This window comes from Tiliqua scincoides, chromosome 1 (genome assembly GCF_035046505.1).
Source record: "Tiliqua scincoides isolate rTilSci1 chromosome 1, rTilSci1.hap2, whole genome shotgun sequence".
Lineage (NCBI taxonomy): Eukaryota > Metazoa > Chordata > Lepidosauria > Squamata > Scincidae > Tiliqua > Tiliqua scincoides.
The window spans coordinates 204,570,303-205,075,650 of NC_089821.1; the positions used below are offsets into that span (position 1 = coordinate 204,570,303).

At 43.0% G+C, this 505,348-nt stretch overlaps 1 protein-coding gene and 1 pseudogene across 8 annotated transcripts; both read left to right on the forward strand.

Moving 5' to 3' along the window:
* The first annotated feature begins 1,034 nt into the window (after positions 1–1,034).
* On the forward strand, positions 1,035–486,877 carry LAMA2 (laminin subunit alpha 2). Of its 8 annotated transcripts, none has more exons than XM_066614463.1 (66): positions 1,042–1,325; positions 128,490–128,660; positions 137,080–137,192; positions 166,063–166,305; positions 202,842–203,021; positions 210,547–210,636; positions 212,148–212,265; positions 213,196–213,374; positions 213,844–213,943; positions 218,214–218,374; positions 223,147–223,287; positions 226,908–227,081; positions 282,432–282,533; positions 284,813–285,024; positions 291,025–291,136; positions 301,138–301,188; positions 304,642–304,755; positions 310,430–310,557; positions 313,682–313,768; positions 322,468–322,679; positions 327,742–327,848; positions 329,247–329,510; positions 334,106–334,286; positions 340,893–341,029; positions 344,321–344,557; positions 346,935–347,078; positions 357,379–357,558; positions 360,178–360,366; positions 360,460–360,593; positions 365,766–365,883; positions 375,424–375,558; positions 376,605–376,729; positions 382,050–382,136; positions 385,530–385,723; positions 391,453–391,595; positions 392,445–392,543; positions 398,641–398,752; positions 401,797–401,953; positions 402,761–402,971; positions 405,929–406,045; positions 408,033–408,196; positions 408,704–408,842; positions 410,832–410,934; positions 421,377–421,493; positions 424,219–424,401; positions 430,301–430,455; positions 434,663–434,806; positions 436,406–436,539; positions 439,668–439,827; positions 441,745–441,869; positions 442,785–442,947; positions 446,663–446,807; positions 447,896–448,034; positions 456,149–456,269; positions 459,251–459,427; positions 461,294–461,442; positions 465,494–465,670; positions 466,827–467,019; positions 471,898–471,957; positions 473,256–473,368; positions 475,100–475,289; positions 476,663–476,818; positions 479,270–479,423; positions 479,667–479,797; positions 480,892–481,114; positions 483,950–486,877. In XM_066614463.1, exons 1-66 carry the CDS (start codon positions 1,211–1,213, stop codon positions 484,102–484,104), a joined length of 9,744 nt encoding a protein of 3,247 aa, XP_066470560.1. In that variant the 5' UTR covers positions 1,042–1,210; the 3' UTR covers positions 484,105–486,877. The 8 variants fall into 8 exon arrangements, with proteins under 8 accessions (XP_066470613.1, XP_066470560.1, XP_066470584.1 ...); XM_066614487.1 differs by having other exon boundaries at positions 385,530–385,585; XM_066614481.1 differs by lacking the exon at positions 471,898–471,957.
* LOC136638244 (5S ribosomal RNA) lies at positions 73,399–73,518 on the forward strand (annotated as a pseudogene).
* Positions 486,878–505,348: the final 18,471 nt, after the last annotated feature.

Consider the following 505,348-nt stretch of genomic DNA (forward strand, 5'->3'; position numbering starts at 1 on the left):
CTGGGGGTACAGAGTTTCTTTTGGGCCCCTGTGCAAAAGGGAGAGAGGTAGAAAAGAGTAGGGGAAGGTGGTGATGGGTGAGCAGAATGGGGGCAGGGAGGGGCAGAACAGGGTGGGGGTGGTGGAGACAGTTGGAAAAGTCTTTGGAGCCCAGGTCTACCCACCCATGTGGCATCAGCAGCTAGATACAGTAAAACAGAAAACCAAACATACTCTTTAAGTCTCTCTAAATCTTTTAAATAGAGAAAATCATCAGAAAATTAGCATCATGTTTAGGCTCACAATAGAGTGCAGAATGTCCTGTGGTACCAAAACTTGCTTCTGCAGCTGCTGTAGCCTTGCAGCTGTGTCCCTGAGCTCCTGTATGCTCCTTCAGGGTCAGCAGATCCACAAGCCAATGAGCTGCTGTAGCAGGCCAGTTTCCTCCCAGATTTGACACTGTGTTAAGGAGTGTCATGTATGCATTCCTTGGCCCCATGCATATGGCTTGCCAGTAGCTGCGGCCACACGCTCCTGGTAGTGTCCTCAGTATCTCATGTGGGCAACAAGTCTGAATAGATAGGAAAATGTCAGATCCCAGGGAATTTCTGGACCCCTCCTTTGGCTCTGGGGCCCCTTTTTGACCCTGGGCCAGGGTACCAATTTTAGCCCCCTCTCCTAGGTCCTGCGCGCCTTGTCAATTGTCGAAAAGCTGCTGGTGCGCCTTGAGCATTTTAGTGACTTGTCAGTCAGTGTGCAGTGAGATGAGAAAGGCTGAAAATTGCTGCCATAGCGTATGAATTTCAAAAGTGGGTCCCGGGGCGACCAAGTTTGGGAACCACTGTGCACCCCCTTCCAGTGGGGCAGGCCACTGATGGTGAACTGGGGTCCTCCTTTCCTGCCTTGCACCAAAACCTCTGACTTGCTGGCCAGGACCTGCTCCCTCTCTCGCCCCCCTTCTTCTGTGTCCGTCCGGCCCAGCGACCTCCTCTTTGGAAGCCTTCCCTGCTTGTTCATTGTCTTGTGACCCTCTCAGGCCCCTGGCCGGTGCCTGGCTCAGGAGTGGGGCAGGCTGAGCTGAGCCGGGAGGGAGCGCACAGGGACAGGCAGGGGTGTGTCCTTCGGCGGCAGCGGCGGCAGCAGCAGCAGCGGCGGGGACTTCTCCGTCTCCTCACCGCCTTCGCTGGCCAGGAGCGGCGAGAGGCAGCGCGTTCCGCCGCCCGCAGGAGCCATGACGCGGGCAAGCCTGCCTCCTCTCGTGGTCCTCCTCAGCGCCTTGCTGAGCCGGTGCAGCGCTCAGGTTCAGCAGCAGCAGCAGCAGCAGCCGCCAGCGCCGCAGCAAAGAGGTACAGTAAGCAAAGGTCCTCTGGAGCAAGCAGACACCTCGGTTGCTGCCCTTGTCCTCGGCCTCCTCCTCCCCCCGTGAGGAAGAGAAGCAGCAGCGGCAGCAGCGAACTTGGCCGCAGATGGGCGCCCAGCTTTGCCCTGCCAGGGCGCAGACGCACTGAAGAGCCACTTTGGGAAGAAGGAAGGGATGCAAACTGCTCTCTTCTGCTGGGCCGGTGGGGTGGGGGGGAGGAGTGACTGGCAGGCTCACCCTGGCTTGTGGGTGCCCTGCAGAGGAAATTAGGTTTCCCCCCTCTCCCTCCTCCCTTTGCAGAACACCTTTCCATTGTCAGCCATTCAGACAGACTCCTAAAAGCTCTTTGCACCAGGTGCGGTGGCTGGGTAGGCAGGTGAGGCAGGGCCTCTTCAGCGGAGTCCTTCGAAAAGTGCCACCGCCTTGTGAGGCATCCAGGCACCCACAACCCATGTGCTCCACTTCATGTGGCACAGAGTGTGTGGTTTGTGGGTGCTTGGACGCCTCACAAAGCGGTGGTGCTTTCCAAAGGACTGTGATGGGGAGGCACTGCCTCACCTGCCTCCCCACCCACTGCACATCCCTGTTTTGCACATACTAACAGACAAGACACACAAGCTGCTCCTTCCCTAATAAATAACAACTCTTTCAGGTTGTGTGAGTTTCTAAAAGTTTCAGGGGGAAGATGTTGTGTCCCCACTGAAATGGAGGATTTCAAACCTAAGTGGTGACAGCATCATTATTATTCTAAAGAGTGGTGGTTTATGCACTAGAGCAGTGTTTCCCACTAGTACCGGGTACAGGGGGGGGCGGGGGGGGTACTTGCCAGGACCTCTAGGGGTACTCAAAAAAGAATTGAATGATGGCAGAAAAAGACAGGTCTACATTAGAATGCCTTGCAGGGCTGGCAAGGCAGGAAGGAAGGCAGCTAGCTGGCTGAGAAAGACCCACTAATTGCTAGTTTTTGGTAATCAATTTGTATATTATCAGATATGGATCAGTACTTGAAAACATATAAATTTGAAATAACAGCAACCTTATAAATTACAAACAAATTATTTAACTAATATGAGGAGTACAGTTTATGGAAATGGGCTGTCAAGGGGTACATAAGTGAAAAAAGGTTGGGAACCACTGAACTAAAGCAACCATTTTCAACTGCTGTGCCGTGGCACATTGGTGTGCTGCAAATGGTCTGCAGGTGTGCCTCCTGCAAATGGTCTGCAGGAGTTGGGGGGGCGGGGGTGTCATTTACTAGTAGAGCCATTGAGGGATGTGAGTCCCCCCCCATTAGCAATACTGTGTACCTTGTCAGTTGTAAAAAAATCTAATGATATGCTGTGATCATTTTAACACTTTATCAGTGTGCCATGAGATGAAAAACGTTGAGAATTTCTGCATTAGAGAATATGAATTGAATATCCCACATATATTACTTAGACCATCTTCATGTTTCTACCAGTTTTGGAAAGGGCATCGTTCCAAAGGATTCCAGTTTCAGTCAAGTTCAGGCTACAGCAATATAGTTCCAAAATGTAGTGATGCCGCAGTGCATGGTTCCTATAAAAAAAAAAACTTTAGACAATTCAGAAGAATAATTACTAAACAACTTGTTTTGTGCCCTATAGCTGCAAGAAGGTTTGTAAGTTGCTAATTTTCAGCAAAATTAGTGTTGCTGATTCTGAAATGTGATCAGTAGGAAAAGACTAAGAGGAGGACAATGCAGAAAATGGTAATAATTTGGGGCAAAATACCCTTAAAATAATCTAAGACACATGCACTTTGATCCTGTGAATAACTACTAACAGCCCAAGCCTATGCAAGTCTACTCAGAAGTAAGTCCCTTTAGAGTCAATGGGGCTTACTCCCAGGAAAGTGTGGATAGAATTGAGCTGTAAATTCCTTAGTACTTACTCCTTGGTAATTGTGCACAGGATTGCAGCCTCAGTTCTTCAACAGAAGAACTGCTGATAAGGATAGTTTTCAACTGTTAGGGAGAAAAGTACAGTACAGTAATTCAAAATGGCTTGAATAACAAAGACATTTTAATATAGTAATTTGAAAGCAATGAAAAAAATCAGTAATTTACAGCACAGTCCTCAGACTTACTCAGAGGTAAGTCCTAATGTGTTCAATAGAAAGCTAACTTTTTCTCACATAAGAGTGTGTAGGATTGCAGCCTTTAGACTTTTCTGTCTGTCTCAAGTTTTGGGTGAGAGGATGAGCCACTTTTAAGTAAGTAGCAGTTGTGATATATTTTACCCTTTAGAAAGTCTCAAGTAGCTGACTTCTTAACTCAGCATTAAATCAATGCTAATCTTAACTCATTGGAAGATGACTGAAGTTTGGCTAGTGCTGCAATCCTTTGCATTCTTACTTGGATTTAAGTTCCATTGAAAGCAGTGGAATTAACTTCTAAGTAGAAGTGCATAAGATTGGACCACACATGTATTCATATAATTTCAGTAGGGTTACAGTAGATTAAGGGTAGAAGAACTCATCCAGACGTGTTGACTACATTTGGAAATTGACTCACTGGAAAATAGAGAACAGCCAGTCACATTTTAAAATAGTGCATTTAAAATACATCATGTCATACATTCACTGCTGTTGCCATTTACTGCTTAGCCAAGGATGTAATTTCAAGCTATAGACATATTTAGTTTGCATGATTTCTTTTTAACATTTTTATCACCTTCTGTTAGTATTGTTGTTGTTTTCTTTATTTTTAGAATACCATCAATATACATGGCACTTAAGCATAACCTAATAAAAAAAAATCTAATACATGCCCCAAGAAGCCTATGATCTAAATTTTGACTGTGTGAGATGAGATGGAAGAGAAGGGAGAAAAAGAGATAAATGGAAGTGAGTTCAATCACATATACATTGACAGTGCGAGTGTATACATGCATACTTAGAAGTAAGCACCATTTAATTTGGTGAGACATCTGTGTATACACCGTATAGGAGTACAGGTTGAGCCTCATTATTTTCGTGGGTTCCGTTCCAAGCACTCATGTAGATGGCAAAAAATGCACTATAGCAAATCAATTTAAAAAACAAAGTTTCTTTGCTCCGGTGATTTAAAAACAGCCTTGCTGACCTTTGTGATGTAAGATAAGAGTCATGGGCAACCCAATCCTGAGTTGCGCGAGGCACCCAGGTTCGGCAGCACTGAGGAGGGCTACTGCTGAATCCTGCGCCTTCTGCGCTACCACAGGGGGCTACTCACCGCAGGGAGCTACCAAAAGGTCGGCAATAAGGTAAAGGCACTCATGTAGGACGCACAGTCCTCCACGAGCGCCCTGGATCATGAGGATCATGAGGCGGATCCACCTCCCAACCCTCCCCCAGGCACGCCTCCCGCCCACCCCTCTCCTTGCGTCACACCTCCCCAGCACGCTTCCCGTCCACCCTTTCTCCGCCCCCACCGGCCTCCCCCCTCCCCAGAACACCTCCTTCCCACCCCCGTTCACACCCCCTGGGAGTGTGAGACCAAGCTGCGGAGAGACCACTCTGGGAGACCGCCGAGTTGCAGAACCTGGGTGACTGCCCCATGCTAGCCCAGCACCAGCCGGCGGTGGGCTAGCACGGGCGGGAGCCTGGCGGTGAGCCCCGTGGATGTGCCTTACAAGACGTTTGCGACGGTGGTCGGCGACATGGACCACAGGATTGGGCTCTAAGAAGACAATCTATCAATCAGTTGTCCTCCAAGCACTTGCAAAGGCGCTTTACTCAGTCCCTCCCTTCCCCAATGCAAAGTGATCACCTTTCTTTCCCGTGCTCAGGGCGAAGGGAAGGGTCCACTGGAGAGAGAAGGACTGATGGATTGTCAACCATCTGCCCCCCCTCTCTCATTAAGGAGGCTATTGTTAAAGGACTGTTAAGTTTTTTAAACTGATTTTAAAGGGATACATTTTTCCCCTTCTCCAGGGATCGGCACATTCCTTCTCATGTGCAGTGGCCATTCGTGTTGAGTCAAATCCCAGTATAAAAAATCCGTGTATAAATAGGCTGGACCTGTATAGAATTGCAGCCCTAGGATTACAGATGAGGATTGAGTTAAGCAATAGACTTCATGGAAAAGGTGGGTTTGTGAGGACAGACATGAAGCAAAAGAGAGAGGTGGCACTCCAAAAAGAACTGTGAATTGTGATGTCCATGATGAAGAATGTTAGTTACAGATAGCCAGATGTTAAGGAGAATCCAGCAGAGCATGCAGTGTGGGAGTGGCAGGTGAGGCAGAAGACCCCCACCACTGGAGTCCTCTGAAGAGCACCGCTGCCAAAGCTGTGAGTGAGCAAACAGTCACAACCTATGCCCTCTGAAGGGTGTCTGAAGCACTTGCATTGCGTTTGTGCACTTACAGCTTCGGCTGTGGCTCTTTTTGGAGAACTCCAATGGAGTGGTTCTGCCTCACTTGCTGCCTCCACACCACACGACGCTGGAATCCACGCATAAGATGATGCATTTCAGAATCAAAATGGTGCCCCTGCCAGTCCCATGGGTGTTTATTTGTCTGCCACAACTCCTACCAGATTTGAATTACATGACAGGTCTTCAGTCTGGGAAGCTGAGTAGGGATTACCAGTGTTCTTCTTAAGCTGTGTGTAGCATGGACTTCTGCAACCCAGAAGTTGGATGATGACATGCGACATCGTTGCTGAGCACCTAGAGACAGCATCATGACACAGTTGCAAAGCCCTGGAAGGGAAGGGCTCCGTGAACCTGTGTGGACCCCTTACAGGGAATATAGATTAGGAATACAGAAATAACGTCTTCAAATCTCTCTTGCTCATTAGTCACAATTTGTCACTTTACTACAGCCTCTCAGCATAATATGTCACATAATAATGCAGAAATAAATATGAGTGTAGCCGCATCACATTTCAATGGGCATCATCACCCTCCTTTGTTACAATGGTTTGGTACCTCTCCCTTATAGGTGAAATGTAAGTTGAAACATAGCTGAAACATAAAATTCAAATACATATAGTTGAAACATAGTTGAAACATAAAATTAGAATATCCTCTTTATACACTAGTCAGAGATTTGAAAGGTCAGCTAGTTCTGAAAGAGTCACTTGAACACTTAATAGGCTAGAACAGGGGTGTCCAAACTTTTGGGCAGGAGGGCCACATCATCTCTCTGACACTGTGTCAGGGGCCAGGAACAAAAAGAATTAATTTACATTTCAAATTTGAATACATTTACATAAATGAATATATTAGAGATGGAACTTATATGAATTAATGAAGGTCTTGCAAAAGCTCAAGGCCTATAAAAGCACAAGGCCGGCCTTTCCTTTTCTGCTGCTGCAGCATCACAGATGTGAAACAGCAAGCAGTGGAGGGAGCCCTCATTCCGCAGCTCACGCGAGAGGTTGAACAGTTGGCCGTCATGCTGAAAGCAGTTGCATCAGGCCAGTGCAGGCTCCAGCAATTCTCCGGAGGGCCAGAGGCTCATTAGAGACTGGGGGCTCCCTATGGGCCAGATTGGGAGTCCTTGAGGGCCGCAAGTGACCCCAGGGCCGGGGTTTGGGCACCCCTGGGCTAGAAGAACTAATATGCCAAATCTTCCAGGTGACGTTTTTGATCTGAGCACTAAAGGGAAACAGTTTGCCATGGTTCCTTATCATGTACTGGCCTACATTGTAGTTTGGCTTGCTCACTGGATCTTGCCATCAATCATAACTTGCTTGATGAAGGATTATGTGAAGTGCTGGATTGAAGAGGCTCGGTATTGAACCATACACAATCACATCTCTGTAATGTATCAACAAATTGCTCCTTTGTCCAAAGCCACATTATGGTGCTGTAAACCACATGAATCCCTGTTGCGTTAATCAAACATTCATAATCTTACATGATATGTGGAACATTTATTTTGCCTTTTCTCGCTGGGGAGGCGTTAATCTTTAAATAGCACTATGTGATAAATGTCATAATGCTGAACAACACTTGGAGATACTTTCTTGAAGTATTGCGAAACATGTATAAGGCATTTTGGGTCACAGCATAGTTAAGACTTCATACAGGATTTCCAGATGGCTGTTAAAATGTAGAATTTCAGCACATCTTGCGCCTGAGACAGTATGCTAGTCTTTAATTCTACTTTTTAAATTGTTTGGCAACTTTTATGGTCAGAAACCTGGAATTAATTTAATGTGTAGCTGTTCACCTCATATGTTACTTATTCTTCTGTTGACTGAAGTATATTTTATTCTCCATTAGCGTTCCTTTTGAACTAATCATGCCTGCCTAAGAAAAATGGTATTTTACAGTGCTGTTTCCAGCAGTTTTGAATATTTTATAATTCAGGAAAACGTGTCAAAAGATATGGAGTGCTGCTTAAAAGCTAAACTGCACACTTTCCTGCCTCCTCCAGAGTATTAGAATTAAATATTAGGGAATGGAGAAAATATTTTATGTAATTCTAGGAAGTGATTAAAATACATCCTCAAAGATTAAAAGTTGTAAATTTCATCACAAAGTTATGAAATACTTCCTGCTCTTGACATGAATTTAAATTTCAGATTCTGCTTTGGAACTGAACATGTAAGTTCATATATTTGGAGTCAGATTGGGAGTGAGATAATGATTTTGGGACCAGTATTTCAGCCAAAAAGATGTATATAGCACCCATATCTATAGCAGTATTTTACTGGCAAAACTGTTCATAAGAACATAAGAACAGCCCCACTGGATCAGGCCATAGACCCATCTAGTCCAGCTTCCTGTATCTCACAGCGGCCCACCAAATGCCCAGGGAGCACACCAGATAACAAGAGACTTCATCCTGGTGCCCTCCCCTACATCTGGCATTCTGACTTAACCCATTCCTAAAATCAGGAGGTTGCGCATACTCATCATGGCTTGTACCCCATAATGGATTTTTCCTCCAGAAACTCGTCCAATCCCCTTTTAAAGGCGTCTAGGCTAGACGCCAGCACCACATCCTGTGGCAAGGAGTTCTACAGACCGACCACACGCTGAGTAAAGAAATATTTTCTTTTGTCTGTCCTAACCCGCCCAACACTCAATTTTAGTGGATGTCCCCTGGTTCTGGTATTATGTGAGAGTGTAAAGAGCATCTCCCTATCCACTCTGTCCATCCCCTGCATAATTTTGTATGTCTCAATCATGTCCCCCCTCAAGCGTCTCTTTTCTAGGCTGAAGAGGCCCAAACGCCGTAGCCTTTCCTCATAAGGAAGGTGCCCCAGCCCCGTAATCATCTTAGTCGCTCTCTTTTGCACCTTTTCCATTTCCACTATGTCTTTTTTGAGATGCGGCGACCAGAACTGGACACAATACTCCAAGTGTGGCCTTACCATCGATTTGTACAACGGCATTATAATACTAGCCATTTTGTTCTCAATACCCTTCCTAATGATCCCAAGCATAGAATTGGCCTTCTTCACTGCCGCCGCACATTGGGTCGACACTTTCATCGACCTGTCCACCACCACCCCAAGATCTCTCTCCTGATCTGTCACAGACAGCTCAGAACCCATCAGCCTATATCTAAAGTTTTGATTTTTTGCCCCAATGTGCATGACTTTACACTTACTGACATTGAAGCGCATCTGCCATTTTGCTGCCCATTCTGCCAGTCTGGAGAGATCCTTCTGGAGCTCCTCACAATCACTTCTGGTCTTTACCACTCGGAAAAGTTTGGTGTCGTCTGCAAACTTAGCCACTTCACTGCTCAACCCTGTCTCCAGGTCATTTATGAAGAGGTTGAAAAGCACCGGTCCCAGGACAGATCCTTGGGGCACACCGCTTTTCACCTCTCTCCATTGTGAAAATTGCCCATTGACACCCACTCTCTGCTTCCTGGCCTCCAACCAGTTCTCAATCCATGAGAGGACCTGTCCTCTAATTCCCTGACTGTGGAGTTTTTTCAGTAGCCTTTGGTGAGGGACCGTGTCAAACGCCTTCTGAAAGTCCAGATATATAATGTCCACGGGTTCTCCCGCATCCACATGCCTGTTGACCTTTTCAAAGAATTCTATAAGGTTCGTGAGGCAAGACTTACCCTTACAGAAGCCATGCTGACTCTCCCTCAGCAAGGCCTGTTTGTCTATGTGTTTTGAGATCCTATCTTTGATGAGGCATTCCACCATCTTACCCGGTATGGATGTTAGGCTGACCAGCCTATAGTTTCCCGGGTCCCCCCTCTTTCCCTTTTTAAAAATAGGTGTGACATTTGCTATCCTCCAATCTTCTGGCACTGTGGCCGTTTTGAGGGACAAGTTGCATACCTTAGTCAAGAGATCTGCAACTTCATTCTTCATATAGCAGTTCATCATATAGCAGATTGTTTTTGCATAAATTGTATAGAACTAGATGTCAAATTCTGGGCCATCAGTTAATAATGAATCAACCCAGCTATGCAAGAGAATTAATATCAACATTTAAAATTATTTTAAATGATTTTTGGAATCTTTGGCCTTAAGCTTACAATCTTATGGCTGCAATCATATACCCACTGTCTTAGGAGTAAGCCCATTGGACATACTACTTACTTATGAGTAGATATGCCTAGTGTTGTAGTAGTGTTATAAAATAACCATTAGTTTCTTAGGGTTGTTTTTTTTTTGCAGTTGCAATGTTCATTTTGTACAACATATTATGTTTTTTTTGGCTTTGGACGGTGATCTGTAACTTATGCTTGAATAAACATATGAGTAGGATTTTCACATTTGAGTAGCATTTTCATTTGTAAGTGGCTCCACTGATTGATGTATCATGATATTGGTCGATGACAAGATAACTATGAGCTGCCCAAGTAAGGGCCCAATCCTATCCAGCGCCGATGCAGCCGCAATGCAGCCCCAAGGAAAGGGAACAAACATTCCCTTACTTGGAGGAGGCCTCTGTGGCTGCCCCACCCCCACAGGATGCAGCACACACCCTGCTGGTATGGCTGCACCAGCAATGAAAAATTGGATAGGATTTGGCCCTAATGTGGCTATAAGAAGAGCAAATTTACAGGTATTAGGTGAGTGTTTCTGTTTTGAATAGGGAGGTATGTACAAGAAACAGCAAAACATTTTAGAATTGCCTTCTGGAAAAGGTTCATCAGTCGTCATAATTGCTAACCTTTAGAAACAAGTACAGTATAGGGTTTGTTTGTGTCATTCATCCATTGGTGATTAAGAGGAAAGGAGCAAATAGAATCTATTCTGTTTCAGATGCTTGTTAATATTGTACAGGGGCTCCTCTCTACAAGTCAGGACTGGAAAGTTGTTATAGCAAAACAACTTATAAAGGGAAACTATGTAAGTAGTTGTTCATTGGGATCCTATGTATGTCTGTGCCCTTCATTGGTCTTAAAGAGGGTGATTATCTCCTGTAAGAAATGAATACGTTAGAGACAAGGACTACAAGGAGTGTAGTATATCCTAAACAAGTATAAACTAGTACGTTGCAGCCTGCAGGACAGGAGCAGTTCATCCATGATATAAGTTGAAAACTTTGTGTCATGCAGTTAATTGGGGAAGCTAGTTAATTGGTAGGTAGTACTCTATGGGTGCAATCCTAACCAACTTTCCAGCACTGGCATAACTGTGCCACTGGGGCATGTACTTCATCCTGCAGTTGGGGGGCAATCATGGAGGCCTCCGCAAGATAAGGCAATGTTTGTTTCTTTACCTTGGAGTTGCATTGCCCTTAAGTCAGTGCTGGAAAGTTGGTTAGGATTGCGGCCTTTGCCTATCTACTGCCTCTTCCAGCCTGCTGCCTTCATGGAGTCCAAAATGTCTCCATCCTCTTCTTGCACTATAGTAAGAGGGCTCCCTGCTTCCTGTTAATGTCTGTTTAGTCTTCAGGCTGCCTGCCTGCTTGTCTTCCTATAAGCTTGGTAGCTTATAGCATTTGGTAAAAGGAAGACACATTGAGTTCTTGCTTGGTGCCAGGGTATGGAAGCTAAATGAAGGTAATGGGTGTGGAATGTGTGCAGAGATTGCGCAGAGATAGGGGTCCCCCTTATCCGCAGTTCCTGGTATACGTGGGAAGGCGGAAATGTATCCCTGGATACCAGGGAATGTCTGTAATCGGGGAATGTTCGTAATCAGAGATTGCTATTTGTTTAAAATTGTGAAAGAAAGCTTTAAATATTCTTTTATGTTCAAGGGGAGACGGAAGAGGAAAGGAAATGCGCAAGCCCAACATTCATGCAGTTGCATGCTTGTCACAAGACTATGGGTTGGTGTGACACTTGAATGTAGCCATACACACACAATCTTTGTGAGACTTTCTGAATTCTTATTTTGAATGTTTCATGGTATTTAACCTGGTTCCCAGTTTCTCTTCCATTACACAGAAACTGATACACAGAATTTCTATGTAATAGAAGAGAAACTGGTGACAAAGTGACAATTTGGGTTTAGGGGAATATGATGTTTTAGTCACAATGGCACTATGAAATATGTTAACACCAGCATATTGAAATTTGAGATAATAAAAATTTCTTTGTAGCATGGAGCAAAGAAGGATGCTTAAATTCATGTGGGAAAATTTCCTCCTAAAACAATTATTCCTACAAATGGTATAATGCATACAGATGTCTGCATATGGTGTTTCAGTAGAGTACAACATAAATTGAATTTGACCATCTGTATTTGAGAAAAGTGCATTTCACTACAATACATAACAGTCATTTGCAAAAGAATGACATGCCACTTCCTGTTCACTGTGATTTAGCATCTGTCTTTTTCTTTTCTTTTCTCTTTTGAGTGGCAATATACCACTCAAGGCAGTGTTTTTCAAACTGTGGGTTGAGACCCACTAGGTGGGTTGCAAGCAAATTTCAGGTGGGCCCTCATTCATTTCAATATTTTATTTTTAATAGACTTGATGCTACTATGGTATGTAACTCCTTTTGGGGAAATGTCACAGATCCGTACTTTTAACAGGCTACTATGAACATACTTTTAACAATGATAGTTAATGGGACTATCATTAATAGTCCCATTAATTGTGGGTAATTGTGGGTAATTGTGGGTAGGATTGCAACCTAGGATTGTTAAAACTCTTCTTGCTTGATGATGTCGCTTCAGGTCATGACAACACATCCGGTGGGTCCTGACAGATTCTCATTCTAAAAAGTGGGTCCTGGTGCTAAAGCAGTGAGAACCACTACACTAAGGCAAATGTAGTAGTTTAAGAGCCCAATCCTGAGCTCATTGCGCCGGCTTAGTGCCATAAGGCATGTTTGCAAGGCCTAACACTATGTCAGCGCTGGCTGGCTGGCTCTGGGCTAGCACAGGGTGAGCACCAGAGCTTCACTGCTTATCGGTTGCACGGACTGCCAAGCAGTGGAGAGGTAGGTGGATGTGTGGGAAGAGGTGGGGAGATGGGTGGGGGAGGCAAGGGAGTTGGAGGGTGGGCGGGTAGAGGGCGGGGAGGAGGTGTGCCAGGGGAGGGAGCAGGGTGGGAGGGAGGTGAGACCAATGAAGCTATGCTCCACCAGATCCAGAGAAAGAGGCTTTTGATTCTATGGTGACCTTTGGTTCACCATACTTTGAGTTATTTCATTAGTTGAAATATAGAATTTGATTCCTTCTGGAACCTTAAATTATTGGTCAATAGAATGGAAATGCGTGATGCCATAATTGTGCAGCAGTCTTAACACGTACATATTCATACTGGAAATTAATACAGTTCCTCAAACAAAGAGGAGGTGAAGACAGTGATTAACTCCTGTTCTAACCCTTTTCACTTCACATTTCAGATCCAAGCTAGGTTGTTTGTGGCGTTCCCAAAAATAAGCCTGGAGATAATTTCAAATGGAGTGTGTTATGGGAAATAGTGTTTAATCCTTCCTCACCTAACAATTTTTGTGGTATTTTGCCTGCTGGATCCAAAATTAGAAGCAAGTCCATCGGGAGGGAAAATGCCTCTGAAAAAAATGAACAGGCAAGGAGTAGCACCTCTCTGTCCTGACCATTGATCCTCTCCTGTAAGTGTTTCTGCCCTGGATACTCTCTCACATCAACAAATGGAGGAATAGGGATATGCATGTGACAAGATAACATCTAGTTTGGCCCTAGGTGCTCATTGATCCATCTTATTTTTATATATTACATTTGTATTCTGCCCTTCCTCCAAGACCCTTAGGGCAGAATACAGTGTGTAAAGTGAAGTCCAAAGTATCACAATTGATTTCACAAGATTCCATGCATTAAGGTACGCTACTACTGTTTATACTGTGTCGTAATTTGTCCTGTATATCTACTGTTAATGTTTTCAGTAGATATATGCACTTACCAAATTCTTGGGGCACAAATAGTGTACTAAGAAGTACACTGTTGTTAGAGCACATACTTCTAAATGCATAGTTTAATCTTGTTTTTTATTGCTTTTTTCTCTTTGTACTGTATATAGCATTTGCTCTGTGTATTAAGGGTACAAACCGTTAGTGGGGAATTGGTGATTTCTTTGATGTTAGGACTGGACCTACCACTTAGCAGCATATTAAAAATTATTTAGAACATAAGAAAAGTTCTGGATTAGGCCAAAGGCCCATCTAACCCAGCTTCCTGTATCTTGCAGTGGCCTACCAGATGCCTCAGGGAGCACACAAGACAACAAGACACCTGCATCCTGGTGCCTTTCCTTGCATCTGGCATTCTGAAGTAGCCTCCTTCTAAAACTAGGAGGCTGCACATGCCCATCACAGGTTGTAGAAGACATGGACTTAATTTCTAGAAATCGTCTAATCCCCTTTTGAGGGCATGTTGGCCATCTTCCTTCATGGGCAACCATCAGCATCACATATTCAAGTTTTCCAAAGCCTGTGCTTACTGCCAGAGTTTTGGAGCAGCATTTCCCTTTGAGTCAGAGCCTAATGTCATTACAATGTCTACAGCAGCTGCAGCAATGATATGCCAGTGAACTATTGTGAAACCTTACCATGGATAGTAAACATACTCTCTCATTCCAGTCTAAATAATGTTGCGACATCCAATTGTGCTGTTTATGTATGCTGTTTTAAACTGTTGCCAGGTACAAGAAAGAACCAAATAAGAACATAAGAACATAAGAACATAAGAACAGCCCCACTGGATCAGGCCATAGGTCCATCTAGTCCAGCTTCCTGTATCTCACAGCGGCCCACCAAATGCCCCAGGGAGCACACCAGATAACAAGAGACCTGCATCCTGGTGCCCTCCCTTGCATCTGGCCTTCTGACACAGCCCATTTCTAAAATCAGGAGGTTGCGCATACACATCATGGCTTGTAACCTGTAATGGATTTTTCCTCCAGAAACTTGTCCAATCCCCTTTTAAAGGCGTCCAGGCCAGATGCCGTCACCACATCCTGTGGCAAGGAGTTCCACAGACCAACCACACGCTGAGTAAAGAAATATTTTCTCTTGTCTGTTCTAACTCTCCCAACACTCAATTTTAGCGGATGTCCCCTGGTTCTGGTGTTATGTGAGAGTGTAAAGATCATCTCCCTATCCACTCTGTCCATCCCCTGTATAATTTTGTATGTCTCAATCATGTCCCCCCTCAGGCGTCTCTTTTCTAGGCTGAAGAGGTCCAAATGCCGTAGCTTTTCCTCGTAAGGAAGGTGCCCCAGCCCTGTAATCATCTTAGTCGCTCTCTTTTGCACCTTTTCCATTTCCACTATGTCTTTTTTGAGATGCGGCGACCAGAACTGGACACAATACTCCAGGTGTGGCCTTACCATAGATTTGTACAATGGCATTATAATATAAGCCGTTTTGTTCTCAATACCCTTCCTAATGATCCCAAGCATAGAATTGGCCTTCTTTACTGCCACCGCACATTGGGTCGACACTTTCATCGACCTGTCCACCACCACCCCAAGATCTCTCTCCTGATCTGTCACAGACAGCTCAGAACCCATCAGCCTATATCTAAAGTTTTGATTTTTTGCCCCAATGTGCATGACCTTACACTTACCAACATTGAAGTTTGCCTTTACATTGCAGTATGCTATCATGTCTTGCTACCAGCATCATAAAAAAAATTCTTGATTAACTGCTGAAAAATACCATTTTTCTTATGTTACTGTGAAACAGTAGGATGTCTCCTATGTTTTCATGCACATGCCCGATCTCGTCTGATCTCAAAAGCTAAGCAGGCTCAGGCCTGGTTAGTATTTGGATGGGAGTCTGCCTGGGAATACTGAGTGCTGTAGGCTTAGTCCATAGTCTTTCGAGACTGTAGGTTGCCAACTAGAATGTTTGAAAATACTGAACTTTCAAAATGCATATTCTGTTACATGTCTAATAAATAAATAAATATTACAAATCTATTCAGATAGCTTGGTCATAATCATACATGTAAAATGTTACATGCCTGAGCTCGATTAAGAGAGCAATCCTAACTGGCCTAGTACTGGCAAAATGAGGGCATGAACGGACGCAAACATACTAGAAAGCATATTGCAACAGAACAGATACTCTTGGTGCTGGTGCTAAGGCCTGCACTGAACCTGCTGGTGCAAGATCCTAGTGGAGTGCGGTATAGAGCAGACAAGCCAGGGGGAAAGCAGAATGGAGGCAGGGAAGGGGTGTGTAACAGGGTGGGGGAGGACGGTGGATCAGAAGGGATAGTTGGCAAGGGCTAGTGTCTTATCCTATCCCCCTTCCTGGGCCTGATTTCCTGACATAGGGTTGCTTGCATTTGCACTCGAGATTTTGCTGGCATGACCTGGGTAGCCTCATAGGTGCTGCTGGGGCTTGCCCTGGGGCAAGGGGACAAATGCCCCTTTTCCTCAGGGATACTTTCAGCAGCCTCTCTTCCTGTGCTGGATACAGCAGAGGCCGTTTCGCACTGCTGCATCGCAGCATGGAAAGTTAGTTAGGATTGGACTGCCTGTTCCAGCTGAAGATAATAACTAGATGAGGTGCATTTTTCCTCTCAGGCCATGCGCATGACGCAGCACTGACATGGAAACAATTAGTTAGGAAACAATTTTGTTTGTTTTTCTGCCATTTCTTCTAATAGAATATTCAGCTGCTTTCACAGTGGCTAAAAATGCAACTTTAGAAATTATTGAGTATGATATCCAGCACAAACATGATGAGGTATCCACTAGACAGAACTGTCTCATTGCTCTCTAACTCTGACTGGTGGCTCTGCTGCTTGCATTAATATCTCAATTCCTGTGGTTTGGAAGTGAAGCCTTCGAAAATAGCACCATTGTTTCCAGAATACATGTTCCTTTGGTTAGACATTTTTCAAAGGATGCTTCCCCCTCCCAGTCACTTTTCTATTGGACATACAGTTCCTGTGGCAAATATTTGCTGGAGTCAGAATGGATGGGTGGGTGGATCTTTCACATGCAAAGTCTGTACATTGATTATGCATGCAGCTGCTATGCTCTTCTCCCTCCTTTGTAACACAAGTAGATGGTGTGTCATAAAGCATGTGATTTTTTTAAACTACCCACACATCTTGGTAGCTAAAGGAGAGCTTTGACTATCTGTTTCCTTACTGAATGCTAACAAAATCATTAGATGCATGAGATAAACACTGAGTCTAGCTGAGCATATACTAAAATAGTAGCTAGCAAGAGCTAGTGCATAGACCCTGCATGGACTTTACAGAAAGTCCTTACCTTAAAGGGAAAATTTACCTATCATATTAGAATCAGATGTGGTTACAATGTTTTAATTGTGGTTTAGATCAGCATTTCTCAACCAGTGGTACATGTACCCTTGGTGGTATTTAAGGTGGTGTCCGGTGGTATGTGTGGGACCTCCAGACACCTGCTACCTGGAAGCAAGATTAGCAGTGCAATGCAACAAGCAGCAGTAGGAGGCTTGGTTTGGCGGGCAGAACTCCAGCATGTGCTTTTTGCATGCCCGAAAAAGTCCTCCCATGCACCCTCTTACCTCTTATCCATGTTTGTCATACTACATTTGGCCTTCCAATCCAGAAGAAACTGATGATGATGACATCATTGCCAGTTACTTCTGGTGATACTTCCACTAGGTGGTATGGTGGGGGACAAACATTGAAAAACACTGGTTTAGATTCATTTAGAACCATCATGGGATAAAGTTAACTGATAAGATAAGACAGAACTAATGGGCAAAAAAGAAGCTGACCACTTAAGAAAGAGTGATGGCTCAGGGTCTGGTCCCCCGGAATTGGTTGTCTTCCCAATTGATGCTGAAAGTTTGTTTCAGAGAGTTTTGACTGGGCAAGTACAAAATCCTAAACAGAAATTAACAGCAGATATTAGGTATGTGAATTGTGAAAAGATCATCTGCACAAGCTGAGCACTCGTCTAGTTTTGGAATGGTGAATCACCAGGAGGTATTAAAATGAGACGTAGCCCATTAAACACAGCATTTTCAGCCATGTATCTTACTCCCACAGTGTGCTTATACTATTGGCAAAGCAGCTCTCAGTGTGTTTAATGGTCTGTACCAGCTTCCCCCACCCCTGGATTTTGCCCCTCCATGTTCTTGACTATGGTGAATATTCCATTTTTGGAAACAAATTATAGAACAGAAGACCATGCTTTCATGATCTACTTGTGTGTTGAAGGCAAAAATGTATTGTTAATATTGAAAATGTATGAAATTGTATGAAATCTGACAATGGAATTAAACATATTTTAAACAACATTAACTGTTAAGGACAGTTAATGATTTTTAATTAATTAACAGTTAATTAACTGTTAAGGACAATCCTGAGTGCCCTAACCACTGTACAAAACTGAGATTACAAAAGGGGATACAAAGTAAGCACATGGCATCCTTGGGCTGGGGTTCCAGAATCCTAGCCAGACCTTGTGTACTGATATCTGCCCTTGCCTCCCTCCTCCTGGGAGGATTGTACTTTGATGGCTGCAGTTTTATTGACAGATACCATTTTGTCAGTCAAAACCTTTACTGTCATATGACACAGACTGATGCACAGAAAAGAAAAGAAAAAGAAATCATAGATCCATGAAAGATGAAGAAACTCCCAGAGTACAACCCGTTTCTCAAGTTCTGTTCAGATGCCATTTTGTTTTCCCACAGTGGCCTGGACATAGTATCATTCTGGGGAAGAGTGGTAAAAAATTAGCGGCCACCAGCAGGGGCTGTTTTTACGGTAGCTACCTTTCCCCCCCCCCTCACATTTCTTTTCCCCGAATGACACTATGACCAGGGCATTATTGGGAAAAAAGTATGGCCATCCAGAGGAAGTCTGCCTTTTTTATTTAAAACAATTTAAAATAGAAAAGAAACCTGTCATTCTGCAAGGCAAATTCCTTTTTGTGAATTTCTGGGGGGGCCCAGCCACAAAGAAAAAGACCCAAGAGAGGGCAATTTACTGAGGGCCCCTGGAAGCAACCCTGGGGGAGAAAAAAAACAAAACTCTGTAGTATGGCTCAGTCAAATTGAGAGCATAATTTCCTGTTTTTAAACTGAGCATATCTTTTGCAGACACTACAGGAGCATAAAAGGAATGATGAGTGCAGACCAGAAGAGAACCCTGCACTCTCTGAAAACAACTGACTTCAGCGAGGGCTGTGAATATGTCTTGTCTTTTGTCCTCAACTGGCTGGCTGGGGAAATCGGGTGGCCGAAGGCTTGCTTCCCACTCTGTGAAGGCTTTGGGGCCAAAGTGGGAGTAGGAAGCTTCTGCTCTGGCAGGGAAGCAATTGGCTGAAGCAGAATGGCTGCAGCTTCATAGGGCCAGGAAATAGGGATGGATAGAGAGAGAAGGTAGATGGAAGAAAAATCCATCTTCTTGCCCTTGCACTTTTCATCCTTTAGTTTTTGTGGGTCTCCACTTGTTTTATTATGCATCAAAACTATCAGTTAGAAGAGCAAATCTCTGCAGCTAGAGTAATTTGAAGGAAACTGACATTGAAGTCACCGTAAATCTCCCAATGCCAGTTCTGGTGGATGTTGTAAACTACCTCTAATGTCTACTCATCCTTATTCTGGATCTTATCTACTGCTTGGGATGTAAGGTTTCATCAGACATTTCCCCCCCCCCCCTTCGTTGAGCTTTCTTATTGATCTTTGCAATACCTTGGGTTTTTTTGTGTGTGTTTTTTTGGAGGGTGGAGGAACCTAATGCAACAGAATAGCACTATATAAGCATCACAATCCAATTAATATTTCTAAAGCACAGCACAAATTGCACATAAATGCCAGTCTCCATTTTAGCCTTATATTATAACACTGTTGTGGTATGTAACCCAGTTGTGCACATGTTTACTTGAAAATAAATATTGTGTACAGTCGGTCTTGCTCTTACATGAGTGTGGAAGGTTTAATGCTATTGCTTTTTGGATAGAAATTACAATACATCCAACTATCAGAGTGCCTGATCTGTTTTAATAGGCTTTATTATTGTCTAGTCTAGGACAGACAGTTATAGGTAAAGGGAAGGAGTGGGAAAATTAAAGTGGGATTTTCAAATGATGTTGGTGGGTAATCTTTTCCTCCTTTTGCATTTATTCATATTGCCAATGCCTGTATTGTACTGTTTAGCATAATTTTGCAATTGGTCACTCACCAGGTCATGTCTGAATAATAAGAACTAGTTCCTGGTTGGGGAGCCTTTGGATAGGACAAGTGCATTTGTTCAATTTTATCTCTTAAGTTAGCAGTATGGCTCAAGTAGCAAGCATTTCTCTGTGGACAGGTGGATCAGTAAACATTTTTATGGGCTAGTAACTTTTGAGAATTGATTTGCAAGGCTACCTAGCACAGTCATTGAATGCTCTCTTAGTCGGAATATTTATGGCCCAATCCTACTGAAGATTGGGCTGGTGTGTAGAATCCTTTATGACAGTGGAAGGTACTTCCACTGTCACAAAATGGCTGTCATGCAAAGCAGCAGCAGTCCAGGACCGTTGCTGGAACTGCCTACACCTGCTGGAGCAGGTAAGGCAGCAGTGGGGGTGGGGAGAGGGCATGACAGGGAGTGGGAAGCTGCGAGGATCCAGCACCAAAGGCGCTATTCTAATCAGGGCCCTATCTAATTATTGAAGAGAACAAGCAGGATATCCTGGTCCCTTGCCATGTAGGGATTTAAAAGGTCATCACCAATACCTTGATTTGGGCTCAGAATGGAATGGGCAGCCAGTATAGCTTCCAGAGCAACAGCATGCTACAAACAAACAAGCCCTGGCAACCACCTGAGCTGCTGCATTTTGCACTAACTGCAGCTTCTGGTCCATCTTCAAATGCGGTCCTATGCAGAGTGAATTACAATAGTCTAAGTAAGACTAAACAATAATCTAAAACAAAACACTCTAGGGCAGTGTTTCTCAAACTGTGGGTCGGGACCCACTAGGTGGGTCGTGAGCCAATTTCAGGTGGGTCCCCATTTAATATTTGGTTTTTAATATAGTACACTTGATACTACCATGGCATGTGACTGCATTTGGGGAAATGTTACAGTCCTGTACTTTTAACAAGCTGCTATGCATATTCTTTTAACAATGATAGTCAATGGGACTTACTCCTGGGTAACTGTGGGTAGGATTGTAGCCTAGGATTGTTAAACATTTTTCTGCTTGATGATGTCACTTCTGGTCATGACATCACTAAGAAGTGGGTCCTGGTGCGAAACGTGTGAGAACCACTGCTCTAGGGCATGGATCACCATAGACAGATCCAACTGATTCAGGTGTGGTCATACTGGTGCACCAAATGAAGTTCGGCAAAGGCCCCCCTGGCCATTGCTACCTAGCAATCCAAGGACAGCTGCAGATACAGGAGGACTCCCAGATTGCATACGCAATGTATGTTTAATTTTAGTTTTTCCTAGCATATATTATGCTAATAGATGACACAATGTAAATTCACATGTTGACTGATTCACATGTTGAATTCACATGTTGAATTGAATATGTTCCCTATTATAGAAATGAATCACTTTAAAATTGTATAATTAATTTAAAAATATGCTTTTAATTGGGTGACATCCCTGTTGATTAACTGTGCAGTTTTAAATTGATTCATCAGTTAAATCTGAATTAATTTGGGTCTAAATAAAACAATACTTTTAAGAAAGAAAAACATTTGTTTTTACATATGTATACATATCACACAACTACCATCTTAGCAAAGTTAATGGATTGTTTCTGTGAGAATGGGGGAATGCTTCTTCTAAGATGATGGTGGTGGTGTCTGCAAATACTAATATATATATAGAAAGAATTTTTAAAAAATCTATTTCATAATTAATTGGGGGCACCTTTTTAATTGATAGAAAGGTAGCTATTCTGTCTAGCTGATTTATTGGCTGCAAGTTGTAGCCCATATATACATGGCTGAATATGCATTTGTAAATTTCTATAAATAAGCATTTAGTCAACCAAATCAGTGATGCAAATTAATATATATGTAGGTTTAGTCAAATTCAAAGTATATTTACATTTGTTTCTAAAAATATCAGTTTGTGATGGGTATTGGCTATTTTTGAGGGATAAGATAAATAATACACATTGCATCATATGTGTCCCCATAGTGATACCTGTATTTATTTAGAGCCCAATCCTGTGTTCGGTGCAGCGGCTCACCACTGGCATGCACTGTTTGCGGGTTATACTGCTGGTTGAGCGCTGTTGGTAGCCAAGCGCTGGCTGGCACCAGGCTATCGCCAGGCGGGCACCTGACCTCCGCCACTTGGTGGTCGCACGGACCGCCGAGCAGCAAAGAGGTAAGTGGGGGCATGGGGGAAGGAGATGTTCCGGGGAGGGGGGAGGCGAGCAGAGGGTGTGTGGATGGCGGGGAGAAGGCGTGTCCAGGAGGCGGGAGGCAGGGAGAGGGCTGGGGGAGACATGCTAGGGGAGGGAGTGGGGAGGGAGGGAGGCGGGACCAGTGGAGCAAAGCTCACTCGCCGTCCTACACAGAGGCTTTTGATTCACCGCCCACCTTTGGGTGGGCAGTGAATTGAGTAGCTCCATTGTGGGGCTACTGTGCTTATCCGGGGGAAAGGGATGAAAGCCCCCTTCTCCTGAGGTGCCACCAGTGCCACCGGTGAATGAATGAATTAATCAGTATAATCAATATAATTAATAATTATTAATAATTATTACTAATTAATTAATTATGTCATATGGGGTGACAAAAATTTATGGGCCCCAGGTGTCAAATGTCCTAGCTACGTCTCTGACAACAAGGATCAGAGAATGTATCTCCGTTGTTAAGTGGCACACACCTGTACTGTGGAAGGGGCAGCCAAAATAGAGTGAAACTGCAACATGGAGTATGGGGCCTTTACCACTTTATCCCTGTTTTGGTTTCAATCTGTGGTTTTGGGTCCCTTGAGCTATTTTAAATAGAAGAAAAGACTTGCATTGAAAACTTGTGGTAGCTTTATTTCCCATTTCAAATAGCATGGAAGGGGATGGGCAATCAGGTTTGAGATCACGGCAGCAGCAATTGCTAAAGCTCCCCTATCCCTTGCTGTGGTTGCATCGCATTTTGTTGCCCTCCTCAACAGCAGTGTCTAGTTTGGCCCTTAATGTTGTCATAAGTAATTTATAAAGGAAACTGCATGTAGAAATGATTCAGGTCATTGTGCTGGATAATAGAGAAGGCATTAATTTTTTTTTTAAAGTGCTCAGAACTTGTCACAGTTCAATCTGAGGGATTTGCCATCTTTATAACGAGAGTTTAAAAATATTTTTCTCTTCTCTACATTTTAAATGTTCTAACAGCTATGGTTGCCTCTAGGCAGTGTAATTTCCATGTATTAATAATGACCTTTTTGGTTAATGACCCAAGATATTGCCAAGAGCCACCAACCTTCCCTGGTTGGCTATTAATCTTCCAGAAATGCCCTGTGACTTGGTTGTGATGGCTTAATTGTTTTCGAACAATTTAAAAATAGAATAATTCTTTTGCATGTTGTCAATCATGTAGTCCTGTTAGTGGTGGTAGGATTTTTTTTCTGTCACATGTAAAATAAAAAACAAAAACCTTTAATTGAAGAGTAGATTTTTGAAATCATTGGAGCACAGCCAACTGATAAAATCAGAGTCATTTTATCCTTTGTGGTAAGGGAAATTATTGCCAGCGGTGACAACAAAGTTTCAGAACCTAATTCCTGCTGTAATGACACAGTATACATCATTTATCATTATGCATGTCTAAATAGTAGAAGGATTTGTAAGGGTGATTGAAGAAAAGTGCCTCAACTGGAACTTCACTTCAATGGTGTGACAAAAGAAGTTCTCATTATCATTAACATTTTAAATGTAAGGAAGTATTTTCCACACTATACATTGTACTTAGAATGTTGTTATGGAAACAGCCTCTAGTGACCAGACCGATACTGGAAAAAGGATAAAGAAATGTTGGAGGGCATTATGTTGAGCCAGTAGAAATTATTGAGGGATTGGGTAAATATCTTTGTGTTTTAAGAAACCTGATCTGTTCAGCATGCATTGGAAAAAGCTTGTTGGACTATTCATTCAGCATGAAGATCCTTTCGTGGTAAGAAAACTTTTCTTGTTACAAAGGGCTTTTTAAGGGTGAAAGATGAATGGAAACCAAATAGGCCACAACTTTATTGAAGGAAAATGACTTGTAGAGGTAGTTACTAAGAACAATGAGAAGAGGGAGTTAGTAACCTATGAGGTTAGTAAGAGAGTTAGTAATTGATGCTCAGGTGGATTGGCAATTGATAACTAGCTGAATGTTTACTCAAACAATTGTATTGCTCAAAATTTAACACACCTACAGTGTAATTCTAGGGATGGAGGTACGGATGGAGTCTGCTATTCAGATCACATTCTCTTGCACTGCACACATTCAGGTATGCAGATTTATGTTTCTCCCTAGTTTGAAGTGAATTCAGATTAGGTAGCATGCTTTATATTCTCATGCCTTCCTGCTTTTGCAGAAGAGCATTATTAAAATGCCAAATTTGAATTATCTAAGATAAAATTCTGCAGGCTCATTACATCAAAGTAAGTATCACATGAGCCTTCTTGGGGAAAGCTTCCCACAAATGGGGTGTCACAGTCAAGAAGGCATGCTTCCCACTTGTTACTCACAACTGAGATAGTGGTGACATCCAAAGCATGGTTAACTTGCCTTGGGAAGTTGTATGGCTTAGACTGTTGCAAATGTGCCACAAGGCACATTTGCGAGGCGTACTGTGGAGCGAGTGCTGGTGGCGCCCAAACTCTGCTGCTCAGCAGTTGCACGGACCACTGAGCTGCGGTAAGGTAAGCGGAAGCTTGGGGGGGCAGGGAGGAGTTGTTCCAGGGAGGGGGGAGGCAGGCGAAGGGCGGGGCGAGGGCAGGGAGGAGGTGTGATGGGGAGGTGGCAGGGGGAGACATGCTGGGGGGAGGGAGCGAGGAGGGAGGGAGGCGGGACTGGTGGAGCAGAGCCTTTGTGTGGGGCTCACCACCCGACACGAAGGCTCTTCCCTTCGGTGGTAAATCGAGTAACCCCATTGCAGTCCCCTTCTCCCGAGGTGCTGTCTGTGGCTGCCCAAGGTGCGTAGGATGCGGTGGCAGCTGTTTTCTGTGCCACTGGAGCCTCACACTCCGGGAGCTCAGGATTTGGGCTCTTAGTTAACAAAATCAAGTTAAGAGTTTGCACCCAGAATGGTTAAGAAATAGCATTTCATTTGAAAGATATTCCTAAATGTTAATGTATTGCCAGAGGGGAATGGTTCTTTCAGATTCAGAAGTGATAAGCAGATCAATGGATAAAGCAAATGCCTTTTAACATCAGATCAATGTTAACAGTCTCAGGAAAGCAGGCAGAACAGATAGCATGTTTATGACTCTGGTGTTGCCGAGAGCACCAGTTCAGCCAGGGGCAACTCCTGTGGCCATGGGGTGTAGCACCCCTACAGATGGCCTATGTAGATGCTCAGTGAAAATACGCTGAGGGCTTTCTTAGGTATGCCTATCAGTGCAATCCTAATTTGTGCCTAACAGGCACGCTGGCGGACCTGCGCTGTATCCAGCGCACGTTTGGAGCTGTCTGAAGCTCAACCTGAGGCAAGGGAAAACTTTTCCTCTTACCCCAGGGAGAGCTGCAGCAGCCCCAATAAGACTACTCAGATCTGTGCCACCTAAATTGGTGGTGCAAATCTGAGCAGCCCAGAGTCTCCCCACCTGCCCCTGGAAATGCCCGCCGCCCTTCCTCTCCCTGCCCCAAAACACTTCCCTCTGCCTCCTCCCCATCCTCCCCATGCCCCTCCAGACCCCTGCTGGAGGTTCATGGTCAAGGTTGGCTGGCGCAACCTTACTAGGCTCCAGGGTGTGCATCAGTGCAGGGAGGCTGGCACATGTCCATGCGCCGGCCTATCTTCCCAAAGAGTGGCACGAAAGTGCTTTAAGGCATTTTGCAACACTCTTTGGTTGGTGCAAGGGACTTGCGCCTGGACTGCGCCCTATTATACCTATCAATACATTTATTTACATTTAGTATAATTATACTCCTTTTAATTAGTCAGAGAGAAAATACATGTTAGAGAAACAACCATCAAACAAACCAGGCCTCTCAGTGGCAGGTGTTGAACCTTGAAACAATGCCTAGTGCTTTCCAAGATGCGATAAGCAGGTGTAAAAGAAGACTCAACTATGTGGTCACTTCTAAGAACTCAGTCCTTGCCTAAGAACACTAACAGGGCTTAGGAAAAAGCACCCAGTTAAGGGGTAAGTATAAGATAAATGGTGTTCCTCAGAAGCTTCTACCAGGCAATGGAAATGCTGTGTATCAGAGGCTACAGCATTCTTTAAAAAATCCCTAAAGGGGCATCACTGACTTCTCAGGATGCAAGAGTCTTCCACAATATGCCACCACACTTGGATTCTGTTGGCTGGTGAGTGACAAGGTGAGTTATAGGTGACCAAACAAGACAGTATGTTCTATAGCTATTCTACTGTAGCTTCATCTGAAGATCTGGTAATAACCACTGCTTGAAGCTAGATTGTGAATCAGATTGGTTCAGTCTGGCTACATTTATATGTGTTTCTATGTACAGTAGTAAAAAATGTAAACAAAGACAATACTCCTTGAAGCTGAAACATAGTGTTAAAAATGACATATTAGTTGGAATTCCTTAATGGAGATATGCATTGCTTTCATAAGTAATCAGTTTCCTGGAAGCATCTCACATTTTGCTGGCTAAAATGAAAAATGTCAGCTGGATTCAGTGAACATCTGGCTTTAAAACTCTAAGGAACAAAACTGTTCAGAATGTTCTCAGGTTGTACAACTTTAAAGCCTCTGATTTGTTTCAGCATGTTCTTTCTATCTATGTGTCTGGCTGGTTGCCCTCAGCAACAGTTCACTTCCTTTAATAAAACCATTTAGGCCTGGTCCATTTATTGAACAAAGGAGACATTTGTTTTGGATGCCATACCTAAGAGGATGCCCCTAAGTGGCTGTGCTTCTGGTTTTTTAGTGACAGCAGCGGCAGCACTTTAGCTCTCACCAGGCAGGCACTTTTACAAACAATGGTTAAGTATGTGTTTCAGTTGCTAGGCAACCACAGAACATGCTTCCCAACCATTTCAGAGAACTGCTTCACATGTAAAGGAATTGGTGGGTATATCCATATACACCTTTGTGTGACTGCTGAATGCCGTATAATGTGCGAGGGATACGACAATGTCCCAGTCCCATTCCATTTTCTCAGCACCCAGTTCCTTCTCTCTTCAGAGGATCTTCTGGTTATCGAACCTGACCTTATATAGTCAAAAATCCTTGATCATGGGCGACTGACATACATTATGTCTTGTGTATTCATGTGTCTGACTTTAGGCTTACTGTGTACTATCTCTTCTTGGCTTTGTATTTCATGCTGTTTGTGGTGTCCACTAAAAACACTGGGTTGCATCCTGTTTGTGAAGACTGCAGTTATGACTTCTGAAGCAGCTTCTGTGAGCAGAAGGAACACTGTGCACACACAAAGGATCTTTGCAAGGGTGTGACACACCTTCCATAAGCAGAAGGAGCTTCTGATGATGGAGCTGTGCTCCATGCTCCCTTTGGTTGTATTTTCTTGGTGCTTTGATTGGAAAGAAATAATAGTTACTGTAGAGTCTCTCATTGATTCATCTTAGCCTTTGCATATAGGAGGAATCAATTCAGTTTTTCCTCCGGCTTCCTCATCTGGTGTTGCCTGTGGCCAGTTAAGAGGTGAAAATCCTACTTCTTACTGGACCCACAGTTATAAATTCGAATTATTGAGTCCCATCTGTCAACTTCATAGTTGTATTAAGCCTTGAGAAAGGAAATGAATGAGGGGCTGGTATTAACCTTATGAGTCAGCTCCCAGGGGTAGGTTGTTCTCTTAAGCTAATAAACAAATTGTAAATTTCAGTTCATACAATGTGTCCAGGAAATTATAAATTAAATAATTGCACAAGTGTCTTAGATATGCATCTGGATTTGGTTACTACTCTCACATCCTACCAAGAGCAAGCACATCATGAGATATTGGAAATCTGATAACGTTGCAATCCTTTGAGCATCATGCATTCTCATCTGGAGCACAGTTTCCTGTAATATTGCTGATATGCCAGATAAAATAAATGGGTGTCCAAAATCAACCTCCATTATTCCTGCTCTCCTTTAGTTCCTGTCAGTGCTGTGATTTGTTGTTCAGTGCAACTGTACATAAAACTGCAGAAGAATTGCTGGGTTCCCCCTCCCCTAGAGTATTGCATTGATGTGGGGTTTACTTTTAGATGAAAAGCAAATATAGCTTACATGGCTGCTTGGTAAAGATAATGTAGTTAATATTGCTTTTCTGCTATGGTTAGGTGTACAAATACTTTGATTCAATAGGACGGACTTCCAAGTAGCTGTTCACTTTCAAGTTTCTCCCTTGGGGATGACATTGTCATTTCTCTTTTCATCCTCCTGACATTAATATTTCTGTGACTAGGCTTCTACACAATAATAAGCCCATGGATTTTTTTTTTCTCTCTCTCCCATTTGGTTACAGGAAAAAAAGAAAGTAGGACAAATAATGTAGGCTGTAGAATTAAGCTTTCAATAAATATGTTTCTTCTCCATGTTCTCTTACAAAAATAATTTTGCTTTTAGTGTTTTAAAAGCTGAATATGGCAAAATTGATGATTGTCTGGAAGCACGTTCTCAAAGTACAGAAGGTTTTACTATGTTTATTTTCTGACCCTTCAGCTCTCCCATATTTAGTGCTTCAGTTGAGCTATACAGACAGGCAGGCAGACACATACACATCCCTGATTATCTGAGGGAACCCCCTCCTTCCTGTGAATTGCCCACTCTCCACAATTATGATCTATGAATGAAGCCCTACCATCTGGAAGTCCTTGTGAAACAAGTCAGGTGAAAAAGTCCTTTTCTGCTGCAGCCCCAGCATAGGAAAAGGCCTTCTCCCAGACCTTTCTGTAGGCAGAACAAGACTTTTTCATTTCAAAAGGCCTTTGATTCCCAGTACAGTTGTACTGCTCTTGCCTTCTTTGAGTAATAAATGGTTTTATTTATGCTATTTTAATGACTTGCATGGCATACCACACTTAGTAATTTTTTAGAAGTGATATAGGCATATACCTAATTATAAACTTTTCAAGATTTTACAGCCGGTCCAAAAAAGATACCAAAGTATGTGCATATGTCAAATACTTATGATGTACAGTTGGATGCTTGTATTGCTGATAAAAGTAGCTCCATTCGTGTGCTGCAGTTTGTTGTGGGGCCAATGGTGTTACTTGTAGCAAATATATTCAGTGTGAAAGGCAAGCACATAGCCTTAAATACCCAGTATTTGTGTCAAAGATCCACTGGCACATGTATATAAGTGTTTAAAGTAGTACATCTGTTACTCAGACTTTCAGAACAGTAATTATTTTTTTCAGTTTTCTCATTTATTCATACAAATATTCCAATAGCAATATTCAAACATATTCATAATGCATGGAGGGAAGGAGGGTAAGAAAGGGGTCACTGGTCCAGGAGAGGTGCATTGGTCCAGGGCAGGGGGAGGGAAGGTGGCGGGAGCAGGAGCAGGAGGTGAGACCCGGGGAGCAGGAGGTGAGACCAGGATCTGGCAGTTATGCCAGATCCTAACCCCGTTCCCAGGTGGCCCAGAGCAGGATGTGCTACCTCCTGAGGTGGTGCAGATCTAGGTAACCCCAATGGGGCTGCAGTGGCTTTACCCAGGGTAAGGGGAAGCGATTCCCCTTGCCCTGGACTGAACTGCTTTCAGACCAATCCTGCCTTGGATCCAGGACAGGTTAGGATTGGGCTGTGTGTTGAGTTTCTGAGCTATAAGAATTTGCTTCCTATTGTATCAGTTTCCAGTGCAGCAAGTAGCATCTCTTGGTTTTGGGGGCGACACTAACATTGGAGTTTCCCTTTCCACTCTAACCTGAGATGTTGAATTTGACCTTATCAGTAAGCCATTTGTAAAGAAAAATCACTGACTTCGTCAGCCTATCCTTCAGACTTGATATATATTTACTGTGGGAGATGCTGGCTTAATACAGTTGTGCCTGTGGTAGGCATGATTGGGCATCAAGTGAGATGCCACTATGAGTTACTGCTGGTGGCCCTAGATGTACCTTTGTTAATACTGATTTACTGCTACTTTGTATATTCCATATTTTTTTTTAAATGGAGAAAATTAAATGTAGACACAGAATGACAGTATTTATTTGCAAGGATGGTGAGGATAAACGGAATCTCTTGGGTAAGCTTGCTTTATTCCTTGTGTACTTTGCATATTTCCCTGTGAAGAAAAATAAAACACAGGAATATTATTAAAGCAACTGAACCCCAGTCCAGATCCTTCCCCACTGCAACTCACACATTTTAAGGTAAACAGAGACAAAGAAATAGTAAATGACTTGCACTGGAACAGGCAGGCCAGGAGCCCGAAGTGGCTTAGCTGGAGGCAAGGGGAAACTCTTCCCCTTATCCCCAGGTAAGCCACTGCAGCCCCAATGAGTCTCCTCAGACTCGTTCCACCTCTGGAGCGAGCTAGGATTGTTCCCTTAATCACAGTACAACTCTGTTTTCCTGGAGCTGCCATATCTACAAGATTTGGACAACTTTAATAATAATAATAATAATAATAATAATAATAATAATAATAATAATACCGCCTTTCTTGGTCTTTATTCAAGACTTTATTCAAGGCGGTTTACATAGGCAGGCTTTATTTAAATCCCTTATTAAACAGGGATTTTTACAATTTGAAAGAAGGTTCTTTCTTTCAAGAACCACAACAGTCCAGATGTTTCACTCTGATCTGGTTTCACATTCTGGCCTCCATCCTCCCACGCTCAGAGCAGATGGAATTGCTCGGCTTCAGCTTGTCAGCTCTTCAAGGTCGCACGGTGCCGGTGGCCTCGAACTGGCGACCTTGTGGATGTTATCTTCAGGCAGATGGATGCTCTACCCTCTAGACCAGACCTCCTGCCAGACAACTTTACATTTGTGTAAATAGATTTAGGACCAAACTATATGTTACACTTAGACCCCAATCTTATCCTTCCCCCCCCCAGTGGGGTAGTCACACCAAAAAGGTGCGCACTGTATCCAGCGATGGGCGGCAGATCGGGAAGCTGGTACAAGTCAGAGGAAAGAGGCGGGGAGACTGTGAAAAAAGAGGATAGGATACAGTGTGCACCATCGCTGCTGGATCCACCTCCTCCCGAAGTCTTCCTGCCCACTTCTCCTCCTCCCTGTGCTGTTCTGCCTTCTCCCTGACCTCGTCACTCCCCTACCTGCTCTGGCGTACACGTGACAGACAGGAAACACTGTCGTTTCTTGCAGCAGCGCTCCCAAAATGTCCATCAATGGAGCACTGTGCTATTAGCAGCCATTTTACAACAGCAGAACTGAGTTCTGCTGTTGTAAAAAGCTGCACTCGACAGCCCAATCCCCAACGTGATTGGGCTATCAGTTGCCTATAACTTCCCCCAATGTCTCTTTTTAAACCAAAAGTTCTCTTAGAGGCAGCAAATTGGAACATGAAAGGGGTGAAATGCATAATTCTTTCTGCTCTGACTGTTTTCCCACTCAAAATCTTTCCCAGATGCTTTTCCACTAGTAAAGAAAAGGTACGTCCCCTTATTTTTTTTTCCTGTGCTGGTGGAAAGGCAGTGCGGAGGAAGGTGGAATACTGAGTAAAGAAACAAAAACAACAGCTGTAGAGGGAAAGTTTAAGCAGTCTCCCCCCACCCCCACACAAACAGTCTGCTCAAATTTGTGATCTCTGAGATTGCAGTGACTATAAAAGGTCAGAAAAGTTTTGCACAACTATACGGACCATCTAGTTACACATACCTTTTTCAGACATTCCACCCCCTGTATTTCTTTGTGACCAGTATTCGTCTGCAGCAAAAGACACTGATCATGGGGAGAGGTTATTCCGTGTTTGTCATCCTAGAACATATCAGGACCATGATGACAGAGACAAATGTCAAGCAAGGGGAGGGTGAGGTGGGATGGCATTACAACATCTGTGGGGATGGGGTAAAGTTGGACATTGTCCTGCCTCCCTGGTGCATACAGGTATGTGTGACGGAAAACCTCCGAAGAGAGCTATACCGATGTTAGTATGGAGAGAGGTACGTGTGATACTCTGCTGCAATCTCATCCCTGAAAAGATACTCCTGAGAGTTAGGGAACCTTCAGGAAAATTATTCAAAGTGGTTTAGGGGCTACAACAGCAGGACAGAAAAATCAGTGGAGATTAGACACACACACGCCCCCAATCATTCTACTTGTACTAGGGCTCCATTGGATCCAAGCTATTACACATTGAGCACTTGGCAAACATCATTATGTTAGTGAAAACTGCCCCGACAACCCCTTTAATGTATATGGAAAGTAAACAGGTGAGCCTACTTATCCGTGGATTTTGTATCCATGGTTCTGGCTCAACGCGGGTCCCCCGGACCCACATTGAACCAGATTTGGCCCAACCTGAAACCTCCAAAGGCGAACAAAGCTTTGCCCTGATTGCCTCTGGAGGCTCTTCTGAGGCCTGTGGAAGTCTCCATGGGCCTCCAAAAGCCTTCTAAGGTCTCTGGGAGGCTTACAAAGGTCACTTCTGGTTTTGCATCAAAACCAGAAGTGATGGTTTAAGGCCTTATAAGGCCTTTAAACATCACTTCTGGTTTTGCAAAATGAGAAGTGACCTTCTAAGGGTGTAAGGGAGCCTCCAGAGGCAATCAGAGCAAAGCTTTGTTTGCCTTTGGAGGTTTCAGGTTGGGCCAAATCTGAAGGCTTTCTGAGGACTATGGAGGCTTCCACAGGCCTCAGAAGAGTCTCTGGAGGCAACCGAAGCACAGCTTTAACTATTTTTTATCCACAGTTTTTTGGTATCTGAAGGGGGTCCAGGAATGGATTCTGCACAGATACCAAGGCACCACCTGTGTATGACTTGAGAAAAATATTTTTTGTAGCAACAAATACATAGCCCATGTAAACTCATTCAGGATAACAGGCTTTTTTTGGCAGGAAAAATAGTGGTGGCCTTGTATTTGTGTAGACTGACTTTATTTGAACCGTGTTTTGAAATAAAGCAGCAGCTGTAGTCTTGGGTATCTTTTGAGAGTAGGTGTGGTTCACACCCACCATCCCAGGAGGATGGGTTTGTTTTATTTGGAATGAACTTTGCTGCCTTGTAACTGAACTTGACTGCAGAAAAAGTACAAATTTTCCTTTGAGATGTCCATGTTTTTTTGTACTAGAAGACAGAGCCAAAAAGGAAGATCTTCAACTTTAATTGTGTCAGACATGAAAAACAACCCTCATGAGGAGATTGTGCTTGCCTTGCTTCCTGGAAAACATTAGCTGGAAGTAGAGCTGTTCTTAATGCCACTGTTCTGAGCCACACAGGGACAGGAAAATCTTTAAATGCAAGTGGTCTAACAAAATAACATGATTAAAAGCATTTCAAGAAGTGTTCTTAGCCACGACCAGACTGCAGTTAGACTGATCAAAGTTGAAGCTAATAGAACAATCCAGTGCATGTCTACCCAGAAGTAAGTCCCATTGTGTTCAGAAGAAAGTGTGTCTAGGATTGCAACACCAGTGACTGAGAGTTGGTACCAGCTGATTTTGACTGACCCAGAAGCAACATTCTGCTAATACCTTTGTTAGGGTCAAAAAAAAGAAAAGAAAACATAAAATCTTAAGCAAACATTTTCATTCTCTAGAAGTCTTCATCAGGTTGGATGTTAAGCAAAGCAAAAGGGCAGCTCCTGAGATATTCCTCTCTCTTCTTGGGCCTGATATTTTTCAGAATTACTGAGGGCAAGTTGTACTGGAAAACTGAATCCATTTCAGTTATTGGGGACATATCAACAAGATGAAGTTCAACTCAAAGAATGTGAAGTCTTGTAGTAAGTTCAACAAATCAAAGGCATGGTACAAGATGGGGGAGACCAGATTTGGCAGCAGCATGTGTGAAAAAGGTTTTGGTGTCTTAGTAGGCATATGCCAGCAGTGTGATGCAGTTAATGTAATGCTGATTTGTATTAACAGAGATATCGAGTCCAGATCATGAGAAGTTGTAGTCCATTGTACTTTGCACTACTCAGACTTCACATGGAATACTCTATCCTGTTTTGGGCATTACATTTTAAAAACAACATTGATAAGTTGGAACGGGTTCAAAGGAGGGCAGCTAAGATGGTGAACCATCTGGTATCAAGTGCTATGAGGAACAGTATTTTGAGGTTTATATGTTTAGCCTGGTGAAGTAAAGGCAATGCTATCCATCTTCAAGTATCTGAAGGGCTGTCACCAGAAGAAGGAATTACTGACTGTGGCTAGAAGGCTAGAACCAGTGGATTGTAATTATAAGGAAGTAGATTTAGGTTAGGCATGAGGAAGAATTTCCTAACTGTAAACTCTGTCTGGCATGGGAACACTCTGACCTGTGCCACAGTATGCTCTCATCGAAGTTTTCAAACAAAGACTGCATAGCCATGTATTAGGGATACTGTAACTATTGCAACATCTCTGCAGTGAGCAGGTTTTGGACTAGATGACCTCCAAGGTCCCTTCCAACTCTGGCATTCTGTAATTCTATGAGAAACTGGTCTGAGGAACTTTTCTGTACTTGATGTCTCTGGATGCTCACCAATCTTTCTGTGCTCTCTTTGCCCCCATTATTTTTCCTAGAGAAGTGGGGCTAGCCCATGTATGAGGCAAGCTGTCTCAGGCTACAGATCGGTTAAGACATCCAGCCACCTCTACAACCTCTCCCCCTCCTATTCTCAGGATTTAAAAAAGGAAGAGGAGAATGGGCTGGAAAGAAAAATGTGGAAGAAATGATTGTGGTGGGCTAGATGTGTCTGCTCCATTCCCCTCTTCCTTTGTGAATCCAGGGAATAGGAAGAGCAGAGACCATGGCTAGTACACACCCTGGTAAGGGAAAGTGGCTTTTGATGCACTATGCTGGTTCAGCCAGTCTGGGAGAGCTAGGCTCTTTTTAGTCTCCTTCTACCTGGTTGTGCTGATCCCTGTCAGTGTTTCTCAAACTGTGGGTCAGGACCCACTAGGTGGGTCCCCATTTATTTCAGTGTGTATTTTATTAATATATTAGACTTGATGCTCCCATGGTATGTGACTGTATTTGGGAAACAGTTATTATTAACAGTATTTATATACCGCTTTTCAACTAAAAGTTCACAAAGCGGTTTACAGAGAAAAATCAAATAACTAAATGGCTCCCTGTCCCAAAAGGGCTCACAATCTAAAAAGATGCAAATGTTACAGAGCTGTACTTTTAACAGGCTACTCTATATATGCTTTGAACAATGTTAGTCAATGGGGCTTACTCCTGTGTATGTGTGGATAGGATTGCAGCCTTTGGGATGTTGGGAATTTTTTTTAAACTGATAAGAAACTGCTAGGGAGAGTTAGGAGGCTTCTTCATTCTTTTAAATAGATATTTAAACTTATACTTATTGTAAACTTTTAATTTATTTACTTACTTACTTGATTGATTGTTTTGATTTGGTTGTATGGGGGTGTTAAAAGATTTTCTTGCTTGATGATGTCATTTCTGCCCATGACATCACTTCCAGGTTAATAACATCACTTTCAGTGGGTTCCGACAGATTGTCATTCTAAAACGTGAATTCTGGTCCTAAAAAGTTTGAGAACCACTGCCCTAAGTAAAAGATTGGAGCTTGCATTATTAAGATTTATGCCACAACTGCAGTTGCATGCCTGCCATAGACCTACCTGGGGCAAATGCCCCAGGCGCCGGCTGCTAAGACCCTGTGGAAGTCTTTCTGAGGTTCCCGACGGGGGCGGAAACTGTGCTTCTGGTGAGTAGGGGGGAGGGCAGCGATAGCCCATGGGGGGGCGCCATCGTGGAACTTTGTCCCGGGTGCAGGACTGCGGAGGTCCACGGCTGCACAACTGCGCTAAAGCTTTTGGCAAGGAGTGCTTGATGTTGAGATGGGCAATATTTTGCCACATTGAACACCACAGCCCAGGTCTCTATTTACTGTAAGCTCTATCTGTAGCCTTTGGGCTTCTATGTACAGTCGCCCCTCATTTTATGTGAAGGTTATATTCAAGACTCAGCCTGTGAAGCTAAAATTGCATGTACACAAAATTGCCTTCAAAATCTGTTACATCTGGGAAATACATACTCTCTTTAAAAATTAAGAGAGAGAGAGACAAATGGAAACTGATGAGGAGAACAGCAGCTTCATTCTCCAATCTCACTTTCAGGTATATATTTAGAACGTGGAATGGTGGGTAGAATCACTTACACTGCTGTTTGTTTGGTTTGTAGAACAAGGAGTAGAAACTGTACCGCAGAAACTCAAATGATAACTATAGTACAGGCCACCTTGTTGGTTTGAGAACTACTTTAGCCTTCATCTTGACCCCTCAGGGATTTGCCCATCTTCTGACCCATGTTGCTGCTGCTGCTGCTATTGTTACTGACAATGATATCATCCTCCCCCAAGTGAATTACAAGGATGAGTGGTAGGGGGAGACTTCTCATATACTGCAAGAGAACCAGGAAGAAGAGATTATAAAATAATAAAATGGCAGTATTCTGACTGGTGCTGCATGTCTTGTGTTTGGCTGCACCTTAATATTCATTGAAGGTACAGCCAAAGCAACAGCTTTTCAAAAAGTGAATCTTCCTGAATAAAAAAATGTGTGCGAGCAGCCAAGGCTACACATATATAGCCTTTTTTAAACCCATTTTTGCCTGGCCCACAGGTGTATATATGCAACATTGGGCAGAAATGGCTTGAAAGCTAAAATCCCACCAAATCACCTGTTTGACTGGAAAGCAGGAATAGCAGGAATGAAAGACTCACGTGATTGGCTGGGTCACACAAATACTATCCCAGCTTTGTGGAAGCTGCTCACCAGAAAACAGTTCCCATGTGGCTAGGCTAAAGTTTAAAAAGTCCCCAATTCCACACTTGGGGGGGTCCATCAAACAATATGCAACCAGTTTCAGACTCATTTTAGTTCCTGTTTTCTGCTGTTCCTCGTTCATGTTATTATTTCAGTGAATACTTTCCATGTACACATACAATTTAAGTAGAACTGGCATGTATTAAGGCTGAAGCCTAAGTATCTGTCATATTCCAGTAATTTTGAAGGTTACCTGCAGAGAAATACACTTTAACCGCCGTTTCACAGCAGGTCAGTACTTACCACTATTCAAATATCAAGGAAAATGAAAAAAGCCCACTGTATTTTAGTGACCTGTTGGCATTTAACTTCAGTGCTAGTTCAGATGTAACGCTCAATACATTATTGGCTGTAATTGCAGCTATTCCATGCTTTTGAAAAAGTAGTTTATAAAACACAACCTTGACAAAAGTCTTACCATTTGCTCTATAGAGTATGTCTTCTCTTGAAGAAAAATTACAATTGACATTTTTCATATAAAGCCAACTTGCCCTTTAAATCTTATCCAGGTGGAGATAAGAGTTTTATCTTCAGAGTTAAAGCCTTGCACATGAGTACAAAAAGAAGAATGCCTTTGATAGAATAGAAAACAACTGTGAGCGTGGGGCCAGCTTTGCAAACTTGCTTTTTGTTCCAATAATAAACAGAAAGCATTTGAAAGGCTCAACACATTACTTTAAAAAAAAAAATTTTTTCAACCAGCCATCTTGCTGCTGCATCCTACCCAATAGCTTCAAAATCTTTAAGTGACTTGAAAGGACCTCTTTGCTTTACTTCTCTAACCTTCTTGCATACATAAATGGCATGATTTGTTCTAGTTGGATTTATGCATGACTTTAAGAAATAAATCAAAGATCAGGCTAAAATTCTGACAAAGGAAGAATATTTGCAACAAACTCTGTTTTTGAACATATTAGTTTTATTTTATTAATAAGAGCTATATAGCACAGAAAGCTGTCTTGTAAGTGAATCACACCACTGCAGTGAGGACCAGGCTTGGGTACAGAGACAGATAGACTCACTCATTCACTCACCTTCACTCACCTTCAGACGGGAGGAGATGAAACGGGGAGAGGGTGATGATGAAGGGAATGAAACAGAGCAGAGGAGCGTGGTAACAGCTGGAAAAGTCTTTGGAGCCCGGGTCTACTGGGCTTCCCAGTGCAGAGCCCAGGCCTACCTGCCCGTGCCACGTTGGCAGCTGGATACCATAATATGGAAAACTAAACACATACCCAAGTGTCTCTAAAATATTTTAAATATAGAAAACCATTGCAGAAAGTTAGCATCGTATTTAGGCGCACACTAGAATGGAAAGTGTCCTGTGTGCACCAAACATACTTCTGCAGCAGCTGTAGCCCCACAGCTGTGTCCCTGAACTTCTGTACACTCCTTCAGGGGGAGTGAAACCACAAGCCAAACAGCAACTGTAGCAGGCCAGTTTCCTCCCAGATTTGACACTGTGTTAAGGAGGGTCATGTATGCATTCCTTGGCCCACCACATATGGCTTTCGATAGCAGCAACAGCCATGTACCCAGCTTTCTACATGTCCAGGTGAGATAGGAAAATATAAGATCCCAGGAAATTTCTGGGCCCTCTCCTTTGGGTCCTGGGCCCCCTGGGCCTGGGTACAAATTACCCCCATTAACCTCCTCTCTGACCCTGACTCACAGACTTATATTTCTGAACTACCTAGGATAATTGCTTGGGGAAGCAGTTTCCATGCCATTAGGGAGGTAGGAATCAGGCCAGCCTTGAGTAAGCAATTACAAATATCCATCATTCATATATAGTTTGTAAATTTTACTGTATTAATAGTGCCAGTTAACACTGAGAAGCCCTCTCTGGCAAAGAATACTATATAGAAAACATGAAAAAAAAAATTAATCTGAATGGACCAGGGATGGGAAAACCTAGCGAGGCTTGACTCGAGTTGCCGAGTCACCGCCCCCCACAACTTGACTCGAAAAAGAGTCCTAACGGGGGCACTTTCCAAGTTGCCAAGTCACCCTTTAGTGACTCTAATGGACTCAAGTCTCCCCCTCTTTAAAAAGCCCTCCTTTAAAAAGTGGGAAAAACAGGGCTGCTTCCAGGGAGTGTGTGCGTGTATCGGAGCTGTCTTTGAACACTCCCCTGCTGTACCTACCCATCTGTAAAGAGGGCAGGAGAGGTGGGAGGCACAATGAGAGCCAGGGCAGAAGCGGTAAGAGGGAGGAAGGTCATGAGGAGCAGATGGGAGGCTTACCAGGATGACCTGATCCTTGCAGTTCTACTCAGAAGTAGTCTCACTGTAGCCATTCATTCCATTCCATACTCCTCCTGCCCTCCATCAGCCAATGGAAATATGAGAATCCCCATCCTTTGTCCAATGATCATCCGTTCCTTCCTTCCAATCAGAGATGGGAAAAGAGAGCCCAGTCCTGCCTCTCTCCTCCTGCTTGCTTTAACCCTTTCCTGCCTCCCAACTGGAACTCCCTGCTGCTCACTATTGGAATGTTGGCCCCATGAGGTTTTCCACGTGGCAAAAACAGTGAGCAGGCACCCCCAGACCAGTGGCATAGCTAATGATTACATAGCCCAGTGCAAAGCTCAAATTGATGCCCCAGAAGTGATGTAACAACCAAAAGTGATGTCACGCCCAGGCTTTTTAAAAGTGAAAATCAGAGGAAAACCTGCCTCCTGCACCCGGAAGCTCCCCACCCACTTGTTCTGCTGCTTCCCCCCAGCCAGTGGCATCTGCTACCTGGGGTCAAAGAAGATTTTGTAGCCCCCTCCCCACAACAAAATCAAAGTTAATTAAGTAAATAAAAGTGTGCCCCTTATTGGTTAGAGACACTGTGCTGTGGTGAAGAGGGACAGTTATTCTTCCCCTGCTAAATATAAGAGGAGCATCATTTGAAAAAGTACCTCTTTACTCATTTAGCAGGGGTAACTGTATTATGATACATAGAAATGATAGCTGACTCATATTAACACCCTATTGGTTCCATGTTGTATCATAACAACATCTCATTGGCTCTCACAAAAATCAGTTTCATGGGTCAGTTTTAAGTTAAGCAAATCCACTATTTGTTCCATAAGGTAGTTGTCTTTTCATTCTCTGGTTAATTGAAATACAGATATTCCAGTGAGGTTTGTTTCATTGAATTGTGCATTAAATTACCTTTCCAACAATATACAACATGATGGTATTATTCATATGTACCACTTTTTTCACAATTTTTCACAACTGGAAATCAATTAATGACTTTCTGCATGAAAGAGAGAACAATGAGTTAATGAGTTGTGGATTTGAAGATCAGATTGTAAGAGATAGAAAAATTATTTCAGAATAATAATTTGAAAAGAGCTGTTGAATATATATAAGGGATGATATGGATATATAACATACATAAGGAGATATAACTTATATAAGGGTGGAAATTTAGATTATTAAGATATAAAATTGCAAGTAATTAGAATATTCAACTTTGCTCATGCTACACTATTAGAGGTTTTATTTATCTGTATTTTCTATCTATTTTCAATGTTGTTTTCCCTTATATTTTATTGTGTGTGTTTTTCTCTCTTTTTCTTTATTATAATAATAATAAAGAAATGAAAGAATGAGAAAAAAATTGATATGAGGATCATATAATGCAGCCATATATTAGGAAAACTAAGTTTTTCCTGTATCTTGATTGTACACTGATTACAGCAGAGATATTGTGGACTGCTTTGCCATATGGTCTGAAGATGTGTGTCCATGTCAGTGGTTCTCACACATTTAGCACCAGGACCCACTTTTTAGAATGAGAATCTGTCAGGACCCACCGGAAGTGATGTCATGACCAGAAGTGACAACATCAAGCAGGAAAATTTTTAACAATCCTAGGCTGCAATCCTACCCACACTTATCCAGGAGTAAGTCCCATTGAGTATCATTGTTAAAAAGAATATACATAGTAGCTTGTTAAAAGTACAGGTCTGTAACATTTCCCCAAATGCAGTCACATACCATGGGAACATCAAGTCTAACTTATTAAAAATAAAATATTGAAACAAATGGGGACCCACCTGAAATTGGTTTGTGACCCACCTAATGGGTGGGTTTGAGAAACAGTTTGAGAAACATTGGTCCATGTGACTCAAAAGTAGCATGAGAAGAGAAACACATAATAGTAATCACTGCATTTGTTTGGGTTTTGTTGTATGGGAAAAGCAAGAAGCATACAGTATATGCACAGAGCAGGGCAAAACATCCCTGTTTTCCAAAGAATTTGTACATTTGGCAAAACGCTGGAAAGAGACCTGGTAGGCCATCTGTCTTTTCTTGAAATAGATGCTCATGTTGCCCTTTCTCATGTCGGTTTCTGTGCATGAAACAGAAAATTTTCTGTGGCTCACAGTGTTGCTAAACATCTCTGAAGGGAAGATATTAAGAGGATAGCAGGTACTACTGCACTGGAACTCCCCAAGAAAGGTGTCTACACTTATCTCATTGCCCTTGATAGAATTCGACATTTGGATGTGACAGTACTGCAATGACACATTGCTCGGACACAGGCAGCAGTAGAAAGGAGAAGAAGCAGAGTGTAACATGACTGTTGTGGCTTGCATGGGCATACAAACAAGTGTGAATATTATGGTTTTACTGACAGCCAAAAATAGTCTTTCAGCCACTGTTGGCACTTATCATAGCAGGGGTTCATAAAAGGTGAGAAAAGAATAGAAATGCTGTTTGCAGTGCACAGAGTCTTTCAAGCATCTTCAGTAATAACATAATGCACAAGAAGAATGGAGAGTAATTACATTTCAGTTTGAGTCTGTTTTCTAGGGCTAGGTCATTCTCCTTTTATTCCTTTGCCACTTGCTATGCAACATATCATACACAACATCACTTAACAAAGATTCTGTATGCCTGAGTGTATTATGGGGTATGTAGAAACTCCACACATATTTGGGTCTCACTGGAAGATAACTTTATATGTACTGGGCACCTTTCTACAAGAGCAGCCACATAAACGCAAGATTTTCTGAACTGTTAATTTCACATGCTCCCATTTTTGGTTAATCCTAGCTAAACTGAAGTACGGTATTTTTCATTGCAGTTGGCCATATGGGCTGCAATCCTAACCACACTTTCCTGAGAGTAAGCCCCATTGAACAAAATAGAACTTACTTCTGAGTAGACCTGGTTAGTCGTGTGCCCTTAGATAACTGACTGAGGGTGCAATCCTAACCCCTTATGTCAGTGCTTTCCAGCACTGGCATAGCCATGCCAATGGGACGTGTGCTGCATCCTGCAGGTGGGTGTCACTCATGGAAGCCTCCTCAAAGTAAGGGAATGTTTGTTTTCTTACCTCAGAGCTGCATTGCCCTTATGTCAGTGCTGGAAAGCCTGTGAGGGTTGCGCCCTGACTTGCAATTTCACATGGTGCTGGGCATCCTTTCCTATTCTGAGCAACATATTTAACTCAGTGAATAACTGCTTATTACACTTTTCTCCATTCGTGGCACACCAAAGTGCTGCGGTGTACTGGCTGAAAACTGCTCCTTCAAAGAGTCGAAGAACATATGAACTGTATTGCTTCTGCCTCAGCCTAAACAGCCTTTAACTTTGACTTTGCAGTATTTGCCCAAGTGGTTCCCCGCCTGAGATTGTGTCAAAAACTGATAATGTGCCTTGACAATTTTAGCACCTTCTCAATATTCCATGAGATGAAAAAGGTTGAAAATCACAGTTTTGGAAGTTTTGGTGAAAATAAGCTTGGGTTGTCATCTGACACTCTACAGCAGTGAGTGACAAAACCTGGTCTGTGGGCTGGATCTGGCACCTGTTGCAATCCTTCCCCAGAATGAACAGAGCTTACTGTTCCTCTGGGGAGCCTCTCCTCAGAGCCTCCAATTGCTCTGGCCAGCCATTTCCAGGTTCCATTGCCCCAGCAGGCTTTGTGGCCAGATTTCACAGCAGACACGGCTGATCAGTGCAAAGGTTGGGGGTGATAGGAGATGTGGAGAAGATGCTCCCTGGTGGAATGGTAAGTCTGGTTCACAGCAGGGAAGGATTTTCTGGCGCACAGTAATCTCCAGTTTGAAGACCTCTGCTCTACAGCTTTGAGTCAGTGTGGGAATTCAGTAGGGGGAATGTGCACTAGCTGTCTGTCTGCTAAAAAGATAGGAGCCTGCACTAAAAGATTGTGGAGTGTATGGAGAGATAGGTGTGTGTGTGTGTGTGTGTGTGTGTGTGTGTGTGAGAGAGAGAGAGAGAGAGAGAGAGAGAGAGACTGCACACTTACTTGGGAGTACATCCTATTGAAATCCATAAATTGTGGCCTATTTCTAATCCAAATATCTTGTGTTCTGTATAGTTCTGTTTTTAAGTGCAGAAGCTCATTATGACACCACCCATAGCCATGACCCATTAAAACTATAGCAACTGTGAATTTGATCATTTTAATGTTTTTTTCTCATTTTAAAGATGTTTCATCCCAATCTCTTGGAGTGTATTGTAGTTGTATAAAAACAAATGTACAAAAACTGAATAATGGAATTTTTAAAAAATAAAATATAAAAGGTATATTGGAATGCCAGCCTGTGAATGTTTACTCAGAAGTAAGTCCCGCTGTGTTCAGTAAATTTGCAAAAAGTTGTAGCCTTAATGTAATTTGAGCTCAGTACTGTCTCTCAGAAAGGCCTTGGAAAAGAAGAAGGCCTAGAGATGTTAACCTATGCCACTAGACAAATTTACCTCCTGCTGAACTTGATGCTACTTCTCATGTAAGGTCTTTTGAAAAAAGTTTCAAAGGCAACACTTGAGTGCTCTGGATGATGATGTCACTACTGCTCTTGCTGTTGGAGTGGTCCTGGAACACTTCTCTCCCACCCTTTTCCATTGACTGCACCCCACTCATGCATGCAGGCAAAGTGAAGAGAAAAACTGCACAAAATGCTGGGAGGAGAGCATGGCTTTTAAAAAATATTATCCAATTTATAGTTTTGGAAGATCACCCAACTTAAGCCATAATGTATGCTTATGTTTCAGTTTTGAAAGGCAGCCTTTATTTAGTTTTCCTCCAAACATATACACTTGAAGAAGTCTTCTGTAATCTGAAGGCCTGCTTCTGGTAATTTTGAAGACTTGTTATATCTTACTTGTTCTGCTTTTTTCATCTTTGGAAAATTTGTATTTCAGGCCCATTATTGAACCACAATTCCTCTTGACTCACAAGTGTATTTATGCTACCAGAACTACAGAAGATTATGGACTGAATACTTGAACATTTATCCATATTAAAACTTGTAAATCTAGAACTCTTTCACGTCTTTTGGTAGGACAAATGGATGAGAAAAGGAAGAGGAAATGTGTGTTTTAACTATAGCTAAATTGGTTCTGAATAGAGCATTCTTCATCTTCCCGAAAGATGCAGGCATCCCATCGAAGCAAACTTTACCTTGAGCGTTTTGTTTGCGTTTCACATAAAATATGATCAATACGATTATACTCTCAGTCTAAATTTGACTTATGAGTAATTTATTTTACAAGAATTACAATGTCATTCTGCATAGGTTTAAAATAGAAGCTCAGTGAATTTTTAAATTCAATGCTGCATTCCTCTGAGGGAGTGAGGAGGCATTCAAGCAGCTGTCAGATATTCAACAATGATACCTTCCTGTTTTTTCCAGTGTGTAGTTTGTCAGAGCTTTTTTGCAACGCTAGCTGGGAAGCAGCCTCATGTCATAGCTATTAATGGATTCTTATCAATTTCACATTGATATCATTTTGATATTTCATATCAATTGAAGGTTTGCAGAGGTTAATCCTGTGCTTAATGGCCCAATCCTATGCTGGGCCAGCACTGGCAGCCGCTGTGCTACCCCAGCAACCAACCAGTGTTGCAAAAGTGCTATAATGCACTCCTGTACCATAGTGACAATGCAGCACAAGCGCTGGGCTAGCGCTAGTTGGTGCTGGGCCTCAGTGTCTGGAGGACTCACCATTGGAGCAGCCAGTGGAAAGTTCACTGACTGGCGGAGCAGCTTTTCAGGGCAGGAGAAGGCAGGGAGAAGGTGGGGAGGGCAGAACTGGGCAGAGGGAGGGCGGGGGCAGGGCAGGATCAAGAGAGGAGCAGAGATGGTGGCAGACTCTGCCACCGTATCCTATGCCCCCTCCCAAACCTGGAGGCCCTACACCAGCCTCCTTGGTTCTGCAAAATAGCTGGCACAGCTCAAAAAAGACCCATTGGGGCCACTGGAGCTTAACCCACAGTAAACTTTTAAAACAGATTATAATGGAGGAAAATAGAGAAGAAATAGTTTCTTATTTTACATAGGAAAGGATAATAAATCATATAATACGTGAGATAACTCTGGTTAGAAGCCAGTGGGGTACTGTTACAACAAACTGTTACACACACAATAAAGATATGTTATCTCTACATTGTGGGCAATAACTGCAGGATTCCTCTTGGTGCTCATTTTGAGTATTATAACCTAATTAGACTGAAGCCGACATTGCATTTTAAGAAACAAATTAACGAACTGGCAAACATTCAGACGAAAGCAGGAAAGATATTATTTCTGGACATTGAGGAGCATGACAGCTCCGAGGGACTGTGTTTGAAGTCCTGTTTATTGGAGAAAGATAATACTTTGCTGGATTCACACTTACTGCTACACTTGTAAAAATTCCTTTCAAAAATGCAAGGAGAATTGCACTCATGCAAGATCCCCTTCTGTTCACAGAAAGACACCTTCCATAAGTGATTTTTTAAAAATTCCATTTGGAAGAAAAGTTTGGATCCAACCCTATACTTACATAGCACTTTAAATATTCAAAGTTTCTCATATACATAATTTTCTTGTAAACTTTACAACTCTGTAAGCTAGATCAGTATTATCTTCTCATATCTCAGTTGGGGTTTGAGGCTGAAAGAGAATGGTAAGCATAAGGCTACCTAGCAACTTAATGGCAGGGATGAAATTCAAACAGTGGTACCCTCATTTGTAGCGCACTGTCTTAGGACCAAACTATACCATGTAACAAATGCATGAGTTTGGCCCTTGTTTATTCTTTTGTTTATGTGAAAAAGTACACGTAGGGATAAATAAAATGCCACAGATCTGTGTTGGGGCCAGGGTAGCTTTAGTTCTTAGCCCGTTCCAAGGCACGTATCTCAGTCATGTGCCCCCCTCACCTATTATGGCTGGCCTATCCATGATGCGAAGAGCCTGTTTGCCTGAGGCAGCAGACTGGGGCTCGAGCAGTGAACAAACGCATCCCTCTATTCCACTTCCACGAACAGAGCCAGCCTCCTTACCAGTTCCTTCCTCCTAGTGGCTCTTTAATCAAAGTAAGAAATACAGGGTGTGTTGCCTGCATTGCTTGCTTTGTGTAAAGAGTCTGCATGGAGGAAGGAGTGAGGATAGCTGTATTCCTAGGAGCAGCGATCTAACTCCCTCACTTTCCTCCATCAGGCACTATAAAAGAGTGCCTGATGGGGTGAGGAGCAACATCATGCTTACCTCCGTGCTGGCTCTTTAAACAAAGGTGGAAATGTAGAGCATTCTGACCCCAGCGTACTTCACATTTCCAGCATTTATTCGAGAGACCTCACAGAAGAAGAATCCAGATAAGAGGGGGCAGCACAGCTGGCAGGGATGTGGGGATGCTATGTGCTGTCTCCAGTAGTCAAATAGCTTCATATTATTAAATATGAAAATATTATTTACATTGCGGGGGGGGGGAGTACATAGTTCATGACACGGTGTTCATTTGGGATCAAAACTGTGGCAGGGACTAAGAGTTAAACCCCCCATCCTACCACTGCAGTTTTACTATGTTTTGCATTCCTGTATGAGCTATCTCACTCACTCACTCACTCACTCGGCATACCGTTTGACCAGTTTGTACCCTGTATCTCTAGGAGACTATGAGCTCTTACCATGAGTCCTCTGCAGGCGCTGAGTTTTGTAAATGTACTGTAAGTCACGTCTGCAGCCCTAAATGCTGTTCCAGAGCCTAGTGTTAGTGGAACACCAGTGCTCTGCTGCTCAGTAGTTGCGTGGACCACCAGGCGGTGGAGATGTAGGTGGGGGCATGGGGGGAGACAGGGAGGAGGCGTTCCAAGGCAGGAGAGGGTGGAGCAGAAGCATGCTGGGGGGACAGAACAGAGCAGGAGGGAGGCAGGACCAGTGAAGACGTGCTCCACCAGATCCTGAGCTCTGTATCGGGCTGCGCAGCCAACATGGAGGCTCTTGATTCTACGGCAGCCCAAGGGCTGTGGCAGAATCAAGTAACCCCATTGCAGGGCTACTTCTCTTACCTGGAGGAAGGGGACGAGGAGCTGCCAGCAGCTGCCCTGTTGTGCACAGGATGCTGTGGTGGCTGTTTTGGCGCCGCAGCAGTTCCGCCGCAACAGGCAGCTCAGGATTGGGCTGCCCGTTAGTTGTTATTAGCTGTTAGTTGTTGAGAATAAGGGCAGAACTAAGATGCTATGAGGAAAACCTGAGGTTCCCAACTTCTTGTTTCACTCATCATCATAAAACAGAGGCACACATGACTAATAAGAGAAAACAGGTGGGAATGGTGGGCCTTCCCATTTTGAGGTACTCCCAGGGCATTTTGATTAATAGTTCCTGAGCTGTACTTCAGGAAGTGGGCCCAGCTGAATAAACTGCAAGCTTTAAGGAGATATGGCAGGAAAGAATCAGTGAATATGGGAGGGGCAAAGCACCTTTCCATCCCACTACCTTTCCTCTACTTATATACACCTATGCATTTTAATTCATCTCAAACACTGCTTTGGGAACTCTTGATAATGTATAGTTCTGTTTGAAGGCCTATTTAGACATATGGAACAAGTTGGTCAACTAATTGCTTTCAGTGGATTTTTTAGCTAGATTTTATTTACTTCATTTGTACCCTGCCTTTCTCCCCAAAGGGACCCAAGGCAGCTTACAATAATCATTAAAAACACAATTAAAAACATGAAGTAGAAACAAGATAAAAAAACACATTAATAACAAAAACATTCTTAAAAACAGCAGTCGGATGAAAAGATGTAAAAGTAGCAGACACCAGCAGTTTGTAAAAAGGCCCCAAACTTGTAAAAAGATGTTAAAAGGTGTTAAAAAGGGTAGTAACTCCGAAGGCTTGTCTGAAAAGAAATGTCTTCAGACCTCGCCGAAGTGAGGGAGCAGTTCGTAAATCAAGGGGGAGAGGGTTCCATATTGTTGGTGCCACTACTGAGAAGGCCCTATTTCTTGCCGCCGGCCCATGTACCTCCCTGGGTAGTGGCACTTGTAAAAAGACCTTCTCCGATGACCTAAGGGTCTGGCCGGATTGTATTTTCACCAATCTTCTTATTGCCCTAGGTTGACCTCGCCATAGCTATCATCATAACACAGAGGCACACGTGACTAATAAGAGAAAACAGGTGGGAATGGTATCCATATCTATACAATCCTTGCATGTACATAGCTATACAGACTACTTATAAAGAGAACAGCATACAGTGAATGACATACAGTTCAGAAGTGGTGCTTTCTACCTGAAAAGCCTATTGTGAATGAGAAGCAATAATAATTGTGATAAGTTGTAACAATCATTTTCATTGAACATAGGCTTCTGTAGAATTATCCATACAGTTGAACATGAGATGAGACATTCCAGAGAATGAAAGAAAGTGTAAATGCTAAAAAGAATGAATTTTATGTTTCATTACAAAATACAAGGCACAGTATAGTCTTCAGCCAATAGACATCTTTCCAATATTTTAATATTTACAGTTTTCACAGATTTATGCGCTCTGTAAAGTATGTGAATTATGCAAGTGCTTTAGACTGTTGAAGCATTTTAATGTGATATAATCAGTGCATAAGAGCAAATTACTTAAAGCTCATGAACAACTGCCTATGTCATAAGATTTATGGCTTAAACAGACTAGTTTAATTGCCGATGATGCCAGCGTGGTGAGATGGAGTATTCAAAAATGAGAAGCAATGTGTGCAGTGTACCAAGCGCTGCTGCTGTCAAAAGTCGTTCCTTCCCATTGGAGCCTCATGATGCAAGGACATCATACAGTAGCAGTGTGTAGTGTTCCAGGGTCTTCAGAGTAGGTTGTCGATTCCCCGAAGCAAATTTCATTAGTGGGACTCTATTTATTTACCATATTTCTATCTTGCCTTTCTCTCCCGAAGGGGACCCAACTTTTTTTTTGAAAGTTGGAGAATAGTTCTTCTGAGGAAAAGGAGAGGGTTTTGAGACAACACGTAGATTTTATATTTAATTCTGATATGCAATACTTCCCTGACATTTAATAATAAATTCTTGACTTCAGTCCTTGTTATTGTAAATTGCTTTGAACTTTTGAGAAAATACTTTTAAATATTTTATTAAAAATAAAAAAATAAATGCAATTCTGATGGAAGAGCAGGGAGGCAAATATATTTTTGCTGTTCTGTGTACACAGCAAAAATGTTTCTCTGATATTTCACTTCCCCCTCTCTCCGGTTATTTATATTAGTAGTTGGGTTGCATTTTATTCATAAAGTAATCATACAGAATCTCCATATGAAGCTACCCACCTACTTTGCTCAGCTTTAGGAACCCTACTCCATGTTCCCCCTCCTTCAGCAGTTTGGTTGGGAGGAACTGCTGACAGGGCTTTCTTGGTTTTAAACCTGCCCCTGGAGCAGTGGCATAGCTAGGTCATTTGACACCCAGGGTCCATAAATTTTTGTCACCCCATACAATATAATTAATTAATTCTGAATAATTAAAAATTATTAATGATTAATTATATTAATTATTAATTCATTCACATTTTAATACCACCCTTCCTCTAAGCAGCTCAGGGTGGTGTACATGGTTCCTCGTCTTATTTTGTCCTCACAACAACCCTGTGAAGTAGGTGAGACTGAGAGATAGTAATAGTCATGCCATAAAATGAATAATAATAATGGCCAGGATCTGTTCTGGGACCTGTACTTTTCAACCTGTTCATAAATGACCTGGAGGCAGGGCTAAGCAGCGAGGTGGCCAAGTTTGCAGATGACACCGAACTTTTCCGAGCGGTGAAGACCAGAAGAGACTGTGAAGAGCTCCAGAAGGATCTCTCCAAACTGGGAGACTGGGCAGCAAAATGGCAGATATGTTTCAATGTAAGGAAGTGTAAAGTCATGCACATTGGGGCAAAGAACCAAAACATTACATATAGGCTAATGTGTTCTGAGCTGTCTGAGATAGATCAGGAGAGCGATCTTGGGGCAGCTCGATGAAAGTGTCGACCCAATGTGCAGCAGCAGTGAAGAGGGCTAATTCCATGCTTGGGATCATTAGGAAAGGCATTGAGAATAAGACAGCTAATATTGTAATGCCGTTGTACAAATCGATGGTAAGGCTACACCTGAAGTATTGTGTCCAGTTCTGGTCACCACATCTCAAAAAGGATATAGTAGAGATGGAAAAGGTACAAAAGAGAGCAACAAAAATGATTACAGGGCTGGGGCACCTTCCCTATGAGGAAAGGCTACAGTGTTTGGTCCTCTTCAGTCTAGAAAAGAGGCGCATGAGAGGGGACATGATTGAGACATACAAAATCATGCAGGGGATGGACAGAGTGGATAGAGAGAGACGCTCTTTTCCTTCTCACATAACACCAGAATCAGGGAACATCCACGAAAGTTGAGTGTTGGGAGAGTTAGGACAGACAGAAGAAAATATTTCTTTACCCAGCGTGTAATTAGTTTGTGGAATTCTTGCCACAGGAAGTAGTGATGGCATCTTGCCTGGTGCCTTTAAGAGGGAGTTGGACAAATTTCTGGAGGAAAAGGTTATTACGGGTTACAAGTCATAGTAAGTTTGCCTTATTGCCAGATGCAGGGGAGGGCACTGGAACGCAGATTGTGTCTGTTGTCTTGTGTGCTCCCTGGGGCATTTGGTGGGCCACTGTGAGATGCAGGAAGCTGAACTAGATTGGCCTTTGGCCTGATCCAGCAGGGTCTGTGTTCTTAGGGGTGCCCAAACCTTGACCCAGGGGCCATTTGCCAGCCTGTGGGGAGCCCCCAGTTTCCAGTGAGCCTCAGGTCCTCCAGAGACTTGCTGGAGTCTGTGTTGGCCGGAAGCAACTGCTCTCAGCATGAGGGTGACTGTTCGACCTTTCCCATGATCTGTGGAATGAGGGCTCTTTCTACTGCTTGCTGTCTCACAGCTGTGATGCAGCAGCGGCAGCGAAGGAAAGGCCGGCCTTGCTTTGTGCTGGCCTTACTCATGGAAGAGAGAAGGCACTTCTATGTTACTTTTCAGCATTTTGGTTCTATAAACACTGTGGCTCCCAAACCCAGGCTAGTGATCCGAACAAGGTTTGCAGGGATGTTCTGAAGGGTCATGGGTAGGGCTGAGAGTCAGTGGCTTCACTAGAGGGGTGTGGACTGCACCGGTGACACCCTGAGGGAAGTGCCACCACTAAAAATGGTGAAAATCTTGATATTTACGAATAATAAATTTGTGGGGGGGGGGGATGCTAACTTTTCCATTTAGATTGCTTCATTGGTCAGCCCTATGTGTGGAAAAGAAAGCAAATCAAAAATGTTCTTTCTCCCTGATCAGAATACTAGTAGGTGTTGGAGGAAATTAAAATAGTTTCCTCTTTGGGGGGAAGCAGAGTAGCTTAAGCAGCGGACCCCCCTTTGTGTATCACCCCAGGGAACCTCTCTCACCCGGCTGACTGCTAATCAATAAAAAAAGACAAAGAGGCAATGGCTTGTTAAAGTTGCAAAACAGGAGTTATTTACTTACAGTTCCATTGAGTGTATACTTACAGCATCTGATTAGGATCAGAACTTCAGTTAACACTTAGAGATAGCAAGGCTCTAGAGCTGCCTCGTCCTGCATGCCTTGTGTTCAAGATGGCCTGGGCATCAGAGCCCTGGTATGCACATCTTAACAGGTCGGTGGTCAGAGGACAAGAGGAAATGCTCAGAAGAGAAGGGAAGGATAAAGAGTTAGGGCCACACCCCACAAGGATCACAGAGAGAACAGGCAGAAAGGTCAGAGTCACTGGGCCATAGCTTGACCCCTTCTGGACAGCATCCTGCCCCCTCTGGACAGCAGATGGAGTTGCATCAACTCCAACAGTAGGAACCTAGGGAACAATCCTACCCTGTGCTGGAACAGGCAAGCCAAGAAGCTTGCACTGTATCCAGCGCAGGATAGAGACCAAGGCAGCTCATCCAGAGCAAGGGGAATCTTTCCCCTTACTTCTGGATAAGGCGCCTTTCCCCCTATGGGTCTCCTCAGACTTGTGCCATCTCCTGTGGTGGCACAAGTTCAAGGAGAGTGGAACAGCTTGAAACTGCTCCAAGCTCCCTGAAAACGGGGTTGTGATCCAGCATAAGTGCTGGATCCCAGCCCTGCCTCCTGCTCACTGCCTGCTAACCCCTGGGGCCGCCCACCGCTTGCCCTCCCCCGTCCAGGAATGCCTCCCTCCCGCCTCCTCCATGCCCAACTGGGCCAATGCAAGGCTCAGCGAGGAAGCCGGCACGGAGGCTTGTGTCAGCCTCCTCAGGCCAGCAACCTCTGAGTGCTGGGCTGGCAGAAGGGACTTGCGCTGGCCCATGGGCACCTCTGCATTGCACCCTTAGAGTGTAAATGACAGTACTATAAAGTGTAGAACAACTCTACCAATATACTAAGGCAGTGTCAAATAGTATATCAGTGAGAAGCTCAAGAGTGTTTTTATCCACATAAGATAAGGGAATGTTCTGTTTTTATTACTCTAGTTGATCTTTTCCTCTTTAGGAAATAAAAAAAACACACACACGCACCCAATTGAATTTGCAGGTTGATAGATGGAAAGAAAGTTTGTTCTTGGTTGGGAACCTGAACAACTTTAAATGAGGGTGACAGTGCTAAAGATAGGAAAGTTTTTGTTAAAAACATATTTTACAATGATATTTTCATTTGTTATATATAACATAATGAAAATGTCAAGGTATTTAGGACTTTGCTTAGTTCTCATTAAAGTTAGCCAAAACACTTCTTTAGATTGTGAATCAACACTTTAGAGTCTATTTTGTTCTTAGTTTTCTTTACTAGAAAGAGAAAAGCTCTCTTATCAACTGATGAGCTGCCAGACTAGCTTCTGTGTTACCACTTGGTGAAGGCAGTATATTTGGAAGTCATTTGTTTCTTTTTGCCAACCAATGCTTACTGTGGAGAACAGTAAAGCAAAATGCCAAAGACAAAGAAACTTTAAAAACAGTTTTAAAAACAAACTCCTCCACCTCCCCATTCTGTCTGTAATAGCATTCATGGAGTTCTATCAAACATCTCAAAAACAGCCACATATTCCCATGCATTATGTTTGTAAAGCATTTTACACAATGGGAAGCATTAACCTGTATGCACAATATATTATTGTTTGTTATAATTAATAATAATAATGGGAAGAAACTGGAAAAGTTCAGATTGAGGGATTTTTTTCAAGGTGATCCATTATCACCACTGCATTAGTTCAGTGGACAATAATATTAAACAACCTAGCCTTGAACTGACTCACATAAAACAGGTCCAAGAATATCACATTGACTATATATCTACAGGCCAAGCCGGTCCCTCTGGCTGCTGGGGCTCTCCACATCACCTCCCCCTGCCATGCTTGACCTGGAAGTAAATGCTGAGACATGATAATATCACCGATAATTACTCCAAGTTAGAGTGTGCTTGGAGCTGTTGTGCTCCTAGTGGCTGACAGTTTTTTTCAAATGAAAAAATAGTGTGTTGAGAAAGATGGACATGTGATGAGGAAACAATGCTTGGGCAGCCTCGCGACAAGGTTGCAAACATTATCCCCAATCTAATAAACCTTCTCTCACCCTTCTCCTCCTCCCTGCCTCTGCCTCTCCCCTCCAACATCAGTAGCAAATTGGCTACTGCTGCATCTTGCGGGGGGTGGGGTGGTGGGTGGTCCGGGAGGTAAAGGAACCTGCCCGGTGTTGGCCTCTGCAGCACAAAAGGATATACTTGGCCATGCACTAAATATCTGGCAAAGGATCATGTGGACCCATGCTGCAAGATTGGGTCTGAGAAGCGGATTAGGATTCAGCAGCTACTGCTGCTGCCAAATCAGCCCCCTTCCCAGGCCCAATCTGCCTTCCCCCACCCCTGTAGCTGCCCCGTTGCCACCCTCCCTCACTCCATGTCACCTCTTTCCACCCGACCCCATTCTCATTCTGCCCTCCTCCACCCCTTCCATCTCCCCCCCACCTCACTTCCATCAGCACCATCTTCATGCTGCTCTTTTTGTGTGTGTGCAAGAAGTCTCTAGCAGCGTACGACTTTGTGCACTGCTGGAGCATCTTTTATGAGCACTTACAGCAGTCAGCACCAGCGGAAGAGGCATTCCAACAATGGCTGGCGTAGGTAGCATTGGGCTGTCAGGCTCTATCATACTAACAAGTTATTCAGGTCCTTTGCTTAGATTATTTGGCTGGGTTTTCTCTGCAAGGATCTTGCCACAGTACTTTTGTTTTTTGTTTGTAGCAACCTGTGGTCTAGATCTGTGGTTCTCACACGTTTAGCACCGCGACCCACTTTTTAGAATGAGAATCTGTCAGGACCCACATTTGAATTGGGGAAATTAGTGTTTGCTTAAAGCAGTGTTTCTCAAACTATAGGTTGAGACCGACTAGGTGGGTCACGAACCAATTTCAGGTGGGTCCCCATTCATTTCAATATTTTATTTTTAATATATCAGACTTGATGCTCCCATGGTATGTGACATTATGCAAGGGATGGACAGAGTGGATAGGGAGATGCTCTTTACACTCTCACATAACACCAGAACCAGGGGACATCCGCTAAAATTGAGTGTTGGGAGAGTTAGAACAGACAAAAGAAAATATTTCTTTACTCAGCGTGTGGTTGGTCTGTGGAACTCTTTGCCACAGGATGTGGTGATGGCGACTGGACTGGATGCCTTTAAAAGGGGATTGGACAAGTTTCTGGAGGAAAAATCCATTACGGGGTACAAGCCATGATGTATATGCGAAATCTCCTGATTTTAGAAATAGGTTATGTCAGAATGCCAGATGCAAGGGAGGGCACCAGGATGAGGTCTCTTGTTATCTGGTGTGCTCCCTGGGGCATTTGGTGGGCCACTGTGAGATACTGGAAGCTGGACTAGATGGGTCTATGGCCTGATCCAGTGGGGCTGTTCTTATGTTCTTATGTCCTTATGTTCTTATGACTGTATTTGGGAAAATGTTACAGACGTGCTTTTAACAAGCTACTATGTATATATGCTTTTAACAATGATAGTCAATGGGACTTACTGCTGGGTGTGTGTGGGTAGGATTGCAGCCTAGGATTGTGAAAAATGTTCCTGCTTGATGATGTCACTTCTGGTTATGACATCACTTCTGGTGGGTCCTGACAAATTCTCATTCTAAAAAGTGGGTCCTTACGCTAAATGGCTTAAACCATATTTGCCCGCACCCCAGAATTGCAGACCATAGATTGAACTGGGTTTGTAATCCAGATTTGTAGGCAAGCCATAGTTTGTCTTGTTTGGCTGTTATGATGAACTGTGGTTTGCTGCTAAATTGGAAATGAGAGAGAAAGCATCAGCCCATGTGAGGTGATAATGGACTGTATGAAAACAGGTGATTCATATATGACCCAGCCATGGTCTAGAGCAACCATTTTCAACCACTATGCTGTGGCACACTGGTGTGCCATGAATGGTCCCCAGGTGTGCCGCAGGAATTTGGGAGAGGGTCATTTATCAATAGGACCATTGGGGGATGTGAGACTCCATTGACAGCACAGTGTGCCTTGTCAATTGTCAAAAAGTTGATGGTGTGCCTTGACCACTTTAGTGACTTGCTAGTGTGCCGCAAGATGAAAAAGGTTGAAACTGGTCTAGAGTTACATCTGGATCAACCTGCTGAGTGGGTGCTCAAGTTCTTCCTTTTGATTGAGCAATATAGGGGGCAATCCTAACCCCTTATGTCAGTGCTTTCCAGCACTGGCATTGCAGTGCCAGTGGGACGTGTGCTGCATCCTGCAGTTGGGTGTAACTCACGGAGGCCTCCTCAAAGTAAGGGAATGCTTGTTCCCTTACCTCAGAGCTGCACTGCCCTTATGCCAGTGCTTTCCAGCACTGACATAAGGGGTTAGGATTGCGCCCATAGTCTTTTATACCTTCCAAGTCTATGATTTTAAATTTACCAACACAGCAAAAGTTGTGACTAATTTCTGCTAATATTAATAGTATGGAATTGAGATACAGGTGGAAGGGATGTCCATAATCTCTCTTTCAACCTCATATTTCTTCAATAAACAACTTCAATAAAATTGTGGTCATCTATTTTCACTGTAGTTTTATAACCTTGAATACTATGCTAACCTTGCTAACCTTGAATACTATGGCATTTTCAAATGTTCAAAACCTCACATAGAACAATAGGTGCATACACAGAAAACTGTGAAAAAAGTTATTAGAAGGTAGTATTGATATAAATAGATACCCTATCTGAGAAACTTGGCATTTGCTGCCAAAGGGGAACCTTCATGTAACAAAAACTTTTATACATTATTCCTAGGGAAAAAAGTATAAATTTTCTTATTTTTCCCTTGAATAATGAACAACTTGAAACATATTTTTGTATTCTTAAAACTTCACAATGTAATCCTTAGCACTTTCAAGATTATGACTGAAGAGCTTTACCACAATCAATACAATTAAATTAGTTTTAAAAGCGCAGAATTGCTAAAGAATAATATATTGGATAAATAATCTTCTTATCGTTTTAGCTGAATGACAGCCAAATCCTAAGCCTGGGCTCTAACAGCACTGAAATGGCTACTACTGGACACTATGGGCACCAGGCTAGTGCCGGGAGTCTCCTCAGGGTAACGGAGCATTTGCTCCCTTACTGTGGTTAATGCAGCCACGGCGCCAATGGGTCTCCTTGGTTCTGTGCCTGCTTATGAGTGATCACAGACCCAAGGAGGCCAAAGTCGTCGGGCTGCCCGGGCCAGGAGGAAGGTTAGGATTCAGCAGCAGTGCTTGCCGCAGTCTCTGTCCCCTCCCAGGCCCAATCCTCCCCTTTGTTCATCTTCCCCTCATCCTGTGCTTCCCAGTCCCCACCCTCTCCTGCCTTTAGAAACAGAACTCCAATTATTAAGGATATTTTCTAGTGTTATTGATTATTGACATGTTTGCAGACCTTACCAAACTGATGTAAATAGATAATATTATTGAACAGTAGTAAAATAGAAGTATGGTTTCTGAGAATACTGTGATACACATACAAAAACAGTTCATTGATCCTACTTGCGTATTTGTGTAGGTGATCCTAGCACTGAGCTATACTTTTAATGATTTATAAGACTGAGGGCGCAATCCTAACCTCTTATGTCAGTGTTTTCCAGCCAATGGGACATGTGCTGCATCCTGCAGTTGGGTGTCACTCATGGAGGCCTCCTCAAAGTAAGGGAATGTTTGTTCCCTTACCTCAGAGCTGCACTGACCTTACGTCAGTGCTGGAAAGCACTGACATACGGGGTTAGGATTGCACCCTAACGAAAATATATTAAAGGTGACATTCTAGAAAATAGGGCCAAACTGCACATTATAAATGAATATATAATGTGATCTGTTCATTTTCACTTTTAAATGGCATGTTGGTGGCTACAAAATGGGGTAGAACTGCAGCGGGTGATGGAGGTTTTCAGCACTTTGCCCCACCATGGTTCTAATCTTGATTGTAGTCTTGCTAAGTGCTACCCTTATTAGAAGAAACAGTTCCCATAATCTCTCAGTGTATTTTTTTAAAATAAAAATAGCAAATTGGATATACACTACTAGTCTTGGAACCATAGTAGGGGCAAACGGCTTAAGCTCCTTACCTTTGCTCACATAACACCAGAACCAGGGGACATCTGCTAAAATTGAGTGTTGGGAGAGTCAGGACAGACAAAAGAAAATATTTCTTTACTCAGCATGTGGTTGGTCTGTGGGACTCCTTGCCACAGGATGTGGTGATGGCGTCTGGCGTGGACGCCTTTAAAAGGGGATTGGACAAGTTTCTGGAGGAAAAATCCATTACGGGTTAATAATAATAATAATAATAATAATAATAATAATAATAATAATAATAATAATAATAATAATAATACAGGTATTTCTATACTGGCTTTCTTGGTCTTCAGATTTCTCCTTAGACTTTATTCAAGGTGGTTTACATAGGCAGGCAATTTAAATCCCCATAGGGATTTTTACAATTTGAAAGGTTTCTATCTTTCAAGAAACCACAACATTCAGATGTTTCTTTCTTGATCTGGTCGCACATTCTGGCCTCCATCCTCCCACGCTCAGAGCAGATGGAATAGCTTGGCTCAGCTTGTTAGCTGCTTCAAGGTCACACGGTGCCAGGTTACAAGCCATGATGTGCATGTGCAACCTCCTGATTTTAGAAATGGGCTATGTCAGATGCAAGGGAGGGCACCAGGATGAAGTCTCTTGTTATCTGGTGTGCTCCCTGGGGCATTTGGTGGGCCGCTGTGAGATACAGGAAGCTGGACTAGGTGGGCCTATGGCCTGATCCAGTGGGGCTGTTCTTATGTTCTTATGCTATTTCCATTGGCTTTCAGTGGAAGCTTTTTTCCCCCCAGTAAAAATATTATGCCAGGAGGCATGATCAAAATTGGAACTATGGTCAAGGACAAAATATCAATGCACCCCTACCTCCACCATAGTTTTCTCTTGCTTCATTTTACCCTTACGTGCTATTTTTAGAAAACAGGAAAAGAAAGAAAAAGTTTGGGGTAATTTGATTTTTTTGTATTTTAATAAATGGAGGATAACATTCTGACAATTATTTTTCCTCAGAATGAATGGCTGTTTTTGTTTAGTGAACAGTAGGTAATCTCAAACACTTCCTTCTAATTTTCAAAAAGGCAGGTTCTTTTAATATGCTCATGTGTTGACAATTAATTGAGAAATTATCTAAGCAGTTGACAGGTTTTTTTTTAAATCACCTGTCCCCCCAGGAAGTGCCTGGGAAGTGGCTTTGCCCCATCCCTCTTATCAAGGCAAGGTGGTAAAATGGGATCCTTGGTTTGGATGAGGAGTGGGAGGTGTTTAGTCAATCATTAGAATAGCATCACTAACTTGCTCTTCAGTCTGTTGTTGTTGCAGGTGAAGCCTGCCTGCCTGTTCATAGAAGCAGCGTGGGACTAGCTGATTGTTTTAGGGCTAAATAGGAATTTTTTTGTTTCTCACGTGATTGTCACTTGGTTGGTGCTTCCCCCCCCCCACCTTTATCTGACAGTATATTGGGCATGGTGCTACAGTTGGTTAGACACAGCTGACAGATTTAGTGTGGGAAATAGTGTTAGAAATAACACATATCTTGTGCAACCTGACATAAGTGGAATTATTCAAAGGCTAATTCAAGACTAGTCTTCAGAATCTGTGTGGTTGGGAGATGCTGGTCGGAACCCCATTGAGCAATGAGTACAGGGTCAGCTTCTAAGGTTGATCAGCTTGGGATTGGACACTGCACTTCATGACTCCCTACACTCCATTTAGAGCAGGGGTCTCCAAATCCCGGCCCAGCGGCCAGATGCGGCCAATGGTGAGCTTCTATCCGGCCTACGGCCAGTCTCTTGTCTCCTGAGAGTCTCTGGCCCACTTGGCCGAACGTGACTGGAACTGTGCTCTGGTTGCATCTGGCGGGTGTTCTAAGGGCCAGAGCGGTTGAATGAATGAGCCCATTCATTCATTTATTCACTCATCTAAGTTTCATCTCTAATTTAGTTATATAAATTTTATATTTAAATTTTTTTTCCGGCCCCCAACACCGTGCCAGATATTTGATGCGGCCCTCTGGCCAAAAAGTTTGGAGACCTCTGATTTAGAGGGTCTGCAGTGATAAGCTGCAGTGATAAGATAATCTGCAGCTTGGAGCCAGGGTAGTGATGCCCACATAAGAAAGGACAATGTACAACAGCAGTGTTCAGCTGTCTCCTCCAATATTGGAGCCTGCACTAAATGGGGGGGGGGGTTAGGGGACTTGGGCACAATCCTAACCTTCACTTGGGACAACAACACAAGTGCCTTGTGCCGGCCCAAGAGTGTTGCAAAAGTGCCATAAAGCACTTTTGAGCCACTCTGATTGAACCAGAGCATGGATGTAGAGTGGCCTCCCTGTGCTACCACAGGCCATGGAAGACGAGTGAGTTGTGCCAGCCAAGCTCGGCTGATGCAGGGGCTGAGGCGCATGGGGAGGAGGTGGAGGGGAGGCGTTCTGGGGTGAGGGGAGGGTGGGCGGACTACATTCCTGGGGGAGGGCAGGAAGGGAGCAGGTGGCGGGGCCAGGACCTGGTGATTATACTGAATCCTGACCCCTGTTCCTGGGCGGCATGGAGCAGCCTTCTGAGGTGGTTCAGATCTGAGTAGACCCATTGGGGCCACTACAGTGCAGCAAAGAATAAGGGGAAGCGGTTCCCCTTGCCTTGAGCGGCGCTGCTTTTGGTCCCAAACTTGCAGTGGATAAAGCGCAGGCATGCCAGCCTGCCTGTTTCCAGCACAAGTTAGGACTGAGCTGTTATTCTTCATTGCAGTATATTATTGTTTCAATAAAGTTTTGGTCTATTTCCAAATGCCTTGTCTTATGTCCTATTGGGCGTATTTGGGCAACTTACTTTTCAAGTTGGGTTTCTCCAGTTTGGAAAGGCTTAAACATTTATATTCAGTCTGTCTTCAAAGTGTTGAGTGTGAGGTTTGTAAATTGAATTAATAGAGTTATGTCATTTACATCAAATAAAACCATTGCAAATGTATAATTTTTTTATGTTTCTTTCACAAAGCCTTGAAGTAGCTTGCTTATGACACTGTCAGAAACAGTTCAAAACACTGTGCTGTTCTGTGCAGTTTAATTTTGCTAGTCAGTTTTATGATGAATTCAAACATTATTTTCATAATGTGGCCATTGTTTCTTCATTATTTACACTGTTACATCTACATATGGGCTTGCAATAAGCTACGCTTGTCCCTGATGTATGATGAAAAATAAATGTTCCAGGAATTCTCTGACCATTAGTAAGCTACAATGTGTAGGAACATGATGTTCTCCACAGAGTTGGATGCTAATGAACCACTAATCTTGAATAACTGGCAAACCCTCTTTACATTGTAGAAACAGATTAAATGGTAACTATTTCTCATTATTTTCTAAAGAAAAGTTTCCAAGAATTCCAGAAAAATAAGTCAGAAAATTTCTTTCTTTCTTTCTTTCCACAATGGTATTATAATGTGATATAACCATTGCTAGAGACTATACACTGCAGTTAGCACAGATAGAGCCTTCCAGTCATGAGGAAAATTGCCTGAAGGAGGGATGTCAGCTTGACATACAGGTTGTCAGTATAAAGGGGGAAAACCACTGCCTAGAGCACAATGTGAAGCAGGAAGGGCCTAGCAGAGAAAGCCATAGGTGCTTCTTGAGGAGAGTATATGCTAATATTTACATTCATATTTGAATTTGACTTTAAACTGAGATTCCATAAATTAATCCAACTTTATCTGAAGATTTCCTCACCCCTAATCTTTATATGCTTTTGTGTTCAGCTCTTAGTTCAAAGTATAAACTGTGGTAATGTGACGGATCCTTCACTAAGAGAAACAGAAAAATAAAGTTAGATGTAGAAAATGTGCAGCACAATCCTATCTAGCACTGGAACAGGAAGGTCGGGAGGTCTGCACTGTATCCAGCACAAGATAGGGGCCCAAAGTGACTCAGCTGGAGGTAAGGGGAAACTCTTCCCTTTAACCCTGGGTAAGCCACCACAGCCTCAATGGATCTCCTCAGACACCTCCTGCAGTGGCATGAGTCCGAGGGGAGCTGAGTGGCTTGCAGCCACTCCACCCTGCTTGGGGAATGGGGTTGGGACCAGGTATAACTGGTTCCGCCCTGCCTCCCGCTCTCCTCACCCCGAAACCGCCCTCTACCTGTCCTCCCTCGTCCCAGGCGTCTCCCTCCTGCCTCCCCGCCTCCTCCCCGCCCTCCCCAGACCTTTGTGTCAGCCGAGCTCAGCCGACGCAACCCTCCCAGTCAGAGTTGGCGTACACATTATAATTCAGCCTCCGTGGGCTGGCGTGCATTCCCAACCAACTCTTGAGGAGGCGCAAATGTGCTTTATGGCATGTTTGTGAGCCCAAGGCGCACTTGTGCCAGCCCAAGCAGCACTCTGGATTGCGCCCTTAATTGTGTGTTGTGTCAACATCTGAGTTGTATTCTAAACCAGGAAAACTTGGCTTGGCAGACATTGCGAAGATACTTTTTTTCCATTCTCTTTACTTTTGTTTTGAATGTTTGTTCTTACGAGAGCTGACTGATCAGGTTCAAAATTATGGTGGCTCAATCAGGAGCTGAATGAGCAGTGCAGGGACAGCAATAGCCCCACTTGTGTCTGAAACACAACTTAGGGTGCAATCCTAACCCTGTTTCCAGCACTGGCATAGCTATGCCAGTGGGGCATATGCTGCATCCTGCAGTTGGGGGGCAGGCACAGAGGCCTCCTCAAGGTATGGCAATGTTTGTTCCCTTACCTCGAAGTTGCATTACCCTTATGTTGGTGCTGGAAATTGGATTAGAATTGCACCCTTAGATAATTAGATCAAAAACATTCCTTCAGCCTCACAGGCACACAGTAATGCTGTAAGGCAGTGTCAGGTTAAATTAACAGTGCTTGAAATGTCTGATCGACTGGGTTTGTTAGTGAATTGCAAATTCCACCATAGGACTGTTGTTCCTTATGACACTTTAACCTGGTAGAATAACTAGAACAAGTACCCTTTTGACTGTTTCAAATTTCACTTGCAGTTATCTCCAGACACTTAATTTGTTCGTGTTTAAGAAAGCCAAGAATGTTTAAAAACCCTACTGTGAAGTAAGTAAAATCAAAATAGATAGATTTACAACCCAGTCCTATGGATATGCACTCAAAAAATAAGTCCAGTGTGTTCAATTGACTTACTATCAAGTTTGGTTGTGCACAGGATGGCCGCCTGTATCTAATAGTCACTCCAATACTAAAAGAGTTGTGTTGTGGCTGATCTTAGGGAGGCAGTGGAAGGTGTGAACCATTGCTTCTGAGCTGTGAGAAGCTGTGGAACAATATGCTCAAACATGATCCAGACCTGACAGAGGTGTTGTTCATTGGGAAGTCTCCAAACTTGTGAATAGGGTCTGGATGGGGTTGCACTCCTTGTGAAAGATCATGATTGTAGCATACAGTGCTCCTTGAAGTCCAAGTAGCCACAGTAACTAGTTTGTCTCTTCTGCTGGTTTGACAGCTGGATTATGTCATTCCCAGATTGGATTACTGTAATACGCTTTATGTGGGGCTACTCTTGAAAAGTGTTTGTACTGGTACCATACGTTGCAGCTTGTCCAGAAATGCTAGGTAGATCATTATCCTAAGTCACATATGCTGCATTGGTTACTTGCATGCTTCCAGGTTCAATTCAAGTTGCTGGTTCTTACCTTTAGGGTGCAATCTTAACTAACTTTCCAGTACTGGCACAGCTATGCCAGTGGGGCATTTGCTGCATCCTGCAGTTGGGGGGCAGTCATGGAGGCCTCCTCAAGGTCAGGGAATGTTTGTTTCCTTACCTCAGAGTTGCATTGCCCTTATGTCATTGCTGACAAGTTGGTTAGGATTGCAGCCTTCATGTTCTAAATCAGTGTTTCTGAACCAGTGGTACTTGAGGTGGTGTCCAGTGGTACCCCTGGGACCCTGACCCGTGCTGCCTGGCAGTGAGACCAGCAATGCAACATGACAAGCAGTAGTAGGAGGCTCAGCTTGGCGGGCAGAGCTCCAGCAGGCACTCGCCTTACATTCATAAAAGCCCTCCCATCCGCCATGAGCCTCTTATTGGTGTTTGTCATATTGTGTCTGGCCTCCTAATCCAGAAGTAAGTGGCGATGACCTCGTTGCCAGTTACTTCTGGTGGTACTTCCAATAGGAGTACCTTGATAAGTGGTATGGCAGGGGAAAAATGTTGAGAAATGCTGTCCTAAATGGCTTGGCACAATCCTAGGGCGCAATCCTAACCCACTTTCCAGCACTATTAGGGCAACGCAGCTCCTAGGTAAGGAAATAAACATTCCCTTATTTTGAGGAGGCCTCCATGAGTGCCCCCCAATGGCAGGATGCAGCACACGTCCCATTGGCAAAGCTATGCCAGTGCTGGAAAGTGGGTTAGGATTTGGACCTTTAGGACTGCTGTCCCTTGTATGCACTTCCTCTCAGACTCCATTCTGCATCTGACACCCTTCCTTGGGTGCTGCTGTCTAGTGCAGTGAAGAGGACTTTTCTGTGGTAGTCTGGTGTGATAGGCCCCAACCCTGCTCTCCTTGCAAAGGCTTAGGAAGACCTGGCTCTTTTGCAAGACTTTTGGACTGGGGTGAGTGCTATTGCCGAACATTACTTGTCATGTTCTCTTCTTCTGATGCTATTACTGTATTCTGCTTGGTTTTGGTAATTATTGGTTTTTTCTGTTTGTTTTAATTTGTGTAATATACTGTGTTGTTTTCTTTTGCTGCTGTAAGCTGCTTTATGCCACATTCTGTGGGAAAACCAGGATTCAAATTTTTTTAAAAAAAATATTCTTTAGCATTTTTATTAGGGACTGTTTTTGTGTGGCATCATCTCTTAGGGAATGAAATTGCACAAAAGGGAGAAACTTCTTAGCCTGTCAGAGGGAAGAAGAGTTGTAGGCTTTATGGTATATGCCTGAATGCATTTTTCCCTTATGTAAGAATTTCTCTCAGATTAAAAGTGGAAAAAGCTGACATAAATTTTGAATTCTGATATTGCTTTGATTATGTTATATGGTATCAGTGGCTTGCATTTCTCTGAACACCATATTTTGTATTTAGTGACTGGTATGTCACAGGTATAAATTTGAACAGTGATGTTCTAATAGAATCAGATTAATGGTAGCTGATTTGCAATCTGACAACATTCAAACCTATTGGAATTTTGCTTTTCACTTCATTGGGGTGTGCTTTAGAGAACGACTGGAAAAATGTGTAGCCTTTTGATATACAGGGAGAGGGATTAGTATGTACCATTTTAGTACTACCTGCACATGAAAGATTATAGGTAGCAGTCAGACTAGTAGTTTTATCTGAGGTAGCTCCCCCTCCCCCCACCAAAACGAATGGGAAGCTCCATCCATGAATCTGCTCATACAAAGAGTTATTCTGCAAGTGGAGCACCCTTTCCATTCCTGGAAGCAGCTCCCGATGCTGAAGGTGCTACTGTGATTGCTACCCTATATTTGGTGTAAACTCATGAATATAATCTTTTGGCAGTTCACTATAAATGGGCAACTCTAATATGGTGGGAGGGACTTCTTTCTCAGTTTTTTTTAGGGCTGCGTTCATCGGATCGGGACCATTGTGGTGTCATTGGATTCCTCTTGGCCTGCCCTTCACAGTGGACCAAGGCATGTTAGTCTACTCATGAGTGTATGCACAGTATAGTTCAGTTTCACTTTCCATAGGACTCAATGCATTTTGTCCGCCTGCTATCAGTTTTGTCAATTACAGCTTTGGACCCACACAATCATGTCACAACCCACCAAGTGGGTCATGGCCCACAGTTTGAGAAATCCTGGGCTAGCATTTTCTGAAAGAAACCCAGCTATTCATTGTCCTTTCTTGCAGAACATACAGTATTTTCTGATCCGCCATAATTGTTCCTGTCCAAGTTACCAAGCATTCTTAGTTGTTGCTATATAAAATAGCCTTTTAATAATGAAATATTTGACCTATGGATACATATAGAAGCAGATGTGTGATTGTTCCTGTCCAAGTTATCAAGCATTCATAGTTGTTGCTACATAAAATAGCCTTTTAATAATGAAATATTTGACCTATGGATACATATAGAAGCAGATGTGTCAGAGCTCTCTCTTATGTGCATACACCTTCCCACAAAGTGGATTGCTCATAAACCTGAATGCACTGCACTTGAACATTCTTTTATGTTTTATATTAAGTATGCAAGATGCATTCACCCCCCCCCTCCCAAATCTTGGCTTTTCTTCTGTGTTATGACTGATATAATCACTCCTTTTATAAGATTACAATGGAACAGGCTTAGAGTGGGCACTCTCATGCAGCATCATTTTATGCACTTTATTATATCCAACAGGGTAGCAAAAATGTCTCCTAAATCTATTCAGACTATTAATTATGATTGACTAATTAAGAAATAAGCTGTTTGCATACATTGTCCACTCAGGCACATGCATGGGGGGAAAATCATGTCATTTTTTGTGACTGCAAATTGCCTGCTCATTGCTCTTGATATGGCATTTTGGAAGTGTGATTTAGTAACAGCAAGACCCCTCTCCAAACAATCACAGCTTTAATTCAATAAGTGCTAGCTAAATTTATCTGAACATGTACTTGGAAAACATTCCTCTACTAGACATTAGAGCAAACTTCAAAATTTCCACCTTCAGTGAACTTTTTTCAATCATCTACTGAAGAATCCAGGCACCCTGGATAGCATCCTGTAGCTTGTTCTAGTGCAGGGGTGGGCAGACATTAGGTTTCTGAGAACTGCTTTTTTTTTGCCAGAGTCTTGGAAGGCTCCATTATAAAATGACTGTTTGGGAAGATAGAGTGTGTGTCCATAGAAACAGTTGCAACATGGCAGGTTGTATAATAAAATAAAATTAACATCAGTAATGCAATCTAGTCAAAATTCCATCCATCATCCAAATAAGGTTGGTCTAGGGCAGGGGTGCTCAATAGGTGGATCGCGATCTACCAGTAGATCGCGAGGCAAAATGAGTAGATCGTGGAGTGCCGGACCCCCCCCCTTCAGGTGCCTCTGGGAGGAAATGCCGGGAGTAAGGCCCATTGTACTCAATGGGGCTTACTCCCAGGTAAGTGTGGCTAGGATTGCAGCCTCACAGCCTAATCCTAGGCATGTCTACTCAGGAGTAAGTCCTGTTATACTCAGTGGGGCTCAAGGTACACCAACATACATTGTACACATAAAAGTTATATGTTATGATGGCGCGAACATTGTAAAAAAAACTCTGGTAGATCTCCGGGCCTTGCTGGGTTTCAAAGTAGCTCTCGAGCCAAAAAAGTGTGAGCACCCCTGGTCTAGGGTTTGAACAAGGAATTCCAGAAACTGGGGAAGATAGAAAAGAAAATTCAAATTCTTGAGAGAAATGGCAGAAGGTTTAAGAGTAATTTGAGCTCACTGTTGGAGTTGCTGTGGTTGGTGGTCTACTCCTGCAGTGCCTGGTGATGACATCTTCACCAGGCGTCCTGATCAGAAAGATGCTGTCAGTTGCAGAGCTGATGGCGATCTCTCCGATCAGGGGCTGGACAGCTGATATTTGACTATTAAAAGAGTGGGGAGGAGATGGGGAGATGGAGGAAAGGTATATATAGAGAGAGGGACAGAAGAATGAAAAGAGAAATACAGTAAAGATGGGGAGGATGGAGAGGAGGAATGTAAGCCCCGAAGAAAGTAGGGCCAGGAGGCAAGAGGATAAGGCTTCAGAGGGAAGAAGCAGAAGAGGGGGCAGTTTGGATATTCAGAAGAAGAGCAGGAGAGCCAAAGGGGAAAAGAAGAAACAGCACTGTGAGTGCCAGGGGGTAGTACCACCCAGAGCTAGAGAGAAGAGAGGCAGGGGAAACCCTAGGGAAAACTGCCCTTATGGGATGGTGACACTTTACCTGGCCCCCATCAAGGTTGTGGTCAGGCTTCCTGTATAAGTCTTCTCTGGACTGGACCAAATCCTTCAGCAAGCATAAGGGGCTAAGACTATCCTAGCAGGTTAGCAGGGCCTTTAGGTACCCCCATGCCAAAAAAGGAATTGGGAACACAGATCTTCAACTTAAGGGACAGCCAAGTCAGGACTGGAGTGAGGCAACTACCATATGCTCAGTCGAGCCCTCTCAGGCAGAATTGCTTTGTTAATGTTGCCCCTGTATTAAACCTTTGTTGATCCTTCTAAAATAAACCCTGAGATCATCAACCCAAATGTATTGGGAGGCCCTGATGTTCTTTCCATGCCATTTGGAATGGAGCTTCCATGTTGGGACAAGATGGAAGAGGTAGATGCACCCATACATAGTCTGAAAACCAATGCACTGTGACTAGATAGACTATTCATGAGCTGTTGTTAGAAAGCAGCTGGCTACTGGAAATTTTTGATTTGTTATTATTATACGTAGTTTTATAGCTGGCTGGGTGTAAAAAGTGATCTAGTAGCAATGTTTCTTCGCATAAGCAGCCTCCTACTACCTGGAGTAGCCCAAGCCTAAGCATGTGTCCTCAGAAGTAAGTCCCACTTATTCCCAGGTAAGTGTGGATCGGATTGCAGTGTTAATGTGATGAAGTATTGTGTGTTGTGCGGGAACTCGATCATAGAAAAGTAGCTTTTGAACTACTTTTTGAATCTGACTGCCCAATCCTGCCCCCTGCTGCGCTGAAGGATGCAGTTCTGCCATGGAGACATGCACTGCATGCTATGGTGGATGGGAGTGATAAGGAAGCCTGCTCGAAGTAAGGAAAAACATTTTTCTCTTACTCCTGATGGCCTCTGTATGCCCCCTGATAGCTTATGAGTATCCTCAGACGTAAATTAGCTATATAGCTGGCATAAGTCAGAGGAAAAAGGCGGCAGAGGAGGCTGAAAAATGGGGGAATCAGATATGGCATGTGCATTTGCTGCTGAGATCCACCCCCTTCAGCCTGCTCCCTGCCCCCTATCTGTCCAAAACTTCCCCTTCCCCCCTTCCTGCCCATAAAATGCCTCTTCCACCAACTCACCTGCCCTGGTGCAGTCTGAGGTCCACAGCAGCACAACTCCAATGCTGCTGCCACTTTGCTGAGATAACTCAAACTGGCCCAGCAGTAGCATGCTCTGCTTACTATCGCAGGACCTTTTACAACAGCGGGACAATTATCGTGCTGTTGTAATTGGGTGATAGAATTGAGCTGCTAATTGTTTACATTCAGGATTCAGGATTGAATATCTGAAATGATGTGAAGGACATTTAACAGTTACAGGCAGTCACAGCCTCTCTTTCATCCACGAATAGATGAACAAGTAATCTCTGGTAGGTGGAGGTTTAAATTTCATAGACAAATACAGTGGCTTATGAATGATCCAAGATTGGGGTAGGCAGACGAAACCCTTTGGACTTTTTTGTTCATGTAGACAGAGGTTATCTCAGGACAGCCTCCTGAATCACTGTTGTGAAAAATGTGCTGTTCTAAAGAGACTTACAGTGCATTCCTATGCATGCCTACTCAGAACTGAGATCTGTTGCCTTCAGTGAGGCTTACTTCCAGGAAAGTGTATAGGTTTGCAGTCTGATTCAAACCTCTGCAGTTGTTCGACATAATTCCTTTAAATTTAAATTCCTTTAAATTCTTTGCACTAGTTTTGTTCTATTCCCTCATTATTAGCCTTCTTCCAGCAGTATCCTATAGTTTCTAGATAATGTATCCTCATCTTTGAGCTAGAGATGCGTGTGCCTGCCTAGCCCCTCTCCCCTCGTACTTGTGTGACAGACTTACTGTGCTTGGCAATGAATTATTTAATATCCTGACACCTTCCCAGGTTTCTTTGTCTCAGGCAGTCAAATTGCTGGTGAAATGCATTTGTATTTATGCAAAAAGGGAACTCGAGACAGTTTAACTCTGGGAGATAAATATTCTTTGGTGAAAAAAGTCATTGTCATCACCATTTCTGAATATAGTTTAATAAACTACATATGTTACAGGGCTCCTGGTGTGCTCAGCAAACAGAAGAGATACAAGAAGGGGAGATGCTTTCTTTTCTGTGATGTGATGTACTGTGGCCATCATGGAGAGATGTCTCAGAACTGCACATCATCTGCTTGAGTATTTATTCTGCCTTTCAAGAAAGTGTAATCTGTTTCAAGCAGACTCGTCTTTCAGGTTGTAGAAATGTCATCTAGTGATTTTCTTTCTTCTGGAGAGAAACATAAATAGAATAAAAGTACAAAATGTTAACCTGTTAAGGTACCTGTTTATTATCGCCATGTCTCAGTCCCTGGACTTGGGCATTTCTGCATCGGAAAGAACCAGCCTTGGGATGCCAAGGTTGAGAACGGAGACCTATCTGAGGAAATAGCTACTGAAGCAGTTCTCTTGCAAGGAGTTTCACAGATGATGTAAACCACCAGGGATTGTAGGCCCAATCCTATCCAGTTTTCCACGGCTGGTGCAGCCATGCCAATGGGGTGTGCGCTGCATCCTGTGGTGGGGAGGCAGTCACGGAGGCCTCCTCAAAGAACATTTGTTCCATTTCCTCAATGGCTGCAGTGCAGCTGCACTAGTGCTGAAAATTTGGATAGGATTGGGCCTGTGTCTTCACTATTCCCTGCTCCCCTGCATGTTTTCCTGTTCACATTCTCAGATGCTAATAACTGGTTTCCCCAAACTGCCTAGGCTCTAAACAATCCACCTTCACCATGACATTATCAGTCTCAGCTGTGGCAGAATAAGTTCCATTTCCAGAGAATTCTGAAATACAATGCTATCCTTTTATCTATATTCTAATCTTTTCCGGGGAGGAAATCATCTCTCTGCAGGAGGATCTCAGCCCTCAGTTATGATCAAACCAGGTAGTTTCCTTTCTGGTCTAGGCCCTGCTAGATAACCTCCCTCTCCTACCATGTGGTCATAGGTAGTGCCCATTAAGTGCCCATAACAGTTTCCTGCCCACTGTTCTGGCAGTCTCTGCAAACCATCTAAGGGTTGGGAATTAGGGTTGTCCAAACCCTTGAGCCTACATAGGACAGTGAAAAAGGAGAATTATGACATACCTGATGAGCATTCCACTGAGATACATCCAATAAAAGATGCCATTTGACATTTCTAAGTACAGTTCAGGTGTTACCCTCTTTACACTTGGAAATCTTCCAAAATGGTTCTGAATATAAAATAACACTAGAAAATAGCTCACCACATGGATATCTTTGGGCCTAATCCTGTCCAACTTTCTACTATTTATGAAGTCATTTCAAGGGGTCATGTGCTGCATTCTATGGTGGTAGTGGCAGTCATGGAGGCTTCCTCAAGGTTAAGGGAACATTTGTATTCTTACCTTGGGACTGGTTCTATTGGTTCTATTTGTCTGTTGATCTGCTATGCCTTAGTGACACAACTTTGGGCGCAATCCTAACCAACTTTCCAGCACTAACATAGCTGTGCCAATGGAACACATGTTGCATCCTGCAGTTGGGGGGGGGGGCAGTCATGGAGGCTTCCTCAAGGTAAAACAATGTTTGTTCCCTTACTTGGAGTTGCATTGCCCTTACCTCAGTGCTGGAAAGTTGGTTAGGATTGCGCCCTTTGGTGGCCACTGGCAAAGGTGTGGAATTGTCCATGAGACTGTTGGATTTAACCATTTTCAAGCTTTATGGCAGGTACAAGGAGTGGTGCCACACATTGTCCTGTTCTACACATGGCACAGAATGAGGTGAAAAAATCCTTAGGTAGTGTCTGAGTCTGATACGAATAATGCGGTCAAACAGGCTGGCAACCATATTTTCATAGCTGATAGATGATGAGGTAGATAACATGTGGAAGGTGGGCTAGTTCTACCTCACATGATCAGACTCTGGCAAAGGACTCCAAGGGCCAGAGGCAGATAATGTGGTCTAAGGCTAATGAACAGGTTCCAGGGAATGGCAGGGCAGTTAGTACTTTCTTCTGTAGGAGAGAAGCTCAGATTAGGGAGCCAAGCCCAGGGAAGTTCCTATACGGCGGGGCTAGAGCTATATATGAGCAGCAGGGAGACTCTCATAGCAGAGAGACTGTTGGCTTCCCAGATTGCCTGATTTTTGCAGTGTGGATTGGCTGCAGTTCCTCTTCTAGCTATTGTCTGTGAAGTGCTGTGTAGCAGTAAGGCTCAGGTAAACCAGCACTTCTCTCAATCTGTCTCAGTGGTACAGAGAGTAAGGTGCACGCAGCCCTGCTACGAGAGTTTTTAGTTCAAATACACTGTGCTTTGCAGTTGATAGAAAAACTGTGCCACTTGAGGCTGTAAGCAAAGATGGCCATTTTACAAAGCTCGATGTAAAATACTCCTAGCCTGTAAAAAGAATTCTAGCACAGCAAGGAGAAAGGCCAACCTAGTCTCTGTTGCGTTCATTTTCTTCTTGCAGGAGGTTTTTCATGCTGGGAGCATTTAAAATGTAATCTATGATCTGGAGTCTGCAGTAATCAATTCTTTTACTTCAACTCTCTGTCCAGTTATTCCTGCTTCATTATGTATAGATCAGGCTACAAGCATTTTTAGTGGCCTCTCCTTGGAGACCTAAATGTTTGTGTTGATCTTAAGGATATGTTCATGCATGTTAGTTCCTCAGTGATTGCAGCTTCAGTGCTGATTTGCATACATTAAGCTTCTGTTGGAATAAACCAAACACCACACAGGCTTTTACATATTTATCAATTTATTTATTTTTATGCCAGCCTTCTTGCAAGAAGCTCGGTATGGTGTCTATCGTTCCTTCCCTCCTTTTGTCCTCACAATAACCTTGTGAGGTAGGTGAGGCTGAGAGACTGTGATTTGCCCAAGGTGACCCAGGAAACTTTGTGGCTGAAGGGGGATTTGAACCTGGATCTTCCAGGTTTAACTTCCAGTCTGCATCCTGGCTTTTCATATGCACATGTAGCAATGTATGATTTAACCAATCATACAGTGTGATAGGAATAGGAACCAAACAACCCCATTTGAAATACTTGTTATAGAAAAATTCCTCTTTGATTAGCAGCAGCAGATTTAATGCTAGGAAGTATCTTCCACTGTTACCATGCCTGCTACTCCCTCTCAGGTTTTGAAGACATCGTAAACTGGATATCATCATATTCTACAGAGACCAAAGGCTGCAAGTGAGCCTTGGCTTGTGTAAGTATCAGTGGATGTCTTTCCTGAGTAAAGGCTTGGTAAAGACTTGAGGAATTTCACTTATGATGTCCTCTTGGTAAAAGATACTGATAGTTCCTGTATTGATTTCACAGAGCTATAAGCAAACCTATGATATAACATGACCAGCACGAATGTGTGGATTCTAAGGGGCACATGTTTAGATTGAAATCCCAGCTCCATGAAAATTGCTGCACCTGTTTGTGCTATTTTATATTCTGGTACATAGGTTTCTGCTTCAGAAAACAGCAACTCAAGCAAACATTATTTGTAGTAAAACATCACTTTGACATGGTTCCTAAATCCCCATAGTTACAATACTGTGGGTGCAATCCTAACCAGGTCTACTCAGAAGTAAATCCTATTTTGTTCAATGGGTCTTACTCTCAGAAAAGTGTGGTTAGGATTGCAGCCTGTATTGCTTATATTATAGAAGAATTGTTTCAGAAGACTCATACATTATAATGTCCAAGATAGGGTAATGTTTCTCAAGCACCTCTGATCACATTACCCATTTACTAGATATTACAACATAATATATAATTAAACATAACTCTGCTCTGCCAAAGGCAGAAAGGTCACGACAGCTGACTTTGGCTTTTAGATCAGGCAACTTGGAATAGTAGCATTTTCATTTAAAAAAAAAAAAATTCAAATACAAGTATTAAGCAGATTCAGCAGCAACTATTACCCTGCACATGCCCGATCTCGTCTGATCTCGGAAGCTAAGCAGGGTCAGGCCTGGTTAGTACTTGGATGGGAGACCACATGGGAATACCGGGTGCAATAGGCTTATATCATAGTCTTTCGAGACTGAAAGTTGCCAGCCAACCATACACATTCTGAGAACACTTGACTTTGACTTTCAGTTGCTCCTCTAGGATCATATTTATTCAGTTGTATAAAAAAAAGAGCTTAATTAATTATGTAGTCACATTAAAAAGGAAATGAAACAAATGAGATTTTAGCTAAGTCAAAAATGTGAAATGCATTCACTGATACCACACATTCATGCTGTATTAAAATATGCATCGCATCTAGAGCAGTATTTCTCAACAAGTGGTAATGGTTCCAGTAGTGATACTTGAGGTGATGTCTGGTGATACTTGTGGGACCCCTGAACCTCTGCCGTTCAGCAGCAAGACCAGGAACATGACACAACAAACAGTGGTAGGAGGCTTGGTTCAGTGGGCGGAGCTCCAAAGCATGCTTTTTCATGTTTGAAAAAACCTTCTTATCCCTCCTGAGCCTCTTATTGGTGTTTGTCGCTTTTTATCTGGTCTCCCAACCCAGAAGTAACCAACAATGATGTCATTTAACAGTCACTTTGAGTGGTACTTCAAATAGGTGGACCATGTGAAGTGGTACAGCAGAAGACAGATGTTGTGAAATGCTAATCTAGAGGCGTTTCCAGTAAGATAGATTTACAGCCGAAGTCTTACTGAACACAATGGGCTTACTTCTGAGTAAAATAAATAACACCATTTTCAAACACCTTTATAGCACAATCCACTGATGCAAAAGGCCAAGCGATGGCACTACTGGCAGAAACAGCCAGTGAGCTCCATACGTGCACTGGACTCAGCAGGACTCTCTGCTGGTATTGGCAAGACGGTGGCAGGGGTGGGAAGGGGAGGAATGGGGCATTTTAGGGGAGGAATTGGGGTGTGTGTCAGGGAGGAAGGGGGTGGATCCCACAGCATTTGCATTTGCTAGATTGCATAACTCTACCCTCAAATGCCACCTAGCTCTCCTCACACTTATGCAAGTTCCACAATTGGAGTAGGTTTGAAGAGATCCCCAATGGCCTGCAGGCCTACATGGGGGTAAAGGTTTCATACTTTGGTATCGCTCCCCCTCCCCATATATCATGCAGAATAGCCCCCTGTTGATGTGGCTGCACACAATAATGAAGTATAGCAGTAGTTCTCAAACTTTCTGAGAGAGTTTGAGCTGTAGTAAATCCTTGCGGGGGCTGGGGGGAAGCAGCAACACGATCCCCAGGATCGCGTTGCTAAGGGGGCTGCAGGGACTGGCATGTACTTGCCAGTCCCTGCTGCAGCCTCCTGAAGATGTGGGGAGCCCTGCATGACCATTTGCAGGATCCCCGAAGCTTAGAAAGCGAAAGCGGAGCGATCTCACTGTGCCTCACAAAGCCAGGAGTGGAGGGCGATTGCTGCCCTTTCACTTTCTGAAGGCTGGGCAGCCCTGCGGAGGGTCGTGCAGAGCTCCCCGCACCCCAGGAGGCTGCTGCAGGGACTGGTAAGTACATGCCGGTCCCTGTGCCCCCCTTAGTTGCCTCCCCCCTGCCCCCACCCCTTAAGGGGGCAGAGGCCAGGGCCCTCAGGCTGCGGCATTATGACACCCTAGTTTGAGAACACCTGCAGCAGAGGATAGGATTAGACTGTCAGTTCCTTTGTTTGCGCCTAGCATATTCTGTGATGTTGGTGTACCTGATGCCCTAAAACTAGCCTGTCCTGGCTAAGCATTCAGGGCTATGGAAGAGTGAGTTGTTTTAAACTAAACTAAACACCATGGGCACTGGGACACAGAAATCAATTCAAGGGGTTGCAAGGGGTGTAGCGGCATTTTCCCTTGCTAGTGAAGGGCTACATTATTTTTGGCTGGTTGGCGGGGGGGGGGATGCAGAGTAGCTCTAAGCACCTGATGGCACATGCCTTCTCAACCTTTTGAGGGCCAGTTCACACAAGCTTCACAATGTGTGGCAGCCATGGTCTAAAGCTTAAGCTGTCCTGACATCAATCTGCTTCAGGCTACACGAAGCTGATTGTGTGGAATCACTGCCATAGGCTGAATTCATCTCTGGATGCCACTTTGGCATGCCAGTGCAAAACCCACATTAATGTTAACTGGCATTAGAATGCCAAGAGCTGAATTTGGCCTGTGTATCATGTGCCTTTTCCTATTACTACTACATACAGAAATGATAATGTGAATTGACCCTACACATTTTCATTTGCTGAAAGCTACTGCAGCAGCTATTTATTTATTTATTTATTTATTTATTTATTTATTTAAAAATTGTATCACACCTTATTTTTGTTAAAAACAAACTCAAGACTGCTAATAAATGCAGAACAACTTAAAACACCTTCAGACACAATTACATGAAAAACTACATCCAGCGAAATAAAGCAACAATGGAATAGATTTTTTAAAAAGTAAAAGGAGCAGTTAAAAAAAACACCTCATAAATTCAGCAAAGATAAAGAAATCCAAGTGAGAGAGCATCAGAAAAGCCCCTACACCTTTCATAGGAGCCAGGTTTTGACTTGGTACCTGAAGATATGTAACTTCGGGGCTGGACAGATCTTTTTGTGGAATAAACTAAAACTGAAGCCACTGTTGAAAAGCTGAGCACCTAGTGGACTTCTTGATGAATGCCCAATCCTGAGCTCGGTGCACCAGGTCACCGCCTGTGCGCTCTGTTGCAAACGTGCCATAAGGCACGTTTGGGGGGCTTACAGCCAGGCGAGCACCAATGGTAGCCCAACACTGGCTGGTGCTTGGCTACTGCCAGGCGGGCACCCAAGCTCCACCACTCGGTGATCACACGGACCGCGGAGCAGCAGAAAGGTAAGTGGAGGTGTGGGGGGAGGTGGGGAGGTGGCATTCCTGGGAGGGGGAAGGTAAGCGGAGGGCGGGGAGGAGGTGTTACAGGGAGGCGGGAAGCGGGTAGAGGGTGGGGAGGAGGCGTACTGGGGAGGGAGTGGGGAGGGAGGCGGAACCAGTTGAGCAACACTCCACTGAATCTAAAGCCTCCGTGTCGGGTTCACCACCTGACAAGGAGGCACTTGATTCACTGTTGACTTTTTGGTTGGCAGTGAATTGAGTAGCCCCATTGCGGGGCTAGTCTGTTTACTTGGAGGAAGGGGATGAAAGTCCCCTTCTCCCAAGGAGCCGCTGATGTCTACCCAAAGTGCACAGGATGCAGTGGCAACCATTTTTGGTGCCACCATAGCCCTGCGCCCCGGGCAGCTCAGGATTGTACTGTTATTCAGCAGAGGGACTTGGAACAGGACCTCTGATGCTAAATGAGATGTTATATACCGAAAAAGGCAGTCCATCCCACAGGTGTACACATTTGATCCCTGATGTGTGTATCAGTGTTGGGCAGAAATGGCTTAAGGTTTCCGTGTTCCAAGGCATTAAAATAATTAAAAGTTAAAACAAGCACCTTGAACTGAGCCTGGGAATGAACTAATAACTACCGTAGTTGTAACAAAAACCAGAATATGCTTTGAATGGCCGGTCTGAGCAGATAGTATCACAACTGCTTTCTGTCTTCTTGATGTTTCTGGGTGCTCTGTAAATGCAGCCCCACGTACAGTACAATTCTGCAGTTGTCTGGCACTTACTTGAGGCTAGGGCATAAATTACCATGGCTAGGTGTGGCTTTTCCAGCTGGTACGTTAGCTGAAATTGTCAAAAGCAAGACAATCTTATTTCACTTGAACATCCACAAGCAGTGCCCGTCAAAGAGCACAACCAAGACATCAAAGCTGATCATTCAGGAGAAGTGCATCCAGAAGTTTCATACCCAATCCTAGATCAGTATTTAAGTGAAGGCAAACAACTTGGATCAGTTCATCAACTGGTTGATAGACTCATTGTATTTATACAGTGAATCCATGTATGGTTTTGTTATGATCAAGGTCCCTGTAGAGCAGCCATTTTCAACCACTGTGCCGTGGCACACTGGTGTGCCGCGAATGGTCCCCAGGTGTGCCGCAGGAATTTGGGAGAGGGTCATTTATCAATAGGACCATTGGGGGATGTTAGTCCCCATTGACAGCATGTCAATTGCTAATTGCATGTGCCTTGTTAATTGTCAAAGCATGTGCCTTGTTAATTGTCAAAAAGCAGATGGTGTGCCTTGACCATTTTAGTGCCTTGCCAGTGTACCGTGAGGTGAAAAAGGTTGAAAATCACTGCTGTAAACAAACATCAGCTCAGATACAGGTGTCAAAAATAACAATTGGGCTATCACATTTCAACTGATTCATTGAAATTCTACATGACCATGAAGCACTGGGAAATGCATCATTAAACAATTGTGGACTAGGTGATAGTACAGGAAGAACATAACCCACTTGAGAATTCTTTAACATTTTGTTGACTGGAATGCAATGAAAAATACAGATATTCGTAATCTCAAGGATGTAATAAAGGACAGTAAAGTGTGTCTGCTTTTGCATAGAACAGTGTAACTGTTACCACAAAATCAGATGGCATTACCTGTATAAGACATTATGCATTTTTATTGTGCTAACTGCAAACAGTTGGATGCCTAAACTACGACTCCACTGAAGCATATGAAGAATTATTATTGAAATTCTTCCTTTATTTTAAATGGGAATAGTAATTATTTCCATATCTGAACAAAAGTTTCTAAAATTGTTGCTGATGCCTCAACCCAACAAGTAAGATTATGTAAGCAGAGATATGTAAATCTCATACAGAGTCGCATCAGTCGGTCTTGATAACCCCATGGTGTAATGCAAATCATCAGTGTACATAAAAGTTTTTGAATGTTCATGAACAGAAAGGTATATGACCACGTTGCAATTCTTATGGACATATTTGTTTTAGGTGTTAGAAGCACAAGAAGCTTCAGACCATTGGTTTTCGAGCTAAGGATTGTCAACACTGACTCTCAGTGACACATGAAGATTTCAGACAGAGGTCTTTCCCAGTCCTACCTGGTGATGTCAAGGATTACATCTGGGAAATTTGGGATGCAAAAATATATTCTATGGCCTGATCCCAGCCACAGGCTTTACTTGCTCTCATTCAACTTTACACTGAAGTGGCGTAGCTACGAGGGGGCAAGGGGCTGGTCCATCCCAGGTGTCATCCTCAGGGGAGTGATACCACATGTGACCCATATCGCTAAAATTTCAGTTGTTAGGAATACCATCATGTTATATACCATTCGACACGTAATTTACAGCAGAATATAAGAAAACAAACCAGAGTGAAATTTCTCCATTCTATCAAACGTTATGGTAAAAAAACCAGAACACAAAAATGCAACTGTCTTATGTAACAAAAAGTACAGTTACTTTAACTCAGAACAAATGAATGAGACTGATTGTTCGAAGAGTCAATGAGATGTTATTATGACACAGCATAGAACCAATAAGGTGTTAGTAAGGTGACACTGTGGGGGGGGTGACATGAGGGGTGGATCCAGTGTTTGTGTTGGGGGGGGCATGAGCACTACCTCAACTCCAGAGCCCAGGTCAACCAGGTGGGTAGACCACCCACTGCCCTCTGGAGCCCTCTTCTGGGCAGGTAGACCTGGGCTCCCATTCTGACTGGCGTCTGAGTTTGGTCTCCTTCCTGGCAGGTGCTTTACCTGCTGACAAATTAATTTTGTTATATGGGAGTGACAGTGATTTATGGGCTCCTGGTGTCTAATGACTTAGCTACACCACTGCAATGAACAGATGAGTTTCAAATACTTGAGTCCTACATCATCATGTTTTTTTCCCAGCTAGAGAAATGAAAAACAATAGGTACTAACCAAGAAAAGTTAATTATAGAAATAGGTATGCTCTCCTTACCTTATCTTGGATTAACTGGGAAGTGATCCAACTTCTTCCCCAAACCCCAAAAAACTCAGATCATTTTTCTGAGCCTATCAAAAAGCAGAAAAATGACCCTCCTTGCCCCAACACACTTGGAGACTTTGAAAGCTTACCATTCATTAGAATGGGCTTTTACAAGCTCCAAAAGCATTTCTCTGAAACAGAAATGAATCAATCTCCTCTCATCCTGTTACCCATCCCTTCAAAATATAACTCACAGTTTCTCCCATACATCCTTCTCAACTCTTTACTATGGGGAATAAGGAATATAACTAAGGGGATTGGAAGGGATATAGCATATTGTATTTATATTGTAAATGCTCATAAAAATAGAATAGAATAGGTTAGCCAGAGAGACAGCTTGCAAACTCCCAAGTGATCCATTAGTAAGATGCGGCTGGCAGAGTAAATATACCCTTATTTTATGTCTCAGTCACACATTTTCTTGACTAACTTGAAAAAGAGATGGTCCTTATTCCGTCTTGTATCTTAATTGAACTCATATAGGGGAAATTAACATTACATAAATCCCTTACAAAGTTAATTTAAAAATTAATAAAACCAAGTGAGATACTTACAACTACAGCATTTTTAATAATTAGTCATACAAAAAAGAAATGGCTTTTTGAAAGAAATTCAACATAGATGTCGTCCTTCTAGATGCAATACTTCATAGAAGAAGAAAGTAATTTTTGGAGTGCCTCTTCATTTTCCCAGGCCACCTTAATTATCTAAATTTATTCATTTTGCTATGGGCATAGTATCTGAAAGGTATATACTCAAGTTTATGAGATGTGATTTTGAAGATTTCTACATGTTCTGTTAGCAAATAACCTTTATCTGAGAATCCTTCACAGTGGCTGCTTATTGCAGCAACAACAACAAAAACCACACGACATGAGCCTTAAGGGAGAAGGCAAAAATATTTACCTTTTGTATGAATCACGAAAGCATATTAGAAGAATATATGCTGAAATGGAAAATTAGAGGAACATTTTCCACTGTTTGGCCAGCAAACCATTCTTTTTTTAAAAAAAAACAAAAACATTGCATCACGGTCAAAAATGCGAAGTTAAAGTTTCCATCATTTATGGCCCAATTCTATGTGGGCATCTCTTTCAATGGCGCTGATTGCCATAAAGCAGTCTGTACCAGTAGCAAAAGTTAGTTCTCCTGCTACCTGTTAGAGCAGGTAAGGCAATGGGAGAGGTATGGGGGATGGCAGTACAGTGGCAGGAAGGGGACAAAACTGGGAAAGGGGAAAATGTAAAGGGGTGGGGAGTCGGTAGGTGGAGGTGGATCCAGCGAAAATGGCATATACCGGATCCTATCCCCCTGTCCTGCAGCCTCTCCACCCCTTTGCTCTCCTTGGACTTAAAACTAGCAAAATCACTAATGCAGGTCAGAGGAACCTCATTGTGAAATGAGCAGCTTACAGAGGCAGCTTTTGCCTCTGAAGTATTCGATCTCCCCTCCCCTGCCCTATCCCTGCTGGATATAGCATGGCCATTTTTGGTGCAGCTGTCCCAGCAGGGAGGAAGAATAGGATTTGGCTCTCAGCTACCAATACTGTTTCGTAAACTATGAGTGAAACATGATTACCGTAGCACTGTATTTCTGAACAATATTCAGTAGGTTCAAAATAATTGTAGCAGTTGATTGTGCGGTTGATTTACACACCATTCCGTGAATGGAATCTTGCTTTGCTTGATAGAATTCTCCACGAAGTTCAGTACTGTTGACCAATAGCTTAGAAATCCTTCAGGGTTATCTTAAATATAGCAGCATTACATTTGGAATGGGGCTAGTTTACTGTTACGAGGTTGAGATGTTTTCTAGCCTATATGTTTTTGAGCTAAAGAACTTGATGGTCTTGTGCAGTGGGATAGCTAAGGGGTGCAGGGAGTAGCAATTGCATTGGACAACAAGCTTTGGGGGGGGGGGACAAACTTGACACTAGTTGCCAAAATTGTGAAAAGCTTGGTATGTATGAATACCATAATGTTATATATCATTGGAAAGGTAATTTAATGCAGAATGCAGTGAAATAAACTGCATTGGAAGACCCATATTCTGTCAAAAGTTACGGTTGGCAATAGAAAATGGAAAATATTACTATTAATGTACTATTAATAGTACATTAGTATTAAAGTTCTAATGTACTATAACATACTATTACTAATTTACAGTTTACAAAATCGAATTGGAAATTATTGAAATATATTTTGCCACTTCGTAATTTTTTTGCTGTGACTTAGGCTACTGATTTTAAGAAAAATGTTTTCAACTGAATTAGAAACTGTCATTGCAGTCCTATGTGAGTTTGCTAGGAGGAAAGGCTGTGATCTTATGCACACTTACCTGAGAGTAAGTCCCATTGACTAAAATGGAACTTATGTCTGAGTAGACATGCATAGGATTGGACTGCATGTCTCATTATATTCAGTGAGGCTTACTCTCAGGCAAGTATGTATAGGATTGCATCAGGCTTAATCACTTTCTATGAAATAAGCCCCATTGAATTCAGTGGACCTTACTTCAGAGAAAACTCACAAAGGATTGCACTAAATTTGTTCACTTGATGCCCAATCCTAAGGGGCAGCCCAATCCTGAGCTGCCCGGGGAGCCCCCGCTCGGCGGCACCACGACGGCTGCCGCCGAATCCAGCGTCTCCCGTGCTACCGCAGGAGGCACCTCGGGAGTTGGGGATGTTCGTCCCATTCCCCCGGGTAAGGGAGGCAGCCCCACAATGGGGCTGCTCTCTTTAGCAGTGCCCGAAGGGCACCGCTAAAGTAAAGGCGCCTGTGTAAGGCACACAGCCTCCACAAGCGCCTAGGATCCTGTGAAGCAGAGTTCCACGGATCTTCCTCCTGCCCGCCCCCGGGCAGGCCTCTGGCATGCCCCTCCTCCCCACGTCACGCTAGCTTCCCTGCCCCCTTCCCACGTCACGCTGGCTCCCCCACCCCCTGGAATGCCCCCATCCCCACCCCATTCCCTGTTCCGCAGCCTGGCAGTCGCAGGCACCGCCGAGCTGCGGAACGTGGGCGCCCACCAGGCGGTGACTCAGCGCCGGCCAGAGCTGAGCCACCTCCAGTGGGAGCCCGGCAGCAAGCCCCACAAATGTGCCTTATGGCACGTTTGCGACTGTGGTCTGCACTGCGGAGGCGCAGCACGTACCACAGGATTGGGCTCTTGGTGAGTTGTTTAACAGTGTGAGGGCCCAATCCTATGCTTGTCTGGCGCCGCATAGTACAATCATGCCAAAACTATCGCTGCTGTATCCTGCAGGGCCAGAGAAACACCCAGGGATAAGGGAACTAATGTTCCCCATGTAGAACCCCATGTAGACCTACAGCAGCCCTGAAGTCTACTCAGAGCTGCGCCAGCTATTTCACTGGCACAGAACCAAGGAGAGCCATGTCAGGCTTTGCCGCTCGCAAGGAGGGATAGGAAGTGGTGGCAGCTGCTGCTGCTGTCCTCAGTCGCTTCCCAGGCCTTGAACCTCCCTCCAGCCTGCGCTTCCCCTGCCCATTTTTACCCTTCACCGCCTTACTCTGTCTTTCCCACCCCAAAACGCCTCCTTGCCACCTGGCAGGGACACTTATTGCTGCCTATACTCTTCTTCAGCATCCCACCAGCGTGGAGCCCCAGTGCCGACTGGGGCTGGCCTCTCTGCCGGTGCTGCTCATTGCTCGCCAGCAGCGAAGAGCCTTATGGCACTTTTGCGACAGCTGTGACCAGGGCAGCACACGGGCTGCTGGCATTGCCCCAGCATTCCATCAGCTGTATATTAGCTATGCATTTCAGGTGAATTCCCATATTAATAAATTGTATTTCTATTTTTATTCAAAGTAAAAACTAACAAAAGCAACTGTCTGCTCTACTCTAGCTAATTTTCTGTCATTTGATGTAGCTGGTTGGTGTGTAACTCCAATATGCGCAAAGCAATTTTCAATTTAAGCCCATTCATGGATATTTTGAGACAGTTCATGAAATGATAATCTAAGGGCTGCAGGGCATTTTATACTTGTGCTTATGTGAAATGCATATATGTAGATATGCAAGAATACAGTTTACAAAATAAGTAGAAAGATAGAGACACTGCTGGCTTCTGTTAAGTATGTGCAAATATTAGAATCAGGCTCTGAAACTGACAAGACAGATAAGCCATTGCCAATTAGCAGTTTGAATTTTGTTTGTGGTATGAGAAATTTCACTTTTTAATACTTTCTAATTTCTCGAACTAAAATGCATGTATGCAGATGTTAAATGTTCTGCATTAAACTACATTTGCATTTCTGCTGGATCTTGCTTGTACTGTCCTAAACAGTTTAATTTTCAAATCTGTTTTAGGCAATTGCAATTTGAATATGTAATTAAAATTGAACTAATCCTGTGGAATGTATTCGCACCAGGAATGATGTCTCCATAGTGGAAGCAGCACATAAGCTTTTGAGCATATTGTTTTTGACCTGAGTAGTCAGACCATGATACCATTTAGCCAAAAGAATCAAGACAAAATCTGTGTCCTGCTTCCAGTCAAAGTGATAGAGGCATCTGTAGTGGTGTGAATGACTGTAAGGAAACTCCTACTCTGTCTGAGGAATCCAGGGTTGCACACATAAGTTAGAACTGGATTTAAACTATAGAACACTAGTTGGCAGTAGCTTCTGCAATGCACTCAAATATAATTTATATTTTCCTGCTTCCTCAGAAAGTCTAGTTGGTTTATATTTAACAATTCTGATTTTAATAATGCTATCTACCAGTTTCCCTGGTTGGGACAGACCCCAGCCTAATGGCCTATGTTTTTTCAGCTTCTCTGCAGATTCCTTTTCAGCCATTTCTGCCCAACATTGCATATATCAAATGTGTGCACCTGTGGGCTGGGCAAAAATGGGTTAAAATATTGGAGTTATGTAGACTCCCTTTTAGTCTTCTAGTACATAACTATATTTTCTGTAAATCACATTTGATTTTCAGAAATCACAGTTCTGATATCTTTGGAAACCTTTTACAAGTGAACAAGATGGTAGTAACATATTCCATGCCAGGCACCTTCAACAAAACCCTATCAGTTGCATTTTGCAAAAGTAATAATTGCTCAGTGTTTTTCAAGGGCATCCCCATGCAGAGCCCATCAGTAGCCTATTCGAGTTGTGACCAAGGCATGGGTGATAGTGATCAGATCAGCCTTGCCCAGGAAGGATTGTGACTGGCAAACAAGTCAAAGATTATAAAGAGGTTCCTGGCTATGACTGCACCTGTACTTCTAGGAGCAATGCCAAGTTAGGAGCACCCACAATCTATGACCCTTTTGCTTCAGAAGGAGTGCTGCCCCTTCCAGAACAGACTGACAGCCCAATAAGAACATAAGAACAGCCCCACTGGATCAGGCCATAGGCCCATCTAATCCAGCTTCCTGTATCTCACAGCGGCCCACCAAATGCCCCAGGGAGCACACCAGATAACAAGAGACCTGCATCCTGGTGCCCTCCCTTGCATCTGGCATCCTGAGCTGCCCGTTGCACCAGGATTGCCGCGGCACTGAAACGACTGATGTGGTATCCTATGCACAAGAGGGCAGCTGCCGGAGGCTCCTTGGGGGAAGGGGATTTTTGACCCCTTCCCCTGGGTAAGGGAAGTAGCCCTGCAATGGGGCTACTCAATTCTGCAGCAGCCTTTGGGCCTCCATGTTGGGCACCACAGCCCAACATGGAACTCAGGTTTTGCTGGAGTTGAGCTCCACTAGTCCAACCTCCCTCCCACCTCTCTTCCTTCCCTGACATGCCCTCTTCCTGCCCTCTCCCTCTCCCCGGCTCTCCTGCCCCAGAATGCCTCCTCCCCACCTCCCCCCATGCCCCCACCTACCTCTCCGCCACTCAGCAGTTTGGGCGACCACAGAGTGGTGGAGCACTGGTGTTCCATTGGTACTAGCTCAGCACCGGCTGAGGCAGGGCTAGCTTCGGTGCTCAGCCGGTGCTAAGGGCTTAAATGTGCTTTATGGCACATTTGCAACAATGCGCACCGGCGGTGAGCCAGCGTGCACTGTTTAGGATTGGGCCCTGAGCTCCTTCCACAGGTCAGGGGCACCCGGATACTCACCTCACTTCTTTTGTTCTTCTGTAATGAAATCACCTAAAAATAGTGTGCTATTTCCTTGCAGCATAGGTTTCAAGTAGCGGCTGTAGCATATATAAGCATATGTAAGCATATGTAAGCAAGGTATGCTGCAACCAGAACTTCCTTGGAGGAGCCAGTGCACACACTGACTACTTAGGTACATTATAGAAGCCTGACACTTAGTCATAGAGTTGTGTTTTCAGCAGAAAACATGATGTCCGTATAGCCATGAAGGCTTCAGTCCTGTGCACATTAATATGTGAGTCAGTTCAATTGAGAATAAGTTGAGTTGAACTCAGTGGGACATACTTTTTGAATAAGTATGCTTTGGATTGTGCTGCTTGTTAACATTCTTCCCAGTAATTTCTATTCAAATCTGGCAGCAGGAAGATTCCAGATATGTGAGTGGCAGTGCTCCAGCAGTTCAGTTAGGAGACTTTGTTTCTCCTCAGCATGTGTGGATTTCTTTTTTTCCTTTGGCTCTGACTACTGAGAGATAAAACCCACACACAGGAAAGAACTTATGCAGACACTGACTGAGCAACAGCTCCAAAGACTTTTTTTTGGCATTTATTTCTTCTATCACTATTAAATTCATTGTGCTATATAAATAAATTAAGATAAGAAATTGATGGAGTGGTTGATGGTTCAGTCCTACATTTGGATTCAGTGCAACTGGTCTCAATAAAGGAAGTTCGTTTTGGTTAGGTTTTTCTAATAGTTCTGCATTCACTGTAGAATGCAACACTCATAAAACTAATCCAATTATTTTGTTCTCAGTTAACAGCCATGTTGCCCTGCTTCCAAATTTTAGATTTGCCCAGGATGAGTTTAGGAAAAGCTAGGTAAAGTGGAAGCAATAATGGGATTCTTAGGATGCTGAGTTATGAGATAGTCCAGGAGTCTCTAAACTTTTAGGCCGGAGGGTCACATCAAATATTTGGCATGGTGTCGAGGGCTGGAAAAATAAATAAATAAACTTTAAATATAAAACTTAAATAAGTACATTAGAAAGCCTCAGAAAGCCTAAAGTCTTCACATGGCCCGAAAGTGTCACTTCAATTGGTTTTTCAGGAAAACAAGGAAATTATGTTTTTAGTACTTTAGAAGACATTCTGAGGAGAGGCGCATGACCTCCCCTTCCCTCAGGAATACCTCTGGTCACATTCAGTTGGAGGGAACCAGAGGCTTACCACGGGCCAGATTGTTGAGGACCGCATCTGGTCCCTGGGCCAGCGTTTGGAGACCCCTTAGTCCAGTGTTTCCCAAAGTGTGGGTCACAAGCCACTGGTGGTGGGTCATGTGTTGGACCTTCCTGGTCCCCTTGCACATGGTTGGCTCCAAATCAGAGCCATTCCGGAAGGGGACAGATGACATGATGACTGGTTTTCGGACACAACTTCTGGTTGCACCGTATGCCTGACATGACCATAGAAAATGCTGAGTACTAAATGAGAGTATCTCTGTTTTACAAAATAATTGAATCTCTTTTTAAGGCTGCAGTTCTATACATACTTTCCGAGGAGTAAGTCCCACTGAACTCAGTGGGGCTTACTGAGTAGACATACCTAGGCTTGTGCTGTACGTTTCTAATTCTGATCCAAAGACTACAGGCTGTGCATTCCAGTTGCATATTTGCCCTGCTAAATTCACGATGTAGTTCTACCATAGATAACACTGAACTGTGATTAGAGAAGTTTAAACAGCAGAAGGGTTTGGACTGAAAAGTGTATAGAGTGAGGAAGTGCAGAAACATGGCTGGCCCATCCATGACAGGAATGAACCCATTTGCATTGGTTGGTGGATTGGGGCCCAAGTGGAGGGTCCACAAACAGATGCCTTCTGTCTCCTCCCCTCTCTACTGCTACAGATGAAACCAGCCTCTTTATTGAGGCTCTTCCACCACATGGCTCTTTAATCAAAGCAGGGAATGTAGGAAGAAAGGAGTGTGATTGTTTTGGTCCCATCCTCAAAGTTGCGTTCCGATCCCTCATCTCCACCAGGTGCTTGACAAGAGCCTGATGGGAAAGATGTATGATCACCCTTTTCTCCACACAGGCTCTTGAATCAAAGGCAGAAATGCCCTCTGTGACCGATCCCTTTATACTTCACATTTCTTGCTTTGATTCAAGATTCCGTATGGAAAGAAGAGTCAGGTAAGAGGATGCGGCAGAGCTTGCGGGGGTGACAGCGATGTGCTGTTTCAGGCAGCTGAATAGTTTCAACTGTCTCTGAGCGCAAACATAGTCATTTCTCAGTTCTGATCATTAATGCAATAACAGGAAGACCCAGGAGGGTTTACATAGGCAGGCTTATTTAAATCCCCGTAGGGATTTTTACAATTGAAAGAAGGCTCTATCTTTCAAGAGCCACAACAATTCAGATGTTTCAGTTCTGATCTGGCCTCCATCCTGGCCTCCATCCTCCCACGCTCAGAGCAGATGGAAATAGCTCGGCTCAGCTTGTCAGCAGCCTCAAGGTCTCGCCGTTCACAGTGCCGGTGGCCTCGAACTGGCGACCTTGTGGATGTTATCTTCCGGCAAATGGAGGCTCTACCATAGGATAGTGTTGTAAGCTTTTTTCCTCTATTGTATTTAATTTGCCATGTGCTACAGACACAATTATCCGAAACAAAACTACATCTAGACCGAGAAAGGCCTTGGAGCATTTCCATGCACCTTTCAACCTCAGTTCTAAACAGTGAACATATTAGGGAAGTTTTGCCCTTCTGATACATATGAGTGGGCTCAGGTGGAGCCTAGAGTGGCTGACTTTTCCTGTTGAACTGCTTGCTATAGGCAATATTTTCACCACTTTAGCAACAAGACATACTTGGCAAGCATCTTTAGTTTCTTACAATCGATATGTGTAATAAAAAATAAAGACTTTTCTTTCATTATTTCCAAAGCTGTGTCACATGAAGAAAAGCTGCGAGCTGTGTGATCCTCTGTGAGGATGGGTATTAAAAGCAAAATGAAATTTTGCTAAATAGAGGAAATAGAGGAATAGAGGAAATCTGCTAAAAACTGCAGATTACTAGAGGGAATGAAAGCTGAGCAAATGCTAAAAAGATTTCATGAAAAGCAAAATATCACATGGGGGAAAAACTTATTCAAAGAACTCTAAACTCTCTTCTTGCAAAAGTAAACTGTGTGGCTCTTGCAGGACCACGTTCCAGCTTTTCTGATAGACAGCACCTATAGCTACAATAGACAGCAGTTCTGAATAACTTGAGAAACATTAAACTTGAATTTTTTGTATGTACTTTAGTCTGCCATGTATTATAAATTCTATTCTGATGTGAACATAACAAGGAAAAGCTGCCGTAACATTGGAGAGTTTTGCTCATTCTTTTCCTGAATCGTGGTTGCAAATATGAATTTGCAATTTGAATTCTCTGTGACATTTGGGAAGCTGTTAATTGGCTTTACTGGAATTGATCAGGAACCATTTTGCTAAATCAGGTATGCACATGTTTCCAAAGGTACCAAGACAGCAGCATGCATTGGACAAGGGCTGTTTAATAAGTCCTGAAGGGCAAGGTCCTGCTTGAAATACTTCATTTCTCCCTTTGTTTTCTTCTAAGCCTCAAATCTTATTGGCTTCTTATTGCTTAGAACAGGGGTGTCCAAACTTTTTGGCAGGAGGGCCACTTCATCTCTCTGATACTGTGTCGGAGACCGGGGGAAAAAAAGAATTAATTTACATTTTAAATTTGAATAAATTTACATAAATTAATATATTAGAGATGGCACTTATATGAATGAATGAAGGTATTGCAATAGCTCAAGGCCTATAAAAGGCCTTGCACAAAGCAAGGCCAGCCTTTCCTTCGCTGCTGCTGCTGCATCTCAGATGTGAAACAGCAAGCAGTGGAGGGAGCCTTCGTTCCACAGCTTACGTGAGAGGTCAAACAGTTGGCCGTCATGCTAAGAGCAGTTGCATCAGGCCAGCGCGGGCTCCAGCAAGTCTCCAGCGGGCCAGAGGCTCACTGGAGACTGGGGGCTCCCTGAGGGCTGGATTGGGAGTTCTTGTGGGCTACAAGTGGCCCCAGGGCTGGGGTTTGGGCACCCCTGGCTTAGAAACATGCATATGGCTCATAAGTCACAACATATTGCTGGTATACAACTCCGTAATGCTTCAGTGGTGTAATTCCAGTGTGGCCCTTGGTCATTAGTATGATATTACAGATAATGAATGCAATTCTCCAATCCCTGATGTTAAGCACCTATTCATCTCAACAAGATTTTAGTGCAGTGGTTTCCCAAACTTTTTAGCACTAGGACCCACTTTTTAAAATTACACTCTGTTGGGACCCACCTAGGTTTACCAGACTTTTAAAAAAGATCTGGAAATAGATATTATTTATTTATTTATTCATTCATTCATTCATAAGGAGTAATAACCTGAAAAAAGACTCTCAAACATTTATCACCCTATACTTACACATCTGCAACTTACACATGCACTTACTTAATTATACTTACTTACTTACACCTGCACTTACACATCTCCTGCAAACTGCAGGAGATGAGCTCTTTGCAGAGTAATTAGCTGCTATAGCATCTGATTTTTGAATAGCCTCAGGACTTGAGGCAATTAGTTATCTGATCTTTCCATCATCCTTTGACAACCCACTAAAAATCAGATTGCAACCCACAGTTTGGGAACCACTGGTATAGTACATAGCTCTAGTTGCAGGCTTTTTTAAAAAAATAAACAGCTATTATGTAGCAGTAATACTCAGTGGACTTCTCTGAGGTGATGATTGCTATGGCCTTGCTATGTGTTCATGATTATAATTTATTTGTGGAATTTATACGTATGTAACGGAAGTGCCAGGACTGCAGTTCTTCCCTGTGTATTCAAGCAACTGTTTATTTTTCAAAGTATTCTTTTTTCAGGAAACAGTTCCTCATTTGACTTTATCTGACCTTTCATTTTATTCAATTACTTGCATAAAAATAATTTGTTTTTTTAGTAGACATTCATCTTGGTTATCCAAATAATCTACTCTCATGTTAAGAGTTCACAAGAGGATAGCCAAATACTACACTCACCCCGTCAGTAAATCAAAGAATCATTCAGTTGACCCAAAGGACTTGGTGAATATTGCAAACATAATCACCATTGCGAAGCAGGACCACTGCCCACCCCACTTTCTGCAGACTAACCCACATGTTCAAATTACAAAGTGCTTCAAAATCAGAGCAAAGGGATTCTACAATAAGAGGACTAGAATTATTTGCTCATTGAACGACTCAAAGAAGTGAGCAGGCTACATACAGAGGTGAAAGGGAAAGGAATTGGAAGTCTCCAGGGATGGGCAAATCCTGCATGGCTTGACTCAAGTTGAGTCATAATTTTCTGTCCCCTGCAACTCAAGTTGAAAACGAGTCCTAACAGGGGCACTTTGCAAGGCACCGGAGTGTTTTTGTGACTTGAAAAGACTCGAGTCATGAGTTGTTCCCTTTGAAAAGCCCACCATGGGGAAAAAAATGGATGCTGCCAGGCTGTATGTGTGTGTTGGATTTCTCTTTAAAAACTTCCCTGCTGCCCGATCCCATCTGTAAGCAAGGTAGGACAGAGTGGGACCGACTGCGAGAGAGCAGGGACTGAAGCAGCAAGAGGGAGGAGGGTCAGGTGCAGCAGCTGCAAGTTTTACTAGGATGACACAATCCTTTGCAGCTCTACTCAGAAGTAGTCTCACTGCAGCCATTCAGTGGAGCTTCCTCCTCCCAAGTAACAACAGCTCACAGCAGCCATGTGATTGGAAAGCGTGATAGCTACGAACCTCCCCCCCCCGCTTCCCCTCCTCCTTTCCCCCTGGGCTTCTGCAGCCAATCCTAAAACAAGAATTCACTTGGGCTCCTCCTCCTGCGCTCCCTCATCCAGAGAAACAAACCAGACTGCCCATCCTTCGCCCAATGACTATCGCCCAATGTTCCTTTAGAGATGGACAAGAAAGCCCGCTCCTGTCCTCCCACCCAATGCAAAAGCCAATCTTAACCCTTCCTTGCCTCCTGGCTGAAACTTCCCTACTGCTTGCCCGCTTTGAATGATGACACCACAAGGTTTTTCACTCAGCGAAAACAGTAAGCAATACCAACAGACTTGGATCTGCGTGCTTGGGGATTGAGTGCCAAGTCAGGGGCCCTTGACTCAAGAGTTTTTCCAAGTCTTCCACATACACAATTTGAGTGTACACAAGTCAGTGAAAAAATGCTGATTTTTGTGACTCAGACTCAAGTCACATGACTCGAGTTCCCGTTCCTGGAAATCTCTGGTTTAGAACACAGCGGATAGTTGAAGGCATACCACTTTTGAATTCAGCAATGGCTGCTCTTGGGCGTATGAGCCACATGTCATACTGAAACCTCTCTCGCTGACAAAGCTCCAGCACATCTGTGTTTTCCTTGCAATGCGTACATGTTGAACAAGTAAAAAGCTGCATATGGTGTGAACCGGGCTGTGACTTGGATGCTTCTCATTCATGTAAAGAGGAAATTCCTTATTCCTATATTATTTCTCAGGGATTTCTAAAGGAACAGGAGGTTAAACTAGGTGAAACATAGCAAGCATGTGTCTTATTAAGCTCCACACGATATTTACTAAAGGGATTACAAAAACCAGAAATAAGTATGCTTGTTTCTACACAGTGCCAGAATGAGGAGGATAATCAGATTTCATTGATGTAAATAGCATTAGCACCAGCTGCATTATCCCTCTGGTTATTATGATGCCATCTCTGAGTTTCTGGAAGATGCTGAATCTGTATTTATATACCTCCTCACATACACTATCAAAGTATTTCTGTGCCAAAGCTATATACTGTCAAAACATTATCTCAGTGTTCCTGCAGCCAGAGGAATCAGGGCTAAGACAGACTTGAAAACCACATCCATTGACTTATAATGTTTGCACAATTTACAAACAAATGCAAGGGAGGGCACCAGAATGCAGGTCTCTTGTTATCTGGTGTGCTCCTTGGGGCATTTGGTGGGCCGCTGTGAGATACAGGAAGCTGGACTAGATGGGCCTATGGCCTGATCCAGTGGGGCTGTTCTTATGTTCTTAAATGTGAACTTGGTGGCAAACTGGGGTAAACTCAGAATAATGTGGAAGAGTTTTTGGTAAACCAGGAGTTGAAGCCAGCATTGAGCCTTGACACTTATTTATTTATTTATTTATTTATTTATTTATTTATTTATTTATTTATTTCCCAAGTTGGCATTGGCCTATATGATGCACATGTTTGGAATGAGCTGTTTGTTGCAACCATACTTTACATCTTAGGTGTGTGTTTAAAATATCTTAGGCCTAACCAACTTTCCAGTTCTGACATTGCTCTGCCAATGGGGTATGTATTGCATTCTGCAGTTGAGGGGCAGTCATGGAGGTCTCCTCAAGGTAAGGGACTGTTTGTTCCCTTACCTCGGAGTTGCATTGCCCATAGGTCAGTGCTGGAAAGTTGGTTAGGATTGTGCCCTTAGAACGTATACTTAAAGATGCAAAGCATGAAGTGGCCTCAGTTATTCTGCATTCTAATTCTAGATAGTTTGGCTGTACTTGTCGTAAGAGGAGACTAAACAGCCACCGGGTAGATGGGACTCGTTAGCCTGGGAAGGCAACTCATCTGAGAGAAGGAAAACTCTGATCCCAAACCTCCACTGCCTTGTGGCTACATCCAGTTATGGAAAAGGCTTCAGGAGTCAACCTTGAGGCAAAATCCAGAGCCGGAGTCCCTGAGGCAGTTCATGACTGAATACAGTCACGTTCTGGCAACTCCTGCGAAGCCCCTTGAACCAATCGTATTGGCTTCTGTCTTTCCATTGGATCATTTCAGCGACGTAGAGAGGAGGGATTTGCTGCATGGGTAACAGTCTATGCTCCATATCTACTTTACCCAAGCTTCGTGCACTGGAGAGGTCACTGTTCCAGAACCACTATTCAGAGCATGATACCATAGTCTTCCGAGACTGAAGGATGCCAACACACAATTCAAGATAGAAGGTGGCTGTCAATGGAGGGACTAATTGCAAGGAACTTTTATCATATCTACCCTATATAAACAATGGCATATGCAGGAGCTGGAAGGAATGGCATTCAGCAGATAGATGCACTATTGGCATTGAAAATGATTGTAGGAGTGAAACTTTGTTTCAAACTTAACTGCCCAGTCATATCCCCTGCTGTGATGCATGCAGTTTTGCTATTGAGGCACACACAATATGCTATGGTTCTCCTTTTTCTCTTTGTTCTCCCTCCCTTGCATAGGAGCAAGATGATCCTCAGACCAAATTTATACTGAATTTATAGTGAAATAAAAGATGGAGTTGTTGCCAGCACTATACCATATGCAATACTGTTTTGAAGTAGGAGGATGGCACCAGAGTTGCAGGATCTTCCCTGAAAAGCCCCAGATGTCTCATGGCCATGAGTGGCTTACAGTTCTCTATTTGAGCAGGGGCAACAGGCAGCCAAAGAAAATGGTGGTTGTATCCTGGGCCTTCAATGTAGAGCCACACGTGACTAGGAGGAAGATGAGTAGGATGCCCAAGTATCTTCTGCCCTCTAACTATGAGAACTTCAGGAAGCCAGACAAAGTGGCCTGATGAACCAAGCACCAGTCACCTTCTTTCACTTCCGCTGCTGCCCCAAGTACTAAAAGTAATGAATGGATGATATGGGACATACCGCTTGTCACAACCTACAAACTACAGGCTGAATTCTAGGTGCTGTGTTCCAGTACTTATAGGTCTACAACATCTTTTGAGTACTGTTCAGATACAGAAATCTTTGCATAGGATTCAAGCCGTATCTGATTTTAAAAAGTTTCAGTATTTGCAAATTGTTTCTCATATTATTTTAAGAAGTAGTTGGAGGAGAAACCTGTGTGTCCCACAAGCATCCACACCAGAGGTGAAATTGTTCTTGTCTGAATAGAGATATAACGCTATATCCTGTACATTTTCTATTTTCTAAGGCTGTGATTTGAGCAGATACAGAGTATTCATAACCCTCGTATTCATACACATGGACAATTGAGATCTGTGGGTATTGCACAATACCAGTTTCTGCCCTGATTATGGGAATGGATTTAGACCAATGCATCTGAAAGCCCGACCTTGATATTACCTCTCTTTCAAAAATTAAAGTGTATTGATGGTGAAGTCTGGTGTAGTGCAGAAATTACAGGCATAAGCTTTGTTATTCCTGGTGCAAATCTAGCTCATTCATGAACTTGCCTGAGGCTGCCAGTATTGGCAGTAGTATTGAAATAATGCATTTGAGTGAAGTCTTTTCTTCTTACTTATGCATGTGTAGTTATTATCGCTTTACCTGGTAGGAAAGAAATTTGGGATACAAGAAGGCATTACAGCTAGTTCATATCATATCTCTCCTTTGAGAAGTCAGCAAAACTAGGATGTGATGGAATGCGAGACAATATATTTAGTGTTAGCATGTGCAAGCTAATGTGAAAAAAATGCTTTTTACTTCTGAAGTTGTTCTCTGGGGAAGTTCTGTCATTAGGACTTATTTTGTCATCTTTTAAATAACATTTTTGTCCTCAGAATGAAGGGGCACAATAGGTTTATCAGGTGAGGTGGTGCACTTTAAACACCTTGCATACCCCCTGCCCTCCTCTCACTTGAAGCACTCACAATCCTTCCTCATCTCATCAGTCATGCCCATTTCCTGTTCTGTTGCCTGTTTTTGTCTTGCAAGTAGGACTTCATTCTGTGATTTTGATGCCATAAATAAAGCACAGATACAAAACTTAGCTAACCAGTACAGGTGGGTCCCGAGTGTCGTTTAAAAAGTGGGTCCCAGTGCTAAAAGGTTTGGGAAGCACAGAAGTAGACCCATAGGGGCTGCCTGGGCCCAGCATGGAGTAAGGAAACTGACATTACCTCAAGGAGACCTCTTTCTGTCTCCTTGACCCCGTGGGATATAGTGGTGGCCATTTTGGCACCATTTTGGAGGCAGTAGCCGCCATAGGACTAGGCTGTAAGTCCTACTTTTTTCAATGGCACTTACTCTCCGTAAGTGGTGTAAGAGGATTGCAGTCTTCATAAATCTGTTTGTATTCCATAGGAACTATTTATACTGTTTTGTCTCTTAATGCTTCTTCTGCTTTACACCAGTTATCTTAGGCTAGCATATTCTGGCTTGATTCTTTCCTCAAATATTGGGAACTAAGCTGCATTGTATATATTTATAGTGAATAGTCACCAAGGAGAGCAGTGGGTTTTTGGGGGGTTTTTTTTGGGTTTTTTTTACTAGATGTCTATTAAAATGAAACAGATTGTGTGGTTAGCGGGAAAATGTTTTAACCTCAAGCTATTGGATTCCATTTCCAAATTGCACTATAGCTTAATCTCAAGCATCAGTCACTTGTGGCGGTCAACCGTGTTTTTGACAAGTTCTCCAGTGTATTTTAGCTTTCTGTTGGGTTGGCTGAGGGTGCTTCTATTATTGTTTCCTTTCTGAGCACAGATTGCATTCCTAAACCTGGGGATTTATATTTGCTGCTGTTTGAACCGCTGGTAGGATGTTAAACATAAAGAAACGAATATTGTACCAATGCCTCTTTCTGGCATTTCTATCTCACTCGCTCTACCTCTGTCGAATATTCAACAAATTAATTAGATGGCAGGCCTGAAACACCTATTCAGTGACAGAGTATCACATTTTTATTCTTTTGATGTAAATCAGAGTGCAGTACCTGTAACTGCCGTAGTCCTCTCTCCCCCAGCCCCCCCCAGCCCTTTCATTCGTAACCATTTCATCCCTTTCTGATTTATGTCTGTTACGTGTGTGTGTGGTCATGAATTCTAAGTATATTCCTATGAATAAAAATAGGTCACTTGCTTGTACAGATTAAAAAAAGAAACCACCGATTCCTTTTTAGGTTCTTGTCTGAAGGGCTCAAGTTTAAAATACAGATCAGTCAAGGCTGACAATGCTGCTATCTGATAAAGCTCTGAAATGGCTGTGCAGGTTTTTTTCCACCCCTTTCCTTTTAATGCTTAGAACTAAATCAATTTCTTTTGAGGATCATCTTTTTTTTTAAGAGTCTCTGAGATAGAAAGGGAGGCGGGGTCTTGCTCCCTGAGTAGTTAAATATAGATATGACATCCTGTAGATGGCCATTGTCGCTAGCCTGTCTTCTGTCATTCTATCGGTTTTCCTTTATCCTAACTGTTTGCTACCGTTGCTGAAATGCAGTAGTGACACACCAGCTGTCACTTTACCTGCAGGTTTCTTAAGTGGCAATAAGAGAGGCTCCCTGCCAGTAGATAGTAATTAATCCTAAACATATTTGCAAAGCTATTTAGGTGTTTTAAATACTGGACAGTGCTGTCACACTTTCTCAATCTGTTCCACATTTATGAGAGCTATAAAATTTTCCCCTAATAAAACCTTAGGTATCCTTGGATGTCATGCCAACTGACTACCTACGTGAGATTGTCTGATGAAACCTTATTTATTTCACAAACCTGCAAGTACTCGAACTATAAATGTCTTTTTCCTAGGCATAGGTGTTCTGAGCTAATTTCTTCCATACGCAGGCCTATCAGCAAGTTTGGGTATGTAAGGACAAATGTTCATTTTAATTTTTTTTACATTGATTAAAATATTATTGTTTTTAATTTACTTAAATGTTTCTACTGAACTTAAGAGCTATGAGAAACTGGTTTTGTTTACATCGCAAACACTTCCTTTTAATAATATTTTAGTACTGCTTTAAAATTCTTTCTTAAGAATCTAAGGACAGAAGGGATAAAAACATAGGATTAATGGTAGAAATATTTTAGAAGCTGTAGTAGAAACGCGCCAGATCCCTCGAGGGTGTGGGGTCAACAGTGGCTCCTTGCTCTGACAGGTCTGGAAAGTGTGGGGTTAACACCAGGCCCTTGGATTGTAGTGAGTGTGCTGCACAGCTGTAGCCACTTAGAGGCAACATGGCCCTCAGGGATAAAAGCAGCACCTGGAGGAGGGAGACTTTGCAGGTAGTAGAAGGAGAAAAGTTTGGAAGGAGAGAGGATGAACGAACAAACTGACTAATGGACTAACTGAACAGATGCTGTGGAGTGGTGGAGAGCTGAGGGGGCACTGCTGTACCTAGAAGAGTTGCTGCCTGGAGAACTTGGAGGAGGGACCCTGCAGCCCCACAGGCAATAATAATAATAATAATAATAATAATAATAATAATAATAATAATAATACAGGTATTTATATACCACCTTTCTTGGTCTTTATTCAAGACTTTATTCAAGGCGGTTTACATAGGCAGGCTTATTTAAATCCCCGTAGGGATTTTTACAATTGAAAGAAGGCTCTATCTTTCAAGAACCACAACATTCAGATGTTTCTCTCTGATCTGGTTTCACATTGTGACCTCCATCCTCCCACGCTCAGAGCAGATGGGATAGCTCAGCTTCAGCTTGTCAGCTGCTTCAAGGTCGCACGGTGCCGGTGGCCTCGAACTGGCGACTTTGTGGATGTTATCTTCAGGCAAATGGACGCTCTACCCTCTAGACCAGACCTCCTGCCTGGCAAGCTACCTACTGGTTACTTTCCCATTGGTGCTGGGGTTCAGTAGTAGTTTTGTATGCTGCTAGAGCTAGCCATGTTTGAGCTAGTAGCTTAAAATGGGCATAAGTTCTCTAGACCAAATGTGGAAAGGGAATTTGGCTAAACAGAAGCACTCATAGAAATACAAGAAATGGGCAGCCCAATCCAGCACACATTCTCCTACATCAATGCAGTGCTGCATCCTGCGGGGGAATTTAGCAGGTGGGAGGTCTCCTCGGCTACGGGGACATATAGAACTGTGGCTGAGGCTAAAACAATACATCAAGTCACCAAGGGTCCAATCCTATCAAAGTTTTTACCACTGATGCAGCTGCAATGCAGCCCCAGGTAAGGGTACAAAATTCTCCTTGCCTTGAGAAAGCTTCTGTGAATGCCCCCCCACCACAGGATGCAGCGCATGCCCCTTTGGCTCTGTTTCATCAGTGCTGAAAAGCTGGATAGGATTGGATCCCACCTGAATTTGCCAAGATAAGGACTTTGCAGCTCATGGTTCATAGTCTTAAAATTCACTTACTCCTGCTGCCTACTTGAATATTTCTACTTGTGAACGGAAACAAGTTCAAACGTCCTTTGCAGCCTGTGCTACATGCCCACTGTTCAACCCATCTTGAAAAGATTTCGAATTGGGATTAGGCGCCTGAACTGGTATGAGGGTTACTTGTTATGTGTGTATCTATTTATGGGTGTGCATAGAACAGTTTGGAACACCATGGAGCAATAAAGAACTTCTTAAGTGATCAAAGTCTGGTAGAAAATCGTTAGAATGAAAAGTTGACATTCCATGGCTAATGGTCACATTAAAATTCTCCAAAGCACTATAAAGCAGTGGTTCTCAAACTGGTGGGTTGCAACCCACCAGCTGAAGAACCACTGCCCCTTTCCCTGCAACCCCGGATCTGGCAGCAGGTAAGTTAAGAAAAAGTCCCCTCTCACCCCACTGTGATCCTGGGGATCAGGTCACCTCTTTCCAGCCTGCTCCTGCAAAGACTTACCCTGGTCCTCAAACTCAAACCCTGGTCCCTGGTTGAGAACCAGTGCTATAAAGTATACAGTAGCAGAGGAATGCATGTATCTGTATTGTGTGGGACACACACAAATGCTGGCTCGCCTATGAAATGTACACCTGGCAGCACAAATGGCTATATTTGTGTGTGATAGGAAGAAGACTGGGAGCAGGTACATTCCTTATGATATAAGCAAAAACTGTTTCCCTTTTTGTAATGTTTTGGAAAGAAGCATTCATTATATGGAATCAATATCAAGTGTATACCTCATAGGCCTGCCATGTCCTAATGATGTGATGCTTAAGACTGTAGACTAACAGTGACCCTGCATTTACAAAATTCCATGCACTGAACTCAGTCCAAACAAGATTTTTCCCAGGAGACAACTGGCAATACCAGAGCAAGCTTAGTTCATACTTCAGAGGCATGATATTCAGTGCTAAATATTTGTGAAAGTCTTGAAAGGAATCTGACATTTAGAGATAATCCTCAAGATAGATGCCCACATCATAACACACTCTTGATAGCTTCGACTACACTAAACTGGCAAGGCTGAGAGATGTGGTTGGTGTTCTGAGAAAACTGTCCAAATGCAAAAGTGAGTTATATGACTGAAATTTATGGCAATGACAGCTTGGCAACTGCAGAAAGATGAAGTATTTAGAAAATTGTTGTAGTATCCCAATCCCTGCATTGGGCTGATTGGTCATTTCTCCAGCAGCCTCAAAGCTGTAGAGAGGTGTACTTTAACATACAGATCCCATTTCTTCTATGTTCTTTGGTCAATCCCCTTTACAGTTTTGTCCCAGCACCTACTCCAAAAATCCCACTCTGTTTCTGAATGCCTCTTACTTTGGTTCTGTATATAGCTTGGGGCACAAGCCTAACTGGGTCTACTCAGAAGTAAGTTCTATTGTGTTCAATGGGTCTTACTTCAAGGAAAGTGAGTTTAGGATTGCAGCTTTACAATGCTATGTTCCTTCAATCATTACTAAGTTTTTTTCTCACTTAGAAATGAGTCACTTTTGGGTGCAGTGACACTATGGAAACCCCATCTTTGGATTCTCCATTAGCTTTGCCCTCTTCCAACTTTGGCCCCAGTCCTATCCAACTGTCCATTGCTGATGCAACCATGCCAATGGGGTGTGTGCTGCATCCTGTGGTGGTGAAGGGCAGTCCCAGAGGCTGCCTCATAGTAAGGGAATGTTTGTTCCCTTACTTTGAAGCTGCATTGTGGCTGCATTGGCACTGGAAATTTGGACTGAATTGGGCCCTTGGTCTCTTACTGCTGCCATCTCAGGGTGATGAAATGTGTATCTGTGCCACACAAGTTTAGCTTCATAAATAGAGGCCAGTCTGTTTTCAAAGGGACCACGTGAGAGCCAGGGTGGTGTAGTGGTGTGGGAGGTGGACTTAGACCTGGAAGATCCAGTTTTGAATTCCCTCCCCTCAGCCACAAAGCTTCCTGGGTGACCTTGGGCCAGTCACTTTCTCTTAGCCTCACCTACCTTATGGGGTTGTTGTGAGTTCAAAAGGAGTGGAGCAGCTGTGTACACCGCCCTGAGCTCTTTGGAGGAAGGGCGGTATAGAAATGTGAAAAATAAAATAAAAACAAATGTACAGTGCACTTTCTGATTTGTTTAAAGAGACTGCAAAAGGAAGGGGGGTAGTGGCTAGGGAAGTGGATTGCTGCTACCCAGTCAATTTTTCTGATATGGGCAGTGACTATCTACTTAGCTACCTACTCACCTTGCTCCTTCCTTGTGCATCCCCTTTAAGTAAAATAGACGTCCCATCATTTCCTACACTTACTCATTTGAAGAAAAGATCATGTGGGAAGGAGAGAGGTGAGGAAGTAAGTGATTGGATTCTTTTGCCCCATTTTTTGGGGAGGACATATGTGCAGTAGTGAATCGGAGCTGCAATAACAAATTGTCTTAAAATGTGTTGCTTTTTTCTAATTTGCTCTTGAATATTAACAAGAGTGGGCCTCAAAACCTTAATGAGAAACTTGTCCCACCACAGAAATCTATGTCTCCTGTCATCTGAAAGAGTACCCTTGTTTTGAATTTGTGTAGAGCTATCGTGAAAGCAGCTGGGCTCTTTCCCAAAGAGAATGAAAAATCTACGTTTTGAGAATTTTGCCTTATTGCATAACTCCTTTCTATTTAGCTGTTTCAGGATTATGCCTCTTTTACCTATGTGGGCAGCCCAATCCTAACCAGGGCTGGTGCAGTGGGGCTGCATGGCCTATGCTGTATCCAGCATTGGTTAAGAGGCTGGAAGTCATACTTGAAGTATGGGGAAATTCATCCGCTTACCCTATGTAAAGCTCCAGCCTGCCATTGGGGCTTTTTGAAACTGTGCCAGCGATATCACTGGCACAAGTCCAAGAAGGCCCATGTAAGTGCGCCAGGTCCAGGAAGGGGATTAGGATACGGTAAAGACCTCTGCCGCCAAGCCTGCCCTCCTCCTGTGCCTGTGCCACCCCGTTTTGACCTCCCCCACCCCAGTACACCCCCTTCCTGCTTCTGTTCCACCCTCCTCCCGCCCCTGTGCCACTAGGTGCTGCACTCACCTTGGCCGGCAGCCAGAGATCTGGATGTCACACCAGTGAGACAGTGCAGGACTTCTCACTGGCACTGCTGGCTTGTGGGTTGTCGCAAATGTGCTTTATGACATGTTTGCGACACCTAGCGCTGGCACAGCAGTTGCTGCAACAGTGCTATTGGCAGTTAGGATTGTGCTGTGAGTCATCCGTTGACTGGTAACTGGATAGTTTTCTTGTAGAAACTGAATGCAACTCTTTTGCATGCTAAACAAATTTGACATGTTGTTCTGGTACTGCTTGCGCTATCAAAACTTACTGTCGGTGGATGAAAGCTGCTAGATATAACAAAAGAAATTAATACCCTCTTCATAATTTTTCCTTGAGAAAAAAATAGTTCAGATAATGATAATGCTCTCAAGTATGGAATAGCACATTAAAAGGAAAAAAAAAAAACACTAAATTTACCGAGTCCTTTACAATAAAACATGCTTGTTATATCAAATTACATATATTAATTAAATATTAATTAATATAATATTTTTAGAGATTACCATATTAACTTTTAATATTATGTGTACAACTGCATTATTTCCATGAAATCTTTGAAGCTGACTGTATGGCAGAAGGTCGTAGAATTATCCCAGTCATTCTTGAGACTGGTTCTTGTGCTGGAGCAGGCAGGAGCTGCTCAGGGAAACTGGGTTGGCAGAACAGCTGGGACCCAGCCCCGCTCCCTGCTTGCCTGCCCTGGGACCACCCTCTGCCTGCTCCCCACCCGGGAACACCTCCTCCCTGCCCATGTCTGCTTTGGTTGACCTCAGCTGATGCAACCGTCCCTTCCTAAGTCAACATGGAGGCTGGATGCAGCCTCTGCAGGCCAGTGTGCATCCCTGCACCGGCCCAGCCGACTCTCGAGGAGGCACAACCTGCTTTACAGCATGTTTGCGACCCTCATGGGCTGGCGCAAGCGACTTGCACCAGCCCAAGGCACAGTTAGGATTACGCCCTTAATTGCGTTGGTGCGCACCTGCCTCGTGCAGCCAGGCATGGGCTTGCAGAACCTGATTGGCTCTTGGGGCCTCGAGGGCGGGCCTTGCTGGTCTGGTTGGGTGCACATGTCCCTGGCCTGCTCAGTTTGTCTTCAGGCAGTGTCCCCCGCCTGCCCGCCCGTTCATTAGTTCAAGACTAGCTGGCTGCCTAGTGGGTCCGGGTAGAAATTTTTTGGCTTTCATTGCAAATTGGCATGGCAGTGAGGGCTTTTTTGCCTACCCTGAACTGAAATGGGGGTGATGCAGAATCAGCTAGGTTGGTCACTTGGAAGGTGTCGTGTGGGATGGGTAGGTAACCAGCCATAGGTCTTGATGTACAATCTGAGGTAAGCAAAGGTCAGGGATGAGCCAGGATCGCTCCCATGATACTTGACCAGTTCAAAGAAGCTGGCTGGCTAGCCCCTGGATTAGGTGAAGCCCTGCCTGGGTTGCTGGTGGGCTAAGCAGCCAGCTTTGACCCGAATGGGTTGATAAGTATAGGCACTCTTAGTCAGCAACTGAGCAGTGCCAGGAGTTGGATCATATGCCCATTTACATCCGGGGGAGGTAGATGGTCAACTCATTTCTCCCAATCAGCTATCTGTATGGCAAAGTTTGTTAGTCAGTGCCCTGCTGTTTATGTTTTTATTAAGTAGTTAATACTTAATAGTTAAGTATTATTAAGTAGTTAATAAAGTGGCCCAGTTTACTTCCAAGCCTGTGTCTGAAGTGCTTATTGTCGGTGCAGGTAATTTCCATTTGTGCTTTATTTCAAACCATTAAAATATAGCAATAGGATTAGCAAATAGCTTGACCAGCTATAGCACATTTTTGCCTAACTGTATTTGGAGCATCAGTTATATAACAATCTGACTCATTTTCCTATCACTTCTCTTCTTTATATTAAGAAAATAGAACAGTTTGACCCGAGAATCCCACATTACTTGCCACTCTGATTTTGTTTCCATTTTGTTTTGTAGAATACAGGCTCTTTTGTATAAGTAACTTGCCCTTCACTTATTTATTTCCAAAGGGTCATCTGTAAAATGACCTCTTAGATCACTGTGCTTGTTAAAAATATGCATGGAGTTCTAATATGTAAAATAAGTTCATTTCATGTAAATAATTTGATGGGGGTGGAAAAATGAACAGAATGTTCAAACGCTATGGGGGATGTTACAAGTGGAAGAAAATATGTTTAAGTTAATAGCGTTTCTTGAAAACTCCATGTGGAATTATGTTATTTCTCAACAGAAAGTCAGTTGCTAGAGCAATTGCCTTGCATTAAAAAGACACTTTCATGAAATCATTGTGCTTTAATAGTAAAGGGTTAGTTCAAATCAGAAAATTAGTTTTGAGGCGGTTGCAATTAGAGATGGATAAAATGGGACATAGATAGTGGCAGCTGTGAAATGCTATAGATGACTGATGGAACAAATCAATAAGGACAGGCAAGAAATCTTTCTAGGGCATCTGTATGCTTGGGTTGGGATTTTAAAAAAGTCACATGGAAAGAGCAGCATGTCGTATAACCTTTTCCAGGGAATGGCAGTAAAGGATGTTGAAGAACAGACTGCAGAGCACTCCTTGGGCACAGCACAGATGGCACAAATAAGCTGGGCACAGCTCTAGAAGAAGAAAAGGGGATACTTGCATAGATGAAGTGTTGACTGATGGCTATGGATAGTACCCATCTGCTACATTAAAACAGGAATATCTGGATATCAAATGAATGGACCCTCTTATTTTCAGGGGTAAGGAGTGAGACTAACTAGCAATAGCATCCATCAGGTCTGCTCACAGGACTGCATAGCTGAAAAGAACCTAGTGGGTCATCTAATTTAGCCAACTGCCCTCAGCAAGTTGTACAGTGTGACACTAAAATGTGATTATTGCTGTAAGAAGGCGAGGATGATGGAGTTTAGATCCAGGCATAAATGTGAGCTTTGGACAATAAACATTGCTAGTTGGTAGACTGTGCAAAGCCTACCCATTGCACAGGCTTATAGGCATCTACTTGCCCAATCATAACTAACATTCCATCACTAAAGAGCTGGCACAGGTTCAAGGAGACTCATTGGCAATTGTGAGGCTTACAGAGGACGAAGGGAAAATACTTCTTCTTTATGCTCCCATGCATCCTGATCTCTCCCCCTCCACCCCATCATAGCATGCAGAGTTGCCTGTTTTGGTATGACTGAATGCCACAGCAGGAAAAATATAGGATTGCGCTCTTGATTCTGTTATTCATTTACAATGCATTGAAACTGGCTATTTTCTAAATTTAGAAAATGCCCAGAGAATAGTATTTCTGCCTTTATCCATTTTTCTTGGATTCTGTTCTCATTACTTAAATGTGGTTCAGCCTCTTTAAGAAACTGACCTCCACTACAACTTCCATATATAACTCATAAAATGCATAGCCCTAGAGAGTGATCATCATGGTAGCATAGTGTGCTTTTGATTATACAACAGGGTCCTATTCCCCCACCTCTGTTTTTGGAGGATATTAAAGTTAATATTAAAAATCTTCAAGTTGTTCTGCTTGCCTTATTGTAACAGCAAAGGAAATGAAATTGATTTGAGCGTATGGCAGTGCTATTCAGTTGCACCTGTTGGCCAGCAGCTGTTGAGGGTTATTGCAAGTTTCTTAGTTATGAACAGGGTTGCAACAATTATAAATCAGATTTAAACTGGCTACTAAAGGGGTTTGTTTAAGTGTTTTTATAGCCAGAGATGTCAGCTGTAAAGGAGAAACAGCATATCTCTGCCCAGGGACTAATCTATTAGGATAAAAACAAGCAATAATCATGCATACATTAAAACCTGTACACTTCCTCTAATAGGAAAATAACATTGGAAAAACAAGTCCTTTCCTCTCTATCCCCTTAGCGAAAAGTCTGGTGTATGGTCTGTTCATCAATATCTTTGAGTACTGCAGTCTTCTCTTTGCCATATTGTTGTTACCGCTTGCTCCTGTTGCTTCATCCCTAACTCTGATTTCCATAGCTGAAATGATGTGACACCTGTGCATTTGAGACAAATCAATTCTTTGATCCAGGCCCAATGTTTTAGAATGTCCCAGGTTAATCATAGGGAAGTCTATCCTGGAAGTCTATCATAGGGAAGTCTATCCTAGTCTGTACTGAAAATCGGAAGGGAAATTCTAGAAGGAATTACTATTTGATTCAGAGATGGAACCTGAACATAAATCCTTCATCTGTTAAGCAAGATTCTGCATTCCAATTCTCATTCTTAAGGGTTCTTAGCTCTCTGATTACTACAAATGCCCTTCCTTAAATCCTCATACTGGCTTCCTAACAAGTTCCATGTCCAGCAGAAACTTTTCGTCCTTACCGTCAAAGTCCTCCATGACCTTGCCCTCCCTTTTTTGTTCTGTTCTCATATCACAGTATATGCTGGTCTGTGCATTTTTTTACCTGGTTTGTCAACCTTAGCTGCCCAAAGTTACCCAATGCTGTCCAAGAATTTGCCCATTTTCTCTTGTTTTAATATATAAAACTTGATGCTACCATGTAACTGCATTGAGAAAACGTTACAAATCTATACCCCTTCTCCCAAGGTATTGCAGCAGGCTACCTGGTTGCACATTGGGTGCCGCAGTAGTCATTTTGACTACTCAGGGCAGCTCAGGAGTGGGCTATGAATGAGCGGGTTTTATTCCAGATTGCATGTGCCACACTGTCCATTTGCAGCAGCAGACCAGAAGTATGCAATAGCAGCTCAGCTTTTGCACTGCCACAAAGGACCTTGTGCTTTGTGTTTTGGAAGTGCAGTAATAAAAAAATACACTTGTTCTACCAAGCTAAAGTAAAACCTCTCATTTAAAATAATCATGTCTGGCAAGTTACATTTAACAATAGCCAGATTTTTTTTTAAAAAGCCATTTGACTGTGTTCCTTAGCTCTTGTTTTTGCACTGAAATCTACTCGCAAGCAAAAACTCGAAGATCCCAAGGCTTAGGTTGTGCTCGAATGAATAACTTAATATGAATAGCATATATCATTGCAATGGCAAACAACTCGGCCACCTCTGTTACAGATGAAAGATTTGTCATCCTTTCCAGTTGCCGTGGGCAGTGAATTTTTTTAAGGTTCTCAAATGTAGAAAATAATCCTGTGATTTCTTTCATGTTTCAGTTGCCTTTCCTCCCAGCTCCATGTCAGTGTGAACTAATTCATGTGTTTATGGTTTTTCATGTGAATTATCCTTAGCCTCATGGTTATACAGCATCTACCTGAGTGAAATTTCTTTTATGTTATGCATGGGTAGCATAGTTTTAGCTACAGTTTGATGTATCAACCCATTTTTATTTTGCTTTAAGGAAAAGCAAAGTCCTCACTATGGATTGACTTCACAACTGCCTGATTTGCTGTAGAAACTGTATCCTGCCATTGATTTAGATGTCTCCAGATTACTAGGGTACTTTCATCCTGGTTGAACTATAAGCTATGTCCATACAATTAATGATGGTGATATTGCTACATGATTGTGGGGAACGTGTTTTAAAGAATACTTCATAAATTTGTTTCTGACATTATCTCACATACAAAAATTCATTTATGTTAAAAATTCTTCTGAAAAATGAAATAAAATCATATTAAAATATTGACTGTAGATTCCTCCAATGTCAGAATAATGTACCTGCAATCTCATGTGGCACTCTGCTGACAATGTGGTTAATGTGTCCTATCTTAAATATTTATTTGTTGGAGCAGCAGATTTTAGAATTTCACTACAGTCTCCCTTGAAGCAAAGTTGCCAAACGAAGGAGTACCACAGTAAGATCTGTATTAAGATTTGCTGCACCAGTATGTAAATGTCTAGATCTGAGATGTACTAAGCACTAGATGTGAGATATACTACTCATCAGCATTGCAGAACATCACCACTGAAGGCAGATCTCAGAGGTTTTCTTTAAATAGCTGTTGATTTAACTTCATTCTGGCATGTACCCACAACCATGGGTACTATATGTTGAAACCAAAATTTAGAAAACAAATTAATGAACTCCACTGAGTACCAAGAGTTAATACTTAAAGAGGTCGTTTCAGTTATCTTTGCCGTATGTCACAGTTGTAGTTGAGCAGCACTGTTGCCTTAGGACAGTACAGCACTTTGATCTGCTGACCTGACATCTGTGCTTCAGATCTCTGACATTTAGGAACTACTGACTACAGCCCATTTTCCTGTAGTTAGAGGTCATGGTGGATAGTAAGTTTAGTAGATAGCTCTTTAAGAACTCCTTTAGACTCTTGTTTCTTTAAGCCTTAAATAGAGTTCAAACAGCTAGGCATACTCCTTTGGATGCTGGCGTAGGGGTACCCTATGAAGACTATTGCTCATCCACGTCTTCAATTTATCACTGTCAAAAATTATCTGTGATGCCTAATAATTGTATGAATAGTATAGAGTGGAGCACTTACAATACACATTGACAACAAGCTGCTTGTGTCAATAGATCCAAAGGCAGTTGATAGAACTGTCCAGCTTTTATATGCTGGTTTTTACGTTGGGCGATATGAGTTTGCTCCAATGGGCTTGTTATCAGAAAAGGAGTGCATTGTATATCTTTTGAATGGAAATGCTGTTAGTTGTGTGGTACAACAGTAGTTTTCAGGACACTGCCCCACTCATTCCATTCTCACTGATCGATTCTAGATGTAGCTGAAACCAGGTCGTCATCTTCATCCAGTTCTGAGGACACTGCCTGAAAGGGATTAAATGCAGACTATTTTTCTTCATGATAATATACTTTCTCTTTCTTTAAAATGGTTGGGTTTTTTTTCTCTGAAGAAGCAGTCTATTGTTTACTATGTTTGGAATAGGATTTGAAGCTTGTGCTGTTATGTTGCTAGAATGAGCAACATCTAGGTTTATTATCTGCAAATATAGTTTAATATTTAAAAAAACTTAGACTGTGAACTGATAAATATGATTTCTGGTTAATGTCAAAGCTGACTAGTGCATTGTCCATATGTCCACTTTTTCTTACACTCATAGCACCCATATCCATTTAGGGGAAAAAATCATTTTGCAGGAATGCATGATACATGCACAGAACACTGTACAAAGAACATTTGTAAAATCAATATTTTAAACTTCCTATAAACCTTTGCTATTTTTCTTACAGGGAGAACCAGGCTTACTCCACATAGTGGCAAATAGTTTTGGTCTCTAAACTAAAAATTCTGAGCTATTCCAGTCTGTTGGAAACTCTTTAGCATTTCATTTCACTGAATGATTTATTAGGCTGTCTAACAACTATAATCACACTTTCCTTATTTCCATAAATTGTTCCAAATTACAAGCCCAGGTTTTCTTTGCTTCCTTTCCTTACCCAAAAGGATGCTTGTCTTACATCACAAATGAATTCTTTTATTTTTAGGCTGTGCTATTTCTGAATTGTTTTTATTGTCTGCTTGCATTGACAGTGTGCTGTATATTCATTTACTCATGTAATTTGTCTATACAGAGGACAAAAGGAAGGTGAAGAGATTTGCATTCAGAAATTTTTTCCAGCCCATTGAAAAAAATTAGACTACCTATGATCTTTGATAAATTAATGAAACAGATCAAGGGGATTTATCAATTTAGAGAAAACTGAAGGTTGTCAGGCTTTGCAGCTGTGTCAGAAGTGGCAAGATAGAAAACTGCTGGATCTCTTGGGAGTCCCCTGTGCCCTTCTCTGCCTGTTGTGTCTATACTCTATGGCAAATAAGGTTTGCTCCCCCTTAAATCCGATGGTGGCAGTGAAACCCGGAAAGATGGCTGCATATTTCTCGCTCCTGACTAGTTCTGAGGAATGTTGTGTTGTGTTTTGTTTTTATTCAACTTAATGTTTTAGCTTTGGAAGTCCTGTTTGGTAGATTTAGAGGAGGTCTTATTCAGCTAGATGCTGCTCCTATAATCAGGAGGAATTGGTGGAGCTCTGCTTTCGGCGTGACACAGAATATTTCAACTTTATGTCAGTAAAATAGCCCCATGTAAATTTGAGAAGCCCCATGCAGGGCTTGGAGTTTTCCCCAGGGAAAGGAGATGGATTTTCTCTTCCCTTGAGGAGACCTCCAGCTGCTTCCCATAACCTGCTGGATACAGCAGTATCCATTTTGGTGCCACTGCTCCAGCAGATGCTGAGAAGCTTAGGATTGGGCTGGTGCAGTACAATCCTATCTTGCACTGGAACAGGCAGACCAGGAGGCCTGCACTGAATCCAGAGCAAGATTGGAGCCAGAATTGGCTCAGCCAGAGGCAAGGGGAAACACTTCCCTTTACCCCTGGTTAAACCACCATAGCCTCAGTGGGTCTCTTCAGACCTGCACCACCTCAGGAGGTGGCACAAGTCTGAGGAGAACAGAGCGGCCACTTCACGCTGTTCAGGGAACAGGGTTGGGATCCGGCATAAGTGTGGGGTCCGAGCCCTGCCCCCCACTCCCCACCCACCCTCCTCAAGCCCTAGAATGCCTCCCTCCCACCTCCTCCCTGCCCTCCCCAGACTCCTGTGTCAGCTGACACAACCTTTCTGGCACAAGCCACCGCAGAGGCTGGATGCAAACTCTGTGCTCCACACACCTCCGTACGCTGGCATGGCTTGCTCCCAAGGAGGCGCAAATGTGCTTTACGGCATGTTTGTGACCCTCCTAGGCTGGTGCAAGACAGCTGTATATATACAGCTTTCTGTATCAGCTGCCACCACTAGACCTATTGTAGATAATCTACAGTTGACAATTTCTTCTTCAGAAAGCTCAACCCCCTGATCAGAAGATGGTCTGCATACTCGTAGATCTGTAGGCCCCCAAGCCCCAGTGATATTAACTATGGGCAACTGAGATAATGAACAGGATTGCATTCCTTTGGGTTATGTTAACTTTAATCAAAATTAAAAAGTTTCTGGCAGCACAGTGTGATGGTACCCCTGTGGGAAGGTGGAGGGGGACTAGTGCCCTGACAAATGCCAATCACCCCCAGCTATCATAAAAGTAACACTTATCCCACAGCAGAACAAAGGAAACATCTGCCACATTACAGGCCCTTAATTAACGTGGGAGAGGTAGTAACGAAATACAGGCAAAGTCCACTCAAGAGCTGTTGGGTCCCTATGGGACTTTAGCTGACCATATATGTAATGTGGCAGATGTTTCCTCTGTTCTGCTGTGGGATAAGTGTTACTTTTATGATAGCTGGGGGGTGATTGGCATTTGTCAGGGCACTAGTCCCCCTCCACCTTCCCACAGGGGTACCATCAGCATCACACTGTGCTGCCAGAAGCTTTTTAATGGGAATTGGTGTAACTGGGCATGCATACTGGCTCCAGTCCGGACTGGAGCAAGTATGCAAGCCCAGTTACACCAATTCCCAAAGGAATTCTAACCATGCTTAGTGTCAGTGTGGATGCTCAGTACAGCATAATTAATATAGGCAGAGGAGGGCTTGTGGAGGGGAGGAGTAAATGGAGAGGGGGGAAAAAGACGTTGGGGAGGGATTGTGTGAGCCTGTAGCTTGCTCTGAATCTCTTAAATGTGCTTAGAAACCTGATAATGTTGCATCTGTACTAGGACCCATTGAAAACATGTGTGCTAATGACAGTGGGTCCCTAGGCACAATAGCCTTCTGCTGCTCCTGCAGTTCTCTGGATTGTGCAATTAGATTCAGATGACTGCTGTATTCATAGACAAAACTTAAAGCAGCTCATGCTGCAGTCTGGTTTGAAATGAGAAAATACAACCTGCATTGGCCACATGGTTCCTTCACATTACAAATGCCTCTCCTCCTCTCATTGACATCATCCACAACTAGAGGTTAACTAAATATGCAGGAGAGGTTCAAGGGTGATTTAAGCCTCATGTGTGAAAAACTCTTTTAGAAACAGACGGTGCCTGTATGTTCTTTTCCACTTTGTAAGCCAGTGCTTTTGAATATATTTTCCAGCTAGGACACTGATGAAAACCAGGCTGAGAGGCATGACGACTGGGTTTAAGAGCTGTAATGCTCAAGCAGATCTCTTACACAGCAGGGCTCTCTGATGCTTTGCAGGGTGTCGGGAGTGAAGGCACAACAAGAGACGCTTGCAGCGTTCAGCATCCTTGCTGTGAGAGCCCCCTGAATGGGTGACCCGAGTAAAACAATAATCAACCAGATTCTCACTGAGAATGCTTATGGAATTACTTAATGGGACTTTCATGATTTTAAGACAGGGATTATAAAGCACTTGTAACTCAACTGGAAAGCATTCTACTTATCACACCAAAAAGACAAATCGTTCAGATCTGTCAAAAATGCTGCATGAAGGCACAAATGGAAAGAGAAATAAGTGAATAAAATAAATTAAATAACACACTGGCTAACCCATAAAAACTGAAGTAATGGAATTTAGACAGATTCTGGTTCCAATCCTATCCACACTTTCCTGGGAGTAGGCCCCCTTGAGCATGATGAGACTCAGTGGGTCCTTGTTCAATGCTGTTGTGGATGATTGGAATGGTGGTGCCATTTTCACATTCTTAGATGTTGTACCCTGTGATTTACATCAGGGATGGAGACATCTGGGGATCTGAAATGGCTCTGTGAGGAAAACTGTGAAGAAAGAGCCATCACAGCTGCTCCTCCTTTTGCCCAGTAACTTGGGTGAGGGGGAAGGAAGGAAGCCAAGTAGCTAACTGCAAAGCTAGGGAGAGGAGCAGAGAGCCATTTGCTGGGACTGGGTCAGGAACTCCTCTTCCTCAGCCTGGATTAGATTTGCATTTTGTTCTGCTGCCCTGCAGGGTCTCTTTGATTAGGAGGAAAGGGAGCTCTCAAGTACCCATGAGATTCTTCTTGCTCCTGACTGGCTCCCCCAGTACTTTCCTGCCTGGAATTGCAGCTATCAGTGCACCGTCTTCTATTTTACAAGGCTGCAGGATTGACTGGTGAGCAAATCAGTGTTCCCATCTCTGGGTCTCCCAGACTCAGCTATTTCTGAACTCTATGTCAAGCTACAAGCTTTTTACTCCAGCTGGGCATGAGGAGGTATTCTATACAAATACAGGTTGAGTCTCATTATTCATGAGGGTTCCATTCCAAGAACTCACATGGATGGCAAAAACACACTATAGCAAATTAATTTAAAAAACAAGTCTCTTTGCTCTTATGATTTAAAAGCAGCCTTGACAACCTCTGTAATGCACACAGTCAATCGGTCTCTCTCCAGGAGCTTGGGCTTCACTAGGAGGAAGCAATCCGTCCCTTCACCAGGAGCCCCAGCAAGGGGGAAAGAATGGAGAAGGTGATAATCACTGCCATTTAGCCTTCTTCCTCAAGCTCAGGAGGAAGGGAGGAGTGAAGCCTGCAGAGAATGATTGATGGATTGTCAGTTGGCTGCCCTCTCTGGTATTATTAAACAACTGTTTTCCTTTAATTTAAAGGGTCCTAATCACTTGTATGACTGTCTCTCTGCAACAGTAAAAAGCAGTTTTTTAAACTGTGATTTTAAAGGGGTGCATTTTTCCCCTTCTCCAGGGATCATCACATTCCTTTTCATTTGCAGGGGCCATTCGTGTTGAGTCAAATCCAGGTATAAAAAATCCATGTATAACAAGGTTGGACCAATGTGAAAAGTAGAAGTACCTGCCTGCCAAGGAGGACTAGAGAGCTACCTAGGCTGGTAACTTGTTCGGGCACCGGGGGAAGGGCCAGGGGAAGACTTTCCCTCATGATTTATCATAACCTGGCACCAACCCTCTGCAGAGAATTAAACCTTGGGTATTCTGTCAGCCACTATGTATTAGGATTCTATCTCCCCTCACCCTATAATGGGTCCATCTGCCTACTGAAGACAAACCAAATGAGTCTAATATCATCTCTGGAGACTTTGTTGTACAAAAACCTGTTCAAACCACCTTTATATATTTACAAAATAAACAAACTTGTCTCAAGAAATCCAGTGAAGCGTATAGTTGATCACTTGGGAAATGGCATTTTGGTCATTTGTGTCACTGATGGAACAGATGAACTTTTTAATCACACAAAGTGACAGTAGATCTGTAGATGCTGAGGCACAAAATGCTAGCTGACTGGAAAATGCAACGACAGAGGGAAAACAAAATTGGATTAATGCTGAGACTTGAGCTGTCACTCCGCGTTAATGCAAGTGGGTGATGCCTGGAGGGACTGGGTTAGTGGTCTCATCAATTTGGTTTTTGCTGAAGAAGGCCATGCTTTTTGGATTGTGAGCCCTTTTGGAACAGAGAGCCATTTAGTTGTTTGATTTCTCTGTAAACCACTTTGTGAACTTTTTTTGTTGAAAAGTGGTATATAAATGTTAGCCTGAAGATAACATCTGACGGTCACCAGTTCGAGGCCACTAGCAGCTCCCTGAATGGCGAGACCTTGAAGCAGCTGACAAGTTGAGCTGAGTTATTCCACCTGCTCTTTGGTGTGAGGGAAGAAGCGTCTTGGCTGCCCTTCAAGTGAGAGATGAAGGAGCTGCTTGTCAGCCAGCGTGGGAGGCAGCTGGGGGCCAGAAGTGATACTAGGCTGTGAAAGATCTATCTGAAATGTTGGGTGGTTCTTGAAAGATAGAACCTTTCTAATATTGTAAAAATCCCCTTGGGGATTTAGAGATAGCCTGCCTATGTGAACTGCCTTGAATAAAGTCAGAGGAGTAATCCGATGACCAGAAAGGCAGTATATAAATACCAGTATTATTACACAGGCCAACACACATTTTGCTTCCTTAAAAGTTACACCAATTCCAGGGTATATTTAGGGTGCCGATTCCAAAAATGGCATCTGTTTTGCCCTATCATGTCTAGTTTTGGAGACATGGCATAGCGTCATTAGTGAATGGTTCAAGCAGCTTTCTCATGAAGCCTACACCATGACTTCCTCATGAGGAAGCTACTTAAACCATTAACTAATAAGGCTATGCCATGTCTCAAAAACTACACGTGATGGGGCAAAACGGATGCCATTTTTGAAATCGGCACCCCAAATTCATATCAAACCACCATAAAGTTTGGGAAAAACTTTTTTGACCCTCAGTTTTGTAGGCCTGTGTCGTTATTCTCAGAAACCTCAATTGAGTCACTGTTTCCTAAGACAGCTAAGTTGATTAGCATGCAATTTTCTGTTGGTGTGATGTTCAATGAATGATCAAATGCATTTGCCCAGTGGTAAAATGGGGCCAGAAAATATCAAAGGTGCAATAGTATTTGTGGATCTCAAAAATTTCAGGTAACGAGCATTAGTAAGAGTGCCCCATGAAACAGAGGGGACTAACTAACTAATCCTATGCAGGTCTACTCAGAAATAAGTCCGGTTAGTGTCAATGAGACTTACTCCCAGGAAAGTGTGGATAGGATTGGGCTGTTAAGCTTCCCAGCCATGAAAAAAAAGTGAAATGAAGGTTGGGGGAGGAGGGGGAGAGAAAAAGCAAAGCTATCTAACTCTTAAAGGGTCATACATGATTACCCTGCACATGTCAGGTGACAGTTACAGCAAAAGGGCATGTAGCAGCACCCTGCAAAGTGACTAGAGAATAGAACCACTGCTAGCTGACAGCAGGGTGCTTTCCTTTGAACTCGCACGTATTGATAGAACAATTGAACTGTAATTTTAGACAAAGTCTGGTATATTATTTTACAGTAGAGAGTATGAGTGGGAATAAGCCTCCCACCCCCCTACAATATGTTCCTGAAATATTTAACATACTGTATGCATGCAAGTCAGTGAACAGAAATCTGCAAGGAACAGTTGTATGGGCTTCTAATTTGAGTGGAATGGTAAGATAAGAGAGCCTCAGGGTGTTCTTTAAATGTGGGGGATTAATTGAAATGTGTACTTCTTCTATCTTTACAATAAATGAAAGTTCTCTTTTTCAAAAAAGAAAGGGTTTTCATTTGTCATGGGAAATTACAGTAATCTGTTCCATTTTTTTCAAATGTTTCATTTACAGATCTTTTAGTTTCATCTCTTTGGGAAAGCATTAGACGTGTATAAAATAGGAAAAATGGATTTTAAAGAAGAGAAATTGCATTAGCATTGTTCCAAGTGGAGGAATTAGGCTACATTCTGGGAGAGGCTGTTTAATGTCCTGAGGTTCTATCACCATATTAATATCATGAGAAACAAGACATAAGGTCAGGTTCTAGAACAGTAATGTTATTTAAGGCACAATCCTAACCAGGTCTACTCAGAAGTAAGTCCTATTTTGTTCAATGGGGCTTACTCTCAGGAAAGTGTGGTTAGAATTGCAGCCTTAAGGTATTTTTGATCTTTTCTTACAATCTACAGGAACTGAGGTTGCAATCTTATCAATTCTTGCCCAAGAGGTCCATTGAATTCAATGGTATTTACTTCTGAGTAGACATGCATTGGATTGTGCTGTGAGTTGCTCAGAAGACTTGCATAGAACACCAATCCAAAAAAAAGTACAATCCAATAAAATAAAAAAATGTAACAATTCATAGTCAGATTAACTGGGAGAAATCAGAACTGAACAAATTAAAAGATTCTAAATTGCAAATAAAACAAATGCTTGCTTAAAAAAGAACTTGTTTCAACACCAATAAATGGAGACCACCAAGGTTCCTGGGACTGGGAACTCTACATTTTGAGAACTACCACTGAAAAGATAACTAAACTAATCTACTACAAGTTATCTATTAGATAACTACTATTTATCTGGAACTTATGGCCAGAGATAATTGGTTGACCCGTCCACTCTTCTCATTCCATAGTGGCACTGTCCTTTTCCAGAGAGGATGGGGGCTGGGGCTTAAAGTGGCTCTCCATATCTTTTTATCTACTGTATAGTGTTTTTAATTTTATTAGATTATGTTTTTATCGTATTGTGAGTCACTTTGGGTGCCCTTGGGCACTGAGGTTGGTGGGACACGTGTTTGTGTAAATAAAGAAAATAGGTTATATCAGCGGTTTTCAAACTCTCAGGGAGTTCTTGGGGGGCGGGGGGAGGCAGTGGTGTAATCCCCTATACAGATGCAAGCGATATAGCATAGTTTCATTGTACAAGGAAAATTTTAGCTTCAGTAGACCATAAAAGGAAAAGAAGCACAACGAAATCCTAGTCTTTGTGTTGACCGAGTACCGGAATCTCTGACCAAGCTCCTAGGAGACGCTGAAATAGGTTTCTAGTGTAAGCCATACCCTTTTATCCAGAGCATCATATTGTGCCCTCACTAATAAGCTAGATTCAGATAGTTTCCATGCCCTTAAAATTATATATGAGATTAAGTGCAAGACACTTAAGCTTCATTCTCTGATCAGATGATAATGGTAACATTCTGTCATGTAGAATCACAGTAGTCCTCTTTCCTGCTTGGCAACTGAAAGGAACATGGACATTGTTTTCACTGTCTTTGGGCCCAATTCTATCCAATTTTCCAGGCATGTGCTGCATCATGCAGTGGGGCAGCAACCACAGAGGCCTCCTCCAGATAAAGGAACATTTGTCCCCTTACTTCAGGGCTGTGTTGCAGTTCTATCAGTGCTGAAAAGTTGAATAGGATTGGCCCCTTTGTTCTGTTTCTAGACCAGTGATTTTTAATCTTTTTTTATCTCATGACACAATGACAAGGCACACCATCTGTTTTTTGACAAGGTACATGACATTGCAGGTGGAAGGCTCACATCCCCCAAAGGCCCTACTAATAAATGACCCTCTCCAAACTCCCAAGGCACACCTGCAGACCATTTGTGGCACACCAATGTGCCATGGCACACTGGTTGAAAATCACTATTCTAGACTGTCTCTAAACTTCTTTTGCCAAGCTCTGTTAATATAGTCAGTGGTCTTATGCAATTCCTGTCACATTGTGCTAAAAGTGGTAGTCATATGTGCTTCTCTGAGCTAACCTGTTATCTGTCTAAACCAGGCATACATGAACAAAAATTGTTGCACATTTTTGAGAAAAGCATTTATTTTTCCTGAACTATGCACAAAATAGCATGGTCCTATAAAACACACATTCTTCAGTTATTAAAGCAGAGGCTTAGAAATTGTTAACAAATCCTGCTCCATATGTGGAATCCTTGATGCCATTCTTTATTTTCATTTCTAAATCTATGTTCATTCTAGTATCATTTTTAAATGTCAAAGGGCGAAATGTTGAATTTCAAGTTCTCAGAAAACAAGTAAAACTTCATCTTGAGATGTGTGAGCAGACCTGGTAATAATCGAATATGCATAAATATTAAAGTAAGCATGGAACAATATTCAAATTGGGTTTACGGTGTTTCAGCCCAGATGTCTGTTGGCATTTATAGGCAAGATCTCTGTGCTGTTCCCCAAGATGCTTTTTTTTTTTTTTTGCTTGCTAATTCTCACCCATGTTACGTAGTCACCACTTTTCTGACAGCCATCTGCTCTCGTTCTGAGCTTTCCATTCATCATCAACACGAACTGGAAATGAGGAAGCAAACAAATGATTTTGGAAGGGAAGACAGTATTGGATTGTTCTGTGGAATTCATATAAAGTTTTAGGGTCTCAAAGGAATTTTCAATCTCCAGTTTAGAACCCTGTAGCAAATCACAATTGCTTTACTGACAGCACAATCCCAAACTAGATGGTACACTGCACTGGTCCCCCCGCCAGGGACCTCCAGCCTACTCCTAAACTGCAGCCCTGCTGCTCCAGCTCAGTTTAGGATTGGGCTGTCTGTTTCTCATATCTAAAGGAATAATACTTATTCCTTTAGTAATTTATAGGTTTGTTTGTGAACCTGAATGAGAACAACTGAAACTTTTGAGAAGGTTGGAACCTTTGTAAAATTACAGTAGCAAAGTTGTTACATGTTTCATCTCTTGGCCATACTGACTTCGTTATACCCTCATGTAGTGGTGGGTGGAGGGCACACTTCTAACTCCTTCTGCCACATTTTAGGGAATGCCAGTTTGCAAGGGAACAACTGTAGAGGGAAGAAGTTACCTTCTTGTCTTGCTTTTGAGCTTCCCAATCTGGTTGATCGCTGGGGAAACAGGATGCTGGAATAGATGGACCTTTAGTCAGATCCAGCAGGGCTCTTTGTGTGTTCCTTATATTAAGATTGTTGAGCCAGAACAAAAATGTGCATGGGTCATTGAATAAGTATCTCCTGCCTTCATTGGGTTGCAGTTTGCAGTCTTTTTTTTACTTTCTATGTCGATGGAAGCCAATGCCAAGCCTAGTAAGTGATTCAAAGAAGCTATGAGCCCAAATCTTTAGCTGAAAAATACAAAAGCCTCTTTGTATATACTGTATATCATAACACATATGAATAAGTCATATTGCTTCACTGGGTGTAATATTTTAAACATACCCTTTGATACAAAATGGAGAATACAACTTGGGAAAAATATTCTTGCGTGAAAGAGAAAAATTACCTTGGGTCAGAGCTGGGAAAAAATAAATAAAAGGATCAGCAACCGAAAGAAGCAGGAGCTCAACAAAAATGCATTAGCTCTCTTTTACATGAGACAAAGATAACAGAGCTGTTTAAACGCTGTAGGAACAGTTGGCCCAAGCTGTAAACATGAACTGAAAGGCTGTGGTATTGGATTTTGTTTGCCTCTGGACAAATACTTTTTCACATGATATTTTTCCAGTCTGCAAGCACTGTTGTGTCCGGACAGTGATTTTTTAAAATGGAACTTATTTTCCAGTTCTTTTACATTGTGGATTGAGTGCATTAAGTTACTCCCTGTGGTGCACAGCTGGAAACCATCCTTTGCTGCAACATTTTGTTTTGCTTTGTCCTAGTGCTTTGTGTTCCCACACACCAGCATAGCTTAGTACTACAAGAGACAACCATCGTTATTTCCTGAGGATGCTTCTTGGAACATCTGAAACTGCCAGGTTTTTATTGCTTTTGGCCTGTTTGATACAAATTAGTGGCTTTTCTAAGTTCTCCCGCAGACCTGGAAGATGGAATTGAAAAAGTTTAAATGAAATTTAGACAGATTGTTTCCTTTCCTCCTTAGAAGTGGCAAGCAATGTTTGCAGTAGGGAAAGAAGGGGAAATAATTGTACCATGTAGCCGTGTGCTAGAGGGAACTGTGGAAATAGTTGTCAGGAAAGAATTTTAGAGCAAGTTCAATTCATTTTTATCATTGTTTATAACATGGATCTTTTCCTGACAATGTGAAACTTACATACGCTCTGTCTCAAAACATTTATGTGATGAATACAGCTGGGCTTTGTAGCCCTTAACCTCAACGTCCTCAAATTGTGACTTAGCACCTAACAACCAACTTAGACCATAAGATACAAATGGTATTTCTCCAAGGGTTTGACAAATCTCTTGTTTTATTGACTAACCTGGACCTGAAAAATGGAAGGGGGGGGGAGAGAGAGAGAGAGAAGTACTTGACAGGTCATAAAAGATAATTGGTAGTTCAACTTGGTTTGAAAATTATGCAAGCTGCCTCAACCAGATGTTGCATGCCTGTGAAATTCTTTAATTGCTCTAAGTACTGTACTTAAAAAAATATTTTAAAGAGTTTTTCACATTACTTTTAGCAGGAGGACTTGTGGGGCAGACATGGGGAAAGTGGAAATGAGAAAGCAATTCTAGCTTCTAGAAAAGCCAAACAAAAGATTTCTATGTTTTCAAGAACATATATTGTCACACTATTTGTTATATAAGCATACCATGTAAAGTATGATAGTTTGGGTTGATTTTGGTTGAGGATTATAGTATGTTGCAAGAAATGTAAATTTCATCCACTCTGAATATTTAAGTTGACATTTACAAGTCTGATACAAAGGCAACTGGATGTGACGGAGGAGATGGAGAGCAAGTGTTCTTACTGAGGATCTTCCCACTTAGAATTTACTTTGTTCATGTACTGCCATTTATGTATGAGGCAAGGTTGAATTAAATCATTTATCCAGAATGCAACATTTCTACACACCAGAAACAATCAGAAATCTATTTTCTGCACCCAACCCAAATTAGCAGCATAGAGCAACCAACTCTATTCACATAGCTACGCTTTAGAGCAGTAAATAATTATAAACATATTCCCCACCAACTCTACAGGCTGATAGTACAGCACATTAATTTGCCCCCACCTCCAGTAATTGCCAATATACTTACCACTTTCTCTAAGGCAGTGGTTCTCACACATTTAGCACTGTGACCCACTTTGTAGAATGAGAATCTGTCAGGACCCACTGGAAGTGATGTCATGACTGAAAGTGATGTCATCAAGCAGGAAAATTTTTAAGAATCCTAGGCTACATTCCTACCCACACTTATCCAGGAGTAAGTCCCGTTTACTATCATAGTTAAAAGAATATACATAGTAGCTTGTTAAACGTACAGGTCTGTAATGTTTCCCTAAATACAGTCACATACCATGGTAGCATCAAGTCTAATATATTAAAAATAAAACATTGAAATGAATGGGGACCCACCTGAAATTGGCTCATGACCCACCTAGTGGGTCCCGACCCACAGTCTGAGAAACACTGCTTTAAGGGATACCCATTTTATGGCTGGTCCTAGTATTGTGGTTTATTCATAGCCACAATCAGGTAGATTTTGCTTAGAACTGAAGCAGTCTTTTAAGCTGTACTGCACACAGCATTGTTGTAGTGAACTCATTGCCATGTTGGTTCCAAAGACAAATTGTTCCCTGAAATCTTCGTTAAACAAGCCATTGGTTCAATTCAGCTCGGTTCAGTTTATTTATTGACCCACAAAAAACAGTTTTAACCACTTGCAAGTTGTTTGCAGAATATTCTTTCTAGTAGCTACAAACTTTAATCAGGCAGGAAAACAACCCATCAGCAATTTAGGTATTTATTTATCATATAAAGCACATTCATATCTTGCTCATTCAGCCTATAAATACACTGAACTACACAAATTCCTTCTGGGTGGCATCTTGCATTATTTTTTCCATTCATAATTCAAACTACAGAGTATCAAAAGCCATGGATAGTTTGGGAAATACGTTATGGCATCCCTATCTTTCAGAGGTACTAACAGGAAATGACATTCTCCAGTTAACACAAAGACAAATAAAGAGATTCATATTAACACTGTGAACTTTCCTACCCTATGACTCTCTTCACTTCGTTCACATGCCCTTGTGGACCTAGATGAATATGACCTGCCCTAACAGACCTGCCCTTTACAGCATCAACTATAATGGAGAAAAGATTGTGCTTTCAACAAAGAGTTGTATCCTTATCAGTGGCGTAGCAAGCACACGAAACTGCTAGCTCCCTGAAATCTGGCATTCCACCAGTAACAAATCCAGTGCTTGAGTTCATGGTAGGAAAGCTTGTCCACCTTCTGCTGCTTTTGTGCTCTGTGTGCCATCCCTGCTCATGTATGCCAGCAGGGAGTTGAATATGACACAATTCCTTGTCTCTGAAGCCCTGGGACATTGACAGTGTCTCTTTAATAAAACATCTAACAATCATTGCCTGTGTTTATGCTGATAACTTGTTACTTAAGGGGTCAAATTTTGTTCTCAGTTAATGACATGCATTGGCACTGTTTGAAGCAGTGTTTTCTTCCAAATTGTTTTAGTAAGTTATTAGAATAATCGTTTATAAGACAAACACGTTCATATTTCTTCAGGTAAAATAGTCCATGTATATAATAGCTTACTTGAGTGCGTGTGATTAACCTAACAAATGTTTAGCGAGCATATTAATTTGATGTTTACTTTGTTAATTGCAACAAAATTAATTGTTCTTTAACAATTTTACTTTAAAAACTCCCTTGCTGACAACTTGACTGTAGTGCTTCTGTTTAAAGAGAGAGGATAAATAGTTCCTTCAGATTGGATATAGTGTAATTCTACAAAGAGTTTAACCATATAATTCCCCGCCCCATCTATTGTTTTGTGGGTGTGTGTGTGGTGGTGGGGAAAGTAGTTTTGTGGAGATACTGATGGGCCACCAATAGCTTTCCCAGACTAGGTTTGATGTAATGTGTCCACTTTCTAGCATACTAATATTCTTGACATGCTCTGAACTATAAATCAAACCGATTTACAGCCCAATCCTTGTATTGGCAACCTTCAGTCTCGAAAGACTCTGGTATCGCGCTCTGAAAGGTGGTTCTGGAACAGCGTCTAGTGTGATTCGGGAGTGACAATCCCTTCCACACTGGGAGCAAGTGCAGTCTGTCCCTGGTCTGTCTCCCTGGCTATGGGCCTTCCTTCTTTGCCTCTTTGCCTCAGACTGTTGGCAAAGTGTCTCTTCAAACTGGGAAAGGCCATGCTGCACAGCCTGCCTCCAAGCGGGCCGCTCAGAGGCCAGGGTTTCCCACTTGTTGAGGTCCACTCCTGAGGCCTTCAGATCCCTCTTGCAGATGTCCTTGTATCACAGCTGTGGTCTACCTGTAGGGCGCTTTCCTTGCACGAGTTCTCCATAGAGGAGATCCTTTGGGATCCGGCCATCATCCATTCTCACGACATAACCGAGCCAACGCAGGCGTCTCTGTTTCAGCAGTGCATACATGCTAGGGATTCCAGCTCATTCCAGGACTGTGTTGTTTGGAACTTTGTCCTGCCAGGTGATGCCGAGAATGCGCCGGAGGCAGCGCATGTGGAAAGCGTTCAGTTTCCTCTCCTGTTGTGAGCGGAGAGTCCATGACTCTGTGCTGGCAGAACATGTGTTCCACCAGTGCTGGCTCCTGAAAAGCAGCTGTAAAGCACACTTTGAGAGCTTATGCTATCAGGAAAGCCGGAATCTTCCCATGTCAGGTGGAGGAGTGTTGGCCACTTTACCAGTGCAGGTAAACCCATGCAGGGGGTTGGAGGGAGGAGAGGATGAATGTGGCAGGGGGGTTGGAGGAACAGGGCAGGAAGGAGGGCAGCTCAGACTTGGGAGGGGGCGGGTTCCGCTGAGCATGCTGAATCTTGACCCGCTTCTTGGACCTGAACCGTCTGCATGGATCAACTTGAATTTGCATCAGCAATTGAGCTGGCGCAGATCCGAGTTGACCCATCGTGGCTTCTGGGGCTTTCCCTACAGCAAGTGAACTGGTGTTCCCTTACCCGGAGGAGGCTTCCAGTGGCCAAAATTCCCATGTGGGATGTGGCAGTAGCTGTTCTGGAACTGTTGCATTGCTGTGCAGGGAGTTAGGTAGGACTGGGCTTTTCTAGGGTTTTGAAGCATATAAAAAAATCAAAGTCTAATTAGCAGTAACAAAATTACTTGCAAAACAATATTCCAAAACATAAGTAGTTGATTGTAAGGCAAATGAAAGTTCCCATGAGTCACTATTAAATCCAGCATGAAAAACAGAAGAAATATGAGGTTAAATGAGAACATAAAATAAACACAAATTACTAATAATCTAAACATAAATTAATGCCTATGATTAAATCATTCCTATCAACCTATAAATAGCAGTCAGCAAATACTAGTTAAGATGGTTATTTCAAAAATGCTTCCAGTTGCAAGGCTGCAACCCTAGTACACTTACTTGACAGAAAAACCCATTGAACTCAGTGGCGATTACTCCTGAGTAGACATTTATGCATTTTAAGGCACAATCCTAACCCGTTATGTCAGTGCTTTCCAGCACTGGCATAGTGGTGCCAATGGGACACGTGCTGCATCCTGCAGTTGGGTGGCACTCATGGAGGCCTCCTCAAAGCAAGGGAATGTTTGTTCCCTTACCTCAGAGCTGCATTGCCCTTTTGTCAGTGCTGGAAAGCACTGGCGTAAGGGGTTAGGATTGCACCCTTATTTATTTATTAGATTTATGCTCTGCCTTGCTCCACAAAGGGCACCCAAGGTGGCTAACAATCAATACATTAAAATACATAGTAAAATACAGATAAAAATATTAAAGATAAAAACAATAAAAACAAACAATATATAAAACACAACAGTCAGCAATAAAATGCACAGTAAAAAACAATAATTTTATTGTTAAAAGCAGCCATTATAAGGCCTCAAAGACTTTCCTAAATAAAGTTTTCAGGCCCCACCGAAAAGTTAATAACGAGGAAGCTGTCCTCAATTCAAAGGGGAGAGAATTCCATAATGCAGGTGCCACTACCAAGAAGGTCCTCTTTCTCGCCGCCATCCCTCTCACTTCTCTCAATGGCGGCATAACCAACAGGGCCCCCTCTGATGACCTCAGAGAATGAACAGCACTATACGGACATGCATAGAGTTGCACTGTAAGAGATTTTAAAAGACTGATGGGCAAAATTCCCTGCAGGAAGTAGCTCATTCTACCCAAGAATGGGTGGGTGGTGAGAGAGCGAGGGGTGCCACATTTGTGCCAGATCCTGACCCCGTTCCCAGGCAGTGTACCCTGGCTGCTCTTGAGATGGTGCAGATCCAAGTATACCCATTGGAACTCCTGCAGCTCTCTCTGGGGTTAGGGGAAGTGTTTCCCTTTGCCCTGGGCTGAGCTGCTTGCAGCCCAAAACTTGCTCTGGATACGGGGCAGGCCTGCTGGCCTCCTTATTCCAGCACAAGTTAGGATTGCACTGTAAACCATTCTGCCTTTATCAGTCCTAAATAACTGGAACAGACCCTGCTAAATGGGCAAAGGGGTGCTTTTTCAAATGGCACTCATATTTAGGGGGAAGAGTAACTAACCTCTTCACTCTAGCACAGTGCCTTTTCTCATGGTTGTTCCTGGTGTTTGCATGTTTTTTTTAAGATTGCAAACCTTTTTGGGACAGGGAGCCATTTGTTTAGTTTTTGTAAACTGCTTTGTGAACTATTTTTGTTGTTGTTGAAAACAGTATATAAATCTTCTTAATAATATTAATAAAGTGGATATGGTTCATTTCACAGGACTACCTTACATCTGCATCTGTACTGTTAACCATTTATAATCCAAAAGGTTAAAATATCTTAACATTAGCTAAGTGACATCAATGTTTCCTTCGTTTATGGCCATGTCTTTGGTTTACTCTTATTTGAAGTCATAACTGGTCCTTGTCTTGGACAGGGTGGGGCATCCCTGGCAGCCATAATTAACCAAAGAAGAATCAGATGTGTGAGCTAGGTTGGTTGACATTTACACCCCAGTCCTAGATCTTTCGTGCTGCCATCATAAATGCTACAGTGGTGCCATAAATGGTGCACCACTGCCAAGCATGTCAGAGCTACCACTGCAAATGACTGGCAGCTCCTCACGCCTGCTATCAATAGAACCAGGCTTTGCCAGAGCAAATAAGGTGGCAGTGGGAGTGAGGTCATGCATGGTTTGGAAGATATTTGGGGCAGGAAGGGCAGGGGGGCAGTTCAAGGGCTGGATCTTGGCAGTAACAGTATGCATTGGGATTCTATCCCCATTTTTCCAGCCCAACATGCCCCCTATCTCTCCTCAGACTTAGGCCAGCAAAGTAGCTGGTCTATGTCTGTGGAGACCTATTGGCAATCAGGTGTCCTACTGGGAGGTGACTAGAAACTTACCTCTTGTAGGCCATCTGATTCCCCCCTCCTTGTTGCTTGCATCACATGCTCTGTCAGTGCAGCTGCATGGTGGAAGATGGTGGGGGAAAGGATTGGGCTGCTACAGGAGGAATGCAGTGTTTAGACAATCAATAAAATCACCGATTAAAAAAACTTTTGCTCAATTTAAAAGGTGCCTCATATTAATCAGACACCCTATTTTTACAAATAAGTAGAAGAGGCATGCACAAGAAAAAGTGTCTCTTCTAGAACAGTGACTTCTATGGCGTGTGTGCCAAAGCAAGAAATTAATGCTTTTGTCTTTAGAAATGCTTTTTTTAAAATTATGTGAGTGGCTGAAGATTTAATCAATTAATTTACTGATTAATCAGTTCATATGATTGTCTAAGATTTCTTTAATTGGATGACTGGCCTAACTACATCAGATTTCACTTTTGAGTGTGAATAGCTCTTTTAATGAATAAGATGACTAAGAGCCCAATCCTGGGCTTGGCACGCTGGCTCACTGCTGGCGCGCTCTATTGCAAACATGCCATAAGGCACGTTTCCGGGCCCTACTGCTGGGCAAGCGCCAGTGGTAGCCCAGCGCTGGCTGGCGCAGGGCTACCACCAGGGAGGCACCTGACCTCCACTGCTCAGCAGTCACACAGACTGCCGAGCTGCAGAAAGGTAAGCGGGGTGTGGAGGGAGGCAGGGAGGAAGTGTTCCAGGGAGGGGAGAGGTGAGTGGAGTGCAACGGAGGGTGGGGAGGAGGTGTTTAAGGGAGGTGGGAGGCGGGGAGAGGGCAGGGGGAGGCGTGCTGGGGAAAAGGAGCAGGGAGGGAGGAGGGACTGGTGGAGCTTTGTTCCACGGGATCCAAAGCCTCCGCATTAGGCTCACTGCCTGACACAGAGGCTTTTGATTCACCGCTGACCTTTTTGTTGGTGGTGAATCGAGTAGTCCCTTCTCCCAAGGTGCCACTCACAGGCGCTCGAAGTGTGTAGGATGTGGCAGCAGCCATTTTCAGTGCCACCACAGCCGTGTGTCCCGGGCAGCTTAGGACTGGGCTGTAAGAGCCCAGTCCTATCCAGCTTTTCAGCACCAATGCAGTTGCAATGCAGCCCTGAGGTAAGGGAACAAACAGTACCTTACCTTTTAAACACACAGAAAAAGGCTGCAATCTGTAAAGATATGGCAAGCTGCAAGTTCAATAAAGTCCCAGCTATTGATTGACTGGTTATACAAATTGGACAAGTTAGCAGCTAATTGGGTGCCTCACTTAGGCAATATGTTTAACATGCCTTTTAAAGGGAGCACCAGAGTCGGTAACTTAGGATGTCAGAGGATCACTGTACCATGACCAAAAGGGTCAGTAATTAAATGGCACACAGGTTAATTGTAGGAACAGATAGGAGATGGCAGATCAAAAGGAATCTGCTGAACAAAGCTGCATTAATTCAACAAGGAGAAAGAGAAGCTTCAAAATGTGTTATACATTCAAGTCCATCCCTGGCCATTTTAGTTGAGGTTAGGATTAATTATCATTAAAGTCTGGAACAGGAAACATGGAATAGACATGGGGGTAGCAAGCAGTACATTCCAATGCAGCTCTCGGACACAAAACCCAAATTTCATCCTGGTTGGATGCCTCTAGTTTTTCAAGTTGCCACCCTACATTGATTTTTCACCATGATTCATCTAAATGTTTTGTAAGAAGAATACCAAACTTCATTGCTTAGTCTTTGGAAATGCTTTTTAAAAAAATAGAGTTCAAAGGATTTGATCTCCTTTTAATGAGAGGTGGGATGGATATGACCTAAATATGGGCCTGTCAATTGATTAAAGTTTTTTTCTGCATTCCATTAAACCAGTGAAGCAATTAATTAAAATAAATGTGGGTATTTTTAAAAGACAACTGATTATCTTACTCTCCTCCCCAAAAACATGTTACAGTTCAAAGACTGTAATATATACGTGCAAGATTTCTCTGCCTCTATCAGATTATTGGATGCATGAAAGCTTGAAAGGGGAGGGAGAGAACTTGCCTTCAGCAACTGATGCTGTTCACTAGCACAGCTGTTGAAGAGAAGGGGACATTGTCTATATACTGCTCTAGCCCAAGAGCATGGATTTTCACATGAGTTCTCAGGGCGAAATTCTCTAGAAATTTATATGTTTTTTGTTCCCCTTTTTAAGCTTAACTGTCCTCCCCCCCCCCCGCCGCCCAAACCTGCTATATTAGAGCAATAGCTCAATCCTATGCATGTCTTGTGGAAGTGAGTCCCACTGAGTTCAATAGGACTTACTTCCAGGGAAGTGTTGTATGATTGCAGCCCAAATTACTGAAGCAAAATCTGCATTCTAAACAAGTGCTTTTATTGTTGTGTCAATTCAAGTAATGGGCAAACATCCCCATATGTGCTTTTCACTGTACTATGACTTATATTTTTCTTTCAGGTTTGTTTCCAGCAGTGTTGAACTTGGCTTCTAATGCTCTCATCACAACAAATGCTACCTGCGGTGAAAAAGGTCCTGAAATGTTTTGCAAGTTGGTGGAACATGTACCCGGCCAGCCAATGAGAAACCCTCAATGTCGGATCTGTGACCTACACAGTCGGATTCCAAATCGTACGTGTGGAATTTTTGTTTTGTGTTGTTAGCATCCTTTGGAGTATTTTTACCTGGGGGGGGGGGGAGATGACTCCAAGCATTTCATTTGAAAATTAATATTGAGGATAGCAGGTAATTAAATGTAAACTTATTTGGAGGAAGTGATGGCAAAGGGAACCTGTGTTGCAAAGTTGCATCAGGCCAATAAAAGGTATACATTCAACTATACATACAAGGCATGATGTTTCACTGCTAATACTGCCATCCTCCATGGGCTGGAACAGCAAATGTTTACATCAAGACAAGTAAAGACACTTGAACTTTTAGTACATAAAATCTTATTTTAAAATGCTGTTTACTTCACTGTTGGTTCAGATTACAGCATTTTTCAAATTGCTCATCTACACAGGTTGTCTGTGTCAGCATTTGCCTATATGGCCATGTAGGTAAGACCACATGTCCATCAGGACACACACTGAGGAACACAGGTCAAAAATTAAGAAATTTTGGTAGCCTATTTCTTGGATCAGGAACATAGACATACAGATTTTCAAATTGCTGTACCTACACCAGTGCAATTAGGGCAGTTATGATGACAAAGGAACAGAAGGGATCTTTAGGCTCCACACTATTTTTTTTTCATGGCCTCAATTCTAATTTAAATCTTAGTTGTTATTTGGGTCAGATCAGTGTTCTTAATACGTTAAGAACCTGGAATCTAGTTCTTTAAGAGCACCAGAACAATTCATAGGTAATAGTCTAATTCAGCGTTTCTCAAACTTTGAAGGATCTTTACTCCTTCAATAAGTTCTTGTGGGGAAGGGGCTAAGGCAGCGACGCGATCCTCAGGATCCTCAGGATCGCGTCGCTAAGGGGGGGTGAGGGGGGGTGCTTTGCACTTATATTGAATGATGTAGGGCTGCAGCAGGCTGCAGGAGGTGCAGGGAGCCCTGCGCAGCCCTCCACAGCGCTCCCCAAGGCTTGGAATCTTCAGAAGCAGCAGGAGCAAAGCACCTCCTGCAAAACGGAAGTGCTTTGTGTTGGCTTTTAGTGAACATTCCAAGCCTCAGGGAGTGCTGCGGAGGGCTCCCCACATCTCCTGCTGTAGCCCTACATCATTCAATGCATCTAATGCAAAGCACCCCCCTCATTCCCCTTAGCGACGTGATCCTGGGGAAACACGTCGCTGTCTCCCTCCCCTTACTCCGCCCCTTAAAGGGATGGGGGAAGTATTCACAACCCACCAGTTTGAGAACCACTGGTCTAATTTATAGAGATGATCAGGATGTACTCCATTAAATTCTTGAACAAATTTTGGAATTAGGAGAATGTGCCTTTAAGAGGACTTATATAAGAGATAGGGTGCAGGAGGTAAAGCTTGGCTGCTACAGAAAAGGAGTCATTATTTAGCTGGCAAGACCTGGTGAAGGTTTATTCTCTAAAAGGCTAAATGTAAACGTAAGGCTAAACTTGAGGTTGTGACCAACTGCAGAATTATTCTATGCGCTTGTATTTAATGTATGTGATTTTGAAGCTTTTGACAAATGATTGAAGGGATTCAGACTAGATGGTTACTGGCTGGAAGTCTTAGAACATCTCCAGAGTCCAAAACGAATTCCTTGTGAGTTTGGGTTTAAAACACAGACTGAGGGCACAATCCTAAGCAACTTTCCAGCACTGACCTATCCACAATGCGGCCCCAAGGTAAGGTAACAAACATGCCCTTACCTTGAGGAGGATGCAGTGCACAGCTATGTCAGTGCTGGAAAATTGGTTAGGATTGTGCCCTGAGATTTTAATTTCCTTCTTGCTCATTTTGATAAACAGCTGTACAGGTTGAATGCCTTTAACTAAGCACTGCAGATGTTCAGCACTATCCTACACTTGTCCAATCAGAAGTAAATCTCATTGTGTTCAATGGGGCTTACTCCTGGAAAATGTGCATAGGATTGGAACCTTTATCTCAAAATGGAAAGATTACTGGCTGGCCATGGATGCCTTTTCTTGGTGATTGTTAATATCTGTTAACAGTCATTACTACATCCTTATAAATTATTAATTATATCCATAGTTATCACTTTGAATAAAGTACTTAGGTGTTTGTGTTGAGTGTTGTAGGATTCACTTGAAAATTACATTAAAAGAAAAATGCTGTTGTATGCCTAAATTATTTGCAGTTGTGTGTTTCAAGCATCTTGGTTTCTTGAATTTGCAGCGACTCTTCCTTGCATTCTTTAATTCAAAACAGACCCTCGGCCTGTAGCCATTTTTCTGGTGCTTCTTTGAGAAATGATCTTATGGGCTCAATGAACCTTGCTTTCTGATGCAGCCTAATGAATGTTAATATTTAAAAATTTAGTGCTTCTGTCTTTCATCAGTTAGTCAGAACAATGCTACAGGTTTGGTCAAAATCTAATCATGGAAAGCAGGTATGCAGCCTGATAGATATGGTGGTCTAGTGGTGGTGGAAGATACCATACCCATGTGACTGTGGGTTCTGATCAAGGAAGGGTACCCATGGAAGTAACCTTCTTCACATGGGTCACCCTTACTGGGTTGGAGTAAGAGGTTCGCTCTCTTTTTCTTTATATACCTTAAACATTCTGGACATTCCCCTGGCTGTTTTCAGGTGTGTGGAACAACTAGTAATATGATTTGCAATACCTCAGTCAGAAAGTCATACCTTATCATTTTATCACCGTAGAGCAGAGTGACTCTGGGATTATTTACCTTTTTGGTTCTGAGGTCATCAACCTCAGATAATTCCACATCCAATATTTATATCTGGGGACTCTTTATCCCGGTGTTCCTCTCTCTTGTTAGTACTGTCTCCCTTAGCTTTTGTAAAGACCCCATGTATTGCAATGCCGTCTGTCATTAATCTACAGTGCAGCCAACCATTAAAAATATGCAGTTTTTCATTACAAACCCATCACATTTTAAGGTTTGCAAAATGTTCATTTGGCACCATGAACTGTTTTATTTACCCAGAGATGGCCCTTTAATAACAGTGCCATGTAATGCAACTAGACTTTAAATGGTCCCCTTGGAATTCTGTAAATCTGGTACACCTCCCCTTAATTACTGTTGAAGGAAATGAACACACACTCCCTGGTTAATCATATGTGAACATAAATTAAAGACCACATTTTGATGGGTTGCCTGTGTAAGCTAACTCCCTTGTCATTCTTCCTCAAGGTTGGTCCTCATATTAAGCCTGCAGTTCTAGCATTTTCTGTAGGCGGTATATACTATATTTCATCTCTCCCTTTTTAAAAATAGGGAATACTTTCCAGCAATTCATCAGTGGTTTCAAATTAATTAAGATTAAACTGCTGTAATGGGATTACAGTTTATTGTATATTCATCTCTCATTCCTCCTTTTCATGACTAACCTGCATATCAATTTGACTTGAGGAGACTGATAGCAAAATTTCCAATTAGTCAACTTCTATCATGATCACCTTGGAGACCTGTGTTTGATGTACAGCTGATTTTTTTTTCTAGAATACTTTTAAGCTGATTGGTTGGGGGAGGGGGGAGATCAGAAAGTACCTAGAGCAAAAGGCCTCCTTCTCCCACCCTCAATATCTTTTTAATACAAAGATAATTCCAGTAATGATTCAATTCTCTCCGTAATATTATAACATGCCATTGCTATTGCTTCCTAGTGCTGCTGAATCATTTGATATTTACATACACTTTATGGTATTTGCATTTTTAAGACTGATACTGCTTTTGCTCCCACCAAGTGCTTTAATGGGGCTTTCAGATGTGTCCAGGCATTCTGGTCTTCAGTAATGAGACAGGATTCCTTTTTTGAGCTGATGACGTGGTATAAAGACATGCAACAATCTGGTTGCCAGATTTAAAGATTTCTCCATTGTCCCGGCCTAGTTAGAAAAATTGGTGCATGCATACAGCAGTGTTACCTTGCTGGATTGGGTCCTGTGTGTAACAGGTTGCAGATAGCACTGATGTCCTGGCTAGATACCTGCTTCCAGCATCTGAGTCCTGTGCATGCAAGTCATTATTTCTTTAATTGAAAATATTTTTACCCTACCTTTCCCCACTAAAAAGGCCTCCAGGGTGGTTAACACTTTAGCCATATAAACCAATGTAAAATGATAATAAAATATCCATGAACTCATAATATTCATCAACTCATGTAGTTGATTGAGACATATGCAGCACCATGTGATTAATGCTGTCAGTTTCTCCCATCAGGATTCAGCCCAACCTTAGACTGACATTTTTGTCTGCCTCATAGAGCTCTGCGTAAATGTAATTTGCAGATTTCAACTCATTGGTAGGAAAATGGTTAGAATAATAATAATAATAATAATACAGGTATTTATATACTGCCTTTCTTGGTCGTCAGATTTCTCCTCAGACTTTAATTCAAGGCGGTTTACATAGGCAGACTATACTAAATCCCAATAGGGATTTTTACAATTGAAGAATGTTCTGTCTTTCAAGAACCACAACATTTCAGATGGATCTTTTATGATCTGGTATCACATTCTGGCCTCCATTTTCCTCTCACACAGACTGGCAGTGGCCAAAGAGCAGATGGAATAACTCAGCATAACTCGGCTAGGCTTGTCAGCTACTTCAAGGTCTCGCCAATTCACGGTGCCGGTGACCTTTGGATGTTATCTTCAGGCAAATGGAGGCTCTACCCTCTAGACCAGACCTCCTGCCCAATGTACTCCAAACCATTCAAGAACTGACTTTACATATCTTATGCTATCGAAAAAGATAGGTGGCATGTTTAAAATCAATAATTGTACCGATGTGAAGTATAGTCCATTGCCCTAGAACCTTACTTGCCTAATTCTGTTCAGCAAATGTCAAAGCTAAATGTCTTGCGCCAAGCTAGTAAATAGCCATGTCCACCTAGCTGATGGAAGCAAGCAAGAATCTACCCCCAAGACCAACTAGGCAGGAAAACTTTGCAAAAGTGGTTTTTTCTTTTTCATTTTAGGCCACAAATGGCTAACATAAGCATATGTAGGCGGAAGGCTGTGACTTGCACTAACTGTGAAAGATGCTTGAAGCCTTTTCACACATAATAAAGTATGTAGGTGTACACATACAGCAGTAAATCTCATGTTAGAAAAAAGTTACCTGTGAAGTTATGCTCAGTGTTCAGTGTTCGACTCTTGCTAACCTGCAAAGAAAAATGGTCTCTTCCCATTTGGTGGAAAGCACAGTAGTATTTCCTCTGTTTTTAGGTATTGTAGTAGGTCCTAGGGGAAAAAAGGTAGCCTCTTTGGTCAAGGTTCTTTCAGTGGATTGTATAGCAGGTTTTGTAGGAATGTTGTAGGACTTTTGGAACCATCTTTTTCTCTCCCTTTAAAAGCAGCCTTGTGCAGTGAGGTCCAGGAAGGCACAGCCACATGAATACTCACTCACTTTCTGCCCTTTAAGCTCAAACTCAGTGGATCTTACCTTTCTTGAAATGCACACACTCATTCTTTCTCCTCTCCCCTACAGAAATTAATTTTTAAAAATCTCACGTATTCTTCCCCCACTCAGGACTAGGGAGAGCTTAGCAACATGCCCCCTGGGGCAACTGGATAGCTGCCTTCCCTGGTGCTTTAGAGAGCTGATTCCTTTGTGCAGGCTCCCTGCTTTTTTTCATGGCTTTCTTAGAACAGAACAGAGCTAACTTTGCCCACTGGCTCCCCAGTGATTGCTGATGTAGGGGCCCTGCCTTTTTTCCCTAGAAATCAGCTGTCCTACCTGTTTTGGATTGAAAGCCAGCCATGATTACAGCCTAACTGACTGAGGCAACTCTGCCTGCTACCTCTCTATGGACTGCTGACACAAGGCCCAATCCTATCCAGTTTTCCAATGCCAGTGCAGCTGTGCCAATGGGGCATGCACTGCACCTTGTGGTGGGGCTGCAATCACAGAGGCCTCCTTTACGTATGGGAACATTTGTCCCTTAACCTTGGGGCTGTTTGAGATTGTACTGGTGCTGGAAAATTGGATAGGATTGGGCCCACAGGCACCCTAACTGCTTTTCATTGGAAATCAGCCATTAATTACAGCTAAACAGCTGCTATCCCCCCCCCCCATATCCCTGGATCCAGTATCTATGGTTTGACTTATCCACAGATTGGGGGGGGGGACACCCTATGCACCTCCTCATGCCCATTACAGTACCATTGTTTTCCAATAGAAATGATTGAAGCGTGTGTATTTCTTTACAAAGGAACAGTCTTGCTTAACTGAAGAATGTGATGTGCAGGAAACCAGCCTGAATGCTAGAGGAAAAATTTCCTGAACATTGACAGGAAGCAGGAAGTTCCTGCTAACTGTTAACATTTAGTTAGTCTCCTCCCTGCAGTGTGCAGGCTGGTTGCCTGCACTTTGCCTTCTTCAGTTAAGCAAGAATGTTACTTTGTTATCATGAAACACCTGTGCTTCAATTGCTTCTAATGGAAAACAAAAGTAATGGAAGCCTAGGGCATGGGAACCACTATTTATCTGCTGTTTCTCTATGAGGGGGTGGACCCCCTGCAGACACAGAGGTACACCTGTATTGTAACATGTGTGCTGCTTATCTCACTGACAATGTTGGAGAAGAAACATAAGAACATAGAACAGCCCCACTGGATCAGGCCATAGGCCCATCTAGTCCAGCCTCCTGTATCTCACAGCGGCCCACCAAATGCCCCAGGGAGCACACCAGATAACCTCATCCTGGTGCCCTCCCTTGCATCTGGCCTTCTGACATAACCCATTTCTAAAATCAGGAGGTTGCACATACACGTCATGGCTTGTACCCCATAATGGATTTTTCCTCCAGAAACTTGTCCAATCCCCTTTAAAAGGCATCCAGGACAGTCGTCATCACCACATCCTGTGGCAAAGAGTTTCACAGACCAACCAAACGCTGAGTAAAGAAATATTTTCTTTTGTCTGTTCTAACTCTCCCAACACTCAATTTTAGTGGATGTCCCCTGGTTCTGGTGTTATGTGAGAGTGTAAAGAGCATCTCCCTATCCACTCTGTCCATCCCCTGCATAATTTTGTATGTCTCAATCATGTCCCCCCTCAGGCGTCTCTTTTCTAGGCTGAAGAGGCCCAAACGCCGTAGCCTTTCCTCATAAGGAAGATGCCCCAGCCCAGTAATAATCTTAGTCGCTCTCTTTTGCACCTTTTCCATTTCCACTATGTCAGGATATTTTTCTTTTTATTTATTGGGTTCTTGGGCTTTTTTTTTTTTTTTTTTTTAACTTGTTGGGTCTGGTGAGGCTCTGCCCATCCTGACTGCATGTCCCTCTGGCCTCTCATGCAGTTTGATGAGTGGCTTTCAAAACTTCCTGGAATTTCAAACAAAATTCAGGAATAGGAAAAAATAATTGGAATTCCTGGTGCATATGTCTAACGGGGTTGCCTAAGTTCACTGTTGCTCGCATTACTCTCGGACCCAAGCTTCTTAAGAATTCAGAATTTCATCACTGGAAATGTAACGTCCATACACACATTGCATTGTACTGTCAATATGCATACAGGAGGAGAGTGAGATTGTATAGGCTCTTTCACAGGTGAGGTTGAGACATTGTGAAGCCCATGGATGTGCTCTGCTTTGTAGATATTGACTATGTATACTGGTGCACTGTAAACAGTCCTTACATGCCCTGTATTATCAACTTGTTTTCTTGCAGCTTTAGTAGAGTTTTTTCCCATTACTTTTATCCCCAGGATCCTGTGTTCCCCCCACCTCAGGTTCTCTTCTTACATTTTATCCTCCTCCTCCCTTTTTTGTTAACAAAATTAGTTGGTTCAAGGATTATGTCAAGATAGTACATATCAAGCACTTCTCACACTCAGAAATCACTTTATAAATGTGATTATTCCTTCTTGAAACTGCTCATTTGACAATATGGTATGTCTTCAATTAAGAATTTCTTTTTCTTTTAAAACCTGCTATGAGAAGTGACAGCTTCATAGGCTGCAATTCATTAGGCTTAGCTGCTGAGCATCCTACTTTCATGGGGCTATGCATGGGGACCTCCATTTCAAGCTTCTTTCAAATGTATGGTGATTTCATTCTCGGAGTGCCTGATGGGAGAGAACTAATAACCCACAGTATAAAAGCCCAGTTGTCAGGATATGTTGTTTTTGAATGCCCAATGAATAGCAGTACTGGGGAATCAGAGTGGTTTCAATTATTTTGCTATTTTGGGTTTTTCTTGTGCCTTTAATCTACCTTTAATCTCCTGCTGATTGGAGATCTAGCAGCTTGGTGGCATAATCCTGCAGTATGCCATAAAAAGCACAGGAAAATAATGTTATCTAAGCTATTGTATTCCTTGCACACTGCATGAAATGAATTCTGCAGTAAGTGAAAGAGAAACAGAATCATGTTTGCCGCTAATTAACTTTATTATATTTTTTTGTTTTGCTGTTGGTCCAACAGAACAGCATCCAATAACAAATGCAATTGATGGCAAGAATACTTGGTGGCAAAGTCCTAGCATTCAGAATGGGATGGAATATCACCACGTGACCATCACTCTGGATCTGCGGCAGGTAATCTTTCTTTCTTTCTGTTTCATTTCAGAGCTACAGTTACTCATGTATTTCTTCACAGTCTACCACAGCAGTTCCTAAACTTTTTAATGCCACGACCCACCTTGGCATTGCGGTGGATTGGGATGTGATGCTCCTTGTAGCACCACAATGCCTTCTTGGGAGTCTCCGGAGGCTACTTTTGGGTCATGCCAGGCCTGCAGCCCACCCCATTGCTCTTCGCAGGCCCCAGAATGCCCCGGAGAAGTGACCAGAAGTGATGTCCAGTCAAACTGAAAATTGTGTCCTCAAACCGGAAGTCACTGTAGGGAGCATTGTGTCATGGTTCAGCACATTTGTGACCTGCCCCAAATTGGGTTGCAACCTACCAGTGGGTTGCAATCCACAGTTTGAGAAATGCTAGTCTACCAGCAGTCCTTATCTTTTAGATTATCATTCATAAGGCACTGAATATCTAAGAGTTCAGTCCTTTTCCTCGCCATACTATAGCACGTTGCTGCTCAAAAAAGGCACATACTACATGCTGTGCTGGTGGGAAGGTGACCAGAAGGCAAACAGGAAGAAAGCAAAAAGATTTTACTTATTATCTCATAAGCATAGAGGCTGACAATAGGTCTTCTTGGACATATGCCAGCCATTTTGGTAGCGTATGTCTGAGGAGAGGAAAAGGGTGGGGGGATTTTAAAAACAGGAGTTAAGATCCAGTTTGAGCTACCCCTTCCCTCCCCTAACTTGCCCTTGGTTCCCCTCCCGGCACACCCTGTTACTCCCTGCACCAGCTTACTGTCACCAGATCATGTTGCTAGCTATGCAGCTGGCTGCTGATGTTACTGCTGCTTTGCTGTGGCGGCTCAAAAATGGCACACTCTGTGCACCTGTGGCAGCTGATGTACAGCAGCGAAACAGTGTCCCACTGCCATAAATAGGTTGTTAGGATTGGACCGTAATATACTGGGGGGGGGCTGTATCCGTGGATCCCACTATCTGCGGATTCAGTTATCCATGGATCAGTTTCGCAGGAGCCACCACACGCACGGCTTTTGGGAGAGCTGTGCTCCCCTTGCCTCCAGAGTGTCCTCTGAGCCCAGCTGAGGCTGACGGTTTCCATCCATGGCCTCTGCAGAACTCGGACGGAGTCCTAGAGGTAAAAAAAATCACTTCTGGTTTCTCCGTGACATTTTTAATATAAGACATTGGGAGGCCTGAGAAAGTCCTGGAGGTTACTTACTTTTTTTTTTTTACCTCCAGGGCTCCGTCTGAGCCCAGCAAAGGCCATGGATGGATGTCTACAGCCTCTGCTGGACTCAGAAGAGCCTTGGAAAGTGAGGGATAGAGAGGCTCCAGAGGGTGGGGGGGGGAGGCATTCACCTGTATCCGCAGTTTCACTTAACCATGGAGGGTTCCAGAACGGAACCCCTGTGGATACAGGGACATGCCTGTAATGCAAAATGGGGCCCAAGCATAATATTTCTGTAGCATATGGTTCTGCAACTGGCTAAACACCAGAAATATATGCTCACAAGTCTGCACAAGAAATGTATCACAAGATGGGACTTATGGAAGATTTCTCCTCTTCCTCTATAATTAGGAAAAATAAATCTTGTAGTCTTCTCATCTGGGAGTATGCTGGTCATGTGTAATATGCTTACATGATTAATTATGGAGGTAATTGTTTTGCCAATTGCAGTAAACCATGCACTGGCTTTGAGACTAGAATGCGATACGATAGAGCCAGGGTGGTGTAGTGGTTTGGGAGGTGGGCTTAGACCTGGATGATCCAGGTTCTAATCCCCCCCTCGGCCACAAAGCTTCCTGGGTGACCTTGGGCCAGTCACTTTCTCTTAGCCTCACCTATTCGCAGGGTTGTTGTGAAGACAAAAAGGAGGGGAGGAGCAGCTATGTAAAACCACCCTGAGCTCTTCAGAGGAAGGGCGGTATAAAAATGTGAAAATAAAAATGTGAAATAAAAATTTTGTATTTTTAAAGAGATTGTACATTTCTAGTGTTGTACACCAGTCTTGAGTTAGTCTTTAAATGTCTTTTGAAATGCAAACATACACAGTGATCACAAGGTGATACTCTGGGTTTCAAAATTATGAATGACTAGAAATGTGTTTAAATGCAGCTTCAATTTTCTTTGTCTAACGTAGGTCTTTGAAGAAGTGTCAACTTACCACAGAAACGCCTGCAAATTATATCAGAGCTGTGTGTGCGTGTGTGTGTTTAAATTAAACCTAGTCTGCTTGGATTGCTAACAAGGCCTTATGCATCTGCATAGACGCAGTAGGAAGTAGCCTTGAGTTTCTTGTTGTGTCTCCTGCCAATCATTTCCTTCACCTTCCATAGTAAGTCTGATGAAATGACAGCCGTATAGAATTTTAGATGGCTGTTATCATCTGATATTCATAAGTGTGGCAGATTATGGCAGGTATGTGAGTAAGAGGACTTGGAATGTCAGAAGAGAAGTGGTTTTATTTCCCTTTAGCTAATGCAAATACAGAATAACTAGTAGGTGCTAGAAATAACACATCACAATTTTAGACTCTCTCCTGCTGTTATCCGGCATCCAAGAGATTAAAAATAGACTGTACCTTCTCCACCCTTCTCTTTGCCTGTTCTTTACAAAGGATTGTCAGATTGGCTCCTTTGCCTCCATTCTTGATTGTAGGGCTGATCCCATGCCACACATGACAATAGCAGCAATAATGGTAGATTCGAGAGTAGAGATTAATGTAAAATGAAATGGAACTTAATGCATTTCATTTGCAGGGGCAAGAAATAAATAGCCAGCGATAAGCAGTGGGATTAAATTGTTCACAACTTTATTTAAGGAACATGTTATTTAGCGCTAGCTAATTAAATCAGTGCCAAGTGGAACCAGGAACTTGAGATGCTCAAGTGAGCTGGTGTGGATAATCAGTTGAGATGCATCTCTGGCATCCTCCCTTCAATTAGCAACCATAAATCTTCTGCTCCCCCTCATGGGGAAATAGTGATGTGGAGTAAGTTCCCCCTGCCCGTATACAGACCATCACACTATTAAGGAGGGTATTATCCACCCTAGTTTCATAACTCTTCTTGCAAGTAGTGTAAATAGAGGTCATTTTAGCAACTTTTCAGCAGCAGCCACATATCAGCTGTAAAATGGTACTTCTGGCCACACTTATGTCCTGTTCAGAAGTTAGCCTGCACATGTCCCTGCAGTGATGTCACTAGGATTTGCATCACCCTGTGGGAGGCCAGCACAGCACCTCCTTGATGCACCTCCTCCCATGCAGTGGGCAGGGCAAGTCCCCAGGTGGTGGGTGTGATGATGCAGCACACCCCCCCCCACCTCCACTGGTTTCTTGGCTTTACCATTTGATAGAACACAGATATTTCGATGCAGTTTGTTTCATTGTATTCTGCAAGAAATTACAAATTGATTGATCAATTGATTACAAATTGATTGTCAAAACCCCCCCCCCCCCCGGTGTAACCTTGCTAACACTTCATTGGTTCCATGCTGTGTCATAATAACATCTCATTGACTGTGAACAATCAGTGTCATTGGTCTGTTTTGAATTACGGAAATGTACTTTTTTGCTTCATAAGACAATTGCATTTTTGTTTTCTGGTTTTTTTGGCCATAACTTTTAATAGAATGAAGATATTTCTCTTTGTTTTTTTTCCAGTTACAGTATATAACATGATGGTATTATTCCTAGAAACCGCAATTTTAGTGATTTTGGTCGCTAGTGGTATCACCCTGCCATTTGCATGTCAACCAGTGTGGCCCACACTCCCCTAGCGACACCACTGTGTCCCTATGTGCATAAGGTCTTTCTGGTAGTGTCCTGCCCGTGCTGGTGACTGTTGATGAAGCTCCTGCATGCTTATCAGCGTTTATCTGCATGATATGTAGGGCAACCCTCTAACCCTGTTCCAAAACAGCCTCCATGCATGCATAAGGGCTTCCTGGTAGTGTGCCTGGCCCTACCAGTGATGCCCTTTGTCCTCCACATGATCAGCATTTGCTGCAGCTTTGTCTGCGTGTCATTGGCAGGGCTGGGACTAAGCCAGCTGTGATTCCAGGAAGCCTTCTTGTAGACTGGTGCATAAGGGGGGTAACTTCTGGACAAAGATAATCCACTTTTATCTAATTATTTTCATTTGTATAATTCTTTTGAATTTTCAGAGCTTTTCACTTTCATGTCATTGCAGTTCTTACCTTACGGGGTTGTTGAAAGTAAGTATCTCCGTGTTGCAGTTGGGGAGTTAAGGCTGAGAGAGAACAGCTTGCCTACAGCCACTTATGCCCCAATCCTATCCTCCAGCAGCCTACACAGTTAAGCACTGCCAACAGAGTGTGCACCGCATCCTATGGTGGAGGGGGTGAGACCATATGGCCCAGGAAAGCTAACTGAAAATATTTTTTATGTACCCCTGTAAGTTGCTTGGCCCCCAATAGGTCTCATTGGACCTACTCCAGCTATTTAGCTGGAGTAAGTCCAAGGAGTCTCGGGGTGAGCAGGGTTGGGAAAAGGTGAAATATAATTCCAGCATGCACTCAATCTCTCCCACCCTCAAACTGCTTCCTTCCTGTCCTGCTCACTACCCCAATTCGCCCACGAACTGATCATACCTGCTGAGGCCTGGGTAAACCATTGTTGCATGCCACAGCTCATGGCGGTAGTGTGCCTTTTGCAATGCTGCGCAGGGACTCACAGTGGCGGATCACAAGAGCTGCCCCTGTAAGCCCCAGATTGGATTGGGCTGCCTGTGAGTTCATGCCAGAGTTGATTTGCAGCTCATTCTCTTAGCCTTTACAGCACACTAGATTGCATTGAATAAACAGTGAATAAAACATGAGATTTCTACTCCTATTGGCTTCTCGTGGAGTCAAAGGTATTAAGCTAAGGCATCAGAAGACTTTGCTTTTCTTTGTTTGCAAGCATGAGATTCAATCATTACCAGTGGATTTACTGATGCGCCCTTATTAAAATGCTGTGTCCTTTTCCATAACAGATTGAACATTTTGTATTCGTACCAGCCATTGGCTGTAAATCACAGAAATGCATTAGTGCTTGATATTGATAATTAGGAATGTGCATAGAAAGCTTTTAGCAAAATCTAATGTAATTTAAAAAATAGGAAAATAATTATCGTTTTTTGTAATAAATACATTCAAAATGTTTGTTGATGGTTTAGCATAATAAAATAATGGCAAAACGCACCAATAAATGATATATTCAGGGAAAGCAACATAGTTTTAATTGTGCAAACAGGAAAATATTTTTCAGTTTTAGCTGCTACGAGGCATGCTCTGAGGCACATGTAACATATGCGCACACGCAGTTTGAACACATGTGCAAGGAGGACCTAGGTGCAATGACTTGTGGGATGCCTCAGTGGATTAGCTTTTAATAAGGATGAGAAAGACCAAACTGGAGATGCAATACAGTACAGTTCATTGGGACGATAAATGTACAGTAAGAGGGAGGAGAATTGGAAAACATGCAGGGCAATAGAAATGTACATCCTCTATTATGGAGAATTGGTGGAGTAAGGCAAACCAACCTCCCATTTAGGCAAGAGCCACCAAGTGGTCTACTGCTCAGAGATACTGCTAAATTGGTTGAAAGCCTAGGGTTAATCTCTAGGCCTCCACCCTTACAAGTAAAAGATAGACCAGACACATGCATGCACATAGCCAATACCTACATTTATATCAGCAGAAAGCAAGTTCTACTATCATAAATCAACCATAGGATTGGGCTTTTAGGCTGTGCAATTCTATGCAATCGGGTGTCTAAACTTCCACTGAAGCCAGTGCAGTTGAAGCAGGGTGTCCACTGAAGCCAGTGCAGTTGAAGCAGGGTGTCTTTATTCACAACAGGTTTAACCTAATTATCCAGAAATTTTTCACCTGCAGTTTTATGTCAATGTGATGAGAAATTAAAGGATAAACATCAGTTTTTAAAACAGCCTCACATACCATTGTAATGGGGGAGAGCTGGCAGCAGTCAATCAATCTCTCTCTCTCTCTCTCTCTCTCTCTCTCCAGGCACTTAGAAAGGCTTCACTCCTAGGCAAGTTAGCCTAGGCTCCCTTAACCTTGGAGTTAACCTTAACCTTAAGTTAGGCTCCCTTAACTTTGGAGCACGTGCAAATGCAAAGCAGAAGTGATTATCATCTCTGCTTTGCATTCTCTTTGCATTCTTTCCTGAGCTCCTGGTGAAGTGAAGAAAGGGGTCACTTGCATCAGAGTGAAATCTTTCTAAGCTCCTGGAGAGAGACTGATTGTCTACCTGCTGCCACTCTTGTGCATTACAAAGGTAAGCAAGGCTGTTTTTCAATCGCTGAGCAAGGGGACATTGTTTTTTAAATGAATTTCCTTTAACATGATTTTTGGCATCCATGAGGGTTCTGGGAACGGAACTCAACCTGTACTGCTGTCTAAGTATTCTCTGTGACCAGCAAACATGCACATATCTAGAGCAACAAAGTTTGTTCAGTTAAATATTGGTTTGTTTTTAGAAATTATACTTTGCCTTATCCTCTTAAAAAAAAAAAGATACCCAAAGTGGCTTACATCAAGTAAAATACAATAAAAATCCAGTAAAAACAAATAAAATAAAATAAAAATAACAAAATTATAGTGCAAGAAGGGGCTATAAGGTTTCTGATTAAAAGTGACTAACTATGTTTTAAACCAGGGGTGGGCAAACCTTCAACTTTAGGGATCCTGGACCTTTAACAATTGTGTAGGAGAGAGAATTTCAGCAGGTACAGCTTGTCATCTGTGCGATTGTTAAAGGTTCAAGATCCCTAAAGTTGAAAGTTTGCCCACCCCTGGTTTAAAGCAATATTAGCATCGATGGACACAGTCCTAACTGGGTCTACTCAGAAGTAAGTCCTATTTTGTTCAATGGGGCTTACTCTCAGGAAAGTGTGGTTAGCATTGCAGCCTATGAATCATTCAGTCCTAAGCATATTTAAGTGTAAATTCTTCAGGAATCAGTAAGGTTTGTAGGATTCCCAAGTATGTTTACAGTAATATTGCCAGTAATGTGGAGAATCTCTTCCTGGAAAATGGATTGCTGCTTGAAAATCAGTGCTATAGGAGATGGCATTGACTATAATGCAGTAAACTAGTGCTGATTGGCCAGAATACACTGCTTGTATTGGTTGCAGTACCTGTCAATCAACTGAGGACAAAGACCACTGTAATGGACAGCACTAAAGGAAACAGTGTAATTTGAGATATTACTCTATTTAAGAATTAGGTTTAATCTTGAGTGAGGTATGCTTATTAGTATTTTCAAGAATTTATCCTGATGTGGCTATAGATAGAGGTGTTCCAACTTTACAGCGCCGGTGCAGCCATGCCAATGTGGTGTGTGCTTGATCCTGCAGTGGTGGGGCAGCCATGGAGGTCTCTTCAAGGTAAGGGAACGTTTGTCCCCTTACCTTGGGAATGTATTGCAGCTGCATCAGCACTGGAAAATTGGATACGATTGGGCCCTATGTCTTACTGAACACTTACTGAACACAGTGGGCTTACTTCTGAGTAAAATAAATAATGCTATTTTCAAACACCTCTAGTTTTAGACACTATAAACCCTATACTGCATTCAGCCACTAGATGGTGTTGTATGTTTACATAATGACTAGGTTGCTTTACAGTGGGGATCGTCATTAAGCAACTGCATAGACAGACACCTGTATATGAGAATATCTGTTGTCACAAGGTACAACCGAATTATGATTGCAGCAGTCATTTATGTTAGAACAGATATTAGAATGTAGGATTTTTGTAAGGATTACAACTACTCCAAGGGCAGCATCATGTTATTGCTAATAAACAATTAACATGAAGATATTGACCGCAATATACCTTTTTGAACATTATTTCTAATGGTTACATTCCTTTTTTATAGTTGCAAATATATGGTCATTTCTTCATATTTCTCTTATTTGTGGGTAAAGCAAATAATAAGTATTTTTCAGGGCTGAACTGCTAATACACTGACATTTGCTCCAAGGCATTTTGAGTCACAAGACTGGATAGATGAACCTAAACAGTTGATTAAAACTCTATCGTCATCTGTCTGAAGTCACTGTTTCTTTTTTCTTACATAGACATTATACAAGATGCGGACAGGCACAAGATTTGGTACAGCCATTGGTTAATTAATTTATGCGGCCATGCAAATGAAGACTTACCATTAAAGGAGTACAAATCGGAATTATGGAGGGCAGAATGTATACCCAATAATGAACTAACATGTTTAAAATTAACTAGTTTTCAAATATGCTAGGGAGAAAATTTCAGGTCATAATTCTTGCTGTCATGGTGAAGTAGAGCATTTTGATTTGCCTGGGTTAGTGCTGCTTTGAGGTAAGGCAGTGGTTCTCAAAATTTTTAGCATAGAGGACTCACTTTTTAGAATGACAGTCTGTCAGGACCCACTGGAAGTGATGCCATTAACCTGGAAGTGATATTATGACTAAAAGTGTTGTCATCAAGCAGGAAAATTTTAATTACTCTCAAATGACAAAATCAAATCAATCAATTTAATTTAGTAAATTAAAAGTTTGCAATAAGTATAAGTTTAAAAATTTATTTAAAATAAAGAAGAAACCTCCTAATCCTCCTAAACAGTTGCTGAGAATGTTTTGTTGTTTTTTTGCAGGTAGTGTATATATATAATATATACATAATATATAATAATAATTAATAATTAAAAGAACAAATCTGTTGACTGGCAATCTACCTAGTGGATTCCAGTCCACAGTTTGAGAAACACTGAACGAAGGAGTTATGAACTGTGGCAGTTTCATTCCTAAAAAAGCAGCATCAGCCCACCTATTCCCCTACAAGGTTTTCCAGATTTGAATAGTATTTATGGAGTTTGTTTTTATGGCACTCATGGCACAATCCTATTCATGAAGCGCGCCAGTACAGCAGCTACTGCACCGGCGCTAGGTGTTGCAAACATGCCATAAAGCACATTTGCAGCACTGCACGAGTAAGGACCTCTGGCAGAAAGGTCTTCTTCATCCAACTCTTGTTCTGGAGCTTCTTTTGCAGTGCTGGTAAGTACAGTGCCCAGTGTCGTAGGGCCGGAGAGGGCAGAACAGAGGAAAGGAGGGGGGTTTCAGGATGGGAAGAATGGGGGTGGGGGTTCAGGCCAGGGAGGGGGTGGAATTGGTAGAGGAGGCCTATGCCGATTCCTTCCAGGGCTGGAAGCCCAACATAGGGCTTCTTGGACTTGCACCAGCTAGTTTGGTGGCATAGGTCCAAGTAGTCCCATTGAGGCTTGACACAGAGTAAGGGAATAATTGTTCCTTTACCCAAGGAGACCTCCATCCTGCTCAAACCCAGTACTGGATCAGTATGAGCTGTGCAGCCCTGCTGCACCAGTGCTGGATAGGATTGGGCTGCCCATCTGATATTGTGATGTCAGATTTTCAGTCTTTTTATTTCTTGGCACACTGACAAAGTACTAAAATTGTCAAGGTACACCATCGGTTTTTTGACAATTGACAAGGCACACCATGCTGTTTGTGGGGGGCTCACAAATGTGAGGCCCAGAGGCCCAGGGCCCAGAGGCCCTACTAATAAATGACCCTCCCCAAACTCTCATGGCACACCTGCACACCATTTGCGGCACACCAGTGTGCCACGGCACAGTGGTTGAAAATGGCCAGGAGGTCTGGTCTAGAGGGTAGATCCTCCGTCTGCCTGAAGATAACATCCACAAGGTCGCTAGTTCGAGGCCACCGGCACCGTGCGACCTTGAAGCAGCTGACAAGCTGAAGCCGAGCAATTCCATCTGCTCTGAGCGTGGGAGGATGGAGGCCAGAATGTGAAACCAGATCAGAGTGAAACACCTGGACTGTTGTGGTTCTTGAAAGATAGAACCTTCTTTCAATTGTAAAAATCCCTACGGGGATTTAATCAGCCTGCCTATGTAAACCGCCTTGAATAAAGTCTTGAATAAAGACCAAGAAAGGCGGTATATAAATACCTGTTGTTGTTGTTGTTGGCCACCTTATTCAGTACAGAATTTCTTCTGTCTTGTAACACTGGTAACACCATACTCAACATTTTCCCTTATGTGGGACAGAGCAACAATGATATTGCTTTTCTAAGAAAATGTGAGGATGGATGATCACAGAAGGAGCATGAAGTCTTCATTCCCTGTCTTGGCTACCTAGTAGCATAAACTTTTTTATGATGATAACGTACTAAAAGTTGCTGTTATTTATGATAATTACATTCCCACTAAACTCTGTTATGGAGATAAGGCTCTTTTAGAGATGTGAAGTTCATGATATCCCTTGTAGCAGTTGTTACTAGACACCTGCATTCAGATTTAGAAAAGATAACTCTAACCCAGTTTGTGTTCTGAAGTGCTGAGAGGCATCTTTGCAACCATAAGTGAATTAAGGAAAAACAAAAACCCTAAATCATTGTCATCCATGGAGCGACAGGAGCAGCCTGAAGGATCTGCCGGCTGACTTGGGGCAGATCTGTCACCCCTGCTAGTAATCCCATATCCCTTAAAAAAAACAAAAAAACCCTTCATGTTCACACCCTAACAGCCATTTTCAACCACTGTGCCGTGGCACACTGGTGTGCCACGAGTGGTCCATAGTTGTGCCACAGGAATTTTGGGGAAGGTAATTTATTAATAGGGCCAATGGGAGATGTGAGCCCTCCCTGGCAGCGTGGTGTGCCTTGTCAATTGTCAAAAACCTGGTGGTGTGCCTTGCCCATTTGAGTGCCTAGTCAGTGTGCCGTGAGATGGAAAAGGTTGAAAATCACTGCCCTAACACCACTGTTGCTGCAGCACCCTCCTTCTTGCCCAACCAACTGCTTAAGTTTCAGCACTCTCACTTCCTGTTTGCTCCCCCCCCCCCCGGTTTTGCTTGTTTCAATCAGGATGAACAAGGTATACTGGGAGTGCTCCCAGCACATTCCACTCAGCCTGTTTGAAACAAAGAGAGCCAGGCAGAGCAAGGAGGAGGAGGTGACCAGGGTAGGCAAAAGAAAGGAGGTATGGGGAGGGGCACCACCTCTTTCTTGCCTGGCTGGCCATCTTGCAGGGTGAGCAAGAAGGAGGCAGAGCTGAGTGATCTTCTTCTGACTGTTTGAAAAGGATTGCTCTGCTGCTGCTTCTTGTGAGTCAACTATTGCAGTTGCTTGCAGTGGTGGTGCTGGAGAAAGACGCGGACTACTGTTGCTCAGTCCTCTTTCTGTTTGTTCTCATTCAGCATGGAGAGAATCAAGAGGCCAAGTGAAGTGGTTGCATAGGTGGCATGCAGGAGAGGGACAGCAGGCAGCCATGGAGGGCTGGGCATCCTCCCTAAGTTCACCGCTCTCTCTCAATTCGCTGCTTGAAGTGGTCACTTCAGTCAGCTTCGTGCTGTCTATATTCCAACATAGAATGTATTTTGAAATGTATTTTTAGTATAAAAAAAAATTCATGTAAAATGCAATGGTGATCCTGGCCTCTATGCCTCCCGGGGCCAGGACAGCAAAATGCTGCTCCCTACCAAGGAAATTCAAGCCCCCCCCCCCACCGGTCACATCCAGAGGCATTTTGAGGGTCAGAGAAGCTATGTGCAACCTCTCCTGACCTCAGAACACCTCCAGAGAGAGAGAGAGAGAGAGAGAGAGAGAGAGAGAGAGGCAGTGGGTATGGGCCACCCTTGGGGTGGCATGGCTATGGAGCAGCATAGCTGGGGAGCACTGCCACCCCAGCCATGCTGTCTGGGACCACTTGCGCCTGTGGACCCCCCTAGGTACACCACTGGTAGAATGTATTTGGGTTCTTGGAAGCCAAGACCAATGCATTGTTCTGCATTTGGAATCTTAGCTACGAGATAGCTAAGGTAAGCTTAACTAAGGTATAGCTAAGGATTCCCAGGTAATGGGATTGTTTTATCAAATTCTGCTCCTGGGTTACATTGCTATGCATTTGATACTGAAGCAGTGTCACTGATGACACTGATTGAGTGAGTGTTTCAGAATAAACTTCAGTTCAACTAAACCACCACAATCAACAAACGGGGTGGAAACCCAGTGTAATATTAACTGAGTGTTGCACTTGATGTTGCAACTCCATGAAAAACTGGTTTAAAAAAAATTAGTCTCAGGATGTCAGACGCTATCCATAATTCCTATGTACATATTCATATTGCAGATATGCATGTAGCAGCTGAATTGTATTTCTCTGTGTGATGGTGTTCTGCAAGCTAAATTACACAAACGGTTTCTAACTAATGGATTTATTTTGAGCTCAAAGAGCAGGTGGGAGCAATACACAATGAGATTTCCTGCTTCATTGGCTAGTGCTATGTAGATTAATGATTCATTTCAGAACAATATGAATAATATTAGTGTAGTGAATTACCCTTTGCAATAGGATACAGTTTCCTGTGTCTTATGAGCCATTTGTTAGTGGATATTGCAAGTTATGAAAGTATATTTCACAGTGCGTACTGTACAGATGGAGGCAATTACCAGTGAAAATGGAAAATTGTGTGTTTAGTACAGGAACATTCCAAGAAGCTTTTGAGGTGTGTTTTTATTAAACCAGATTTGTGTCCCATGCTATCTGTTATGACCCATGCTATCCTTTAATTTAACAATTAAAATGTGTGCAGGTGACTGTAAAGTAACCTTCTAGCCACCCTTAAACACTAAATGCCTGCCCAAATACAAATACCTTGATCAGGTTCCAAGGGCCATAGAGATGTTTCCACATGTCATTTAAAGGGAATGTATTCAATGGATTTTGGATGCTGATGTCTTCTGTTTGCTCGAATATACACACTGAACATAATTCAGCACAATTTCACAGATACTTGGACTACAATCTGATTGCAAGTTCAACATTCCTTTGGGCTTGTTCAGAGAAAGAAGCCTACTTCCTCCCCTAATAATTCTGAATCATTTTTTTGGTAAAGACATCAGAATGAACACTTCACATGGTTTCAATAGGTATTCTTTGCTTAACTGGGATCAATAGTCCTGACTAATATCCTTAAGCTAGATTCAATAAATAAATAATACTGGAACAGATATATTCCAACATGTCATCTTGATACTTCCAGGCTTAGTTTATCTATTATCTTAGAGCCCAATCCTGAGCTCTGCAATGCCGGCTTGCCAGTGTACTTACCATAAGGCATGTCTGTGAGGCTTAGTGCCAACCCAGTATCAGTGCTAGCCCAGTGCGAGCACTGGGAGCCCAGTGTGAGCTCGCACTGGGCTAGTGCTGGTGCTCCACCGCTTGGCAGTTGCCCAAATTGCCAGGCAGCAGAGAGGTAGGTGTGGTCATGGGGGGAGGTGGGGATGAGGAGAGAGATCAAGATCAGGAGAGAGATCTTGGGAGAGACCAAGATCAGGAGAGAGATCTTGGGGTGGTGGTGGACAGGTTGATGAAAGTGTCGACCCAATGTGCGGTGGCAGTGAAGAAGGCCAATTCTATGCTTGGGATCATTAGGAAGGGTATTGAGAACAAAACGGTTAGTATTATAATGCCGTTGTACAAATCGATGGTAAGGCCACACCTGGAGTATTGTGTCCAGTTCTGGTCGCCGCATCTCAAAAAAGACATAGTGGAAATGGAAAAGGTGCAAAAGAGAGCGACTAAGATGATTACGGGGCTGGGGCACCTTCCTTATGAGGAAAGGCTGCGGTGTTTGGGCCTCTTCAGCCTAGAAAAGAGACGCCTGAGGGGGGACATGATTGAGACATACAAAATTATGCAGGGGATGGACAGAGTGGATAGGGAGATGCTCTTTACACTCTCACATAATACCAGAACCAGGGGACATCCACTAAAATTGAGTGTTGGGCGGGTTAGGACAGACAAAAGAAAATATTTCTTTACTCAGCGCGTGGTCGGTCTGTGGAACTCCTTGCCACAGGATGTGGTGCTGGCGTCTAGCCTAGACGCCTTTAAAAGGGGATTGGACGAGTTTCTGGAGGAAAAATCCATTATGGGGTACAAGCCATGATGTGTATGCGCAACCTCCTGATTTTAGGAATGGGTTAAGTCAGAATGCCAGATGTAGGGGAGAGCACCAGGATGAGGTCTCTTGTTATCTGGTGTGCTCCCTGGGGCATTTGGTGGGCCGCTGTGAGATACAGGAAGCTGGACTAGATGGGCCTATGGCCTGATCCAGTGGGGCTGTTCTTATGTTCTTATGTTCTTATGAGGTGTTCCGGGGCAGGGAGAATGTGGGGAGAAGGCATGCTGGGGGGTTGGTGGGACAAGGGCGGGACCAGTGGAGCTCAGCTCAACATTCCCTTCTCCCAAGGAGCCGCTGGTAGTTGCCCAGATGCGCTTAGATGCCGCGGCAGCCCTTTTCAGTGCCGCGGCATCCCCACACTCCGAGCAGCTCAGGATTGGCCTATCATTCTGTTCTTCTTTGGTAGCCCAATCTGACTGCATGCTACATATGCATGCAGTATAGAGCTAATCAACTGTATTTTGTGAATGACATCCTCTTGAAACTTACATCTTTCCCCTTTTCTTAAGACTTTCCCCCTATTTTTTTGACTACTTTTCTGAATTTTTGGACACTTCTAACTCCCCAGAAGCTCGTGTGCAAGTTCAGCTGCCTCAAAAGCTCCTGGGGCATACTTTGTAGGTAGCCTTTGTCCTCTATTTGAATCTAGCCTCACATACATTTGTAGATTCGAGAATTTCCTTCATGTTCAGAATACTGAAATTGGCTGCTCTTAGTGACTGGGCACCCACATCTGCCCATCTAAGTCAACAGGAGGAGCTATGTGGGTTCCATGCCTCCAAAGGTAATGAGATGACATCATTCAAGCAAAGTAATATATTCACCTGCCCACAAGAAATCTGGGCTGTTCTCTGCCGGCTGCTTGACTGACCTATTCTTTAGGTCAGAGCTCAGATAGGAACAACCACTTGCTCACCTGCTGCTCCTTAGTGCAAGGGCTGGGAACTTCTTGACCAATGTAAGTTGCTAGGGCTAGGAACCATTTCTAGCTGGACTGCAATCAGGGAATTTATTTTTGCTTTGTCTGCTCTCTTCCAGTTAGACTGCTTGGAAACTTAACTGGTTAGCAACCTGTGTGGCAATTTGGCGGGTGCTGTTGTTTGTTTTAGAGTCGCATCCCTGCTGCATACGTTGGTCATTACTGGTTACTACATCCAATTGATCAGCTTTTTTGTGCTTTTCAGCCAAGATCAGGCATTTTCCATCAGCCTGCTTTTGCTTTTACTACCCGCCTTTCTTCGCCCGTATTGTTCAGTTTCCTTTTTGTTCAGACTTTTAATAAACTAGTTGCGATTTTACCCTTTGCCTGCCCAAATTTATGGATAGCATAGTGGATTGTTGCAACTCCTTACCCTTCAGAAATTACTGTGGGTTTGATTTCTGATAAGAACCTCTGGGGTCCAGTGCTCTTCTGGGAGGGCTGTTTTTCCAGACAATGCTGGGATGATGCATTCAGTTTGATGTCTGTAGCCTGGGATTTTGGCAGCAGATACAAACTACCAAGGTTTTTTCCAGCTTCTGGTTCATTAAAGGGAAAGCAGGGAACAGGAAGGGGTGTGGACATGCCTACCACTAGAAGCTACCCCTTTTGGTTAGCCTGCCTTCTCCCAGGACTCACACTCCTCTTTCCTTTCCCTGACAGTGGGCCATTTCCAAATTACAGTATTTTCAGCTTCCATAGTCATCCTCCCCCAATCTCCTCCAGTGAAAGTCTGCTCTCTTCTGGAAATTTTGGAAGGCAGAATATCCATTAATCCTATACAAGATTGCTGACTGCATGGCCAACCCTCAAGAAAGAATCTTTTTACAAAGCCACCCTCATTCAGTTAAGTTGATGAATTGAGACATGAGCTAGAAAAAGAAACATGATCCACAACTCTATGGAATGTAAATAACTTGGCATCATTTCAACAAAGAACTTCTGGAACTTTTCCCAATCAAAAACTGAAGTGGAGGCAAAAGAAACTCTGTTGACTACAGTGTGTATCAAAATAAACTCTGTATGCTATATCATTAAGCATTGGCAGTGCTCTCTTTAGAAAATGATATTAAGAAAAATAAACGCTAAGAAATTCAATTCAGAATTTTAATTATTTTCTGGGCTCTTTTTTTATAAAGCTCTCTTGCAATTTTTTTTCAATGGTTCATTTTTGAAACATCTGGAATTTAAAAAAAGATAGGCAGTATAATCAAATCCATATCATACCATATTGGGATAAACATACCACGCACATGTCACTGCATACATGTGACCCCCCCCTCTCCATAACATAACAAACATTATGCAAGTATCTTGTGCTTCATCAAGAACAAAAAGGTTGCACTGGGTTTTGAGCTGGATCTCTGTACTCAGAACTTGAATGCAGAGTTTCAGGTATTCAATCAGAAACCAGATGATCGGTGCTGTCACCCCTGTACATTGGATGGTGGGATGCCTGGCTCTCCACTGCTAAAAAAGGTAGTCAATTCATAGCCCAGTCCTATTCTTCTCTACAGTGCCAAAATGGCTGCCACTGAATCATCGGGGGGGGGGGGGGAGTTGCTGAGGTCTCTGGGACAAGCCTCTGCAGCACGGAGAGTCTGTTTGGACCTGCACTAGCAAAATCACTTGTGCAGGTCCACTTGGTCTCAGGCCATGAGATAGAGACTGGGAAGGGGGTGAGGTCTCATAAACCGCTGATGCCACCAAACCCACCCCTTCCTTGACCTGATCTGCCCTGCCCCCTGTTGCTGGCCCATTCCACCCTGTCCCACTTTTCCTGCTATCCTACCTGCCTCGATGGGTCCAGGGCAATCCTCTGGCAGACTTTGACTTTTCTGCTGGCACTCCTGCAGCACAAGACTCTGTGCCGTAAGAGTGTGTTTTACAACTGCTGTAAGGGAGTCACCACAAGCAGACCACACGGTCCACTGCTGGCTGACTTGAAAAGGAGGCAGGCAACTAATAAAAGCCTCATTTAAGACTTGTATTAGGACAGATCATGATTCCATCTAGCTCATTACAATCTGCTGTAGGAGCTCAAAGAATTATCTTTCTGGTCCTGCTGTTTGAAATTATTTTAACTGGAGATGGAGCCTGAATCATTCATAAGAACAGCCCCACTGGATCAGGCCATATACCCATCTAGTCCAGCTTCCTGTATCTCACAGCAGCCCACCAAATGCCCCAGGGAGCACACCAGATAACAAGAGACCTCATCCTGGTGCCCTCCCTTGCATTGGCATTCTGACATAGCCCATTTCTAAAATCAGAAGGTTGCACACGCGCATCATGGCTTGTAACCTGTAAAGGATTTTTCCTCCTGAAACTTGTCCAATCCCCTTTTAAAGGCATCCAGGCCAGACACCATCACCACATCCTGTGGCAAGGAGTTCCACAGACCAACCACACGCTGAGTAAAGAAATATTTCTTTTGTCTGTTCTAAATCACCCAACACTCAATTTTAGTGGATGTCCCCTGGTTCTGGTGTTATGTGAGAGTGTAAAGAGCATCTCCCTATCCACTCTGTCCATCCCATGCATAATTTTGTATGTCTCAATCATATCCCCCCCTCAGGCGCCTCTTGTCTAGGCTGCAGAGGCCCAAACGCCGTAGCCTTTCCTCATAAGGAAGGTGCCCCAGCCCAGCAATCATCTTAGTCTCTCTCATTTCCACTATGTCTTTTTTGAGATGCGGCGACCGGAACTGGACACAATACTCCAGGTGTGGCCTTACCATCGATTTGTACAACGGCATTATAATATTAGCCATTTTGTTCTCAATACCTTTTCTAATGATCCCAAGAATAGAATTGGCCTTCTTTACTGTTGCTGCACATTGAGTCTACACTTTCATCGACCTGACCACCACCACCCCAAGATCTCTCTCCTGATCTGTCACAGACAGCTCAGAACCCATCAGCCTATATGTGAAGTTTTGATTTTTTGCCCCAAATGTGCATGACTTTACACTTAATTACATTGAAACGCATCTGCCATTTTGCTGCCCATTCTGCCAGTTTGGAGAAATCCTTCTGGAGCTCCTCACAATCACTTCTGGTCTTCACCACTCGGAAAAGTTTGGTGTCGTCTGCAAACTTAGCCACCTCACTGCTCACCCCTGTCTCGAGGTCATTTATGAAGAGGTTGAAAAGCACCGGTCCCAGGACAGATCCTTGGGGCACACCGCTTTTCACTTCTCTCCATTGTGAAAATTGCCCATTGAGACCCACTCTCTGTTTCCTGGGCTTCAACCAGTTCTCAATAGATGAGAGGGCCTGTCCTCTAATTCCCTGACTGTGAAGTTTTTTTAGTAGCCTTTGGTGTGGGACTGTGTCGAACGCCTTCTGAAAGTCCAGATATATGTCTATGGGTTCTCCCGCATCCACATGCCTGTTGACCATTTCAAATAATTCTATAAGGTTCGTTTCATTCTTGTATGAAAAGTATGTTGTTTGGCCCTGAAATTATTTTAACTGGAGATGGAGCCTGGATCTTTCTTGTATGAAAAGCATGTTTGGCCCCCTTCCTTGGAAGATACAGCACCCTGCCTTCTGCAACAGGGTTAGACCTGGTTACCCCCTGGTCTGCATGCAGCATTATCAGGTAACCCCTGCTAATTGGGTAAGAGGCACTTTTTCAAGTGGGTGCTTTTTTTTTTTTTAGCAGGGGGAGAGTAACTGGCCCACCTCACCCCAGCACTGTCTGTTCTAGTGGCTGTCTGCTGGTATTCCTTGGCATCTTCTTAGATTGTGAGCCCTTTTGGGACAGGCAGCCATTTAGTTATTTGATTTTTCTCTGTAAACCGCTTTGTGAACTTTTAGTTGAAAAGCGGTATATAAATACTGTTAATAACAACAACAACAACAACAACAACAACAACAACAACAACAACAACAACAAAGCAAGTGGCAAGAAACAAGCCAGTATTCTTTGATTTTGTATTGTATTGGCAACCTTCAGTCTCGAAAGACTATGGTATCGCGCTCTGAAAGGTGGTTCTGGCACAGCGTCTAGTGTGGCTGAAAAGGCCAATCCGGGAGTGACAATCCCTTCCACACCGGGAGCAAGTGCAGTCTGTCCCTGGTCTGTCTCCCTGGCTATGGGCCTTCCTTCTTTGCCTCTTAGCCTCAGACTGTTGGCAAAGTGTCTCTTCAAACTGGGAAAGGCCATGCTGCACAGCCTGCCTCCAAGCGGGCCGCTCAGAGGCCAGGGTTTCCCACTTGTTGAGGTCCATCCCTAAGGCCTTCAGATCCCTCTTGCAGATGTCCTTGTATCGCAGCTGTGGTCTGCCTGTAGGGTGCTTTCCTTGCACGAGTTCTCCATAGAGGAGATCCTTTGGGATCCGGCCATCATCCATTCTCACGACATGACCAAGCCAACGCAGGCGTCTCTGTTTCAGCAGTGAATACATGCTAGGGATTCCAGCACGTTCCAGGACTGTGTTGTTTGGAACTTTGTCCTGCCAGGTGATGCCGAGGATACGTCGGAGGCAGCGCATGTGGAAAGCGCTCAGTTTCCTCTCCTGTTGTGAGCGAAGAGTCCATGACTCGCTGCAGTACAGAAGTGTACTCAGGACGCAAGCTCTGTAGACCTGGATCTTGGTATGTTCCGTCAGCTTCTTGTTGGACCAGACTCTCTTTGTGAGTCTGGAAAACATGGTAGCTGCTTTACCGATGCGCTTGTTTAGCTCGGTATCGAGAGAATGAGTGTCGGAGATCGTTGAGCCAAGGTACACAAAGTCATGGACAACCTCCAGTTCATGCTCAGAGATTGTAATGCAGGGAGGTGAGTCCACATCCTGAACCATGACCTGTGTTTTCTTCAGGCTGATTGTCAGTCCAAAATCTTGGCAGGCCTTGCTAAAACGATCCATGAGCTGCTGGAGATCTTTGGCAGAGTGGGTAGTGACAGCTGCATCGTCGGCAAAGAGGAAGTCACGCAGACATTTCAGCTGGACTTTGGATTTTGCTCTCAGTCTGGAGAGGTTGAAGAGCTTTCCGTCTGATCTGGTCCGGAGATAGATGCCTTCTGTTGCAGTTCCAAAGGCCTGCTTCAGCAGGACAGCGAAGAAAATCCCAAACAAGGTTGGTGCAAGAACACAGCCCTGCTTCACTCCGCTTCGGATGTCAAAAGGGTCTGATGTGGAGCCATCGAAGACAACAGTGCCCTTCATGTCCTTGTGGAAAGATCTGATGATGCTGAGGAGCCTGGGTGGACATCCAATCTTGGGGAGAATCTTGAAGAGGCCGTCTCTGCTGACCAGGTCGAAAGCCTTTGTGAGATCTATGAAGGCTATAAAGAGTGGCTGTCGTTGTTCCCTGCATTTCTCCTGCAGTTGTCTAAGGGAGAATACCATATCAGTGGTGGACCTGTTGGCTCGGAATCCACACTGCGATTCTGGATAGACGCTCTCTGCAAGTACCTGGAGCCTCTTTAGTACAACTCGGGCAAACAGCTTTCCTACAACGCTAAGGAGAGAGATGCCGCGGTAGTTGTTGCAGTCACCCCTGTCACCTTTGTTCTTGTACAGCGTGATGATGTTTGCATCCCTCATGTCTTGAGGTACTCCACCTTCTCTCCAGCAGAGACAGAGGATTTCATGCAGCTCAGTGACGATGATCTCTTTGCAGCATTTTAGGACTTCAGCAGGGATGCTGTCTTTTCCAGGTGCCTTGCCAAAGGCAAGGGAGTCCAGGGCCACGTGAAGTTCTTCTAGGGTTGGTTCACTGTCAAGCTCTTCCAGCACAGGCAGACACTCAATGTTGTTCAGTGCTTCTTCGGTGACTACATTTTCTCTGGAATATAGCTCAGAGTAGTGCTGCACCCAGCGTTCCATCTGCTGCGCCCGATCCTGAATGACCTCGCCTGTGGCAGACTTCAGAGGGGCAATTTTCTTCTGTGTTGGACCTAGGGCCTGCTTGATACCATCATACATCCCCTTGATGTTGCCCGTGTCAGCTGCTATCTGTATCTCGGAACAGAGCTGGAGCCAGTAGTCGTTAGCACATCTCCTGGCAGTCTGTTGGACTTTGCTGCGAGCAGTTCGGAGGACCTGCAGGTTGCGCTCACTGGGACAGGCCTTGTATGCTGCTTGAGCTCTCCTCTTTTCCTCAATGACTGGTGTCAACTCCTCAGAGTGGGCTTCAAACCAGTCTGCCGCCTTGTTGGTCTTCTTGCCGAATATGACTGGTGTCAACTCCTCAGAGTGGGCTTCAAACCAGTCTGCCGCCTTGTTGGTCTTCTTGCCGAATATGGACAAGGCGGTCCACTTTATCCTTCCCATGCATAATTTTGTATGTCTCAATCATGTCTCCCCTCAGGCACCTCTTTTCTAGGCTGAAGAGGCCCAAATGCCATAGCCTTTCCTCATAAGGTAGGTGCCCCAGCCCAGTAATCATCTTAGTCGCTCTCTTTTGCACCTTTTCCATTTCCACTATGTCCTTTTTGAGATGTGGCAACCAGAACTGGACACATGGTGGATGCCATGTGGATGCCATCCAGGCCCGGTGACTTATATCTTTAATTTATCAATGAGATCTGAAACATCTTCTCTTTCAACCTCTATCTGACTTAATTCCTCGGTCAGGAGGGGCCGTTCGGTCCGTGGTATTCATTTGCACTGGAGTCATTTTCACTGGAATCAGACTCCTGTCATATTTGGGCATGCTATTTGGCTCACCCTGGGGGCTGGGGGCTAAGAATAGGCCCTCAGTTTGGCTGTACTTGTCGTAAGAGGCGACTAAACAGCCAACGGGTAGATGGGACTCGTCAGCCTAGGAAGGCAGCTCATCTAAGAGAAGGAAACTCTGACCTCAAACCTCCACTGCCTTGTGGCTACATCCAGTTCTGGAAAAGGCTTCAGGAGTCAACCTCGAGGCAAAATCAGGAGCCGGAGTCCCTTAGGCAGTTCATGGCTGAACACAGTCACGTTCTGGCAACTCCTGCGACGCCGCTGGAACCAACCGTATTGGCTTCTGCCTTTCCATTGGACCATTCCAGCGACGTGGAGAGGGGGGATTTGCTGCATGGGTAACAGCCTATCCTCCATACCTTCTTTACCCAGGCTTCGCGCACTGGAGAGGACACTCCAACTTCGCCGTACGGCGTCGGCACAACACGGGAAGCAGCAGTTTACCGGTTATAAGTCTTTGCTCGATTGGCGTAGAGCATGACGCCAGGGGCTGCTTCCGACGGTGGGAGAGATCATTGCATCTCATTGGGCAGCTACCGCCCGCCTTAAGCTGGGCAGTCCCCAGCCAGTAAGGTGCTGCCTCGCCACGGTCCGTTAACCTCATGGGGTGCGTGGGGTTTAGGGTGAAAACCGACAAGCGGATCGACAACTCTGCACCATGCAACAGAAAACAGAAAACTACTGCCCTAAAGCTGGGCACCTGGAACGTTAGGACAATGACACCTGGCTTCTCTGATGACCTGCAAGAAATAGACGACGCACGCAAAACAGCTGTCATCGACATGGAGCTGAGCAGACTGCAGATGGACATCGTCGCCCTTCAAGAGACTAGGCTGCCAGATTCCGGATCTGTCAAGGAGAGAAATTTCTCATTTTTCTGGCAGGGAAAACCACCAAACGAAACCAGGGAACATGGCGTTGGCTTTGCGGTCAGAAATACCCTGCTGAAATCCATCATCCCACCTACTGTGGGAAGTGAAAGAATTTTGTCCCTGCAGCTCCAGTCATCAGCAGGACCTATCACTCTCATCAGTGCTTATGCACCGACTCTGTCGTCTCCAGCAGAAGCCAAAGACAAATTCTATGATGACCTGGCCACCACTGTCAAGAAAATCCCTGTAAAAGAGCCATTGTTCATCCTCGGCGATTTCAATGCTAGAGTTGGTGCTGATAACAGTTCATGGCCCACTTGCTTAGGTCAGTTTGGCACTGGGAGGATGAACGAAAATGGCCAACGCCTGCTAGAGTTTTGCTGTCATCACGGTCTCTGTGTCAGCAACACGTTCTTCAACACAAAGCCCCAACATAGAGTCTCTTGGAGACATCCAAGATCAAAGCACTGGCACCAGCTCGACCTGATCCTCACCAGACGCTCCAGCCTTCCCAGCATCAAGATCACACGCAGTTATCATGGTGCTGCCTGCGACACTGACCACTCCCTGGTGTGCAGCAGAGTGAAACTGCAAACAAAGCGACTGTATCACACGAAAAAGGAAGGAAGACCTCACATTGATACCAGCAAGACCCGGGATCAGAGAAAAGTGGAGGAATTTGCACAAGCGCTTGAGGAATCTCTTCCAGGCCCGGCCGACGCAAGCGCATCCAACAGATGGGAACAACATTTGATTTTGTATGTATCTTGGAAGATTTCCAGAGGGACACAATACAGTGAAGACTTCTATATTGTCTGAAAGCTTGCTAGTAAGTAACACAGAGCCTACCAGAAGCTGGGCTGCATTTATTTTGGACCAAAATGGCAATCAATCTCAGACTAGCTGAAATGATACTTCATTGCGCTTGTTTAAATGCCAAAGGGGAAAAAAATTTCATCTTTTCAAAGCTGAAACCAGATGGTTTTTAACAAGCATGGTAGAAGGTATTTTTGTATATGGAGTTTCCGTTCAAGCATATTCCAACCAAACTTTCATAACACACTTACACAAGAGTCTTTAAGTGTTTTTTTTTAACCACCAGCTTATCATAATGAGTTGTTTTAAAGTAAGCTCTCCCATTGATTTAAGTTCAAAAACCTTCTACCTAAATGCACTTAGGATTGCAGCCTTAATTAAAATATAGCTTTGAGTAGTGCTAATTTTCATCCCTACTTCTAGTTACTACTTATTCATTGCAGAATCTAACAAGCCACTTATGCTGGATCCCAACCCCCATTTCTAGGGAATTCAGATCGGCTTCAAGTCGCTCTGCTCTCCTTGGTCTTATGCCACCTCAGGAGGTGGTGCAAGTCTGAGGAGATCCATTGGGGCCAGAGTGCCTTACCCAGAGGTAAGGGGGAAAGTTTCTCCTTACCTCTGGCTGAGCCGCTTTGCACCCCTATCCTGCTCTGGATACAGTGCAAGCCTCTTGGCTTGCCTGTTCCAGCGTAGGATAGAATTGAGCCCTTGATCTCCTTGCAGTCCAGGGGACTCTCAAAAGTGTTCTCCAACACCATAATTCAAAAGCATCTATTCTTCAGTACTCAGTCCTCCTTATGGTCCAGCTCTCACAGCCATACACTACTACTGGGAAAACCATAGCTTTGAGTACACTTCCACAAATTGCAGTTTCCAACAGTGCGGTGCTGTAACATGGATTTTCTCTTGAAAAGACAATTCTTCTTTTTCTAATTGCCCCTCTAGGAGATTTCAGTCATGGTCCTATTCTACTTCCTTTTCTTAACACATCTCTGATAGCATGTCAGAGCAACAACCACACTTTCTGGGAGCTGTTCTAAACGAATACTAAACTGCCAGCTGGTTGATTTGTACAGGATGCTGTCATCTTCAAATCAGAGCTTTGACTGTCACCCAACTATTTAAATGCTGATTTTAGTACTTCACAGTGGCGCTCTCTCTGTCTGATAGCTAAGTGTGCGGTATGTATGGCAATAAGATGTATGGCTGGAGTAATAGAAATGCAGTTGGACATTTTTAAAACAACTGAGCCAGTTATTAACTTGCTCTCCTTCCCTAAAAACTGGCTGTTGAAAACTGAAAATGGCTCCTCCCAATAATAAATCAAAAAGATGCGTTTGTAAAACAGAGGAATTCAAACAGAAAAAGGGCCTTAAATTACCAAGCACTCCAAACAGACCTATTCATTTTAAATAGGTTTATTTTGGAATCAGATAAAATACATACACTCTAGCTGTATTTAAACTGTATTGTATTGTTTGCTATTAATGACATCTCGGGATCTGAGTCAGTGTGGCTATAACCACTGGCTACAGTTCACTCTGTCATTTAGAAAAAGAAGAGGGTAGAGGGTTTCTTTCGGAAATACCAGGAAATGGAAGGAGGGAGAGCTATAGGAATGAGCCACAACAACATTTTCACTTTGCGAAATAGTCTCTTTTTGCCAATATATATATAGAGCAAGTGTATACCATTTATAACCAAGTTCATGTGAGTAAAGAAATCAGTTATCCGTCACCCACAGCAGCAGTCAATGCTTCTTCCCTGGGCTGCTTTGAAGGATCCTTACCAAATGGCCCCCCTGTTGCGCATTTCGTGAGCACACAAATTTCTTTCACTTTCCGGCACACCAGGACATTTTTAGCTTAATTGCATGGGGTGAGGTGATTAATCTAAACTGCCCCTATACACACACACTGTTAATACGCGTACTACCTTGTATTGAGCATTCGCAGTGGGTGTAGAAGGGCAATGATGACAAAATTTCCTGTGCAAATAACCTAACAGGAGCAGGAATTCTGGGAAGTGAGATGGGGTTTCATGAGATTTCCTATTTTTCCTAATAGGTCAGGAAAAACAGAATAAGTCTGCCCCTCCCAACCCAATTAATTAATTAATTCTAACCACACAATGTGTTCAGCTAATAAAAATGTAAACTAGACTTTGGATCTTGCCCTCTTAGCACATCATGGATTTAAAGTGCATAGACAACTGGTCATAAGCATTTCTTGTTCAGTTTCACACTGTATTACGGAAGAGATGGCCTTAAAGCTTTACAGACACAACCAGGAAATACTGCATGTCTGGTAGTTGACCTTTGCGTGAAAAGTAGTAAAACGGTGGAAGATGGTTTGTGATTAAACTATTGTTAGGTGACTGGGTGCAGAAGAATTACAAATAGCAAGAATTCATATAATTTTTTAATGCTTGCTGGCTCAAGGTTAGTATGCAGAGGATTTACCAAAAGCATGGTCATTTTGATACAGTATAAGCAATTTTGAAGCACCGTTTTGTTGTATGAAAATTACAATTTTTTGTCCAATTTTTGTCTTTTTCTAGTTTTGGTTTAGTGAATCAGGATGAAAATTATGAAATACGATTTGAGTGGTCTATTTGTTGAGTGGCTGAAGTGAGTTGAATTGGTGGTCTTGGGTTTGGCTTCAAAAAAGAGACAAATTTATGAACCGTAGGCATATCAATGGCCATTCATCCTTTCTGGATGGAGTTTCCTTGCTTTTGAATTCCAGTTGCTGAGGGACAAACAATGGGGAAGAACCTTCTTGCAGGGCTCCTGGAAACATCTGGCTTGCTGGAAACAGAATGCTGGAGTAGGTGGAGTTTTGGTTTGCTCAAGCAGAGCTTTTCTAATGTTCAGTCCACTTTGTTACAATGTCCGTGTACTACTTTCCTTTCTAGCAGTCTAAGTCAAATGGAAATGGATTCACCCAGAACGAGCCTGAGAGCTTAATTGCGTGCTTGCTGCTAGATGTTTGCAGGTCATGGTTAGAGCACAGGGACAGTCAGTAAGAGGAAATGCTTCATGGCACAGCTTTACGCAGCACTTAACAGCACAGTGTTGTCTTCTGCAGATAATTTGGAGAGGACACTGTCAGCCTCAGACCTTCCTTGAGCACGGCATTTAAACCAGAACGATTAAATTCCCTTCTGGTGAGCTCCGCGTTCTCAGTTGGGAAATCCCTGAAGTACTTAGTCACAGCAGCAAAGTATTAGTGTGAAATCTCCATTTTGCTCCTTTACTCATTTAGTGCCAGCACTGAAAAAGCTGCCAAGGTGCCATGAAAAAACATGAAACAGCTTTAATTATTTCATCTGTTCCACTCTGTAATTATAATGTTCCAGAACCTCATTTGGTGTGGACTGGCAGTGTTTCATTGAAAACGCAAGCTTCCACCAACTAGCGATATGGAACATTGTCTTCTGGTTTCCCACAGTAACAATTTCGCCCTGACTCTGAAACTGAAATATCTGTTCTTGTTTTTTTAATGCGTATCTTCAGAAACCACAAAATGGGAACCATGCGTGGCTTTGGTTCTCATTTATCTTCAGGAGAACCATGCTAGAACAGGCTTCCAGCCAGTTCCTGCAATACAGCAGCTCCCTAGGACACCAGGGAGATCCATAGCAATGCATGGCAAGAGATGACTTCCTAGATGTGAACCTGATGGGAACTTCACAGGCAGCGAATACTAAATTCTCCTTTATGTCATAGATGGATTTAATTGCCACTGCCTGAAGCTTGATATCTGAACCCCAGTCCTCCAATTGCCCATCATTGCTAAATGTAATGCTTAGGATCTGTTTATGCATATTCAGAAGAATTTACTAAATTCACAATAGTATTCCTTGTATATGAGTATTTTAATTCCTCTTCCTTGTGTATATTTTTGTCATGTGACTTATTTTTATCAGGGTTGTGATAAAATCTGATTTGCAGAACATTATTAGCACATTTATGTATTTTGCCATGTAGGTCACTTACAGCTCAATCCTATCCAGGACTTGCGCTGACAAAAGTTGTGCCACTGGCACGACAGCCACTGTGACAGTGCACAGGCTAAATTCACCAGCACAAATGGCTAGCAGCCCATGTGCACATCAACAAAGCGCCAAACCCCACCAGAGCAAATAGGCAAGCGGAGGGGTGTTCTGGGACAGATCCGGACTGGTGGGGTGTGTCAGAAATGAGCAGGGGACAGGTATCAGTGCCCCTGGCCTGGCCTGACCTCAGCATGCCCCCTTGGACCCCTTTGAATTTACTCTAGCCAAAGAGCTGGTGCAGATCTGAGCAGGCCCACTGGGGACCAGGCAGCGATAGAGTAGGTAAGGAAAAATGTTTTCTTCTTGCCTCTCCATCATGGCCTGGTCGCCGTCTGGCCCATAGCATGCAGTGGACTGCTGCATGCTCTGTTCTGGCCCAGGATAAGATTGGGCTTTTAGAGAACACATCTGTTGAAAAGCAGAATATAATATTTTAAAATAATGGCTGTGTTTTTGAGTTTTAGTTCTAGCAACAAAAGGCCCAATTCTATCTAATTTTCCAGCGCTGGTGCAGCCATACCAATGCACATGCACTGCATCCTGTGGTGGGGAGGCAGTTACAGAGGCCTCCTCAATGTAAAGGAGTGCTTGTTTCCTTACCTTGGGGCTGCATTGTGGCTGCACTGGTGCTGGAAAGTTGGGTTAGACTGGCCCCAAAAGCAAGTTAGTTGACAATCAATGTATTTTTCTCTCACTGCTCATACACAAGATGCTACCAAGGTGTAACTTGTGCTGATCTGAGTTCTTCATTTGCAAGTAGCAAAAATGAGGCAGCATATTCAGTGTTTGGGAAGGTGGGTCACAAAATTCTTCTAATTTCATGGGGTGGCTTAGCATTGGCTGGGGTAATGGTAGTTTCCCTTTTTCAAGTTTTCTGTTTTACTTTGAGCTTCTGTGGCTGGTGATGATACTGAAGTACTTGCAACCAGCACCATTCAGCTGCCAGTCCTTCTCCCCCAAATACCTTGGGAATGGCGCAACATCATGAAGCAGTAGCATTTCTAGGCTATTACAGGAAAAAGGATCTGGGAAAAACTCCCATGCTTCTAGTACCATTGATCTCAGAAGCACATTGTTGAAGGTTTTTTTTGTTTTTTGTTTCCAAAGCAAAGGAGTCTTGCTGCTGATCAATTGTAAGTTACCACCACTCTACCAAACCTCAGGCCCATTCCCTGAAATAACCCTGATTCATCCCCCTCCCTTAACCTGTTCACCAGCTCCGGCAGCTTCCTCTCTACAGCTGTTGCCAAAAATGAGCTGATGAAACTTTTTGGGTCAGTACTAGGTGTAACTTACTTAAGTGTGCTCTATAGCCACAGCATCTGACATTAAGCCTCATTTAAAAAAAAATTAAAAAGAAAAAAAAAACAGTATTAGACACGCATTGACCAGTTCTTCTTCTTCATATTCTAGGTGTTCCAGATTGCCTATGTCATTGTAAAAGCAGCGAATGCACCACGACCTGGAAACTGGATTTTGGAGCACTCATTGGATGGTGTCACTTACCAGCCCTGGCAGTACTATGCTATTACAGACACCGAATGTCTCACTCGCTACAACATTCCTCCCCGTGCTGGACCTCCATCATATGCAAAAGATGATGAAGTTATATGCACTTCGTACTATTCCAAGATCCATCCACTGGAGAATGGAGAGGTAAGATGACAAATTCAGCCACAGTCAGTATAGTGGCAATCAAACTGTCTGTATCCTCTTCTATTTATTTATTTATTTATTTATTTATTTATTTATTTTCCTATGCTCAAAGTGGTGTACAATAAGAAAAAAAATACAAGAAAAAGTACAATGGATAAAAATATGATTTTTTGCAATAATGCAAATATTGCATTACTTTTAATATGTAAGGTCAGTGATTTTCAAAACTATAATGTACCTTCCTTGATAGGAAGTTCATCAGGAAAACCAGACATATCTCCCAAAATTCTGTTTTATGACCCGTACCAATGACTGTGCAAGACTGGGAGAGGTCTCAGGTGACACATGACTATATACAAAACCAGGAGTCCCAAAAGACACCGACTACAAGTCTTGAGTATTGCGAAAATTGTAAAATAAACTTATGAAAATGTACTGAAAGGATCATTTGATACAGGGCTCTCTAATAATATCAGGAAGGAGGATCCGTGGATCAGACAAATGACATTATTCCTTCCTATTCTTGTAAACCCAAGAGATTTTGTTGGTTACATTGCAGCTTCTTTTGTTTATGTTGCTAAACAATTCGGGTATGTTCTTGGATGTTTAATTTATGTTACAGTGTTAAGTTACAGTGGTGATCTAAAAACATTGGATAATAAAGCAAAATATTTGTTTTGAAGTGTTTGAGGATGTGCCGCAGGGGGTGGGGGGAAGGCAAAAAACAAACAAACTCAGGGTTGAAACAGAAGGCAACCATTAGAATTGCTTTGGATGAACTGGATTTCTATCCAAACACCACCTTGGATTTGTTTTGTGGACTTTGTTTGTTTCTTTGTTTGTTTGTTTGTGGTATTTACTGCTGAAAAAGGCAGCCTACATTATAAGTGGGCTCTCCCATATCTTGAAAATAAGATCAAGATTTGCATATTTGCTCTTCTGTCTTTTGCATCTAATGAGTTCCTAGGTGAGAAAAAAGTTTCTATTTCTAACATCACCTGCTTAATTATGTCACTTCCTGCTTAATGACATAACTTCTGGCTCTTAGCAAGGACATGAATACTCTTCGAACTGCTGTATGAAACGTATTTGACATCCCTGGTTTGGCACAATCCTACTTAGGACATACATTCATGCATGTAGGCAAGATGCCAATGACATGTTAGGCAAGACATGTCATTGGCATCCACTAGTAATGGATTACCCTGCCTTTCTCAATCCAGTTTGGAAAGGGCTTGAGAAAAACTTTCTTTTTTAAATAAAGTTGAAAATAAACTCATTTTAGTTTAATCCCATTCTGCCGTTTAGGCCTAATTGTACTGCTGATACTGTCAGCGGAAGAACAACACATCCTAGACAGCTCCCTGCCATCAAACATAAACCCTCCACGGCCCATGAATTACCCATCTCTAAGGAGAATTTGGGCATAGCTAACCTGGTGAGACATGGGGCATATAGAAGGGCAGAGAAAAAAATGTGTGTTATATAATGAGATCAAATGAGCACCACCAGTAATGTGTATATTTCACAGAATTTTACAATTAGATATAAATATTGTTGAAATTGTTGAAATAAAAGTGAAATTAAAAATAGAAATTAAAACTGTATTCATTTATATTGAATTGTAGTGATGGATAAATTTGGGCTGAGCGAGCTTTACCATCACAGCCTCAGTGAAGGGCTGTGAAGCTTCACTGTTTCTTGGGGAGAAAGTTTTGAAGATGGGTGAAGTTTGCCCACTGTGCTAGAAGGGGAGTCTAGACAACAAGGGAAGACCTCTCTCTCCCAGTGCTATATGTCACTTGCTTCTTCATTGGCTAACGAATTTGTGAACTGCCAGAGAAGAAGCAAATAGTGCACTAGTGCTGGTGGTGGGGATTTTGTGCCCTAGAAACTCCTATTTTACTCCACATTATTGCCTTGATAATATTTCAGCTCAGTACTTCCCACTCCAGCAACCTTTTCGTTTTCTAAAACATGCTGGCAGCATACCAGTGTTCTGTAAAATAATATTTCCCAAGGTTTCTGGTTGTGTGAATACTGCTGTTGCGTGATCTATGGCAGGAGTGCCCAAACTGCGGCCCGGGGGCCATTTGCAGCCCTTAGGGACTCCCAATCCAGCCCGCGGGGTACCCCCAGTCTCCAGTGAGCCTCTGGCCCTCTGGAGAGTTGCTGGAGCTCGTGCTAGCCCTGTGCAACTGCTCTCAGCATGAGGGCGACTGTTCGACCTCTTGCGTGAGCTGTGGGATGAAGGCTCCCTCCACTGCTTGCTGTTTCACCTGTGTGATGCAGCAGTGGCAGCAAAGGAAAGGCCGGCCTTGCTTGGTGCAAGGCCTTTTATAGATCTTGAGCTATTGCAAGACCTTCATTCATTCATATAAGTTCCACCTCTAATATATTCATTTATGTAAGTCTATGTAAATTTATTCAAATTTGAAATGTAAATTAATTCTTTTTTTCTTGGCCCCTGACACAGTGTCAGAGAGATGATTTGACCCTCCTGACAAAAAGTTTGGACACCTCTCATCTATGGCAATGTCTTGGATCTTTCCCGCTGCCAGCATCAGTTGTAGGAAAAGAAAGAGCAGAAGTAGAAGGGGCAAATTGTCTTGAAGAGGTGGCATTTTGAACTATTACAATTGGACTGGAGGAGCCTGTGGTTGATTCAGAATGGGGTCATAGGGTTAAAACTTGAAACCATCCCCCCTAAGTCAAGTTTGGGCACAATCCTAACTCCTTATGTCAGTGCTTTCCAGCACAGACATAAGGGCAATGCATCTCTAAGTTAAGGGAAAAAACATTCCCTTACTTTGAGGAGGCCTCCATGAGTGCCACCCAACTGCAGGATGCAGCACATGCCCAATTGGAACCACTATGCCAGTGTTCAAAAGCACTGACATAAGGCGTTAGGATTGCGCCCTTTGTCACCATCTGAAGTAGTATTTGCTCCACAGTCACAGAACATTGCATTGGGAACTTGATCTTCGAAAGGAAACATCCTTATGGTAGACAAAAGTGACTAGGCCCAGGACTAGACTTGCCTTGAATTTCACGTAACATGAAATTGCATGGCAGATTTCGAGGTTCCTATGCAGGAGTCATGCCAGAGGAATTTTAAGTGAATCAAAAACTTTTTGTCTTATAAAATCAGCAAATCAGGTTGCTACCTAGGTAATGATGGCTGGTTAGCAAATCAAGTTCTTAACACACCAGAGTGCTTTAACAGTAGGTTTTGGAGGGTGTGGAGTAGTTGGAAAGGAGTTGCATAGGTAAGTGCAGCTGTGGCTGGAGTTTGGCACATTTTCCAGAGGCAACAGTAGCCTTCTCAGATTTATTTCCAAGCTTTTACCTAGTTTTTACAAATTGCAGTTGGACATCAGAAGAGAGGGTGATTCTAATTCAAATAAAGCTTTTTTAAAAAATCCTGACACTAACTTTATTTCAAAGTAAAATTTCAGTATGAATATAGTAAATAGAATAATTCTCTGTAGGCAGAGAAAACTTTATATTGTGATGGTAAGAAATATTAATGTTTACCCAGTTATCATACTTCTATTCCATAAACCAAAAAAGAACATATTTTATTCCAGTAAAATATTTTTATTGTACCATAGAATGGAATAGTTCTCTAACCATCCAGACTGATGATTAATTCATTATTAGTAGTAACAGCCATTCAGATGCTAAGTTTTACCATCATTTTTAAAAATATTATTTTATAATTTTCAGTGTGTGCTTACTTATCTTCTATAAAATTTTATTCAGTGCTATAGAGGTTCCTTTTTAAATGATTGTGAACACAATCCAAACTAGGTGATCCACCAGTGCAGTGGTCCCTGCACCAGCGGAGGGTGTTGCAAATGTACCATAAGACACATTTGTGCACCCAGTGAGTAAGCAGCACTGGCGGGGAGGCCTGTGTTGCCCCACCAGTGTTGCATCTAAACCTCCCAGCCAATGGAGCAGGTAAGTTTGTGCCAGAGGGTGGCAGGGGGGTTGTTCGAAAGTGGGAAGGGGATGTTTTGGGGTGGGGGGAGGGCTATTGGGGGCAGATCAAGGCCAGGAGGGCGTGGGATCGGCAGAGGCCCCCTCAGTCACATGCTATCCTCCCTGCCAGGCTTGGTAGCCTTACATGAGGCTACTCAGACTTCTGCTAGATAAATAGCTGATAGAGATCTGAGTAGTAAGGCTGCAAGGCCCAGGAGAGAAGATAGGATACAATGGAGGATGCCTTATCAGGAGCAGGTTGGAAGTCTCCTTGGGGTAAGAGGATATTTTTCCACTTGCCTTGAGTGGAAAACACCCCAGCCTGCCTCTGACGAGTGCTGGATATTGCAGAGACCATGCGGCTCTGCTGCGTCAGTGTTGGTTAGGATTGAGCTGCTCATTAGTCTTTGTTCTAATTAGGAGTTTACTATATTTCCTGCATTGTATTGTATTCCCTATTTGCTTGTACAATTCCAGTTTTCCCAAGTTAATCTTTCAGTATAATGCAATATGATGAACAAAAACATCTTGGCTGTTTTTCAGTAACTGTCATATGAATGAATTGCTTTTCCTATATTGCAGACATCTTTTTCTCTGATTCATTTGACCTGAGCCGAGATATATCAGAAAAATTGTGAACTACAGCTGTGAATTACAATATTGTCGCCATATATCATGAAAATAGGTCTGCAATTTTTCACTTTGAACCAAAGATAAAAATTGGAATGATCTCCTTCATGTCCCATAAGTTCTTGCATCTTTGCCGCAACTCCCATACAGTAGGCTGTTGTGAAGACATCTGTACTGTTCAAAACAAGCCCCTGTCTTTTCATAATGTAGCTCCCTGGCAAGTGCTGTAGATTTTTTTATGAGATTGTGATCATGCCATAAAATGCAAAATCAGATTTCCTGTATCCCAGCCTTCGTTAAAAACAAAGAAATAAAACCCAGTTTCTAAATCTTGTAATTATGGAAAGTAACTTTAAAAAAAGAGAGGGTGGCTTTTACTGAAATCCATGGAGTATGACTTCTGTTCCCAGTTGTGGGGAGAATTTTTGCAGTTTTTGTTTCTGTCCTGTACTTCTCGGTTTTCTGTGCTCCTGTCCCTCTGCACTTGATTTGCTTATCCATTAATCTAATCATGTCACTTTGTTTACTCATGCGTCGCTTTGCCATTGGGAGAGAGTTCTTACTTGCACCCAAGTGGAACTGCCCTCTAGCCAATTGGCATACCATCTGTAGCAGTTATGCCCATAATGAATAGAATAAAAAATCCCCTCTATGCTTTTTGAAACTTTAGAAGGAAAAAAATTTGCTTAGTCATATGGGATGGGCTGTGACTTGGACGACTTGGAGTTGGGAAAACATGCATTTTCACAACTTGTATGGACTTGAGTCACACATGTTAAAAATTTGGGTACTGACTTGGGGATTTTCCCTAAAAAATGAAAAGACTCTGATAGACTCGAGTCAAGGCTTGCTTTTGTGTGTGCTTGTGACTGTGTGGGCTTGCTTTTTTTCTTTTTTACCACTTCTGCAACTCGACTTGTTTTTCAAAAAGACTTGAAAAATGACTCTAAATGAGTTGCAACAGCTGTCTGTTATGACTCGTGGGTGACTCGAGTCAAGAAGGTGGAGACTCGGAACTTGACTCTATGGCTCTGGCACATTCCTGGATAAGAATAGTCCCTAGAAGCACATAGACATACGTGACCAGAGCAGTCAAGCTGCCTTTGAATTACCCTCCTTCCATTTTGGTCAGATTTACAGCCTCCCTGAACAATGGAACAGGAGAAAGTTCTGCTTTCCAGGGAAGCTGACAGTCTACAGCTGCTCCTTGTGCAGGGGTGCCATCTGGGGTTAGCCACATCAGGCACCAGCCATTGGAAGGCCTGCCTGACAGACCTGGACATTTAGAACCGGTAGTTATGGAAGCACCTGGTGCACCAACCTGAAGGACTCAGAGGGGCTTTCCCCCAGCAATTTGGAACTGCCTTTGTGACATCATGAAGCAACCTCTCCTACCACCAGAGCTGATTTTTGAGTTACTTTTAAAAAGATATTTTTAAAATAACTGAATTCCAAAGAAGCGTTTAATCAGATAAGTGAACAAGTTGTTTGAAGAAGAAACAAAGAAAAACTCCTCTGAAAGAGCTGCAGGGGCTGTCTAGCACTGGAACAGAAGGCCTCCTGCAGTAATGGACTCTCCCAAGTTGGAGATTTAGAAGGAGAAGTGGAATTGTCACCTGTGGGCAGCCCAATCCCAACCTGTGCTGGAACAGCCAGGCCACAGTGGCCTGAACTGTATCCATCACAGATTAGGTGCAGGCTGGAGGTCAAGGCTTCCAACCGGATGCAGTGGTGCAAGAATGTCTACCACTGCATTCTGCAAGGGGTGCATTTGTAGATGTTTCCTCTGGGTAATGGAACAATAATTCCCTTACCTGTGGTAAGCCCTTACTATGCAAGTCTATTTGGACCTAGCAGGTGCAAAAGCCTACTAGCTAAATAACTGGCGCAGGTGGACATGGACCTGCACTGCAGGATCAAGTCTGGGAAATGGGTTAGGATTAAGTGGCTACCACTGCCACCACACCTGCCCTTTTCCAGGACCTGATCCACTCATCCCCCTCCTTGTTACACCTAGCTTTGCTCTCTTTCTATCCCTGTTCTGCCCTTCCCCACCCTTCCTGCCACTCCTGCTGACTTACCTGCTCCGACAATGTGAGCAGGAAGACTTCAGTCTTCCCACCAGCATCCCCACAGTGCACTACTGAGTGCCTTTATGATAGCACTGACTGCTTTTCAGCAGTTAGTGCCAGTGGAAGAGATGCAGCATCGACAGCCGGTGTGTATAGGATGGGGCATCAAATGAGGCATCATAAAAGGAACGGTTTCCAGAAACTGTTTTCTTTTTTGATGGACTAAAGTTCAGCCAATCAACTCTGTGTTTATTAATTATTGCTAATTTATTTTTAGGCTCAAATCCTAATCAACTTTCCAGCACTGGCATAGCAGTGCCAATGGAACTTCTACTGCATCCTGCAGTTGGGTGTCACTCACAGAGGCCTCCTCAAAGTAAGGGAATGTTTGTTCCCCTACCTCAGAGCTACATTGCCCTTATGTCAGTGCTGGAAAGTGGGTTAGGATTGCACCCTTAATTTCATATGCCAAGTAAGTTTATTCATTATTGCCATATCCCATAATTTAATTAACCATTTTCTAAATTTTAAGAGAGTTGTAGTTTTTCAATAGTCTGAAACGACAATATAGCTGCAACAATTATTTGAAATAATGAAGACTTTTTAGTCTTAGAAACCTTTTCCTTCATCTACATTAAAAGTAGTAGGAAGAAGCTTCACTTCACATTTAATATTTTTGAGATTAGGGCTAATATTTGTTTCCAGAATATCTTTACTTCTATCACAATACCACCCACAGTAAAATGAATCTCTTTCATTTTCCCACATTTTCAGCAGACTTCATTGCAGTCTAGATATGTTGTTGAAAGTCTATATGGTAACAGATACCAAAAAGCCAAAACTTTATGACAATTTCCATTAAATCAGTGGAGATAATATATCTAAAGATAATCAGACCAAATAGTATTTCAGTCCTATTAAGATAGTTTGATTCCTAGTGAATTCTCCAGTTGTTAGTATAATAACCAAAACTTATTCGGCTGCCTCACTGGTAGAATGCGTGTTCTGCCTGCACTGGCTACTGAAAAGCAGCCCTAAAGGTTAGAGCTCCCCCCCCCCACAGTTGCCGAATGGGAGCAGGGAGGGAGCAAAATTGGGTGTGGAGGGGGGAGGGACAGGGGTCAGGAGGTTGCAGGAGGTGGTGGATCAAGTGGTGATGGCATGTGCCAGATCCTATCCCCTCAGGCAGCAGCCTTCCTGTCCCCTTTCTCTCTTTAGGCTTATGTCAGTGAAATCACTGGCAGAGGTCCAAGGAAACCCATTGTGGAGCAGAAGGCTTATGCAGGAGTAAGGGGGTTTAAATCCCCTTTCCCTCTGAAGCCTTCTGCTAGATACAGCTTGTGTCTCTTCAGCACTGCTGAACAAGGGGAGGAGGAGGATGGATTTGGGCTGTAAGAAATGTCTGATCTTATTTGAAATTGCAGTATGATTGATAGATTGCTGACAGTGCATGATTGGATTTATGCCTAATTCTTTTTTTTCAGAAAGAATCATGAATCCATAATCTAAGATAATGTCTTATCCGAAATATTCTACATATTCTTCCATGCCTTCTGTTGATTATATGCCAGTACTTGGTTATGTAAAATCCAGTACTGATGTGATTGTTTTCTTCTTACCAAATTTAGGAATAAACCTAAATGCTTTTTCTTATTCTTATCATTTAAACAGCAGCAAATGAAGATTTATTAGATAACAAACAGCTCTGAGCACAATCAGGGCCAGCACAGTCATTAGGCAGATTAAACTCTTTGCCTCGAAGGTGAAGTTGTCATTTACCCACCTGCCACCTTCCCTTGCTCACCACCAACCAGCACAGCTGCTCCTCCTCCTTGCTTTTTGAGCACCCAAAAGAAGGGTGGGAAGGGCTTACTTCATCCTGTTCCAGCACCATCACCACTTCTTGTAAAGTGATCAGTGGAGAGAGTGCTGAGAACACAGAGTTTCTGACCCTAAGATTCTCCTAGTCAAGTTGGCAGAGGAGAAATAGGAAACAAAGTTGGGGAGATCTCAGATTTGTGCTGGAGTGGATGGTTTGTGCTGGTGGTGGTTCATAAAGAATATCCTAATTTTAGAATAGAATAAATGCTAATATTTAATTAAGAAAAACAAATTTAGATTTTGGATCATCGATACCCAATGTAAAGTTCTTGAGAAATAACATGAATGTGAAATTCCAGTTTCATACCTCAAAACTTGAATTTAATCAAGAAAACCATGTTGGTTTTATGAGGTTTTGAAATGAAAAATTGCAAGCTTCCCCCAGGTTCTGTGGCACTTGTAGTTATTTGTGTGCGTCATAATTGTGGACCAACAATTCAGTAGAGGGAAAATGTGTCACATTTGTGTGAGTTTTCCTTTCAGTACTAATTAGAACCACGTGGTGTTTTGATGAGATTAATATGTAGCTGCTCATATACTACATTTCCTGGTGGTTTAATAAAATTTTCACTGTTTGAAAAGCTTTACAAAGCTGACATCATTGCTTTGATTCCTATGATTTTCATTAATCTGAAAACTAAAAATTAATGGTTACCATAGTGATTTTTGCTTCAATTCACTTGCATGGAAACCACTGTTATTTGCATTTAATTTCTTTCATTATTAAAGCAGTTGGCTTCTTGTTTTTGTGGATTAAATGAAGTGCCTGTGTTTTTATTAATAATGTTGTTATATAGAAATTACTCCAGCAACATTAATTGTTAGTAGTACCTTTATGTTTCCATGGCAGACATGTAGCTTTTATTTGACCAGCTATGCTTAAAAAAAATTCCTTGTGCTTTAAATATGGTGTTTGACACATAACAGTCTTTGTTTTTATTATCCGTTTCAATCGAATCAGTAAAAAAGAAACGCCCACTACAGTGCATAACAGTCAGTGAATCAGATTCTCATTCTTCTGAGTCACATATTGTGTTCTCTCACATACACACAAAAGTGTGTCTCCTGTTGTGGCATATCGTAACTTGAGTCTTTAGTGTGTGACCCTAAATTGATCAGATGATGGATGAAATGTAATTTTGTTTCACTCTTACTGGAGGACTTGTTCACACATGTGAACGCTCTAGACGCTCATGAGTCTAGAAAAATAGGTGAAAATCACAGCTCAATCCTATTCATGTCTCTTCAGGAGTAAGTTGTCAATGGGGTTTACTTCCAAGAAAATGTGGATAGGATTGCAGTCTTAGGCTTATGGCTGAGTCAATAGTGCCACATTTGGTTGTGGAAGAATTTTTTTGTGTGCCTAGGTTTTAGCTGTATGTTGGGAACCTTGTAGTTTGCTTACCTTATAGTTTGCTCACTACTGTAGTTTGATCGCTTGTATAGAACCTATGCACTCATAGGGGTGAGTCAGGACAACAGATGAGATCCTCTTCTATACATTGAGTCTACATAAACTCTAACATAAACTCTGATCTTATGCAGGTCTAGTCAGAAGTAAGCCCTGCTGTTTTCAATAGAACTTATTCTAAGGTAAGCATGCGGAACAGTGGTTCCCAAACAGTGTGCCCTGGCTCCCCAAAGTGCCACCAAAACCAGCAAGAGGTGCTGCAGAATCCTCTCCATTGTCTTGTCTCATTTTCCGTGAGTCATTGTCTTCATTACTCATGAGTAATGAGCCAACAACATTTGCCCAGTGCTTTTTCTTTAACTGGACCCAACAATATGAATAGGAGAGGAGCTGAAACTAATGAACTGAACAGGTAAGGTATTTGCACCCAATACCCATTTACTGCACACCTGGTCAGCCTCACAGACTTCTGTGCCCTCACTTTGCTGCTTCTAGGGGGGTAGTATCCCAGTGTACACCACTGAAATCTGAATTCACTGCTTCCTGCCTTTGACTTGCCCTTTGTTCATCCCACTGCTTCTCCTCACCATTGAACTATCTTCACCACTTAACTCACTCCAGTGTGGCATCCAGGAGCCACTGCCACATGCACAGGACCGCTGGGGATATGTGCCAATGCACAAATGCCCAAGTACACAAGTACACAGCAGTACACAGCAGTGGTGTGCCTTTTACAAGTTCCTTTGCTCTAAATGCCCAGTAGGATTGTGCTGTAAATCACTGTTTTGATGAGAGGTCGTTGAAAATGTTTTGAAAATATAGGTATTAGTTGCAGTGGTGATTTTTCATTTATGGTTTTTACTAGATGGAAGAAAGAAACTAACACATTTTCAAGGCTTATGTAATAGCAAAGTTTATTTTCGTCTGGACCTTTGCAATTATTCATCTATGCAGTGGCATAAGAATGCTGGTATGAGGGGCTATTTTCTTAGCTCAAATGAGCCAGAGGTCAAAAGACACAGGATGGTTTTTCTGTATGTCTGATTAATGGAAATCAGCAGCACAGTTGTGTGAATCTTTCTGTTCACGCAACTAGATTTCACTGACAGAACTGAAAAGCATTTGCCCTCAAGGGTCACTTCGAAGCAACACTTCCAAGAACAGAAGTACCATACACTCTGTGAATGGAAGCTCCTTCCATGAATAGAAGAGCCTATTCTGTTCATGTAAGAACCTTTCAGAGGGAGCTTGTGCACATAGATTGTGCCTCTGTGCATAGAAGAGTTTCGCTGGATGTCATTCCAAATTATTTGCCTATGAGCTGGAAAGCATAACTGGACAGAGATAAAATTCTGCGTCTTTCCTTTCTGATGTGGTAGTTCTTTTAAGGAGGTAGTTCTGGAGGTAGTTCTGCTTTCTCCAAACTGTTAACCCTGTACCCTTCCTGATATCGATGGAAGTGTCAGGTCTAGAAGATAACCCCATTTCCTCTTTCCTCCCAAACTGATGTACAAATGCGTCAAAGTTTGTTTAATTTGGCTGCCCTAATGGAATCTTGAAAGTGCACTTAAAGGGAACCCAAGGAATGCTGGCAATTTGTAAATCACCTGAAAGAAAAAAAAAAACCATTGCGAAGAAAGATAGGGGAAGGGGTTGTAGCAGTCAATTCATCTGCAGTTAAACATTGCACAGAGCCCTTGGAGGGAAGACCCTTGACACAGTAACTATGTCCCTGCTTTCATTCTCCATGTGCTCATCTCCTAACATCTGGCTCGGTCTTTAAGTTTCTTTTTTGAAATGTAGGTCTTGACTTCCCTTTGAAAAACTCCTTTTTTCTGTGTAACTCATTTCTGAGCTGTGCTGGTGTCAGGCCAATAATGTCAGGAGTGCTGAACTCTGGTACTTTGCCATGCCTTTCTGTTAGATCTCCTTCATGCTTTACTGCTTGAATAGGCATTCAAGACAAACTGATTGGTTGATAGGGAAAAGCATGGCGAGAAGGAGAAAGGGACTTACAAATGAACTGTAAATCCAATTCTCCCCACAGCCTGATTTAATCCTTTCGCACTGGGAGTTTCATATTGTCAACACCATGGGGTCAAAGGGTCAACATGTCTACAAGTACTCAAAACTAAATGTATTCATCCCAGTGCGGTTTGAAAAATTGCTGTGACATCCTCCTGCCCGATAACATTTGATGAATTTAGCAAATGCAGCTTCCTTCAGAAAAAGAAGCGAACATACTTTGCGTAAGGATTTTCAAAAAGAAAGAAACACCCACATTTTCACTTCCATTTCAATCAATGGATTAGATCCCACAAAGTGGTCTCACGTGGAATGGCACTTCTGCTTACACGAAGGAGGCGCAATTTCCACAAACTCTGTCCTCCATTGGAAGTCCATAGGCTAGGTATCATGCTATTCCTGAGGTTCCTTGACCCTCCGCATCAGCTTTTTGGGGGAGTCTAGGAACTGTGGGACAAGGAGGGGTGATAGAGTTCCATGAGAGTAGCATTGGTTACAATGCTCTGGTTCCAACTCAGCACATAATTTGCTCCCAGAACTCAGATTTTGTTTCCCCCCCCCCTTTGGTAACACACTTACTACAAGTTTCATCACACCAATCTTTATGATTATGCAGTGTCAGATGAGATAAATGAACACAGTCCTGCTAGCAGACCCAATGGCTATTTCTTAGTCTCTTTACCTGCCCAGAAGGATCTTGTTGGCTGCTGTGGATGCTGAACTTGATGGAACTTTAGCTTGCTCTTATGTTGTTAGCAGTGGCTGGTAACCCTCTTCTGTGTGGTTGCCATTGGACAGATAAGTGACAGACACCTAACTGACCCAATCAGAGTTTGGTTCAGTTTTATATCTTTAAACTGAATTTGAAGTTTCTTTCTTTGTGATGATGCATGCAAATGGTACAGCAAGGAGCATTATGATGAATTAACAATTATCACATGGATTCTTCTGGCATTTGGGGGGGTGTTTTAAAATGCACAGTTGTCTTAACCAGTTGTATCTGTAAGATGGAATTTTTCAACATGTTTATACAGGTTCAGATTGTGTACTAGTTGCTGAGCAAGATTAATATACTAAACAGGGGGAAACAGAGTGGAGCAAAACAATGTGTGTGGTGGCTATGGATGAGGATTTTGTTTTTGCTTTGTTTCAAATGTAATTAAGTTCAGCCTCAAAATAGTTTCCAGAACTGTGATAATGCACTAGGGCACTACTACAAAAACCTTTTAGTACTGGGACCCACTTTTTAGAATGACAATCTATCTGGACCCACTGGCAGTGATGTCATGGCCAGAAGCGACATCATCAAGCAGGAAAATGTTTTGCATCCCCTTACAACAAAATCAAATCACATTAAACAGATTAGACTGCAATCCTATCTACACTTATCTGGGAGTAAGCCTCATTGAATATAATAGGACTTAGTCTGTTAAATATAATAGGACTGGGCTGTTAAGTAAATTAAAAGTGTACAATAAGTATAAATTTAAAAATTTATTTTAAAGAAGCACTCTCCTTACCCTACCAAGAAGTTGCTGATCTGTTAAAAAAAATTTCCCAAACATCCCAAAGGCCGCAATTAAATCCACACTTACCTGGGAGTAAGCCTCATTGACTATCATTGTTAAAAGCATATACAAGTGAGCGCCGCTTTGTGACGCCCCAACCAGCGACGGGCTGAATATGCGATGCCATTGCTAGTCCCTGTACACCCCCCAAGCCTCTGAAGGCTCTGCTCCCCTCACCTCAAGAGGCTTTTCTGAGTCTCGCAAAAGCAGCGTATGTCTAGAGAGACTGCATGAGAGACATGACTTCCTGTTTCCTTAAAACTGAAAGTCACATCACTTGCGCAGTTCGGGCATTCCGAGTCTTCAAAAGAAAGGGGAGCACAACCTCCCCTTGTGTTCGGAGGCTTCATATAGCATCAAGCCTAGCTTGGTGAAGGGGGTATCAGTCCACATCCCTGTTGCTAAGCGACGCATAACTGAACATAGTAGCCTGTTAAAAGTACAGATATAACTTTTGTTGTTGGCATCCTTCAGTCTCGGAAGACTATGGTATCGCGCTCTGAATGGTGGTTCTGGAACAGAGTGTCCTCTCCAGTGCGCGAAGCCTGGGTAAAGTAGGTATGGAGGATAGGCTGTTACCCATGCAGCAAATCCCCCCTCTCCACATCGCTGAAATGGTCCAATGGAAAGGCAGAAGCCAGTACGGTTGGTTCCAGCATCGTTGCAGGAGTTGCCAGAACGTGACTGTGTTCAGCCATGAACTGCCTCATGGACTCTGGCTCTGGATTTTGCCTCGAGGTTGACTCCTGAAGCCTCTTCCATAACTGGATGTAGCCACAAGGCAGTGGAGGTTTGGGATCAGAGTTTTCCTTCTCTCAGATGAGCTGCCTTCCCAGGCTGATGAGTCCTATCTACCCGGTGGCTGTTTAGTCACCTCTTACAACAAGTACAGCCAAACTGAGGGCCTATACATTTCCCCAAATTCAGTCATGTGCCTTGGTAACATCAAGTCCAATATAGTAAATATATAATACACATTTAAATGAATGGAGACCCACCTGAAATTGGCTCGCAACCCACCAAGTGGGTCCTGACCCACACTTTGAGAAACATAGCACTAGGGGTCTGGGAAACTGGGGACTTTAGCAGCCAATTCCAAGCATATTACTGCCTACACTTTCCAGAACTGGGAGCAGCTGGTCTTCATCTTGCTGTACTGAGAAAACACTACTGCAGAAGGCCAGAAGATAGGGACCAAGCATGAAGTTGGTTGGACACCAGAAGTGGCCAGTATGTTTCACTAATCCAGTGTGTTCTAGCTAGTTCCACTAACTTCAGATAAAATAAGTGATCCAGGGAAGAATGAGCGGGACATTCTACAAGCAATAGAGGTTCCATAAAGTAAATTGTGAAATATATTTCACATATATGAACTGTGTTTTTTAAGAAACTAATAGATAAGGAGTTCCTGGGTTATTCACTACATTTCCTGAGAGAATCTCCCTGTTTATAAGGACACATAACTTGGAATGTCTGTGGCTTTCCTTAATATGGAGACATAGTGACTGGGATTTCTCTCGATACCAAGCTAAACAAATGCATCGGTAAAGCAGCTACCATGTTTTCCAGACTCACAAAGAGAGTCTGGTCCAACAAGAAGGTGACGGAACATACCAAGATCCAGGTCTACAGAGCTTGCGTCTTGAGTACACTTCTGTACTCAAGTCCTGTACAGTGAGTCCTGGACTCTTTGCACATGACAGGAGAGGAAGCTGAACGTTTTCCACATGCACTGTCTCCGACACATCCTCGGTATCACCTGGCAGGACAAAGTTCCAAACAACACAGTCCTGGAACAAGCTGGAATCCCTAACATGTATGGCAGATGCGTTTCAATGTAAGTCAGTGTAAAGTCATGCACATTGGGGCAAAAAATCAAAACTTCACATATAGGCTGATGGGTTTGAGCTATCTGTGACAGATCAGGAGAGAGATCTTGGGCGTGGGTGGACAGGTAGATGAAAGTGTCAACCCAATGTGCAGCGGCAGTGAAGAAGGCCAATTCTATGCTTGGGATCATTAGAAAAGGTATTGAGAACAAAATGGCTAATATAATGCCGTTGTACAAATCTATGGTAAGGCCACACCTGGAGTATTGTGTCTAGTTCTGGTCGCCACATCTCAAAAAGAACATAGTGGAAATGGAAAAGGTGCAAAAGAGAGCGACTAAGATGATTACTGGGCTGGGGCACCTTCCTTACGAGGAAAGGCTATGGCGTTTGGGCTTCTTCAGCCTAGAAAAGAGGTGCCTGAGGGGGGACATGATTGAGACATTCAAAATTATGCAGGGGAAGGATAAAGTGGATAGAGAGATGCTCTTTACACTCTCACATAACTCCAGAACCAGGGGACATCCGCTAAAATTGAGTGCTGGGAGAATTAGGACAGACAAAAGAAAATATTTCTTTACTCAGTGTGTGGTTGGTCTGTGGAACTCCTTACCACAGGATGTGGTGATGGCATCTGGCCTAGACACCTTTAAAAGGGGATTGGGCAAGTTTATGGAGGAAAAATCCATTACGGTTTACAAGCCATGATACGTATTTGCAACCTCCTGATTTTAGAAATGGGCTATGTCAGAATGCCAGATGCAAGGGAGGGCACCAGGATGCAGGTCTCTTTTTATCTGGTGTGCTCCCTGGGGCATTTGGTGGGCCGCTGTGAGATATAGGAAGCTGGACTAGATGGGCCTATGGCCTGATCCAGTGGGGCTGCTCTTATGTTCTTACATTCTTACACTGCTGAAACAGACACCTGTGTGGCTTGGTCATGTCGTGAGAACGGACAATGGCCAGATCCCAAAGGATCTCCTCTATGGGGAACTTACTCAGGGAAAGCGCCCTACAGGTAGACCACAGCTGTGATACAAGGATATCTGCAAGAGGGATCTGAAGGCCTTAGGATTGGACCTCAACAGATGGGAAATCCTGGCTTCTAAGCGGCCCGCTTGGAGGCAGACTGTGCAGCATGACGTCTCCCAGTTTGAAGAGACACTTGGCCAACAGACCGAGGCAAGGAGGCAAAGAAGGAAGATCAGGCAAAGAAGGCATAGCCAGGGAGACAGATCAGGCTAAACTTGCTTCCAATGTGGAAGGGATTGTCACTCCCAAATTGGCCTTTTCAGCCACACTAGACGCTGTGCCAGAACCAACATTCAGAGTGTGATACCATAGTCTTCCGAGACTGAAGGTTGCCAACATAAGGGGACTGGGAAAGCCAAACCTGTTAAGCGTTGCCTGTCATGTGACTGAGAAGACTCCGAATCTCTGCAATGAAATATAGTGCAGATGTTAGAAAGTACAGTAACCAGGTGTGTAATATTTGCATCATTACAGTACTTAGCTCAAGAAACTGACAGGTAGTGCAATTGTTTCCATGCCTATAGGTATAGATCTGGCTTATTTTAGAAGTCAGATTAATTGTGCGTGATTTGGCTGAGCTTCCCCTCCAGCATCAGCCTCTCAGTTCTAAGTTTGTTATTGGCTCTTGCAGATATTGCCAGCATTTAATAATTGTGTCACAGTGTGACAAGGTTGAGAGGCAACCTTGTTCCTCCTGGACATGGTGTACTATTTCTCATTCCTCTTTTTAATTATAATCATGTTTTCTAGGACACTTCCCTTTCAAAATGGTCACAACTGTGTTTTCGAGATGTTAGACCACAGTGCAATCCAAACAGCTGCCTGAGCTGGCGCAGCTGTCCCTGTGCCAGCTCAGACTGTTGCAAATGTGCCATAAAGCACATTTGCAGCTACTCTTGAGCCATTGGTGCTGGTGCAAAAGTCTATGCTGGCCTGCTCGCACTGCATCCAGGGGAAGTGCTGGATAGAGCATGTAGGCTCGCCAGGCTAGGCAGCACAGGGGTGTGGTGAGGTTGGTGGAAAGGCAGAGAGGGGAAGTTTTGGGGCAGGGAGGGCAGAAGGAATCGGCCCCAGGATGGGATGTTACCAAAAAGGGCTGTTTTGTTTAGGGGAATTAGTATATTAGCCTTTTGGAAACTTTTAGGATCGCAGGCTGGATAGCAAGACAGCATAAAGCAAAGAAATCCCTTGTTTAGCTTAAAGAGGAGACTGGGAGAAAGATAACTTTCAATCAAAGATTATATTTTTATTACAAAACACACAAAGGTAAACATAATACACATTTCTTGGTTCTAGTACTTGAAAAATGTACCTAGTTTTTATGGTGGTTGCATGTGCTATGTATTTGGTGCACCCGAAAAGGAGTCAGAAACAGATCAATTATAGGGAAGGATTTGAGGGGTCCCTTAATCCGCTAAACCCAGTTTGCTAAATAAAGATGGGGAAGAAGGGAGGAATTTCAGAAACGCAGGATAATTACCTGTCCCAGGGAGCCGTTGGATGGGAAAGAGTCCTAGGAAGGACCATTCCCTTGGGAGGGCAGCCAGAGAGAGACCATGCGGCCGGAGCTTCCTCTTAAAGGGTTATGGCTGACCTAGAATGACCCGGAAGTATCCTACAGCTGTCTTAGATGCGCATGCTCAGTACACACAATGGTACACATGGAGTATGTAAGAAAGACATGATGAACCGGAAGGAAGTCAGCTTACCAGCCAGGCTGACCTTCTGGAGGAGGGAGGCAATTTGCTTCCTGTTGCTAGTGGACTTTGGAGTCAGGATGTAGCTTGATTTAGTTAACAATAGGTGATAGACTTTGCTGCCAAAGTCCTCCTCCTTTAAGGTGTTTGCATATGCGTGATTGGATCAGGAGGCACAGTGATTAGGTTAAAACAATACAATGCATAAATTGACCTGCAAGGAAATGGGGGTTGTATAATTCATGTGCTTGTAGCTTGACCAGGGCCTTTGGAAACATGTGCTGGGGGGGAAGTGGCCTGCTTGCTTGGTCCGTATGATCCAAAATAACATAACCAGATATAAAAATCACAACTTGGAAGGGAAAAGGGGATTTTCACGTAACAGGGACAGAGTCAGTGGAGGCATCTTCCACCATATCTTAACTCCCTTCCCAGGCCACCTGGTGTTATACCAGAGTTCCTGGATTTGTTCCAGTTATATAGCTGGTTTGGAACCGAGAAGCCCAATAGGGCAGGCTGGGGCATTACTCAAGGTAAGGGGAGATACAGGTCTGACGTTGTTATACACTGATTTTTTATACATGGTTTTGACTCAACACGAATGGCCACTGCAAATGAGAAAGAATGTGCTGATCCCTGGAGAAGGGGAAAGTGCATCTCTTTAAAATCACAGTTTAAAAAACTGAACAGTCCTTTAACAATAGCCTTCTTAGTGTGTGTGTGTGTGTGTGTGTGTGTGTGAGAGAGAGAGAGAGAGAGCATGCAGTTGGCTGACCATCAATCATTCTCTCTCCAGGTGACCCCTCCCTTCCCCCTGACCACTTGAAAGAATGATAATCACTTTGCATTGGTGAAGGGAGGGTGAAGCCTTTCTAAGTACTTGGATGGAGACTGATGGATTGACTTCTTAATGACTCTTATCTTACACCACAAAGGTCAGCATGGCTCTGACTTTGTTTTTTAAATGGATTTGCTTTAGTACGTTTTTTGCCATCCACGTGAGTTAATGAGACTCAACCTGTATATCCCCTTACCCAAGGAGACCTCCAGCCGCCTCCTAAAACTGCACTAGATATAACACAGGCCATGCAGCCTTGCTGCACCAACACAGGCTAGGATTGGGCTGCCAGTTTAAGTTCCAGCTGAAGCTAAACCAGTTGTGGCCTTTCAGATTCAAACTCTGCTCCAAGTTTAAGCTGTTACTATCACTGACCCTATTATGCAGATGTTTCATATGCAAAGGCAAACTGCCAAGAAACTGTGCTAATTCCTTCCACCCTCTTTGTTCTCCAATCAGTCAGTACTTTGAACGGTAGAGTGGAATGAGGGTAATTGGTACATTTGTCTAATAGCAGTGTGTGCTCACCAAGGGCTGCCTCATGCAGTCCTTTCACCACCAAATTTTCTCCATGGGAGCTTTCCTGTGACCACAGTGGCAAAGAATTGTGTAAAGCCAGCAGCACATCAATACATTTGCTGTGACATTTTCTACAATCATGGCTGTGCTTTTCTGGTGCCACAGTAAGCACAGAAAGTGCTGTAAAAGGGCTTGAATGTCTTGCGTAGCGGATAATTTCTCCCCCCGAGGACAACTTTATGAAGAAAATATTGCAATAAAAATGACTCCCATTTCTCCATTTATGTCAGATTTCCTGAGGTGCATGCTCTGCATGTGCTTTCTTCTCTTTGACCCTTTTCAGCCTGTTTTTCGTTGCAGGCCGCACCTCCTCTTACTCTGTGTAATGGGAATGCTTAATCTTGGGACTACTTTTTCCACCAGATCTTGCCTTTTGGTGGAGGGAAAAAAGAACTGCTGTTCTGCAGAGAGAGGAAATGAGAACAGTCACTGGAGAAAGGAGAAAAACACAGGCAGGGAGTGTGAGAGGGGACTGCAGCTTGAGAGCTACACCGGGCTTTTTGTAGAGAAGACTAACAGTGGGAAACTTTCAACAAACTCTTCAACTCCTGGCAACACAGGCATGCTGCTGCTTTACACTCTCATGTTTTCATCCTTCTTGACCCATATTCAGTATTTAGCCATGTTGTCCAGTGTTCACTCTACTTATCAACTTTTTCTCCCTCTCTTTGACAGACTTTTGTGACCCTGATTTCTCTTAATTCGTACTTCACTAGTTACAGTCTGGCTTTTGGACGTCTATATTTCATTCCCTATCTTCTTTCCCTCTCTCAGTTGGTATCTCCAAAGTTCTGAAATATTGTTCCCTTCATCCCCTATATCCCTCTTCTTTGCAATACAATCTGTTCTTTACGTATGTGTAATCACTGGTAAAGCAGTTATTATGCAGATATTGGCAGTCCGATCCCTATCCCCAGCAGTGCCCAGGGCTCCAGTGGTGCGAAAATGGAATCTCAAACACAATATCAATATCAAAGAGATCTTCAAATCTCTTCTCCTTACTTACATATCACTAGGAAAGTTGTATTCCACTCTTTTTAAGAAATCACATTACCTAAAATCAATTACTACGCCAAATTTTCTGGGTTCTTTCTCTTCTGTATTACAAAATATATTAATTTGATTATATTCGTAGTAAAAATGTGATCAATAATCAAACGCCAAGGCAAGTTAAATTCAAGACAGTATCAAGTTATCAGGTATTGGTTAAATCCAATGGCAAAGGGCCAGTTTGGACAATATATCCAAACCACTTGTCTATTCTCGAATACCCACTGCGATGTGTTTGCAAGGCACTTTGTAGATAAAATCAATCATATTCATCTTGACTTGGACTCTGGTTTAACAGTTCCAGAAGTTGTCCATGTGGCTTGTGTCAGTTCCTTTTCTATGGATTCTTTTCAACTGTTATGGCCTGAAAATGTGGATAGGGTTCTCTGGAGTTTGAGACCATCATCATACCTACTTGACCCTTGCCCTGTCTGTCTAATTCAATCTGCCAGGGCTGGTCTGGCCAATTGGGAGGTACACATTGTAAATTCATCTTTGCAGGAAGGAATAATGCCTGAAGATCACAATTGTGCACCCCCTCTTGAAAAAAACCATCTCTTGATTTCACCAATCTAAACAACTACCCACCAGTATCTAATCTTCCTCTCTTGGGTAAGGTGATTGAGTGGGTGGTGGCATTTCAGCTCCAGGGAGTCCTAGATGAGATGGATTATCTGGACCCCTTCCAATCCGGCTTCAGGCTGGGCTTTGGGAGAGAGACAAACTTGGTCACCAGGTTGGATGATCTTCTCCAAGGACTAGACAGGAGGAGTGTCCCTGTTGGTTCTACTAGACCTTTCAGCAGTTTTTGATACCATTGACCATGTTATCCTTCTGGGCTGGCTGGCCGAGCTGGGGACTGGGGGCAGTGCTTTGCAGTGGTTCCATTCTTTCTTGGCTGACAGGTCCCAGATGGTAATGCTGGGGGGGCTCCAGTTTGGCACATCTTTACAATGTGGGATGCCACAGGATTCTATTCTGTTCCCTATGCTTCTTAACATCTACATGAAACCACTGGGGGAGATCATCTGAGAATTTGTAATGTGGCGTCATCAATATTCTGATGACAACCAGCTCCGTCTCCTTACCATCTCATTCCAGGGAGGCTGTGGGAGTCCTGGAGCTTTATCTGGAGGCAGTTGGCGTCTGAATGAGGGTCAATTTCTTTCTTTCTTTCTTTCTTTCTTTCTTTCTTTCTTTCACAACACTTATTGCAATACTATGTATGTCTACTGAAATGTCATTCTCATTGCCTCAGTTGTGCTTACTCCCATGTAAGTATGTATAGGATTGCAGCCTTAATAAGTTAAAGGTGCAAATATTAAATTGACGATAATGAAGTATGAATAGATGAACTTTTAATCACTGACAAATCGTCATTATACTCATTACAGTTAAAATTTCCCTCATTTCCCCACTAGCTTGGTATGGATCACTGTCCAGGCACACCCAGGGAACTAGCAGTCCACTGGAAAGGCTAGGTTAGAGTCCTTTTTCCATTCAGCCAATGGAATCAAACAGGCGTTAAAAGCTTCAAGAAAAACCCAAACTAAACTGTTTCAATAATCATTCTGAAGTGCACTTGAGCAAATTCCAGCTGCCTTAATTTAAATGTGAAGAGTACATCCCTTGAAAAACAATAAGCTTGAAACTGAGTCAGGAACAGAGGTTGCAGTTTCTGCCACAGGGCTGCTTTTAATTTTTCATGGATACTAAAAGCTTTTTCCGTGATGTGTTTTCTTTGTAAGGGTGGTTTTGCTATGGGAAAGTATTCAAAGATCCTATTTCTTAACCACATTTTGAAATAGTATATTTTCCAAAATTGCACCACGTGCTTTTACTTAATGTGTTGATTGGTTCTGAGTACAAAAGTAATCTATGATAAATGACTTTAAGGATGCTCTTTGCGACATCGTTCCATGCAACCATCTCTTAGGCTTTTCCCAGGTGTTTCCCACCTTCATCTTCTTCCAGTGGCAAGATGGTCTCAGGTCTTTGTGCTGGCTGGCCCTTCTGAATCTTTACTGGAACTGGATTGGCTGCCAGTTGGCTAGCATGTGGTCCTCTCACAGATGACAAGCTGTACCTGCTGAAATTCTCTCTCCTACACAATTGTTAAAGGTTCAGGATCCCTAAAGTTGAAAGTTTGCCCACCCTTGGTCTAGGACAGGGGTGCCCAAACCCCGGCCCTGGGGCCACTTACGGCCCTTGAGGACTCCCAGTGTGGCCCTCAGGGAGACCCCAGTCTCCAATGAGCCTCTGGCCCTCCGGAGACTTGCTGGAGCCCACACTGGCCCAACACAACTGCTTTCAGCATGAGGGCAACTGTTTGATCTCTGGCATTATCTGTGGGATGAGGGCTCCCTCCACTGCTTGCTGTTTCACATCTGTGATTCAGTAGCGGCAGCAAAGGAAAGGCCAGCCTTGCTTTGTTCAAGGCCTTTTATAGGCCTTGAGCTATTGCAAGACCTTCATTCATTCATATAAGTTCCACCTCTAGTATATTAATTTATGTAAATTTATTCAAATTTTAAATGTAAATTAATTCTTTTTTTCCCCTGGCCCCCGACACAGTGTCGGAGAGATGATGTGGCCTTCCTGCCAAAAACTTTGGACACCCCTGGCCTAGGAGAAACTGCTGCAGACCTGTGCTCGGGAACCCTGCCAGGGAGCTCTATGTTGTCTTCTTAATGGAACCATTACTTCACCAACACCTAAGTGGAGTCTGATTCAGTAGTCAAGATTCAAGAGACAACACAGATGGGAGAAGAGGACAGGCAGAAGAACTGGAAAAGGAACAGGGCAGCATTTCTAATGGTTAAACACAGAGCATTGAGAAGTACATTAAAACACTGGGCTTGCTCAGAGGCATCTGTTTTGCCAGGAGAGTTAATGGGACTCACTGGAGGAGGGGCCTACTGCTGATCCTGCCCATCTGCTTGACCTGCAGGTACTTTGAAACACTGGGCTTGCCCAGAGGCAGAGAGGTTAGCATGTGCTGCCACAGTATTGTGTTGGTCAGTGCATTAATTTGTTCACTGTGAAAACCTTACTAAAGCCCAACAGTTAATAAAAAGAATAAATTATTTCTGTGAACTTCAGATCAAAGTGCAGGGAACCCATGCAGAAACTTGATAAACTTTTAACAAGCATTAAATCGGACAGATTTAATTGATCTTAGAGACCCCATTATGCACGAGAAGCAATGGTAAGTTAATGTGATCCCAGTAACCAAAGAGAAGCAAATGTAATTTCTTGCATCCAAAAATAAGGTTGTGGCCAAGCCAGGGATTAACAGATCTAAATGTCTGACTTCAGGGACTGGGTCAATTGTCTGTAAGCACCTGGAAGAAATTTTTTTAAGCATACCTGCTTATTACACTGGTGTGACTGTTGAATGTGTGTCCTTGTTGTGCAAACAGAAATGCTAACTTACTTTTTTCATACACCAACAAGTATCCACCCAAGTTAGATAAGATGTTTGAAATTACAGGTGCGTGCCACTTAATGGCGGGGTTATGTTCTCCTATCCCTGTTACGTGATTTGGTCATTAAGTGAACATGCAGTCCAATTACAGCCTTTGTTGTGTAAACAGACACTCCCTGCCAGACACTAGCTGGCTGTACAGGCTACTAGAGAGAGATTACCTCTTCTTTGTATTAAGAGCCTCTCTGTAGAGTAAACAGACACTCTGCTGCAGGCTATGGAGACACAACTGCCTCATTAAAAGCATCTTTATTGTGCTTTAACCACCAAAATATATGCCGTCCATTGTTAAGCGAATGGTTGTTAAACGGTGCATGCCTGTATTAGGCCCTGATAGTCCATTTCTGGAATCTTTCCTGATCTTGGAATCATCCCTGGATAGTAGCACTAGCAACAGTATACCCTATAACCACATAGTAATTGTATTATATCTCAATAGATCATACATGTTTTCTGGCTTTCAGTAGCAATAATTGTTCTTGGAAACCATAGCTTCATATAATATTTTGTTTTCATTGCAACAGTAACAAAGGAAAAAAAACTGGCAAGTGACAAATATACTTCAAGGGAATTGAATTTCTTTTTGCACTTTGATTTATTAATAACCACTGCTTTGACAATAAACAATCTCTTTAAATATCTCACGAAAGACATTGTCTTTGACAAATTACTTTTCATCAAAAAATGACAAATGCAAGAATTGCATTGCTATAGGAAAAAAGGAAATATGGAAGATGCAATTTTAAGTTTCAGGTGCAAACCAGGAATTTAAAAAAAAAAACCCAACTTACTGAAGAAAGGGAAGTTCTGTTTCGCTTAAGCTGTGTGAGGTAAAGTTGTTCAGTATATAATAGTATTTGCTAAACAATTCATTAAGCTGACATTTGCCAATATCCTTTTGGGAATTGAGTTAGTTGAAGTAGAATCTGACATGAACAGCCCTTGACATTTTGCCGTGGCTTTAACTGTGCATTTTAAGCAGCTTGGTTCAGGAGTCATTAACAATCAATGGAACACAATGCAAACATTGATTAAATAAACTAGTAATACATTACAATATCTAAAAATCATTCACTAGAAATTTTGTGAAACAGAATATGTTTTTGTGTATATCTTCTCTATATTTCTTTGGTCATCATATGTAGCTAGGCCAGAGGTTTTCCCAGAATGCTCTGGGTCTGGCTACATACAATGTTATATCAACACTTAAAATGGAACAGCTTCGTCCTGAACGTAAGTGCTGCAAGTACGTGGAAATTATCTTTGAAGAGCACCTGGTGTCTGTCTCTTCATCTACAGCGAACACAAATGACAGTTGATGTGGGTCCCTAGCCACTGCTGAAGGTTATAAGAGGGTTATATCTTCATGGGCTTTAAGGTGTAAACTCAGCAATATAAATGAGTAGGAGGAGGAGGACCATCTGGATGCAGTGTTGGAGCTGCAATAATGAAGATTTATCTGGAGATTGTTCAATATGCACAATTTTATCCTACCCTTATGCTCCTTGATAGGAAAGAGAATTATGTGGTTGCAACACATTTTTATCTCATTCTAGTGTTTCTATAGTGCTAGGGCCGGACCATCTATGATATTGAGTGAAGCAAGTGCATTGGTTGACTGTGAAGGAAGTGAATTAACAGAGGGTGTCCTAAACTTCATGCCTGCCCTCCACGTCTATCATCCAGCTGCTTCATCCAATGGTCTGATTTTTTTTCCCCCTCACAGAGCAAAATAGATGAGAATCAAAGCAGCAGCAATACATCTCTTTCTCTAGTGCTATGGCCACAAATCGTGCAATTGTGGTGGCGGGACTGGGCAAGAAAGTAGGGGGCTGCTGCACCTGTGATTCTGTTCTGATTGCTCCACTCTGGTGCCTCTTTCTGGCTTGCCTGGCTACTTTTTAAAAACAGACCAGGTGATCAGAAGAGGACTTCCATGATGTTCAACCCAGCCTGCTTTGAAGAAGCAGTTTCGTTTCAAGTCAAGTCAAGTCAATTTATTAATACGGTCAAAGACCAGCATAAACAGAACACAGCAACATTCCCTGTGTCAAACAAAATTTAAAATTTTTTAACAGTTAAATGCATATCTTATCAACAGGATAATAGAAAAGGTGACCATTAGAATTTTTTCTCATAACTAATGATACCCTTGTGGGTTTTGCAGGCGACTGCCAAGAAACTAGCACTCCACCTTGTGGACTGCTGGTTAGTTCCCTTAAGAAGTTCCTTGGCTATCTCTTCATCAGGCAGGCCTGAGCATTTCCTAATCAGGGGAGTAATAAACTTAGCACATAGATAGTTGGCAACCTTCAGTCTTGAAAGACTATGGTATCGCATTCTGAATGGTGGTTCTGGAACAGCGTCTAGTGTGACTGAAAAGGCCAATTCAGGAGTGACAATCCCTTCCACACAGGGAGCAAGTGCAGTCTGTCCCTGGTCTGTCTCCCTGGCTATGGGCCTTCCTTCTTTGCCTCAGTCTGTTGGCCAAGTGTCTCTTCAAACTGGGAAAAGCCATGCTGCACAGCCTGCCTCCAAGCAGGCCGCTCAGAGGCCAGGGTTTCACACCTGTTGAAGTCCACTCCTAAGGCCTTCAGATCCCTCTTGCAGATGTCCTTGTAAAGATGTCCTTTATCCCCTGATAAAATGAGCAGTGAAATAGAACGTGTTCAATTATTTCCACCTCACCTGAGCCAAAGGGGCAAACCCTTTCAGGGATCTTTCTGTAGCAACCCTCAACAGGCGCTGAAGGGAAAGTTCTCCATCTAACTAAAAAGGGCTCTCCTATGCCCTGGAAGCTCAAGAAGTGAGAGATAGGTGGCTGGTGTAGGTATGTATCTGGTGTCCTCTGCATTCTACTAATATCCTCTTGCTGTTCAATGTCCAACAACCTCTACTTTGTGGTTGCTCTTCCTTGATTCAAATACATTGCCAGTACCACTTCTGGAGAGAATCCTAGATGTCTCAGCTTTGCGTGGACTGCCTTGAGCCAGGTCGATTGGAAGTTATCACATAAAACTAAAGATGCTAAACCCTGGGCTTTAAAGTTTAAGTTGAGCAAGAGATAGATAGAAGTTAAACCCTGACCTCAACCTTTAACAGGCCCAAGTCCAAATGCAAACTTGCGTTGGAGACGTAACTAGGCACTTGAAATAGTGATGTTAAAAATTTGGGTTGAACACACTCCAGGGGGGCAAAGCTAGAGGATGGAGGGCCTAAAATTTTTCCATATAAAAGTTGGGACAGAGTTTTTGCTTGGTATAGTTTAATATACCAAGGCCCTTCTGAGTCCCACTGGAGTTCTTGATAGGATGACCTATAAGTTGGCAAGGAGAAGGAGATGATGGCAAACATGGAGGTGGGGGCACAGGGTGCACATGCTGACATGCACACAAAATTTAAACAAAGAAAGGATGATAGGGCACTTGAGTGATACGTCAGGCACCACCTCAGCTTGGGCTGTGTGCTCACAGGGCATCCTTTGTTCACATTTTGGGGGGCTTTTGTGCTCTTGGCAGACATATGTCAATATGATTTGATTTCTGCACCTGACTCCCTTAAGCCTCTTGTGAGAACTGTGCAGATTATGTATTCTTGTGTCATAATCATATCTAGTTCTGAACAAGCATCTTTAACATTTTCTGTTATATCCCGTAGATTATCAAGGAACTTGGAGTGGATTACTGTGGCTATGCTGTTGCATAATCATAAATTAAAAAGCTGAAAACTGTATACGTATCTCATCTTTAGAGCCCATTAGAGTTTGTAGCGTTTGTCAGTAATTGATGTAACATACAGGAAGATCAAACAACATGTCTTTGTATTAAAAATCTTAAACTGTGTCAACCTACATGAGAACCAACTCCTAGATCACCTGGGAAAAGCCCTACTTTGTGGTCTGTCACCTTTAGAAAATCATTGACATTTAGAAGCAGTTGATGGAGGAGAGAATTCAGAATGAGTTATCTCCTCCTACTTGTTCAAGAGACAGGACAAGATAATAATAGCAAAGGCCTTATGACCCCTCCCAGGACGCAGTGGCATTAATAGGGGAGTGAGGTCTGTACCGGGTGATGTGCACAGGGGGTGTGTGACACAACTGACCAAAATGGTGAAATCCTGGTATTTTCAAATAATACCATCATCTCATATATATCACAGTGATGCCTCTGTAGCTATTCTCCAAGTGTTGCACTGTTTGTGTATTTTATGTGTTCCTGTTCATTTTTACAGAAATAAATACATATATTTAGATTGTGTGTATGATATTGTAATTTAAAGGTGCAATTTTAATGAAGTGGGAGTGGGGTGATGATGTAGGGTGATGATGCCACACTTACCACACAGAGGTATTGCCCCGTCCACTGCATGGAAGGAGGTTCATCCTGGGGGTGTTGGCTTCCTGCACTAGGTGATGCAAACTCTAGTAATACCACTGCTGGGAAGAGATATCTTCCAGTTTCTAGTCCTTCCTACTCTTGAGATAGTCATTTGCTTGGAGCTCTTTGTCAAGGGTTGTGCCCAATCCCTATGAAGGGAGTTACTGGAGGAGGACTCCGATTTGTGGCACAGGAGGCCTATTCAAGGTCTGGCCCCAGCAGAGGTAGCCCAAGCCTGTTACAAACAAAAAAGGTGCTGAGTCACTCAGCAGGTGCTAAGTGATTGCCTGCTGAGAGACTGTAGACGCAACTGGAAAAGGGTGGGGCTGATTAGCCCAAGCCTGCCCTCACACAGGCACCCATTGGCCAGCAGTGATATAAAACCAAAGCAGCCACCGCCGGTCAAACTGGGTTGTTGGATGGCTGGACACGGAGCACTCTATCGCTGTGCTCCACATATTGTGAGAGTGGGTGGCTCTGGTTCCCTGCGTTGGGACCCATGCTTATTGCCTGTACTGGAATGCAATGTACCTGTAAATACAAGTTTGGTGAAGGACCCTGCTGTCTGTCCTGTGTGTTCCTCATCGCCGACACATGCTTTCAGCCACAGCTGCTACACACATACCCCCTAGGAACTGTGCCAGGCTGAGCAACCTTGGGCAGTGGGAGTAAGGTCTCTGCAATCACCCGATGCCAACACTCTTTCCATCATTGGCCTCCTCTGGCTTTCCTCAAACAAAAGTAAAAATGTAGGAAACTTTTCCTCCCCTCATGGTCTTCAAAGCCTGCTTAGAATAGGATGCTTATATTTTCTTTTCCCCTCCTTTACTTCTCTCCATGCCTTTCTTCTCTTCCATGCATTCCACGTTCAGACAAAAAGTCATTAAAAGTAATTCTGACAGAGACTACAGACAAGCAAAAATGCCATACCATTGAGGTCCTAGAAAAAGAAAACTGAAAAATTGCCTAATGGAACAACACCTCAAAGGAAGCTGCCTTATCCATTGGTCAGTCTGACACAGTATTGTTGGTGATGACCGGTGACAGCTCTCTGGGATTCAGGCAGGTTTCTCTTGCCCTATCTAGAGAAGCTTGCACATGTGCTCTGGCATTGATCTACAGCTGCTCCCCAACCTTGCATTATCTCTCCAAATTCTCATTGAAGACAAGACCTCAGGGTGCAGCGTCCCCCATGGTGCAAACCCAGATTCCTGTCTAGTGTCCCAGCACCGTAAACTGCTCACACTCTCCACCCATCATGTGGACATGCAACCATTATTTTTTTCCATCTCTCTAGTGAGAATGATGCTTCAATTATACTATGATGCCCTGAAGCCTTGTAATAGATAGGCTTGACTTACAGACAATTTAGCTCACCCACTGCGTGGAACTGGTCACCAGCTGACATGCTGATTCATCATACCACCAAAGTTCAGGTGAACCCAATTTTCCTTATTGTGCCCAATGAACATGGCATTTGGAGGGTGACCCTGACCTTGGAAATCTCAACAAATTTATAACATGCTAATTTTGGGTGGAAAAGTTCTGCTTCATCATGGAGCAGTCCAACCACAGAATTCCTTTCTCAGCCAATCTAAAACAAGTGTACCTATCAATCACCACCCACAATAGCCATCACAGATGGCAAAAACTTGACATGTGTAGGATAGTCAAAACATTCCTTATGTGTACTATTATTGTTAGGGAGACAGATAGCATCGTCACCTTCTTCTACCCTTTCATCATGGAGCTCAAAATGTTTAACAGCTTATTCTTATGCATGTCTACTTGGAAATAAGTCCCATTAAGAAGAGTTCTTTTTTTAAATTAATTTTTTAATTATTTTCCAAAATATAAACACATAACAAACACAAACTCAATACACAACACAAAACACACACACACACACAAAAACATACCATTGGAAGATGCAGGCAATCATATATCAATATATCTAATCAATCAATACATATCTTCTAATCTTGTTCCTCTTCTAGTTTAGCCTCTTAATATCATTTACCTATCATATCATATCCTGTATAATGTATTATGTATACAATACACTAATCTAAATGCCCTATCTTTTACATCTACAACTTCATTTTCAACTAAGCGTAAGTGCGTTGCCCCTCTAGTTTCTTCCTTCTCTGATTCCTCAGTTGTCTCTGAATCATCTGATTTCTTTTCTTCCAGCTCCATTTCTACACTTTCTATTTCTTTTCTTCTCAGTTCCTCTTCCTCATTTTCTTCATTTCTCATCTCACCTTTCATCACTGTACTCAAAAATTTTTCTGCTTTCATTGTTGAATTTTTATTATATCTCTATGATTGGAATTGAAAAAAACATACCTTCCAGGAGAAGCCATCTATATGGTATTTGCTTTCCTCTTAAAAATTTTGCTAGCTCTTCGTATTCTTTTCTCTTCTTTCTCACTCTCCATGGACATATCTCAGAATTTTCACTTCCTCCATCCATTCCTTTTCCTGTGAGATCTTCAATATTTTATCTCTGTAAAAAAATTCTGATCAGTATCACATGGATTTCTCTTGGTAGTTCTTGTTTTCTTAGATAAAAAGTGCTCACTCTTCTCACTGAGTCCAGTGAGTATCTCCTCTGTTGGCGTGTCAATCCACTCTGATATTAAATCACCAGTCAGACGTCATGTATCTTCCCCTTTCTGTTCTGGTACATTTTGTATTCTCACCACTTGAGCTGCACTCTCCATCTGAATTTCCATTAAAGTTGCCTCTCCATCATATTGGTTTTGTTCTATCTCCAGTATTCTAGATTGATCTTTTGTTGTCTTTTTTTCTAATTTTGTAATCTTTTTGTATTCACATCTGCTTGGCCTTTAACAGCTTTCAGTTGCACACTAAGATCATTTAGTTGTGTAGTTAAAACATCCAGACTAGCTTGAACCTGCAGAAATTGATTTGTGTGCTGCTATCCCATCGCCACTAATTTTTCTATATTGTCTTGTATTGTCTGCTTCCAATCTTTCCCTTTCGGTTCCTCTTGTGTTAGTTTTCCCAAGTTTGACTCCAGGGTGGGAGAGCCCCTAACTTTTGCTCCTTTTCCTGTCATCCTTTTTATTCCTTCTTATATCTTCTTTCCTGTAAAACTCAAATATCTGTTATCACATATATCACTATCAGTTACCCATACATCACATCATATCATCAAGAAATCAACTGTTCACCCATAAAAACCAACACAAGGAAATTTTAAGTCAAATAAACCTTTGCCTTGCCTTGCAATATTTTTAATGCCACTAGATGTCCTCAGCGTATCGTCCTCCTTACTTCACTTTATCAAGTCCTGTTCTTATCCTTGCAATGTCTTTTTAAATCCACTAGATGTCCCCGATGTTCTATTCTTCTTATTCTATTGTTTTGATTCTATTGCTTACGTTTGTTGCTATATCAACCACATTCTGTTCCAGGAGCTAGTCCAAGGAATTCAAAACAACTACTTTTGCAAAACAAAGAAATGCAGATCTCCAGCCCACTCCACAGGCACTCCAAGGTCTCCACAGGAAAAAAAAACTGGGCGTTTCAAAGCAAAGTTTATATTCCAAAACGATTAATTTGTAATCCAAATTTTAGATTTGTAAAGTAAGAGTTATGCTCTCATATTTACATAACAAATCTTCTCCAAAGCTTCTTCTCACACAAGCAAACAAATGAGAAATGAGAAAGCCTCCCCCCCTATTTCCTCTTCCCAGAGGGGGAAAACCTGCCCCTCCTTCTCCTTCCCTTGGGCAAAAGCTCAATCAGGCAGTCAATTAATCAATCAATGCCAGACACACACAGCTGAACAACACTCACATAGTTCTTCCAAAGTCCTTCCCTGCTTGGGGCCTTCAGCTTAGTTTCAACATGAATCCTCACCAACACCTACATTGATGGCTGGGTTTCCTGGGCTGAGAAAAAACAGCCCCTGGCTGGACCCTTCCTCTCTGAAACAGTACACCATCTGTAGGATTGAATCTCTTCTGATCACAGATCCTCGGATCTCCTCAGACCCATGGATTTTTGGGAGGAAATAGCATGCTTTCCCAAGAGCTTTTAAGAGCTCAGAAAAGCACAACCATTCAGTTGCCTCTGCCCCCCCCCCACGTTAAGAGTTCTCAGGATAGGATGTATGGGATTGTAGCATTATAGCCTATGCTAGCCAGATGGATCAGGGCCTGATCACATTGATCTATGAAGCACAACCATTTCTTGGTCCAAAGGCATCACAGCGTGGTCTATCAGAGCAGCTGCCAACACTATAGTTTTTAATGCCCCTTGCAGGGTGGGCATGTGGTCTTCAGTCTCTACCCTTACCAAATTATAACCTGCATACATTTGACTAGGCAGGGGTCTCCTTCAGTGGCAGAGTGCTGCAAAAGATCATTCAGTCCCAGCAGGAGCAATAGTGTTTCCTACAGGATTTTCAGACTGCTTGTCATATTCCAATCTGGATGCCCTCTTTCCCCAACAGTAAAAGGGGCACTCGTACTTACTATGAAGGTTTCTTTTTCTTGGTCGAAGGAAGGAATTGCCTTTCTGCTCCTGATGTAGTGTGACCTGATAACTATGGTCTCAAACTACCAAGGTAATATTATCTTTCTGGAGACTCTTCAGTCATGCCAATTCCCTTGACTTTTCTCTATCATCTTGAAGTAGTCTGTGTCACTTATGTTATCTATATCTATTCCAAGTTTGAATTTCTATAGTTATCTCTGTACTTATGGTATGTTCAAAAAATGAGGGGGGGATCTCCTAATTTGCTAAATATCTTAAGTCCTGCTTCTTGTGCAAGTGGGAGAAGATAAACCACTCTGGATACCACCTACCTTACACCAACAAGAAGAAACCATCAAATTACATACCAGTGTTCCTTTTTAGCTATGGGGAGCAGGTTTTTGTTTTGCTATGCTGACACAACTGTGGAATGGAAGTAGCACCATAGCTCAGTCCTTTTGATTGCCATCTGAAAATTAGGAAAGACCTGTTTTTCAGAAGCCAATTGGCATGAGATGCTATGATGTTATTTTAAATGTGTTACATTTAATCTTGAATTTGCAGTAGATGTATGATTTTGTTCTTGTTGTTGCTTTCATTTGTTCTGTTGCAAGACTATATTTGGTTTGCATCATAGAGGAAAATGGGCAAGAAAGACAAAGAACTAAGCGCACAAGCTGATCTCCAGGGTCTTCCAATTTCTTTATAGTATATAAGAAGTTCAAGTTCCCTCTAAAATCCCTGATAAGAAACTCTGAGATTGATTCATTACATGAAATACAAATTGGGCCTCCTGGCATGACCAGGTGTAACAGTTCTTGTTATGCAAGTGGTATTTTTAGGGAACTTGCAATGAAATGCATTTAGGGCCCAATCCTATCAAACTTTCCAGGGCTGATGCAGCTGCAATGCATCCCCAAGGTAAGGGAATAAATGTTCCCTTACCGTGAAAAAGCCTCCATGACTACCCCTCTCCCATTGCAGGCACAGTTCACACTCTGTTGGCACAGCTGCATCAGTGCTGAAAAGTTGGATAAGATTGGGCCCAGGCACCCCAATCCTGAGTTACCTGGTGCCCAGAGCTGCAGCAGCACCTAAATAGTTGTCTCCGCATCCTATGAATGCCAGGCAGCCAGTGGCAGCTCCTGATGTCTCCTCAGGGGAAGGGAACATTTGTCCCCTTCCCCCGGATAAGGTAAGAAGCCTCTGAAATGTCACTACTAGACTCTGGGGCTACTTGCTGGTACAGAGTAAAGCACCCATGTGTTGGTCTGGGAGGCCCAACACGGAGCTATGGATCCTGTGGAGCAGAGCTCTGCCAGTCCCGCTCCCACCCCATGTCACCTTCCCCTACCCTCCCCCCACCCCGGAATGCCCCCCCCCACTCAGACATATCTCTCTGCCCCCCAGCACTTGCCCATTCTCCGGGTGTCAGTCCTCTGTCCACCAACCAATGCTGGCTCAGCGCAAGCTTGTGCTGAACCTGCTCCAGCACTGGACTGGCAGAGACTGTGTCAGGCATGCAATATGGCATGTTTGTGACAGTGAGTTCTGGCATTGGGCCAATGAGAGCCCATTAGGATCAGGCTCTTAGTCTCTTAAAAAGAATGAGATGCCTCAGCAAAAGAAATATACTTTATAAGGCAAACAGACATTGAGCAGTTACCAGTGAAAACCATCCCAAACAAGAATGTCATATATTTTGGAAAGAAAGTAAACCCAAATGCTTTGAGCAAGGATAGTCAAACAGCTGGGATTTTTTTTTTTTTTAACTTGTGAGAAACAACTTGGGATTTTCTGGCAAAGTATCTCACTCTCTTCAAATACCAAAACTGTGAGTAGGAAAAAAAGAAATGTTTTGTTAAATCCTTCATGAAGCTGCCATATGGTATATTGGTTTAAATAAGAACATGTGAATGATTTTAAAAATAGAAATCTAAAATTCAGGTTTCAAAAGGCTTACAAGTAGTCATCACGTTTCTAAATAGGGACAAGCATCACTTTGCTAAGTACAGGACAAGGTTTTACTATTTTGTAATTTGTGAACAAACTGGAAATTTAATGGGGGTGTGTATGTGTGTGTAAACACACACACAAGTGCAATCCTAGACATGTCTACTCTGAAGTAAACTCAATTGATGTCAGCGGGACTTACTCCCAGGTAAGTGTGCATAGCCTAAAATCCTATACATACTGACTTAAGAGTGGAGTGCATTGAATTCATTTGGACTTACTTCAGAGTAAACACACATAGTCTTGAACTGTCAGCTGCATTGATTCCACTGGAACTTAGTCATGGCTAATTAAACTTAGCTTACAACCTAGTCTGTTTTCATGGAGATTGATTTTCAATCACTGGAATAATCAGAAATTGACCTTATTAGATGTATTCACGTGAAACAAGTTTCTAGGTTAACTAGGGCCAAATTATATGTGATGCAGGAGAGGTATGATTTGATTTCCTTCTATTTTAAAAGCACCAGTTGTGAATGGTGGTGTGAATTGGGCTCGAGCAGCAGTCCTGAGAGAGATTTTTCTTGTATCCCATCCCATCACTTCAATAAAAACCACCCCAAAACCTTACTGGGAAGCAAAGACAGGTACTGGGAAGCAAAGACAGGTACTCTAGTTAAGCAAGTCAGTTAACCTCTTGTTTCTGGTCTTAAAACATTAAGCGACCCAGTTATGGATGCTGCATATAGTTTGGCTCTAAAATAGAAGGCCCCTACTTTTGAACCTAAGGTGAGCCCTCTCTGCTCAAGATACTTTGACCTTCTGCATTATTCTGCCAAAGACTGCCAAAGGACTGCCAAGAGCTTTGCCACATATCTGGTGCAAATATATGTAGAATAGTTGTCCGTTACCACCAAAATGTTAATGGGTTGTGTCTATCTGTTAGTATACTACAGTCGTCTCTCTTCTGGAAAGAAATGGAAAAAAAACCCTCCTCCTCTCTTGTCCCTTCAGTTTCATCATACTGTTTTGCTGGGTTGTAACTGGCATTTGCTTAATCACTGATGTCATCCAAATTTCCAATTTACCTCATAGAATTTTAGAATGATGGATGGGGAGAGAGCAGTGTTTAGAACAGTGGTTCCCAAACTGGTGGGTTGCAACCCACCTGCCTGGGAAGCACTTAGCTCTGGCCCCTTTAGGGGTGGGGAGGGGGGAAAGCAGCAACGTGATCCCTAGGATCGTGTTGCAGCCAGGGGTGAGTGGGTTTTTCCACTTACCTAAGGGGTTGCCAGTCTCTGGGGGGAGGGGGGTGCAGGAAGTCTATGCAGGGCTCCCCAAGCCTCTGTAATAGTAAAAAAAAACTTGATTTAAAACCGCTTCCTGTTCACAATCGCATTGTTTCATTCCCTCTGCCCCCGCACATACTTAACAGTGTTCCCAACACCCTTGTAGGAGTTTGGGAAGCACTGGTTTAGAAGAATGGCTGCCCCTTGAAAACATAATCTGTTTCCATCACTGTGCCTGAGCTGACTCTGCAGCCATGATGATTTTAGAACAATTGAGAACTGTCATTTAACCAGATTCATTTAATTATTCTCCTTCATAGATTCACACATCTTTGATCAATGGACGACCAAGTGCAGATGACCCTTCTCCCACACTGTTAGAATTCACTTCGGCTCGCTACATTCGCCTGAGATTTCAGCGGATACGGACACTGAATGCTGATTTAATGATGCTCGCTCACAGAGATCCCAATGAAATTGACCCTATAGTTACAAGGAGGGTAAGCTCTGGCAAAACTGCTAGACTGTCTGGTTGCAATGCCACATTTGCTACTACTGCTAATTTCCAGGTAAAAAGAATTGTCTTGAGTTTTTGTTACTTCTTTTTCTCAAACAGCAACCTCCCCAGCCCGTGTGGCACTGCTTTTAAAACTGAGGGATGTATCAAAAGCACTTTGTGATATGACCTGGGGATCAGCTGTTCAAAGAAAGAAGGTCAAAAGTTCAATTGGGTCTACTCAAGCCTGTAGTAGCACTTTGATACTCAGAATTTCTGACTTTACCTGCATAGGAGAGCAAAGTGGAATATAACAGCGCGTACAAAAGTTCATTGAATTCAAGTTTGTTATGCTTTTGTACCCACCAAGGTTAAAGAGTGTTAAAGGAACAGACTGATTCATCTTTCAATGTCTTCTCAAGAGGAATTTAATCCATGTTGGTAGTTATAAGTGTGAAACCACAGCGTGGGATTTATTCCAGATTAATTAACAGAGTACAAGGGTGTGGTATTTATTTATTTTATTTAAAGGATAAAACATCAGTCCAAATATACAGAATAAAAACAGCTGCAGCAGGACAGCAATATCATGCAGCATATCTAAAATTAACAAGTACAAGAAGTGTAAGAACAGAAAATGCAAACAGCAAAGACGAAACATATTCAAAAGTGAAAAACAAATGAAAAATAATAGTTTTGAGGTCTTCTAGAATGGTAGCAGGGAACATATAGTTCTTAATTCTGATAGGAGAGAGTTCCATAACAATGGCACAGCCATGGAGAAGGCCTTGTTCTTGGTCACTATGAGCCTAGCTTCCTTCTGGGGCATTGTATGCAGCAAGACCCCAGCAGCTAACATAAGAAGAGCCCTATTGGATCAGACCAAAGGCCCATCTAGTCCAACTTCCTGCATCTCACAGTGGCCCACCAAATGCTTCAGGGAGCACGAAAGACAGCAAGACACAACCTGCATCCTGGTACCCTCCCCTGTATCTGGCATTCCAAGGTAGTCTACTTCTAAACAGTGGCGTCACTAGGATTCGCGTCACCCCATGCAGTGGGCGGGGCAACACCCCAGATGGGGGCATGGTGATGTACCATTTCCCCACCCCCACTGGTTTTTTGGCAGTACCTTTTGATAGAACACAGATATTTCAATGTGGTTTGTTTCATTGCATTCTGCATGAAATTACACATTGATTGATATATAACATGATGGGATTATTCCTCCAAACTCTGATTTTAGTGATTTTGAAAACTTGTGGAGTCACACACACACACACACACACACACGTGTCAACTTACTAACACCTTATTGCAGCAGTTCTCATACTTTTAGCACTGGGACCCACTTTTTAGAATGACAATCTGTCCAGGACCCATTGCAAGTGATGTCATGGCCAGAAGTGACATCATCAAGCAAATTAAAATAAATAATTATAAATAGTTAAATTAAAATAAAAGAAATAATTAAATAAGGGGGAGCCAGTCCTGTTCCTCCAAGTGAATTTTATCTGTAGTCTCCCTGCAATAACCCCTCCCCAAAGAATCAGTGAGATCTTCAGCCCTCCCCAGTGCCCCGTTTAAAGTCCTTCTATTTCAAGCACATCAATACAAAGACCCATCTGGCTTTACAAGCCCAGTTCTATGCATGTCTACTCAGAAGTTATTCAACTACTCAACAAGTTATTCAACAAGTTATTCAACAAATTATTCATCTACTCAGACATTACTCAAGAGTTATTAAGGAATTGAAGAATGAAGTTGCTGATCTCTTGACTAAAATATGCAACTTGTCCCTCAAAACGGCCACAGTGCCAGAGGATTGGAGGATAGCAAACGTCATACCAATCTTTAAAAAGGGAAAGAGGGGGGACCCGGAAACTATAGGCTGGTCAGCCTAACATCTATACCCAGTAAGATGGTGGAATGCCTCATCAAAGATAGAATCTCAAAACACAATAGACGAACAGGCCTTGCTGAGGGAGAATCAGCATGGCTTCTGTAAGGGTAAGTCTTGCCTCTCAAACCTTTTAGAATTCTTTGAAAAGGTCAACAGGCATGTGGATGTGGGAGAACCCATGGACATTATATACCTGGACTTTCAGAAGGCATTCAACACGGTCCCTCACCAAAGGCTACTGGAAAAATACTCCACAGTCAGGGAATTAGAGGGCAGGTCCTCGCATGGACTGAGACCTGGTTGAAGACCAGGAAACAGAGAGTGGGTGTCAATGGGCAATTTTCACAATGGAGAGAGGTGAAAAGCGGTGTGCCCCAAGGATCTGTCCTGGGACCGGTGCTCTTCAACCTCTTCATAAATGACCTGGAGACAGGGTTGAGCAGTGAGGTGGCTAAGTTTCCAGACAACACCAAACTTTTCCGAGTGGTGAAGACCAGAAGTGATTGTGAGGAGTTCCAGAAGGATCTCTCCAAACTGGCAGAATGGGCAGCAAAATGGCAGATGCGTTTCAATGTCAGTAAGTGTAAAGTCATGCACATTGGGGCAAAAAATCAAAACTTCACATATAGGCTGATGGGTTCTGAGCTGTCTGTGACAGATCAGGAGAGAGATCTTGGGGTGGTGGTGGACAGGTCGATGAAAGTGTAGACTCAATGTGCAGCGGCAGTAAAGAAGGCCAATTCTATGCTTGGGATCATTGGAAAAGGTATTGAGAACAAAATGGCTAATATTATAATGATTCAGTGGGACTGTTCTTATGTTCTTAAGTAAGTCCCATTAGAGTCAGTTGGGCTTACTCCCAGAAAAGTGTGGGTAGGATTGGGCTGTGAGGGAAACTTTGCAAGTACAAAATAGAAAACTTTCCCCATACCAGTTCAAGCCTCTTTGTTGGTCCTTTCTAGTGGGGGGGGGGAGGTCTGCCTTCTGGGGCTTTTGTTGCACTCCAGTCCCATCTGATTGGGACCATTCTGGTGTCCTCACATTCTTTGCCTGGCCTGACCACCAGTCAAGGCATGTCTGCCTACTCACGTGTAAACGCTACGTGAGGCTGCTTCGCTTCCCGTAGGACTCCATACACTTGCAGCTGGGGGGAGGGACCTCCTCCTCAGGTGTTTTGGGGACTGCATTCATTGGATCAGGACCATTCTGACGTTATTGGAGTCCTCTCAGCCTGCCCTTTCTGACAGACTAAGGCAAATGTGCCTACTCGCGAGTAAACGCAGCCACGTGGTTTCGCTTGCTTTCCATAGGGCTGAATAGGGACCTACTTCTCAGGTGTTTTTGGGGGGCTGCATTTACTGGATTGGGACCATTCAGGTGTCGTTGGAGTCCTCTCAGCCAGCTCTTTCCGACAGACTATGGCATGTACACTACTTGCGAGTAAACATGCAATACAGTCACTTTCCATAGGGCTCCATGCATTTTTTCTTTCTGGTTTTTTGGCCATAACTTTTGAAGGAAAGGAGCGATCTCAACCGGGTTTTTTGCGTTGTGTTCCGCTGGTCATTCCACATCCAACAGTGTATGGCATGACATGGTAGCTCCTAACCCCGCGACGTTAGCGCATCACCCCCCCAGGGTGCGTCATCCGGTGCGGCCCGCACCCCCTGCACCTTCCTAGCGATGCCACTGCTTCTAAAATCAGGAGCTTGCACATACCTATCATGACTTGTAACCTGTGATGAACCTTTCCTCCAGAAATTTGTCCATCCCCTCTTAAAGGCATCTAGGCAAGATACCATCACCACTTCCTGTGGTGAGGAGTTCCACAAACTGGGTAAAGAAATATTTTCTTTTGTCTGTCTTAACTCTCCCAACACTCAATTTTAGTGGATGACCCCTGGTTCTGGTGTTATGTGAGAGGGAAAAGAACATTTCTCTATCTACTCCCTGCATAGTTTTGTATGTCTCAATCATGTCAGGAGATGAGCTGGTTCTATGAGGGGAGACAGTTTGTCAAATACCTTGATCCAAATCAGTATAGGACTATAAAAGTCAAAAGCAGCACCTTTTAATTGTACTCAGAAACAGAATGGCTGTCAGTGCATTTGTATCAATGTGACCTTAAACTTCCAGCAGGCTTCTGCAACAGTCCCATTCCTGTCACCCACCTCTGCAGATAAAAGACCTGAAAAAGGAAAACCCCTGACGGAACAATGAGCACAATTATTTTTTCTTCTGTCTCCAGCCTGTCCTGCACAACAGAAAATTGAATTCATAACACCTCATCCTGGAGAAAGGATTTTGACCTAACCCTGTCAAAACCCAATTCTCCCTAACCCTGTCAAAACATCCCTTGCCACTTGTTCCCAATATGGATTGAAGAATTATTATCAACATAGTGACATGCTTGTTGATACTAATAATAGAATTAATGCTACTAATAATAGTATAAATAATATTAATACTAATATACTAATGATAAATCTTGAACCTATATTTACGTAGAATGAGAAGATCTTTGCTCAGAGGTTTACAATCTAGATATCCCTTTTGTCAATCTAGCTATTGACACAAGGGATGCAAATTAAAGGGAAATGGGGATGAAAGCAGGGAGAAACAGTTTCAGTTACACTTACTAATGTTAGTTATAGTAGGGAAATTATACAGTGAAAATGCATTCTAGAATTGTAGCTTAAAATAAAGGAATACATTTGTTGTTCTAATGCTTGCTTATATACTTGTATACAGGTGTCCCCCTGTATCTATGGATCCGGTTATCTGCTGTTTTCCACCACCACCACCACCCCCCCCCCCCACAGGCACAAACGCTCTGCACCCTTTACATTCGTTTTCCTTTGGTACCAATGGAACCGTGCATGTTACTTCCTTAACAATGGATCCGTTTCTTGCTTAACTGAGGGAACGCTGCATGTAGGCAGGCAGCCTGCATAGTAGGAAGACACAGCCAGAATGTTAACAGGAAGCAGGAACTGTCTTGCTTCCTGTTAAAGTTCACTTAGTCTCCTCCCTCTAGAGTGCAGGCTGCCTACCTGCCAGTCTCATTCTTCCGTTAAGCAAGAAACTGTTCCATTGTTTAGGAAGAAACATACATGCTTCAGCTGGTACTAAAGAAAAACGAAGGTGATGTGCATGGGAGAGGGCAGGTGTAGAGTATTCTCTTTATATAGGGTTCCCTCATATCCTCGGTTTCTGTATCCATGGTGGGGCACCGGAATGGAATCCCCACAGATATGGGGGAGGGGGGTCAGGGAAATGCCTATATAAGCTTTAAGAAGATTATAGAGTTAATGGAAAGAACTGAGATTTCTGTGAATATCAACATAACTCGATGACTGTTTTTATGATGCTTGTCACACATGACTCTAAAAAAACCTTTTTTGGTTCCTCCTTATTGAGGATGATGTTTTAATGACTGCAATATAAAGAATATGTCTCAAATTTGAAATTTTTTTACAGTCAATTCTGCCTTTCTCCTGGGCCCAATCTGCCCCTTTCTTCTTCCCTACCATTGCCCTGTTACATCCCTTCCCCACCCTATCCCAATCCCTGCTCAGTTTGGCAGATGTTTATCTGCTTCATGGGCATGCAGTCTGTATCCAGCACTAGCAGAATGGTGCAGGTCTTCATGCACAACTTACTCACTGGGTGTCACAATGTGCTTTACAGCATGTTTGCAACACCCTAGCCTAGTCAGCAGTTGCTGCTCTGCCTCTAGCTTCAGGTATATAGGGCGTACCTCATTATCCACTAATTTGGCATCCACTGATATACTCACCCCTGATACCAGGGTCCACCTTGTATCAAGGAAAAACACCAAAATTCCATTTCCTACTTTCATGCTGTTAAACTCCGTTGGTTGCAGGCTTCTTGGGGTTAAAGACAGCTTTAAAGACGCACTTCTGGGTTTGTTGCTCCTCCATTGTCACCCCAGAATGTATCGGTATAGATGCTATACCACATTCAGTCATAATTTCATTCCATTAGATTCCATTAGATTCCACCTATCTACTGGCTGAATGCGATATGGCATCTATACCAATGCATTCTGTGGCAACAGTAGGGGAGCAAGAAACCTGGAAGTGGATCTTTAAAGCTATTTTTCTACTGATTTGCTATCCACTGATCTTTTTTATCTGCTGATAACGAGGCACAACCTGTAATTATGCTAGATTTTTGTTTTTTAGCTTTCACAATCCCCTAAGGCAGTGGTTCTCAAACTGTGGGTCGGGACCCACTTCCTATTTCTGGTGGGTTGCGAGAAGCTGGCGGCAGCCATCTTGGAAGATTGCAAAAGACCTAGGCAGCGCTATTTTGGAAGTGGGTGTCACCATTTTAAGCTTCCCGGCTTAAACATCTCCTGGCTCCGACATCACAGTGATGTCACTTCCTGTTTGATGCTGTCATTTCTGGCTATGACATCACTTCCAGGTTGCTGACATCACTTCCAGTGGGCACCAGACATATTGTCATTCTCAGAAGTGGGTCCCGGGCTAAAAAGGGTGAGAACCACTGCCCTAAGCTGATAAACTGTTGTTCAGTTTTAAAACAGCTTGGCTCCTCGCTTGTGTGAAAACCACAGATAAAGTTCCTGCAGTACATAAGGTCCATGTAAAGGCTTCTTTGGATTGTGGCATGCATTGCAGGAAAATGGTGTAATTCAAATGTTAATTCCTCGGAATATGCCTAATTATTCTGAATGATCTGGAAGACAGGAATGGTCAATTCCTGTGCACTTCAAAGATATGTTTTTCTAGTTGCTAGTGCACATTTTTGATCCAGAGGAGCAGAGCATGTGAGTTCTTCACCTTAGATAGTGGCCTCTTCCTCACAAACACTGTGTATGCATTCTGGGTTAGTGAATGAACTTTGAAAGAAACCCTGGATTTTATTTGGTTTATTTTTATGGTGTTAAACAAAAGACTCATACATGAGCAGTGTAAACTGATATTTTTTTTCTAGATATCAGTATGGAGGGACACATGTCCTAAAATAAATGTGCAGCGCAATCCTAACATGCGCTGGAACAGGCAGGCCAAGAGGCTTGCACTATGTCCAGCACAAGATAGGGTACCAAAGTGCTTCAGCCAGAGGTAAGGTGAAACTCTTCCCCTTACCCCCAGGTAAGCCACTGCACCACCTCCTGTGGTGGCACAAGCCTGGGGAAAGCAGAGTGGCTTGAAGCCACTCTGCGCTGCTCTGGTATGGGGTTTGGGATCCGGCATAATAGCCGGATCTCAGCCCTGCCTCCTGCTCGCCTCCCGCCCTCCCCCAGGACTACCCTCCCCATGCCCTGGAATGCCTCTCCCTGCCTCCTCCCCACCTCCTCCCTAGAGCCTTGTGTTGGCTGAGCTTCGCTGATGCAAGGCTCGCTCCACAAACCACCACGGAGACTGGATGCAGCCTCTGTGCTCCAGCGCACCTCTGTGTGCTGGCTTGGCTTGCTCCCAAGGAGGCGCAAACACGAGGTTAGGATTGCACCCTTATTTTCATATATTTTCCCTTTGTGATCAGGAAGCTGTTCTAGTAGGAAACAGATGAAAATGTCCTTGCAATTTGAAAGATAATTGCCATTTCATGGATTTATTTTTCTGTTTATTTTCAGTACTATTATTCTGTAAAAGATATCTCGGTCGGTGGAATGTGCATCTGCTACGGCCATGCAAGGGCATGCCCACTAAATCCAGCTACAAATGTACGTATTTTTCTGTAAAGTCTTATTCTGTGCATGTTCAGTTGGAAGTAAGTCAGTGGGGCTTTCTTTCCAGTAATTGTAGCTTACAGAGATGCCGCATGGTCAAATGCATGTTTTTCACAGAAATAAATATCACTGAGTCCAATGGTACAATCCATAGTGATTTCTAGCTTTGTTGATTAATCATCAAGAAGATGAACCTGCCCAATCCTAACCTGCACTGATACAGCCAGACTACATAGCCTGCATTGAATCCAGCTCAGGTTAGGAGGTGTCTGGAGGTCTTCTTGGAGTAAAGGAATATTTTTCCCCTTCTCTGTGTTGAGCCTCAGCCTGCCCTATGGGGTTTCTTGGATCAGCTATTTAGCTGGTGCAAATCCAGGATGCCCAGTGTAACTCTGGGAGGGCTGGGCCCAATCCACCCTTGCTCACCCCCACCCAGAAACAAGCTGATATCTACTATTTAGCTTTGCATTCATTCTGGAAGGCCATCTTGTTTTAATCAATTTGACAATGAGAGAAGATAGATGACATGTCTCTGTTGCCCTTCAGTTCCAGTCGCACTGATTGATGGTGAGGGTAAAATTAGACTCTGCTGTTGAACCTTTCATTTATTTGGATTGTTGCAACTTTAAAAAAATCCTTCCCACAACCTATAACATTGAAGAGAAACTATTCCCTTATGTCATTCCTTTTTCCTGTATCCATCCTTTCCATAAAAAGAATTTTAAAAAGTAGAAATGACGTAACCTGAGAAGGGCCTCAAACTGCCTTGAAAGGCGTAAAAATGTCACTTTTGGTTTCCTGAGGATTTTTTTTTGGCTCTAAGTGTTTTTTTTTTTGGCTCTAAGAGCCATTCTGAAGCCCACAGAGGCAGCAGGTAGACATGTGCTGCCTCTTTGGGCTTCAGAAAGCCATCCAGAGGGAACCAGAGCACAGCTGCGGTCCCCTTTGGAGGGGGCAAAGATTGCGGATTTAATTATCCACAATTTTTTGTTTCAGCTGTGGGTCTGAGAACAGATCCCCCACATATACCAAGCCCCCACCTGTATGGCTTTGTTCTGATCCATCAAGTGTCTTGATTAGACCATAGTACTACTGTTTTGTTATGTGTGTATTAATGTCCAGTCTTCGAATACCACTGTGATGCAGTTAACACTTTGCTTAGATCCTGGCCAAAATTTATAAGTAATGGGAACAAGATGAGATGAGCTGATTGTATTGTATTGTATTTTCTCATGCCAGTGGAAGCTGTTTCTGGTACCACTGAACTGTAAATCCGTGGCTGCTATGAGAGGAAAAGATCTTTGTTTTTGCTCATTCATTAGATCATCTTGATAATCCAGAAATTAAATGATGAGAAGTCCTGCCCATTTCGCATAGATCTACCCGTCTCTCTGCATACATAGCCTTCCTGCATCCACAGTGTTGTCTGGCTTATGTTTTCTTATGTCTGAGATAGATCTTTTAAGCTGATCTAAAGTCTTTACTTTCTTTTGCAATTCAATTAGAGATCTTCCTGTGAATGTGAACACAACACATGCGGAGAAAACTGTGATCGTTGCTGCCCTGGCTTTAATCAGAAGCCTTGGCAAGCCGGGACCTTCCTTGCAAAATATGAGTGTGAAGGTAACGGAAAGATTAAAGCATTTGTTGAAAATAAAGAACATATTCATCATGACATATCCAGGTCTGATCCTGTAAGCTGCCTGGATGGGAGTCTGGGAACTGTATATAAACAACCCTGAACTCCTTGAGAGGAAAAAGAGCATATAAAAGTGAAACAAACAAACAAACATCAAAATTACAAACATAATTGCTGACAGTGACTCCATTTTAAACACACATTAAAAATCTCCTGTCATTTGTAAGAATCTTGTGAGAGACAGACAGCAGTGTTAAGCCCCATTCATTTCAAAGGCAGAGTTTAAGGATAACCATATCCCTGACTCAGGTGGTGCTGAATTGAAGTCAATGTGACTTACAAAAACCTGTTAGATCTGTTAGGGCAAAAGGATTTGTGGTGGCCCCAGGACTGGGTCTCCAAATCTTGTGGATTCTGCTGTTTCTGAGATCCGCCCCCAGTCCAGCCCAACCTCCACCCCAATCCATCCTGATCTGCTCCTGCAACTGCCTTACTTGTACTGCTGTCTGGTCTGCAGCCTTCTGGTATGGGACATTTTGTCGGTAAGCCACACACCACTGGAGCAGCTGCAGTGATGGTGGCCCATGCAATGTTCTGCTGGATCACACTGGTAGGATTTGACTTTTAATAATGTTGGGGTACAAAAGCATTTCTACAGATAATGGCCTTATAATATCCAACGTTTTCATGATCAACCTGTGTACTTGGAACATGCTATGTGTGTGTACTTAATAATTAGACCTGAAAAAGCTCAGTGTACGTGAATGTATTCACATATATTTTGGCATTTGTACTGCACGTAGTTAAACAAATGGCACACATGCTGAGAGAGTATTGTTAGTATGCGGCTAAAATGTTGTTTCTACCTGTCTATGGAGTGGATGTGATGTTTGCAACACTTCTTTTTTTTCCAGCTTGCAATTGTCATGGGAAAGCTGAAGAATGTTACTATGATCAGGCTGTGGCAGACAGAAAGCAGAGTCTCAATATCCATGGGAAATATATCGGGGGTGGAGTGTGTATTAATTGCACACACAACACTGCAGGCGTCAACTGTGAAACCTGCCTTGATGGGTACTACAGGCCCAAAGGGGTAAAGTATGCACCACTCTGTCTTCTGTAGTCTGGGACATCATTTTGCGAGAGGCACTGGGCGATTAAGTGGAAAAGACACGCTTTTGATTGCCATTTTATGGAGGTTAAATTCTAATTCTGAAGCTGACTAGTTGCCTTTCACAGTCGAAAATCAGCAAAGGAGAGGTTCACAAGGATACGAGAGTAAATTGTATAGATAGAATGCACTGGAGGGTCAGGGCCTCTAGCTTAATACTGTATTTCAGTCTGAATTGACAGAGGTTGTAATCCTGTAAACACCAATTTTGTGTCAGGAGAGGCATGTTTCCCTACACAGAGAAATATGTGCCGGTGAGGAAAGAGCTAGAGAAAGAGACTATGGAATATGGTAAACTACTGATTATAGCAAATGTACTTGCATTGCCTGATTGGGTTAAATTGAATTGTCAGGAGATTGTAACTTTGTTACCTTTGCTTTGCTTACACAGGTGCAGCCATATGATCGGAACCCATGCCAGAAGTGTCGTTGTGATTCCATAGGCTGTTTAGATGGCACTTGTGTCAAGGATGAGAAGCAGGCATCAGGAGGTAAGATTCTGAAACCAGGTCACAGTCTTACTATGTTAAAAATGATGTTGAATAGCAACCACTTTTCTTTTCAGAAATACAGTCTCACAGGATACCTTTGCGAATCTGCTTGCTGTTCTTGTAGAACTTTTCCTTGGAGATCAAATATATGTATTTTTTAATCTTGCCTTGATCTCTTTTGTTCTCTTTCAGTTGTTGAAGTGAACATGTACATTTAGGGAGGATAATAATCTATATGGATGTTACATTTTTCTTGTTTCCTTCTCCCACAAACCTGTTATTTTTTATTTTTTTTAAGTATGGCTAAAGGATTGGCACAAATGCACACACAGGGTACTCATCCAACTGTTTCTCATAGTGTTTCATATAATTTTCATAATTCTAGTAGAAAACCTGTTGTATACCCAAAACATGCATTTGCATTCTTGTAAAGGGTGGTTTGTTTATTTTAATTCTCTTGCTGAGGACAAGGAACTTTTTGCTCTGAAGACCAGGATTAACAATATTGCAAAGCCTCAATATGCCTCCTTTTTTCTTCTCCATTCTTATATGCATTTATATCCTGAGAAAAGATCTTTTGCAAATTGTCACATGCACTTGTGCAGTGCTCCAAGTATAAAAACTCTACTGACTGTTCTGATAAGACGGAAGTAGTTTGTATTGTAGCTGGGTGACAGATGAGTGCAGTTTTAGGTCTTGCTAACACTTGATTGGAGTGCTACAACTCTTGTAATGTCAAGGTTTCTATGGGACAGACTGAATAACACTGTTAGCTGAAACTAACAAGTTTGAATGTACAAGTACTTTCATGGAAACAGTAACAAGGAGCATTGCAGGGTTATAAGTAGTAGTACAGAGGTGACATCAACAGGTTAAATGGATTAAATGCAGTAGTCCAGACATGGCATCAGCAGGTTGAATGCATTAAATCCAGTAGTACAGAGGTGGCATCAGCAAGTTAAATGCATTCAGCTGTGCCACCCTGAGGGCCACCCACTCCCATTGCTTCCCCATCCAGAAATGTTCTGAGGACCGGAGAGACTGTGCACCTTTTAAGGCTCTCTGGAGGCTTTTCAAGCTTGCCCCGGGGTAGCACAGTGGCCACAACCACCCCTACATGGCTCCTCTTCCTCATTCCCCTTCTGTTTTGGTTCTTTGCCAGTATTTGCCGTTGGGCTCGATGCAGTGCCATTCCACAGATGTGCTGGCACCCTGGGTCTCCCCAAGACTCTACACATGTACTGGTGAGGCTCTCTGAGACTCCTTCAAGGAGTGTAAAGAGCTCTGGAGACTGAAAAGTTTGAGAACTGCTGAGTTAACCGTGATAGAAACTTATACTTAAAAAACAAGCCTAACTCTGTGCAGATAAACAATGTAGCAATGAGCACATGGAAGGGGTAAATGTGATCATGCCAATTGGCCCCACTTTGATTTATGCTTTGATTGGTACTTCCTCTCACTGTCAGTATCTATAATGTTGTTTATTCGATTGGTTCTAGCAAATCTAATAAGATCTTACAAGATTTGGGTAACTTAGGGTGCAATCCTATCCAACTTTTCAGCACTGACCTATCCGCAATGCAATCACAAGGTAAGGTCACAAACATGCCCTTACATTGAGGAGACTTCCTTGACTGCCTCCCCACTGCAGGATGCAGTGCACGCCACATTGGCACAGCTGTCATTGCTGGAAATTTGGTTAGGATTGCGGCCTTACACCAATGCAAGAAAATAAGAAAAATAAGTTTGCATAAACATCCTCCACAATCTACCATCAAGTCTCAATTTTTTTTCCTAATGGTAATGGAGTTGTAATCCAGACCAGCCCCACCCCCCCCTTAAATCTCTGTTTGTTCCTGTAGTGTCCCTCCCTTTTATGTTTGAACGCTGAAATCTGCTGAACTTGGGGGAAAAAATCTACACGCCATCATATGAGAAAGAGAGAGAGAGAGAGAGAGAGAGAGAGAGAATATAATGCATGGTAAAGAGCATGGGAATTGCAGCATTTATCTTTCTTTCTGCCCTCGACAACTGGATTTTTTTCTTTCTCTTATTGGAAGTTTAATAAAGCATGAGAACACCTGGCTTAGAAGTCCCACTTAGCACCCGGAATCAAAATGCATTCACTTGCCTGCTGAATTGTTTGGAGGTGTTTTTTTTTTGGGGGGGGGGGTAGGAAATTGTGTCCAGTTGTGACAAAACTGAGGAAAATTCTTTGTATCGTGTACAATAATGAGCCACTCTAAGAATCTGTTTCCATGACTCTAGAAAAAATTCTTTTTGGCCACATAGCGTATACCAAAGAAGCCAATTTTCTTCAATATATGTAAGCTGGAAAAAAAGATGGTGCTTGTTTGAAAGAAGGGATGAAAAATGCTTTTATTTTTCCCAGTGGATTTTCTCTATATATTTGCAAATCAGTATGAATGCACATTAGGTATATTAAAATTGACTTTGTTGACACAGTCTGCTTGCTTTTGGAAAAATGTTTTATTTGGAACAAAAAGAAAGCCTGCTTTGGAAGTGTCAATTCAAGCAATAAGAAAAAAAATAGTTTAATTTCTGCTAAGTATAATGGGGAAGATAATACTGAGTGATTCTTTCCAAAGTGAAGCCTGCAGTTGTCTTTCCTTGCACGTTCAGGCAAACAATTATTGAATGCAGCTATAATGTAAAAGACTCATTAACATTATACAGTATATACATAGATGTGCTTTCTGTGTTGATACAGTGATCTGCAGGGGAGTTGCTAAAAGAGCATTCAGTAATTCAAGATTACTGTGTGTTACAAGTTTGAGTCCACAGAGTGACCAGGAGCTGACTTGAGAGAGAAGTCTGGATAGCTCTTAATGTGCCTGCGCACATACGTATACATGTCCAGCCTTGTTATACACGGATTTTTTATACATGGATTTGACTCAACACGAATGGCCACTGCAAATGAGAAGGAATGTGCTGATCCCTGGAGAAGGGGAAAAATGCATCCATTTAAAATCAGTTTAAAAAACTTAACAGTCCTTTAACAGTAGCCTCCTTAATGAGAGAAAGAGAAAGGGCAGCTGGCTGACAATCCATCAATCCTTCCCTCTCCAGGTGACCCCTCCCTTCCCCCTGAGCACATGAAAGAAAGGTGATCACTTTTGCATTGGTGAAGGGAGGGGCTGAGTGAAGTGCCTTTGTAAGCGCTTGGAGGAGGACTGATTGATGGATTGTCTTCTTAAGGACTCTTATCTTACATCACAAAGGTCAGCAAGGCTGTTTTTAAATCACCAGAGCAAGGGGACTTTGTTTTTTAAATGGATTTGTTTTTTAAGTGCGTTTTTTGCCATCCACATGAGTTCTGGGAACGGAACCCATTCGAATAATGAGGCTCAACCTGTACTCACCACAAATGCCTTCGATAAACCTGAGTCAAGCTCAAATGCCCTGAAGCATTCCACGTGACTATATGAGAGCCAGCAATCTTGGTCCACAATGCACTTCATATCTTTTTCTGATACTTGCTTAAAAACCATGTTTCAGCAGCAGCACTTCCTAACTTCTGACAGTCTGACAGATTTTTCCCCTATCACTTCATGTTTTCTGCAATATACAATACTCAGTGTAAAGATTCTGCTCTGAAACCCATCCACTAATTCCTGTAGAACCAGTAAGTATTTTGCTGAATACTCAGTGTTGTATAAGCAGAGTGAATTGTCCCTATGTCCCACCACAAGATCCCCTTCTATACTACAATCCTGCCTGCATCTCTAGTCTCTCTGTTGCTGCTACTGCATCCCAAATACTTGACATCTCTCACCTAGTCTTCTATGAGACTCTTCTAATATAAATGATAAATGCTATGTACATGGTCTATGCCACCATTAACAATCTATGTACATGAACCATATTAAATTGTATGGGTCCGACGGATTTTTTATACACGGATTTGAGTGTTTTGTAAAGCAATGATATCACAAGCTCACATGCAGCCCTTCTGTCCAAGCTCAGCATTTTTTCTACAAACTATCTTGGTCAAATATTTTAAATCAAAAAATTTAAATTGCCAATTATTGTTTCATCAAATGTTCATTTAATTCATTCATTCATTTAATTAATCATTTAGTTCATTTCATTAAAAATGGGAGGAAAATATTTTGGGGCTGTGTTCCTTTTAATAACGACTCATTACATTTTGACCATTTTTCCAAGGTCCTGTTTAAAAAAATCAAGTTGCCTTGATATTAATGACTTTGTAACTGACCTTAGCGCTTCCTTTATTTGGCTTCAGAAATGCTTCCTGGATTCTGCCACTGCAAACCTGGCTATGGAGGACAGAGGTGTGACAGGTGTGCATTGGGTTACAAGGGTTTTCCTGACTGTGTGCCCTGCAACTGCTCACCGAAAGGCAGCATAAATGATGACCCTTGCTTTGGACCCTGCATCTGCAAGGTATGGATTACAGCAACCTCTCTGCACTGTGCAGAAATTTTACATTTGTACTCAGGGAGATTAGAACCTTTCCCTCTGTTTAATCTAAGGGCTCAATCCTAACCCACTTTCCAGCACCGACATAAGGGCAATGCAGCTTTGAGGTAAGGGAACAAACATTGGATAGCTGGATAGGATTAGGCCCTCAAAGTGTTCACATTTGAAAGCATCCTTCACATGAAACAATGCAGAAATGAGCCAGTGAAAATGTATACATAAAGCAATATTTATTGATATGCTTTCAAATTTATTATAAGAATTAAACAAAATAAGGTGTTATTGCCTTTAAATTATCTAGTGCTTTGATTTTAAACACAAAATGAAGATTTTCAATGGAAATCAATGACATTTACTTTTAAGTAATGTGTGTAGCATAGCTCCCAATTCATTTAATTTTGCAATAAATCTTAGTTCTACTTATACCTAAATAGTCAGATTCTTTTTACATTGCAGATTTTATGCAGGTCTTTCTTGTGCTGCTGAACTGTGGAAGGCTCTGAACCTCCTTGTGGAAGTTTCATTTCAGTGTTAATTAAGGGACAGTGACACACAAGAAATGCATCAAAAGTTTCAAGAAAAAATGTTGCTCTCTTATGCCATACTGCATGTACTCAAAGTGCCACTGTGACAGCTGATCAGCCCTGAAATCTGCTCAGGGTATTAACCTTGTTCCCACTTGGCAAATGTATGACACCGAAATGATCTTTCTCTATTAGAAATAAAATTGCTTCCCATCAGATTTTAATTCCCAACATAGCAAATCTAGGGATTCAGATGCTGAGTAAGTTCAAAATTATGTTCTTAAAGTGCAAGGTATGCTCATAAGTACATAGCTACAATAGCTACATTGTATTGGGCCAGCAGTTCTAAAATGAAATTGATTAAAGTACAAAAAACAAAAACAAAACCATATGTAGTCAAAATTTAGATATTGGTCTGCTCTACACCAGAAATGGTTTTGAATAATCTATTGGGGGGGGGGGGTATCCACTGATCCTGTATCCGCAGACTCACTTATCTGCGGATCAGGTCTGTGGGGCCCCCTGCACACACACCCCCTGTGCTACTCCCCTTGCCTCTGGAGGGTCTTATGAGCCCACCAGAGGCTGCGCATGTCCATCCGCAGCCTCTGCTGGGCTCAGACAGACTCTTAGAGTCAAAAACATGTGACTTCCGGTGTCCCCCCCCCCAAAAAAACTGGAAGTGATGTTTTTAATGCCTTATAAGACATTGGGAGGCCTGGGAAAGCCTTTATAAGACTTTAAAAATATCACTTCTGGTTTTCGAAAAACCTAAAGTTATGTGTTTTTGACTCTAAGAGTCGGCCTGAGTTTGGCAGAGGCTGCAAACGAACATGCATGGCCCCTGCTGAGCTCAGAAAACCCTCCAGTGATGAGGGGAGTGGATCTGCCCTCGGCTCCGGTGGGTGAGTGGTGTTCACCCTTATCCACAGTTTCACTTAACAATGGGGGGTTCTGGAATGGGACCCCAGCAGATACGGAGGCTTAAATTACTTACACATTCTGAAAACATGTGGGTGCTGCCAACACACATCTCTCCTAGTTGGCTACCCAGTGACATGATGCCATTGCATCAGCATTTTGCTACCCCCAAGTCTGCTTTCTTGGATGCAATTTACAGGATGGGTTAGAAAATGATTTGATGATGTTACATTAGGCTTTCCCCCTACTGCTCATTACAAGGCAGATGTGGGCTAGTGGCACCCTCATATCTTCCTATTTACTTTGGGTCAAAGGGTTGCTTTGGTGTAACATTAACACTAAAGTAACTAACATCTTGACATAGATGATTTTTTATGATTATTTAGATGATTTTTAGCCAGGTAGATTTCACTTTGGGACTCTTCCTCAATAGCTGGCACAATTATAAACCTTTCTTTATATCCACACAAGTTGTAGGTCACACAGTCGGGTGTTACATGACTCAATATGTACACCTTCATACTTTACAGCAATGATTTTCCTGCATACTGACTGACCCACCTTTTATACGAGCAATACCATATTTCAGTAGTCAGAAAGTACTTTGTGATTGGTAACAACTTTGAGTAATCCTGTGAGCAATTGCGAAGGAGTTATTCTCATAGGATTCAGTGGAAGAATGATTTTTTTCTCTTTCTCTTGACATCGCACTCTTGAATCTCCAACTATGTTGTAAGGTTTGGTCCAGCCTTATTTTCTCAGTTCCAGTGCCAGGTAGCTCATATAGGTGAAGTACAATCTTCCTTCCAGCTTCCACCTTATTCATATCTGTTCCACGCCACTCCAGAATGACCTTGTGAAGGTATTTCACAGCCCAATCCTGAGCTGCCTGGCGTGTGGGGCTGCAGCGGCGCTGAAAATGGCTGCTGCTGCATTCTGCATGCTCCAGGCAGCTACTGGCGGCTCCTCAGGAGAAGGGACTTTCGTCCCCCTCCCCTGGGTAAAGCAAATAGCTCCATAATGGAGCTACTTGATTCTACTGCGACCCAAAGGTTGCTGTAGAATCAAGAGCCTCCATGTTGGGCAACCAACCCAACACGGAGGTTCTGGATCTGGTGGAGTAAAGCTCCACTGGTCCTACCTCTCTCCTGCCCCACTCCCTTCCCCCCACATGCTTCTTCCCCATCCTCCCTGCACCTCCCCCACCCCAGAACGCCTCCCCCCACCCCCCATGCCTCCACCTACCTCTCTGCTGCTTGGTGGTCCGCACAACCACCAAGCGGTGTAGTTCCGGCCCAGTGCTTGCCCAGTGCCAGCCAGCGCTGAGCTAGCATCAGCATTAATGTAATAGATATAGAAAGCAAAGTTTATCACATGCACAGTGAAGGTTGCCTGGAGTTGCAATTTTTATTTAGATGCTTCTTTATTTTAATCTTTATAGAAATTCAAGAGATGCAGTGTAAAGAGCAAGCAATACTATGCACTTAAGATTGAGCTCTGTCACAGGAGCTCAGTTTTCACTTTGTTGAGAAATTCACAGAAAATGCCTGGAGTAGATTGGAGTAGATTAACTTCATCCAAAAACAGCAAACACAACACATTCTGAATCAAACAGGAAGAGACAGTCATGCATTTTCAGGAGAATAGGTTAGTTCAGTGGTTTTCAAACTTTTTAGCACTGGGACCCACTTTTTAGAATGAATGTCTGTCAGGGCCCACAGGAAGTGATGTCATGGCTGGAAGTGACATCATCAAACAGGAAAACTCTTAGCATCCCCCATGCTTAATCTAATCTAATTAAATAAGTAAGGATGCAATCTTATCCTGTGCTGGAACACGCAAACCAGCAGGCTTCCTCTGTATCCAGCGCAGGATAGTGGCCATAAGCAGCTCAGCCAGAGGTAAGGGGAAACATTTCCCTTTACCTCCGGGTAAGGGTTGCTGAGGAGACCCATAGTCTCCTCAGACTTAAGTTCGAGGTGAGCTGAGCGGCTTGAAGCTCCTCCGTTCTCCCTGGGAACAGGGGTTGGAATCCAGTATAACTGCTGGATCCCAGCCCCACCTCCCGCTCCCCAACAGCCCCTGGGGCTGCCCACTGCCCACCCACCCTTGCCCAGGAATGCCTCCCTCCCACATCCTCCCCACCTCCCCCCCCATCTACCTTTTCTGCTTGTGTTGGCCCAGCTGGGCCGATGCAAGCATCCAAGAGGAAACCAGCACAGAGGCTTATGTCAGTCTCTGCAGGCCAGTGCTTCTCGGCACACTGGCCAGGCTTCCTCTCAAGGAGGCGCAATCATGCCTTATGACACTTATGTGACCCTCCTGGGCTGGTGCAAGGCACTTGCGCTGGCCCAATCCTGAGTCTGGATTGCGCCCTATGTAAATTAAAAGTTTACAATCAGTTTAAGTTTAAACATTTATTTAAAATGAAGAACTCTGTCCCTAACCCTCCCAAGCAGTTGTTCATCTGTTTTTAAAAAATTCCCAAACATCCCAAAGGTTGAAACCCAGGAGTAATCCCCATTGACTTTTTTTACCACGTGTATTTTTAACCACATGGAGTAAGCCCCACTGACATTTTTAACCACGTGGATTTTAATCTTTAACATAACCATGGTCTTCCCACCCAGATATGTCGAATTGTAGGATAGTTGCTGGCTATGAAAACCTACAGACAAGCAATACCATCTGTTTTGAGCCTACTATGTATGTGTATGTAAACAATGCCAATAACTACTGGCAATCAGTCAACTCTTAGATGTTACATTACCCTCTTACCAGTTAAATGATGTGGCACTTGGATTCCATGACAGTTCATTTTAATGCACTGCATTCAGATCCTAGGATCTTGACTCTGGAAATGGGACGGAATCTATTTGATAGCTTATTTGACATAGTGGTTAAGCCAGGCTCCACAAAAGTCTGTGGTTTGCAGCAGATTTACACAACTAAACACACAGCAGAATAGCAAGCCATATGTAAATATAAAAATCTTACTGTCCCAAACATCCTGCATATAAGTTGGGGGTCTTGTTCAGTTTGCCTCATTGTCATATAAATATTTATTTTGTTTTCCTTTCACATGATTAAATCAAAGCAGAAAAACAGGAAAGGCAGATTGACTTCTTTCAGTATACTACAAGAATTTGTATTCATAAATCCCAGCATAGCCTCTGTAGTGGTGGCTGTTGCTTGAGTTTCTTTAAGACCCTGAGCCACTTTGGAAGAAGGAACCCACTTTTGTGTTGAAAAGTAGTCTATAAATGTAATGATAATAATGTGCATTTCCAGGATCATGTTGAAGGAGAGAGCTGTGATCGTTGTAAAGCAGGCTTCTTTAACCTGCAGCAAAGCAACCCCAGAGGCTGCGAGGCGTGTTTCTGCTCAGGAATAACAGATGACTGTGAGAGCTCTCACTGGACCTACAGCACTGTAAGAAAAACCACAGTAAATGCATACATAGTACTGGGGTGTGTGTGTGTTTTCCCTGAAACTCGCTTTCTGAAATATTTTTGAAAAAAACCCTACTTTATACTTGCATAACCCTTTCCTCAAGAAGAAAGCAACATAATGCTTCTCATGTTAAAGCCAAATTTTGTTAATTTATACATTAGGGAACGGGGACTTGTTCTATAATGATACAAGCAAGTCAGTCAGGAAAATTGCTCCTTCGGTGTGCCTGAGAAGTCTATGAGACAGAACTGCAGAGCTTTATCACTTTAACAGTTAGAATGAACAAAGACATAAAACTCTTTAGAACAGTGTTTCTCAACGTTCGTCCTCTGCCGTACCACTTCAATGGTCCATCTATTTGAGGTACCACCGGAAGTAACTGGCAATGACATCATCGCCAGTTACTTCTGGTTTGGGAAGCCAGATACACCACTATCATCACCAGTAAGAGGCTCAAGGTGGACTGGGAGGCTTTTTTGAGCACAGAAAAGCATGCTTTGGAACTCTGCCTGTCAAGCCAAGCCTCCTACCACTGTTCATTGTGTTGCATTTCAAGTCTCCCTGCTGAGTGGTAGGGGTCCATCGAGTAGCACCAGACACCTCCTCAAGTACCACTGATGGTACTCGTACCACTGGTTGAGAAACACTGCTCTAGAATGGGAACAGATGTCCTGTCATTTCATGCAAGGAACTGACAAATTCACACATACCCATAAAACAAAATGCAGAATAAGCATGATCTTATTGGGACATTTGCCACTATTTCACTGATATCTGCTTGGAGATCATCAGGAAGCTCTATTATTGCTGCCTTTGCTAGGATAATAAAAGCTTGACACCTCTCGTGGAGTTCAGGCTTGGAACCTGAGCTGATTCTATATTTGATTATGGTCTTACTTGACTTGGAGGGAATCTGGAATGACCAACTTTCCACCTTATGCACACTGCTTTGCAATTTTCAGGAGACTTATTGATTTGTATCACTGTGGGTCATTCGCCTGTGTTCCATTAAACTTGGGGTAACCTGAAGTCATGGGACAAATAGGTTTTTTTCCTAGTAAAAAACTAGGAAACAAAGGAATATTAGCATGGTTGAGAGTTTTGAAGCACTTGCATTGTAAACAGTGGAACAGCATGTAAATGAGATGGGGAAGCTGACTGTTCCAGGGAAACCCTTGGTGAATGAAGCATGCAGAATTGTGCACTTGGCTTTGTTAACGTCATTTTTGGGTACTTTTGGCTTCTGCACAAAGCAAGTAAAAATTCGTTTAGGGGACATCCAAAGTATTTGGACAGGCATCTGGATAAATGGGAGCACTAACATGTCAGGATTTTGATAAGCAAAGAGTCAAGCAGTGCTGCTTAACAATTTTTGACAGTGACTCACCAGGGTTTCTAATCTGCCTCCGCCCAGCCTGGAGATACCTGAGAATGAATCTGGGACTGTACATGCATGCAAGGAAAACATGTGCTCTGTCCCAACATGTGTTGTGGTCCCTTTCCCTGGAGAGGCTACTGAGTTCAGAGAGTTCAAGCTATCATCTCAGCTGATATAACAAGCACCAAACTTTTAACTAGCATGTGGGAAATTGTAGGAAGGACATAATGAACCAAGGAAATAAGTAGTTTTGTTTAACTGAGATTCTGATAATGTGGGTCCCACTGCTTTGAATTTGCTTTTTAAGAAAAGCTTTGTTTCCTTTGAACTTGGTAAAATCTATTTTGGCTTAAATAGCTATAATATGTTTTAACTGTATTTTGTAATACAGTATACAAATGCTAATACAATTAGCAAAAAGTAATACAGTAATGCAATTACAAATACAGTAATACTGTAATACAAATATACAGTTTTAACTGTATTTAACTGTATTTTACAGTTTTAACTGTATTTTGTAATACAGTTAAAACTGGATATTTGTATTGAATGAGATCCCTGCTGGACTCATTTTCTAGTCGGCATAACCGGGTTGTTCTTTCAACCTACAGCTGAACTGCTGCTATGGTGGTATCCAGTCACTGGAGAGTAGCAAAAGCCTTGAGTATACTTATGTTCTTACTATTTTCTTGTGAGTTATGTCATTTTGGAGGTTTTCCAGGGCGCAGTTTCCTTACCCAACATGCCTCTTTTAAGCATCCTGTAGGTGAAATGGCATTTGATCTCCATGACAAAGATTTTGAGTAAGGAAACTAAGAAGAGACTGTTAAACAGTTGGATATGCATCTGATAGTTTGCTGAACTCTCGTTTTATTTTTTTGTGATGAAGAAGACTGCTGAGTTCTTTACAGCAGGGGTGCTCAACATATGGTACACAAAGATCTTTCAGTAACTGAGACATAGTGCGGATTGTCAGTTAGTATTTCAGGGAAGAAAAACTTTTAACTTTTGTGCTTTCCCAGTTACCTTGAAAATCAGATGCAAATTAAAATAAATAATTATAAATGTTTAAACAAATAAGGGGAAGCCACCCTTTTCCACCAAGTGAATTTTCTCTGTAGCCTGACTGCAATACCACCACCCCCCCCAAATCTGTAAGATTTTTCAGCCCTACCCAGTGCCCAGTTCAATTTAAGTTCTTATGTCTAAACTACATCACTGTCTGGATCCACCTGGCTTTGTAAGTCTCAAAAGGAAAGAAGTTCACCTTACCAGCTGAAGGTTTTGTTTTTATCCTTTTTGGTGGGGTTGGGCTGCCTTCTTGAGCATTTGTTGAACTCCAGTTCCATCAGATTGGGACCATTCTGGTGGCTTCACATTTCCCTTTGCTCGACCTGACCACAAGCCAAGGCATGGCTGCTTACTCGCAAGTAAATGTGACAGTGTAGCTTAGTTTCGCTTTCCAAAGGGCTCAATACATTTGGCAGCTTGGAGGGAGGGACCTTCTTCTTGGGTGTTTTTGAGGGCTGCATTCATTGAATCAAGACCATTCTGGTATTGTTGGATTCCTCTCAGCCTGCCCTTTCCAATGGACTAAGGCAAGTTCACCTAAACGTGAGTATACATGCCATATGGCTCAGTTTCACTTTCCATAGGGCTCCATGCATTTTTTGTTTTTGGGTTTTTTTACAATAATGTTTGATAGCAAGGAGATATTTCACTCCAGGTTTTTTTTATTGCATTCTACTGGAAATTACGCATCCAACGGTATATGGTATGATAGTATTATTCCTAACCACCGCAATGTTTTGCGCATCACCCCCCCAGAGCGCATCACCCCCCCATGTGCGTCAGCAGGTGCGGCCCACACCACCCGCACACACCCCTAGCAATGCAACTGACTGTGACTTATCTAATTACTAAATGTGGGCTTCCCCCTGGTTTTGCAGAGTATGGGATGGTGAAGAAATCTTTCATATTATTCATAATTTTCTGTACTCACCCAGCTGCAGAACAATGGTTAGCTCTACTCTCTACATTTATCTTCAATGGGAATTTATCCATATGTTTGGCTCCCAACACTTTAAATTAAAACAAACTATCAAAACACAACTATCAAAACAAACAAAACCTGAGAAAAAAACCACCAAGAAAAAAGAAGAAAAAAAAAAGGTTTGAGTGTGTGTATATTAAGAGGCTTTTTTTTTTTTTGTCACCCTAGATTGGAGACCTGAATGGCTGGTACCTGACAGATGTAGGTGGATTTGCTAGAGTGACACCTCAGCAGGATAGCTTTGATGGACCCCAGCAGCTTCATATCAGAAATGCACTCGCAAGAAGTGTTCTGCCGGAGATTTATTATTGGAGTGCACCCAGTCCCTTTTTGGGCGCCAAAGTAAGTGCAGATGGTTTTTGCCTGGATGTTAATTGGGTTTATTAGCAAAAGATGTAAATAATTTTTTTTAAAGTTCTCATTTGTGGGATAGATATTTGACCAGCAAAATTGCTTGCTGAAAGCAACCCATATGAGCATATGGAGAATCCCGAAGAGATGCAAGGCAAAGGGTAAGTAGATGAAGCAAAGTGTGCCTGTTCCCTGGGCCCTCTGGCAACTTCTGGTGTCAGGTGTGAGGGAAGCTCATGTAATTTCCAATCGAGAATGAGATGACTGGTCGTCTGTTTTCAGAGAATAATGTGTGTTCCTTTCAAGTAGTCTTATCTCCCTTACCACACCTTCAGATTTCCTGGTTCTTACCCCACTTCATTTACACAGATGCTGACAGCAGAACAGATGTTGAGAGGGTGTGCTAGGAAAATGTGTAATGCTTAGTGAGAAACTCTTTGGTGCAGCAAGTACTGTCCTGGGATTCCAGAGAAATGTTTACAGGCTTTATTGTGTTGTTTAAAACCACACAATCACTTGCAAGCTGCCCTGTCTCCTCAGATCCTACATCTTTGTGATATACGCTGTAGTTCCACTCCTGCCTGCATTCCTATAAATACAAAGATGCTGTTCAATAGGCAGACAAAAACCAGGCATTCTGCTCACACCTGACATACTAGGCATTAAAAACATAGGTGTTCTGATCCTCATGTGAAGCAGATTATCAGCGATTTAAATTTCCCTCACAACTAGGCATTAGAGCCATAATCCAGGGAGCTACTTTATTCCCATTCTAGGACTTAGCACATCCAGCAGGACTTTTACAGCTTGTTTTGTTTTTAGTGCCAGGGGTGCTTTGATTCAGTTACTGGCAAAAGGTACATGAGCAGAAGCCTCCTATTATTTAATCAAAGCCTAGACAAATCAGAGACTTCAGATTGCCTGCCTATTGCAGGGATTGATGTTGCACTCTCCTATTTATTCTTGTATCTGAAGAGGACTTTGAGGATCGGGCACATAGTTACTTAGTAGTTCACTACATTTGGTACCACGCCCTAGGTCCTGTTGGCTTGAGATATTTAACAGTCCTGATTTTCAAAAGTTGCTTACCAAATGGAAAGGAGCACAGTTGCTTCAGAAAAAAAAGTCCATAGATTATGAGGAACTACTATTATGTGTCTTTGGTCTGTGACTTTTGGCCTTTGTAGAACTTTGGCCATTTAATAGCAGTATGGTCTCTTGCACACTTTCAGGATTTTTCTCTGGCAAGAATCTGTTCAAGATATTGAAAACCACTTCATGTCAGAAGTTGACAAGCCTGTGAAAAATGTGAATGCTGTTTACCCCTCATATGCAAAGTTAGCTGCTGTCATAGGCTCTGAACTTCAGATCAAAATATTCCTGTGCATGCAACTGAATACACAGTATACTGACATTCTGGAGATGGTCAGACTTGCCAAATAAGTGACAAAAGAGGAAGAGTTAGCGACTTGTATTTTTTTTTTCTCCCCATATTTTCATGTATTGCCAGAAAAGCAAAGGTGGTAGTGGGCGGGTGGGGGGTGGGGAAAGACATGCATATTCTCTGAATTGGAAGAGTACAGATCTCCCCATGTGACACATGCACATCTCCTCTATCCTTTAGAACAGGGGTGTCCAAAGTTTTTGGCAGGAGGGCCACATCATCTCTCTGACACTGTGTCGGGGGCCAGAGAAAAAAGAATTAATTTAGATTTAAAATTTGAACAAATTTACATAAGTTTACATAAATGAATATATTAAAGATGAACTTATATGAATGAATGAAGGTCTTGCAATAGCTCAAGGCCTATAAAAGGCCTTGTACAAAGCAAGGCTGGCCTTTCCTTTGCTGCCTCTGCTGCATCACAGACGTGAAACTGCAAGCAGTGGCAGGTGCCCTCATCCCACAGCTCACACAAGAGGTCAAACAGTTGCCGTCATGCTAAGAGCAGCTGCGTTGGGCCAGAGGGGGCTCCAACTAATCTCCGGAGGGCCAGAGGCTCATTGGAGACTGGGGGCTCCCTGAGGACCGCATTGAGAGTCCTCAAGGGCTGCAAGTGGCCCCAGGGCCGGGGTTTGGGCACCTCTGCTTTAGAACAGTGGTTCTCACACTTTGAGGGAGCTTTACTCCCTCAGTAAGTCTTTGTGGGGGAGGGGCTAGGGCAGCTAAGAGGGGCAAGGGGGGTACTTCTGACTTGGGTTATGTAGGCAGGGCTGCAGGAGGTGCGGGAAGCCCTGCACAGCCCTCTGCAGCGCTCCCAGAGGCTTGGAACGTTCAGAAATAGCAGGAGCAAAGCACCTCCTGCAAAACCGAAGTGCTTTGCACCCACTTTTTCTTAACGTTCCAAGCCTCCGGGAGCTCTGCGCAGGGCTCCCTGCACCTCCTGCAGCCTGCTGCAGCCCTGCCTACCTAATATAAGTCAAAAGCATCCCCCCTCACCCTCCCATACGAATATGATCCTGGTGATTGCTTCCCTGCCTCTCCCCTTCCCCCATTCCTTAAAGGGAAGGGGCAACCTTTATACAAACTGGTGGGTTGTGACCCACTAGTTTGAGAACTGCTGCTTTGGAAACTACACAGAAGCAGCTAGCAAAGCATAAATCACTAATCTCCCAGCACTTCTTTGTAATGTCCAAAGTGGCTCATAGATTATTGAACTATTGCAGGGCCCCTAATTTTTTTTGTGGATGCAGAGCATACTTACAGAATGGTCAGCCCAGTCTTATGTATTTGCATTAACACAAACTTGTGATGCTTGATGAAGAACAGTACTTTATTTTCTTTTAAATAATCATTTAACAACTTCCATTCATATTGAATCCCTAGCCCTAAACACTTGATATTAAAGTTGATTTCAATGTCACTTTAATCAATACTCAATTTAGAGTCAGAATATTAATTAGTCTGCTTAGACTGTTTGTGTGTGCTTAGGCCAAAATCCTATATGCACTTTCCTGGGAGTAAGCCCCATTGAATCTAATGGGACTGACTTTTGAGTAGATATGCATAGGATTGCACTGTTAGAGTACCTGTGAAAATTGTAACAGCTGAACATGGTCAGGTAGACTTTGCGGCATTCTACAGACTCTGAATACCTGTAAAACCAAAGCCTGATCTAAAAAGAAGTTTTTGCTCTGCATCTTTTTGCTCATACAGTAGTTCATTGAAACTCTAGGTACTTTTCCCCTGGTAGTTTCTTCAGCATTCTCTACTTAGCTTTTTCTTCTTGGCTGAAAATCAGTATGACAGCAGGTAAGTGAGCAAGTAAAGAGTAAACTGCATCCCTTCCAAAGAATATGGACATCTTGTTCAGGGTTATAGATTGCTAAAGAGATTCAAGTCCATTCAGCACAAGCTAGCGTCTTATTTGTTTGTTCCCATAGGCAATGAACATTTCTTGTACTTAAGGCAACTACTTTGCAGGTTCTTATTTTTTCCACTTGGAGAGCAAAATAATGGAAAGAATTGTGCAATTTGTATGAACATGGAAGGCATTTTTTCCCACTTGTAATTTGGAAGGACTTTGTGGTTTACTGTCAGACATCTCTGTATGAATGAAACAATTTGCCTTAATAACTGAACCATATAAATTTTTGATACTACAGTAATACTGAAAGCACTCACAAATTACCATAGTACATCTTAACTGTCATGTTGCATCATGTAAATTATAGTCATGATGACATACTTAGCTGGGGTGATTTAGTGTATTGCTATGGAAATGGAATATTGCAGGTTATTATTTGTAAACCTCTCCAGTGCGCGAAGGGGTTTACAAATACACCAGTCATCGAGGAAAAGAGGAGAGCTCTAGCAGCATACAAAACCTGTCCCAGTGAGCGCAACCTACAGATCTTCCGAGCTGCTCGTAGCAAAGTTCAGCAACTGCCAGGAGATGTGCTAACAACTACTGGCTCCAGCTCTGTTCCCAGATACAGATAGCAGCTGGCAAAGGCAACATCAAGGGTATCAAGCAGGCCCTAGGTCCAACACAGAAGAAAATTGCCCCTCTGAAGTCTGCCACAGGCGAGGTCATCCAGGACCTGGCACAGCAGATGGAATGCTGGGTGCAGCACTACTCTGAGCTGTATTCCAGAGAAAATGTAGTTACTGAAGAAGTGCTGAACAACATTGAGTGCCTGCCTGTGTTGGAGGAGCTTGACAGTGAACCAACCCTAGAAGAACCTAACATGGCCCTGGACTCCCTCGCCTCTGGCAAGGCACCTGGGAAAGACAGCATCCCTGCTGAGGTCCTAAAGTGCTGCAAAGAGATCATCGCCACTGAGCTGCGTGAAATCCTCTGTGTCTGCTGGAGAGAAGGTGGAGTACCCCAGGACATGAGGGATCCAAACATCGTCACGTTGTACAAGAACAAGGGCGACAGGGATGAGTGCAATAACTATGCGGCATCTCTCCCCTTATCGTTGTAGGAAAGCTATTTGTCCGAGTTGCACTAAAGAGGCTCCAGGTACTTGCAGAGAGCATCTATCCAGAATCACAGTGCGGATTCTGAGCCAACAGGTCCACCACTGATATGGTATTCTCCCTTAGACAGCTGCAGGAGAAATGCAGGGAACAATGACAGCCACTCTTTATAGCCTTCATAGATCTCATGAAGGCTTTTGACCTTGTCAGCAGGGATAGCCTCTTAGATTCTCCCAAGATTGGATGTCCACCCAGGCTCCTCAGCATCATCAGGTCTTTCCGCAAGGACATGAAGGGCACTGTAGTCTTTGATGGCTCCACATCAGACCCCTTTGACATCCGAAGCGAAGTGAAGCAGGGCTGTGTTCTTGCACCAATCTTGTTTGGGATTTCCTTTGCTGTCCTGCTGAAGCATGCCTTTGGAACTGCAACAGAAGGCATCTATCTCCAGACCAGATCAGACGGAAAGCTCTTCAACCTCTCCAAATTGAGAGCAAAGTCCAACTGAAATGTCTTCGTGACTTCCTCTTTGCCAACAATGCAGCTGTCACTGTCCACTCCGCTAAAGATCTTCAGCAGCTCATGAATTGTTTTAGCAAGGCCTGCCAAGACTTTGGACTGACAATCAGCCTGAAGAAAACACAGGTCATGGTTCAGGATGTGGACTCACCTCCCTGCATTACAATCTCTGCACATGAGCTGGAGGTTGTCCATGACTTTGTGTACGTTGGCTCAATGATCTCTGACACTCTTTCTCTTGATACTGAGCTAAACAAATGTATTGGTAAAGCAGCTACCGCATTTTCCAGACTCACAAAGAGAGTCTGGTCCAATAAGAAGCTGACGGAACATATCAAGATCCAGGTCTACAGAGCTTGCGTCTTGAGTACACTTCTGTACTGCAGTGAGTCATGGACTCTTCGCTCACAACAGGAGAGGAAACTGAACGCTTTCCACATGCGCTGCCTCTGACGCATCCTCGGTACCACCTGGCAGGACAAAGTTCCAAACAACACAGTCCTGGGACAAGCTGGAATCCCTAGCATGTATGCACTGCTGAAACAGATATGCCTGCATTGGCTTGGTCATGTCGTGAGAATGGGCGATGGTCGGATCCCAAAAGATCTCCCCTATGGAGAACTTGTGCAGGGAAAGCACCCTACAGGTAGACCATAGCTGCGCTACAAGGATGTCTGCAAGAGGGATCTGAAGGCCTTAGGAATGGACCTCAACAGGTGGGAAACCCTGGCTTCTGAGCATCCCGCTTGGAGGCAGGCTGTGCAGCATGGCCTTTCCCAGTTTGAAGAGACACTTGGCCAACAGACTGAGGCAAAGAGGCAAATAAGGAAGGCCCATAGGCAGGGAGACAGACCAGGGACAGACTGCACATGCTCCTGGTGTGGAAGGGATTGTCACTCCCGAATCGGCCTTTTCAGCCACACTAGACGCTGTTCCAGAACCACTTTTCAGAGCGCGATACCATAGTCTTCTGTGACTGAAGGATGCCAAGGATATTTGTAAACTCAATAAAACATTTCTCTAAATAGCTGAAACTGGATTCAACCGATCTTTCTAGATCATGTTTGCTTGCGGCACTACAAGCACAATAACATCCCTTGTGTTTGTAGTTTTCTGAGATTTGCTGCCTGGAGTACCATAGAGTAAGATTTCAGCATGATATGGGTAGTGACCCTATTTTCCATTTCGTTTTACTTTCTCTTGTTTCACTGCCACAGTACTATCCATGTTCTGGCTTCCTTAAGAATAGAGATCACTACAGTCTTACAGCGTCTTTGTAACATCTGCTTTATTTACAAATATCCAAGCTGAGCATTGGATGGAGTTAGGTAGTAGCATAGTCCTACAAAAAGCATCAAGTTACATCCATTCTACAGGCATTTCTGAATCCTAAGGGGTCTGGGTCCTGGCCAGCTCTTACCCAGCTTCTCCATTCTAAGCTGTCAGCTCCAAATTCAGACTCAGTCTGAAACTCCCAGCACACTCTGCCTTTGTTGTCTTAGTAGCTAGTCGAGAAAGGGTTGAGCAGGAAGGAATCACCTTAGATTTCAGTCCCCCTCAGATGCTGTTTGTGCATTTCATCAGCTTTCTAATAGAAGCCTCCCATTCAGACAGGCATCTTTGGGCTTCCTGATCTCTTTAAGAAAAACCTGGGGCCCAGTCCCTATGGAGAAGAGTTAAAACCCATCAGCTGGCCTCCTGAGTTCTTAGCCTAACACAAAGAGGTTAAAGAGTTCTTGCCAGTTAGTATTTCTGACTGTACCTGGAGCGCAGGCAGCATATTACTGCCTGTACAAAATTATAAGTAAATTTTATTCTTTTGTTTCTTTATAGTGGGCCATTTTCTTTGGTGCTTTTTTATTCCTCTGTTATCAGTGAGCAATTTTTTTTTATGCAAGAGCTCAGGCCTGACGTGGACCTTGTCTCCAAAAACCCACAGACATCCAGCTATTGCAAAATTACTGGACTAACCTTGGGTAAGTAAGGGAAGTCTGGCAAGACTGGGAAATTGAGACAGATTAGATTAGATTAGTTGAGACAATTACCTTGATCAGGGCTGGCCTAAACCCTCTTGGTGCCTGAGGCAGTGTTCCAAATGCTGCCCCACCCTTAACAAGTAATGCAGTAGCCTCTGCTCCTCCCAGCAGAGAAAAGTGGGAGGGGGAGGCTATTGAAGAGGCTTCCCTCTGCCAGTCTCCTGCCTGAGACAACTGCTTCAGTTGGCCTCATGGATGGACCAGCGCTGGGTAAACTCTCCTTATACCTATTTCCCTACACAGCCCAGGGCAGGTGATTAGAATACAGGTGTTCCCAATATCAGCAGCTCTAGTATCTGCAGATCCACATACCTGCAGTTCCCTGCATACCCACTACCTTTCATAACATTCACATGAAAGGTCTCATGCTTTTACTAAGCAAGCAGTCGTGCAGCCTCTTGCAATTACTGTATGCCTGTTGCTTTAACAGACATTAACAGGAAGCAGGAATTAGAAGTTAAGGTTCATTCTCCCCTCCAGCTTGCCTTCTTGCTTTTTCATTAAAGCAACAGGTGTACAGTCATTGCAAGAAGCTTTGTGCCTGCTTGTTTTGGCAACTTTATGCAGCAAGCTGCACAAATGGGGAAGAAGCCTGTTTTCTCTTGTAATTCTGTACCTGAGGTTCCCAAACTCTCTCTCTCAAGAAGAATTTGGGACCTGGTACGCATTTGCAGGGGAGGAAGCGATGATACGATTGCCATGATTGCGCCGCTGTCAGGGAGGAAAGGTTTTTTTCTTACCTGGAGTTTGCTATGGGTCTCTGGAGGGTCTGGGGAGCCCTTGACCCCCTCCACAGGCCTCTCAACACCTCTAAATGTCTGTTTAAAAAAATGCCACTTCCGGTTTCATGACAAAAACCAGAAGTGGCTTCTTCTTTTTTTTCCTTTTTATAGAAGTGTGGCAGTGTGGGGAAGCCTGCAGGGGTGGTTGTGGGCTCCTTGGACCCTCCAGAGACCCATAGTGATTCCCAAGTTAGTTAAAATAACTTTCATCCCCATCATGGAGACTGCTTTCCCACTGTTGCTGCTGCCCCGCCCCTTAAGGGGGAAGCAACAGAGTATCCCTGGCCATGGAGTCGCTATACCCCTGTTTGGGAACCTCTGCTCTATGCTTTGAAATGCAAGGGACACTAATAGTTTGAGTTCAATGGGACTTACTCCTAAGTAACTGTGCATCGGATTCCAGTCTAAATTCCAATCTACCAAAGGGTGTCTCCAAGACAGTGACAATAATGGAGAAGGGAGATGAATCTGCTTAGTGTTGCACCAGCGTCCTTCAGTGAGAGTAACTTATAAGTGAAAACAGGTAAACCAATCCAGAAAGATTTCCCGGTCATTGGTGATTTGGCTTATGGACACTGTTCACACAGTCAGGCTGCACAAGCTGAAAATTGTCTATCAAAACTGATCTATCAGATTCCAATGGTATCTCACCAGAAACTACCCAATTGGAGTCCAAGTTGCAGCAGATGTGAGCGATTTTTATCTTTGTTTACAAAGATAACCTTGCTTGCCAGGAGAAAGTATGGCCTGGGAAACTTTTTTTGAAATTCTCATGCTACAATCCTCCTCTGTTTCCTTTCACTTTTTCTAAGGAAGATGATCGCTGGCAGAGCAATTAAAGGCACTAATTGGATTAAAAGGAAGTAAAGCAAACTTTTTAAGCCAGGCTGGAGGATATTTTACAGTATGCTGAGTACCTCTGAGACATTACAGATTGAAGAGGCATGTAGATACCCATCAGAAGTGCACCCAGCCATCTCATGGAATTGGCATAGTGTGTGAGTGTGTATACACTGCTAGTGAAACAAGAAATGCTCAAGCAGGACCATTAAGGGGGAAAAGAAAATACTGCTCCTCCCCATAACTGTAAATATATTCAGCAGGGTAAAACAATCATTTGTGTGTACTCATGCATGCCACCCGCTGTTGTTGCTGTCGCTCCTGACGGTCTAGAGTAGCAAGGTAATGGCCCCATGATTCAGGGAAACTGTTGAAGTGTGTACACGGGCTTCAGCTTGAGAGATGGATTCATTTATCATCATAATAAGCTATTACCATTGATAGGTCACAACTCATTGAGGAGACAGTCAGTCTAATTGGCTCAACTCTGTCAGCTTTCAGCTTGCCTCAAGGAAAGGAAGAGATGAGATGATACTTTGCAGGTAATATTCAATCACCCAGCAAACTGCTTGCTTAATAATTCATTACATTTCAAATTGGGGAGAAGTAGAAGAGGGGACTAAACTGCCACAACTCCTTGCTTCAGTCTGATAACAATCTTACAGCCCAATCCTAAGCTGCCCAGCACATGGGGCTGCAGCAGCGCTGAAAATGGCTGCCGCCGCATCCTACACGCTCCAGGCAGCCACTGGCAGCTCCTCAGGAGAAGAGACATGCCTCCTCCCTGCCCTTTCCCCACCCACCGCCACCTCTCCCCTTCCCGGAACGTCTCCTCCCCACCTCCCCCCACACCTCCACCTACCTCTCGGCTGCTCGGTGGTCCATGTGACCGCCAAGCGGCGGAGCTCTGGTGCTCGCCCGGTGCTAGCCCACGACCGGTCAGTGCTGGGCTAGCACTGGCAGAGCACTGGTACTAGGGCCCGCAAATTGCCTGATGGCACATTTGCAACATTGTGCGTCGGCAGTGAGCTGGCACACACAGTTTAGGATTTGGGCCTTAGCCTTCGCTTTTTTGTTTTTTTGACACTTTCTTGGTCCTAAAGAGGAACATGGAAGTTTCAACAAGTCAGTGCAACTTGCCTTCCAGAGGTCTGCTGTATATGTTTTTTAAATTCCTACTATCGTGTGTTTCCTTTCTAAAAGACTTTGCTGCCATTAAGCTGAATCTCTTTTGAAAATGTAGTCTTCATTCGCATCTCATCCTTTTCCTAAAGAGAACAGACTGTGAAAGCTAATGGCATCCTTTTATTGAAATGTAGCCCAGATTGTGTTCTAGGGATTGATCAAGCAGTATGGACTTACCCAGACATCTTTAGCTATCAATCCAAGACGGCGCAATCCAAGTGCCCTTCCAGCAGCCCGAGGCTGCAATCCTAGCCACACTTTCCTGGGAGTAAACCCCATTGAACTGAATGGGACTTACTTCTGAGTAGGCATGCTTAGGATTGGGAGCCGACTCCGGAATAAGCCCCTCTGGCCTTCGTGCGATTTCTCTCTTGGTCAGTGCGCCTGAGCATGGAAGTCAGTCCCTCTGAAACCGACAGGGCAGACTTCCCAAAAGAAGTCTGAGGGTGGAGGATGTGATCCTGATACTACACACACTGACTAAGGAGGAAGCCCCATGGAAATCAGAGAGGCGCTTACTTCTGAGTAAGCCTGCATAAGTCTTCCCATTGCTTCGATTCAGCACAAAGCAGCATTTGTTGGGTTTTTTCCCCCCTCACCTGACTCCACTTTGGAGTCAAACGAAATCCCATTGATTTTAACACACTATAGTTTTTTTTATACATAGCATAAAGGTAAAAAAAAACAACTATATATGCAGTGTTATCTTCATTTTAGATGTCAAGAGGGTTTTGTGGCTCCCGAGGTTTTCTTTTCTCCGGAAAATGGGTCCAAATGGCTCTTTGAATGTTTAAGGTTGCCGACCCCTGCCTTAGCTCAAAGCTGCATTGCCCTTACATTGGTGCTGGAAAGTTGGCTAGGATTGTGCCCATTGGCACTTTGTTGCGTTGTTTTTGCTTAGATGCTCCCAAATCTGTGTTCTTTCTTAAAATCTTCCTTAAAGTTCCAAGTCAGAAACTATGTGAGTTTACATTGTGTTTCTTGGAACTCCAGATTGATGACTGAAAGATTCTGTGCTTTTGATTTAGTATTTCTTCATTAACATTTTATTAAACTTCTTTTATGCTGATACAAATATGCAAGGAAAATATGAGAACAAGCTGTTGTGTTCTGACAGATCAAGCAGAGAGATGGGTTGCTTTGCCAATATTAGCTACTTATTACACCTTTGAAATCAACACATTTTTTCTGTTTACATCCTTTCTATAGATGCATTGAAGAGTTAGAGGAGTTAAGTACTGTTTTATCTCCTCCTTTGTGATGTTGTCTGTCTCTCAAATACATATACACACTCGTGGATAAATTGAGAAGAAGCTCCATGAGAGTATAAAGTGACAGAGAGATGGGGAAAAACCCACCATGAAAACAAAAAAAAGACTTTGCCTTTCCTAGTGGTTGGCAGAGTACCCTCCCGCTGACATACTGAGAGCCCAATCCTGAGCTTGCCGTGCCAGCTCACTGCCTTGCGTGCCTTATGGCACGTTTGCAGGCCCTAGCGCCAGTGCTGTGCACGGTGCTAGCCCAGCACTGGCTGGTGCCGGGCAAGCGCCAGAGCTCCGCTGCTCGACGGTCATGCAGACCACCAAGGAGCAGAGAGGCAGGTGGAGGCGTGGGGGGAGGCGGGGAGGAGGCAGGAGGGAGGTGGAACCAGTGGTGCTTTGCTCCACCAGATCCAGAGCCTCTGTGTCAGGCTGGCTGCCCGACATGGAGGTTCTTGATTCTACGCTGACCTTTGGGTAGCTGTAGAATCAAGTTTCCCCATTGCGGGGCTACTCAGTTTACCTGGGGATGAAAGTCCCCTTCTCCTGAGGAGCCAGTGGCAGCTGCCTGGAGCGTGTTGGATATGCCGGCAGCCATTTTCAGAGCTACTGCAGCCGCACATGCCGGGCAGCTCAGGACTGATCTGTGAGTCCTCAATATCAACCAGTTATGGTTAGACTGGGGTATCTGATCCTTCCTCCTCCTGCTGATACAGCCTCACCAAAAATGCACATGCTCTATCCAGCAGGGGGCAGGGCAGATTGGGAGACTTCAGTTGGGAAAGGGGAATTATTTCCCCTTACCCCTCTATAAGCCTTTCTCTCCACAACGGGTCTCCTTGGGCCTGCACCAGTTCTGTAGCAGGTGTAAGTCCAAGGAGAAGAAAGGTGCCAGATCAACCCCCTCCTGCAGCCTCCCCACCCCATTTCTCCCCCTTCCTGACCAGTTTTGCCTCCTCCTGCCCACCTCCTGCTGTTGCATTATCAAGTCCAGCAGGCACAGCAGGAACTAGTGACAGATGCTGAACACTGCTGTCTTTTAAGCAGCACTCTCAAAATAGCCAGTGATGGAGTCCTGGGTGATTCATAATATATAATAATAATAATATACAGTATTTATATACCGCCTTTCTTGGTCTTTATTCAAGACTTTATTCAAGGCGGTTTACATAGGCAGGCTTATTAAATCCACGCAGGGATTTTTACAAATTGAAAGAAGGTTCTCTCTTTCAAGAACCACCACATTCAAGATGATACACTCCAATCTGGTTTAACATTCTGGCCTCCATCCTCCCACGCTCCGAGCAGATGGAACAGCTCAGCTGCAGCTTGCCAGCTGCTTCAAGGTCACACGGTGCCGGTGGCCTCGAACTGGCGACCTTGTGGATGTTAATCTTCAGGCAAATGGAGGCTCTACCCTCTAGACCAGACCTCCTGCCCATTCATCAACAACCATTTTACAACAACGTAAGCCTCTTTGTAAATCCGTCCTAAATCCCCCCCCCCACATTTACCTACATATTTTCAAATTCAGTGTGCTTTTTCCAATTAACAAAAGTAAGTTCTTTTTTCTGTTGTATCAGTTACCCTATATATATATAATCCATCTTCAAGTATGAAAAGGTAGTGGGCTATCTGGGACGTACTTTGGGTTACTATGTTTAGGACTGCTGCCAGTGTTCATAGACTTGTAGCTCCTGTTTTGTCTGACCACTTTTGGCCATTGAAACTTAAATCCAAAATGTGCAGCAATGTCTTGAAAACACGCCCCACTGAGAATTTCTTTGCATTCAATGTGGTGTTCATATTGTCATCAATCAGAATGTCACCTTCAGAATTCTTAGAAATGGCTCCCATTTCTTGTAGCTCAGGGCTAAACTATATATTACTTTAACTGTATAGTTTGCCCTTATGTACATATGTGTTTGTTTTAAAACAGCAGCTTTGGGAGGAGGAGGATTATGGTTGAGGTAAGGTTAATCAAAAAGATAGAGTCAAGTACATATCTTCCACTGGTGCTCTGAATGAGTTTGTATTGCTTTTACTATTTGTGATTGACTACTGTCTCCAATACCTTTTAAAAGATCAATTGTGGAAACACTGGCGATAAGATCAGCAGCAGCAGCAGTGGTATATATTGAAGGTAGCTTATCATTGTTGACTTACTGAAGCTGGTTACCACGGTGGTTTAATTCAGCTGAGGCAATTTAGCTCATGCTCCCAATGAAAAGAAAAGAGACTTGATTCATATCGCAAATTAAAATTAAAATTTAATCTTTAAAAAACCACCACCAAACTGTGTCCTAGTGATTGTCATATAATACAAAAGATGTCAGACCATATTTTTTGTTGCATTCATCTTCCACCATTTAAAGCACTAATATTCTGCTTTGTCCTAAGTCATGCATCTAAGCGCTGAAGAAATAGAACTTCTGTATATTCAAAAGAAATTGGATATCTCATGGGATGAAGTTTGAAACTGCATAGTGGTTCTTCTCCATAAACAGAGTCCTGATTCCTGTCAGGTTTTTCTGATAAGCAAACATCACAGTCCTATGCGTTTCTATTCAGAAGTAGGTCCCACTGAGTTCAATGGGACTTACTTCTGGGTTAAGTATGTCTAGCACTACACCCAGGAGACTCGTAGTTCCTGTTTTGTTGGAACCTATTTATTATTTCTTTATTATTTTTCACATTTTTATACCGCCGTTCCTCCAAAGAGCTCAGGGTGGTATACACAGCTGTTCCCTTCCTTTTGTCCTCACAACAACCTGGTGAGGTAGGTAAGGCTGAGAGAAATTGACTGGCCGAAGGTCGCCCAGAAAGCTTCACGGCTGAGGGGGGATTTGAACCTGGATCTTCCAGGTCTAAGTCCACCTCCCAAACCACTACACCATTCTGGCCATAGGAGCGATGGGGCAGTATGGAGCATATTGGGAAGATTTCCAGAGGCTGGGTACAGCTGCAAAGAAGACCCTTTCACACATGCTCACCAGCTGAACTGGCAGTGATCATCAGTTGGAGGGCTGTTAAGATTTTAATGGCTGGGTAGATTCATATGACATGTTTACTGCTCCAACCAATCAAATACTTGCAATTCTTTACTAGTTGTTTGAATTGCAGGTGCTCTTCAGCTCCTCCATGTGGGAAAACAGACTTATTCTAGGTAAGTCTTTGTCAGTACCACACAAATGGTCTCTCTTTTTACCAGTTCTGGAGCTGGTCAGGCATCATGGGAGTGGTTCAGACTCACCCCTCACCTTGCTGCCTTGGATGGACACCGAGCCAAATACCTACCTACCCAGCCCTGCACGTATCCTGCCACAGGGGAGAACAGCCTAGCGCTTGACCTCACCACTCCCCATAAGGATAAATTCCTTCAAGCCCTGCTGCAGGTTTGGACAGGAACAAGTCATTGCCAATTGGTGACATGTGCACCCCATTGCTGTGGAACAAGGCAGGCTGCTTAAACCCAATAGCTGGGTATTGAATCACCGCCCCGACCTGCTCGACCACTACCCTTCCCAAGTAAGTGTTAGGTCTCTTTCTGGTAACATCTATTCTTCGGTAACATCTATTCATCTAGTAACATCTATTCTGGCGCTTCACACCAGACGCGTCGGGGGAGGAGATTGGACCAGAGGATTGCCATCCCTGGGAACCATCTAAGAAGCAGTGAGAACTCCTTACGGGCCTGGAACCTGAAGGACATCGAGGTTCTCTGGTCCAGGTCGTTCTTGCCTAGATGAAGCATGATTACCTGGGGAGGGGGATAGTTTCAATTCAATTCAAGATAGTTAAGCAGCTTGGGCAGGAACTGTCCCCAGCACATGCCCCTTATGGCGGCCCAGGTGAAACTGGCAAGGCCACCCAGTCCCAACTGGGAGCCAAAGCTGCTGGACAACGCTCTTTTCCGGGCCTAAAAGATAATTGAGTGTCCGCAGATCAGAAACCTCACTGGAGTCGACCAACACAGACCTGCAATAGAAAAAGTAGAATGAGCAACTGAGCCGTAACATAACAACCAAGATGCCAAAGGCTACAAGACCAGGGATTCAAACCCACATAACACCAAGGCTGGCCAAGCCAGTCGACACGCTCCCCCCCAACCACTGGGGGAGCCTGATAAGATACTGCCACTAGCCACCACGAACTAGTGGGCCTTAGCAAACATAATACCGGAAGGCACCCAAGCGCCACCGTCCAATCCTCTGAATGGCCCCCGAAGGGAATCCAAGCCTGGCTGCCGTGAATGCGGCACCAATTCTAAATGAATGCAGGCCATACTGGCCAGCTGGCAGCCCAAGCCTGTGTAAGGCAGCATTGAAAACTGCCCTGAACTGGTTGATAGTCAGGGGGGAGGCGTTCTGATGGCCCTTCTCCCCGGGGTGCTACACAGCGGTATTCCACAACTGCCTGCACCGGACAAATGTCCACATTAGCCGCTCTTTTCAGGTGGACCCACTGACCCTTACCTCTCTGGTCAGTCTTAGAATACCTTAAAAATAAAGAAACACGGTTAACACCCAACTGACAATCGCCCCACTGCAAGGCTCTGTCCCCAGGGGCGAACTTAGAAACAGACAACACCTCGCTAGGGCAAAAAACCCCAAGAATAAAACTAGGCAACAAGCCTTAAACAACTTTGCCTCATATTCCGATGCACAGTAGATTTCAAACTCTGTACACAGGCCCTGCAACGTACTTGGAGTGATGGGTTTCCGAGAGTCGGAGTCCAGGACAGCTCCTCCTAAGCCCTTCCAGCATTCGTCTGACCCGGAAGTCAGAGGTGCTGTTGGCCCAGCCCAGTGCCCTGATCTGAAAGGAATGAGCTGCTAGGTAGACCGTAATCAAGCATGCTGACAGCCTCCTATCCCTAAGGGCAATTAAAAACTGCATCAAGTGCGACACTGGTAAAGGCCATGCGTCCTCCAGACGCTGCTGCCTGCGGAAGGACAAAAATGCCTGTATCTTTTCTCATAACAGACCCTGGTAGCAGCTGCTAGGGATGCCCAGATCATGTTTTGGGGGTGCTGAGCATGGGTGCTGGGCATGGGTTCTGGGTCCCAATGAGCCTCCGGAGCCAGCTGCCTGAAACGCTCCTTCTGAAAACGAGAGAGAGTGTCGGCAATGCTGTTTTGAACTGCGGACACATGCCTTGCAGAAAAAAAGACATTGATTAATAAGCACTGGAGAACAAATGCTTTCTCCAAGCGCATCACCCTGGGCGACTTAGAAGTTTGCTTGTTGATAATGCCCACCACCGCCTGGTTATCACACCAGAATTGGACGGATGAGTTAGCAAACTCAGGAACCCACACATGGACCGCCACGATGTTGGGGGAAAAAGCTCCAGGAATGTTAAATTTCTAGTGATACCCTCTTGCTCCCATCTGCTAGGCCAGCAAGCAGTGCACCAGCTGCCTCTAAAATAAATTCCAAACCCATGGCCCCCTGCTGCAAGTCTGATTGTACTTGCAGCTCAGCTTCCACTAACCTCCAGGTTCTCCAGAATGAGATGCCATTAAACTATTCAAGAAACTGGAGCCACACAGTCGTTTCCTCCCGGAGGGCTGATGTGACCCATATGCGGTGAGACGGTCTACGCAGCCCTGCCATTGCATCGCACATGCGCCTCAAAAAGGCCCTCCCTGGTGCCACAACCCGACAGGCGAAGTTGAGATGCCCAGCTAGCACCTGTAATTCCTTCAGGGTCAACTTTTGGCTCCCAGGGTCTGCCAAAGAAGACAAAAGTTATCCAGATGGACTGGCAATAGGCGGAATGCTGACTCGATGTCTGCCTTTGCCATCAAAGCACCCATGCCACATGACCACAGCCACCCCACCGCTTGGTCCAGTGATGTATACCTTACTGAACACTGGTTACTAGGGATGCCATCGTTCACGGAACTACCTTCTGGAAAGGAAAGATGGTGAATTAACCTGAACTCCCCAGGGGCTTTTTGGGGACCACTCCTAAAGGAGAGACCTGCAGGTTGTGAATAGGAGGGGTTGGAAAGGGTCCAACCACCCTGCCCACTTCCACCTCCTTGGCGATCTTTTCCCATACTATATGCTCTAACCCTTGAACTGAACGCAAATTCTCAGCCAGCATGGGCTCTACGGGCCTTGCCGCCGGAATTCAGAAACCCAAAGAAAACCCTTCAGCCAAACGCTCTACTGCAGCTCTATCAGGGTAAAAACGCAACCACGATCGTAACTGTGGCAACTTAATCAGTGTTGGCCCCTTTGCTATTGGGGGGAGGGAAAGTGGGAGTGTCTCCCCTGCGGCTACATCCTGACTGCTGCCTGGCGCCCTGTCTGGGCCCTCCCAGCTTAGGGCAGGGTGACACTGGGTGTTTTGCCCCGCAAAGGCTACATGCATGCAGGAAAGTGCAGTTGTTCCTTCCACACTTCCCTGAGGCATTAAATTCAAAACATGTTCGCGGGTTTTGAACCCACGGGGCACCGTTGGGTGCCTTGTTGGGTTCCGACTTGTTTCTAGCTATAAGATGACCGCTGTCAGAGCAGTCACCCCATGCTGGCCTAGAGGGGATGACCAGCTGTGTCCACAATTCCCATTGTGGGACACGCCAATCCAGTGCCGGATCACGTGCTGCATGTAACCTAAAATGGTGGTCGTAGGCCATCCAAGCCGTGCCTGTATAATCCCTAAACGCCCTTTGTACTATGTCCAGATATTTGAAAAGAGCAGGGGCTCTGTTGGGATACATCTGTAGCAACACGGAGGCATAAATGATTAAGCCATTCAGCCAATTAGCCCAGTTCTAGTCAATTTTATGCTTCCTAACTGTCTCCTGGTCTCGTACTGGCTCCCCCAGCTTTGGAACGGGTTCTGGCTCGATCTGCAGGGGGCTAAGCATGTCCACATATTTGCCCCTCTAGATCTTCTCCTTAACTGCTAATGCCAGATGACCGCCCAATGGAAGTGCAATGTCTTCATAAGATATCCAGGGGCATTCTACAGGATCCGTATAGCCACCTATCTGCATCCCAGGGATGGCCAAAGGGACCATCAAGTGCTCCAGAGGGGGGGAGGGCAGCAAGACCTTGCACCTCAGGTGCCCAAACCAGAGATAGGTTGGCACCTGGACCTTCTACCTGGGCCTGGGCTGCCCCACCTTGCACCCCTTGCTCGTAAGTGCCCCCAGGATAATATGGGTTAGACGCCCCCCCCCACTGAGACCAAGGTGACCATTGTGAAGCAAGGGAAGCAGCGGGCACTGCATAGCCCTCCTGCTCATCCCAAACCGCTCCTATATTATTGCCTACATCCTGTGCTGGCTCACCTGAAGTGCCCAATGCAGGCAGTGCACCTTTCTGAGCTACCTGTGTGGCACCTGTAATTTCCACCTCACGCATGTGGTTTCCCTGGGCAGAAGGCTCTGGGTCATTAGCACCACCTTGGCCCCTCCCACGCTTTCTGGAAGACAAAAGTTCACTCAATTTGGCCCCACGTCCTTTCTTAGTGGATCTACACAACGGGGTGACTGTACCAGACACCCCACCCCCATCATCCCTCCCAGCTCTTCTGGGGGCTCTTTCCTTCTCCCTGGCATCAAAGCATGCCAACAGAGCTCTAAGCTCATTAAAATCTTCCTCCCCCTCAGAAGAGGAAACTGGAGGAGGAGGAGGTGCTAGTCTTTTGGGGGCTCTCCCCCCTTTCTTTTGGCTTTTCTTTCCCATTATTCTAGTGGCTTTAAGGAAAAATGCCCCCCATGTGCTAGATTCACAGAAGGATATAGGTGCCTAAACAGGCACAGTGAGGGAGGGGATGCTCGTCCTCCTCTCCAGGACCACTCTGCCACCACCTGCTGCTGCGCTGGGTTCCCTGGGTGGTTGGAGAAGCATGCACCCTGTGTGGTCAGCTCCTCCACAGGTCCTCCGCCTGCTCAGCCACTGCCCGCCTCGCTGCCCGAGGCTCCACGCAGCCCATGCCTACTGCCCGTCGGAGGGGCAGGGAGGCTTTCCTGCCGCTTGCCCGGCTGCTCTGCCTCCCTCTTGCTGCTCTGGGCTCTGCTCCACTGCCAAGGGAGGGGCCACAAGCCCGCTCAGTTCGCTCCCACAGAGGACATGTCCGTCCTCGTTGCCGGCTGGGAGCGAACTCAGCCCAGCCAGAGCGTGCACTCCCAACTGGTGCTCTGGTCCCGCCTCTCCCCAGCCACTCGCAGTGCAGCCTCAGCCTGGAGGCACGAGGTAGGGCAGGGCAATTTGCCGCTAGCGCCGCATGGGCGCTAACGACTTTTCTCAGAATAACTAAATGAAGATGGCTATTCAGATTCCCATTTTAAGATTCAGACACTGAGGCACCTGACTGAACACAGATTTGAATTCAAGGTTTTCAGTTCCAAGTTAAACAGTCCAGCCCTGTTTTTGTTACCAAATAGAGGATACAGAAGCCATCTGTTCATGGCAGTGGTAGTCCCCATTTCTGATTTCCATGCATTCTTTGACTTTTTGTACAGAGGCTGTATGCACACAACGTATATATGTGTAGACTTTCTCTGTGGTAACTAGTACCATTAACCTGTGTCTTCCTCCAGTGCATGTTCTGTGTTTGGTCATGTGACCTGGCTTCATGACACTGCCTCATGATGGTACTTCATTGTCAATGGGACAAGAAGGAAGGCAAATCAGGCCTAGGAAGGGGGCCTGTTCAGCTGCAGAAGCACCTGCTAAATCCTAATCCCGTTCCTAGGTCGATGTGGATTTGCACTACCTCTATAGTTGACTGAGGTCCCAATCCTATCCAACTTTCCAGCACTGGGGCAGCCACAGTGCAGCCCCAAAGTAAGGGAACAAATGTTCCTATACCTTGAGGAGGCCTCCAAGACTGCCTCCCCACCACAGGAAGCAATGCATATCCCATAGGCATAGCAGCACTGACACTGGAAAATTGAATAGGATTGGGCCATGAGTTGACCCATAGTGGCTGCTGGAGCTTGCCCTCAGGCAAAGGAACAAATGTTCCCCTATCCCAAGGAGAGTTCCAGAGGCCAAAACATACACACACCCCTGCAGGATACAGTGGAGGCCATGTTGGTGCCACATGAATAATTAGGATTGGTGCTGAACAGGAGTCCCTCAGCACCACCTCCTGGAACCTATCTTGTAGGAAGGAGTGGGCCCATTTCAAGGAAGTGTTCTGCACAAACAACCCAGCAAGGTTGTTCATAAGGATACCATGGTTGATAATATTGAAAGCTGTTTGAGAAGTTCAGCATAATCAACAGGAACACACTCCCCCGTCTAGTTTCCAAGATAGGTCATTCCTCGTTGACCAAGGCTGTCTCACGGCCCAATCCTATCCGATGGCACAGAGCACTGGACGGTCATTGCAAAAGTGACATACCAAATTGCACAGCCTGGCCACCACCGCAATGGTGAGCAGTGAATGCCAACTACAGCAGCTACCCCAGGACCCCTGGCACCAGTAACTTGACTTAGGCAGTGGGAAAATGTTCCCTTGCCTGGTAGAGGCCTCCAGGACTGCCCCCCCCAGCAGGATGCAGTGTATACTCCAGTGGTGTGTCATCGGGGTGGGTGGGATTTTGATAGGAATAGGCTGTCAGTGTCAAATCCCAAATGGAAGCCAGACTGAAATGGATCTGGGAATATTTTTTCCTCCAGGAACCCTTTCAGCTGGATCACCTGCTCTCAGACACCTTGCCCAGAAATGATATGTTAGAGACTGACTGATAGTTATTAATTATACTGGGGTCTAGGGAGAGTTTCTTCAAAAGGAATTAAACCACCACCACCTTTAGAGATGCTTCAGCATCAGCGAAGTGAAGATTTGACCACCCTTCCTATCTATTTGGCCAGTCCTCCTTTGGCTATTTTACAAACTAGAAACAGTTATCAAAAAGCATAGCTTTCAGGGGGACAATATATTGCTGTAAAAGCAGACATGTAAATTTGCAGCTAAAAGTCTTTCGCAAAGTGAATGCAAGTAACAATGTTCTCATAGTTTGAAATCGAAGGACAGCAATCATGATTGAGAGGTACTCTCCAAATATCTGACATTAACTGTGGGAGTACAAGATGGAAATCTGAGGATCTAGAGACACATTAATAATTTAGGACAATTGATCTTGGTATTTCAAGCTTAGTTTATTGATTGTGTTAGTTACATTGCCTCATTTTTTTCTGTGTCATTTGTATCCTATAATTTGTTTTGTATTTGTTTTTTTCATGAATTCAAAAGTTCACTAACAATTCAGCCATGCAGAACTCACCTCAAAGGCACAGAATGTAGATACCAATCCACCTACCAGCTACCTATAAATGTGCTATAAATTTCACTGAGATGTTTGTGCCACCATTTGCCTCACAGGTTGTTTTGGTCTGGAATGTTCTTATTTCTCTTTTACCAAAAGATCAAAAAACATTCTTATTGAGGAAGGAAAATAAAAAATATATGTATCCTAACTGTATTTGTTGATTTTTCTTAAAAACAAAAACCATCGCCTTGTGTCCAGAAATTATAGTGCTAACACACCTTCACTCTGGATCCTACACAATGTTTGCTGCTGTAGACCTGGGGGCCCCCCATTGTGGATGCTGGTGCCCAGAAATGACATGTGGGGCTGTGTGATGGCAGGAATGTTTCACAGAGCCTGAAGAGGCAGAAGGGAGGATGATGGAATGATGTAACCTCTGATGTTGACCTTTAAGAAGACTTGGGGAGATAAGAGTGCAGGAGAGAGATTACTTTGGCAGCAGGGATTTGTCCTACAGAGGGAGGTAGATCCTCCCTCTGTATCTCTGGGCTGCGACTGGAAGCTGCTAGGCAGTCAGGTTTGGCCTACTGTAGACCATAGACCCAGGATTTCTCAAGACAAGGAAGCAGAAGGAACGTGATCAGAACTATTCCAGGAGGTACCTTGCCTCAGGATCCCCGGCGTGAAGCTGAAGTAGGAGAAGGACAAGGATAGGTGTTGAAGCAAGTCCCTTCAATCCTTTTAGGCCCATAAAAGGAGAGAGGAACAGTCCACAAGGCATTTATAAACCTGTACTGCAAACAAAAAGTTGGACTTCAATAAAAATGAGCTGTTTTGCCTCTCTGTTGTCCAATAGACATTCCCAGATCATTCAGCATGGTGGGAGGAAATGGATATATATACATGAATTGTGGGTTGTGTTCAGTCTGGTAGATCACATTGAGTAGGCTGGTCTAGGATGAGGTTTGGATGGTTTCAAATATTGGTTTTGCCGTCTGAGTTTCAGTAGTAGGTTTATGTCATGGGAATTCATGCCATGAAGAGGTATATCGGAAGCAAACAGCAATATGTGGTTTTTTACTCCATAATCTACTGTCTAGAACAGGCCTTGGCAACCTAGAGCTGAGAAGAGAGAAGGCATGAAGCAGCAGCCAAAGCTGTATCTGTCATATGAACTCAATGTAATGGGGTAGTGCTATGCTCTTGGTAGAGGTGACAACAAAGTGAAGACTTTTTTATTTTTATCTCTATTTCTTTCAGAGGTGTTTATTTCTTTAAGATCCTGTTATTATAATGACATTATTGTATTGCAAACCTTCCCTATAAGCGTTTAGCCTCCATAACTTTCCATTGTGTTTATGCTATAGGACTGTCTTTCACTATGCTATTTAGAAAAGTAACACAGTCTAAATATGACAGCCCAATCCTAACCAACTTTCCAGCGCCAATGCTGCCACAATGCAGCCCCAAGATAAGGGAACAAATGTTCCCTTATCTTTAGGATGCCTCCATGACTCCCCCTCCCCCAGAATGCAGCACACACCCTGTAGACATGGCTGCCTCTGTGCTGGAAAGTTGGTTAGAATTGGCCTTTGAGTGTGTTTCCCACTTTGCCTCATCCCAAATGCCCACATTATTGCACAATAACGTCAGGGCCCAATCCTTTCCAATTTTCCAGGGCCAGTGCAGCGGTGCCAATGGGACATGCGCTGCATCCTTTGGTGGGGTGGCAGTCACAGAGGTCTCCTCAAGGTAAGGAAACATTTGTTCCCTTACCTCCAGGCTGCATTGCAGCTGCACCAGTGCTGGAAAGTTGGATAGGATTGGGTCCTTAATGAGGCAGGATTCGTAGAACTACATTCAAATTTCTTCTTTGCATTCAAACACTACCTCAGCCTAGATTTACTAAATGTGGATATTCTTTCCACAAATCTTTCTATTGGCTCTTCTTTGACTGCGTACAGAAATGAGTAGCTAGGCCACATTCTTCTAGTGATTCCTCCAATTTTTATGTATCCATCTATTGATTTATTTTAAAAGCCTTTATCTTGACTTTATTAAATACACAATGTGGCTTACAGCAAATAAAAGTCATCTAAGCTCATAATAAAAAGTCAATAATATTATATAAAGCATGTCATAAAGGATATTTTTAAAAATGTGAAAGAAGAAAGTAATTAAGGACCTTCTAAACAGATTTTGCCCGACTTTCCAAAGACCACCAGGGGAAGACTTTGATAGACCTCTGAAAAGGGGAAATTAATAGCACAGGGTCAAAGAGGAGATATTACTCTGTCTCTCACCAATATTAACTTTCTGGATTCATAGGACACAGAGTAAAGCCTCTCCCTGAGTTTTGGGGGTGTGCTTCTTAAAATGCACAGTTCCAGGATATCGGCAAAGATGAACATGACATGATTTAGGACTTGAAGTTGTCCATGCAGTCAGTATAGACAAGGGTCCTGTTAGGAGCTTGCTGTCTCCAGAGCAGTCATAACCTGCAGCTTCAAAGCCATCCCCAGGTTAAGGACATGTTATGTTACACCCCAGCAGTAAATCCTTAAAGTTAAAAGCATAAATGACTCTTTCTATTTGCATAGGTAAATAAGAGGTGACAGAATGGTGTTTAGATAAATATAGGTCACGACAAATAACTTAAAGACCAGTGATAACCTAAAAACCAATGTGGAGGGTAGAATATTTTTCTAATCCTTGTCCTGCCTAAGAGGGTGGCAGCCTTAGCCTGGTATACCAGTCCTATGAGACACACAGTAAAAACACAGTCATGTTAGACACTCTGCTAGCATTCAACAAGTGTTAAGCACCAATGATGTAACTTGATTTAGGAGAATGTATATTTTATTGGATATTCTGTTTTATTGTATTAATCTATCAGATTAACTAATCTATAGACTAATCCTTAATCTATTCAAATGATTGGGAAATTAAATGAACAGTCCAATCCTATGGGCACTTATGACAGTGTGTCTAGCAATCTGCTGCCATAATCTGCTAGACAGTGTGTCTAGCAATCTGCTGCCACAAGTCACTTTGTGACGACACGAATATTGCACCGCCATTGTGTGCTACAGAGCTGGCATAAATGGCTGGACACTATGTGTATGTCAGAACTGTCCACGCAGTCTGCCAATGCATGTAAGATGGAAAATGGGGATACAAAAATGAGGATACCAAATAGCAATTAGGCAGGTTGCTCTTCTGATTGCCCCTCCCCTCATAGCATGCAGCATGCACTCCGTCCGTAGTGCTGCCTCCTATGGACTGGTGGGGATAGGATTAGGCTGTCCATGATACAATTAAATTCTGAGTTGTCCAGGCCTCCATTAATACGAGTATAGGTGTGCCCTTGTATCTCAGTGAAACCACAGATATGGGTGAACGTGTCATCCCCCCCAGAACCAAGGGGTGCAGAGCTCCCCTTGCCTGCAGAGGGTCCTCTGAGCACAGCAGAGGCCACAGACCCCAACAGGCTGTTTGTGATACAATTAGGCTCTTCATGATACAATTAAATTCCCCCGTATTTGCGGGGGTTCCATTCCAGAACCCCCCACAGTTATGTGAAACTGTATATACAGGTGAATGCCTCCCCCCACCCTCCAGAGCCGAGGTCCTCTGAGCCTAGCAGAGGGCATTGGAAGCCCTCACACTTTGTTGCAATACACAGATCCAAATGAGAAACTAGTGCTGCCCAAAGATGATACCTGGCTGAACACAAGTTGAAAGAAGTTTTGGTAACTGACAGAAGTCATAGCCTCTTTTCAAAACAGGCACAAGAGATGTAGGTAGCTGCAAGAATTTGAAGAAATTAAAATTAGCAGCAACTGCTAATCTGCAAATGCACACTAGAGACCAAAAGCAAACTCCACACAAACAGAGCTCCCCTTGCCTCTGAAGGGACACAGATGGGCCGTGATCTGTGAATACAGAATCCACAGATACGGGGATCCCCTTGTATGTCATTTTTTAGTTTTCCAAGAGGAAATTGTGAATTACTAGGTGTGGATAAATGCAGATAGGCCTACTATAACAGTTGCATGCACAATTAATATAGCTCTTTAGGTTGTTGCTTTTTTCATTTAGGTTTTAAGTTCTCTGTTTTTGAATAGAGATCTAATGCAGCATTCAAACAGGTCTATGTATCTTTAGTATGGGGAATGATGCACAATCAGGTTAGAATATAAGGGAACACAGAAAACAATACTTCAGAAAATGCTACCAGCTCAAAAATAACATTTATTTTTGTGGGGAAACGTGTGTTGCTGCTGTTCAGCTAGGCAATTTAGAAAATTTGGCATATTTCTACTTCTGTCTGGATTCAATCTCAGAGTATTCATCTTCATCCAGTCTTCCTCCGCCCCCAGATAAATGGTGATTCAGAACGGAGACAACTACTCATGGTTCTGACATAAAAGAAAAATAGAGTTTTTGAATTATTTCTCCCAGAGGATCATACAGATATCATTTGAATGAATCCATTCATATATTAACGGTCCACAGAAGTATAGATATATAACTCATTCATCACTCTGCAAATTTTAAAATTTGTTTATCACATTTTTATGCCTAGCTCCAAGTTGCTGAGGAGAATGTATATGATGAACTTATACCGTTGTATCCCACCAGCACCTGTGTTGGGTTAGGAGGTTAAGACTTGCTGAAGGCTAGTGACAGCTCTACCACTTCTGGAATGCGAATTCCAGCAGTGATAGATACTTTATGGCTGTTGCAAACAGCACTCCGGAAGTGCATAGAGCCAAGTGCTTCTGGACTGCTGCTGGAGAGGCTTAAAAGGCCCTGTGCACAGTGTTGGGGAAAGGAGTGCCCAATGACAAAGGTGAGTCAGAGGGACGTGGGAGGCATGTCAAAGGCGGGAGGGGGTGGCACTCAGCATGGGCAATTTCCAGGAGCAGGTGACATGCCCCCGTTATCTCTTTGGACTTGCACAAGTTGAACAGCTGGTGTAGGTTCAAGGAGACTACTGGTAGAGGTGTGTGTTTCTGGTATGTAAGATAGAATTACAGCCTAAGTCAGTTGTTTTCAAACTCTCATGGAGAGTTTGAGCCACTGTAAGTGCTTGCGGGGGCAGGGGGAGGCAGCAGCACGATCCCCAGGATCGTGTTGCTCAGGGGGCTGCAGGGGCTTGGGTGCACTTACCCAAGCCTCCTGCAGCCCCCCCCCGGGGTGCAGGGAGCCTGGCACAACCTTCTGTAGGGCTCCCCGCCGCTGTAAAAGTGGAGCAATCATACCCCGCCTCCACTAAAGCAGAAGTGGAGCGCAATCACTCTGCTTTCACTTTCACAGCTGCGGGAAGCCCTGCTGAAGGTTGTGCCGGGCTCCCCGCACCCCGGGGGAGGGGCTGCAGGAGACTTGGGTAAGTGCACCCAAGCCCCTGCAGCCCCCTGAGTGGCGCGATCCTTGGGATTGCGCTGCTGCCTTCTCCCTGCCTCCAGGGTACCCTGCCCCTTAAGGGGGCAGAGGCCAGGACCCACATGCTGGGGCATCACGACACCCCAGTTTGAAAAGCCCTGTGTGTCTTACTAAACACAATGGACTTACTTCTGAGTAAAATAAATAACACCATTTTCAAACATCTCTGATTGGTAATTGGGAGGCTTACAAAAAAATATTTTCCCTTTTCCCTCCCAAGCTCCCTCACAACCGCTGCATTTACCCCCCTTACCTATAGAATGCAGTGCAACCTGTTTTGGGGTAGTTCCATGCTATGGTGGACAAAACGATAAAACTGGGCTCTCAGCTTCATCGCTAAGGAAGAATGTATAACCCAGTCTCCCTCATCCAAATGGATGTTATCCAGTACATTATTGTTCTGAACTCTAGTTACTCATTGTATTTTGAAGCAGTAGTTTGGTCTGTTGCTCTGACTGGCACTGAAAACAGGTTCCGTGTCCTAGATTAGTACAACTGCTTGACTAAACCCATTTTATTTAATTTATGCAGCAGGTTTCCGTCAACAACAGCTGCGTTTGACATTAATCAAATAAATAGAGTTGATTATATTTGGTCAGCTGTTATATATTATGATTTAAATTTTTGATTTAATCATATTTAAGCTATTATTATTGCAAGTCCTCTCCAAGGACAGAAGTCTAATTATAGTTTGCATTGCTTCAATTCTTGAATCCTTTTAAAACACTTCCAGACCTAGAATTCTAGGAAGCATGTTCTTTTTCAAAGTACTGAAGTAACCTGAGATAACCACAGCATTGTTTCACCATGCTCTTAGGGCTGTTTATAAAATCAGTTATTGATTTAAAATGCTCAAACTGGCCTATAATTTGTTTGTCCAAGGAGCGATTGCCCATTCAAAGAGTGAACTGAAAGACGGTCAATAGTAGGTCTTTGCTCTCTTCATTTCCTATTCAGGATTAGTGCTCAGTAGCCATATTGTTATCTCTTGCTAGATGGCCTATAAGAAATTGAGGGGTGTATAAATGAACCTGGATAGTGAGAGGAAGTGTGCAGCTAGAACACCTTTGAATTTTTTTTTTTATTTACAGGAGGGCATAACTGGGGTTAATTATCCTGAGATCAAAATCTCTGAACCTTGACCACTTGTCAAGATGGCCAGGCCTCGGGAGGTGGTGGCAGCCAAGGCAGTAGGTGGGTGGCTGATGAAGGCAATGGACTGATGGAAGGCAGATATGGATTTCGCATGGAGTCTCCTTGCCAATTTGCCGCCTGCCGCCTATCTGCCATCTGAGACCTCCACTTCACTAGGCCTCATCAGTGGGTTGGCCTTGGAAAAGGATACTTAATGTGTGTTATGGGGCAACTAATCCACATTAAGTGGTTTTGAATAAATGCGTTACAAACATTGGCTGGAACTGTGAAGGTTCAAGAAACATACAGTTAAGTTCTATCAGTTAGGCATCACAGGAGCTGCCTCTTGCCCATGACTGTTCTTACTGTATATGTCATGGAATCTCCAGATCCCTATTTGTACCTTCAGTTCCAGTCACTTCCATCTCTACTCAAAGTTAGCAGCATTAATTCTCTGAGACTATTTTAGATAATTAATGGCCCAATCCCATCTTCCTCCCCAGCTGGTGTAACTAGCTAGTGTTGCACCAGTGGAGGCTACTTTATGCTGCATCCAGGCGGGGGCAGTTGCAGAGGTCTCCTCTGGGTTACAGAAACAATCATCCCCTGCCACTGTCACAAAATCCACCCCCTTCCTGGACCTGATCCGCCTATCCTCTGGCCTCCTCATTGCTGCGTTTTGTCCTCCCCTGCCCCATCTCTACATCATTTCACCCTTCCCACCCCTATTCCACCCCCCTTTCTGCTTCTCCCACCCCCTTAGCTTTGGCAGTAGGCAGCTCCAGGTCCACTGGCTTTTGCCTTCCTAGTAGCAAACCCAGCAGCTCACTGCTGAGCACACTGCTGGAGCACCTTTTACGTCAGGCACTGGATGCTTTATGGCAGTCAGTGCCAGCAGAAGAGGTCCATCGACTTCGCCCATCCTGCATAGGATTGGATCATTAGATTCTGTTCCTGTCTTCTAGGGTATTAGCTACCAGTTTGATGTCATTTGCTAATCTGATGAATATAAGTAAACTTTATGCAAACTTTGTTGCGATTGTTCATGTAGATTTTACTTACAAGTGCTCATTAATTAGTGTTGAAACATAACACAAAAGTTATTGGGATGATAAAATCATTGCTGAAGAATTCCATCATGATGTGCTAGGCATAGGATGATTATAGCAGGATTGTTATGGGAAAATATACAGCATCAATTACAGTATCTAATGGGTGTCATTATGGTCATTGTTCATAAAATGAATGCCAAATGAATTAATGAAAGAGTAATGAAAAGAACAATGAAACATAATCATTCAGAGGACTTAAACATGGATTGCTACAGACTAGTTTGTGGTTATTCAAGAACATCAGGAGAGTGTCTCTGCTTTTGAAACTTGCCTTTCCCATCGGAAGTTAGACTATACAGGAAATTATAAACTGTTGACCCAGGAATGTGTCTGCATGCCTTATGAAAAATATTGAAAATGTTAGCAATGTATATTGGGTGCTGCTGAGAAGGCTAATAAATCTCTGTTCACTGTCATTAGCACAATTCAGCATAAATAGTAAATGAAATTGCAATAGAAATTAAACAAGTAGACAATATTTTTTTGGGTCAGTGATCCCTGTTGTTTAGTTAACTGTGTAAACAGTTATTATAAGCTGACTTTTGGGGACAAGATTCAGTTTCCTTTTTTGAGCAGAGAAAAATGGGCAGCCAAACCCTGCTCCAGCTATTAATATGTTGTGGTCAGAGATTCTATAGCTTTCCTTAATTTCAGCAGTGCAAACTATAGCAGTATTATTATTTCCATATCAGAGTGGTGGCTTGTATAAGAATCTGCTGGGTTCATGGCTGAGCTATTGCTCTCGCTCTTACAAGAGACAATATGAGAGACAATACATTTTTGATTGCTTGTGTTGCTCATGTGAAGGGCTAATTCAGTTGTTCTGTTACTACGGTTACAGTATATGTTCCTCTTATACAGTAATTGCACCTTAGTTCTGGAGGCATGTGGGAGCAGTTCCCCCTGAAAAATTGCACTCCACCAGAATAACTTGTATATTACAGAGAAAGTTTCTCCTGGCCTGACCGTGTGTCTACTACGTAAGGTGAGGCTCTTCATGCATGGGGCACTGAGAGGCCTTTCAGATCATTGCAAGTATGAAAACTGAGTAACAACTGAAGACAGCCATAACATTCCAGCAACGGAATGTTTGAACCAGCCCTTGGATATTTCCTTCTGTTTGAAACATCTTTAGAATGTAGAATAGTCAGTGCTTAAGATAAAACTTACTACAGTTGTTAGGAAATCACTTACTGTTCTTTAGGGCACTGCTCAAAGTGTCTCTGAATGTCCCCTAAAACACTTTGGCTGTTGATAGCCACAGTCTGATTCTTTAAAAGCCAGTTGTATTGATCATTTATAGAAATCAGAAATACATTCCCATGGGCTAAATCTTCATGAATAGCCCAATCCTATTGGGTCCTTACATTTCCAGAACAAGTGATCTGGTATCAAAAGACCCTGTATGGCTGTTGCAAAATGCAACAAGTCATCTGGCATGGTCTTGCCACCACTGCAAGCGGCAAATGGCTGGGTCTGTGCATCAGCAGACCAGGGAAAACAGCCGGGGCTGGGAAGCCAGTGCAGGGGATTAGAGGGCAGTAGGGTCGGGGAGGAGCAGGAAGGCAATAGGTGCAGAAAGGAAGCTGGACTGAGGCCAGGGCAGGGGTGGTGTCAGTGGCAGCAACACGCTCCAATATTCCAACCACCTTTCCACCCTTGCCCCCCCCATTTGGTTCCACACAGACTTGTGCTACCTATAGAGCTGGCACTACCTATAGAGCAGCCCAGCCCGTGTTTACCACAGGACAAGGAAACAAGTTTTATGTTACCTCAAGGAGGCCTCCAAAAGGCCAGCACTCATCTAGCTGGGATTCAGCGGGTGCCACGTTGGTGCTGCAGTCTCACTGTGCGGGAAGTTAAGTAGAATTGAGCTGTTCATCATTATGACTACATTCAACCTAGTGGAGCTAGGTCGATTTATCATGGAGAGAACCATATTTTTAATTTGCAACCACCTGATTACTAAAAATACAAGTTACCTGCTGGCGCAGGGCCCAGTCCTATCCAATTTTTCAGTGCCGGTGCAGCCATGCCAATGGGGTGTGCGCTGCATCCTGCGGTGGGGAGGCAGTCCCAGAGGCCTCCTCAAGGTAAGGGAACATTTGTTCCCTTACCTTGGGCCTGCATTGTGGCTGCACTTGTGCTGGAAAATTGGATAGGATTGGGCCCGCAATTTCTTATATTACAACATGAAAAAACCAGCAATATCAAAGCCAGAAACTGAAGTTTCTATCAGAGGATGCAAAAACATTTCTTTCATGATCAAATCAATCAGATTTGATTTGTACCTTTCCAAATACTTGTGGAAATCATATGAATAATTCCATCCATCAAAAATACCAGGTAACATGCACAATTTCAAATTAGCTGAAGTAGTTCCTTCTCCCTAAGAATGGGTCATGTTAGCAGATTAGTGACAGAAAAACAAGCTAGTGGAAGCTGTTTTCCTTCTCTAAGGATTGAGGATTAGTTATATCCAAAACAGTCACTTAAGTTAATAAGTTCTTGCCATGTGAAGTTGTATTTTCCACTTGCCTATTTTCTTTTAGGATCCAGCCAGGCTGGATCAATATTCTGACGAAATGTAACTTTCTATTTTAAGAAGGCATTTTCTTATGTGGCAGGATATTATCATCATTCAATGTGCTAACAATTAAGGTTCTGATTGGCATCTACTTCTGCTAGCCTGGGAACATTCACCCTATTCACTTTAAAGTTTAGCCCTTTGGTTCAAGATAAAAAGCTTAGTTTTTATATGGTTGGTTATTTGTGATTTCTTCACCTTTTTCTCATTCTTCTGAAATTAGAGAAAAAGAAGAGAAACAGGCAAGACAAGTGCCTGCTAACCTTTTAACACTCTGCCTATCTGTTCAAGGAATGATCTACTTCAGTACAAAATGTAGCAACCCAAAAATATCCAGCTAATTTTGGCAGTGCATGATTAACACATGGAAGTTCCCTCATTCAGCATCTACTAATTGAAATTGTCCGGATTCAGATGTAATGCAGAACCATGGTTTAACTCTTCTCTGATGTGACAATCACAATCCCCAGCCATTCTTATTCACCCTTTCACACTTGAAAGTAGGATGTTTTCAGCTTTGGTTCTCTGTTTTCAGCAGGGGTGGCTAACCTTTCAAATTTAGGGCTCCTGAACTTTTAACAATTATGTAGAAGAAGGAATTTCAGCAGGTGCTGTTTGTCATTTGTAAGATGACAAGCAGCGTCTGCTGAAAATTATCTCTGCTACACAATTGTTAAAGGTCCAGGAGCCCTAAATTTGAATGGTTGGCCTCCCCTGGTTTAGAACAAGAGGGAATTTGCTATGAATGTCAAAACTCAGCAAATGCCAGCTTGTCCAAACAAACAAACATAGAGTTTGTGAACTAGCTGGGATATGAAACTGGAATCCTAAAAGCATTGTCATTAAGGACAATCAAGATGGCTTGCGGAGAATTGGGCTGGGAATGGGCCCAGCTGGGGGGTGGGGGTGGCTCTCAGCAGCAGATCCTATCCCCCTTGCCTGTCCTGGCCTCGTCCCTTCCTCTTCTCAGACTTACACCAGGAAACTAGCTGACCTGTTGGTGACCAGGTGGCCTATTTTTTACAGTAAAAGTAAAAAAATATTGTTATTGTTACATGCTTTGGACTGGTGGGGAGTAGGATTGGGCTGAAAATCACATAAAACATAAATACTAAAATAACATATTAAAACCTCAGTAGTCTAAATAAAAACCTGAAACAGCAGCTAAAAATATAAAGTAAACATAAAGTATGAGATGGCAGATAGAAAAAGATTGAGCAGATCCCCCTCACTATCCACCTATCAAATCTCCGCTATCCACCATGAAAATAAAAAAGTCTTCAAGACCAGTCAGAAAGTCTCCATGGAGGGGACTGATAATAATTTGCTCAGGGGGGAATTCCACGTTTGGGGGACCTTCACTGAGAAGACCTTTCCTGTCATTACTGCTCCAGTTGTTTCAGTCTTCTCACAAGTTCTTCATGCAAAGAAGGACCTTCTAATCTTCAAATAGTCTGGTCCTAAAAGTTAAGGGCCCTAAAGTTTGAATGCTTAATTGTGACTTACAATTCTAGCTTGTTGACAAACTGTGGTTTGCACACAATATGATTTGCAAGATTTGGATAAAATATCAAACCATAATTTGCTGCATACCAGCATGGAAACTTCTAATCTTCTACCCTTGTACATGGAGTGAGGGATTAGGAGAGGAAGGAGCACGTAAACCTCACATTCATAACTAATCCAGTGAACACATAGTGGTAACCATGATTTAGGGTGCCATCTTAACCTCTTATTTCAGTGCTTTCCAGCACTGGCATAGCGGTGCCAATAGGACATGGGTTACATCCTGCAGTTGGGTGTCACTCACAGAGGCCTCCTTAAAGTAAGGGAATGTTTGTTCCCTTACCTCAGAACTGCATGGTGTTTATGTCAGTGCTGGAAAGCACTGACATAAGGGGTTAGAATTGTGCCCTTAGTGTTAAATCTGAGCAGGTTCTTTTAGAAGAGAAAAGTGAAAATTCAAGGAAGGCTCTGAAATGTATCTGAGGAGAGCAGTCCCTTGTGTCTACTGGCCTCTCTCTCTCTCTCTCTCTCTCTCTCTCTCTCTCTCTCACACACACACACACACACACACACACACACACACACACAGAGATACCCAACAACAACACACTTTCACTTTAGTTGTATTGTAAATTGTACTTTCCTGTCTTAAAGCTGTTCCCTCTTAAGTCATTCATGTATCATCACTTTTTTTGTAGATTGCCTTTTCCGTGGATCTTTCTACCAGTTACCCTCGAAGTAATTGTCTTCCAAATAAATAGACAATTCTCTATGCTTAACATTTCTGACTTCTTTAAGCAAGATTATATCCAACTGAGTTTTCAGCAGTGCCAAACCCCATTAATCATTTCACAAGATAAATTCTACCAGTCCCAAAGAAAACAAATCTACACAAATTCTGCATTGCCTGCTAACCATACGATTAATAGATGTTGGATTCTCATAAATTAGGAATGAAAAGGGACTGTTAAGTCTTGTAGTCCATATATGACTGTGGATTCTAGCAGTGTAAGTCACCCATTGCAATACATATGCTGTCTACTCTCAGTGGCAGTATCGCGGAGTAAGTAGTTTGTAGCTTGTGGCAATTTCCTTATCTTTAAAGCAGTCTGAGAAAATGCTGATACTCATGAGTCAAAATGTGATCCTCAAAAGATTTTTCCCATTTCACTGCTAAATCAAATGACATGTTTGTCCATACTCATTCAGGAATGAAATTCACTCACCCATGTTAAATACTGCCTGACAATGTGTGTTCTAATAATACTCCCTAAAAGAGAATCTGCTCTTCTAGATTAACAGGTCAATCTGATGCAGAGTTAGGTGTGTTTGAGCCCATTAATTTCATTGAGATTAAGCACACCAAATTCTAAAGGGGGATCAGCTACAAATCTTGTGGATGGCAGCTAAAATCAGCGGAATAGTACAGTGACATCTGTAATTTAACGTATTTTTTAAATAGTCGGTTCTTTCCAAGCATTCAATGGCCCTGTTGTTTAAAGTTCTTACAGCTCAGTCCAGGTACACCTGTGCAACTGCAGCCCTGCTGATATAGAAGCCCAGCTGCTAATGGGAACAGGAAGGGTAGCATCATGACAACCCTTCTGACAGAATGAAGCAAAAGGGATGGGGTGAATGAGTGAGTTTGGCTAGCTGGGCAGGCCACTACTGTAGGTGTCCTCTATTACATGCAAACTCAGTGATTGACTTATGCAGAGCCTCCTTGTGTACTATAGCCTCCCAGCCAGGTGTGCCTGTCTGCAGTGATGTAAGGTGTTAAATGCTGGATGAGCTGCTCTTTGCCTTTCTTCTTCTGTAGCTAGGTGGTTAAAGAGTAGCTTGGTGGCGTGGCCAATATGGGTTCTAGACCTTCTTCTCTTCCTTTGTCACTGAGATGGGTGTTTCTGCCTAGTAATGCAAAAAGTGAGTGTCTAGCTGGTGAGGGCAAGTTCCTTGGCTGAGCTGTCTTTTTACTCTTCCTCTGATCTGCTCAAAATGTATTCCTGAATGTGACTGTTTCTGTGAATGGAATGAGGGGACCTGAACCCTGGGAACAAGGGTTCCTAGATGTTTTTGCCCCTTTGCTGCTGATGGCACTGTAACTCCTGTAGGACTTGCATACTTGTGTTGTGTGTGTTTGTGTGTGGTGTTCTTGCTGCATTTTTCCATGGTTGGTGGTAGTGCCTATTGCTGTGATTCCTAGTGGCTGGCAGGGGGTGAACCCCAACACCTCTGGAACTGTTCTGTGGAAATAAGTGTAACTCAAATGATAATTCTTTATTAATGACTATTATTATAGGTCCTGAAGCTTGCTGCACCGACCTTGTGATGGTCCATATTTTCAATATTTTCAGTGCAACATCTCAAAACCCAGTTTTATCATGTCACAGTAATATTATGCCACATTACAAGCAGCAGTGACATGTAGAATTGGACTGTAAGATTGGAATAAGAAAAACATAATGACTCTTGGGGCACAATCCCAACTGTGCCCTGGGCTCGCCCAGGAGTGCCATAAAGCACTTTCATGCCACTCTGAGGATAGTTAGGCTGGCGCATGGACATGCACCAGCCTTCCCATGGGCCCCAGGGAGAGGTAGGTTTGCACTGGCCGGGCTCAGCCAACTCAGAGCCCAATCCTATTCATGTCTACTCAGAAGTAAGTCCCGTTAGAGTCAGTGAGGCTTACTCCCAGGTAAGTGGGGATAAGATTGGGCTGTCAGGGGTCTGGGGGTATGTGTGGGAAGGGCAGGGAAGAGGTGAGAAAAAGGTGTCCCAGGGCAGGGGAGGGTGGGTGGTGAGTGTTCTCGGGGGCAGGTTGGTGGGGAGGGGGAGCCAGGATCAGGTTCTGGCACTTCTGCTGGATCCTAACCCCGTTCCTGGGAGGCCTTCCTGGGCTGCTCGGATTTGCACCACCTCCTAATTTGGCACAGATCTGAGTAGTCCCATTAGAACTGCAGTGGCTCTCCCTGGGGTAAGAGGAAAAGTTTCCCCTTGCCTCTGGCTGAGCCTGCCTGAAACTGCCTGAAACGTGCGCTGCCTGTCTGTTCCAGTGCAAGTTGGGATTGGGCTGGATATACTACAAGGTTGGCATGGCACTGACAGTTTGGGGATTGTTCAGTGCACAATTTTTTATTTTAAGAAGCCGTTCACAAATCCCATGATTCTCTAAGCTCTGAGCAACATATATGTCTTATATAGGTTGAATTTCAGGGTCAAACTCATAATTTTGGCCAACAATAAGCTTTAATATTGTAGGGGATAGAACTACCACCTTTAAAGCTGCCTACGTTCTACTTAAATTAGAACATTATCCAAAAGTAATGAAGTGATGTGTTTGTACGGCAGGCAGACACATAAAATAACACTTCTTTTAAAAAAAATTACAGAGCGCCTAGATAGTTTTCAAAGAAAACAATGTGACGCAAATTAAAATTGTCTAAAGCTGCATCAATATGTGTACCACCCACAAGAGTGTGAGAAGAGCCCTGGCTTATATGCCATGATAGATAGTCTGCTTTTCTACCCTGCTTTGAACTTTGACTAAATTTCTGTCATGTCCTGGGAGCGTGACATGGAGGAGCAAGAAGTCAGTTATCATAGAAAAAGGCGAACAAATATTGAGTTCTTAGGTGGCTCCATATCTTACGAGAAAAATTCAGCTGAGAAGGAAGTTATAGACCCTGTTTTTAAAAAAGGTTAATTTGAGAGAGCTGTATGACTGACATTTTCAGGTCTGCATAGCTTTGTCCTGTCCGTAAGTCACATTACTAGTCCCAAGAATCAAACAGTTGAAATCTTTCTAAACCCTGAGCATTCTAAATGCTAAGAGCATTTTTAAGGTTTTAAATGCTTTTAACTGTTTTTCTTTTTTGAATTTTATTTGCCCATTTGAGTCTGTAAACCGTCTTGGGCTTCTGGGGTATACGTTTCTTAAATAACATCCAGACCATTTCCCTAAACTGCTTGAAATTTGGAGTAGGGTGTTGGCATATGAAGTGCCACTATGTCTTCAGATTTTGGGCAGTTTCTTTGAGCGAGACATGGCTGAAATACAAACATTTTTAAATGTACCTCTTTGCATATAACTCTTGTATTCTAAACCATGTCATCAAACTCTGCTTATATGCTTTAAGAAGCAATCATACAATCCTATGCGTGTCTATGCAGAAGTGAGAGTTCCATAGTGTTCAGTGGTGCTTACTCTCAGGAGAGTCATTAAATGCCTATGTCCTTATTATTGCATTGTGACATAATAGCTCATTTAACTATTAGCTCTTACAATATATCTTTCAGTGATAAAGTTAATCATAGCTTCAGGCTATTCCATTTGCATTAAGGCCAAGGTATCATGGGATGTTTCTAAATAGTAAAGAATTAAGAGACCAAAGCAAAGCATTTGAATGTATTGCCATGGATTTCTTTTTAAATTTAGTCTGGCTTACTTACATGGAAGCAATACAAGCTCAAATAATAACAAATTAAATTAAAAGAAAATGTATGTCACTGCTGGTCTGAGAAAGACATCAAGTTCCTCCATGTTCCCCTCATTCTTCTCCTTCAGGTCCCAATCTTCTTTCTGTTTTGTCTTCTCCTCTGGTAGAGTTGGACTGATGTCCAAGGGATGGCTGACCTACATCAGAGCTGTGTTTTTCCAATGCTATGCCAGTGTCTGGAGTGTCCATCATCAGACAGGCTTGTACACTCCCAGGGCTTTCATTGTACAGCCCAATCCTGAACTGCCTGGGGCACCCAGGCTTGGTGGAACCGAGAACGGCTGTCGCCGGATCCTGTGCAATCCAGACTACCGTGGGAGGCGCCTTGGGAGAAGGGGACTTTTGGCCCCTTCTCCCAGGTAAGGTAAGCAGCCCCGCAATGGGGCTACTCACTTTACTGTTGGCGGTAAGGTAAAGGCGCTTGTGTAGGGCGCGGAGCCCTCCACAAGCGCCTTGGATCCTGCAGAGCAGAGCTCCACGGACCCACCTCCCTCCCCCCAGCATGCCTCCAACCTGCCCCTTCCCCGCATCACGCCTCCGCGTCCTGCCTCCTCCCTGCCCTCACTCTGCCCCCTGCCAGCCTCCCCCCTCCCGGAATACCTCTTCCCTGCCCCCGTCCCTGCCCCCGCTTACTGTGCCGTGGCTCAGCAGTCCATGAGACCGCCAAGCGGCTGAGGCTACACGACCGCCCTGTGCTGACCCATCACTGGCCGGTGCTGGGCTAGCATGGGCGGGAGCCCAGCGGAGAGGCTCGCAAACATGCCTTATAGCACGTTGCACGGAGCCGTGCCTCTGAGCACAGGACTGGGCCCATGCATGGGGATACACTGTCATATCTCATGGATAGGTACCTTCAATCTCATTTTAACTAGCATGATAATAAATTTGAATATAGATATAGCTCCAATATTTCTTCCTCATGTACTTCATGAATAAAACTATTCCAGATCTTTGGAATAATTCACAATGAGGAAGGCGTTATTAACGAGTGTACTTAAATTACTGCAGGATTAGACTTGACTTTCCTTAGCACAAAGAGCAAATAACTATCTCATTGACATAGTTCTATAATTTTTCCTTAATGGGTTTCTGTTTCCTTTTATTTCCTATTCTTTTGAAATATGGCAGTTAAGCAATTTGCCTAAGAGATGATGAAATATAACTATATATTATAGTATAATTACTTTAAAAATAGCCTGTTTCTTTGGTACATATAGTAACAGGAATGTTAAAGAGTGCCAAAACCAGGATACCCAGAGTTTCTGCTTCTTGTTCAGTGGTGTTTGTTTGCCTCCTCCCTCCCTCCCTCCCTCCCGCTTTCTCTTTTTCAAATGCATTTAACCTTAAAATAGGTATCTTCAGCTTCAGCAGAGAGTAATGGATATTTTACGGCAGGTCAATTTGCTAGATGGATGCTGCACTTGTATCAGCCGTGCTACCTGCAAAAATAATTATTGTTATTATTTTGCATTTGTATGTTTTCTTTCATTCCAAATGATTGAAACTACTTACAAACTATGGTGTTTGCAGCAAGAAACCACTTTGCTCACCATTAGAGTGCCCTGCTTTCCCTAGTGAAACACAGCAGTGGTACATCTTGAGGAGCCCAGAGAAAGGAAATGAGGATAATAGTTTCCAATTGACACTGTATGCCAGGGAAATCTTGGCTGCTGAATAGTAATTGAGCTTGTACTTTGAAGCCAAGAACTCTTCCTATAAGTTGTAACGCTAATGGTCACACAAGTAACATTTTTCAGCTTACTTGCATAGAAAATATTTAATAGACCCAAGCTGCCGTCTCAAGGATATGAAGCTGTCTTATTTGGTCTCAGATCACTCATCTGTCTTGCCTAGCACTGTCTATTATGATAGAAAGCAACTCTACGAGGTCTTTAACTAGAGATGTTGGGATAGAAGCTGCATGCAACACATGTTGAAGGAGATGAACAGGATCCAGGTCTTCAAAATGCGGCTTTCCTGTAGTCTTCAGAGTGTAAAAAGTATGCAGAATATTTGAACCCTCCAGAGCTCATGGGAAGGTTTTAAGCCCAGCCTTTTAACTCATATTGACATCATTGCAGGGGGCATACATGCTCAACATTTCCATTTTCATAAAACATTCTTGGTAAGTTACAAGTTCATATAAGGTCTTGCATGAATAGCTCTTGGTTCTGAAATCAGGGGCAAAAATGAAGTTGAGGTCAACTTACAAGAGCTCATCCAAGACTCTCTCTGACTATAGTGGCCATGGTGGTTTGTTGTTTTACTTTGCCTTATATATTTTTACTGCTAGGTGAGTCGGCAATGGCAACAACCTATAGCTGTGTACACTGCTGATCTGACAGTGTATAATAAAAGCCATTATTCTCTGAGGTCCTAGTCAAGTCTGATCCTAGTCAAGGACGCAGTAAGGAATTTTCTCCCTACCACTGGCTGTGATTGTTAGTTAAGAAGGCAAAGCTCGGCGGTGGTGAAAGTGGCCAGCTAATCTGCAAGTCCTGTAGAGAAGACATTGACATGTGTGAGGCTCAGAAGGATTGCATAAAGCAGTGATTTCAAATGTGTACCCCTAGGCAGCCCATTTCCATAAATTGTACCCCTCATATCTGGTCCGGAGATAGATGCCTTCTGTTGCAGTTCCAAAGGCCTGCTTCAGCAGGACAGCGAAGAAAATCCCAAACAAGGTTGGTGCAAGAACACAGCCCTGCTTCACTCCGCTTTGGATGTCAAAAGGGTCTGATGTGGAGCCATCGAAGACAACAGTGCCCTTCATGTCCTTGTGGAAAGATCTGATGATGCTGAGGAGCCTGGGTGGACATCCAATCTTGGGGAGAATCTTGAAGAGGCCGTCTCTGCTGACCAGGTCGAAAGCCTTTGTGAGATCTATGAAGGCTATAAAGAGTGGCTGTCGTTGTTCCCTGCCTTTCTCCTGCAGTTGTCTAAGGGAGAATACCATATCAGTGGTGGACCTGTTGGCTCGGAATCCACACTGCGATTCTGGATAGACGCTCTCTGCAAGTACCTGGAGCCTCTTTAGTACAACTCGGGCAAACAGCTTTCCTACAATGCTAAGGAGAGAGAGCTAAGCTTTCCTACAACGCTAAGGTTGAAGAGCTAAGCTCTTCAACCTCTCCAGACTGAGAGCAAAATCCAAAGTCCAGCTGAAATGTCTGCGTGACTTCCTCTTTGCCGACGATGCAGCTGTCACTACCCACTCTGCCAAAGATCTCCAGCAGCTCATGGATCGTTTTAGCAAGGCCTGCCAAGATTTTGGACTGACAATCAGCCTGAAGAAAACACAGGTCATGGTTCAGGATGTGGACTCACCTCCCTGCATTACAATCTCTGAGCATGAACTGGAGGTTGTCCATGACTTTGTGTACCTTGGCTCAACGATCTCCGACACTCTTTCTCTCGATACCGAGCTAAACAAGCGCATCGGTAAAGCAGCTACCACATTTTCCAGACTCACAAAGAGAGTCTGGTCCAACAAGAAGCTGACAGAACATACCAAGATCCAGGTCTACAGAGCTTGCGTCCTGAGTACACTTCTGTACTGCAGCGAGTCATGGACTCTTCGCTCACAACAGGAGAGGAAACTGAGCGCTTTCCACATGCGCTGCCTCCGACGCATCCTCGGCATCACCTGGCAGGACAAAGTCCCAAACAACACAGTCCTGGAATGTGCTGGAATCCCTAGCATGTATTCACTGCTGAAACAGATATGCCTGCGTTGGCTTGGTCATGTTGTGAGAATGGATGATGGCCGGATCCCAAAGGATCTCCTCTATGGAGAACTCGTGCAAGGAAAGCGCCCTACAGGTAGACCACAGCTGCGATACAAGGACATCTGCAAGAGGGACCTGAAGGCCTTAGGGATGGACCTCAACAAGTGGGAAACCCTGGCCTCTGAGCGTTCTGCTTGGAGGCAGGCTGTGCAGCATGGCCTTTCCCAGTTTGAAGAGACACTTTGCCAACAGTCTGAGGCTAAGAGGCAAAGAAGGAAGGCCCATAGCCAGGGAGACAGACCAGGGACAGACTGCACTTGCTCCCGGTGTGGAAGGGATTGTCACTCCCGGATTGGCCTTTTCAGCCACACTAGACGATGTCCCAGAACCACCTTTCAGAGCGCGATACCATAGTCTTTCGAGACTGAAGGTTGCCAATACAATACCCCTCATATTAGCAAAATGTTTTTAATTAATTTAGTTGCTGTTTCAGATTTATGTTTTCAAGTACTGATCCGTATCTGATAATACACAAATTGATAACCAGAAAGCTAGCTGCTTTCCATCCTGCCTTGCCAGTCCCATAAGGCATTCTGATACAGACCTGCCTTTTCCCACCATAATTCAATTCTTTTCAAGTATTGAAAAGAATTGGGCAGGAGGTCTGGTCTAGAGGGTAGAGCCTCCATTTGCCTGAAGATTAACATCCACAAGGTCGCCAGTTCGAGGCTACCGGCACCGTGCGACCTTGAAGCAGCTGGTAAGCTGCAGCTGAGCTGTTCCATCTGCTCGGAGCGTGGGAGGATGGAGGCCAGAATGTTAAACCAGATCGGAGTGTAACAGCTTGAATGTGGTGGTTCTTGAAAGAGAGAACCTTCTTTCAATTTGTAAAAATCCCTGCGTGGATTTAATAAGCCTGCCTGTGTAAACCGCCTTGAATAAAGTCTTGAATAAAGACCAAGAAAGGCGGTATATAAATACTGTATATTATTATTATATTATTATATATTTCCAAGTACTCCGAACGATCTTGGCAAGTGCTCCTGGAGTTGCACATACCTCAGGTTGGGTACACTGGCATAGAGAATGACCAGTGTTAATGCTCTGCCCACTGGTTTTTGTTAGCATGATTGTGCCCAGATACTGAGAAGGCTGTTAATCTAGGATTCAGTTTGTGCAGGAGTAAGCTCTGGAAACCGCTTTCAGTGCCAGAATCCAATAAAGAAAGGTACCCCTGAGCATACTCAAGAGTACCGCTCCTTCATGAGTACGGTTCCCACCCTGTATGACTGCAGGCTTTTGCCCTGCCCCTTCAGTAACAAGGAAACTCAGGGTTTCTTCTCGGGTTTCTCTCACAGGCCTGAGCCCTGGCATCTCTCTATTCCCAAATTAAGAGCTGTGCTAATTCTTGTTGTTAATATTACAAGTGGTTATTGATTAGGCTTGTTCCTCCGATGGTTTTAGAAAATAATTACTCAGGAGTGAGACATCTACAAGCATTTAATTGGTCCAATAATGAAGTCTTTTTCTGGGGCAAGACATCCAGAAGTGAAAAAGGCTGATGGTAATTTTGCTGGCTGTATCCATTTGGAGTTCTCTGAGTAGGGAAAAAAAAAACATGCCTTCCCCATTCCTGTTTGTGCAGACAATGAAATTGTTCTCGTTTAACTTTCTGTACTACAGAACGAACACACACACACATTCTTCCCGAAAGAAGAGTTTGTCTCCCTGCACCCAGGCATCTCCCTGATCTACTACACTCCCTTTTAATTATTGAATTACGGTTTATTAAAAGCAAAGCAACTGCTGCAAAAATCTACTCAGCAGCTGGTGAGCTTGTCCTTTTCAATTTTTCCACTTTCGGGATGAGACAGAGGTTTGGATAATATTTATAATTTTGATGAAGCACTTAGTAGATTTTTAATAACCCTGCAATGAGGAAAACCTGGCATATTCTGCAACAGTGTTACAGCTGTCAGCCTTATTTTTTGCCAGACTGGCTGGTTTCCAGGGGCTAATTCAGGCCTACCCATCACCACTGCGTGTTCAAAGATTGCGCCTATTTCCACCTTGGGAGAATTTGGGACCAAGGTCTAATTACATATTAGATGGGAACATCAGGAATTACCGTTTAGAAATGGCAGTCATGTGTGGAACCAGAAGCTCAAAGTTGTTTCTATGGGTGAATAGCAGTTTTGCTGTTTTTCTCCTTTGATGGATTGTTTTTGTTCTGTCATTGATACTGCTTTATTTATCATTATCATCAAAATGCAATTGCATTTCCTTCTGTAATATAAGAATAATTGAATCTGTGACCGGCAGTGCTTTATAAAAACACCTGTAACATGCACGCACAGGGGACAGTCATGTGCAGGGATCCTGTGCAATTGCCAATGGAACTGCTATGTAATTCGGCAGGGAAAAGAAAATGGTGATGAAGGTAAAAGTACAAAAAATTTACTTCAGTGCTCAAAAACCGACAAGGGGGTTCAAACTGGGCCTGACTGAACTAGCACACTTGCATTTTATACAGCGGATCTTATATGGCTTAAAGTTATGAACAGTGGAGTCCTGGGAAAATCAGTTAGGAGAACAACAAAGAGAGGATCTCCTTAGAAGGAAAAAGGAATGAGTACAATCAGGGAAAATGTTGGTATGGGGAGAAGAGACAGATTAGATGGTCTTCTCAGAGGGAGAAGGGGAGGTTTGGGGGTACAGGGAAAAAGAGAGAAAAGTGGAGAGGTTAAGTGAGAAAGGTGTTGGCAGGTCAGGATGCAGCAAAAGGCTGCAGTAGGAGGAAGTTTCCCTGAATCAAAATCTACAAGTAAGTGGGAGCCTGATTGCAGGTCTCCAACAAAAACAGGAAAATGGTTACACGTACCACGCCACGGCCCCTGAGAGGGGAGTAAAGGGGGTAACTTGTACCCAGCCCAGGGTCAAAAAGGGGAGCCAAAGAATGGGGCCGAGAAATTTCCTGGTATCTTATATTTTCCTATCTCACCTGGACTCGCTGCCTTCATGGGATGCTGGGTGCGCGGTTGCTGCTGCTTCTGAAAGCGTAACAGTATGTGGTGGGCCAAGGAATGCATACATGACACTCCTTAGCACAGTGTAAAATCTAGTAGGAGACTGTCTTACTATAGTAGCTCTTTAGTGTGTAGATCCGCTTGCCATGAAAGAGTGTCTGGCAGCCCAGGGACACAGCTGCTGCAGTAGTATGTTTTGGTGCAAACAGGTCACTTTTCATTTAAGTGTGAGCCTAAATATGATGATGATAATTTTCCACAATGATATAAAAGATTTTAGAGAGACTTAGGAGTGCATTTGGTTTTCCATATTACTGTATCTCGTTGCCAACACTGCATGGGTAGGTAGACCTGGGCTCTGCCTTGAGAAGCCCTTCCTGTCAGCTCTTCACCATCCCAAAGCATACTCCCCCTAGACTTTACTCGCCTGTCAGCAGATGAGAGTAGCAGCAGAGGTGGCCAGGAGAGATTTTTTGTCCCTTTCTCATCTGCTCCACAGTGCACCAGAAACACAGTGGTGCTGGCTGCCCAGGATTTTATACGCTCCATAACCGTAACACATTAATGGCCCAATCCTATCCTTGGCTGGCCTGAGGGCTGCAACAGTCCCAACACAACCTCTGCTGCATCCCAAGGGCCAGTTGGGGCTTGGGCAGCAGCAGCAAAGTAAGTAAAGAATTTTTTAAAATTTACTTCTCTGCCGCTCCCTGGTCCTCAGTGGGCCTACTTGGATCTATACCAACAATTTTGCTGGTATAAATCTGTTAGGCCCAAGAGGACATGTTGCAGTGCTGAAAAAAGTAGAAAAATTTCTGTAACTAAGGGCGTAATGCTGGGTCGCCTTTGGGAACCTCCTTGAGAGTTGGGGAAGCCAGTGTGCCAGTCTCCCCAAGCTGCAGCAAGCCCCAAGACTGGTGAATTTGCACCAGCCAAGTTAGGCTGTAGCGATCTGGAGAGGGCTGGGGGAGGGCGGAACTGGAATGTTCTGAGGCGGTAGGAGGTCAGGTGGCAGATGGGCTGGATCCTAATCCCCCTCCCTGGAGGCCCTGCCTAGTGCTGGCCTGCTTGGATTTGCACCACCTCTTTAGGTGGCTCAGGTCCAAGTAGCTGCATTTGGGTGCTGCTGCATTTCCCAGGGTATGGGGAATTGATTCCCCTTGCCCTGGGTTGCACTGCAGCCAGTCCCAACCTTGCACTGGATAATGGGCAGGCCAGTTGGCCTGCTTTTTCCAGCATGGGTTAGGAATGGGCTGTAAATGATTGTCTATAGAATCAATGATCGCTCCCTAGTGAATGTACACTCTAACTTACTTTTGTTAAAGTGCAGTGTGCAAAATGGGCCTTAGAGCGGGGGTGGGGCGGCACTGTATTAGTTGCATTTTGCAACTTGCATTTTACAAGTTATAAGCTGCATTTGTAATAGCTGGAGAGGAAAGGGGATGCATACATAGGATCACACTCCCTTCTTCTTCCAGGGGCATCTCCAGGTAGGGGTGAAAAAGATCCCTGTCTAAAACCGAGAGAGCTGCCACTACTCTGTATAGACCAGTGTTTCTCAAACTGTGGGTCGGGACCCACTAGGTGGGTCACGAGCCAATTTCAGGTGGGTCTCCATTCATTTCAATATTTTTAATACATTGGACTTGATGCTACCAGGGTATGTGACTGCATCTGGGGAAATGTTACGGCTCTGTATTTTTAACAGGCTGCTATGTACATACTTTGAACAATTAGTAAATGGAACTTACTCCTGAGTAAGTGTGTGTAGGATTGCAGCCTAGGGTTGTTAAAACATTTTCTGCTAGATGATGTCTCTTCCAGTCATGCGATCATTTCTGTTGGGTTCTGACAGATTCTTATTCTAAAAAAGTGGGTCCCAGTGCTAAACATCTGAGAATCACTGGTGTAGACAATACTGACCTTAGGTGGACTAATGGTCTGATTCAGTAGAAGACATTATCGTATGTTCATTTGATCTGCGTGTCTGTGGTTTTAGTACTTTGTTTTGTTTTTTGCTTTATTAAACTGCAAAAGCATTTTGTGAACATGGCAGAGTGTAATATGTGGTTCATTGCTGGGGGAAGTGGGTGGAATACATCCATTATGTTTCTTTAGTGTTACGCTAGCATTAGGATAAGGAGTCTATTATATTTCTCAAAAATAATGTGTTTTTGACTGTGTATGTATAGAACAATAGCCTGTTAGTGCTGGGTCTCAGCAAACAGGATACTCTCTGTGATGCAGAAAAATCCTTAAATGCTTTTTAAAAGAATTACTGAAACTCTTCTATCTTCTCCAAGGAAAGAATTTTCATTATGAAACAAAACAATGAACTTGCCTAAACTGAACAATGAGTCTCATTTTAATTAAAGTTTTGTGCCTTGTTTAAAATGTAGGCGTATCTAGTGGAAAAAAGAATATTCATAATCTTGTTCAAGTCAGTAACCATCACAGTTTAGACAACCCTTGAGAGGGGATATGGGCAAGTGCAGTCTGTGCACTGAACCATGTTTCTCTGTGTGTATTGCCCTTATGAATATTGTTCTGCCTGTACAAAAGGGTGCTGGATGAGGTAAAAAGAGCAGATTTAGTATATAGACTGCTTGCATGCTCCTGCACCACATAAATGACCAAGTTAATGTTCCGGTTTGGCATACCCAGCACGAACCTAGCATAAATATGGCGTTTTAAGTACATGTCTGGTTTAAGAGTCTGGTCCAACAAGAAGCTGACAGAACATACCAAGATCCAGGTCTACTCCAGGAGCTTGTGTTCTGAGTACACTTCTGTACTGCAGCGAGTCATGGACTCTCCGCTCACAACAGGAGAGGAAACTAAACACTTTCCACATGCGCTGCCTCCAGCGCATTCTCGGCATCACCTGGCAGGACAAAGTTCCTAACAACACAGTCCTGGAACGTGCTGGAATCCCTAGCATGTATGCACTGCTGAAACAGAGACGCCTGCGTTGGCTCGGTCATGTTGTGAGAATGGATGATGGCCGGATCCCAAAGGATCTCCTCTATGGAGAACTCGTGCAAGGAAAGCGCCCTACAGGTAGACCACAGCTGCGATACAAGGACATCTTCAAGAGAGATCTGAAGGCCTTAGGGATGGACCTCAACAAGTGGGAAACCCTGGCCTCTGAGCGTTCTGCTTGGAGGCAGGCTGTGCAGCATGGCCTTTCCCAGTTTGAAGAGACACTTGGCCAACAGTCTGAGGCAAAGAGGCAAAGAAGGAAGGCCCATAGCCAGGGAGACAGACCAGGGACAGACTGCACTTGCTCCCGATGTGGAAGGGATTGTCACTCCCGGATTGGCCTTTTCAGCCACACTAGACGATGTCCCAGAACCACCTTTCAGAGCGCGATACCATAGTCTTTCGAGACTGAAGGTTGCCAATACAAGTGCATGTCACAAACAGAAATGTGCTCCTCATATTCTACTTTCAAAGCTAATAATCAAGATATCAATTTCTGGATAGAACAAAATTGAGTTCTCGTGTTGATCGATTAGAACACATTCTGAACCGCAGCCCAGTTCCATCCATCTCCTTTGTCAAGGATGCAGCACATGCTCATGGAGCATGTGCTGCATCCAATAGTGGGGGAGGGGGTAACTAGAGGGCCAACCACAGGCAAGTACAAAACATTTTTACTTATCTCTGAGTAGGCTTCCTGGTGGCCTGTGGTTCTCCTCAGACCCATGGCAGCTGTGTAACTGGCATACATCCAAGGAAAGAGAGAGGGAGTGGGGTGGTTAGAAAAATGGGGGATAGAATCTGGTGCAAGTTGCTGCCACCAGGATCCTCCTCGCCAACCCAACCCTGCCCTCCCTGCCCACAATATTCCTCCCCTGTTGTCTTACTGAGTCAGCACCGCCCCAATGTTGTGGCAGTGGGCACGAGGAGCTGCCCTTGCTCTCTGGTAGTGACACTGAATGGCATGGCAGCGGTATGATGTTCGCACCATCCCTGGGCCTTTTATGACAGCATATAAAAGGCCCATAGGATTGGGCTGTAAATATTATACTTTTTTACTAGGACAGGTCAGTCATTGTAAAAGCTGTCTGAAAACTTTTGGGTTGTACAGAACTATTCATCAAGCTGAATGTTCTACGCTGTAGTTCTATACACATTTTCCTGGGAAAATGTGTATAGAGCCTCATTGAATACAACGGGACTTACTTCTGAGTATGCATTCATAGGATTTGGCTGAAAGTGACATTGAAAAACTGTTGGAAGTTCAGTGACATATAAACTTTTAAAGTGTGTGTGTGTGTGTGTGTGTGTGTGTGTGTGTGTGTGTGTGTGTAATAGCACAATAATCTTCAATATTTATTGATTATTCCTAATACAGCTAGCATGCCTTATTATTATTATTTTTGCCATATGCTACAGTCAGTTTGATGGATGCACCGGTAAGAGTAGCTAAGAGTGTCAGTGACTTTAGAGGAGCTCAAAAAGGATGTGTTCATACTGTTGTTAGGAGTCCTAGAAGGTGTCCACAAATTCCTGAGTTCCACGTTCTTCCATGATTTATCTGGACAGATTTGTATTTCCTCATCTGCAACTATTACAGGACAGAATCTGTGCTGCACATGCCTTGTGTTTGTCTCAATAAGACTATTCTTATAGCAGCTATTGTTTGGTTTCAAACTGGATACACAAAAGCGAAGGAATGCTGCTACTTGCGTTTAAGGACGGCTTCAGAGGGGCCTGAGCTCAGGAGGAAGGAAGCAGTTAGTTCTCACCCATGCACCTTCTGGAAGCATCTTCATGGGGTTAACCAAATGAGGGCGCAATCCTAACCCACTTTCCAGCACCAACATAAGGGGAATGAAGCTCTGAGGTAAGGGAACAAACATTCCCTTACTTTGAGGAGGCTTCCATGAGTGCCACCCAACTGCAGGATGCAGCACCTGTCCCATTGGCACAGCTTTGCCAGTGCTGGAAAGTTGGTTAGGATTTGGGCCCGAGTCCTCCTCGGCAGGAGACAACCAGAAAGAACTCCCAGCCTTCTGTTCCAGAGCTGCCTCCTTTCATTGCTGGCCAGAGTTTTTAAAATCCTCATTGCAAACTGAACATGTGGTATTTTAAAACCCTCATTGCAAACTGAACATGTGGGCAGGAGGTCTGGTCTAGAGGGTAGAGCCTCCATTTGCCTGAAGATAACATCCACAAGGTCGCCAGTTTGAGGCCACCGGCACCGTGCGACCTTGAAGCAGCTGACAAGCTGAGCCGAGCTATTTCCATCTGCTCTGAGCATGGGAGGATGGAGGCCAGATCAGAACGAAACATCTGTATTTGTTGTGGCTCTTGAAAGATAGAGCCTTCTTTCAATTGTAAAAATCCCTCCAGGGATTTAAATTAGCCTGCCTATGTAAACCGCCTTGAATAAAGTCTTGAAGAAAGACCAAGAAAGGCGGTATATAAATACCTGTATTATTATTATTATTTATTATTGGTTCCTTTCTAATTTCTGTAGCTTGGATATAGCATTGGAGTTATGGCAATAGGCGCTGTGGTGATTGGATCAGAAGCCTTCAGCAGCTGCAAGAGCCCTTCTGCAGCTTCCATTGCTGGTTGCTCTGGCCTTTGGGGAGATGTCACTTCTTTGGTCTTGCAGAAATCCTGGACATCAATATTTAAGAGTAACAAGAAGTCCCTGTTTATCTCTCAGCTCAGACACGAAATCATGTTCTGCTTTCAGCAAAGCCACTTTTGTCTTCAATCTCTTATCTGTGATAAGAGAATAAAATGGTACTGCACATGCACTAATGCATACTTGGCCCAAGCTTCTGGGATTTTTTTTTCTTAGGACGTGGAGTCAACTTTGGTTTGCTGTCAACCCCATCCCTTGCCTTTGAGGCATAATGTTTCCTAAAACCTTTCACTTAGCTTATTGCCATGTTGAAGCAATATGAATGGCAGGCATAGACAAGGCCTAAGTAACAGATCTTCAGTAAGTCTGTAATCAGACTGATTTCAAGAGACTTATTTGGAATCAGGTTTCAGTGCAACCCGATAGAAACAATTATCTCTGAGTATCATTAAAGTAATACATTCCTGTCCATAGTAGGAGTGGCAGCATTTTTATTCTTTGCTTTAGGTGCAAAAATATCTGGCAATAAGCAGCGATAATAGTATTGTCTCATAACATGGTAGGTATTACATTCTTCTGGAAAATAGTTATGGGGCAAAACTTTTTAAAAATGTCCTAGTTTTATATACTTATTCAAACAGAACAAGGAAATACTATTTTCCTTTTATTTGTTGCACTAATACAAACTCTGGACAAAGGTCTTATCAAAGGCAGAGAATTCTTTTTAAACTCATGCCTTTTTTAACAAATGGGAACTTCAGCAGCACTAAAATATATAATCGTAGCTGAGAATTTATATTAAAATAAGACCTACATACTTTGTTTCCATGGTAAAAGCTTCATTAGAATTCATTGCTACATCTCTCTATTCACCCTTTTCCCTAAATGCAACAAAAGCATCTAAAATTCTCCTTATGACTTTTCAACCAGTATTTGTTATTTCTAAAAATGCTAATCCAACCTAGGACTGGATTAATGATGGAACATTTCCTTAAAACATAAGCGCGTAAATTAAAGTAAACAGATGTTCCAACATTCCATCTGTGCATTCTGTAGCCCACACAAGACACATACATACTTATTGCCCATCTGTTAAGGTGGCTTGTTCTCCATTCAGTATTCTGTCACAGGTGTCAGTCAGATTGGGGTAGGTTGACAGCCTATTAAACAATAAGATTGCTATTCTATTTTCACAGAGATTTCTTCCTCTTATTGTGCAGTGAACTGTGTAGCATCAGACATGATGGTTCCTTGAGTATTGAAGTAACTTTTTTGTTTGTTTGTTTAAAGCATTGAGAAACAAATCTATATGAATATAAAATTAAGAGACATCGCAATGGGGGCCTATAAAACCAGAAGGAGAATCAAATAAATTTTAATAAGATAATACATGTCCTCAGTCATTTTATTTTTCCAAGATGAGAGCGGGAATGAAGTGTGGCATATAGGCAAAATATAAGGTATGATATTCAGTGTCATGGGCAGTTATGGGCACTATGTGGGCATGGCAACTGAAACTGAATGTAGATAAAATTGGAAGTAAATCTAACTGGAAAACGTTGGGTCTGAAGTGTAGATTGAGAGGATTCAATCCTCCATTATTCCTTACCTGAACTGCCAAACCATGTGCAAAAAGCTCTGCTTCAATTCTTCCTCTCCATGTGGATCCCAATTCCATTCAGCATTTGCACGTCAGCATTTCTTGAAGACAAGCTAATGTTGGATGGAACTGGACGAATGAATGTGGACAGAGTCAGAAAGGACACTCTGCTCCCTGTACCAGAAGACCTTTGGAATCATGAAGAGTTAGTGAGCTTTCACAATTTATTCTATTTGCTTGCCTAGTGTAGCCTGACGTTGGTAAACTCAGCGGTGTCCCTGGCATTACTGTCAGGGGACCACATGGTACTGGGCAGGGAGGCACCATGCAGTGTCCCAGAGTGCTTGGAAAGCTTTCTGAACCTCTGGAGGGCCCTTTAAGCAGTACTTCCAGTTTTCCAGATCTACTCTTTAAGAGCCTTGGAGGCCCAGAAAGCTTTCTGAGTGCTCTGGGATGTTGTGGGAGGCCCCAGAGTGCCCAGGTTAGCGAGGGGGCGCCAATCTTGGGGAGCAGGTACCAGCCTGGGGGGTTCACTCTGCGGTAATAATAATAATAACTTTATTTATATACCCCACCCTTCTCCCCAAAGGGACCCAGGGTGGCTTACAGCAGGTTAAAAACAGATAAAAACGTAATATCACAAACAGATAAAAACATATTAACAAATTGACAGATATCATAAAAACAGTAGTCAGATAAAAAGTCAGGTAAAAAGAGCATAGAGCAGCAGATTATAAAGGAATCAGGCCTGTAAAAAATATTAAAAGATGTAGAAAAGATGTTTTAAAAGGCCATGAAATCAGAAGGCCTGTTTAAACAGAAGGGTCTTCAGGCCTCGCCGAAAAGTCTCAAGAGAGGGAGCCATTCTCAAGTCAAGGGGAAGGGAGTTCCACAACGTTGGTGCCACTACTGAGAAGGCCCTATTTCTGATGTCACCCAGGGTCACCACTGGGTAAACGTGACCAGTTGGCCTATCTGTAAGTTGGCCTCTTAGTAAGGCCTGAACTGCTGCATCCATACTTTGCCTGTCTGCTTTTTTATTTAGCAGGGCCTGAGAAACACAAGTTGCTGCTTAGAGCTGTGCCTATTTAATCTCACTGCGTATCTTAGATAAGGAGAAAGAAGTGTGGGAAAGAAAATGCTTTGTATTTTTAGACCTTTAGTACAATGTTTAGTGCTGCTTCTAGCACAGCGTTTCTAAAACTTTGAGGGAGCTTTACTCCCTCAGTAAGTTCTTGCGGGTAGGGGCTAAGGGGCTGAGGGGGAGTGCTTCGGACTTACTGTGAACAATGTGGGGCTGCAGGAGGTATGATTTTCGTTTTGCAGGAGGTGCTTTGTGCCCGCTTTTATTTCAGATTCCAAGAGTTGGGGAGCACTGCGGAGGGCTGCGCAGGGCTCCCCGCACCTCCTGCAGCCTGCTGCATCCCTACATCATTCACAGTAAGTCCGAAGCACCCCTCCTCACCCCCTTTAGTGATGCGATCCTGGGGATTGCGTTGCTGCCTCCCTTCCCTTCCTCCGCCCCTTAAAGGGATGGGGAAAGCGTTACACGAACTGGTGGGTTGAGAACCACTGTTCTAGCAGCTTCTCTGAGAGTGAGTATATAACCCCCAGAAATGCCAGCACCCCTTTGGATTTCACTGGTGGAAAAGGACTGATCAGGTATGCCCTGGAACCTGCCCCACTGGAATCCTTTTACTGCTATCCAAAATGCACAGCACACTTAAAGGATGTTGTTTTTAAACTTCTTTTTGGCAATGCCTTACCTGTATATGTACCTTACCTGTTTATGTACCCATTATTTTATCTAATGCACATCCTGTACATTAACATATGCTCTGACTCTCTTTGGGATACCCCTGAGACACAGAGTCTGGCTGAACCAACCTCTAATGTTCAGGCGTTTCCCAGGTCTGTGATCTCTGCTGCCTAACATGAAGTCTGTTCATAGCTGGATGGATGGGGGAAGACCAGCTACTACTACTGTAGGTAGTGGAATGCCTGAGTGTGCAAATGAGTCAATTTTAACCCAATAATTTCTTATTGCCTTTTTCAATTATTATATTTCCTTTGAGAAGGTCAAAAATTAGAGTCTCTGAAGGGAAAAAATCCATTGTGATATTTGAATTTTATGACTGAATGTGCAAGAAACAAAGAGCAAAGTGTCAATATTAGCATTGTTGTTAAATTTCTAGTGAGAAAGAAAGAGAGAAAGAGAGAAAGAGAAAGAAAGAGATCCTGATTTGTAGTTGTCTACCAAGATTATGTGCAATCCTGCACAAGTCCCCGTTGAAATGAAATGAAGTTCCCAGTGGATTTTACGGCCGCTGGTGGTGATGGATTTTTTTTTTTGCTGGATTGCTAATGGAAACATTGAAGAATGATAATGAAACACTATAATCTCAAAGGAAACCTAAAGTGACTCACATTGTACTTAAAAAAAAAAAAAAGATTGAAAATGTATAGATTATTGCAGCACTTATTGCAACTGTTAGTTTATTTAGCATCAAACACATACATGGAACTGTAGAGAATTTGTGATCCCACTGTGCAAAACCAGATTTATTTCTCAATAGAATGGGTAGCATCTACCAAAGAAAGCCCTTTCTTTTCATTATTTATGATTTAATGCGTTCAAGCACACTGTGTACAAGGGGGAAAAAACTGCTGCATGATGATGATGATAGTGCATTATTCCCATTGGAACAGACTTGAGAATAATCATTCAGTTCTCCTTACAAAATGGCCACATGGTATGGTCAACAATATGAAGGTGAGGATGTGGACAAAAAGAAATTCTAATCTTAGGATTTATACTGTACTTGTTTGTAATGTATCTTGAATCCCAATCCTATGCATGTCTACTCAGAAGTAAATCCCATTATAGTCAATAGGGCTTACTCCCAAGTAAGTGTGGATAGGATTGCAGCCTTAATTTATTTTTCTGAAAGTACTCTTGTTTTTAGAGCAAGTCGCAAAGCAAAACTGGTACCTTTTGCTGCGGATATTTTTATTTCTGATTTGGTTTTGATGCTTGCCCTAAGTCTATGCTGTCTGCTTGTCTTATCTATTATGATCAGGATCTCCTCCCCCTCCGCAATGTTAATAGTTAATAAACAAAGCATTGCATGCATTACGTATAAAAAATGACTTGAGGTTCTTTGCTTCATATCATATTTGAGGCAGTGAGCAAATCTGAAGTAAAAGCCGGCATTCTTGTAGATGTGCCTGCAGGAGAAAAAAAAAATTATATGTATTGTGGCATTCTTTTCCATTTGATTTGTTAGATTTCTTAGGGGCAGATGAATATTTCCCTTCCATCTGCTTTAGGTTATACTTCATAAGAAAGATGAGGTAGTAGCAGCCTAGTTCTCCAGGCTGGGTGACACTAGCCATGAATCTGAGAAAAGGGGGACGGGTCAGAGGAGCTGCATGCTCCCCCAATTCCTCCAGCTACTTATGGTTTTTGTATTAAGGCTTTATCAAAATAGAATATTGGGAACAAATTGCTAAAGTTATTGTCATACAGCATATTCTATACACCAGACCTTTTGCAGGAAATATGTACGCATGCATAGATTCCAAGCCTGTATCTAGATGCACTACTATAAGAATGGTGGGGAAATATAGAGGGTATGGGGGGGGGGAGCCATTCCTAATGACTTTCCTTGGGGCTCTATATCATCCACATGTCCTTTCACTGCACTCGAAGTCCTTCCCCTTGAAAGCATTGTAATTGGAAAAGAGTAGTACAAAATGGCTAAAGGCGTGCTTTCTGCTATGTGATCAGCATCATTCTTCTTTATCACAGATAACAGCTGCTGGAGGACATCTGAAATTTACCATTTCATATGACCTCACAGGGGAAGAAGATACCGCTGAAGCAATATTTCAACCTGATGTCATCATAGAGGTAGAGTATTACCAAATTTCTTGATGTGCTCTGTAAAAGCGCAACTTGTTCTGTGATGATCTGAGACTATTGTTAGAGGTACACAATCAGCAGAACTCATAAGCCTGAAAAAAGAAGTTAACTACAAAAGCCTCAATTGTGTAATCAATAATTTTTCAGTGCAAGTTGTTTACCTCAAGTTGTTTACATTGTAGTCTAAATTTCAGTGATGGGGAAGACTAAAAAGTCTGGTTGGAACATAATGCATAATTTATTTTAAGGATGGTTTGTTAGGAAGCCAGAATTGGCTCCACAGATGTTCAAGAATTCTGCCTTGTTCTGGTATGATTCTGGTCTTTCTGGGGCCCAGTCCCAGTCCCCCAAGGAACTGGCTGATGCAATCCCAAACTTCTTATCTCTCTCCAACCATTTTGTCATCAACAACACTATTTCTTTCAGTACTGAGTTGAAAACAGCACGTAAACTGATATTCACAAATGCAAGTTACTCGTTTCTGACCTATGTCACACCAAAAAGAGATTAAAAATCTTTATTAACAAGCCATGGCTTGAAAATGAAACATCTTTGAGAAGTTTCCATTTGTTTGATGAGGTGGCTGAGCAGAGAGTCTGCCTATAGTTTCAAAGTGAGGGAGAAGTGTTGGACAACCCAATCCTATAGGGCACTTGATGCAGCAGAACACCTGATCCACTGCTGTAAAAGCTGTTGTAATATCATAAAAGTTTTGCTGCTGTCGTGCTCATCAGGGCCTCTGGCACAAATGGCAACAGGCCTTGTGCATGCTGCAGCTACTCTTAGATGCTGCTCTGAAGGAGGTGGCAGTTTGTGGGAGGTTTGGGGCAGGGAGCGGGCTGGACAGGCAGTGGTTTGGGCAGGTTTGAGGTGGATCTCAGTAGCAGTGCATGCCAGGACCCTATCCCCCTTTTTCTAGTTTGACACACCCCTGTGTCTCCTCTGACTTCTGTCAACAAAACAGTGGATGTAGGTTCAAGGAGTCCCAAAGACAGTGAGGCAGCTAGTGGAGAGGTAAGTAAAAATGATTTTTACTTACTGCTCCCAAACTGTCTGATCCCTTCCCATTGCATGCAGCATGTACTTCTTTGGTGGCACTGCATGCTATGGACTAGCAGGAAATAGGATTGGGCCACAAGTGCAGTTATTGCTAGGCAGACAAAAGAAGACTGTGCCTCGAAGAGAAGTGCACAGTTTAGAATAAGCCTCCTTCCTTGTTTATCTAGGTTGGCATCTCTGTTGATACCAGCACTATAAGAATGGAGCCTCTGAAATGAGCTGGGATTAAGACATTATACTTGGTTCAGGTGTCATGTGAAACCACAGTTAAAATAAACTCCATTTATCAGATCAACTTTAAGTGATGAGTTCGGATAGTGGTTTAATCCTGGTTTGTACATCTGAAAAAAGCATAGCTCGTTGAACATCCTGATTTGGATGATCAAACAAACCATAGTGACATAAAACAAATCATGCTCTGCATTACATCTGAACTGAGCGAATAACTGAGAGTAACAGAACAGATATGTACACATCCAGATATACATTCTTCGACTTAGTTTCAATTTGAAGTGGGACCCAAGAGTAATCATAATGGTAATAAACAGAAGACCTAGGGTGCAATCTTAACCCCTTATGTCAGTGCTTTCCAGCACTGGCATAGCGGTACCAATGGGACGTGTGCTGCATCCTACAGTTGGGTGTCACTCACGGAGGCCTCCTCAAAGTAAGGGAATGTTTGTTCCCTTACCTCAGAGCTGCATTGACCTCATGTCAGTGCTGGGAAACACTGACATAAGGGGTTAGAATTGCGTTGCTAGTTGTGCACAAGTAAACATGTTTTCACTTTAAATGAGATAATTGCAAACAAGGTCCATTATTTCAATAGAAGTTACTTCTAAGTGAGCTTGATATGACCTTAAGTATAATAAATTGATGGGAATACACACTATGTTTACATTGTTGTAGACAGCTACATTGTTGCAATTTTATGTCTTTATCAATGATAATGGGCTTTCTTGGGCATTTTTCAAGATAATGCAAAATGTTGACATGACTTCTAATAGGCTATCTGAATTTTGCATGTTCCATCATTCGCCAAGTTTCCACACAAGTAGTAATATTATTCTAACAATATACATCATGTATATGAAATAGGCCTTGCAGCATACCTTTATACCAAAGTGCTTTGCTCTGTATGATATAGTATCATATGTCACTTCATAAAAAAAAAAGTTTGCATCCATAACATTTATTCTGATTACCAGGGAAATGGCTTGAGAATCAGCACGTCACGCGAGGGAATTCACTTGACCCCATTTGAAGATCACACTGAAGAAGTGGTGCTGAAGCAAGACTTATTTATGCTGCATGACACTGATTCCCCAGTCAGCAAAAGGGAATTCATGACTGTGCTGGCAAATATAAAGAGACTCCTTATAAGAGCCACATACAGCAATGGGATGAATGCCATCTACAGGTAATAGTTGAAACTACATTTTCTGTTGGCAGTACGGTGAGATATTTTCTTTGTTCAGAGCTGAAGTTCAGTCAGAAAGGTTGATCATAGTTGTTTTCAATTACATCTCCTGTCTTCATTTAGTTTCAGATTTTTTAAATTATAATCATAGTTTGTTTGCTTTCAGTGGCAAATACAGCACTGAAGAAATTTTATACATGCCTAGAAAACCATGGGTTTTAAAAAAATTATTTAGACTCAAATTAGCCAATCCCTAGCCCAGATATATTTCAGATTAATTTTTTCTGAAACCTTCCTATAGCATAAACAATGTGTTCATTATGAATAACTGTGCATTCGTCTTGTGATTTGTGAGTACCAGAATTGACATCATAAGGAAAATATCTTCCTATGTTCAGCATTTGTCTTTGCAGACAAACACATGTTCCTGGGGAGGCTTTCATGTATTTGCTCTACTTGGCCTGTGCTGTATCCAGCACTAGTTGGAATTCGACTGGAAGTCTCCTTGGAGTGATATTTTTTCCCTTATCCCAAGAAATGCCCCAGCCAGCCCTGTGGGGCTACTCAGATCTCCACCAGCTTTTTAGCTGGCGAATGTCCGAGCAGTCCATACAGGACTGCCTGACCTTGGAAGGGGTTTAGGATATGGTGGAGGAGGCAGCTGCCAATCCATCCCCCTCCTGGGCCAGATCTTACCCCCCCCATTCTACCTCCCCCTCCCCAAGACATATTAAAGAAAAACAGGATGTTAAAGTTTGCTTCTATTTCAGTGTTTCTCAGTGTTTGTCCTCCACTGTACCATTTCACATGGTCCACCTGTTTGAAGTACCACCAGAAGTAACTGGCAGTGACATAATTGCCACTTACTCCTGAATTGGGAGGCCAGTTGTGATGCAACAAACACTGGTAAGAAGCTCAGGATGGATGGGAAGGCTTTTCTGAGCATAGAAAATCATGCGTGGTAGCCTCCTACTGCTGTTTGTTATGTCATGTTCCTGGCCTTACTGCTGGGTGTCAGGTATCCAGGGGTCCCACAAGTATCACCAGACACCACTTCAAGTACCATTGGTGGTACCTGTACCCACTGGTTGAGAATCACTGTTCTATTCTATATGGGACCCTTTTATATAATTTTGAATTAGACATAGTTTTCATAACCTAGAAATGTATTTGATGGGGAGAGTCTTGCTGCAGTATCAACATGAAAGTGCTGGAGTTAATATTTAACTCCTTGGAGCATCCTAACTTCAATCATTGCTGTGAATATTGCTTATAATATGGGCAGGCAAAGCAACAAAAGAAACATTTGAAAACCAACTGATAACAGAGATGCATATTGGAAATGTAAGGAGAGGAAATAAAAACAGCTGGGCTGGAGGACAGTGTTACGCTTATTGCTATATTTTGCTTTTCGTTAGACTTTTTGCTGTGATTTTAGGATCTCTTCTGTTTTAGCGGCAGTTAGGCAGTGATCTGAGCAATAAACTTCCTAGTACTTTCATGGTCAACTCAATCAAAGGTCGCTTTGACCCATGTAGCATCAAGAAATATAAATCTGTTCGCCAGTTCTCAGAATTCAACCCCGAATGAAAATTGGCACTATTCACAGACTACAACTGTGAAATAATGTTGTGTGAAATGTAGATGTTGTAACCCAAAGGCTGTCCACTAGTCTTGCATAGTGGCGATTGTATCATTTTGTTTCTTTAATCTCAGGAAACGACGATTAATGTAATACCAGGTCATAAACTGTGCAGTTCTTGCTTCAAATTCCGCATCTCTTTTAGTCTTGTTTGCATTTAGAAGTCAACAGCAGACTGCCATACTAGTAATCATATTGCATATATTTGGTCTGGATGCTGGGATTTCTCAAGTATCTCCAGGATCCTGTGTCCTATTACTGCCAGCATTACGCGCTTTAATGTCTGCAGAATGGCACAGAGGAATAGAAATTACTACATTGAAGTGGGGAAAAATTGCACTGCAGCTTTTTTTTCAATGAATAAAAATTGTAAAACACATTAAAATACCATTTACCAAATAGCAGAACCTAATGAAAATTGGAACTGTTCAGTGAATACAAATGTGGAATAATACTGAGTGAAATGTTCTGTGTGTAACAGTTTCTCATTGTTTCAAATTATATTACACAGCACTAGTAAGAGACAATCTGTGGCTCAATAGGCAAACAGAATAATAAGAACGCTGGCAAATCTGGTTGTATTTATGAATCTTACATTCTTTGATTTACTCTAGGCTTTTAAATATCTTAATAATTCTTTAAGTGCACTCTTATGCATGTTTCTTTTTAAAAAGTCCCATTATGTTCAACAGGATTTACTCCTAAGTAAATATGTATAGAATTATAGCCTAGAAAGTGTTTTGCCTGTTTTTAAATCTAATTCTGCAATGAAATTGTATCGCACAGAGAAAATTGAAAAGATGGAAAGGGAATTTTTCAGAATCCCTGTATTTTTCTAAGGTTTGATTTTATTTAAGAGATTCTATTTCATTCTTAATTGATATCAGTTTGACAGTTTGCAGGAAGTAAACAGAAATGTCACAAATCATATCCAGTTCAGGTGGAGTCTGTTTATCCACAGATTTTATCGCAAGGGAAACCGGAAGTAACATTTTTTTTTCCAGCCATAACAGCCATTCTGAAGCCCACAGAGGCTGCAGGTGGATGAACTCGGCCTCTACAGGTTTCAGAAAGCCCTTTGGATGTGACTGGAGCACAACTGTTTTTGGTATCTGCAGGCGGTCCAAAGACAGATCCCTCGTGGAGACCGAGGCCCCACCTGTAGATTAATTTTGGGGAGGGGGAAACCTTTTTCACTTTTTTTGGTCTTCTCTGTTTTTTCTCATGTATGCTTATGGTGACTATATCCTATCATGATACTGTGGACTAAAGAAACTAATGGCTCAATTTTGTCCTTTGGAAACGCCAGCATACTGCCTGGTGCACTGGCGTAAAGTTGACTCTGCCATTGTAGTAATCCTTCTGCTGATGGCAGCTGCACAACTGCCAGTACAGCAGCTGGAAAGACATGCTCCACCAGCAGCATGGCACAGACCAACCACCAGTAGAACTTTATCAGTGGAGAGGAGGGAAAGGGGATGGGATTGGGGCAGGTTGGGGAGGGACAAGGTGGAACCAGCAGCCACTGCATCCCAAACTCCCATCCCTCACCAGATATGCCCCTAACAGGCTTCTCAGATCTACACCAGCCACAGAGCTGGCGTAGCTCTGAGGCGTCCCATCAGGTCATAGTGGCTAACATAGAAGGAAGTATTTTTCCTTCCCACCCCTCTTTTTCTGGCCTCTTCACTAGGATGGCATGTTGGATACAGCAGCCAACGTGCTGGCAGCTCTGCATCCAACACACTGTCCTGGGTAGCAGTGGTGTCACTAGGATTCACGTCACCCAGTGCGGGAGGCCTGCGTGTCACCCCATGCAGTGGGCAGGGCAACACCCCAGGTGGTGGGCATGGTGATGTACCATCGCCCCGCTTCCACTGGATTTTTGGCTGTACCTGTTGATAAACCACATTGACATATCTGTGTTCTGTTTCATTGCATTCTGCATGAAATTATGCATTGATTAATATATAACATGATGGTATTATTCCTCCAAACTCTGATTTTAGTGATTTTGAAAACTTGTAGAGTCTTTCTCTCTCTCTCTCTCTCACACACACACAACCCATGTCAACTTGTTGTTGACAACTTGCAGTCTCGAAAGACTATGCTATCGCTCTCTGAATGGTGGTTCTGGCACAGCATCTAGTGTGGCTGAAAAGACCAATTCGGGAGTAACAATCCCTTCCATACTGGGAGCAAATATAGTGTGTCCCTGGTCTGTTTCCCTGGCTATGGGCCTTCATTCTTTGGCTCTTTGCCTTTCAGTGCAGATATCCTTGTAGTGCAGCTGTGGCCTACCCGCAGGGCGCTTTCCCTGCACAAGTTCTCCATAGAGGAGATCCTTTGGGATCCGGCTATCATCAATTCTCACAACATGACCAAGCCAATGCAGGCGTCTGTTTCAGCACTGTATACACACTGGGGATTCCAGCTCGTTCCAGGACTGTGTTGTTTGGAACTTTGTCCTGCCAGGTGATACTGAGGATGCGTCGGAGGCAGTGCATGTGGAAAGTGTTCAGCTTCTTCTCCTGTTGTGAGCGAAGAGTTCATAACTCGCTGCGGTACAGAAGTGTACTCAAAACGCAAAAGAAGTGTACAAAAAGTGTACTCTGTAGACCTGGATCTTGGTATGTTCCGGCAGCTTCTTGTTGGACCAGACTCTCTTTGTGAGTCTGGAAAACGTGGTAGCTGCTTTACCAATGTGTTTATTTAGCTCGGTATCCAGAGAAAGAGTATTGGAGATAGTTGAGCCAAGGTATACAAAGTCATGGACAACCTCCAGCTCATGTGCAGAGATTGTAATGCAGGGAGGTGAGTCCACATCCTGAACCATGACCTGTGTTTTCTTTAGGCTGATTGTCAGTCCAAAGTCTTGGCAGGCCTTACTAAAACAGTTCATGAGCTGCTGGAGATCTTTGGCAGAGTGGGCAGTGACAGCTGCATCGTCGGCAAAGAGGAAGTCACGCAGACATTTCAGCTGGACTTTGGACTTTGCTCTCATTCTGGAGAGGTTGAAGAGCTTTCCATCTGATCTGGTCCAGAGATAGATGCCTTCTGTTGCAGTTCCAAAGGCCTGCTTCAGCAGGACTGCGAAGAAAATCCCAAACAAGGTTGGCACAAGAACACAGCCCTGCTTCACTCCGCTTCGGATGTCAAAGGGGTCTGATGTGGAGCCATCGAAGACAACAGTGCCCTTCATGTCCTCGTGGAAGGATCTGATGATGCTGAGGAGCCTGGGTGGACATCCAATCTTGGGGAGAATCTTGAAGAGGCCATCCCTGCTGACCAGGTCGAAAGCCTTTGTGAGATCTATGAAGGCTATAAAGAGTGGCTGTCGTTGTTCCCTGCATTTCTCCTGCAGTTGTCTAAGGGAGAATACCATATCAGTGGTGGACCTGTTGGCTTGGAATGCACACTGTGATTCTGGATAAATGCTCTCTGCAAGTACCTGGAGCCTCTTTAGTGCAACTCGGGCAAACAGCTTTCCTACAACACTAAGGAGAGAGATGCCGCGGTAGTTGTTGCAGTCACCCCTGTTGCCTTTGTTCTTGTACAGCATGATGATGTTTGCATCCCTCATGTCTTGAGGTACTCCACCTTCTCTCCAGCAGAGGCAGAGAATTTCATGCAGCTTAGTGGTGATGATCTCTTTGCAGCACTTTAGGACTTCACCCAGCTGAGGCTCCTGAGGCACTCCCCTCCACCCTTCGTTAGGCCTCCTCTCCCTTGCTGGGAAGGCCTGGGAGGCAGGGAACAAAGCTCCACGAATGACAACTGCCCTGTCCCCACACGAAGCCGGACACACAGATTTGGGACATCAGAAGTAGGAACTCTTCCCTTTGTTTCATACAAATGCAGTATAGTATATGTGCTATTTCCCAGGACAAAACAGATGTTAAGAGGTTATGTTAATTAGGTTAGGGACACCCAATGCATTTAGTTACAGATGTCAGAGTTTCAGTTCACTTACATCTTTTCCTACTTTTAAGCAGAAAAGAGAGTGTTTAGCTTTGACAATTCCTCAGCTTGGTCTTTTGACAAGCAGCCTAGTTTTGTATACATTTGTAATGGAAGGAAAAAGATACTGCTTGCAAGCTAAGCCCAGTCCTCTTCCTACATGAGACACTTGTTGTGACAGTTTTGTAATGTGGGCTTGCCACAGAATAAACATGAATGCTATCAAGAAAGACAAAATAGAAGCAAGGGATGGGAAGCTTTATCTCACTTTAAACAAAGTGTAGCAGGCAGGCTCACCACTTCAGGTTGCATTTTTGCTTTCCTCATCTGGCTTTGGAAACATAAGAATGATGGTTCTTTCATAACGGTAATCTCTTTGTCTCACTCTTGCACTCTAGGTTGAGTGGTGTCAGTCTAGAAGTTGGTGACCGCTCTTCTTCTGGGGGAAAAGATGCATCTGCTGTAGAAATTTGCCAGTGTCCTGCAGGTTACTCTGGTACCTCCTGTGAAGTGAGTATCTTAATATATGACGTAGCTGATATACCTCTAATGCAGTGATGTATCTGGAATTAGCAAGGTAACTATGGGCACCTTCAATTGAACCCCATTTAGTTTTCGATCAAATGAAAGAAAGGTGCTTTCCTCTATGGGAGTGTTTTTAAAATCATTTCAGTAATGGAATACACATAATCTTACAGTGTAGTTGCAATGGAGAGCCAGCTTTGGGATGTATGCTCTGCTTATCTCTCAGCAGTAAATTCTCCTTTCCCATGCTAGGTGGATTTTCCATTTAATCTTCATCTGAAATCAGGATTTAAAATGGATTTCAGTTTCTGGATTGAGAGAAAATCCATGTGAATTTTTGAGGAAAGTTTTGTGATCAGAGTACTAAATTGTTACTTGCCTCTATCTATGTAGATTTGCAAGTTCAGTGGAGGATTTTCCTACAATGAGAATCATTCCAAAGTCATTCACATGAAGGAAGCTGTTAACATTGGAAGAGATTCTCTTTGAAACCTCAGTCCTGTGAGATTGCATCGTGTTAACAACATTGTCTGGGCACCGTCCAATGAACACTCGAGACAACACACATGGGAGAAAGGGCCACTTTATTAGCATTTTAATACAGAAGGGAGGCTGAGACCTACAGTTGCAGGGGCAGCGAAAACCCCTTTGAGGTGCAGAGACAGGACCACTGGGCGGCCCCAGAACCAAATCTGTCCCCCAGGCTGGATGTGCACCCGACTCCAAGCTGCGCCCCGTTCTTGGGCAACACAGCTCATCCAGGTCTGTCCCATTAGGGGAAGGCAGCCAGACTGCGGGCTGTGCCGCCGCCGAGCCTCTGTGGAGGACCCCCACGGTCCTGGCCAAGGCCCCAGTCAATGTCCTCGTGCCGCTGAGCCCCTGAGGACTGCTATTGGGTTCTGCCTTGCCTATGCTGTCTGAAGGTGCACTCCAAAGTCCCAAGCTCGCCTCTACCACACCACCTGCCACAAGGAGGGGTCAGCCTAGCGCTCGACCCCCCCCCCGCTCCCAAACGGAGAGAAGCGCCTTAAGGCCATTCTGCAGGTCTCTCGGAAAGATGTCCGTCCCCTGCTCAGACAAGTGTCCCCATCTCCTCTGTAGAGAGCAGGCATTGAGAAGGCAATGGCTGGATGCACAATGACCCGTCCACCGGTCCGTGCCACAAACTGGCCAATGTCTTTGGCAACCTTCCTCCTCATGCTCTCCACCTTAGCATAGTGGTTGGCACCATGCCACACCCGTCACTGTAGGAAGTCCAACCAGACCACCGTGATGCCGGGCAGCCAACTCTGAAGGGTGACAAGCTCCTTACCTGCTTTGGGCCTGAGCGGCACCCCGGACATCCCACACAGATCATTTTCACGCATTTTCACAGATCACCAATACGTCAGGCGAAAAGTTCTCCTTCAATTACTCCGCCATTGCGGGCAGCAGCTGGCCCAACCGCATCCCCCGCTTGGCCAGCCAGCCAACTTGCATGGCGGGGCAAGCCCGAGCTACATTCCAAATTGCCTCGCGGCTGCCCACTTGCAAGCCCAAACTACCACAAAATGGCCGCAAACAGTTCACGAACCGGCTTTTCACAGCATTCTGCAGGAGGAGAAAGAGAAGTTATTGCCACAACCCCTGCCCTTTGTAGCGCCTCCCATAAAGAAGGGGTGCCAATGAAGGAGACTGCCTCTAAAAGATCTGAATGTTACGCCTATAGGCTGCAGAATGCCAACGTCCTAGCTGCTGAATGTCGCCCCCAGACAGGCACAACGCAGCGGCTGCAGAAGCTGCTTCAATACGCAGGGGATGAAGGCTATACTCCTTTGGCTGCAACTCCAGGGCTATGAGGGCACGCAAAAAAGACCACCCTAGACTAGAATAAAGTCAGCGGGGAGCCGCCCGCGTGCTGGAACAGGGCTCCTACTCGCACCGCTGCATGTGTTACGTACTCCTGCAGTGCCTCAAACGGGCATAGCTGCAACCTGCCTGTCGAGCAGGTTGGAAAACATTGCCCCTCTCTTAAAGGAGTAGGGGTAGCTAAGCAGGTTGTCATCAGAACATCGCCCCTCTGTCACCAGAGCAGGGACTGCTCACCTGTTAAGTGAGTTGGCGGCATCACCCCTCTCTACAACGGAATAAGGGCTGTGTTCCTGTTAGCAGGTTGTTGACAGCACTTACCACCCCTCCCACTGGAGCAGGGACAGCACGCCCATTAAAGTGGTTGGTAATACTTCCTGTTAAGCAGGTTGGTAGCAACATTGCTGACACCTCACCCCTCCCCTACTGGAGATGGGGCCGCTCATCCATTAAGTGGGTTGGTAACCTCACCCCTCTCTCAAGGAACAGGGTCAGCATACCTGCCAGCAGTTTGTTAACAGAATGTCACCCCTCACCCACTGGAGGAGGGGCCGCTCACCCATTAAGCGGGTTGGCAACCTCACCTCTCTCTCAAGGAACTGGGGCAGCATACCTGCTGGTGGGGCGTTGACAGAACGTCACCCACTGGGCAGAGGTAGCACACCCGTTAAGTGGGTTGGTAATAACATCGCCCTTAAAGCAGTGGGGGCCGAGCACCCATTAAGTGGGCTGTTAACAGAAAAATCCTCCCTCTCAAGGAGAAGGGCCACAATCCTGTCAAGTGGGCTGGTAACTGGACATCACTCCTTTCCTAGGAGGAGGGGCAGAGCACCCATTAAATGGTTGCTAATAGAACACCCCCCTCTCGAAGAAGGGGCCACAAATCCATAAGTGGGTTTGTAACCAAACATTACCCCTTCCCCAGGAGGCGGGACAGTGCACCCATAAAGTGGGCTGGTAATGAAACATCATCCGTCGCTAAGGAGAAGCGGCTATGCAGGGTGTTAACAGAAACCTCCTCAGCTCTTCCAAAGGCCTAGGGGCATTATACCCACTAAGTGGGTCTGCACCAGAACACCCTGGAACACCCCCCCCTTTCTCTGAAAGGAGTAGGGGTAGTACTCCTGGTAAGTGCATCGTTTACAGAACACCACTGCCCCCACAGGAGTCGGGTAAGCACACCCATTAGGCAGGCTGGTAACAGATTGCCATCCTCCCCTAAGGAGAAGGGGTAGCATGCCTGTTAAGCAGGTTGGTAATGGAACGCCACTCTTCCCTTAAAGGTGTAGGGGGCGGCACACATATCTCCTCTCTCAAGGAGCAGGGGCAGCATGCCCACCAAGTGAGTTGCTAAATGCCCTGCTGATGCCCAGGGAAAAAATAGTATTAAATGCGCCAGCGTGTCCCCATCCACTCTGCTTGGGTGCTGAAGCCTGGCCAGGCAGCTTTCAAAGCGGCTCCCACATATATGGAGTGCATGCTGTAAGCAATCCGAGATGGCCAGGGGCTCCCCGTGTGCCTCTAAATAGTCTCTGAAACTGATGAAGTATTAACAAGGAGGAGGTCAGGTGCCTGGGAGGAGATCATTGTGGGTGGTTGGACTGGTGTAAGCTGGGCAGATGTGCCAGTTAGGGGAGCCACCACTGCACCATTGTCCATGCCCCTTCTGGCCAGTCTCATCCATCTGCAGGTGCCAGTATGTTGTGTTAAGACTCAACCTGCAATCATCATGCCACAATGCTTGTTTGGGGGGGGGGGGGAAGCAAACTTAGATTTGGCAAGCAGCTGGTGGGGGGGAAATGCGCCCCCTTAAAGATACCCAGATACTAGGTTGCAAGATGCAAGATGGGAAGCCCCAGTTCCTTGCATCCACATGTGCCCATTTAGGAGCTACTGGATCTGTGCTGGCTTGCACTCACTGGAGCTCATCTTATGCCTGTATCAGTAAGTCCCATTAAAATCGATGGAACACACTCCCAGGAAAGTGTGGACAGGATTGTAGCCTTTCCAGCTATGTCTACTTGGAAACAAGACCCTTTATACTCGGTGGGACTTATTCCTTGGAAGCTGGAGCAAGGATCTGAGCCCTATGTTCCAAGCCTCTGCATGCGGACTCAGAAGCAAGCCCCATTATAGCCCCCACGGGGCTTACCCCTGGCAAGAGGGGCGAGGACTGGAGCCCTATGACCAAGCCTCTGTGTGCCTGTTCAGAAGCAAGCCCCATTATAGCCCAAGGGGCCTACTCCTTGGAAAGTGGGGTGAGAACTGCAGCCCTATGATCCAAACCTCTGCATGCCCATTCGGAAGCAAGGCCCCTTATAGTCCATGGGGCTTACTCCCAGGAAAGCGTGGCTAGTATTGTGGCCAAAGTTCAAGGTTCTGCATGCCTGCTCTGAAGCAAGGCCCCTTATAGACTATGGGGCTTACTCTCAGGAAAGTGTGTCTAGGATTGCGGCCAGAGTCCAAGGAAGGCTCTGCCTGCCTCCTCAGAAGCAAGGCCCATTATAGTCCAAAGGGCTTACTCCCTGGAAAGTTGGGCAAGGACTGTAGCCCTATGGTCCTAGCCTCTGAATGCCTACTCATAAGCAAGCCCCCTTAAGGTCCAAGAAGCTTACTCCCTGGAAAGCATGGTTGGGGTTGCAGCACCAATGCTTAAGCCTATGTCTGGCTCCTCAGATGTAAGCTCCATTACAGTCCCTGGGGCTTACTTCCATGAAAGCGGGTGACAGCAGAGGCGCTGAGCTGGCACCCGCCTCCCATAGCGAGGGTCATGGGCTCCCCATGTGCATGACACCGTAGGGATCCAGAGGTCATCCGCTCAGCAGGACACCTTCTGGAGCCCCGGGCTTGCCTGCTAGCCGTGCGGAGGGAGCTGCAACAGTCCTGTAGCTTGCGCAGCGCATGGACAGGTGCCTGCGCCTTTGGGAGGGCTCCGCGTCATGCGGAGCCTGCTCCCACATGGAGCACACTGCAACCTGCCATCTGGGCAAGCGGGAGCCCTGGAGCAGCCGTGCGATCACGGTGCCCCTCTCCAGCAACCCCTGTGGGCGCCCTCCCGGGAAGCAGCAGTAGGAGCTGCAAGCGCCACCTGCGCTGGAGACCCCGGTGAGGCCAGCAGGGAGACCTGGCTTTGAGCTGGAAGGCGGCAGCCTGCCCCCTCCGCCCACCAGGCCAGGGACTGGGAGCACACTCCAAGTATGTCTGCTCAAAAGCAAGTCCCCCTGCGCTTCATGGGGCTTACTCCCAGGAAAGTGTGCCTGGACTGCACCTGATCATTTCCTTGGGCAGAGTCTGTCCAAACCCCCATCCCCACCTTACAGATCAAACACGCTGCACGTGGGATCCAGTGTAGGAGGCCTCCTTGGAAGTTGCATTGGTCCTAAGGTGGCTGGATGGGGTCAGGTCTGCTCGGTGCCCACAAGCAAAGAAGGAAGGAGGGCTGTTGCTGTGTCCTTAAAATACCTCTGCTTCCCCCAGCAACAGCCCTCCACCAATACCCTCTCAGGGGAAGGGGCTCGCATGTTCCGGCCAGGCCATACAAACTCCTATCTCCCTGCTTGTAACTGGGCGATCGGGATTACATGAATAGATGGAACTGAGTGTTTTTTTTTTTACTTTTTCATTTATGATTCAATAATTTATTAAAACAATCTGGAACCTTAATTTTTGCCCCTGATTTTTGCACATGTTGAAATATTTGCATCATATATGCATAATCATATATCCATAAAATAACGTTTGTATTAGTAGTTCCTTTGGATTTAATCACTTATTTATCAGCAATTATAATTTTAAGAACTTGATACATACAGTCAAAATATTCTATTAACACTTGAGCTTTAAGCATGTTTTGAGACAGCAAAACATGAAGCATTTTTTCCACAGCTGGTGTGATTCCATTCTCCCACTTCTCCAAAATGCTTGTCTCATTGGTTAGAAGCGGGTAACCTTGCTGAAGGTTATAATTTCCCATTTTTTCAGTTTTTTCACCCAAACATTAAACATCTAGCATACAGCCAGAATGTGTGCACATATGCTTAACTAACTCGTAAAGGCATCACTCAGGGTGGTTTGGAATGCAAAATTCTTTAAAAACATGCCTCTAAGGTAGCACATTAAAACACAAAGATGTTCTGTTTCACAAGACTATAAACAATATGCCATTTAAAAAGACACTCTAGGCATTTACTTGTCAGCTCTCTTTTCCTTTAAAGTGCACCATTTGAGAGAGAGAGAGCGAGAGCGAGCGAGAGAGAGAGAGTGTACATAACAAATGTTTTCACTTCCTTGGATTAGAAATACTGATTGGGGGGGGGGGACTTTTTAGAATTTCCTGCATCCCCTAACCCAGGTTGGACAGAACCGGCCCTTCTGGGTGCCTGAATAATTTCTCCTGGTCCACCTAGGATAGGGTGATCAGATACAATGGAGGACATAGTGTCTGTACCTTTAACCACTGTGTAGAAGAGGGAATCTTGACAGGTGCAATCTTCCATGTTGAGCTGTACCTGCCAAAATTCCCTTTTCTATACAATGGCTAAAGGTGTAGGCACTCTGTCCTCCATTGTATCTGGTCACCCTGACTTAGGAAGATCTGCTGACCTCACCTGGAAAGCCTTCCTTGTTGCCTCAGAGCAGATAAGAGAGGAGGAGGTTATACAGCACCCAATTCCTCTCTCTCACCACAGAACAGCTTCCTTGGGCCAATGCCTCTCTTTGGCTACAGAGCCAGAATTCTCAGCCTTGCATTACACAGGCCTTATCAATTTAGGAGGAGAAACAAGAAGAGAGGAACTCCTTAGAAAGAGAAGGGGAGAGCTAAAAAGGGGGGATGTGAAGGGAGAAGTAGGGAGATTAGGTGAACTTTCCAAAGAATCTGGGAGAAGGAAAGAAGGGTTTTGTGGTGATAGGGAGAAAGAGAGGAGAAGGAAAATAGGGGAGTCGGTAAGAGAAAAAGGAGAAAAGTTGGAATGGTTCAGGAAGTAATAAAGGGCTATGGCTAGAAATAAAGTATTGACTGTGTAATAACCTCCAGTTTTCTGGAAAACAATCATTTTTTCCCCAATTCAATATTTTTTTTTAATTTGTATTTCTTATGAACAATCATAGGCTAGAAAAAAAAGTCATCTAAAAACATTTCTTAAACAGAGACAGATACAGCCTTTGAAAACTCATCTGTGCAAACAGAGTGGTACTACAATTGGATGAAACATGTTGTTTATCCAAGGCTTTTATGTTTCTGGTTTCTTTTGTACGCTCAGATAGTATTTTACCTTTGATCCCAGAAATGTTGAGCAATTGGACTAGCCTCTTAGTTTACAGTCAAAAGCTTTAGTGTGCTGGTAGAATATCTGCTTTTTAGCATGGTTCCTTTAAAGTTCTGACACTCCCTGAGAGCTTTCCCTCTTAACCTTTATCAAGTTCCACTCTTTGATTGATCCAATTCCTTATTGAGGTCCCTAGATAAATTCTTTCTAACTGAAGTGCTATAAATTATGAAATAAAAACTAAAATTAAGAATACAGAAAGGATTCATAAAGAACATGGGTAGCTGAATCCTACCTAAACTTCTCTGTGCCAATGTGGCAGCACCAGCATAAGCTACACTGCACCCCACAGGGGAGTTTAGCAGGTGGAATATCTCCTCAGGGTAAAAGGACATTTGTCTCCTTGTCCCAGGGTAAGCTCCAGCCTGCACAATGGGTCCACTCAGGCCCACGCCATGCCAGCCATACAGATGGCACAAATCCGCGTTGATCCATGTCAGCAGATCAGGCCTGGGAACGGGGATAGGATACAGCATGCATCAGTGCTGCCAGTCCTAACCTCACCAGGACCAATATGCCCACCACATCCACCCCTGCTCTCCCCCCACCCTTCCCTGGCCCCTGTGCTGCGCAGAGTTTAATTGCTCCAGTGGGTGCTGTGCTGGCATGTACAGGAAGTCTGTGGTCTGCGTTACTGAAATGCCATTGCAAAGTCCTTCACGGCACTTTTGTGACAGCTGTCACCAGTGGAGCACTGTGACAGCACAGTTCTGTCATAAGAACATAAGAACAGCCCCGCTGGATCAGGCCATAGGCCCATTTAGTCCAGCTTCCTGCATCTCAGTGGCCCACCAAATGCCCCAGGGAGCACACAAGACAACAAGAGACCTGCGTCCTGGTGCCCCCCTTGCATCTGGAATTCTGATGTGTCAGCTCAAGTGGATTGGGCCAAAAGTCTCTATTATTCTAAATTATTCAATTGAAGGCCATTTGATATTGTTGAGCATGATTATGCTGTATTTTAGGAAGATAAAGTGGTTCAGAATCTTATCACTCCTGCAACATCTTAACACCATTGTGGCATGGACCATTTAAGGTTATGGTGCATCCTCCTCCCTTACATAGTGAACAATTGACCCACCAAGTTATAGAGGCAGTCTAAAACAGTTTTATTTTTTCATGGATGGCAGTGTTATCCTTTTTTTAAAAAAAGGACTGAAAGTGGTGTTATGTGTTTTTATTACAAATCAATATTTTAATCAATTTTAAAGCATTTTTATCAACTGTAAACACTGACAACCACAGGCATATGTGTTTAGACACACACACACAAAGAGCACAACTACATAGTCAACTACCTGAATTAAACTTACAGGAGCCAATTGTATGCTACATGTATGAACAACTACAGTGAACCCATGCTGCCAAACACGAAGACATTGCCAAATTAAAATGTCGAGAAGATAGCAACTTGAATCCACAGAATTGAACGTAGCATTGAATTGCCATGGAAGCAAACTGATTTTAAAGTGCAGGGGGGAAAAACACACCAACATAGCAAGGAACCATTAAATATTTGCTTACTTATGAGTAAACACAACTGTGTAGCTCAGTTTTCATTTCCTTAGGGTTCAATACATTGAACAGCTTAGAGCAGTGGTACTTAAACTTTGAGGGAGATTTACTCCCTCAGTAAGTCTTTGTGGGGGAGGAGCTAGGGCAGCAACGCGATCCCCAGGATAGAGCTGCTAAGAGGGGGCACTTGTCACTTACTTTTAGAAGGCAGGGCTGCAGGAGGTGCGGGGAGCCCTGCGCAGCCCTGCACAGCGCTCCCCAAGGCTTGGAACTTTCACTCAAAGCGGGTGCAAAGCACAAAGTGGCGCTTTCAGCCCTCCCCACTGCCCACCTTACCAGCTCAAGCCTCTGGTTTATTCTTGGGAGGGGGTGCTGCCTGCAATAACACCCCCCCCTACAAATAAATCAGTGAGATTTTCAGCCCTCCCCAGTGCCCACCTTACCAGCTCAAGTCTCTGGTTTATTCTTTGGGCGGGGGGGGGGGGTGCCTTCTGGAGCATTTGTTGAACTCCACTTTCATTAGATGGGGACCGTGCAGCTAGCCTTGCATTCCTTTTTGCCTGACTTGACCAGGAGCCAAGGTACATTTGCTTGCTCGCGAGTAAACGTGATCGTGTGGCTTACTTTCGCTTTCCATAGAGTTCAATACATTCATCTGCTTGGAAGGAGGGACTTCCTTCTTGGGTGTTTTTTGGGGGCTGCTTGCATTGGACAGGAACCATTCTGGTGTCATTGGATTCCTCTCAGCCTGCACGAACTATGACAAGTTCACCTACTTGCGAGTAAACACACGATATGGCTGTTTCGTTTCATTTTCCATAGGGTTCAATGCATTTTTGTTTCTGTTTTTTTGGCCATAACTTTTGATGGAAAGGAGATAATTCAATCTGGTGTTTTGCATTGTATTCTGCTGGAAATTCCGCATCCAACTGTGTATGGCATGATGGGGTTACGCATAACTTTTGCAATGTTAGCGATGTTGGGGCATTTGTGGTGTTACACCCCCCAAGGGTATCCGGGACGGACCGCCCCCCTGCTAGCTACGCCACTGTCCAAAGCGGGTCAGAGGGAAAGCTTATTTTCTGTCTATGAGTGTGTTTGTCTGCTTTTTCACTTTAACCTTTAACCAAAATAACTCCAGTGGTATTTTACTATGATCAAAGTCTCAAGAAAAGATCCTTTCTGTTCTCTTTCTCTTTTTGTCTTACAGTCTTCTGACTTTTTTCAGTCTATATCTCGGTGTGTGAAGCTCTTTTATTTTCACTCTTCACTTCTGTTTTTATTTTACCCTTTCAGAAGAAAGATCAAGCTAATGCCTCTAATCTTATAACCGTCAGTTCAGTTAAGGTGGGTGTATAGACATGATAACAGGAAGACAAATTTTCTAGAGGTGTTCTAGTACTTTTCAATCTCTGTCCCTGGTACAGCCATTCTTAAACTATGGGATGGCATGGCCTTCGGGGAAGGGGGAATGCAAAACATCTGGAAGAAGATGCTGATTTCTAGGGAGAGGGAGGATCTTGAGGCAGGAGAAGTCTTCCCTACTTCATCAACCAAAGCATGAGTGGGTTGGATGCCCAGCAAAGGCCAAAGGTCATTAGCAGCTCAATCCTATTGGCCTCTTACATTAGCAGATCTTGCAGTCCAAAGTCATAAACCCTGGTGCAGCACCACAAAAGCTGCACTGCTGTCATGCACTTTGGAGCAACCAGTGCAAGAGGTTGGGGGCTCTGTGCACATGCTAGCTGCTCCCTGACACCTGTCAGAGCAGGTAAGGTGACAGAAGGGGTGGTTTGGGGGTGGATTGGGTTGAACTGAAGGGTGGGAGGCACAGCGGTGGCATAGCTAATGATTGCGTAGCCTGGTACCAAGCTCAAAATGTTGCCCTGGAAGTGATGTCATAACCGGAAGTGACATCACGCCCAGGCTTTTAAATAAGTGAAAATGGGAGGAACCCACCTCCCCACCCCCCACAGCAGCTCACCGCCCACTTGCTCTGCTGCCTCCCCCAGTCAGTGGCATAGCTAAGGCATCTATCTACAACCTGGGGTCAAAGAACATTTTGTAGCCTCCCCTGCATGACAAAATCAAATTTAATTAAGGAAATAAACAGTTATTGGTTCCATGCTGTAGCATAATAACATCTCATTGGCACTCAGAACAATCTGTCTCATAGGTCAGTCTGGAGTTAAGCAAATCCACTTTTTGTTCCACTAGGCAGTTGTGTTTTCATTTTCTGGTTAATTGGCTATAGCGTTTGATAGAAAACAGATATTCCAGTGCAGTTTGTTTCATTGCATTCTGCATTAAATTATCTTTCCAATGATATATAACTTGATAGTATTATTGATACACACCAAGATTTTCATAATTTTGGTCACTAATGTCAAGCTCAACTTGTTGCCCTCCTAAAGTGTGATGCCCAGTGCAACTGCTACCCCCTGCACCACCTTAGCTATGCCACTGAGGCAGAGGATCTTGATGACAGCAGTGCACATCAAGATCCTATCCCCCCTTCCTGCCCTGTCCCTGGGAGTCTCTGTGGTTTTCTGCCACAAAAGAACTGGCATAAGTCCAAGAAAATCCATTGGAATCCATACAGCCTATGGAGAAGTACTGGAGATACTCGCCTATAGGGCAAGATATTTCTGCCAATAAATCAAGCTTAGATAATCGTCTTATCTCTGAGGTTGCACAGGGGCAGAGCTTTTCAACTCTGAAGAAGTTGCTTTTCAAGCAGCACTGCTTTTCAGGTGGCACCAGAGAAGCAATGCAGAGATAATTAGAGGGCTGTTAATCTCCAAGGCAACCCCTGGAAAACTCCAGCCAACGTTAACCTTTTCACTGCTCCTAAGACTTCCATTGAATTGAAGCTAGCCTCCTTCTCTAAGTTTATCATAGCCAGCTACAGCCTCTTTCCATTTTGCAAATACTTGCATATTGCAGAGGCTTGTTTTTTTAAACACCAGAATCTAATCCTCTTTTCCATTTGAAACAAAGTCCCAGGCTACAATTCTGTGCACCATTACTTAAATCTAATTAAGTAATTCTTAAGTGATTACTTACCCATGGACAGCAATGGGTCTGCTTCTGAGTAACTAGGACTGCAACTATATGCAGCTGCACTTGCTCATGCTCAGTCCTTGTTGCTTCTCTCTTTGCTGTGAATTGAATTGCACACTCCCAGTTATAAGTTGTATGTTATATGTTGAGCCTCTAGCTTAACACAGCAGGCACCTTAAAGAAGGATTTGATTTATGGTTCTCCTGCAGTGGTTCCCAACCTTTCTCATTTGCATACTCCTTGGCAGCCCATTTCCATAAATTGTACCCCTCATATTACCTAAATGTTTGTAATTAATATTAATATAAGTCCTCATTTCCTCCATATGAAAACCCAACTTCATGTACTCATCACATATTTTCTCTTTTCATCTGTTTGAAGAACAGAAGACTCTGCCTTTGCACTCTTTTGTACCTGAAGTGTCTTGAGAAATTTTTGGTGATTGATCACTTTCCATATTATGTTTCAGCTTTTTTACTGTGCTGGTTTTCAGTCAGTGATTCATGCAAGAATTGATGACCAAAAACTAGCTACTTCCCTTCCTGCCTTGCTGGCCCTGCAAGGCATTCTGGAGCACTACTTGCCTTTTTCTATACCATTATTCAATTCTTTTTCAAGCACCCCAAAGGTCCTGTCAAGTGCCCCTGGGGGTACATGTACCCCAGGTTGGGAACCACTGTTCTACTGGTATGTTGTTTACAGTGCACTTACTCTGATAGTGTTTACAAAAAGGTTGTGAAGACCAGAATTTTAAAAGTTAAAGAATAAAAATGTATCTTATGATCTTTTACTATATTTTTAATAAATTAGAGACTATACGGTTCTTAGGTAACAATTACTGGTAGGTTATTTTTCAGGATCTGGCCTCCGGTAAAATCAGACAAAACTATAATCAGACACCCTCCCTAAGTTTAACCTCCAACTTATCCAACTTATCCGAGGGTCATAGAAAATTCCATGATTTTGGCTCAAAAACCGGCCATCTGTGAGATCAACATAGGCGAGTATCTTTGGTGAGTGGAAAAAGTTTTTCACTTACCTCTCCTGGGCTGTCTGGTTGCTCCCCCTCCATAGCATGCAGCATGTATTTCATTGGCAATACTGCATGTTCTAGGTTGGTGGGGGATAAATCACATTGGTGGTTTAAGGAGCAGGAAAATGTCCAATTATCCTAACCTGATTTGAGAGGAGTCCTCTTTTCTAACTTCTTTTTTTTCCTACTTCTTTTTCCGTAATTTATCCCCACATGCAGTTTAGATGATGTCAGAGATGTTATTTTCTATCCCCCTTTTCAGTGCCAGTGTTGACACACAGACTTATGCACATAGAAGCAAGATGCATGTAGCATTGAGCAATGACTGATGCCAAGTTGTGAAATGCAATGGGATGGGACCAAAAGGGAGAATTTGCCAAAAGGGAAGACAATCACATTAAGGGGCCAATCCTATCCAACTTTCCAGCACTGGTGCAGCCATGCCAATGGGGCATGCACTGCATCCTGTGGTAGCAGGGAAGTCACTGAGACCTCTTCAAGTTACGGGAAGGTTTGTTCCCTTATCTCAGGGCTGCATCTACACTGGAAAGTTGAATAGGTTTGGGCCCTAAGTATGAGAAATATTGCCTTGTCAATTTCCTTTTTTGAGTTTGTCGGATTGAATCCTGTGCTGTTGCTTCTCTCCCCCCCCACCCGTAATACATATTAATAGTATAAAAAATATATTTTTTTCCCTTCTGCAGTCTTGTTGGCCAGGGCAGAGACGAGTTAATGGCACCCTCATTGGTGGAATCTGTAGGCCGTGTACATGCTTTGGTCATGCGGAGTCCTGTGATGATATCACCGGAGAATGCCTGGTAAGTGCTACTTGACAGCACTGAGATCAACTCGGTATACCAATGCAATTGAATTAACTACCGCAGGGACCATGAGTGCTTAAGGAAAGAAGCAGTGATTTGACAGGAGAGATCTTTATTTTATATTGAACTGTTTCTGAAGTTAAAGAGTCTCTCGGTATCATGATAAAGTAACTGCTACAAATAAGGGCGAACAAAGAAGTTGCTTTACATTAGTAAAAATGGTTAGCGAGATTGGGGTAGCAAAGAAAGTATTTCAACAAACCTCGCTAGGCAAAATTTTATATCCTTTCTATTCTCTCTTATGAGTTTTCCTCCATTCAGAGGATAGCAGTTAATTAACAGTAAATGCTATGCGACACGTGAGTACAACTGTTGAGAAAGCAAATGTCATGGAAATTCATAACAAATAAAGTTATTTGCAATGGAGGACGATTTGTGAAGACTACATTCAGAGTAAATGGAAAGGCCCCTTTTCCTGACGGAATACATATATTTGCTATAGTGGCCTACTAATTCTGCAATTACATCCATTTATTATCTGGAATAATCCTGCCCAGTACACCACTGTTTCCAGCTTGCTCAGTAGCTATTTCAAATGACTGAATTGCGCTGAATAGACGGTTCTGATTCACTCAAGGGCATTTTAGTTTTATTTTGTCTGACATGGCATGAAGCTTGAAACAACATTTCTCCTTTCATTAGCCTTGCAGAAATGCAATTTGAGCCACTGCCAGTTTAGCAGAATATCATCCTTCCATTTCCCTGCAGAATTCAAACCAACTCTACATTTTGTGTGTGTGTGTGTGTGTGTGTGTGTGTGTGTGTTTTTAAGTGTTCTTCCAATCCCTTCTTTTTGGTCTTTTTTTTCTTCTTTTTTCCTCCCATAAGGAAAAGCTTCAGGGAAAAATCCAAATGAAAATTCAGAGTTTTTACAATGCAATTTGGCATTTGCAATTATCACTGGCCTTCCTGTTTTCCTCTATACATGATCCTTAATTGATCTGCAGTTCTGAACAACATAGTTCAAATTGGTGGACTGGTGGGTATTGTTTTTCCCCAAATTGCTTTCTCATGAATGGATGCTTAAACCGACTCACACATTCATTCTCTACTCAACTTTAAAGAAGTGCCTAGAAAAAGAAATAGTGTCATGATTACTATATTTCAAAAAACCTTACTTAATTCTAATGAAAAAAAATCGCCTAGCAGAAATTGATTGTGTTTTTCTCTCTAGTCTTCCGGGAATCTATTTCATTGCGTTTTCATGATTCCAGTCTGCTAATGCTAATGTCTAATGAAATTAGTTAAGGTTTATAGCAAAAGTCACTGATGATTTGGAATGCTGTATTTTAGACAGCAAGTAAACAATTCCTTTGCTTTAGTAGTGCATGACTGATTAGAATTTTCGAGTCATTTGCTTAACTCACTCTCCATGTTAAGATAACCTAGCAATCACTAATGCTCCCCACTTGTTATCCAAGGGTAATCAGCTCTGGCTCCTTGTTCTTCTACAGATTGTGTGACTTTGGGTTACATAACACCAACCAGCATTAATCAGTGGCATTGCTAGGGGGTTCAGAGAGTGTGGGCTGCACCAGGTGCACACGGGGGGGGGGGGGGAGAGGATTGTCACCACTACTGGCCAAATTGTTAAAATCTTGGTATTTTCAAATAATACCAAAATATTATATATCATTTGAGCACATGATAATCCCAGGGAGGGAGAAAGGAGGGATAGCCATTCCAGACGGGAAGAGGAAAGCAGCCCACAAACCCATCTGCCGCCTCTAGTAATGGAGTTTCACACAGGCAGAGGACAAAGACTGCCTGCAAAATGATGCCTCAGCAGCTTTTAGCTTCTGAACTTGTACAGCAGCTCCTAGGGAGTTAAAAGTGTCCACAAATACAGAAAAAAGGCAAAAAAAAAAAAAAATAGGGCAGAGGAAATAGAGGGTATTCATCTCATACACCCGTGGAAACAATATCATGTAGCATCTACCGAATTCATCTGCGTTTAGCCAGTGCTTTCTCTTTACTATGGCATCTAAGGCTGCACTACATCATTCAGTAGAGACAAGAATACACAGAAACTAAGTCTTGAGAAATCTATTTGGGGATTTCTTGATGGCTGTAAGTGAAGTAAGATTGGTTGGTACCCATGCAGGTTGTTAAATGCTGCAACTCAATTTGAATCATAAGGCTTTTGAAGTGTGTGTCTGAGAGAGAAGTTTGAGTGCTGAAAAAAGAGAAATGCTTCAGATCAAAGGGATTTTCTTTTCTATTGAGATGTTGGCCATCTCATTACTATTCTCTCTCTCTCTTTCTCTCGCTTTGTGTGTGTGTGTGTGTGTGTGTTCTCAGTAATACAACAGATGATTTAGGCAGCTAATTTACTGATATGTTACTTCTTTTGACTCTTCCCCAGCTTTGAAATATACTTGAAAAGAACCTGAAATATGTTTCTTTGACTCATAATGAGAGCTCAAATCAACTGGTGTAGCATAGGTCTGTATTAAAAAACTCATCTCCACACATCTTGGAGCAACCTGCAAAGCCCTTTGATCCCCAACACAGCTGTGCAGGGTATTGTTGCATCGTATATTCACTTGTATTGTGATGTACATGATAACTCTTTTTGTAGATAGTATAAGCTCCGAACACAAAGAAGTTCCATTTCGGCATGTTACACAGGCACTGTTTTGTTACCTCTGGTGAGATTAGTAAGAGATTAGAAAAGCCTAGCCCTTGTGAAGGAAAAATGTGTTTCATTGTATTAATGCAGTCTGCAGCACAGGAAAAAAGGACCATACAATGATATAATTTTAAAAGAATTCAAACAAATCAGTAATGAGGCCTGCTTCAGATGTCATGCTCCCTAATCTCCCACCCTGATTTGGCAGTTGGGATCACCTTCCAGGTCTTACACATTGTTCTGCCTCCTTTCCTGTAAGGCTTGGATGCTCCTTTCTTACTCACTTTCCTGATTAGTGATGGCATTGGTATGTTGTCACATATGAACTGGTGTGACCACAGTTATCACTATGGCTGTGTGAAACCAGTTCCTTTTGATCTACAGAGTTTCTGCTTTCTCATTATTTGTGGAAAATTTTCAGAGCATTTTAGAGATCCTTGAGTTTCCATACAACTTCCATACATGTAGGGTTCTTTGGTTTTCAGCTAAAAAAGTAGTCATGGAGACCACACATTATAGTGGTGGTCAGCATATAGATGTTGTGGTAGTTGTGGGTGCACATTGGAATGTTTACCCCATCTAGAGCAGTGCAATACTGACCATCTGTATTTAGATGCATCTTCTAACATGTACTCATCCTTTCATCCCATTTTCCACCTAGCTTGTGCAAGAATTTGAGCATCCAGGCAAAACTTTGCTCCCCAAAATGAAAGTAAATCGGTCCAACAACAGTATCTGCATCAGAAATTGAATCTGATGGATTACGTCAACATTGTAAGAACATAAGAAAAGTCTGGCTGAATCAGGCTAAAAGCCCTTCTAGTCCAGTCTTCTGTATCTCACAGTGGCCCACCAGATGCTTCAAGGTGGAGGGAGTGTGCAACTCCAGAAACATTATTACATCAACAAAACTTTCAAGTGGATTTTTGAGGCTGCATGTAATATTCCTCAAGTCTAAAATCTTATTTCATAGTCCACACCCACAAGCATTATAGGCAGTTATGGAACCAGGTTGCTGGGAGCCCTGGGATAAAGCTCTGTCCTGGGCCCCACAAATTGTCCCCCACTTATCCCCACTGGTGCATTGCGCACTATCACTGCAATTAGTTTTGAGAGTTCAGAGGTTGGTTCAGCCTGGTGGTCCCTCTGATGGGTTTGGGTCATTGGCCAGTGCCCTACCTGGCTAACCCTGATTCCACCCCTGCATGCATGTTAAGGACTGCCAGGAAATGGTTTCAACTGTTCAGCACAGCATCAGGACTTACATTTCTGGAATATATATGTGTTATTATGGAAGTCCAATGGTATAATAAAAATGCTTCAAGGGTATGATTACAGTTGATTTGCATAACTGAACCTTGAAGGTACAAAAGTAAAAGAGCCTTCAGATATGCATTAAAAAAATTCTGCTGGATTGGGTCAAAAGATCATTTAGTCTAGCATCCTGTTTTCCACAGTGGCTCAGTAGTTGCCTCTTGAGAAGTTCAGAAGCAGGAAGGAAAGTAGTTGCCCCTCTCTCTTTCTCCAATGCTCCTATGCAACTAGTATTCAACAGGGATTCAATGCATTCACAAGACATTTTCAGATTGGCAAGCAAGTTCATTAATTGCAATAGGAAGCAGGCAATTTTTTTTTATAAATTAGGAATTTTTAGACGAGAGCTTACATTGACATTTCCAACTACTTGGCATTATCACTACAGCTATATCAGTCTGGTCACAGCTTGGTTTAATATTTGAGAGGGTCTTGATTGCCCTGTTGGATTATTAATGGCAGGGCTTTAACTGGGGATTTTAAAGCCCTGTTGATGTGGTTATCTACAGTTGGACCTCCGTATCCATGGGGGATCCATGGATTCCCCACGGATACTGATACCCACGGATAAAGAAATCAATGGGTTGCCCCTCGCTGTACCTCCCAGGCACTTCTAGAAGAGTCTTCCAGTTGTGTCCAGGAGGGCTTCTAAGGCACAGGAGGCCTTGTGTAACCCTCCCTGGGCCTTGGAAGGTCTACCGGAGGTCTCTGAAAAACCAAAACCAGAAGTGCCTTTCAGAGGCCTTCTGAGGCAAGGAAAGGCTTTGCACAATCTCCCTGGGACTCCAAAAGGTGCTTCTGCTTTCAGAAGATTCTTCTGGAGGTACAGAGAGGCTCTCCTGACTCTCATTGGTTCAAATCTTTGGGTCCCAAACTCACAGATAAGGAGGGCCAACTTGTATATCTTTTAAAACTGGGGATTGATCACTGAAATGTACTGTGTCAGATTTTCCTTGAGTATGGTTCACGAATTGCAATTGGTGAAACATGAAGTCTCTTTCTTGAAGGGGGAGGGAAAGAGACTCTTTCCATGCCCTTCCATAGAGGCACTCCTGAACTGTATACCCAATGGATACCGAAAAATGACTCCCTGTCTCCAAATCTCTGTTAGCAGGGCAATGGTGGTGGTTAGATTGTTGGACATAGACCAAAGGGATCTGGATTTAAATTTCGCTCAGCCGCAGAATATACTGGGTGGCTTTGGGCCAATTACTGTCATTTGACCTAACCTGCTCCACAGGTTGTTGTGAGGGTAAGAGGAGTGGCAACATATTGCACAGTGGGCAAGACAGGATGAACTAGTTGAATTAGAACTAGATCCAATGGGTACAAAGTGCAAGAGAAGAGATTCTGATTGGATATTAGGAAAAAAATTCTTGATGGTAAAGACAGTTCGGCAGTGGAACAGATTGCCAAGGGAGGTGGTGGACTCTCCCTCACTGGAAATCTTCAGGCAGAGGCTTGACAAGCACCTGCTGGAGCTATACTAGGAGGATTTCCTGCTACAGGCAGGGATTGGACTAGATGACCTTTTAGGTGCCCTCCAACTCTATGATTCTGTGCAATGCAAACTCAGACAGTGATTATAACTCCTACAGTGTCTTTACCTTTCTTATTCAGTGATATTCTGAAAAGTTGGTTTGTTGTCATCCTTTGCCTGTTTAGGACTGTCAGCACAATACAGGTGGTCCCTATTGTGATAGATGTCTTCCTGGTTTCTATGGAAATGCTAAAAAAGGAAAACCTGATGATTGCCAACTGTGTGCCTGCCCACTGAGTGTACCGTCAAACAAGTAAGTTACAAACACAGTGAGCAAAAATAATATGAAACTGTCACTAAAACATTTATCTGTTTCTCAAAGCCAGTGAAAAAGTCGTAGATCAGCTGATATTAACATGCAATGAAAATGTGGAATCCTATAGTCATTGTCTGTCTTGGCTTCTAGAAAAAGAAATGAACATCATGTTCCAACAGAGTAAGCTTTACCTCTATTAGTAGGTGCAATCGCATATTTTAGGCATTTTTTCATGGAGCTCAGAAGCCCTGGTGTGCATGTGAAGCTTTTAGTATCACAAAGACCCACTTTGTCACAGCAGGGCCTGTGCTGTTCCATAGGGGTGCTCCATAATTCTGCAGGGAATGCTTGGCAACTTGGTCCTCTGGCAACAGTATTGTACCCATATAGCCAGAGGCAGAGCTAGAACTAGATTAGTGAGTGACTTCTTGAGCCTGGAGGGTAGACAGAGTCTGCTTAGTGTTTGGTGCCATCTCTTGCTTAGATCACTAAGTTGCATCTGGAAATATGTATGTTATAGCCAAGAGCCATTTTTTTTCCTCCATATTTCTGTCCACAAAGGATTACATGTGACGAGATTTTAAGATCTGGTTTGAAATATCTATATATTAATCAACGTGCCAGAATTATGCCAACAGACCAGTACTTTCCAAGGCTCAAGGAAAGTCATTCAAGGCTTCCAGCAAACAACTTCCCCTACAGTGCACCTTGACAGCAGTCTGACATCAGGTCTTGCTTTCATAAGAGCTTGAGTGTGTGCAGCTTCACAGCAAATTAATTGTTAACAGTAGGAAGTAAGCATAATCACATTTGCAGTTGGAACCCCACGGGCTGAAAACAGCGCTTCCCAGAATATGCCTATAAGTGGATCTGCTCACAAGGAGGCCTTCCAGACAAATCTTCACGATTCCAACCTCCCTAGGATTAGATCTGCTTGTGAAGAAGCCATTACTTGCCAGGCAGAGCAAAGTCTGAGGGATTTTCTGCCCACCAAATATACTTGTTAGAGTACATGTGAACTTGAAGAATGTCTGATAGTCAGAGATGGAGAGATTACTTCTGTTTGGTCAGTCTGCTAAATTTCACAGTTCTCAATACCAGTGGTACCCAAACTGGTGGGTCACAACCCAACACCCAGGGAAGCACTTGTCCCTGGCCACTTAAGGATCAGGGCAGTGGGATGTCAACGATGCAATTCCCAGGATCACACTGCTATCAAGACTAGAAGGTGATTGTTTATACTTACATCAGCAAACACCAGCTTCAGGGGGGTACAGGGAGCCCCAGGGACATGTCTGCAGGACTCCCTGAGCCATTAAACTGCTAAAAAGTGCGATCAGAAACCACTTGTAGTTTGCTAGCCAGAAGTAGTTTCCGATAGCACTTTTTAGCAGTTTAAAAGCTTGGCGAGCCCTTCGGAGGCATCTATTATGCTCCCCACACCCCTCTAGAAACCAACGCTTGCTGATGTAGGTATAAACCACCCCCCTCTAACCCTGGCAGCAGCACGCTCCTGGGGATTGCATCACTGCCATCCACCTGACCCCACAAAGACTTATTACAGTCTTTGTGTAACCACTGCTCTATACTATTTCATGCTATAGGTGTCCTCCTCACTCTAAAAACAAAATGGTTGCTATATTGTACTGACCAGGTCAGGTTGTCCTGACTGCCTCAAAAATCAAAGTAATTCAAATCCAAAATCTATCACAGAATGCAACTTACCAGAATTGGCACATGTGAATTTGATATTGTTCTTTCCTACGGATTATTTGCCATTTCAATTGGACATTCTAGGAATCCAAAATATGTTTCATAATACTGCAAGGTGCTTCATCTCCATGACAGGTTGAAGGATTTGCCAGCGCTTGGTTATACATTGCTCTTCCACTGCAGCCACATTTAATTGTGATCTGTCCTAAGGCTTCAGGTCTACTGCTGGATTGTTTGGCAACTGGAATTGCTTTGTAGTACAAACAAATCTCCAAGTGAAATAAAAGGAACGATAATTAAGGACTGATCTCTTTAAAATAGTAGGGTAACAGACAGCCTGTTGTTTCAAACGGCTTGTATCTTCCAGTGTGCCAGCAAATTACCTCATTACAATATGTCAGTCAGATACTAGAGGGGAGAAAACACAGCAAACAAAATGCTGCAAGGCAGAGGTACACAGCTAGGGTACAATCCAATCCTAGGAGTCTGTAAACAAGCAAATGACTGAATTGCTGAGATGCAGCTGTGTCACTGTTATTATATTTGCAAAGGGAAAGGAAAGCATAAAGCTGCACCTCTTATGTATACAACCAGCTTGACACGTTAGGAAAGGTGGGATTGTGGTCAGTTACAATTGTAGTGACTACCTGACTTCATTAGAACTGCAGAGATGATGATTTTACACTTTGTTTTCCAAGTTAAATAATCCAGATAACAACCACCCCCTCTAGATCTTTCCTCACAATCATATTAGAATCCGAACCTTCAGTCTTGAGCATGTCCCAAAAGGATACAAAAATGCTCCAAACCTTCACCACTCCCTGTCATGACTATAGCGGATTGTGTGATGGGTTAAGATGTCCCAATTCAGCTATCTTAACTGTGCATGCTTAGACAAAACTTTGATAGACATGGAAAGCATTGCCATGCAGCTTATCCTTTCAGTCTTCTGTACAACATTTTAATTTCACTATCCTTATAAACGGGGTTTACTGAAGCACTTTGAGAATAAACGATTGCCCTTCAGCCTCAGTGAGATTTAACTGAAGAGAGTAGTCTGAGATCAAGTGCACTGCCAGACCCTTGAGGGCTCAGACAAACAGCTGTACATTCCTGGTTTTAAATGGTGTAGCGACTCATTGACAGACTAAAGTCCCATAACAACATGTCATTTGGATACTGCCACCCGTTTGAGCTATATCCAGTGTCGGCAGAAATAGCAGACTCATTCCAAACTGTACTGGCTGGAGCCAAATCCTAAGCCCCATGCGTGTGAGACTAGAAGGACTTTCCCCACGCTGTTTTAAGAGCAGTGCTGTCTGAAGAAGGACAGCCCCACAATGCTGCAAATGAACCCTTTTTTCTGTTTTCTCTGGGTCCCTCTTCTTGCCCTACATCAACAACATAGTTTCAGCCCAACATGTCATTTGGACCGAAGGCGTGGATTAATATGTGATGAATGCCCCCCAGGGTATGCGGGCTCACGCTGCGAAAGGTAAGCAAGCATCATGTAGTTCTTTTCTTTTTTCAGCAATATTTTATTTGAATGTATTTTTTTCTAAACACAGCTCTGTTATTACATACATAGTAATCATAAATGTCTACATTCTGGTTGTCTTCCTACAGTCAGAACTGTGGAGTGATGACGTCATGCCCGACTCCTGTTTTAATGAGAATTTTCTTTCCCGGTCCCAGATTTGTTCAGCTGCTTTGTGAGCCGGTGAAATGGTTCTTATTTAATTTTGCAGATAAACATTAAGCTATAAGATCAAAGAAAGCACTTCCCATGGAAATAATATTACTTGACGAAATTCTTTCTGATGGTCTTTGTGCACCTGTTACTTTTCATTATTATGTTTGGTGTCTTCTAAATTTGTCTCAAATATTGAGAGTGTATTTAATCAATTATTCATAGCATTGTCATTTCATCGCCTTACACAGAACCAAACAATGCAATTGTGGAAGCTGGATTTATTTGTTGAAATTATTTTTCAACTTGTACTTTAAAACTTTGCTGCTTCTGATTCTTCACTGAAGTTTTGTTTAGTATGTGAAATTGCTGCGTTCCAAATAAATATTTCAGAGAATTTTTTTTTTTCTGCAGCTTGATAAAAGCATGTGGTTTCCTAAGTGATGCAGCAAGGACAAATGGAGAAATTTGAAAGAAAGTATACTGTGTTTAATGAAATTGTGTATCTCCTTTTAGTGCATCTCTTTTCATTTCTTTTTTGCTTTATAGTATTTTCCTGAATAGTAAGTTTAACAGGAGCTTCAAGAGATGCTTGTAAGTTAAAAGTGCACCCATAACATGTGCTTTATCCTGTAATGACCAGATGTAAACAACATTTACTAGTTGGATTCCAAAGAGAGATAATAGTGATTAGGTTTTCCGATTCTTTTGTCAATTTGATAGGCTGATTTATATAAATAACATAATTTTGCCCAGAATGGCCAAAAGCATGATATAGAACTACTGTATTTAAAATGCAAATTGTTTTTTCTAACTGCTGTTCTGGAATTTCATAAGGAGGACAACTTAAGATGTGCCTACAGCAGCTGATATAGAAGAGAGCCATACTGTGTCTAGATTCAGTTGGCCAATGAATGTTGCTTTTATGTGATAATAAGCTTGTTTTATTTATTTTTTTCCACCTTTATGACTGACGCCTGTATACGAGGAAATTTTAAAATAACCCAGCCTTCTCGTAAGCATTGCAGTCACCACTTTGACCTTGACTCTACAGTGAATAAAGTATCTAACTTAGGTTACCCTAGTCATAAACCTTATCAACCAGTCTCATTGTTTTGTATGTGTACAGGTGGATGCATGTGTGCATGCCTTTGTTTGACTTTTGTTGTTTCAAGTAGGATGCTGATTCCCTTTTCTTCATCAGCTACCTGTAACGCTTTGCTGAGATTTACTCCATTATTTTCTGTAGTGCCCATTAGATGCTATAGTAGTGATGTAGGAGCAGCTTTTCCTTAGACTGCCATAATATTTAAAGCCTACCATCATATGGATAAGGCCAATTACATGGCACATTACCATGACTCCCAATCCTAGCCAGGCAACTAACAACCCAATGCCGAGCTGCCTAGCACGCAAGGCTGCAGCAGTGCCAAAATGGCTCCCAATGCATCCTGTTGCAATTCAGGCAGCCATGGGTGGCTCCCAACGCCTCCTCGGGGGACAGGGGACATTCACCCCCTTCCCCCCGAGTAAGGGAAATGGCCCTGCAATGGGGCTACTTGACTCTGCCCTGGCTGATTAGCCAGCACAGAGTAAAGAATTCTTGTGTCAGACCAGGAGGCCCAATGCAGGGCTTTGGATCTGGCAAAACTGAGCTCTGGCAGTCCTGCGCCCTCCCACCCCTCTCCCTCCCCCCACCATGCCTTCCCCCTGCCCCGGAACACCTCCATCCATGGTTCCACTCACCCTCCGCTGCTTGGGGCTTCACACAGACCCTTGGGCAGCAGCTGACCGGCCTCTGACCAGCACCAGCCTAGCACGGGCTCATGCCAAGACTGCTCCAGCACTGGGTTGGCACTGACTGCCACAAGCGTGCTTTACGGTCCATTTGCGATAGTGCACGCTGGCAGTAGTCCAGCACGCATCAAATAGAATTGGGCCCTATGTCAAGAAGACGCATGTTATTGGTCCCATGCATATAATGGTGAGCCTTTAAACATTTACAGTAGCACCAGGGGATGAATCCACAGGAAAGCACCTACCATTCTTCTGCTTTGAAATCTAATGGTGTAATCCCATATCCAAGTGGTGCCAGTCTCCCTGCTACACCAGCACAGCACCAAAGCAATGTCCATTAGGCCCTTAATCCATGCATCATGAAGATGGAGGAATACAAAGAGGAAAGCAAGAGCCCAAGATGGCACAATCCCGTTAAGTACACCAGGATCCATGGAAATCCTGACACTAGTAACCGATCATGAGATGGTGGCCCAGTGCCACCCACACATGGGCTGTGCATTGGGCAGGCATGCAATGAGCCAGTCATCTTAACCTACTCACCCCAAATACTAGTGGCCAAGGAAGCACTGCCAGGGTGAACCAAATAGGGGGTGACAGCAAGCATAGGTCCAGTGAGTGGCCTGTGCTGGACCAGTACTTCCAGGCAACTACCAAAGACTTGAATGGAGACTTGAACCATGGGAAAGCACCTTTTGCCACGAGAGGGACTAGGAAAAATAACAAGGGGTAACCCAGTAGTACTCAGGCAAACTAGGATTCCAGTATCCCCTGTCTAGAGACTCAGGGCCCAATCCTACTCAGTGCGCGCCAGCTCACTGCTGGCACACACGGTTGCAAATGTGCCATAAGGCGCATTTGTGGGCCCTAGCACTGGTGCTAGCTCAGAGCTGGCCGATGCTGGGCTAGCGCCAGTGGAGCACCAGAGCAACACCACTCTGCTCTCTCGCCTTCCCTCCCAACTGTTTGCCTTACCTCAAGTTAGCAGAGTAAAGACAGCTCATGACCAATGAGGGGCTTCCCTCACACACTTTAGCCTGAGGAATAAGAGGGAGGACGATGCAGGCCCTGAGTTCTGGTATCAGAGAGACCCCTCAGCCCTTCCCTAAGAAGGCCTATCCTAAGGTAAGAAATATCTAGTATGGGGGAAAGGGATCCATGTCAGCCAACAAAGTGACAACATGATTAAGTCAAAGTTTTCATTGAGCTTTATCAAAGATGGAGCAGCATCTGAAACAGAAACACGTAAGTTGGGTTGGCAGTCATCTCATCCCAGCAGGCCTTTTGTCCCTGACAGAGAGCAGTGTCAATGAGGTCTGGATGCACCAGGTTTATCACTGTCTTTCATGGAATTTGCAAAATAGCAGGGACCTGCCTAGAATAAGGTGGTCAGTAGAGAAATCATAGTGCTCATGCTGCCAGTCATGCTGCAGGCTTCCCTTGTGGTGTGAACCACATGGAGGGTCCTTTCCCTCTGATGGACAGCTGCCTGTGTGGAACAAAAAGAGTGTAGCAAGACATAGACAGCACTATCAGCAACCTGTGGTCTCTGAATTGGAATGCATACTAAGTGTTTCGCTGCCTGGGTGCACATGCAACTGTTTCCTGTGGGAGTGAGAGTACGGTGCCAAAAGTATTACCTTTCCCTCCCTGATGGGGTTTGAATGAAACTCTGTGAGAAGTGTCTGTTCTTACAAAATGCACAAACTGGTCATCATACTTCATTATGTTTCTTGAATCACTTCATTTAACAAGCTTGTTAAGGCCAAATTAGACCATTTTTCCAGAGTAGTGGAACTCTGTAGAGCAGAGTTTATAACTAGCAAAATCTAGCTAGCAAAATCTTCTAATTTCTTAAATCTTAAAATCTAATCTTAAAATGACAAAGGCACTGACATTTGAGAAGAAAAATATACAGGTTGAGTATCCCTTATCCTGAATGCTTGGAACTAGAAGTATTTTGGATTTTTCTGAATTTTTCTGAATTTGCATAAATATGAGATGTCTTAGGAATGAGATCAAAGTCTAAACACAAAAGTCATGTTTCAACTTATACATTTAGCCTGAACATAATTTTGTACAGTATTTTAGAAAATTTTGTGCATGAAATACAGTTTGTATACATTGAACCATGATTTCTTGCTCTGTTATGAATGCATGCCAGCTGGTCCCCAAGGTCATGTTATGTTATTTTGGCTCTCAAAAAAATTCTGGATTTTAGAGCATTCTGTTTTTCGGAATTCCAAGTTATTGGCATGCAGCTAAAGTACTGTTACCCATGATGAGTAGTCAGCAATTTTAAAGGGAGCCAAATGAACAATTGTCCTCTGTATGAAAGGGGTTTTGATTAATACTCTGGAACTTGTAGTCATTTGGCCATGTGCTTCCATAACAGGAAACTTGTGTGGAATGAATACACATTGAGAAATGAAGCCAAATGCTCAACCAATTCTACATAAGAACATAAGAACAGCCCCACTGGATCAGGCCATAGGTCCATCTAATCCAGCTTCCTGTATCTCACAGCGGCCCACCAAATGCCCCAGGGAGCACACCAGATAACAAGAGACCACATCCTGGTGCCCTCCCTTGCATCTGGCATTCTGACATAACCCATTTCTAAAATCAGGAGGTTGCGCATACACATCATGGCTTGTAACCCGTAATGGATTTTTCCTCCAGAAACTTGTCCAATCCCCTTTTAAAGGCATCCAGGCTAGACACCATCACCACATCCTGTGGCAAGGAGTTCCACAGACCAACCACGCGCTGAGTAAAGAAATATTTTCTTTTGTCTGTTCTAACTCTCCCAACACTCAATTTTCCATTGTTGTATTTGGTTAAAAGCAGCTGCTACAAAAATATTGTGCATTTTCCCACTTATTACTGTCCACTGATCCTTGTTTCTGTTACTGTTTGGTACTATTTCTATCTAGCTGGTAAGTCATGGCCCTTCTCTCTCAAACCTTAGGGCTATGAAGTTGATGGATGCAAAAACAAAACAGCTGATGAATGCTTTTGTGACAATTTGTCAATGTAGGGATCACTGACAGCTCTCATCATCAACAAATAGTATTTCCGAGTGACATGCAATCCATAAATCAGCAACAATAAGTGCTGGCTTTCTTTTAATTGTCACAAGTTGCATAAAAGTGCCCAAGGCTGTTGATTATAACAAAAACATCAGCATTTAGAAAGCCTTTTTTATATGCTATTAAATGTGAATGAATAATAGCTGCAGGAATTTACATGGAATCTCTTATTTTAACTATTGGATGCTACTCTGAGTCATACGTAGCTATTAAATCAACTGCCTTAAAATGATTGTGGAGTGCTCTAGATACAATGTTATCATGTAGCAACCACCCATGATTTCTCACTTCTAGAGTTATCAATAAATCTTCTTTTGTTTATATAAAATGCTAGTAAATTAAAATGTTTCATAGGCCTTTTTGTCACATTCATTGTCCCATTGAGTTATAAACAGATTATTGAGCTGCTTTTATTTCGCTGGATTGACCACAGCCACACCTTTTACTCCTATATCCAAAGAGTTTCACACTCCATACTTATCTTTCCTTTATTTTGCAGCTATCACTTCTTTGCTGTTCCCATTCTCCTGCTATCCTTTTTTCAATAAACTCAGGCTGCTTCTGCCTTTCATACCACTATGATAACATCATTTCTTCTCCTTAAATCACTGAACTGGCTCCTAGTTGCTTTCTGAAACAATTTCAGGCCCTAATCACTACATTTGAGGCTTTCCATCTATCTCCCTTTTACTGAATTCAACTCTTATCACTCTCTATTTCCTGTCTTATCATCTTCTCTCCGAACAAGCACATCTGAAGGGTCCGAGATGTAGTAGAAATGTGTGGACTAACACACTTAGTAAGAAGAAGGGTTGCTTGGATTTAGAGAGCTGCTGCGGTAAGAACTAGGGCTTGAAATCATTTCAGAGAGAAACAAGAAACCAGTTCAGTGATTTAAAGTGAGGGGTAGTATTATCTTAGTGGTAAAAGGACAGAAGCATTCTGAATTTCCTGAAGAGGACAGAGATAGCAGAAGGAGGAGAACAACAGGAAATAGGTTACAGCAAACTAGAGGAAAAATGACCTGGTTCTTTCTGACTCCATGGCAAGAATTTAAAAACAGCTTTTGTAATGGATCAGTATTTCAATCTATAATTATGTAACTGCAGTTAAGCTGCAGTGTTCCAAAAACATGTATATGAAACAGCACTGTTGTTTTTGGTACATCTAACACATTTTCCCTCCCACACAAATGGCTCAAAGACTGCTGTTCAATTGTTCCCAAGATCAGAGCTCGTATATCCCCAGTCCTAATGATTTTGCTTCATTCATACCAAGTAATAGCCTTTTTCACCAGTAATCCACTTTGAATAACATAATCTGATGCTTTGTGATTCCATATTCTGTATCTGTAACCTAAGGGTGGTGTTTTGAATGGATATACCCTAGGGAGGAAATGGCTTCATAGCTGTCATGGCTTAGATGTACCTGCCAGATAGATGTGGCTGATATTACTCCAGGATATAGCATCAGCTAAGAGGGACAAGGAGAATATGTAGAATGTCTTTTTCTTTAAGCTTTCCCACTCTCACCTCAAATCTGTATTTTTCCTTCTCAGCATATTTTCCTTATAACTGTTTTGTTGCAGTAAGCACTGGATATATTGAGACATGCTTTCCCTGTAAATATCAGATATTAATTTTCTGTATGGTTGTCTTCTTCTCATGGGCGTAGCACATTGAATCAGAAAGGGTGAATATATTCCTTCAGGGAATACAGTATATAGAGGTGTAGTGAAAGAAAATTCAAGGTTTACCAGAAGAAGAGGGGGAAAAGTAGAGAAAGAAAGGGTGGCTAGGAATACATCTTTCAAAAGATATTCAAGATTCATTGCATCACATATACACACCAGTTGAATGTAGCTCCAGGATACTTGGAAAGGGCCGGGAGACCAAGGTTAATGTTAACTTTAATTAGAAGTGTCTGAAGTGATGAGAATACCAAAAGAAAAGTGATCAAAGTGAATTGTCATTAGTAGGAGGTTTATTTCTGATTAGCAGTTCAGTGCTCACAAATCCTTGGGGTATTTCTCTTATGAAGGGCTTTGTACATTTCCACTGGCATTATCAGATACAAGGCTAAAGCTTAAATGAAAGACAAAAAGAGCAAAATAAACCCAGATAAGTAGAAGAGGAAATGGTTTGTCAGTGTTGCTTTGGTTTGCTTGCAGAAATCATTTGCAGAAATCATTTTGTATTGGTCACATGAGGGAGCTCCATTCCTCAGGCTATGTGCACTTGAAGGACAAAAGAGCCTTGCTGAATGACACAGAGAGGCCATCTAATCTGGATCCTGTTTCCCACAGTAGACAGTGAAATGTTCCTTGGAAGCTCATAGCAAGAACTGAAGGCGATGCATCTCTCCTCTACTGCACCCCCTCTCTCAAATCAGGAAATGGTGTCCAGTTGAATCCTGAATTCTCTTACCCTGGAGCTTCCAGCTAGCTGAGAACCAAAGTGTCTGAGGGCCAAATCACCTGTTGCAATAATTATCTGTGCTGGCCCAGGCTTATTTTTTTCTTTGTTTAAAAATGACATTCAGGGTGGAGCATGAAACAGGCTGAAACTATTGAAGAGAGGCCAAAGGTTCTAACACTTCATCCGGCCACACTGTCCAGTCACAGTCATGGGACAATTTTTAAGAAGAAACTTCACTGAAATAGATGGAAGCAATGGAGTCCTTGGACAGAGTCCTTGGCACCTTGCCTCTGGAGCATTCTTTTATTCACAGTCAGTTTTCTCCCTTACTGCCTTAAAAAAATTTCCTTAGTTGTACCTGGTAGGACCTGATTTTCCATGAGTGACTCTTGTGCATCTGGGGTACTGATCTAATGAACCAGCCACATGGACAAGAGCTGATTGCATAGACCCTACCATGTAACTCCCTCCCTTCTAGGCTGGTAGGATCCAGTCTTGGGGAAATGACCCATACAACTGGTCCCTGTTCAGGACACTGGATCATTAAAATGCACCTTCGGCTGTTTAGGAAGTTCTCACAGAAAAATTCCTTTTATGTAGCTCAGATGTGTCTGATGAGCTCTTTAATTATACTAGATAATATTCAGTGTTGCAGTTAATATACAGGTCGTACCCCTTTATCCAGTGAGGTTCCGTTCTTATGCATACTATCATATTATGTAACCATAGTGGAAGTGATTGTTTTCTTCAAAAGGCAAGCTAGGCTGGGAGGGGACTGTCAGCCTTGCCAGCTAGTTAGCATAGTGGCGCATCTTTTTTTGGATTGTTTCACATGATGGGTTGCATTACAAAGAGTCCTGAAGATGAACCTGATTTCCTCTCAAGTGCCAACAGACAGATTTCATATTATGCTTTTGTCTCATCTTCAGTTCCAGTGACAAGGTCCCTCCCCGGCTCTCCCACCCACCATACACTGAAATCTAATAAGTAGTGGAGCTGGCAGGATTTCAGCTAGTAATGAATCTACAGTGTCGTTAAAGGAACTAAAAAAAGATATAAAAGGGGGGTACTAGGAAGACTTGAAAGAAAATAAAGCTATCTTTAGTGATTTGTCAGACAACAGAACTGTAAACATTTGTGTGTGTGTGTGCTGATAGGCCAAGGTAAATACTTTAAGATGTTCTGTTTGTCGCCCTAGGTGTGCGGAAGGCTATTTTGGACAACCTTTAAAACCAGGGGGATCGTGCCAGCCTTGCCAGTGTAATGACAATCTCGACTTCTCAGTTTCTGGCAGCTGTGACAGCTTGTCTGGAGCTTGTCTGATATGTAAGCCAGGTACAACAGGCCAATACTGTGAGAAGTGTGCTGATGGGTATTTCGGAGATGCTCTTGATACAAAGAACTGTCAACGTAAGTCCTGGAGTCTTGCTTCTCCTGTCAGAATGCATTCATTCCCTATGGGCACAGCTCATGAGTGCCTGTCAAATAGGACATGCGTTTACTTGCATAGGATGACGTACAGTAAAATTCACATTACCCAAACCTTGGTGCTTGAGATTCCTGATTTACTCGATGGATTATTTCTGTGTCTTCTTTGAATAGCCTCTTGACCATGTGCCATTCTGCATAATCAAGCATCTTCTGTTTCATCTGAACTTGATTGTATTGGATTCATTGAATGCCTCCTAACCATTCCGATAAACAGGACTGTGCTCAGTATTTATATAGATGCACCTATATAAATACCAACCAATATATAATTGGTTGGTATTTATATAAATTTATATAAACTATATAAATACCAACCAATAGGTATAGTTATACCAACCTATGCCTGATCACTTTTTATTCTGATGCCCCAGATAGACTAAGCCCATTTGGGTTTGAAAGGGAGGTTTTTCTCCATGTATTCTTGGATGTATATATTTCTTTACTTCTTGTGGGACATCAGAAACTGCAAAGCACAAGTTGTTGGGATGTGAGCAGGGCTGATCCAGGGGGGCCATGGGTGTGTGGGCCCCCCCAAACTGTTTGCCAGCAGGCAATGGTGGCCACTGGACTGGGGAGCAAAATTGGGTGCCAGGGGAACACTCACTGGGCAGGTGCCGGCGAGATTAGCTGGAATGGGAGCACCTGTCTACCCAACCAGTAGACCTGGGCTCCAAGACCAGACAGGAGCCTGGGTCAACCCACCTTGCAAACCTTGCCACAGAGGCCATCAAGTTCAACCTGGAACCCAGGTCTACCCATCTGGTTGACCTGGGCTCTGGAGTTTGTAGTGCTCATGACTCCGCCCTCCCAACACAAACAGTGGATCCGCCTCTGGGTGTTAGTATACAAAATTGCACATGCGTACACACATCCATGGACATCACCCAGGTCTGCTTGGAGACTAGTTTGGGAAGAACCGTGAGACAGCTAATTTCTGATGGGTGGAGGTGGGTGGGTAGATAGGAAATTCCACTGTGCCTTGTGGCGCTAATTCTGTTACATAATTTATCTTGCGTTATTTGCTCTTCAGATTTCTATCTTCTGTTGTACTTGTTCTGCTTCTTACTCATGGCACATTATGTTCTGGGTGGCTAGATAAACTAGCAGACATCTCGTGGATGAATAATCCTGTTTTTGGATATGTGGGCAGACTCAACCTTCAGAGGCCCTGTCTCTGGTCTATGAGACTAACAGCCCAATCCTAACCTGTGCTGGAACAGGCAGGCTGGCTGGCCTGCACTTTATCTAGCAAAGAGTTGGGGCCGGCTATGGCGCAACTCAGAGTAAGGGGAATCAATTCCCTTACCCCTTGTTACATGGCAACTGTAACTGTAAATGGGGCTACTCGAATCTGTGCCACTGAAATCAGTGACACAGATCCAGGCAGGCCAGTATAAGGTCGAGCTGCTTAGGAGGGGGATTAGGATCTGGCCTAAGTGCCGGATCCTGGCACCAACCCCCTCTCAGACCCGGTCCACCCACTGCTCCCCTGCCACCCATCCTCCCTTGCCCCAGAACAACCCCAGTCTGCCCTTCCCCCAACCTCCCCAGATCCCTGTGCATGCGGTCTGAAGCCAGTGCAAACTTACCTTCCACTGGTGCCACAGAGGCCAGATTTGGCCTCCAGAGGCTGACACACATCCTTATGACACATTTGTGTCACTTCTGGTCCAGCGCAAGGAACTTGTGCCAGCCTAACCATGGGTTAGGATTGGGTCCTCACCTTCCTTTCTAGGCAGGACCTGCTCCTTGAAGGCCCAATAAAGCTGTTTACTATAGGAGGAAAAAGCAAGACTCTGGTGGGGTGGGCCCAGAAACCTTCTATATATGCTTAGTACTTTAAGGCCAGCAGTAATATGAAGCAAGCGGCAGCTGCTGAAAATAGCAACCTCATGCCAAGTTTCCCTCCCCATTACACTGACGACACCTCCTGACATCATTAGACTGAACATTTACCTGCCCCTGCCAGCTGCAGCCAATTAGTTTGTTGGCAACCTTCAGTCTCGAAAGACTATGGCAGCCAATTATGTGGAGTAGAAAGAAGGAACACACACAGAGCATAATGATGCCAGTCCATAAGAAAGCTGTAACAAACAAGGAAGAGAAGAAGGTGCCTTGACACAGGGCTGCCATTTTTTGTCAAAGTCCTTTGTTTATTATTAGATCTAGCTTCCCCCTTTAAACGTAGTTGTTCCTAACTAACCAGAAATGTTATCATGGTTCCTGACTCTAAACAAAAAGATGGCAGTATTGGTTTAAAAAATGATAGTACAAAACACTACTGCACCATGTTTTTCATTGCATGATACATTTGGTCTAAGCACATTGGATATCTTTCCATAGTATCCCCCCCCCCGCTTTTTCACATTTGGCCTCCTTACAAGTTCAAAATTCAGAAGCCATATCCGAGTTGATTAATAATTCACTGGCACAGTGTCCCGTGACTTGCACTTTAAAGATGTCATTTAAAAAGGAGTGGATTTGAAAAATCAAACTACAAGAGGACTCACAGCTCCCATCCATATGCCACTTTCCTTGAGGCATTGACATGGCTAAAGCTTTAGAAGATTTCACCAGTAGAGACAGCTGTATCTGAAAACATGCAATTAAAAAAAGTATTAAAATAGATAGATTTTTAATGTCTGCTTAGATTCTTTGCTTTTTATCATTGGCTGAGTTAACAGTAGAACTTCTCAATATATTCATCTCCTTGTGCTTGCAGCTACCTTATGTTTATTTTTCCCCCCTTACTATTACAACTAGATTTCCTCTTTGCATATTTCTTGGGCAGGCTTCCATGGAGTTTGCCCTGAAGCTGTGAAATCGCAGACACTGTGCCTTGACTTTCTTGCTTTCAGTTTTTCCTGTACATTAAAGAATCATTGTTCATTGAGTTTGGCAAAGTGAGAGCCTTGCTCTCAAATTATGGTTGGAAATGTGTGTGTGTTTTTCTTTTCTTCGGTACCAACAGTGGCAGCATCATTTGTGTCAGTCCAGTATAGTTGCCCCTGCAGCTTTCCTGAATGTTGCTGTTTTGCTTCAGTACTTTAAAATGAAGACACTGAACACAGATCCCAGATCTATTTGAACTGTATTTTAGAGCAAGGTTTTTAATCATGTAAATGTCACAATTTATGCCACGTACATGAAGATTATGCCCCAAGATCCATTTAGAATATACTGAAGTTCCAAAATGATTGTGTCTGAATGGTCTTCTATATAATTTAGGATATTCCTAAGACACTGTTGTTTAGTGTATAAAATTACAGATCCATACCAGGAAGACTCAGATTTAAATCCTTGCTCTGTCATAAGGCTCATTGTGCGACTTTGGGCGCAATCCTAACCCTTTATGTCAGTGTTTTCCAGCACTGGAATAGCCATGCCAATGGGACGTGTGCTGCATCCTGCAGTAGGGTGTCACTCACAGAGGCCTCTGCAAAGTGAGGGAATGTTTGTTCCCCTACCTTGGAGCTGCATCGCCTTTATGTTTGTGCTGGAAAGTACTGACATAAGGGGTTAGGATTGCGCCCTTTGTATAATAGCTAGTGCTCCATTTGTATCTAGAATTTGTAGAAAGAACCAACTACTAAGAGTTAATCTAAGAACAGAAAGCACACATGCAAGAAGTGTTTGTAGAGTCTTAAAACAACAAGAAAGTTCCCAAAGATGGGCCCCTGGCCTGCACACAACCAGGCTTATACACAGGTGACACAAGATGCCACACAGTAAGCACTTTAATGTAGCTTCCATGGGTCACTGTGCATAAGCCTCTGCTCAACATTAAGCTCCCACAATCTTATACACACTAACTGGAAGTAAGTCCCAATAAACAATGAGATTTGCTTCTGAGCAGACATGCATGGATTATACTGGAAGATAATAAACATTACTAGCTATGCCAGTGGTTCCAAAACTCCAAAGCAGTGGTGCCCAAGGAAACTCAGCAAACTCATGGGGCATCACAGGATGACCTCGGCGGCCTCTTCTTGACAGTTTGGCACTGCCATCTTGAATCATGTGAGAGCTTGTGCAATTCAAGATGGTGGCACCCAGGAGAGCTGGGCACCGCCGTCTTGAATGGCATGACTCAATATGGTAGTACCCAGGAGAACTGGACAATGGTGCCACTGTGAGAGGGTGATGTGACAGCAGGAAGCTGTGACCACACTAAGTTTTGAAACGTCTGTGCTATGCTATATAACGCTGCAAATGTTAGCTTTTTGCTTTACTGGCAAAATTGATTATCCTCACTGAACAACTAATTACTTCAATATAGTCCAGTTAAGTCTATCTTAAAAGAAGCACTTTCATGGTTGTAAATGGCCTGCACAGCTTGTGATCCTCCCAGTTGAATGCAGACCGCCAGTCACTATCAGGTTCTTGCAACTCTTCTGCTTTTGCAGTCGTAGGGAGCAGGAGAAAGCAAAAGTATAGTGCCCTGATGGACTGCCATAAATATCTGGTGGGTTGCATTAAGTTTAGTGGGACACATGCTGTTTGAGCCAGTTCTACAGTTTTGAATCAGGGTTCACATGTAAGAGGATGCATGTGTAGGGATACAGTTGGTTCCTCATGCTGGGTGATGGACTTGAATTGTTCTAGTATTAGATACAGGAGAAGCCATCAATGATCTTAAACTGGCTTGTGTGTCCTTGGTTCTGGTTGCACTGCTCTGATAAGATTAGAAATTCTTTTGCATGACATCCTAGGGCTTTTTTCTTTAATCCATAAGAACTAAGAAAGCAAGAAGTGTAGCTGTCAGTCAGGGCAAAGTTGGACTGACTATGGACCACGTATCATAGTCAGGAAGTCAGGAAGTTGCTGTTTTGTGCCTTCCTGTTAAGAGAGAGAAACTAATTCAGCATACGATTAGAACCAGATGGCCCAGGCTAATCAGTGTCCTCTGTTACAGAAGTAACTACTAACATTTCATGGCTATCTAAAATACAGCATGGCACCTGTTCTTGTTTCCCTGTAGCTTGTCGTTGCCACATGAATGGCTCATTCTCAGACTCCTGTGACTCTAAGACTGGACAGTGTGACTGCAAGCCCAATGTTGTGGGGCGTCGATGTGATGAGTGTAAGGTGAGTCATAAGTATATGATTCAGACTACATGGTTCCCCACCCTGTCCCCCCCACTTCCTTTTATTGTAGCAGAACCCTTTTGATTCAAGTAAAGTGTCATGGGTAGTTTTGGGCACAGAACAAAATACGTTAGATGATTTCATTTCTGTCTCAGAAGCCCTGTGTTCATTTGTAAGATTTTCTGATGCAACACTCAGTGCTAAATGGAATGTGCAATTTTTGAGGCACAGAACCCATCCACTGTTAAAAACCTCAGTCAAGCAAAATAGATACACACTATGAATATGTAACACCTTTAAAAAGCAACCTATTTCAATTCTGTGAGGAAAAGTATTGACAGAACAGCTGACTTGCCAAATTTAAAAAAATGCAGACCCTTTCCTTTTTCTGTTATTTGACAGAGTTTTATTGTTTTTGATGACATGGATTGAAAAATGAATATTACACTCTGTGAAAGCATTTACAGTTGCATAGCTCTAAGGAGGCGATCCTATGTATATTTACTTTGGTGTAAAGTGTATTTTGGTGTAAAAGCTGTTTGATTTACTTCTGAGTAAGCATATATTGGCTCAAGCTGTGCCTGAATGTTTCTACTGAGGTCAGGGCACTCCTGAACAGAAATGTCTTCTATGCACTTCCTGTGTACACTGCTTTTCTGTTCCTTTAAATAGAATTTGTGCTGGCCAATTTCCAGATTCAGCATGTGAAACATTTTTCAGTTTCTAGCTCCACCTGTATTCCAGGATTTGCTATGTTGATGGATTGTCCACGGTGCAAGCAGAAGGGCACATCTGCTCATGCAAGGTGGCCTTGCTGATTTCCATCAATTCCCCTCTCCTGCAGCAGGTCCCATGTACAATTGTGCCCCAGACTGTTTTGTTTTTACCCTTCTCCTGTCTGATTGTTTCACTAAAACACTTCAAAATGTTGTAGTCAGAAAATGATAAAATAAGTCAATGAGAGGTCTAGAAACCTTCTTAAACAACTGAAGGTGAGATTATTGAGATTTTAATAATTCTAGTATTTGCAATCAGGACTCAGTGTAACTGGGACATGACTGGTTCTGAGCAAAGTTTGCATTTGTGGTTGTATACAATCAACGTATGGAAGCTGTGAAACAGAAAGGCTCTGTGTTTATATAAATTGGAGGGAAATGTCTGTATTGTGCATATTTACTTTGGTGTAAAGTGTATTTTAGTGTAAAATCAGATTTACTTCTGAGTAAACATGTGTAGGCTCAAGCTATGTCTGAGGGTTTCTACTGAGGTCAGGGTACTACTGACCCAAATTGAATTTCAGCATTTGCTTACTTGAGCTTTTTCTCTGCACTTTATCCTTCTGACTTTTCTTTCAATGCTCCCTTCTCTAACTTGCTTTTTCTCTTTTCTGTTTGGTAGCCCAACTATTTTTGGGCTCTGGAAAAGCGTTTCTGCATTCCATGTGCCTGCAACCCAATAGGATCCATGTCACTGCACTGTGACTTGTCAGGGAGATGTATCTGCAAGTCAGGATTCGCGGGTAAACGATGTGAGCTGAGCAGACAGGCGTATATACGGAAAGAGAACCCACCAACCTCTCAGCAAGCCAAAGCACCTGCTCAGAGATGGGGCTTCCCCAGTGCAAGTGGATGCCCTAGGGGTGCTTTCAGACCCGCCACTTTGGTAATCCGAAAGGCCGTGTACAGCATGCTTTGCATTCTAGTGTGCATTTGTGTTGTACTGACATAGGACATTAACCGTATCACAGAAAGCAATCCCAAAGCAATTTAAATGTTCTGTCAACTTAATTATTTATCATTTTAAAAAATTATATTCCATCCTTCTCAACAAGGATTCAGTATAACTTACAAAGTATTCAGAAACCAATACAATTAGCAACCAAAAATAATAAAAGAACAGCTGTGCAAATCAATACAGTCTGGAGAGAAATTTTTTAAGGGGACAGAAGTATAAAAATTCTTTAAAGCCTTGACAAAAAAAAAGCAAGGCCTTCAACTGACAACGAAAAACAAACCAAGAAAGCCAGCCCCACCTGTAAAGGCAGAGTGTCCAACAATACAGGGGCCACCACTAAGAAGGCCCTCTCACAAATTGATGCTCACTGGAGTTCCAATTGTGGTGGAATCTGCAAGAGAGCCGTCCCAAATGGTCTAATAGGATGAACAGTTTCACATGGAAGAAAGCAGTCCTTCAGGTATCTTGGCCCTAAACCAGTGGTTTCCAAGCCCCTACAGGGAAGTTGGGAACAGGTAAGTGTTTGTGTGGATGGAGAGGGAGGCAGGGAGGGGGAGCAACAGCCCTGTAGTACTGTTGCTAACCAGGGACTTGTTTCTTACTTTGGAAGTAGCAAAGCAAAGTAGCAAAGTAAGTAAGTTCTCCTGCAGGGTCCTGGAGGCTTTCAACCCCCTCCAATGTCCTCCAAGGCTTCTGTAAATAGTCTTTATCTCCTATCAGCAGCTACTTCTGGTTTTCACATGAAAACCAAGGAGACAAAAAGGGTTTGTCAGTTGCTCCTGGAGGGGATAGCATTCAGCCCAATTCACCCACACTGAGTGCCACCCCCTCGTGCCACTGTTACCCTGCTCAATCTCCTGTCATCTGCCCCATTCCACTCTTCCTGCCAACTCACAGTCATTAGCAGGCAGTCCTTTCCCCATTGCTGTGCATGGGGTTGCTCAAATCTCTCTGTGGCGTTCCAGATGCGTGCAGGTTTGAATGCAGCTGCAGCAGTTTGTGACAGCTGTAAAGCAGCTACTGATGTTGGCGTGCTAGTTCTGGCAAGCCCAGTTGGATGTTAAAAAACATCTATAAAGGGAACAAACAAGAAACAAACGTTATGGAACATTCGTAGGGCCAGAGCCATAGTATTAAACAGGAGTTCCTTACTACCAGCGTCTGGTGCAATCCCTCCAGGAAGGACTGGAACCACTGTAACACAGCATCACTCATCCCCATCTCAAGAGTGTGGTCCAGAAGAATATCATGCTATTGAATGCCACGAAGAGGTCCAGCGGCCTCCTGTCCAATTCCTGGCACAGATCATCCACCAGAGCAAACAAAGCTCTGTCTCAAAACCAAACTGGAAACTAGGTTGAAAAATGCCCAGTTGACTTTTAAAGCATTGCCTAGCAAAATGTACAATATATGTGAAATGCATTTTTGGGAGTAAGTCCAATTGAAGCTAGCAGAACTTCAAGTTAACATGCATAGGACTGTGTTGCAATGCATTCTGAAGATGTCAGGGGAACACTTATGCATACTGACCAATAAGATGACTTGAAATACATTTTGCCAACCAAAGACCAGCTTGTAGATAGTAGTCATGCTGACAACCTGAGCTGCCATTTTTTCTTGTGACTCAAGTACTTGAAGATTGTCTTTCTCAAATTTAACACCCGTTAACCCAGCCTGGCAGCTAATTTTTGCATAACGTACTGTGGTTTCAAGTCCATAGAAAAGCTATTAAACGCAGTGTACCATCATAATTTTGATATGCTCAATTGGGCATAGCACTTTTTTAACACGCCTGATTGATATACTAAACTCAGTTCAGTTCTGGTTCAGTTTAGTTGATCCTTCATTCTTCAACAGCTCCAATATTACCTAGCATTTTTTATTCCAGCACTGTTAAGGAAATCAATATGCAATTATTTGTTATTTTTAGTCACCATGACACTTAGGTGTAGCTACAACCACTCTTAGAAGCCATTCAGATGGAAATGAGCAGCACATGCTTTCTTCTTCCCTTTCTTCCTTTCTTGCATATTGAGATGAAAAGCTTCCAATCTTGGTTCAAGGCAAACCATAGTTTGCTTTTTCATCTGAAAGTGGCAAACTGATTGGCACAAACCATGATTTGCCTGATAACCAGGATCACAAAATGATGGTTTGAACCTGGTGTGGCTAGTGATGGCAATAGCTGCTCTTTAAGAACAAATACAAAGTTCCTTTGGGCACACAGAACAGAACAAGTTGAGCAACTGAGAGAGGATGTGGTATACTGTAGTAGCTGAAAGACTGAGCTGTGAATCAAGACTAACCTGCTTTGAATCTCACCTCTCTTACGTACTATTCATTAGGTGGCCTTGGACAAGCCGCTCCTCAGACATAACTCCCCAGTTACAGTATAGGGACAGTAGTACTTACCTTACACATTGGTGTAAGGTAACCACAAGTTACCTTACCAAGTTGTAACCAAGTTACAAGTGGTTGTAAAGACTACATCAAGATAATACGTTAAGTGTTCTGCACACTGAGAAAATGCTGTGCAAATGCTAAGTATTATTAATTCTTGAGTCTTGTACCAGGTAGTCTGAAAAAAATCCAGTCAATTTACTTACAACATTCACTGTCTTAGAGAGGAAACAATGAATAAAACATAGTTTCCATCAGTGGATACGTAACTCCAAAGCTGTCCACCTAAGTGAATCACAGTCACCTACCTATTTTGTTTTTCACTTTTCCAAATACATTGACGGAGTTGTGGGGTTAAGCAGAAAATTTTAGTCCAAAAAGTAATTTATTTTCTGCCTTTTACTCTTACAAACAGAATTTATTACCTCCTCTCAAACTACTGATTAGAGACCAGTTGCATGCTGTGCTGCACTTCATCATATTATTTTGAATGGCTGTTTGGAGATTTTTTTTTTCCTTCTCTGCGCTTTTTATTCCACTTCTTGAAAATAAGATGGTTTCACATTTAATTAAACCTTAGGATTTAATTGCATGAGTGGAGGCATTCTTTTCTCTTTCCACGGAAAGATAAGATGCTGTAATAATCACTGAAGCAAGCAGAAGTGAAAATGTGAATGACTGCATGTGCATGTTTGGTTGTTCTTAGTTGGTTTTGCATGGTGGGGAACTGGGAAGGGGAGTAACACCATCTTTTGAGCCAAGATTGGAATCTGAATAACACAGGCTGGTTCCATGCTGAATGTAGGTCAGCCTTTATGTAGTAGATTGCCAGCTTGAAACTAATTACTCTTATATTTAATAGGATTATGGTCAGAGACACTTTGCAAATGGAGTCGGGGATAGTAGATATACAGCCAAATCCTGAACTGCCCAGAATGTGGGGCTGCCACATTGCTTAAAATGACTGCTGTGGCATCCTGAGCACAACCGCCAAGCAGCAGAGCACCAGGTTGCTACTAGTGCTAGCCTAGCGCAAGTTTGCGCTGGGTTAGCTCCATCACTGAGTCAGCACTAAGCCTCATAAATGTGCATACGCACTAAGCCTCGCAAACATTTGCAACAGCGTGCGCTGGTGATAAGTCAGCATACAGAGCTCAAGATTGGGCTCTTAGGGCCCAGTCCTATCCAATTTTCCAGTACTGATGCAGCAATGCCAGTGGGGCATGTGCTGCATCCTGTGGTGCAGGGGCAATCACGGAGCACTCCTCAAGGTAAGGGAACCCTTTGGGGCTGTGCATACTAACTCTATAATGACTGCTTATCACATCATGGCTTTTGATGCTGATGTTTGATGGGATTCTTGGGCCACCACTGTTTTTGAAGTAATCCTTGCTGGTTGTGTCAATTTCATGTTCTGCCATTTTTGGGATTCTAGCTAATCTGTACCAGCTGGTACCTCAGATCTAGGAACAGGTTTTAGCAGCATCCTATGTTGTGACTGGAACTGATGTAGGTCCTTTTTTCTGCCTGGGAAGAGAGGCCAAGTTGGATAATCCAGATATTGCATTATATGGAAAGCCTGATAAGGATAGATGGATGAGAGTTCAAGGTGATTTTGGAGGTTGTAAAGGTCAAAGCTGGATTTTTTTTCTTTTTAATATTTCAGATTTTTGCATTTTGATCCACATTTCATTGCCAATCTAGCCAAGATGATAGACGTCCTGGGTTCAGATCTCCCACTCCTTTGTATTTTGTCTCTCAAACTTCAAGTATCCATTTGAGTAGCCCTAAAGTGGCATTTGGCCACAAGCAGAGTGGCCAGAGTTGAACTGTGGTTGACTTGGCATGACAGTAACATTGTAGAACGCAATCTATTCTTTGGCATGAGTGGGAAACAGCTGGACAAGTTTACAAGAGAAGCACATTAGAGCAGCACAGTGAACCAAGAATCGTAATAGTTGCTGAGTGTATTTCTTTTAACCCTTTGATTCGAAAGAGTTAATTTCAGTGGCTTTCTGTCATCTATTTGTCCTTCTGCGCTCTTGTCCCTTGCCTTTCCTCCTCATGAATTAGCTGGTTATTTTTATTTCTACTCCCTGATTTCTCTGTGTCTCCTACGACAGCCTGGTACCTTCAATGTGCAGTCATCAAGAGGCTGTGTTCCTTGCAACTGTAATTCATTTGGATCCAAATCTTTTGACTGTGATGAGACTGGACAGTGTCACTGCCAGCCAGGTGTCGGAGGAAAGAAATGTGACCGCTGTGCTCATGGATTTTATGACTTTGAAGAAGGAGGATGCACACGTATGTATACAATCAAGCTTCATTTCACAGTTAAAATAGTGGTTCTCAAAGTTTTTAGCACCATAACCCACTTTTAAAAATAGCATTTATCAGGATCCACTTAGCTTTATGAAACAAAAAAAAGGGGGGATCTAGATTTTGTTTGTTTATTGGGGGAATCTCGATCCATTTCTCATAATGAGTCAGCCCAAATGAATAGCCTCAAGGCTTGAGGGGTTCTGTTGGATGACCCAGTCTTCCCCCACTGCCTGTCATTGATTGACTTGGGGGGGGGGGGAATATACTAGAAAAAAGATGCTCAAACATTTATCTCCCTATATTGACATAAGTTTGTAAACTGCAGGAGCTCAGTTCCCTGCAAACTGCAGGAGCTCAGCTGTTTGTAGAGCAATTAGCAGCTCTTTTGCAAACAGCCAGAGCTCAGCTCTTTGCAGGGCAGTTAGCAGCTATCTGATTTTTGAATAGCCCCAGGGCTTGAGGCAATTTTTTATTTGATCTTTCCATCACCTGTGTTTTTATTGGAGCCTCTGCGGGACCCACCAGAAATCAGGTCATGACCCACCAAGTGGGTCATGGCACATTGTATTTTTTTATTTTTTAACAATTTGCATGTGGCCTCTCCAAAAACTGAAGACAACCAACAACATTTTTTTAAAGATCTAGTTAAAACATTCTCAATTAAAATGCCGGTATCATAACAAACATTAAGCTCTACTGAGTGACTAACTTCCAAATCCACAACCCAGTTTTCCCCAAATATTCTTTACATTCAAGTGATTTAATTACAGCACTTAGCTTATATTTGCAGTAGTATAAGGTTGATCAAACCCCTTCCCATTTAAGTCTTACCTTCTTCTTTTTCCTCATTCATATGAGCTACTCTTCGTTAAAAATATAAATTCAGAAACTAGATTTTTCTTGCTTTTTGTATGTTAGGTATTTACACTTACTGATATCAATATGAACTTCAAGCAGATGGACAACCCAATCTTAACCTGCACTGGAGTAGGAGGCAAACTGGCCTGCACTGTATCCAGCGCAGTTTAGGAGGTGGCTGGAGGACAACTTGGGCTAAGTGGATATATCCCCTCTTATCAACCCACCGTTATGGGACTACTCAAATCTGCACCAGCAAAATCACTGGCGCAAATCTGAGCAGCCCATGGAAGGCTGTTTGGACTAAGGACAGGTGTTAGGATCCGGCCTGCGCTGCTACGGTTGATCCCACCTCCCTTCTGGACCTGATCTGCCAGTCTGCCTCCTCCACCTTAAAACCTCCTTTCTCCACCTCTGTTTCACTCACCCATCACCCTCTCCTATCCAGTGGTGATCCTGTCCCCAGTATGTCCCAGGGCCACAACCACAAGCTGCCAACCCCCCCCCCCACTGGTGCTGTCCCCTGCCTCTTTCCCAGAGTCCCAGGGAGGAGCATCCCCGACCTCCCAAAGGCCTTGTATGGCCTTTGGAGGGCTGCAAAACAACAGCTTCGGTTTCACAGAGGAAAATGGAACTGACATTTTTATGCCCTTAGAAGGCCTTCTCAGGACTGGGGAGCCTCAGAGGACAATCTCAGATTGGCACACCAGCCGACTGAGTGACATGGGGGGGAGGTGCTGTGGGAGTGGTGGCATGGTACTGCCCCCCAACCCTGGAACCCAGGGCATTTGTTCCCTTTGCCATCCCCAGGTACACTACGGCTCCCATCCCCTTCCCCAGCTTGCCCGAGTCAGCACCAACTCACCTTGTCCAGGGCTAGATGCAACCTCCGGGATTTGCCTTGGGCCTCTATGCTGGCCTAGCCAGCTCTCAAATAACTGCGAACGTGCTTATGACACTCAGTCTGGATTGTGCTCAAAATTTCTCTGTACTTTATGTCTACACTTCTCTTTATATTTCCAAACTCTGGAATGTCTGTCCTGTGTCAGAATGCAGGAATCCACTTTATTCCATATCGCAGTGTTGGACTATCTATTCTGTCTTGGGTGGAGAGATCTTTCCCAGCTCTCTTACCCCAAATCCATTTAAATGGTGGTGCCAGGGATTGTACTCTTAGACCCAAAGCCTGAGCTCTTAATACTGAACTATGGGTCCAATCCAGAAGTGGAGATGAGCCGGTGCAAGTCCATGGCACTGGCCCAATGGTGTTGTGAAAGTGCTGTAAGGCTTTTTCGTGACACTGAGAGATCAGGGAGGCAGGTCCAAGTCCTGTTGGGCTGGCTCAAAGGTAAGCCAAGTCAGGCCGGCTCAGGGCCCTGGGACATGGGGAGGGTGGGAAGGAGGTGTTTGGGGGTGGGAGAAGGCAGACAGCGGGCAGGCCCGTGGGTGGCTGCAGGTGAGCGGGAGGTGGGGTCAGGATCCAACACTTGTGCCAGATCCTAACCCTGGTCCTGGGCAGCCTGGAGCAGTTCTGGGCTGCTTGAACCACCAGCACCTCTTGAGGTGGAGAGATCTGACTAGCCCCATTGGGGCTACTGAAGCTTTACTTGGGGTAAGGGGAAGAAATGCCCTTTGCTCTGGGCTGAGCCACAACTGGCCCCAATCCCATTCTGAATATAGGGCAAGCCAACCAGCCTTCCAGTGCGGGTTAGGATTGGACAGCCGTCTCCTTCCTAGCCTGCTTCAGTGTGGTGATTGACTCAAGGCTAGTTTCAGTTCACCCTATCTGTGAGAGTCAAACTAGACATATTAAATATGTCATTCCTTTTCTGTCCTTTTAAAAAAAAAAACTTACAGTGCAATTTAAACATGTCTACTCAGGAATAAGTCTCATGTGTTTTAATGGTGCTTACTCCCAGGAAAGTGTACATAGGATTGCAGCCTAGAGGCTGTGGGAAGCTCCAATCAAGATTGTAGCATCCGGGAACAGGGTTAACCTGATAAAAAATTACCTCCCAAGCTGCGGTTTGCCCTGGAAGAGAAGCTGCTATGAGGGAAAAATATTAGTTGAAGTCATGCCACCAAGAGAAGGGATTAAGAGGTCCTGCTGCCTGTCCAATCAAGGCCCTTCCACAGCTGCTTTTCAAATATTTTTTTTAAAGGCATGATGTGTTTGTTATCACATCTGATTTGACCCCAGCTTAGCAAAGGAACGGCCCTCTTAGACAGATTTCTAAAGAATTCTGTGCAATATATTCTGGGCCATAGCTGCATACAGTTGTGTCCCTGGACAAGAAGAATGGATCTATAAAGGCATGTTTATTGTTGTGTAAAAGTTTAAACATGTCAGCACTTGGTAAGGTGAAGAGGTCACCTCTTGGATTCACTGAAGAGAAAACTTGAAATGAAAAGTAAATGGTAACTGTAGTCTTAAGGCTCTTAGCATGAATAGGGAATGGAACAAGCGCACTGTGAAGGATCTTTGTGATTTGTCATTTTTGCAGTTCTTGCAGGTTTAGAAAGCTGCATTCTGTGGTGAAAACTTTTTGCCAATAGTTACTTGATTTATATTCCCAGAATGTCTAGGTTTGGCCCATTCCTCCTCCCCCACTATAAAATAGTAGTCTTTTTTCACATGATATATGGAAGCGAATAATGCAATAAATAGTGCAATCGTGAATAATTTGCTAATATGCACTAATTGTGACATTGTCATCTTAAATTTTGTGTGCTTCAGTATATGACAGGAAAAGAATGATACATCAGAGTGGCAAACAAAAAGAATGAAAATGGGAGGATTGGGGAGAGAATAACGATTATATTCCAAAACTCTATGGCACTCTCATGCACACAGGGCCTTACATGTGCTGAGGCTCCCCATTCCTCATTAATGTTGAGTGACTATGGAGAGCTTTCATTGATATGGAACTCCGTAAGCTGATGCAGACCTTGTGCATGCACTGGAGTTTGCTGGATCTGGGCAAACGTTTACTCTGATGAAATCAGATCTGGAAATCATAAAATTTTAAATCCAAGAACTCAGAATACTGAGAGTGATTTGTTTTGCTGGAAGAAAAAGGAACTAGAAGAGTTTTTAAAGGAAAGTTGTTTTTCTTCGAAGTCTTTCCTGCTGTTTTATAAACAGTGCTGTCTGGAGCACAATAATTGTACAGTATCATGAATACTGGTACAAGTGATGAAAATGAGTATGATAGAGAGAGCTAAGTGTAAATCTGTATTGGCTGTCATCCAAAAATGTTCTTGTGTAGCAACTGCTGTATACCAGGATTATCTTCCCTCCCCGTGCCAAACAGATGGGCAGTGCTGTCAGCTTTGGCAGCACTTTTTACAGTTGGGGAAGAGAAGGAGATACCTGAACCCCGTCCACCCATCCAAAAGCAATCAAAGATGATAGCTCTGACTGTCTGGTTTGTTCTGTGTAAGAGCACAGTGCAGGCAGGTTCTGAATGTGGGGGATTCCTTCCCTGCATCAGCATTCTCATGCTCAAGTATGGAAGTCAAACCCTTCCCCGTTGGGACTGGTGACATTATCACTCTGAAATTAAATCTGATTAAAAGAAATGTATTTGGGCATAATGAATCCCACAGAAATATACTATAGCAAAACAAAATCCAGCACTGACTGTTGACATTTGAGGAGCAAAGATGTGTAAGAGATACCCAGAGATATTCCTAGTTTTAATGAGTTCGGGGATTTCATTTTCTAGTTTAACAAAACTAGCAAGCTGTTTTGTTGAAAAGAAACTCATAACAGCATATCAGTTAATCTTTTTAATTAAGGACAATTTAAAGAGCAATAATACTGATGTCTGACAACCCTGAGAAAAGCCATATGCTTAGGAATCCTTCTTAGAAATACATACACTTCCATTAAGGTCCATGATCATAGTTACAAAAGTGTAGATGACTTCAAGACTACAGTCAGAAATGTCCCATACAGGCAGAGGGGCAAAGTCCCATACACTCCCTCCCTCTCCCTGCCACCACACCTCCAACACTGGATAGGATTGGGCTATTAATGTTTGTCTAGAATGATGTGTTCTCTAAATTGGGGGTCTCCAAACCCCAACCTGGGGCCAGATGCGGCCCGCGGCAAGCTTCTTTCTGGCCCGCAGCCACCCTCTTGTCCCCTGAAAGCCTCTGGCCCACTTGGCCAAATGTGACAAGAACTATGCTCTGGTTGTGTCTGGAGGGTGTTCTAAGGGCCAGAGAGGCTGAATGAATGAGCACTTTCATTCATGTATTCACTCATCTAAGTTCTATCTCTAATTTATATAAATTTTATTTTTAATTTTTTTTTCTGGCCCTCAACACCGTGCCAGGTATTTGATGCGGCCCTCTGGCCAAAAAGTTTGGAGACCCCTGCTCTAAACGATAAGGGGTCTATGCACACCTGTAGTTTTTAGACTAACTTAACCGAGTGTAGAATATCTGGAGGTGTCTACCGTTGACTGAAGTGGAAAATTGTGTTTTAATAAGGTCTGGGATGAAAACTTCAAGATCCTCAGTAATAAGTAATAAGTAACAGTAATAAGAATATATAACTTCCCTTTGTGGCTTTAGTCTATTCTAGTCATGAATTTACTACTCTCATGATTCTGGATCAGCCCCAATTGAATCAATGGCTCAAGTCTCAGTTCTCCTTCTTCCCTTCACAGTAGGATGATCCTCCACAAGGAACCCCTTGTGGAGCCCCTGCAGGACACAATAGACTGCAGGGAGAGGGTGTGGCCATGCTGATCAGCTGAATGGAGGGATGTGCAGTGCTACTGCTGGGCAGCAGAGTTAGAGCTGGTGATGTCACTAGCTGAAGCCCACCCCCACCTGTTGGACAGATGGCTTGATAAGCTACAAATCGCCATGAGAGGGGCTGGTCTGGCACTTTAAAGTGATCCCCCAGCATCACGAATGGGAGAAGGACCAAAAAGACCAAGGGAAGACATGAGAGGATAAAGCTAGGGAGGATGCCAGAGAAATGGAGAGATAAAAGAGAGAGGAAGAAAGAGGTGAAGAGAAGAGTAAAGCCAGACGAGGAACAAGGATCCCCAGGGGTAGCCTGATGCAGTATGGAGGGATCACAGCTGCCAGAGCCCAAGAATATAAGGGGAGAGAGGATTGTGGAGAGAAGATTGCAAAAAGCCTGGGGAGTGGAGGCATCTTGACCACAGGTGCCTATCCACAGAGGAAGAATCTGCAGTCTATGCCCACCCAGAGGAGGGACTAAACTAGTTTGCTGGTGGATCCTGAGCCCATCCTAAGGAGAAACTGAACTGAGCTAGTGATACAGCAGGCAACATGCAGGAGTGTAAGATACTCTAGGAAGCCTTAACTTGGGCTGTAGTATAGGAGGAAGGCTTCCACTTAGAGCACCAGGCAAGCCACACCAAGGGCAGGAGACAAAAAAGGATGGGATGAAGTTAACCCAAGGTGGCAGACCAGCCCCTCCCCTTTTTCTGTTCTGCTGTTGAGCCCAGTAAAGGAACTGTAATGCACATGTTTACACTGGTAAGTTGGTGAGTTTTACTGGCTTCCTGGGGTTTTAATCACTCTGTCCTCCCCAGGAGGAGATGGCAGGGAGCAACAGTCAATACTGTATTATGACAGTCCTGATGGAAATTATTGTCTTAAACTACTATGTTAAAGCATTGCATTTAATTACTTAAAATATTATTTTGCTGCTCTCTCTCTTTCTCATTCTTATTCCTGAAGCTTGTGAGTGTTCCCATCTTGGTAACAATTGTGACCCACACACTGGTCGTTGCATCTGCCCTCCGAATACTGTAGGACAGAGGTGCGATAAATGTGCACCAAATCACTGGGGTCATGACATTATCAGCGGGTGCAAGGTGAGTGGATCTAGATTTTTTTTCTGTACCTGTTTCTTTCCTTTCTGTGTTGTAAATTGCTACATCAAAAGACAGTGCTCCTTTTCAAAAAGTTCGTAGAGCTGAGTTTCCTTTTGAGAGTATTGAGATGTTGACCCAGATGACTGGATAGTCTGTATTTGAGACTTGGAGCTTATTTCTTGGCCAAATACTGTTGTAACTTTGCATGCAATTTATTTCATCTGATGTGTACTGAAGTCAAAACACCATCTTGAATTAGGACATCCCATTTCCCTGAATTAAGGCAAGGTTAACCAAAGACAATATTGTATTGTGTTAGGCAAAGCTTACTTTGTTTCACAAAGTTACTTTGTACTTTTACTGTCATTTTGAGTGTCTCATTCCATGTTTGGTTTGTGTGGACAGCATTGAAGCTGCATTTGGTATTAGTTATTCCCTTATTAAAAATGGCAGCAGAAAATGCCAGAAACACAAAAATTTTTCAATGTGTGAAAGGGCAGATCTGAATTACATGATTTGTAAACTCAGGTAAATGTTCTAGGAGTTAAATGAAGTGTCAGAAGCAGCTGCATTTCAGTAAAAAAAGACACACAAAAAAACCAAAACACCGTGGTGGAAATCAATAAGATCCTTCATAAGTTGTAATTTGGTATACTGCCTAACCTAACCTATCTCATAGTGCTTTTGTGAAAATAAAATGGAATGATCACCCAGAGCTCTGTGAATGAAAGTCAGGATAGAGATGTGAGGTTGTATCCTAACTTCATCTTCTGTTCACATAAGAAATTCCACTTGTGCAAGAAGGGAGCAATTCTCACTGATCTCCCCTCCCTTCTGCATTCTGCTCCATTCCCAAAATATGTTATCACAACCCTCGGAATTCCTCAACCCTCAGAAACAGGTATTCAGGAGCACAGAGAGGGCAGCAGATGAAAAGGCCGATTGGCAAAAAAAATTTTCCTCCCCCTTGTTGAAGTGGAAATTCTATCATTAAAAGAAGAACCCATAATACAACCTCTGATCAATATATTTAAATAGGACATGGGGATCCATTTTGCTATCATATCTAGTAATGGTGATGCATTTCATCATGTTATCTCCAATCTATTATCTGTGGACCTACCTTCCATGCACTTGCCCAGTTTAAACTACTGGTCATCACTCCATCTTGTGGTAAGTTCCATAAGAAAGTTGTGCTTCATGTAAAGAAATGTGTCTGTTCTGAACCAAAATATTAAATTTTAAATTAATATTAAATATTAAAGAATTAAATATTTCTTCCATTGACACAAAGAATCTGAGTGCTCTTCTTCTAGGGATGTAGTGAGGGTGGACATGTAATCCTTTTACATAAGAATGTTCTGTATCATTAAGAGCAACACCATTTAACATTGTTTTGGTTTTATTCAGTGTATGTTACATGATTGTAAGCAAGAGAATACTCCTTTTTGAAAGGCTGTTTTTCTTGGGATTTCAAAACAGTTCATTAATGTAAAACATGATATTTTCTTTTTGACTTGTAAAGCTCCTCTTGTGAAACTTCTTCCTTTCTTCATCACACAGATCACCAGGCTTCTGCAAGGCAGCTTAATAGGGGTGAAGACCCTTGTTTCAGCTCTGGGATCTCTCCTATCTATCCTTACGTTGTCTATTATACGAGTGCATTAGTATGGCAGCTGCTATGGCACTCTCTAAATTAATAATGATATGTCAGCCAAGTCTCTCCTTTTAATGCATTGCAACTAATTTCTCCAAGGAAAGGTGCAATTGCCCCCTCCACCTGAGCTTTTAGTGGAGCCGATTTTAGAACCTGTCATAACTCACCAGCTGGCGAATATTGCATGAAGCTGCCTCCTTGCAAAACAAACATTACATTTGATTGTAATTTACTCTGCATATGGTGAACAATTTGCCCAGTAGGCATTATCCTCTGGCATTACTTGCTGTGCAGGCTTCCTGTTCCAAATAGGCTTTAATTCTTAGACTACGGGGAAGCCTGCCAGGCAGTTCTTAAATGTAAGTCGTGCCTGCTACAAACCATCCTGCTTTTTGACTGCCATGTAAACTGAGCCAATAGAGCTGTGGACCTGCTCTTTCAAATGCAGTCTGAAAGGTTGCCAGTAATCTCTCTGATGGGATTTTGAGGTGAATTACTGAGTGCTACACTTCCAGTCTTTTTTTTCCATCCAAAATATTGCCAAATCTGCTTCTTCAGTTTTAGTGGAACCACCAATCCCTGTCATTATGGCAGCTTTTACCTTACTTTATACTCTGAACTACCATTCTGGATATAAAATTTCTACCATGGAGTTGCCTGCATCAGATCTGTGGCATAGGTGTTATGCCAGTTAATACAAGTAAGGATGGAGTTGCCCTGTGAAAATATTGGTTAGTCCAATGGTCCAAACTTTTAGTTAGTCCAAACTTTTTCATGGGAAAGTTTCTTCATGAGAAACTGTACAACCATTTACTCCATCACAGAATTTTATCTTGCCCCACTCTAGGGCCTGATATGCCAACCTGCCCCTATTTTTACCCTCCCCTACCTTGTTTCACCCCTTCCTGCCCCTGCCCCTGTGCTGCCCAGTGGGAACTTACCTGCTCCAGCACATACTGCTCCCTGCACTGGTGCCAGCGGGACAGCACAGGCCTTCCTGCCAGCGGGCCTGGAAACTGCACTGTCACAGTGTGCTTTATGGTGCATTTGCAACAGTTTGCGGCAGCGGAGCACACACTCCTCCAAGTCCCCCATTAAATCAGTCAGGTGCAAAATCAGCCAGGTAACATTTTTATAGCAAGTCTGGTAAAACTAGCTAGCTATATATAGATTTTTATGCTTACACCTGAAACTTGGAGACAGTATTGTGGGTCTTCAAGGCACTAATCTCTCATTCACTTCAATTAAAAGAAATAAACAACAGGTGACAAAATATGTAAGGACTTAACGCCAGTGTGTTAAATGTTATGACCTGAAGTTCTGTATCATTTTTATCTACATGTTAAGCTGTATGCAAAAGTTTTGCAGATCACTGCTCCTTTATTGGAAGTTCCATCTTTTCACACAAATACCCCTTTCCTTCAGTTCTGCTGCACAAGAAGTTCTTGCATAGCCTGAATGGTACTGGGAATGAAAGGAGTTTCTAAAGAGTTTCCAAGCTGATAAAACTGCATTGACCATTAAAAAATGATTGCAGTTATTCTTGAGAAAGCTGTTGTCCTTTGGCTACCACTGAAAGTTTATATGATGCAATAAAAAGCAGTTTTATAACAAGTCTCCCCTTTTCTCTACAGGCCTGTGACTGCAGTGTCACTGGATCTCTAAGTTTACAGTGTAACCCTGATACTGGCTGCTGTTTCTGCCGCCCAGAATTTTCTGGAGATAAATGCACGGAATGCAGATTGGGGTATCGAAATTATCCACAGTGCATTTCCTGTGAATGTGTGACAGTGGGAACTGAACCACATACTTGTGATTCAGAAATGGAAAAATGTTCGTGCGCTGATCATACTGGACAATGCACCTGTAAGGTAAGAAAAGAGGCTTACACACTGAATATTTATTCATCCTGGCTTCTAATTTGTTTCCCCATGTTGTAGATTGACAGTGTTTTGGCAGTTACTTAGTGGGGGGCTTTCCCCCCGCCCTTGGGTGAGGCATGGCAGTCATATGAACCCTCATGTTCAGTCTGGGATCTCAGGAATGTGTTTTTTGTAGCCATGATCAGATAAGGGTTTCCTTTCCCCCTTTAGGGTTTCAGATTCTTCATGGGGAGAGGTTAGAACTGCACCGTCTTCTTTCTCCACATGGCCAGCCTGGCTTGTGACCTGGAACTTGTTGAAGGGTTTTCCTGTGGAGGACATTCAAGTCAATTCTTACCTTTCACCTTTGCTTCAGGCCTTCCAACCTCATCACTAGCCAATGTCAGGGTTTTAAACCTGATGTTCTCTAAGCTTGTCATCCCCTTCCAGCTCCCTTCCTCCCCTGTACCTTGCTGCAGTATCTCAGGCTCTCAGGTAACTGGTCAGGCTCCAAGCAAGCTACACAACTGGCCAAGGCATGGCTTGTGATTGGTTTGTCTGGGCCAGATACAACATGGCTTGACAGTAGGACAGGGTAAGGTCTTCCTATGAGTTGAGCTTGTCCCCCAATACTGAGCTAGTGCTGTAACTTGTGTAGTGGCAGAGCTAGCATGCATTTTGCTTCTCCGTCACATACATACCATAATGTTGTGTGATGTAGGAGTGTCACGTACACAATGGCACAAACCATTTGATTCCCATTTTGAAAGGGGCAAATTATGACAATCATGCATAGTGTGGGCTGCTCATTTCACACCGCATCTGTCTGGCAGAGGTGAGTGATGTACACTCAATCCACTCCGTTGCGACACTAGCCCATTAAATGCTTGTTCAGCCCAATCCTATGAACCTTTTGCAACAGCAGAATGAGTGTTATGCCTTCACAAAAGGCTCAGTGATGGCATAAAGATTGCACAGCTGCTGACCCAGTCTGAGTGACCACAGCTGCTGTACCTTTGAACCCATGCTGCCATGGACTGTGAGCTGTACTGCTCCTAGTAAGTTGGTGGCGGGGTCGTGCAGCGGGCAGAGAGGACAAGGACACAGGGAATGTCAGGGTAGATCAGGGGAAGGGAGGGCCAGATTGGGGGACGAAGGGAGTAGATCCCAGGACAGTAGGATCCTATCCCCCTTCTTCGACCACTACCTCCCCTTTTATCTCTTTGTATTTAAACCAGCTATATAGCTAGCATAAATCTCAGGGGACCCATAGGCCATCAGGGGGCCTATGGAGAGGTAAGGGAAAAATATTCTCCCTTACCTTGAGCAAGCCACCTTACCCCACCCCCCACCCCCCATCATAGCATGCAGCTATGGTGTCTTCCTCACCATGTTCCTGGGCTAAGGCATGATACTTGCTCTGGAAATGGCTGAGGGTGCAATCCTAACCCCTTATGTCAGTGCTTTCCAGCACAGACATAAGGGCAATGCAGCTCTGAGGTAAGGGAACAAACATTCCCTGACTTTGAGGAGGCCTCCGTGAGTGACAGCCAACTGCAGGATGCAGCACACGTTCCATTGGCACTGCTATGCCAGTGATGGAAAGCGCAGAGTAAAATTGCACCCTGAATGGGTTAACAATCCTAACCCACTTTCCAGCACTGACAGAAGGCCAACACAGTTCCGAGGTAAGGGAACAAACATTCCCTTACTTTGAGGAGGTCTGCATGAATACCCCCCCCCCCCAATTGCAGGATGAAGCACACAGCCCATTGGCACAGCTATGCCAGTGCTGGAAAACCCTGACATAAGGGATTAGGCTTGCGCTCTATCTGTGATCTGTATTTCACATTCAGCCCCTGCCAGCTCTTATTTGACACTTATTGAAATGTGGGATAGCAAGCAAACAAAACATTTGTTAAAATGGTGAAATATTTGCTATATAGGACATCATATTCTGCAAAACCCAGTGTGCTTACTAAATGTTTTTTGAGTAGGAGCCAGGGGCTAAACAGTGTAAAGGTGTGTGTTTGTTGAATAGTTGTGTAACTTAAGAATCTTACTATGATAATATTTGGCGTTAGGGGTCAAATCCTATCCAACTTTCCCGCACTGATGCAGCCATGCCAACAGTGTGTGCACTGCATCCTGCAGTAGGGTGTAGGAAGGAGTCTCAGAGGCCTCTTCAAGGTAAGGGAAGGTTTGTCTCCTTACCTTGGGGCTGCATTGCGACTGCATCGGTGCTGGGAGGTTGGATAGGATTGGGCCCTTGGTCTCTTTGTACATATGCTTGCATGAGTGTACATGTGTGCACATGTGCATTTCAGTGGGTGAAAAGGAGATGCCATTGCCTCTAACTCATTTCCTTCTTGTCTTTCCTCCATAGGTTAATGTGGAGGGTGTCTTCTGTGACAGGTGCAAGCCTGGCAGGTTTGGACTCTCTGCCAGAAACCCACTTGGCTGCAGCAGCTGCTACTGCTTTGGCCTGACTTCCCAGTGCAGCGAGGCAACGGGGCTTGTCCACGTGTGGGTGAGTAGGGGACTGCTGAGCCATGTAATACGATAATGTTGTTTCCTGCTGGTGTCTTTTAGTCAGACACGGAGACGGAGCTAGGAAGTGGAGAGAAACGTTTAAGCAATTATTTCCCCTGTGTACTTTGAGAAGTGGGCAGAACACCATGTTCCATTAGGCAATCAGGGTCAAAACATTTAAAAAAAAGTCAGTGATAAGGTAATAGGTGTCAGGCCCCAGAGTAAACCTATTAAACCCAGGAAAAGGCAATGTAGTGAAGAAACATTTTTCCACTGGAATATAGCACTCCAGAGCTTTTTTCCCCGCTAATGTGTAAGGCAACATGGAAAATCAGAATCTTTCCTTTTCACCTAGAGTAGCAGTGCATTGCTTATATATACTAATCTGATTTACCTGATTAATGCTCATGTTTTCCTTTTAATCTTTAAATTAAATTGAGCACCTTGCAAATGTTTCTTTTGATTATTGACATCTGCTGACCAGAGCAAATGGGTGGCCAGAGCTTGGCCACGGTGAGTATCAGTAGGAAGGGTTGTGTTGGAAGACTGGAGGAGAAGCCCCACATCATTTTAAATAAAAGAGAAATGTTGAAATTATCTCAACCAGAAGAATTACAACAGTAAAACAAAAGTGAATGTTGAAAACGGCAAAATCCTTACATGCAAAGAAAATGAAGACAAATGTGTAACATGCACAGAGGAGAATGACTGGTTAAGAGATAACACTGTGTAGAAGGATTTGGGGACACAGGTGCATAACCTGAATATGAATCAGCCACGTGGTGCTGTGTCTCGAAAAATGGTTGCAGTCCTAGCTTGTCTAAGTAGAAGCGCTTTATCAAAGAATAAGGTTTGCCAAGACAGCAGTTTCCCCAGTGACTACAACACTTAATCAGAAGAGGGAGAAAAGTAAGAGGTAAGGTATGGCACTATTGTTGCTCATATTCCACAATTCCAACCACATTGATTCTGCAACTCTGTTTGGGCCACCATTGATTGACACAGGGATTAGTGTCACCCCCACATGTTTTCTGGGTGTCAGACATACCGATTCAGTGTGTCTGATACTCACATAGCCTTCCATCTGAAAGTATTGATAGAAGTAATAATGCAGCTCTGCTCCTCATTACTTAGACCTAATTTGGAGCATTGAGTCCAGTTCTGGTTACCACAATTCCAAAAGAATGTTGATAGTTTGGAAATGACTAAACAAAAAGAACCAAAAGTCAAGTAATGAAGAAACTGGGTGTCTTAACCTCCTCTAGAAAAGAAAAAACTGAAAGGGCAGGACAGAAAAAAAGACTGAAAGGGCAGGAGGTCTGGTCTAGAGAGCAGAGCTGCTATATCCCCGAAGATATCAGCTAAAGGTCACCTATTCAAGATCACCAGAAGCCACAGGAGCGGCAAGACCTTGACAAGCTGAGCAGAGCTCTTTTAGAGTAAGAGCCAAAGAAGCCAGCCCTGAAGCTCTTTGTGCGGGAAGAGACGACAACCAGAATGTGGCCAGACTGTGAGAAGATCCACCTGGAATGTAGTCAGTTCTTGAAAGACAGAATTTCCCTGTTCATTGTAAAAAAAAAAAAAAAAAACCTCTGGGGGTTTAGAGAGAGCCTGCCCATATAAACCACCTTGGTTAAAGCCAAAGGAGCAATCTAGTGACCAAGAAGCCGGTATATAAATATCTTCTTAGCCCGAAGATAACATCAGAAGGTCACCAGTTCGAGGACACCAGCAGCTCCCTGAACGACTGAGGATGGTGAGACCTTGAAACAGCTGACAAGCCGAGCTGAGTGATTCCACCTGCTCTTGTGTGAGCAAGAAGCATCTTGGCTGCCCTCCATGTGAGAGATGGAGCTGCTTGTCAGCCTGCGTAGGAGAACTGGAGGCCAGAAGTGAAACCAAACCAGGAAGATCCATTCTGAAATGTTGTTGGTTCTTGGAAGAGAGAACCTCTATGATTGTAAAAATCCCCTTGAGGGATTTAGAAACGTCTGCCTATGTAAACCGCCTTGAATAAAATCAGAGGAGTAATCCGATGACCAGAAAGGTGGTATATAAATACCTAGTTATTATTATTATTATTATTATTATTATATAAATACCTGTTGTTATATTAAGTATTCTGTAGCAGGCTGTTAGTCAGGATAACAAAACAGGAATATCTGACGTGTACCCGTACACAATTACATAGTTTGCTAAAAATGAGGTCTCGGTAAGAAGAAGATTTTTAAAACTATGTTTTGGATTTTAAAAATATACATATTTTTATTATTGCCAGGAAAAGAAGTTAGAAGCTGACCAAGTGGAGTTCTACCTAGTGGTTTGCGCTTACGCATCCCTTCCTGCTCTCCATGTTCACTTTTTATTGAGTCAGCAGCTGATTTGGGGAGAGGGTGACCGGTAGATCTATCAACCACATCATCCTAAATTAATCAGACAAAGCAGAGAGAGCCCCTCTCCCAGAAGAGCACAAAACCCCAAGGTTCCAACAGCAGACCTGGCAAAACACACTTAAGCATTCCTGCACTTAAAATTAAGAAACCTAGGGTTAATGATGTCATCAGGTTACCTGAATGGATGAATAGAACTCACCTGGCAACCCCATTCCAACCCTTTACAGAAATAGATAGCTATATGGCTGCCCAATCATGCTGATCTCGGTAGGAGGTTTGGGTAGTCCAGTTACAGTGAAGGACCAAATCCACACTAGCTCATGTCTGTCTGGGAATGGTGTATCAAACAAAGGACAAAGAGTCTTCTACAGGAGAATGCTCCAGCAGCTTTCAGGTTGCTGAACCAGCACAGAAGCTTTTGGGGGATTGAGACCCAAATTCTAATCAACTTTCCTGCACTGACATAGCTGTGCCAGTGGGGCATGTGCTGGATCCTGGACTTGGGTGATAGTCACAGAGTCTTCCTCAAGGTAAGGAAATGTTTGTTCCCTTACCTCGGAGCTGCATTGCCCTTACCTCAGTGCTGGAAAGTGGGTTAGAATTATGACCTAAGTGTCCAAAAATAAGGAAAAAAAAAGGGGAATATACAGGGTATTCAACACAGTGGTTATTAAAAATATTTAAACATTTGTAAGTTGTAGACATTCAGAAATAAGTCACTTCCATGTATGTAATAAAAATGTAACCTAAGGTCACAATCTTATGCACACTTTCCTGGGCATAAAATCCATTGAACACAATGGGACTTTTCTCCTGAGTAGACACACACAGGCTTATGCTCTAAGAAACTGCAGGGCGATTGGAAATGTATTTTATTACTCAGAGAAGGAGAACAATGAAATATGTGAGATGATTACTTCCCTCCTACCTTAACCTTTCCCGAGCTGCAATTTCACTTTAAAAAGATAGTGGGACAAGAGGAATAACAGGAGCCTGCAATGTGAAATCTTGGATGTGCCTCCTTCAGTAGCCTAATAGTTTTTATCCACAGTTTCTTGACTGCACCTGGAATACAAAATTTTTAGATAGAGATTTGGGACACTTATTATACAGCTGCCCTTGCTCTGTATGGAAATTTCAGATTTCAGCATTCATGTTTCATCCTGATTCTGTACTGATCAGAACCTTTTCACAGAACTCGCATCAAGATTTTCAAGTAGAAATGAAGACATAAAAAAGGCTCCATAGTGAAGTGTGCTGAAGAGCAATTGAAGGTTCCAGGATGATTCACACATGAGTGTCCATCACATGGAGACTGCAACATTAAGTGATGATTTGCATATGAATGAGCCACAGAGATCAAACATCAGAGATGGAACTTTCACACTGCCTCAGCAATTACAATGCTTTTCAGTGGCCTTGGTTTACACATTCAGCTGTGAGTCATCAGTTGCTGAGTGATCCAGGATAAAGAGATAAAGGAATGTTAATGTGTGAGCTGGTGACCTTCTAATGATCTGTGAAAGGTGGTGGTGGAATGACTTTTTATGTAATCAGGTATGGTCCAGTCTCACTGATCTTAAAATAGAGACTGAAAATATGACTGAGGGCCCAATCCTATCCAACTTTCCAGTCCTGATGTAGCCATGCCAAAGGGGTATGCCAAAGCCATGCCAAACTCGGGATGAATCCGACTGGACACGGAGTAGAGCCCATTACAGAGCCTATTCCGTGGCGGTGGTAGCAGCGAAGAGATCGTTCTTCTCTGCTACCATTGCGTCTGCTGACAACCGTCCGGCAGAGCTGTTCCGTGTGGTGCGGGGCCTCCTCCATCAGCCCCCCCCCCAGTAGACCAGGAGGAATACACGGTCAGCCGCTGTGACGTGTTTGCGCAACATTTTGCAGATAAAATCAATCGTATTCGTCACAACTTGGTTGCCACATTGACAGTGTCTGACGATGTCCCCTTGGCAACTGCTTGTCCTGTGTTGTGGGATTCTTTTCAGCTTGTACAGCCTGAGGATGTGGACAGACTCCTTTGGAGTGTGAGGCCTTCTGCCTGCCTGCTCGACCCTTGCCCAGCTTGGTTGATAAGAGCTGCCCGGGGTGGGCTGGCTGAGTGGACAGGGAGGGTGGTCAACTCTTCCTTGATGGAGGGGACGTTACCACTCGCTTTGAAACGGGCGGTGGTTCGCCCCCTCCTGAAGAAGCCCTCCCTGGATTCCACTGTGTTGGATAACTACCGGCCAGTCTCCAACATCCCGTTTCTGGGCAAGGTAATTGAGCGGGTGGTGGCGTCCCAACTCCAGAGGGTCTTGGATGAAGCGGATTATCTGGATCCTTTTCAATCTGGCTTCAGGCCGGGCTTTGGGACGGAAACCGCCTTGGTCGCCTTGGTGGATGACCTACGCCGGGGACTGGACAGGGGGAGTGCGTCCCTGTTGGTCCTGCTGGACCTCTCAGCGGCTTTCGATACCATCGACCATGGTATCCTTCTGGGCCGTTTGGCCGAGTTGGGAGCTGGAGGCACTGTTTTGCGGTGGTTCCGCTCCTACTTGGAGGGTCGGTCCCAGATGGTGGTGCTGGGGGATGCCTGTTCGACACCCTGGCCCTTGAGGTGCGGGGTGCCGCAGGGCTCAATTCTGTCCCCCATGCTATTTAACATCTACATGAAACCGCTGGGAGAGGTCATCCGGGGGTTTGGAGTGGGGTGCCATCAATATGCTGATGACACCCAGCTCTATCTCTCCTTTCCTCCAGACTCCAGGGTGGCGGTTGAGGGCCTGGAGCGCTGTCTGGAGGCAGTGAGGATCTGGATGGGGGCTAACAAGCTGAAATTAAATCTGGATAGGACAGAGGCTCTCCTGGTTAGGAAATCCTCGATGCAGGTGCTGGACTATCAGCTTGCGCTGAATGGGGTTGCACTCCCTCTGAAGGAGCAGGTCCGCAGCTTGGGGGTCCACCTGGACTCGCAGCTGCTCCTGGATTCCCAGGTGGCGGCTGTGGCAAGGGGGGCCTTCGCTCAGCTTCGGCTGGTGCGCCAGCTGCGGCCGTACTTGGATCGTGCAGACCTGGCCACGGGGATCCATGCCTCGGTGACATCGAGATTAGATTACTGTAACACGCTCTATGTGGGGCTGCCCTTGAAGACGGTTCGGAAACTGCAACTAGTGCAGAATGCGGCGGCCCGTGTGGTTACTGGAGGTAGGCGGTTCGACTCTGTCGGTCCGCTTCTCCAGTGGCTGCACTGGCTGCCCATTCGTTTCTGGGCCCAATTCAAGGTGCTGGTATTGACCTTTAAAGCCCTATACTGCTCTGGACCAGGGTATCTTAGAGATCGCCTGCTCCCGTACAATCCGGCTCGCCCTCTCAGGTCATCAGAGAAGGCCTTTTTACAAGTGCCGCCACCTAGGGAGGTACGTGGGGCGGCTGCAAGAAATAGGGCCTTCTCAGTAGTGGCACCAACGCTATGGAACTCCCTTCCCCTTGACTTAAGAATGGCTCCCTCTCTTGAGACCTTTCGGCAAGGCCTGAAGACCCTTCTGTTTAAACAGGCCTTCTGAGTTCTCGGCCTTTTAACATCTTTTTAACATCTTTTAATATTTTTTACAGGCCTGATTCTTTTATGACTTGCTGCTGCTCTATGCTCTTTTTACCTATTTTTTTTACTCTGATTGCTGTTTTTAGTATGTGTTAATATGTTTTTATTTGTTTTTAAATTGTTTTTAATTATGTTGTAAGCCGCCTTGAGTCCCTTCGGGGAGAAAGGCGGGGTAGAAATAAAGTTATTATTATTATTATTATTATGTGCTGCCTTCTGCAGTGGGGGAGTAGTCACAGGCCTCCTTAAGGTAAGATAATGTTCCCTTAGCTTTGAGCTGCATTGTGGCTGTATCAGTGATGAAAAGTTGAGAAGGATTGGACCCTGAGTTGGTAAAAGGGGTGTATTTACAGTCTAGCCTGCTGCTTGATTCTGACACAAGTGCAGCAATGATAGCACACCTCTGCAAGACAAACACCATATCTAAAGTGTTTCCATCACAAAGACGGTGGAGGAACACCAGAGGCCAGGCAGTGCTGGCACAGCTCTCCCAGTAACACCACCAGCATCCATTGTTGTTGGCATCCTTCAGTCTCGGAAGACTATGGTGTCAAGCTCTGAATGGTGGTTCTGGAACAGAGTGTCCTCTCCAGTGCGCGAAGCCTGGGTAAAGTAGGTATGGAGGATAGGCTGTTACCCATGCAGCAAATCCCCCCTCTCCACGTCACTGAAATGGTCCAATGGAAAGGCAGAGGCCAATACGGTTGGTTCTAGCGGCGTCGCAGGAGTTGCCAGAACATGACTGTGTTCAGCCATGAACTGCCTCAGGGACTCCGGCTCCGGATTTTGCCTCGAGGTTGACTCCTGAAGCCTTTTCCATAACTGGATGTAGCCACAAGGCAGTGGAGGTTTGGGATCAGAGTTTTCCTTCTCTCAGATGAGCTGCCTTCCCAGGCTGACGAGTCCTATCTACCCGGTGGCTGTTTAGTCGCCTCTTACGACAAGTACAGCCAAACTGAGGGCCTATTCTTATCCCCAGCCCCCAGGGGAGTCCAGCATCCATAGAAACCCCAAAACAATCCAAAGTCTGTGGAGTGTCTCAGTACAAGGCTGGCCCAATGCGCAAGGAGCTAATCACCACCCTGCCCCAGAGTAGTGGGCAGAGAAGCACCACCAGGGTGAATCTAGCAGGGACAGGCACAGGTCCAATGAGTGACCATTGCTGGGATAACATCTCCTCCAGCAGCCCCAAAGTTGGCACCTACAATCATTGGGGAATTCCCCAGTAACCCCACATAACACAAGCATGCCATGGCAGCCCTGGCTACTATGGAGCAACTGCAGCATAAGCAGTAAAGGGAGAACAGCAGAGAACTGCTAAGAAAAATGGAAGATGGCTCGCTTGGAAGAGGGCAACCATGTGAAGTAATCACTGAAGCGTTTGAATCCTCCAGCTGGAAGGAACCTTTTTCTCAGGGGAGCAACTGGGGACACATCACAAGAGGAGCCACAACAGCATTTATGTGAGGCAGGGTTCCGGTAGCCCATTGCCCAGAGAGACAGTCTGAGTGCCAGGCAAGACAGGTTTGAGCCCAGCCAAGGGACTGTCTCTACCCAACAAGACACTCTGCTTTTGTGTGACTGCACAGAAACTACCATGGAAGGGACAAAAGAAGAGGGGGAGGTAGGTTAGAACCCACACAGGAAACTACACAAAGCTACTTTCTAAACCTTCTGTACCCAACTGAAACAGGAGACAATCAAATAGCATCTTATGGGGTATGTATCATTTCACATCACTGCAAACAGGCACATCTGGCTGGAAGACTATGGACCTAGCAGAGAGAGAATTACTTGAGTCAGTAAGGCTTGCAGCTACCCATCTATTTATTTCTTCACTCAAGCAATTCTCATTCTGCCTTCTCTCCAATAATCAGGGTAATGAGGGTGTACGCATCTCATGCATCGCTGTTGGTTCTGGCCAGCATGGCTATCAGTATGCTGCCCTGCAGCTGCCTGCTTTACACCATGGCAACAGAGAACAGGGGGCTTATGACCACTTTGGAGCAGCCACCCCTTCATTACAACCCAAGGAATCAGAGAGTGAGGGGATGCTGCAGACCATGAGAGCAGAGAGGCCCCTCCCCTGCAGAGTCACACCCCGAGGCCAGCAGAGGTGAAAATTATCTACATTGGGAAAAATGGATCCATATGCTGTACTAACAAAGTGACTACAAGTGTGTTCAGGCCAAAGTGTTTATTGTACAATCTTGAAGCTAGAATAGCATCTGAAAAAAAAACCCAAAAGCGGGATGGCCAACCCTTTCCTCCCAGCAGGTTTATTGTACCATTATAAGCTATCCAATGGACAGTCCAGAAAGGCTGGCCTGAACCAGTTATATCACATTCTGTTGTAGTTTTTACAAAAACTACATGCTCTTGTCAGCAATGAAAAGGTCTGCAACTTCAGTGAGCAGTTGCTGGGCTCACACTGGTCACTGCAGGCATGCTGGAGACTTACCTTGTGGTCTGCACAGTGTGCAAAGTGCCCTTTCTCCATTGTTTCCATCATCAAAGCACCCGTGTGTGTGTGTGTGTGTGTGTGTGTGTGTGTGTGTGTGTGTGTGCGTGCTCTAAATGGTCAGGGAGGTATAGTCCCATGCTGACTACCTTATCATCTGAGATGGCAGCTCCCTGCAGGGGCTTAAGTACTGACCTTAGTGTGCTGCGATTGGCTGCCAAGTGTAGTCTGCATCCTATGCTCCATCATAGGAAAGTGGGTGGACAGAGGGGGTAGCAGGAGTTAGGAATTGCTGTTGTATTTCTTTTGCCTTCCCCTGTGGGTTTTCCCCTTCCTACACCAGCTCTGTCATTGAAATCGCATTTTTCCTTCATTGGGGGTGTGTGTGTGATCTGAAGGGGTTCAGGGTATGGCATATGTTGACTCCTTGTCTCTCCCTCTTTGGGTTATTCACTGCTAGGTGTGGTGGCAGCATCTGAGACATGCTGGTGTATCAGTGTCCAGGGCTTGTCTGCTGGTGGGCCAGCTGCTGTGCCAGCAGAGCTGTCTTTGCACCAGAGTACGCCGTTCATACTAGTGCAGCATCCATGTAGGATTGGGCTTTTAGATACTCAAAGCATTCACCATTCTTGTAAGCCCCATTTGGGAAGGAGCGTCTGTTCATGATTTAAAATATGGCTTTAAAATTAGCTTAATCATCAATGATCCATCTTTAAATTCTGATGCTTAAATTAGGTTTGGAGTTTCATAAAACAGTCTTTCTGAACATTTCAAGCTTCTAGATATCCCAGGCTGTTTTGGGTGAGGTTGACGCAACCGGCACAAACTCTTGATAGGTTTTGTGACACTGAGGCATACATTTCAAATACTTTGTGCATTAACCAGATTCTTGCTGATTAGCATGCCTAATACACAGAAATCAGAGGCACTTCCAGAGTGAAGTCAGGCACTTCATTTTGGCATTAGCACTTCAAAGAAGGATGCTGTCACAGTCCCAAAAACGCTGTAGATATGGGTAGAAAATAATTATGTCAGTTCAGGGTCTCGTCTCGTCTTCATTGCCAAGACTGGCATTTTGTGAAGTTCATTGCTTAATTGAATTGCCATATCTGCTTCTTTACTATCATACTAATGGCAATTCTGTATAGCTTCAATTTTTTTTTGCCTGTGTTAATTTAGTATTCTACATGGTTTCTGAGGGGTAAGAAAAATAATTAGTGTGAAGTCCTTTCAGGTTTCTTTGATTGCTGATACATTTTTGGCATTCTTTCAGAAATGTCCCTTCCCCCACACCCCCTTAACTGGGTCAGTCAGGAAAAGATTTCAGTCTCAGGAGACAGGAAGAACTATGACAGAAGACCTTGCACAATGCAATGGAAGATCTGTGTGGAATCCTGTACAATCCTAGAATAGGCAAAGGCTTCATGGTTCTCCTACAGCCAGCCAAACCGAGCATGGAAAGTACCAGAAATGATTAATTTTACAGAATGTTATAGGTGTAGACAATCTTGTAGGGTATTTTGAAAAAAAGGTTTGGTCACAATTCATTCACTTTTGTAAGTGATAGGAAGGCAAATACTTATGAAGGGTTTCCCTGTAGGATGTGTGTGTGGGGGGGATATATCTTATGTATTTCTTTGGTTGTTTTGGCAACTATGTGTATTCCAGTTTATATTCAAAATAATTTGTTTTGTATATGTGTTACTATATGTTTTATATTGTTACATATTTTAATGTATTGCTTTTTAAAATGGGAAAGAATGCACGTATTTCACAAACTAATAGCATCTGCAAGAAAGATATGTTTATTTTATTTTTTTCTAACCCCTTTACTTACATGTAGTTGACTCTGAAGCCAGATCAGGTCATCCTTCCTCTGGTGGATGAAAATGTCCAACACCGAACTGTCCAAGGGATTGTATACCAGTATCCAGAAACAGTTGCAGATATTGGATTAGTGATGAAAGAACTACACTCAGAACCAATTTATTGGAGGCTTCCAGTACAATTTGAAGGACGGAAGGTAAAGGAAAAGAATCGTGATAGGACCTGGTATTTTGCAGGCCCTACACTTAGCTGCATATGCCCATATGAGCTGGAATGTTTTTAAGAACATGTTTGATGAAACCACCTATTTGAGCAGGCCTTCTTCTTAAATTTTGTCTTCGCACTTGACTGTCCATTAAAAAGTTATTAGAAGAATAAATATCCAGCAAACCTTCCTAACAAATTGTGGCTTCTAGGGCTGTGAGACACTTGCTTTTCAGCATGCAATTCTCTGAGTGGTAAAAGCTACTTAAAACTAAGCTGTTATTTTAGAATATATTGTAGTAAATGAATAAGGACAGACATAATCATAAGTAGAGTTCTGCTCTCTTTATTTTTCCTTTTTGTTCTTTCACTACAATATGTTCTAAAGTAGCAACTTAGTTTTAAGTAGCTTTTACTACTATCAGAAAATTGTATGCTGAAAAACTGCAGCCTGCTTGCTCCAAGCTAACCTGAATTACATTCTGATGTGGTCGATGCTGTGGGAGCCTTTATACCGTTCTTCCTGAGCACAGCACTCTGTTTCACACTATGGCTGATGGGGTAGGTCAGTTAGAATGAGATTATGTTCCCTTCTGGCTAACCCCAAAACGATCCAGGTCAGCCATAGCCACAGGCAGAAACAAAATAATGTACTTGGAGTATTGTACTGTATTAAATATTTCCACAGTACTCAGATGGTGGTGAATCAGCCTGGGTCAGCAGCCTGATCTTAATGATCACGTTTATTAAAAAGTGGTATTCAGATGCTCCAGTAAAGCGTGCCTTGATCCTGTTTACGATGTGTGTTTGTGTGGGAGTGTGTAATGAACTGCCTTGAAAAAAGGCAGGATACAACTAGTACTACAAATATCTAGATAAATAAATAAGTTTACTTGCATGTTTAGGTAATATCTGTCTATCCGTGTATGTATAGATGGGGGGATATTTCTTAAATTTGTATCAAGGCAATTTGTATAAATTTGAAATATTTGAGTCATCGTCTTGATAAACATGGTAGTTAAAATCATGTTGCTGACCCATGCTGATCCGCCATCGTTTGAGTACTGCAGAAATATTTAGTATAATACAGTACTCCAAGTATTATCTGCCTAGTGCAATTTCTGGCCAGACTTTAAGGGCAGCCCCAGGTAGAGTGCACTATGGTATCTGGGCACTGATGTCACCAATGCATGGACTACTGTGGTCTGGTCAGACCAATGCAGGTAAGGCTGCATTTGGCATATCAGTATAAGTTGGGCAAAAGCCCTCCTGGCCACAGCCACCACCTGGTTATCCAAGAGTGGCAAGAAATACAGGAGGATCCTAAAATCGCTCATGATAGCCCAATACCGAGGGTATTTTCATGTAGACACTTGAGAAACCATTTGTTAGTCTTTAAGATGCCATAAGACTTGTTTTTGCTGCAACACGCTAACATGTCAGTTCCTTTGAAATCTGAAAAGCCTTGGCAGTCTACTTCAAGCAAACAAAATTACGTACCAATATGGTTGCTGCTATGGGAGCCTTTTATACCATGCTTATTGAGTACACCACTCTGCTTCAGACTATGGTTGATGGGGTAGGTCAGCTGGAAAGAGGTTTATACTTCCTTCTGGCTAACCCGCAAATGACCTGAATCTGCTATAGCCTCAGGAGTATTGTACTGGGGTAGAATTAAAAAAAAAAAAAGAAAAATTCTTTGCCTCGAAATGTCCATGGGGCATAGGGGAGCAAAGTGAAGGGGAGGAGCTATAGCGAACTGGTGCAGCACATACCTTGCATTCAGAGGGGTCCAGGTTCAATCCCTAGCTTCTTCAAGTATTGCTGGAAACAGCAGGTAATACTGACCAAGATTGACCAGTGATCTAACTCGGTATAATGTGGCCTCATGCATTCCGCAGCAGTAGAGGTTGGCCCTCCTTATCTGCGGGTTAGGAGCCTGAAGATTTGACCCAAAGTGGGTCAGGAGGCCTCACTGTACCTCCTGACCCTGACCAGAGGAGTCTTCCAGTCACATCGGGAGGGAGACCTTCTGAAAGGCACTTCCCATTTCTTGCTAAAGCAGAAATGGCTTTCAAAAGGCTCCAGCCAGCCTTCTAAAGTGTGGGGAAGCAACCTCCTTTTATTTCAGAAGGCCTGCCACAGCCTTCTGAGACACACATCTGGTTTAGCAAAAAACCAGAAGTGCATCTCAGAAGGCTCCAACAGGCTTCCGGTTGTGTCCGGAGGTCCCCTGATGGCCCAGACCCACAGATTTGATTACCCACAGGTTTCGGTATCCGTGGGGGATCCAGGAATACATAGGCTTACATTCAGTCATCGTGTACCTTTGTGGGTCTGTTATGTGGGATATGCAGAATAGAAATCATCTGACTAGGTTTGTTTTAATTTAATTGAAGGTGCACTCAAAAATATCTTTTAAACATTCAGAAAGCTGCAGTCACCTACAGCTACCTAATTTTTAGACATAAAAAATAAAGCTTCCAGACACTTAGCCATATTTAGACTCTCACTGTTTTAATAGTCCTGTCCCATGGAAGTGTTTTTTTATTTCATTGTATTTGGTGTTGATTTCCAGTCAATATTTATATGGTTTGTTTTGCTTTGTTAGCTGTCAGCATATGGAGGAAAACTGAAATATGCTATCTACTTTGAAGCCCGAGAAGAAACTGGCTTTGCGACCTATAGCCCCCAAGTCATAATTAGAGGTGGTCTTCCCACACATACTCAAATTATCGTCAGGCACGTTGCTGCTCCTTTGATTGGTCAGTTGACAAGGCATGAGATAGAAATGACAGAGGTAATTCTTCAATCCATCCTGTTTAAGAAGTTATGTCACTGGCACTTTGGAAACAGTTAAATCATGTGGGTATCGCTGTTGTTTTCTTTTCAGCATGAGTGGAAATACTATGGTGATGACCCAAGGGTCAGCAGAACAGTGACTCGTGAGGATTTCATGGATGTCCTATACAATGTTCATTACATACTTATTAAGGCGACTCATGGGAGCTTTATGACGCAAAGCAGGTAAACATATGGTGCTTTCAAAAATATTGGTGCCAGAACTAGTAATCAGTACCCACCAAACTTTTAACATGAGTTCATTTTCACAGGAAAGACACGGGCCACAATCCAGCACAGAGTTATGCATACTTTGGTCAATTGATATCAGTAGGCTTACCTATTATAACTGTAACCACCTAAGGCAGCCATTTTCAACCTTTTTCAGCTCACTGTTCAGCTCAGTGTTCAGCATCAAGTCTAATATATTAAAAATAAAATAATGAAATGAATGGGGACCCACCTGAAATTGACTCGCGACCCACCTGGTGGGTCCCGACCCACAGTTTGAGAAACACTGATCTAGGAGATCCAGATATATTTCTGGACATTGAAGTAATTAATAATTTTTTTATTAATTGTAAATGGAAAAGGGTGGGTATGTCGATTTGAAACTACAAGAGTTATACTTGAGGACTGTTTTGATCAGGTTTAAAGATATCCTAAATATTCATTTACATTTTTTGTATCAGTCGCCATGCCACAATACATTTCTCAAGACAGCATGCAACATTAAAAATACATAAGACCAAATAAATAAAGCAGAAATTAATAAAACTAATGACTGTAGCATCAATAGAAACTGCACTTATGGACAATTAATCACCAACTCTGCAACCCTGTGCTAATTTACCTGGGAGAAAGCCCTACTGAACATTGGCAGTCTTGTTTCCAAGTAAATGTTTAGGATTATGCTATGGTAGAAAAAGTTGCTTTTGCAATTTTCCTAATTTTCAGGAATGAGTTAGTTCTGTTGATCAGCCACTTGTGTAAATAACTGGTTACACAAGTTTTCCAGTTCATGGAAGAGGAGCAATAATATCACTTGCTCAAATGTTACAGTGACTGCTGACATGAGTAGTTACTTTGCTTGAGCAGTTATTTGTCAGCTATTGATCAACTTTGTATTGGCAACCTTCAGTCTCGAAAGACTATGGTATCGCGCTCTGAAAGGTGGTCCTGGCACAGCGTCTAGTGTGGCTGAAAAGGCCAATCTGGGAATGACAATCCCTTCCACACCGGGAGCAAGTGCAGTCTGTCCCTGGTCTGTCTCCCTGGCTTTCTCTCTTTGCCTCTTTGCCTCAGACTGTTGGCCAAGTGTCTCTTCAAACTGGGAAAGGCCATGCTGCACAGCCTGCCTCCAAGCGGGCCGCTCAGAGGCCAGGGTTTCCCACTTGTTGAGGTCCATCCCTAAGGCCTTCAGATCCCTCTTGCAGATGTCCTTGTATCGCAGCTGTGGTCTACCTGTAGGGCGCTTTCCTTGCACGAGTTCTCCATAGAGGAGATCTTTTGGGATCCGGCCATCATCCATTCTCACGACATGACAGAGCCAACGCAGGCGTCTCTGTTTCAGCAGTGCATACATGCTAGGGATTCCAGCACGTTCAAGGACTGTATTGTTAGGAACACAGTTGATTGATCAACTGAATCATTGTGAACAAGCAACACAGCTGGATAGAGCAGGCTATCTTTATAGGCAGCTGGTTCAGGTGTGCTCCGGTATCCATGGGGTTCCGTTCCAGAACCTCCACAGTTCTGTAAAACTGTGGATACCAGGAAATGTCCCTCCACCTTCTGGAAGCAAGGGATGCTCTGCTTCCCTTGCCCCTGGAGGGTCTTCTGAGCCCAGCAGAAGACTGGCCGTGGCCTCTGCCAGACTCTGAATGAAGATTAGAGGTAAAAAAAAAGTTACTCCCAGTTTTTTATTTTCTTCAAAAAACCAGAAGTGGCATTTTTAAAAGGCATTAAAAGTATTACTTCTGGTTTGAAAGAAAGAGACTTTTTTTTTAACCTCTAATCATCATTCTGAGCCTGGCAAAGGCCCCAGGTGGATGCGCACAGCCTCTGCTGTGACCTTCCGGTGGTGAGGGGAGCAGAGCTCCTCTTGCCTCCAGGGGAGTGCAAGGGGGGCAAGGATCCAGTCTGCGGATAAGTGAAACTGCAGATAGATAGATAGATCCATAGATAACCCCCCCACCCCCGCATTCCTGTCTCTTGTGAATTTGGTCTAGTCCTTTTCTGAATTTGTTCCACTGTTGGCCATTTATAGTTTTGTTATTCATGATCACCCTCATCTCTGTACCCTTTGAGATTCTTATGTGACCCATTCACAGGGCTGTGCCTACTGCTGCTCCTTGCTGCAACCCCAGAGTCCTAGGTTTGTAGCCTGTTGCTGGGGTGGGAGGCAGGTGGCTTACATCAGTGACAGAGAAGCTCAGTGACAGAATAATACCTGCTTGCACGTGGAGAGTCTTAGATTCATTCACTTTTGACTGCAGTTCAAACAGGATTTCTAGTAGTAGCAGCCCAATTCCACCTGAGCTGTCTGGCATTGGTGTCTCTTCTGCTGGTGCTGACTGCCATAAAGCAGTCAGTGCTAATCATAAGTTGCACCTCAGTAGTTTGTTGCTGGGATGCTGGTGGGAAGTCTGGAGCCTTCCTGCCCATGCCATCAGATCTGGAGTCACCTGCTGGTGGGGAAGGGGGAAAGAAGAAGTGTCAGGGGAGAGAAAAAAAGGGGCAGTAACATGAGTGGAGAATGGATGGATTGCGTCCAGTAAGAGAGAAGGTTTGGCTGCAGTGGCAACTGCCAAATCCTAAACCCCATCTCTGATCCCACAGCGCAGATCCATGTGGACCTGTGCCAGCTATTTAGTTAATGTATATCTGACTAGACCTCCCCACATGCTGTGGAGGCTTATTCCTGATAAGAGAATGACTGTTCCCTTACCCAGAGGAGATCTCCCCCACAAGATGCAGCAGTAGCCATTTCTGCTCCACTTGCATCGGTGGGGCAATGTTGACTATAGAATTGGACTCCAAGACTGGGAATGAGCTTGGAAGTCACTGCCCATTAAAGTAGACCGTCCTGGGTTAGATGTACCAGTCATCTGACCTGGTTGGAATCTAGACCTCCTGACCTTTGAGGCAGCACGCCAAGTGCTGCCCTCCTGATCTGTTGATTTGCTACTCTCCAATGCTTTAGTTCAGCATTCCCTCCCCATTTCCTATTCTTCTGTATTCCCCTCTTCCTTTTCCAGTCCAGGTAGTGGAAGGAGAAGGAGGCGTAGTGGAGGCAGGTAGGCTGACACTGATGAGCGCCCCCACCAACCTGCTGTCTGAGGCAGCCTCTTCAATTGACCTCATAAATGGGCTGGCCTTGCCTCTGACTCAATTTAAGATAGGCTCCTACATTTCTGTGTACATCATTACTGTTTCTGCTCTGTACCATTTCATAAGAGCCGATAATACATGCAGTTCCTCTCATTTTACACATATGATTCATGCATTGTGGTGGCAAAGGATATTGGCTGGATAGAAAGTCAACTGAGACAACTGTAGGGGCTATAGTTGATTTGATCAAAGCCAGGCTATTCTTGAATTTGTTCCTTCATTCTGGCATATATGAAAATGTGATTGTCTGTAATGTTTGCACATGCAGAACTGCAAATCACTGGTATATCATAGCAAAACATTATAAAGTAACCACATGCTGACAGTAGCCTCTATGTAAAAATAGCTTAATTCCATTGGTAGCTCTATGTAATTAGGCAGCAGTGCTAATCATGTTTCTGCATGGACGTGATGCTATTACAGTGAGTGATTTAGAGGCTGCCACTAGAAAACTAAAGCTAAATATGTTTCTCCTGCTATGTTAATTTTGCTGTTCCCCTTTTCATACGTACTACTCAAAATGGAAACATTTCATACATTTGATGACTGTTTTCCTTTTTCCAAGCAAGTGGACTAGGACAATAAGGTCACAACCTTATACTTACTTACCTGGGAGCAAGTCTCATTTCACACAGTGGAACTTACTTCCAAGTAGACATGCATAGGATTGTGCTGTAAATCTATTTAAACTGGAACGATGTATTCCATTTTGGTGTTATTTTAAAATTGGTGATATTGACTGGGTATCAGTGTTTAGAGTAAAATCTCTTTGGTGTGCCTTAGGCACCATCCAACCCTCTGCTTCTGGAAGTACCACTTTTCCTTGAACAACAGGCAGCTTTTGTGAAATCCAAGTACTTTATCTTGCTCTTTCCATTTAGCTGTTTTTTCTTAATATTCTGTTTTTGCTGCCCGTGGACCATTTCTATTGTTTCCAAAGTGGTGAGTACCAAAATGTTGAAAGTATAGTACAGAAATGGAAAGTACAGAAACTTTGAAAAAGTCACCAGGAAGGCACTAAGCGTGGTTCTCCACCACCTCCCAGTGGCACTGACCCCCATAACTTAAGCCCATCCAGCACAAGGGAGGAGAAACACCAGAATTCAGGCAGTGCTACTCTGGCACAGTGCACTCCAGCATCCATGGCAATCTCATCCCAGCCTGTTGACCATGGAACAGCGTCCTGATGTCAGTACTCTGTCAGTCTGACATCCAGTGAGCCAATCACTGCACCCACCCAGCCCACGTTCCCTGGAAGTGGAAGGGCTCATACAGATCAGTCTGTGATGTGTGAGAAGGAATAGAACCCAGAAGGATTGTTACATGGGCAGGGACTCCACTGGCACCCCAGGGAAGCGGGACTAATATTACAAAATGGCATTGAGCTCAGAAGAGCCTGTTAGCATTCTGCTTCACTAAAGGTTTATATAGTCTGATCAGCAGGATATTTAAGGCGGAGAAGGCACTACTTGCACACACAAGAAGTGCCCTTATCTGGCATGTTAAACATACATATGTTGAGCCATTTGTTTGAGTGTCCTCATAATATTGTGATGGAATACTAGGTTCTGATTACAGATCTTAAAGCTGTTTCGTAAAGGCAAGTCGCCAGCGTCTTTGAAGTCTGCTGCACATCCTGTTAGCTTGATTTTGTTTGCAGAACATTTGTTCTGGCATTTTGGCTCCAAATGTAAAACAAAACAACACTGAATGTGAATGAGCAAATATACTCTACATTAGTTCCACTGGTGCAGACTAATTATGAGGAGGAGAGAAATTAAAAATGGTGCTGGCTTTGATCTTCCTTTGATACAGATTAAAATAAAGATTTGTTTTTCCTTACGGAACGATGCCAAGAGGCTTAATGTGAGTAAAAATAGCTGTATTATCTTATATCAACAAAGCTAAATCAATCCTGAAGAGTTTCATTAACTGGTTTTAATTGCCTCTCTTCCTTCCTGCCAGAATTTCTGAGATCACCATGGAAGTTGCAGAGCAAGGAAACGTGTCAGGGAGGACTCCTCGTGCTCAGCTGATTGAGAAATGCAACTGCCCTTTGGGGTATTCTGGCTCATCATGTGAGGTACAGTACCTCTCCCACTCTTACATCTCTCTGTACTGTTTATCAATATTGATGATACTCCATCCTCTATTATACCACCATTGTACGGATTGATGGTAAGGCCCCACCTGGAGTACCCAGTTCTGATTGCCACATCTCCAAAAAGATATACGTAGTGGAAATGGAAAAGGTGCAAAAGAAAGCAACCAAAATAATTACTGGGCTGGGGCACCTCCCTTACGAAAAAAAGGCTACAGCATTTGGGGCTCTGTAGTCTAGAAAAAGGTGCCTGAAGGGGGACATGATAGGTAGCGCAATCCCAACTTGTGCTGGAACGGGCAAGCCAGCAGCCAGTGCTGTATCCAGCGCAAGTTCTGGGCTGTCTGGGGCTCGACCTGAGGCAAGGGGAATCTTTTCTCCTTACCACAGGGAGAGACACAACAGCCCCAACAGGGCTACTCAAATCTGCACCACTAAATCGGTGGCGCAAATCCGAGCAACCCAGAGCTGCCCCGGGCTGCCTAGGAACAGGGCTAGGGTCCAGCATAAGTACCAGATCCTGGCCCCACCTCCTGCTCCTAGCCATCCACCCCTGGGAATGCCCACTGCCTGCCTTCCCCCGCCCCAAAACGCCTCCCTCCACCTCCTCCCTGTCCCTCCCAGACACCCACACCAGTCAAGTTTGGCTGGCGCAGCCATACAGGACTCTGGGGCTCACGTCAGCTTGTGGAGTGCCCTGAGAGTGGCACGAAAATGCTTTATGTCACTCCTGCGACACTCTTTGGCCAGCACAATGGACTTGAACCAGCTGAAGGGATGCTCTACATCCTGAGACATACAAAATTATACAGGTGATGGATAGAGTGGATAGAGGGATGTTCTTTTCCTTCTCACTCAACACCAGAACTGGGGGACATCCACTAAAATTGAGTGTTGGAAGAGTTAGGACAGACGAAAGAAAATATTTCTTTACCCAGAGTGTAATTAGGCTGTGGAACTCCTTGCCACAGGATGTGATGATGGCATCTGACCTAGATGTCTTTAAAAGGGAATTGGACAAATTTCTGAAGGAAAAGTCAATCACAGGTTACAAGCCATAATAGTTATGTGCAACCTCCTAATTTTAGAAGTAGGCTACCTCAGAATGCTAGATGCAAGGGAGGACACCAGGAAGCAGATATCTTGTTGTCTTGTTTGTTCACTGAGTCATCTGTTCGGCCTCCGTGATACAGGAAACCGAACTAGATGGGCCTTTGATCTGATCCAGCAGGGCTCTTGTTATGTTCTTTGTCAGCATCTTTACGAAACCTCTCTAGGTCTCACCCTCTTTCCCCCATATTTCTAAGACTTCATGCATTATACCAAAACGGAGTGAAAGAGAAGAAGGGTGTGGCTTCTGTACAAAAACTGCTGCTTTTGTAAAAGTCATCCAGAACACAAAATTGTTTTCTACAGCTTTCACCTAATTGACCAATCAGCCCAATCCTATTCTTCTGTGCTGGCAGAACATCTGTTCTGCCAGTGTGCACTGTCACAAAAGTGCCATAAAGCAGTGTTTCTCAAACTGTGGGTCGAGACCCACCAGGTGGGTCGTTAGTCATTTTCAGGTGGGTCCCCATTCATTTCAATATTTTATTTTTAATATATTAGTCTTGATGTTCCCATGGTATGTGACTGCATTTGGGGAAATGTTTCAGACCTGTACTTTTAACAAGCTACTATGTATATTCTTTTAACAATGATAGTCAATGGGACTTATTCCTGGGTAAGTGTGGGTAGGATTGCAGCCTAGGATTGTTAAAACTTTTCTGCTCGATGATGTCACTTCCAGTCATGACACCACTTCCCATGGGTCCTGACAAATTCTCATTCTAAAAAATGGGTCCTGGTGCTAAATGTGTGAGAACCACTGCCTTAAAATGCTTTGCGGCGGTGGTTCTAGCTGGTGGGAAGGCCAGAGCCTTCCCACTCATGCCAGTGCTCCCAGGAACACCTGCCAGACCAGGTAAGCCTGGTGCAGGGGGAGGATGAGGATGGTTGAATCCTGCCAGGAAAGGGGGATAGGCTATGGCACCACCAACTATATGGCTGTGCCAGCAATATCACTGACGCAATCTGAGTTGATCAATTGCCGCTGCTGGGGCTTACCCTGGGGCAAGGGGACAAAATGTCCCCTTACATCAAGAAGCCCTCCAGCAGCTGAAATCCCCCAATGGGATGCAGAAGAGCCAGCATTGGCTCCGCTGCATCACTTTGTGGGACTTTAGTAAGTATTGGGCTGTAGATCTCATTTACACTGGATCCAATTCATCCCATCTTCCCAGAGACACTTTGTAACTTAGGGCGCAATCCTAACCAACTTTCCAGCATGGACCTAGCTGCAATGCAGCCCCAAGGTAAGGTAACAAACATACCGTCACCTTGAGGAGGCCCCCTTGACTGCCTCCCCATACAGTGTGCACCACAGTGGCACAGTTATGTCAGTGCTGGAAAGTTGGTTAGGACTGTGCCCTTAGTGTGTCTTCTGTTGCAACCTTATAACTTTTCATGTTTTTGGTTCCTGTGATTTAGAAAGGTTGTTTACCATTGAGATTGATAACTCTGTCCTCTAAATTTTCATTAACAGTTTTTTTAAAAAAATTTTTGAATTGCAACTATAAATGCGATGTGCATAATGTCATTTGAAGGTGGCAGTGACTTGCACAGCTTTATATCTAAGTACAATTATAAAATGTTTGAGTTCTTTTTCTTTTGTTTTGGTTGATAAATACCATTACAGGCAACTTAACAAAAAGAGAAATGATGTTAGATCTTCAGAAGCGTTGATACTTTAGTTGCATGTGGTGCCTCTTGAGGGTTTTAAAAAAATTATTTTAGGGAATAGTGTGAATATTGTATCAGGAAATAAAATAGCATAGCTTTTACTGTTGCTCAGAGTATTTCCATATTGGTTATTTATTCATACTCCGTGGTCAAGTGTGCATAATTTCCAAAAACCAGGTATTTTTAAAGCATTCTGCTATGCATCGTCTGAATTAGCATTTCTCTTTGGTTGCGATCTGATGCATATTCACATCTACTTGGAGTATTGACCTGTCTACTTAGAAGTAAGTCCTTTTGTGCTCAGTGGGTCTTACTCTCAGGAAAGTGTGTATTGGATTGCATACTAAATTCCATTAAAACCAATGGAGCTTGCTTCTGAGTAAACAGAGGTTGGGACTGCACTGTAAGACTTTTCTAATACTATATAAATAGAGGTTCTTGAACTGTTAGTGGTTCTTTTTCTCTGCAGCATTAACATCTTTACCATATTTCACACATCCAAAGCGAGTGCCAGACATTTGAAAAGTACCATCATAGTTTATTATAGATATTTATACCATTCTTTTTTCATTATTGAAATAATGCTAAGGACAGCTGAAACCATAAATAACAAAAAGAATTTTAAAATACAATCTCTTGCAGTCTTTAAAAACACTCCTACTAGATGTATCTGGATATATATTGTAAGAGGAATGTTGCACATTGCCCCTCTGTTTCACCTGCTGTGTATTGTGTAACACAAGCAGGTCCAAAACCCTCAGAAAAGCTAAGATGATCACTTCACAAATCTTTGCTGGATCTGTCAGGCCTGCAGTCCTGTCTGGATGTAGCTGCCGGGGAAAATAAATGTGCTGAGTTGAACATTTTGAAAATGTGTGCATATGTGCATATTTATACAGTCAGTCCAGTTTCTATATCACCTCTACCTGCAGGCTCAGATAACAACAGTTAAAAATAAAATTAAAAACATCATTAAAGAAAAATTCAAATAAATTCACATTTCTGAACAACTCTATGACACGCCTTTTTAATTCTGGGTGTTAATTCTGGTGCCAGCCCACAGAAGCAGGTTTTACAGCTCTCCCAGAAGGTAGATAGGCTTAGGCTGTAACTGACCTCTAAGAAAAAGGTGTTGTACAACTAATTGCTGAGCAACCACTGAGACTGCATCGGTACCTGCCCTTGTTGTTAAAACTGGTTCCATTTACCTTAATGACTATGATGGTGGTACAAAAGAGGCCAGGTACACTCTGAGAGCCCAATCCTATGCATATCTACTCAGAAGAAAGTCTCATTATAGTCAATGAGGCTTACTTCCAGGTGAGAGTGGATAGGATTACAGCCTGAGTTGTATAGAGCTTAAGCCATAATGGACTGTGTAGGTTACAAGGTTAAAACCAATACCTTCAATTGGTTACCCAGAAAACAGAAGGGACCCATTGATATGTCTTGAAGTCACCATCACCACCATCTATGATTGTTCCTGCTCCAAAGCAAGGTTCCTAGGCCCTTGGGAAGGGGGAGGCAGTGGTAACAGTGAGCAGCTACTCACAAAGCTTACACATGTTCCATCGGAACATGTGCAAAATTGTCAAACTCTTATAAGGTTGGGCAGAGGAATGCTTGTGCATCCTTCTGGGACAGTGCTTAAGCTAGCAGCAGACTTGTCTCTGCTGCTGCCTCATGATATCTTCTGGTAAATTCATTGGGCGAACAAGTCCAAACAACTGTTGCATGATCAACAACTGTGCAGGCCAGGCAGAGCACTCCATAGCCTGCTTTCCCACCATAAAAAGGTAAAGGTTCCCCCGGCATTAAGCCTAGTCATGTCCAACTCTAGGGGCAGTGCTAATCTCCATTTCTAAGCCGAAGAGCCGGTGTTTGTCCATAGACAGTTTCCGTGGTCAAGTGGCCAGCATGACTAGATGCCTAAGCGCACCATACTCCAGTGTAAAATGAGCCGCAACATGCAAAATGAACTTGTAGAAACGCTTTTTCAGTTTGCCCAGGAAAGGAAAAGGTGCCTATGTCCCTAAAGGGGTGAAGGTAATTACTATTTTATTGAGGTGAGAAGTTTCTTCAGGAAAACAAAACAAATAAGTGTAGTAGTGCTTGATAAATACGTACATTCAGACAATAATTTGCATCCGTTTGAAAGTGGTGCATTTTCCACAGAGGTTGGATTTTTATTATTCCAATCAGTCCCAGGGTTCTAAAAATGTTGCATGCATTGATATTCACCCTCGTTTGAGCAGAGCACTGAAACCAGCTATGGGAAAATCTCAGGGATGGGGTCCTTCCAAGTCAATAAGCCCTAAGGCAAACCCTTCCTGTTGCTTTTCAAACTCAAAGAGCTGTTGACGTACTATTACACATTTCTATCCTGGTCTTGTTGCTGCTGCTGCTGTTTGTTTTTATAAAGCAACAAAAGCATCTTGGCTCTGTGGAATTAGCAAGAGGTAAAACAGGCCCTGGCAGTAGGATTGCAATTGAGTTAAAGATGTGATGCATGAGGTGGGAATGCGACAAAAAGGAAAAGGAGGGTCAGGAGATGGGGAATTGCTCTGTTTGCATCTGTCAGCTTTGATAGTAATTTTCAGCGCACTTACCAATTTTTACTGCTGGGTGAAGAAAATACGTATATGAGAGCCGGATAAATCTTATTCCGAGTGCTAATGGTCTTAGGACACGGTAGCATTTTTATTATTTAGAATTCTTTACATTTATGGTCTTTAAATTACACCAGTATAAATAATGTAGCCATGAAGACATATTTTTCTGAGTATCACTGGGCATTTGCTTGTTATCTATCAGACAGCGTGCAGGCAGATATTAGCTTGTCATCTCAGAAAAACACACCAAGGGCAATGAGAAAACAGAGTGCTTCTGCTTTCTTTGCATCACCACCAGTGGAACAATATTTTTTCCCGTTTTTTTTAAAAAGAACATAAAAACAGCCCCACTGGATCAGGCCATAGGCCCATCTAGTCCAGCTTCCAGTATCTCACAGCGGCCCCACCAAATGCCCCAGGGAGCACACCAGATAGCAAGAGACCTCATTCTGGTGCCCTCCCTTGCATCTGACATAGCCCATTTCTAAAATCAGGAGGTGGCACACATCATGGCTTGTAACCCGTAATGGATTTTTCCTCCAGAAACTTGTCCAATCCCCTTTTAAAGGCATCCAGGCCAGATGCCATCACCACATCCTGTGGCAAGGAGTTCCACAGACCGACCACACGCTGAGTAAAGAAATATTTTCTTTTGTCTGTCCTAACTCTCTCAACACTCAATTTTAGTGGATGTCCCCTGGTTCTGGTGTTGTGTGAGAGTGTAAAGAGCATCTCTCTATCCATTCTATCCTTCCCCTGCATAATTTTGTATGTCTCAGTCATGTCCCCCCTCAGGCACCTCTTTTCTAGGCTGAAGAGGCCCAAACGCCTTTCCTCATAAGGAAGGTTTCCCAGTCCAGCAATCATCTTGGTTGCCCTCTTTTGCACCTTTTCCATTTCCACTATATCATTTTTGAGTTGCGGCAACCAGAACTGGACACAATACTCCAGGTGTGGCCTTACCATAGATTTGTACAACGGCATTATAATATTAACCGTTTTCTTCTCAATGCCTTTTCTAATGATCCCAAGCATAGAATTTGCCTTCTTCACTGCCGCCGCACATTGGGTCGACACTATGATCGACTTGTCCACCACCACCCCAAGATCTCTCTCCTGATCTGTCACAGGCAGCTCAGAACCCATTAGCTTATATATGAAATTTTGATTTTTTTGCCCCAATGTGCATGACTTTACACTTACTGACATTGAAACGCATCTGCCATTTTGCTGCCCATTCTGCCAGTTTGGAGAGATCCTTCTGGAGCTCCTCACAATCACTTCTGGTCTTCACCACTTGGAAAAGTTTGGTGTCGTCTGCAAACTTAGCCACCTCACTGCTCAACCCTGTCTCCAGGTCATTTATGAAGAGGTTGAAGAGCACACTGGTCCCAGGACAGATCCTTGGGGTACACTGCTTTTCACCTCTCTTCATTGTGGAAATTGCCCATTGACAACCACTCTCTGTTTCCTGGTCTTCAACCAGGTCTCAATCAAGGAGAGGATCTGCCCTCTAATTCCCTGACTGTGGAGTTTTTTCAGTAGCCTTTGGTGAGGGACCATGTCGAACTCCTTCTGAAAGTCCAGATATATAATGCCTATGGGTTCTCCCGCATCCACATGCCCGTTGACCTTTTCAAAGAATTCTTAAAGGTTTGTGAGGCAAGACTTACCCTTACAGAAGCCATGCTGATTCTCCCTCAGCAAGGCTTGTTCATCTATGTGTTTTGAGATTCTATCTTTGATGAGGCATTCCATCATCTTACCTGATATAGATGTTAGGCTGACCAGCCTATAGTTTCCCGGGTCCCCCCTCTTTCCCTTTCTAAAGATTGGCGTGACATTTGCTATCCTCCAATCCTTTGGCACTGTTGCCATTTTGAGGGACAAGTTGCATATTTTAGTCAAGAGATCAACAACTTCATTCTTCAATTCCTTAATAACTCTAAGGTGGATGCCATCAGGGCCCGATGACTTACTGATCTTTAATTTATCAATGAGGTCTGAAACATCTTCTCTTTTAACCTCTATCTGACTTAATTCCTTGGTCAGGAGGGGTCGTTCAGACAGCGGTATCTGCCCAAGGACTTCTGTTGTGAAGACAGATGCAAAGAACTCATTTAATTTCTCTGCCATCTCCAAGTCTCCTTTTATCTCCCCTTTCCCTCCCTCACCATCCAGAGGGCCAGCCGCTTCTCTGGCGGGTTTCCTGCTTCTAACATATTTGAAGAAGCTTTTATTATTCCCCTTAATGCTGCTGGCCATGTGTTCCTCATCGTCTCTCTTGGTCTCCCATATCACCTTCTTACATTTCTTTTGCCACAGTTTATGTTCCTTTTTATTCTCCTCATTAGGGCAAGACTTCCATTTATGGAAGGAAGCTTCCTTGCCCTTTACGGCCTCTCTAACTTGGCTGGTTAGCCATGCGGGCACCCTCCTGGGCTTAGTTGAGCCCTTCTTCCTTTGCGGTATACACTTCTGCTGGGCCTCTATTACTGTTGATTTGAGCAACCTCCATGCTCTCTGTAGAGACTGGACTTTTTTTACCTTTCCTTTCAACCTCCTTCTAACCAGCCTCCTCATTTGAGGGAAGTCCACTCGTCAGAAGTCAAGGGTTTTTGTGAGAGATTTGCCTGGTATTCTTCCCCCGACGTGCATGTCGAAACGGATCGCAGCATGATCACTGTTCCCCAACGGCTCAGTAACATTGACATCTCTAACCAGATCCTGAGTACCGCACAATATTAAATCCAGAGTCACCTGTCCTCTGGTGTGCTCCATGACTAGCTGCTCTAAGGCACAGTCATTTAGCATGTCAAGGAATCTGATCTCTTTTTCGTGACCAGAACACAAATTGACCCAGTCTATATGAGGATAATTGAAGTCCCCCATGATTACAATCCTGTCCCTCCTTGTCACCTCCCTGATCTGTTCCCTCATTTCAAGGTCCCCTTCTGGTTTCTGGTCTGGAGAACAATAGTACGCTCCCCGTATTACATCACTCCTCAGGCCTGGTAATTTGACCCATAGAGATTCTATGGAGTTGAACCCACCTTCAATCTCTACTTTGCTGAATTCTATCCCTTCCTTAACATGGCAGGAGGTCTGGTCTAGAGGGTAGAGCCTCCGTTAGCCCAAAGATAACATCAGAAGGTCGCCAGTTTGAGGTCACCGGCAGCTCCCTGAACAGCTGAGAATGGCAAGACCTTGACGCAGCTGACAAGCCCAGCTGAGTGATTCCACCTGCTCTTGGTGTGAGCAAGAAGCGTCTTGGCTGCCCTCCATGTGAGAGATGGAGCTGCATGTCAGCCTGCGTGGGAGAACTGGAGGCCAGAAGTGAGACAAACCAGAAAGATCCATTCCGAAATGTGGTTGGTTCTTAAAAGAGAGAACCTCAATGATTTTAAAAATCCCCTTGAGGAATTTAGAAATGCCTGCCTATGTAAACCGCCTTGAATAAAGTCAGAGGAGTAAGAAAGGCAATGACCAGAAAGGCAGTATATAAATACCTCATTATTATTATTATTATTATTATTATTATTATTATAAATGGCCACCCCACCTCCAACACGCCCCTCCCTTTCCCTCCTGTAGAGTTTATAGCCTGGGATTGCAGCAGTTCTCTTTTTCAGAAAATAGTAGGATGGATGCATGATGTTCAGGGAGGTGCATCTAAATGCAGAGCTCCTCACTCGACAATATGGAAAGTCCAGGATGACCAGATACATGGAGGACAGAGTGCCTGTACCTTTAACCATTGGATAGAAGGAAGAGGAATCTTGGCAGGTGCAGTTCAACATGGAAGGGTTTTTAAAGCTGCACCTGCCAAAATTCCCTCTTCTATACAATGGTTAAAAGTACCAGCACTCTGTCCTCCATTGTATCTGGTCACCCTAGGAAAGTCTGGTGGTGTTGGGCTACTTGGGGATGTGGCAGCTGAGTTTTCAACTAGAATTGGTTCTGTGCTTCTGCTGTGCATTGTTTGTAAAACAGTTTGGGACTTGCCATTGGAATGGGAAAGGACAGGTTACCTGTCAGAACTGCTAAGGATGAAATTGTGTTTTCAGTCAGTCCTTCCTATCATATCCACATTGTAATGGAGGTGACCACTCCTGTTTTCTTGCAGGTATGCTCGCCAGGCTTTTACAGAGTTCCTTCTACATTCTCCGGCAGAAGACCAGGTCCAGTTTTAGGCGCCTGTGTACCATGTCAATGTCATGGGCACAGTGACATGTGTGATCCTGAAACTTCAATATGTCAGGTATAAATCTTATGCCTTTCCTAGATGATTTCCCATACAGGCAGTTCTCATTATCCGCTAGGGTTAGGTTCCTGGAGACCATAATGGCTAGCAAATTTGCAGATAACAAAGCATTGAACCTATGGGATCAATATAGAAGGGCTTCCCTGGGGGAAAGAGGAACTATCAGAATAATTCAGTAGAGTCCATCAGGAAGCCAGCAGAATGCAACAGGAAGTGTCAAAATATATCTAAAAGCTGCAGAGACCTTCCAGAGGCTGCAGAGACTTACAGAATGGTTCCTGTAACCAGCACAGACCCCTTTAAAATGACAGGTGGAAGCTTCTGCCAGCCATTTTAAAGGTTCCACGCTGGTCACAGGCACCATTCTGAAGGTCCCTGCAGCATCTAGAAGGTCTGTGCATAGCAGATAATGAAAACAGAGGCGCAGATAATGAAATAAGGTAGCAATTCTGCTCCTCGCGGATAAGCAAATTTGCAGGTAGCGAACAGATATATAGAGATCTGGTTACATTTTTCTTTGCATTTTTGTAGAGTTCATGTGCACCATAACAAACCAGCAGCTATTAGAGAATATATTTTCACACTTTGCTCTGTAAATATGCTCTGCTGCATACAGAACAGTTTTTTGCCCTGGAAAACCCCAAAAAGTATGAACTAGAAATGTGTAGCTGTAAACTTTTTGCTTTCTTGTGAATATAATGCATTGTGATGTTTTTACACCTCAGGTGTTGGGACAAATAGCAGCGAAAGATGATAGCCTTGGGCTCTTGCCTCTGAGCTTTCAGAGTATCTGGCTGATCACTGTTGGAAGCAGAATGCAGGACTAGATGGACCTTTGGTCTGATTTGGCTAGGCAATTCTTCTGTTCTTATTTGTTTGGGTGGTTGTGGGTTTTTTTTTTTTTGCAGCAGAGCATCTGTTGCAGAAGCAGCAATGTAATTGTGATGATGAGCTCATATGTCTGTAAAACTTCTCCAGTATCTAAGAGTTTTGGAGTTCTTTGCAGCTGCCTCAGAATAATACCTTCTTCTGTTGCTTCACAGAACTGTCGTTACAACACAAGTGGTGACCACTGTGAAAGATGTGCTCTTGGGTTCTACGGGGTTGTTAGAGGATCTCCTAATGACTGCCGGCCTTGTGCTTGCCCTCTGCCTGTTTCCAGCAACAAGTAAGCATGCACTACATATCTGCTTTTGCTGTTGGTCTATATATCCCTTGGGATTCTCCTGGGTTAGGTTTTCATGGAGGGAAAAAAAGCATAGTGTGGGGAGCCACTCTAAATAGTAACCAAACCACCTCTGCTAAATTATCTTGCTTCCGAAATGTCTTGCAGGCTATTTAGCTATGTAGAAATTCATAAAGGGTGGAAAATATAATAGTCAATGGATAATGAATGAGCATTATAAAAATTATTCTCACAAGTGAAGCTAGAACAGAGCCCTCAAGTTCAGTGTAGTCACAGGGGAGCCATAGAGAGACTTATGCTCATATTTTGTGCTGCTATAAAAGCATTATAGTGCCTTGCTATGAGCTTTGTAATTTATGAGTTCTTATTTAATGTTATGTTGGTTTAGGACAACTTGTGAACAATCAAATAATTTAAAGGGGATGCTATCATGCTGAATCGATTTAGCGGGGTATGTTCTGTTAATGACCTTCCTGACCCATTATTCTTCTACAAATGTGACTTAAAATGGTATAAATTTTATGCTGAGAGGTTTCTAGTTTTTTTTCCTTTCCTTTTTTATATTTTTGTTCATTCTTCATTTTTTATCCTGTATTTGACTATGTTGACCTCGATCTTTAGCAGTACAGAGTACGTCAACACCTTCCTCTAAAGATGCTGTCAACACAGTAATTCTGTTTAAGCTGTGTACATCTCAGTTAGGCCTAAGACAATGCTCTTGTTATAGACCTCAGATTGATTCACACGCTTCAGTGGAGGGAGTCAGTTGCATGTGTACATCTTTGTGCACAGGAAGTGTTTGTAGGTAGAGTTCTTTATGCATATCAGAGATCTCATGCCTTCAACAGCAATGGGACTGGTGTGTAAGGTTGTTGTATCCTAAATTGTTCTTCTGCTGTTCATGTGGGCAGCAGTGGGGGGGGGGGGCATGGGGGAAGCAATTATCCTGTATCCCTTCTTTCCATTGTGGCTCTCTGGCTTATATCATCCTGTTTTAGAGGGTCCCCAAACTCCCAGGCGCATACTTCTTTGTAGGGTTCAGGGAGAAGGTTTGCCTGAAATTGCTCCTTGTGCAAGGGAATTTCTTTCCTTTGTGGAACAACATGTGGTGCAAACTTATAGAGTTTTCAGTTCTTCTAATAAAATTAACTAGAAAAACCAAAAAGTTTCAAACAAATGCTTGATACAGAATCTAGTTAAGGGCCCAATCCTGTCCTCTCCCCTCCCCCACTGATGCAGCTGTGCCAAAAAGGCACAAGTTGTATCCAGCAGTGAAAGTAAACAGGAGGTAAGTTTAACACATTTATACTCGCCTCCCAATAAGGCCTGGGGCTGCACATGGGTCTTAGCTGGTGGATCCACCCTTCTCAATCTGATGCTTCCCACCACTTTTGGTGGGAGAGTATGTCTGAGAGAGAGTGAAGGGCTGGAAAGCTTCAGGTGATAGGATCCAGCATGACTATAGCTGCGGAATCATCCCCTTGGGCCTCCTTCCTGCCCTGGTTCCTCCCCCTCCCACCCCTCAAAGCTGTGCACACAAAGTTCCTGCTGACAGTGTGCTGCAGGCATTTTTTGGCAGCAGAAGTCACACCTTACAGCACATTTGCGACACTCCTCGGCCAGTGCAAGGGACTTGCACTGGTCGATTGAGCGTTCAGGATTTTGCTCTTAATGTAATGTGATTTTTTACCTGCATAGGGGTATTTAGTGCATTCTCTTGTTAGTCCATGGGTCTAAATCGGTCTAAATCAAAATACTCTGGCTTAGTTTGACTGTAGATTATTGTATACATCTACATTTTTGTCAGGCAATGCTGAATACAAAGTCCTGCTCTTTTATTTTTCTTTCCTAATGGTTACTACAAACCAAAAAGTCAATAATAGTTTTGAGTCAAGTCATTTTCCTGTTTCTGTATATTCATCATTCAGTTTCAAATTTGATGAGCTGGAAAAAAACCTGGGGAATGTGACTTGTTTTGTGAGTTTATTTTTACTGAGTTGAAAATGTGTTGGATAATGAGTTTGTGAGTAGTAGATCAATTTGTTTATATTTTTTGCAAAGGTGTAATTTTATTACTCATTCAAGCACTATTGATTTAATGCATTATAAGCAAAACAGAGGAGAATGCTGACTGCAGTATAGCAAAAGGGACGTTTGCATAGGGTGCTCCTACTACCCCCGTGCTCTTCCAGCATTAAGCTGGCTCAGCATTTGCTGCACAAATACTTGGAAAGATAACAGCACATGCTCTCATCCATGCCTTTCAGAATGCTTCCCCTTTCCCTTCACCCATGTTCCCACAAACCCTGAACAGATTAGCCATGTCTCAGACAAGCATATGACCAAATCCATGTGCTCCACAGGGCTTTAACCATCTCAGACTAAAGGTTAAGTTTAAGACTGCAATTCTATCCTCACTTACCTGGGAGTAAGCCCCATTGACTGTAATGGGACTTACTTCTGAGTAGACATACACAGTCTTGGGTAAGTTAGGTTAATGATTGTTAGAAAATTCCTGTAGAGCCTTTCTTGGGCTGCAGTTCTGAATATTCTTTCCTGAGAGTAAGCCCCACTGAACACAGTGGGACTTTCATATAAGTATACATGTATAGTATTTCACTGTATTACTGTATTAATTATTATTAATTATTAATTATCATTAATTATGTATTATTCAAATGGTTGATGTGGTCAGTGCTCGTCTAGTAATGGTGTTAAACCAAACCTCACGTATGTTTCTAACAGGCACTAGTTGATATAGCTATATTTGGAAGAGCATCTTTTGTTAATTTCCAGAAGACAAACTTTGGAAGTCAAAAAGAATGTATTCTGTCTTGCTTTAAATTAATACCTGGTTATCTTTTTAAAATTTGGCATGAGCTTCTGGTGGGGATACTCAGTTCTAAACAGAGAGAAGAAGTAGACATATTATGTCCACATCACCCAAATCCACTTAAGAGAGTGTTTCTCAACTAGTGGTATGGGTACCACCAGTGGTATTTAAGGTGGTGTCTGGTGGTTGCAGGACCCGTAGACACTTGCTTCCTGGTAGTAAGACCAGGAGTGTGACACAACAAACAGTGGTAGGAGGCTCAGCTTGGTGAGCAGAGCTCCAAAGCATGCTTTTCTGCACTCAAATGAGCTCTCCCATCCACCCTCCCTGAGTCTCTTACTGATGTTTGTCTCATCACATCTGGCTTCTCAATCCAGAAGTAACTGGTGATGACATCATTGCCAGTTACTTCTGGTGGTACTTAGAATAGGTGGACCATGTGAAGTGGTATGACAGAGGACAAACATTGAGAAACACTGACTTAAGACTTGACCTCAGATCACTCAGGTGTGGGCCTGGTCCAAACAGCTTCAAAGCTGTAGTGTGAAGTCATCAGAGGAGATAGTTCCCAGCTTCCAGAATTTACTACACACTTGCAAAAGCATCTCGAGCAGGGGTTCTCAAACTGGTGGCTCATGACCCCCCAACCTGGGAAACCCTGCCTCTGCCCCCTTAAGGGGCAGGGTGGGGGATAGTGGTGATGCAAATGATAGGGCTTCTTTTTTTACTCACCTCCTCCAGCTCTGGCCTCTGGGGGGTGCCGGGAGCCCCACAGAGCCTTCTGCAGGGTTCCCGCACCTCAGAATGTCTAAAAATAGCTTCCAGCTTGCCACTTAAAGCAACTTAAACTCTATGCAAGAGTTTGAGAGCCACTGATCTACAATGCAATACTGCCTGTTATGTCTGGTAGGTAACATAAAATGAGTTGCATCAGGGAAGATCCCATTTGTATCCCAAAATGTGCCAGAAGAGTCTGGGCTTCTGGAACCTGGTGTGCAGTAATGATGTCATCATTATGCTTCAGGGTTTGGGGACCTGATCAATATCCATTCTCAGGTCCAGTTTTCAGATACTGAGAAATAAATTAGTTGGGTTATTCCAGCTGTCTGGAGCACCAGAGGGGAGTGGGGGCAGGTCAGTTCAGCCACCTTTGTATACAATGTAGATTAATACTGTAACAGCTGGATCTCATACAGAAAATATTCTAGGAGTGAAACACAAAGGATTTACTTCCTGGTGTCAAGTTGATATTTATTGTTATAAAAAGGGAGCATGAAAGTGCGGAAGAGAGGAAAACCAGAAGGAGAGAACTTGCCATTTTCTGCTTTTGCTGTTAAACCTTTTGTATATTGTATGAAATAATCTCACTTTTCTGTTTTATAAATATTTTCACAAAAGATGTGAAAACTAGACATCACTGCAGATCTTGCATTTCTGCACTCAAATATATGTTAGTAGGAAGCATGGTTCCCGAGAGGAAGCATGCCTATGATGCATGAAGCAAGCAAAAACCTAGTCACACCTGCTAGTGTTTATGCAACTCAGTAATACTCTCTCTGGCTTTTAAGGTGACAAAGGTAGGGAGGAGAGAATGGGAAAACAAAGAGTGATTCTTTTACCAATCAATTTCAGCAACAGGGTTAAGTAATTGAGTTATTAACTGCTCTCAGTGTCCAATGAAGCCAAAGTATCCTGAGAAGCCCTGAACCTGTGCTATCCTTAATTTGCTCAGCTAGCAGATAGTGGATTAGGAGTATGCTGTCCTACTGGAGTTTTTCATTAAGACTTCAGTGCTCTTCCAGTTCCACTGAAATCTCTTGTCTTGCAAACAATTTTTTAAACCTCCAATTCAAAAGAGCATAGAGACTGAGAAAGTCAGTTAAATCTAGTATTAAAGATGTGTTCCATTCAAATGGGGTTTTTAAGACAACAGAATAGAGTACAAACCTGCTCTACAATTCATACCTTCCCAAACACTGCCTTAACTGCAACAACAATAACAGATCTAAGCTCTCCTCCTGGGGTTGTGGCCTGATTTCCCACATCAGAAAATCATGTGGCTAGTATTTTCAGGAGTGAAAAAATGGTTTTACTATTTACAGTATTGATTGTGTAACGTTCTTCCACCGATAGGGGAAAGTAAAGCTGCAGTCCTATGCTCATTGGGACTTACTTCTGAGTAAACATGCAGAAGATTGTGCTGTAAAAAATGAGTACATCTATTCTGAAAGAATTGCATTTCTCTTCAAATTCTGACACCATCACAAGTATCTACTTGAAGTCACCACTTACACCAGTTTTCTTTATGCTGACTTAATTGAGAACTATTAAGTTGGGTCAGAGGATCTTTGAGAAGATCATTAAAGAGCCACATATCCAACAACACTTCTTTTAAATCTCTTCTATGTAACTGACATTAATTCTGTGTTAAGTAAAGGAGAGATAACCCTGTCGTTGATTTTGTTCCAGTTTTAGTCCCTCATGCATTATGGAAGGAGCCAGTGACTACCGATGTACTGCTTGTCCACCTGGATATGAAGGACAGTACTGTGAAAGGTAAGGAAGGGTGTTGAAATTTGCAAGGTAAAGAAAGGATAAGAATGAAGGAGGTAGTGAACACAACCGTGGGAAGCCATAGTGGAAAAAAGCAAGCACAAAGCATGTTTGTATGAATATTGATATCCCACCTTTCTCCCTGAAGGGCACCCGAGATGGTTCACAATGCATAAAACTATAAAATACATTAAAACTCCATATTAAAAATCAACTTGCAGCAAAGGGGACATTTGATAATCAGTTATGTACTTTCATAAATTATGGTAATACAAGGATTACATACAGATTTACAGCATTCAGGTGTGGCTATACCTTGATTGTTATAATGTGTATGTTCCCTATTTATTTATTTAGTTGTTCCTTATGTTTCTGTCCCACCCTATCTTCAGTGGGCTTTGAATGGTTCATATGATTGTCCCCAGTTCCCTTTTATTCTCACAACAACTCTATGAGATATATTAGCATACTTGGGAGGAAGCCTTACTGGGCACAGTGAAAGATGTTCCAGTTAAAATTGACAGTGCAGCACTGTTAAGTGTTAGAACAGTTCAAAAATATGATAAGCTACCTCAGGAGCTTGGGACAGCACCTTCTTTAGTGGTCTCCAAAAGAAGACTGAACTTTTTAGGCATATATTAGGTGTAGAACAGGGAGTCTAGCAAAATCTTTGTGCCTCTGAATGTAGAACTAGATCCAGCAGGTACAAACTGCAAGAGAAGAGATTCAAATTGGATGTCAGGAAAAAATTCCTTATGGCAGGGGTGCTCAATAGGTGGATCGCGATCTACCGGTAGATCGCGAGGCAAAATGAGTAGATCGCGGAGTGCCAACCCCCCCTTCAGGTGCCTCTGGGAGGAAACGCCGGGAGTAAGGCCCATTGTACTCAATGGGGCTTACTCCCAGGTAAGTGTGGCTAGGATTGCAGCCTCACAGCCTAATCCTAGGCATGTCTACTCAGGAGTAAGTCCTGTTATACTCAGTGGAGCTCAAGGTACACCAACATACATTGTACACATAAATGTTATATGTTATGATGGCGCGAACATTGTAAAAAAAACTCTGGTAGATCTCCGGGCCTTGCTGGGTTTCAAAGTAGCTCTCGAGCCAAAAAAGTGTGAGCACCCCTGCCTTATGGTAAGGATAGTTCGGCAGTGAAGCAGATTGCAGAGGGAGGTGGTGGACTCTCCTTCACTGGGGATCTTCCAGCACAGGCTCCACAAGCACCTTTTGGAGATACTCTAGGATGATTTCAGGGGGTTGGACTAATAATAATAATAATAATACAGGTATTTATATACCGCCTTCCTTGGTCATCAGATTTCTCCTCAGACTTTAATTCAAGGCAGGCTGTTTAAATCACCATAGGGATTTTTACAATTACAGACGTTAATTCAAGGCAGGCTGTTTAAATCCCCATAGGGATTTTTACAATTAAAGAAAGGTTCTATCTTTCAAGAACCACACAACATTTCAGATGGAACTTTTGCGGTCTGTTATCACTTTCTGGCCTCCTCCCACACAGGCTGACAAGCAGTTCCTTCTGAAGAGCAGGTAGAATAACTCGGCTCAGCTTGTCAGCTGCTTCAAGGTCTCGCTGTTCACGGTGCCGGTGGCCTCGAACTAGCGACCTTCGGATGTTATCTTCAGGCAGATGGAGGCTCAACCCTCTAGACCAGACTGCCTGCCCTCCTAGATGATCTATTACACACATAATGGTTTTTATGTAATTAATTTTATGTAATTGAATTCTAATAAGAGGGAAAGATTGCATAGTTGTGTGCATGTCATTCAGTTACATTGTGAGAGCCTGCTCTTGTAAGAAGTAGTAAGTAGCAGAGCCTGTTCTAGTAAGTAGTAAGTTGGTCCCTTACCAAAGGCTGCTGAGAAAACTTCACAGTCAGGGATTTAGAGGGCAGGTCCTCTAAAGGAGGGTTGAGGTCCAGGAAACAGAGTATGGGTGTCAGTGGGTGGTTTTTACAATGGAGAGAAGTGAAAAGCGTATGCCCCAGAGATCTGTCCTGGGACCAGTGTTTTTCAACTTGTTCATCAATGACCTGGAGATAGGGATAAGCAGTGAGGTGGCCAAGTTTGCAGATGATACTAAACTTTTCCAAGTAGTGAAGACCAGAAGGGATTGTGAGGAGCTCCAGAAGGATCTCTCCAAACTGAGAGAACGGGCAGCAAAATGGCAGATGCGTTTCAATGTAGGTAAGTGTAAAGTAATGCACATTGGGGAAAATCTAAACTTCACATGTAGGCTAATGGGTTCTGAGTTGTCTGTGACAGATAAGGAGAGAGATCTTGGGGTGCTGGTGGACAGCTTGGTGAAAGTTTCAACCCAATGTATGCTGGCAGTGAAGAAGGCCAATTCCATGCTAGGGTTAATTAAAAAGGGGATTAAAAATAAAACAGTTAATATTATAATACCATTGTGCAAATGGATAGTACAACCGCACCTAGAGTATTGTTCATTTCTGGTCCCCACATCTTAAAAGGATATAGTGGAACTAGAAAAGGTGCAGAAGCTAGCTACCAAAATGATTACTAGGCTGAGGCACTTCCCTTATTAGGAAAAGCTGAAGCGCTTGAGGTTCTTCAGTCTAGAAAAGAGCACCTGAGGGGGCACATGACTGAGATATACAAAACTATGCAGGGAATCAATAGAGTAGATACAGAGTGGATGCTCTTTTCCCTCCAGAACCAGGGAACGGCCACTAAAATTGAGTGTTGGGAGAGTTAGAACAAACAAAAGGAAATATTTCTTTAACCAGTGTGTAGTTAGTCTGTGGAACTCCTGTGGCACAGGATGTGGTGATCGCATCCAGCCTTGATGCCTTTAAAAGGGGATTGGACAGATTTCTGGAGGAAAACTCCTTCACAGGTTACAAGCCATGATGGGTATGTACAGTCTGAGATTTAGCTGGTCTTTTATTTTGAGGGCTGGGTAGGAATTTTATTCTGTCATCCGAATTGGCCGTGGATTACAGTTTTTTTGCCTACCCCAGACTGGCAAGGGAGAGTAGATATATTCAGAAGGTTTCATACATTAAAAATTGGTCACTGTGTTTAATAAAGTAGCACAGGTTAAACCGTAATTGCAATCTGGTGTCTTCACTGAGGGTGTGAGCATAAATAGAATGCTAGATGCAAGGAGGTGGCAGCGAGATGCAAGTATCTTGTGGACTTGTGTGTGCTCCCTGAAGCGTCTGGTGGTACAGTGAGATAGAAGAAACTGGACTGGATGGGCCCTCAGCCTAATCCAGCTGGGCTCTTCTTATGTTCTAATTTAAGTATGTGAAGTGATCCTATGTTAATGGTTATTCCTTCCCTAAAAATCATTTTTCTCAGGAATTTTTAAAACTTAACTTTTGATTTCAATTTGTCAACCTGTAGATGTTCTCCTGGCTACACTGGAAACCCAAGAATGCCAGGAGGATCTTGTCAAGAATGTGAGTGTGATCCTTACGGTTCGCTGCCTGTTCCCTGTGATCCTGTCACTGGACAATGCACGTGCAAACCTGGTTCCACTGGCTGGAAGTGTGCAGGCTGTCAACCCCGGCATGCTCGTGAAGGCATAGCATGTGTTTGTACGTATGTTAACAGCACCCTTTGAATTTGTGGTGGTTTGTTTTGCTTTTCAAAAGTGAATCTTACTAATTTTGCCTTTCCAAATCTTCCTAAAACTAGGCCCCAGAACTCTAATATCCCAAGAACTTTCTCTAGTGCATCTTGAGCAGGTTCAGTGTTGGCTCTGAAATGTAGAAGAAGATAGATTTAAAATCACTACAATATCACAGAAAAAAACTACTCTTTCCTTTTCCATTTCTGCTGTGGTTTTCACAGCTACTTTGACAAATGATGTTGGGATGTATTGCTTTTTTATGTGCCCTCTTAATATTGAATGAGCAGCACACTACTTTGTGATTCAGATTTCCTTAGAGTCAGAAGGTTTATTTACTTTCTGGCTCTCAGAAAAACTTGACCATGCTTGTTCACACACTCCAAATAACACCCAGAGCTGGGTGATGTGAGAAGAAGTTGAAGAACGAAGTCCGTCTTCTTATAAAAGTCTAATTAATGCTAGTCAGCATTTATAGCTGTAATAGATTTATCCACTGTCACTTTAAAGATTGTTTTCTCTCTTTTTATAGCTTGAATTCTAGTTGCTCTAAATTGAAAATGTCTTTCTGCTATTTATCCTAAGCACCAGCCTTATAGTGGAGGGGCTGGGTGGGTGGGAAACAAAGATCCTTCACTTCTAATTTGCGGGGAGCTATGATGACATCACGAGATAGAGCGTACTAATTGCTGGTCACCAGCCATCTTCCTCTTAAGCCCAGCCTTAGCCTGCTGGCTGCTTGCTGCTGAGTGAATGAATCTCTGTTGTCATAGCAACTTATGGAGCAGCAAATTGCCATCAGGGGGTGTAGCATAATGGCAGCGGTTTTTTCAGATGCAGGAAGCAGCTGCCATTTCTCTGTTTTCCTAGCTTTGGAGTCCACTTACCTGTCATGGTAGGTTACTTTTGGTAGGTTACCTGTCACTTACAGGTAGTTACATAACACTTACTGTCATGGTAGGTTACTCCCTAAGTAAGCAACCTCCTAGCTGGCTCATGGCCCAGAGAACAGCTCCTTGCTCCAAGAAGACTTGAATTGGCCAAGCAAGGACCTATTTTTTTTTGGGGGGGGGGGGAAACAACAAACTGTTTGCAGCCCTTCCTGTGGGATATCATCACATTGTTGAAAACAAATAAAAACCAGACAGCACCTCAACTACTGTCACTGCAGGAATGAAACTTGAAATGGTGCTTGGAGATTGACTACCCTGAGGAAAGGAAGCCCCTGTGCTTCAGCCTATCTTCCTTCCCAATGACCTGGCTGGTCCTGCTTAAACAATCCTCTTCAGGACATCCATTACTAAATGAATTTTTTCCCAATACTCGTTAAAAGTATTGGAAAAGGAGTCTAAATAAAGCAGTGTCGTATAGCAGAAGCTCCTTTTTTCCAACTGCTCTCTACCAACCCTGCTAAAACAGGAATAGAGGCTGTTTCAAGGTTTCAAGAAAGGTTTCAAAGGAAAATATTTTACTTACAATTCACAAGCATGTACATCTCTGTTAGCTGTACAAGTCCTGGACTTAGAACATGGAATCCTAGAGCTATTCTGTATCCATGGGTCTGTGAGACCTCATGGTATGATAGACACCATGTGGCTGGTCATAACTCATTTAGAGAGGTGTGCATCCACTATATTAATTTTGTTAGCAGTTTTACTGCAGTTTGGAAGATCAGGAGGAAAGATGGGTGGAAGGAAGCCATGTAGGAGCATCCTACCCCACAGGTTAAAAAATAAAGTAAAGGTCTATGTCTGCCTCTATCTGCCTACTAGCATCTTGCAGACAGCATTGTACCTACTTTCCACCAAAAACACCATCTTACTTATGGCCCAATTCTATCCATGTGGTATGCTAGTGGACCCCGAGGTCTGTCATCATGGCATCCTTTCTACTGGCCTGCAGAGTGCTGCTGCCAGTAGAAGGCGTGGAAGGACTTGTGCCACCAGAATGCAGGGCAGACTGGCCACTGGCATGGTTTTGCTGGTGCTGGGGGTGGATAGGGGCGGGATAGACATGAAAGTGGGCCCTTCCATGGCACAAGATCCTGACCTATGCCCCTAGAAGCTCTAGCTGCAAAGCTACTCCTGATTACCTCAACTATATTCAATGTATGTTGGGAGAACCTTCTCAAGAACATGAGTGTAAATCAGTCTTCTGCTACGTTTGAATTCAGGCCTTAGAAAGAACTTTATTTTGAAAATAGATGAATATGCACCAAACCGATATATTTTAAGACTTGATTTAGTTTACAGTTTTGTTTTTTAAAATATGCTTTTACAAGTGTACTTTTTGGTGGGGCATTTCACTTTAAGGTAGGTATGTGTAGTCAAAGAAAATCTGTGGTGAAAACTGTAACTGCAGTACTTTCTACTAACTACTAACTGAAGTATTGCATGATTTTTCTTTTTTCATGTGTGTACAACAGTAATGATCTGAATATAATGCTACTTTTGTGAGTACTTTGAACTGTTTATGCTGATAGTTTTATAGAACACACCATGCACACATTTAGTCATTTATAAATTATATGATAATCATCTTGAAACATTTTCTGTTGCTCCGGTACATTCTAGTAATGTATTTGAGGAACATAGCTCTGACTTATTTTACTAAACTATGGACCCAGTTGGATGTATTTTCTCTTTTCAGCCCAAGTAAAAGGTGTTAATTCAAGCTGCATAGACACAATTCACATAACAGGCAACTGTTGTCTGTTCATTCAGTATTTTTTGTGTCTTTATACCCAATTTGCATTATTTCCGGCATGCTGAACTAAGTTGGTTTCATTTGCATCCCATTTTGTGATATTTATTGCTAACTGTTTTCAAAAATGTTGAGGTTAACTAGAAATAGGTTACTTAAATAAAGTCCTGCATGTCGGTGTTAAATTGGGAAATCCATCAGTATGCTACTGTCTTCTGGTTTAGCACAATAAAAGAGTCTAGCTGTTTCAGAGAAAACTGTATTTTGCTATTTATCTGATTTACAGTTTCTAAAGGCTTGCCTGACAAATCTGTATGACTCCTTGACCACCTAGAATAGATGTTGGTATAGAAAATACACAGCTCACTGTAGAGCCAATACGTTATTTATGGAAATGTGGTTTCTCTTGTGATCCGTGCACAATGAGAAGGCTTTGGCTACTAATAGGTTTTTCTGACATACATGCATAAAGTAGAAAATATAGCCCCCATACTAGAGCAATTACAGTGCACTTCAGTTCAGGCAACAAATTAGTGGGAGGACTGAATGGACTAGAAAGGCAACAAGAATTTAGTGAGTAAAGGGAAGTAACCGAAAATAACATCTCAGTGCCTCCTTGTGCAACTTGACAATTGCCTTCTCACAGCACTAAATCAATTTGCCTCCTTTCCAATGATTTGCTTTACTGTTGGTTCTATTTCTTCTATTTAAACTTCATGCTGACTGAAACAGCATCATTCCTGATTTTTATAATGAGGAAAGTTTCACATGAATTTGGCTGAATATCAGAAAGTATAGGAGGGGATGAACATTATGCATCTCTCCAGTCTCTTGCTGCCTTAGGCCTAAGGAAGCATGCTTCCATGCATGTAACCCTAGCTGGTTGGGAAAATGTGCAAATAAATGAGTACTGTATGAATGATGCTGTAGCTCAGTGGTTCCCAAACTGGTGGGTCGTGACTCACCAGGGGAACCAGAAGTAGGGCATTGCCCTTAAGCGGAGTGGCCCTGCTCCAATGGCAGCAACAGTGCTGCAGAAATTGCAGTGCTGCTTCTACCAAGGGGCTATTTTACTTACCTGGGGGGCAGCACTGGCCTCCTGCAGGATCCTAGAGACTCACAGCTCCCTCTGATCTTCTCTGCATCTTGTGTACAAAGCCCTTATCTCTGTTCTAAAGCTACTTCTGGTTTTCAGGGAAAACAGGACATAGCTTTAGATCAGAGATAAAGGCTGTTTACAGCAGCCTCAGAGGAGATCAGAAGGGGCTGCAAGCCTCCAGGACCCTGCAGGAGGCCAACGGTCCCCCCTCCCGTCAGTAAAATAGCCCCTTGGCTGTGGCAGCACTGCAATCTCTGCAGCACTGTCACTGCTCCCCCCCCCCGCCGTCCATGGAAACACCTGGTTCCCAACTCCCCTATCAGACTTTGGGAACCCACTACTCTAGTTCAATCCATCAACAAAAGCTGAATGTGCCTAGCCATATAAAAGCTGCACTTGTGCCAGTCATTGTTTAGGAGGGGCTGCATTTAATCACATGGCACATGTGTGTATGGCAAACTTCCAGCAGTCTGTTGGTGACAACATTGCTCAAGGAGCGAAAGGAGATTTTGCATCATAGTTGGAACTGTAATCATTAGTCATTGTCCTAAACAAGATAAAATTCAAATCAGGCACCTTTGTTAAACCCATTTCTGCCCAGCCCACTGGTGTACACAATTGATCCCTGTTGTGTGGATGGAACATTGGGCAGTAATGGCTTTAAAAAACAATGAAGTATGTCTGTCACTAGCAATATAATTTAGTAATATGGTTTATTTTCCATTGCATAGTTTCTATAGCATCCAAGATGTCTCTGTCTTGAGGGTTCAGGAAATAACCCTGCAAAGACTCATGAAGGGCTTCATTTGGTGGTGGGATGAATGAACATATGAAAATGCTTTAAAAGCATAATCAATAGTAATACTTAATACTTAACATTTGTATCACTGTTTTCTAAATGCTTGAAGTACGTGGTATACATGATCTCAGTAAAAGTAGAATAACGATGTAAGCTTGACTTGTACAATTATTCCTATTATTCCTATTATTCCTATGAATTATTATTCCTATTATTCCTATGAATTATTCCTACTCCAGTCTCAAACTGGAGACTGCTGCGTTCCAGGAATGCCTTTACTGGAGCGACCATTTCTTACCATTCCGGCACACCACAGCTCTCCATGTCCCCAGATCAGGATAACACAATGCTCTGGGCACTCGCATCTAAGGTGCAATGCCCCAGCGGGCATTGTGCCTGGATTTCCAGAGTGTTGCCCAGAGTTGTCTCAATCTGGGGACATGGAGAGCCATGGTACACTGGACAGTAAGTGCTGGTCATGGGGAGGAAGGATTCACCCAAATCCCAGATCTGACCTATGGGCTAAGGTTTGGAGGAAGTTGCTATAAAAGATGGGAGCTATGACTGCTGCCCTTCAGCCCCATTCATTTACCAAATCCAATGTTTAAAAAAACTTCAGTACGACATTATCTTCTAGTTACTTGGGCTGCCAGAATGCCTTAAAACATGTTATAAAAGAGAAATATTTTCTATAGGCTGACTTGTCTAAGTTCAGTAGTGCTCTTGCTACTTCTCTTCCTTGCCTGCTTTCTCCTGTCTCAGAAAACTTCCTGTGCCCACAAAAAAGCTACTCCTGAGAGTCAGGAGGTGGGAAAGATAAAGAGCGCAAACGCCACTGCACTCCTTGTTTTATGTCACATTCCCCTGTTATCAAGTTGTTGACAATTAGATGTTCATATATCCCATCTGCTACTAACATCTTTGTTTTCCTCCTTTTATTGTACTGTAGCAGTTAAAGGCACAAGTTATTGGAGTTTAGTGGCCTTGTGTTTTGGAGAATTTTATGTGCACGGTAAAATATTTCTGAGCTGAAATGCCAAGCATCTGCCTCAAATATTTAGCAGGAATAAATATTCTTTATTGTCCTGTCCTACAGTTTGTGATGATGACTGTACTGGAATCCTTCTCCGTGATTTGGATCAGTTAGACCAGATGGCTTTGAGTGTCAATCTCAGTGGCCCACTTCATCCACCATATAAAATGCTTTATTCTTTTGAAAATACAACTCAGGAATTAAAGGTAAACTCAGTGGCATACATTTTGTCAGCATGTATAGTTTATCAGCTTAGATCTGATAAAAAGATAGACAAATTGTTTAGTTACCTCAAACTTGCCACAGTGATTAAAAAGTTATTACAATAAATTATTGGGATGAGTGAACTATGTAGTGATAATTGATGTTTGTTCTCCTGGATGGAAGCAAATGGATTATACAAATAGGTAAGATATGTACAGTTAATGTAAAACAGTGACCCTAGTGTTCAATGAAGTGAGGCCCAATCCTATCCAATTTTCCACTGCCAGTGCTGCTGTAGCAATGGGGTATCCATCGCATCCTGTGGTGGGGAGACAGTCGCAGAGGCTTCCTCAGGGTATGGGAACATTTGTTCCCTTATCTTGGGGCTGCATTGCGGTTGCACCGGTGTTGGAAAGTTGGATTGGGCCCTAAGGCAGCTACAATAAAGCAAGGCAGCTACCTTTCACATTAAGGCAGTGGTTCCCAAACTTTTTCAACTGGTGGCTTCCGTGACCTACTGAGCCATAAGCCGCAGCTTCCCATGATGGCTACAATCCTGTAGATCGTATAGGGCAGCAGGTTTTTCACAAGGATTCTGCCCCCCCCCGGGTGGTTTCCATGGCTCCCTGGGGAGCCATGGTTCACAGCTTTGGAACCACTGCATTAAGAGTTCTGGGTATACCATAAAACATGCATATGTTAACAAAACAGTTTTGCGTTTCATTAGTATGTAGTGACAGTAACAAATGATCAACTGAAGTTTCATTCATCAGTGTGAGAAAATGTTAATATTGCCTCTCACCATCACTCCCGAAATTCATAATGTAAAATATTTGACTGTCTTCTCGCAGCATTTACTGTCACCCCAGCGAGCACCAGAGAGACTCATTCAGTTGGCGCAGAAGAACTTGGATACCCTTGTGACAGAGATGGATGAACTTCTAACAAGGGTGAGTCCAATGGCTAAAGGAGTATATCTTGCATTCAGAGTGAAAAACCATGTTTTGGGACCCATTGCTATGAGCCAGAGCAGTGCAGTTGCCACTTCAGCAAGCTTGTAAATTAATAGTAAAAGTAAACAACAAAAAAATCACACAACCTGATGCTGACTGATCATGCTCAGTAGCCCATAGGAGCCATGGAATGTTATGTGTTATGGAAAAAAAGCAGCCACTGGTCAGGGGGCAAGGAAATGTTGGCAGAGGAAATTGGCCTGCTTGAGCCATTTCAGCATTAGGTTTGGGGGGATGTAACGTTTTGTTGTAGATCACACTTGTGTCTGTAGAAAGGAAATCATACATAATGGGCTGATTATGTGGCTACTTCCCAGTGCTCACATTAGTGTGACCTACTTTCAAGGGTAATGAAATGTTACACCCTTGTCATTTAAGAGTGGGTCTTTACTGACAAAAATAACACTTTCTGAAATTGAATTCATCTTACTTAATTAATTTCTCCTTGTTATTTTTTTAACAAACACGAAGTTGGACAGAGACCTTAAAAGATTTGGGGCCCAATCCTATGGTCTGCCGCCATCCCTGCCCCCTCATGGACCTAAACACCCACTGTCCTGCCTTCCCTCTGCCCAGATTCTTGCAGAATCACTTTTGATTGCAGGGCTTTTGAAAGATGTGTTACCATACAGGCTGACCCACATAGATGCATTGGGCTCAATCATTCCTAGATCCTGTAAACATTAACTTCTGTGTTTGAGATCTTAGCTGCAAAATCCTATTTGAAAGATAGAATCGAGGAAAGAAAAAAAATGGTTAGCTCTTCTGCCTTTTATTATAAAATAATAAAGAAGATCTTGTCCTTTCTGTTACTGGGTTTGATAATACAGGTGCAGCCTATTTATCTACAGATTTTTTATCTTCAGATTTGTCTCAATGCGAGTGGGGTGGGGGTACTGAAAGTCACACACACCTTTGCCTCCTTTACCCTGCGCTGGCATCACTCAGTTTCCAGGCAGCCCAAAACACTGCAAAAAGGCTCTGCGGCGAACCAGGCAGGGAATAGCCCTGGAGCCATGGAAGAAGCTCCCCTTGCAAAGGAACAGTAACATTCCTGGAGCCCCTGAGCCAGCCAAGGCTGAAGAGGGGGCAGAAGGGATCTCTGTAGCCAGAACACATGCAGCAAGGTGGAGCTCTCTCTCTCTCTCTCTCTCACACACACACACACACACACACACACACACAGGGGCAGGTGTGGTAGAAACAGAGGGGTTTGCTTTAAAAAACCCAGGGAGTGTTTGCTGAATTCCCCCCCCCCATGGTGCAGGCAATCACAACACAAGCAAGCCTTCCCACCAAGCAAAGCATGAGATTTAGCCTACAATCCTCTCCACACTTTCCTGGGAGTAAGCCCCATTGACTGGAATGGGGTTTACTTCTGAATAGAAACGCATAGGGCTGGACTCTTAAAAGCTCAGCATTCCAACTGTGAAAGAAGCTGGGCAGCTAGCAACGGGGAGGGCTCAGGAGGGGGAGGCAGGAGGGGGAGGAGAGGGGATTACTTTTAAAAAATCCCCTGCTAACTGAGTAAGAGGCACTTTTTCAAGTGGGTGCTCCTCTTTTATTTAGCAGGGGGAGAGTAACTGGCCCTCCTCACCCCAGCAGTGTCTTTTCTAGTGGCTGTCTGCTGGTGTTCTTTTGCATCTTTTTAGATTGTGAGCCCTTTTGGGACAAGAAACCATTCGTTATTTGATTTTTCTCTGTAAACCGCTTTGTGAACTTTTTGATGAAAAGCGGTATATAAATACAGTTAAAAATAATTAATAATAAAAACCCAGGGAGTGTTTGCCGAATTCCCCCCCCCCCAGATGATGCAGGCTCTCCTGCTCCAGCAAGCCTTCCCAAGCAAGCCTTGGAGAGACAGGTGAGGGTGAGCAGAGAGCCGGACTACAAGTCCCAGAATGCAGAGGAGCTTCCATGATGGTGGCCAGGGAGGGCTGCAGGAGCAACAGCAGCGAAGAGGAGGAGGAGAACCTGCAGCGCTGTTGGGAGGCCGACTGGGACACAGAGGACGAGGCTTCCCAAGCAAGCTCACCATTCCAACTGTGAAAGAAGCAGGACAGCTGGCAACAGGAGGGCTGAGTACGGAGGGGAGGGGATTGAGTTAGTTTCCTTCCATCCGTAAGTGTCAGGCTGCAGCCTCTTTGCGTAACTCTATGGAATTCAGCACAGTGCGTTTTTTGTTAATCGCGCCGAGTCACAGAACAGAGCTAATGCAAATAAATAGGCTCCACCTGTAGGCTGATTCAGCCTCCCTCCCATTTGTGATACACCTGCTTGCTACTTGAACTAGCAAGGGAATGCCTAGCAACTTTCAGTTCTACTCATTGGTACATGCCCCAGCTTTCCATTTCAAGTGGCCTCCTCTGTCCAAACATGATGAGGAATATTTTGGGGAACTAGTATAAGACTAGGGGCCCAATCCTATCCTAGTTTCCTGTGCCAGTGCAGATATACCAATAGCGTATGAGCTGCATCCTGTGTTGAGGGGCAGTCACTGAGAACTCCTCATAGAAAGGGAATGTTTGTTCATCAGCACTGGAAAGTTGGATGTGATTGGGCCGTCAGATGATTTACAGGCCGTACCAGCTGCTTCCAGTATATCATAGGGTATATCAGGCTGATCAGAGAAATTCTTGATCACCTTCTCATACTTCCCAGTAATGACCCTTGTGTAACTTGCAAACTTATATGTGGTTCTATGTTAAAGATTATTACATGATTTTGGCTGCATTGTATCTCTTTGTTTTGGCAGGAACTCTATAAACATTCAGTAACGTAAAATGAATAATGTCAACGAAATTAACCTATCGCAGAATTTGTTACACACACATACACCCTTTGATTAAGTTATAACATATCAAAAGGCAATACAGAAAGGGTTTACTTTACTCTTTTTTTTTTGTAATACTGTTTGTTTATCCTGTAGAAGAAAAATTACTTTGGTAATCCAACAGAGGCACAGCAAGGCAAAGAAATCCTTTGTTAAAATCAACTCTTAGTTATGACTTGAAGCCAATCAAGCAAACTTCATTTAGAAGGGAGGAGAGGAAGTTTGTTATTAAAAATGCCTTTTTCTCTAGGTAGTAAAATCCTCTTGAGATGACACCTCTGTTGTTTGTTATTCCTTTTATTAGTAAAGATAAGATTTTTAAAGATTAGTAAAGATCCAATCCAAACTGTACAGAAATTGAAATTTCATTTGTTAATCAGAGAGAGAGAGGATTATATTAATATAAAGTGTGACACCTAGTGGCAAAGAAAAATGAGTTGGGGAAATTGATTTCCAAATGGTGAAGTTTTAAGTGCTTGAATTGGAAAGGTGGTGCCCTGCAGAGTATTTTATCTTTAGAATTTCTAGACAGTTTTTTGAACAGAAGACACCTCCCCAGCAGTTTATATCCGAATAAAAATGCATCTGTATAAACAACAGAATTAAAATTACAACAATAAAACAGTTAAAATGACTCCAAAAAACACTATACAGTGCCAAAGCACATATTAAACCCAACAGACACTTGAAACAAGGGAACTAATAAACCAGGCAGAACTAAAAACAAGGGAACAAGACCATTGGAGGCTTGTTGAATTGAAAGGTCCTACTATATTCCAAAAGTCCAGGGAGGAAGGGCTAGACAGATTACCTGAAGAAAAGCATTCTGTAGCTTGGTCACTGCAAAAAGGTCTTACCCTACATACGCACCAAACACAACTTCAATGGCAGAGCATGCAGCAGAGCCTCATCCAATGATCCTAACAGGTGGACAGGACCATTTTAGAGCAGGTGGTCCTTTATATAGTCTGTTGCCAAACTGTTCAAGTTGTTAAAGGTAATAACTAGGAAATTAAATTGTACCAGAAACCAAAAATGCAAATCAAATAGCAGACATCTCATCATGTTCTGAGGCTTAATAAGATTTTCCTCATTACGTTGCAGGACCAGACAAGATGACCAGCTTAGTAAATAGCTACATGATCAATGGGCATCTGTATTCACCCAGAATTACAAGGCAGGGTTACAGTGAACTATAGTTGCAATGCCATTTTATTTTCAAACTCCTATATGTTACTGGCATTGCTTAACGACTTCATGAGACAACATGAAGGAAGACAGAGAGCTTTCACTGAGTCCTTAGCATGAGAGCTGTGCTGTGGGTCCAGGTTACTTCTCCTGTCTGTATAACCTGAGATTGTGGTGTTGCAGGGATCATGGTGGCAAAGGGCTGATAATGCAACTCTCCCTGGGCAAGTGGAGTCACAGAGCAAGCCCTTCACATGCAAGGGAGGCAGTAGCCTTGCAGGTAGTCAGGCAAGGGAACCAGGCTGCCTTTGGTCCTGAGAAGAAGGAATGAGGAAGCAAGGGCAGCCCATACTGGCTTCAACAAGCTGGTAATGCTGAGGAGAAGGCAGAAGGAGAGAGAGAGAGACCGCAATGGAAGGCAGGGTTACAAAGAGTTGCTGATTGGCAAGGTGGTTTTTAGAGAGGCTGGGGAGGGAGTAATTTGTTGCAACACCAGCAGCTTAATGTTCCACACTCAGCAAGGCAGGATGCAAATGGATCAAAGAGAAGGACTAGAGAACCCATTGGAGAACAGGACTCAAGGCTCTGAAGCCAAGGGTTTTAAAAGTTTTTGCCCCATAGAATCCTATGGTATTCTTAGGTGGTGTAGCTCATTGATAGGGTCTTACACAATCTCAGTGGAGTCTGAGCTTCCATGGCTATAGCTCTAGTGTGAAAGACTAGATACAGAGAACAGAGCAGTGGTAAACATTCATCCTCCTTTGTGATAGCACAACCACTCAAAAACGAAGTTGAGTGTGTGCACAGTGTGATTCCCTGTGATTGGGTGGAGTGCAGCACAATCACAGGGAATAACACTGCGCGCGCACTCCACCCAGTTTCTGAGTGGTTGCACTATCACTGGGCAGGCAAAGCTCTTGTCTGCCACTGCTGTAGTCTCTCCCTGTGTAGAGACTAGAGCTGTGACAGCAAGAGCTCATCCTCCCCTGTGATTATACAGCCCCTCAGAGAGTGAGTGGAATTCAAAAGCAATCATAGGAGAGGGACTGCATGTCCCTGAAGGAATCCAAGGAAGTGGCTGGGGTCACAGACAATTTCATTTGCTGTCCCAGAAGGATTTAGGGCTGGAAAACTCATCTCCATTTTGGAGATGTGAAAACTATGTTACCATTAAGTATGTTGAATTGTAAACAAAATATGCTATTCTTTACTCTGTAAACAAGCTCTGTCCTAATATGGAAAACCCAATTCCAGTCTTAATTTAAGGCGTGGGAGGTAATTGCAAAGCTCAAGATCAGAAATGTGGCCTGTCTTGCCTTTTGCTCAAAGGTGTGGCCTTCCTAGCCAGAGGATCGGTAGCCTGATGCCAACAGTCCTTCTAATAGACTTGTTACTGGATGATACTGGATTGGCCCTCTGCTCTCTGGGCAGACACTCAACACAAAGTGCACTATTTCAGATGTGTGTCTCCTGCGTGCCTTGCATCAAACAGAACTGGAATAAAATATTGACCATATAATGTCATATGTATGCATTATGGTAGATGAAAAGAATAGTTCCTATCAGACCAGTTTTTCTCTCTCTAATGCTTGTAAATAGACAGATGCACTTCATTAAATGAATTAACAATACTGCGAGGTATTGACGAGAATGAAGAATGAACTCTTACTGTCTCATGATTTTAATGGGTTTTTCATTTTACTGTGGATTGTGCCCTCTGTGTTTTAAGAATGACACCTGTATCCAAAGTAAAAACAAAAAAAACTAATCTAATATTTCTTTTGTGTTCTGCTCCACTATGCTTTCCAAGAAGAAGAAAAAAATCTCTTTATTGGTAGAAGTAATAAAGCATAACTGTGTGCTTGGGAAGAGTGTGTGTCACTTCCAGTATAGCTGATCAATAATTCATTGATTGCTTTTAGCTTGAGGTGAGGTTTCCAAGTAGATGCAGGCAGGTGGAGTATGTCCTTGTCGTGTTCATTAATTACACTTTTCTTTAATCGGTAACGCCAGGCGACCAAGGTGACAGCAGATGGGGAGCAAACCGGACAGGATGCTGAGAGGACTAATGAGAGAGCGAAGAGGCTTGGACAGTTCATCAAGGGCACCCTCCAGGCTGCAGAAGGTATTAAAAAAAATGCCAGTAGCTTGTCAAGGAAAGCGAGAGGAAAACATTTTAAGAAGAAAAAAGCAAAGGTTCAAAGGTCAACCAAGCATTGTCCAAAGAGTTCATGTGACTAAAGGAATCAGTTGATCAAAGTGCTAGGCTTCAAATGTGCAAAATTAGAGAAACTTTGGCCAATTATCTACAGACTTGCTGCAATCTGCAGGGTGCAGTTTGCAGTAACTATTGGTGGATTGGCAATTATGAGCACAGAATAGCAAGAAATTGAATGTGTTCCTTCAGGAACATTCTGGTTCTTAAAGAATAGCTATTATGATTAAATAACTAATGGGCAACTTCTGCTTTGTTGTTGTTGATTTTCCATGCAGTAAAAATTTCATTTGGGAGGAAAAAAAGCCCCATGTAGTTTTAGCGTTCTGCATGGAGCATTCAGAGTACATCCTTAATTTCTCAAAATGGCTTTAAAAATACATTACCACTTGCTGTTAATGAACATCTGCTACTTAGTGTTTGCAAATGACTGCTAGCCATACGTATGCCCTGAAATCAAGCCAGCTATGCCTATGAGGAATTTGATTCTCTGAACTTCAAAGTGCAATTGAAAGCCATAACTAGAAGGTATCAAACCACATTTTCTCAAGGAGAAGGGCAAAAAGAACAGAGCACTACCTGTGAATAAGAAACAAAAAATTGCATTAATGTAAACTTGGTCATGCTTTGAACTGAGCCACTAACTTTTTAGGGATTTCATAACCTTGGCCTTTGATGCTGTCTCATCTTTTTTCAGTTCTTTTAATCTTTTTTGAATTGGGCTAATCAAAGCTGCCTGCAGTAGTCATTGGCCTTGATCCAACTGTGCGCACATACAATAGCCATTGAGGGATACTTGGAACGGTCTTCCACCAGAAGTAATTGTGCTGATTGCCTGTTCAGTGGGTGTGGAAGAGACTAAAGCCAATCAACCTTCGATCGACTGATGAACCCAATTACTGCTTTTTGAAGGAAATTTTGTGCACACTACACTGGATACTTATTAAAAAGAGAAAGATGCGGTACCTGTTTGCACGTGTTCTTTAATACATTCCAACCATTAAAAAAAAAAAAACTTTAAGGGTGCAATCCTAATACGACGTTAGGCAGGTGCAAGTCCCTTTTGCGCCACTTTTGCGCCACTCCGGAGGCAGTTAGTCCTGCATAAATCCTGCATGGGCCCCGTTGTGGGCCCCATGGAAGGTGTGTTTGCGCTGGCCAAACACTGCCAACGCAGAGGTCTGGGGAGGGAGGGGAGGAGGCGGGAGGGAGACATTCTGGGCCAGGGGGTTGGATGGCAGGTTTTCCTGGGGGCAGGCAGGGAGCAGGAGGCAGAACCAGGATCCAGCAGTTATGCCAGATCCTAGTCCTGTTCCCGGGCAATCTGGGCCAGCCCCAGGCTGCTTGGATTTGCACTACTTCCGGAAGTGGCGCAGATCTGAGTAGCCCCATTGGGGCTACAGTGGCTATCCCCAGGGTAAGGGGAAGTGATTCCTCTTGTCCCAGTTTGCACGCAAACCTTGCGCTGGGTACAGCACAGGCCTGCTGGCCTTCCTCTTCCAGTGCAAATTAGAGTTGCGCTGCACATTACATAGAATAGACTAATGCTGTGGTTTTCAAACTCTCTTTATATTTAAAGAGGATACAGTTAAATTATTTTCTTCACCTCTGGAAGCATCTGGTTAGAATTTGAAATGTTGATTTGGAAATAATATATATCTATTAATTGGATCAATGTTTCATCCTGGTGGAAATTTTTTTTAACATCGGATGTCATTAGTAAGGATCATATTTACATTCATAAAAACTGGATGTTGCTAAATTTGCATCTCCATCCTAAACTAACATTATTTCTGGTGATTTTCTCTGAAGTAGCAGCAGCTACAAAACATTTTTAAGCCTTTATTTGTTGGTACAGCAAATCTTACATTCAGGCTATCTGACATATTATTTATAATACTTATGGTTGCACCATAACCATAGAATTATTTATGTTTATTGTACACTCTTGACTTCTTATTCTTCCCCAAGAGCAGGGCTGTCCAAACCCTGACCCGTGGCCCAGATCTGGGGTTTGGAAAAAGTCCTCCCTCTGTGAGCAGTGCTTATTCTGCATTTCTGTGCCCAGATCGGCTTGAAAGAAATGCAGTGCTGTGGCAGAACTGTAAGCGCTGCTGGAGACAGGGAGAGCTTTTTTGGGACACCGTGGTTTCCAGTTTGGAGACCTCTGCTCATCAATCAGTTCTCATTAAAAAAAAAAAAATTTCAATCTACCCCCAAACAAGAATAAACAAAATAATCTAGAATTGTTCCTTTCTTCCTTAATTTTCCTAACTGATCATGCCTTGAGATAACAGCCAAGCATTCAATTTTTAAACATTTTTTCAACACACACTTTGTTTTGTGTCAATGCTCCAGATTCAGAGAGCATGTAAAACATATGCATTATTTCTCGTGCTTCAGGCTCTTGCTTTGATTTTGTGCAGAATCTTCATTTCAGCTTCAATACAGCCTACAGGCTTTATGTTGCCTATGAGTGAGGATCACATGTGCATGTGTTTATTGATACTAATGGAGACAAAATCTGCACAAAGCACGGGAGTGTTAGGCTAGCATTAAGAAAACCAGGGTACAAATCCTCACTCATTCATGCAGATCACTGGGTTTCTTAGGCCAGTTCTTATCTCTCAGGCTAACTTCGCAGACTTGTCATAAGGATAAAGAGGAAGGAACCATGTATAGTTCTTTAAGGTTCTTGGGAAAAGGTACATTATAAATGCATGAACAAATTAAAAATATATTTACAGTTTAGCTATGTCCTTTCCTTGTACCATAAACAATATGCTGGAAAATATGTTGTCTTGTTTGTTACTCATCACTGAATGAATGGCCCTTTGTATTTCAGACAAAGACATTGTAAATTGCAATCCACTTAATGAAAAGAGATTATGTGGATGTGTTAAACTTTTCCTGTTCTTTTATGTTCACTTGTGTATTTTGTCTCTTTTATACAGCTACAAATGAAACTGCTTTAAAACTGAATGAGACCCTTGGAATTCCAGACCTGGACAGAAGTCTTCAAGAATTACAGAGTGATGTTGACAAAATGATGGCAGAGCTAAGAAAGAGAAAACTGGATGTGCAAGAGGAGACAGCCCAAGATGAATTAGAGTGGGTAGTAAAGCCATAAGAACATAAAGAAAGGCTCATTTGATCAGGCCAAATGCCCAACTAGATGCCTCTGGGAAGTCCACAGGCAGGAGAGAAAGTCATACAGGTCCATCCTCTTTAATCATGCATTCGGAACCTGCAGATTGATCCAAAGTGGGTCAAAACCACAAGTCCTGACCCACACCAGGAGGTTGACCTGTAGGTGTTCTGAGGCCCGGAGAGGCCACGTGTGACCTCTCTGGTTCAGCAGGCCCCCAGAAAGCCCTAGAAACTCACTTCTGGTTTTCACGAAAATCAGAAGTGCATCTTAAGGCGTCTTGGAGGCCTTCTGAATTTCAAAGAAGTCTTATGTGCTTGTGCAAAGTGTAAGATAGCAGTGGGGCAGACCATGGGTGAGTCTGGTGAGGGAGGGAGAGCAGAGGGCAGGGAGCAGACTGGACGAGGGTGGATCTCAGTGGGAAAGGGGCACGCTGAAAACTATCCTCCACCTGACCCAGCCCCTTCCAATCTTTGAGCTTTGGCCAGCTACATAGCTGGTGAGGGTTCAAGGAGAACTATAGGCAACCAGAAGATCTACTCGAAGGTAAGTACAATTTTTTATTTACCTTTCATTGACCTTCTGGCCACCCCCACTACCATAGCATGCTATAGACTAGCGGAGGATAGACTTGGGTTGTTAGTGTATTTTATTTATGTAGTTTTGTAATAATGTATAAAGTAATCTTAGGTCCATTTTTAAATGAATATTATAAGCATGTGGAACAAAGTATTACAGGTGTCTTAACAATCATGTTTGTTGTGTTACAGAGCTGCAGAAGCCCTCCTGAAGAGAATCAAAAAGTTGTTTGGTGAACCTAGGAAGAAAACAGAGGAGCTCAAGAATGAAGTCAAAGGCAAACTGGCAGATTACCAAGAAAAAGCTGATGATGCTCTTGACTTGCTGAGAGAAGCAGCCGATAAAATTCGGGAGGCTGATAGACTATCTGCAATCAACCAAAGAAATATGACATCAGTGGATGTGAGTGTCTGATCAACAGATCTTGTAATTTAACAATATATGTAAACATTAATGCAGATGCAGACTCTGAGCTAGTAGTCTCCTCCAAACTTTGTGAAACTTTGTATGGTTGACACATTGGGTGAGTTTAAATGAAATGCTAAACCATGATTAAACCATGGTTTTGCAGCATGAACCTCCGCTTCACACTTTTTTCTTCCTCTTCATGTATGAGGAAGGAAATTAGTATCTTCTATTCTAGATTTAGAACAAACTTATGTTTTTTTGTTGTTGTTTTTTGGGTGCGTGTGTTTGTTTGTTTGCCACCAAACTCAACAAATCCCAACTGGTTCTAAACAAAGTTTGTTAACATGTCAGGACAGCAAACCAGAATTTATGACAAACATTTTCATCCAAACAGAGCATGCTATAGTTTGAGGTATGTTTTGATCCTCCTGGTTTGGGATCCCAGTTTTAGGGGGAAAGTATGGTTTACAAAAACAGTAGTGTTATCTTTGGATGCGGCAAACAATGTGCGTCACAAACTAGAAGCAGAAGCTTTTGATTTCTTCCCCTTACTGAAGAAGGGGAAAGGGTAGAAGGAAAGCGCACAAGTCAGAGGCTTACTTGTTTTTTCTCCTATTATGTCTGAGTACAATCATTAAATTCTAGTTAGGAAATAAATATGGAACTTGTTTTATTTTTAGGAACTAAAAGAAGAGGAACTTAAATTTTACGTGATTATTTTATTTATTTATTTATTTATTTGAGAGATTTATATCCCGCCTTTCCCCTGCTGAAGCAAATGCCCAAAGGCGGCTTACAAAGCTCCATGGTAGAGTACAAATGAGTTTATTACGATAATTGTTCTACAAGCAGCTTGTCAAACCCTTTTCTTCCAGATGGAATCCTTCATGGTGTGGTCATCAAATCTGGCATCAGGGCACAATCTTATGCATGCCTATTCCAAGTAAGTTCCATTGTGTTCAATGGGGCTTACTTCCAGGAAAGTGTGTATAGGATTGCAGCCTGAAACACCTGCATAGTATAATGGAGTGTAAAAAACAGACTGCCTATATGTGGCCCCAAACAGCCATTATTTTTAATTCTTTGTTTACTCTCCACAACATGAGACCAGTTAATCTTCAGTATTGGTATAGCTGCACTTTCTTCTTCTTTTGCACTCCAAATAAAGAATTAAATGGGCATATGTAAATTCAGATAATAAATCAAACTACTATATATCTTTTGTAGTTAGTAACTGGTGTAAATGATTTCCCTTGATTTAATTTTAATTGCAAAGTCTTGAAAGCACATTATACTGTACATTAACAAGCGCTTAGCCTTGACAGAAAGAGCAACGTCAACCTCAAATGAAGACAAATGTTTCATTTTCTTGTTTATGTCTCAGTCAGTTTGGTCCTAGAGGCAGTTATTAGTCCTGTGATGTTAGCTTTCATAAGATGCTTGGAGGGCTAACAGTTGTCAGATCCTTGAGGTGGATATGACTTGTGTTTCTTTTTCTTAATAGAAAGATAGAAAAGGATGAAAATGTGTTTTTCTCGTGCTCATTTTGTGTGTCCCTCCAACCAAAGTTAGGAAATTTTGTCTGTACCTCCAAATTCCAGGATACCATTGTTTTTCCTCAGCTGATAAAAATTTATTCTGTATCTGAGACACTTTCGTGAAGGTGGTTGTTTAAAAAAATACTTATACGTACATACAATATCTTCATACATTTTTTTGCTTACAGTATCTGTATTCCTGCCTCACTTTTTCACTCACTTTCACATTTGCACATAGATGCACGCATCAGAGCTCTGGAAAGATAGGATATAAATCTTTTAGATAAATACAATTAATACATTTTTTGCACTGCCCACCACTACTGTATTTTTCTGTTCTCAGATGCTGGTTTTGCTGACAGTTTTACTCTTTCAGTTAGAATATTTGTGAGTGTTATAAGATGTGACAATGGCATAACCAGTGTTGGCAGCAACATTCCCTCTAAAGCAGTGGTTTCCAACCTTTAGGAGCTCACAGAACGCTGAGGCAAATATTGGAATCATTGTGGACCACATGCATTGCCAGCTGCAGACAGTCCATTCACCACCCTCCCTGGTGGTCCGTGTGAAAGTGTCTCCTGAGCGAGCACTCCCCCGTGGACTACCAGAGAGGGTGAAGAATGAACTTCAGTGTCCACCACGGACATGGCTGGTTCATTTTCTTGTGATCCATGGGGAAGCGCTTGCTTGGCAAGACACTGGAAGTGATCGAAGGCTATTTTTTTCTGAGATCTCGTACATACTCACCATGGCTTATAACCTGTGATAGAGTTTTCCTCCAGAAATCTGTCCAATCCTGTTTTAAAGCCATCTAGGCTATATGCCATCACCACATCCTGTGGCAAAGAGTTCCACAGACTAATTACACCCTGGGTTCAGCGATGTTGTCATCAGTGAACTTCCAGGTTGCCATGCTTTGTGCTGTGTGGAGCTTGGCTGTGAGGTGCGCATCCATGCTGCTGCACACCTTAGGTTGGATGGAGCCAATTTCTCAGACTTCTGTGACTTTGCAACTGTTTGACCAATACCTAAGCTTATGCTTACCACCGATCCCCCCCCCTCCACATTCCTGTGACTTTGGGGGTAAATTGGCATGTTACTTGTTTTATTGCTTTACTTTGATTCCTCAATTAATTTCTCTCTAAAACATAAATTCTTGAAAATGGAATTTATAGTTGTTGTTGGGGGTAAAGAACCAAAAATATATGTTTCCTCAGCCTATCATACAGTTTCCTTGATTTCTGGTATTAGGAAAGGCAGAGGTCCCAACAATCTTTACAATCACCTTCCTGTATTTCATAATGCAAATGAAGCAATGCTGTTCACAATAAACACTGAACATTTTCTTAAAGATGAAATCATATCTGAAAAAATGGACATGCATTTTGAACTGTTTTTTAATATAATCTATAGAAAAAGAAGCAAGATCTAGAAGATGGAAGACAGGAGGCTGAAAATACACTAAAAGAAGGAAATGACATCCTTAATGAAGCTAACGACCTTGCAAATGGCATCAATTTAGCTGTGGAGGTAAACATGTCACTGGAAAATAGACTCATAAAGCTGCAACAGGAGTTCCCATATTTGCAGTGGGAGCAAACATCTGATTAATATTTATCAATGATACTGTATTTTTAAATTGCAGTTGGATTTTGTATCACAGTCTAGTTATGAAATCTGAGGGAGAAGACTGATATTCCAAGTGTGTTGAAAATGGTTTGAATGCGCAGTTGCTTCACCTGAAGTCATGTTATTTTGGGGGCAGGGAATGTGTGTTCAAACAACTTTCATGTCATGTTTTGCCTGTCCATGGTTTCTAAATCAGTTTTGGATTATCCAGTTGGACTATCTCTCTTTCATACACATTATGTCTTGTTATTCATTTGCTTCTATAAATTTGACATGCGAACTGCTGTTAGGATCATTTATACATAGAGAAGGATAAAAGCAAAAAGCAAAAAAAAATGCAAGCATTAATTACCACTCAGATCAACACCAGCACTTCTAAGTATAATTTACTGGTAGTTGAAATTAGTACACTTTCAAGGTACATTCAGATTACTGTTTCATTCATTCATTCACATTTTTATACCACCCTTCCTCCAAGGAGCTCAGCGTGATGTATGTGGTTCCTTCCCTCCTTTTTGTTTTCACAACAACCCTGTGAATTAGGTGAGGCTGAAAGATAGTGACTGGCCCAAGGTCACCCAGAAAGCTATGTGACTGAGCTGAGCAAGAATTTGTGCCTGGGTCTTCCAGATCCAACACCATAACTAGTTCACCATTGTGCCTGTTCGGTTGGTTTTATCATGGCTACATAATACAGTGTGCATATACCTAGTTGGTAATCTGATTGTAATGTTTGTATCATCCTCCCAGCAGTAAGCAGAACTTTGCCATGCACCTGCTGCGCAGGTGTGATAAAATGGTCATCTGCGTATATCTGACTTACCAGCAGTTTCATGCATCCAAAAGTGTGTGTATGTTCAATAGCATGATACAGTCATCTTGATGAACCTAAGCAGATCTCAGTCTAATCAGTGCTTGAACGGATGCTTGTCTGGGAACTCAGGGCTGGCTGAAGCTACTGGACTTCTTGAGGCAGCCCAATAGTGTTGCCCTCCCAATTGCTATGCTTCTCCAAACCCATGTACCCCTTGCATCACTCCTTCCTCCACATGGGCTTTTCAAGCAAAGCGGGAAATGCTATCACTCCCACCGTGTTCTGCATTTCCTTTTTGGTTTATAGGGTCTGTGTGGAGGTAAGAATAAAGTGAGGGGGTCAGCTCCATTGGCAGCAGACCAGAGGGAGGCGGTAGCTGTCACTTCGCTACTTCCCCCAATCTGTAACCCAATGTGAACATCATCATTTGCATGATGGGTAGACTGATCATGAGGGAACCCCATGTTTGTCACCTTCATGAGGAAGGAAAGGCAAGACATAAATATAATAAACAATATTACAAATCAGGAACCATTCAAAAAATGTTTGCCTTTGTCTTTCCATTATATGATCTGAGAACTGCTATTCACCAAAGTATTTGAAAAAGTGTAGGTTTTTTTGTCTTTTTTTGTTGCTGTTCAATGTCATTTTCATACACAGTGAATTAGTTTTGGGAAATTCATAAGCATTTGTTTTTAAACAATTATATGTTTAATATTTTTAGTTAAATTGAGTATGTTGGTCCTAGAACAGTTTGTACTTTTATGGCTAATGACCTGTTCCTAAGATATATTGAGCAAATTACTTTTCATTATGTCTTTAAAGCAACCCTGTATCAACTTTCTCTATTAATCAACTCATTCTGTTTTATATTTGTCGTACTGCACTAAGATTTGATTAGTATAGCTTGTATACCTAAAGGAGAAATGTAAACATAGGTCTGTCTGTCTGTCTGTCTGTCACTGAAGCTAAGCTGATCTGATTCTAGTTCACATCTAGATGTGAGACCACTCAGGAACGTGAAAATTCACGTTTTCAATGGCTGAAACACTTTTTCTGTTTTCTGGCTCTTAGTATTTGGGTGATGTTCGGGATGGCATAAGTCCACTATCTGATGAGCTAAAAGATAAAATAGATGATCTTTCTCAAGACATCAAAGACAGGAGACTTCCAGAAAAGGTGCTGCAGGCAGAGAATCATGCTGCCCAACTGAATGAGTCATCTGCAAGACTGGATGAGTATGTTAACTATGGGTTTCTTATTTCAAGCTAGAGCTCAGGCAGGCAGGCAGGCAGTCATTGACAAATATAAAAAGAAATCATATACAATTTTTTTAAAAAATTTGGGGCTCTCACATTTGTCCAAGCTTTCTCAAAGGCAGGAAAAAAGGATAATTCCAGTTGCAGTGTTCAGTTGCAGTATTCCAAGTTCAATGTTCAGGTTGTGAAGGCTTATCTTTAGCTTAATGACAAGCCGTCAAAAAGCAAAGGGAGTTAGCTGGGTTATTCTGAAGTGTTGGGCAGCATTAGGACTATAAAGGTCTTTAAATGCAGGCGCTTCCTGAATCACTTAACATGTGACCTTTTCTGCAACTTCTAACACCCGTTACATGGCTAACTTTAGACATCTCAGATACGCTCTTCTTTACTGGTTGGAATCAAGCTGTTGGGTTCAAAGAGATGTCACGTATTATACTTTTGGGTCTCCCTGCAATATGTAAAGTAATACATTTTGCTTCCTAACAGTATCCTTGATGAAGCTAAGAACCTTTCCTTGAATGCCACAGCAGCTTTTAAGGCCTACAGCAGTATCAAAGACTATATTGATGAAGCTGATGGAATTGCCAAAGGAGCTAAAGCTCGAGCCAATGAGGCTATGCAACTGGTAAGAGAAACTGTTTCCTTAGAAGACAACAGAAAACTTGTGTAAGCTTTACCCGCATGGTTAGAGGGAAGAGTTGGCCCCCAGTTACTCTTTGCACAACTCTAGATACATTGGCGCAAGCTCCTATCCTCTGACCCTCTCTCTCAGAGCTTCTTGGGCTTGAAGATGCCATTGTGAAGCTCTGCCGTGGGGAATCTATAACAATGCACCTCAGGACTGCTCCAAAATTTATGAATATTGAAAAACCCATGAAACCTCATTTCCACATAGATTGTCATTGGTGATCATGGCATGCACATCTGTTTTGCTGTTCTTACAAACATTCTATATCTTGAGAACCCATGACTAATGGAAACTTCCCATCTTTTGTATATGCCTCTAAGATGAGTCAGTGTATTTGTGCTCTCACTGCACATAATAGTCATTATTTTCCTATCAAATGTTTTCCATGTAGAAAACTACTAGTTTTTAGTGGTCCATTTTAAGGATTTGAGTCTGGCTGTCTAACACTTCCAACACATGGTGGTTATCTTCACTGCATGTAAATTGAATACTGTTTAGTATGGATTTGATAGTTTGGTCTACCCATAATTTAGCTGTGTAAAAATATCATGTACTTCAAGGTACATCAGTGCTGTCTGCATAATAATCTCTGTTGTCTACTGATCTGTTAAATAACTTGTGTAAATATTCTTCATAGCACCGTTTTTCTAGTCCAAACGCCTCATTCAAGTGTTAAGCCAAGTCCAATTACTCAACTTTTTACTCAACTTGCTTCCAGTTTTTTACTCTACAAATTGAAACACTCACAATTCCATGCTGTCAAATGAACTTTTTTTATTAGCCAGTCAAGCAAACACATTTATTTTGTTAATAATAGCACTAGTCCTTCAGCGTGAAGTTCTTTGCTAGTCCAGTGATCGTTCCATTGCCTCTGGATTTGAAGGGAGAAAGAAGGGAGAAAACATAATCTGATGTGGCAGGTGCCTCTGCTGCAGAGTCTGCGAAAGGCCACCTTCAAAAGCAGTTCAGCTATTTCAGAATAGAAAAGCTATTGGCATTAACCAGTCTTTCAGGGTGTGTGTGTTGCTAAAAGTAAGCTTGCATACTGCAAATTAACTGTGATGATCCCTGCTAACTGAGCAAAGAGACTTCATTCAAAGTAGCACCCTTGTACATTTAGCAGGAGGAGAGAAACAGTTCCTCTTCACTTCAGCATGGGCTCTTTTCTGGTGGCTATTGCTGATGTCTCTATTTTGTTTTAGTGTGAGCCCTTTGGGGACAGGGAACCATTTATTGAATTATTTCTATGCAATCCACTTTGTGAACTGTATAAATATTCTTAATATATAATATAAAGATTTGTCATTATTGGCAGATGTTTGTCATTAGTATTGTTATCGTTGCTAGCGTTTCTATATCACATACAGCCCAATCCTGTGGGCTGTTTACAACAGCAAATCTATTGATTTATTTCACAGACCTCTTGGAGGGTCTCCAACCCTCAGGGCCAGCTTTTTGGGTGCTGCAGAGGACTGCAGTGAGGAACAGCAGACAGGAAAAGTCCTGTGATGTGAACAGGCAGGGTGCTGTTTGCACTTCTCTGGATGCCAGGCAACTATATTCATAAAGATGCAGAAAGTTTTAAAAAATATCGAAAATAGATTTGAAAAGCATTGATCTTCAGGGCAGCCCTTCTTCCATTACCCCTGTTTAGTATTTATTTTTGTTTCATAACCATAGACAGCCTGGGAGTCTCTGCTTTGACAGGATGCTCAAATTAATAAGGAAAATATTTTATTAGTTCTCTGTTTTGGGATGATTATCATAGTGATTTGGGAGTATAATTTAAAACACACTGATAATCACTTCAAATTTTCATGACTCTTCTGTTAAATTGCCCTGCTTTACTTTTTAAGAACTTAAACTTCTCCTGAACCTGCTGCTTTTCAGTGACACTAGGTTGCTTTTTTTTCCTTTTTGCTATAGGCATCTGGTCCAGAAGGATCATTAAAGGACGGTGCCAAGAGTGCTCTACAGAAAAGTTTGAGAGTTCTTAATGATGCCAACAGGCAGGCAAATGATATTAAAGGTATGTCTTTTTTTTCCCCCTGCAATAATTGGGTTTCCCTGTAAACCTAATGAGATCCGTTGTGGTCTTAGTGCGCAGAAATCTCTATAGGAAAATATTTTGATTTATAAGCCTGACTCCATATTCACTACTAAATTAATATCTGACAAGAGCTATGTAACCATCTGAAGCAGCAGGCTCCTATATGCAGTAGTGTAGCTGAAGGGGGGGCAACACAGTAAGTACTGCAAGCTCTGCAACATGCTGTGGAAGCAGCCCATGCACTCACCGTTGGAGCAATTCTGGGCAATGATGGAGATGCGTAGGAGATGCCGTTTGGACAGAAGCAAAGATCCAGCATCAGGTAGCCTAATAGGCCCTGGGAGGGGGGAAGGAGGGAGAGTTCTTGAACTATAGTATTCCTATGTAGACAGATTCACAACCTACCAAAAGTGTTTAGAAAGGGTCATGTTATCTCTTTGGTTGTTTCCATAGTAGGGCCATTTATTGTTGCTGTTTCATGGTCAGCAGGTGACTGATTAAAAAGGTGGTGCCACACTACAGTGCACTTTCCTCCTTCAAAATCCGCAGTGCCCTGACACTTAGCAAAGCAGAAAAAAGTTTGCTTTTGAAAGGGCCCAAGTAGATTTAAAAAGAAAAAGAATAATGTTTGGGAGTGTATTTGGTCTACTACCGTAATTTGTTAATTGTTTAGCAACAACTGAGTTTGTTTGGTTGGAGATAAAGGGATGGAATCTCACAGGCTTCAAGCTGAGTGGCATTCCGTCACTACCACAGAATTGCTTCAGTTCCTGCAGTTCCTGCAGAGATGCTGATCTTACTCCTTTTTGTCTTGTCTGTATGGTGTTTTCCTGAGAGCTGACTGGCTGTCACTCCTCCCCTTTCCCCCTTTCAATGTCATTGCTGCTTTGCTTGCTTTCATACCCCTTCATGTCCTCTCAGATTATCTTTGAAAGTGGACTCTTTACAAGGGGGAGAGGGCTTGGTAAAAGACGGATTTCCCTGCAAGATACTTAAAAAAAATAATCCACTTTTAGAATGCACACCTGTACATGTTTACTTAGAAGTAAATTCTATTCATTCAATGGCTTACTTGGGAGTAAACCCCATTTAAGTTAGCAGGACTTCTCTGAGTAAACATTCATACTATTAGGTTTTCAGTTCTTAATATACTGGGCTGAGGAAAGTGAGCCCTCCTAATCATGTGTAAAAACTGGAAGAGCTCATTATCATTTAGGGCAGTGTTATTCAAACTGTGAGGCACAGCTCTTTAGGGAGGCACCAGGAACTCTAAGGGGAAGCGCGGGATATCCTCTCGCAGCGATACAGTCACACCCCTGGGCAGAATACGAGTCCATCTTCTGCCCATCCTCTGCACTTTTTTTAAAAGTAGAAGAAACGGGAGTTGCTCAGCTGCGAGAGTGGCTGCTGTCGCTCCGCCCTCTTCTCCCTCCACTCCGAGGCTGCCACCTTCTGTGTTTGCTGCATGTTGTTTCCAAAGGTCTTCAACTCCAACCCCCATCTGGCAAGTACCGAGCATGCTCAGTTTGCAGTCCTTAACCCTCGCTGATCCTTGTCTGGTTGGTTCCTAGTTCCTAGCCTGGGATCGATTCTCATCAAAGTGAAATCTCTCTTTTCAACCCCCTTTCCCCCCTTTCGATCTCCAAACCTTCCCGCTTTCCTCCCCCTCCCCAAATAAAATGCTTCCTATTTTACCAGTCACCAGGGCTCTTAAAGTTGGCAAAGGGGGAGGGGAGAGACAAGCACACACTTTACTTGGCCAGGAGCAGAAAAAGGGTACTGTTTTTAAAGTGATTTATTAATCTTGTTGTTTGTCTGAAGAGGAGAGGCTGTATTTTTAAAGTGATGAATCTTGCTATTTGAAGGGAATACTTATCAGCCATTGATGAAGTGATTGCCAGCCCAATCCTATCCACACTTTCCTGGGAGTAAGTCCCATTGACTCTAATGGGACTTACTTCTGAGTAGACATGCATAGGCTTGAGCTGTGCATCTCCTAGTATAGGAGACAAATCAGCTTCCTAATCAAACCCTTATCAGCTCTGATATGTTTTCATGGTCTATTTTTGTTTTCCCCACCAGCTGCTGGAAAAAATTAATTTCATTAAATGAATAAAGGGTTCAATCCTATCCAAGGAGAATGGGAAAAATAACTAGTTGGATTGGGGTCCACAGGGATGTCTGTTTGTAATGTTGGTCAGAGTGGTTGTTCACAACTTTCATTTGATAAAACAATTCTATTGGTATGCTTACAAAGTTAAAAAAAATGAGTCTTCCTGGGCCAGACAAAATCTACCTACTCCAGCATCCTGTCTCCAACAGTGATCAGTAGCTAATAATATATAAAGCATGTATATTGCTGTGTATTAATAATATATTTTTAAGATCTGCATTTAATTAATGATATGATTAATATAATCAATATTAATATAGTTAATATGTATTTAATATTTAATATTATATTATAATAAATATAATATTATAATATTATATTTAATTTATTTAATATAGTTAATATTTCTGGCCATTTCTCCCTGTTTAATGATGTCACTTCCAACCTTCAGGAACATGATGGGAAGTCATGGCCAACAGCCCCGGGGGTCAAGGGAGCCACTGGCCGGAAAAGTTTGAGTACCACTGATTTAGGGCAACAAAGGAGGCTTGAAATAAATGGACAATGCTCCATTGATACAATGCTGCCCCCAGAATTCATAAATACAAAAAAAAAAATTGTAGTGTTTTAGATTGTGCGCCCTCTTGGGACAGTGAGCTGTTTATTTATTTGATCTTCTCTGTAAACTACTTTGCGAACTTTTATGTTAGAGACATAAATATTCATCATCATCATCATCATCACCACCACACTGCAGGACTTGCATAATATTTCTGTTTTTAATCTGTGTGAGTTCTAGAGCCAGAAGAAGGTTGTACAAAGAATTGTTCTTTGATGGTGGAAAACAGCAATTTCTAATCCCACTAAGAACATAAGAACAGTCCCGCTGCATCAGGCCATAGGCCCACCAAATACCCCAGGGAGCACACCAGATTACAAGAGACCTGCATCCTGGTGCCCTCCCTTGCATCTGGCATTCTGGCATAGCCCATTTCTAAAACCAGGAGGTTGTACATACACATCATGGCTTGTAACCCGTAATGGATTTTTCCTCCAGAAATTGGTCCAATCCCCTTCTAAGGGCATCTAGGCCAGATGCCATCACCACATCCGGTGGCAAGAAGTTCCACAGACCAATCACACACTGATTAAAGAAATATTTTCTTTTATCTGTCCTAACTCTCCCAACACTCAATTTTAGTGGATGTCCCTGGCTCTGGTGTTATGTGAGAGTGTAAAGAGCATCTCTCTATCCACTTTATCCTTCCCATGCATAATTTTGTATGTCTCAATCATGTCCTCCCTCAGGTGCCTCTTTTCTAGGCTGAAGAGATCCAAACGCCATAACCTTTCCTCATAAGGAACGTGCCCCAGCTCAGTAATCATCTTAGGGCACAATCCTAACCTGCACTGGAAGAGGCAAGCCAGCACAGGATTGTGACCAGAAGCGGCTCAGCCAGAGATAAGGGGAAACATTTCCCCTTACCTCCGGGTAAGGGCCCCTGGCCACAATGGGACTTCTCGGATTTGCGCCACCTCTGGAGCTGGCACAAGTCAGGGGAAAGCGGAGCAGCTTGAGTTCTCCCCGGGAACAGTGGTAGGGATCCGGCATAACTGCCGAATCCCAACCCCACCTCCCGCTCCCCACCCACTCGCCCTCCCCCTGCCCAGGAACACCTCTCTCTCTCTCCTCCTCCCCGCGTCCCCATGCCTACCTTTTCTGCCTGTGTCGGCGCAGGCGGGCCAACACAAGGGGCTGAGGGGAAGCCAGTGTGGAATCTTATGTCAGCCTCTGCAGGCCGGCGCTTCTCAGAGTGCTGGCCTGGCTTCCCATTGTGGAGGCACAAACGTTCTTTACAGCACGTTTGCGACCCTCCTAGGCCAGCCCAAAGGACTTGGTTCAGCATAGGGCACAGTTTGGATTGCACCCCTAGTCACTCTGTTTTGCACCTTTTCCATTTCCACTATGTCCGTTTTGAGATATGGCGACCTGAACTGCACGCAATACTCCAGGTGTGGCCTTACCATCGATTTGTACAACGGTATTATAATATTAACCATTTTGTTCTCAATACCTTTTCTAATGATCCTAAGCATTCTTCATGATCCCATCCCTTCTTCACTGCCACTGCACATTGGGTTGACACTTTCATTGAGCTGTCCACCACACCCCAAGATCTCTCTCCTGATCTGTCACAGACATCTCAGAACCCATTAGCCTATATGTGAAGTTTTGATTTTTTGCCCCAATGTGCATGACTTTACACTTACTTACATTGAAACGCATCTACCATTTTGCTGCCCTCCCTGCCATTTTGGAGAGATCCTTTTGGAGTTCTTCACAATCTCTTCTGGTCTTCACCACTCGGGAAAGTTTGATGTTGTCTGCAAACTTAGCCACTTCGCTGCTCAGCCCTTTCTCCAGGTCATTTATGAACAGGTTTAAAATCACTGGTCCCAGGACAGATCCTTAGGGCACACCAGTTTTCAGCTCTCTCCATTCCACCTCTCTCCATCCACCTCTCTCCACTATTTCTTCCTTCTAAAAAAATTGCACACAACAGCAACCAAAGGCTTCCTGACTATACCCTCTCCCTCAGTAGAATCTTAGGAGTTGCAAAACCCAGTATAAAATGAATGGAGAAATAAGCACTGTAGAAGAGTACAGCAATCAGAAATGGTCATGGCATCATCATTCATATTGTCAATAACCAAGTCCTTTTGCAAGGTGCCTCGATTGGATCTTGCCGTTTTGTGTTGCAGTTGTAATGGGCAGGAGAAATTATCAGAAATTAAGAGGGACACAGAAAACACTGAATTACAACTATTTAGCAAAACAACATTTTGATGCTCTGCAAAAAGTGACTGAACAAACATTGGCAATCCAGAGAAAGGGGCTAGTGTGAAGTACCTGTTATCTCATATTACTCCATACACCCATTGAGGTAGATTAGCGTTAACGGTGCTTATTTGCTCAAGATCAGCCAGCAAGCTATTAACAGACAAGCTCCTTAAATTGGACTTGTCATGGCTACACAGTGAATAAAAGCAGCTTGTCTAGTATTGCAACAAGGAATGGTCTTTTAATATGAGTTTATATGTTTATGCCTCTAGACCTCATCAAAGATTCACTCCTTCACTTTCAGCACTAACCAATGTTCTCTCTTTGTGAAGCAATCTAGTCTCAGCCCAAGAACCTAATTTCAAATTTCAAATTAGGTACTCATATATGGTCATGAAACCCTATTACAGGTTAATTGGAGGGTTATAGAGCTGATTTTTCTTTATCATTAGATGGTTCTAACAGTGATGAAACTGCTTTGCCAAGTCATAAAACTTTAATGTGTTTCTCAGTGTTCAGTCTCCTATATATGGTAATATATTGTCACACATTTCACCTGCCCTGCAGGACCCAGTTTTGGCCTGAATAAAGATGAAACAGAATTAGAGTCTGAGATTAATTGTTTTTATTTGCCCCATGACTTTTGCTCCAACATTATTTTTATATTGCTGTTATTAACATAATCCCTTATCTGTGGCTTGGCATTTCTGGGTTAAAAAGAGCATGTTGAGGTAAAAAATATATATATAGAATAAAATCTTTTTAGAAAGCTCCAAAGTCCCTATAGGAAACCCAGAACTGAAAGACAAATGATAGGGACTCTATAAAGAGCTAGTAGGGAGAAGTGATCATTAGTTTAGAATTTTTTTCTCTGCACTACAGGTAGTACATTAGTTAAAGTAATGAAAACCCGTAAACCACTCAAGTAATATATCCTCCAGGAAGCCAGGCCAGGGCTATGACAGAGATGGGAATGTTTTCTTGCTACGTTATGACATCCACCTGATTTGTAGCCAATTACACAAGGTATAAAATGGCTGTTAATCAGGAAAATGCCATATATTACCACCAAAAATTGCTGAAATAGTCCTTACAGAGCAAAACGTCTGACGGCAACTATTAAAATGGAGATTTACTCATTCCTCTCTCAATCTCTCTTTCTTCTCTGGGGTTGGAAAGGAAAAAAAACCCTAGTAAAAAAGTAGATTATAAAGCTAGCATTCTGCACAAATGTGAATTTCAAGATCTTAACTATGAGTGAGTGAGTGCTGGTTTCTCCTGGCTTTGCACCATTTAAGAATAAAAGAGAGATTTTTCATTTTCTAGGAACCAATTTCAAAGCAAGTGGAGTCAAGACTGTTCCATTTAACAATGCACTTGATGTTTATGCAATTATATTATTTTGATATCGATTTTGACTTTTATTTAAAGATGATTAATTGCAAAGATAAAAAGTTCATGAAGGGTAGAAAGTCTGTGGCATTAATTGGGCATCATTCAGGTTCAGCTCATATTTCCTTCACATTAATATGTAATTTAGGGCCCAATCCTAACCATGTGCTGTGCCAGAGGAATACACATTCCCCACCGGCATAGCATGCTTTCCAGCTGTCATGGCTGTTGGGACTCATCCTGCTTTCTGCCTGTTGGACTTATCAGTGTGAGCTTCCACTAGCAATATCACTGGTATAGGTCTGAGATGACCTGAGATGACTCTTGTCAGTGGGGGCTTACCCTAGGGAAAGGAGGAAGGGAACATTTGTTTCCTTCCCCAAGGAGGCCTAGGCATGCCAAAACTCCCTCACGAGATACAATGGGTGCCATATTGGATCTCCTCAGACCTACACCAGCTCTTTTGCTGGCAATTCCAAAGAGAATCAGGGTGTGTCCAGGCCAAGAAGGAGGCATAGGATCTCACGTGCGCTGCTGCCACCAAATCTCCCTCTCCTGCCCCCCTGCCCAGCTCAATCTCTTGAATAATAAATGTGTATTATCCTTATTCAATGATATACAGTATTTCTGTCAGGGCCCTGCCAATGCTAATGCCCAGAGCCTTGACTTGGAAACTTTCCTAAGTTACGAATCTGGGAGTTTGAGGTTCATGAGATTAGTGGTGGCTTCTTCCCTGCACTGTCACAGGAAGTTGCTAATGAATCCTCTCTTGCAGAGGTATCTTTTGATGACAAATCCACAGGCACTATTCTGCCTCTGCAACCCACCTCTAGAAATGTATCTCTGCTGACATACTTAAACTACTTTAAACAGAATTCAGAGTCTGTTGAATGGGTTTTCCTACCCTGCTTTTTTAGCCGATCTCCCTATGATGCTTTCAGTTTCTTTAGCAGCATTACGTTTTGTGGCCATTGAGCAAAGGGTACTGCCAAATGGTAAAGTCATTTCTACGTGCATGTTCATGAGTTATTTCAAATGCATGAAATAACTCAGTGCTTTGGCAGGAACTTGTATCTACCCTCTCACCCTTTGGCCACTTCGTCATTATTCAACTGTTTCACAAATGCTGTTCAGTCCCAAACAGAGCCTACCGTCTCATAAATTGTAAGCCCCTTGTACTCATAGGTACCTCCTCCTAAGGAATGAACATATTAAGTCTGTTCATGTTTAGAATTAAATTGCTACATAAATTGAGGACTATGCGCTACATTATGCTGCGGTTGTCTGTATTATACTGCTTTGTTATAAACTTCTTTTCTGCTGTTGCAGTGAAGTACATGGAAACTAGATACATGTTGTCTGAAAGCAAGAGAAAGAGGATTTCTGTTGCATGTGAAATAAATTCAAACAAAACACACTGGATAATGTGCTATAATAGTACAATGCTTAACATAGAATACTTTCTGGGTGTTAATTGCACTACAGGTAACTTAAAAGTATGGCCTTTCAGAACATTTATCACCAGTAGAAGAGAGTGGTTTCTTTAAATATTAATAGTTATTTTAGGAACCTTATTGCCATTCTGCATAGAATTCTCTTGGGAAATTTATTTTGCCTTTTTTGTGCTTATATTTAGGAAACAATTAACATTTGCAATATTAAATGGGAAAATATTAAGCAGATGGAATCCGAATATTGGTATTTGGGAGATCCACAGAGAATAAACTTATTAAAAGCCATAAAAATAGTCTGACTCTGTGGTTACAAAACTAGGAACAGGCTTCAAAGCAAGGTGATTCTAAACGGCAAAAATGGAATAATTGGTATAATTTAGGCAAGTGACCCAGGAGAGAAGTATCCAATGTAATAGTCATTGGGAGAACTATTTTAAAAAAACCAACTGAAATGGAACCCTTTTGTTTTTAAAAAGCATAATATATGTTCTACATTTTTAAAAGAAATGCACAAGAGACCCAGGAAATTTGTATTTGAGAACAAGTCAAGTCAGATTCAGGATTGTATGGAAGGATATATGATTATGAAGGAAGCTACCACTGTTAATATTCTTGGATCAAACATAAACTTCAGTTGGTCCTCACCCCCAAGCACATTCACTTGGAAGTGAAGTGTTGACTTCCATAACTTCATACCCTGATCTCTATTTCTAGCAGGCATTTGAAATATAGTCTAGTTTTCATGAAGTTCTCTTCCTACATAACAGACATTTCAGGAATGAACCTCCTCTTAATACATTATTCGGCAAAGTTTTGTGTCTATTTAGTAGAGACCATTGCACAGTCCAATTAAGAAGGCTCTGGGGCATGCATTCTACAATACATCTAATATCTAGACATCCCTAGTTACTTTAGTTGTACAAATGTTTGTGTTCTCTGTAATTTGCCACCCACAACAAGTGATCCATACATGATTTATCAGTCATTTCTCAGATTTTGCCATTATTTCAATGCCTTTGCTTCAAAGAGGAAAATAAGTTCTTGCTACAAATTTCCTCCTCCCAGTTCTGCTGCACCATGGCATTCCATATTGATGTGGATAAATAATGAAAGATGTCTCTAAATTGATGTTTCAGCACTAATCAGCATTTTCTTTGCCAAACTACTCTGCTGACTTTTTGACATATGTATTTGCAAATACCCACAAATCTAAGTGGGAACATGACTTCAGACAACCTCAAAGAAATCATTTTTTTATGGAAGTTGTTATCTTGGGAAAGCACCACTGTTATGCAAAATACCTTGATAAGAATATTGAATCATATATAAAGAATGACATCAGTTCTATCACCAGCAAATTGAACATTATATTACCGTCCCTACGATTTGTGGTAGTTTTTCAGATGTTGGTCAATTATCTCATCTGCAGATGATTTTTCCAGAGAGAGAGAGAGGTTGTCAGTGTTGCCTGCAATATTGATCATGTTAGATTTAACTGTGGTCTCTCTCTCTCTCTCTCTCTCTCACACACACACACACACACACACACACACTCTCTCTCTCTCTCTCTCTCTCTCTCTCTCTCTCTCTCTCTCTCTCTCACACACACACACACACACACACACACACAGATTCAACAACTGACAGCCCAATTGCTAGCAGGTGGACAAGACAAGAAAGGTGGACATGGGGGCAGACAGGGATAACAGAGAGTGGAAAGAGCTGAAAGAGAGGGCAAAAGAGGAAGACCAGAAAGACTGAGATGGAGAAAGACAGTAAAGAAAGTTATGGAAGGGAGTCAGAGCATGGAAGAAGATAACATTCTCCTAGAAACAAAGGGGACAATGGTGGAAGCTGTGGAAAGAGGAATGAATAGGATTGGGAAGAAAGGAGATGCTGCTCCCCAGCTACAGATGGTCCCTATTTAGGAACTATGGGGTTGTGATACTACCATGGACCCTACTACCATGGGCCCCAATGTATCTCCAGGCTTTTTCAGCCACTACCCAACCACAATGGCTTCCTAAGGCATTTGAGCTGGGTGCAAAAGGTCCCCAGACCAAAATGGTCCCCAAACCAAGGTACAAAAGTGGAGGAACATCTTCTTGAAGGGATACAGTGAGAAAGCCCAAATAATTCAGGACAGCAGCAGCTAAAAGGAGTGTCAGATAAGGTATTCAGGAACCCCCAAGAGACTGTAAACAATCTCCATTGAATCAGTTGTGATGTGGTGTAATAAATGGTGTTGGATTGGACCACAGAGACTTAACTTTAAATATCTCTCTATTCAAAAGCTCACTGGTTGTCCTTGGATCAGTTGCTCTCTCTTAGCTCATTTTCCTCATGGTTGTTGGGAGGATACAATGAGAGAATCTCTATGCATGCTTGAGCTCCTTAGAAGAAAAGCATGTTTGATACATAGTAAATATAGATAGTATAGTAAATTGGTAGATATAGTAAATACATGTAGAACTACATATAACACACTACAGCACTGCAATATGCCCCTGGAGAATATTGCAGCTCATAGTTCATGTTATTAGTTTTACAGTGCTCAGGATAAGTGAAAATAAGCTTCAGAAAATAAAAATTAAATTCTTTGTTTGTGCACTCTCTGTAGACAATGGGAATAATCTAAAAGACATGCAAAATAGACTGCAAGATGCTGAGGGGAAAAACGCGGATCTTCTGAGAACTTTGAACAACACCATGGGAAAATTGTCAGCAATTCCTAATGGTAAGTATTAGGGCTGAGTTGAATGAGTTACCTATGAAAGTGGTAACAGGTGGTGAGGGATTTGGGAAGTGCAAACTGCACCTCAGACAGACAGACAACATTCTGCATCTTTGCTGTGTCTTGTTCTTCCTTGTTTTATTTATCCTCCTCATTGCTTGATCCTAGCCAATCATAAATCTCATAATGACTGAAATCATGTCATGCACTGGCTTTACAGCATAGTTACTGAGGGTCACTGAAGTAATTTTGCACTCAGGAATTGTACCCCTGTGTTATTTAAAATCATTTCTGTCCAACGTTGCATATACGCAACAAGGACCAAATGTATACACTTGTGGGCCAGGCAAAAATGGGTTAAACAAACAGGTGAATCTTTCTGCCTCCCTGAGCTGCTCTGTGCTAGTTTCTCAGTTCACCCTCTTAGGAAAGCATCTCAGGAATGGCAAGGAATGTTAACTGATTACCTCAGTACTGCAGCTGTTTACTTCTTTTCTCCACCCTTGCAAATACTGCTTCCCTGACAGGTCTTCTGAAGTATCACCCAAAGAGAGATGTTCCTCTTTCACACCCCACAAACAGAGCAATGGAGAGGACTGTTTTTCAGTCCTGATTACTAGTACTAATCAACTGGGGTTTTATCTTAATTTTTAAAATAATATTTTTTGTGTCTTATATCCCACAGGTTTCCTCAACTGTTTTAGCCTTTTGAAATGCTAATGTGATGTGTGTCACTGGAAAAAGGAATGCTAAATTGATGTTCATATTTTCTTTGTCCTAGCAGGAGCCTCACTTTCTTGTCATTCTTAGGAGACCCATCCTGACACCTAAGTTTTTTTAGGAGTGCAAGACCACATAGCGCCAGCCAGTCCAGTGTTTTTAAGGGTTTAAGTAATTTCTTACAGTGAATAAGAAATTGTCATAATTGTAAGAACATAAGAACAGCCCCACTGGATCAGGCCATAGGCCCATCTAGTCCAGCTTCCTGTATCTCACAGTGGCCCACCAAATGCCCCAGGGAGCACACCAGATAACAAGAGACCTCATCCTGGTGCCCTCCCTTGCATCTGGCATTCTGACATAGCCCATTTCTAAAATCAGGAAGTTGCACATACACATCATGGCTTGTTACCCATAATGGATTTTTCCTCCAGAAACTTGTCCAATCCCCTTTTGAAGGCATCCAGGCCAGATGCCGTCACCACATTATGTGGCAAGGAGTTCCACAGACTGACCACACACTGAGTAAAGAAATATTTTCTTTTGTCTGTCCTAACCCTCCCAACACTCAATTTTAGTGGATGTCCCCTGGTTCTGGTGTTATGTGAGAGTGTAAAGAGCATCTCTCTGTCCATCCCCTGCATAATTTTGTATATCTCAATCATGTCCCCCCTCAGGCATCTCTTTTCTAGGCTGAAGAGGCCCAAACGTCGTAGCCTTTCCTCATAAGGAAGATGCCCCAGCCCCGTAATCATCTTAGTCGCTCTCTTTTCCACCTTTTCCTTTTCCACTATGTCCTTTTTGAGATGTGGCGACCAGAACTGGACACAATACTCCAGGTGTGGCCTTACCAGTGATTTGTACAACGGCATTATAATATTAGCTGTTTTGTTCTCAATACCTTTTCTAATGATCCCAAGCATAGAATTGGCCTTCTTCACTGCCGCCGCACATTGGGTCGACACTTTCATCGACCTGTCCACCACCACCCCCAAGATCTTTCTCCTTATGACAATTGTTATTGTCATAATCTTGTTATTGTTCTTGTCATAATCTAGTACAGAAGCAAGAGTATATATTCAGTCAGGAAGAGATCTAGTTAGGCAACACTCATCATTGCTTTACAAATATCAAACATCCGCATGTTCTGGGAGTGCAATTGACTGAAATACTTTGCATCCAAAGGTTGTAAATGGAAGCCAGAGTCTACTGCCAGTTTTCTGTCCATATGAGGGAAACTGGCATGACATCGTAGAGATATTGCCATATTTCCTAGTGGAAAGAACAAAACTCTGCATGAGTCTGTTGGGAGAACTGAGCTGTATCAGGTTCAATGTGATACCGTCGTCATGCCAAGTTATGTTGGATCACATTATTCTCTGATTCAACAAAGTCGTGGCATAATTCAGCCAACTCATAAGCATCTGTGCACTTTCCATTGCCAGTGCAGGTGACCAATTTGAGGGACTTTTTGTAACACATATGAAACCCTGCCAGGAGGTGGTTCCCAGGGAAATAACATTCCCATATTTTTTAGAATTTGAAAATTTAGATTTCAGACATAATTCATATCAGCTAATTGACCAGTTCAATTAATACTTATTTGCATTCTTCTTACTTCACAAAACTGGTAAAATAGGGTTTTATGTTCTTTTAGAGATACTTAGATAGCCAATCTTTAAGCATTCTTTGATGACCACATTTACTAATAAAATCTACTTGCAATATGGCAGGATCAATTTTGTTCTCATGAATCTGGCTAATACGGTCCACTCTTTTGGATTAGGTGACAATAATCAGATTTTTTTTTAGCTAGATATGCCTTTCTAATTTTTATTTAATTTTTTTGTTATTCTTAACTAAACCAAGTTGCACCACTTTGAAATCAAATGACTCAGCCCACAGTATACTCTTGTTACATATGAGTAAACATGACAAATGAGCTTGTGTGAATACAATCTGTGACAAACATCTCCAGCATTCTAATTTTTTCCTCCCCTGCTTGCAGATACAGCAGCCAAGGTGCAAGCAGTCAAAGATAAAGCCAAACAAGCTAATGATACGGCAAATGATGTCCTGGCCAGGATCAGAGATCTCAACAAAAATCTCCTTGGTTTGAAAGACAACTACAGAAAATTGGCTGATGATGTGGCCAAAACAAATGATGTGCTAAAAGATCCCACCAGAAACAGTAAGATCTTACTTTGTATGTCTGCTATTATTTCTCTGGCTACTACCTCCATCTTCTGAAGTAAAAGAGTTGCCCATCCCTAAGTAGCAAAATGTGATTTAAAGCACATCAGGGAAAATATTCTGACATGCTTACAGAACCATCCAGGGGGGAAAACATAGATTTGTGTACACTGCTGTACTGTATTTTTAAAAATGAAACATTTTGGGCAGCATATGTTTTCTTGACTAGTTTTGTGTTCTTCAAATAGCACCTAATTGGGCTTTAGCACTCCCTCTAAGCTACATAGCCATGTGACTGAAATGGAAGCCCTGCGCAGCTTCACTCTTGGTACTCCAGAGCTTAGTGGTGATGATGATGATGTCATCACTGAGCACTCCAGAGCCACCCCTGCACATCTTCCCTTTTGGTGTGCCGGAACCTGGTGGTGGTGGCGGCGATGATGATGATGTTGTCTTTGCCGAGCACTCAGGAGCCACCCCTGGGCAGCCACAGTAGCAGGGCCTCTGAGAGGAATTTCATCAGGGGGTACAAAGTTTCTTTTGGGACCCCTTCCCAAAGGGGGAGGGGGGCAATGGGGTCAAGCAGAATGGAGGGCAAAATAGGGCAGGCGGAGGGTACTGGCAGCCAGAATTGTCTTTAGAGCCCAGGTCTACCAGGCTTCTTGATGTGGAGCCCAGGTCTACCCCACAATGCAGTATTGGCAACTCAATATAGTAATATGGTAAACCAAACACACTCTCTTTAAAATCTTTGAAATATAGAAAATCATTGCAGAAAATTTGTATGTTTGTGTTTGGGCTCACACTAGAATGGACAGTGTGCTGTGTGCATCAAAATGAACTTATGCAGCACTTGTAGCCCAGCAGTGGTGTCCCTGAGCTCCTATACACTCCTTCATGGTTATCAGATCCACAAACCAAAGAGCAACTGTAGCAGGCCAGTCCCGCCCAGATATGACACTGTGTTAAGGAGGGTCATGGATGCTTTCCTGGGCCTGGTGTGTAAGGCTTGCAGCAGCAGTTGCCACTGCATGCCCACAGTTGTGCCCCCAGCATCATGCGCAGGCAGTGAATTCAGGTGAGATAGGAAAATGTCAGATCCCAGTAACTTTCTGGGCCCCGTCCTTTGGCTCCTGGGCCCCCTTTCTGACCCTGGGCCCAGGTACCAATTACCCCCTTTACCGCCTTCTCCTAGGCACTGCACAGTAGGACTTTGCACACTTGGGGTGAGGAGGAGATTAGATTAAACACTGTTGGTAATATGTCTCAATAATCCATTACCTGGTTTGTTGAAACATTTTCATTAAATATGAAGATCCTCAGCTTAGAATTTTATAAATGGAAAAAATCACTGAAAGATCATTCTCAGTACAGCAGAAATAATGGCAAGATTTGTAGTATGAACATACCACTTTGGTCTGTGAGCTAACCTTTAAAAGGGAAAGCATGTGAGAAGGGAGTGTTTTGATTGTAGAAGATGTATTGTAGCTTCTTGGGTAATAGAGCTGTATTAAGAATATATTTTGTGGTGGTCCCCTAGTTATTATTGAGTTATTGAGCAGCACTGTAATGTACATCATGAGAAATGAGCAAGAGTACTTCCTTCATGGCTTTTGTGACCTTTGCATTGCAATGATACAGCAAACAAACATTTATATCAAAAATCCCACTGTATTAAACTGAAAAAAACATGGAAGTATTTAAACTATAGAACCTTAATCAATCAGAGATGTTATATACACAGACTCTGAAATGACATCCTAAATTTCCAAATGGTACATTAGGAAACGGGATTTCATTCTGCACCTGTTAGCTTTAGTTGCACAATTTGGAGAAAAAAGCTTTTATTGTTCTTGGTTATTTGCTGAATTTGGATGTTTGTCTTGAATTCCTTTTGTGTGCAAAAGTCTTGGAAAGAAATCATTGAGAAATGATTTGATGAAATGAAATGATGTGAAATCATGACTCAGGAAGGGAGAGTGAAGAGACCTTTAGGGCCATGAAGAAATGCTTTGGAGACTCTCAAAGTTCCACTGTATCAACGGGATGCCACAGTGTGTGTTCACTTGAAGAGCTTAAGGAAACTGGAATTTCTGGCCATAGTTTAGAGATCAAGAGTGCTAATCAGCCTCTTATATACCTTCATTTTCTCCTTCTATTTCTTCCTTGTTCTCTTCAGTTTCTTTCCTCTTCTTCCTCTCTTCTCCCTCTCAAATTATACCTTCCCTTTTCAGAACTACTGTTCACATGACATGTACACTGAGATGAGTGCTAACCATCAGCACTAAACATAAAGCAGTCTATCATGAGCTGTCAACATAAGCTCTATTCAACCATTATAACTGTGTGAACCCTGTCAGTATGACAGGGAAGCAGAAGCACAATGACAAGCATCATCCTCACAGCAACATACAGGTATAACCTAATTATCCATGGATTTTTTTTACCCAAAGTTTATCTCAGCGCAATGAGAAGGACTTTTAAATCAAAGGAAAAAGACATTTAACAATAGCCTAGTTAATGGGGGAGAGGACAGCCAGTCAACAATCCATCGATCATTCTCTCTCCAGGCACTTAGAACAGCTTCACTCCCAGGCAAACGACCCCTCCCTTTGCCCTGAAATAAGTCATTATCACCTCCTCCTTTCCTTGACCTGGGCTCCTGGGGAAGGTAGGGGTCACTGCCTCGAAGTGAAGCCTTTCTAAGTACCTGGAGAGAAACAGATTACAAAAGGTCAGCAAGACTGTTTTTAAATCCCCAAGCAAAAGGACGTTATTTTTAAAGTGGATTTGCTTTAATGCGATTTTTGCCATCCACATGAGTTCCAGGAACTGAACCCTCGTGAATAACGAGACTCAACCTGTATTCCCAAAGCCATCCTCTGTTGTCCCTTGGGAAAGCATTAGTAGACAAAATGGATGGCAGGCCCTATCACTGGGGAGTGGGGCTTGCTGGTGCACTTTCACTCCCTCATTGTGTGGATCCATTCACACGAATATAATGCCTGAATAACACTTTAGTGCAGTGTTTCTCAACCAGTGGTATAGGTACCACCAGTAGTAGTAGAGGTGGTATCTGGTGGTACTCACAGGACCCCTGGACACCTGCTACCCAACAGCAAGACCAGGAAGATGATGCAACAAACAGAGGTAGGAGGCTTGGCAAACAAAACTCCAAAGCATGCTTTTCCGCGCTCGAAAAAGCCTTGCTGTCCACCCTGAGCCTCTTATTGGTGTTTGTCACATCACATCTGGCCTCCCAACATAGAAGTAATTGGCAGTGAAGTAATTACCAGTTACTTCTCATGGTATTTCCAAAAGGTAGACCATGCGAAGTGGTACGGTGGGGGACAAATGTTGAGAAATGCTGCTTTAGTGAACTGTTAATACTAAGTATCATTAACAGTGAAAAGGAGAGAGGATAAATAGAGAAGGAGAAGGAAGAAGGGACAAGAACGGATTAAAAGAGCCTGATGTGGAAGAAAGAGGAAGCAGGAAGAGCACCATAGTTAAATAACAGGGAAAATATGACTTCTGCATTGAGCTATTGTAACACCAAATAAAAAACATCCCTCCCATGTTCAGTCGCCAAAGTTCACATGCAGCTAGTACAAGCCTACAAATCTTGATTCAAAAGTAAGTCCCATTTTGTTCAATAGAACTTACTCCCAGGTAAGTGTGTTAAGGATTGCAGCCTTAGGATATTAATCTGATTGGCACTTTGGTCCAAATGATCTGGAGACATGATGGGGCAAAAGGCTAAAGCGGTGCTACCCTCACCCTAAAGTCCAACTATGGATAGTGATCTTCCACTGTTCCATTCCACTCCATACATTTTTTTCAAAATGCTCCATATATTTTTTTAAAAAAAGAAATGGGTTGGGCCAAATGACATGATTGACGTCCGTTTGGCCCTTACCTGCCCTGTTCTAGTGGCAATATAGGTAGGTGCTCTGATGCTCTAAATTGAGGAAAATATTCCTCCAGTGTCAAATATATCGCATGTGTATTCAGTAGTGAAATCCTCCAGATTCCTGTTTAGGTAATCCATTGTTGGTGCAATCCTATGCATGTCGATTCAGAAGTAAGTTCCATTGTGTTCAATGGGGCTTACTCCAAGGAATGTGTGTATAGGATTTCAGCCTTTTATTAAGTTGGTGTTTGTCTTTTGAAGTTACTATCTTACATTTTTTCCTTTTTCTTTTTTTTTAAACCTCCAAAACTTGCCTACAGAAATCAGTACGTATAAGGTTTTAATTTTATTACTCTTTTAGGCTTTTTTTCTATATGCTTCATTCATTTTCTAAATAGACTTGCATGGTACCTATGCAAGGTGTTGCACAGAACAGCTAACCATTTATCCAGTGCTCCAACTGTGAGACTAACACTTCAGTTCACCCTAGCAGCCCGTACTATCTGAAAGGGACATACTGCAGCTCAAGATCAGTTCTGATATTACATATTCACATCTTAAAGTGAGAAACCGAATTAAGAATGGCAGAAGATACAAGTCTGTCATCTCATCAACAAGGTTGGATGAGATGGAAACTCTTTGAAATTGCAACTCTTGTTCAGAAGTTCTTCATGTTCCCAAAATTCAAATTAACACCTGTATTTCCTCAGTGTGATCACTGAAGATTTTGTTACTTCTGTCATTTTTAATTAACTGGCTCCATCCTTGCACATTTATGATGAGTGTAATAGAAACATAATGTTGGAACCAGCTCTGAGTCTGACATGAAAAGAGGCTAATACTGAACTTGAGTTTTTTTTAATTATTCATGGAGATGAGATATAGTTCTGATGATACAGAAATCAATGTCATTGCATATAAGGAGGATCCCAAAGTTATGATGTCCAATGACTAGTGAGTTGTTAATAATAATATTTCACTTGTGTTAGCCACCTAAAAGCTGGTAAAGGAATGTGACAGTCATTTGAATAGGCTGGAGAATGTGAATACTTTTTCTTTCTTGTCTTTCACAATGCTGCAACTCAATTGACTGTTAAAGGTATAGACAATTTATGGATGATGGGTCTATCAATGAACATGACAGCTAAATGAAACTTCTGTCTGTAACTCTGAACATCAGATTCCAGAGACAAACAAGAAAATGTTATCACATCTTTGGAAGCTCACAACCAGGACATCTAGGTTTTTTTCCACTGAGGCAATAATTTTATTGATGAATGTAACTTTTATGCTGTCCGTGCATAGTCAAGCCCTGAAGCTGTAAATGTTGTGCTATTTAGGTTGAGTAATCTTCAGAGCTTTTAAAGAACTCAATGCGGAATAGCAAACTTTGCTAAATCGTTAAAATGACAGCTACGAAGACAAGTAATGAGCTGTAATGTCTGTCACATGGAATTGGGATCACTCATATCCTGAGTTGTTTTAAACCTGAGGCTATTCATTTCTTCTTCCAATGTAAAAGTACATAACTAATCAGTGCTAATTTTTTTGCTAACTAATGGAAACTAATGAACTACAATTTTAATCTGAAACATTTTCATTAAGACAGGAATAATATGTAGATTTCCAACTTCTTCATACCCTGATATCTGGCCCATGGCCTTTCCTTGCTACACAGCATCAGGCAACCTCAAACCATGCCATAGCCTCAGACACAGCTATTTATCCACTCTTCTAACAGTGCATGCCTATACATGTTTGCTCAAAAGTAAGTGCCATTATTCCGTGGGACTCACTCTTGGGTAAGTGTGCATAGAACTGCAGCCGTAATCTTGCACTTTGCTTCTATTTTGCTTTTAAACCTAAAATGATTTATTAAAATTATTTGGCATAAGAAATACCTGATAACGGAGTTTTCTCAGTTTTTCCAGTTGGTGTTTGAACCTACTGCTTAATCTTACACTTTTTTTTTTTAAATATGAAGTTGCTGATGCAGATGACACAGTTGAAAACTTGGAAAAGGAAGCCAATCGGCTGATGGATAAACTCAAACCAATCAAACAACTTCAGGATAACTTGGGGAAAAACATCTCTCAGATTAAAGAACTGATCAATCAAGCCAGGAAGCAAGCCAATTCTGTAAGCCAGTTCTTTGCTCTGAATATTTTGTGCATATTACTAATTTCTTCGTTGTGTTATTTCCTCCATGAGAATATCCCAGTCCCAGGTGTATAAGCCCCAGATGTATAAAAACATAACAGTGTTGATAACCGAAGCCAGGATAAATGGAAGACACATTTCTATCATGGGACAACTTACTGTGTATTAGTAATCTAAGAGTTACTGGCAGCACTTCCTGTTTAACTCTAGTAACATAGGCTTGAAGGAACCACATATTACATATTTTTCACATTTTTATACTGCCCTTACTTCAAGGACCTCAGGCTTACAGCAGGACCTCCTGCCCTGGTTTTGTCCTCACAACAACCCTGTGGGGTAGATTAGGCTAAGAGATAGTGACTGGTCATAGGTCACCCTCAAAGCTTCATGGCTGAGTGGGGATTTGAACCTGGATCTTTCAGATCTAATTCCAACACCAGAACCACTACACACCATCCTGGCTCTCTATGGCTCTACGATGTATGCCTATGATTATTTATTTGAGAAATTTATATCCCACCTTTCCCCTGCTGAAGCAGATGCCTTTGGCTTACAAAGCTTCATAGTAGAGTACAAATGAGTTTATTACAATAATTGTTCTACAGGCAGCTCATAGAACCCTTCTCTTCCAGATGGAATCCTTCATGGTGTGGTTGTCACATCGGGCATCCAAGTATGCCTTCCGAGCTAGCAGGAGCAGTTTCAGGTCAACCAAGCTCTATACATTGACTCCTCCTGGCTCTGTTGTTTCACGACAACTTTATCAGCTTTTAGTCTCCCATCCAAAGTTCAACCAGGACTGCTCCTACTTAGCATTCGCATTCTTCTGGCGACCTTCTGTTCAACCACCAGACCATGACTGCTGATGGAGTATAGAACTGACATGGTTTCCTCATAACCAAGTAGTATTGTTTCTTATGAGATGCTTGCAAATTAGTGTCAATATTTTAAAAAATTTAAAGCGGTTGTGAGACATCCATCATGAATTGGATATATTGGCTACCGTTGAAAGCTCCAATATTGTTCAATATCAGGGAATGCTTATGTACATTCTCCATGGGAACTTTCCCCAATGATTCCAGAAACATTGCTCTGCTTCCACAGACTTCTATGCGCTTCCTGTAGCTTTATATGTGTGACAAACGTGCAGGGAAAAATATCATGTTAAGATGTGAATGGAATATTATTTCATGGGCATCAAACATATTACATTGTATCTGCCTGTTGAAAGAGAGTTTTGAATTCATGTTCTGTGAACATGTTGGCCCTTTTACCTGCAAAATGCATACATTTGGTTATGGCTGTTCTGTATGGAGCTTGACAGCAACGCTGTAGCATGTTAACTGGAATTGCTTTTCCATTTTCTTGATTTTCTTCACCTTGTGTCCTTGGGTTAAAAGCATCATTTTCTAAGCTCATTACTGAATCTTGAATCGGTCTTCCCAATGTAATTACATTTTAAACTCAGGGATCATCCAGTGATGCAAAACGTATTTGCCATATGACCTGCAAGAAATGGTAAAGAAATCCTTAGAGATGGATATTGGTGAGCTACTGTTTAATTCAGGCCAAAGCATCACACTTCCAGAAGTCAAAATACCAAACTGAATGTACGTACAATAATAACAGAACAACATGTTCATTTGATTAACATTGCATATAAACAGAGGCAGGGCAACATATTACTTTGTTCATATCTGAAATAATTTTCTTCCATAGGCTTTTTTCCTCATGTTAATCATTCCTCTGAGTAGATCCCTTTGCTATTATTTTCCTCTGTATGTTTGGATTGTTTTCACACCGTCCAATGAACACTCGAGACAACAGATATGGGAGAAAGGGACACTTTATTTGCAGTTACAACAGAAGAGGAGGCTGAGATCTGCAGCATCTGAGGCAGCGAAGCCCCCTGTGGTGCAGAGGTGGGACCACTGGGCGGTACCAGAACACATCTGCCCCCAGGCGGGCATGCACCCGACTCCAAACCGCATCCCGTTGTTAGGCGGCGCAGTTCATCCAGGTCTGTCCCTTAAGGGGAAGGCAGCCGGACTGCGGGCTGTGCTGCCTCAAGCCACTGAGCCTCTGAGTCGGACCCCGCGGTCCCGGCCAGGGCCCCATTTATGTCCTCGTGCCGCCAAGCCCCTGAGGACTACAGTTGGGTTCTGCCCTGCCTATGCCGCCTGATGGTGCATGCCCAAAGTCCAAAGTCCATTTCATGCCTCCTAACCTGCACCACCTACCTTTTAAAGTGACTGATGTCAGCTGGAAGGGGAGAAACCCCTGACCCCTGACAGTCTGGGGTAGGCGAAAAAACTGCCTGCCCCTAAGTCAATCTTGGCAGGCAGCAAAAAATTCCTATCCGACCCCACACGGTGACCAGTAAAACTCAAACTGCCCTCAGGGCGGGCGGGTGGGTGTCCACACAGCGCCCATGTGCAAAGGCTGAAGAGGGCTGGGCCCCTTTAAAGGCCTCTGTAGCCGCCCAGTTCCAGCCCTCCTCCACTCCCCCCACTGGGAGGAAACTCTTATGTTCCAGGCCAGGCTAAAGAAACTCCGCCCCTTAATTGTGCGATCGGGAAAAGCCCACATAGGTGGCAGTCCAGTAATTCCCCCCAGAAGGCATTTTAGTCATTCCATTAAAGCAACTTTTTAAACACAGGCTATTTTAGTGCTAATTGGTTTGACCTTGTTCCCCTTCTGCTCTTTTTTTTACTTTTATTGCTGTGGTCACCAGCACCTTTAAAAGTTTCATAATTTTTAGGTATGTTTAATATAGGTGTGCAGCTTCAAAAAGGGAAAATATAGTATATACTGTGACTCGTTCAGCATGTTTATTTATAATGCTAGAAGACTGAATTCTTGTCTGGGTTGTAATATTGATTTACCACATACTCTCATTCCTAAAATAAATAATGAACTGGAGTTGTCAGCACTGGGCCTTATTCACTGTCACATAATCTAGTTAATCTTCCTTATTGCTAAGTAAATTGCGCTGTGAATGAGTTTAACAGCCCAATCCTATCCAACTTTCCAGCACTGATGCAGCTGCAATGCAGCCCTGGGCTGAGGGAACAAATTTTTCCATACCTTCAAGAAACCTCTGTGACTGCCACCCACCATAGACTGCAGTGCACATGCCCTGTCATCACAGCTGCATTGGCTCTGGAAAGTTGGTTAGGGTTAGGCTGTTAGTGTCATGTTGGTGTAGGTTCACTTAAATTCTATCATCTACATTGAACAACTTCTAGCACTCTTGCAGACTTATTTCCTATCCAAGGTAAACTGCTAGAACTAGTTCACATAGATGAGCAGACTTTTCATCACATTCTGTCACATACATAGCACGTACCACATTCTGTCACATATAGCACATATCATAACACTGTACAAGTGTAAATGGTAGGGGGAATTGCAGCTATTTGTGTAATCATAGAATTATGCACTTTACCCTTCCTCCCATCTTCCAGGCAGATAGCAGTGGATCCCTTCAGTTCTCCATGTTTGAACGGGCACAGTCAGCTGAGCACTGACTTCAGGATTGGGCTGCCCAAATTAAAGATTAAAGTATCTGTGTCTTCTGGAGCCAACTGGCACATTCAGGCCATACCTGCCATTTATAATGACAATAATATTTCTGTATGCACCAAGTGCATTAGATAATTAGTTTTAAAAGTTTAAAAGGTCCCTCTGAGGTAGAAGTATCAACAATTAACAGCAGAGCAAATATTCATGAGAGGCTTCCATAATGCAAATTTAAGACAGTGGAGAAGAATTCATTCAAAATAAAGTTGCCCATGGACCACATGTTCCACCAGAAGCAACGTGCCTGTACCCTTGTGAGTTCATTAGCTTCTTTCTTCTGAATATATTCAGCAACTCAGTTATCGGAGCTGACCCTTCTTCACTGTCACGCATGCTACTAATGCTTGTTCCAAAATAATTGCGTTTTGATGTCAGTTCACCATGACAGCGAAGATTGGCAATAGCTATAATCAAAACCCAGCATTCAGAAAGGAAATTGCAAAGTGTTCTGTCTGTTTAGACCTCAAGAGAGCATGTGATGGAAAGGTGAGAAGTATGCAATCCATTCCATTTGTGTTGGAACACCTTACAGTTTCATTGGCAATAATGAGCTGTCTAATTTGAGTTCTCTGTTCTGTTTCTCCCCCCCCCCCCCGTCTTATAGATTAAAGTATCTGTGTCTTCTGGAGGCAGCTGTATTCGCACATACAGGCCAGAGATAAAGAAAGGAAACTACAACACTGTTATTCTCAATGTGAAGACGACAGTTGCTGACAATCTGCTTTTTTATCTTGGAAGCAACAGATTTGTAAGTTTGGATTTCTGCTTTCCTTTTGAACATTTCCCAGTCCGATTAAGGCTCTGACACATGTGGAAGATGAAAATGTCATTACAGAGGCAGTAGAAGGCCAGGGGGGTGATAAATAATATTGTACCTCTCAGTAAAGGCAAACAATAATCAAAAGGGCTACCTTTTTAAACCATTAGAGGTTTTCAGAATCATGCAACTGGCAGAGATATTTGGTGTTTGCTAGAATTCTGGCATGAAGAATGCTAAGGTCATGAAAACCAAAGCAAAATTGAGTTGTTCTTGTCTTATTTCTTCTAGCAGGGAGAAAATAGCTGTGGAAATTAATTGTGGAGGAAGGCATAAATAGAGGAAGAACTCAGCATTCCTTTCTGTCCACCCGCACAGTGTTTTATACTTCAGTAGTATTTAATCCACAGCAAATGGTTTTGTAGTTCTAGGTTGCAATCTTGTACACACTTTCTTGGGAGTAAGCCCCACTGAACACAATAGGGCTTACTTCTGAGTAAGCAAGCATAGGCTTGTGCTGAAGTGTATCTAATTCGGAGTTTAGGACAGCAATTTTCAACTGGTATGCTGCTGTACATTGGTGTGCTGTGAAAAGTCCACAGGTGTGCCACAGAAGCTTGGAGCAGAGTAGCTGAAAATTGCTGAAAAACTCTTCTGGGTTTCACAGTTTTGTTTTTAAGGGAACTGTGTGAAGTAACTTCACTTTTCTGTCCCTCTTCCTCCACTGGCTCCAAGAAGCCAGCAAAGAAGGAGGGAGAGATGATTCATTACAACAGATTGTTGACCTAGAAACTGAGCTGCAGAACCTGGAAGAGTCTCCCTGAAACGGTATCTCAAGAGGCAAAAACCATAGAGAAGACCATGGTATCAGTATGCCATGAGAAGGAAAATGTTGAAAATGGCTGGTTTCAGATTTTAGTAGCACAATGCTTTGTATGTCTACTCAGAAGTAAGTTCCATTATGTGTTCAGTGGGGCTTACTCTCAGGAAAGTGAGAGTAGGATTGTAGCCATAGTCATTAAGACACAAATATTTACAGTGCAATCCTAAACATGTCTACCCAGAAAGAAATCTCATTTTGTTCAGTGGGACATACTCATGGGAAAGTGTGCACAGGATTGCAGCCTTCTTTTTTATCACTTTGATTGGTGGATGGGTCCCAACAATATTTCATATTGGTCACGGCTTTGCTTGGCGGTCTTTAGCTGGCTCTGGGCTGAGTCATGTCATGTTCTCACTGACGAAAACACACTCCAAAGGCAGGTATGTTTCATGTAAAAAAGAATGCAAAAGCTTGGCAACCGAGAAGCTCAGTGAGAACAACAGGTGCTATGCAACCCACCAAAACAGTGTTGTGATCCACAGTTTGAGAACCACTGCACTAGGCCATTATGGGGTCTGCAGTTAGTGTGCCCATCTTATTTTCCTCGCAGCTCAGTGTAAATTTCTCAAGTTTGTACTTGAGTCACTGTCCTCTGCTGCTATTTCATTTTTAATATGCTCCTCAATCCTTGCCTTGTACTTTGGTTACTGCTTTTGCTCACAAGTACATGTTGCAATTATTGGTCTAATAAAATGTGTCTATCCTAGACTGACTTTTTGGCCATTGAAATGCGTAAAGGCAAGGTGGATTTCTTTTGGGACGTGGGATCTGGTGTGGGACGCATTGAGTATCCAGATCTGACAATTGATGATGGATTTTGGTACCGAATTGAAGCATCAAGGCAAGTATTCGGTTTTTCTTTTCATCCTGACCATCACCATATTTTGTATTTGTTCTATAGAACGGCAATGCCATGCCTCAATTTCAACTTACTCTTTAAGAGCAAACCTATGATGGTATGAAGCAGGACATTTTCAGTAGTGACATAACAATCATGCTGTGATGTAATTTCTTACTTGGGACTGTCTGTCAGAAACAGTCCTTGCCAGTTTTAGAAAGTAGGTACTGTACAAACAACCAGAGTTGTTTAGGACGTCTTTTCTGAATTGGTGAAATATGATCTGTACAGACACATTTTCTACTGGCCCCTTGATTGGATAGGGAATGTTGTCTTATTATTGCTGTTTTATTTTAGCATTTATTGTATGTATTATCAGTTCAAATTGCTTTGAGCTTTCCAGTATGAATGGAAAAGCAGAATGTGAACATAAGACATACAGTGCATAAACAATTTTAAAACCTTGTTGGCCTATGTATTTTATGTTCTTGGCAGCAAGGAGATGCATGCCTTAGAGAAGGCACTCATCTTTGCATGTCACCCTGAAAGTTCAGAAAGTGTAAGACTGCAATTCTGTACATATTTACCTGCATGTAAGCTTCATTGAACATACTGGGACTTCTGAGTCAACATATATTGGATTGCTAATAGTATGCCCATTTGCTTTTGGATACTACCTATAACATAAGAAGCCGCTCCATCCCCCAGTTTTATATTCACATTATGGAGGAAAGTGGGGAACAGGTGAACAGTTGAGGAAAGAAGCAATTGTGAAGTTGGAAATTAAAGGTACAAAAGATCTTACAGAGGAGGTCTTCAATTTGGATTATCTTACTATGCTCTTCTAACTTCGCTGTTCTCACCTTCTTGCTGAGAATATACAGTTTCCAGGTTGTATTAAAAACAGAAGCAATTTTAGCCAGTTTTTAAAATATGTTGTCAATAGTTAAAGCTTTCCTCTTTTTGTTGTTTTCTTTTGCCATAATTTCTTTTGCCACTACAATACTGAGCATAGGGAACGTTGTGTGTCATATAATGAACATCATAGAAACACTAATGATTTCTGAAGCCAATTACATTATTAATAACAGTCTGTGTTCAGTGTGTATATTACCTGCATAATGTATCTTCTATTCAGGAGCACTGAACAGAGCCCAGTAATTTACATAACATCAAAATCTGATGAAGAATATTAACTTAATAGAATGGAATGTTATTCTGTCAATATGTTCATATAAATTATGCTGTGAATCTCACCCATTTAAATAGCTTTAAAAATAAGGAGACTGCTGCTGGGCTGAACAGATAAGTCCCTCAATTTCTCATATGCCAAGAGATACCTCTCACCCACTTGTCCACGTGCATTCTGGGTGGGAAACATGATTTCTGAACTATTTAGTAAAATATGAGATTCACCTATTCCAAATAGAAAAGTTGGATAGATGTTTTAGAATAAAACATAAACCATTCATTAAACCCAGATTTGGAACATACAAAAAATAGACATCTATATAAATATCTTCATAATAGGACCCTCAGGAATAATGTGTGAATAGGTTGTAATATTAGGGAATATTGAATTCCTGAAAAATTTTCAGAGGCATCTTCTATGCATGGAGCTCCACTCCTGGAAGACACCTTCATGCAGTTCTCAGGAACTTCTCCCTTGCAGTGCGTCCCACGCTCCAGCCCCCTCCCCTAATGTGTTTTAATGAGAGCTGCCTTAGAAAGGAGGGGAAGATAAGTAGCATAAGAATGATTAGTTTCAAGCTACTCAGGTTACAACCCAATGTCACTGACCTTATTTTTCTCATGAAAGTACTGTATAAAACCTAGGTATTATGGAAGCATTTTAATGTTGTTAGATGTTATATCTGATGAGAATGCTAAACTCAGTATTCATTAGTTTATACCAATTAAATAGACTTCTGTGAAATATATTAAAGCTTGTTCATGTCTTGTTAAGTATGTTATACGGCATCTTAATTATTCTCTAGCAATAATTTTCATTTTATAGTCCAATTATAGTAGGCACTAGTAGAACTGTTTAACCCTTTTACTAGTGATTTGCATGACAGTACAATTTATGTTTCCTAGATAATATTCACCAGGGGATGCCATGTACGCTTTGTTAATGTTATCAACTTGTTGAGACAAAACAGATTGGATATTAAAGACCTGACATTTGCAAAGAAAAAAAAACACTTCACTTAGTGAAGTATTTCTGCTTTATAAGATATAGGATACTGTAGGTACCTGAAGCAGCCAAACACCATTAAACAAATAAGGGTACAATCCTAACCAACTTTCCAGCATGGAGGTAAGGGCAATGCAACTCCAAGGTAAGGGAACAAACATTCCCTGACCTTGAGGAGGCCTCCATGACTGCCCCCCAACTGCAGGATGCAGCACATGCCCCACTGGCACAGCTATGCCAGTGCTGGAAAGTGGCTTAGGATTGTGCCCTAAATGTATTAAAGGATTGTTGGGTTGGGGCGGGGGGCTTTTAGTTTTTTAAAAAGATTAGGAGTCTGATATTCATTTGTTCTGTTCAAATCATATCTTTAGATATAGGATAAGATCTTTAGATGCAGAAAGAATGTCATTCCTTTTAGAATAGGATATATTAGTTTGGGGCTTGGCAGACAAAATATACTAATAACTAGTGGTTGATACATATTGCTAAGCGAGTGTTTCCTAGACCTGTGTAGGACAGTAAAGAGATTAGTAAGAAGCTGCTGTGAGGGGATCTGGTATGGCTAGCCCATACAATGTGGTGGCGGCTCCTGGGGATTTCTTTCTCAGGTGCATAAAGTGATATTACATCATTATCACTCGTAATAGTCATCACACAATTCTCTGCCATCAGGGACACCTTCGGTTAGGCTACTGTGCTGACACCTGGCTGATGAGGACCTGACTGCTGGGTAATCTGTTTTCAGCAAATAAGCAGCCAGGTTAAGCTGGGACCCAACAACATTTTCTAATAACTAAGAGTCGTGTACAAAAATTTGAAAAATGTTGGCTTGTATGTGAGAGCATCATTATTGATTCAGGACAATTCATGAATGTGTTACTTCATGATAACATTCTGTCTCTTCCCATGTTTTTTGTTTTTGTTCCCCATGAAGAACTGGAGTAACTGGCACAATTTCTGTTCGGGCATTGGATGGTCCTAAAGCCAGCATTGTACCAGGCACTTTTAGTGCAGTTTCCCCACCTGGTTACACAATCCTAGACGTGGATGCAAATGCCATGTTGTTTGTTGGAGGTCTGACTGACAAAATAAAGGTAATGGTCCTCTACATATCTAGTCCAATTTTATCCTTTTGACAGATCACATATGATTCTACTGGAATGCACATTGCATCTTGTAGGGGGTGGATCCAGAGGTCTCCTCTGGATAAGGAAGCATTTGTTCCGTTAACCTGGGGTAAGCCTCCAGCACCAGAACAGGTCAACTCGGATAGTATTTTCACTGACACTAGTCTGAGTGGACTTAGGAAGGCTGATCCAGGTCCAAAAGGGGAATAGGATATCAGTGTCACCACTGCTGCTGATACCATCCCCTTCCTGACCTTGTTCTGCCACCCATTCTGACATCTTCTCCCAATTCTTCCTCCTCCCTGCCCTGTTCCACCTACTTCCTGTCTCCCTCCTGTCCCACACACTGACCTACTGGTACCAGTGGATGTAACAGACCCACTGATGAGCTGCCACTTACAGTGGCAGCTTGGCTACTCCTGATAATGGTCACACTATAAAGTACCTTACACAGCCAGAACGATAGTTCTGGTGGCATAAGGACACCTTAAGATTGGGCCGTTAATCAATGTACTATTTTTATAAATTCTTATTGTTTGCCTTGCTATTTTTAGCCATTCACTCCTCCTTATTCTTTTTTCACATCCCTTATTATCAGTTGACATTTCTTTTGTCACATTTTATGTTTGTTTTTGATCTCATGTGGGCAGGATTTCAATTTTTCCACTATTGTAGATGGATGCCAAAGACTGAATTTGAGACCTTCTGAATGCAGAGTATATTCTCCCCCACTGAGAAACAACCCTGACCTTAATGGGACACTGAAAATGATAGTGATACCTGTGAAAATGGCTAGTGATCAGTACAGATAAATTATTGAGAAATAAAAATAAATAATATCTTTTGCACCACTCTCTCTAAACTTGCTTTCAAAATCTGACTCAGATTGAAAGCAGAGTGCCTGTGGATCATGAAGTTCTCAGAAGTGATATAAAAATCACACTTTGCCAATTAAAACATTCACAGTAACCTTGGAATAGATCACCCAAATGGTTAGACTTTCAAGTCATGCCTCTCTTTGAAAGTCAAGTTGCTCTTCTCCATATGCTTGCACATTAATATTTTTAATATTCATAATTACTTCATGAAAAGTAGCAGGTGCTTGTGTGTCTGAAATTGCTAAATATCTGGAATTGAAACTAGCTCATATTGATGAAGTGACACCTGAAAGTGAACAAGATACTTTTGAAAAGGACAGGCTCCTCTTGGAACAAACACTGCTAAAGATGACCTTAGCCAAGTAACTTTTTGGAATTTGAGTGGTGAGGGGGTAATGCTAAAGTTTTATATTTCTGTCCTGAAAAGATGATTTATAGCACCACATACAAAACGTGAACATGTGCAATCATATAAAAAACATCAAATTACATATTGAAGAATGTTATATTCTTCAAATGCCAAATATCACAAAGTAGAAAATCCTCTTCAATCATTGATGTCAATATTATGCCACTTCTTCTAAAAATCAATGAGAATGAAATTATGCATGAAATTTAGGTTTTGCTTGTCTTCCATCTCTTATGCTGCAATCCTATGCACACGTGCCTGGGAGTAAGTTTCTCTGAAAACAGTAGCCCCTTACTTCTGAGTAAACTTGGAAACAGGATTGTGCAGTTATTCTATTTCACATTTTCATCACACTATTTAAGACTTCTCCAACTTTTCACAGCAACAAATGGCCCAATCCTATCCTCCCCCTTCCCCCCCCCCACTGATTTAGCCACACCAAAAAAGATCTGAGCTGTATCTTGCGGGGGGGGGGGGAGCAGAGCAGGAGGCTTTGGGAGGGAAAAGGAATTTAAATCAGTGCTCATACAGTAGTAGTGCCAAGTTGTCCAATAGCAAGGAGTTTAGAACTTAACCCAACATGCTTTCTTTTTCCAGAAATCTGAGGCTGTTAGAATCACCACCTTCACTGGCTGTATGGGAGAAGCTTATTTGGATAGCAAACCGATAGGGCTGTGGAATTTCAGGAACATTGAAGGCGACTGTAAAGGTTGTGCTGTCAGGTAAGATTGTCTACTGTCATACATACATAAATAATAAAATACATATTATCTGTAATTCTGTTAAAATTATTAGTACAAATAAATTAACATGGTATTTTCGTACTCCTTAAACAATTACAATATAAGCAACTTCAATTATTATTAGGCAGAAATGAATAATCATATTAAATAAGGCTACATGGAATGTTTATGGACATGGCAAATTTAAATGGCAAGTGCCAGAATCTAAAGATAAGGATTTAACCAACTTCAATATATTAAGGGTGTTTAAATATCGTATTTAAATATATTAAAGCTGACTCTCGTTACCATTTTTATATAGGAATTTCATGAAACTATTGTAATTTGGGCATGGGGACCAATGTTGCAGAAATCCAGTCATGACTTTATAAGACATGTTGTGGGTAGCTGCTAGATTGACCTCAGTGCAGTTTACCACATCAAAAATGGGGCTTGCCAACTGGTTCTGCTACAGAAACTAATTCGGCTCCTTCCCTCCACCTTGCCTTAGTCTGTCCGTCCTTGGCCAGAGTAAGGGCTTTGATGTCCCATTCCTGCATGGGTCCACCTCCCTCTTCCAGCCCCACCCCATCCACCCATGATGCACTCGGCTTCAGTATCATGATTGCCAGGAAAACTGAGCCCCTGGTCAAGCTTCCTGCAGGTTTCACAACACACTGAGGCATAACTGCCTGAAAGGCAGCAGACTGTAGGGCTCCCCACTGTGACCAGGAATTGGACAGCCCCTACCTGTCTGGTAGGTCCATTCCAAACTATGTTTTCCCTCCAGAAGATACATATAGGAACTTTTCAGAAAGAATACATGTTTTGGACTTCTGTGTCTGCTTTTTCACTTATGTGTACAGCCGTTCTAGGAAAACCCAATGGGATTTTGAAAGTTTCTTTCTTGCTTAGCCCACAGGTGGCAGACAGTGAGGGAACTGTTCAGTTTGATGGAGAAGGTTATGCTACAGTGAGCCGACCAATAAGATGGAACCCAAATATTTCCATGGTCATGTTCAAGTTCAAGACATTTTCTTCCACAGCTCTTCTGATGTATCTTGCTACACAAGACTTGGTAATGCTTTTGTTACATTACGGACCCTTTCAGTAGCTTGCAAACAGAGCTTAAAGTGCATAGATGTCACTTTAAAAAACACAGTGACAACATAATCCTGTGGTTGATTACTTGGATGTAAACTTCATTGTGTTCAATGAGGCTTATTCCCAGGTAAGTGAGCATAGGATTACAGCCTGTGTTTTAAAGACCTATTATTGCTTTAAAGAAAAGAAAAGAAAAAATGCATGCACATACACACATTGATTTGTGCAGCTCAGTGAGCAGAGTTCTATGAGGATCATTCATTATATAATTTCTAGAGTTGTACTTTGTAATGTTTTATTATCAAAGAAGTTTTACTGTGGGACTGCACAGCTCTTGGGCACTTTCTCAAGTCAGTCATAGTTGGTCATAATATGAAATGTAAAGATATTTTAAGGAATACTTATTTTTAATGATGCTTTTATATGTAATAATTTGTCGCCTTGCCTTCTGCCTTTATAAACTTGGGTATTTAAAAAGTGGGACATTTTTAATTAAACACTATGGGCATGATTTGGTTTGGGTCTACAGAGGGACTGCCTTCTTCCATACATTCTGGCCCAATCCCTTAGGTCATCTGAAGGGGCTCTCCTTAAAGTGCTGCCTTTATCCCAGAGAGGGTGCAATTCAAACCTACTTTCCAGCACTGGCATAGCGGTGCCAGTGGGGCGTGTGCTGCATCCTGCAGTTGGGTGGCACTCACGGAGGCCTCCTCAAAGTAAGGGAATGTTTGTTCCCTTACCTCGGTGCTACATTGCCCTTATGTCAGCGCTGGAAAATGGGTTAGGATTGTGGCCTTAGTTATCTAATTTAGAGGAATGGTGGCACAAGGGCAAGCCTTCTCTGTAGTGGCACCACAACTATGGAATTCCCTATCAAGGAACTACCCCTTCCCTAATGGCTTTCGTCTTGTGTGTGTGTGTGTGATGTGTCATCTGTCTGCCCTTATTATGTTTTTATTTATTGTTGTATTGTTGCATATATTGTGGGGCTTTTTGTTTGTTTTTAAATCTGAAATTGTAAGCCATCTTGGGCATTTGCTCTGGTAGAGGAAAGGCAGAGTATAAATCTTTTAAATAAAGAAATAATGATTCTTTTCCATCACATTTTTTTCCATGTGAGGGTATGGTGCCCATTTTGAACAGATCCCCATAAGACTCAATAGATAAAAGCACTCATGGGTGGAGTTGTTTTATATTAGAACTTCCAGCCTCCCTGTCTTCTGTGTCTTACCTCTTTTACCTCATGGACTCTGGTGATTCAACAATCCAGGCCAAGTAAATCTCTGTGGAGCATGAGCTCTCCCTAGGCCGTGTTACTGGACTGAGCATGGTCACCTGACCCCTAGTCTAGATTTACAGCCCAATCCTATCCCCGTTGCATCAGCAGTACCACCAGGTCTGCCGGAAGCCTCCTTGGGAGAAGGGGACTTTTGTCACCTTTCCCCAAGTAAGGGCACAGGGGCCACACTGGGTCTCCTCCATTCTGCACTGGCTGTTTTGTTGGTTCAGACTGGAGGAGCTCCTTGTCAGGCTTTTCAGCTTGACATGGAGCATAGGATCTAGAGGAGCAGGGTTCCACTGGTCCCTCCCCTCCCTCCCCGCCCGGTTCCTCTCCCTGCCCCACCCTCCCCCCACCTGGAATGCCTTCCCTCCCACCCTCTCTGCACCACTGCCTGGCAGTGCACCTGATGGTAGGCACTCATCTGGCGTCAGCCTCTCAGCGCTGAGCCCAGTGCCGACTGACATGGGCCCAATGCTGGCACTCCTTGCTGTCACGGTGCCGTAAATATGCTTTATGGCATGTTTATGGTACCCAGCGTTGGCACTGGAGCTCATCACTGGCCTTGGGAGAATATATTCAATCCTATGGATTATGGGGCCAATCCTATGGGCCCAATCCTATCCAATTTTTCAGCGCAGGTGCTGCTGTGCCAATGGGGCATGCACTGCTTGTTGTGTAGGGGAGGCAGTCACAGAGGCCTCCTCAAGGTATGGGAATATTTGTTTCCTTACCTCGGGGCTGCATTGTGGCTGCACCGGTGCTGGAAAATTGGATAGGTTTGGGCCCTAAATCAGCTGATCCCTTGTCTCAGTGGCAATATATTAGGCCGTATAAAATCTTTGTGGCTTTCCAAAAAGTGAACTTTTTAAATTGAGAGCTGGCTTGTAATATTGCCTTAACTCTTTTGTGTAATACTTAGGATGGAAGCTGGCCTACCTCTGCTATAGAGATTTGGTTTGGTTAAGATGTTTGGTATATTACAATGAATGTCCAAAAATTCACTTGTATGTGTATAAATAGTAGGGAAATATGTTATGGATATTTGGCTATGCGCCATTAATGACAGTGAATCTGTCACTCTGCTGTCATGAATGGCCTTGCAATGGTGCAAATGGTGCACCACAGTTGTGCACAGTGAAGCCACTGGCAAAAATCGCCAGTAGCTCCACTTGCACATCAGACTCACCCAGATGCTTCACAAGCCCAGGTGAGATGAAAGAGGGGGCATTTCAGGGGAGAGGAGCGTTGGGGAATAGGCTGGAGGGGGTGAATCCTGGCAACAAAAGTGCATGCCAGATCCTATCCCTGATTTTCCACCTCACCCCACCCCTACCTCTCCTCAGACGTATGCTAGGAAAATAGCTGACCTGGGTCTGAAGAGACCTGTAGGTGATTAGGTGGTCTGCAACAAGGTAAGTAACTCTCACTGGCCATCTAATCACACGTAGCCCACCATATTATGCAGCATGTGCTCCTGCAGCATGGTTGCATGGTGTTGGTAGGGGATAGAATTGTACTCTTAGGCTTCAGTGAGGCTTATATCTGACTGGACATGCATGGCATTGCACTTCTATACAAGTGGAAGCATTTATACATGCACACTAATGCTTCTGCCTTTTTTTCTGTCTGACCACACTTCTTTCTTTTGTCTCCTTGTGCTGTCACAAAGGCCACTCCCAAACTTCCTCTGAATTTTAGGAATGGCTTGTTGAACAAAAGTAGGGAAATGATTCAGAACCCTAATACTTGCATATAGCATATCAGCTGTATGATATGGGAGTGGAGTGGGAGTCTAATGATAAGCCTAGGAAAACAGCTCTTGTTCTATTTAATTAGACATGGAGAAATGTATCCAAACTAGTTTTGGATATTTCATTATTATATTTTTATGTTCATAATTAATATAAAATCATCATCAGAACATTATAATAGAAATATGTTTAATTTTCCGACCACCAAGATTTGTCTGTTATCTGAAGATATAAATCATGTTTGTATTTTTTTACAACTTTTTTAAAGAGTTGTGCACGTAAGAAAAATATTAATTTGGAGTCTTGAGCTGGAGCATTTTTGTTTTCACATTATCAATATTTGCATTTCCATGATTAATCTCACTCTCACTTTGCCGTACCTTGCTAGTCGCAATAGGTTACAGCTTGACTGGAAATTAAAGAGCAACATCTTTCCAGCTTAGTCAATGACCTTCTTAGAAACTGAGGCAGCAAGAAATGAAACCTACCATTGATACTTTTGGCAGGGATGGATGACAACAATACTATCTGAACTGTTAAAAAAGCCCATGTTGCCAGGGGGAAAAGCAGTCATTTCATCTTTGATTATTTTGCATCAGAAAAGTTGAATTTGTTATTCTCTATCTAAATAACATTTCTATGCTTCTCATTAACAGAAAGATTTCATGAGCATTGAGCTCAGTGATGGGCGTATTAAAGTCAGTTACGATCTAGGTTCAGGAGCAGCTTCTGTTGTTGGCAACCAAAACCACAATGACGGGAAATGGAAATCATTCACCTTGTCAAGAATTCTAAAACAAGGTGAGTTCCTGCAGTGATAACATCATACACATCCTAATTATCTTATCTAGCACAGCTAACTATCTAATCATGGGGAAGATGATGTACCAAATTGCTAGGTTTAGAAAGTTGTAAAAGAAAGTGATTTAGCAACTTCTTCTGCTTAAATTACGAGTGACTTGGGTTAGCTGTGACTGATTGCGGTGTCAAACAGGTCTCTTATGATTTACTTTTGAAAATGGTAGCTTAATTTTTCAGGCATAATTCCGCCTTACAGCTGCCTAAATTATACTCTAAAACGCATCTGAGTGAAAAATGTTTTTTTCATGCAGTGCCCTGATGTTGTTTAAAGTTCATAAAACAAACCTGTGCTATTTCTGTTAGAATTTAAATTGGTTTTGTATTTCATGGTGTATTTCATAACTTGGATCTCTCCCAAATACTTTAAAGGCAGAGTGTTAAGTATTGGTAGAACAGAGTATCTATCTTCAAATACTCAGTGGACTCTTTGCTAAGTACAATACCCTGTAATGCAAGAAAAATAGGCTTTCCACAAATGTGTTTATCTTGGGTGATTACAAGAGTTTGACCTAAAATAAAATCCTAGGAGAACGTAGACGGTCGAGCTCAGGCCCTGCTTCCTCAGGCCTTATAAACGCCTAAGGCATCACTTCTGGTTTCCCTCTAAAAACCAAAAGTGACATACTAGGACTCCCGAAGGCCTTAGAAGACTTTCTGAAGCCTATGGAGGGGGTGAGCAACTTTCACAGGCCTCAGAATACCCTCCAGAAGTGACAGGAATTACCGAGTTAAAGGTACCGGGACCCACAGATTTTATTATTTGTGGGTTTCGGCATCTGCAGGGATTCCTCAGACTGAACCCCCATGGATAAGGAGGGACAGCTGTATACCACCAGTAAAGTGTCATTAGAACATACCCTTAGATTATGTTTCCTTGTTTAGAGTTTTCTTTCACTGAAATTACTCCTGTAAACTTTCTTAAGGGTATGAATGTGAATGTTTGGATGGTTAAGCAGAAATAACAATAAACTTTGACACTTTCTTTGTAGGTCAGATCTATATTAAACTTTCTCTTTATACTTCCTCAGCTAACGTATCAATTGTAGACATAGACTCAAATGAGGAAGAGACCATATCAACAGATTCGACAGGGAGACACTTTGGCCTCAACCTGAAAGCCAATGAGCCAATATACTTTGGTGGTTTGCCAACACTGAGAAACTTAAGGTAATGGTATTTAACATAGTCAACTGGAGAATTTCAATTTTAAAAAGTATTTTTTATTATTTTAGTTTTTCTAATAATTCAGGAGCACCGTATATTTGAGACTTACCTCTGCAGTTCAGGAACAGTGTACTGTAAAACTTTTTTGCAAAGACAAAAGTGTTCATCAGAATTAGACCTTTCCTATAGGAAGATGCTTGGAGAGACACATGGTATCACGTGGAAGGCAGTAGCATGCATGGCTTCTACCATGTTCTATCTCATCCTACCTTCTCCTGCTTTGTTTTTTCTTCTAAGCTGTGTTGAACAGCTATAGCAAGGACTGACTTAGCAAAAGGAGACTCTTGATACCACTTTCAGTTTCCCTCAGGATCTGCCTGTAAATATCAATTCACATCATGAGTAAAAAAGGCTGTTTACTGAGTTGGTTTTAATTTTATTATTTCATTTATATCTTGCCTTTCTTCTGTGATGGAACTCAAGGTAGCACACGGAAGTCCTCCATCCAAGGCACAGAGAAGACCCATATCTGCTTACCTTCTGCAAGGTTGCCATAATACATGCCTGTAGATGTCACATACAGTCTTGCATTGTCAACTTATTCCTCCTGGGTATGGGAAGTTCAGTGCACACAATGAGGTCCACCATGTAAAGATGGCTTCTCCATTACTATAATTTCTTTGTGCACAAAGATTAGCCCTTCTCTTTGGAAAAATGGTGACATGCAAATTCTAAATTCTGCTCAATTCTGTGCATTCCGATCCTTAGCACACCGATTTCTTAATTAGAGCACATGACTGGTATACAACTATTACCTTGTGTGAAGCTAGTATTACTTAGGTTGCCATTCCAGGTTTCCTTTAGATTTGACTAGTGCTGTGGAAGCTGAAGGAACCATTCATAGTTGTAATGAAAACTAGGACTTCCTTCATAACCACCCAGCGGCAAGAGAGATGGTTCTCCTTAGTGCAGTTCCAAATGACTGGGAAAACAACCATGTGGGAAGGGCCTTCTATATCATATGATTGGCCCTGTCATCCTGATTATTTTATTTTATTTTTCAGTAGCATGTAATAGTAATAGGGGGAAGTTGCTTTGACCCCTGGTTGGTTTGCAAGAGTGAGAGAGAGCCTATAACATCTTTTTCTTTTATATGGCAAGCTGCATTTGGGACTCAGGAAAGTTTCCAAAGTCAAGTCCAAAGCAGCACAGAGGCTTTTGTGCAAAGGAAAACATCACATCTTGCTTTTTTGCTCAAGTCTGAAGTAGCAACTTGTAGCAACCTTTGTGTATCAGGGACTATGGCTGCAATCCTATACACACTTATCTGAGAGTAAGCCCCATTGAACACAGTGGGGCGTACTTCCAAGTACTTCCAACATATACACGTTTGCACTGTAAAATACTGTTCATGTCTGTTAACAAACATTGCAATTGCATTACATGGTTTTGATTAAATCTATTTTGAAAAAAATCTGTATTTAATTATTTTTCTTTAAAAAATAAAATACATCACAAAAGTATTCAAAAATCCAGTTAAGAATCTTTCTGTAAACCACTTCATTTTCTATACTGTAATGGTTGGTTGGCAACCTTCAGTCTCGAAAGACTATGGTACAAGCCTACAGTACCTGGTATTCCCAGGCGGTCTCCCATCCAAGTACTAACCAGGCCTGACCCTGCTTAGCAATAGTGCAGAGCTATACCTTGCACTTCAACCTCACTTCCTTGAAGCTCCTGTCTCTGAAAACCTCAACCCACAACCCCAGCTGTTAATGCTGCTGTTGCTATTCAAATTGGGGCCAGGAGGTCAGTTTACCCAAAACAGTGGAGACCTTTCGGGTATGAGGATGGTGCTTAAGTTTGATCTTCCTTGTATTTTCATTGCTAAAGCGGGTCTAGAACTTGGGCTGGAGAAACAGATGCTAGGGAGGAGTTGCGGATAAAAAAACCAACATTCCTTGTGCAACTCCTTCCAAGCTTCCTTCTGCCCCAAGTTTCTCCGCTGCACATCATACACTTAATGTCCCAGTCTGTAAGGTGAAGCAGTAGGCAGAGACAAGGTTGAATGTGTAGCTCTGTTCTCACGTTTTCCAAGTGCTCTACCATGTATTTTCCAAGTGCTCTTTTAGTCACATGAACCCAGTATCTGAACTGCTTGCTCCTTGTAAATTCTGCTGTTATAAAAGATGTACCGCATTCTTTCAAATGTTCTTTAATACTGAAGGAGGAAACAAAGTGCCGGGTTTTAATCAGTGCTTAACTATTTTGAAACAAACTCTGAAACTTTTTTTTTACATTTATGGAAATATTTATGTGATGCAAAGCTCTTTGGGTTACAAAGTGTACATACTGAAACAAACACGCAGTTTAGCCATAGCAGTTTCATTTCCATGGAACAATATTACTGTTATTAAGTTATTTTAAGTGAAATTTTGATATAATATAGACTAATAGGGAGGTAGGGGTATCCACTAATGCCAAAAGTCTATTAAATTCAGATGCATTTCTGACAATTCCCATGTGTGAAAATATATGACTAGTTTTTAATGGAAGTAAACATGGAACTAAATACAGCATCAGTTTATTTCCAAAGTCTGTTAAACTGAGGTCCATTAAATCAAGTACCATTTGTGTGTACTTTTCACACAAAGTGATGAACTGCCAAATTTCTTTAGTCAAAAGGCTTACTGCTGTATAGAGCAAAAGATGCTGTCATTACATTTTTTAAATTTCTTTTTGTTTATTATAGCTGTAGATCTATAGATCTATTATAGCTGTAGATCATTGCAAAAACAGATCAGAAATGTGTAGTATAGTATCAAAATACACAATATTAGCATATGATTTAGACCAGCGTAAAAGGCATATGCTTATATAACAAGTGGGAGATCAACACATGAGTTGTCTCACAGGATCTGGGTAAAGATCCTCTTAATTCAGTATCCTCTAGGTGGGTCGCAAGCCAATTTCATTTCAATGTTTAATTTTTAATATATTAGACTTGACGCTACCATGCTAAGTGACTGCATTTTGGGAAATGTTACAGACCAGAACTTTTAACAAGCTATATTCTTTTAATAATGATAGTCAATGGGACTTACTGCTGGGGACGTGTGGGTAGGGTTGCAGCCTAGGATTGTTAAAAATTTTTCCCTCCTGATGATGTCACTTCCGGTCATGACATCACTTCCGGTGGGTCCCGGTGCTAAATGTATGAGAACCACTAGTGTTCTAGCAACTCCCCAGCAAGGTATGAATTATTATGTACTTTGCTTGCTGTTGTCCCAATATTTGACACTCAGAGATTTACTACCTCTGTCCATGGATGTTTCAAGTGCTCTCATGCTAATAGCTTCTGATTTTACCCCTCCTCCATAAATTTGTCTAGTCCTTTTTAAAGCCATCTAAAGCAGAGGTCCTGATCATATTGTGAATGAGTGGGAGAAGCCCAATCCTGAGCTGCCCGGGCTGCCCAGCTTCAGGGGCACCGAAAACAGCTGCCTCCTAATCCTGTGTGCCTCAGGCTACTGCAGGGAGCACCTCGGGAGAAGGGGACTTTTGTTCCCTTCTCCAGGGTAAGGGAAGCAGCCCCACAATGGGGCTACTCAGTTCACTCAGGTAAATGCATTTGTGTAGGGTGCCTACATGAATGGTCAGGAACCGGTGGAGCTCTGCTCCACCGGACCCACCTCCCTCTCCCCCAGCACACCTCCTGCCCACCCTTTCCCCACCTCACCATCACGCCTCCTCCCCGACCTCTCTCCACCCTCCGCCTGCCTCCCACATCCCTGGAATGCCTCCTACCCGCCACCCTCCCCACCCCTGCTTACCGTGCTGCAGCTCGGTGGTCCATGAGACTGCTGAGCAGCGGAGGACAGGCGCCAGCATTGGGTTAGCATGGACACTGGCCCAGCAGTAAGCCTCGCAGATGTGCTTTACAGCATGTTTGCAATAGTGCGCTCCGGTGGAAAGCTGGAGCGCCAAGCTCAGGATTGGGCTCTAAGTAAGTAGAGTTGGGTTTCCCAAATAGGCTAGTTTTGGGCACATTTCTCAACCAGATTCGCCTGAGCAAGTCTTTCCCCAGTATGCAAGGCTATCCACACATGGGAAATACTGTATATTTGTGTCTCTTGTACTTGAGGTAGTGTGAAAAAATTGTATTATAGGTTTACTATTAATATTATAATTGTAAATAAAATTGTGTTTTTTCTTTCTTTTTTTCATTTATATCCTAGTATGAAATCAAGGTAAAGTCATCAAATTTAATTGATACTTGCCTGCTTTATGCTTTGCATGCAGCTTGCAACAGGTGGCAAAGCAAAAAGCAATTTCTGCCTGCCTTTGTCCCAGCTGCCATTGCTCTGGGGCTGTTCATTTGGCAACAGATCCTGTGCAGCAAATCAAACTCCTCCTAAGTGCTTAATGCAGCCTTGGCACCCGCTGCTCGCACACTTGCAGCAACAAAGACTTAGCTAGCATCTTCACACAGTTGTTTACATCTTGCTGTGTTGGGTTTTCTTTCCTTTTTTTTCTTTGTAATTAATTATACCAGGATTCTACTGGGGGGGAAAAGAATCTAAGGAAGTCTTTTCATCTTTTTTCTTTTTTAATTCAGCTAGAGCTTCTGCTCAGCAAAGAGCAAATTCAATTAGTGATTGAATTTGTCCAGAAACCTATGAAAGCTGAGTACCAATCTCTAAAAAGGAATTTAATTTCTAAGTTAGAAAAACATCTTACTCAGTTCAGGCCAGATGAAAATCCAATTCTAGCAAAGTATATAGGGCGCAATCCTAACCATCGATTAGGTCGGAGCAAGGGACCCAAGAGGGTCACAAAAGTGCCGTAAAGCACATTTGCGCCTCCTACTGTGTTTCCTGGCCCGGTGCAAGAACTCGTGCTGGCCCACGGAAACGGCATCCAGCCTCTGTGCCAACATGCAGAGAGAAGATTGCATCAGCCAAGCTCGGCTGATGCAGGGGTCTGGGGAGGGCAGGGAGGAGGTAAAAGGGGGGTTTTCTAGGGGGTGGTCGGGTGGAGAGCAGGAGGCAGGGATGGAACCCGGTAGTTATGCTGGATCCTAACTCCGTTCCTTGAGCAGTGCAGAACTCCTGAACTTTCTCCCTGAACTTGCGTCACCTCCTGAGGTGGTGGTGTTGCTCTGAAGAGACCCATTGGGGCTGTGGTGGCTTACCAGGGGTAAGGGGAAGAGTATTCCCTTGCCTCCAGCTGAGCCAGTTCTGGCCCCTGGATACAGCCCAGGCCTCCTGGCCTGCCTGTTCAAGCACCAGATCGAATTGCGCTGTTACTGAAACAGACCAGCAACCTGTTTCCTTCCAACAGCCCTGCTTAGATGACATTTCATGTGTGTCATTTCATTTACAGTACCAACATTTGAGTGGAAGGAGAGCCCACGAAGAGAAGTTTTCCCACCCTGTCCCTTTGCAAAATTCCTCCTCCCAGCAGCTCATTCTTGACAGAAAAGCTATAGTGTCCAGAGAAAGAAAATAGTTTCCATATACCTTCTTCATAGGTAGAGAAGTATGATTGAAAAAGTGTTTTAAGAACTCTCTATGTTTCCATGTGCTTGGACACTATGTACCCTAGGTTGCTTTGGGTAAAAGAAAAAAAAATCAGCTAGGAACTAATCACAGAACAAGAATTCTTGCTTAATATGTAATTTGAGCCTCAACCATGAATATGGGCAAATGCCTGCCCCCCTAGAGGTGAGGGGAGCTCTGCTTCCCTCTCCTTCAGTGGTCATGCAGGGGGGCGTAAGTGGGATAGCCCCACAGACCTTATCTGTGGATAACTGAATATGTGGATACATACACATACACTTGATCTGTGGATACAGGGGCCACCCTGTATATGTAAACTGCTTTGTGAACTACTCTGTTGAAAGCAGTATATTATTTTATATTATATTATAAATGTTTTTGAATGTTATATGTTATATAAATGTTGTATAAATGTTATAGCTGTAGGAAAGCTCTCTTACTGTATGTCAGGTTATGGCAATATTGTAAGAGACGAAGAGTTGAAAACTTTGAAATTTGGAAAGGACTGAAACAGTGTTTACCATTCTCAAAGCTCCTTCTCTAGTTCCACTGATGCCTATAGAAAAAATTCAGAATCTAAAGTCTTCCATTTGGGGGACTGTTTAATATCTTTAACCAGCAACAAAATAAAGCAGAGATTTTTTTCCTTCCTTTTTTTAGTATAAGCTAGCAAGCACTTACAGCCTTTGTAATAAATCATGCTATGCTTTGCTGAGATGGCTATAATGCAACACATACAAAAAAGACCAAAACCGAAAAAGCTTCCTGTGGAACCTCAAATGGTTGTTAAACTGTAAGAAATTGTAATCTTGCAAGTAGGGTAATAAAATATGCACATATAGTCAATTTTTACTTCTCTTATTTAATACATTTTAGTTTCTTACTTTCATGGAGCATTTTTTTCACTTCGTAACCTGCCAGATTGGATTCATGTCCCAAGATGCCAGTCTTGATGATTAACATGGAACAGATGATCAGTTGCTGGTTCTTCAGGAAAGCTACTGTTTCAGGAAAAAATCAGCATTTATAAGGCTGCTATTCCAAACCAGGGTGTGAATGGATACAGCAAACATCCAAACAAAACTGGGAACTGATTAAGTGCCTAGCAAAAAGGACCCTGCATGATTCTTATGCAAGTTTGTGACAGAACCCTGAAATTGAGGCTGCTGCTCTTCAAGCCTTCAAATCCCGCACACAGGAGAGGCTTTGAATTTACACTTGATGACACCCTTTTTGGTCTTGTGACCAACATTGTATTACAAATCAAGGTTAAGCAAAACAGAAGGGCAGAATGAAGTGCTGAAATGTCCTATGCCATGTATGATGCTTTAAAATAAGGGAGAAAGTCCAAAGTCAGAAAAATAGGTATGGCATTCCAGTCAGTTTTTGCATCCTGCTCTCTGAGGATAACAGCTGCCTGCCATGAAGACCATATGGGAGAAACTGCACAGTATCTGCCTTTCTGATTCTCTTTAAAGACATTTTTAATACAGTATAGCTGCTAACATGTCAGATGCAAGGAATGGCACCAGGGTGCAGTTCTCTTGTTGTCTTGTTTGCTCCCTGGGCATTTGGTGAGCCGCTGTGAGATACAGGAAGCTGGACTAGATGGGTCTATGGCCTGATCCAGTGAGGCTGTTCTTATGTTCTTAACCATTTGAAGGGAGAATGGTACTGGTATTGAGAGTGATATTTGAAGGGTACTGCTGAAGGAGAGGGGCTAAAAAAGTTTTTTTCTCCTTCTGTAGTTTCTTGCTGGGTATCTCCCCCCCCCCCCCCACAGCTGATTTTAAACCTGCTGGGGTGGAAAGTACGGGTGCTTGTATGTTTCCCCAGCAGTGGTAAAAGAAGCTGGATGGGAGGGGAGGATCTGGCCACAGCCATGAAGAAGAAGAAATCTGAGTTGACTGGACCACACATCACCGTGATGATTCATGTGAGCTTGGGCAACAAAAAATGAATGTCTTTGTTCTTGCATCACTTACCCTGTAGTGTAGCTGGGGGGGGGCAAATGGTAAGTGCTACATGTGCTGCAAAGTGTAGTGTAAGCAGTCTCTCCCACTCACCACTAGAGCCATTCCGGGCAGCAATAGCAACACCCAGACACTTGCAGAACCAAACAGTGTATCCTGTGTATTGCCATCACTGCCTGGAATGGCTCCAATGACGAGTGGGAGAAGCTGTTTGCATGGCACATTGCAGTGTTTGCAATACTTACCATTTTGCCCCCTCTAACTATTCTATTGCGCTCACCATCAGACAGATCATACTGACTCTGGATCTGTGTTTTTCCATGTGGATACTGCTGCTCCTGATAATATTATTTCCTATCAAAGTGGAACTTGAGTTACTCATGATGATTAACTTGTTTCACAGGTTTTATGGATCATGTGTGACTTTCTTTGAACTTAGACCAGTGGGTTTAAAACAGTAATACTGAAAAGTTTTTTGGTTCTTTTACAGTTTTCACTGTCGTTCATAAGCTACTGTGCTCACAGCAGACTGAGAACTAGTTTGATTCTTGAATATAAAACTGCCTTGATCATATATTTACAGGCCTGAAGTGAACACAAAGAAATATGCAGGCTGCCTGAAAGATATTGAAATTTCTCGGACACCATACAATCTTCTGAGCAGCACCGACTTTGTTGGCGTTACCAAAGGGTGTGCGCTGGAGGTTAGTTTGTATGTGGTTTATACTTCCTTAGATCACCTAAAATTATCATTCCATGTTCTTTCAACAGGTAGCTGATGTACAACTTGTAGTGAGCCCATACATAAGAAAGAAAGAGTTTACCATGTGACACATTTTTTCTCTATTGGTCCACTTTCGTCTTGTTCCAAAGAGTCTTGATCCACTTTCGTCTTGATCCAAAGGTTTTCCCTCCTCCCCCGACATCCCCTGGCAGCACTGATATCTTTTTATTCATCTCATGGTTTGCAGTTAGGACCAGTTTTCCAGTCTCCCAATAGCAAGCAGCTTCTGCATGATTATTCTGCTCACCTCATCATACCCGGTAGTTACATAGTCCATCTGCATTATGTGGAGAGCTTCCATGCCACTGATAAGTGATTCCAGGAGAATCTGATGCTGGCGAGGTGGGTAGGAGGCATTCTGGGGCAGGGGGAGGCAGGGAGAGAACAGGAAGGAGACATGCCAGGAGGAGGGAGTGAGGCGGGAGTGTAGGAGCTCTGCTTCTCTGCATCCAGAGTCACCATGTCGGGCCATGAGCCCAACACAGAGGCTCTTGATTCTATGGCAGCCCAAGGGTTACCACAGAATCAAGTAGCCCCATTGCAGGTCTACTGGCCTTTCCTGGAGGAAGGGGACAAAAATTCCCTTCTCCTGAAGAGCTGGCGGCAGCTGCCCTGTTGCACATAGGATGCTGCAGCAGCCATTTTGCCACCATGGCAGTCCCAGCACAAAAGACAGCTCACAGAACAGTCACTGAGCCATGACAGAGAACACTTCCAGCGGGGGTGCATGTTGCATGTTGGTTGCCTACTTTTTATAGAGGGTTCAGACAATGTCATCCATTGTACTTCTATAGTTTCCCCTTAAATACTTAAATGTCACACTTGTTAATTAAGAAAAATCCATTAATGATGTTAAGAGCAGTAAACATAGCCCAATAACCAAATCTGGACTGTGGTAAGTGCTACTGTTCTGACTTAAGATTCATGAATTTATGAATCGTTTTTTTCTCTCTGTTGAAATATTGTTAATAAGGGTTAATGGCGAATGTATATACATCCATGCCCCACGTTAGTCTTAAAGAGGGCCGATTTATTTCATAAGGAACAATGGAATAAGGTGACTGTACATAGGGACTGTAAAGAGTGGCATCCTGAACATATATAAACCAGTACACCTCCTGCAAGGGCAGCCTGTTCCTGGCATAAATTGAATACTTTGCCTCAGGTGCAGAGTTTTGGAAAGGTGGTGTGAAGGGGCCCCATAGCTGATTGCCCATGCAAGCCTTTGGGTTCTCCTGAGTCATCCAAGCCTCCCGCCCCTGAGCACACACTCCAAAAGTCAGAGTAAAAGTTCTCTATTATAACTGAGGTTAGTACTGCCACTCAACACAGTGGGCTTCTCAAGGGCAGCTAGAGATGTCAGTACACACATAGCTAGAGGAAAATAAGAAAGCTAACTGGTTCTACTCTGCTCACATGCCTTTATACACTTAAGACAGCAACTGTTACCCTGCACATGCCTGATCTTGTCTGATCTTGGAAGCTAAGCAGAGTCAGGCCTGGTTAGTACTTGGATGGGAGACCACTTGGGAATACGGGGTGCTGTAGGCTTGTACCATAGTCTTTCGAGACTGAAGGTTGCCAACCATGTTATACACTTACATGATCTTTCCTTCCAGGTGTTCAGAGAAGCAGAGCTCCCCCTTGGCCAGAGGGGACCCAGAGCAAAGACCCAGTGCAGATTTATCAAATGGCCCACCAATCATAATTCCCCAATTCTGCTGAGTCATGCTCAGCCCGCTTATGCTGTTCAACCAATCATACATCCAGGCCCGCTTTTGCCATCGGGCCAATCAGAACCCCTGCACTTACTTCTCTTCAATGGCATGATATCATTTGCACCTGTGTGCTATTTCCTGGCCCTGGTGCTATCCTTCTTGCTCCCAAGGCCATCTGGTCTTCTGGAGTTCTTCTACTTTCCACTTCAAAGTTAATTCTTCCTCCCCCTTCCTGTTGATTAACACCTCCTCCACTCCATCACTCTGCCTGACTATGCAGTTCCAATTTCAAAAGACATAACTTCCTTTCCCATAGTCTCCCTCTGTATTAAGCATTCTCCCTTAGTTACCTTATCCTAACCTACCCCATCACCCTCTTATATATTGAATAATCCCTTATAATTCCAATTACCTCTTAAAATCCCATATACCTCCTTCACAGGTGGTACTTTGGTGGGGGGGGGGATCCTGTGCCCATCCACTTCTTCTTTCAGCCTGCTGCCTCCATGGAATCGGGAATGACCCTGTGCTCTCCTTGCAGAGTAATACACAAGAGGGGGATGGAGAGAACTTATACCTTTCCCTTAGTGTGGTTGCTGCCACCACCATTGTTGCAGCCTCCTCCTTTAATGGCAGCAGTGGTGGTGGTAGCAACCATACAAAGGGTGTGAGTACAGGAATGTTTAAGTCACATTCCTCAAAACGTTGAGGACTTAAATGCAGGGAAGCGTATGAGAGGGAGTCTTATGGCAGGGTTCCCTGTTCCTTTAAATTCCCAACTGTGGCCATAGCTTTTTCTGTCATTTCCCCCTCTCCCCATCCTGTTATCTTTGTGCTCCTCCACCTGCCATATGGTACTTCTGGAGTCCTAGTCCTTACAAAACCTGGGGAAGGGAGCAGATAATAAGATGGGAGGAAGATAGGAGAATTCACAACTGCCTATGTGCCTCTGTATTGGGCCATACCCTATCCATGAATGAAAAATAGGACTGGAACCAGCCCAAGCTATACAGCTGTTTTTGGACAAATCCAACTGTTTTCTAATACTAAGCAATTGAACAAATTGCCAAATGTTTGCATAACACTTGGTACATAAACGACTGCACTATTTACTATGAGTTGCTACTGAAATTCTGTTTTTTCTGTTATGGGCCATATAAATGTAATTCCCATTTTTCCACAGAATATCTACACAGTGAGTTTCTCTAAACCAGGCTTTATAGAGCTGCCACCTATTGCTTTTAACGTGGGAACAGAAATCCACCTGTCTTTCAGTACCAAGAATGAATCTGGCATCATACTCTTTGGCACTAATGGGGCACCTGTACCTCCAAGGAGGAAACGGAGGCAGAGTGGACAGGTACAGAATGATATCATGATTATATGGCTTATTGTTTCTTGCGGCATTGTCTAGAAGACCTCTTGAACTGTTAAATGAATGAGTTCAACTAACAGTTTCTTTTGCATGGGCATGGAAGTAAGATGGAAACAGAAAGTTCCTTGAAAGTTGTCCTTATCAAAGCTTTGTATAGTGGCTAATTGAATGAGTGACGCCATTGATCCATCTAGTCCAATATTGCCTTACCAAACTGGTAGCTGCTCCCCAAGGGCGATAGCAGAAACTCTACTATGTTATGTCCTTTACGAAATATGTCATATGGATCTGCGGTAATTGAACCTTGTGTATGAAAAGCATGACCTTTTCTACTGATCTATTGTATCTCTTGTTGTTGCCTCCAGAATGCTTTTTTGGTTCTTTAAAGATTTCAATGAAAATAAGTTTCTTTCTGCTTTGGTAATCAAGACTTTTTAAGTTACTGTTTGATTTTTAAAATGATACTGTATTTTTTCTTTGAAACAATAATGCAACTGTACAGTTGCCATATACATCTGCAGATACCAAAACCTGCAAATAACCAAATCCACGGGTCTGTTCCATAGGACCTCCAGACACGACTAGATATCTTCTCTGGTTGCTGTCCAGAGGTGTTCTGAGGCCTGCAGAAACCATTCATGGCCTTTACAGGCCTCAGAAAGGTTCTCGGACATGACTGGAGAACACTTCCAGTTGTGTCTGGCAGCTTAGGTCTGGTCTACCACAGCAGATTTGGAACCTACAGTGAGTTGAATCAGTGGGTCCCAAATCTGCAGGTAAAAAGGCCAGACTGTAAGCCCAAGCTGTCCTTTTTACCTTGAATTCTCAGATATTATTTCAGTCCTGTTAACATTGTTATAATGCTCTGAACCATTTTTGCAGAAGAATTTTTGTGTGACCTCTATCAAGGATCATCACATAGGTATAGTCTAGAGAATATTAGTTTGCATATATCTATATCACTGGAATAGTGCTTTTCAAAGTTAGTTGACTATGGGTGCAATCCTAACCCCTTATGTCAGTACTTTCCAGCACTGGCATAGTGGAGCCAATGGGACATGTGCTGCATCCTGCAGTTGGGTGTCACTCATAGAGGCCTCTTCAGAGTTAGGGAATGGTTGTTCCCTTACCTCAGAGCTGCACTGCCCTTATGTCAGTGCTGGAAAGCACTAACATAAAGGGTTAGGATTGCGCCCTAAGAGAACACCCAATTTTTCTTCTCTCTCAGGCAGTCCTGGTCTAATTTTTCTCTGAGTGCCATCCAGGAATATGATTGTTTTTCTCCTTTTCTGAGCTGGGTGCCATGGAGGAAGAAAGAAGACAATGGGGCAAGGGGATATTATGGCCAGCAGTTTCTAATCCATTAACTTTTTTTCTATAAACTCTCTTTTATTCAAAGTGGAAAGCATCTGGGATTCAGTGGTATGACATTTACCACTGTGGGAAGCATTAAAGTTCCTTCCAAAAATTTAAATTTAAATATATCATCAAACCCTGTCATTCTCTTTGAAGGGAATAAGAAAGAATTTGTTTTTATGGTGATTTAAAAAAAAAAGCATCAGTTTTTCAGCAGCTGCTTGCTGATGCAGTTGAAGTAGAAAATTCTGCATGTCATTGGTTTCTGGGCGCTAACCATCTTATTTTCTGTTTTCTGGGAGTGTCCTCTTAGAGAAAGAGTTTGGTTGTAAATCAAATGCCTGGTAATTTCAAACCACAGTCAAATGAAAGAGTTTGTAAGATGTTCTTTCCTGTCATACATGAAGGGAGTGGAAGGGCTGGGTTATGATGCTGGCAGGAAAGCTTCTTGACGATGCTAGTTCTCCAGGTTGTAATAGCTTTCACTCATTGCAGGCCTATTATGCCGTGTACTTGAACAGAGGCCGACTGGAAGTGTCCGTCTCTACTGGAGTACGGGATCCTCGCAGGATCACCATCAAGCCTGAGTCTGGCGAGTTTCATGATGGCAGAGAACACTCTATCCGGATAGAGAGACTCACAGGGTAATAAATATGGGGTACTGCATTATTAACCCTGAACATCTATTCTTGTCAAATAACTGAAACTATTAGAAGAGAAGAATGGAGTCACTGTGGAGTTTTCATTTAAAACTCATCTTCTGACAGTGATGATTTCATTATGGCATAGGTCATGCCTTAATGTAGGCAGTGCTGCTTAAGGTTTTCATTAATCTAAATTGCTACGTTCAACCTTTGCTACTCTTTGTAAATACATTTTATAAATCTAATTTGTGGAAAAATTGGATCTTGAACTAATATTAAGGAACAGCTTTAACAGCAAAAGAGATTCAGCACCATCAGGACCCAACGCCACTCACTCTGAATTGAAACTAAAAGTTTTTCAGGTACAATCTATGAGAGAGGAAAAAGTGGGTTTGCCACCTTTCAGTTCAGAAGAAGAGCCCAGGTCTTCAGGAGTCAGGCTCTGTAGCCACTGTAGAGATGTATGGTATCTTCTCCCATTATCACCCAGCAGCAGTCAAAAGGGGAGAGAGAGGGTGACCAAGAAGAAGGAAGAACCCAGGCATGAATATCACTGGCTCTAAGCCACATACCATTGATTTAGGGCAGCATAGACTGTTAGCTGCCTCTGTGCAGATGCAGTGCTTGAACAGTGTGAACTATATTCTTGTTTCTCCTCAGTTAACCTTCCTTCACCTTCAATTGCTGCTCAACGGGAAGGGAAAAGAGGCATAATATGTACTTTAAAAAAATAAACAGAGCAGTTCTTCAAGTTGGAAGGTGGTTGCGCTGGGACGACTATTTCATCTGCAGCCAACCCATAAGGTCATGGCATTTGTATTCTAAGTGCAACAGAGTATTTAAATTTTGACTTCTTCATAAATGGGATCGGTACCTTATTTTAAGTAAAAAGATGAGGAAGGCTTTTGACATGACACAAAGTGGAAACATGATTGATTAACACTTTGTTTCACCATGCTTAGAAATGTATGTATCTTCCTTAGGGAACCGCTCCTTCTCCCCACGCTAACTCTGCATTAGACCAGAGCTGAAATGGAGAAGATAATGTTCATGAACATATCTGTTGTACTCCTGAAAAAGTACCATCTGTTTCATCAGCACTGCGCAGGCATGTGGTACAGGCATGTGTACATGCCTGGGTGGCACACTCTGTCTTACCACAGTGCACTGTGGCAATTTTGTAGAACTAGCCAGCTTACCTTAGCAACAAAGACATATTCACTTCTTCACCAAATTCCTTAGTGAGAGCAAAGTCGCTTCATCTATCTAATGATGTTGCCACAGAGCCAAACCTGATTGGCTGTGTGATACCATGATGTCATCATGTTTACTATGTTTTCTCTGATTGGTTGGGATCACGTAGCAAAAAAAAAAGTCAAACATGGTGCTGCTGATTGGCCATGAATGAAAAGATTACAGGGGAAAGGATTTCACATTTCCCAGATGTACTCTTTGTATACCAGCTGTTCATATCTGCAAACATTTGGCATACTCCTAAAGGCAATCTCTGGTTAAGACATGAAAGAATTGTGAAAGGAAACACGAGTCACTTCTGCTTCCATTTTGTGTCATTGCTGAAACCATCCTAGCACACATTGGTTTGGAGACCAGAAGCAATTGATTATTATTTTTAACCATGTTACTTAAAAAAAAAAATCTTCTAACTGCTGCTTCTACTACTCTAGTAGAAGTTTTAGAAGTTTACTTTTTAAAATTCATTCATTTCCATTTGTCTTCTTATGAATTCTATTTTGTCAAAAACCTCATCTTTCTCTTATCAGTAACTGTCAAGCAAAAATCTTCCCTAGCCACACCCATACCTGACTCTAGCTCCTGACACTAGGTCAGTGGTTTTCAAACACTCAGGGAGTTTGAAAACTGCTGTAAGCCCTGGCGGGGGAGAGGCAACAACGCGATGCCCAGGATCGTATCGCTCAGGGGGGCTACAGGGACTGGCATGTACTCATCAGTCCCTGCAGCAGCGTCCTGGGGGTGCAGGGAGCCCTGTGCAAGTGTCTGAGGGCTCCCCAGCTTGCAGAAGGTGAAAGTGGAGCGATCTCAGCCAAGGGGGCAGAGGCCAGGGCTCTCAGGCTGTGGTGTCACAACGCCACAGCCTGAATACCACTGCACTAGGTTAAAACTCCAAATTACAAAAGACAGAATATTTCTGATTCTTCTGAAAAGACCACCAGTATTCCAGTGGCACAATGCAAGAGGTCAGGTATTGATAATAATATAATATCTAATAGAGAAAGCCAAAAGAAATTATTTCAATATAACAAACCCAACAACAACAACAGTATTTATATACCGCTTTTCAACAAAAAGTTCACAAAGCGGTTTACAGAGAAAATCAAATATCTAATGGCTCCCTGTCCCAAAAGGGCTCACAATCTAAAAAGATGCAACACCAGCAGACAGCCACTAGAAAAGACACTGCTGGGTTGAGGTGGGCCAGTTACTCTCCCCCTGCTAAATAAAAGAGGAGCACCCACTTGAAAAAGTGCCTCTTAACCAGTTAGCAGGGGTTCAAACCCACACTGAAATCCTGCATAATAGGCAGGATGATACTACTCTATTACTCTGTGAGACAGCCATCAGCATGTAATAATTGCTTTTACATTACCCTCTAGTGGTAGTGGACAGAAATGCACCTTATATTTCCTATTTGTTTGTAACTCTTCATTCAAAGTGTACAAACTGTACTGCACATGGAATGGAAAAACATGGAATGGAAAAATCCATGGAATGGAATGGAAAAACTGGACTGCACATGGAATGGAAAAATCAAAAAATTGATTAAGCAAAGCCCTCTGTCTGCTAATCCTCACATAGGTTTTAGCTTATTAAAAGCAGAAGAAAACTCTTAAAGAGCCCATATAATTATAAAGTAATTGTTCCTCATTCTAGGATAAATATAAGAAAACAGTTGAGAACTAAGGCGTATCATTGTGCTCTGGTCTTCTGTGCCAGGGTGCATAAACTTTTTCACTGGTAATTTGGAAGCAACAGAAGTTTCTCTAAGTTGTTAGAAATTTAGAGGCCAATCCTGAGCTCTTCAATGCCAGCTGTATGAGCATACTGCTGGCACTGTGTGTTGCAAACGTGCCATAAGGCAAGCCTCTGACACCCTGCACCAAGTCAATGCTGACCCAGTGCTGGCTGGAAGCTGGCTGGAGCTAGTTAAGAGCTCCCAGTGGTGGTGAGGACCTTGGGGGTGGGGGAGAGACATTCCAGGGTGCGGGGAGTGTGAGGTGAGGGCGGGGCAGGGGTAAGAACGAACTAGGGTAAGAAGGGGTCGGAACCGTCAGAGCTCTGTTCCGCCAGATTCTTAACTCCGTGTTGGTCTGGAAGACTTGATGCGGAATCTCTCAAATCTACGCCAGCCATGACACTTCCTGGGTGACCTTAGGCCAATCACTATTTCTCAGCCTCATCTACCTCACAGGATTGTTGTGAGGAAAAAAGGAGAGAAGAAGTTATGCAGACCACCCTGAGCTCTGTGCAAGAAGGGTGATATAGAAATGTGAAAAACAGTACTTCACATAGAGTGAAAAGGCAGATCCGTGTCCCGATGTGATTACAATCTAGATCAGTGTTTCTCAAACTGTGAGTCGGAACCCACTAGGTGGGTCACGAACCAATTTCCAGTGGGTCCCCATTCATTTCAATATTTATTTTTAATATATTAGACTTGATGCTACCATGGTATGTGAGTGCATTTGGGGAAATGTTACACAGCTGTACTTTTAACAAGCTACTATGTATATGCTTTTAACAATGATAGGAAATGGAACTTACTCCTGGGTAACTGTGGGTAGGATTGCAGCCTAGGATTGTTAAAATTTTTCCTGCTTGCTGATGTCATTTCCGGTCATGACATCAGTTCTGGTGGGTCCTAACAGATTCTCATTCTAAAAAGTGGGTCCCGGTGCTAAAGGAGTGAGAACCACTGATCTAGATAGTGCAACATAATCTTGCATGTGTGGTTCTCCCACCCTAGTTGCGTCAGGGTGTTTGTGTATTAACTGACCTTTAATAATTTTTGCAGGCTGTTTGTCATACAAGTTGATGAGGACAGAAGCCAATCTCAGAGACTCCCAACAAATCAGTCCATTTCTGTCCAGAAGACTTTTGTGGGAGGAACACCACCTGAGTTTCACATAGCTCCTATCAGGAACATTCCTCCCTTTGCAGGCTGCATATGGAACCTTGTTGTCAAAGCTGTGTACGTATACATTGACACTGCAACCAGGAACTAATTGAAGCCTTAGCGATTGTACATCCCTGTCCTAAGCATTGTGGCAGGTGCCTACCAACAAGAAATGCCTGGCTAAGCCTATAGTGTGCAATTCTGGTCGAGAAGATTCCTCATCGTGCTATCCTCAAATCCCATGTTTTAATGATGTAAAGCAATCATATTGATATCCAACATTCTTCCTCACATGGCAAAATATTAGATCTCATCTTGAGATTAGAGAAATATCTACCCTGCAGATTGGATGAGAAAAGTCAACTTGAGAGATTTTACAGAATTAAAAATGAATAAATGAGAATTGGATGTTAGTTGCTGAAGCAAGTCTGCTGACATACAATAATCACATGCAAAAGAATAGGAAGCTAGATGCCTTTTCCTTTTCTTTTTGCAATTGTTCTTCCACATCTTTCAACATGTGACAGACATTTGCTGGGTCTCATGTTGGACTTAATCTTATGACCAAGGGTCAAATCAGAGGTCAACCAGGAGGAGCCCAAGCCCTATTAGATAATCCACCTGGTCTGGCTGACCCCTAAACCTTCAGTACCGGGACAGCACCCATTGCAGGGGGTGGCTGAGGGGTGCCATGGAGGAACAGTGTAACAGATTTTTGCCCCAGGACTCTAAGCAATCTATGCCAGGACTGATGGCAAAATCAGTTCTGAGCCAATCTCAAGAATCAGCAGCCATCCAAATACCATTGTGTAATAAGACTGCGGTGTGACATTTTAGGCCTAGTCCCACAAAAACACTTATTTTCCTTTATTAGCTGAACAAGATGGCTTTGAACTGCATGACAGGTGATTCTGTAAAGCATGCCTGCATGCAAGTGGCCTGATCAATTTCAGCAGCATTGAAAATTACCATATCTCATTGCATCATATATAGTCTGCATATGTGGATACAACAAGAAAAATGGATTTTCTAAATTAGCTCTTACAAATGTGTGCACAGAAAAATAATAATCTTGGTTGCTTCAAAGGAAAAGGGGAAGGCTCAGTCAAAATAAATTCCAAATCCTTTAGTATTATTTACAGAAAGGCACATTACACATTCTGAAATAAACAATAAATATTCCAGTCAAGCGCTTGCATCCTTTGACATAGTTTTCTTTGCATCTCTCTAGTCCAGTGGATTTTGCCCAGCCAGTGTCCTTTGAAAATGCAGATATTGGTCACTGCCCTGATTTAGGGCCAGAGACTGAGCATGAAAAAGAGGATGAAGACCGTTCATCAGTCGTGATCCATCCTGAACCAGACAGTAAAGAGAAGCCAGCGAGTGCAACATCCCCTCCACCACCACCCTTACCTCCATCACATGTAAGTGTGCTTTGTTTATGTGGCATGTTGTGTATTGTTTTAAAATCATATATTCTTACATAGGACTGGAATCAAATGTCTGCATAGCTAATGGAGTGTTGGAGTGTGAATCCTTGGATTCACAAAGTTGACTTTTTGCTGATGTCGATGCTTATGCAAGATTCACCACTGTCTTGATAGTACTCCTCTGCTGGGCAATACTACTAGAACTAGAACTCTGCATTCAGATTCCAGGAACTAGTAGCCTACACAGGCATGCGTGGGGAGTGGTAGAGCTATTCAATGTACATAGTCACATGCATGTCCTAATTAAATACACTGATAATCTCACTCCCTGAGCGTGGGAGCAAGTATGGGAGCAAGCAAATATGTTTCAGAGGAACATACAGCAAGTATAGCTTGCTGTTGTTGTATGTTTCTCTGAAACATGCAAGGGCAGTGTTTCTCAATCTGTGGGTCAGTGACCCACGAGCCAATTTCAGGGTGGTCCGCATTCATTTCAATATTTTATTTTTAATATATTCGACTTGATGCTCCCATGGTATGTGACTGCATTTGGGGAAATGTGACAGACCTGTACTTTTAACAAGCTACTATGTATATGCTTTTAACAATGATAGTCAATGGGACTTACTCCTCTGTAAGTGTGGGTAGGATTGCAGCCTAGGATTGTGAAAAATTTTCCTGTTTGATGAGGATTTCACTTCCGATCATGACATCACTTCCGGAGAGTCCTGACAGATTCTCATTCGAAAAAATGGGTCCCGGTGCTGAATGTGTGGGAACTACTGTGCTCGGGGACACACTAAGCAGCCAAAGGCACAGCATCACTTAGTTCTTCTCTTGTGATGAAAATCCCTATTTTTTTTTTTGGTTTTGTGTGTTTTATCTCTCCCTATTTTGGACTCATTTAATCCCCAGAGGCCTCTGTGATGCCTCAGAATCCCAAAAAGTCTGCAGTTACCAAGATACATAGCCAGTGTCTTGAGATGCTGCGCTTTGTTAGAGCATCTTCACCTTCCCCCTTAATCAGTAAACAAAGAAGTTTGAAACCACTCACCAATACAGAATAAAGGGTACACTCAGGCACATTCTTGGAGTGGGCATGAACCTAAATACTGACTTTTGTATATGTACTGATTCTCAGCAAGATGAATTCCTATCATGGTTTGCTAATCCCAGTTGTGTTTGCCAGAACATCAGTTTCAGTGTTGTGCATATAACTCAGTAGGCTTTTCTAAACTGGTCAATTAGATGCATTGCTGGTTCATACTTCCTACTTAGATAAAGGAGTCTGCAACCAGCTGAAGTGTGAACACAGGCAGGCATCAGATAAAATTAGCTCATCAGTTCATTAGCATGCTGCAAATTAATCTTCACCACCAGCTGAATTAACTGAATTTGGTGGAAGTATGAATGGCAGTGCTCTACTCTTGGTCCTTCTGGATCATAAAGGTGGCACCAGACAGGTTGCGTTTGCGTGCTTCATTGTCTGTTTTCTGAATTCAAAAGTTCCCATACCTTGAGGAGGCCTATATGACTGCTGCCCCACCACAAGGTGCAATGCACGTCCTACTGACACGGCTGCACCGGCTTGGAAAATTGGATACCCTAAGTCATTCCCCTTCCCCCAGGAAGGCCTTGATGCTAGTAATTCAGAAGCTTGCTATAGCATGTCCAAGAAGGGCAATGAGTGTAATGTTAAGCTTACCTTGAAGACACACACCCTAGTCCTGGTTTTTATTTTTTTTAAAAACCAAAGGAATGTAGGAAGTGTGTAACATTATTTTAAAGTTAAACATTACCTAAAAGTTTCCTTAATAAACCAGTTCATTTGTTTTACATCATCACAAACTTGATACAAGTCACAGGTCTCAGTGCAGGTGGCTATGAGGCATACAAATTCTGATAATGTCTCTCCTTCCTTTGGGGTACAAACTATTATGTACATTAGGAATCAACTTCCAGACTATTTGGCTTTTCCACTGAAGCAGCCATTAGGAAAGTATCTATGCCATGTTATGTTTGTGAAGTGAATGAATGCCAATGTAATAAGGAATGAACTAAGTTCATTAATTTTTTCCACCCCATCTATCAGATGGCAATGATTTCTCAGTTTGCGATGAGCTGGCTTGTAGGTGAACCTGTCATCGAAAGGGGAAAAGGTTTGGAATTCCATTACTCAATCTCTTCTCCTTTCCTCTTTCAAGAGTTAGAACTGATTATAGGTCAGCATGTCAACATTTCAAACATTGCTCTCTGTCACCAGTGACAAAAGCTTGACATCTGCTTGCCACCTTCATCAAAGATACCCCTACAGAAATAGAAGCAACACTAAAAAAAAAATCAAACTACTATCTTTCCTTGTCCAGTACAATATCTAGTTTATATTTAAAATGCAATGTTTGATTCAATTTTATGGCACTGCAGCGGGCTTGGCTCACAGATTGCTTTTTAACATGTGGATTAATAGCACTAGAGCCCTCCAGATAACTGTTGTTGACTGGGTATCTTAAAATGGTCTGTCAAAAGGATCTTAAAATATAAAGAGATTATTTTCTAGCCAAAATCAATCTCAATAATGATGGAAGAATGATAATAAATGTACAGTGTTGATTCTTGCATATGCATTATAAAGGAACACTTTTTATTAATTCCCACAAGGTGGCGTAATGATAACATATGGCAGCCAATACATTCATTTTAGTTTCCAGTTTTTTTTTAAACAAAATCCATAACATTAAGTTGATGATGCAAACAAACTTGAGCTGAATTTTAGTATGCCGTTTTCTTTGCAGTCATGTACTACACAAGTTACTATCAATCCAATGTGCCAGGTTTTCAAGGTAAATAATAGGACATATAATAACTGGATTAGAAAAAAAACACTCACCCCTTTTCTGTTTTGCAAATAATTGGGTAGTAGGCTATCAAATGTATACCACAATGACTATATTTATTGCAAACAAAAAAGACAAAGGGTGCAATCCAAACTGCACCTTGGACTGATCACAAATGTCACAAATGTGCCGTAAGGGTCACAAATGTGCCATAAGGCACATTTGCGCCTCCTTACGAGGAAGCTGTGTAGGCGCATCCAGATGTGCCAACACACAGAGGCTGAATCCAGCCTCCCGTGGCAGCTTCCCCGCCGAGTCTTGCATCGGCCCAGCTGGGCCGACGCAAGAGGAAAAGGTAGGCGTGGGGGAGGCTGGGAGGAGGCAGGAGGGAGGTGTTCCTGGGCAGGGGGAGGGCAGGCAGTGGGCAGCGGGAGGCGGGGCTGGAATCTGGGAGTTATGCCAGATCCCAACCCCTGTTCCCGGGGAGAACGGAGCGGCTGCTCTGCTCTCCTCGGTCTTGCACCACTTCAAGAGGTGGTTCAAGTCTGAGGAGACCCATAGGGACCAGCAGCCCTTACCCAGGGTAAGGGGAAAAGTTTCCCCTTGCCTCTGGCTGAGCTGCTTCAGGCCACTATCCTGCACTGGATACAGCACAAGCCTCCTGGCTTGCCTGTTCCAGCACAGGATAGGATTGCACCCAAAATAAAAATAACCAGCACTTGTGATAGTTGTTTAGGAAATGATAAACTTTAAACTTTCTGTAGATTCCACAGCACCATGTATCAGTTAATCAGCTAGACTTGCTAGTCTAGTGACATGATTCTCACTTTAGAGTGGGGAAGATTCTGGGTTTATATACCAGACAGGCCAGTAAACTTTCTGGGTTTATATACCAGATAACCTGCTTTTTGTACAGAAATATAGGCTTACGTAAAAGCAGCTGTGGTTTGGAAGAGACAGTACTGTGGTAGATGAACCAATGCCTAATATTCAGTACTTTGTTACTCTTTTATCATTTTTCATGTCTTCTGAACTGTTCAATATTTTTGTGAAATAGTGCAGTAAAAAAATAATGGTTTGATGCATGCCAAAAAGCAGACACTTCTACGGCATTATGAGTTGGCTCCTAATTTGAGTGGCGGGCTGCTTCATCGTCAGACACTCCTTTCAGGAACGAAACGAGAGTATAGTGCTGTAGTGCTCATACAAGTGATTCTTGTGGGAATGCAACTCTTCTTCTGCTCCTGAAAGGAGCTTCCAGTGACAGAGCCAAACGTGAGGATCCAACAACCCAATCATTTTGGAGTGGGGCTTCTGTAACAATGGCTAAACAAGAGACATGAATGCACCAGCAAGTTTCCTTGTGATGTGATGAGTTATCTGAGATCCAATCACGGACAGCTCTAGCATTCTTAAGTATAATAGATTAAATTGCAGAAGGCTTTTACTGTTGAAATAACAAAGCTGTGTGAGTTTTAAAGGTGCCATCAGAGACTTCATTATTTTGTTGCAACAAGCAGATGTAGCTAATCTCTGGAGAATTGGTTACTATTGGAATGTTTACTTGGCAACCTTTAACATGGAGTAATGTCTGCTTTACTGCATGTCTTGTTAAACCAGTAAATTCTATCTAATTTACAGCAGCTTAAAGATTATGCCTACAACATTTAAGCCATGAACTTCTCAGTTTTTTCTCTGATCACTTTCTAGAGGATTGCTTACGAGCTTAGCCCCTTTGGCTTCATTTTATATATACACTGGTGTGTGGCCCTGGTATGGGAGTGCCTTTTCCTCTAAGGCTGGCTTGCTGCTCCCTTCTTCTGCATTATGTGCTCCGCTTAATGCAGGCTTAGGAAGGCCTCCTTCTGCACTTTGCATAGAGGCTGGTTTCATTTTCAAGGAAGGTGGCTTTTAAAACAGTAGACAAAATGCATTTGAGTTCCAGTTGCTTTCTGCCAGAGGGAGTATAAAATGTCTAGTGAGACAACTTGACCCCAGTGGTTACTGCTTCTGCCTGATATTGTTTACTGCTTCTCAGGAATTGCTTGCTGCTGAGGTGAAGAGCGTGGCCATTTCAGCTGACTTTGATGCTGTAACGGTATCTTCTAGTGTTGCCCCCAAGTTTTTTTCCCCCCTCGGTTTTACTTAACACAGCTAGATGAACTGCAGTGCTGTTTCAGTATTTTTCTTTTCCTTTGCTACTAAACAGCTTCTTCCCACTGGTAGTGCAGCTGTATCTGTAGACAAATGTGTGAGATAATCAGATGGCACCCTTTCCATTTGCTCTGACATCTCTACTAAGAGCATCAATTTCCTGTCATACAGGAAGCATCACATCAGAAAGCTTTCAGCTAACACAAAGATGCACATGGCTATGAATCCCATTAAGATTATAATTCTGTGGGGGTTTTTTTTAAAGCTGTATTCCCAAACATTTACCCAACATTTCTGAACAACATGGATGCTTTTAGTGATTGCTTCTGGAAATGATTGATCCATTGTCATCTTTAATGAAACTTTGGCTTTACCAAGCATCTTTATCTTATTTCTCAGTTGAAGCCCAACAAAACTGCTGCTTGGTTGTAACTAACATGAATATCATAACGCTGCATTAAAAACAGATGTGGACGTTGAATGTTTAGGAAGGGGATAAAAATCTTTCATACTTTACTAGTTGCCAAAAGATTATCATCAAACATTTGTAACAGGCACTTCCAGACATGTTTCTAGTTTGGCATTCTTGTTTGATCTCAGCTGGTTCATTGACAACACCAAACCAGAAAGAGCAACAAGAACGACTTCAAATAGTAGAATTTTCCTGTTGTGGGAGTTTATTGTCTATTGCTATTTTGGACATGTCAGCAACCATTGATCTTGCTTGTGCCTGTTGACTAGCTATAATGATCAGAATCAGCACTCTGAATCTTAGGGGTGTGGGTGGGTCATGCTTTGATACCGAGCATTTATTACCCACAAACCACTATGTCTGGAAGTGCCTTTAATACTTTTCTGTCTTCTGTCTGTCTCCCTCTTTTAATTGTACCTTGGGGTGAACTGAGAAGAGGATGTTTGTCCCTGTCAACAGTTTGAAAATCAGTTCCTGAACATTGTGAAGGTGTGCATGGAAAAAAAGTTGATGGAAGATCAAAAGGGAGGAGATTTTCTTTTAAAGAATAAATGCCTTGTTTATTTATACATCATTTGTGATGCCTGGTAATGCTCCATTTTGATGAATTAAGATAGAAACAAATGAAATATTTGGTAATCCATATAGATATATGTGGATCACTATATCTATTTTGTCCTATAGCATTATTACTTCTCATGGGTGGGGATAAGAACTATCTAAACTAGTAGTACATAATGAAGAAGATTGTATGACATTTTGTCTTTCAGGAACATTGTGCAGCTGATGTAGAGCCAATCGCCTTGCAAGGTGGCAAGCAATTTGGTCTCTCAAAGAACAGCCATATTGCAGTTGCATTTGATGACACCAAAGTTAAGAATCAGTAAGTAAGTCCAATTTTGAGATGAAGTGGTGAAAAATTGCACAGTGGTAGCGTGGTATCCTGAACCTTTAAGCAGAGCAGTCACAATTCAAGAAGCTGAGCAAGATGTCTTCCAAATTGGTTTTCTTATCACACTGCACAGAATGATTGAATAAAATTTTCTTGTCCTTCTTAAGTTCAACTAAATTGTTAGATGCTACACTTAGCAAGAATTCCAGCATAACCCTAAAACTATCTTCCAAAATTAGCTGGTTCATTAAACCTCTGTTTCATTCTTTTTAAAATTCCACAGAGCAGGAAAAATAAATTCTCTTGGAATTTTTACTTTTAACTGTCTACACCAGCGGTTCCCAAACTGCAAACTGTAGCTCTCTGGGGAGCTGTAGAAACCAGCCAGGGGAGCCATGAAACCCTTGTGAAAAACCCACCACCCTATACAGTGCATAGAATTGTAGCCCCAATGGGGATCTGTGGCCAGTGGCCCAGGAGGTCAAGGGAGCTGCCAGTCAAAAAAGATTGGGAACCACTTATCTACACAAATATTGGTTTCCTTGTACCAGAAGTCACCAGTTTCCTAGAATTAGTGTTATACTGCAAACTATAGATAAGATTCACTTGATATATTACATTTTGCAGCATGAATTATATAATCTCATTCCCATACAAACAAACTTGCTAGATTCATTGGAATAGATATTTTATATACTTCAGTTATGAATGAAAGACAACCTCACAACTTACATCTAGTGTTCTTTCATTTTTTATTAATTGTATACTACCTGAAACTTGAATTAATCTATTTGAAAATTATTTGAGAGAGAGAGAGAGAGAGAGCAAATTGTGTTCTCAGTATGAGTTTGAGAGGCATCTCCAATATGCAAGGTATGCAACCCTGTTACAGTTGTCAGAGGCTGGTCAGTGCCATCCACCAAAGATCCATAAAGCTGCAAACATACGTCCTCTCCTTTTCACCCCACCAGATCATCCGAGGTTCCTCACCCAATTTGAAGTCTTTTGGGTCAGTGGATAGAAGATGTTGCTTTCTTTTTAAGGGTGCTGAGTCCCTTCCTTTCAGGCATCCATGGTTGGCTGGCAACCTTCAGTCTCGAAAGACTATAGTTTTCACCTTTAGCCAAGCCACTGGATGCAACCACTCCCAGGTTCAGATTATCAGCCCAGTTTGTATATCCAGCCTTTTGCCTAATGCTCACTGTTACCTGTTTTGCTAGGTATTCTCCTTCTGGAGAGTACTCCCTCCTCCCTAAGTACTCCCCCTCCTCTCCTGAGAGATGCCTTAAGAGTGTTTTTCCATCAAGGGCTTTCCTCATTTATTTATTTTTAGTTACAGTTATTGATTGTGGGCAAGAACCACAAGATGCTTGTAGTGCTGTTGTTCTCACCTGCCTGTTTCAAATAGGCCTGCTCTGAACATGCACCATTTCAATAAGTTGGAGCCTAGGTTAAAGTCAAGAGGAACTATCAGCCTTTAGGGGGAAATGGGAGGACCACTCTTCGAGCCAGTTTGTATTTTCTGCTTGTATTTTTGCTGAATTATGCATAGCCAGCTTCAGTAATTGCATTATAATTATGCATCCACGCACATTTAGGCAAGTTCAGAAATGAGACAGAGGTGTCTTGACTTATCTGTCTTAAGAATAGGTCTACCATTAGCAATTTTAGTCTTGTTGAATGCTTTCTGGAAGTTGATTTTCTCTTTCTTCGTATTTGTAGTCTCACCATTGAATTTGAAATCCGAACAGAGGCTGAAAATGGGTTGCTTTTCTATATGGCCCGAATCAACCATGCTGATTTTGCCACTGTTCAGATAAAGAGTGGGTTTCCTCACTTTGGATATGACCTGGGACACGGGAACACCAGCACAATGATTCCTTACAAAATCAATGATGGCCTATGGCACAAGGTATGAGTTAGTTCAGAAATATTTGGTTATGTACAGAACCACCACCATGAAACAGATAAGATAGCCCTGCAGCAGCGCCAAGGGCTCAAACGTATCCAGTGATGTTGCACTGGATTCAGGGCCACTGGTCCAGCACCTGCTGCATCCAGTGTGGTCCCTGATGGGACTCCTCAGATCTATGCCAGCTCTTTTGGTGGTGTAGCTCTGAAAAGCCTGCTGGGTATCTGGCCCAGGATGAGGTGTTCAGGATATGGTGGATGCTGCTTTCTCATGATCCACCCCTGCTTTTCACCAATCCCCACTACTCCGCTGTCATAACCCCACACACACGGCCGATGGATGATGTGCTACTGCTTTCCAGTTGCTGCACTGGCAACAGAGTTGTGCAGACCAGCGGAGAGGCTGCTGCCCCAGCAGAGCTATCACTGGATACCTGGTGCAACAGGTCCAGTGCAGTGCAATAGGTCCATAGGATTAGGTTGTTAGTATTACAAAAAAAAAAAATGTCGTAAGTGTTCTCAAATGGTTTGTTCAGACAGTAATGCCCTATGTGTTTCAATGGAAGCATTGCTTGTGAGCTTTCTAGGACATCTGGTTGGTCACTGTTGAAAAAGAGGTTGCTGGACGAGATCCTTGTATAGTCTGATCCAACATTTCTCAAACTTTGAGGGAGATTTACTCTCTCAGTAAGTTCTTGCGGGGGAAGGGCTAGGGCAGAGACATGATCCCTAGGATTGCGTTGGTGAGGGGGGGTGCTTTGCACTTATTTTGAATGATGTAGCACTGCAGCAGGCTGCTGAAGTGCGGGGAGCCCTGCGCAGCCCTCCCCAGTGCTCCCCAAGGCTTGGAATGTTCACTAAAAGTGGGCGCAAAGCACTTCTGTTTTGCAGGAGGTCGCGACCCCTGCAAGCATCCCCTGGTCGCGACCCACCAGTTTGAGAACCACTGGTCTGATTCATTGGCGTGGATTCCTTTCAGCTATGCCCACTTGGCTTCTTGGTGCAACCACCACCAAGACTTGAGAGGCTTGATTGCTGGAACAGGGTGCACTGTAGGCGTTCTGTTTTCCTATCCAGATCACCTGTCCAGTTAGTTTGGCTTTTGAGTGTTGGTCCCTCTTGTCCAGACTATGGACAGATTAGGAACACTACTGAGCATCCTGCAATCCACAACCTCCTGCCTGACCATGGAGCCAGAGGTAAAACATCACTCATTCTAACTTGAGAGATAGGCCCAATAGTAGAAAGTCCTATCTCCGTAATTGGACCCAGGTAATTCCTCCTGAGTGCATTGGGGCTTTCTCCCAGACAAAGAGCTCACAGGGTTGCAGCCTTGGCAACATGTAATAACATAATGCATCATCTTGTTTTCAGATAAAAATATTTCGAACAAAGCAAGAAGGTACCCTTTCCGTTGATGGTATTACAAACAGGACTACCAGCCCAAAGAAAGCTGATATTTTGGATGTTGTTGGAATGCTGTATGTTGGAGGGCTGCCAATTAACTATACAACTAGAAGAATTGGTCCAGTAAGAAAGACTGTTTTTGTGGTTTGGGTGGTTTTTGTTTGTTTTTTTACTCCTAACATAACGTAGTTCTTTGCCACCCACTATTATCAAAGGGTTGGGGCTCAACGAAAAATACGCATTCATTCTTAACTTTCATATGCAGCCTGAATGATATGGTCCTTTCCCTCGCCAGTATCACTCTTTCACAGCATCTCACAAGATGCTGGCATGGGAAAGGATTACATGATTCAAATGGCCCAAGTTGTTCCATTTTGTAGATGTTTGCAGAGTGACCTGGTATCCAGCCATAAGAACCTGGCTCTCAAGATGCTCCAGTAAGGTATCAATCGAGCCTCAATTGAAACAGGGCGCATATAAAGTGACTGAGGGGGGGGGGGATCAGTTCAGATAACAGTAGTTCAAGGACTTTACCATGATCTGGGGAAGTATGGATTTGTGCACTGTGCAGTACTTTTACTGCAGAAGATCCCTGTATCCATAGCTTCCAACCTTTTGTAGAATTCACAATTCACTCCCACAAGATAATGGTGATAGCTACTAGCCTAGATGGCTGTTTAACAGAATGAGGGAAAGTAATGACAGTGGCATCACTGGGGTCACCAGTGCGTCACCCCATGATGGATCTCCTCCCATGCAATGGACAAAGCAACACACAGGTGGTGGGAGTGAGGATGCACCATTGCCCACTTCACTGATTTTTTGACTATAACTTCTGATAGAATGGATATTTCAATTCTGCATGAAATTATGCAATGAATGATATACAGGTGGCCACCACTTAAAGACAGGGCTACATTCTCCAATCCCCGTTGTTATGCGATTAGATTGTTAAGTGAACCTTCAACCCAATCTAGCTACTTTGTTGTGTAAACACACACTCCCTAGAAACTAGCTGGCCATACAGGGTACTGGCAGTAGATTGCTTCTTCTTTACATTAAGGACCTCTTTGTTGTGTAAACAGACACTTTGCTGCAGGCTATGGGAGTCCTGACTGCCTCATTGAGAGTCTTTTTGTAGTGCTTTGACCACCATCATATATGCGGTCCATTGTTAAGCAGAAGTAAGATGCCTGTATAACATGATGGTAAATAATAATAACAATAACTTTATTTTTACCCCGCCTTTCTCCCCGAAGGAACTCAAGGTGGCTATTGAGTTGGTATTATTCAAAATGCCAAGATTTTAAAAATTTTGGCCAGTAGTGGTGTCACCCCTCCACTGTGCATGTCACCTGGTGCAGCCCGCACCCCCTAGCAACGCCACTGAGTGATGGAAAGGCATTTAAATGATTACAGCCAGGAAAGCTAATTGGAATCTCCATACAGGTGATAGCAGAAGCTGAAGACACAGTGGGCGGGCATAGTCTTCATGTCCAGTTTGTTAACTTTTACAGAAATGCATGTTTGGCTACTTTTTGAAACAGGATATTATTGGTCTCTATTGGGGTGGCCAAACCATGGCTCTTGATCAAACCACATGGATCAAACCACATGTGGCTGTTTGATCTCTAATGTTGGCTGAGCTCCTTAGTTTGCATTACAATTAATATATAAAAGGTAAATAAGAAATTTTTATGCTTTATAATTATTTACTGGGTATAAACTGAGAGTCCACTGGATTAAAACATAAGTTTAATGTCCATGATGAGTAAATATACTTAAGAATTTAAATGCTTCTTAAATATTGCAGCTCTCAAACATCTGAAGTTTATTGTATGTGACTCTTACATTAAGCAGATTTTGCCACCCCTGGTCTATATAGACCTTTGGCCTGACTCTTAAGAACCAATCCTTAAAAACAGAATGAGAGTAAGAACCCTAGTGATCTAGTAAATGAGACAATTTGGCCATGTCAGTGAACATTGTCTCTTGCTACCACATAAATAGCACAAGGTGCTGTGGATCTTTTAGGAAAAAACAATCAATTGGCTACCTGAGAAACCAAGCTGACTGTAATATGCAAACAGGTGTTTTCTGTTTGAAAAATGGACCTTATACGTATACTTGACATGGGCTGTGCACTGAGTCAAGAGATGGATAAATGCTAAAACCAACCACACAAGCCCACTTTTGTGACACTGAAAATACATATATTCAAGCCAAGTAAGGAGAAGATGCTTGAACATGGCATTGTAGATTTCTAATGTAATTTGCTGTGGTGTTGTAGGATTTTGTGTGACAATATTGCCAAGCCTAAGAAACTCAACCCAGATTTTCTGTGAGCTTATCCTCTGAATTTTATCTAAGTAACATAATTCATCAGAGAATAAACAGCTTTCTTACTAACGTCAATTATTTTGTAGCTATGTTCTCATTCAGGCTTACTCATTTCAACAAGCCAGTCAATAAAAATGCTGGGTTTCACCTTTGCCATATTTGAATCTTTAAACGGGGGGCTAAAAGCAATTAAATGATTGCACTCTTACACTTTCTTTTTTGTTCTTTTTTTAGGTTGTCTATAGCATTGATGGCTGCATTCGAAATTTTCAGATGACAGAGTCTCCTGTTGACCTGGATAATCCTACCTCCAGTTATAATGTTGGAAAGTGCTTTGCCAACCCACAGAAGGGAACATACTTTGCAGGCACAGGATTTGCCAAAACAAGTAATGCTTAACTTTTATTATTTTTAGCTTTAAGCCAATGTAGCACTAGTGTAAAGAGTGCACAAAAGCAGTTGCCATATTCTGAACCAGCTGATGTTTTCCAACAGACATCCAAGGCAGACACAAGGGCAATGCAGTAGCATTATTATAATGTTATATGTATCTCTACTAACACAGAAAGATACCACTGGTGAACTTTTTGATGTTTTGCATGTCACATGGACTTTCTTTCTTGTTTCCCAGTTGGTGCATATAAAGTGGGACTTAATCTGCAAGTGGAATTTGAATTCCGTACTACTCGAACAAATGGTGTTCTGCTGGGAATCAGTAGTCAAAAAATGGATGGACTTGGCATTGAGTTGGTAAATGAAAATGTGAGTATGTGACACCCCTTCCAGGAGCCCCTAGAAATAAGTTATACAGCAATAGTCACTACTGCTAGCCAGGGGCACAGGGTGGACTTCTACACCGGTATGGCTGTTGTTGCACCAGCTTGCATGGACAGATGCTGGTGTTTCTCATATAATGTAGTTTCTCATAGAAAGTAGTAGAATCTACTTTATGACTCCGTCCTTGACTGTTCTGATGAGTAAGAACCCAGGGCTTAAGGGTTTCAAGTTTGCTGAAAGAACCCAGCCAATGCCTTGGCATCAGTACCGATAGCCATAGTTCTGACACCAATACTACGTTGGCTGTGGTTATCTCCTATTCCTGCTACAGCATCAAAAGAATTTGTTCCAGCCTTTAATGGGGTATGCAAAGCAATTGAAGACCAGCTTCATTTGGTATTACCTGTAAATAAGCATTACTTTATCACCAAGAGCCAAGGGTATTTTGTTCAAATTTCTGTAGTCAGGATGGTATTTTAGCACCTAATCCAGAAATGTAAGATTGGGCTGCCAAAACCTCTTTTAATGAAGCATCTGTTTACATTGTCAAAATCTTCTGATTCATCTGTGCCATAAAGGAAATTTTGCAAGGGCACTACTGTATTCCATAGATTTCTGTCAGTCAGTGGACTATAATGCATTTTTACAGTTGATCACATTTTAACAAACATTTTCATGTTCAAATCAATTCCTGAAACACTATTTTGTGTATTGCCCATTTTAGAGTTTGGCAGCAGTAAACTGACGAGCAGTGTGTCCATCAGTTCACGCTTTACTGCCAAGATCAGTCCAAAAGCTACAAATTAATTTCAAGTGGGTCTTTGAGTCCAGCACAATTTTATCAATTTATGTTGACTTAATCACTGCTTCTGCTGAAGAGGGTAACGAAGCCCCTGTTACTTTAATGATGTGTGATCAGTACCATAAACTCCACCTAACAGTTCATGCTCACACGCCATGTATATCAAGACATGGCTTTAAGGCAGATCATAACTGACACCAGCCAGGTCTACAATTAGCAGATTGCATTTTTAATTGCTAATTTATTTTCCTAATTGCTTTTGTAATTCACTCTCCAGGTGATGTTCCATGTCGATAATGGTGCTGGTAGATTCTCTGCTATCTATGAACCTGTTGTTCCAGGTAGCTTGTGCGATGGACAGTGGCACAAGGTCATTGCAAACAAGATAAAGCACCGTTTACAGCTGACAGTGGATGGAAACCGCGTTGAAGGCATCAGTCCGCACACTGCCTCCACTTCAGCAGATACTCATGATCCAGTCTTTGTTGGAGGCTATCCTGGTGAGTATGCAAAATGTCATTGAAAGCAACATGTTTTGTAAGATAACATCAATCACTAGGACCATTAAAAAAATTACCAAGAAATTGCCAACAAACCCAGGAGGCGGCATGCATACTCTTTCATGCAAACCTCTGTATACTCTCTACTGTGCAAGTGGTCAGTTCAGTCAGTTTAGACAGTGCCAGCCACCTGCTTCCAGTGATTGGAGGAAACAGGTGATTGGTGTTATCAAAACCGACTAAACCAGCCATCTGTTTGGCAGACTCTTACACAGTCTCTGGCACACAACAGCATGTGTGTGTCACATAGGACTTGTGCATCAAAGCTCCCATTCTTTTTAGTTTTGAACTGGGTCTAGAACAAACTAGTCAGATTTCATTTTTGTCACCCTCCCGACCAGTTATGATGCTATTGATTTATTTAGAGCATCCCAAGATCCTGAGGGCAGCTAACCATGTGTTCATCATAAAGTCCAAATTACCATGATTAAGCCTCATCCATTCCTATTCATTGTCACCACAATCTGATTTGAATTAAAGACATCGTACCACCACTTCGGAAAGACCCTGGCTCAGGCTTGGGGAAAGGAATTCCAGTGTTGAGTGGCAGGCATATACAATGCCAATTTGTATGCCCAAGCAGTTCTGAGTTGGCACATAGATGGGCCAAGCCTTAAATCCATGAGTCACATCCATGCGTTTCAAATCACATGTAGGATTTGCAACCACATGTTCAGTCAAATCTGGGGGTTTCTTTGAGGCAAATGTTGTGCTATTCCTTCCTCCAGTGCTACCAGTCATCTTTCAGCAGACTTCCTGCATCTGCATGTAGCAGCATTTGCCAGCTAAAAGGGGCAGGACCTTCCCTCTGAGGGTTTGCCCTTCTGATGGCAGTAAAGGTCCTGCTCTTTCAAGGGACAGCTGGATTCACATGCAGTTTATTTTCTGTGTCAGTATGTGCAGGGCTGACCCACTTGCACAAGAGCAAACTGCTGGCCATTCCCCATTCACATCCACACACGTGGACAAAGATATTTCAATTTCATTCTCCTTCCCTGCCTCACTCTTGTTTGCACTGTGCAACCTGGGCTGCAATTATATACTCACTTTCCAAGGAGTAAGCCCCACTGAACACAGTGGGACCTACTTCTGAATAGGCATCCATAGGTCAATATAAAGAGTGGCACCTCCCCCTTCCTCCATCAGGATCAAAGCAGTGATGAGTGAGGGATCAGTCAGCTATCCTCTTCTCCCCCTCCCCGCAACTAGATCCAGCAAAAGATAAGCAAAAGTCGCTTTCCTGCTCATAGTGAAGGAGGGCTCTGCTGGGAACCACCTTAGGGTGCTGTCTCACCTCATCCAGTGGCTCAAAACATGGATATCAAGAACCATGAGGGTTTTGCAAGAATATATCTAAAAACCCACTTGGAAGTCTCCAAACTCACAGATTAAGAAATGAAAAGGGTTGGAAAGAACTACTTGGATATTCCATAGCAAAACTCTCATGGATATCCCACGGTTAAGGAACTGCACATGGGTTTTGCATGCAAACATAAGCTTATTCCCGTCCCTGTGGGTTTTTGCATGTTTAGTCTGGGCCTTAGAGGTCATGCTGGTACAAAAGGATGGGCACAGCCTCTTACCTCAAGATTACGTTTTTTGTGAAAACTCAATGGCTCTAAAACCTCCTCCTGTAGGACATGGTCACTGGATGTCTGGTGCAAGATATTTCCAAAGGATAATGAGTTACCATTAACCATTTCCTTCCTACAAACAAAAACTTCTAGAATACATTAACCCAGAAATGAAATGAATTTCTCATTGTGGTAACTTTGTACCCCTATCCAGTTTCATTTCTCCACTCCACCCACACAATTTCTTTATGTTAGAAAAGTAATTGAAATGTATTGACGGTCTTCCAATCACAAGTAATATGAATGAATGGCCTAAAATGTCTATGTAAAGAGAGGAAGTAAGTGTCAATATTTAGATCTTACTAACTTTAGACCCTACCAAATTCTGTATACACGCATCTGGAATTACATTTCAGTAAAATCAATAGGACTGCTTTTTGAGTAAACGTCCATATGACTGCACTAAGTATATGAAACACAATCCTTGGTAATACTTGTCATTATGGAAAGATGTTTTGAACTTAGAGCCTCTAATTTGATCCATGTTATTAACCAGCACTTTTATTGCTTGCCTTCTACTGCAGAAAGATGGTTATTTCATAGTGTACTTGTACTTCTGCTTCTTTGATTAAAAATTTTTATTGGTTTTGTCCCTGGAAAATCAAATAATATTTTCAGGGGGGAAAAGAAACTACACACACAATCAGATAAATGTGTTTGTGTTTTCAGTTTAAGTTTACTGGACAGGTGGTGGTATACTTTATGTATTGTGGCATTGGCCTCTACTGTCAAAGCCAATTAAACTTTTTGGGGATTTGTTTGTAAAACACCACAAAAATCTGGGTAACCAGTTACACTCCTCCCCCCCCCCCCCGCTAAACAAAGAAGTCTTTTTTTTCTGTTTCTCAAGGTTTTCTCCAAATGTTTGACAAATGCTTTCTCTCTCACTTACTAAAATGAAGATATAAGGAACGATCAAACATTATATTTCACTGGATTCCAACTTTGCCAATGTTAGTCCCACTGAGAGAACAGGAAAATAAGTGGTTGGCGATCACAGACAGACATTTATCAGACATTCCCCTTACATTGCTTTCTATCCACAAATGGTACACAGAAAATGAAATATGTGCAACATGTTTTCTTATAGGAGAAAAAGAAAGCTGAATAATTACTTTCTTTTTGCTCCCCTCTTTTACAGATGGTCTGAATCAGTTTGGCCTGACCACTAATATCCGTTTCAGAGGATGCATTCGATCCTTGAAGCTCATCAAAGAGGCTAAGCCTCTAGAGATTAATTTCAGCAAAGCCTTGGAGATAAAGGGAGTTCAGCCTCTATCATGCCCTGCAAATTAACCAAACATCATCCAACTCTGATATGGGTCTGACCACTTAAAGGAAGAAAGCAGCCTAAGAGGTTTAAAGAATCCCCATATATACAGTACCTGTATAATAAAAGGCTGTTGCGCAAATATGTTGACCAGTTTGTGATGTATTCAAAATGGTGGTATTTCAGGGTGAGTTTCTAAAGCATATGTTAAATTAGAAACATTTTCCCCCTTGGAGTGAACAAAGCAGACAGTTACCTCTGTAAGTCCCTCTGAGTCTTTTTCCTCAGTTTGAAGTGAAATTAGTTAGTACAGTTTTGATGGATGAGAATGATCTAAATGCAGATCCATTGTTCCCAAAGTGCAAAGGAGGCCTCTTTAAAGGTTGTGGTCTATGTGCCTTGAGATTAAGGCTGGCAGCTGTGTGTACTCTACACAGGAATGCATAGTGTTGATTGACAACAGTGGGAACAAACTGGGCAAATGCCGTTTCTCCCACAGATGAATGTCTGTGGGACCTTTGGCTCCATTTCTACTTTTTCTTCATCCCATTTTCCCCAGACCATGACAAGAAAGACCATGTCTTTGTTTTGTCATAGGTTGGCTTGGGCCATTACATTGATGTGGATGTGCAAATGACTAGAAGAGTCCTCTGGGATTCTAAAAGAGGAAGTTGTGGCATCCTGAGTCACATTTCAGTTTCAGTAGGAAGATCAAAGAAATTGCATAACATTTACTTGCTAGTCCAGAGCACAATACAAAGGCCTGCTCTTGGATATACACAAAATTAAATTGTAGGAGGAGAAAAGGGAGGCATTTTAAGATCACTCTGTGTGTTGTGCTTGTTTTTTGTACCTCATAATGACCAAAGATATACACTGGTGTTGTCAGATTGTGGTCTGAAAGCTGCCATCCCTTGATGATAATTTTTGTATAACCTGTATCTACATCATCTATGTATCTCTATAGTGAGGGACATTCTCCTTTGAATGTTACATGGAAAAGGAGATACAAGAGTCACTTCCACCTTGTAATTCCAACTTCAGTATAATGGCTGATGCGCCTCTCAGATCTGGACATCAGTAAGCCCCACTTTATTTACATAGGCCACTATGCTACACCTTGAGAACCTTGGATCCAGACACATGTGTGCAAGTTCTCCATCAGTGTGGGAGGCTATTGCATACAGTAAATGCTACTGGGGACCATTTTCATTGGCTCCAGCTTCTGAATTGTGATGTTTTCTAAGCACTGTGCAAGTGCCCCCTAGATTGTTTAATAGTCTGTTTGTATAATACACAGGCGCTAGCCTTCTTGGGGATGTAAGGAGAGAGGGAGGGAGTGCCACTGTTCACTGCTTAATCAGTTTGTATAATGCTTTTACAAAGAATATATTGGACTGAAAGCCTAATATATATCATTTGAACAGCATGAGATTGTTACGTTTCCTTTTTAAAAATACAGATAGGAGTATTCAGACACAGGCTCTGGTAAAAGCAAACAGACAAAACTACAATTCGGTTTCATGGCCTCATTTACATTTCTTCCATGTATACATTGTGCACGCATTGAGAATACTTCACACATCTCATAAAGTAGGCCATGAAAAGCTTACAGTGCAGCATATTGGTTCTTCTTTAAAGGTGCCATGAGTCTGTTTTCTCTTGAGTGTGTTTTAAATGCTTTGCATTCTGACTTATAATTGATTAGGTATTTCCTAGAAGGCCCAGAAAGGACTCATAGGGCAGCAATACTACAATACCAGGTCTGTTAACATAATCCTTTCACATTCAAGAGAAAAAGGAAAAGCCCACTTTTTTCCCCCCAAACTTCTGCCTCACAGAACACCCTGATGGAAAGCTCTGTGAATACATCTGAAATAGCCTTCGCCAACATGGCCCTATTCTTAATTTGGCATAATGCAGTGCCAGGTAAGTTTGCCTGTGGGTCAGGTTGACCCAGGCTGTAGAGCAGCGGTTCCCAAACTTACCATGGTCATGGTCACAGTAGCGTCATTGCCTAGCTCTCCTGGGCGCTAACCATCTTGAATTGTGCAGGATCTTGCGTGATTTAAGATGATGGTGCCTGGGAGAGCCAGTAACAAAAGGCTGCTAGCGATACTCCATGGCACCCAAGGGCCACTGCTTTGGGAACCACTGCTGTAGAAAGTTGGAAAGCTTCAAACATTACCTAATGGACTGAAGGACAAAGGATGTTACATCACCTGCCGATTTTGGAATGTAGATTAAGAAACATACATAGCTAGTGTCCAAACTAGCTATATGTCAACTTTTTGCAAGACATGCATATACCATAGTCCTTCCTTGCTGTAATTTTTCCAAGTTTCAGAGATTCACATACTGAAATGCACTATACAGTTGTGCTTGAAGAGGTATAAAGCTTTTGACATTTATCTAAATAATTTTAACTTGGTGTTTCACCTCCATTTGTGGAAATTTCCCCCTCTTGTTACCTTTTCAGAAGTGGATTTTCTAAAGGGAAGTGTAGTGAGAAAGTGACAATGGGCAAGTCCCCTTACATTCCACTCATTCATGTGTTGTTTCGCAAAGCTGGGAAGACTACCCTCAGAATGACAAAGAAATGTCAATTTCAAATGTTGTCTGTAGACTTATTGTCTTGGATGAACTTCACAACACATTATTAGATTTCCCTTCTCCCATCTTCCTTGGCTTTATTTTTTCATCAGTGTTAGTTTGAATGCAAAGTAATCTGATCATTTTAGTTTGTCTTGTCTTAATTAAGAGCATTTCTCTAATAATGAAACAGATACTGGGTCTCAAGTGATCTCATTTTTTTCTGTGTTGCAAATTAATTATCCTGAACAACATACTGTCTTCCTTAATTTAATAACAAGAATGGGTTTTATTTTTGTTCAGGCTGTCATTGCTCACACATGCAGCCAAGGCACGGATGCCCTTGCCCCCAAATCTTATTTTGAGTTAAATTTAGATAAAAATCTTCAGCCTGATCCTTGTGCCATCCCCAACAATTTTTGCATCCCTAATACTTGTTAATATTAATATTGGCAAATGCCAACCAACAAAGCAGAAAGTTCCCATCCAGTCTTTGAGGGGTTCACAGCAACATATGTGAGATCCATAGCTGTCTCCTATCCAAGCACTGGCTAAATACATTTAGAGCTGCTTAGATTTAGGAATATAACTTCCAGGAGTTGCCATCCAAGCCTTTTCATCACAAAGTTCAATCAACCAGATGGTCAAACATTCACAGCCGCTTCTGCATTCCACTGAACTGAAAGGCATGAATTAATTTTTTTTTTGCGCAGCATCTTCTTGCAGGTATTTATATTTAATCTTTTTAGAGATGTTCTCTTTAGCATCTACTGGGAGGGGCCAGCTTTCATTATAACACCAATTTTTCATCAACTCTATTAGACCAGATGGTAGATGGGGTTGCCAGGGATACACAGATTTATCTTTCCCCATCACCTTAATCTGGCCCTGTTTTGCACTGCATAGCACTCAGCCCAGTCTACTTAGTCTGACAGCAGCTCCCTGCACTTTTTTCTACTGTATTCAGCTTCCCCAGATCAGACTTGGGATAGTAGCACCAGGCCTACTTGCATCCTGCTGAATCTACAAAAAGCAGAACATTCAAGGCAACTGAAAAAAGGGCAAGCAAGACAGCAGCAGAACCTTCCCCATCATCATTCTCCTTGCCCCAGCCAGGATGAATTCAAGAGCTAGCTTTAATGCTATTTGGGCAATTTTGTCCAATCGAGCTCTGCAGCTGGTGGGGGGGCTGCTGCAGTGGGGAGCAGGCTCCCTGCAGCCACAGCTGGCACCTTGCACGGAGGTAAACCATTCATAGGCTGGCACAGTGAGCAGAGCTGTCATGAGCTCTCCAGCCCACTACTGCTTCCAATTGACCCAAAATCAGGCCACTCCAGAAGCAGTTTCCACCAGCTGTTGCTTCGTAGGTGCCTGGCTTGGACTGCTTGCCACCACTCATTGTGGGTAAGTGGGGAAGCCCTACAAGGACCATGCAGAAATAGGCCCACACCTCCTAAGGCCAGCCCTGGTTACCTCAGTACACCACTTTAAATTGCTCTTACCCTCATCAGTGGATTTGGGGCAGACTCTGTTTTAAAATGCAGGTCTGCTGTCATCATGTCTGGTTTCACTTTCTTGGGAATGATGATCACAATCAAGGGGTCAAAAGCATTTCAGATGCAGAGCCTCCTACACCTGTTTGTTCATGCACTATTAAAAGTGAGGTCACACAGACTGTCTTGCACGTTGGCTGTGTTTAACCTTTCCTTGCAATGGCCTCCAAGATAGCAAAATCAGGTACTTCAGCTTCATGCTTTTTTCTTTCTTTTTTAAAGCTTGCAATTAGCTATGAGTCTCTGAGCACAGCAACGTTCAGAGCGTCAGCAAGTGGGGTAGCGAGCCAAGGAAATGACCGCTTTCAGGACCACTCGTTTAAACATTGCATTGCAACTTGAGCTGCATAATCTCTGGGCTATGGTTAAGCAGCAATTGCTCTGCTTCAGTGCCTTTTCAGACAGGTCAGCATTTTGCATTTATCAGTGTAGCATTTTAATGAACACCGTTCAGTGTCTTGGAGAGACTGGCTATCTTCTGCTGCACAGAAACAATCTGGGAAATGCTAAACACTCCAAGTGCCAGAAACTGATTTTCTGCTATGCTATGGAATCTATATTAAGAAGCTGCTTTATACTGAATCAGACCACTGGCTTATCTAGTCCAGCTGGCAGAAGCTCTCCAGAGCTGGTTCTTTCTCCACTCCTGCCACCTGAGCAGCTGTTTAAGAGGAGATGCCAAAAGCTGAACTTGGAACATTATTTTTTCACATCTTTTATACCACCTTTTCCTCCAAGGAGCTCAGGATGGTGTACATGGTTCTTTCCCTCGTTTTAGTCTTCACAGCATTAGTGTGAGGTGAGGCTGAAAGATAGTGACTAGCCCAAGGTCACCCAAGGAGGCTTCATGGCTGAAAAAGAATTTGAACCTGGATCTTCCAGGTACTACACCATCCTGGCTGTTATGCATGCATAGCATATACCCGACCATTCAGTTATGAATCCTCTCAAGTAACAGATTCATTCCTAGATCAGAAATTGTAGGCAGGGGCTGTGCTGTTCAGACCACCCCAGATATCATAGCTAAAGGACAGCCAAAGAAGCCCCCCACTCCCCGCCAATTCCTTTTTTACTCCAAACCAGGAGGCAACCAGTTCAGTTCTGTGTGGCCAAGTCACACCCAATGCAATGGCCAAACAACTCTCAACCTTCCTTGGAGCTGAGGAAGGAGTGGGGATATCCACATAACTGGAATGGTCCCTATTCACCTCTCAGGCAGCCATTTTGGAGGGGGGAGGGGTGAAGGCTGGAGCTTGTTACACTTGCCAGACGGCAGTAGCTCATTTGCCCTGGCACATGAAAATGTGGAAGCTGCCCATGGTCTTTTCTGTAGATTTAAACTAATTTGGCTCATCTGATCAAGCAGATCAGTATTATATGTTAATACATTTTTATCCCACCTTTCTCCCACTTGCATAACAGTCTTCCATATGAAAACAGTGCAGCAACAGAACAGCAAAAAAAGTTAGAGGCAGCAGCTCAAAAGTCATAAAAGCATCAGCAAATGATAAAAATGTAGAAGCACAGAAAAATAAAAGCAACAGTAAATAATAAAATACAACCATCGAAGGTAGCAATAAAAGCAGACGTGAAGCACTAAAAAACAAAAAGACACAATATAATACAAAATCCCTACCCCAAGCCAGCACTACAGCAATCCAAATACAAAAGGTTTAAGCCCCTACCAGAATGCTTCAAGGGAGAGTGCAGTTCATGACTCTTAAGGAAGGCTGCCACAGCTGAAAAGGCCATACTTCTTGCTACCAGCCCCTCACTTCTGTTGGGTGTGGCAAATACAAGAGAGCCACCTCTTACAATCTCAGAGATTCAGTGACTTGCCTTATGGGCAACTAACCCAAGCCACTTTGGGTGCCCTTCGGGGCGAAAGATGGAATACAAATCCAATAAATAAATAAATAAATAAATAAGATATGATATGATATGATATGATATGCACATGTGGTGCACACTGGCACCAATACCTGTGGCTCAAGCACTGTCAGGCAATGAAATTCTTGACTTGGGAGCCATTCGCTTCTCCAGGTACTCATCTGCAGTACCAACTCAATATCAGTCACTGGCCCGAAGCCTTGCTAAAGCTCATTCAAGGGTGGCACACTGTAGGATAAAGCAGTGTCATCAAGCAAAGCAACCAAATCTCGTTTCCTACGCTAATGGAATAGAAATAGAGCAGAATGATACATTTAAACATCCTTAGTTAGTACTTGGGTTAACTCAGCCGTGGCCCATCTGAAAGATCTCTGCCACACTGTCACTTTCTGCTTAGGTGGGAAGCCATAAAGAGTCTGAAACACTTGTACCAGCACATGCTTTATGACAGCTCTGCTTACTATCCAGCTTGCTGCTTGCAGAGGATCATTGATTTGCAAAGCTAAAATGATCACCCTGAAACACACATCTCTGCATATGACAGGGAAATGTTAAACTGGCTTTGACAAGCAAGCACTATAACACCCAGTCCCATGGAAGGCATCACAAGATTTGCTATTGATTTCAGTAACGACTTGGATTTCACTCTGAACAGCTTAATTGTATGATGCATATAATTTCACTTAAGAATCTTATGCTCAACTGTAAGGATAATGGCGCAAGAATCATTTGCGCTAAGAGTCAATGCTTCATCTCAATTACCACACGTGGCATCTGAAAGCAGCCAACTGTCTCAGGACCACTAGCGGAATATTAAAAGCTTGAAATACTACAAAACAGAACTGGGAAGAAATATAAAGGTAGCCTGACAAGACAGGGAAATTGCATCTTGTGATAATGAGGATCAACACCAAGCAACTTTTGAAGTTGACGTTCCACCCCACCCACCCAGTTAGGGGCCTACACATACGGAAGCAAATCTCTGAGCATATATCTGTAAAAAGGAAACTGTGCATACGATTTGATGCTGCATGTGCAAGTCCACAGGCCAATCCAGGAACCAGAACTACACATCCAATCCTGCAAATCCTTACTTTAGCTTCAACAAAGTAGCCACACAGTAACATTGCTCTTCACCATCATAAAATGAAGGGCCATGTTACTTTAGCTTCAACAAAGTTAAACATAAATCAATGAACCTCTGCAAGGATCAAATGCTGTGCTTTGTTTAATATGGATGTTGTGTGTTTTACTGCTTCAGAGTTTTCTTTAACTACCTTTGGGGCTAACACAGAACTGAAAGATGGAAAAGCATAGGAAAATAAAGGAAACATTTCATCTTCAGTTCCAGGAAGGGAGATTGATGTCAGATTTTTTTGGGGGGTGGGGGGCGGCATTGCAGCCTTCCAACTGCAAAGGTCCAAACCAGTACCTGGAGTTGAGTTCAAACGCAAGTAGGCAGGCAATCAAGTTGTTTCAAAACTTGGCATGATGCGCTCATACCAGTCAGCATCCACCAAAAGCCAGGCAACCATGTTGTAGAACACCTGAAGGATGCAGGTTGCCTTCAAAAGGGTAGCCTCACAGAGTGCATTACAGCCATCTAATCTGGAGGCTGCCAAGGCATGAACAACAGTATTCAGGTCCCTGTCTTCCAATCGGGCACCGTTCATGAAACAAAATAGAAAAAAGGCATCGTGAGTCACAGTCTCCATCTGGACATCCAGGAAGAAAGCTTTCTCTAGGAGCACCCACCAACTGCAAAACTTCCATTGAAAAAGGCAGCATGTGACCCTATTCAAGATACACATTTCCCAGATAACTGGTTGCCCAGCTAACCTGTTCTGAGCTTCCGTTTACTCCCCTTCATCTCATTCATAACTGATTCAAGTTGCCATTCAGGACAGTTCATCATCCTACTTGGATCAGTTGCAGAAAGAAAGAGGATCTCGGTGTCAATCAGCAGATTAACACTGCATGCCATAACCCCTGATGAATCTGCACAGATGTTTAAAAGATGAGACTGCCCTGAAATACCCTACGAGGCAGTTCCTATGGAAACTCCACCTTCTGAAACTTATCTTCCAGAAAAGAGCAGAACCACTACAATGCAGCGCGACAATGCAATGCAACCACTACTCCCAATGACTGCCCAGAAGGATACCACTGTCATTAATCCTAAAAGCCACTGAGAGATCAAGGAGAATCAACAGCAGTACGCTTCTCTTTATCAGAGCAACCAAGACAGACCAGAAACCAGACAGATGCAAATATGTACCATCGCTCTATCCAGGAATACCTAGAGCTCCCTGCTTAGCTGCCAGTCTTTCTTTAAATGCACAGAATAACATTGGCAGCTCTCATATGTGGTGGGTTTGGAGTTTCTGCCTTTCATGGAAACACTTCAGATATTTTCACATGTGTGGCTTAAAGCACTTCTTGGTTCAAGGGGTTTGTGAATATATTTGCTAGCGTATTTTCTAATGCTTGCCAAATGCTTCTTTTCAGCTTTCTCTTCTAAAAATGATCCATGATCTAACGTTCATGTAAATAGCGCAAGAAAAGCAATCTAAACTTCTCCTACAAAAAAAACCTCTTTCTGTAAGTGAAAGAAGCTGAAAAGCCGTTATAAGTATTGTGGACCACACCTGATCTGGAAAAGATAAATGAGAGCTATTAAAGCCTTATTAGGTAACTAATTTGTGGAACAACTGGGGCAATTACAATGCTGCAACAAAATTAATGCTTAGTTTTTCCAAAATGCCTTTCATCTTCAAAGTGCTTCCATACTAATTCATTCATGCTGCTAACTACAAATGTAAATACAAACTTAAGTTTACAATAATTTAACTTTAGGCCTATGTTACAAATTCTACTTCATCTAAGTTTGGTTTTCAACCTGTTGCACACACTCAGCATGGATCCTGCTAGAAAACAAATTGCATACTTCAAATGCCCTTTACTCTACTAAATGTACCTAGAAGGGACATTTGTGCCATGCTACCTTGCACCAATCACTCTTACTGGGTTAGGCAATTTTTAAGTTTTAGAAACAAAGGAATGAGAAGATCTTATTTAGAGAAAAATTAAGCTGCAACCCTGGCAAGACACTAGGGCAGTGGTTCCCAAACTGTGGGTTGGGACCCCTGGTGGGTCACAACCTGATTTTTGGTGGGTCACCAAAGGGTGATGGGAAGATCAGATAACTAATTGCCTCAAGCCCTGAGGCTATTCAAAAATCAGATAGCTGCTAATTACCCTGAAAAGAGCTCAGCTACTGTAGTTTGCAAGCATGTGTAAATATAGGGAGATAAATGATTGAGGGTCTTTTTTTCTGGTTATAATTAATTACTTCTTCTAGATCTCCTTTTTTAAGTCTGGTAAACCTAGGTAGGTCCCAACAGTGTCATTTTAAAAAGTGGGACCCGGGGCTGAAAAGTTTAGGAACCACTGCACTAGAACAAGAGTAATTCCCATTAAAATCAATAGTTTCTGAACCCTGAATTAATACACACAGGATCGCGCTGTATGCATCACACATTAGTATTGTGAATGTATAACTATGATAAATAACAGTTTGCTACTAAATTAATGTCTGACTGCAGCCTCTCTCAGCGAACACCTGCACAGAATCTTGGGAGGTTAATGAATAACACTCTGCTTTTTACACCTGAATACTTAAAAAAATGTTTACATGATAGTGTCTTGACTTTGCTACATATGAGAGCGCATGTATATTTGGAAGCTCAACAACAGAACTTGCCCCATTTGCACCTGCCTGGGCAAGCACAGATCCAACCAACATAGCTGAACAAAAGGGAAATCTGTGTATTCTTCCACCACCACCTCTGAAATCGTGTTTTGCCAAAGGTTTGCCTGCTGTTTATTCTATTTGCTTGCTACTGGCTTTTTCACAGGCTTCTCACCTTTCCTTAAAAGAAAAAGAAATGTGAAAACATTTACTTTCAAAATGAACCTATTTTCATTGATAGAATAGTTGCAACTTGTTGAGGTCTGAACCCGGGAAATCACTCAGGTCCTGTGCACAGGAAGGAATGTAACAAACGCTATGGTGAATGGTCTGTTTGTTGCAAGTAACAGGGAGCAGCTGTTCCTGATTGCTGACTCTGTGCAGCTGATTGTGGGTGTGCCTTGTGTATACAACAAGGCCGCAGACAAACACTCAACTGTGAGTGTGGGTGAGTGTGAGTGAGGGTGAGCTGGGGGAATAGGAATCAGGAAGCCGTAATGTGTGTTGCTGTATGATTGACCAGTGTTGCTGTAAATATCCTTGTATATAATATATCTTGATGATGGAACCTAACTCTCGTGTCAAGTGCTTCTTTGCCTTCTGAGAGACTGCCTTGGACATCAGCCTCGAGTTTCTGTTGTGCTGCCATTTGTTGTTTGCTCTGCTGGAGACTCCTACACACACCCTAACCCTCAACACAACTTAAAACACATCCAGTGAGTATCTGCAAAGGAAGACTGATGGCAGCAGGAGGAAAGAAGCACACTAGCATTTTATAGCCATAGGTGTGCATCGAAATGCATGCACATGACAGGCACAATTCATCCACCCCTACGCTAGAAGTTAAACCTTTGAGAAGCAATTATAGTGCTTTAGAAGCACTTATAGAATTGCTTATAGAAGTAATTATAAAAAAACAATTTTTTTTTTTCAAAAGCAACACCTAGATCTATCTAAGAAGCAAAATAGAGACACAGGTTGACAGGCACTGGCCCTAGTAAACTACAGTTGAACTGTATGTAAGAAAAGTCCACAAAGCCAGAGTCTAAAGCACTGGTTCCCACACAAGGGTCATGGGAAGCAGTTGTCCCCTGTAAGCTACACTGCCACGCAGCTGCAGTTGAAGCCCCATGCAGCCTCCCTCTCAGGTAGGACATTATCGCCAAGCGCTCCAGAAGGCTTTAAACATTTTTCTTATTAAAATGCATCAACTCCATAGGTCACTAGATTGAGAGAGAAACTGTATTTAAAAACTGTGGGGAAAAAGTTTGGGAAACACTGTTATAAGGGTTGTGAAACAAGAGCTTGGAAAGGATCTGATGGGACAGTTGAAGTATGTGGGTCTTTGCCATAGCAACAGCGATGATTATTATGGGAATTTTTCCCCCACTTTAAGTCCAAAGCAATCTCTGTTCCACCTCAAACAGTTAGTAATGGACTACACTACAGGGCTGCTGTAAGCCACTGTCAGCAACATGCTTGTGATTTACAGAAAGATGAACTACATTACAGGAGTGTTGTACGCCACTCCCTCAGCTGCAGCCAACCTCCCACTCTGTAAGATTAACAGTGGAGCACGTTATCATACAGTCATAAGTCACACTTGCTCTCTCACAGCCTCTCTGGTAATACGTATATGTAATATGACTGGTAATAGCACAACACATTTTAAGTGTTTTAAAAACACACACACATTTTCCACAAAAGAAGATCCAAGTCAGAATAGGATCACCTGTCTTTGCAGCTCCATTTTGTAATAGGAGTAAAAGTGATTGTAAACTACCAGGTAAACTAAAATCCTAGATTTCACCACGGTTTTTAAGGCAACTGCACTTCCGGCCCAAAGTACACTGATATAGTTGCAAAAGGAACCATCTGGTAACAGCTGTTGCCATTCTAGGGTTTTCCTATCTTCAGTTTCTTACATGTCAATCACAGCGGCAATGTCCCTTAATAGCAGACAGGAGTGGCCTCATTTCTCACAAATGAACAGGGCAGAATTTTGCTTGCATGTTTTGTCTCTTATTTCTGCCACTACAATTATTTTTATTTATGTAGTGCCATCTTTGTGCAAGGAACTTTCCTGCCTCAGAGGGACCTGACAATCACAAGGGAGACAACGGAGAAAGGTTACTCAGTTACAAGAGTACACAGACATACAATGCTCCCCTAATCCAGCATGTCTCCTTGTGACAACTACACAGACAAACACACATTTTGCTGCCTTAAAAAATAATTTCTGAGTATATTCGAGGTGCCATTTCCAAAAATGACATCGATTTTGCCCTACTGCATCTCAATTCGGAGAAACAGCGTAGCATATGGTTGAAACAGCTTTCTTGCATGCCATTTTTTGAATCAGCTCCCCAAGTTCATATATAACCACCATAAATTTTGACGGAAAAACATTTCTGATCCTCCAATTTTGCAGTCACGTGACTTCCTCCTACCACAAGATGCAGCACATACCTTGTTTTACAGCACATGGCTGTGTTGGCATTCGAAAGTTAGATGGGATTGGGCCCCAAGTTAATTACTGATACCTTATATACATAACTTTGGAGAGCTGCCTTGACAAAAAGTTGTACAGAAACACTTTCAGTAAGTAATTTGTGTGTGCATCCTTTGGGAAATGCCAGCTTCAATGTTCTTACTTGCCCTTTTTGAACACATTGGCAGAGAAATAGAACACTGACTTGTGGTTCTACTTAAAAACAGTATATATTATGTAATAATAATAATAATAATAATACTTTAACACAGCAACAAAATTGCTAGATGTGTGGTGCTTTTAACTGAATACTCCATACTCGTGATGCATGTTGGTGAACGTTTTTATTTTATTTTATAAATGAGTCAAACATTATTCTAAAAGACTGTCCAGATTGTAACAAGCGATGCCACTTCTTAAAGAGTTATGCTGTTTTGTTTCTCCATTTTCCTCCTTTTTGCCTGGATTCTTTATTTGCCTAAATAATTTGTCATGTTGTCCGTAAACTTAATTTAAAATAGCTGACAGAGGAACTGCAAGGTGCCTTCAAGGCACCTATGTAATTACTGAGGAAACACTCTGGAAACCCAGGAACGGCAAATACATTTAAGATAATTCACTTTGGCTACTACCATCCATTTTATTATTGTATTTCTAAACGGCTTCCCTGACATTCCCTATCAGAAACACCATCCAATCTCTCTGTATTGTTTTAGGAACATGTCTGGAGTAATGCCAGCTGACAGGGAAAAGTAATTATTTTATATACAGTGTATGTTGTGGTTGTCACAGTTTTTATTAAGGCCTTTGAAAATCTAGAGTAGCAGTGAATTGTTAAGAAAGCGACTGGACACTTTCCATTTGACCTGGAGTCTTGCTGGTGTGTTAAAGTCAAATTTTCTCACGGCTTGTTAAAGAAGGAGGTCATTTCTCTTGCTCCATGGTATTTGCATTTTTAAAGTCTAGTGGGGGAATGCCTCCTCTGTCTCATAATTCTATGCTTCTGTAACAACATGCGCAGGACGAGACAGACACATTTGACTTTGCCAGCTGGAACAAATCTGATTATATTGCCTACAGGAAGGCTACTACCAAAGATCAGCTGTATTGGATTACAGAATTTTGGCTAGCTTTGTGGTAAAATATATTTAGGATACTATGAAGGTGGGTTATACCCAGCCATTATCTATGTCCTTCTTCCATTCACTTTGGGCCATGTCATTTTTGATGATGGCAAATCAGTCCAGAATCTGGCAACTGTGAATTTGCCTCGTTTCAGCTTACATTTTTCAGCCTAGCCCATTTGCACTGCTCCGCACTTTTTCCAAGGATAGTTTCCCGCACTTCTAGTTTAGTGCAATGCTATACAGGAGCCTACAGTATCCAAGAGTCCCGTACCTGCAGTTTCACTTACGGTTTGCAAATTATCTCCCGTCCATTGACCTTATGACTCACTTTTTTTGTATTGCTTGTCCACCTGTCACTGGGCTATACGTTCAACTGGCAAACAGTAAGCTATTCGCTGTGTTGGTGGCAGCCATTTTGAATTTGTGAATGCCATTTTAAAGATATCTGCACCCATTCTGAAGCTCTTTTGCCACCAGTGAAGTACTGGTAGACCCCAGAATGTCTTGCAAAAGCAGAATAATTGCTTCCAAATGTTTTGGAGCCACAGCCATTAACAGTTTGCTGCTAAATTCTCACTGACACCATAGACGTCTTGTTGTCTGCTTCCTGCACAACTGTAAGTATAGGGTTTGCTTTTATCTGTGGTTTCCAGTTTCTGGTTTTCACGGGGGGGGGGGGGAGCAGGACCGTATCCCCCCACAGATACTGGGGGACACTGGTACCAAGTTCCAACACAGTAGGAAGCGGTCATTTAGATTCAACATAAGAAGCCTGTATCTTCTTCAACTAATCATTTTGCTGTGCATGATACTTTTAAATTTAGAACTCCACTAGTGCATACAGCTTTTTGTAGGACATTCTCAGTAAAAAGGTACAAATGAAGCAGATGGGGAGCTCCATGTGTATACAGATCAAAAGTTGGCCATCTGCTTTGTCCTTCTGTGAAGCTTCAAAAATAAAACTTAAGTTAAATAAAGGCTAAGGAAGCTCTTAGTTGCAGAAGAAGTAATTTTTTTTTTGAATTGATAGTTTCATTTGTGCTTTTCGTCCTAAACCTGCTGGAATTTAGTACGAAGATGTATAATTGACAGGCCACACAAAATAATATAACCACAGCTCACTAAGGGAAAAACTATTTGTGAAGGACATTCCAATACAGCATTGGCTGGAAAATAAATCTCATTTTTTTACTCAGCTCAGAGTCAGCAACAGCTTCCTGGCTTAAACTCAGCCCTCTATGACACGCACATACACAAACTTTATGACACACTGGGCACTACCTCAGCCACTAGTACTAGGGATTCAATTGTTCAATTTAATCGAAATCAACTGTTCCCAAACTGTGGGTTGGAGAATCACCAGTAGGTTGTGACCCCATTTTTGGTCAGTTGTGAAACTGTGAGGGCAGATTAGGCTATGTGCATCAAAGGTTAAACAAGCTGCTATTTGGGGGGGGGGAACACTGCTGCCCAGTCAGCATTATAGTTACACTCCTTGGCATTTATAAATCAGACAGAAGCTTCGAAGGCATCTAAAAGGTATGGGAACCACTGATCTAAATGAATTTAAAATTAACTCACACATGCAATGCAATTTAATCTATAATAATTTTAAATGTTTTATTTTATGGTATGTAGGCTTTTGTATTATGTATAATTATTGGAAGGAAAATTAAAATTTCTTATGAAAAATAGAGATAGGCAGGGGCCCACAATCCCCAAATATTTACCCTTAAATACAGTTTGTGTTTCCTCTCCAAATGTCTGATTTCAATGCAGTTTCTCTTATGAGTCTTTGGTCCCAGTTGTCACACATCTTTCACTACGTTTCCTGCCAAATTCTGCCCTATTCCCACTTTGATGGCCTAAAACATTTTATAGCACCTTCACCCCTAAGCTGCCAAGTGGTCCTGAAACAAATGCTTTTCACCTTCTATCAGGTTTGCTCCAGATATCAGCTTAAAAGCCACACTGCAACCTTTCCAATGTGATGCACTAGATGTAAAGGATTTAAGAGTGCATACTGCTGAAGGATCTCCTCTATGGAGAACTCGTGCAAGGAAAGCGCCCTACAGGTAGACCACAGCTGCAATACAAGGACATCTGCAAGAGGGATCTGAAGGCCTTAGGAGTGGACCTCAACAAGTGGGAAACCCTGGCCTCTGAGCGGCCCGCTTGGAGGCAGGCTGTGCAGCATGTCCTTTCCCAGTTTGAAGAGACACTTTGCCAACAGTCTGAGGCAAAGAAGGAAGGCCCATAGCCAGGGAGACAGACCAGGGACAGACTGCACTTGCTCCCAGTGTGGAAGGGATTGTCATTCCCGAATTGGCCTTTTCAGCCACACTAGACACTGTTCCAGAACCACCATTCAGAGCACGATACCATAGTCTTTTGAGACTGAAGGTTGCCAACACTGCTGAATGCATACATCACAATTTATACCAACGTGTTCAGGTCTGACTGAGATCTTAGCACCTTCTAACCTATGTTCTGACTTTGCTCATTAGTATTAGTGTTTAATGAGCTGAAGTAAAGCACACAAACTAAAACTGTTATGAATCACGTATACCAAATGTATATTTACAAGCCTATAAATACCTTGATATATTCAAAGAAAGAATCAAAAATTTCGACCTATCACATTTGCATAAAACAGGTTTTTTTCATGAGAGAAGCAAATATTACCAAGCACATTTGCTTATGCTTTATAGTACCTCACGAGCAATGTTACAGGGCTTTATGAACCATCATGTTTTTCAATTAATGTAATGTACGGTGTCAAAGCAATGGCTGTGCATTCAGTGCATGGCTAGCAATGCATTTAAAAGAGACACCCTGCACATTTCTGTTAATTGTAAAACACGACAGCTTACAAAGTCACTGATTATTGGATTATATCAGGATAAATTTAGGAAGGTAGGCACTGGGTAATTACAAATGTTTGTGGAATAGATGCTGTTTATCTTCCAGTAACAAAGGCAGGCAGCTTTCATCAAGAAACATTATTAACCAAACAAAAATAAGATCTGGCTTAATAAATAGGCCCTACAGCCATTGTGAATTGTCAACTGTTCCGCAAGTAAAACATGATTTAACTTAGCGCTACACATGCAAGAAGTATATACAGTACACAATTTCCCAGTCTAATGAAGTGATGCCATTCACCTCTTGTGGTTAAAATGAATCATGTGTGTATGCTCTTAAAATAACACCAACAGTGACTTATTGGGGGTTAACAGAGCTGAGAGTATCAAACCCAGACACAGCAAAGCTGAGTTTTGGTAAGAACTTTACTGAAATAACAAAAGAACCACATCTATTGTTTCATACAGAAAGCAACAAGACAGTAAAAAGAAGGGGGGGGGAAATAATGGCATTTCAAAACCAAAATTTTAAACCAGAGGCTCCTCTATATAAGAGCCTTTGGGGAGTTGGATGTGTCCAAAGATAAGGCAAAATAGGGGCAAAACAAGCAATCACCATAGTTGCTGGGATTTTTTGTTTTGGAAAAAAAAATAGTCTCTAAGAATGGCTTCAATTGGTATTGGAAGTTCAGGATTCATAACCTTGTTGGCAGGCCTGTTTGTTCATGGCAGAGCAGACAATGTCCTCATCTTACTGGGTTTGGGGAAAACCAGCCTCTTGGAGCCATCTTACTTTAAAAGTCATGGAACAGAGAATGTTCTGCTTGGTATCTCTGGCAGCCAAAGAAAAACAAACAATTAGCACTGAGGGCACAGGAGTGTCACTAGCAACTGTCAGCTAACTGCTCCCTCTGTATTCTAGGCTTGCTGGGCCAGAGGTTTAGCTACCATCTCATGCAATTCTAAACTACCCAGATCAACACTTTGCAAAAAACTGTCTAGGTTGACTGATTGTATCATTGCAGCAAGAAGTTCCAGTGCTGGCAATGCTCACTGCTGGAATGAGAGCAGAGCAGCTGCTAGCAGACTCAGGCTTTTTGGATGCTGGCACCTGCCCTGGAATTAGCCCCATCTGTGCTAGGTAATACACTCCTACTGTTCTCACAAGGCTGAAAAGAACAATTTTTACAGACATTATAAACTCCCCTCCCTCCCTCCCTCATTGCTTTTTAAGGCAAAACTCTTAAAACACACAATGGGTGGTGGGGTGTTACCTGTCCTAAGTACTAGGTCCACTGGGGAAGGGACTGTGTAATGACACCAATTGCTGGAAAAGGGGAAATAAGTTAGCTTTACTTTTACCTCAAAAAGCAGAGGGGAGGGGAGGCTGCAGGGACATGCAGAGAGTCTTCGGACCCATTTGATTACAGTGCTCAAAGGAACTACCTGTCAAAACCGAGCACATCTTAAAATGGCACGGAGTCTCCAACATCTCTGAAAAGCACACAGCAAAACAATCTATCCACCCAACCCAATAGATGCTAATGTCAGATACTCCAGGTCTTTCCCCTATGAGGAGATATTCCAAAAGATAGCCACCAGCATTCCTGAGGGACCACATAACACCACCTAGAGGTTCCACAGGATGGAACATCTTAGCAGTCGATTGTCAATAGGGCAGAATGATCCCCGACATGAATCTGAAGGCTTAGGGCAGTTTAACTTGAGCTTCAACAGTTGTTACACTATTCAGTGGTTCCCAAACTGTACGTTGCAATGCTGTTGGGTGTTACAAGGCATTTGCCAGAGCGTTGTGGGGTGCCCACCACCCTGGCAAGGAAACCACCCTGCATTGCTCCAAACATCGGTTGGAGGCTCAGAGCAGTGGAAAGAACTCCAGCACGTGAAAGTTGCACACTGGGGAAAGCCCTCCCACTTGTCCGACTTCCTGATCACTGTTAGAAGCAGTATGCCATGTCTCCGAACCAGGAAGTGACTGGCAATGACATCATTCACCTGTCACTTTTGGGAGCCGTGCACTGCAAATACAGCACAAGGGGGTGTTGCGGGTCTCAACACTTTGGGAACGGCTTACTGTTCCATATTTTAAAAGATACTATAACACATTTGTTGAGTTATCATCCTTCCTCCTCAGAAAGGGGCATTTGTGTTATCTCTATGAGCACTGGGGCTATTAGGGGGCAACGTGCAAGGAGGCTAGCTGCTGGAGGAGGGAAACTGAAGTTGGTTTCATCTGTACTCAACATGATGTTAACAATACAACATACTGTTAGCAATTACAAATGGTAGGTTCAGCAGGCTACTAGTTCCCCTGCCCAGTATATGCACACAGGTGTGCAACACCACAGGAAGTGCTGTTTTACTCCATCATCTGCCTAATATCTAAACCCTCAGATATGCACACAGGCAGACAAACAGGATATCAGGGAGGTTGGGACACCAGCGCACCCCAACTATATCCTTATCCAGGCCTCTTCCACCAATGCAATCTGTGTTTGAAGATGAACAAGGCAGGGCAGACAGACCTTCCTTTTCAGATTATGTTCCTTTACTCTGCCTGTGGGCACACACAGGGAGGATGAAGAAAGCAACAGGGTTCTATCCAGATCCTCTAAGCATTACTGCAATAAGGGCACAAGCATCTCATGTCCTTGATAAACACACAGTTCATGTTTGCTTCGTCTCAAAAGACTACTTCAGATGTTGGAATGGGGGGAAAGGGAGACCATGCCAACTGAATAGCTGCTATCTAGTCTCAAGCAGCTAATGTTTTCAACTGGCATGAAATCCCACAAAGTATTGTTTCAACCAGGCAAACTAATTGGCTGCCGGCTGAAACTTTTAATTAGCTACAGCTTCAACAAGGCTTATCAAGAAGCATCTGATCTTTTACCCACTGCAGTCAGGTCACCACTACAATAGGAAATGCATGCTGCTGAGATTCACAAACTGAATGAAACTATGTTACTGAAAACCATCTAAATATGCATCCCACAATTCCATTACTACTCTTACCATTTTGCTTATTTAAGTATGGTTGCTGCTTACCTTCTGTGCAGCACATTGTGCCCTTGTTTTGGTTAATACAAGTACCATCAGAAGATAGGAGATAGTTTTCAGATCTTCCTGGAAACCATTGCTTTTGACCTAATGTGCCAGCCCCAGCTGTTTAGAGAGATGATTTCTTAGGGAGGATAATGCCCTCTGCACTCATAGGCACTCTATTTTATCACTACACTAGCAAACTGCCCATCAGGATGTCATCTGTATGGTAGGAAGAAAAGAGTAGGCTGGCTTATCAAGGTCTTTCCCTCTCTGTTATTTTGCTTGAGTCACCAGATTCTTGGAGGAGGCAACGATGCCTCTTATTTCCACAGTGCATATTGCAGCCATGTCATTGTGCACTACAGGGATTAGCTTAATGACTCCTGGGTGGCAGGCCTGATCCATTAGTGCAAGCCACTGATGAGAGACCGACAGGCAGCATGTTATCAGAACATTCAAACCCAATTAGGTGTTATGGGTTTTCTGAAAAGTCTATAGCACATGTGAAGTTGCACATTTTAAAAATCTCTCAAGCTTGAAATGGTATGTGCCACATGTCTGTGTTTGCTAGGCTAAAATAAATGATGGGAGTAAAGTAAATGATAAGTTGTTAGAATATCTAAGCATCGCATTAACAGAACAATCTAACCCCAGAGACAAACCATTTCTAAACGAGAGTGGTGTGACAGAGGCATTGGTGTTATATTTCTTTGAATAACTGATGCTGCTGGGAAATGCATTGTTGTGATGTTTCAAAATCTGTTAACAGTAGAGGCAATATTCCAATACAACCCAAGCAATCAGCAACAATCCCTCCTATGTCAACTCTAAGGCAGTAGTTGCCATACTTTTTCAGCTGGTGGCTCCCTTGTCTTACTAGGTCAATGGCTGCGGCTCCCATTAGGGTTACAATCCTATAAATTGTATAGGGTGGCAGGTTTTTCACGAGGATTCTGTGACTCCCCTGGTTGGTTTCATATTGGGAACCACTGCTCTAACTCCAATTTAACAAGCCTTGATCAGGCATTTGAGGTGATTTTGTAGAGTTTCAGTGACAGGTGCCTTCTTCTCCTGCTTCAATGAAATAATCTAATTTTTTTAATCATATCAAATCCAAACGGACTTTTATCATTATCTTGCTTTTTCCTATGTTTGAGAGCAGAGCAAAGCTTTTTTGTATAATGTTATCACCAGACTGTTAAGTTTACCCAATGTGACTACACAACATTAAGCACAGCATTCAGTGACTACTTCAGAAAAAGCTTGCTTTTTAAACATTAAGGACACAATCCTAACCCCTTATGTCAGTGCTTTCCAGCACTGACATAAGGGCAATGCAGCTCTGAGGTAAGGGAACAAACATTCCCTGACTTTGAGGAGGCCTCCATGAGTGACACCCAACTGCAGGATGCAGCCCATGTCCCATTGGCTGGGAAGCACTGACATAAGAGGTTAGGGCTGCACCCTTACTCTGTTTTTCATGCAAGAGAATGCATGCTAATAGCTAATGGAGCACCACAGTGTTAGCACTGTGTAGCTAACAGGTCATTAGACAAAATGAATGATGCTCCTGACTTTTCATGACAGGTTGAAAGGCAAGTCTTCAACAGTTAAGTAGACCTTCTGGAGAGGAGATGTAGATGACAGCATTGCTAAAAGAAGATTAAAACTTTCATCAAGCAGCCACTTCTTATCAATTTGTAGCATTTTGATCCAAGCCTCCTATATTTTATGTTTAAGGAACATGTAGCAACTAGATTTTAAGATCTTTTGTCTTCAATATAGTTGTCTCCTACATTCAGGCAGTATTGATGGATAGCCACTTTAGCAATAAATGCCAAGATTTTCTAGGCATTTTGTAAGAAGATTTCACCATTTCACATTGCTGATTATTTGCTTTTTAACCTTTCCAGTTTAGCTGTAGAGCAATGCTGCC

What these genes read in the sequence shown, in the direction of transcription:
- LAMA2 (XM_066614463.1), top strand. Translation starts at nt 1,211, where the DNA reads ATGACGCGGGCAAGCCTGCCTCCTCTCGTGGTCCTCCTCAGCGCCTTG. An exon ending in TGAAGGCATAGCATGTGTTT is followed by an intron (nt 385,724 to 391,452) that starts GTACGTATGTTA and finishes CCTGTCCTACAG; the next exon opens with TTTGTGATGATGACTGTACT. An exon ending in CGGATAGAGAGACTCACAGG is followed by an intron (nt 461,443 to 465,493) that starts GTAATAAATATG and finishes TAATTTTTGCAG; the next exon opens with GCTGTTTGTCATACAAGTTG.